The 525,782-nt window shown below is 48.8% G+C and overlaps 219 protein-coding genes across 219 annotated transcripts in view; 102 read left to right on the forward strand and 117 right to left on the reverse strand.

The window, feature by feature from the left end:
- Positions 1–2,769: 2,769 nt before the first annotated feature.
- Positions 2,770–3,597, forward strand: N7471_011737 (uncharacterized protein; the record flags this gene model as incomplete). The annotated part of the gene is made up of 1 exon (XM_057284456.1): positions 2,770–3,597. One exon carries the CDS (start codon positions 2,770–2,772, stop codon positions 3,595–3,597), a length of 828 nt encoding a protein of 275 aa, XP_057130722.1.
- A 333-nt stretch (positions 3,598–3,930) lies between these two features.
- Positions 3,931–4,275, forward strand: N7471_011738 (uncharacterized protein; the record flags this gene model as incomplete). Its single annotated transcript, XM_057284457.1, has 2 exons — positions 3,931–4,133; positions 4,188–4,275. The coding sequence occupies 2 exons, from the start codon at positions 3,931–3,933 to the stop codon at positions 4,273–4,275; spliced, it is 291 nt and encodes a 96-aa protein (XP_057130723.1).
- A 678-nt stretch (positions 4,276–4,953) lies between these two features.
- Positions 4,954–5,244, forward strand: N7471_011739 (uncharacterized protein; the record flags this gene model as incomplete). Its single annotated transcript, XM_057284458.1, has 1 exon — positions 4,954–5,244. One exon carries the CDS (start codon positions 4,954–4,956, stop codon positions 5,242–5,244), a length of 291 nt encoding a protein of 96 aa, XP_057130724.1.
- Positions 5,245–5,473: 229 nt separating this feature from the next.
- On the reverse strand, positions 5,474–6,141 carry N7471_011740 (FAD-dependent oxidoreductase; the record flags this gene model as incomplete). The annotated part of the gene is made up of 2 exons (XM_057284459.1): positions 5,474–5,908; positions 5,995–6,141. 2 exons carry the CDS (start codon positions 6,139–6,141, stop codon positions 5,474–5,476), a joined length of 582 nt encoding a protein of 193 aa, XP_057130725.1.
- A 585-nt stretch (positions 6,142–6,726) lies between these two features.
- On the forward strand, positions 6,727–7,689 carry N7471_011741 (pyrroline-5-carboxylate reductase family protein; the record flags this gene model as incomplete). Its single annotated transcript, XM_057284460.1, has 2 exons — positions 6,727–6,766; positions 6,821–7,689. 2 exons carry the CDS (start codon positions 6,727–6,729, stop codon positions 7,687–7,689), a joined length of 909 nt encoding a protein of 302 aa, XP_057130726.1.
- A 368-nt stretch (positions 7,690–8,057) lies between these two features.
- Positions 8,058–9,748, reverse strand: N7471_011742 (MDR family MFS transporter; the record flags this gene model as incomplete). The annotated part of the gene is made up of 2 exons (XM_057284461.1): positions 8,058–8,746; positions 8,812–9,748. 2 exons carry the CDS (start codon positions 9,746–9,748, stop codon positions 8,058–8,060), a joined length of 1,626 nt encoding a protein of 541 aa, XP_057130727.1.
- A 1,246-nt stretch (positions 9,749–10,994) lies between these two features.
- On the reverse strand, positions 10,995–11,198 carry N7471_011743 (uncharacterized protein; the record flags this gene model as incomplete). Its single annotated transcript, XM_057284462.1, has 1 exon — positions 10,995–11,198. The coding sequence occupies one exon, from the start codon at positions 11,196–11,198 to the stop codon at positions 10,995–10,997; it is 204 nt and encodes a 67-aa protein (XP_057130728.1).
- A 301-nt stretch (positions 11,199–11,499) lies between these two features.
- Positions 11,500–12,404, forward strand: N7471_011744 (serine hydrolase domain-containing protein; the record flags this gene model as incomplete). The annotated part of the gene is made up of 3 exons (XM_057284463.1): positions 11,500–11,793; positions 11,862–11,909; positions 11,943–12,404. The coding sequence occupies 3 exons, from the start codon at positions 11,500–11,502 to the stop codon at positions 12,402–12,404; spliced, it is 804 nt and encodes a 267-aa protein (XP_057130729.1).
- Positions 12,405–12,985: 581 nt separating this feature from the next.
- Positions 12,986–14,057, forward strand: N7471_011745 (peroxiredoxin family protein). Its single transcript, XM_057284464.1, has 4 exons — positions 12,986–13,136; positions 13,194–13,306; positions 13,401–13,564; positions 13,664–14,057. The coding sequence occupies exons 1-4, from the start codon at positions 13,081–13,083 to the stop codon at positions 13,841–13,843; spliced, it is 513 nt and encodes a 170-aa protein (XP_057130730.1). The 5' UTR covers positions 12,986–13,080; the 3' UTR covers positions 13,844–14,057.
- A 567-nt stretch (positions 14,058–14,624) lies between these two features.
- N7471_011746 (Mtc5p) lies at positions 14,625–18,923 on the reverse strand (the record flags this gene model as incomplete). Its single annotated transcript, XM_057284465.1, has 2 exons — positions 14,625–15,659; positions 15,729–18,923. 2 exons carry the CDS (start codon positions 18,921–18,923, stop codon positions 14,625–14,627), a joined length of 4,230 nt encoding a protein of 1,409 aa, XP_057130731.1.
- Positions 18,924–19,463: 540 nt separating this feature from the next.
- N7471_011747 (E2 ubiquitin-conjugating protein UBC13) lies at positions 19,464–20,093 on the forward strand (the record flags this gene model as incomplete). The annotated part of the gene is made up of 4 exons (XM_057284466.1): positions 19,464–19,516; positions 19,583–19,671; positions 19,730–19,861; positions 19,918–20,093. 4 exons carry the CDS (start codon positions 19,464–19,466, stop codon positions 20,091–20,093), a joined length of 450 nt encoding a protein of 149 aa, XP_057130732.1.
- A 920-nt stretch (positions 20,094–21,013) lies between these two features.
- On the forward strand, positions 21,014–21,874 carry N7471_011748 (60S ribosomal protein eL24; the record flags this gene model as incomplete). The annotated part of the gene is made up of 3 exons (XM_057284467.1): positions 21,014–21,064; positions 21,263–21,406; positions 21,593–21,874. The coding sequence occupies 3 exons, from the start codon at positions 21,014–21,016 to the stop codon at positions 21,872–21,874; spliced, it is 477 nt and encodes a 158-aa protein (XP_057130733.1).
- A 1,041-nt stretch (positions 21,875–22,915) lies between these two features.
- On the reverse strand, positions 22,916–23,582 carry gup1 (glucosamine 6-phosphate N-acetyltransferase; the record flags this gene model as incomplete). The annotated part of the gene is made up of 2 exons (XM_057284468.1): positions 22,916–23,005; positions 23,076–23,582. The coding sequence occupies 2 exons, from the start codon at positions 23,580–23,582 to the stop codon at positions 22,916–22,918; spliced, it is 597 nt and encodes a 198-aa protein (XP_057130734.1).
- Positions 23,583–24,192: 610 nt separating this feature from the next.
- Positions 24,193–26,100, reverse strand: N7471_011750 (class II fumarate hydratase; the record flags this gene model as incomplete). Its single annotated transcript, XM_057284469.1, has 6 exons — positions 24,193–24,379; positions 24,438–25,455; positions 25,510–25,625; positions 25,692–25,729; positions 25,787–25,831; positions 25,894–26,100. 6 exons carry the CDS (start codon positions 26,098–26,100, stop codon positions 24,193–24,195), a joined length of 1,611 nt encoding a protein of 536 aa, XP_057130735.1.
- Positions 26,101–26,357: 257 nt separating this feature from the next.
- Positions 26,358–27,609, reverse strand: N7471_011751 (alpha/beta hydrolase; the record flags this gene model as incomplete). The annotated part of the gene is made up of 3 exons (XM_057284470.1): positions 26,358–26,648; positions 26,697–27,014; positions 27,073–27,609. 3 exons carry the CDS (start codon positions 27,607–27,609, stop codon positions 26,358–26,360), a joined length of 1,146 nt encoding a protein of 381 aa, XP_057130736.1.
- An 868-nt stretch (positions 27,610–28,477) lies between these two features.
- Positions 28,478–28,660, forward strand: N7471_011752 (uncharacterized protein; the record flags this gene model as incomplete). The annotated part of the gene is made up of 1 exon (XM_057284471.1): positions 28,478–28,660. One exon carries the CDS (start codon positions 28,478–28,480, stop codon positions 28,658–28,660), a length of 183 nt encoding a protein of 60 aa, XP_057130737.1.
- Positions 28,661–28,666: 6 nt separating this feature from the next.
- N7471_011753 (putative aspartate transaminase) lies at positions 28,667–30,228 on the forward strand. Its single transcript, XM_057284472.1, has 3 exons — positions 28,667–29,828; positions 29,883–29,988; positions 30,042–30,228. Exons 1-3 carry the CDS (start codon positions 28,749–28,751, stop codon positions 30,104–30,106), a joined length of 1,251 nt encoding a protein of 416 aa, XP_057130738.1. The 5' UTR covers positions 28,667–28,748; the 3' UTR covers positions 30,107–30,228.
- A 137-nt stretch (positions 30,229–30,365) lies between these two features.
- N7471_011754 (putative chitin biosynthesis protein (Chs5)) lies at positions 30,366–32,066 on the reverse strand. Its single transcript, XM_057284473.1, has 2 exons — positions 31,964–32,066; positions 30,366–31,851 (listed from the first exon to the last, which is right to left on the reverse strand). Exons 1-2 carry the CDS (start codon positions 32,033–32,035, stop codon positions 30,655–30,657), a joined length of 1,269 nt encoding a protein of 422 aa, XP_057130739.1. The 5' UTR covers positions 32,036–32,066; the 3' UTR covers positions 30,366–30,654.
- Positions 32,067–32,463: 397 nt separating this feature from the next.
- N7471_011755 (uncharacterized protein) lies at positions 32,464–32,907 on the reverse strand (the record flags this gene model as incomplete). Its single annotated transcript, XM_057284474.1, has 1 exon — positions 32,464–32,907. The coding sequence occupies one exon, from the start codon at positions 32,905–32,907 to the stop codon at positions 32,464–32,466; it is 444 nt and encodes a 147-aa protein (XP_057130740.1).
- A 728-nt stretch (positions 32,908–33,635) lies between these two features.
- Positions 33,636–34,263, forward strand: N7471_011756 (translation initiation complex factor eIF1A; the record flags this gene model as incomplete). Its single annotated transcript, XM_057284475.1, has 2 exons — positions 33,636–33,656; positions 33,835–34,263. 2 exons carry the CDS (start codon positions 33,636–33,638, stop codon positions 34,261–34,263), a joined length of 450 nt encoding a protein of 149 aa, XP_057130741.1.
- Positions 34,264–35,065: 802 nt separating this feature from the next.
- On the reverse strand, positions 35,066–37,351 carry N7471_011757 (uncharacterized protein; the record flags this gene model as incomplete). Its single annotated transcript, XM_057284476.1, has 6 exons — positions 35,066–35,566; positions 35,637–36,495; positions 36,545–36,671; positions 36,720–36,974; positions 37,031–37,165; positions 37,225–37,351. The coding sequence occupies 6 exons, from the start codon at positions 37,349–37,351 to the stop codon at positions 35,066–35,068; spliced, it is 2,004 nt and encodes a 667-aa protein (XP_057130742.1).
- Positions 37,352–37,652: 301 nt separating this feature from the next.
- On the reverse strand, positions 37,653–41,041 carry N7471_011758 (ssDNA endodeoxyribonuclease RAD1). The gene is made up of 7 exons (XM_057284477.1): positions 40,983–41,041; positions 40,756–40,933; positions 40,602–40,689; positions 40,474–40,544; positions 39,897–40,425; positions 38,752–39,847; positions 37,653–38,701 (listed from the first exon to the last, which is right to left on the reverse strand). Exons 1-7 carry the CDS (start codon positions 41,028–41,030, stop codon positions 37,790–37,792), a joined length of 2,922 nt encoding a protein of 973 aa, XP_057130743.1. The 5' UTR covers positions 41,031–41,041; the 3' UTR covers positions 37,653–37,789.
- A 352-nt stretch (positions 41,042–41,393) lies between these two features.
- Positions 41,394–41,651, reverse strand: N7471_011759 (uncharacterized protein; the record flags this gene model as incomplete). Its single annotated transcript, XM_057284478.1, has 2 exons — positions 41,394–41,464; positions 41,513–41,651. The coding sequence occupies 2 exons, from the start codon at positions 41,649–41,651 to the stop codon at positions 41,394–41,396; spliced, it is 210 nt and encodes a 69-aa protein (XP_057130744.1).
- A 1,021-nt stretch (positions 41,652–42,672) lies between these two features.
- Positions 42,673–44,768, forward strand: N7471_011760 (WASP family protein; the record flags this gene model as incomplete). Its single annotated transcript, XM_057284479.1, has 4 exons — positions 42,673–42,882; positions 42,947–44,392; positions 44,446–44,683; positions 44,737–44,768. 4 exons carry the CDS (start codon positions 42,673–42,675, stop codon positions 44,766–44,768), a joined length of 1,926 nt encoding a protein of 641 aa, XP_057130745.1.
- Positions 44,769–45,225: 457 nt separating this feature from the next.
- Positions 45,226–46,806, forward strand: N7471_011761 (F-box protein; the record flags this gene model as incomplete). Its single annotated transcript, XM_057284480.1, has 1 exon — positions 45,226–46,806. One exon carries the CDS (start codon positions 45,226–45,228, stop codon positions 46,804–46,806), a length of 1,581 nt encoding a protein of 526 aa, XP_057130746.1.
- A 213-nt stretch (positions 46,807–47,019) lies between these two features.
- N7471_011762 (CorA family magnesium transporter) lies at positions 47,020–48,904 on the forward strand (the record flags this gene model as incomplete). Its single annotated transcript, XM_057284481.1, has 3 exons — positions 47,020–47,568; positions 47,631–48,271; positions 48,322–48,904. 3 exons carry the CDS (start codon positions 47,020–47,022, stop codon positions 48,902–48,904), a joined length of 1,773 nt encoding a protein of 590 aa, XP_057130747.1.
- Positions 48,905–49,616: 712 nt separating this feature from the next.
- trm44 (tRNA (uracil) methyltransferase) lies at positions 49,617–50,768 on the reverse strand (the record flags this gene model as incomplete). The annotated part of the gene is made up of 1 exon (XM_057284482.1): positions 49,617–50,768. The coding sequence occupies one exon, from the start codon at positions 50,766–50,768 to the stop codon at positions 49,617–49,619; it is 1,152 nt and encodes a 383-aa protein (XP_057130748.1).
- A 569-nt stretch (positions 50,769–51,337) lies between these two features.
- On the forward strand, positions 51,338–51,727 carry N7471_011764 (uncharacterized protein; the record flags this gene model as incomplete). Its single annotated transcript, XM_057284483.1, has 1 exon — positions 51,338–51,727. One exon carries the CDS (start codon positions 51,338–51,340, stop codon positions 51,725–51,727), a length of 390 nt encoding a protein of 129 aa, XP_057130749.1.
- Positions 51,728–52,020: 293 nt separating this feature from the next.
- On the forward strand, positions 52,021–53,003 carry N7471_011765 (histidine phosphatase family protein; the record flags this gene model as incomplete). Its single annotated transcript, XM_057284484.1, has 4 exons — positions 52,021–52,196; positions 52,265–52,528; positions 52,644–52,859; positions 52,940–53,003. 4 exons carry the CDS (start codon positions 52,021–52,023, stop codon positions 53,001–53,003), a joined length of 720 nt encoding a protein of 239 aa, XP_057130750.1.
- Positions 53,004–53,199: 196 nt separating this feature from the next.
- Positions 53,200–53,634, reverse strand: N7471_011766 (DASH complex subunit HSK3 family protein; the record flags this gene model as incomplete). The annotated part of the gene is made up of 1 exon (XM_057284485.1): positions 53,200–53,634. The coding sequence occupies one exon, from the start codon at positions 53,632–53,634 to the stop codon at positions 53,200–53,202; it is 435 nt and encodes a 144-aa protein (XP_057130751.1).
- A 1,143-nt stretch (positions 53,635–54,777) lies between these two features.
- N7471_011767 (ketopantoate reductase family protein) lies at positions 54,778–57,353 on the reverse strand (the record flags this gene model as incomplete). Its single annotated transcript, XM_057284486.1, has 5 exons — positions 54,778–55,429; positions 55,456–56,466; positions 56,523–56,952; positions 57,023–57,063; positions 57,115–57,353. The coding sequence occupies 5 exons, from the start codon at positions 57,351–57,353 to the stop codon at positions 54,778–54,780; spliced, it is 2,373 nt and encodes a 790-aa protein (XP_057130752.1).
- Positions 57,354–61,803: 4,450 nt separating this feature from the next.
- On the reverse strand, positions 61,804–63,821 carry N7471_011768 (ATP-dependent RNA helicase SUB2; the record flags this gene model as incomplete). Its single annotated transcript, XM_057284487.1, has 5 exons — positions 61,804–61,849; positions 61,911–62,168; positions 62,223–62,583; positions 62,640–63,050; positions 63,569–63,821. 5 exons carry the CDS (start codon positions 63,819–63,821, stop codon positions 61,804–61,806), a joined length of 1,329 nt encoding a protein of 442 aa, XP_057130753.1.
- A 315-nt stretch (positions 63,822–64,136) lies between these two features.
- On the forward strand, positions 64,137–64,805 carry N7471_011769 (ribonuclease P Rpr2/Rpp21/SNM1 subunit; the record flags this gene model as incomplete). The annotated part of the gene is made up of 1 exon (XM_057284488.1): positions 64,137–64,805. The coding sequence occupies one exon, from the start codon at positions 64,137–64,139 to the stop codon at positions 64,803–64,805; it is 669 nt and encodes a 222-aa protein (XP_057130754.1).
- Positions 64,806–65,933: 1,128 nt separating this feature from the next.
- Positions 65,934–66,527, reverse strand: N7471_011770 (uncharacterized protein; the record flags this gene model as incomplete). Its single annotated transcript, XM_057284489.1, has 2 exons — positions 65,934–66,164; positions 66,252–66,527. 2 exons carry the CDS (start codon positions 66,525–66,527, stop codon positions 65,934–65,936), a joined length of 507 nt encoding a protein of 168 aa, XP_057130755.1.
- Positions 66,528–67,604: 1,077 nt separating this feature from the next.
- Positions 67,605–67,830, reverse strand: N7471_011771 (uncharacterized protein; the record flags this gene model as incomplete). Its single annotated transcript, XM_057284490.1, has 2 exons — positions 67,605–67,709; positions 67,747–67,830. 2 exons carry the CDS (start codon positions 67,828–67,830, stop codon positions 67,605–67,607), a joined length of 189 nt encoding a protein of 62 aa, XP_057130756.1.
- Positions 67,831–67,996: 166 nt separating this feature from the next.
- On the forward strand, positions 67,997–68,878 carry N7471_011772 (WW domain binding protein 11; the record flags this gene model as incomplete). The annotated part of the gene is made up of 1 exon (XM_057284491.1): positions 67,997–68,878. The coding sequence occupies one exon, from the start codon at positions 67,997–67,999 to the stop codon at positions 68,876–68,878; it is 882 nt and encodes a 293-aa protein (XP_057130757.1).
- A 969-nt stretch (positions 68,879–69,847) lies between these two features.
- nimA (serine/threonine protein kinase nimA) lies at positions 69,848–72,170 on the reverse strand (the record flags this gene model as incomplete). Its single annotated transcript, XM_057284492.1, has 3 exons — positions 69,848–71,935; positions 71,996–72,048; positions 72,119–72,170. 3 exons carry the CDS (start codon positions 72,168–72,170, stop codon positions 69,848–69,850), a joined length of 2,193 nt encoding a protein of 730 aa, XP_057130758.1.
- Positions 72,171–72,731: 561 nt separating this feature from the next.
- Positions 72,732–74,779, forward strand: N7471_011774 (ankyrin repeat and BTB/POZ domain protein; the record flags this gene model as incomplete). Its single annotated transcript, XM_057284493.1, has 3 exons — positions 72,732–72,965; positions 73,037–73,122; positions 73,180–74,779. The coding sequence occupies 3 exons, from the start codon at positions 72,732–72,734 to the stop codon at positions 74,777–74,779; spliced, it is 1,920 nt and encodes a 639-aa protein (XP_057130759.1).
- Positions 74,780–75,154: 375 nt separating this feature from the next.
- Positions 75,155–75,379, forward strand: N7471_011775 (uncharacterized protein; the record flags this gene model as incomplete). The annotated part of the gene is made up of 1 exon (XM_057284494.1): positions 75,155–75,379. One exon carries the CDS (start codon positions 75,155–75,157, stop codon positions 75,377–75,379), a length of 225 nt encoding a protein of 74 aa, XP_057130760.1.
- A 49-nt stretch (positions 75,380–75,428) lies between these two features.
- N7471_011776 (uncharacterized protein) lies at positions 75,429–75,820 on the reverse strand (the record flags this gene model as incomplete). The annotated part of the gene is made up of 2 exons (XM_057284495.1): positions 75,429–75,617; positions 75,710–75,820. 2 exons carry the CDS (start codon positions 75,818–75,820, stop codon positions 75,429–75,431), a joined length of 300 nt encoding a protein of 99 aa, XP_057130761.1.
- A 202-nt stretch (positions 75,821–76,022) lies between these two features.
- N7471_011777 (DNA repair ATPase SMC5) lies at positions 76,023–79,862 on the forward strand (the record flags this gene model as incomplete). Its single annotated transcript, XM_057284496.1, has 6 exons — positions 76,023–76,454; positions 76,515–77,426; positions 77,488–78,378; positions 78,434–78,506; positions 78,561–78,688; positions 78,738–79,862. The coding sequence occupies 6 exons, from the start codon at positions 76,023–76,025 to the stop codon at positions 79,860–79,862; spliced, it is 3,561 nt and encodes a 1,186-aa protein (XP_057130762.1).
- Positions 79,863–85,778: 5,916 nt separating this feature from the next.
- N7471_011778 (uncharacterized protein) lies at positions 85,779–86,003 on the reverse strand (the record flags this gene model as incomplete). Its single annotated transcript, XM_057284497.1, has 1 exon — positions 85,779–86,003. The coding sequence occupies one exon, from the start codon at positions 86,001–86,003 to the stop codon at positions 85,779–85,781; it is 225 nt and encodes a 74-aa protein (XP_057130763.1).
- Positions 86,004–87,356: 1,353 nt separating this feature from the next.
- N7471_011779 (C2H2-type zinc finger protein) lies at positions 87,357–88,298 on the forward strand (the record flags this gene model as incomplete). The annotated part of the gene is made up of 1 exon (XM_057284498.1): positions 87,357–88,298. The coding sequence occupies one exon, from the start codon at positions 87,357–87,359 to the stop codon at positions 88,296–88,298; it is 942 nt and encodes a 313-aa protein (XP_057130764.1).
- A 620-nt stretch (positions 88,299–88,918) lies between these two features.
- N7471_011780 (lipase family protein) lies at positions 88,919–92,392 on the reverse strand (the record flags this gene model as incomplete). Its single annotated transcript, XM_057284499.1, has 2 exons — positions 88,919–92,002; positions 92,057–92,392. The coding sequence occupies 2 exons, from the start codon at positions 92,390–92,392 to the stop codon at positions 88,919–88,921; spliced, it is 3,420 nt and encodes a 1,139-aa protein (XP_057130765.1).
- A 190-nt stretch (positions 92,393–92,582) lies between these two features.
- Positions 92,583–95,787, reverse strand: N7471_011781 (uncharacterized protein; the record flags this gene model as incomplete). Its single annotated transcript, XM_057284500.1, has 6 exons — positions 92,583–92,920; positions 92,975–93,617; positions 93,688–93,709; positions 93,765–93,953; positions 94,256–95,217; positions 95,272–95,787. 6 exons carry the CDS (start codon positions 95,785–95,787, stop codon positions 92,583–92,585), a joined length of 2,670 nt encoding a protein of 889 aa, XP_057130766.1.
- A 547-nt stretch (positions 95,788–96,334) lies between these two features.
- N7471_011782 (WD40 repeat domain-containing protein) lies at positions 96,335–97,258 on the reverse strand (the record flags this gene model as incomplete). Its single annotated transcript, XM_057284501.1, has 1 exon — positions 96,335–97,258. One exon carries the CDS (start codon positions 97,256–97,258, stop codon positions 96,335–96,337), a length of 924 nt encoding a protein of 307 aa, XP_057130767.1.
- Positions 97,259–98,260: 1,002 nt separating this feature from the next.
- N7471_011783 (putative MFS transporter) lies at positions 98,261–99,875 on the forward strand (the record flags this gene model as incomplete). The annotated part of the gene is made up of 3 exons (XM_057284502.1): positions 98,261–98,432; positions 98,528–98,628; positions 98,682–99,875. 3 exons carry the CDS (start codon positions 98,261–98,263, stop codon positions 99,873–99,875), a joined length of 1,467 nt encoding a protein of 488 aa, XP_057130768.1.
- Positions 99,876–100,371: 496 nt separating this feature from the next.
- Positions 100,372–100,875, forward strand: N7471_011784 (uncharacterized protein; the record flags this gene model as incomplete). Its single annotated transcript, XM_057284503.1, has 1 exon — positions 100,372–100,875. The coding sequence occupies one exon, from the start codon at positions 100,372–100,374 to the stop codon at positions 100,873–100,875; it is 504 nt and encodes a 167-aa protein (XP_057130769.1).
- A 2,926-nt stretch (positions 100,876–103,801) lies between these two features.
- On the reverse strand, positions 103,802–104,020 carry N7471_011785 (Helicase C-terminal; the record flags this gene model as incomplete). Its single annotated transcript, XM_057284504.1, has 1 exon — positions 103,802–104,020. One exon carries the CDS (start codon positions 104,018–104,020, stop codon positions 103,802–103,804), a length of 219 nt encoding a protein of 72 aa, XP_057130770.1.
- Positions 104,021–104,966: 946 nt separating this feature from the next.
- On the forward strand, positions 104,967–105,795 carry N7471_011786 (C4-dicarboxylate transporter/malic acid transport protein; the record flags this gene model as incomplete). Its single annotated transcript, XM_057284505.1, has 3 exons — positions 104,967–105,097; positions 105,134–105,499; positions 105,540–105,795. The coding sequence occupies 3 exons, from the start codon at positions 104,967–104,969 to the stop codon at positions 105,793–105,795; spliced, it is 753 nt and encodes a 250-aa protein (XP_057130771.1).
- Positions 105,796–105,869: 74 nt separating this feature from the next.
- N7471_011787 (uncharacterized protein) lies at positions 105,870–106,420 on the forward strand (the record flags this gene model as incomplete). The annotated part of the gene is made up of 2 exons (XM_057284506.1): positions 105,870–106,208; positions 106,262–106,420. The coding sequence occupies 2 exons, from the start codon at positions 105,870–105,872 to the stop codon at positions 106,418–106,420; spliced, it is 498 nt and encodes a 165-aa protein (XP_057130772.1).
- Positions 106,421–107,018: 598 nt separating this feature from the next.
- On the forward strand, positions 107,019–107,618 carry N7471_011788 (uncharacterized protein; the record flags this gene model as incomplete). The annotated part of the gene is made up of 1 exon (XM_057284507.1): positions 107,019–107,618. The coding sequence occupies one exon, from the start codon at positions 107,019–107,021 to the stop codon at positions 107,616–107,618; it is 600 nt and encodes a 199-aa protein (XP_057130773.1).
- A 520-nt stretch (positions 107,619–108,138) lies between these two features.
- Positions 108,139–109,426, reverse strand: N7471_011789 (Zn(II)2Cys6 transcription factor domain-containing protein; the record flags this gene model as incomplete). The annotated part of the gene is made up of 3 exons (XM_057284508.1): positions 108,139–108,726; positions 108,793–109,234; positions 109,293–109,426. The coding sequence occupies 3 exons, from the start codon at positions 109,424–109,426 to the stop codon at positions 108,139–108,141; spliced, it is 1,164 nt and encodes a 387-aa protein (XP_057130774.1).
- Positions 109,427–109,963: 537 nt separating this feature from the next.
- On the forward strand, positions 109,964–110,569 carry N7471_011790 (ankyrin repeat domain-containing protein; the record flags this gene model as incomplete). The annotated part of the gene is made up of 1 exon (XM_057284509.1): positions 109,964–110,569. The coding sequence occupies one exon, from the start codon at positions 109,964–109,966 to the stop codon at positions 110,567–110,569; it is 606 nt and encodes a 201-aa protein (XP_057130775.1).
- A 165-nt stretch (positions 110,570–110,734) lies between these two features.
- Positions 110,735–111,196, forward strand: N7471_011791 (ankyrin repeat domain-containing protein; the record flags this gene model as incomplete). The annotated part of the gene is made up of 1 exon (XM_057284510.1): positions 110,735–111,196. One exon carries the CDS (start codon positions 110,735–110,737, stop codon positions 111,194–111,196), a length of 462 nt encoding a protein of 153 aa, XP_057130776.1.
- Positions 111,197–114,215: 3,019 nt separating this feature from the next.
- Positions 114,216–115,810, forward strand: gfsA (glycosyltransferase family 31 protein; the record flags this gene model as incomplete). Its single annotated transcript, XM_057284511.1, has 2 exons — positions 114,216–115,227; positions 115,278–115,810. 2 exons carry the CDS (start codon positions 114,216–114,218, stop codon positions 115,808–115,810), a joined length of 1,545 nt encoding a protein of 514 aa, XP_057130777.1.
- A 2,510-nt stretch (positions 115,811–118,320) lies between these two features.
- On the forward strand, positions 118,321–119,113 carry N7471_011793 (Transcription factor MADS-box; the record flags this gene model as incomplete). Its single annotated transcript, XM_057284512.1, has 3 exons — positions 118,321–118,545; positions 118,649–118,783; positions 118,841–119,113. The coding sequence occupies 3 exons, from the start codon at positions 118,321–118,323 to the stop codon at positions 119,111–119,113; spliced, it is 633 nt and encodes a 210-aa protein (XP_057130778.1).
- A 1,736-nt stretch (positions 119,114–120,849) lies between these two features.
- N7471_011794 (uncharacterized protein) lies at positions 120,850–122,793 on the reverse strand (the record flags this gene model as incomplete). The annotated part of the gene is made up of 3 exons (XM_057284513.1): positions 120,850–122,400; positions 122,460–122,690; positions 122,752–122,793. 3 exons carry the CDS (start codon positions 122,791–122,793, stop codon positions 120,850–120,852), a joined length of 1,824 nt encoding a protein of 607 aa, XP_057130779.1.
- Positions 122,794–122,958: 165 nt separating this feature from the next.
- On the forward strand, positions 122,959–123,881 carry N7471_011795 (H(+)-transporting V1 sector ATPase subunit E; the record flags this gene model as incomplete). Its single annotated transcript, XM_057284514.1, has 3 exons — positions 122,959–123,099; positions 123,164–123,675; positions 123,731–123,881. 3 exons carry the CDS (start codon positions 122,959–122,961, stop codon positions 123,879–123,881), a joined length of 804 nt encoding a protein of 267 aa, XP_057130780.1.
- Positions 123,882–124,256: 375 nt separating this feature from the next.
- On the reverse strand, positions 124,257–126,627 carry N7471_011796 (uncharacterized protein; the record flags this gene model as incomplete). The annotated part of the gene is made up of 7 exons (XM_057284515.1): positions 124,257–124,964; positions 125,014–125,173; positions 125,225–125,303; positions 125,360–125,486; positions 125,544–125,596; positions 125,650–125,754; positions 125,808–126,627. 7 exons carry the CDS (start codon positions 126,625–126,627, stop codon positions 124,257–124,259), a joined length of 2,052 nt encoding a protein of 683 aa, XP_057130781.1.
- A 2,547-nt stretch (positions 126,628–129,174) lies between these two features.
- On the forward strand, positions 129,175–133,892 carry N7471_011797 (uncharacterized protein; the record flags this gene model as incomplete). Its single annotated transcript, XM_057284516.1, has 4 exons — positions 129,175–129,633; positions 129,699–132,638; positions 132,692–132,921; positions 132,980–133,892. 4 exons carry the CDS (start codon positions 129,175–129,177, stop codon positions 133,890–133,892), a joined length of 4,542 nt encoding a protein of 1,513 aa, XP_057130782.1.
- Positions 133,893–135,052: 1,160 nt separating this feature from the next.
- N7471_011798 (putative tRNA-splicing endonuclease) lies at positions 135,053–141,796 on the forward strand (the record flags this gene model as incomplete). Its single annotated transcript, XM_057284517.1, has 4 exons — positions 135,053–135,075; positions 135,139–141,436; positions 141,499–141,585; positions 141,650–141,796. 4 exons carry the CDS (start codon positions 135,053–135,055, stop codon positions 141,743–141,745), a joined length of 6,504 nt encoding a protein of 2,167 aa, XP_057130783.1. The 3' UTR covers positions 141,746–141,796.
- A 1,260-nt stretch (positions 141,797–143,056) lies between these two features.
- Positions 143,057–143,518, forward strand: N7471_011799 (uncharacterized protein; the record flags this gene model as incomplete). Its single annotated transcript, XM_057284518.1, has 1 exon — positions 143,057–143,518. The coding sequence occupies one exon, from the start codon at positions 143,057–143,059 to the stop codon at positions 143,516–143,518; it is 462 nt and encodes a 153-aa protein (XP_057130784.1).
- Positions 143,519–143,864: 346 nt separating this feature from the next.
- On the forward strand, positions 143,865–144,448 carry N7471_011800 (uncharacterized protein). Its single transcript, XM_057284519.1, has 2 exons — positions 143,865–143,996; positions 144,051–144,448. Exons 1-2 carry the CDS (start codon positions 143,981–143,983, stop codon positions 144,143–144,145), a joined length of 111 nt encoding a protein of 36 aa, XP_057130785.1. The 5' UTR covers positions 143,865–143,980; the 3' UTR covers positions 144,146–144,448.
- An 846-nt stretch (positions 144,449–145,294) lies between these two features.
- On the forward strand, positions 145,295–146,149 carry N7471_011801 (uncharacterized protein; the record flags this gene model as incomplete). Its single annotated transcript, XM_057284520.1, has 1 exon — positions 145,295–146,149. One exon carries the CDS (start codon positions 145,295–145,297, stop codon positions 146,147–146,149), a length of 855 nt encoding a protein of 284 aa, XP_057130786.1.
- A 1,146-nt stretch (positions 146,150–147,295) lies between these two features.
- N7471_011802 (nucleobase cation symporter-1 family protein) lies at positions 147,296–149,091 on the forward strand (the record flags this gene model as incomplete). Its single annotated transcript, XM_057284521.1, has 3 exons — positions 147,296–147,437; positions 147,504–148,144; positions 148,198–149,091. The coding sequence occupies 3 exons, from the start codon at positions 147,296–147,298 to the stop codon at positions 149,089–149,091; spliced, it is 1,677 nt and encodes a 558-aa protein (XP_057130787.1).
- Positions 149,092–149,916: 825 nt separating this feature from the next.
- Positions 149,917–153,463, reverse strand: N7471_011803 (putative G1/S-specific cyclin Pcl5). The gene is made up of 3 exons (XM_057284522.1): positions 153,198–153,463; positions 152,077–153,123; positions 149,917–152,005 (listed from the first exon to the last, which is right to left on the reverse strand). Exons 2-3 carry the CDS (start codon positions 152,519–152,521, stop codon positions 150,378–150,380), a joined length of 2,073 nt encoding a protein of 690 aa, XP_057130788.1. The 5' UTR covers positions 152,522–153,123; positions 153,198–153,463; the 3' UTR covers positions 149,917–150,377.
- Positions 153,464–154,350: 887 nt separating this feature from the next.
- N7471_011804 (putative aminotransferase) lies at positions 154,351–155,925 on the reverse strand (the record flags this gene model as incomplete). Its single annotated transcript, XM_057284523.1, has 7 exons — positions 154,351–154,406; positions 154,453–154,960; positions 155,021–155,098; positions 155,156–155,476; positions 155,565–155,694; positions 155,746–155,779; positions 155,844–155,925. The coding sequence occupies 7 exons, from the start codon at positions 155,923–155,925 to the stop codon at positions 154,351–154,353; spliced, it is 1,209 nt and encodes a 402-aa protein (XP_057130789.1).
- Positions 155,926–156,503: 578 nt separating this feature from the next.
- On the reverse strand, positions 156,504–157,181 carry N7471_011805 (uncharacterized protein; the record flags this gene model as incomplete). The annotated part of the gene is made up of 2 exons (XM_057284524.1): positions 156,504–157,109; positions 157,164–157,181. 2 exons carry the CDS (start codon positions 157,179–157,181, stop codon positions 156,504–156,506), a joined length of 624 nt encoding a protein of 207 aa, XP_057130790.1.
- Positions 157,182–157,839: 658 nt separating this feature from the next.
- N7471_011806 (uncharacterized protein) lies at positions 157,840–160,728 on the reverse strand (the record flags this gene model as incomplete). Its single annotated transcript, XM_057284525.1, has 1 exon — positions 157,840–160,728. One exon carries the CDS (start codon positions 160,726–160,728, stop codon positions 157,840–157,842), a length of 2,889 nt encoding a protein of 962 aa, XP_057130791.1.
- Positions 160,729–163,218: 2,490 nt separating this feature from the next.
- On the reverse strand, positions 163,219–164,357 carry N7471_011807 (IPI1/TEX10 family protein; the record flags this gene model as incomplete). Its single annotated transcript, XM_057284526.1, has 3 exons — positions 163,219–164,132; positions 164,186–164,258; positions 164,310–164,357. 3 exons carry the CDS (start codon positions 164,355–164,357, stop codon positions 163,219–163,221), a joined length of 1,035 nt encoding a protein of 344 aa, XP_057130792.1.
- Positions 164,358–164,963: 606 nt separating this feature from the next.
- Positions 164,964–165,515, reverse strand: N7471_011808 (Armadillo-like helical; the record flags this gene model as incomplete). The annotated part of the gene is made up of 4 exons (XM_057284527.1): positions 164,964–165,136; positions 165,259–165,369; positions 165,429–165,450; positions 165,501–165,515. 4 exons carry the CDS (start codon positions 165,513–165,515, stop codon positions 164,964–164,966), a joined length of 321 nt encoding a protein of 106 aa, XP_057130793.1.
- A 718-nt stretch (positions 165,516–166,233) lies between these two features.
- Positions 166,234–168,886, reverse strand: N7471_011809 (GATA-type transcription factor; the record flags this gene model as incomplete). The annotated part of the gene is made up of 2 exons (XM_057284528.1): positions 166,234–168,460; positions 168,519–168,886. 2 exons carry the CDS (start codon positions 168,884–168,886, stop codon positions 166,234–166,236), a joined length of 2,595 nt encoding a protein of 864 aa, XP_057130794.1.
- Positions 168,887–174,056: 5,170 nt separating this feature from the next.
- N7471_011810 (putative C6 finger domain protein) lies at positions 174,057–175,408 on the reverse strand (the record flags this gene model as incomplete). Its single annotated transcript, XM_057284529.1, has 3 exons — positions 174,057–174,709; positions 174,786–175,121; positions 175,297–175,408. 3 exons carry the CDS (start codon positions 175,406–175,408, stop codon positions 174,057–174,059), a joined length of 1,101 nt encoding a protein of 366 aa, XP_057130795.1.
- Positions 175,409–179,126: 3,718 nt separating this feature from the next.
- On the reverse strand, positions 179,127–183,067 carry N7471_011811 (uncharacterized protein). Its single transcript, XM_057284530.1, has 2 exons — positions 182,807–183,067; positions 179,127–182,758 (listed from the first exon to the last, which is right to left on the reverse strand). Exons 1-2 carry the CDS (start codon positions 183,005–183,007, stop codon positions 179,867–179,869), a joined length of 3,093 nt encoding a protein of 1,030 aa, XP_057130796.1. The 5' UTR covers positions 183,008–183,067; the 3' UTR covers positions 179,127–179,866.
- A 564-nt stretch (positions 183,068–183,631) lies between these two features.
- On the reverse strand, positions 183,632–184,582 carry N7471_011812 (dienelactone hydrolase family protein; the record flags this gene model as incomplete). The annotated part of the gene is made up of 4 exons (XM_057284531.1): positions 183,632–184,239; positions 184,308–184,355; positions 184,412–184,482; positions 184,554–184,582. 4 exons carry the CDS (start codon positions 184,580–184,582, stop codon positions 183,632–183,634), a joined length of 756 nt encoding a protein of 251 aa, XP_057130797.1.
- A 3,908-nt stretch (positions 184,583–188,490) lies between these two features.
- Positions 188,491–190,338, forward strand: N7471_011813 (putative C2H2 finger domain protein). Its single transcript, XM_057284532.1, has 2 exons — positions 188,491–189,734; positions 189,793–190,338. Exons 1-2 carry the CDS (start codon positions 188,667–188,669, stop codon positions 189,919–189,921), a joined length of 1,197 nt encoding a protein of 398 aa, XP_057130798.1. The 5' UTR covers positions 188,491–188,666; the 3' UTR covers positions 189,922–190,338.
- Positions 190,339–190,986: 648 nt separating this feature from the next.
- On the forward strand, positions 190,987–192,414 carry N7471_011814 (uncharacterized protein; the record flags this gene model as incomplete). Its single annotated transcript, XM_057284533.1, has 3 exons — positions 190,987–191,598; positions 191,653–191,817; positions 191,887–192,414. The coding sequence occupies 3 exons, from the start codon at positions 190,987–190,989 to the stop codon at positions 192,412–192,414; spliced, it is 1,305 nt and encodes a 434-aa protein (XP_057130799.1).
- Positions 192,415–192,501: 87 nt separating this feature from the next.
- On the reverse strand, positions 192,502–194,781 carry N7471_011815 (uncharacterized protein). Its single transcript, XM_057284534.1, has 3 exons — positions 194,744–194,781; positions 194,439–194,620; positions 192,502–194,383 (listed from the first exon to the last, which is right to left on the reverse strand). Exons 2-3 carry the CDS (start codon positions 194,470–194,472, stop codon positions 192,660–192,662), a joined length of 1,758 nt encoding a protein of 585 aa, XP_057130800.1. The 5' UTR covers positions 194,473–194,620; positions 194,744–194,781; the 3' UTR covers positions 192,502–192,659.
- Positions 194,782–196,196: 1,415 nt separating this feature from the next.
- Positions 196,197–196,439, reverse strand: N7471_011816 (uncharacterized protein; the record flags this gene model as incomplete). The annotated part of the gene is made up of 1 exon (XM_057284535.1): positions 196,197–196,439. The coding sequence occupies one exon, from the start codon at positions 196,437–196,439 to the stop codon at positions 196,197–196,199; it is 243 nt and encodes an 80-aa protein (XP_057130801.1).
- A 98-nt stretch (positions 196,440–196,537) lies between these two features.
- On the forward strand, positions 196,538–198,519 carry N7471_011817 (uncharacterized protein). Its single transcript, XM_057284536.1, has 6 exons — positions 196,538–196,910; positions 196,973–197,199; positions 197,263–197,402; positions 197,460–197,554; positions 197,607–197,720; positions 197,775–198,519. Exons 1-6 carry the CDS (start codon positions 196,773–196,775, stop codon positions 198,195–198,197), a joined length of 1,137 nt encoding a protein of 378 aa, XP_057130802.1. The 5' UTR covers positions 196,538–196,772; the 3' UTR covers positions 198,198–198,519.
- A 981-nt stretch (positions 198,520–199,500) lies between these two features.
- Positions 199,501–201,314, reverse strand: N7471_011818 (putative MFS transporter; the record flags this gene model as incomplete). The annotated part of the gene is made up of 6 exons (XM_057284537.1): positions 199,501–199,660; positions 199,711–200,178; positions 200,257–200,671; positions 200,723–201,008; positions 201,064–201,089; positions 201,146–201,314. 6 exons carry the CDS (start codon positions 201,312–201,314, stop codon positions 199,501–199,503), a joined length of 1,524 nt encoding a protein of 507 aa, XP_057130803.1.
- A 1,087-nt stretch (positions 201,315–202,401) lies between these two features.
- Positions 202,402–203,397, forward strand: N7471_011819 (NAD(P)-dependent alcohol dehydrogenase; the record flags this gene model as incomplete). Its single annotated transcript, XM_057284538.1, has 1 exon — positions 202,402–203,397. The coding sequence occupies one exon, from the start codon at positions 202,402–202,404 to the stop codon at positions 203,395–203,397; it is 996 nt and encodes a 331-aa protein (XP_057130804.1).
- A 502-nt stretch (positions 203,398–203,899) lies between these two features.
- N7471_011820 (uncharacterized protein) lies at positions 203,900–205,641 on the reverse strand (the record flags this gene model as incomplete). Its single annotated transcript, XM_057284539.1, has 7 exons — positions 203,900–204,089; positions 204,131–204,166; positions 204,216–204,527; positions 204,588–204,711; positions 204,762–205,220; positions 205,274–205,431; positions 205,490–205,641. 7 exons carry the CDS (start codon positions 205,639–205,641, stop codon positions 203,900–203,902), a joined length of 1,431 nt encoding a protein of 476 aa, XP_057130805.1.
- Positions 205,642–205,907: 266 nt separating this feature from the next.
- N7471_011821 (uncharacterized protein) lies at positions 205,908–206,319 on the forward strand (the record flags this gene model as incomplete). Its single annotated transcript, XM_057284540.1, has 2 exons — positions 205,908–205,929; positions 206,003–206,319. The coding sequence occupies 2 exons, from the start codon at positions 205,908–205,910 to the stop codon at positions 206,317–206,319; spliced, it is 339 nt and encodes a 112-aa protein (XP_057130806.1).
- Positions 206,320–206,755: 436 nt separating this feature from the next.
- Positions 206,756–208,329, forward strand: N7471_011822 (sugar phosphate isomerase/epimerase family protein; the record flags this gene model as incomplete). The annotated part of the gene is made up of 4 exons (XM_057284541.1): positions 206,756–207,102; positions 207,177–207,928; positions 208,045–208,130; positions 208,217–208,329. The coding sequence occupies 4 exons, from the start codon at positions 206,756–206,758 to the stop codon at positions 208,280–208,282; spliced, it is 1,251 nt and encodes a 416-aa protein (XP_057130807.1). The 3' UTR covers positions 208,283–208,329.
- A 420-nt stretch (positions 208,330–208,749) lies between these two features.
- Positions 208,750–209,485, forward strand: N7471_011823 (peroxiredoxin family protein; the record flags this gene model as incomplete). The annotated part of the gene is made up of 5 exons (XM_057284542.1): positions 208,750–208,799; positions 208,846–208,958; positions 209,024–209,184; positions 209,241–209,387; positions 209,450–209,485. The coding sequence occupies 5 exons, from the start codon at positions 208,750–208,752 to the stop codon at positions 209,483–209,485; spliced, it is 507 nt and encodes a 168-aa protein (XP_057130808.1).
- A 367-nt stretch (positions 209,486–209,852) lies between these two features.
- On the reverse strand, positions 209,853–211,268 carry N7471_011824 (uncharacterized protein; the record flags this gene model as incomplete). The annotated part of the gene is made up of 1 exon (XM_057284543.1): positions 209,853–211,268. The coding sequence occupies one exon, from the start codon at positions 211,266–211,268 to the stop codon at positions 209,853–209,855; it is 1,416 nt and encodes a 471-aa protein (XP_057130809.1).
- Positions 211,269–212,639: 1,371 nt separating this feature from the next.
- N7471_011825 (uncharacterized protein) lies at positions 212,640–213,503 on the reverse strand (the record flags this gene model as incomplete). Its single annotated transcript, XM_057284544.1, has 1 exon — positions 212,640–213,503. The coding sequence occupies one exon, from the start codon at positions 213,501–213,503 to the stop codon at positions 212,640–212,642; it is 864 nt and encodes a 287-aa protein (XP_057130810.1).
- A 3,000-nt stretch (positions 213,504–216,503) lies between these two features.
- On the forward strand, positions 216,504–218,458 carry N7471_011826 (sugar porter family MFS transporter). Its single transcript, XM_057284545.1, has 2 exons — positions 216,504–216,643; positions 216,709–218,458. The coding sequence occupies exons 1-2, from the start codon at positions 216,549–216,551 to the stop codon at positions 218,237–218,239; spliced, it is 1,626 nt and encodes a 541-aa protein (XP_057130811.1). The 5' UTR covers positions 216,504–216,548; the 3' UTR covers positions 218,240–218,458.
- A 1,385-nt stretch (positions 218,459–219,843) lies between these two features.
- Positions 219,844–222,116, forward strand: N7471_011827 (alkaline phosphatase D family protein; the record flags this gene model as incomplete). The annotated part of the gene is made up of 8 exons (XM_057284546.1): positions 219,844–220,305; positions 220,362–220,521; positions 220,577–220,646; positions 220,696–220,728; positions 220,781–220,935; positions 220,992–221,130; positions 221,180–221,436; positions 221,497–222,116. 8 exons carry the CDS (start codon positions 219,844–219,846, stop codon positions 222,114–222,116), a joined length of 1,896 nt encoding a protein of 631 aa, XP_057130812.1.
- Positions 222,117–222,685: 569 nt separating this feature from the next.
- N7471_011828 (uncharacterized protein) lies at positions 222,686–223,349 on the reverse strand (the record flags this gene model as incomplete). The annotated part of the gene is made up of 3 exons (XM_057284547.1): positions 222,686–222,770; positions 222,828–223,050; positions 223,130–223,349. 3 exons carry the CDS (start codon positions 223,347–223,349, stop codon positions 222,686–222,688), a joined length of 528 nt encoding a protein of 175 aa, XP_057130813.1.
- Positions 223,350–224,222: 873 nt separating this feature from the next.
- N7471_011829 (uncharacterized protein) lies at positions 224,223–225,659 on the reverse strand (the record flags this gene model as incomplete). The annotated part of the gene is made up of 1 exon (XM_057284548.1): positions 224,223–225,659. The coding sequence occupies one exon, from the start codon at positions 225,657–225,659 to the stop codon at positions 224,223–224,225; it is 1,437 nt and encodes a 478-aa protein (XP_057130814.1).
- Positions 225,660–226,172: 513 nt separating this feature from the next.
- On the reverse strand, positions 226,173–226,895 carry N7471_011830 (GNAT family N-acetyltransferase; the record flags this gene model as incomplete). Its single annotated transcript, XM_057284549.1, has 1 exon — positions 226,173–226,895. One exon carries the CDS (start codon positions 226,893–226,895, stop codon positions 226,173–226,175), a length of 723 nt encoding a protein of 240 aa, XP_057130815.1.
- A 1,083-nt stretch (positions 226,896–227,978) lies between these two features.
- Positions 227,979–229,945, forward strand: N7471_011831 (uncharacterized protein; the record flags this gene model as incomplete). Its single annotated transcript, XM_057284550.1, has 2 exons — positions 227,979–228,264; positions 228,321–229,945. The coding sequence occupies 2 exons, from the start codon at positions 227,979–227,981 to the stop codon at positions 229,943–229,945; spliced, it is 1,911 nt and encodes a 636-aa protein (XP_057130816.1).
- A 3,738-nt stretch (positions 229,946–233,683) lies between these two features.
- N7471_011832 (oleate delta-12 desaturase) lies at positions 233,684–234,994 on the forward strand (the record flags this gene model as incomplete). The annotated part of the gene is made up of 3 exons (XM_057284551.1): positions 233,684–233,725; positions 233,790–234,561; positions 234,621–234,994. 3 exons carry the CDS (start codon positions 233,684–233,686, stop codon positions 234,992–234,994), a joined length of 1,188 nt encoding a protein of 395 aa, XP_057130817.1.
- Positions 234,995–236,932: 1,938 nt separating this feature from the next.
- N7471_011833 (YoaK family protein) lies at positions 236,933–237,982 on the reverse strand (the record flags this gene model as incomplete). The annotated part of the gene is made up of 2 exons (XM_057284552.1): positions 236,933–237,540; positions 237,616–237,982. The coding sequence occupies 2 exons, from the start codon at positions 237,980–237,982 to the stop codon at positions 236,933–236,935; spliced, it is 975 nt and encodes a 324-aa protein (XP_057130818.1).
- A 2,724-nt stretch (positions 237,983–240,706) lies between these two features.
- Positions 240,707–243,474, reverse strand: N7471_011834 (Zn(II)2Cys6 transcription factor; the record flags this gene model as incomplete). Its single annotated transcript, XM_057284553.1, has 5 exons — positions 240,707–241,658; positions 241,736–241,924; positions 241,986–242,614; positions 242,814–243,267; positions 243,323–243,474. 5 exons carry the CDS (start codon positions 243,472–243,474, stop codon positions 240,707–240,709), a joined length of 2,376 nt encoding a protein of 791 aa, XP_057130819.1.
- Positions 243,475–244,932: 1,458 nt separating this feature from the next.
- N7471_011835 (acyl--CoA ligase) lies at positions 244,933–246,857 on the reverse strand (the record flags this gene model as incomplete). Its single annotated transcript, XM_057284554.1, has 5 exons — positions 244,933–245,491; positions 245,567–245,991; positions 246,076–246,510; positions 246,567–246,704; positions 246,765–246,857. 5 exons carry the CDS (start codon positions 246,855–246,857, stop codon positions 244,933–244,935), a joined length of 1,650 nt encoding a protein of 549 aa, XP_057130820.1.
- Positions 246,858–247,687: 830 nt separating this feature from the next.
- N7471_011836 (uncharacterized protein) lies at positions 247,688–248,021 on the reverse strand (the record flags this gene model as incomplete). Its single annotated transcript, XM_057284555.1, has 3 exons — positions 247,688–247,725; positions 247,788–247,840; positions 247,903–248,021. The coding sequence occupies 3 exons, from the start codon at positions 248,019–248,021 to the stop codon at positions 247,688–247,690; spliced, it is 210 nt and encodes a 69-aa protein (XP_057130821.1).
- Positions 248,022–248,533: 512 nt separating this feature from the next.
- N7471_011837 (uncharacterized protein) lies at positions 248,534–250,836 on the forward strand (the record flags this gene model as incomplete). Its single annotated transcript, XM_057284556.1, has 4 exons — positions 248,534–249,228; positions 249,285–249,959; positions 250,034–250,509; positions 250,574–250,836. 4 exons carry the CDS (start codon positions 248,534–248,536, stop codon positions 250,834–250,836), a joined length of 2,109 nt encoding a protein of 702 aa, XP_057130822.1.
- A 391-nt stretch (positions 250,837–251,227) lies between these two features.
- On the forward strand, positions 251,228–253,342 carry N7471_011838 (beta-N-acetylhexosaminidase; the record flags this gene model as incomplete). Its single annotated transcript, XM_057284557.1, has 1 exon — positions 251,228–253,342. One exon carries the CDS (start codon positions 251,228–251,230, stop codon positions 253,340–253,342), a length of 2,115 nt encoding a protein of 704 aa, XP_057130823.1.
- A 464-nt stretch (positions 253,343–253,806) lies between these two features.
- On the reverse strand, positions 253,807–256,100 carry N7471_011839 (Hsp70 family protein; the record flags this gene model as incomplete). The annotated part of the gene is made up of 12 exons (XM_057284558.1): positions 253,807–254,003; positions 254,059–254,237; positions 254,277–254,447; positions 254,494–254,511; positions 254,562–254,659; positions 254,708–254,807; positions 254,872–255,130; positions 255,181–255,247; positions 255,300–255,344; positions 255,398–255,861; positions 255,915–255,985; positions 256,036–256,100. 12 exons carry the CDS (start codon positions 256,098–256,100, stop codon positions 253,807–253,809), a joined length of 1,734 nt encoding a protein of 577 aa, XP_057130824.1.
- A 289-nt stretch (positions 256,101–256,389) lies between these two features.
- Positions 256,390–257,610, forward strand: N7471_011840 (uncharacterized protein; the record flags this gene model as incomplete). Its single annotated transcript, XM_057284559.1, has 4 exons — positions 256,390–256,483; positions 256,532–256,581; positions 256,634–257,081; positions 257,132–257,610. 4 exons carry the CDS (start codon positions 256,390–256,392, stop codon positions 257,608–257,610), a joined length of 1,071 nt encoding a protein of 356 aa, XP_057130825.1.
- Positions 257,611–257,737: 127 nt separating this feature from the next.
- On the reverse strand, positions 257,738–258,841 carry N7471_011841 (isocitrate lyase/PEP mutase family protein; the record flags this gene model as incomplete). Its single annotated transcript, XM_057284560.1, has 3 exons — positions 257,738–258,360; positions 258,431–258,578; positions 258,632–258,841. The coding sequence occupies 3 exons, from the start codon at positions 258,839–258,841 to the stop codon at positions 257,738–257,740; spliced, it is 981 nt and encodes a 326-aa protein (XP_057130826.1).
- A 946-nt stretch (positions 258,842–259,787) lies between these two features.
- On the forward strand, positions 259,788–260,356 carry N7471_011842 (CTAG/PCC1 family protein; the record flags this gene model as incomplete). Its single annotated transcript, XM_057284561.1, has 2 exons — positions 259,788–259,937; positions 260,017–260,356. The coding sequence occupies exons 1-2, from the start codon at positions 259,894–259,896 to the stop codon at positions 260,354–260,356; spliced, it is 384 nt and encodes a 127-aa protein (XP_057130827.1). The 5' UTR covers positions 259,788–259,893.
- Positions 260,357–261,029: 673 nt separating this feature from the next.
- Positions 261,030–261,899, forward strand: N7471_011843 (YoaK family protein; the record flags this gene model as incomplete). The annotated part of the gene is made up of 3 exons (XM_057284562.1): positions 261,030–261,162; positions 261,218–261,247; positions 261,313–261,899. The coding sequence occupies 3 exons, from the start codon at positions 261,030–261,032 to the stop codon at positions 261,897–261,899; spliced, it is 750 nt and encodes a 249-aa protein (XP_057130828.1).
- Positions 261,900–262,541: 642 nt separating this feature from the next.
- N7471_011844 (putative aldehyde dehydrogenase) lies at positions 262,542–264,291 on the forward strand (the record flags this gene model as incomplete). Its single annotated transcript, XM_057284563.1, has 4 exons — positions 262,542–262,590; positions 262,642–263,092; positions 263,161–263,866; positions 263,928–264,291. The coding sequence occupies 4 exons, from the start codon at positions 262,542–262,544 to the stop codon at positions 264,210–264,212; spliced, it is 1,491 nt and encodes a 496-aa protein (XP_057130829.1). The 3' UTR covers positions 264,213–264,291.
- Positions 264,292–264,468: 177 nt separating this feature from the next.
- On the reverse strand, positions 264,469–266,008 carry N7471_011845 (FAD-binding oxidoreductase; the record flags this gene model as incomplete). The annotated part of the gene is made up of 3 exons (XM_057284564.1): positions 264,469–264,608; positions 264,666–265,827; positions 265,877–266,008. The coding sequence occupies 3 exons, from the start codon at positions 266,006–266,008 to the stop codon at positions 264,469–264,471; spliced, it is 1,434 nt and encodes a 477-aa protein (XP_057130830.1).
- Positions 266,009–266,536: 528 nt separating this feature from the next.
- N7471_011846 (isopenicillin N synthase family dioxygenase) lies at positions 266,537–268,242 on the reverse strand. The gene is made up of 6 exons (XM_057284565.1): positions 267,921–268,242; positions 267,712–267,864; positions 267,568–267,648; positions 267,133–267,519; positions 266,895–267,074; positions 266,537–266,844 (listed from the first exon to the last, which is right to left on the reverse strand). The coding sequence occupies exons 1-6, from the start codon at positions 268,059–268,061 to the stop codon at positions 266,740–266,742; spliced, it is 1,047 nt and encodes a 348-aa protein (XP_057130831.1). The 5' UTR covers positions 268,062–268,242; the 3' UTR covers positions 266,537–266,739.
- Positions 268,243–269,085: 843 nt separating this feature from the next.
- N7471_011847 (pectate lyase family protein) lies at positions 269,086–270,303 on the forward strand (the record flags this gene model as incomplete). Its single annotated transcript, XM_057284566.1, has 5 exons — positions 269,086–269,196; positions 269,263–269,489; positions 269,540–269,625; positions 269,694–269,779; positions 269,839–270,303. 5 exons carry the CDS (start codon positions 269,086–269,088, stop codon positions 270,301–270,303), a joined length of 975 nt encoding a protein of 324 aa, XP_057130832.1.
- A 668-nt stretch (positions 270,304–270,971) lies between these two features.
- On the reverse strand, positions 270,972–272,374 carry N7471_011848 (FAD-dependent oxidoreductase; the record flags this gene model as incomplete). The annotated part of the gene is made up of 2 exons (XM_057284567.1): positions 270,972–271,331; positions 271,388–272,374. 2 exons carry the CDS (start codon positions 272,372–272,374, stop codon positions 270,972–270,974), a joined length of 1,347 nt encoding a protein of 448 aa, XP_057130833.1.
- A 626-nt stretch (positions 272,375–273,000) lies between these two features.
- On the reverse strand, positions 273,001–275,108 carry N7471_011849 (uncharacterized protein). Its single transcript, XM_057284568.1, has 5 exons — positions 274,880–275,108; positions 274,576–274,821; positions 273,698–274,510; positions 273,464–273,641; positions 273,001–273,416 (listed from the first exon to the last, which is right to left on the reverse strand). The coding sequence occupies exons 1-5, from the start codon at positions 274,974–274,976 to the stop codon at positions 273,272–273,274; spliced, it is 1,479 nt and encodes a 492-aa protein (XP_057130834.1). The 5' UTR covers positions 274,977–275,108; the 3' UTR covers positions 273,001–273,271.
- Positions 275,109–275,724: 616 nt separating this feature from the next.
- Positions 275,725–276,111, reverse strand: N7471_011850 (nuclear transport factor 2 family protein; the record flags this gene model as incomplete). The annotated part of the gene is made up of 1 exon (XM_057284569.1): positions 275,725–276,111. One exon carries the CDS (start codon positions 276,109–276,111, stop codon positions 275,725–275,727), a length of 387 nt encoding a protein of 128 aa, XP_057130835.1.
- A 973-nt stretch (positions 276,112–277,084) lies between these two features.
- N7471_011851 (uncharacterized protein) lies at positions 277,085–277,402 on the reverse strand (the record flags this gene model as incomplete). The annotated part of the gene is made up of 1 exon (XM_057284570.1): positions 277,085–277,402. The coding sequence occupies one exon, from the start codon at positions 277,400–277,402 to the stop codon at positions 277,085–277,087; it is 318 nt and encodes a 105-aa protein (XP_057130836.1).
- Positions 277,403–277,444: 42 nt separating this feature from the next.
- Positions 277,445–277,805, reverse strand: N7471_011852 (uncharacterized protein; the record flags this gene model as incomplete). The annotated part of the gene is made up of 2 exons (XM_057284571.1): positions 277,445–277,745; positions 277,792–277,805. 2 exons carry the CDS (start codon positions 277,803–277,805, stop codon positions 277,445–277,447), a joined length of 315 nt encoding a protein of 104 aa, XP_057130837.1.
- Positions 277,806–280,073: 2,268 nt separating this feature from the next.
- Positions 280,074–281,329, forward strand: N7471_011853 (purine-nucleoside phosphorylase; the record flags this gene model as incomplete). The annotated part of the gene is made up of 2 exons (XM_057284572.1): positions 280,074–280,202; positions 280,253–281,329. 2 exons carry the CDS (start codon positions 280,074–280,076, stop codon positions 281,327–281,329), a joined length of 1,206 nt encoding a protein of 401 aa, XP_057130838.1.
- A 137-nt stretch (positions 281,330–281,466) lies between these two features.
- On the reverse strand, positions 281,467–282,937 carry N7471_011854 (SGNH/GDSL hydrolase family protein; the record flags this gene model as incomplete). Its single annotated transcript, XM_057284573.1, has 4 exons — positions 281,467–282,043; positions 282,092–282,202; positions 282,270–282,706; positions 282,764–282,937. The coding sequence occupies 4 exons, from the start codon at positions 282,935–282,937 to the stop codon at positions 281,467–281,469; spliced, it is 1,299 nt and encodes a 432-aa protein (XP_057130839.1).
- Positions 282,938–284,224: 1,287 nt separating this feature from the next.
- Positions 284,225–285,856, forward strand: N7471_011855 (putative MFS transporter; the record flags this gene model as incomplete). The annotated part of the gene is made up of 3 exons (XM_057284574.1): positions 284,225–284,432; positions 284,480–284,542; positions 284,598–285,856. The coding sequence occupies 3 exons, from the start codon at positions 284,225–284,227 to the stop codon at positions 285,854–285,856; spliced, it is 1,530 nt and encodes a 509-aa protein (XP_057130840.1).
- A 281-nt stretch (positions 285,857–286,137) lies between these two features.
- Positions 286,138–287,097, forward strand: N7471_011856 (alpha/beta fold hydrolase; the record flags this gene model as incomplete). Its single annotated transcript, XM_057284575.1, has 1 exon — positions 286,138–287,097. One exon carries the CDS (start codon positions 286,138–286,140, stop codon positions 287,095–287,097), a length of 960 nt encoding a protein of 319 aa, XP_057130841.1.
- Positions 287,098–287,777: 680 nt separating this feature from the next.
- N7471_011857 (cupin domain-containing protein) lies at positions 287,778–288,350 on the forward strand (the record flags this gene model as incomplete). The annotated part of the gene is made up of 1 exon (XM_057284576.1): positions 287,778–288,350. One exon carries the CDS (start codon positions 287,778–287,780, stop codon positions 288,348–288,350), a length of 573 nt encoding a protein of 190 aa, XP_057130842.1.
- A 64-nt stretch (positions 288,351–288,414) lies between these two features.
- N7471_011858 (zinc-dependent alcohol dehydrogenase family protein) lies at positions 288,415–289,583 on the reverse strand (the record flags this gene model as incomplete). Its single annotated transcript, XM_057284577.1, has 3 exons — positions 288,415–288,884; positions 288,941–289,387; positions 289,445–289,583. The coding sequence occupies 3 exons, from the start codon at positions 289,581–289,583 to the stop codon at positions 288,415–288,417; spliced, it is 1,056 nt and encodes a 351-aa protein (XP_057130843.1).
- A 411-nt stretch (positions 289,584–289,994) lies between these two features.
- Positions 289,995–291,178, forward strand: N7471_011859 (glycerophosphodiester phosphodiesterase; the record flags this gene model as incomplete). The annotated part of the gene is made up of 4 exons (XM_057284578.1): positions 289,995–290,046; positions 290,101–290,288; positions 290,336–290,515; positions 290,585–291,178. The coding sequence occupies 4 exons, from the start codon at positions 289,995–289,997 to the stop codon at positions 291,176–291,178; spliced, it is 1,014 nt and encodes a 337-aa protein (XP_057130844.1).
- A 474-nt stretch (positions 291,179–291,652) lies between these two features.
- On the reverse strand, positions 291,653–293,811 carry N7471_011860 (LIM domain-containing protein; the record flags this gene model as incomplete). The annotated part of the gene is made up of 3 exons (XM_057284579.1): positions 291,653–293,517; positions 293,577–293,689; positions 293,801–293,811. 3 exons carry the CDS (start codon positions 293,809–293,811, stop codon positions 291,653–291,655), a joined length of 1,989 nt encoding a protein of 662 aa, XP_057130845.1.
- Positions 293,812–295,018: 1,207 nt separating this feature from the next.
- On the reverse strand, positions 295,019–297,069 carry N7471_011861 (Zn(II)2Cys6 transcription factor domain-containing protein; the record flags this gene model as incomplete). Its single annotated transcript, XM_057284580.1, has 9 exons — positions 295,019–295,149; positions 295,207–295,306; positions 295,365–295,471; positions 295,548–295,991; positions 296,048–296,309; positions 296,372–296,694; positions 296,751–296,903; positions 296,952–296,980; positions 297,041–297,069. The coding sequence occupies 9 exons, from the start codon at positions 297,067–297,069 to the stop codon at positions 295,019–295,021; spliced, it is 1,578 nt and encodes a 525-aa protein (XP_057130846.1).
- A 901-nt stretch (positions 297,070–297,970) lies between these two features.
- On the reverse strand, positions 297,971–299,012 carry N7471_011862 (RTA1 domain-containing protein; the record flags this gene model as incomplete). The annotated part of the gene is made up of 3 exons (XM_057284581.1): positions 297,971–298,449; positions 298,511–298,753; positions 298,841–299,012. 3 exons carry the CDS (start codon positions 299,010–299,012, stop codon positions 297,971–297,973), a joined length of 894 nt encoding a protein of 297 aa, XP_057130847.1.
- Positions 299,013–299,696: 684 nt separating this feature from the next.
- On the forward strand, positions 299,697–300,702 carry N7471_011863 (RTA1 domain-containing protein; the record flags this gene model as incomplete). Its single annotated transcript, XM_057284582.1, has 3 exons — positions 299,697–299,883; positions 299,936–300,184; positions 300,242–300,702. The coding sequence occupies 3 exons, from the start codon at positions 299,697–299,699 to the stop codon at positions 300,700–300,702; spliced, it is 897 nt and encodes a 298-aa protein (XP_057130848.1).
- A 633-nt stretch (positions 300,703–301,335) lies between these two features.
- N7471_011864 (Zn(II)2Cys6 transcription factor domain-containing protein) lies at positions 301,336–302,917 on the forward strand (the record flags this gene model as incomplete). The annotated part of the gene is made up of 2 exons (XM_057284583.1): positions 301,336–301,423; positions 301,509–302,917. The coding sequence occupies 2 exons, from the start codon at positions 301,336–301,338 to the stop codon at positions 302,915–302,917; spliced, it is 1,497 nt and encodes a 498-aa protein (XP_057130849.1).
- Positions 302,918–303,625: 708 nt separating this feature from the next.
- On the forward strand, positions 303,626–305,226 carry N7471_011865 (uncharacterized protein; the record flags this gene model as incomplete). The annotated part of the gene is made up of 2 exons (XM_057284584.1): positions 303,626–304,517; positions 304,574–305,226. The coding sequence occupies 2 exons, from the start codon at positions 303,626–303,628 to the stop codon at positions 305,224–305,226; spliced, it is 1,545 nt and encodes a 514-aa protein (XP_057130850.1).
- Positions 305,227–307,543: 2,317 nt separating this feature from the next.
- Positions 307,544–309,145, forward strand: N7471_011866 (inositol-3-phosphate synthase INO1; the record flags this gene model as incomplete). The annotated part of the gene is made up of 1 exon (XM_057284585.1): positions 307,544–309,145. The coding sequence occupies one exon, from the start codon at positions 307,544–307,546 to the stop codon at positions 309,143–309,145; it is 1,602 nt and encodes a 533-aa protein (XP_057130851.1).
- A 166-nt stretch (positions 309,146–309,311) lies between these two features.
- Positions 309,312–310,394, reverse strand: N7471_011867 (putative 1-aminocyclopropane-1-carboxylate deaminase; the record flags this gene model as incomplete). Its single annotated transcript, XM_057284586.1, has 1 exon — positions 309,312–310,394. One exon carries the CDS (start codon positions 310,392–310,394, stop codon positions 309,312–309,314), a length of 1,083 nt encoding a protein of 360 aa, XP_057130852.1.
- An 898-nt stretch (positions 310,395–311,292) lies between these two features.
- Positions 311,293–312,792, reverse strand: N7471_011868 (bifunctional alcohol dehydrogenase/S-(hydroxymethyl)glutathione dehydrogenase; the record flags this gene model as incomplete). The annotated part of the gene is made up of 6 exons (XM_057284587.1): positions 311,293–311,507; positions 311,572–312,209; positions 312,259–312,394; positions 312,496–312,610; positions 312,695–312,709; positions 312,772–312,792. 6 exons carry the CDS (start codon positions 312,790–312,792, stop codon positions 311,293–311,295), a joined length of 1,140 nt encoding a protein of 379 aa, XP_057130853.1.
- A 752-nt stretch (positions 312,793–313,544) lies between these two features.
- tim9 (protein transporter TIM9) lies at positions 313,545–314,439 on the reverse strand. Its single transcript, XM_057284588.1, has 3 exons — positions 314,379–314,439; positions 314,206–314,275; positions 313,545–314,078 (listed from the first exon to the last, which is right to left on the reverse strand). Exons 1-3 carry the CDS (start codon positions 314,384–314,386, stop codon positions 313,884–313,886), a joined length of 273 nt encoding a protein of 90 aa, XP_057130854.1. The 5' UTR covers positions 314,387–314,439; the 3' UTR covers positions 313,545–313,883.
- A 1,601-nt stretch (positions 314,440–316,040) lies between these two features.
- On the forward strand, positions 316,041–319,040 carry N7471_011870 (uncharacterized protein; the record flags this gene model as incomplete). The annotated part of the gene is made up of 3 exons (XM_057284589.1): positions 316,041–316,194; positions 316,434–316,589; positions 316,645–319,040. 3 exons carry the CDS (start codon positions 316,041–316,043, stop codon positions 319,038–319,040), a joined length of 2,706 nt encoding a protein of 901 aa, XP_057130855.1.
- A 2,216-nt stretch (positions 319,041–321,256) lies between these two features.
- N7471_011871 (Major facilitator superfamily domain general substrate transporter) lies at positions 321,257–323,254 on the reverse strand (the record flags this gene model as incomplete). The annotated part of the gene is made up of 11 exons (XM_057284590.1): positions 321,257–321,404; positions 321,454–321,596; positions 321,658–321,791; positions 321,841–321,932; positions 321,984–322,084; positions 322,140–322,277; positions 322,336–322,354; positions 322,456–322,794; positions 322,845–322,894; positions 322,948–323,028; positions 323,084–323,254. The coding sequence occupies 11 exons, from the start codon at positions 323,252–323,254 to the stop codon at positions 321,257–321,259; spliced, it is 1,416 nt and encodes a 471-aa protein (XP_057130856.1).
- Positions 323,255–323,725: 471 nt separating this feature from the next.
- On the forward strand, positions 323,726–325,105 carry N7471_011872 (Peptidase C45 acyl-coenzyme A:6-aminopenicillanic acid acyl-transferase; the record flags this gene model as incomplete). Its single annotated transcript, XM_057284591.1, has 2 exons — positions 323,726–323,865; positions 323,914–325,105. The coding sequence occupies 2 exons, from the start codon at positions 323,726–323,728 to the stop codon at positions 325,103–325,105; spliced, it is 1,332 nt and encodes a 443-aa protein (XP_057130857.1).
- A 10-nt stretch (positions 325,106–325,115) lies between these two features.
- On the reverse strand, positions 325,116–327,173 carry N7471_011873 (Zn(II)2Cys6 transcription factor). Its single transcript, XM_057284592.1, has 5 exons — positions 327,093–327,173; positions 326,997–327,045; positions 326,339–326,934; positions 325,948–326,283; positions 325,116–325,889 (listed from the first exon to the last, which is right to left on the reverse strand). Exons 1-5 carry the CDS (start codon positions 327,156–327,158, stop codon positions 325,131–325,133), a joined length of 1,806 nt encoding a protein of 601 aa, XP_057130858.1. The 5' UTR covers positions 327,159–327,173; the 3' UTR covers positions 325,116–325,130.
- Positions 327,174–327,689: 516 nt separating this feature from the next.
- Positions 327,690–328,898, forward strand: N7471_011874 (PIG-F family protein). The gene is made up of 3 exons (XM_057284593.1): positions 327,690–328,166; positions 328,231–328,517; positions 328,580–328,898. The coding sequence occupies exons 1-3, from the start codon at positions 327,747–327,749 to the stop codon at positions 328,734–328,736; spliced, it is 864 nt and encodes a 287-aa protein (XP_057130859.1). The 5' UTR covers positions 327,690–327,746; the 3' UTR covers positions 328,737–328,898.
- Positions 328,899–328,915: 17 nt separating this feature from the next.
- N7471_011875 (enoyl-CoA hydratase/isomerase family protein) lies at positions 328,916–329,736 on the reverse strand (the record flags this gene model as incomplete). The annotated part of the gene is made up of 2 exons (XM_057284594.1): positions 328,916–329,512; positions 329,578–329,736. The coding sequence occupies 2 exons, from the start codon at positions 329,734–329,736 to the stop codon at positions 328,916–328,918; spliced, it is 756 nt and encodes a 251-aa protein (XP_057130860.1).
- A 192-nt stretch (positions 329,737–329,928) lies between these two features.
- On the forward strand, positions 329,929–331,938 carry N7471_011876 (transcription factor domain-containing protein; the record flags this gene model as incomplete). The annotated part of the gene is made up of 3 exons (XM_057284595.1): positions 329,929–329,954; positions 330,095–330,902; positions 330,958–331,938. 3 exons carry the CDS (start codon positions 329,929–329,931, stop codon positions 331,936–331,938), a joined length of 1,815 nt encoding a protein of 604 aa, XP_057130861.1.
- Positions 331,939–332,076: 138 nt separating this feature from the next.
- Positions 332,077–334,236, reverse strand: N7471_011877 (uncharacterized protein; the record flags this gene model as incomplete). The annotated part of the gene is made up of 3 exons (XM_057284596.1): positions 332,077–332,515; positions 332,578–333,605; positions 333,664–334,236. 3 exons carry the CDS (start codon positions 334,234–334,236, stop codon positions 332,077–332,079), a joined length of 2,040 nt encoding a protein of 679 aa, XP_057130862.1.
- A 719-nt stretch (positions 334,237–334,955) lies between these two features.
- Positions 334,956–337,019, reverse strand: N7471_011878 (putative acyl-CoA dehydrogenase; the record flags this gene model as incomplete). The annotated part of the gene is made up of 4 exons (XM_057284597.1): positions 334,956–336,471; positions 336,525–336,587; positions 336,647–336,863; positions 336,914–337,019. The coding sequence occupies 4 exons, from the start codon at positions 337,017–337,019 to the stop codon at positions 334,956–334,958; spliced, it is 1,902 nt and encodes a 633-aa protein (XP_057130863.1).
- A 390-nt stretch (positions 337,020–337,409) lies between these two features.
- On the reverse strand, positions 337,410–338,725 carry N7471_011879 (glycoside hydrolase family 18 protein; the record flags this gene model as incomplete). The annotated part of the gene is made up of 4 exons (XM_057284598.1): positions 337,410–338,056; positions 338,128–338,362; positions 338,427–338,451; positions 338,535–338,725. 4 exons carry the CDS (start codon positions 338,723–338,725, stop codon positions 337,410–337,412), a joined length of 1,098 nt encoding a protein of 365 aa, XP_057130864.1.
- A 1,526-nt stretch (positions 338,726–340,251) lies between these two features.
- Positions 340,252–340,683, reverse strand: N7471_011880 (tautomerase family protein; the record flags this gene model as incomplete). Its single annotated transcript, XM_057284599.1, has 1 exon — positions 340,252–340,683. The coding sequence occupies one exon, from the start codon at positions 340,681–340,683 to the stop codon at positions 340,252–340,254; it is 432 nt and encodes a 143-aa protein (XP_057130865.1).
- A 600-nt stretch (positions 340,684–341,283) lies between these two features.
- On the forward strand, positions 341,284–342,531 carry N7471_011881 (NAD-dependent epimerase/dehydratase). The gene is made up of 2 exons (XM_057284600.1): positions 341,284–341,760; positions 341,819–342,531. The coding sequence occupies exons 1-2, from the start codon at positions 341,346–341,348 to the stop codon at positions 342,388–342,390; spliced, it is 987 nt and encodes a 328-aa protein (XP_057130866.1). The 5' UTR covers positions 341,284–341,345; the 3' UTR covers positions 342,391–342,531.
- Positions 342,532–342,994: 463 nt separating this feature from the next.
- yth1 (cleavage polyadenylation factor RNA-binding subunit YTH1) lies at positions 342,995–343,759 on the forward strand (the record flags this gene model as incomplete). Its single annotated transcript, XM_057284601.1, has 1 exon — positions 342,995–343,759. One exon carries the CDS (start codon positions 342,995–342,997, stop codon positions 343,757–343,759), a length of 765 nt encoding a protein of 254 aa, XP_057130867.1.
- A 943-nt stretch (positions 343,760–344,702) lies between these two features.
- Positions 344,703–345,473, forward strand: pst2 (putative NADH-quinone oxidoreductase Pst2; the record flags this gene model as incomplete). Its single annotated transcript, XM_057284602.1, has 4 exons — positions 344,703–344,729; positions 344,781–344,866; positions 344,925–345,321; positions 345,378–345,473. 4 exons carry the CDS (start codon positions 344,703–344,705, stop codon positions 345,471–345,473), a joined length of 606 nt encoding a protein of 201 aa, XP_057130868.1.
- An 861-nt stretch (positions 345,474–346,334) lies between these two features.
- Positions 346,335–348,494, forward strand: npl4 (nuclear protein localization protein 4; the record flags this gene model as incomplete). Its single annotated transcript, XM_057284603.1, has 4 exons — positions 346,335–346,427; positions 346,502–346,632; positions 346,696–348,154; positions 348,219–348,494. 4 exons carry the CDS (start codon positions 346,335–346,337, stop codon positions 348,492–348,494), a joined length of 1,959 nt encoding a protein of 652 aa, XP_057130869.1.
- A 704-nt stretch (positions 348,495–349,198) lies between these two features.
- Positions 349,199–350,875, reverse strand: N7471_011885 (DUF2417 domain-containing alpha/beta hydrolase; the record flags this gene model as incomplete). The annotated part of the gene is made up of 2 exons (XM_057284604.1): positions 349,199–350,617; positions 350,687–350,875. 2 exons carry the CDS (start codon positions 350,873–350,875, stop codon positions 349,199–349,201), a joined length of 1,608 nt encoding a protein of 535 aa, XP_057130870.1.
- Positions 350,876–351,341: 466 nt separating this feature from the next.
- N7471_011886 (Aldehyde dehydrogenase C-terminal) lies at positions 351,342–352,996 on the reverse strand (the record flags this gene model as incomplete). Its single annotated transcript, XM_057284605.1, has 3 exons — positions 351,342–352,797; positions 352,853–352,894; positions 352,944–352,996. 3 exons carry the CDS (start codon positions 352,994–352,996, stop codon positions 351,342–351,344), a joined length of 1,551 nt encoding a protein of 516 aa, XP_057130871.1.
- A 196-nt stretch (positions 352,997–353,192) lies between these two features.
- On the forward strand, positions 353,193–354,110 carry N7471_011887 (uncharacterized protein). Its single transcript, XM_057284606.1, has 2 exons — positions 353,193–353,926; positions 353,978–354,110. The coding sequence occupies exons 1-2, from the start codon at positions 353,309–353,311 to the stop codon at positions 354,041–354,043; spliced, it is 684 nt and encodes a 227-aa protein (XP_057130872.1). The 5' UTR covers positions 353,193–353,308; the 3' UTR covers positions 354,044–354,110.
- A 943-nt stretch (positions 354,111–355,053) lies between these two features.
- N7471_011888 (uncharacterized protein) lies at positions 355,054–355,266 on the forward strand (the record flags this gene model as incomplete). The annotated part of the gene is made up of 1 exon (XM_057284607.1): positions 355,054–355,266. The coding sequence occupies one exon, from the start codon at positions 355,054–355,056 to the stop codon at positions 355,264–355,266; it is 213 nt and encodes a 70-aa protein (XP_057130873.1).
- A 454-nt stretch (positions 355,267–355,720) lies between these two features.
- Positions 355,721–356,986, reverse strand: N7471_011889 (uncharacterized protein; the record flags this gene model as incomplete). The annotated part of the gene is made up of 3 exons (XM_057284608.1): positions 355,721–356,342; positions 356,412–356,610; positions 356,683–356,986. The coding sequence occupies 3 exons, from the start codon at positions 356,984–356,986 to the stop codon at positions 355,721–355,723; spliced, it is 1,125 nt and encodes a 374-aa protein (XP_057130874.1).
- A 2,905-nt stretch (positions 356,987–359,891) lies between these two features.
- On the forward strand, positions 359,892–361,719 carry ppe1 (putative ribosomal protein/carboxylic ester hydrolase (Ppe1)). Its single transcript, XM_057284609.1, has 5 exons — positions 359,892–360,234; positions 360,331–360,869; positions 360,926–361,016; positions 361,073–361,326; positions 361,398–361,719. The coding sequence occupies exons 1-5, from the start codon at positions 360,047–360,049 to the stop codon at positions 361,604–361,606; spliced, it is 1,281 nt and encodes a 426-aa protein (XP_057130875.1). The 5' UTR covers positions 359,892–360,046; the 3' UTR covers positions 361,607–361,719.
- A 440-nt stretch (positions 361,720–362,159) lies between these two features.
- N7471_011891 (putative transcription initiation factor TFIID subunit) lies at positions 362,160–364,659 on the reverse strand (the record flags this gene model as incomplete). Its single annotated transcript, XM_057284610.1, has 5 exons — positions 362,160–363,198; positions 363,253–364,067; positions 364,118–364,161; positions 364,216–364,354; positions 364,468–364,659. The coding sequence occupies 5 exons, from the start codon at positions 364,657–364,659 to the stop codon at positions 362,160–362,162; spliced, it is 2,229 nt and encodes a 742-aa protein (XP_057130876.1).
- A 271-nt stretch (positions 364,660–364,930) lies between these two features.
- On the forward strand, positions 364,931–365,149 carry N7471_011892 (uncharacterized protein; the record flags this gene model as incomplete). The annotated part of the gene is made up of 1 exon (XM_057284611.1): positions 364,931–365,149. One exon carries the CDS (start codon positions 364,931–364,933, stop codon positions 365,147–365,149), a length of 219 nt encoding a protein of 72 aa, XP_057130877.1.
- Positions 365,150–366,008: 859 nt separating this feature from the next.
- N7471_011893 (mediator of RNA polymerase II transcription subunit 11) lies at positions 366,009–366,609 on the forward strand (the record flags this gene model as incomplete). Its single annotated transcript, XM_057284612.1, has 2 exons — positions 366,009–366,089; positions 366,145–366,609. The coding sequence occupies 2 exons, from the start codon at positions 366,009–366,011 to the stop codon at positions 366,607–366,609; spliced, it is 546 nt and encodes a 181-aa protein (XP_057130878.1).
- Positions 366,610–366,886: 277 nt separating this feature from the next.
- Positions 366,887–368,025, reverse strand: cap2 (F-actin-capping protein subunit beta; the record flags this gene model as incomplete). The annotated part of the gene is made up of 5 exons (XM_057284613.1): positions 366,887–366,960; positions 367,015–367,062; positions 367,133–367,402; positions 367,476–367,855; positions 367,997–368,025. The coding sequence occupies 5 exons, from the start codon at positions 368,023–368,025 to the stop codon at positions 366,887–366,889; spliced, it is 801 nt and encodes a 266-aa protein (XP_057130879.1).
- A 545-nt stretch (positions 368,026–368,570) lies between these two features.
- N7471_011895 (HD domain-containing protein) lies at positions 368,571–369,278 on the reverse strand (the record flags this gene model as incomplete). The annotated part of the gene is made up of 1 exon (XM_057284614.1): positions 368,571–369,278. One exon carries the CDS (start codon positions 369,276–369,278, stop codon positions 368,571–368,573), a length of 708 nt encoding a protein of 235 aa, XP_057130880.1.
- A 661-nt stretch (positions 369,279–369,939) lies between these two features.
- Positions 369,940–370,641, reverse strand: N7471_011896 (uncharacterized protein; the record flags this gene model as incomplete). Its single annotated transcript, XM_057284615.1, has 3 exons — positions 369,940–370,121; positions 370,176–370,460; positions 370,524–370,641. The coding sequence occupies 3 exons, from the start codon at positions 370,639–370,641 to the stop codon at positions 369,940–369,942; spliced, it is 585 nt and encodes a 194-aa protein (XP_057130881.1).
- A 1,002-nt stretch (positions 370,642–371,643) lies between these two features.
- mph1 (3'-5' DNA helicase) lies at positions 371,644–374,982 on the forward strand (the record flags this gene model as incomplete). The annotated part of the gene is made up of 1 exon (XM_057284616.1): positions 371,644–374,982. The coding sequence occupies one exon, from the start codon at positions 371,644–371,646 to the stop codon at positions 374,980–374,982; it is 3,339 nt and encodes a 1,112-aa protein (XP_057130882.1).
- A 736-nt stretch (positions 374,983–375,718) lies between these two features.
- N7471_011898 (uncharacterized protein) lies at positions 375,719–379,093 on the reverse strand (the record flags this gene model as incomplete). The annotated part of the gene is made up of 1 exon (XM_057284617.1): positions 375,719–379,093. One exon carries the CDS (start codon positions 379,091–379,093, stop codon positions 375,719–375,721), a length of 3,375 nt encoding a protein of 1,124 aa, XP_057130883.1.
- Positions 379,094–379,705: 612 nt separating this feature from the next.
- Positions 379,706–380,830, reverse strand: N7471_011899 (dolichol phosphate-mannose biosynthesis regulatory protein). Its single transcript, XM_057284618.1, has 3 exons — positions 380,763–380,830; positions 380,631–380,711; positions 379,706–380,577 (listed from the first exon to the last, which is right to left on the reverse strand). Exons 1-3 carry the CDS (start codon positions 380,763–380,765, stop codon positions 380,392–380,394), a joined length of 270 nt encoding a protein of 89 aa, XP_057130884.1. The 5' UTR covers positions 380,766–380,830; the 3' UTR covers positions 379,706–380,391.
- Positions 380,831–381,028: 198 nt separating this feature from the next.
- N7471_011900 (pre-mRNA-splicing factor CWC22) lies at positions 381,029–383,645 on the forward strand (the record flags this gene model as incomplete). Its single annotated transcript, XM_057284619.1, has 2 exons — positions 381,029–383,012; positions 383,050–383,645. 2 exons carry the CDS (start codon positions 381,029–381,031, stop codon positions 383,643–383,645), a joined length of 2,580 nt encoding a protein of 859 aa, XP_057130885.1.
- A 311-nt stretch (positions 383,646–383,956) lies between these two features.
- Positions 383,957–385,648, reverse strand: N7471_011901 (putative MYND domain protein; the record flags this gene model as incomplete). The annotated part of the gene is made up of 1 exon (XM_057284620.1): positions 383,957–385,648. The coding sequence occupies one exon, from the start codon at positions 385,646–385,648 to the stop codon at positions 383,957–383,959; it is 1,692 nt and encodes a 563-aa protein (XP_057130886.1).
- Positions 385,649–388,698: 3,050 nt separating this feature from the next.
- Positions 388,699–392,140, reverse strand: N7471_011902 (WD repeat-containing protein; the record flags this gene model as incomplete). The annotated part of the gene is made up of 5 exons (XM_057284621.1): positions 388,699–388,707; positions 388,756–388,878; positions 388,935–389,191; positions 389,242–391,883; positions 391,983–392,140. 5 exons carry the CDS (start codon positions 392,138–392,140, stop codon positions 388,699–388,701), a joined length of 3,189 nt encoding a protein of 1,062 aa, XP_057130887.1.
- Positions 392,141–392,731: 591 nt separating this feature from the next.
- Positions 392,732–394,440, reverse strand: N7471_011903 (uncharacterized protein; the record flags this gene model as incomplete). Its single annotated transcript, XM_057284622.1, has 2 exons — positions 392,732–394,282; positions 394,393–394,440. The coding sequence occupies 2 exons, from the start codon at positions 394,438–394,440 to the stop codon at positions 392,732–392,734; spliced, it is 1,599 nt and encodes a 532-aa protein (XP_057130888.1).
- Positions 394,441–394,735: 295 nt separating this feature from the next.
- On the reverse strand, positions 394,736–401,442 carry N7471_011904 (putative polyketide synthase; the record flags this gene model as incomplete). Its single annotated transcript, XM_057284623.1, has 4 exons — positions 394,736–395,143; positions 395,213–399,271; positions 399,347–400,771; positions 400,837–401,442. The coding sequence occupies 4 exons, from the start codon at positions 401,440–401,442 to the stop codon at positions 394,736–394,738; spliced, it is 6,498 nt and encodes a 2,165-aa protein (XP_057130889.1).
- Positions 401,443–401,753: 311 nt separating this feature from the next.
- Positions 401,754–402,719, reverse strand: N7471_011905 (putative short-chain dehydrogenase/reductase family protein; the record flags this gene model as incomplete). The annotated part of the gene is made up of 1 exon (XM_057284624.1): positions 401,754–402,719. One exon carries the CDS (start codon positions 402,717–402,719, stop codon positions 401,754–401,756), a length of 966 nt encoding a protein of 321 aa, XP_057130890.1.
- Positions 402,720–402,985: 266 nt separating this feature from the next.
- Positions 402,986–403,720, reverse strand: N7471_011906 (uncharacterized protein; the record flags this gene model as incomplete). Its single annotated transcript, XM_057284625.1, has 1 exon — positions 402,986–403,720. The coding sequence occupies one exon, from the start codon at positions 403,718–403,720 to the stop codon at positions 402,986–402,988; it is 735 nt and encodes a 244-aa protein (XP_057130891.1).
- A 480-nt stretch (positions 403,721–404,200) lies between these two features.
- N7471_011907 (uncharacterized protein) lies at positions 404,201–406,666 on the reverse strand (the record flags this gene model as incomplete). Its single annotated transcript, XM_057284626.1, has 3 exons — positions 404,201–405,628; positions 405,691–406,441; positions 406,500–406,666. The coding sequence occupies 3 exons, from the start codon at positions 406,664–406,666 to the stop codon at positions 404,201–404,203; spliced, it is 2,346 nt and encodes a 781-aa protein (XP_057130892.1).
- A 1,827-nt stretch (positions 406,667–408,493) lies between these two features.
- On the reverse strand, positions 408,494–409,695 carry N7471_011908 (uncharacterized protein). Its single transcript, XM_057284627.1, has 2 exons — positions 409,088–409,695; positions 408,494–409,010 (listed from the first exon to the last, which is right to left on the reverse strand). The coding sequence occupies exons 1-2, from the start codon at positions 409,284–409,286 to the stop codon at positions 408,556–408,558; spliced, it is 654 nt and encodes a 217-aa protein (XP_057130893.1). The 5' UTR covers positions 409,287–409,695; the 3' UTR covers positions 408,494–408,555.
- Positions 409,696–409,870: 175 nt separating this feature from the next.
- Positions 409,871–410,777, forward strand: N7471_011909 (uncharacterized protein; the record flags this gene model as incomplete). Its single annotated transcript, XM_057284628.1, has 2 exons — positions 409,871–410,385; positions 410,456–410,777. The coding sequence occupies 2 exons, from the start codon at positions 409,871–409,873 to the stop codon at positions 410,775–410,777; spliced, it is 837 nt and encodes a 278-aa protein (XP_057130894.1).
- A 528-nt stretch (positions 410,778–411,305) lies between these two features.
- Positions 411,306–413,594, forward strand: N7471_011910 (putative phenol hydroxylase; the record flags this gene model as incomplete). Its single annotated transcript, XM_057284629.1, has 5 exons — positions 411,306–411,364; positions 411,426–411,612; positions 411,676–411,743; positions 411,815–412,291; positions 412,352–413,594. 5 exons carry the CDS (start codon positions 411,306–411,308, stop codon positions 413,481–413,483), a joined length of 1,923 nt encoding a protein of 640 aa, XP_057130895.1. The 3' UTR covers positions 413,484–413,594.
- Positions 413,595–414,285: 691 nt separating this feature from the next.
- N7471_011911 (uncharacterized protein) lies at positions 414,286–415,644 on the reverse strand (the record flags this gene model as incomplete). The annotated part of the gene is made up of 1 exon (XM_057284630.1): positions 414,286–415,644. The coding sequence occupies one exon, from the start codon at positions 415,642–415,644 to the stop codon at positions 414,286–414,288; it is 1,359 nt and encodes a 452-aa protein (XP_057130896.1).
- A 305-nt stretch (positions 415,645–415,949) lies between these two features.
- Positions 415,950–417,560, forward strand: N7471_011912 (putative MFS transporter; the record flags this gene model as incomplete). The annotated part of the gene is made up of 2 exons (XM_057284631.1): positions 415,950–416,084; positions 416,142–417,560. The coding sequence occupies 2 exons, from the start codon at positions 415,950–415,952 to the stop codon at positions 417,558–417,560; spliced, it is 1,554 nt and encodes a 517-aa protein (XP_057130897.1).
- A 536-nt stretch (positions 417,561–418,096) lies between these two features.
- On the forward strand, positions 418,097–419,662 carry N7471_011913 (MFS transporter; the record flags this gene model as incomplete). Its single annotated transcript, XM_057284632.1, has 1 exon — positions 418,097–419,662. One exon carries the CDS (start codon positions 418,097–418,099, stop codon positions 419,660–419,662), a length of 1,566 nt encoding a protein of 521 aa, XP_057130898.1.
- Positions 419,663–420,219: 557 nt separating this feature from the next.
- N7471_011914 (uncharacterized protein) lies at positions 420,220–422,062 on the reverse strand (the record flags this gene model as incomplete). Its single annotated transcript, XM_057284633.1, has 4 exons — positions 420,220–420,237; positions 420,471–420,489; positions 421,834–421,883; positions 421,964–422,062. The coding sequence occupies 4 exons, from the start codon at positions 422,060–422,062 to the stop codon at positions 420,220–420,222; spliced, it is 186 nt and encodes a 61-aa protein (XP_057130899.1).
- Positions 422,063–424,429: 2,367 nt separating this feature from the next.
- On the reverse strand, positions 424,430–424,798 carry N7471_011915 (uncharacterized protein; the record flags this gene model as incomplete). Its single annotated transcript, XM_057284634.1, has 2 exons — positions 424,553–424,798; positions 424,430–424,495 (listed from the first exon to the last, which is right to left on the reverse strand). Exons 1-2 carry the CDS (start codon positions 424,709–424,711, stop codon positions 424,430–424,432), a joined length of 225 nt encoding a protein of 74 aa, XP_057130900.1. The 5' UTR covers positions 424,712–424,798.
- Positions 424,799–425,269: 471 nt separating this feature from the next.
- N7471_011916 (uncharacterized protein) lies at positions 425,270–426,005 on the forward strand. The gene is made up of 2 exons (XM_057284635.1): positions 425,270–425,491; positions 425,551–426,005. The coding sequence occupies exons 1-2, from the start codon at positions 425,360–425,362 to the stop codon at positions 425,587–425,589; spliced, it is 171 nt and encodes a 56-aa protein (XP_057130901.1). The 5' UTR covers positions 425,270–425,359; the 3' UTR covers positions 425,590–426,005.
- Positions 426,006–427,168: 1,163 nt separating this feature from the next.
- On the forward strand, positions 427,169–427,366 carry N7471_011917 (uncharacterized protein; the record flags this gene model as incomplete). Its single annotated transcript, XM_057284636.1, has 1 exon — positions 427,169–427,366. One exon carries the CDS (start codon positions 427,169–427,171, stop codon positions 427,364–427,366), a length of 198 nt encoding a protein of 65 aa, XP_057130902.1.
- A 1,039-nt stretch (positions 427,367–428,405) lies between these two features.
- Positions 428,406–429,206, reverse strand: N7471_011918 (6-phosphogluconolactonase; the record flags this gene model as incomplete). The annotated part of the gene is made up of 1 exon (XM_057284637.1): positions 428,406–429,206. The coding sequence occupies one exon, from the start codon at positions 429,204–429,206 to the stop codon at positions 428,406–428,408; it is 801 nt and encodes a 266-aa protein (XP_057130903.1).
- A 3,773-nt stretch (positions 429,207–432,979) lies between these two features.
- N7471_011919 (RNA-binding protein) lies at positions 432,980–435,073 on the forward strand. The gene is made up of 5 exons (XM_057284638.1): positions 432,980–433,095; positions 433,239–433,510; positions 433,565–433,725; positions 433,774–433,969; positions 434,028–435,073. The coding sequence occupies exons 2-5, from the start codon at positions 433,433–433,435 to the stop codon at positions 434,796–434,798; spliced, it is 1,206 nt and encodes a 401-aa protein (XP_057130904.1). The 5' UTR covers positions 432,980–433,095; positions 433,239–433,432; the 3' UTR covers positions 434,799–435,073.
- Positions 435,074–435,092: 19 nt separating this feature from the next.
- N7471_011920 (Cytochrome P450) lies at positions 435,093–436,262 on the reverse strand (the record flags this gene model as incomplete). The annotated part of the gene is made up of 1 exon (XM_057284639.1): positions 435,093–436,262. One exon carries the CDS (start codon positions 436,260–436,262, stop codon positions 435,093–435,095), a length of 1,170 nt encoding a protein of 389 aa, XP_057130905.1.
- An 805-nt stretch (positions 436,263–437,067) lies between these two features.
- N7471_011921 (TBC domain-containing protein) lies at positions 437,068–438,509 on the reverse strand (the record flags this gene model as incomplete). The annotated part of the gene is made up of 3 exons (XM_057284640.1): positions 437,068–437,191; positions 437,246–438,003; positions 438,060–438,509. 3 exons carry the CDS (start codon positions 438,507–438,509, stop codon positions 437,068–437,070), a joined length of 1,332 nt encoding a protein of 443 aa, XP_057130906.1.
- Positions 438,510–438,879: 370 nt separating this feature from the next.
- N7471_011922 (uncharacterized protein) lies at positions 438,880–439,905 on the reverse strand (the record flags this gene model as incomplete). Its single annotated transcript, XM_057284641.1, has 3 exons — positions 438,880–439,304; positions 439,373–439,844; positions 439,903–439,905. The coding sequence occupies 3 exons, from the start codon at positions 439,903–439,905 to the stop codon at positions 438,880–438,882; spliced, it is 900 nt and encodes a 299-aa protein (XP_057130907.1).
- An 868-nt stretch (positions 439,906–440,773) lies between these two features.
- N7471_011923 (AFI1/MesA family protein) lies at positions 440,774–443,239 on the forward strand (the record flags this gene model as incomplete). The annotated part of the gene is made up of 3 exons (XM_057284642.1): positions 440,774–441,381; positions 441,430–441,490; positions 441,548–443,239. 3 exons carry the CDS (start codon positions 440,774–440,776, stop codon positions 443,237–443,239), a joined length of 2,361 nt encoding a protein of 786 aa, XP_057130908.1.
- Positions 443,240–443,751: 512 nt separating this feature from the next.
- On the reverse strand, positions 443,752–444,717 carry N7471_011924 (uncharacterized protein; the record flags this gene model as incomplete). Its single annotated transcript, XM_057284643.1, has 1 exon — positions 443,752–444,717. The coding sequence occupies one exon, from the start codon at positions 444,715–444,717 to the stop codon at positions 443,752–443,754; it is 966 nt and encodes a 321-aa protein (XP_057130909.1).
- Positions 444,718–445,710: 993 nt separating this feature from the next.
- N7471_011925 (pyridoxal kinase) lies at positions 445,711–447,220 on the forward strand. The gene is made up of 6 exons (XM_057284644.1): positions 445,711–445,792; positions 445,842–445,852; positions 445,933–446,012; positions 446,067–446,279; positions 446,331–446,448; positions 446,513–447,220. Exons 1-6 carry the CDS (start codon positions 445,745–445,747, stop codon positions 447,147–447,149), a joined length of 1,107 nt encoding a protein of 368 aa, XP_057130910.1. The 5' UTR covers positions 445,711–445,744; the 3' UTR covers positions 447,150–447,220.
- Positions 447,221–447,315: 95 nt separating this feature from the next.
- On the reverse strand, positions 447,316–448,501 carry N7471_011926 (uncharacterized protein). Its single transcript, XM_057284645.1, has 3 exons — positions 447,868–448,501; positions 447,590–447,762; positions 447,316–447,531 (listed from the first exon to the last, which is right to left on the reverse strand). The coding sequence occupies exons 1-3, from the start codon at positions 448,175–448,177 to the stop codon at positions 447,448–447,450; spliced, it is 567 nt and encodes a 188-aa protein (XP_057130911.1). The 5' UTR covers positions 448,178–448,501; the 3' UTR covers positions 447,316–447,447.
- Positions 448,502–448,574: 73 nt separating this feature from the next.
- On the forward strand, positions 448,575–449,793 carry N7471_011927 (phosphotransferase family protein; the record flags this gene model as incomplete). The annotated part of the gene is made up of 3 exons (XM_057284646.1): positions 448,575–448,673; positions 448,743–449,038; positions 449,100–449,793. The coding sequence occupies 3 exons, from the start codon at positions 448,575–448,577 to the stop codon at positions 449,791–449,793; spliced, it is 1,089 nt and encodes a 362-aa protein (XP_057130912.1).
- Positions 449,794–452,002: 2,209 nt separating this feature from the next.
- Positions 452,003–454,514, forward strand: N7471_011928 (uncharacterized protein). Its single transcript, XM_057284647.1, has 4 exons — positions 452,003–452,587; positions 452,657–453,601; positions 453,651–453,851; positions 453,911–454,514. The coding sequence occupies exons 2-4, from the start codon at positions 452,907–452,909 to the stop codon at positions 454,026–454,028; spliced, it is 1,014 nt and encodes a 337-aa protein (XP_057130913.1). The 5' UTR covers positions 452,003–452,587; positions 452,657–452,906; the 3' UTR covers positions 454,029–454,514.
- A 558-nt stretch (positions 454,515–455,072) lies between these two features.
- Positions 455,073–455,297, forward strand: N7471_011929 (uncharacterized protein; the record flags this gene model as incomplete). The annotated part of the gene is made up of 1 exon (XM_057284648.1): positions 455,073–455,297. The coding sequence occupies one exon, from the start codon at positions 455,073–455,075 to the stop codon at positions 455,295–455,297; it is 225 nt and encodes a 74-aa protein (XP_057130914.1).
- Positions 455,298–455,774: 477 nt separating this feature from the next.
- N7471_011930 (esterase/lipase family protein) lies at positions 455,775–456,800 on the forward strand (the record flags this gene model as incomplete). Its single annotated transcript, XM_057284649.1, has 2 exons — positions 455,775–455,845; positions 455,936–456,800. 2 exons carry the CDS (start codon positions 455,775–455,777, stop codon positions 456,798–456,800), a joined length of 936 nt encoding a protein of 311 aa, XP_057130915.1.
- Positions 456,801–458,426: 1,626 nt separating this feature from the next.
- Positions 458,427–459,692, reverse strand: N7471_011931 (putative C2H2 transcription factor; the record flags this gene model as incomplete). The annotated part of the gene is made up of 1 exon (XM_057284650.1): positions 458,427–459,692. The coding sequence occupies one exon, from the start codon at positions 459,690–459,692 to the stop codon at positions 458,427–458,429; it is 1,266 nt and encodes a 421-aa protein (XP_057130916.1).
- A 1,763-nt stretch (positions 459,693–461,455) lies between these two features.
- Positions 461,456–462,551, reverse strand: N7471_011932 (putative L-cystine transporter; the record flags this gene model as incomplete). The annotated part of the gene is made up of 4 exons (XM_057284651.1): positions 461,456–461,827; positions 461,909–462,347; positions 462,416–462,433; positions 462,511–462,551. 4 exons carry the CDS (start codon positions 462,549–462,551, stop codon positions 461,456–461,458), a joined length of 870 nt encoding a protein of 289 aa, XP_057130917.1.
- Positions 462,552–463,196: 645 nt separating this feature from the next.
- N7471_011933 (uncharacterized protein) lies at positions 463,197–465,596 on the forward strand (the record flags this gene model as incomplete). The annotated part of the gene is made up of 3 exons (XM_057284652.1): positions 463,197–463,344; positions 463,400–463,767; positions 463,818–465,596. 3 exons carry the CDS (start codon positions 463,197–463,199, stop codon positions 465,594–465,596), a joined length of 2,295 nt encoding a protein of 764 aa, XP_057130918.1.
- A 767-nt stretch (positions 465,597–466,363) lies between these two features.
- Positions 466,364–468,684, forward strand: N7471_011934 (uncharacterized protein; the record flags this gene model as incomplete). Its single annotated transcript, XM_057284653.1, has 3 exons — positions 466,364–466,821; positions 466,871–467,248; positions 467,310–468,684. 3 exons carry the CDS (start codon positions 466,364–466,366, stop codon positions 468,682–468,684), a joined length of 2,211 nt encoding a protein of 736 aa, XP_057130919.1.
- An 813-nt stretch (positions 468,685–469,497) lies between these two features.
- On the reverse strand, positions 469,498–470,939 carry N7471_011935 (uncharacterized protein; the record flags this gene model as incomplete). The annotated part of the gene is made up of 2 exons (XM_057284654.1): positions 469,498–470,483; positions 470,537–470,939. 2 exons carry the CDS (start codon positions 470,937–470,939, stop codon positions 469,498–469,500), a joined length of 1,389 nt encoding a protein of 462 aa, XP_057130920.1.
- A 221-nt stretch (positions 470,940–471,160) lies between these two features.
- N7471_011936 (F1F0 ATP synthase subunit delta) lies at positions 471,161–472,011 on the reverse strand (the record flags this gene model as incomplete). The annotated part of the gene is made up of 6 exons (XM_057284655.1): positions 471,161–471,193; positions 471,249–471,338; positions 471,396–471,484; positions 471,575–471,705; positions 471,787–471,809; positions 471,880–472,011. The coding sequence occupies 6 exons, from the start codon at positions 472,009–472,011 to the stop codon at positions 471,161–471,163; spliced, it is 498 nt and encodes a 165-aa protein (XP_057130921.1).
- A 728-nt stretch (positions 472,012–472,739) lies between these two features.
- On the forward strand, positions 472,740–473,946 carry N7471_011937 (60S ribosomal protein eL29). Its single transcript, XM_057284656.1, has 4 exons — positions 472,740–472,832; positions 472,931–472,982; positions 473,223–473,325; positions 473,393–473,946. Exons 1-4 carry the CDS (start codon positions 472,826–472,828, stop codon positions 473,426–473,428), a joined length of 198 nt encoding a protein of 65 aa, XP_057130922.1. The 5' UTR covers positions 472,740–472,825; the 3' UTR covers positions 473,429–473,946.
- A 109-nt stretch (positions 473,947–474,055) lies between these two features.
- Positions 474,056–475,656, reverse strand: N7471_011938 (uncharacterized protein; the record flags this gene model as incomplete). The annotated part of the gene is made up of 2 exons (XM_057284657.1): positions 474,056–475,290; positions 475,398–475,656. The coding sequence occupies 2 exons, from the start codon at positions 475,654–475,656 to the stop codon at positions 474,056–474,058; spliced, it is 1,494 nt and encodes a 497-aa protein (XP_057130923.1).
- Positions 475,657–475,892: 236 nt separating this feature from the next.
- Positions 475,893–477,448, reverse strand: N7471_011939 (NCBP3 domain-containing protein). Its single transcript, XM_057284658.1, has 2 exons — positions 477,273–477,448; positions 475,893–477,208 (listed from the first exon to the last, which is right to left on the reverse strand). The coding sequence occupies exons 1-2, from the start codon at positions 477,369–477,371 to the stop codon at positions 475,973–475,975; spliced, it is 1,335 nt and encodes a 444-aa protein (XP_057130924.1). The 5' UTR covers positions 477,372–477,448; the 3' UTR covers positions 475,893–475,972.
- Positions 477,449–478,882: 1,434 nt separating this feature from the next.
- On the forward strand, positions 478,883–480,921 carry N7471_011940 (putative glycosyl hydrolase; the record flags this gene model as incomplete). The annotated part of the gene is made up of 2 exons (XM_057284659.1): positions 478,883–479,765; positions 479,837–480,921. 2 exons carry the CDS (start codon positions 478,883–478,885, stop codon positions 480,919–480,921), a joined length of 1,968 nt encoding a protein of 655 aa, XP_057130925.1.
- A 2,774-nt stretch (positions 480,922–483,695) lies between these two features.
- On the reverse strand, positions 483,696–484,102 carry N7471_011941 (uncharacterized protein; the record flags this gene model as incomplete). The annotated part of the gene is made up of 2 exons (XM_057284660.1): positions 483,696–483,936; positions 483,975–484,102. The coding sequence occupies 2 exons, from the start codon at positions 484,100–484,102 to the stop codon at positions 483,696–483,698; spliced, it is 369 nt and encodes a 122-aa protein (XP_057130926.1).
- A 396-nt stretch (positions 484,103–484,498) lies between these two features.
- On the forward strand, positions 484,499–485,824 carry N7471_011942 (uncharacterized protein; the record flags this gene model as incomplete). Its single annotated transcript, XM_057284661.1, has 1 exon — positions 484,499–485,824. One exon carries the CDS (start codon positions 484,499–484,501, stop codon positions 485,822–485,824), a length of 1,326 nt encoding a protein of 441 aa, XP_057130927.1.
- Positions 485,825–489,545: 3,721 nt separating this feature from the next.
- Positions 489,546–490,278, reverse strand: N7471_011943 (uncharacterized protein; the record flags this gene model as incomplete). The annotated part of the gene is made up of 2 exons (XM_057284662.1): positions 489,546–489,677; positions 490,132–490,278. The coding sequence occupies 2 exons, from the start codon at positions 490,276–490,278 to the stop codon at positions 489,546–489,548; spliced, it is 279 nt and encodes a 92-aa protein (XP_057130928.1).
- Positions 490,279–490,984: 706 nt separating this feature from the next.
- On the reverse strand, positions 490,985–491,893 carry flbD (putative MYB family conidiophore development protein FlbD; the record flags this gene model as incomplete). Its single annotated transcript, XM_057284663.1, has 1 exon — positions 490,985–491,893. The coding sequence occupies one exon, from the start codon at positions 491,891–491,893 to the stop codon at positions 490,985–490,987; it is 909 nt and encodes a 302-aa protein (XP_057130929.1).
- A 6,275-nt stretch (positions 491,894–498,168) lies between these two features.
- Positions 498,169–498,501, reverse strand: N7471_011945 (uncharacterized protein; the record flags this gene model as incomplete). Its single annotated transcript, XM_057284664.1, has 1 exon — positions 498,169–498,501. One exon carries the CDS (start codon positions 498,499–498,501, stop codon positions 498,169–498,171), a length of 333 nt encoding a protein of 110 aa, XP_057130930.1.
- Positions 498,502–499,219: 718 nt separating this feature from the next.
- N7471_011946 (uncharacterized protein) lies at positions 499,220–504,253 on the reverse strand (the record flags this gene model as incomplete). The annotated part of the gene is made up of 3 exons (XM_057284665.1): positions 499,220–499,846; positions 499,905–502,515; positions 502,566–504,253. The coding sequence occupies 3 exons, from the start codon at positions 504,251–504,253 to the stop codon at positions 499,220–499,222; spliced, it is 4,926 nt and encodes a 1,641-aa protein (XP_057130931.1).
- Positions 504,254–506,874: 2,621 nt separating this feature from the next.
- Positions 506,875–508,186, reverse strand: N7471_011947 (60S ribosomal protein uL11). Its single transcript, XM_057284666.1, has 4 exons — positions 508,120–508,186; positions 508,028–508,061; positions 507,519–507,964; positions 506,875–507,462 (listed from the first exon to the last, which is right to left on the reverse strand). The coding sequence occupies exons 1-4, from the start codon at positions 508,121–508,123 to the stop codon at positions 507,449–507,451; spliced, it is 498 nt and encodes a 165-aa protein (XP_057130932.1). The 5' UTR covers positions 508,124–508,186; the 3' UTR covers positions 506,875–507,448.
- Positions 508,187–508,552: 366 nt separating this feature from the next.
- Positions 508,553–511,195, reverse strand: sec23 (GTPase-activating protein SEC23; the record flags this gene model as incomplete). Its single annotated transcript, XM_057284667.1, has 7 exons — positions 508,553–508,577; positions 508,631–508,824; positions 508,883–509,980; positions 510,031–510,504; positions 510,561–510,855; positions 510,914–511,044; positions 511,103–511,195. 7 exons carry the CDS (start codon positions 511,193–511,195, stop codon positions 508,553–508,555), a joined length of 2,310 nt encoding a protein of 769 aa, XP_057130933.1.
- A 697-nt stretch (positions 511,196–511,892) lies between these two features.
- N7471_011949 (DNA primase subunit PRI2) lies at positions 511,893–513,507 on the reverse strand (the record flags this gene model as incomplete). The annotated part of the gene is made up of 3 exons (XM_057284668.1): positions 511,893–512,657; positions 512,713–513,263; positions 513,318–513,507. The coding sequence occupies 3 exons, from the start codon at positions 513,505–513,507 to the stop codon at positions 511,893–511,895; spliced, it is 1,506 nt and encodes a 501-aa protein (XP_057130934.1).
- A 634-nt stretch (positions 513,508–514,141) lies between these two features.
- N7471_011950 (adenylate kinase ADK2) lies at positions 514,142–514,978 on the forward strand (the record flags this gene model as incomplete). Its single annotated transcript, XM_057284669.1, has 2 exons — positions 514,142–514,313; positions 514,383–514,978. 2 exons carry the CDS (start codon positions 514,142–514,144, stop codon positions 514,976–514,978), a joined length of 768 nt encoding a protein of 255 aa, XP_057130935.1.
- Positions 514,979–515,313: 335 nt separating this feature from the next.
- Positions 515,314–516,320, reverse strand: N7471_011951 (thermonuclease family protein; the record flags this gene model as incomplete). Its single annotated transcript, XM_057284670.1, has 2 exons — positions 515,314–515,790; positions 515,931–516,320. The coding sequence occupies 2 exons, from the start codon at positions 516,318–516,320 to the stop codon at positions 515,314–515,316; spliced, it is 867 nt and encodes a 288-aa protein (XP_057130936.1).
- Positions 516,321–517,513: 1,193 nt separating this feature from the next.
- N7471_011952 (putative peroxisomal carrier protein) lies at positions 517,514–518,699 on the reverse strand (the record flags this gene model as incomplete). The annotated part of the gene is made up of 4 exons (XM_057284671.1): positions 517,514–517,637; positions 517,689–517,926; positions 517,980–518,524; positions 518,599–518,699. 4 exons carry the CDS (start codon positions 518,697–518,699, stop codon positions 517,514–517,516), a joined length of 1,008 nt encoding a protein of 335 aa, XP_057130937.1.
- Positions 518,700–519,288: 589 nt separating this feature from the next.
- On the forward strand, positions 519,289–521,991 carry N7471_011953 (calpain-like protease PalBory; the record flags this gene model as incomplete). The annotated part of the gene is made up of 4 exons (XM_057284672.1): positions 519,289–519,333; positions 519,382–519,752; positions 519,802–520,033; positions 520,087–521,991. The coding sequence occupies 4 exons, from the start codon at positions 519,289–519,291 to the stop codon at positions 521,989–521,991; spliced, it is 2,553 nt and encodes an 850-aa protein (XP_057130938.1).
- Positions 521,992–522,182: 191 nt separating this feature from the next.
- Positions 522,183–523,814, forward strand: N7471_011954 (uncharacterized protein). Its single transcript, XM_057284673.1, has 4 exons — positions 522,183–522,310; positions 522,377–522,477; positions 522,574–522,701; positions 522,754–523,814. Exons 1-4 carry the CDS (start codon positions 522,208–522,210, stop codon positions 523,601–523,603), a joined length of 1,182 nt encoding a protein of 393 aa, XP_057130939.1. The 5' UTR covers positions 522,183–522,207; the 3' UTR covers positions 523,604–523,814.
- Positions 523,815–525,365: 1,551 nt separating this feature from the next.
- N7471_011955 (NAD-dependent epimerase/dehydratase family protein) overlaps positions 525,366–525,782 on the forward strand; it is a gene marked incomplete at both ends in the record, with an annotated part of 1,254 nt that continues 837 nt past the window's right edge. Inside the window, 3 exons of the mRNA XM_057284674.1 lie at positions 525,366–525,411; positions 525,476–525,637; positions 525,703–525,782. The exon at positions 525,703–525,782 is cut by the window's right edge and continues 837 nt beyond it. Of these exons, the coding sequence (XP_057130940.1) occupies positions 525,366–525,411; positions 525,476–525,637; positions 525,703–525,782 (288 nt within the window). The remainder of the gene's footprint in view (positions 525,412–525,475; positions 525,638–525,702) is intronic.

Genomic DNA, 525,782 nt, shown 5'->3' on the forward strand with positions numbered 1-525,782 from the left:
CGAAGATGCGGGAAAAAGAAGAGAAAGGACCTGAAGCGACAAACCTGTAGCGACTGAAATTGAGATGGAAACACAAGACGGAAGAAAACAAAGGATCGGAACTGCCAATGTTCATGAAGGACAAGAGGTTGGCTTGCATACTTCGGCTGGACTGGAATGAGAGAGGTTCCTTCCTTCCCATCGGAATGTCCCTAAGCACTGTCTATTGTTGTTTACTACATATCTATGTGCTTGTTTGACTCCAAGTAGGCATGTTTGCCTGTTTTTATTGTTGGACTTGACCTATCAGCGTCGTGACGAGGCAGAACCGTTCAAAATTCTATCTATTCACACTTCACACCTCTCCGCTCCCGGGACTGGCTCCTATATGAATCGATTCTTTCTTCCTTTCTTTTTGTTCTCTTAATTATCCTAGGTACTGACTCAAATTACTATGTATTGAACTGTTTGAACTTGTATAATTCTCATTGTCAACATCAATTGCGATCGACGGGGGGAGATCGCATTCCCCAAGGAAGGGGGATAATAACAAATCAATTCTCAAACCCAGGGCTACTAACCATTTTATTTGTACGGGAGTCTATGTGTGTTGTATGTGTGTTGATCATTCCATACCCCTAAGCTCTTCATGTTCTAATCTCCAGCTCTTGGTGTCAAATCAAGAGCGCGGATAGAGCTGCAAAGCATATGCTTCTTACATCAAACTTATATAGAGCTCCACAGTAATATGGTAACAATCACACCCTCAGGTCAAATTCGACTATTCAGATACACTTGCATGCATCGTAACATCACCAATGCTGCTCACTAATATGTACATCGTTCACATTAACCCCATCTGCAAACCATCGCCCTTCACCATTACCTTCCGGTCCGATCAGGACATCATTTCCACTCATCATACGTTTGCGCATCTTTCCTGTCTCATCAAAAGTCCAATATTCCAATCCATAGCACCGCTTCCAGCGCATTCCATCTTCCACGTCCTGGAACTCATACCAAAACTGCACAGCGATGCGATCATCCTGGAAAGCGAAAAGTTCCTTTCGAAGTCGCTAACTACGCGCGCGTTTCCATTTCGCTTCCAAGAACGCGACAATAGACTCAGTCCCGGTAAAGAACTTGTCTCGAACACGCCAGATACATGTTGGGGTGTACCCTTGAGCGACTCGGGTAGGGTCCCTAATCGCACATGGTCAGAGCGGGCGATGAAATCACTACGTCATCTATTTTCGCAAATCAATAGCAATAGTCCATCTCAAGAACGCAAGATAAACCCTTCCCGTTTGAGGTATGCTCGCATATTTCCATGGTGATCCGCACAGACAAACAATACGAGTCGACAAGAATGCAAGGGATGAAACCTTCAATCCCCTTCTTTCGAACACATGGTCTGTCAAGGGCCATAGAAATAGGAAATCCTAGACGTATTCCACATATCCTGCGCAGCTTTGACTTTTTCCTGCGCAGTCTCCTCATTAAATGGGGGTTTGAGATCTGCCATGGTGGGAGTTTCAGGGGATATGGAATCAAGAGTTTGTCTTCAAGTCAGATTGCGATGTTGAGAAGCTTTGCCCCTTCCAAGCCTCCCGAGGTGGTCCTGGGCAGGACCCGTAAACCCGTGGACAGCTTTAGTCATCTCCACGTAAGGCTGTACAACGTTGCCGGGGCCTGAGCATAGTGGGCTTTGTCGCCTACTGCAAATAAAACTTCCAAGTTTGTGCATGAAGATAGTTTTATGAGTAATTTTTATACGATACGTTTGGGTTTAGGCCAAAATTATACATTGATTTGGCTGGCAAATTCTTAGCCATATAACCGGCTCGCCGATATCATACTATCAAAAGATATATACTTTTGACTCATGATATCTGATATAGGTCTGTTTAATAAATAAAGCAATGTCTTCTCACTATTCATGCTCAAAGGATAGGATATTCGCTTGGCTGTTTATAATTGGCGTTTGGCTTATTGTTGTAACAAATGCGAGAACTATATATTTGTGTCCTGGCCACAAGCCAGCCCACCACTACGTCCAAAAAAACATAAATCTTAAGCTAGATATTTATTTGAGATAGAAGATAGATAGATAGATGTTAAAGTACAATGGTTTTATATCAGACAACTACATGTTGATATGTGTTACTTTATTTATGATCGTTGTGGCTTGGAGCTCCTAGTAGCGCCAAGCCACAGCATCAGACGAACTATGTTTAGAGCATGATTCACAAGGCCCGAGAGTAGGAACATAAACATCTTTTCAACTTTCAGGTTCATTGTAATTCTCACTTATGACAGTCAGGCCTTTGTGGATAGAAACACGATCATGTATTGGTGGTCGTCGTAAAGTGATTCGACCCAAGGGGCTTGTTTTGCTGGTGCGACTTGGGGACATTCGAGATCAAAGGCTCACCGTGCCTATGCTCACACAGTATATCCGTGTTACTGACCATCATCCTCTAGGCTTGTAATTCTAATAGTTCTTCCATCGGTCCGCCTACCAAGCTCGGAGCGGACGATCAAAGAAGGGAAACTGAGCTATTCTTGAACCAATAAAGTTTTCTGGCTTTTCACATTTTGTTTCTTTTACTGTTAGAGATATGCGGGTCCAATAGAGATTACGGAAGAGTATCTGACATCAGGATGAGTCGTTCATCAGGTAGACCTCAACTTTAAGGATAATCTTCCCCCATCTCTCTATTCTCTATACCCGAGACGATAACCTAGTCTCAACTAGCATACGGCTTCTGCGGTCAACAAAAGCTCAACATGCAATCTGCGGACAAGCCGACTCGATCAGAAATTGACTTGGCCTTGCCTGGAGAGAAAACTCAAGATGAAATCAAGATCGAAAAGAGTGGAGATATTGATTCTCTTCAACGGTATCGGTGGAACATGGTTAGAAAAGCGCCATCCTATGTTGGTAGAGCGATTGAGCTTCTCCGGATAGAACAAGACCTCCGAAATACTGTCCAGGAAGAGCAATGCCTCGCCAAGAAGCCTGAGGCCACAGGCAGCTGGCCACTCTATAGGAATGATGTACAGGCCGTGCTTCAGGCTTTGAAGAAGAGATATTGGTTGCTGGAACTCCAGTGGTGGAAAGTCCGAAACTCATTCGTGGAGGGGCCACTGATAAGAGCATTTGATCTGTGGCGATCACATCCTCTCTGGTATATGCACCGAGTTTTGTTCGAGGATTGCGTGAGGAAGGGGGGATGCTGTAGCCGTGGCTGTGGATGTTGCGCTGATCGCAAGATTGATAAAACACGACAGCTTGGAGCTGGACATTGTATGGTGGAATGTGGATGTTGTCACCAGGCTCGGGGGTTTGAGCTTACCAAAAAAGAAAAGGAGGAATTCCTTAGGGATTTCCATATCGTGGATGACAATAGCTTTTACCGCCAAAGGGTCAATCGAGCTTCGATATGGGGGTTATCTCTTGACAGTCATGACAGCCCTTTTGATCTGATTGTAATGCCCCCAGGATACGAGAGCGATGTTTCAAAAGAGCAGACGAGAAGAGGCAAGGCGGACCAATTCGATGAGCCATTCATGCTTATTGACGAAGAGGACGAGGAAGAAGTTGTGGTACCTTAAGTGTCAGTGTCAGGCCCCTAGGTGCCTGCTTGCTAGTTTGAGGTTTTATTGTGCAATTCAACTCTTTCTTTTGGCTTCGAATCCCCTGATCTAAACTTGCAGTCGTTCCCGAAGTCCAACCTCCACACGCTTCCTTCCTATTTAGGAACATTCGTGCCTGCCATTGTAGTCCTCGTTTCACATGCACCTTCCAATTGCTACTTTACTACCTTGTTACCTTACGTAGAGAGAATTTTGGTTCTGTAAACATCGCAAATCACCACCTTTTCTCACAGTGAGTTATCCCAGCAGTCCTTTTTGAGGTCTTTTTTGCTAACACAGCCCTGTCAGCAGATGTCGGCCGCGAAAGCCTTTCCTGTCGGTGAAAACCCGTCGCCCAACGATTACTTTGCCCGCTTTGCGGCGTTTTTGGACCGTCTGCTGGCCGCCTTAATCCCCAGCGAGACGAAGGCTTTCTTGTGGGCCCTTTTGGGCATGTATGTTTGTTTGCTGGCCGTATGGCGCCTTGACGCCCTCCTGGAGAGGTGGTTTGACTAGTATGCACTACTTACATCAAACCCTATGATGTTGGATACTAATAAAAATTACAGCCACTACCCCCTCCCAAACCCGGCCCAGGCCCCGGCCCAAGGCGCGGCCCAAGGCGCGGCCCCAGCTGCCGCTCAAGGCGGAGATTAGGAGGTAAGTCCATTGTCCATTCTGCGTGTACTAAAATATAGATATCATACTATTGATTGAAAATATATATACTTATATATTATTACGACGAGATTCCTTATGTTTGTGGATTCCTTTTCTCTTTTATTGACGCATTGGATTGTCTGGAAGTGCTAACAAATCATGCTATAGATTGGATCAAGTTTTTTTTTTTATACATAATATGCGGGCTCTCACTTTATAATTACGGAGAGCAGGTTCCGAAAGAATTCAACAAACCATTATTACTTCGTGCTAGCTCTGACCTTCTTCGTAGCACGTAATGAGGATGAGATGCCGACAATATTGTATACATATAGTCAATCCACATGTGTGGCACAGAATGAATGGAAACCAAGTGGAAACTGAGGATCTAGGATAGTTTATATTTGGAACAAAGATATCAACAAATGCATTGCTCTCAATCTCAATTGCACCATGCATAGACCTCTTTGTCTCAGACAAGGCAAAATCCAGGATGAAAGAAATCCAAATCCAATTTGGATGTTATTCATTTCATTGAGCTCCACAGCTTTTTGGAATTCTACAAGTATATAGGTTTTCTTCCAAACCCGTGTTCTATAACAGCCTTCTCCACCCAAGGCTAGTATCGCAAGTATCTACCCCGGAGCTCTACCATTTTCAACAAAATCACCCATCATGTGCAAAATTCGTTATAAATGGTACCGCGGCCACTGCGGCATCAGTGGCTGTGGGCATACAGAAGCAGTGTGGATCGAGCGCTGTAAAGAAGCGAATTCCCGCGAGAGACAAGTACCTTGCCCCAATCCACGTCCCATCCTCCGTATCACCGAGGCTTTTGCGATGGGTCTTTGTCGTCCCTGTCTTGGTTGGGGTGTGTTGATTCCGGGAGCTCCTAAATTGGTTAACCCTGAGCGGGTCGATAGGCCTCGTCGACGGCACTACAATATTGACTCGTCGACTTCATAGTTTGACTTCTAGCGTCTGGAACGATTCATGAATAAAATGCAGCTGTCTTACTTTTGAAGGACAGACTAGATTTAGGTTGAATTTTTAAAGTTTGTATGTTTGGAAAGAGTTCGATTGTACATCGTAGGCCTCGGTCGACGTCAAGGAGTCCAAGTCAGTTTCGGGGACCAGGAATTATTGGGCGATGGTGAATATATCGATTTGCCTTTTCGTCCTTGATGAAACTTCTTCACAGCCTAGACAAGGGTTGAGGTGAAGTCTCCGACACTTTCTGGGCCTGTAATGCAGTTTGCTGACCACTCGTTCCCTCTAAGAGATTTACGACCAGTGGTCCCACCATAGACACCTTAGAGCTTGGTACCAGATTTCCTGATAGCAGTATAACTGAAGAAGATGCTTGTGGCACGTATTCCACAAAGGAATTCGAGTCGGTGCTGGTATAGCAAGAAAGGGGTATGGCCAAGGAGTCGGGCGCATGCAGCTGACCAGATGAATCGTCATCCCTAGCCCCCGCTTCAATAATGACGAGCGACGAGGGATAAAATCCATTCCTTGTGCGGATACCAGCGTTCTTTTTGCCGGCCAATGTGCTCACGTAAACAATTTGGTCGACTTGCTGTCCCAGGAAAAATCGCACGCCTGCATCTTGTGCTGCACGATAGACCTATATTTCAATCGCATAGCCATCAGCAATTATTCTATTCCCCCTTTTTTTTTATGGAAAATAAACGGCTTTTAGGGGCACGCTACATTTGTCAAGTTTCCGAAAGGGATATAATCATCTTTTGCGAACACCGAGACATTTGTGTAGCCTCGTAGAGAAAGATGTAGTGCTACTGAGAGGCCGCAAGCACCGGCGCCGACAATAATAATAGAATCTGATGTGGAAACGCCCATGGTGAAGTGAAATCAAGTGCATTTCCTTATTTGTGGGCTATTTGAGCTGATATAGTATTCTCCCCGCATTTCCCCCAAAGCAGTTATAATATACGGAGTTGGAGAAAAGTGCCTTTGCAAGATAAGAGCTGAGGGGAAACTATAACCGGGAGGACTCCCGATGTTTCTCCAATTCTATGTTTCTATATCTCCTATATTTTACTATTTAAACTATGGATTGTATGCTTGCCTGGAAGCCTCGAGGTTTTTAACCGCATAATTCATAAAAAAAAGGGCTGTTGAATCCAACACTTATAGTCAATTAGCTGGAGCCGATGTATCCAGCTACCGAGTACTTGAAACCTGCTGCAGGAGGAATAAATGCAAATAAGCATAGCATTTGGAGAAAAAGCACTCTTTAAATGTCTTGAAACATCCTGAAATATCATGAAACTCATGAAGCTCATCCATCCTCGGTTTGAGCGGGGTATGGAGTTCTCCACACTCGGAAGCGTCCCCGATGGGCTTCAAATTTCAAAACTTGCTGTCTTTTGCTTTTGCTTCCTTCAAATAATTTACTTGTTTACTTGATTTGAATATTAAATCATGGATATCCAAAACGGAACTCTTTGCATCCTAGGCTGTGGTAAGTACGCAAGCCCATACGCAAAATATATCGACTAATGCTCCAACTTTGTAGGAAACCTGGGCATTGCCATCCTAGACGGATTGGTCAATGCACCCGCGGAGAAGTCTAAAGAGCTACCATTTGCTCGATACACAGCATGCGTGCGCAGTGAAAACTCAGAGAAGAGACTATCCGAGCGATTCACCGACTCCTTGGACAAAATAAGCATTTCTCGCGGCAACAATGTACAGGCCGTACAAAACGCCCATGTGATTATTCTAGGCGCAGACCCCGCCGATATCGAGACCGTCCTGACGCAACCTGGGCTTTGCGAGGCGTTGACAGACAAGCTTATCATCAGCATTGCAGCCGGCTGGACAAGAGAAAGGCTCGAAGCCACACTATACGGCACCGCAACCACCACCGATAACACAGCTGGCAGAGCCTGGGTGGTGCGCACATTGCCGAACATCGCAGCCCAGGTGTCTCAATCACTTACGGCTATTGAAACATCAGAGCCTGCATTGCCCGAACGGTATCTCCAGATAACGACGTCGATTTTCGAACAAATCGGCAAGGCAGTACACGTTGATCCGAGGTTGATGAATGCCACTACCGCGGTCGGAGGCTCAACGCCGGCTTTCTTCGCTGTCATTTGCGATGCAATGATTGATGCCGCGGTGGCGGTTGGTATGCCACGGGACCTGGCTCATACCATGATCTTCCAGTCAATGCAAGGGACGGCAACGATGCTTCAGAGTGGTATCCACCCCGCCCTGTTGAAGGATCAAGGAACGTCTCCCGAGGGCTGCACGATTGGCGGGTTGATGGTTATGGAAGAGGCTGGTGTGCGTGGACATGTTGGACGGGCGCTTCGGGAGGCTGTTACTTTGGCTCGTTTGATGGAGTCGACACCCCATGTTAATGATACGAGACATTAACCTGCTATTCTGGGAGTCAATCGACATGAGTGCAGTGGATATCGGGATTGCTGTTTCTATCACTAGGATTGAACCTAAAGACAGCCTTCAATATCATGCACATATTAAACATTGCATCCAACAAAAAAAGAAATATATTATTTGCAGTCGCAATCGATCACATTTCGGGACCACCACAAATATCCTTGAAGACATCAAGAGTATGTTCTTAGACAAACCCACTAGTCCTGTCCTCGCGATAACTCTTAAAACCATTCTGAAATATAAACATTAGAACCTTGGAACATCTGTGACGACTCCTGACTCCTGACTTCTGAGAAAGTGACCAAATATCCACAGCCATCTATAACAAAAGGAAATTGACTATTTCACCCTTCTCTACTTGTTGCAGTATCGTGTAATCCAAACTCTGTATGCAAATCCTCCGTGAGCTCCAGTTGCTTAATGGGTATACAAAGAAGCAACCCGATACCACCGAACGGGACCGAAATCCACCAAACCCATCGCAAACTATCTTGATAGACACTGAGCACTTCCGCCATAAGGTTCGGGGTATTTTGCAAAGTACGCATCAGTCCTTCGCTGGCCATGGCATATGCACCACCATTAGCAAGTTTTGCGCGCAGAGACACATCACTGACGCGATACAGCAGCTCCTGGACACGTGCATTGAAGATAGTGGTTGGAACCACAATACCCCATATGCAACCAAAGCTGCGCATAAACGCCCAGGTGGAGGTTGCAGTGGCCACGTCGGACTCGGGTAGCGATGCCTGGATCGGAGGTAGCGTGCTGGAGAATATCATACCAGAACCAGCGCCGAAGAGTATCTGGAAGCCAGCCCAGTCGCGAGCGGGTGAATGGTCATCTAGGAGCGAGAAGAGGCCACTGGCGATCGTGAGGAATATATATCCCAGGAAATGGAAGACGCGGTATTTGCCAGTCATGGCGATGATAACTCCCGTGATGATGCCAAAAGGCGCAATTGCGGCAGTGATAGGAAGAACGTATAGCCCGGATTCAGTGGCAGTCGAGCTACGTATAGCCTGGAAGTAGACTGGCAGGAAATATCCGACCCAGTACAGCAGGATAGACTGAAGAAAAGCAATCCACAGCGCGCACGTCCCAGTTCCACTCGAGAATAGCCGGAGTGGAATCGAGGGCTCAGCACAGAATCGTGACATTTGATGACCGTAGAAAAGGAACAGCCCCCGAGCCCTAGGATAAGAGGTAAAATAACTCGCCACGAAGACCAGGCGTATGTTGTTCCAGCCCAAGTGAGGGCGAGCAAAATCGAGATAACGGCGGCTGTAAGGATAGAATTACCAACGAGGTCCACGCGCTTGAGCTGGTGCCACACTGTACCACTGCTGGGCGGGTGTGTGACTCGAAGAAACAGCACTAGCAGTAGAAGTGACGCAGCACAAAGCGGCAGGTTGATATAGAAGACCCAACGCCACGAGACATACTGGGCGAATGCGCCGCCTAGAACGGGGCCGATCACCGTTCCCACTGCCCACACAGCTGCCATGAGCGCGACATATTTACCTCGCTGGCGGAGGGGGACTAGGTCACAAATGACGATATCCACGAGGGTGTTAATACCGCCGCCACCGATGCCTTGAATTGTTCGTCCCGCAATAAGAAGTCCAGTGTTCTTTGCACCACCGGCCATTCCACTCCCCAAGGCAAATATGACAACCGAGATGATCAGCATCCATCGCCGACCGAAGATGTTGGCGGTCTGTCCAAACAGTGGCAGGACAACCGTCGATGATAGTATGTATGAGTTCGTAATCCACATGTATAGCTCGCCGGCATCAACATCGAGGGCGATTGTGGGAAGGGCGGTCGAGAGAATGGATGTATCGAGGGCCGAGAGGAAAGTCGTCATGCATAGTGCTGGGAACACGGCCCAGAAGCGCCATGTTTTCTTTAGAGTGAGATGGGCATTATTAGATTGCGTTGGTGCTTCCTGGTGCTCATGATGTTGTTCTTCTGCTGGTGCGCGAAGAGGCTCCTGTACAGCTAGTTCAGTCGTCGGCGATGGCTTTTCCATGGCTTTTCCATGGCTTTTCCCTCGCCGGTAAATATACTTCTGCCATGGTATAAATATGTCATGAAATCAGAGTGACATTAGGGCATGGATATGGAGCTCACACTTAAATCCCCGAACTCCGGTCCCCAAACCCGCTCCACGGGAGATTCCTGTTGATCTTTGTCCAAAGGAAGTTAGAGGCATTATACGGGCCCGGGAGCGATCTGGCACTAAGCGCTATTCTGCTTGACAGGATGACTAGTGGCGCTAGGTCACCAATGATATTCTGGTACTGGCAGTCACGGTGGGTCCCAGGAAGACGGCATTAGCAAAAGTAGAAGGCGGTGAATATTGATTCAAATTTCGATGCCCTAAACCGATACGAGATACGGAGTACTCCGTACGGAGACTTTGCTCATCTTTGTTTGATGAAAGACGGCAGATTAACCCGAGACATTTCCAATGCCCCCTATCATGTTAAAGAGTTGGCTGAACCCGCCAAAAAGCCTTCCCGCTGCAGTCAGCTTACCCATCTCCTGATGCATAGTTCCCAGGGAACTTCTTATGACAGATTACTGCCTAACGCTTCTGATCCGACAGTGGACACGGATTTAAGGAGTAGAATTGATTGGGTTTGGAGACGTATGTGCATAACTATGGCCCCCTACGTGCAGTGGCGTCGTAAGTTGTTGACCAATAGCCTATACATAGTACATTGTGCTTTGGTATTAGGAGAACCCCTGGAATAAACAAAATATGTCAAAGGGAGCAAGAGAACATTTAGATGCCGTCATTTCCTATATAATGAAAAGATCAACCGCGTGGATTCTGGCCGGCCTGTTTGTCGCATACGATATTATGTCATCTCCAGCGCTGGTAATAGCCAACACTGCATCTTCTGCTCCGAGATTGAGCAGGCCACTCATCCACTCGAGCATCTTCCCACGTAAAAGTATAAATATACTCGTTGTTGAACTGTGCGTGCCTTTGAAACTGGCAATTCTGATAGAAAAACGAGGGCAGAGGCAGGTTTATAGATTTATTCGCGCAGGTCTCGTTACCGCACCAGTGAGAGTGCGATCCTGGCTCTAGTGGTAGGGGGACTCTGTGGCAAAAGCATCAATTTTCTCGATGATCTCGCGAGGAAGGCCCGAACAGGAAAAGTGTTCCCTATGAAACACGACCCATATGTAGTAGGGATTGCGACCGAGAGAGAAGTTACAGGTGTTGACGTTGAGAACAGTGCCAAATTTTACTCAAGATAGTCTCAGCGACTGCCCTCGGGACCTACCCGGTCAATGTCGAACCATGCGCGCCAGAAGGTCCTCAGGAACCAATTGACATGGCGTCCGAGAAACCCACCACTGTAGCTTCTAAAAGCGAAGTCTACTTTAGACTGGACGTAGAAATCGACGACGTGGTTATAGTTTTGGCGGATGTTGTTGCAAAGCGGCTGGCCAAGCTCATGCATCATTAAGGACATCGATATTAGCCAGCCGTTCTCGCACTTTGGTCTCGATAGTATGTACGGCAGCGAGCTGATCTATTAGCTCAGCCAAAAGTTCGGTGCGGGCATGTCATTTTTGCAACTGTTGGCTCCCTCGTGCTCGCCCAAGAGTCTAGCAGGAACTGTCTTCTTTGATACCCTTAAGACGAAGGCTGCTGCTGCAGAAACTGCGGCGCCTCCTAGCTATCGTGGATGGCACGTCTCATGGAACTTCAAACGGATCTCTTGCGCCTAATGGCGTAGATAGCAGTTCGGCTAGATCCAGATGGAAAGTTCTCCCACCAAACTCATGACCACAGTCGCCATCATGATCTGTGTCGATCACGGGCAGATCTCCATCGATGATGATATAACCCCAATCCTTCCGGACCTGTGTGCTCTTCTGGTTCTGGATGGTGTCAGATCAGAGGGCCAATGCCTGATAAAACCCAGAGCTAAGTCTATTACTCTTCGGTTGCTGATAAGCCATCAAAGCGGCTGTGGCTATCACCCAAGTCCTCGGCTGGCAAGATGGGCGAGACAGAATGGCAAGACTAACAGCGTCTTTGACAATGACTTTGTAAGTCTTTTTCTCTTTTTCTTTTATGTATACTGCAAGTATCGAGGTGCATTTAACACACCCCACAGGAAGGCATGAAGACCTACCCACTCTTCTTTGAGCTCGGAGAGGGCTGGGTGTATGGCTCTGGCACCGACTGAGCCGGCGAGACCATCGCGCGAATCAACAATACCACACTCGAGGAGTTCATGCGATCCAACATCTGGGAGCCACTAGTTAGACATGGCCTAAGCGACCTTCTATCCCGAGTTGCACCCAGGCATGATGGACCGCCTCGTCAGATGTACGATCGCATAGACGACAAAGGGCTAGAGCGCGGCGCCTGGCTCTCGCAAATCCCAGCTCAGCATAACTGCGGTGGCCCTGGTCCGTGGTCAACACCGCGCGATTGGACGAAGTTCCTTGGCATGGTGCTCGCAGACCGTGGATCCATCCTCTCCAAAGCCAGTATCGATCAGATCTCCAACGCGCAGACTATTGGCTCGAATGACCTTCAGGAGCTGCTGACGGGCCCACTCTGCGCGTCCCTACGCTCCAAGGTTGACATGGATGCCGGCCGCATTGGGTTGATCAGCGAGTTTGAAATGGCGGTATATGCAGAATTTACTTAGCCGGGGGTATGATGTGACTCAAAGGCATTATCCTGGAGAATCATTTAGTCTGAAATGTTCAATTTCTCATACAAAGTACACAAAATGAATTGATATGCATGGATATGCGGTGTAGCTAAGGTGTAACTAATAACTAGTTACCTCTATGGCCTAAGGCACCCAGTTACCCAGGCATCCAGTCACATGACCTTAGCATCCCACCTTCTGCCTTAGAGATCAGGCATTTAATAACATCATCCCCCACCTCGGTACCTCATTTTTGGCCAATAACAAAAATGGACTTGGTCTCCAAGAACTCCCGAGAACAGCTAGGAACAACCAGGAATACTAAATCCGAAGCAACTTATCTTAATAGCCGACTTTACACCTGGGCAATGATCCGGGATGACTCATCTCTCATCCGATTCGCCCATTATGAATAATGTAAATCAGATAACGCTCAGTCTCGGCGGTCTTTCTTGATAATCCATGTGGTTCGGTATCTTTCTTCTTCGGATCACCTCACTTCTCTGGTAAGGTAAATTCAGGGGTCCCCACTTCGTCATAAATCCCGATGGGCCGATATGTGTCAGCCGTAGTATTAAATACTTGGACTTCTTCTCTTCCCTCCATCCTCTTCTCGTATCCACAATCTTAACTTCCATCTCTCAATTCAATACTCAATTCAATACTCAAAATGTCTACTAAGGGTTTCAAGTCTGGCGACGCCTTCCCCAAGGACGTGGTGTTCTCGTGAGTTATCGAGTTAAACCCCTCAATTGCGTCCCTCCGGCTAACACGCCACAACAGTTACATCCCCTGGTCTGAGGAGGCTGGCGAGATCACCTCTTGCGGTATCCCCATCAACTACTACGCCTCCAAGGAGTGGGCTAACAAGAAGGTCATCCTCTTCGCTCTTCCCGGTACGTCACCGCTCTTTCGACAAAATTTTCAATTCCCCCTCTCTTCCTATGCCGTCTGCAAGGTTCTCACGCTGACCGCCACTTTGCTCTACAGGTGCTTTCACTCCCGTCTGCTCCGCCAACCACGTCCCCGAGTACATCCAGAAGCTCCCCGAGCTGCGCGCCAAGGGTGTCGACCAGGTCGCTGTCCTCGCCTACAACGATGCCTACGTCATGAGCGCCTGGGGCAAGGCCAACGGTGTCACCGGAGATGATATTGTATGTGATCCATCACCCTCCTTCATCCCTCTTTCCAATCTCTGCCAATTCCCCAAAACAAATAATGGACTCAATTGACTGACTCGTGTCTTCTTTTAGCTCTTCCTTTCCGACCCCGAGGCCAAGTTCTCCAAGAGCATCGGCTGGGCTGACGAGGAGGGCCGCACCTACCGCTACGTGATCATCATCGACCACGGTAAGGTCACCTACGCCGCCAAGGAGGCCGCCAAGAACAGCCTTGAGCTCTCCAGCGCCGACTCTGTCCTCAAGCAGCTGTAAATTCACTCCTGAAAAATAGATTTGGGTAAATGGGCTGGCGCATTGTTTCATGGGTATTGGGGAGTCAGACTGCGGTATTTGTGTTTTGCAAATATCCAGCACTGTTTCTCCCCTCTGCTTTCTGCGGTTTTCCGAATTTTTAGATCGCCCTGTTGCTTGCTCTGTTACCTGAAGAGTGAAATACTTTAATGAAGCCACGAGTTCATTCTTTCTATTCTTCTCTGTTCTCTCTATCCGAGTAAATGTAGTTGTCTTAAGGTTGATTTGTTTGTACAACATGGGTACGGCCTAGGAAGTATACCTTGTTGTTTTGATTGGTGCGCTGCTTTGATATTGGACTAGTGCTAAAGGCCAGTGCCACCGTCGTCCGTGCTCAACGCCTCGATGGAGATCTAGATCATCGGCAACTAAAATGCCAAGCATCCAGACTTCATAATAAAGTGTAACTCATGGCATATTCGGAGATAATTGGCACTAGCTTCTAAGTGGAAGCAGTAGTCTACTATATCGTACTCCCTAGATCTTGCGTCGGAAGTAGTGGGGATTATCAACCTCTTCCATATTCAAGATTTGCACTATACAGATCGAAGGTCAAAATGGATACCGGGAACTTGGGAAACCTACAATACTAAGCGTTGGATGAACATATATATAGATAGTATCAACGTTGAATTTCATGGATCAGATTGTCCAATTAAGTTGTTAATAGTTGAGAGTCCTTCCCCGAAAGCAATGGATATACGCAAAATCATAAACGCCCTTCAACACCAACCTCGAAAAATCAAGAATTCCTCAAATTCGATGCCATGGTGACAGATCTATTCTTCTTCCGATCTTCTTTCGTCCGCAAGCCACGACTCAGCCCACCGCCGAGACCACGGGCCAGAGATGAAAACGGGGACGAATCCTGCCACACATCCAAATCGTGATCAAGTTGGCCACCGCCTTTGGGGCGCAGTTCCTCTTTTCGGATGGCAGGCAAGGCAACGGGCTCAGATTGTCGGCGATGAGATTGTTTCGCCTGTACAAGGCTGGGCGGAGTGATGGGTGTGTACTCTTTAGTACCAGGGGGTGCTGATTCCCACAAAGGCATGGGTACATCAACGGCAATGTGCTCGGAGCATTGGCAGCCGCATCCTGTTGGACAGGTTGGGAGGAACTTGTTTTGGTCTGAGTGGTCGAATGGGCTGTCGAATTTGTCGGCCGGTCGAAGAAACCAGCGCCGATGGCAGTCGAAACAGCTCACATGTCCGCAGCTCAGACAGGGGATCAGCATACCGTTCACCACCTCGCCGCAGATGACGCAAGGTAGTTTGGTTGGCAGTGGCTGTCGGGGCTTGCAGTTGGGGCATCGGCGGACTGATGGTTTGCGCTGGTGTCGTTTGGAGGGGGAATTCGGGCTTAGGAGTTCTTTATTAAAGATGGAGAGCTGCAACGCGTGGCCGCAGCTGGCGCAATGGCGCTGGAAGTCAAGAGCTTGGGAGCTTGGCTCCGGCTGTGGGTCTTTCAACGCGGTCTCTTCGGAGCCGGTGCTGTTCCAGTACTGGCTTGAGGTCAGGTCGTCCACTCGATCAGTCACAGCTCCAATCTTTATCACCTCGCTTTGTTGAACGGGTAGGTCCCAAATCGACAATAGATTGGCATAAGCAAGACGGTATGACCGATACAACAACTCCTCATCTCTGTCAGGAAAAGAGTCTTGCGCTGGTCCGTCGCTTTCAAATGCACTTTGATTCTTATATGTGACCTTAAATCGTGCGGGTGGTGGTGCAGACTCAGGTGCGTGATCGCTTTCAGTGTCGGATTGAGCTTGCGACTAGAGGGCAATCGGGGTCAGACAGATCAATCTTTGTAAGCATCTCAAACTAAGATTAAAACAACTTACCACTTGTCCGGTTGCCACACCTGGGCTGTTTTGAGGAGTCGGCTTTTTCTTGTCCATCCTACTTGTAGGTGGTGACGCAGATGACGGTCCGAATGTGAATGAACGAGATAAGGAGGACGCCAACACCGATCCAAACCCAGATCCGCTTCGTGCTTGGGATTGCTGATCAGGCGATGCAGCTATGGAGACATTGTGGCTCGGATTTTTTCGATCAGCAGCGATGCCTCGTGGACGGGACATGAATGGAGGCGTAGTGCCTGTGGAATATGGGGGAGTGGGATCGAGACGCCAGATCTCACTAGACGAGCGTGCTGAGGTCTGGGGCGCGGGCATAGCCTGGACGTCCTTGAGGCTAGACGAAGCTGGCGTTGCAACTGGTGGCTTGGTTGGAATCGGGACAGGGGAGAAATCCAATGAAAAATCCCGTTTCTCTGGTGTCTTTTTGGCTTGCTGATTCTCCAAGCATCCCTCTTGGTTGGCTTCCAGTAGTACACATGAGAGCATTGCCACCATTTGCACATCACCAATGCGCTCAAAGTGTTCGAAGAGAGCAGGGACAAGCCAATGACTACCAAGGGGATGGTCGCCCCAGCGAATAATACTGCCCGTCAAGTCTCTATACAGCCCATCTCTTCCCAGACCACCGATTCTGCCCCCTTTTTTGTGTGTACGCCTTTGCAACAACCCTGGCTCCGGCAAAGTGCCGGGGCTTTTTCGGACATGCAATACCAACTTAATCAGACCCCAGATTTGGGCCAATTCGTAGCAGCCAGCGTCAAGGGCAACAGCCGCGTTATGGGCGCATACATCTGTTCCTTTGCCACAGATGCGATATTGACTCGCCAACTCCCGCTTGACAGGTAACATATCACTCAGATTATGAATAGATACGATATTCTGGGGTGCCTCTGATTTGACTGTGGCTCCACCCCCCGTCGATCGCTGAGAATTATCTGTTGATCGCGGTCGGTGAATGCCATAACTGCCGGCACTGCGCCACGTTCGAGGTGCTGGGAAACGTGTTTGTAGCCCAGAAAGAACGTCAGAGGAGCCAGAAGAGCTCGATGAGTCTGAGTATGACTCGTCCGAATCATCCGAGGCGCCATCATCTGTGCTCGTTATCGTTCCCAGTCCGCGTGGGCCGGGTGAGTTGGTATGTAACCGGCCGAAGCCTTCAAAAACTTTATCGCCTCTGGACCAACGAGTCATCTCTTTGAAGCCCATGTTCTCGAACAACTCGGCTGATTTATCCTTCTTTGGTTTCGGCGGGAAGAAGCATATGAGACGGCCGTCATTTGCCCAAAGCGCCCCGCATGCTTTGGCCACAGGCACCATGACGTTGGCATTAACAGGGCGGAGTAGCTCAGAGCTCATCCCCAGCTCTTGGCTTTGGGTCATGCCGACTTCATCCTCGTCGCTGGATTCACCTTCCAGTTCACCATTGATAGGGGACTTGAGGGTATCGCCAGTTTCACCCAATATCCACGCGATGCTGTCCTCCAGGCTGCTTTCGCCTAAGAGATAACGCACAGCACCTTCCAGACACCCTCGATTTCGGGACATGTAGGTTTCAGCAATTGTGCGCAGTTCAGCCGTAGTCTTCGCAGCCCACTCATCGGTGACGGCTGCCGTCTTTTGGAATGCAAAGGTTGGGATAGCAGTCTTGGGGTAGCTCATCGGGAACTTGATATCAACTTTCAAGAATAAGGAGGCCCCGTCAGCACCCCAGGGTCCATTGAGAGAGATGGAAATCTTTCTTTGTCGAACATCAACTGAATCAAATGCCACCTTAGTGAACTTTTCACCGACCTGGCTGATTTCATCTCCTAATGTCTCAATGTCCCAGCCTGAGATTTTCACACCGCGCATCCAAGCAATTGGGTTTGTGTCGGCTCTTAAATTTGACCTCGGTTGCATGCCAACTCGATCAACATGGCCTCCCTTTATCCAACCCCGAGCGTGAGGAACAGTAATGGCGTTCATCCCAGCACCTGCCGCAGTATTCTGGTTCTGATGGCCAACAGAGGAAGCCACGTCAACGTCATCGAGATCCAAATCTGAATTTACATCGCGGAAACTCCGATATACGGCACCGAGCCGTGTGACAGTTCGTGTGGAAATAAAGGACTTGCCCTTTTCGTACCCGACGCGCGCCAGAATCTCAGGGTTAACTTTATGGAGACGGAGCTCCCTGTCTGTCCCCCACGTAACAAGTTGATATTCGCGATGGTCAATTCCATCCGCTACCCCTCCGCGTGGTCTCCACAGGAATTCTTTGACTTGTCCCTTGTGTCCGGGGAAACTATGTACCAAAGGCAAGTCATCCTCTGGATTTGAGCCCTCTGCAGCTCGCCGGCTGTAAAGGTGAAGATCATTGTTGCCTCTCTGTGGCATTGCAAGCATACCCCATCCAAACGGCGTATTGCGTGCCCGCCACACGGGGAATGGTGTGTGAATCTGCTTCTCTGGAACATCTGAATCGGTGGTGTAGTCCCAGAACTTGATAGTTCTATCTAAAGAACATGTAACTAGAGCGCCGCGTCGAACACGATTCCAGTCAACTCCGTAGATCTTGGTGTTATGTGCTTCAATCGACTTGATTGGGTATGCACCCATGCGATCATCCCAAATCCGAAGGAATCGGTCATGGGAGCTTGCAATGACATGAGGGTCTTGTCGATTCCATTTCACCTGGGTTGCACCAGTAAACCAATCCGAGAATGAGACCGCTGGCCGCGACGGAGCACGTAAATCCCAGCAGTGCACAAAGCTGTCCACGGAACAGGTCGCTAAAATATCTGGATGAAATGCTGAGAAATTGATATCGGTAATTGCTCGAGAATGGGCGTGAAGCACAATTTCAATAGAGTTCTGCCATGTCTTCATGGCCAAATTCCAGACCAACGCTTTCTGGTTGGATGTACTGACAACCCATTGATCGCGTGCAGCGAATGGCGACCACTGGACATCAGCTACCTCCCATGGTGTGTGGTGAGGGAGATACCGCGGTGGAGAATATGGCGAGTCTAGGTCGATGACATGTAGACCCTCCTTGGACGCTAGAACAACATCGCGTCCACAGGGGGATATTGACATAGAACCCACCGGTTGCTCGACATGAAAGGAGCTGTCCTCATCAAACGTCGGGCTCTCCATAGCCGACGTGAGAGGCCTCGGCTCCATCGAGCTAGACATGGTGACTGTGATTGCCGCTCTGTTTAATCTCCGGTGTTCGTCGGGCCGCGATCTTGCATGAACCGGGGAGTAAAAGGTCTATCCATGCATATAACGCAAGACCATATGTATTTGGAAGTGATGCACCTGTTCCCATTTTCCACAATGGCATCCGCTATCCTTGTTTCATGGTTAGAGATGACTTGTACCCTCGACTTGTCGCGAAGACTGCACATGTGGAGAGTTGGGTTGCGATAACGCGATAAGGACAATAGCGTGGCTGGTGCTGTGGCTGTGGGGCGGGATTATGACATCACATGATCTCGTATACGGGACGCGAAATAACCCCGCCATGCAGGAGCCCCTCGGCCGGATACGTCGAGATCAGGGATCTGTTTTTTGGTTGACTTGTACTTTACTTTTCTCTGTTGACTTTTCCGATTACATCTCGTGGTCGCACCAAACGTTGAAGTGTGCAAGTTCCTGGTCTCTTTTAGGAACAATCTCCTCGTCTGAAATTACTACACCAGGTCCACACGCGTCTCGATAAGCCGGTTCGCCATGGCTTTACCCAAGAGAATCATTAAGGAGACGGAACGTCTGATGGCAGAGCCGTAAGCAGCTTATCTCGCTCCAAGGGTCATTTGCATAGCAGCTAACATGTTGTGCTTGGGTTACAGTGTTCCAGGCATTAATGCTGTGCCCCATGACGATAACCTCCGCTATTTCGATGTCTCAATTCACGGACCTGCGCAATCTCCATACGAGGGTAGGCTCGCGGTAACCAGATCCTCGTATCAATTGAAGTACTAACATACTTTCTACAGGTGGTATCTTCCGACTTGAGCTCTTCCTGCCAGACGACTATCCTATGACCCCACCCAAAATCCGCTTCCTGACCAAGATCTACCACCCCAACATCGATCGTCTGGGTCGCATCTGTTTGGATGTCTTGAAGAGTAAGACAGAATACGATTTGTTCTCAAACTGCGATTATCTAACCATGTTTTTTCAGATAATTGGTCTCCAGCTCTCCAGATTCGTACAATTCTACTCTCAATTCAGGCACTGCTTGGAGCCCCGAATCCCGATGACCCGCTCGCCAACGACGTTGCTCAGAGATGGAAGGATGATGAGCCTGCTGCAATCCAAACGGCAAAAGAGTGGACTCGGACACATGCTATGACTTAAGCCCGTTGGTGTTATGTGACCATGAAGTGCAGGACAACCCTTTCTATTTGCGATAGCAGGCATTGAATTCCAAGCGTTTGTTATTGAGCAACCGTGTTGCTTTGAGTAGGATTACATTCTCTGCTCCTCCCATTACCCTTGTCTCAAGTTATTCTGGCTTTCTCTAGAAGGCGTTGCAGAGAGGCAACCTCGTCCGGCGTGTTTAACTTTCATCAGCCATTCTTAACAACACATCCGCTATCATACATCTAATGTAGTCCAGCCACTTACAGTTCCCGCAGTGTACTGAACGTTATATCGTTTGTTGCACAATTTTGATCCTCACTTTGAGAATTGTGTATATGTCAACTTTATCTATTCCTGATTTCCAACTCTGATAGAAAGAGCTATTGAAGAAGAGATGTACTCCAGCCGTGTAGGTGTAGACTGAGTACACATACTCGTATATGAGGATTGTACTTGAGCCGTTCTGCACCAAAAGCTTCCAGGTTCATCTATAGCCCAGATTCAAAGGAAATTTGACTTCTTTGAGGGCCCCCGAGTTGTTCGTCGGCGAAAATTCTATGTTCCTTGCGCTTTGTCGTGGGCTTGTCAGTAAAAGAAATGTGAATTTCAGGTCATTTCATATTTTTTTTCACTTGCACTCATAGCAACATATAACTCGAAGCAGAAACTAAGTAACAAAATTCAAGCTATGCAACTATCCTGATCAGAAATCATAAACAATCGAAGTATTGGAAGAGAGAGACATATCATGTGACCTTATCGATAAGTCAACCCGGAAAGGGCAGAGGTGGTCACGTGTCGCACTTTAGCGAGCGCCCGCACCACAATTGGGTCAGTAGCATCACCGCGATCCACGATTTACGACAACCACTCAACGCCAACCGACCCCCGTCAGCGCATCTCCATCCGTCAAGATGCGTACTTACGACGACGCCTTCAGCGGCCAGAAGATCTACCCTGGCAAGGTGCGTTTGCAATTCCCGTCGTCGCTTTTGGGAGGAATTTTTGTGCGAGGGAACAACGGCATCACGGATTCGACATTCAACTTCGATATTTCAATACCGTCACAATTGTCACTCTCCGTCTTAGCCGAACCGCCGCACATAAATTCCGCCGTCTTTTTATTGCTGCTAGAAGCTAATCTTTGATGTTCAATGTTTTAGGGCAAGCTGTTCGTCCGTGGCGACAGCAAGATCTTCCGTTTCCAGCGTGGAAAGTCCGAGTCCCTTTTCCTCCAGCGCAAGAACCCCCGCCGCATCGCATGGACTGTTCTCTTCCGTCGCCAGCACCGCAAGGGTATCTCTGAGGTCGGTCGCCCCTCCCCTTGGATTATCGTTAGATTGTGTGGAGGGACAAAAGGCCGAATCGAATGGTAACGCACAAACCATGAGACGGAGCAAGAGGAGGAATTACCACGTCACCACCATGATTCAAACCAAATGATGGAAAATGCGACTGCAGATTACTGACCGGGTTATCTTTTTGATATATAGGAGGTCGCCAAGAAGCGCACCCGCCGTGTTGTCAAGAACCAGCGTGGCATCGTTGGTGCTTCCCTCGACGTGATCAAGGAGCGCCGCTCCCAGCGCCCTGAGGCCCGTGAGGCTGCTCGCAAGCAGGCCATCAAGGACGCCAAGGAGAAGAAGGCTGCTTCCGCCAGCGCCAAGAAGGCTGAGAAGGCCAAGACCGCCGCCTCCAAGGGCGGTGCCCAGCGCATCCAGAGCAAGCAGGGTGCTAAGGGCTCTGCTCCCAAGGTCGCCGCCAAGTCCCGCTAAATTTCTTTTTGAAACAGTTGGGAATGGAGGTGTTCGGAAAGGAGCAGCGCTGTGACGGTTGCGATATGATGGAACTTACGGGCACCGGAGCTGGAGTACTGTCTGTGAGGACTGGCCTTGGGCCTTGACCTTGTTTCTGGAAATACTTTATGCAATACAATTTCATGCAGAAAAATGGGAACAAAGGAATCAAAAAATGAATCCCCATGCGAGTATTAAAACTATATCTTATCCAACCTCCAGCAATGGAACGTTTCTTGCTTTTCCCCCGAGATATCATGTCCACCAGGCCTACTCATGAGTGGTTGGATATGTATCTCTATCGGATATTGTCAACGAAGTAGTCCAGATTCGGCCTCCGATCTATAATTGAATTTCATTGATTTGTTCTAAGCCTTTGACCTTAAATATAAGAGAAAGGCATACATGGCCTCTTTCTGGCAGCATCTTCAGAGTGGCCGGATACAAAGCAAGAACGACATAACTCATTGAACCAACCTTTTCCCTTTCTGACCAGAGGATGATCTTCCAAGTTGAATAATAATGATATATAATTGTCATGTTTCATGCTCATCTATACTTAGACCATCTAGGTCTCCATCCCCGCAATGCATTGATTCCAAACTCTCGAGAAGGCAGAGATAATACAAACAACATCAGTAGTGTTACAAGCTAAGATGGGGATCGGCGCAATGACAGAAGCACCATCATCATGATCATGATTGGTAGATCAAGCACTTGCCTGCCCTAGAACTCTCACGGTGCGCAATCGAGTTGCCAATAGTGGGGAGTGGATGTAAAATCCCACAAATGCCAGTTGCTCCTTGCCATGTGCCGAGGGCCATGCTAATCACGATGGATTAGGGTCAGGTGCAGCTCCGTTCTCTCAAATGCAACAATCGCATGGTTTGCACAGGTTTCGTGTGGACAACAGCGCCTCCCCCCAAGCCTCGCCGGACTAACTGACCCAAATGACCCAAACGCTATATCAAACAACCGGCGTGAACCAGGAGGGGAAAAAAATCACGGATCAAGAAACGCTCAGTAATAATGCGCCATCTCGAGGCCAGCGCGCTTGAAGCCACATTTGACATAGAAACCTTCATTGACTTCGGAGCAGTCAAGAATGCTCTGTAAACGAGTCAGCAATGAACAGTGACACAACACTAGAATCATAGACATAAGAAATAAGAACACATACCTTGTAGCAGCCAACCTGGGCAGCAACAAAATCCAAAGCCTGGATAATTCTCAAGCCAAGCTTCTTGCCTTGCTGATTCTTCTCAACGGCAATGTCTTCAATGTGCCCGACCATACCGAGGGAATGAATGAACTTGCGCTCAACAATCAGACTGCCGGTTCCGACGACTCGGTCCGCACCATCACAGACCACGAGCATGTAGTACTCATCATTGCGCGAGGTGATCCAATCGTACCGCTGGTTCCACGCCTCCTCGGTGATATCACCAACAGTTGTCAGCACGCGCAACACGTCCAGGTAGCCGCGGTTGTAGTCTGAGCGGCGCATCGGCCGGATTGTGTAGTCTGTTGGCAGGAGGGAGATCACTTCGGGGGAGATGAGGGTGGAGGGGAAGAGGGGGCCGTCGGCGACGGTCTCGATTGCGGCGTCCACTGGGGTGGCGGTTGAGTTCATGATTGGCTTGACGGCTTCGGGGATTGTGGTGTTTGGCAGGGCGTGTGCGGTCATTTTTACGGTGAGAGTTGGAGAGTGGGAGGGTTGAAGAGATTGAGGGTTGAGGGTGGATTGTTTATCAGGGGTCGGGGGTCGCAAGGGAGATCGGCGGCCTTGGGGTTGAGTAGGTTAATTTTTTTGAGTGGAGTTTAATATATAATTGAGGAGCGATACAAGAGTTTCGATGTGGAAAAGAAAGAAGTTTTTAAGATGAGAAATAAGTACCTGTACTTGACTTTGAAGGGTTCAGGTACAGCCCTCCATGCAGGTGAGACACCGCCACTAAGGGGGCTTTTCTATTAATACTCTCCATACCAAGGGACGACCTAGTAGATTCTTTTTTTGTTTCTCTCGGTTTTTTTGTTTACTATGATCTGCTTATTTCTGCATTGAAAAATTCCAAGGTTATTGAAATGTACATATGTATCAAAAATATCTCGACAACTCCAATTTACCAGTGTTCTTGATCGTCTTTGCGATCGAAGATGCTATTTATAGGTTAGGATCTACACATACAAAACCTGTATAAAATCACAACACAAGGTAATTAAACATAATATTCTTTTCAGTATACACATCCTATCGGAAATGGTCTATAATATCACAGGACAGCATTGCTGTTCATCTATTTCAACTCCTTAGGAGCCAGCATCAGCTCGGGGCGAACATACTGGTCAAACTCCTCAGAGCTAAGAGCCTTGAGCTCCATAGCGCTCTCCTTCAGAGTAAGGTTCTTCTTGTGAGCGTTCTTGGCCACCTTGGAGGCCATGTCGTAACCAATGACAGGGTTCAGGCAAGTCACAAGCATCAGACTATCATACAGTTAGAATTTGCCACCAAAAGTAAGGGGGGGGGGGTTTAAGCGCATACCTCTCGTTGAGGAGGGAGTTAATCCGTCCCTCGTTAGCCTCAAGACCCTCTACCAGGTGGGAACGGAAGCTGTTCATTCCATCAGAGAGGATGCGCACGCTGTGGAGCAGGTTGGCAATCATCACGGGCTTGAAGACGTTAAGCTCGAACTGGCCGTTCATGCCACCGATAGTGGCAGCGACGTGGTTACCCATAACCTGAGCGCAGACCATGGTGAGTGACTCGCACTGGGTGGGGTTGACCTTTCCAGGCATGATAGAAGAGCCGGGCTCGTTCTCGGGCAGGCTCAGCTCGCCCAGGCCGCAGCGAGGGCCGGAGCCCAGGTAGCGCACATCCTGGGCGATCTTGAACAGGGAGGCGGCCAGAGTGTTCAGGGAGCCGGAGGCCTCGATGATGGAATCGTGGGCAGCCAGAACCTCGAACTTGTTTGGGGCGGTCTTGAACTCGGTGCCGGTCAGCTTGGTGATCTCGGCAGCGACGGCCTCGTCGAAGCCCTTGAAGGTGTTGAGACCAGTGCCGACAGCGGTACCACCCTGAGCCAAGAAGCGCAGGTGAGGGAGAGAAGCCTGGACACGCTCGATGTTACGGTCGAGCTGGGCGACGTAGCCAGAGAACTCCTGGCCAAGAGTAAGGGGAGTGGCGTCCTGCAAGTGGGTACGGCCAATCTTGATAATGTGCTCGAACTTGTCGACCTTCACCTGGAGGGCGTCGCGGAGGCCCTTGAGCGAAGGCAAAAGGGACTGCTCGAGCTCGACAACGGCAGCGATGTGCATAACGGTGGGGAAGGAGTCGTTAGAGGAGGCGGACATGTTAACGTGGTCGTTGGGGTGGACGGGCTTCTTGGAGCCCATGGTGCCACCGAGGATCTCAATAGCACGGTTGGAGATGACCTCGTTAGAGTTCATGTTGGACTGGGTGCCAGAACCAGTCTGCCAGACGACCAAAGGGAAGTGGTCCAGCAGCTTACCCTCGGCAACCTCAGCAGCGGCCTGCTTGATAGCCTCACCAATCTTGGGGTCTTGTGCAAGTTAATAACCTGACGATATCTACTTTCTGCAAGAGCTTCACATACCAAGGCCGTACTTCATGTTCACTTCAGCAGCAGCACCCTTCAGGATACCGAAAGCCTTGACCACCGGGGCAGGCATGCGGTCCTGGGGCTGGTTGATGTCGAAGTTGCCCAGGGAGCTGTATCCATCAGCGACCTTGTTCGTTTTTCGCATTGTAACATATCGATTTGATGGGTCGTCTTACCGCTGGGTCTGCGCACCCCAGTACTTGTCTCCGGGGACCTATTGAGAAAACCATTAGCTCTGTGTGGCACCATTTCTGTATCAAGATTCACTCACCTGGATTTCACCAAAGGCATCGCTCTCAGTACGAGCGTCAACAGACTAGATCACACACATCAGTTTGTCTGGATTTGTTTGTCCACCGCGCTCTCGAAACAGCATACCATTCTGACGGTAGTTCCAAAGGCTCGCTTGTTGGAAAAGGTGTTCAAAGATTGAAGGCGGGGAAATTGAGCGAATTGACGGGTATTAGAGCTCAGAGACCGGGTAGCAAAAGGCGACAACATGATGCGAGCTGCGGGGGTGGCTCTGGCCGCATTGGTCAGAGTGGCCATAGAGCGCACCGCGGCTCGGGAGGAAGTGGGATTCATTGTGTGACAATTGGGTTTGTAGCTGTACCAAAGAGGGTATACAAAGGTTCACACCAAGCTTCTGAAGCTTCTATGGGAAGTGAAATTGAGAATTGGTCTCCTTTAAAGGAAAGTGTCAAATTTGAGATCAGATCGACTCTCCGAGTCCACAGCCGAAATTTCCCGGTATCGGCAGGACCGAAGGGAACGGGTTGTTCGGCAGTGAGGCACGTAATATTCGGTAATATTTAGTAATATCTGGTTTGGTACTGTGGTATTTATTTGTTTACGGGTTGAACTCTCATCCCTTGAAGCCCTTGAAGCTGCCGCTTCATTGTCGCAATCACCTTCTCGTTATATCGCTGACCTCCCTCCAGAATTCCATCGAGTCCAGCGACCAAATGCGGAGCTCCTGCAATTCGATCTACCTCTACAGATACCCCAGCAGCTTGAAGCTTAGCTGCATACGCCTCTCCTTCATCGCGCAGCGGATCCAATTCCGCCGTAGACACCAACGCAGGGGCCAAGTTCTGGAAGTTTGGTGCGAGAATGGGCGATATCTTCCAATCCTAGACAAATGAGCATTATATTTGCAATTACTTCATGTCCGAACTTACCTCGTCACACTCCGCCGGTCGAGGAACTCCTAGAAATTGTCGGTGGAAATATGCCATGCGCGCTGCTGGTAGCGCTGGCGCAAACTCCATCTCCCGGTATGATTCGTAGGGACAACCTTCGCGGTCAAACTCGCCCTCAGGAGTGAAGACACGGTGCAAGTCTGTCACCGGCACGGTTAAGACTTGCAAGCGCAGAGGAATGTTTGCATCGCGGCAGAGATGGCTGATGACGGCCGAAAGCTGGCCTCCAGCTGACGCACCTCCCACTGCGAACCTATCCGGGTCTAGATTGAACTCAGTCGCTTTGTGGGAGCGAATCTAGACGTTGCCTCGTCAGCACTTGGTTCTCCAATATCTTGGCCTGGGAGATTCCTACCCAATTGAAAGCAGTCCAACAATCGTTCACGGGAATAGGATACTTGTGCTCGGGGGCCAGTCGGTAATCCACGTCAAATGCGACAAGGTCCCCGTCAAGACCATGGACAACTCGCTTGCAGAAATCGTGATCGTAGGCTAGTCCACCAAACACCCACCCACCACCATGGAAGTTGACATAGGCTGCTCTCTTCTTCGGCTGACCCTGGTCGTCAAGCCGGGGTACTGGCTCGAATATTCGTATAGTGATTTCACCGCCATCCACAGGACATTTCTGTTCTGTGATGCGGAAAATATCAGGGCCGGGAGCTCGGCCATAGGAAATGGTATAACGGGCAGGGTTCTTGCGGAACTCTTCGATCGGGATCTCGTGTGTATGCAGTCGCCCGGCATTAAATGCATTGTAGTATGCGACGTAGATTGGGTCATACCGAGGGAGCAGCTCCGAGGGGATGCTATTGTGAAGTGGCCGGACGATGGTTGGAACCCGAAAGTTATGCAAATCAGAATTACCAGCTGCTACGGTTTGAGAGGCCATATGGGTAACAAAAAAAATGCACACTGCCTGGTTTACCTGATGGATTGTTTAAAGAATGGGGTATTGAAGAGGATGTGGTTTGGAGCAGGCTATCGAAGTCCACGTAGTACAGATCGCGGGGTATCATCTGGATACATATGTACCAACTTCAGTCTATATCCCCTAGATAGATATGTACATAATGTCCGTGTCAGAATATTAATTGTCACGGTACAAGTTGAGTGCATAGGTTGTGTAGCAGAATCCCGAGTTCAAGCGTCTTTGTCCTCATCGGCTGCAATTCAATATATGTCAAAGGATGGATTGAAATAATAGCTTGAAGTAAATCTGACAAGTTATGGCAAGCTCAACAGGCTTCTCTTTTTACCGTTTTAGGTTTGTCCTGTTCAAGTATTACCTAGGTGTTCATCTTGATATAACCGGAGACAGATGAAGCACACCATACAATAGATGATTTAACCGTGTCTAAACTTTTCCACATTGGAACCTTAATATAAACATTGAAAGTATGTATCTAAAAAGCAAAACAAGAAAATAGGAGCCAAACAAAAAGATTCGTAAATGTTGTAGAAGAAGTAAATAAGGAGAGAAGGTAGATGTCAGCTTACCTTGATGTATATCTCCGCCCACTATATATCGCTACACAGCCGCCTCGTCTAAATATTCCCACAACACACCACGAGTTATCTATCAACCCCCCTTGAATAGAGTGTTACACAAGAAAAACTCATATATATCCTCCTAAGAATACAGTTCGTTTATAATGCGCGTCAGCAGACCTCCGATTACGTTTCATGCTGATGTTTAGAGTTCAGTCCTCCAAGATGAGGTCAATAACGTATCTCAAAGGCTGTCTATCAACCAGCACATGGCCAAAACCAGAAGGCTATTGACGGCTATCTCTTTCTTTGAATCAAACGAAGATGAAGGCATTGCAAGTTGTGTTCCTTCCAAGCAGACCCCGGAATCCGCTACTAAGCGGGACTTCCCGCGGGGCAAAAAAACAGACGGCGATATCGGGTTGACTCAGCGGGCGATTCCAAAGTTTTGATCTTTACTTACTTATACTCGCCGCGGCCTCGCAACATCTTGCCTAAAAGTGATACCAGGAATCCCAATTGCAGCGTGTATACATCACAATGAGCAAAATCGACACCCGTCTTAACGTCTCCCCGGTTCCTCCGGACGAGATCTTCGCCCTGAACGGGGCCTACGCAGTCGATCCCCACCCGCAGAAGGTTAGCTTGGGCGTGGGTGTCTACCGGACAGACGATGGAAAGCCATGGCCCCTTCCCGTCGTGCAAAAGGCCGAGAAGGAGCTGGTGGTAGATGATGACCTCTTCCGCCACGAATACACTGCGATCGAAGGCGATGTGCCTTTCCTAGGAATTGCGCGGGATCTGATGTTCGGATTCGAGGGCAAGCAGGGCGAAGAAGGGGCTAAGGCGCGCATTGGCTCAGTGCAGACCGTCGCCGGCACCGGTGCCAACCATCTCGGCGCTCTGTTCCTTGCCCACCACATGAAGCCCGCCACCGTCTGGCTGTCCAACCCATCCTGGGCCAACCACCAGACCATCTGGGAGCTGGCCGGTGTGCCCCGCAAGACATACCCGTACTACCATGCCGCAACCAGGTCCTTCGACTTCGAGGGCATGATGTCCTCCCTTGAGTCCGAGGCACAGGAGGGCGATGTTGTGCTGCTGCACGCTTGCGCGCACAACCCCACCGGCCTGGATCCCAACAAGGAGCAGTGGGTTGCCATCGCTGACCTCTGCGAGCGCAAGAAGCTCTTCCCCTTCTTCGACTCGGCCTACCAGGGCTTTGCCTCGGGCTCCGTTGAGGAGGACGCTTGGGCCGTCCGCTACTTCTTCAACAACAAGCCGGACATGGAGATGTGTGTGGCACAGAGCTTCTCCAAGAACTTCGGCCTGTACGGCCAGCGCGTTGGTGCGTTCCACTACTGTACCAACCGCGCCTCCACCACCATACGCGACATCGTTGTGAACAACCTATGCCACCTGATCCGCGGCGAGTTCTCCATGGGCCCGCGTGTTGGCTGCAGCATTGTCAAGAAGGTTCTTACTAGCGACGAGCTTACTGCCGACTGGCACCAGGACTTGCAGGTCATGAGCTCTCGCATCAAGACCATGCGTAAGGCTCTGTACAGTGAGCTGGTCCGTCTGCGGACCCCCGGCACTTGGGAGCACATCATCCAGCAGGTAAGCTATCTTCTACTATACGTGTAACATACCTTGTACTGATTCTTTTCTTAGAACGGCATGTTCTCCTACACCGGTCTTTCCCCCAAGCAAGTCTACGCCTTGAAGGACAAATACCACATTTACCTGCTTAAGTCAGGCCGAGCATCTATCAGCGGCTGTAAGGACCCCCAATCCCGGATACTCATAAACACGAGCTGACATTGTGCACAGTGAGCCAGAAGAACGTCGCCTACGTCGCACAGGCGATTGACGATGTTATTCGCAACGAGAACTGAATTAGAAACGAGTCCGAACTGGATTTGTTTTGAATTTTCATTTTGTTTAGGCAGCCTCGATATGCATTTTAGTCGCTCAAAAGGGGCTGGGGTTTTTTTTTGGTAGACTACTGACTTTGCATCTGGCGGGCCCATCTGATTTACGACGTTTCATGATAGAATTCCAATTTACAGAACCATAGCCACACGTGCAGTTTTGGTGTTCTTACCTACAATATAATCATTTGCTCTCCAATCTTCTATACAGGTAAACCGGATCATTCAAGTCAATGAGCAAGGCTGCATTAGAAAAATTGCGTACTGTACATATAACAGCAAAAAAACGGAACATGAGAAAGAAAAATGAGGAATCACAGTCGGAGCACGTTCGTAAGAATCCTATGGTTTGTCCGCTTAAGTGAAGAAACACGCCACTAACCACAACAAGGTAAAACTGTACTGGATAAAGTCGTAGACGCTGGTCGACAAGGGGGACAGAAACAGGGTAGGGAGGTCAAGAGATTGACCGCGAAGCAAGGATAGAGCAGAATAGATGATCAGAGGGCCATTCAGAGAGGCACTTCGTTGAAGTCGCCCTCACCCTCTTTGCCTTTGCCCTTTGCGCCTCCGAGATTTGTTGACTCAGACTCATCATCGGGCCTGTTCTGTGGAAGGGTTTGCTCTTTCTCCGTCTCTTCATTGTTCTCCTCTGCAGCTTCGGCTTCAGGGTCCTCGTTTTCGGCCTCTGGAGCAGGTGCCGCTTCTGCCTCACCATTCTGAACAGGCTCATTTGTATCTTCGGCTTCATCTTTGGGTGGGGGCGGAGGAGGCGGGAGGTCGTCTTCCCCATCTTGTGATTCAACCTCTTGTGTCTGCGACTGCGCCTGGGGTTGGCCACTCATCTCACCCCCAGGGAATGGAGTCAGAGGAGGCTCCTCGGGCACCTGCTCTGGCGCAGGGCTTCGTTGGGGCTGAGTGCTGAGTCTTCCCTGGTTGGCACTTGTGGCAGTCGAAAGAGTAGAAGTAGTACGCTGGTGGGACGAGCCGTGGATGACGCCGAGTTGACGGGCCTTGGGGTCTGCGTTGAGATAGTAGCCACGCACACCGGCAATGGTCCCCTCTGTCTCGCAAGCATCCACCCACTCCGGCACCACGACAGGAATGTTCATCTCCACAGCCTTCTCCCACTGCGCGCCCCGTCCTTCCGTGCAGACGAAGTGAGTGGTGTCGATACGGACCGAGTCGATCATCTTGCCTCCAATGCGGTCCAATGCAGCACCGAGAGCCTCCTTCTGCTGCGGATCGAGGACGCCCGTTGTGACAGTGATACCGGACAGGTCGGTCATCTTGTGTGTGCGACACGTCAGCTTCTCCGACTGGTAGGTGCCAGCGGTGGTCCGCAGGACCAGATGGAAGGAGTATTCGGAGTGAATGGCCAGACCGCTGATTTTTGTGCTGCGTGTCTCGAGCGGGCGGGGTATGGAGCCGGCCTTGGAGCCATTGCGGTAGAGGGAGAGCGATTTCAGGGATGCAGTGGCTAGGTCGATTGGGTCCCACTCGAGAACGAGCGAGGTCTGGGTTGCATTTCGCAGGCGCAGAATCGGTGGCGACGGGGCCTTGACACCGTAGGTATTTAGAATTCGCTTCTGGAGGGATTGGAAGGCAGATGCGCTCGCTGCTTCCGCGGCATGATTGCGCGAAACGGTGATATCAACAATGCTGCCTGAGCTAATGTTGTTCGGAAGGAGGACTGAGGGGAATTCAATCTGCGCGGAAATTTGTCAGTAAGGTGTGTTTGTTTGCTATTGATGTTTCGCATAATTGCAAGTCGTTGATGCCTTGGGAGTAGGGAGTAGGCCACCAGGGGTTTGAGCTTACGAGTCGATTGTCTTGGGTGAGGAGCACCGCGACACCCGCGTCTACCTTGCCAACTGTCAAGGAAACCAACATGGCGAGATTGGAAGAGGAAGTTTAAGATAAGTGGTGGTGGTTGTCAAGTGAGTCTTTAGCCTAGACCCTCGGGTCGTTGATTCCGCCAGATCGGCATTTAGCGAGATACGGGAAGCTAAGATACTCGCGCTTCTATATTTACTTCTGTACCTCCGAGCCAACAATGAAGAATTATTCAAATTAGAGGGTATAATGAATGTAATGAAGTAATGAACACGAGTTGAGATTATTTGAATCTCAGATGCAAACTAATTTCCCCAAACGCCAAAAAAATCGCAATATCGCCCAGATGATGTACAGCAACAGTCCAACAGTCGACTGCTAGTATGATACAAGAAGTTATGGTAATATACATTGAATCCCATGGGTTCGCACGATGTCCCCAACTTGCCTGGGCTTCACAGTTTGAGTGGCCCATCGACAATAGGTCATTTCCGTGGTGATTCATGATCCAGAAGCAAGGATATTAAATGATGTGCATCCTTCTGGACCCCGTCGAAGTCCTGTGCCACACACGTCGGCTTAATATAAATGTCCATGGTTCCTGACAATTTTTTCTTCCGCAAAGGAGACTCGGAAACGAGCGGTTTCCCCAGCTTATCCAATCCTTGCTGCCTCAAAGCCTGCTCGACAGCCATTCGCACTCTGCGCGCGCACCAGGAGCGAACCACCCGCTTGCTTTGCTGGAGTTGTGACACCGAAACCCGCCACCATAATGTGTTTCTTTCACGATGCCCGCAGAGATCAACAATTTTGGGCCGGATCGGATGGGTAGGGGAATTCAGGTAGCGTGCGGCAACAGGAGGGGTGTTGCATTTGGGCCAATACCGAAGCACCAAGCTATTCGTAGATGTGACAAATTTCGTCGCCATGATAAAAGAGGTCTATCAGTGGCCGTAGGGGTATGCTGGTTTGGACTGTGAAATATAAGGAGAGTCGTAGCACATTGATATCATGTCGGATTGAACACCACAACGTTCATTAAACAGAGCCAGCGAGGGCTTATGGACACTTCGGAGGGACAATTGGAGGTTCAGAATACAGGTTCAGAGAGATATCATCGAGTCGCCAAGAAAAGTATCACAAATGTATTGTGAATGTACTCGGGAGGCGCCGAATCTTCGGAGATTGCGTGGATAAAGCAGTCTTGGGCTTGTTTGTCAGGATGGCCGGACGGAGGGCAAAACAGCTGTAATTTAAATGAATACTCAGACTCTTAGCAGATCTGACAGCACATGTAGCAAGAACTCAGAGAATTCCTCAGAAATGCCCTTGCAGACTTCCACGCTTGACATTGTTTCTCGCCTCATCTTTTTCTGCCAATCAAAACCAGGCGGTCAAATTTACCCCGAAACCAGGCATCAAGGCAAAAACTCTGCTGTAAGCGGGGGCGAAATCGCTGTGACGCCACTGGGCAGCCAGTGCCTGATTACATAATAAAAAAGATTTGAATACAAGTGCGCAGACCCCCCACCTCCTTCTTTCTTCAACTCTCACTTCCCTAATCAACTTCGATTAGGCCTCTTCAGATCTTCGTTGATCTAAGGAAAAAATCTACCCCAGAGAGACTTGACCCAGGTGAAGGTCACACAAAACCGCTATGCCCAAGAATAAGGGAAAGGTAAGCGCGCATAATATCCAGCCCCTCCTGTTGATAATTTCCTCGCCACATCCACCGTCTCCCACTTCAGGGTAGCCACCTACCCTCGATTTGGTGACTTTTTGGACTCGTGGAAGCCTTTTTTTCTTTGAAAACACCGATATAACTTGATGTGACACATTCTGACAATCAAATATAGGGCGGTAAGAACCGTCGTCGCGGCAAGAACGAGAACGACAACGAGAAGCGTGAACTCGTCTTCAAGGAGGAGGGCCAGGAGTACGCTCAGGTCGTGAAGATGCTGGGCAACGGTCGTCTAGAGGCACTCTGCTTCGACGGCGAGAAGCGTCTCGCCCACATTCGTGGCAAGCTCCGCAAGAAGGTCTGGATCAACCAGGGTGATATCATTCTCCTCTCGCTCCGTGACTACCAGGACGAGAAAGGTGATGTTATCATGAAGTACACCGCCGACGAGGCCCGTTCTCTGAAGGCCTACGGCGAGCTGCCCGAGCACGCCAAGATCAACGAGACCGATACCTACGGTGGTGAAGGCTTGGACGACAACGTCGAGTTCGACGAGGACCGCGAAAGCGAGGACGAGAAGGAGATCGATGTCGACGAGCTCTAAGCTCATCCCCCTGCTACCCCCAGAGTTCGATGCTCTGCCCTGCAAGAATACCCCGGATACATCCCCCCTCGGTATTCTCCATGTTCGCCAAATCCTTCTCCTTTTACTCGCCACCGTTGGCACAGTGCCGTCGCTCATCTGCTCCGAAACTGCCTTTGACTTTTTGCCACGCGAGGCACTTTCGACATCCGATTCCCTCTGTACATTCGTTCGAACGGACCAAGAGCATCAATCACCTCAACAGCCTACGACGCTGCTCCTCACCTCGGCTTGCATGAGGATAGGGACATCCCTCCACCCTGGCGCTACTGCGACAACTTTTCCGGGCTTGAAGCCATCGAACAGAGGACCCTCGGTGTTTGTCCATTGGCGATTTTGGATTTTCCAAGGTGGATCGATCCTCGATACCATTTTCGTCCTTTTTGCAAATATCTTGGGATCATGACAGAGACTAAAATGATTACTACGCACACATCATGAATCTGTGTGCTTGTTTTCCTGCATTGCGTTGCATGCGGTGTGTTCACTCTGCTCAGCCTCAAATTGCTTTTCTTTCTGTTCTTTTATGATAGAGTCATGAAATGGGCCACGAGAATTGAAAATATTATTTTTAGAACAGATACTTTCTTTTGTAGACCAATTCAAAGAAGTAACCAGACAGATCAAATGAATTATCATAACTAAACTCCAGCCACCTGGGCAATTCCAGCCCATGTTATGTACAGGTCAGGTATATCTTAGATGTTGTTTGGTACAATTTCTATGTATTCTATGTATGTCTTTCTGCTGGAATGTCATCAGATCAAGAATTCAAACTACCCTTCCCCTTCGTCGACCCCTCTACACACTGCCCACTCCCAAACATAGCCTTCGCCGCAGCCTGCCAAACGGTCTCCCGCTCCACATAGTTATCCAGCGTATAGAACAGCCGACATTCAGCAGCCTCATAAACAAACTGCAGCGGTGTCTGACCATCCTCTGGGTCATACTCATTTCGCAGATTCAGGTTGCCACTCCACTGGAGCGACGCCGTCGTGCTCGGGCTGGACTCATTGAATGCCTTCCACTCGGCAGATGTCAGCAGTGGCGATCCACTGTTGGCCGAGTCTCTAATCAGCCCATTCGCTTGCTCGATGTATCCGTTGATATAGTTGACTCCGAGTGACTGGCCGCCCTTGACGCCGCCGACGCCCTGCATGGGTGCCTTTTGTGGACGGCCGCCGAACGTGATTGTGCGGACGCCTTGGCGTTTCATCAGCTTGACGAAGAACGCGCAAGTTGAGACACAGTCGCCGTCTGTGATCTGTCATTGGAGTTTGAGTTAGTTTGTTTTCTCTTTTTTTTGCATTCTTGTGTGGCAAACGATCACTTACAATAGCGATGTTATCCGCCGAGAAGGGTGCTTTGCTTGGGTTCAACGGAACTGGCCCGTAACCGTTGATGGGGAAGCTTTTTGAAGAGGTGGAGGTGTAGTTGAAGTTGGCTAGTAAGCTAGAAGCAGAGCTCCCCAGAATTTCGTGCGGCCCATAGAGGTCTTCCCACGAGCTGAAGTCGGTTCTCTGGTCAGGCCGAACCATCTGCCGATACGCGAAGACATTGCTCGTGTCCGTGCTGTTGTCGCGCGAGTAAGCTTTTGTGAGATACTTGGCTGCATCGTGTGCTCGGAACCGCGTCGCTGTGTATGGGGCAGCATTAGGGAAGAAGATACGGGACAGGTCGATGCCAATAGACATGTATCCACCGGGGTTGGATGAGAGGTCAATCAAGACGTTCTTCTTTCCAGATTCGGTGCTGTTTTGCAAGAAGTCAACCGCAATCTTGGCGACCTCTGATGCGCTGGATGAGAACGTGGGCAGAAATATGATTGCTGTGTCCTTCAGCTCTGACAATTTAGAGTAATATCCAGCAATCGAATTAGCTGAGTTGCGCCACGTAGTGCTGGGAAATCCCGCTATCTCGGAGGAGGCTGTCTCGGCGCCAGATGGGCTGCTCGAAGCTGTAGACAAGTCTCGAGGAAGACACTCTATGTCGTAGAGGTGCGTGCCGTTCTTATAAGAAAAGAACTTTTCGCTCGGTGTGGCTGTTTTCTGAATAGTCTTTTCAGTGCCATTGCCAAACTTGAGGGACAGCTGAGCGCCATCAGTCCAGTCTCCAATGGAAGCCCAGATTCCATCCACACTAGTAGGAGTGTTTGTGACACTGCGGGCTGGTGCGGGGAATACTCGATTGTACCTGCGACAGTTAGTGTAGTCCAATACTGTAGCTGCAGAAGGGCACCTACTGTGCATCGCGATCCTGGAGGTTCTGATTACTGGCATATGATTCAAGGTACGTAGCCACGTCAGTGCCGTTGATAGACACCAGAGGCGAGACGGCTTCTGGGTCGACCTTGTGCAGTTTTGCATCACCTGGCATGTTAGTTCGAAGTTTTGATACAGATATCGAGCCGAACATACCTAAAGCGTACACTTGGGGAAGTGCGAGCCCATCTGTTGAGATTGACACTAGAGGCATATCGATTTGATACGTGAAGATCGACTGCGAGCATAGCTGGAAGGCTAAGTGACCATCATGGGCCGTTTTGATAAGGTGGTTAATTTCTAAGTCCATCTCAAATTGGCTGGTATAGCTGTTGTTCTTGGCCTTGCTCATGATTGTATCGATTTTCCCCATGATATCCGTGGAGGGCATGGTATATCCCGATGGGGGATCTAGCGATGTAAGTTAGCCGGGTTAAAGGGTTCTCCTTCGAATTGATATCACTCACCCTTTAAAATATCGATAGTCGACTGGAACTCGAGGATCTTGCGAACTTGAATCAGGAAATCAACGGCGCGGTCCGAGTCAAAGGGCATAGATAGCAGACATTGATGTGCTAGATCATGAGGCACAATGGCGTTTGCTGCGACCGTTAGTTATCAACTAAGTGATGATTTTGATGATTTCGAGCCCATGACGTACTCTGGTCTTGATTGGCGTCTTCCACCAACTTGCTCACCTGAGCACACGGCTCGACATCACGTATACTCCTGGTAGCACCGACAACAGCCGCCAAAGCGACCGGAGTCAACACAGTCTTGAGATGCATGGTGATAGGTTGAAGACGTCAGGAGTCTTCCATAATATTTCTGACCTCAAAGGGACCCATTGACATCTCCACTCTTTCTCAGGGGTCCTTGCTTCGGCTGTTGGCTGGGGGCTGTTCTGTTTTTAGCGGATCTGCACGATCGTCGCCAAGACGGAAAGATGTCTTATGGGGTACGGAGTAGACCAGGTTAAAATTGTTCATTCAGAGTCCAGTACTCGGATGTCTCAGTTGTTTTTTCTGCTTTTACTTGTTTTTTTCTGGCTGATTTGGGCAAAATATGAAGATGTGATGGGATGATGTAGTTGTATTTGTGACACATTACTGCATTTGTTGACGTACATACACACACATGTGCAGCTTTTTTGTGAACTTATTTAATTTGCATCGAAGTCATGGTTTGATTAAGAATACACAGGGGACTTCGGGCCAAATCCTCCATTAATCGAATACGCTTTTCTGGAAGAAAGCAACGATCTTACGTGCAGCTTCTTTGCCAACCAGTGGATCCAGCTGCTCGACATCCATGTTGGCGATATCACTAATATTGTCCGTTTCGATGATCAGCCGCTCAAGAGCTTGGGGTGTAACACCCGGAACAGCTCGCAGCATGTCTTGTGGAAGAAGATTGAAGGTACGGTGCTCAATCCCAGCGGCAGCCATGAGGTCGGCAGAGCCAGACGAATTAGATATATCAATATCAAGGCCGAGCTGAACCGCGCGAAGTGGATCTGGCTCCTGGGCGTTCTTTTTGAGCTCTGCAAAAATCTCAGCTGTCTGGTAAGGGGATGAAGACCAGACGATCTTTAGGCGTGGAAAGGCGAGAGTGAGGAGCACAACTAGATGCTGAGCGGACTTTGGATTAGACGGATTGGCAAGCGAGCTGCTGCTAGTGCTGGTTGCAGTGCCGGAAGATGAGAAACCGTAGTCTGTCATAAACGTGGGCCCTGTTGGAACGGAGGCGAATGCATCAAAAGTGAAAGATTTGTTTTGATCAAACTCGATCAATAGTAACGGGCTCTTGTAATACTGGAGCATCGTCTCGGCCTGGTTGTAGAGGCGACCGTTCTTGAGAGAGCTTATGAGATCACGGATCGATTTCCTTTCGACACAAATGTCTGGAGTGAGAATGTAGTCACCCACGGTGAGCTGGCAGGGAATCACGATCATGTTGTTTCCATGTAACAGCGATGGTAGCGCACTTCGGAATTCCCGCACATCAACTACAACCCGAGGAGGGGATGCTGTAGCGGCCAATCGTCCTCCTCCAGCAATACGAGTGTTGACTGTCCGGAGGAATTGCTCCTGGGGGTCTTCAGCCTTTTTGTCATGCGTCAAGGTGACTGCCATGTTCTGAAAATCACGTTAGCTAGTAATTCGAAGTGTGTAGCTGCATAGCTTACCCCTTTCTCTTTGATTAGCTTTGTGAACGAGTCTTTCTCTCGTCGGACAGCACTCAGATACCGCTGTTCCTCGACAGAGCCACCATAATACATGAAGTAGACCTTCACGCTTCGCCCTGAATGGGAACTGCGATATACCTCAACCCTTCGAATGAATGCGGGATCAGGTTCGTACATGATAATGTATCGCGGACGCACTTCCTCGAGTATATGCTCATCCATGTCACCATCGTAAGGGTGTATCATGACTAGATCGTTCATATCATACAGTTCGTAGAAATCTTCCATATCCTCAAGTTCATCGACAATAACCTCCTCTTTCTGCGTTTCTTCCACCTCAGTGGGCTCAATCTCACTTAGCAAGCTGACGACCTGACCGGGTAATTCGACTTCGGTTTGGACACTGCTATTTGGCACACGACCTGCAGCCGAGGTGACTGCACCGCCGCCGCGTACTCGACGACGTTTGTTTGGGGGAGGCCGTCCTTGATGCGCACTCTGGGCCGCTGGTGATTCAGAAGGTTTCCCAGACCTGTCGTCCTCTCCTGACTGGGACAAATTTTTGTTGACATTTGAGAGAGACCTCTTCCAATTGAGGTAGTCTCGCAGCCGACGCCGCATCATAAGCTCCGCAGAAGGCTTGTCCTCGCTCGTATCATCATCTTCTTTGGATTCGGACCCTTGAGCAATTTTGGCATGCATAGTGCTAATGTACTCGCGAAGCTGGCGGCATACACGTTGATCACTACACATAATCAATATGGTGCTGTTTGATTGATCCATTCTCGCAGGATGGAGGTAAGCATCGTGTTCGATTTCTGCAAGGATCTCTGATAGGACACTCCACTTTGGGAGTTCTTCTAGAGCTGGGTTCAACTCAGAAGAAAATGTAGTCGAAGATGAAAGGCGGGTCAGTTCGTTGTTCAATTTGCCTTCGTAGACTCGTGATTTGGCTGTTTGGAAAAGAACATGGGCAGCATCGAGGAAAAGCCACGGAGAGTAATTATGTCTGTTGGAGCCGGGAGGCGGAGCATGCGCAGACACGATAGTATCGAGGTACTTGACAAAAGATACCGCATCGTAGCTGAGTAAAGCACTACAGAGCTGTTAGTATAGAGAAATTGAAAGACACGTGAAAGACACACTGAAGGACTGCTCGTAGGTTTGTCAGGTCGGCGACGATCTGTCTTGTCCTGAAGCTCACACGATGCCAGATTGGGTCTAGTTGACGTCTGATAATCATATCAAAATTCCTGTGCAAAGCACTGTCTAGCGTCCACTCTTCCATATCCAGCCCGGTATTACTTTTCCTGAGCTCAGTGATACTGATCTCTACACATTCCAGAACAGCGTTCTGAATTTCCCTCATTTTGTCGCTCATGGGAACTTCCAACTCGATCACTTCTGCCTTGCGATTTCCTTCTAGGGACTCAGCAACCGAAACATGGAATCTAGGCCACAGTGATGCCTTGCGTAGGAAAAGGTTCCGCAGCATATTAGCCAACGGGGCAAACCCCGTAGTAAATGGCTCCGGAGAGTCTGAGAATGCTTTCAAGAAGCCACGCTTGTTCGATTGCCGGTAGACCCGGACAATAAATGCTTCGAGGGACGTCGCCAAAACCTTATCAGCATGCAAAATGACCATCCCAGTGACTTTCTCGGGATCAAGAAGTTCTAGAAAGATCAGCGAGTGTCTTGAGCCATTATACTAGATATACATACTCGATAATAAGTCCACAACCAATATTCTGGATGTCACACTCAGAATACCCCCTTCGCCATATATTCTCTCTCTGGAAATTTGTCAATACACCGCACCGCAATCGACATGGCAGAACCGAGAAACCCACCGCATCGGCACCGTAGCTTTCTCGGTATTGATCACTTTTAACCCCCTAGCAAGAGGGGACTTGCTGGTAGCGTAATGCTCCGCCAATGCTGGTTTCAGGGTCCATCAGCTTCCAACACCAGCGTTCGACCTGGGATGTAAACCAATCGACATACCCTCTCCGATCCATTCATTCTCGCGTTCATCTGCACCCACCACCAGGACCAGATTGTTTCCCGCTGCATCATAAAAATGGAGGAGATTTGATATTAGGTGTAGAAGCCCCAGGCCTCGTGCAAGGATGACTAGCTCATCTTCGGCGCGTAGTTCGGTGAAGAGCTCCTGCTGGTATTGCTTAATGGAGGTTAGCGGTAAGCCTGCGCCGGGTTGGTAGGGTACTTACCAGTGGCAGAGACAGCTTCACCGGCACATTTGACCGTTCTGGAGGCATTGGGAGCACTTCCTAACCCGTTGAGGAGTGAGGGGTCCGGTCAACGTGATATCGCGCGATCACGTGTGTGATGATGTATGACGTAATGAATTGATGAACCTTCCAAGGTTGGCGAGGTCCTTGGGGTGGAAGTATACGCAGCCTTCGAAGAAAAGGAGCTGGATTTCAAAAGGTATACTTGTTCTAGTTTTTTTGTCTAATTTGTTTTATAATTCTCAAGCAGATACTCTCTGTATGTTGATGCTGGACCTAGTTTGGGTCATAACCCGCTATAGATACACTCGACAAGGCAAGTTGCCTCGAATGGCAGAAACTGGTATTGAATTATGTACAGATAAATGAAGATTGTTGATCAATGGTCTCTCAGTTGGATGACTTGTTCAGTTCCTTCGCGCGTGCCTCCAGCTCCTCTTTCGAAGCCTTGGGAGGCATATCTACAAAGTGTCAGTCGCGGGCCTGTATAGATCCTCCAGTCAACTTACTGTCTGGAATCTGAGGTCCCTTCGACAAGAAGTCCGCTGCAGTCGCTTTCTGGGGTTGTTGCCCTGGTTTCTTCTCGGCCTCATTGCCTCCCTTTTGGGGCGCAGATGGGAAGTCCGACGACTCTGGGATGACCGGCATATTGTAGATATAGAAGAGTTTCTTGTTGAGTTGTCACTAGCTAGTACTAGCTCTTGTCCACTGGTGGGTAGGTCAAATATATCTGATAATTTGTTGATGGTGAGTTGAAGAAACAGGCGTTGAAGGCTGGTTGGATGTCGATTTTATAGATCTTAAGCGGGATGACGTCGGTGGTCGGATTGCAACAAATAGCATGATAGCATGATAGAAGTTGCCTAAACACGTTCACTTCTATAAGAAACAAGATCGAAATTGTATCTAACTAGTTAGTTAGTTATAATTTGTTGGTTACATGTATGTTTAGTGGGTACACCGGGGGGTGCAAGGAGCACAATTAGGGGGGCATGTACTAATCAAAAGAATACTCCCGAGGTCTTTTCGACACCTTTATGCATCCTATTTCTAGTAAGCCATCCATGGATGGTCACACACTGCATACAACTGTTGTACTCACCTAGAAACGAAGTGAGCTCATCTTCAAGTATGATATAGAACACATTCATTAAATGGGCACGCTAGACCGCATCCCGCAATCCTCATCGCTCATGAAGAGCACGTCAACAATATTCTATCAATTTGTATCTTCAAAATGTTTGATTTCAGACATGAAATATCAAAATATCAAATGGAAAGAATCCTACATATGTACAATACGTATGTAGTGACCTTAGCCACACTAAATAGTACAAGAAAAGTACCACGTGCCGGTATGGCGGTGCTGCGGTAGGCCTAGGTCATTCCGGTGTATTGCGCCCCGCCTACACCTCACCTCTGGTTCATCCTCACCAACTCTCAAGGCAACCGCCGGTCGGCTCCTCACTAACATCTCGGCCTCCGAATCTAATCAATCGATCACAAACCCTGTACCTTCCGCTACTACCGTATCAGTCGGTGTGTTGAGGGCGCTATTCCATCATTCGAAGATACCCGCCCGGCTGCAATGTGTGCTCTATTCACGTAACAACCCTTCGAACTATCGCCTTTTCCCCCTTGATTTAGTGGGGGACCACCTCGATTCACCATGCCCTCCATCCTCAGCGACGCTGACAAGGAAACTGTTAAGCGGAATGTCCCCAAACCCGCCAACAAGATCCTCGCCGTAGCTGTCGCGCGACTCTACGTTGCCTACCCGGATGGACAAAAATGGACTTATACCGGAATTCAAGGGGCTGTTGTCCTGTGCAATGATCTTGTGGGAAGGACTTTTTGGCTTAAAATAGTCGATGTCTCGGTACGCGGTCCATACTGGTGTTGAAAATAAGGTTGGAAGTGCTGACAATGCGTGTTTTATGCAGCCCGCTGGCAGGGGCGTGATCTGGGATCAAGAGATCTATGACAAATTCGCTTACAACCAGGACCGAACCTTCTTTCATACATTCGAGCTCGAAGCCTGTCCCGCCGGCCTGTCCTTTGTCGACGAGAAGGAGGCCAAGACGTTTATCAAGAAGGTGCATGAGCGCGAGAAACATGCAAGCAAAGAGACCACCAAAACCCCGTTCGCATCTACTCGAGGCCAAGGGCCTTCTCCCGTCACCAATGGGAAAGTAGGACGGTCTTTGTTTGGCAGCTTGTTGCATCGTTCGAACCCAGCTCCAAGTGCACCACCGCCGACAGCACCTGCGCCTTCAATACAGGTTGCTCCTCCACCTCCGACGCTGCCCCAAAGCGCGCCACCAGCTAAGCCAGATTTACCATTTGATACGAGTGATCCCTCTTGGAAAGGACTGCTGGATGAGCTTAAGGGGATGGGAATTACCGAAGACCAAATTGCGGAGAATTCCGAATTCATCAAAGCTTGGATTGACCAGAAGCAGGCGGCGGCGGCCGAGTCTGCTCCTGCTGAGGATCATAATATGCCAAAGACTGCTCCTCCACCGCCACCTTCTGCACCTCCAGCTCCGAAAATAACCTCGATCAGTCCTCAAGACACGGGTTCCAGCTCGACAAGCAGACGGGGACCGCCGCCGCCGCCTCCGTCACGGAAAACACGTTCTGAAGCACCAGAAGAATCGGTTTCCCTCCCCCCTCGTGAGCCATCTCCGCCCGCGCGAAGATTCAATGCGCCGCCTCCATTTGCAGACGCAGGAAAATTCGCTGAGCCCGCTGGCCCCGTACCTCCGCGGCGTCCACGCGCAACTTCGAACGTCAATGTTGGGCCTCCGGCGCCCCCGCGACCACCAAAGACACCGATGGACGATAGTCAATACAGTCAATCGAGTCAATCTCGATTTGGAGTACCACCGCCTTTCTCTGGAGATCGCAAAGTGTCTGCGCCACCGGCACCACCCAGCCGTAGCCCTGCACCAGGTGGCCCTCCACCTCCGCCGCCTCGCACAGCGAGCCCAGCAGCACCACCCCAACTGCCCCCCAAAGTGCCGCCCATGAGCACTACAACTGGACCTCCTCCTCCACCCGCCAGAGGCCCCATTTCACCCCCACTTCCACCCCCACCAGCGCCTCGACCCGTGCCAGCTGCACCGTCTTCTCCTGCAGCAGCTCCTCCTCCTCCACCAAGAGGACCAATATCGCCTCCCCCCGCCCCGCCCTCGGTACCTACGTATTCACCTAGCGTTCCTCCACCACCGCCTCCGCCGCCTGGCTCTGCAGCACCCGGTGCCCCCCGCCCCCTCCGCCTCCAGGTCGTGGTGGCCCCTCAATTCCTCCCCCTCCCCCGGCGCCTGTTTCGGGGGCACCGGGTGGACCACCGCCGCCACCTCCACCGCCTGGGGCTCCTGGAGGTGGTGCTCCTCCTCCGCCCCCACCCCCCGGTGGTGCTGGACCACCATTGCCAAAGCCCGCCGGTGGGCAAGCCGATCTGCTGGCGTCCATCCGAGCTTCTGGTGGCCACGGAGGCGGAGGCTTGCGCAAGGTCAAGGATACGGAGAAGAAAGATCGAAGTAAAGCCTTGGTACCCGGTGGTGCTAACGAGTCTTCAGCTACAAGTCCCAATGCAGGAGGCGCCCCGCAAGGTGGTTTGGCCGGCGCATTGCAAGATGCTCTCAACAAGCGAAAACAGAGAGTCAGCGGAAGTGGTATGTCAATCCCAACACGTAAATGCGGATCTGTATGCTAACTATGTTGGTAGATGACGAGAAAGACAACGACGACGATTGGTGAGCACTTAGTTTTCGGTGGGATTGTTCAAGTATTTCAAGATACCAATGACTTTTTCGCATTCTTGCGAGCATTGAGCATTCTGTTTCTTGGTCCAACGTTTTGCCTAAAAGTTTGGCTTCAAGTGTTAACAAAAGAGGGGCAATGCACTTTGTATATATCTTTCAATGGTAGATTCAGTGGATGCGAGAGATAGTCTCAGTATGAGGAAGTCGATGTTTCTTTTTTGTTCTCCTTTCTTAGTCCAATGCCGACGGGGGCCTATGTTGTACATGCACATGCTTATGGCTATGTGGGGTTTAGCCCCACCACCAATAACAAGCCCGGAACTGCCATAACTTTTACTATTATCTCCAAGACTGCATGCAAAGTAAACACTGGTCCACCTCTTGTCTCTCTCCTCCCTGTATCATATTCGCCAGTTCGAGTTTTGCCTCAAAAATACCGATTTTAATCCGAGATGAAGCTTGATCCTCCATCTCTTGGGTCTTTGCCGGTTGAAATTCTGTACTCTATCTTCCGTGTCTTGGACCCTATTGGCCTCATATCCATCAGCCAAACCAACTCCAAATTCCGCACAGTGGTTCAGCCACAACGAACCCATTTACTAGAAAGGTTGCTTGAACTTGAATGCCGAGAAGAAGTCGGAGGAGTCACGCCCATCTTTCGATCCAAGGACAACCACCTCGACCCTGACTTCACGTCAAAAGAATGGTATGCTATGCGCTGGGCCTGTAGTATCTGTCTCCAGATGCTTCCACATACAGCCTTCGACAACCATTATATCTTACGACTGCAGTACCGCAAGCCATTGCCAGGATCTCCGGCAGCGAGTGTTTACACGAGCTGGGAGCCAACAAGAGACGGGAAACCCCGCAAACCATACCATCTACACAAACAACAATCGAACTCTAGGGATGAGGACCAGAAAATCCGGCGTCGGTATGGTCTCGCATCTAAGTGCAACACATTGAGACCAAACCATCCTGTACGTAATAGGGGCGCAAGATTAGCCAGCTTTCAGGACAGCGGGATGATCACATTCCAAGGCTTTAGTCTGGACGAATACTGCAGTATCACAGAAGAGGAAGAGCAGGTTCTCCTAGACCATGAAGCACGCCTCATTGAAGGAGAGCGTTGCGGTTTCAAGCGGCACTTGCGCAAGTGCAACGAGTGTCGATTCCGGCGCAGTGAGCTCTCAACTACTGTGCAACGAGGCACAGACAAGGTACCCATAGTGCCGAGCCGTCGTCTGCCATTTGCCAGTGCCTTGGACCGATGTTTCCCAGGTGTTTCCGCCATAATGAGAAGTGTGAAACCGGCCGCGGATGCCCCTGTTCAACGTGTGTATCGCAACGACGTTTTTGATTCTCTCTGGACTATGTACATGGTACGATGCCCGGAATGCTTGCGCTGGCAGGAAACGCGTGCGTTTCGTCTTGGTGCCTCTTTCAATCATTGGACACCTACCACCGACTCTGCCTCGGAGTTCAAAAACTGGGACGAAACCGAGATCACCGGAAATTTTATTGATGGTTTGTCATGTAACCATTGTTTTGCTAAAGATCAAGGGCGTGAAAATCTTGGTGCAGTACTTGTGAAATGGTTGGACTGCTGCTTGGATAGCGAGCGACGAGAGCTTGGATATCTGCTTTTGGGTGGCTGGGAGAGACTGGTAAGGCGATTCCGGCGGCTTGAGCAGGTAAGCGACATCATTGATGTTAGAAATGTCATTTTGGGCATTCAGCTTGTTGTTGCAAAGGTTCAGAAAGATCACGATTATCTCAAAATTGGCCTCGCCGATATCTTGACGTTGAGGCTGGGCTTTCGTGAGTGGGTTACTGTGTGGGAGAACTTAGACTCCGAAAATCGAAGTCATTTGGAACACAACCCCTGGGATGACCAGTGGTTCAACAACTATGAGTTGATTGAGGCACACTTGATCTGGGTGATTCAATGCAAAGGGGAGGTTATGGAGAAGGACAAGGGTGATGACCTGGTTGACTGGGCACTGGGCCGAGAAGGAAGTGCTTTAACTTAAGCAGTTGATATCAGTCAGTAGCTAGGTAGAATCAATATTCAAAATCTCGGAGTACAAGACATTGGAGAAACAGCAAGCGGTTATTTTATAGTTCTACAACAATTGTATAGTACCGATTTTCTCGGGTCAACATTGTTCCGGACAACCGAAAAAAAAGCGTAACTGATCTGATCGGGAGAACTTGTGATACAGCTCGGCCGATAATTCAGAGACATGCTGTCTCCGAGGCTGTCTGCGCCTTCTGCCTCTTTATTGCGCTTCCTACGATCACAGTCTGGGTTCTCAGCCGCACCATCAGCATGCGCTTATCCGAAACGTCTTGCCAGCCGCGATAAAGGCTTCTCGACAGGACCATCCCCGAAACTCTCAAGCTGGGCGCGTCTCGATGCTCCCCATAGCCCCGCAACACTTGATACAACACTGTGCAACAATCAATATGGAAAACCGAACCCCACTAGAGCAACAGTGTCACCGCCATTGGTGCCTACGCAGCTGAAATTCTCGCGTCATGCGTCAACCAAAAGTCGACCCTTTCTCCGACGTCTTTTTGATCTTAAGCGGAATAAAGCTTCCGACTACAAGAATCAAGGCCCGGCTTCCCCTGGGCTTATGGATGAAGGGACGGAGGGCATGTTCAATATTGGCCGCAGCCTATCAGCCAAAGCGTCAAATGAGCTGCGAATTCGATGCACGGAGTTCGATATCAATGGAGATGTCACACTCGTGAACGGAGAGTTCCGGAAGCAGGAGCTGATTGCCAAGGTTGGTAAAGAGGACTCCAGTTTGAGAGTCCAACATTTGCTAACCGGTGAATCACGTTATAGTATGGCCTTCTTCCTCGAGATCTACGCAAGATTGATTCCTCGACTCTCCCTCATATCCTGGTGCGACCTAGGGCAATTCTCATCAATCTCTTGCATCTGCGAGTTCTCATCAAAGCGGACCGGGTACTCGTGTTCGACGCCTACGGATCAACAGACTCATACATGCAATCGCTGTTCATCTACGATCTAGAAGGAAAGCTCCGCCAAAGACAATCCCAGGGTGCCTCTCAGCCTAGTCAATCGCTGCCGTACGAGTTTCGCGCGCTGGAAGCCGTTCTCATTAGTGTCACAAGTGGCCTGGAGGAGGAGTTTAATGGTGTCAGAGATCCCGTCGTGCGCGTTCTTCGTGCACTCGAGGAGGACATCGACCGAGATAAGCTCCGCCACCTCTTGATCTACTCCAAGAAGCTGGGTACATTTGAGCAGAAAGCTCGCCTGGTACGAGATGCTATTGATGATCTGCTGGAGGCCGATGACGATTTGGCAGCAATGTACTTATCTGAGAGATCGGTCGGGAAAGAGCGAGAAGAGGATGACCATCAAGAAGTGGAAATGCTTCTGGAGTCATACCACAAAGTGTGCGATGAGATTGTTCAGGCCAGTGGCAATTTGGTGACGAATATTCGCAATACGGAAGAAGTGTAAGTTTGATTGTTCATTATATGTGGAAAGCACCTCTAACACAACTCAGAGTCAAGGCTATTCTCGACGCCAACCGCAACTCGCTCATGCTCATGGATCTCAAATTCAGCATTGGAACACTCGGCCTTGCAACAGGAACATTATTCTCTGCTCTCTACGGCATGAACTTGAAGAATTTCATTGAAGAATCAGACTTCGGTTTTGGAGGAGTCTCCGTGGTCTGCTTTGGTCTGACTGGCCTCGTCTGTGTCTACGGTCTCTTCAAACTGCGCAAGCTTCAACGGGTCCGTATGTGGGGTGAATCCGGCGTGGGGGGGTCCACTTTTGCTCCCCTTTCCCCAAAGCGCAGCGCACTCGGTGGGAATCGCAATAACTGGCGTGCCGATTCAATCGAACCGGTCTGGGGCAGTCTCCCAGGGGAAGGCAGATCTGAGCGCCTGAGACGTCTCAAAGAGAATGCGGCTGCGGCTGCGGCTCAGGCTGCATCGAGAAACTTAAAAGCGACACCTGCCAATTCCCAGGCTGCTAAGCAGGCATCAGCTACGGCCTCTAACAACGCTCGTGCGGAAAACGGCAACAGTCATGGAAAAGAGACCGTTTGCCCAGAAGGTAATATTAAGCCTGATGCATGATACAGTGATTAAAGTATGTCTAACGGGTTGATTGCGTTGTAACGGGAGCCTCGGCGTTTTGATTTGGATCTTCAACTAATAGCAACGGAGTTGAAGAGGTCTCTAACATTATTGTACATTAACACTCTCCTTTCTCTATTCCCCCCACTCTATGTTTTATATTTTGTTTAGGTGTGAATAGATCTAGAGCATATATGATGACATACCAATACCATTCGTCTCTAGTTGTCGTTTTCCTTGAAAAGCTCTGTCTGCCCTGTTTCATTGGAGCCAAGTAGTTGCTGATCTTCCTTGACAACCTACTAAGATTTCCATACAACATACCCTGTCAAGACCTATGTGCCTAGCCCCGGGGTTCCTTTGGGGTTCCTCATCATACGGCTATATGGAGTTATTCTTTTCTCGCTAATGATCGAGGCAGCCCTACCGAGAAGGCATCGTTGGCTTTGAGGTTCCCTCAAGTCAGTCGTTTTTTGTTATCAAAGCCTTGGCCATTCTGGACTTGGACCACTACCTTCAGGATGTTGCTGCTGGATTTTATACCATTTGTGTTCTTGCCTTCAGGATGTTGAGTTGATGGCCAGGAGGAATAGCCTCATTTTTTGCTATATTAGCGCGTTTACCAACAGCTACTTTGAATCACGAAAGGGCAATAGGTAAGTAACAGGCCTCTAGTATGCCATTGACAGATAACTATTTTCATTTGGGTATCTTATTTAGCCTGGTGTACTGTCCCCTGTCCCTGGTGCAGATTCTTCGTCCGTTCAACCCAGAGCTTAGCAGCTACCTGGATGCCACCATCTTTGGAGCATTCACGCTCAACTACTTCCATGATATTCCTCGAAACGGCATCCCTATGGTCTCGTGTTGCTCGAGAATCTCTAGAACCCAAGTTCTTTAGCCATTTCCTTGTGACCTGCTGTCGACCTCCAATCAACGCCATGTTAATCGCACCCGGAGTGCGTAGCCATGTCTTCTCAACATCGAACCCAATTTCCTCGGCAATACTCATTGTTTTTGCAGCGAGAGATCCAATCATTGAATTCAGAAACCCGCTCTCGGTCTTTTCTTCGATTTTGATTGCACGAAGTGCCCTCAAGTCACCAGACGCAGGCTGTAGATTCTGCTCGATGGCATCATCGACTTTCCTTGCGGCATGAGTGCCATTCGAACTCTTCTGTATTGGACCAGCCTCCTTTGGCGGAGGATAGCGATATGAAGAACCAGCAAGTGAACGAGAACAGCACGGAACCACAAAGAATGGCAATGGCGACGAAGGACTTGATAGGGCGGCCATTATAGGAGTCCATACGGTGAGCTCATCTGCATGGTCGGATATGATAAATGTATTATCCGGGAAATCGCCGGTGTGTATCTCCATTCCAATTTCTTGCAAGTCCAGTACATCCACGAAAGGCCGAGGGATGAAAATCCTCTCTTCCAAGCATTCCTGTATCTCGGTTGGAAATGTCTCCCAGGACTTTCGACGGCAGGCGTCAAAGCCTAAGCCCTTGTATCCTTCCATGAGAAGTATGTACACGAGAATACCATTTCCACAAGCCAGGTCCACGAACCCTGGGAACGGCACTGTGTTCTTCGATGATTGCTCTTGTTCTGCTGCTGGTATAGCGCCGTACATGCTCCTCCACAGTTCAATCAGGCATGCAGCGAGAGACAGCTGCTCAAGAGCTTGGTTGGGTGATTCAAGTTGTTCAACCCAATTCTGGCGCAAACTTTCGGCATACTGGAGTTTCAGCCGGGCGTATGTGTTTTGAATGAGATGTGCTGAGACACTGTCCCCATCTTGACCATCTCGCTCAACCCAGTCCAGGCTCACATTCCTAGATGTGAGTCGGCGTTCCATGTTGGTGATTGCAAATACGGTATGGATATTTGTCTGGCAGAATAATCGACAACTTGGCCTCCCACTTGATGCAAAGAGTATAAACAAGGCGGAGAGAAAGGCGGTAGACTCCATCTATAGAAGCGTTGCATTGGAGACTAGAAAGAGTGCAACTGACCTCAGTGGTTTATACTCTGTAGTCAGGTGAGAATTGCTAGCCTGATCAACATAGCCTTGATGTCGGTTATAACAAGCAATAGAGGACCATCGTCATATCGCCAAGTTGCAGAGTACCAAGACTAGTTGATTGAGACAAAACAAGAACCTTAAAAGCCTACATGCAAAATATCAATCCAGTAAGACAAATTGAAAAGTACATCAAGTGTATTCCCATCGTCAAGGAACCGCGATGTACAGATATGTGCGCGTCAACCCGCGGTAAGACCCAGAATGGCAGTCATCACTACGCAATGCTAAAACAGCATTATAAACACCTCAACCTCATAGAAGAGAAAGAAAAATAAATTCACCAACCCAATTCCTCCCAATTCGCATACTCTATTGAAAAAAAAACTACCCACCAAGCCAAAATGAAGCTGATCCAACAACCCCTCCTTGCCCTAACTCTGCTCCTCCCAGCAATCATAGCTGGCCACCCTACCTCACGTCCTCCTGCCGAAGAACTCCAAGCCCAGAAGCACAACTGGACCTTTGACCTATTCCACAACAAGCACTGTGTTGGCACTACAGTCAGCTACGCGGGACAGGGGTCCTCGGGCTGCCGCACCAACCTCGAGAACGGAGGTGCGGAGGCTTTCATCAACGTCGGTATCGATCAAAGCTGTAAGGTGAAACTGTTCGGGGATAAGAAGTGTTCACGACATGCGATGATCGAAGAGATCAAGACTGAAACCACTACAAAGTGCAAACCTATCTCGCGGAAGAAGACGGCCCACAGTTTTGAGGTATCTTGTCGGTGATATCTTGATATCCTATTCGGGGTGGACTATTCAGCGGACTGGGAGGGATAGACCAAAAGATAGTCTAATGTTTAATTTACTAACAAGCAAAGCCAAATTGTTGAAGCTCAACTGCTGCACATGTACTTCGTACAACCTTGGAATTTCGTAGTAGAAAAAGGTGATAAGCCTGTTATCAGGGTCCACCATGACGCAAAGAGACCCAGCCCTGAACCTGTACTTGAACCGGATTCTCTCAATCTTCACTCCTTTTTCTTTCTTCTCACTATATTCAATTCAAATCATCACATACAATGGCTCCCCGATGCTTTATTATCCGCCACGGCGAGACAGAATGGTCGCTTAATGGCCGACACACCGGTCTCACCGATCTACCATTGACAGCCAATGGAGAGAAGCGCATTCAAGCAACAGGCAAAGCCCTGGTCGGAAACGACAGACTAGTTGTTCCCAAGAAGCTTGTTCATGTGTAAGAAATAACCTGTCTACGCTGCTGATCATCATTCCACTCCAAAAGCAACTAACACGCCGCTCTAGCTTTGTCTCGCCCCGCGCCCGCGCCCAGCGTACCCTAGAGCTCCTCGAGCTTGGCTGTAAAGGGCGAATGCCTTGGAGTGAACAGGGGAAGCCCGAACACAAGGAGGCGATCCGGACCGAGGCCGAGATTGAGGTTACGGAGGCGGTTAGAGAGTGGGATTACGGGGACTATGAGGGGTTGACGAGCAAGCAGATCCGCGAGCAGCGGGCTGAGAGGGGCGAGGCGCCGTGGAATATTTGGACCGATGGGTGTCCCGGTGGAGAGTAAGTGGTTCTTTTCTTGATTGTCTGCTGGTTCTAGGCCTTTGCTTCCAAGCTACGCGTTGAACATTGTTGTGGTGTCGTCTTCCCATGCTAACTTCCATTCCCCTCCTGCCAGATCCCCCGAGGATGTCATTCGCCGCCTCGACGCGCTGATCGATGAGATCAAGAACAAATACCAGCGTCCCTGCTTCGAGAACCCAGATGAGCCCAAGGGCGATGTCCTGGTTGTTGCACACGGCCATATTCTGCGTGCCTTTGCCATGCGCTGGACTGGGAAGCCGTTGACGGAGACATCACTGATTCTCGAGGCTGGTGGTATAGGCACACTCAGGTAAGACTCGGCCTTTAAGCAGAGAAAAATTCCTCTTCTGCCGTAGTATATGGAGCACAGCTAACATGACTGGAAAATAGTTATGAACACCATAACATCGATGAGCCAGCGATCATTCTCGGTGGACAATTCGTGGTGGAGTAAGATAGCACCTCGGTTGGATAGAGAGAACAAAGGAGAAAGAAGGTCATATCTCTGCTGTTAGATATTGGACATATGTTAGCATAAGTCATGGAAACCATCACCCATGGCCCATTGTAAAGCAGCGCATCACAATCATGATCAATCCGACTCACCATATCATATCAAATCAATACTCAATCATTGACAATTCATCAATTCAATCCTCATCACTCTCCTCCCTCTTAATTCCCCCCTCTTCGGAATCGACCTTCTTATCCTTGTCCGCATTTCCCTTAACCCCCTCCTCTCCCAGAATCTTCGCAGACCCCATAAACAGCGCCCCAGAATACCCGCCTAGGAAACGTATGTCCCCCGCCTGCACGGCGGTCATGCGGAGTAGATTCTCTGTGTCGGCGAGGTTGGCGTTGAGCTGTGCGAGCTGGGAATGGAGGTGGGAATATTGCCGCGATTTGGCAGCGGACATAGACGGGGTTGAGGTGTTGGAGTTATAATTGGGGGTATATGTAGTGTTTGGGTTTGTGTTGAATGTGTGGGTTCCTGTTGTGTTGTAGTTGCCGCTTCCTGGGAGAGTTGAAGGGCGGGAGTAGGTGGTGTTTGATTCTTGGCGGCGATGGATTGGAGGGGGTGGCATTTTGGGTATGATTTGATTTGGAAACTGGCTTGAGTGGGAAATATGGTATTGGTGTGCAGGTTGGACTTTGAGGTTTGGTTGTTGCACATTATTTGACGGCGGGATTGTTTACTATCAGGCGATCACGTGCCGATACAGATACTCTATCTTATACTTCGGAGGAAATGCATGAGGCATTAGAATCTCTCATGTTTATTAAATATGTACTCGGACTGGAATAAACTGTAGCAACCTCAACGATATAACGGAAAGGTCTATCAATTCGTGTGCTCCTTGGAAGAATAAAGTGCTGTTCAAAAGACGCAGCGAAACTCAACACTGCAGTGCACCCTTCATTAATTTTCTCAGCAAAGCGCGAACCCAGCAAGCAGATCAACACAACTCAATGAACCGAATAAATTCAACCCCCGCTCTTTTGGAATGCGCCAGAGACCAGACCAGACCACAAAATCAAAGACGAGGCCGTTTGCATCAAGCCGTATGAGAGACAAGGAAAAAGACATGACAAATGAAGGAAATACCCGGGGGGAGCGAATGATGATAAAACAGACAAAATGAAGACAATAGGCGTATACGAGTCTAGATGGGAGGGAAAAGGAATGCGCCAGCTGATAGTATACAGTCATGCAGAGAGATGAAAAGGTGGGCAGGGGAGCCGACAACGACGCTATATCGACATGCTGTAAAGATGAAAAAGGAGGTAGGAGGAAGAGAAACAGCAAGGGTAAGGATGTCCCAGTCTAGGCTCGCGTAGTGGCCTCATTAAAAATCGATAATGCCGCGAAACAGGATGAGTATCGATGCAGAGCAAATCACACAAAAAAAGGACAAAACACGCACGCACACCCCGTTATCCCAACCGCACTCCGAAACAGAAAACAGAAAAATGAGCAACGAATACCCCTATGTCCCTCATGTATATGTAAAGAAGCGAGCAACAGAGTATTAACCAGTGCTTCGAAAGCACGGGACCGAAGAATAAAGTCCCCGCATAATGACACCATGATGCAAAAAGGTCCAAACATGACCAATTTCGGCGGACGATGATCGTCCAAGCCGAGGAAGAATGCAATGCCGAAAAGGGAATTCAATCATGGAACGCCGGTCAGCCGTTGGAAAAGGCGGAGAGAAACCCGTTTTTTTTTAGCGAACGGGCGTCGCAATCCCCTGGCCGCCGAGGCTGACCTGACTGCTGTGAGATGAGGGTTCGGAATCAATATTTGCACTGGCTCCACTATCACCACTCCCCGCGCTGGCGCTCGCACTTCCGGTCAGATTCTGATTTTTAGGAGGACCCTTAGCGGGGAACGCGTTGCTCACCCCATAGTGTTGCTCAACTTGCTGCGGCCCAGTCGCGTTTCCTTGTCCTGGAGGATACCGCGGCACCGGCGTACGCATGTTACCAGGAGGTGACGGCTGGCCATTGTGAGGTCCACCAGGGGGGCCAAGACTGTGTTCACGCGCAATTGGAGGGCGGCCCATCCGGGGGCCTCCTGGGCCAGGGGGTCCATGGGATCCCGGGGGTCCGCCGAATGGAATTATAGGAGTCTGGCTGTTTCGCCGGCTTTGTGGGAAGGGTCGAGGTGGGTAGTCGCCCATGTGGCTGGCCGTTAAAGAATTGGCTCGAGAATCCACGTGCATCTGGTTTCGGTCAACGGCTCCATATCTGTTGGAGGAGTAGCTCATCATGGGGTTGTCCATGAGTGAATCATGGAGACCCGGAATTTCTTGCATCACACGTTCACTCGTGCGTTTTCTGCCAAAGTATCGGTTGAAGGCTGATGAGGAAGGGCGGCTGCCTCCAGAGGGAGGGGCGTTTACACCGAATTCGGGGTTTTTACGGAACTGGCTGTGGCTGGGGGGCCCTTGCGCCCTCGGCGGGAAGTCATGCTCATCATATCGACACTGTCAGGGTCGATGTGAGGAATCGCCATGTTATCCATCGGGTCGAAGTAATCCTCATCTTCTTCGTCAAAGGCCGTAGCAGGACGGGAGGGAACCGGTCCACGACGTCCTGGGCCCGGAGGGCCCGGAGGGCCTCGGCGCATGCTCATCTCCTGTTCACGCAGCTGCAGCTCACGTTGACGAAGAGCCAGCTCTCGCTCCCTTAATGTCAATTCAGAAGCAGGGCCAGGTGCTGGCTCGGGGTACGCATTTCCATTCTGATGCGGTATACTTGGTTCGCCCTGTTCATCATAGACAACCAAATGGCTGAATTCCTCAAGTCCCTCCAATGATGGGTCGCGCTGAACTCGGTTGGCGGGTGGCATCGGCACCGGTCCACCTGGGCCTCTCGGCATCATACCAGGGGGTGGGCCTCGTCTTTGTGGCGGGGGCATGCTCATGCCCGAGGGTGTTCGGCTTCCACGCATAGATGGCGGGCCACCATTCATCATGGGTCGCTGCTGTAGAGGTGCGGAAGACAATCTGGGAGGCGGCTGACCCATGACTGATGCAGGTGGAGACTCCTGCCGGGGCTTGTTCTGGTTTGCGATGTTGACGTGGTGTAGCATTGCGTACATTGTTTCGATTCGGGGAACGCGAACATTGGACTCGATTGCCAACTTGATTGGTGACCCTAGGAACGTCTCAACTTCCATGGGGCGCCGGCCCTGGAAATCTGAGTACATTGTGGTCGGAGAGTCCAACGCAATCATTTTTTGGACCGTCTTATCCCGGAAATCGCTGGGGAATGAGCAGCCGTGCGCAGAGGCAAGCTCCACCATCTCGTCAATGATGCCCATTACTAGTGAACGAACACCGGTTTTTTCGAGGAGTTGTGTATGGTTTGGGGTGTCGAACACGACACTCGCGGGATGGAACGCGATCGGGCTGGGAGACATTAGAAAACGCAAATTTTTGATTCAAGCGAATCCAAAGGAACTTACCCAATCATTCGGTCGAACTGCTCCTGTCTAATATTATCCGAAACCTTGCAGTCGACCTGACCGGAGTTCAAAGTCATTGCCAATGCCGCCGCCATATCATTCTGGATTGATGTCGGGATGGAGGAAGATTTGTTAGTTGCGCCCACGTGAATCTCGCTCGAGCTCAGATGTTCGAAGTCGCTGGGGCCCGTTTGGGAGATTTCCACGTTGGAAACGAGAGAAAGGATGACGTTGGTAGGGTATCTTTGCTCAAGATGGGCTTCAATGCCGAGGGTATTTGTGGTATTCACCAGAATACAGGTGTGCTGGGGAGTGACGACGGATTCAATCACGGAGGCAAGGTCGTAGACATCCGGCAGGGCTTTCACGCAGAGGATGACATAGTCGTAGGCATTTTCACGGGATGAGGCTTCTTCGGGAGCACGAACAACTAGATATCAGGACAAGTCAGCCGGGGCTCTGGCTAGGGCTAAAGCCGAGTGTTGAGATCCGAATCTCACCATGTCGGGGTTTGAATCGTTCGTTGCCGAATGCTTTTGATCTGCGGAGGGAATTAGCCATCTGGCTGTGACACAAGAACCTGGATACATACTTGAACGAGACACCGTATTGAGACACAGCATCAAATCCGGATTTCCAAACCAGCGTAACGTCGCAGGAAGTTGTCGCCTGAAGTCGCCATGAGAGAAAGGCAGAGATCGCATTGCCACCGACTACACAGATTTTGGTTAGACGACGAACCATCTTTTTCCCCGTAATGTCCCAGATGTTAAGATCTAGGTTGAAGTTGAACTCACCGGACAGAATGCGCAGACGTGGAGGAGGAGCCATCTCTCAAATCTGGAAGGAACTGGGCGGGAAAGTTCCCAGGTGAAAAGGTCCAGGTTCCCTATAACACGAGAAAACGAGAGAATGGAGGAAAAGAGCGAAGGGTGAGTGAAGGAGAGAAGAGGGAAGAGGATTGGGGGGCAAAAAAAAAAAGGGAAGGAGAGTTGTAATCAGGAAGGATGAAATTCGAATGGAAGTTTAGACCGGGGGGGAAGGAAAAGACAGGGTTGTCCACGTTCAAGTTTCTTTTTGCCGATTATCTTCTCTCTTCTCTATTTCTCTTTTGACTTTACGCTTTAGGAGGAAAAAAAAAAAGAGAGAAAACGATTGAATGCAATCGGTCAACAAAATACCTTTTTCTTTTTCTCCTTGATACTTGCAAGCCCTCAATGATCGTGGACCCCCCTCAGTCCGGAAACGGAAATCAAGGAGCGATAAGAATATTTGACAGAAACTACTAGATGGATGCAGATATTCTTAATCTTCTTCTTGATCTTCTTTCTTTTACTCTCTTTCCGTCTACCTAGGTATTTTGGTTGATAAACACGTTTGGGATCCGTTCTACTCCGTACATAGCAAAAGGCCTAGCCTCTACATCATCTGGCCATTTTGCGGCTCTCCAATATATGGAACAATAGAGAAGACTGGAGTTGTTCTCATATACTACATATAGTATATACTTAAGACACATGGATAGTTAGCAGGTATCTGCAGTTTATAATTATATATAGCAACTTGCATATATTGTATGCTCTTGGGAGTTGGGCATGTGCTCCGTACATATTGGTGCCTTGATAGTCTGATACTATATTTAACTTATTTTCTTTTTCCAATCATACACAACAGTACGGAGTACGGAGTACTGTAATTTTAAATTTGAGTTTACCGGCCCACAAACGTTCTCTCCGATCTGCTTCTGGCGGTTTTTTTATTCTTTTTTCCTTCTCCCGGTATATTGTACTGTTCTTTTGAAGTCTTTCGTTCTTGGGGATTTTCACTCGACGCGTTGTCCACGGGTATGCCGCGTCCGTGGTCTCGTCATCTACCTCCACTCCAAAAATCCACACAAAGTATATGTTGTACTCCATATCTCGGAACTGACGTTGGGCAAGATGGAGACCTGTCAACAAAGTGGCAAAAAATATTTTATAATCGGGCATCGTGCCAACGTACTTTTGTACTTTGTTCCTGAAAACATGTCCGCGGGTTTGTCTTCCGGTATATCATTTAAAACCAAAGTTGACAGCACAATTGTAATCTCTAGTTCCTAAGATCACAACGTATCGGGCACATTCTTTAAACCATTTCAAGTGGAGAAGTCTACTTCGGCTCCCTCTAAAACCCCATACGGAGTACACGGCATCAAGTGTGCATGTATACGGTACCTGGACCGGTACCTGGGGTGGTTCACACAACATGCAGATGAACGCATCAATTTTGTATCCCTGATCGACACCCAATTGACAACCGGACCGATGTACCACAGAATTGTACATCATATGTAGTACAACTTGGAACAACGGTAAGAGGGGTCGAATATCCCCTCTTCCTCACCCCACAGCGACATTCTCTTGAACCTTGGAAAGAATGTTGTATTTCTGGAAGAGATTATTGTGATACAAAGAGTAGAAAGGGCAACCCGATACTTGGCCAAGGATCCTCGCGACTTTTGATCACTTTAGACTCGTTCAAAGCGCCCGACTGGGGGAGGTCAGTAGCTCACTAATCGGTCCTGCACAGGGCAGGAGGCTGAGAGAATTACAAGGGATGTCCAGGATCGACCATCCGCATGCCTTAGAAGGGGGAGGCGGAGTTGGTAGTCCCAGCATACCAAAGTAGTGATCGACGCGCGTGCCGAAGCAATGATGCTTGCAGCTTGTCCGACCGCATCAAGGGATCGGCCCCAAGAGCCTTTCTGATATCGGGGAATTTTTTTGTTTAATCTGATAATAACATAAAAATAGTCCTGGCATTTTATGGCATGCTCAAAGAGTGAAATGCAAGCAATGGCTGCAATGGCTGCAATGTGTCCCTGCTGTTCCGGCCTAACATAAAGGGCTAGAACAATGGATCCATCACATCTCCTGTAGGCCGGGGGGAGGTCTATCACTTGGAACCAGTCCAGATCTCTGGGGGGAACATGCAATGTAATAATAACAAAACAAATCTGCATGTGCGCAAATGATAACCCGTTGTTGTGGTGGAACCGCAATGATGACAATACATCCGACACCCTCTCTTTCTTCTCTCAGAGCTGGAAATAGAAAGAACCGACCGTTGTAAATAGCATTGTATATTCTATTCCATACAATATTCATATGCACATTCAAATATTGATATGTAGTCATGCTGACAGGTGGCAGGGGTACGAACCACGTTTGCGGCAACCCGGAAACAGATCTTCAATATAAGAGCAACATACATATGTACTATGTTGTTCCCCCTTAGCCACAACCGGTCTTGGCTTTAAATGAATCATTTTAAAGCGTTAGGGGAAAGCCACAGATGTCATGACTGCGCCTCAGCCTGGAATATCGTAATTGGGCCTGAAATTAGACTGGGTATATATGAGTACCATTATATTAAATAACATGTTTTACCATAGATTGATCAACATCGAATGCAAGTCTCGTCTCACAGAAACCAAGTTAATCTCACGGGGGGCCCCGAGTGGCCCCTAGATACCTTCGATAAACCCTAGAGCCATGTGCAGCTATGGTCGAATTCTCTCGGAAGCTCACGGATGTAAAATAAAAAGGAGAGAAAAGCGTGATTAGAATTTTGAACCGTACAGAAAACACTCTGTACTAAATGGGTCCCTCGATCATATCAGTGCAGGGCCATTGGCCTATCATAATTTCTGATCGACCCCGTCTCACGCTATTTCCTGTTGTGTCTAGTTGATTGGGTTAGCGGGGTGTTGAGATAAACAGAGCTATGTATTCTGTACAGTAATGTGTATATTGTACTCCGTACAGAGTAACTAACTAGCTACTTTGCATGTACTCTGTACTTTGTACGTTGTAGCTGCTTGGTTACGAATATGAAGCATCTTCAAATCACGCGGCGAATGCCGCAGACTCTGCACACCTTTGTATGAGACAGAGCCACTCACAGCAGCAGCCGACGCTAAAGCGAGACGGCCCCCTGGACATTTAACTGAAAATCCGAGACAGGGTTTGGACGGTGTCTCTGCCTTGTTTTCATGATGCGCTATGCGGTGCCTTTCCATCTTCTAGTGCTTTGGGCTAAGCCACTTTTTGTGCTTTGACTTTGATTTTCGTCTCAAAAACAGGGTAATTCATTAGGTACCTGTATTTTATATTTTAGTCTTCTTTTATTTTATGTGCTTTGTTTATGCTTTATACTTTCTACATATGTACCTAGGTGGTTTTGACGTTTTGTGCGGTCAACGGTCGTACATATATATGTTTCTAAGGCTATGTTCACTTCCAAAGTTTAACTCGGAAAGGTATACAAGGCGCTCAGTACTTCGGAGTAGAAAATCTTGATTCTTGACAATTATACCCGGATCATCCATCATTCGTATCCTGCTACGTATGTACTAGCCCCCAGGAATATCCCAATTTCCTTGCCGTGTGTAGAGCTTGACAGTTGTCATGATTTCTCCGCAGCATGCAGGGGAAACCGTAAATTTATGATCAGCTAATACTTATGCTGAACTTGTTGCTAATCAAACAGCATTACATACCCCGACTAGCTGTATTGAAAAAACATATCCCAAAAAACATATCCCAAACATTAAGCACACATATCTTCCCCAAATTCACATCGTGCTTCGAATTAGTCAAAATCACATCGAATACAAGGATCGGGTAAAGGATGGTCAAAGTTGCTAACAAAGGCTCTGCAAGTCAGATTGGAACTGCGACCACCGACTACATACATTCAGCCTGTAGATACATTGCATGGTGAGGGTTTACTCTTGGGCTCCTAGAGCTCCAGGTGGACCGGCTCCGACAGTTATGGGCAAATCACGGGGAACACAGATGATCGGAGATTGAAATCTGGTGTCTATATCCACTCTGACTGGATCGGATACTTGGCAGGGTCTTCGGGTCGTCTGGTTGAAACCACGACCGCAGGGCGGTGCATATTTCTATCTGATTGTCTTCGGCTTTGACTTGTCTTGCAGACGTCGATAACTATGACATCGCAACTCCACATTGAGATCCCAAGGTTCCCGTCAGGATACGGTCAGGATACGGCTAAACAGTCGTGCAGGGCTAACCCATTCTTGCTTCCATTGCTGTTTTCGAATACATGCTGTTTTCGAATACATGGAAGGGTTGTGCCTCACTTCAAAACCACTGTAGGGTAGAGGCAGCGCCCAACGGCGGAGAAAAACATATCAAAACCCGAGCTAGTGCGCCATAACAATTGGAAAGAGGAAAATAAATTTCAAATCAACAAAGTTTTCACCTAGACATGTCTAAGCCATGTAGGTGGTGGAGTCAACACCAGCCTCGGGGTACTCGCTGTGAACATGGTTAGTCTTTTGCCAGAGGGTATTATAATTTGGAATCAAAGGAAACTTACGGAAGGGCAACCTCAAAGCGCTTCTCAATTTCCTTAAGGACCTTCTCGTCATCCTCGTTGCTGACGAAGGAGATAGAAAGACCCTTGGTACCGAAACGACCGGCACGACCGACACGGTGCAGGTAAGAGTCAGCGTCGGCGGGGAGATCGTAGTTGATGGCAAGGTTAATGCGCTCGATATCAATACCACGGCCGAAGACATCAGTGGCAACACAGATACGCTTGTTGAACTCCTTGAACTCCTTGTAGCGCTTGATACTAGATGGGGGTCAGCAAATTGCGGCGGCCAATACCAAACTCAGATGAACTTACCGCTCCTCCTGGCTGACACCAGAGTGAACTGCGATACTGGGGAAGTTGCACTCGCGCAACAGCTTGTCCAGCTCGTTGGCACGTTGGGTGCTCTTGACGAAGATGATGACCTGGTTGAACTCGAGGTTGTCCAAAAGCTCATTCAGCTTGCGGTTCTTCTCCTTCTCGTCGAGCTTGATGTAGTACTGTTGCAAGCCGTGAAGGGTGAGCTTGGTATCATCATCGACATAGACCTCCAGCGGGTTGCGCATGAACTTCTTGCAGATGGGACGAATCTCCTGGGAGAGGGTGGCACTGAACATCATGACCTGCTTGTCGGCGGGAGTTGCACGGAAGATTTCCTGGACATCACGGCGCATGTCTGAGGGAGAGTGTTAGTGGGATGTAATAGTCGAGTCATATCTCGCATGCACGTACCAATCTGGTCAAGCATCTTGTCACACTCGTCGAGAACAAATGCCTTCACGTTGCGCAAGGACAATTTCTTGTCACGGACCAGCGCGTTCAGACGACCGGGAGTGGCAACCACAATGTTGGGGTGGGTTTCCTTGTTGGACAGGAGTTCGACGTCCTTCTGGATCGGGGTACCACCGTAGAAGACCGCAGTCTTCACGTCGGGCAAGTACTTCGAGAAACGGGCGTACTCGTTCTTGATCTGATAAGCGAGCTCACGGGTGTGGCACATGACCAGGATTTGACACTCGCCAGGAACGGGCTCCAATTGGTGAAGGGTGGTAAGAACGAAGACCGCGGTCTTACCGAGACCGGACTTGGCCTGGCAAAGAACATCGACGTTCAAAATGGAAGTCGGAATGCAAACTTGCTGGACTGTTGGAAGGCGAAGCCGATGTTAGATTGGGTTCGACGAAAGAAGAAGCAAAAAGAATATCCGTCTCGCAATGTCCGTCCATCCCCCGACAACATCAAATTGATGCGTGGGCGGTCATCTTCCACCGCTTGATCAAACCACCATGACGGTACGTCACATTCAAAAGCCATGCTTTTTGTGGATATCTTATCATATTCTGCAGACAACATGAGGTGCGCCTCACAAGGAGACAAACGTGATAAATATCAGTCTTCCACCGCGTGCGCCAATCTCCACGAAGTACGTGAGGGTTGGGGACGGAGGCTCAGGCTGAGCGCAAGAGCGCCACAGGACCAAACACATATATATTGTGAAGGGATATTGTCCTTTTCCAGGAGCAATAATCCTCATGTCGTCTGCAGATTCGAAACACGACTGATTGCCAAATACCGACAAAAGAATCTTCCCGAAAGGATGGACGGACGTTGGAGATTGGACAAATGGAGGAACGCTTGTGGGAATAATGAGTTAGACTAACCCTCCGATGGATGTTCGAAGCCGCAGTCGGTGATGGCGCGCAGAAGTTCACCCTTCAGCAGGAAGTCGCGGAAACCGGTGGAGTGGATACCGACGTAGCTGCCCTTCTTGTCGGGACGGCCACCGGTTACAGTCAAGTCGCCCTGCTTGTCGTCATCGCCATTGGTGGCGGCAGGCGCAGCAGTGGTGGCCGGTGCTGTGGTGGTCTGAAGCTCCTCATCAGAGTAGTCGATAAGATCCTCCTCGTGAGACATGGCGACGTAAATAGGCGAGTTTTGAGGGGAAGAGGTAAAAGTATTGCAAGAGAGAGATGAAGTGGGGTTGAAATGAAAAGAAGACAAAGGTAGTAAAGAGAAGAGTATGGACCGCGGGAATGTGGCAGGTCTCGATAGACAAAGGTGTAGGGAAGAAGTCACAAGGCGGTAGGACGAAGACCTCACCAAGGGAGCATCACGTGGTTGTTCCACTTCACCGCTTTCGGCCTAGCGTCAATGGGAAGCTTTTTCTCGAATTGCAGGCTGCAGCAAACAATTTTGAGATCCACTTGTTGATCTGTCGAATTTTCGAGAATGGCCAAAGCCAAAGGAAAGAAGGAAGCCAAGAATTCCAAGAACTCTCAGAGTCATATTCAAGCACGGCTGGATTATCTACACCAAGCCACTGCATATTTCGAGGACAAATCTACACTCGCCAAGGGTCAGAACGCCAAAGTTCACAACAATGAACACACCTCAGTTGCTGGTCATGTTGACTCAGGGGGTAATGGTCACACAGTAGATACCCAACAACAAGTCTGCCCTGTGAATCAAAAGAAGACTCAAAAGCCATTGAGAAACCTCTCAAGGGTATGTGTATCACATCTACGCGCCGTGGCAATGAAGACGCAGATTCGGCTGCCGGTCACACTAAAGAGATCAGTTTGCAAGCGCTGTGATACAATTCTGACGCCAGGAGTGACCTGCTCGCATGAAACCAGAAACGCAAGTCGCGGCGGCAAGAAGCCATGGGCCGATGTACTGGTCGTCCGGTGCCTCTCATGCGGGACTGAAAAACGATTCCCTCAGACGGAGAAACGTGGGAAAAAGCTCGTTGAGCGCCGCAAGGAGAAGGACTCGGTCTTGCTGCGCGACACGAATGCACAGAAAGTGGATACATCCGCGGCGTCGCAAGGAGAAGTAGTCGAATTACGTGAAGAGAATGTGCCAATGTTGGATGCTGCGGATGTCCCAGTGACGTGAATAGCACCCGCCAAATCCAGTCACTACGCGTGGGGTCACTTCCATATATTGAATCTTACACACTGCACACATAACCAGTGCGGTCACACCTTCCGGGTGCGCGTCAACAGGCCAGTGCGCTCATATCGATGACATGATCAAGGCGCTCTGGTGGAGCCCGTCGACCGCCCTTTTGGTCGGCTTTTACAATGAGATCTCAGCTACAATGACCAGGGGTGTTCATCAAATCAAGGCAATCATATCCACCCTCATCGCCGGAAGAAGTCTCAAATCCAGCGAGTAGCCTCAATATTGCTCTAGCGACCACACCAACGACCTGCTTGATATTCAAATCCAGACCTTGACATTTCAATGCTCATGTCAACCTTGGAGGACGCAATGCAATGCGACGTACGATTCAATCGGTTTGAAGAAACTGTTCCCAATTATATTGCAGAACACCATAAGCCAAGCTATAATCATGCCAGCGATGGAAATGGGCCAACATCAACGCAGAAAAAGAAAACCCAGAGCAATGTACACGCAACATGCAGAGAGGGGAATCGAAACAACAGGGGAAATAGCAGAAGCATCAAATCAAACAAGAAGACACAAAGACGAATCGTGTTTATGCGCTTGAAATCACATTACAAATCCTTCATGATAGTCATCAAATCTCATGGATTTTCAGTACCGGGTGGGAACCGAGTTGTCATGGCCATCGTCGGCGCAGGTCAAGCACCCTTGAAAATACTGCAGTCCCTTCGAGGTCGCATGCTCAACGCCGGTGTCTCGCCTCGATGGTGCCGCGAGGCATGCAGTTCTTTCAGCCAATTGTTTCATAAAGCAGATACCCAGAGTAATAAAATGTGCACATATATGAATACGGTGGTTTGCACGCATTCAAAAAAGAGTCCGTGAGGACACATTCGATATATAGTTTTTTGTTTCTTTTTGTTCTGTCGGCTTTGGTATGTTCTGGGTCGGGTACTTGTGTGGAGAAAATATAGGTGTGTATCGGTCGGACCATCCAGTGGTCGAATAAAAGTGAGATGTGCAGAACGCATGACCGTACACGGTCTTTCGGAGCGCTTCAAGGTAGGTGTGGGTTTAAAGGAAATATATGGAGGGAGTGTATATGGGAAGGCATCACCGTCGGCGCCGAGAACTCTGGTCAATGCGGTGATCTAGGTTCTCGATCCGGCCACGGAATGACTTGACAATATCACGGATATGAGCGATCTTCGCCAACTCATTGTCCAACTCGTCGATAGAGGCCAGGATTTCACGGGTGCGGGCAATTTCGGCATCGGCATTACGAATGACGTTTCCCGCGCGGTCGTAGGTGTTTTGGATGGAGCGCTGCATTTGATCCTCGAGCTAGCAAGAATGTCTTATGTTAAAACAACGAAACGTGATTTCCCGATAATATGGACCTGCGGTCAAGAACCGTGGGGGAAAACATACATATTCGATCCGGTGACTGATCTGAGCCTGCAACCCATCCAGCTGATGCGATAGTGCGCGGAGGCTCATAGGGTCCAGCAACAAACGGCCCTGGCTGCTGGCAGCGCTGGTTGCGCGCGAGCTGGAATTGCTGGTTCTTCCGGTGCCTCTGCCCCTGGCCACCCCATTGCCGGCATGGCCGCCCTGCAAGGCAATTTGCTGCTGCTGTCGAAGGATCTGGATCTCGGAGGAGGTGAGGCCAAGCGAAGTGTCGGGAATCGAGGCTGAGACGGACATTTGGTCCCGGCAGAGACATGCTCCGACCGCGACAGTCTACGAGGCGCCGATCAAACTCGATGTGAGACCAAACGGACCACAGGTCATGATGGAGGATGGAAGGTGTAGAGAGGAGAGTTTGCGATATACTGCAGTCAGATCGGGGAATGCGACTATTGACGGTTAAAGAGGATAGGGAAGCTTCTTTTTTTCCCTCATGAGGAGAAATCAAAAAGGAAAAAAAGAGGCGGAGAAAGAAGGTGTGAGCCGCTGGGAGTTTGGCGGCAACTAAACAGCGCGCGGCTCGAAGAAAGCCAGTTACACTCCCCGAGGAAGAGGCTAGTGAGATTTCTCTTTTATATGTTTTGGAGCACAGGCTCAGGCGGAAATATGATACCTCGGACCTCCCCATAAAGAGGGGCTCGAAGATGGAACGAAAATCAAGAAAAAGCAATATTTAGTACATTATGTATTTCTTGTTTTAGTGTTTTAGGGGTTTTCTTTTGTTTCATCCTTTAAGTACATCTTCGACGTTTTTTTATATCGGATATCGCGTATGTTAGGCTAAATGCTGGACTCTGCACCTATCTCAAAGAGGTGGAAGTATCAAGAGGCTCTGCAGTATGTCTAACAGAAATATAAGAGAATCAAGAGCAATAGTCAATAATATACTAATATACATATATATATGCAATGATAACATTAATTATAGTGATGCTCTGGGAAATATATAAATCAATATAAATGTACACTGTATGTATGTACATAGTTCCAATTCCGAACCATGGTAGCTCTCTCTCCACTTAGTTTCTCTACGGAGAACTGCAGCGACCAGGTGAGACTTAACTTTGATTGGGCTTAAAATACACCGCTTCTTTCTCCGCTTTGACTGTCTATATATGACTAGTTAGGTAGTTTTCTGCCAGACAAAAATATACAGGACTTGACCTTGGAACTCTTCCGTGGTCGCTGCGCCGCTCTGTACTTCACCAAATTCCAACTTCAACTTCAACTTCTTTACCCAGGCACTACTATCTCAACCTTAGCTGCCTATATTGTGAGGCTGAAACCGGCGACTTTACTTAACACACCGCTTATTCATAGACTTTCTCGCATTCGGCCTGTGAGCGTCACCCAATCCCGATCCCGGACACCTGCAGTTTCGACCTGACGGCCTGACGCGATCGATCCAGTCGAGGCGACCTAACGCACGGATTACCTGTTATTCTGCGAGACAGACAAACTGGCTATCCTCATTGCGCGCCTTCTTTTCTAGTCTGCGCGCTGCATCCTTGTTTCCAACCATACCCTTCACGTGCGACATCGCCACAGAGCCCAGACGTTTGTGCCGGTACCTAATCTGCGATCTCTGAAATTGATTGGACAAGAACCCGTGGCATTTATTACCGGCTTGCGCAGCTAGCTTCCGCCATACCGATAATTACAGACCACCCACACACCAATCCCAACACCAACACCAACACGGCGTCATGGCCAAAGACAAAGAGCGCTCGGTCAATCCTGCGGCAGTGCAGCGGAAACAGGATAAACAAAAAGAGCTGAAGAAAGGCAAAGCAGAGGCACTAGCGCGCCGAAACGAGAAACTTGCGCGCCGCAACCCAGATCGCATTCAGCGCCAGATCAACAGCTTCAAAGAAGCTGAGGAATCAGGACAAAAACTACGACCGCGAGATAAGGAGCTCCTCGAAGCGCTGGAGAAGGATTTGCGGGGCGTTCTGAAGGCGCGTGAAGCTCTTGGCGACAAGGCACCCCGGTTCGATCACGGCAGCAGAGGAGGCCACCAGGGTGATGGTGCTAGACGGGGCGGTGGCGACGGCGTGCTTGGGAAGCGAAGGCGAGGCTCAGACGAAACACGAATGCCTCGTGATAGTGACAGCAGCGATACGGATGAGGACGTGCGAAAGATACCCATGCCGCGGGATACACCGCCACCAATCCCGCGCCAGCACCAGCGCAGACAGGGTGGAAATGTGCCTTCAGAACAGATCGTTGAGCGCAGTGGTCCTCACCCGCTGCCATCTCGTCCAACGGCGGTCCCAGTGGCCAGGACTGTTTACGAAGCGAAGCCTCAGATTCGGGACCTGCGACAAGAGGCAACCAAGAAGTTTGTTCCGGCTGCGGTCAGGATGAAACAGCAGTCAATCAAGGGACAGGGGAAGTTGTTGGAGCCAGAAGAGATGGACAAGCTTGAGAAAGCTGGGTATAATGCCGGCCCTGCTCCGGAAGCACAGGCCGGCGATTCGCCACAGGAGGATTGGATGTTGACGTTAGAAGAAGAGGAGCGGCGTTTGAACCAGGAGAGTAAGTCTGTTCAGATAGAAGAGGTCGAAGATGAGGAGGCGTGGGCTTAATATCTGACCTTTTGAATAAAATGTTTCATTAAATTTGATGTATCATGCTGCATATTTCAATCAGATGTGCATACTTGTGTTCCATGTATCCAGTAGTCCGAAAGAGTGGTGGACTGTACCGGTTATGCATCTTAGGGCTAACACTGCAGATGACTCGACTCACACCTCTAGGAAGTCAGCATAAACTTCTACAACCCAAGTAAAATTCTGGAATGCACGAAATATGTTTGCCTATGAAAAGGGGTATATACAACCAACATTCAAGCATTGCAGCACCAGAACTCCGAACATGTAACCCTGAAACACCAAAATGCAATGGGCACATAAAACATGACCGAGAAAAATTATCCAAACGAGGAGTAGGGCGAAGTACTCCCAAGTGGGAGGCACATCAAATATTAGTGCAATATAACCACAAAGCAATATGTTTGCAAAGGACGAGGATACGAGTAATAAATTAGACGTTCAGAGAAAGAGAAAGCAAAATACAAAATTCAACAGTCAATGCATGGCTAATGCAAATAAATGTACAAGAGAACTTCAATCATCTCCTTCTTTGAAGGAAAGGGGCGTGACGGCATAAACAACAAAAGAAAAGTAGTAAAGAGTCGAGTCGGGGAGGCAAGTGTGTAGCCAACGAAGGCAAAGAGCCATGGGCGAGCCATGGGCATGTGTATCAAACTCCGTGTCTTGCATGTGGCAAGGATGCTCCGAAAACATTAGGGCCAACTCCATGACATAATGGGAAAGTATGCGCAAGAAGCGAAGTGCGAAACCCGAAAACGGTGGGCAACAAGGGGAACTGAGGGTTTCCAAAGAAACCAAATCATCGAAATCCAAATCCAGAAAAAAAAATACCTCCAATCCAAAACAAACTCCAATCACACCAAGGCGCCACAAGAAAACCGAAATCAAAACCAAACCGAAAGAAGAAAGTAAATGCAAAGGAAATTTGATCTGAGTGAAAGACTACCGCAGGTTGCGGATAACCTTCTTGCCACGGGCAAGGAAGGGACTGGGCATCTCATCCAGTTCAGGGTTCCAGATAGCAGGAGCATCACGTTCAGAGCATTTCACGCTCATGGTGGGACCGCCAGCGCGCGAGTCACTGGCACAACGCTTGACTTCATCCATCGGACGGCCTCCAGCTCTCGCCTGTGCGAGTTCGACCAGAGTGCGGCCACCCATGTTGCGTTGCATAACAGCCTTGAACATCTCTTCGCCGCCACCCCCATTCTTAGCAGGAGGTGGTTGCTGCTTCGAGGCACTCTTGCGAGTTGGTGAAGTGCCCGCATCGGCAGCAAGGTTGGCAGATGATGGGATCTTAGTTAGACGGCGGTGGGGAGATCTGGCTCTGCTCTCACTTGCACTGCGCTCTTCAGACTGGGAAGCAGATGCACTCGTCGATTGAGGAAGCCGAGTACCGCCGGAAGGGAACAGAGAAGGTTGGGTGCTAAGTTTCTGCATGAGAGCCGCGGTGTTCTGGCGAAGTAGAGGTCGTCGAGGCGCCTTCAATGGGTCGGGCTTCACCTTGGGTCGAGTTGGTGAGGGCAAGTCGGGGGTGTCGTCCTCGTCATCAGAGTAGGCCAGGGTGGGCTCCCACTTAGCCTTGTTCCGCTCGGCCTCTGCAAAAATGTTGCGAGCGCCTCCTTGGGCGGAAGTGCGGCGAGGGGATAGGGAAAGCGAAGCGATTGAAATAGGAGACGGCTCGGCCATTTGAACATCCACCGGTGAATCGACAACGGTCTTGGACCGACAAAATGGCGTTCTTGTCTCTTTCTTGGGCTGCTTTCGGGCATTTGATGGAGGAGAGCCAAGAGACAGCTGGCTGATGTCGGCGCTTGATGAGGGGGTATTATCGCTGTCGTCTGTCATGTTGGCAGAAGACCGAGAAGATCGCCAACCTTGATTGCTGGATCGAGAGGACCCAGAGCCGTGAGTACTCGTGCGAAATACATCATCTCGGGAGGTATTGCTATTGGAAGTGTTGTGCTTGTACTTCTTCACCTCAATGGCAACCCTTTCTTGCACTTCAGACTCAAATCGCTTGCGGAGACGGTCGAGTTCACTTTGCACCTGGCGATCAATTTCCAAGCGTGCTTTGACCTCCCACTCTCGTCGAACGGTGTTTTCAATTTCGGCCTTGATATGTTGCTTTTCGGATTCTCTCTTGGCAAGGTTCTGTTCCATTTCGCGGACTTTATGGACAGCAACCTCCTCACGTCGGCGCAGGGTCTTTCCGAGATCCACAACCTCTTTTTCCTTGCGCATTAAACGAATGATAGGAAGATGAATCAGAGCAGAAGTATCAGGGCGGTGATCGGGATTGACCCGCAGACAGCTTCCAATGACGTTCTTGAGCTCTGGTGAATAGTAATCAGGCAAGGGGGCGAACTTTCCCTCGCGAATTTTTTGAACTAGTTGGATGTGGGTGCGAGCATTGAAAGGGGGCTCTTTCTGGCAGAGCTCATACATGATGCAGCCAACCGCCCAAATGTCGGAGCGCAGTGTGTATTTTTCAGCCGCACAGATTTCTGGTGACATGTAGAAAGGCGTGCCAACATAAGTTGATGCGAAGTCGTGGGATTGCATTTGCTTGGACAAGCCGAAATCGCCCAGCTTGACTGTGTTGTCGCTACCGAGGAAGATGTTCTCCGGCTTCAGGTCGCGATGCAAGATAGTGACTTGCCCCTGTTTGCCCTTCAGACCAGATGGCTTGGGAGCCGGGCCCAGAATGTTTGATCCGACCTCGGCGGGATCGGATCCGTAGTGACACCGGAACAAAGCAGTGACAAGCTGGGAGAGAATGCGCCAGACAAACTCCTCTTCGGCGTATTTATTGGCCTTCTTCAAGTTCTTGATGACCATGCCTAGATCTCCGCCGCCACAGTATTCCATGTACAGGTACAGGTCCTGGCTGGCCTTCAGATGTTCTCGGTGGTAGTATGCGACGATGTTTGGGTGACGAAGGGAACTCAAAATGTTGAACTCGGCAGTGAGTTGTTCGCGTTCCTTTTGTGACATTTTGATGTAGTTGATTTCCTTGCGGCATAGAATCTATAGGAGCAGGTTGAGGTTAGTCCCGGTTGCAAGATGCCAACAATGCACTACACTTACGAATCCATCTGACTTCCGCTTGACTTTGCGAATGATCCCGAAGGAACCGCAACCTGAATGAATACATAAGATTAGTTTTGAACATATAGAATATAAATTGGGTCACAAAAAGGCAAAACATACCAATTTTGTCCAAAATCTCATACTTATCGGCCTCAGCCAAAGCAATCGCCATGGCTATAGATTGCTGTAGAGTTTAGGACAATAAGGTGAAGACGAAACAGAAGAATGAAAGTCAATGATGCATGAACGGTGTGAGACAAGATCCTGTGTTAGTAAAAAAAAGAGTCGAACTGCAGAATTGAAGATTTGAGGAAGAGTCAAGGCAATATGAATTGGAGCTTTGAAGATGGGTGTTTTGGGGGATCGTTGCTATGCAACGCTGGTTATGGCGCTTTCCCCAACCTAGCAGGCGGTGGAGGAGGTCGATCAAACGGTCCAAAGGAGGCAAAAACACGAATGACGTTTGTTCAATTACAATCATTATAGTTACATATGTATCGAGTGGGAAGTAGTATGTACACTTGAATATATATATATCCATACTTCAACCATCCCAATACCTTGACATCACTGTATTCACTCTCCTAAATATCTATACAATATAGAAGATCCCCTTAATTTCAGACTTTACAGGTATATTGTCACGTGCTTCTTATCGATAAGGCTGTTTCCGCCCCGCCGTTGCCGTTTGCCCTCATCCCACTTCGACTTGTTGTGCCTGGCAACCTGCATGATGGATGAGCCAACTGTGCTGCGGAAGGACCAGCTGGCGATCAGCTTAGCCAATGAGAAGAACTTGATTAAGGAGGGCACCATTAAGGATGATAATCCTTTAGATCTCAGTGAGCCATTCCGTGAACTATGCAGCGCATGTCGTCGGGGCGATCTGAAAGTCTGTCAGGAGAAAATCACCGAGGGCGTCAATGTTAATGCTCGTGATCCCTATGATTACACGCCATTGATCCTGGTGAGTGCAATATATTGATAAACCTACCGTGCCAATCCCGCGTACCACATAATAACCAATGAACCTGGTAGGCGAGTCTTTGTGGCCATTATGAAGCTGTGCAACTTCTTCTCGAGTCTGGTGCACTTTGCGAGCGAGACACGTTTCAGGGCGAAAGGTAAATAGCAATTGGTTCTCTATAGAGTGGCTAGAATTAACAATGGTGGTTCTATAGATGTCTCTATAATGCCCTAAACGACCGGATACGAAACCTCCTTCTGGAATATGATTATTCCAAGTCCACGGACCCCCTCCAGCCCCTAGCCGCGCATATAACTTCGATTCTCACCCGTGAGTCTCCATTAACAGCAGATATTGTTGTGACTGCATCCAACGAATCGCTTCACCTCCACAAATTCATCCTCGCGGCACGTTCTCCATATTTCTATGGTAAACTAGCCGTGGCACCGGAATCTGCATCATGGAATCTCCCCAGCACCATTCCTCCGGAGGCATTCGGTGCCGCTATCAAATACCTGTACTTTGGAGAAGCCCCTAGGGACTTGAGAAATACACCAGGGTCAGGCTTCACGGAGTCCGAGACTTTTGCAGGGGTGGATAGAATCTCCAAGTACTTGGAGATCCCTAGTCTTCTAGACAGCATCCTTGATAGCGGAGACAGGAGACGTGCTAGACAAAGAAGAACCGACGATATTTCCAAGGGCCGAGATCAAATGGAACAATGGTTCCAGGAGAATATTCTGGGGAACAAGCTCGAGGTGGAGACTTCGAAAGTGAACGAAGTGAAGTGGGATCGAAGCAATGCAATCTTTGCTGATGTTCTTCTGAGGGCGGATGAACTTCCCGAAGAAGAGGAGGAAGCGGACATTGACACACCAGTCGTCAGCAATGGCACATCCAGTTCGATTCCCATTGGTCCTAACTCTACCGCGAATGAGAAGACTCTCGAGGCGCCGAAATCAATCATCTTCCCATGCCATCGAGCAATGCTCTTGCGGTCTGAGTTTTTCCAGGCAATGTTCACATCCACTTTTCGCGAAGCTTACCTCAATGAAAACCTGACGATCATCGATGTCAACTGTTCGCCCGAGGTCTTGGAAATTATTCTTACATTCTTATACACCGAAAGAGCCGATTTCCCCTTAGAAATCGCTGTCGATGTCCTATTCGCGGCAGATATGCTCTTCATTGAGAAGCTGAAGACGAAAGCTGCTGTGGTCATCAGCACCCTCGGCAGTGCTGGAATGTCCCAGGCTGAGGCTGCGAAAACTCGAGGAACGGCGGACGAAGATGACATTGACATTTACTCAATCGTTCGAGCTGCGTGGTTGACGCGCGTTCAACGATTGGAAGAATTCGCTGCTCGATATCTCGCATATCGACTGGAAGCACATATAGATAGCCCAGAATTTGCGGAGTTGATCCAGGAATCAGCATCTCGTATCAAGGCGAGACAGGAAACTGATACCATTGAAATGCTGGATGACATCCGGTTCTATCTTGGAGAGCGGTTTAGATTGAGATTCGATGAGGCTGGTCTGGATGAGATGATGGAAGAAAAAGAATTACTGGAAGATCTAGATGAAGACGAGCAGCTGGATGACGTTATAAATCTTACAGAAGGTGTCCGGACTCTGGATGTTTCCAAGGAGGCTATCCCCAGTCAAGGCCAGCAGCCGCAAGTGCATGCCCCGGTGATTCGAACTCTGGACGGCGCGGTCGTCGAGGATGAATTCTCGGAAGATGCGATGAACTATGAGATCTTGCTCGAGAAGCTTGATAATTTGCTGGAGCGGCTCAATCTCGAGGCTTAGGCATTTGAGATTTCACCACTGGCTTCCAAATGAGTCGACCAACAGCGTCCTCTGCTTTCATCAGGCTGTTCAAGTGGCTTCTGGGCTGATTGATTTATCCGGGGACCCTGGATTGGAGACCAAGGCTACAGTCCCTGGGAGATAAATGGTGCGCCTGTGATGAACTTCAATATATATTCAACCCTCTGCCCTCTGGTGGAACTTTATGGTGACACTCATTATATACTCCGGGCAGGAGGGAAAAACAGATATTTTTTGTCTATAAACAAAAGAAGTAGTATCTGATTTGAATAGCACCTCAAGTTATGTACACGAAAACACTGATACATATTGCCCAGTGACAAGCAGTCAAATTCATTAATAGAAGCAAGTCCAATGTTTCCAGACTTCGCAGGCCATGGTTGGATTGCGTGGATGCGGGACTCGAAGATCACCTTCAAGTGCAACTGGTCTGGTAGCAAGTTTGTTGCACGGCTAATGGGTGTTAAAACCGTGTTGGAACTAGTCGATAGCCGCCACCTTGTATTTGAACCGAAGGTGGTGCGCGGTCCTTCGGAGTATCAAAGCGCGCGGTTGCATCGTGGGTTGGGTTCGCATTGAACGGTAGTTGTGAATCCGTTACCTCCGTTAGGCAAATATTTCGTAGCGCTCATCGACCTCCATTCGGTTGATCTTGATCATTACCACCGACGCCTTTCTGCTGCTTCTCTAGCATCCTCGCATCCAAGTCTCGTATCTGGTTCTCGATTATGCCTCTTCGAGCGATCAAGTTGGAGCGCATACCCTGGAGGGCTTTGGTTTGCTCATTAAAAGTCGATTCTTGCCGCTGCTTTGCTGTCTACATTGCATAAAGTGTTAAACGTGAAATGAGATTCAATGGCATGATTGCAGATAAACGGATAATTTCGGTCTAGATGGATTCGGTCATACCTCAGCAATTTCTTGATTTGTCTTAAGACCAGCTCCATAAAGAGTACCTGTGATAGTGATAGAGACGACCGCAGTAGTTAAGATCAACCGCTTGATATTCGGAGGAGGCATGGTGAGTGCTATAGAAAGTCGAAGCTGTTTGATCGCAACTAATTGGCCATTTCGAGGCTCTCACCGCCTACCCAAACTAGACTTTCTATTGATCGCGAACGCGTTCCCCTCGCGTCACTTGAACAAAGAAAGGCCGGACAAAGCGAATTTCACAGACAGCCCATGAGGCTCCCTCTACATCTACTCGAGGGTTCCGACCAGTATGGCGCCACCCGGTATTCCTCGTCGTCGACCTCACAGCGAGGATGAAGAAGGAGAAGGCCTTCCGTTTACTCCCCCAGCCCAACCCTCGAACCACAAACGCCCCCGCTTGAACCCCGCTGAAAGCGATGACGGATCGGAGCCTGGAGACGAGAGCGAAGGCGGAGGCGAAGAAGAGAGCGATAGGGATAGCGCTGGATCTGAAACACCAGAGGCAGTTTCTCAGGCCCCGCGTGCGATAGCCCACGATGGCCTTGGCCCCGGTGGCTATAAGCCAGGCGCAATCGTGCGGATCAAGGTGACAAACTTCGTGACCTACACGTCAGCAGTGTTCTATCCTGGACCAAAGCTTAACATGGTCATTGGTCCAAATGGAACGGGCAAAAGCACCCTGGTCTGTGCCATCTGCTTAGGCCTGGGATGGGGACCTCAGGTATGACTCGGACTACAATACTGCACTGCCTCCCCATACTGACACTCACATGATCTCTAGCATCTTGGACGCGCCAAAGACCTGGGCGAGTTTGTGAAGCATGGGGCCCGAGAGGCTATGATTGAGATTGAACTATGCGGACCGCCCAAGAGGGGTAACAATCCTGTCATCCAACGAACCATCAAGCGCGATGGCAATAAGAGCTCATTTACACTCGACGGAGCCCCCGCTTCTAAGAACGATGTGTTGAAACTGGCCCAGTCGTTCGCCATCCAGGTAGACAATCTCTGCCAGTTCCTTCCTCAGGATAAAGTCGCTGAGTTTGCTGCACTTACACCGATTGAACTTCTTCATTCCACGCAAAGAGCAGCAGCTGGCCCGGAAATGACCCAGTGGCATGATGCCTTGAAAACACTAAGAGACGAGCAGAAGAAACTTGAGGTAAACAACAAAGACGACAAGGAATTGTTAGAAAATTTGGAGAATCGCCAAGAGATGCAAAGAGCCGATGTCGAAAGAATGCGCCAGAGAGCCGTGATCAAGCGAAAAATCGAAATCCTTGAGCGTTGCCGTCCAATTGTGGAGTACAAGGAACACCACAATGCTGTTGAGGCCCTGAAGGTTACCAAAGCTCAAGTTGAGCGTGAATACCATCGAATCCAAGCAGAAAACGAGCCTATTTTGCGTGCAGTCAACGCCAAAGAAGCCTATATCGCGCAATTGAACGGCGTAAAAGATGTCCGAAAGGATTCTGTTGACGAAGCATCCAGGGCCACCACTGAACGCGGCCAAAAAATTGAAGAATTTGAAAGTAGGATCAAGGATCTGAACGATCGGATTGAGGCCGAAAAGAAGAGTGGTCAAAGGCACAAGTCCGAAGGAGCATCGGCTCAGCAAGCTATCAACAGACTTCGACGCCAACAAGAAGAGGAGGCCGTGGAGTTTGACCCAGAATTTTACAACGAGACCTTGGTAAGAAACCCTATGTTCTCCATCATTTGAACCAAGCATACTCATCACATCACAATATCAGAGAGTGAAACGGCACGAAAAACGCGACCTTGAGATAAAGGCCAGAGAAATCCAAGACAAGAGGCAGCCCCTTCAGGAGCAGCAACAGCAAGTGCAAAGGAATATCCAGCAGGCCGAACACCAGCTGAGCAGCTTAGACTCAGCCTCGGGCCAACAAGAACTCAAGTTGCAGAAAGCATCTTACGATACGCTGAAAGCCTATAGATGGCTTCTTGAGAACCAAAGCAAGTTTGAAAAGGAAGTCTTCGGCCCTCCAATCGTTACATGCTCAATCACCGACCCCAAATTTGCCGATGCTGTCGAGTCTTTATTCCAGAAGACAGACTTCACATCGTTCACCGTGCAGACCAGGAATGATTTCCGCACCTTGCAACTTGCGATTAACCAAACCTTGGGACTCCATGATATTAGCATCCGCACCTGCTCGCTGTCATTGGATACTATGAGGGCTCCAATGTCTAATGATCAACTTGCCCAATTAGGATTTGATGGTTGGGCAAGGGATTTTCTGGTCGGGCCCGATCCCGTCATTGCCATGCTGTGCAGTGAGAAGAACCTGCACTCGACTCCTATCGGACTGCATGAAATCTCAAATGAAGTGTTTACCCGTTTGGAGGAGGGTTTGATGAGCTCCTGGGTATCTGGGAAAAGAAGCTATCAAGTGACTCGGCGTAGAGAGTATGGACCCGGTGCCACATCAACCCGGGTTCGAGAGATCAAGCCTGCTCAGGTGTGGACCCAACAGCCTGTTGATGTTTCCCTTAAACGTGAACACCAAGAGAACATAACGTTATGGAATGAACAGCTGCAGGACATCAAGGAGAAGCTTGAGTCTGAGAGGGCTGCCGTGCTAAAGATACGCGAAGAACACGAGCAGGTCGAGCGAGAAATGGTATTTTGCACAGTTCTCTTCCTTTCGTCACACCTCATACTAACTTGTACTGCAGAAAGAGATTGAGAAAGAAAAGAGCGCAAAACAGACAGCTCACACTCAGTACCGAGCAATCCCTGAGAAGATCTGTATGTTCTATTTCTTGTTCTTCTGCCATCTGGCACTTGTCTAACAACTTGCAGCTCAACAAGAGGCCAAACTCCAAAACATATCATCGATGTTTGATGGGGTACGGGAGAGAGTTCGTGAAATTCGCAATCAGCAAGACGAATTTGCAATTCAAAAGGCTGAGGCCGCTGTCGAATATGCCGTAAGTTCATCACTGACATGTCTGTCTACTTTTATCTGACGCAATGCAGGATGCTGTCGAACTGTTCCGCCAAGCTCACGAGGAGCTCATGAAAGTCGAGGTCCTATTCTTGGAGGCAACTTCCGATCTTCAGACCCTGCGGCACCGCAACATTGATAGTACGAAGTTACTAGAAGCAAAGAGACGAGAGGCGCAGGAAGCTACAGTTAAATTGAGGGAATCCAAAGTGAAAGCCAGAGCAGTTTTGCAAAAAGCTCAGCGAATCAGCCGAGAACTACACGACCAACCCGACGCGCAAGCTCTACTTGAAGAACTCAACGATCATGACATGGATAAGCTCGATGCCGACATTGACTCTGAAAAGGCCCGACTGGAACTCACCCATGGTGGTAGTAGCCACATGATCAAGGAGTTCGAAGACCGTGAAAAGTCCATTGAGAAGTTGCGCTCCAAACTCGCCGATTTCCTAAACAAGCTTACGGAACTTGGCAACGCCATCACGGACATCCGCAAGGACTGGGAGCCCAAGTTGGAAGCGCTCATCGAGAAGATCAGCGATGCCTTCTCGGATTCTTTCCGCCGCATCGGATGTGCTGGCCAGGTCACCTTGGGCAAAGCAGAAGCTGAAGCTGGACCCAATGGCGAGCCTGGTGCTAGCGAATTTAGGGATTGGTCGATCGTGATTCACGTCCAGTTCCGCGAGGGCGCGGGGCTGTCGGTCTTGGATTCACATCGCCAGTCTGGTGGTGAGCGAGCCGTGAGTACCATCTTCTATCTCATGGCGCTCCAGTCGCTCTCGGCCTCACCCTTCCGCGTTGTGGATGAGATCAATCAAGGTATGGATCCGCGAAACGAGCGCATGGTTCACGGACGCCTGGTAGACATTGCCTGTGCCTCGGGCGAGACCGAGGAAACCGACGAGAATGGCAACCCCATCGGCGGCGGTGGAGGCGGCCAGTACTTCCTCATTACACCGAAGCTGCTTGAACAACTGTCTTACAAGCCGGGTATGCGGGTGCTTTGCATCTACAGTGGAGAGCATATGCCCGAAGATTATGACAAGACCAACTTCAAGAAGGCAATTACGAGCATGAGGGCGGTGGCCGCCAGCGCGATCACCAGTGGCCCATCTGAAACCATGCAGAGTAGTAGTCAAGTGGACGTCTATGCTTAACGAAGTTCTCGCGGGTTAGTTCTCGGTTTGCGATACCCAATTTACCAATTTATTAGTTTACCCCATTTCCCCCATTTAGCCAATCCTCCGGTCGAACCCCGGGAAGGCTCTACTTTGTAAGTAGATTTCTGATTTCAGAGTAAAAGGAGGATATGTATGTAGTCATAAGCAATAGACTTTGTTTTACTCTGTATATGAACGTATTGTATATTCCTGACTCGAATAAACATCAGAAGATATGAAGATCAGGCTAAAAGATGGGAACACAGACGTGGGTCAAGCACTCGCACAGACACGGAGTGGCCGATCATGCATATGGGGCCAAAAGGGAGCCGCAGTGAATTTGCCAAGGTCAAAGGGGTCAAAGTGGTCAAAAAGAGGTCAAAGACAACCGTTTACGCTTTTCTCTTGGCTTTTAGCGTTCTCTTTCTTGGCCCCGGGGCTGCCTAGAAAGTTCGATGAAAAGGATTCTCATCCATGCTCGGATCGGACGATTCGACCGAAAAAGAAATAGATCGCTCTTTCACTCAAACAAAAAAGAAACAAAAAAGGAAACAAAAAGGAAAAAGAAAAGAAAAAAGAAAAGAAAACCCCGTAAAGAAAAAATAGCTCGGATCGACATTTCGGTCGATCACCGGAGGATTGCACGCCAATGACCAGTCGGCATTAACATCATTTCGCTAAGATCAACTCTAATATCCTCCTTTGTCTCTTTTGATTTGAACGGTCTGACTCTCTGTCTCATCTCTAGCCCATCCCCTATCGAGATGGCCATGCATATACTGCACGGGGCTGATCGACGCTGCTTTTTGGTCCATTGGCTCGATATTCTACGATGCAATGCAATGCAAAGATGCTCTTGTCATATGTGTGTATGTCTTACGGGGGAGATGTGTATTATCTTACCTCTCTCTCTGTTTTTCTTTTCTTTTTCTTTTACCCACTTGGTCACTTGTCATTTCACCGATTCACCAAATTGGCTTACTAAACTCTTATTTCCACCTGCGCTTTCCAACGTTGAAAGGTTGGTAAGCCCTATGTAATGCGTCACTTGTCTTCTTGCCTACACGATACATCATGTTTCAATACGAAGCCAGGTGATGCATCGTAGCGCTTGGGGAGTCATGCACGGCCCCCAGACTCAGATCAACGCATTGGTCACTCTGCTGCTTGATCCTTTTCAACGGCCCCCAATAACGTGGCTTAAGGTCTCACTACTCCATCAAGGTCAAAGACAAAGAAAAAACGTAAATCAAATATCGCATATATTGTGAAGTGCCACGACAGCGAGATTTCAGATCGTAGCATCGCAGGGTCACACAATCTCGGCCACACCCGGTATATTCAGATCTGGACGGCCTGGTGACTTGTATGTTTGTATATCATTGCAGACTGCCTATGCAGCCTGGACATATTATTGAGAACATGTACCTTGTACCTTGTACCTTGTAGCTAACTAACTAATTAGTTACAAAACTATAACTAATAGAGAAAATGTACAATGCAAGCCCTTTCCACTTGTACTTGTCTTACTTGAGCAAGGCTCCGATCCTCATGGAATGCGGCGCAGGATAGCCAATACCATAAAGACGGGACCCCAAGCCGGACCTATATCCAATAATATATGCTACCCAAATGCATATGTAGACCCAACGGATCATGGTGTGGCGAGGTGAACTAGTACAAGGATGTACGTATAACCGCCAACAGGCCCCAGACCCCCCCCCCAAAGAGTAATAGGCTGGAATGCAACGGTAGTATGATCTACCATTCTAGTCACTAAAAGCCCTCTCTACCAATCCAATGGCGTACGGGGTAATGCTTTCATAATAATGAGCTCAACACATACACCCCTTTCCTACCCAATCCCCGCACAAGGGAAGAAACAATTGCCGGCATGAAACAACAGGACCGTGAGAATCACACGGTCGATCACCCAGGATCTACCATTAGCGTCCACACCACTACAACGTACGTTCCACGTTGTACAAGGTTCACACTGAAATTGCCTCTCCGACAGGGATGATTTGGGGATTGCCTTCTACGCGACCGAATTAGTAACGGAGCCCCGGTTGTATGAACTATTGTGCAGTCGAAACTTTATATATATGTACACTGCAAATGTAAATGTAGACAATCAAGGACAGGACTGAGCGCTGAACTTCCTATTGGCAATGACATTGCAGTGGGATTGCATCCCAGTAAGCGATCAATGCGATGGGCATTGATTTCGTATGTACCTGTCACTATCAGCATGTGCCTGGGATGTGGGAGGCTGGGTATGATCAGACCCTTGCCCACCCTCCCCGCTCCCCCGGTGTGTATGAAGTGCGGAATATGTCCGAAGTAGTTGCTTGCATACTTGCATACGTAGTGTGTTCAATGTGTGGTTGGTAATGTGTAGGCAATCGGTGAGTGGATTCCGAGTAATCAGATAATCCTGAATCATCGGGTTGGAATGATGTCTCAACGGTTGCGACAATGAATCCTTCCGAACAAAGACCCGAAACCAAACCCGAAGGATCAGAGCGGAAAATAGAAAGCTAAATGAAAGGAAGAGGTGGACGTATGATGCCCGAATAGGCAGGAACTTAATCAAAGTAATCAAAAACTAAACTTTATTCTTTTTGCTTCAGAGTCGACGGAGCATGCCTATGGAGTATGTACTCCGTCAATCTATGTGCGGAGTATGTTATTCAATATTGGTGAGTACCGAGGCAACAGTCAATGTCTTCAAGTTAATGAAACCGACTATCAAGGACTATCAGACCATTCCGTAGACTATGCGCGGGTGTATGGCTTCATTCGGATATGGCTGATGAGTTTAGCGCAGGGAGGTTTCTCGGGTGTTTCATAGCTCCAGTGGAACGAACGGAGTGCAGATCGCAGATATCCAGATACAACATACATACGACCGTAGCAGACTCATCGGGGGGTCAAAGTGGTCCAGATCTACCAATGCGCTGAGAACGGGTGTGAAAGGGGGCATAAACAGGATCTACGATGATGACGCTAGGTCCCATATCACCTCCCTAAAATAGCCATCAAGCGCATGGGAACAGCTCCATTGCTCCATGTTCTCCGGTTTTTTTTTTTTTTCCGAAGCAAAATTATGGAGCCAACGACATGGTCAGTTCGCAGGTCTGGAACTGGAATAAAACAGAGAAGTGTATGTAACTCGATGCTAGGGGCCCCACGGCCGATCTTACACGGGGGTTATACCGAGGCGGGAAATCGTACCCCCGGTAAGATGCCGGTAAGCTCTCTAATTTTGTGATCGCCCGTGGACGAACAGGTCGTTGTTTCACACAGTTAAGACATCCCAGGTTCCAACCGTCTCTCTCGCCTAACACCCTTTCTGGCCATACTCCGTACAACGTACACCTAGCTGGGACTAGTATGCCTCGGTAGGATTGTACCGTAGCCCTGATTTCTTATTAAGTGTTTCTCCCGGGCCCGACTCCGTGGAAGGGACAGCCCCCTTTTGCTAGATCTGTCTCTTTTGAGACGGTCAAACATGTACTCCGTATATTGTAGGTGATCGCTGTCGATCATCCCTCGTTTGGCGTTCCGTTATACAAAGCAGGTAATTAAGGGTCTTTGTTTTTGCTTTTTAGCATTGACATTCTATTATTACTTTTTCCCCCCTGATTTTCAGTGTTGGGTCAGGTGCTATACGGCAGATACGCTTATGACAATCTACAACATACGGTGTAGAAATGAATGCCTTCTCCCTTTTTTGGGGGCTGGAAAAGGATCAAATATTGTTACGATATCGGATCCTGAAGGAATAATCCATACTTCGTCTAATCAAATACATCCCACAGCAGCAATATTACTCCGTAGTGTGGAAAGCAAAGGGACCAAACAATCAAGTTCATGGCGAATTGATCAAGACATCATCAGATCAGGTATCTAATCTAAATCTAGATCCCAACCAATATTCCGATAACATGGTACGTAGCACTCCGTACGTTGTATAAGAACCAGGGGCCAAATACGAGTCAATGCATAACAATATCGACATTACGTGGAGGACTGCATCGGAGACACTCCCTAAACGGTCGTCGCTTAGCGATGGCGGGCGATCATGGGGTGAGTCAGCTGGAGCTATGGCCATCGGTTATGTCTCCCCCTGAAGTTGGATCTTCGTTGATCCACCGATCATTTCCAAATAGGAAGGAGGTTATGTAGTTGGTAGGATTGTAGATATCGTACGGAGTATTCAGTATGGAGTAGATTTATATATATCCAATTATTGCAGATGAATCTGTAAATTGTCTACCTGGGAATGAGTATGGAAGTGAAAAGCGTCATTCGACACGTTCGTATTACTCGAAATTCAATATTCAATAATCAAATACCTGCATAAATAGAATGTAATATGTACACTACTGCAGTCTTCGTCGCGGGAAGATCCCATGCGGATATCCTAGTGATCGGACGCAGACAGGTGCATCGGATGGAATGCCAGATTAGGGCTTGTTGCCACGTGAAAAGGAGAAAAAAAAAGAAAAAGGTGCATAAAGTATGCGTGGCACTTGCATTGCCAGGCGCGTCCGGCGTCCAATAGAAGCACCTTCCCAAGTAGTACAAGCGTAAGATCGGATCTACCAATCCCCGATCGGCGTGTAACAAGCAAACAATCTTGGCGGGTTAGAGATTTGCAGTGGTTCCGGCATACACGGGGATTCGGGTAATTTACGGATTACAAATTTGGAATATATGGCGCGCGAACCTTCCAAGGTTGGAAAAAACATTGAAATCACTTTAACTTTTGGAACTCTGTCAAGGTTGACGCTTGGGCGATTTAATTTTAATTATAGTTTGTGATTTCCCTTCATGAAACACAACACGATGTGATATGTGATACAGCAGACACAATGCGCATGGATATGCAAGTGCCATGTGTCAATCTTTTTGCAAGGCAACCAGTACTCCGTAATGTGCATCGTATTGAAAGTATATATTGTAGAGGGTATATTGTATAGAATATGTTATATCTGCGAAGATCCAGGTTTCTCGCGTGGCTGGACATGTTCAGCCCCACTGATTTGCGACCATTGACTCGACCAGGACAAGCCTGTGTGTCCGGGAAGAAAGGGGTGAGACAGTCGCGTGGCATGGGCCCAGTGCCCCGGGATCAAGAAACGATCAGCGATCACGGCTGAATCCGCTACCTACCCGGGTCTATGACCTAAAGAGGATAGCTCAATCACCCTCAAGATAATGTTCCTCGGTCAGATTGACCAGACTATTGATTGTTAACTGGCAAAATAGAATGTCTACGTGGCCTAGGGATTAATATAGTAGAATATAGTACTCCGTAGAGTGGAATGTATTGGAAAAAAATAACCCTTGGTTTAGCATTCGAATTAAAAAAACTAAACGTAAACGCAAACCGTAAAATCGCTCCCATGGGACTTGAGCGGATCACACTTTTTCCCGGTTTCATAACGAAAAAGCAAAAAGCAAAAATAGGCTTCCAAGCGTGAAGCTTCTCAGAATGAAGATCTCTAAAAGTGTATTTCCTATACGAAATATGGCACTGCTCACAAGTATGACTTACATGACTTTGTGATGAGGTGAATATGAAAGGTCAAATATCCATTTACCTGAGCCGAACCAAGGAAGGCCCAATCAATGCCCGCGGAATACAAAGACCGGCACCAGTCTCAGTTGAGAATAGGCGATCCGTACTCCGTATCAAGTGCCGACAAGGGGGTTGATCATCCGTAGACCCGGGACGATCCTGACGCTCGAGCCATTTTTGAATAGTAATCAATAAATCGATTAGGTACGTTGCTGTATAGGGGGGTTGTCGGGCGAGATAATGAGCGAAGAAGTAAGGACGGATTAAAATGAACATACGGATCTATATCCTATTGCCGTCTACTTTATTTTGTACAGTCCATTCTATAATGGATATTCATTACCTCCGTCACCGGCGATCTCTCGTAAAGGGCTAAATAGTGGAGCTCGCTTCCACGAGGTCGGGACGAATCCACCGCCAACGGCCAATCCCCAATCGCGCCTGTGCAGAAACCGTGCACGGCCGGAATTTGTCACAGGTAACATGGTAATAGGAGTAATGTTCCAGAACGCCGATCGTGTCAGTAACTCGTTTTCGCTGGTAGCCATAGTCCAGTTCCACGGCTTTGAGGAATGATCTTCAGGAGCATGGTTTTCGATCGACTCTAGGCCTTGTCACCTTCTTAACTTAGTATTAGGATGGGTTCTTCAATTGCCGATGCGATCTTTCCTTTTCTCCATTCTCAAACTAGATCCACGATTGGACTGAGACTAGAGAGTGCATCGTAGATTAACAGGATATTGTATACGTATCATGCACTAGAGTGGGAGGGAAACAAGTTTTCCCCCATGTATGATGTACATACATTGATGTATGTACTCCGCCCACTGTGCTTGTAAGGTTCGTGTAAGCGAGCCCAGGGCCATGGATGAATAACTGTTTCAGGCATTCCTTTGGTCTCGCCCCCAGCGCTTAGAACCGCCCTTGGTGATGACAATCCGGGATCAATTGTAGGTACCATGGTAATTAATACGGAGTACGGAGTACGGAGTATTAGATTAAATTCACAGCACATAATAAACCCATGGATAATATGTATGGAGTAGCCTGACCAGCGTATAAGAAGCGCAGACGTAAATATGGTTCCAAGGTTCCGGAGGTGTGGCCCAAAATGGACTAGTGCTATCCCTTTGTGACCTTCCCTTTTCGCTCGCGCCCGTTTTTTCTCCATAGCCACGCGACAAAATGATCTCCTGAACCATCCATGGTGTCATCCCCGGGTTTTGCACTTATATTATTATATTATTATTACAGTTCAAAGGGAGAGACAACGAGAATGATTATATCAATATCTACTCCGTATACAACTGTTCATCGCCCTCGCAGATCAACAGATCCCTGATCGATCAGCCGTTTATGGAGTGGCATGGGATATGTGACAGGTCCAGCAGGATCTGCACTAACCGTAGCCGAGGTGCAATCGTCCAACGGGGTCTTTACGGCCTCCCAATTTGGGTTTAGGGCGCTGCACATCCCACAAGGCTGGAAGGTTAGGGCTTTCTGCCTTCGCGTGGGTGAATCGTCATTCCCCCCACGTTAATCTCCGAAAATAATTATTCCATGGTTATTTATTACTTATCTCGCTTAAATTAATTTTAAATTGAATTCATTAAACCTAAAGAAGAAAAATCAATTAAATTAAGCTTTGGAGCAAGCTGCGTCTCATTAAAAATAATTAAAAAAGGGAAATACAATTGAAAAAATAAAAATAAAAATAAAAATAATTAGAAAATGCCGTAACGTAAATCGTAATTTTGCCTGAGTCGGCATCGTCCGCTGGCGATCATCTAAAGCCGCCCGCCTGCTCTCTAGGTATAAACCTCGTGGCATCCCCCACTCACTGAACAAACCCGAACTTGAAACGCACCTGGATCAGTCCTCTCCAACACATCTTCTTCATCATGGATCTCGCCAACCTCCTCTCTCACAGCACGGCTGTCAAGCCGATCTATACTCCTCTCGAGTCCAGCTACTATAAGCGCTCGCCGCCTCTATCGCCGCCAGCCGAAGAGCCTAAAGTCTCATTGCCTTCAATCTCATCTCTCTTTGAAGGTGCCGATGGTGCTCAGCACGCAGCTAGTGAGTACTTCCAACCATACTACAAACCAAAAACATCCTCGCTAATCCTATACCTTCCAGAGCGCCAACGTCTCTCGCCATCTCTCGGTGAGCGCCACGTCCGGGTCGGGTCCTACGAGCTGCCCCCAACACCACCTCTGCGCCCCGGCTCTGGCCACGCCCACCGCCGCGCATCTCCCGTGGAGTCGCTCTCTCACAAGGAAGCGCACCGCCACCACCTGCACCGTTCCTCCATCTCCAGCAACAGCTCTATCCACATCCCCCGCAACACAGCACCCTACGCCTCGCCTGCACCAAGCGTCTCATCTTACACATCTCCAATCGACGCTCCCCAACAGCAAATGTACTACCCTCGCCCACCAACCACATCCTCATTCCAACCCTCGACCCCAGCATCAGCCCCCCAGATGCCCACTGTCCAGGTCCAGGCGCAGCAGCCGCACTCGCACTCGCACTCGTCTTCGGCTCTCATCTCCCCTGTCACCCCGGCCTGGCAACACCACCACTACTTCCCGCCCTCCACCTCAGCCCCGTACCAGCAGAACCACGACCGCTATATCTGCCGTACCTGCCACAAGGCTTTCTCGCGTCCTTCTTCCCTGCGCATCCACTCCCACTCGCACACTGGCGAGAAGCCCTTCCGCTGCACACATGCCGGCTGCGGTAAGGCTTTCTCTGTGCGTAGCAATATGAAGCGCCATGAGCGTGGCTGCCACTCTGGTCGCCCGGGTCCTGCTCCTGCTGCAACTGCCATTGTTGTATAGGCGGATGTGGATTCCTTGTCTCGGTACTCTTCTGATTCTTGTCACGTTGTTTTTCTTAAAGGGTGCTTTTTCTTTTGTCAGGTGGGGATTTCTTTTGTTTGGCGTTGTGTGTGATGCCGTGATACCCTGGATCTTGGTTTTGATTCTTTTCATCGGATTCCCATTTGGTTTAGATGGGTCGGTTCTATACACTATATAAAATTACGATTCTCAATGTACAATTCTATGATGAAAACTGCTTCTCTCTGTTTTGTTATCCTGTACTCGTCTTCGTAGTGCTCATAGTTCTATCTGTTCTTTATTAACCACAAATCGATGGTCCCCGCCGAGACATCAACTACTTCTCGTTTAGACTACTCATACCATGAAGAATTCACTGACTGAGCCGCTCAATTCCAACGGGTCCGTTAACTTGTAAACAGTCATTCTTGTCTATCTGTGCCCTAAATGTATCATCAAATCATTACCAATATAACCTTCGAAGCAATCCCAAATAACCAAGGAGGAGAACATGTATCTGCCCAACATCAACTCGCAAGTAAACACCAACCCAAACGAAAACCAAAACATAAACACATAGACACATAGACACATAAATACCCAAACCCTCCGAGATCTACTCATCCAAAAACCCCCCTCGCCAACGCAGCAAGACTAGTCTCATACCGCGCAGGATTATGATCACTCAACATGCCACCAGCAAAGCGCAACTCGCCAAACCAAGCATCAACGTCCCGAATGAACCGAATCTGCACGCGAGTCGCAGGCCTCCCAAGACGCGGATAACCGTCGACCCCAAGCTCCGGCGCCGTAAACGCATCCCGCTGCAGAACCCGCATCGTCTCAACGACAAAAACCTCACCGGGAGGCATGAGTTTCGGCGCACGCATCTCATCCCGTAGCAGTTTTAGCGTCTTCCAGGCCCAGGCGTCTTCACCGACGCCATCGCCCGCGTTCACGACTAGCGGGGGCTGGTTGACATAGAATTTGTGAATAATGCTTTGGCGGAGGGAATGGCTCACCCGCTGGCGGATGTGCGCTTTGGCACCCGTGGCATCGTCCTTGAAGGATAATGACGCTGTGTGCATGTCGTGTAGGATGCCTAGCGACAGACTGGGGACTATGTCCGAGCCATTGACGATTGTTGTTATTAGGCCTCGCGTGGCGAGGCGGAGGAAAGGGGACATCACGGCTGGGGGGCCGTAGGCGTAGACATGGATTGGCCGGTTCGCTGGAAGGGTGTAGGTTGGTGGGCTGGGGTCTGGGATGCTGGGGTTGGGGTTGATATCTGCGGTCAAGAGGCGGGGACGGGTGGCAGGTTGATATGAGGCTGTTACGAAGGATGTGCCTGTTGTGGATGGGTTGGGTTCTGAAATCATCGTTGCGAGAAGGGCTGCGACGCCTCCGCCGAGCGAGTGCCCGCATAGGACTATGCCGTAGTCTTGGAATTCTTCTAGTGCCGCACGTAGGGTGATCATGACTCGGCCGCCGCCGCCCTCTAGGAGCCGCTTGGCTGAGGCGTGCATGCCTTTGTGCACCTTCCAGCTTTTGCCTTGCCATTCGAGGTCGTCGTAGTCGCAGGTCATGTCTGTGAGGATGTCCTCGAAGCCCCATGTTCCTCGTAGAGTCAGAACCACGGCTTTGGAGTCATGGTCGATAGAAAGATAGTGGACCAATGGGAAGCCTGTCTCTGTCTCACCAGCTGCGTTCGAGCCACCGGCTGGATCGACGAACGACGATAGGAGGATCGTAGAGGGTGGAAGGCCCGCATTCTCCGAGAACGCACTGTGCTCGTGGCCGTCCGACTTGGTATTAGGTAGATTCTTCGAGCCACTAGGAACACCCATGACGGTGAGCGCATTCGACCCATATGAGGCAGAGGAGAACCGGGAGAACCGGCGAATGTTTTGCACGAAGTGTCTCTCTGGAAAGATCCCTGGAACAGAGCCATCGCGATTGAGTGCCTGAATGGTTTCCATATCTTCATATGCACTTTTGCGAGGCCGGTGCGCGAGCAGCAGGGACGTCTCAGACCCTGCAGTCGCTAGGGAATACAGGCTGGGGGTGAATGATTGGGATCTGCGATGCATAGCTGACGAGCTGGGGCGGTTATCATTGGCAGACAAAGTCCCGTCTGCTTCCGATCTTGTCACAGACATGGAGCTGCTGCTGCGAACGTGAGTCTGGACAGGCGATCCAGAACGCATACCAGCACCACGGCGTGAAAAGAATGTGTCAGTTTGAGTGAGGAGTGACTCTTGGCTCTTCTCTCGCACCGCGAAATGGCCCCCTCTTGGGCCCCTAGAAGCATGCATTTCGTGAGATGGGGCGTGTTTCGTCTGCGACTGTGGCGACTGTTTTTGGGGGGAGTTTGGGAAGGGCGACCTTCGTAAGCCCCGATTCGGGACAGGGGTTGTCGGTCGATAGTTCGGAGGTTCGGTTTGTCTCTTTGTGGGAGCGGGTCTGCTGGAGACCTCTCGCGCAGTCGCTTCCTTTACAGACGCTGTTCCTTTTGTAGGCCTGGGAGGAAGACGAGGACTTGAGATCCCCGAGGGCCCGGATGAGTCTATAGATGGCTTCTTTCCCGGCGGGCGCTTGGCCTCACTTCTTTCTAGAACAGATGGCTTAACCTTTTGTGCAAATTTCGTGAATGAGCCTTTGCTAAGTGCAGACTTGGGAGGTTCATTCGGCGAGTTGGGAGTTGTTCCACGGTGTTTGGGAGCAGTGCCCTGTGTGGCATCGAGATGTGAACGCGACTGATCATGATGAGACTTCACCGGACTATTGGACAATGTATTACCCGGCAATGCTCGTTTATGATGACCAGGCTCAGGTAGGGCGAAATTTCCAGAGCCGTCATAGGGTCGCAGCTGAGTGCTCTGGGATTTATTGAAGGCTGTCCTAAACACCACTGTATGCCTTGGACACCGTCGCTGGCCATCAGCCATATTGCTATCCTCGTAATTATGATCATGGTGGAATCTCTCTTCTATCAGTTTCGTTCCTGGAGGGGCGGCGATCTCTGCTATATCATCATCGTAGATATCGACTGTGATCGTTCGCGCCGTCAGGGCTTCCGATTTGATAGATGCGTGACAACCCTGAGGAAGTTGACTCATAATATAAGCGCGGATATCCTCATCGGATACTTGCTGCTGACCATCCAACGGACTAGAGAGACGATGCCCAAATGAATCAGACACGCTCGACCGTCGAACTGCATCAAAGGCTTCCTCGCCATTTCCAGGCATCACGAATGAAGAACTGCCAGGCTCTACCAACTCTTCATCATTGCGCTCGGGGAATTGCAGTTGATGGGATCCGATCACGTCTGCTCTTGCGCCGTTGTCCAGAATGACAACATCCCAAACAATCTCATCTCCGCCATTTTGGCGCAGATGTCTTTCGGTATTCTTCTTACCCCAACGCTGCAATAGTGCGAAGCCTAGAGAGCCAATGAGGAGGTCTCCGACACCGATATTCTCGGTACTTGCGCCGGGGTCAACAGATCTAAACTCACGTCGAATCAGCGTGATGATAGCCGCGATGGCCCTTGAAGACTCGGTGGATCCAAGAATGGCATCCAAAGTAGACAGAAGTGCCTGCGAGAGATTTGCAACCGAAGATAAAGTGGTCGACGAGAAATGAAATGTCGCTGCGGCGAAAAAAGATGCCGAGGTCACCGTCGTGTGGAGCGTCGCCAACTAGGGGTGTTAGTCAAGACTAAGTTGATAGCCCTGAAGGGTTTAGGAACATACACTTCGCTCGAGAAGAGACTCAGCTTCTGTCCTACCATGTTCATCGCCACTACGAATAGCGACATCTCGTCCTGCCCTCGTCAAGATTCCCTCGACCAAAGCCCGGCTTAGTTCCAAGCTGGTCAGAGTCGTGGCTCGCGCGCCATCCAGGGCCGCCCCGCCAAAGAATGTGCCTAGTCGCAACGATAGCGAGGTTGACTGGGTAATCAAAGATATCAACGACGCGACTGGTCGCGGGAGCAGAGTCGATCCTGAGGCTGGAACGTGAGCGTGCGCATAGTCGAGGTTCATATTGACATCATCAGGTTTTTCCCGGTCATTGGATTTTGTAAACATATCAAGAGTGAGAATATTTCAAGCCATGAAGATTGTTTTACATTTACAGCCTTCCAAAGTTGTCCCTCCGTGTAGGTGTAAGCCAGTTGGTACCCCAACCATTGAAGATCGGCCTTTCACATGTGATCGACTTCCAAGATTTCTATACACGTACGGAGTACTTGGCACTATGTTCCAGGTCCGATTAACTCTACATCATCGCTTTCACGTCACCTCCGTATTGCACCTTGCGAATCTGACTCCGGTCGCAATCTTTCACCCTCCGAATCCCCGATAGGCCCATGTTCTGCCACAAATCGGCTAGAAGCCCCTTGAGGACCTGTCTGGCCCCGTCTCGGCCCTGAATGCTCAGTCCGTAAATCACCGGTCGACCAACAAGAACTGCTTTGGCTCCTAAGCACAGTGCCTTGATCACATCCGAACCTGTCCGAATCCCCGAGTCGAAAAGTACCGTTATCTTGTCCCCAACTGCATCGACTATCTCCGGAAGAACGTCCAAAGACCCGATAGCACCATCCACTTGACGGCCTGGACAAAATTAGAGAAAGGGCATGAAAAAAAAAGCTGGTCAGAACTACTTACCACCATGATTCGATACCACAATCCCATCACACCCATATTTCAGCGCTAGCCTCGCATCCTCCACGTGCTGAATTCCCTTCAACACAATCGGCCCATCCCAATTCTTCCGCAAGAAAGCCAAATCCTCCCATGAATGCGGACTCCCAGCGAAAATGTCTCCGATCCACGCGCGCGAAGCACCAATAATATCCTCCTCAACCTTCGATCCAGTTTCCTTCTCGAACTTCGCGCGGAAAACAGGATCGCTAAACCCGACCTGGTTCCCCACCCCCTTGATAAAGGGTACATAGGCGTTATCCAAATCCGCCGGTCGCCACGCCAGCGACCATGTATCCAAGGTAACAACCAGAACCGAGAACCCGTTCTCTTTTGCCCGCTTTAGCAGCGACAGAGTAACGTCGTTGTCCCTGGGCCAGTACAGCTGATACCATCGCTTACCGTCCTTGTTGGCGGTCGCAACATCTTCAATCGAGCTCGTGCTCGCCGTACTCATAGTATACGGAACCCCGACTTCCTCGCATACTTCTGCAAGGCCTGTCTCCTTGTCTTCGTGGAAGATACCCTGTACGCCGACCGGCGCCATGATAAGGGGATTATCGTATTTCTGACCGAAGAGCTCGACCGAAACGTCTTGCTCGGGTGTCTGGGTATGTCATCGGTCAGCGAGAACATACCTAGGTAGTCGTAGTTCATTGTATATTGCCTTAACTCACATTTCGCATCATCCGTGGGATTCTATCGGCCTCGTCCGTTAGTTTCCGACTATCGTAGTAAATATCTAGAAACCTACAGCTTCCACTGCCGGAATGCCAGCCGGTTGCTATCCATTGTCGCTTTCTCGCCTGCTCCACCGGCGACATAATTGAATGCACGAACGCCCAGAGACTCTCGAGCTTGCTCCTCTAGTTTGCGGGGGTCGGTGGTTACGCCAGGCAGGATGCCCATTAAGGCACCCTTGCCGTAGATCTCTGTTTGGTAGCTACCGTAGTTATCAGACATTGTAAATCGTTGTGAATCGTTGATAGTTGGAAAGTTAGAGAAGCCAAGTCCCAAAGCTGGGGGTACCGCTATGCCCCCGGTTATGCGGAGATGAATTGAACCGAGGTTACATAGCTTCATGCTAGCTTCATGCATTAACGTATTACGCAAATATCCTGTTTTATGAAGTCATTGCCATGTGTCCTTCCATAACACGTAGAAAGTCAAGTGAATTATAGATTTAAGTCATCCATACTTTACCCGGTAGCATAATTACTCCGAGCTCTAAGTCGCTCACCATACCTCCAAAGAACAACAGGCACCGGACAGCCCATAACAATAGCAACGAGAGCAAGGATAGTAGTCCCCCATCCATAACCCAACGATTGATACATATTCGGACCGAAAAGAGGAAATCCGAAACCCGTCAATCCACGAAGAATGTAAACAGCACCCGTCGCACTAGCCGCATACAAAGTAAAAGCCTCATACAGATATGCACTGGTACACTGAAACAGAATCATAGCAGCGCAGGCAAACAGCGCTATGCCAAGATCAGGCACAATCCAATGCGTGACAGCCTGTGCTCCCCATCCGTACCACAGCAGACCGACCGGGGCGAGGATCGAGGCGGGGAACATGAGAACTACTCTGAATTCTGGTTTGCCATTTCCGCCATGCTTCTTCTTCAGCGCTCTGTAGATTGGGTCCGCGAGAAACGCGCATACCTGTGAACCAAGGAAGTATCCGATCCCCAGTGCGAGGTAGTTTAGACTAGCCGGGCCCACGGGCTGGTGGTATCTCTCTTCCCAGAGAGTTGTGAAGGTCGAGAGTACTAGGTACATTAGCCCGTATAGATAGGCATAGAAGATTGCTAGAACCTGGACGATGGGCTGGACTCTTAAGAGCTGCAGGGGTCGGAGAAGAGAGTTGTGGTATAATTGGCTGAGAGTTTCGTCTGGTTTTTCGTAAGGTGTCTTCAATAGAGCTGTGTTTGTCGCAGCCGGTTTCAGCATCTTGGCCTTTCTCCTCGCGAGGATGACGGGTGGATATGTCTCCTCCATAACAAGCAAGCCAAAAACGATCAAGGTCCCGTCAAAGATAGACGTTGCCCAGAATGCCCAGCGCCATGTCGTGTACTGAGTGATAAACCCACCAACGACAGCCCCTAGAGAAGGTCCAAAGACAGGCCCAAGATTGTAGATGGCAATGACCCAGCCGCGTTCTTCTTTGGGAAAGCAGTCACTAATAATACCCGCACCCACCTATGCCTGGCACATTAGAGCAAGATCTAGCCGCAGAAGAAGGGGCGTACTCACAACAAGTCCACCCGCGCCTCCAATGCCACTGAGTAGACGGGAAGCGAGTAATTCGCCTTTGTTTCGAGCGAACCCACACACCAGGTTGAAGATCAGGTAGAATGAATTCCCCGAGTGCAAGACTGCGGCTCTTCCAAATATCTCGCTCGATGGGCCTAGTATCAGAGGGCCGAGACAGTAAGTCAGGACGAAGGTTGAGAGGACGAGGACTGCTTCTAGTGAGCTTCCCATGTGCAGTTCGTCTTTGATGGTGCTCAACTCGGGTGCGACAATTGACGAAGACAATGGCATTAAAAACACCGAAAGAGAGACAACAATTGTTACGGTCCATTTCTTTGATCTGGGCCAGTTCAGTGGGTTTCCAGGGTCGTTTTCTTCAAAGTTAATAATGGTCAAGGACTGGTGGGTTTCTTGTATCTCGGCCTTTTCTTGGAGGGCATTGTCCGTGATTGTGGGTTTGTTGTTGATTTCATCATAGACTTGGTGAGGATTTTCATTTGAAATTGGCTGGCTCATGGTCTCAGTCCAAGTAAAGATATGCACTGGCAAGATAAAAATGTTGAAGGGCACATCCCATCAAATTGGGTCGGAGAGCTCAATGAAAGCCAGTATTTTGATACTAGACCGATTAAGCGTTCGCGCCTGGGGTTGTAACAACACATGCTGTCCCATTGGCTGATAGACTAGGTAGCCCTGGAAAAGATTCCGAGTGAGTCATATCAATGCAAACATTGGGAATAGGTAGGGATCTGCAGCACATCCAGCATCTTTCCGTGTCTGACCATTTTTTGTATGAGTAGGCTTGTGGACTTGAAAACCTCATGTAGTGTTCTTGAGCAGAGTGGACGATCTTGGTCGGCTCCGACTTCGACCCAACTGTTCAAACCAGGTAAAGGAGAGAAGTTTTGGTTCCGGCTTTTGATCAATTAAAATAAGTTGATTGCTAATCGCAAGGAATTCCATGCGAGCTGAAGAATCAAGAACATTGGTGGGTATCTCAAACAAAAACAAAACAAACAAACGCGTGCGTTAACGAGAAGGATCTCCCCTCCACGAGAGAGAATCACGCCGAGTTCCAGATCTTGATAGTCATGTCATCAGAGGTGTAAACTACCATATTTTCATCGTGCGACAAAGTAATGGCCCGAACCCACCCGGAATAGCCCGTTAAGACTCGGACGCAGGCAAACCCTAAGGGCACAGCCCATAGGCGGATCGTCAGGTCATCTGCCGCTGATGCCACCAGGTTCCCATCAGTACAAAATGCGATCACGCGCAGAGGTCCAGAGTGCCCCCGGAGGACGTTGAGCATGGTGCCAGAAGTCGTATCCCAGATGCGCAGGTCCTTGTCCTGCGATCCCGACGCTAGCAGCTTCCCATTAGGAGAGAAGCAGACAGCCCTGATTGAGGATTCATGGCCATTTAGTTGATGGATTTCATTGCCGGTGGTTGTGTCCCAGAGGCGAATTGTATTATCGTCCGAGGTTGAAGCAACAGTTTTTCCATCGGGCGAAAAGGCCACAGCGCGCACCCATCCCGAGTGCCCATTGAGGGTTTTGAGCAGCGACCCTGAGCTCGCATTCCACAGTCGTACAGTGAAATCATCTGAGGCTGAAGCGAGGGTTCTCCCATCGGGAGAAAATTCCACTGCTCGAACTTTGCCAGTGTGGCCCTGCAGCATGCGGTAGGTGAACCCGGTGTTCACGTCGCTGATACGAATGGTCATATCATCGGAAGCAGTGGCCAAGAATCGGCCTGTGGGGGAGAATTTCACAGAGCGCACCCAGCTGGAATGGCCGTTGTCTCTTGCGGCGCTGCGCTGGAGACCGGTGTTGGCGTTCCATAGCCGGATCATCATGTCATTGGAGACTGAGGCGAGGATTTGACCATTGCGGGAAAGGGCCACATCCCAAATGAAGCCAGTATGGCCATCAAGAGTTTTAGATGCGACTAGCTTCCCAAAGGAAGGAGTTACTAGGTCCGCCATTGGTTGAAGCGGTACTTTTTGATTTTGATGGATTTTGGTTGTGCGAGACCCAAGAGACCAGAAAGAGAGGACGCCGTTGTCCCAGATTCCCCTATGGCGGAGAAAGGAAAGCAAACTTTCAAATAGCAAATTCAGGAGTGATTTGCAAAGCTCTGTCAAACGCGTGGACGTGAAGGATTTCTCATAGTGAGAAGTGAAGTCATGAGAGATGTGTGTCCGTCAGCAGTGCATTGCGGGGTGAACGGAATTGCAGGGGGAAAAAAGTCCCATTCATATCAGATATCAATCCTAATTGAATATGGTGCAGAAGGAATCAGAAAGTGATAGTTCCTCTGTCTGCAGCAAATAATAGGCACAAATAGGCAAAAATGACAGCGGGTTTTGCTATTAGGTAAGCTGGCTAGGCCGGTCTATCCTGATCTGCTGACCTTCATATTTTGCTCTTGTAAAATGTAGACTTTTATACCTCGAAAAAGAGGCTTGCTGTAGCTAGATTATGTTCTACATGTGTCTCTAAACCTACTAGGGGCTTGCTATATCGGACTTGACTTGGTATTGGCAGACTACATGTATGCAAGTTGGCCTCAGGCGCCTACTTCTTATGTCATCATATGCGAATTCCGAAGTCAGCTCACTACCATACATATAGTACTCAGGACTACTTTCCCAGGACTACCCAGGTACATTTGCTAATTGGTTTAATATCTCTATTTTACAACTATGATGCAATCCTTAAAATAAAACCACAAGAAATGGAAGAAACAAAACATAGTTACCTATTCCGTAGGTCCATCCCACCAGTACTTCTCTTATCAATCGGCTGCAAGGGTCCTTATCCAACTTCTTGGCGCTTGGCAACTTTAATTCTTCCTTTTCGGCTTTTTGCCTAAGATTTTTCCCTTAACCTTGGAACATAATTGAAGTGACCTCGGGAAACACCTAGGCCCCGGGGCCGAGTCTATTCCTCTATCATTCTTTCTGTCTGGTCTTTGGCCTCTCACCATGGGCCATGCTGAGCCTGACACCGGTTCACCTAACCAAGATGTGCCCTATGAAATCAGCTTAGGGCCAACTCTAGACGAGGAACAGATTGAGAAGACTCTGATCCGGAAGATTGACCTGCATATCCTTCCTATCGTGGTGTTGTTGTATCTCTTCAGTTTCCTAGATCGAGGTACGTGGGGGTGGGGTGTCTGACTCATCCCTTTGCGATTGCAACTGGCCTGTGCCAACTCGGAATCAAAAACATTGGCTGACTTGAATATGCAGTCAACATTGGAAATGCACGATTGTACGGCCTGGAAGAGGACTTGGGACTTGTTGGCAACCAGTACCAAGTCTCCGTGTCCATCCTTTTTGTAACCTACTGTGTATGCATATCACGCAATTCAGTCACCGCACGGACGCTAACCCTAACGTGCAGTTCTTCGAGGTCCCTTCAAACCTTGTACTCAAGAAACTAAGGCCGTCTCGGTATATTGCCACGATCTCAGTGATGTGGGGTATCATTGCAACCCTCACAGGGATCACTCAGAATTATGGTGGCTTGGTTGCCTGCCGAATCCTACTTGGAGTCGTAGAAGCAGGTCTTTTTCCGGGCTTTATAACCTACCTCACTCTCTTCTATAGCAAACGCGAGATTGCCTTGCGAACAAGCTACCTGTTTAGCAGTGCAGCTATTGCAGGAGCTTTTGGCGGGTTACTGGCTTATGGTATTGGGTTTATGGACGGCATCGGTGGACTTCGAGGCTGGCGCTGGATCATGATCATCGAGGGGATTCCGACAGTTCTACTTGGCGTAGTAACTTGGTTCGCCTTGGCGGATGATCCGGACACAGCTTACTATCTCAACAAAGAGGAGCGGGCACTCGTTGCACTCCGCCGGAGTCGTTATATCGGCCAGACTGAGTCTGCGCAGAAGTTCCACTGGGCGGATGTGAAAGAGGGTGTCCTAGACTGGAAGATCTGGGCGTTCTCCATTGGCCAGTTTGGTATCGATACCATGCTTTATGGATATAGTACCTTCCTTCCTACTATTATCAAAGGCATGGGAAACTGGACCACCGCCGAGGTCCAGGCATTGACAATCCCTTGCTATGGACTGGGTGCTATTGCATATCTGTGCGTTGCCTGGTTGAGCGATCGCACCCAACACCGGGCATCTTTCATATGTCTTTTCTGCGCTATCTCAGTCGTTGGCTATGGCATCTTGATTTCGGACTCGTCCTCGGGTGTCCATTACTTCGGTGCCTTGATGGTTGCCCTGGGGCTTTACGTTGCTGTTGGTTTACCTCTCGCCTGGCTGCCTACGAACCTGCCTCGATACGCAAAACGCACCTACGCAACCGGCTTGCAGCTTACCTTTGGAAACATCAGTGGAGTCATGTCTCCGTTCTTGTATCCTAATTCCGAAGGCCCGCGCTTCGTCCGTGGTAACGCTGTCACTCTGGGTATGGTGGCATTTGCGGGTGTCGTGTATGGTGTCATGTGGTTTTCCTATCGGGTTATCAACAAACGCAGAGCCCAGGGTCTGGAGGATGAGAAAATATCATCGCTGTCAGAGCAGGATATCCAGGAAATGGGTGATCGAAACCCCAGGTTCTTGTACAGCATTTAAATACTCAAGCTGAGCGTTCTCCTTGTTTGTGAATGAATCTTATGTGCATACAGCGGGAAATATACAAAGTCTTTGGCTATCAAACCACCACAGGTCAATGTTTACAATTTTCAATAATATATCAGATCCTGCCAAGTCCATATCATTGACGTCGCATACACAGCTACGGCACTTAAGTAGACTTGTCGAGGGCAGATATGAGGAGGGGGGATGAGGAGGGTGGTTTATACTCGCAGGGACGTTGCACCTTCCACACCTGGGCACCTGGGCACATGACTGCAATTGCCTCATTCGGCTACGTACCGTTCTGAAGGAGCTGCCGTAAGTCGAGGCCTTCCCAAGGTTCATTTGCGCAAAAATGATGACGTCATTCCGAACTGCCGTAGCTATAAGTCTGGGGTAAACTTAAGTCCACAAACACCAACTTCTTCGCTCTGAACTCCAAATCCTCACATTGACAGATCTATTGAGTTGATATCAACCACAATCAAAAATCATGAAGAGCGTCAAGCCCCTGAATTGGACCGTCCAAGCAGCCACCACCACCTACCACGTGTACTCACATCCCCTTCGCAGCACCTGTTATCTCCAAGCACAGAAAAGGCCCCAAAAAGAGGATCCCACCCTCGAAAGGTGTATCCTCAACCCCGAACGAGCAGAAACCTGCCAATCAGGCACAGACGACGAAGTCGGACGTCACAAATCTCCATACGACCCGTCCAAAACAGCACCCGAGAAGGAGCACCTTGCGCTGGAGGAAGAATACAAATTGGAAGGGGATACCATTCACGACCCGCTTCTTTACAGTCCTGCAAATAGGGATGTCAGTCAACTTTTAGATCCGATGGCTGGCGTCCATGGTTTACAACACTTGAGGAGTGTCAAGGGCTGGACTAGAAAACGGAAGGAGGCGCTTCTAAGGAAGACGCCATACGAAATGAGGAAATATGAGAATGTATTTTTTGAGGTCAGGAAGCCTCATCAAAAGGTTTGTTTTTGAGGTGGATATGATTGGCTTTCTTTGGGGCTGGCTGACCTGGTCATAGAAGGGTTGAGTTCACCGGTTTACCAGGATGTTATCCACTCTTCTTCATTACAGTTGTTATCAAATTGAGAACAATGAGATTTCCAGATTTACTTTGATCACTTCTTGCAGCCTGTTCCTACGCAAGATATTCAACCCACGTCTGGGCAAATTTCAGCTTAGCCCAACGAGTACCCCATTTTCGTTCTCGAATGTCATGCTAATCTACCAGCACATTATGACGAGACGCGCCTGTCATTCATTTTCACGACTACGACATATGGCATGAGCATAAATGATCACACGTTGGGCTCACAGCTGCATAAAGCAGGCCAAGACCAGTCTTTCTTGTCACCCTCTTCCGACTTTTTTGCATCGATAGTCTGCCACCCAGACAGTCATCGAGAATTGGCCGATTGGATCTACACCGACCGTCCACAGCTCCATATCCATGCTGCTCTCTTTCAGGATGCAACCCTGCTCACAATCAACTAGTTACATACCTTTTCTGATGCTATCTCACGGACGAACTTCTTCGACGCTTGGATAGCTGTTCTTCGTGGCCAAGAAGAAGAAGTACCAGCATTTGTTCCTTATGACCATGATTTTCTATATACATTGGGCAAAGTAGCCCCCAGGCAGAGCTATATCGATCTTGGGCGACTATTGAGCGGGCTCAGCCTTGTGATCTTTGGGCTTCGCTACATGTACATGTTCGAGATTCTGTGGTTCCCAAAACCGGAAGAACACCCGATCCGCCTGGCGGGACGGTGCGTGAATCGGATGAGGAAAACTATACTACAGGAACTAGATGCCACTACTCCGAGGGGAGCAAAAAAGCCGTTTGTGAGCGAGGGTGATGTTGTCGTTGCCTGGTGGGTAAGGACAATGATCAAAGCGTTGAAACCTGCGCCGGACCGGACGATCATGGTGATGAACGTCTTCAATATGTGGAATCTTTTCCCTGAGTGGTTCCTCCATGGCGCCGCAGGCCTCATCGGCGATTCATTCTTCTATTCCTATACGCTGCTTGTTGCAAGCAAGCTTCTCCAAGATATCAACTTGAAGTATGTGACTTCCACGACCGCAAGTCCCTCGTGGAGCACAGAACCAAGCAGCAAGTTGAGGCCATGACTGCCATCCAGAGAGGAAATTTTACCCGTGGTCGGAGATTCGAAGCTCCTCTTCATGGCCGCCACTAACCAGCACAAGGCTGGGAACTTCGAAACGGATTGGTCAGCGGCTGTCATTACTCCCCATGTACCCTTAAGTGGAAGGCCCCATGCCCTCGGTAGACCGTCGTACATCAACGACATTGAGTATTGCCGTGGATACCCGACTAGTAACATTGTGAGAATCACTGGGAAAGATGCTGCGGGTGATTGGCATCTTTTGTTCAAGGCTAGAGCCAGTGCATGGCCGGTGATTCATCAAAGTTGATGGATCTGATTGAGATAGAGATGCGGGATTGATATGTTCCTCGATATATCGTCCTTTGGTCCAAGGCGCCATTTCTAGCTACTACTTAGCCACTCGCAACAATGTGTTCTGAAATTATAGTAATATTATAGTTGCAGGTATATCCGAAACTAAATGACCTACAAATATGGCTCAATAGATGTCTCAAGGCTCTCCCTTATTTGGAAGCAAGGTTATCGACGTTTCTACAACATGACTTTAGACCCCTTCTTCTCAACTATTGGCATTGTCGAAACCACAGTCATATAATCATATAATTTCAAAGGGAACTCATTCTGAATATTTCGGTATTAGGTAGGCCATATGAAGGGGCTACCTTACGACTAATATAGGCAATAGTAATTACCTACCCTACTACGTGTTATGTGACCTACAACCATATATATTATCTTTGTAGGTTGCTTCCTTAGAGAAGCAGCTATTAGTTCTCTTTCCTATTGTAGTATACCTTTGGTTTCTATTTCCCAATTCTACATCCATCCCAAATATGGTCCAGCGTCCAGCCTGAGGGTCTTATAGGTTAGTAGAGTAGACTTTCGCTCTAATCGCCTACGGTATAAGCCGCGTAACTACGTCCTAATATTTATCTTATAGGACCCCGGTCCTTCGATCCATGTGGTTCTATCGTCGTCCTCATTTTTCCTCTCCGACATTGGAACCCTGTGATGGCTGATTAAGCCTATGGCAGCCTGTTCTAAGGTTGTAGAAATCCGGGAGGCAATGCCGTCTTGTATCTTGTTGGTTACCCATAGTCTGTATATACTCACCGACATACCAAACACCGTTCCAAGACTAAATTTTGTACTCCGTCTAAACGGTTTGAAAAGCCTCAATGGATTTTCTTTTCTTGCTGACCGTTCAAAAATCCAGTGTCTCGGAAATTGACTTAAACTCATCCTGGTACGATCTCTTAGTTCCCAGTATTCCTTGTAAAGATCCCCCATAGTTGACCCCAAAGCAATCGTAGGCTGGAGATCCTCTCTCTCTGTTTCTCCCATCTTTTTACTACATGATTTGCATACCAGTGTTCGACCGATGATCGTCCAGATATTGCTAGATAACATCGAATGGACATAGAAGCGAGTTGTTAGAGGCTTGAAAGCCTCTGCTCACATCCATACATATGCCCACCGCATCCGTACTTGTCAGAGATTGTTCCTCGGAGAATTTCGATTCGCAGGGTCCACGTGGGTTGGAGAGCACCATAATCCGGATGTTTTAGTGCCACCTCTTACCATCTGCTGGTGGCACTGCACACAGAAATGACCCTGTACCTCCCAGTCAGGTAGTGACCCATGAAAGACCAGCGCGGAATCTCCATCGGATCTCATTTCGCCTTTGGTAAGCCGACATGCAGGATTAGCACAGATAACCCCCATATCGCGCTTGTCGATTCTCTCTCAACTAAGGCATCCCTGATCGTCTAGAACACGCTGTTGTAATTCTGGGCAGCTTCCATCAGGACAATGCGGCTACAACAGGCATGCATGTTTAAGCCGAGGGCACCACAGTTAAATGTCGTTAACAGGATAACTGTGGGGCTATTAGGGTTGGTGAATTTCTCAATTGCTGTTGCCCGGGCCTCTAGCGTTATGCCAGCGCGAATAACGACGAAGTCGAGCCCAATGGCAGCAAGGAACATCTCGACGACCTAGCGGGTGTAGGGCCAGTTGCAATAGATGAGGAATCGTGGGCGGGTCCCTGACTCGGCTTGCGATCCCTCACTCTTAAGCAGATAGAAGAGAAAACGGAGTCGTGGGCAGTCATGTGCCAGGTAGCGCGCCACAGCCATCCGGTTAGTCGGCAGATCGACCGACCGATCCTCAACAGTACGGGCAAAAAAAAGTCCAAATCCTCGATCATCACCCCAGTCGCCAAACGAATTAATCTTAGCTGATAGCACATTACCTACCGAGTGCTGTAGGAATTGCTGTAATTTGGGGTGAAACGCCATATGTGAGAGTTGTCGGTATGTTGCCCAGTCCATTGCCGCCGCGTTATCTTGAGTGCTTGCGCCGGTGTTTGTTGAGCCTCGATACAGGGAAGCTGCTAACACATGGTAGAGATGATCATGGTTTAACTGGGCAACATTCCCACGTCCGTTTCCGGACGTCAGGCGCGGGGCGTGGTAGGAAGAAGGAAGGACCAAGGATTGGATCTGGTGGGGGAGGCCTTTTATAGTTGGGATGCGGCTGGTTCAGGTGTAAGCCCTAATTGATTTGACCTCAGTTTCATGTTTCTTTTGTTTCACTTCCACCTCTGCTTTCGCTGACTTTCCCCTCTCTTCGGCTTCTTCTACGTTTTGATGTATGTACTACGATTAAAGTAATACGTCAGTAGAACTTGTGACTATTATATGTATGAATGTTATGGTGTATGTATAAATGTTATGGTCATTGTTATGAAGGAAGAACTGTTCATATTCGTGTGGTATGAATTTGATAGGATGGCCGCCTTCAGGTAAATTGCCGTCAGAAACCGTACCTCCCATATACAGAGAGTGAGGGGATTGGGTACCGGTAGGGAAAGTCTTGGCTAAGCCGGGTTTGAGGAAGTACAGAGCAAAAAATAAGAAAGGAGTTCAACAGTTGACCAACATAAATGATACCGCAGAGTCACTGGAAGGTGAGAATGGTGGTTCTTACACAAAACGGTTGAAGCATAATGATGGCTGGCGCTATCTCGTGCGGAATTTCACACCTACGCATGTGTCTCGAGCGTAGGTTGTCGACTTTGCTAACTCTGCTTAATCAAGTTGGTTCTCGGTCAATATGGGCACCGGGATTACTTCTATTCTGCTCAACACTTTACCCTATAATAGCAGATGGTTATACTGGATATCAGTGGTGATATTCTGTTTGAATATTCTCCTCTTCATCTTCGCCGCCATAACCATCTTGCGATATGTCCTTTACCCGAAGATCGTCTACCTCATGGTGACTCATCCCACACAATCCCTTTTCCTTGGAACTTTCTCTATGGGACTTGCTACAATCATCAATATGAATTGCTATATCTGCGTACCAGCCCGGGGAAACTGGACTGTTTACTTTGCCTGGGCTCTGTGGATTGCAGATGCTGTTGTTTCTATCATAACATGCTTCGGGATACCATTTATTATGTATGGTGTAAATACAACTCCTTTTTGAAAGTTCTACTAGGACCGACTCGGTTTCTAGGATAACTCGAACGGCCGGTATCGAGCTACAGGCGATGGGCGGCGCTTGGCTGCTTCCCATTGTGTCTTGTGTCGTTGCGGCGGCATCGGGAGGTATTGTGGCTGATTTGCTCCCGGATCCACAGCATGCTCTAGGGACTATCATCGTGAGCTATGTTCTATGGGGTGGTGGAGTGCCCCTGGCAATGATGGTAATTGTCATTTATTTGATGCGCCTCATGCTGTACAAATTACCATAAAAAGTAGTGATTGTTAGCACGTTCTTGCCTCTTGGTCCTCGTGGTCAAGGGGGCTTTGCGTGAGTACCTTCGAAATGGCTGCAAAGTGTCAGAGGCACACACTAATGCATCATTCTTTTCTGCACAGAATTCAAAAGTTAGGGGTGGCTGCACAAAAGGTCTTCCCGTTTACAAGAACGTTGAGATCCAGAGCAGGCGATAAGTTCTACGGCATCGGCTTGCTGATGGGTCTTCTCCTGTGGTCATTTGGTTTTCTATGGCTGTTCTTTGCAGTGGCAGCCATCATTCGGTTGAAAAGATTTCCATTCAACCTCGGATGGTGGGCATTCACCTTCCCGCTCAGCGTCTTTACGACTTGCACGAACCAACTGGGCCGAGAAATGCCCTCCAGATTCTTCAAAGTCCTAGGCACAGTACGCTACTTCAACGCCAAATGTCTCATCCTCGATTGGCTAACTCATCTTAGATACTATCCATTTGTGTTCTGTTATTATGGATTGTGGTATCGCTCTTCACACTGAAAGGCGTCTTCAATCGCAGTCTATTCGTAGCACCCTGTCTGGGTGACTTACAGGAGTATGAGCCTAGGAAGTTCCAGAAAGAGAAGTACTGCTCAAAGGCATAGTCTGATTCTCCGTTTCATACTGAGCATATCGACTCCCCAAAATGCCTTCGTTTGCTTTCAAACAGACTAATCAACTACTTACGCGGGAGGCCAAAAGACGGCAACTCTTGTTAATCGAAACTAAGAATCAGCTTCTGCTTATGCTGCAAATATTGTCATTGGTAATAATACGTTAAAATAGTAGAGTGAGAGGTTGACACAAAACTATACAAAGAGTCCAATGCTCGCAAATTGGTCCTTCGGCCTTTCACTGGGCGTCAATTTGTTCACAACTTGTAGCAAATAGACCATCGACTTCATTACCGATGCGGACACCGTCTTCTTTGCATTATATACAAGGTACTATTTTCTCCGACTATTCACTTCACCCCCCGAGGTTCCCGAGGTCACATTTGTCATAAGGTGTCACTTTTGAGTTTCTTACTTAAGGTCCCGGTGGGCTGCACAGACTGGAGAAAGCCCACCGGCCCCACTCTGTCTGGCCTGGACAGCACCCTCTACGTATATAAACCACCACTTCCCCAGATCGAAGACCCGTCAACTCAAATAACAAAACCTCCATACTTGATCATCCTTTTACCAACCGCCACCTTTTATCATGTCTTCCACCGTCAAGTCATTCCGTCAACTCATCGGCATTCCCCCTTCCTCTGCCTCCACCAGTGATTCGACTCTCATCATTATCGACGCTCAAAACGAGTATGCCACAGGCCTTCTCGTGGTTGAAAAAGTCGCCGAAACCCGCAAGGTTATTGCCAAGCTGCTGGAAAAATACCGACAGGACGGCAATGGCAAGAATATTGTCCACGTCGTCCACGAAGTGCCTGCCGGCGCACCTGTCTTCACACCGGGCACTGCTCTCGCACAAGAATTTGAAGAACTGACGCCCAAGCCGAACGAGAAAGTGGTCACTAAGAACTTCCCCAGTTCTTTTGCCAAGACCGATTTGCATGATTACTTGCAGGGACTGGGAGAAGTAGGTCAGAAGATTGTACTGGTTGGCTACATGGCACACGTTTGCATTTCTACCACAGCACGTGCTGGTAGTGAGCTTGGATATGATGTGCTCGTTGTGCGGGATGCTGTGGGCGATCGCAACATCCCTGGTGCAAATGCGGAGACGGTAGTCTCTGTGGTTCTCAGTGAATTGGCCGATGGCTTTGCCACAATTGTCTCTGAGAGTGAGATCAGCTCTTGATTTAGTGGACTGGATATTGGTCTATTATACATACATCTTATGGACGACTCAGATCTCTTCTACATTAAACTGATCCCCTCATCTTTCAGCACGTAAGATGGTTAAACTCGATTAGGGAGACTCCTCACATTAAAAGTAAGCCAACTTAAAGCGTGACAGTGATAAATCTAAACCAACATTCTTTTAAAACGGTTGTGAATTTCCGCTCACTGACCTTGATTAGCCATAATATACGTGCGAGAAGTGGAAGGCTTAATTTGATTCCGCTGGCAAAATTGTCATCGATGTAGGATACTGGAATATCGAGAAAATATATAATGGTATTGCAGTATACATACATATACATACGGTTTCTTTTCAGTCCCAATACAGACTCTTGGCCAAAGGTTTCTCTCACTAGCCAAGTGCCCAGAAGAATGGAAATCCACGATAGCTGTGTTGTGACAAAAAGCAGTTTCCAGTTTCATGAACAACATATAACGCAGTAGGACATTCTTCAAACCAGAAAATCGTCATTGAGTCAATTCCACCAATTTTCGTCAGTTTCCAATAAAATCCCACTTTGTGAGATCCAACTGGTATCCCTAGGGTCATCCGATTTATCTTCTCTTCTAGAGTATATCAAAAGACGCTGAGCCAATTCTGCATTCGATCCAGCATCCCAAAAATTCCTCCTATCTGGCACGGGGAACTGTAGATCGGAGAGGCGAAGAAGTCGACCATCAGTTTCATCAGACTCCTCCAAGCAACTCCCCCTTCCACAAAGCCGAGAGACCTTGTACAAGGCCAAACCGAACCTTTTGATCTCTTCGACTCCCACCCACATGCAGGTAATGGACTCCACGTGTTGGTACCTTGTAAGCATATTAGGATAGTAGAAGATGTTATTTCGCAAACAGGTTGCGATCAGAGCGGAAAGGATTTGACGGTCGGATACAGGTAAGGCCAGGCTGAGGTTAAGCTCGAGACCAATCGGAATCGATGCCAGTAATGAGAATATGATGTAGAGAAGAATGCCTTGGTAGGTTGCAATCGGCCATCGTGAAGTTGGGCTGCCTGAACCTTCGTTATCGTGCTCCCCTTCCACCGGCGATCGTTCCCAGTTGTCCTGCGAATCAACAATCAATGAACTGGACAAAATTTTAGATCAAGCTAGTGCCTTTGAGTGACTTACCCGCTGCGACGAAATCGCCAGTCCTAGCTTGGAATGCAAGTTCCGAGCATTTTGCCGCCCCGCCGGGCTCCCACTGACCCAGAGGCCGATCATTAACACTGCCTGAAGCAGCAATGGGGGCTCGTCAGGAACACTGAAGGTATGTTGATGCAGGATCGGCCAGTTTTGATGAAAATGTGCGAAGTAAAGATGTATGTAATGGTTAACTCGGGCGTTATTCTCGAGGGACTCCCAGAGTTCTTCTTCGGGATCGGGTTGAGCGGGCTCGATATCGGGGACATCAAAGATACACAAGTCTCCCTTCAAAGAACACTCTATACATGGCAAGCCTCCCTGACACCGTGTTTTAGTCGTACGACATCTCCTGCAGGCCTGTGTGGCGCGAGCGAGAGACTGTCCGGGGACTTCATGATCGCGACGAATATGACGTCGAAGACTGTCACTGCATAGCTATCCGTTATCTAATGATCAATCCTATCTGAACTCATGGATCACTCTACCTGCGAGAAAAGGCACGACCACAAATCGAACAGGTGCGAAGGTGATTTCCACGATGTTGCGCCTCGTGGCGTCGGAGGTGCTCTTTACGACGGTAGCTCGAGGTACAGCCGGGGACTTGACATTGAAACTGCATATTTTCAATTTTGCTCCCTAGAAAGGTGATGTGAAAGGTTATCCTATGGACATGGACGAGTACATTCCTCCAGGGCTGCCCACCGGATGTCAGCCCACCGGATCAGAGTGGGGCAGAGGCGTAGGTTATCATTTCGCCCCATCTCCGAGTTCATCTTCCCTTTATACAACTCTCTCCTTCTCTGACCTTTGTCTGGTAGACTCAAGTTTAAGGATCTGATTTATCTGGCTTAATATTATGTAAGAGCTGTTGTATGTAAGATAACACACCGAAGATCCCATTTCTTTTCCTTCGATATTTATTATAATATCATGGCTCTGCTTAGCTTGCCAAATGAAATTCTGTTGGCCATAGCAGACCATTTGTGATGCACCTATTCATTGTGTAGCCAGAGCTTACAGGGGTGCAAGAAAACGCTCCCCGGGAGATAAATGTACGGTGGCTAGTGCTTTACTAGAGCACGGTGCAGACCTTTACTTGAAGAACCGGTATGGTTTCATGCCATTATGGATGGCGGCATTCCTGAACCGCGCCGACATGGTTGATAATTTGCTGAAATATGGTGTGAACCCCCATGGCCTGGATGCAAATGGCAATGCACAAGAGCCCATGCCGCTTGACGAGTTCCGTGTGATGGTACGTGAGAAGCTAAAAGACTTCAGCTCGCATTCACCTCAAGTGGGCCATGAAGGCCACCTCAATTGTTGCACACTACTATGTATTGCTGCATTCCTGGGCTGCGAGGGAACCGTCAAGCTCTTACTGGATAATGGAGCGAACCCGAACGCCATAGACCCGAATGGTGAGATGCCACTCCATCTAGCAGTTAGGGACAATAACTGCGCAATTGTTGAGCGTCTTATCAAGAAAGGCGCCTGTCTAGAATCTCGTGATTGTCATGACCGGACTCCCATTGACTGGGCTTTGAGTTTTGGTGGTCACGAAATGATAGAGCTTTTGCGCAATAAAGGTGCAAGTTTCGGCTCTATAGACTGGAGGGGCATTGATCCAGTTTTTCGAGCCCTTGAGTATGGTCATACTAACGGAAGGGCAATTTTGCCGCCGCATATCGTTGAATGGGCGGACGACCACGCAATTCGTCATCAAAACAGATGGCCATACGGCCAATATCCTGGAGACTGAGACCACGGTGAGCTTCACGATTGCGAAAATGTGGTGGAATGGCTCCTGGAAGGAGGATCTCAGGTGGATTCTAGAGACTCTCTTGGTCGCACTGTGCTGCATCAAGCAGAATTCCAAAATCGTGAGGGGACAGTCAAACTCCTCCTCAAGCGAGGAGCTGACCCCATGTCGAAAGATTCATTGGGTCGAATTCCACTTCACATGGCATGTTCTCCTTATTTGAACGTTGCCGAAGATGCGTTTGAGATCCTGCTTGAAGCCGGCTCTGATCCTGATTCGAAAGACATCAACGGTGAAACTCCCCTACATATGGTTGCACGAGCGGGCTTTTTCTGGGGGGTCCGTATTCTGGTGGCGGGTGGCCTGGCCGATTTTATGGCAAAGAATAATGATGGCAATACAGCATTGCACTTAGCAGTGCGGAGTGAGCGTGGAGAGATAGGCGATGAAACGATCACGGAGTTGCGTAATGCGGGTGTGGATTCCAGCTTGGTGAACAGCGATGGTCAAAGTGCTATGGATCTAGCATGGGACCTGGGCGAGGAAGAAACCATGACTGTTTTATCTTGCGAGTTATCTGCAGAATCAGATGAAGCCGAATCCTCAAGAGACTCAGTGCAGTCTTGAAGTACGGGCAATATATACCTTCTAGAAAGCCTTGAATGTAGTCCCTTCTGGCCTTCAAAGCAACTTATTGAACGTCAACATTCTAATATTACAAGTATAGACGATCTATGCTATTCTGGTGGCAAAATTCCCAGACACTTGCCAAATTTAGTAGGTTCCAGCAGGGGTAAGGTACATGTATTTTGATGATGAGCTTTGCTCTCGGAAATAAGTGCGCGTTTAAACGCAACCCAGGGATCTCAAATGTCAAGGTGGATGGTAGAGATGATGGAGAATAAGCAATTCGAGGCCCTTTCTACTATGTCTACACCTAAAGTGAAGGAAAAGGTTACGCAGCGTATTGCCAAACTCAATATGGCAAAACTCACCGCAGAAAGAGATGCACCAGTCCTCATTTTACAGTCAGATTACAGAAATACATGTACTATTGATAGAAAGACCCTTGAGCGTGGAAATCTCCCCCTTTTCCCGCTGTGACAGCAACGCCAAGCCCACCATTCAAGCTTAAAATGCCACAAAAATGACCGGCATATCTTTTGCATTATATTAGCGGCTGTTTCGTGCAATCACAGGGATTGTATTATGTATTACTAGGGGATTCGTAAGTGCTGACACGGCGTTTTTAATCTGATACACTGGACACATTTACATACACGAGGTATGACAGAATTAGTTCTGATGCTATAAGCAACCGTGACAATTGGAACGCGTGCCCTATTAGTACGTAACTATCTGTACCGTAGTAAATGCCATGGCTATGGGCCTGGACAGAAGTGGATGATTCTCCACAGTTCAGGTGCCTTCAGTATTATTATTGTACATCGATGTTCGGGGTACGGAGTACAAACATACAAAGTAGTACTCCGTAGTTACATAACTATGTACTCCGCACGTTGTACTTATGTTGTAACTGAAACAGTATACAGTGTCATCCCTGGATAACTTCAGTCAAATTCATATATATAAAGAAACATGAAACAAAATAGATCACAGAAACCACCAATTTAAAATTCCCATTTAAATGGTTGTCGATCTCGGCCCACTTGGCTGTGAAATCCATGGGCCAGGAAATGCTATCGCCACTGGAAATACGTTATCCGATAAGCTTCTATGTTTCAGGGTCTCTCCTTCTCTTGTGGAAACTTCTCTCTTATATAAATATCTATGTGCAAATTCTGGAGCATCCTTGGATTGGAATGTCTCGAAACAAATTAGATAAAGGGCTAAAAATCTACCCAGATATTATGTATGGGCGAATAACGAATACCAGCGCCCAGCATTATGGTATATCGTCAGGGGAGGACGCGTGTCTGTGGGGGGGTGCGTTGGCCTCATTTGCCCCTCCGGCTAATTTTGACTGGTTGACGCGGCTGGGTGCGAGGGCGATCGTCTCTGATCATTTCCCTGGCTCTTTTTTCGCCTCTAATACGGAGTACAATTGCTGTATACCTGTCCTTTCCATTGTTTGATACTGCTACAGGGTCAAGGTAGGTAGTTCTTAGTTAGCACAACTTTTATACAAACCCTTTCCCAGGCCAGTTCCGGCACTTTACTTTGATGGTCCGAGCGCCAACCTTAGAACTTGATAACAGTGACGTGATCTCCGGTTCTAATGTAGTTATTATGTTCACTGTTCACATCATCATGATGGGGTCTCGGGATGGGAATGGTTTTAGTCGCTTATATTGTCCGAGATTGCTGAATGATCGAGGCTCAGAAAGGCGCAGTCAGCTAGGTGCAATGTGCCGACGAATTCGGGTACATAGCGTATCTATACATAGTAGTATCTATATGCAGATACAAGTAATCATTATCTCGTACAACATACATATAGAGACGCGAGGGAGAGAGCAATCGGAGTTATTAGTAGACATGAGTTTCTGGCCTATCATACAAATTTATGTATGAGCCCCAAACCGCTGATCGGCATCTTCACGCGAGCCTGCATCCAAATATGTGTCGCCGCAAACGGCCTTCACGACCTTGAAGATACATTGAAACATGTTAATTTTGAAGTGCCAAGAGCCATATGACCATTTCCGACTTGAACAACCACACCTGTTCCCAGGTTAGACAAAAATCATAATTTTGTGCTCGAGACTGAAAATAAATAGAAAACCCACTGCCGATCATCGCGGCGTATTATTCCACTGAAGCTGGGAGGGGATGATCACTCCCAACCAACAGCATTCCTTTTTCCGTCATGATCGACACTTAGATTCAACAGGTAAAGCGAAGCAAAAGGGGAAACAAAGCACGGAGTATAAGCCACACATATCATTTACGATGGTCCCGTCGAAGAACTTCGTTCCTGCATCCCAACTTGGCATCAACACCGAAACCGGGGGATGAATACCAAGAGGTCAATATTCAGCTGCAATATATTCTGATATTACTGAAGACAGCATATTAAATGAAAAACAGCGGACAGCGTGAACGTCAGATATGTACACATGTACATCGATGTAGAAAACGGATAGAAAAAGGAAGTTCAAAAAAAGAAAAGACCTAAATAATATATTACGGTAATACCAATACACGTCCAACCCCGTCCCGTTAATTGCTTCGGCGGCCTCCCTTTTTCTTTCCTCCTACAACACCTTCACGACACAATCCTACAAGCTCTCATCGACTTTTCACTCGGACTGGGCACATCGTCCAGCCGCGTTAGTCCTGCTTCTCTATTCTCTTTCAGTCCTCCTACTTCCCCCTTTACAAACGCTCCCTCCTTTGGACCGTGTCGCAGGTCCCGACGCTGCCAGCCTCTCGTTGAAATATCTCGGCACTTTATTTGCCTGCCACTCTTTAATCCACTCTTGGAACACTCGTTTATTTGACTTTTCCCTCAAGTGAGAATTGCGTCTTGCTACCAGCTTTTGCTGCACGATATTTCCGGGATACGACACCTCGCACGCCGAACCCATAACTTTTAATTACAGGGTTCATCTGCCCCGATTTCGCCTCGCCTTCTTCTATTTACATGTTTGAAAAGTCGTCATTCAATACTGGAAGATCCAAAATGCCTCTATTTCGGATGAAGACGGTATTCCCGTTGGTGGCTCTGGTGACTATCGGAATATTCTTCTTTTGCATGGAACGCTACGACCGCTCAGCTTTCCTTCGGTTTAAGCACCCAATTGATCGGGCCACCTTCGGTGGAAACAAGCAACCTCAAGTACAAACGCCGGCACAATCTGATTCGCAGCCGTCGGCCAGCAGCACCTGTGAGGCTGACCCGAAATTGGCCGCCCCCCTTCCCTTCCCTGAATGGCTCCCACGCAAGAACTACACTCGCGCCTATTTCCGTCCCCGTCATGTGAACCCTCGCACCGAATTCCACACTTTGGAGGAAATCGAGAAGCCTGTACTCCCGCCCATGGTTGTCATGGAGCGCGGTATGGTCGTGTCTCCCGAGAACAAGCCGGAAAACTTTGTCTGCCCCGAAATCATCGACGTCGATGTGGCCGCCGATGACGATGTCGAGGAGACCTCCAAGCTTCTGTTTGGTCTGGCCACTACTGTCGACCGTCTGGATCGCCTGCTTCCCTCTCTGCTTTACTCCTACGGAAACACCAAGGCCGGCCTGATTGTTCTGGTCCCTGAGTCTGACGACGACCTGGAGAAACAAGAGACCTACTTCCGCAACCGCGGTCTGGACTTGACCCTCAAGGCCTCTCCGCTCGACTTCACTGCCCGTTACTTTGGTATGGTCGAGGCGTTCACCGAGCACATTCGCAAACACCGTCCGCACACCACCTGGGTTGGATTCAGTGACGACGATACCTTCTTCCTGTCGCTCCCCACTATCGCCGAGGAATTGAAGCTCTTTGATGAGAACAAGAAGCACTACATTGGATCTTTGTCTGAGGCCAGCTGGCAGGTGGATACTTTTGGCCACATTGCATTCGGTGGTGCCGGTGTGTTTGTCTCGAAGCCTCTTTTGGATGTCCTGATGAAGCACTACGATGAGTGCCAGTCCTGGGGCGAGCAGCCTGGTGACCAGAAGCTTGGCCAGTGTATCCAACGCTTCGGTGACACCCCCTGACCCTGTGGCCTTCGCTCTACCAGATGGATATGGCAGACCCCGTGGACGGCGTTTACGAGTCCGGTCGCAAGATCGAATCAATGCACCACTGGAACAGTTGGTACAGCAAGGACGTGGTCAAGATGACCACCGTTTCTGCTGCCGCAGGCCGCAAGTCTGTTCTCCGTCGCTGGGTCTTTGATCAGGAGGAGACTGTGAACGCCGCTACTGGCGAGACTCTCCGTCACTTCTGGGTTATGACGAACGGCTACTCGCTGGTGAAGTACACGTACGGCGAGCATGTGCCGGATGATGCTATCAACTTCGATGCTACCGAAAAGACCTGGCCCGAAGACCCCCGCGGCTATGAAGACCGCCTGGGCCCCCTGCGTCCCGCAGAGGAAGACGGTGTTGCCAAGGATCGGTGGTTGCTCCGTGATGCATTCGTGGTTGGTGAGAACGTGCACCAATTCTATGTTCGCGAAGAAGATGAGGGCCACAGCGTGATTGAGATAGTCTGGCTCGGTCCCAAGGGCGGCGGTGGCGGTGGCGTGAGTGACCATTATCTTCGCGGCACTTACCAGCAATAAAATTGCACCGTTACTACTTGAGGCTGGTCCTTGGGACTGTTGCTCGTACCTCTTCACTTCGTTGCACATGATTCAGCTCTTTTATTTTCTAAAATACTACACATCTTCTTTTTCTTCGTCCCGACTTCACGACACCAGCCCAATATGAGTGCGAAAGTGGCCAACCCAACAGCCCTTTTCTTTTCCAGAAGAGATTGATCGTGACTTGCCCTCCGCGTCCTCCAGTTTCTGTTTCATTTATCCGGCGTTGCATGCGGATTCCAGTACGGTGCAGGAACCTGGCGACTTTGCGTGCTCCCTCTATATCCTGACGGTGTATTCCAATTTTTGAAATGTTCCGTGGCTTTTTTGATACCGTCTTCCTCCCTATCCCTGGACCTATGCGGGCCTTGGTCGAGACTTGCCACACTTAATCGGTTTGGCCTTGCTCTTATCTTTCCTTGTTTCCTATTTTCTCCATGTCTTCCGGTCTTAAGTGCGCTTTGGGGGAAAGCCACTTTTTGTACCCTATGCCTTGCATCCTTTCTGTAAAAATAGACTTGACAGCAGACCCGGTTTGGGGTCTCCGTTGGTGATTAGCGTTGGACCTTTGTTTATTATGTGAAGAATATGATCAGTTTTCGTCATTTTAGTGTTGTGTAGGGTATTCTTTGGTATGTAGGAAGGAATCCTAAAGTGACCGAGCTGGACTCCGCTGCATCGGGTCTAGGGCTTCTCGGATCGGCCCGTTGATCGGCTTTGGTTGCTTAATGTTGCTATGTGGATTCGATGGGATGTATTCTTTTCCTTTCATGAACAGTCAACAGCGGTCGATCTTTGCCCTGGGGCTCCTGATGTGATCAATAAACCGCGTGGTAGCCATCTGGACAGGTTCCGGGTGGGGTGTAAGGGGCAATGAATGAATGTTATGACTTTGTGCTTAGAGCAATATCAACCCAGATCACCTGATGAGAAGATATTGTAGGTTTGTACTCCGTAGTAGAAAAGTCTCTTGCACAAAGTATGCTTTTCTTTCCCGCCCTTCTGGCGTCTAGCTAACAAGCTGAGAACAGGGAGAAAATATCTATGAAAACAGACCACTAAAAAGACATCTAAAAGACCACCAAAAAAGACTACCATAAAAGACTACCAAAAAAGACTACCATAAAAGACTACCAAAAAACACTACCAAAAAAGACTCGACACGGCCGCATAAGCGGCCGACTATTCTTGTAGGAGTAATAATAGGAGAAGCACGGAACAAGCCCTGACTGGATACCCCTGATCTTTGTTAAAAGGCCTACTGACCAAGCCACCCCGATTTCTGTGTACCTTAGCAAATCTACACCGGTGAGACCCCAAAATAGTATCTCTAGGGGCTCTACGAGTTCCATGCAAGGCATGCATGTGTGTGTAAGGGGATATGAGATATCTGGGATTATTGTTGTGTCGAGACTGTGGCCTTGTACTCCGTACTTTGACGTGCCATGATGAATGTGGGGTCGGTTCTTGTGGTTGCACTCAGAAAGGAATGGGAATGGCTATAAGAGAGATAAGAGAGTGGTGGCAGGGATGGGTGCCCTCTTGGGCTATTACGATGTACTCTGAATGCAGCCATGCGAGTATGTTGTATACATGGCCATTATTCCGTGCCACAAAGCAGGTGCGACCCGCGCCTGTGTGATGTGAGCACAGTTTTATTCTTATTTTTTTTTTTATTCCACTTTGTAGGTGTAACCTCGAAATAGGATCTATGATATACAAAGTAGGGTCTTGATAGACAATGAGGGATGCTCATAAGGCATGTTTAAAGGTGGAATGGCCAATCACATAGCAGCGGACCGTGACAAGTTCTGCCCCGTCGAGGCATGTGGAATGGAATGGAGTACTAAGTATAGAAAGGTAATGTTCTTTTTTTTTTTTTTTTTTTTTTTTTTTTTTGATATTCTATATTTCTCACTTGGGTACTCTGTACTTCAAATGAAGACGAGAAATAGAAATACCAAAATAACCAAAATTGGGAAGTCCGAGAAATTCGCAATACCCGTGGACTTGGAATCAGCAACAAAGGGAAAAAAAAGTCCAGACCAGAGGGGAAAAGGGCAAAAAATGGCAAACGGGGGGGCCGAAGGGGAAATCAGCCAATGACCATGCAGAGCCAAGAATCGTGTCTGGTCCGGAGGAGGCGAATACAACTCAATTACAAGACAATACAAAAGTAATTGTAGCGGTACTTCTGCCTAATATTAAACTTACTAGCAATAAAAGTACCCCAACTTATCTGACCTTACAAACTGTACTAATACCAACTACGCACGTGATCCACGTAACAGACCGCCTGCCCATCGCAACTCGCACTTTGCCTTCTTCGCTCTCCCCCCCCCCATCAATTCCCCCATTCCCTTTCTCTCACATCCCATAAACGCGTTACTCGATTGGGTCATCTCTTGCCTTCCCCTTTCGGTATCCCCCCCTCAAATCAATAACCACCCCCCATAATAAAACCTCTTTTGTTCTTCTTTATAGCCAATATGTCTGCGGTTCTTGACGAAAAGCTTTCCCCTGGTCACGATGACCTTCCCGGCAACGGCGCCGATTCCCGTGGCCCCAAGCGCAACCGCATGAGCGCCGACGATGAAGATGATGATGATGACAAGCCCGGTCGTGAGCGTCGCAAGATCGAGATCAAGTTTATTCAGGATAAGTCGCGTCGGCACATTACTTTCTCCAAGCGGAAGGCCGGTATCATGAAGAAGGTGCGTCGCGTCCCGAGGCCCCCTCCACATCAGTTCCCCGATCGAGGCTCCTTCTATATTTGATCGATTGGGACTTTAAACTAACCATCACGATACTCTACAGGCCTACGAACTCTCTGTCTTGACTGGCACTCAAGTTCTCCTCCTGGTCGTCTCCGAGACCGGCCTTGTCTACACCTTTACTACCCCCAAACTTCAGCCGCTGGTCACCAAGGCCGAGGGCAAGAACCTGATTCAGGTAAGCCATGGCCTGCTTCAATGATACTGTTCTATCCAGCCACTAACACACTGACAGGCATGCCTCAACGCTCCCGACCCAGCTGCCAGTGAGAACGGTGTCGACGCCCCCGATGTCGCCCCCGAAGCCCCCGAAGATGTGGCTCACAGCAACGTCAACGCACCCCAGGGAAATATGCGCCCAGGTATTCACCCTGGTTACATGACCAACGAGCAGCAGCAGCAGATGGCGTACTACCAGAACCTCCAGCAGCAGCAACAGCAGGCTGGTGGTCAGTACCCCATGCCGGTCGGCGGTCGCATGCCACCCCAGCACCAACCCACTGCCTAAATGGCTTAAATTATGATCTGATCTGTGGGGTCCTTCTTGCTCAAGGTCCCCGATGCTGCGTCTTCTTCTCTGTTCTTTCCTCCCTGCGCCTCGATCTCGCGTTCATTTGATACCCGTCTCCCTCTGTGCCGATCCACCATCCCACTCTTCCCTCGGAAATGGTCGCGCTGTATCTGCATGCGCCATTCTCCGGGCACTCTCGTGAGACTATTTGTAAATTGTCAAGCACCGCGCTGGAATCCCCTTCCAGTGTCTCTTTGATGATACTGGCTCAGGTTTTTCCTTTTGATATTGCTTTCTATCTCGGAAAAGGAGAACCCCAATTTGCTGAGAACTATGGCTTTCCAATAACCAAAAAAAAAAACTTACCCCGAAAAATGACCGTCACAAAAAAAGAAACCGACTTCAAGAAAAGAGAAAGAGAGCGCAAGCAGGCAAATCTGGGCTTCATCGCTAATCTGGCTTTTGTTTTCCCCCTCTACCTAGACAATGGCGGAGGATGGAGGTGTTCGTGGTGCATTGAAACTCGTTGGCGAAGTGGCTTTTCCTCTCTAGTCTTTTTTTTTTGCTCTTTTAGTTTTTAACCTATTTCCTTGTCCACTGATTATGTTACTTTCCTCATTGTCTAATCTCAAACTGTGTGTTAATTGTTTTTGTTGATTCCATGCCGTGATGAGACCGTCTGTCTTGGTTACGACGGATTCTCAATGCTATTCGGTTCGGACTTCGCACCGCTGTGGCTCTGGCTGGGTTATATTATGTATGGTATGGAGCAATCGGATTATGTTCCTTTGGACTGTCTTGTTGCTTGTTATAGTCGTAATGGTATGAGTAGATTTAGGGTCTACTATGTCTTCGTATAACAAAGTAGTGCGTAACGTCCCACTACAATGTACAGCCTAAGGGGACAGCAAATCCACTAACAAGAAGGTATTTTCTCACTTTCTAGGTATTTATTGGAATATATGGTCTCAAACGCAGTTCTCTAGGGGCGCTCGGGTATAACTTTAGTATTAAGTGTCCAGCTCGAACAGTATCCATGGATGTTAATATTAGGTAGGGCTACTATACGATTTGTCATATATATATTCCCAACCTTTCCAATCAATGACATTCAATTTATTTTGATATTCTGAATGACTGCTAGTGTTTTGTTCTAAACCTGGCCAATTTATTTCCAAACCGTAGAGATATATACCTTGGCGTGCATGGAGAGAGAGGAAGAAAGTTCGCTGACCTGCATATCAGAGACCAATGCCACAGTCAAGGGACTTTTGTCAGACATTATGACTGGTTTGTTTAGAATCTTTGCATTATCACCATAGTGGAGTATGTACTAGGTACTTGGGTAATTGGTATATCTTATGGTGTGGACCTAGGTAGTTATGGTTATATATTGAGCGCGGGCACATTGTATCAGGGTCTTATATTCATTCGTATGGAGCTATATCATCGACTGGGTGGTATCATATCATAGTATCTTGACAGTGGATGGCAGAGCGCAAAAGAGAAATCAAGATTGCTCTGTTCTCGACCAGGAGCTAGGAGCGACGGAAACAAAACGAGTGAATTGCGCGCTATATGTCCGAGGAAGAGGGACTACTGTACATGGGCATTGAAAAGCGAGAAAGAAAGAAAAATCCGAAGTGTAGTGTCTTGAGGGTAGGGGATTGACGGGTCGGAGCGAAGGTGGATATTATGTGGAGTCGTTGGGGAAAGAGTATATTGGGAAAGTGTCAGGGGGATGACGCTGGCTGGAGGGTGTCATATTCAGGAACAGGGATTCCCTGTGTATGACGTGTTCGTGGAAGACGGACACCGGAGTCCGGGAGTAGGGACGAGGAAGAGCTATCTTCTGGGTCAATCTCAGCCTGACTACCCGCCTGCGGGCTGCTCCACCGAGGCAGATATTGTCTCCCAAACCTCCAGGCACCTGACAGAGCCCTTTTTGAGCCAACAAGAAGACCAGACCTGGTGCCAGACGAACGAAGGATAGGGGAGTCGTCGCGCCAGTGATTATCATCGGCATTCTCTTGGATGGTTCCATACCGTGTACGATGGGCGGCCGATAACCCACTCTGAGGTGCCGAGGTGCGACGCCATGGGTTCTCACGTAGTGATCCTAGGATTCGGCGAGATCCCCTTTCGCGATCATGTGTAGTAGCGCCGGTCGTCGAGTGTCGTGTTAGACCCCGTAATGGGCCGTTTAGAGTTGCGCTACCACTGACGCTGCGTAGGCGATCTGATGAGGATCGTCTGTGTCCATCGGTGGATTCGTAGTCCGAATCATCGAGTTCAGCCCAAATAGATGCAGGGTTTAGATCGGCCGAGTCGCGATCGAAATGCAAATTGAGTGGTAAGCTTGGAGCTCTTCCCCGCTGATATGAAAGATGCCGAGTATGGGTCTTCGGGTTAAGAAGTGGCTCGCATTCTCCAATCTGTGATTCCTCGTCCTGGCCGTCAAGCAACCCAGGTGATGTTGGAGAGTGCCCTTCCACGATTGCCATACCCGGCCCAAGTCCGGTCTGCGTGGAACCCACAGTGATGACAGCGGCGTGAGTATCGATATCCTCAAGTCGCCATGACAGGCAAAAGACACCACCCAAGAGGACTATTGTCCCCAGAGCGATGAGACCGGCGTGGAAGCCCGCCAGTTGAGACACTTGCCGGAAGTAGATCAGGCCATCCATGATAGCAATGATGTTGTAGATGCAGAACACAAAAGGATATAGTACACTAGTACTACACAGTTTCAGCCCTCGATGGAGATAGAACAGCTGTGTGAGCGCTAGGAAGATCATCCCTAGCAGGATAGCCCATGATTGCCAACGATTGAACTGGTTCACACCGTCTACCACTGTGCGAACGAGAAGCTCCACTGCCGACTTTGCTAGCAAAAGGGAGTGAGCCGACAGTATACCACTGACAAATCCATAACTCATGCCGCGGATCAATCTCATTCGGCTTTGCAGTCGCAGCAGATGTGGTGAAAAATGACCGGAGGCTGAGGGTTTCGCGCGTGAGGATGGCATGAAGTGTTTCAGCAGTTTGGTGACTACAAGTACCACAACAACCAGCAGAGTAGTGGCACCCATCCACAGAAGAAACGGCCGTCGCTGGAGGAGGTCTAGAAGCTGATCTAAGGTATGTGCGGGTTCCCCGATGGCGCCGAAGGTCGCAATCAACAACGCGCCGATGCAGACGAGGCCGGTGCCTGCGAGAGAATATCGAGTAAAGGGTTCACCGAGAATGAGGGTCGCAAATATAGTATTGAACACTAATCCAGACTATTCGACATTCCCATCAGCAACTGATCTCCGCCGTGCATGGAGGGGAAACTACTGACCGCTTGGAGCGTCGAGAGAACTGGTAACGGAAGTGTGGTGATTTGGATGGTACTTCCAACAATGTTGGAAATCACAAACATCCCCATTCCTACTTGCCATCGTCGGCGCTTGTAGGGGGGTCTGCGCACATCGTAGGGGTGTTTCTCGTCCTCGAGCAAATGCGACTTGCGCTGGAGCGTGAGCCCAATAGCTTGGAGGCTGGTTGAGATTAGCCCAACAATTACACCAACCTGATGTCTGCGTTAGCTTTTGATCTCGTTTCGCAGTATATTTTGATTTGCGTGGTCATACCGCAACACTACCCTCCGGCGATAAGTCACCTAGATTGCCCATGTTGCGTATCGTGCATTTGTCGGGTCGAGGGATAGGAGAGGCGCATCAAGTAGAAGAAACTACCGGAGCAAAGAAGCCATGGCTGAGATAGAATTATAGGGAATGGCAGGATCACGTTGAAAGGGCGAAAGAGCAAGTTGTCGAGGGGGAGTGCTGTGGACTTGGATGCGGAACGCCAAGGCAACGCAATCCGAGCTTAGTTGGACACAACATCCTTTCCCTTTTCCCCACGTCATCCCACCCCAACAGGCTATACAACAGTGTACCGCCAAAATGTCACAAAGCCATGCTCTTTCAGATGATCAGGTATGTTCGCCGTTTACTCTAAGTCTCGGGAAGCTTGAGTTGGACTGATGGTCATCGAATCCAGGTCGCGGGCGAGCTCCGCAAGATGACCGCCTTCATCAAGCAGGAAGCCCTTGAGAAGGCCCGAGAGATCCAGTTGAAGGCCGACGAAGAATTTGCGATCGAAAAGTCCAAGCTGGTGCGCCAGGAAACTGCGGCCATCGATACCCTCTACGAGAAGAAGTTCAAGCAGGCTGCCATGTCCCAGCAGATCACCCGGTCCACACTCGCCAACAAGACCCGACTCCGCGTGCTCGGTGGCCGTCAAGAGCTTCTCGATGAGCTGTTCCAGAATGCCCGTGAGAAGGTTTCCAAGGTGGCTGCCGACGATCAGAAGAAGTACCAGGCCATGCTCAAGGGGCTGGTCCTCGAGGGCCTGTATTGTCTAAACGAGGATAACGTTGCGATTCGCTCGCGGAAGAAGGACTTTGCTATTGCCAAAAAGGCTATTGAGGAGGCGGCCAAGGAGTACAAGGACCAAGTTGGCTCGGAGGTGACCGTGACTTTGGACGAGTCGGAGCCGTTGCCAGAGGGATCGTGAGTTTATTCGTCCCCCTCCCAATATACGCCAAGGAGACTAACTAGGTTGCAGTGCTGGTGGTGTGTTTATTGTCGGTGGGCAAGGCAAGATTGAAATCAACAACACTTTCGAGGAGCGTCTGCGGCTGCTGGAAATTGATGCTCTCCCTGCAGTCCGAGAGACGCTCTTCGGCAAGAACCAGAACCGGAGATTCTACGACTAAGTGTGTATTACTTGTTCTATCTTGGGTTTCACGTTTGCGACTGCTGTATTTCGTGTGTTATAATTCGGGTAATCTTTGCCTCTCTTGGCCATCTTCATAGACAGAGAGGGTTTCTTTGCACAGTTAGGTCTGATCTGGAATATGATCGAACTCTTTTAGCGATCGTTTTCATTCCATGTTCTTGATTACATTGGTATTCTGTAATAAAACCCTTGGGAGAAGAATGTCGCTCTCGAGGGCATGATCATAAGGGTCGTAAGTCATAGGGTGGTAATAGAAGGAAAAGCTGGGTATTTCAACATCTCAACTCATTCGCACAGTATTTCTGTTTCTTCAGGGTAAATGGAGATTTTGGGACTCAAACTGCCAATGTGATCAGGATACCGGATCATGCGCGCGGATGGGAATCTCTGTGTCACCATTACCCGCGTCGCCTGGCGCCGCAGACGGATTCGTTTCTTGCCTGGTCTCGGGATTTTGCTTTCCAGCAGCAAGCGCAGCAAAATTGCTGAAATGGCTCCGAATGTTACCATCTCTCTCCTTTACATGTGACTCGAAAATGGTGGTTTTCGGCGGTGGCTTGGACCGAACTGAATAGACAATTCGGTAGTGCAAGGCCTCGAGTTCACTTTTTGCCACTGTACGTGTCACATGTGAGGCCCCGGAGTCCTGAATAGAGCAGAATATCATCTTGATCTGAGCTGCCAGCCTGTCAATGGCAACGTCGTAGTCTTTCTCAGTTTGAGTACTGCTGAAATTTAACTCCAACGCAGACGAATCAATCGCGACGTTGAGAAGAGCAGTAAGTGAAGTTAATTCCCTCCAGTCGTAGTCGGCTATACCCTTGAATCGTTTGACTTGGAAACGCTCATCGCGGAGCAGTAACAGTGTGATACGTTTGATATCAAGCAACTTTTCAGGGGGTTCGGTGAGAGGACTAGGACTCCGTAGCAGAAACGCAACGGCCAGGCGACATCGTATCAATGCAAACCATGGAGATGTGGGTAAGATATGATGCACAATTTGACTCTGGATGCAAACATCATGTATCGTGGCGTAGAAAGTGGCGCAGACTCGATGCAACTGGTATCATTAGCTTTGAGCATGATACAACATATAGGATAATACTCACCGAATCTTCGGCACTGGTTTCACGGAAATTTTCAGGATCCAACACAGCGTTGATGGTCCACTGAAGCTCCGAAGATACCATAGAATCCGCTGTTAATGAAACATCAAGAGTAAGACGTAGCAGTAGGAGCACCACCTGCTCTTGGGTGTCTTCTGCGAATCTACAAATCTGTAAGCCTTGCACTGTCAGGGTTTCGGGAGAGGAAACTCACAAGCCAGCAGTCTCTCTAAGTAATTTCAGGACTGAAACAAAGGTAACATGGTCTTTCAACGCAGAATCAGGTGTAATATCTGACAGCGCTTATTAGCAAGATCCAGAGCCACAAGCAAGATAGTTCAAATCATACATTGGGAAGGAACTGGGATAATTTCCTTGGAAGGATCCAAAGCCTGGCTCCGAGCACCCAGTCGAGAGAAAAGATCATTGATATCAGCTGGACGGATGAGCAACTTGAGGCGCTCCACATCCATATTCTTATATATTCAGTTAGTCAATACCAGTGAGAGTTTGATATAAGAGCGTTTACAAACCTTAATAATTCGGTAATAAGCATTGCTCAATTCCTCTCGACGTTCATAGGGTACTGGGAGGCACGTTAGCCTTGTGTCGATGAGCAAATGATGTTGTAAGACGAACTGGAACGAAACATCCACAAAACAAATTCGTCCGGCAAAAGTCCTTTGGACAAAGCCATCTGAATGAATTCGCCTGACATGAACTGGCGCTCGCGAGTGTTTGATTCTGCAAATCGGTCAGCAGGTAGAAAAGAAACCTACGACTCATTTGAAGCTCACCCCGTAACATATCCATACTCGTCCCAGGTGCGAACAGATCCTGTGGAAATTGGGGGGCCGGCGGCAATGTTTGTGTGCAATCAAAAAACGGCCAGGCGCGGCCGTGGTCAAGAGCATCAGTCCTTCTAATAGCACCTATCAGACGTTGACCTCCAACACCGTCTTCATTCTCGCCAAGCGCTGAGATCAACATGGTTTCATTCAAAGCAGCGCCGGACGGGTCATTTCTGGGCTCCTTGCCGTTCAGTTGCTTCTGCACATAATTGGCTCTCGCCCGAGCGACACTGGCTTCGACCTCGTTATCATCCACTGCATCGTGAACGAGAGAATCAATGTTGTGTCTGTATTTCTTTGGCGATGATATCTTCGTGGTGAATTTGGCCGGTGAGAACTCGTCCTTCTTAGACTTTGGAGCGAAAAGATTCTTTGGGTCCTCCAACGAGCATATCGAGTCTGTGTCTTCTCCATCAGAGCTGATGACTACCTCTTTGCCATCCCTCATGATGCGCTGAGATCCATTGAGGCTCTCGTTCAGAGATGAGACCCCGGTGCCCGACTCAATGCTTTGGAAACTTTGATGCAATGTAGGAGGTTGAAGAAGGGTATCCTGAGTTGACAGATACAGCGCCGCGTTTACGTGGGCCTCAGCATCTTGTTCGGATTCTGGTGATATTTGATCGAATACAAAGGAAGAGGGGGGTTCGGTGAGGGGTGAGGATTCCGTTGCGAGTTCGGCGCTTTCATTCTTCTCAGGTGTGCTGTTCGAGTTGACATGGGTGAATGCAGGCCTATTAAACCATAAATCTTTTATGGTCCGCATGATGATACCCGGGTATGTTGAGGTGTTTGCTTAAAAAAAAAGGTATATCGCGTCGTCGAACGCGCCCATTCGTCGCGATGTCACATGAGCGCTGCTGACTCAGCTGACTTTCTTTGTTTTGCTCGAGGTCCACGGGTGGAACCTGGATGGGGCGATAACCTTGAAACGCTAACCCAATCCCGCTCTTTGAGACCATTGGAGCTCATGTTAAGGTCAAAATTGCGAGAATTGAACTGACATGTGTGCATTTGGGAGTACATACTCTGTAACTACTACCTAAAACATACTTGGCTACGAAGTATGTTATATATTATTACATGTTACATATATTGCATATTGTAGATCTGACAGCCACATTCCTGGTGGCGTCGATCTGCGGCTGATCCGGTCTACTATTGATTACTATTACTCCATCCATGGATACTAACCGTCGAAGTACAAATTTCGTTTGATCGACATCAAACTTGCGATGGAAGTGGCCAATTCATCCTGATGCATATTTTTACTGTGTCAGTCTAGTAGGTAGGGGCAATACTCCAATTGAGTTTAGTTAAAGCGATGATACGCTAAACATCGGGTCCCACTAGTATAGTTCGTGGTCGGCCGGGCTGACGACACCCTGAATTGTATGTTGTTGTATCAGCACACTGTATACAGAGTACTCCGCACTGTAGCTGCTTTTGCTTTAGACCCTTGCTTCGAGATCTGTACTTTAAGCTTTTAGAGCAACACATCCGTGAGACATGTGTATTTAGTACGGAGTAGTAGAAAGGGGGAACACGAGTCCCGGGCAATCCGCGAACCCTGCTCAGACGCTGATCATGGGGCCTGTTCAGGAGTATTCTCCTGAAGCCAAGAGTTTTCTTTTTCTTTTTCTTTTGCCAAGAAACAAGGAGCCGGGATGCATACTGTTGCAACATAAAAAAATTAATACACGCGACATAAAAAAACGGGACCGATATTTTGAACCATACTAGCCTTGGGGAATTTGGCAGATATTACCCGTAACATGCTGTTGTAAGAGAGAAAAATAAGAAAGCTGACTCAGGTGGACCGGGAAGCTCGTGCCGTGTCGGTGGTTTCAGGATCGATGCGCCGACCCCGAATTCTGGGTCTCTGATATCATTAGGGGAGTTGGAATAAGAAAATCCATGCTCACAATACTCCGCCTTGTCTGGTTATTTTCTAATAGAACCATATAAGTTTGTTACATGAGTGCTACCATAGAAAATTCGCCTTTAGTAAGAATATTGATGCTTACCTAGTTACATGTGTATCTATAGAAAACTTGCGCAAGAAAAGGCCAGCTGTTAAATTAATAGTTCATAGTGGGGGCGAAGAAACAACAGCTGTGGGCCAATAACCGTTACTCCAAAGTCTGCATACGGATCAAACGGATATGTACGGAGTACGGAGTACGGAGCAATTCTCTTGGTGAAGAACTGGGGAGAAATACTCCGTACGGATACTATGTTTCCGTACCTACGGTAGGTAATCCCCCCGGAGGCCCGTTAAGCCTAGTTGTAAGCGATCATAATGCTGACGCGGTGGCAGTGCCGCTATGCGCACTAATATGAAAGGAGACCGAAATAAACAAAGAATCCATTCTCCTACCAATATCTCCCAGCGACCAAGATATACTACTTTAGGTATATCAATATTTTCCGAACGTCCCAGAGTTCAAGTGCCGAGTACCCCGATTGCCACAGTCAGAAATTTTGAAGGGGGAGTTCGGAACGGGGCTGGACATTTTAATTACCGGACTTTACACGTATTGTCCCTTGAGTCCGAGATTGTATACATGGCTGCATACTACCCAAGCCCATCAGCCCTAGGTGATATTTAGCCTGCTGGTTCTAACAATGAAGATGCCTAAATGTGCCTAGAATAAGAGAAAGAGGCAGTGTAAAGCACAATCAAAACCATACTATAATTATACCAATATAACAGTTGACGCGTGTAAAAATCTCCTGCCAAGTCCACTTTGAATGACAAAGCAGAGGCATCTTGACCCGGCCCCATCGGTAAGCATCCACGGACGGGTGGTAACATGATTACACACCCTCCCGTACTGAGATCCATACGAGGGTAAGCTCAGGTGGCTACTCCATCTCTCTCTCTCACACCCCTCGAAGCACAGAATAACCACTTTGGTGCTTCGTCTCTTTCTTTTTTTTTCACTTCAGTGTTTTGAATGGCCCCTAGTGGGTGCGCCCTATAACCCCTCGGTTTTCGCATTATAATCATATTCCATCACGATCGGCCGCGGAAACCCTGTGTTGAACAGTTTGGGACAAATTTCTCGAAGCTCGTCGACACGAACATCTTCAACACGCGCCCCTAGAACCCCTGATTTGCTCGAGACTTACGTCGCCCATGACATTGGTTTCTTTCGCCCTCAAACCCTGTGAACGCACCCAGACCGGCAATCTTTCTCTGCCCCCAGCGCTCTCGGATTCCGGCCCTCCAAACCGGATGCTTGCCAGCTACCAATAACCAAAGTTTTTGTCAAGTTTTATGCCCTTTTTGGGCGCATCAATAGCCTAGATGGCTTCCGTGCGCTTCCCTGGGGACAATGGAGAGGACAACAACGAGCAAGGTGGTGATGTCGGGGAGGTCAACAGCAACGTCTCCAAGCCCACGAAACGACAGAGATGGGCTACCACACGAGCTCCCGGAGCCGGTGGCATCAAGAAACGGGTTTCTATTATTGATCGCTTCCATAAACGGTCAGATGTGAGAGACGAAAAGCGAAAATCGAACAATACAAGCATCTCAGCCAATAGCGGACCCGAGACCCCGCAAGAAGGACCAAATCGGAGAATCTACTTCAGCATTCCCATCCCGGAATCTGAACGAGACGAGGACGGTCATTTGCGCATCACATATCCCAGAAACAAAATTCGCACTGCCAAGTATACAGCGCTCACCTTTGTTCCCTACAACATCTGGCTACAGTTTCACAACATTGCGAACATCTATTTCTTGTTCGTCATCATTCTTAACGTACGCAGTGACATATTTGTTTCCCTGGCTCCAATCCCAATTAGCATCGGCTGATCATATTCTAGTTCTTTCCAATTTTCGGTGCCAACAACCCCGGTCTGAACGCCGTTCCTCTGATCGTTATTATTGTTGTGACCGCTATCAAAGACGCCATTGAGGATTGGGGGCGGACAGTGTCTGACAACCAAGTGAACAATTCTCCGGTTTACAGACTGATCGAATGGAACAATGTCAATTCGACAGAAGACAACATTGATTTATGGCGTCGTGTCAAGAAGGCTTGTACCAGGGGCTTGATTACTGCGTATAAGTGGACTACTTCTCAATTCCAGAAGAAAGAGAAAGGCGGAGATGATGAGCAAGGGCAAAGAACCGGCTCATTCTTGAGCACAGCAGATCCCCGGGCCTCGATTTATACGCAGCGCAACTCCATAGCCCCCGAAGACGTGGCTATCCCCATGACCGATGTTCCATCGCCTCAGCCTGAAGCTCGTGAAGATTGGCCGATGATGAGCAACCCTGAAAACAAGTATCTGTCTCCGAACAGCGCAGCTCGACAGAGCGTCGTCGAGCCTACGCCGGACAAGAAACATGGAACCGTCCTGGACATGTCCAAGCAGACACCCGGCAAGGCCCGATTTAAGCGAGAGCAGTGGAAAAGTCTGCAAGTTGGTGACTTTGTCCGGTTGTACAACGAAGATCCCATTCCAGCCGATGTCGTGATTCTGTCCACTTCTGACCCGGATGGCGCCTGTTATGTCGAAACAAAAGGCCTGGATGGAGAGACCAACTTGAAGGTTCGCCAAGCTCTCCACTGTGGCCGTCAAGTTCGACATGCCAGAGACTGCGAAAAGGCTGAATTTGTGATCGAAAGTGAGGCCCCGCATGCCAATCTGTACTCTTACAATGGTGCCGTGCGTTGGGACCAGCGCGATCCACGTTTCCCTGAAGGTCCCCGGAAGGAGATGGTTGAGCCCATCTCTATCAACAACATCTTGCTCCGTGGTTGCAATTTGAAGAGTACCGAATGGGTCCTGGGTGTTGTCCTCTTCACCGGCGGAGAAAGCAAGATCATGCTCAATTCCGGTGCGACTCCGGCCAAACGACCCCGTATGGCAAAAGATCTCAACTGGAACGTCATTTACAACTTTTTCATCCTATTCCTCATGTGTCTTGTCGCAGGTATTGTGAATGGAATCGCATGGGGCGCGCCAAACAAATCTCTCGACTACTTCGATCTTCAGTCCTATGGAGGCACACCCCCTGTCACTGGTATCGTCACTTTCTGGACCGCTGTCATCCTGTTCCAGAACTTGGTTCCCATTTCACTTTACATCTCTCTTGAAATTGTTCGGACCATCCAAGCGGTTTTCATTCACAGCGATCTGTTCATGTACTACGAAAAACTGGGGATCTATTGTGTACCCAAGTCTTGGAACATTTCAGACGACGTCGGTCAAGTCGAGTACATTTTTTCTGACAAAACTGGTACCTTGACTCAGAACGTGATGGAGTTCAAGAAATGTACGGTCAACGGCCTGGCATACGGAGAAGCTTACACGGAAGCTCAGATTGGCATGCGGCGCCGCGAGGGAGCTGATGCTGACGCAGAGGCCGCAGTGGCTCGGCAACAAATTGCTGCTGATGCTCAGCAAATGCTGGGTCTGTTGCGTGGCATCCATGATAACCCCTACTTGCACGACGACCAGCTGACGTTCATTGCCCCGAAATTTGTCGCCGACTTGGCAGGACAATCCGGAGACCGGCAGAAGCACTGTACAGAGGACTTTATGCTGGCTCTTGCCTTGTGTCATACCGTTATTACCGAGCATACTCCCGGCGATCCCCCTCAAATTGAGTTCAGGGCCCAGTCTCCCGACGAAGCAGCGTTGGTCAGCACTGCTCGAGATTGTGGATTCACTGTTCTGGGCCGAGCCGGTGACGATCTTCTCCTGAATATCATGGGCGAGGAACGCACATATACAGTTTTGAACACCCTCGAATTCAACTCATCCAGAAAACGAATGAGTGCAATCATCCGAATGCCCGATGGGACTATTCGCCTGTTCTGCAAGGGTGCGGACAGTATAATTTACTCCCGTCTAGCCCGTGGCAAACAACAGGAGCTTCGTCGGCAAACCGCAGAGCACCTGGAGGAGTTCGCCAGGGAAGGACTTCGGACTTTGTGTGTTGCCGACCGACTGCTTAGTGAGGATGAATACTACACATGGGTTAAGGAACATGATATCGCTGCCGCTGCGATCACAGACCGTGAGGAGAAACTAGAAAAAGTTTCTAGTCAAATTGAACAGGAGCTCATGCTTATTGGCGGAACTGCCATTGAGGACAGACTTCAGGATGGCGTCCCCGATACAATCCAGCTTCTTGCGGACGCTGGTATCAAACTCTGGGTTCTTACCGGTGACAAGGTTGAGACTGCCATCAACATTGGGTTTTCTTGCAACCTGCTCAATAACAACATGGAGCTGATTGTACTGAACATTCCCGAGACTGAATACCAGCAGGCCTCTGACGAACTCGACAAGCATTTGAAAACTTTCGGGTTAACCGGTTCTGACGAGGAACTTCTTGCTGCCCGTGCTGATCACACGCCGCCTGAGGCTACGCATGCCGTGGTCGTCGATGGTGAAACCCTCAAACTGATGCTGTCCGATGAGTTGAAGCAAAAATTCCTTCTACTGTGCAAGCAGTGCAAGGCTGTTCTTTGCTGCCGTGTCAGTCCCGCACAGAAAGCCGCTGTCGTGAACATGGTCAAGAACGGACTGAACATCATGGCTCTTTCCGTTGGTGATGGTGCCAACGATGTGGCTATGATTCAAGAGGCCGACGTCGGTGTCGGTATTGCTGGCGAAGAAGGTAGACAAGCCGTCATGTCTTCTGATTATGCCATTGGCCAGTTCCGGTACCTCCAACGCCTTCTTTTGGTGCATGGGAGATGGTCTTACCGTCGCCTCGGAGAATGCACGGCCAACTTCTTTTACAAGGTATGTGGCGTTGGTACTGAATATCATTTTGTATTATCACTGACTCCTCCCAGAATCTTGTGTGGACGTTCGCTCTGTTCTGGTACTGTATCTACAACGACTTCGATTGCTCCTATCTCTTCGACTATACCTACATTGTGTTGGTCAACCTCGCCTTTACTTCATTGCCCGTGATCTTCATGGGTATCTTCGATCAGGACGTGGACGATAAGGTGTCTCTTGCTGTGCCTCAATTGTACATGAGAGGTATCGAGCGTAAGGAATGGTCGCAACTTAAGTTCTGGTACTTAGAATCCTTTCCCCAACTCTTGAGGTGTTTCGAGATAAACTAACTTGGACAGGTTGTACATGGCCGATGGCATGTACCAGTCAATTATCTGTTTCTTCATGCCTTACCTCCTATTCGCGCCAGCAAACTTCGTCAACGAAACTGGACGGAATATCAACGACCGAGCCCGCATCGGAGTTCTTGTCGCGTCCTGTGCCGTGATTGCTAGCAATCTCTACATTATGATGAATACTTACCGGTGGGATTGGTTCACTTCTCTGATCAACGCCATCAGTAGTCTTCTCATCTTCTTGTGGACCGGCATTTACACCTCTTTCACTTCCTCTGGTCAATTCTTCCATTCCGCTGCTGAAGTTTATGGATCATTGAGTTACTGGGTCGTCCTCCTGATGACTGTCGTGATTTGCTTGCTTCCGCGTTTCACATTCAACTCTATTCAGAAGGTGTTTTTCCCGCTTGATGTCGATATCATCCGCGAGCAAGTGACTCTGGGCAAATTCAAGTATCTGGATGCCATAGAAGATCCTCCGCTGCCCCCAAAAGAGGGCGGCCCGAAGGCCGTGGCTTCCAGTGATGACTCGGCCACCTCTTCGGAAATAGTAAAGCCAGTGCAGCCCGCCATGAAGCAGGACACTGGCATTCTTGATGAGGAGCGGCCCTTCTATGCTCCATCCATGGCCCCAACTGCAAATACCCACAACCCCCGCAGTCAAAATGGCAGCAACGGCACCAACTATACCGCCAGTCTTGACCATTATCCGCGACCACAGTCCGTGGACTACGTTCGCCGATCCCACGACCGGACACGGCATTCGTTTGACCGGAGTCGACCGAGCTTCGAGCAGAGCAACGACTTCACCTCCGCTGCCATGCTTTCCCGAGTGGAATCGTCGCAAACCCCACGCCATCAACATGAAGACCCGTTCCGGACTCCTGACGATCCTCCTGTACATAATGTGATATAGAGGAGTCGCATCTTGCGTTGCATGGAGCCTGATGACCCGTCACTGATGACTTATCCCCATCAGTCCTTCTGGTTTGTTCCTTGTGATTTCTCCTCGCCATTCCTATTTTGACGAGCAATATGCTGTGGTGTTTTTATTTTTGAGAGCCTTTTATATTCCCTGATAGAAAGCAGGCGTTCTGGTTTACTCCTTTACTCGGTCGGATGCTTAGCGCGATCTTCGTTTTTACCCCCTTCACTCTTACCCTTTCCTTGTTACCCACTGCCTCCAATGTTTTCATTTTTTGTTCTGATGCATGTTCTACACTAAGCTTGTCTGGCCTATGTTATCTTTCCCTTGTACAAAAGCGTTTCTGTCCCTGCAAAGTGCATGACACCCGCGTTTGAAGGTTTCGTGTCGTCTGGTTCCCATCTGGATGTTATATCTTGTTGGATGATCTTTTTGCTTTTGTTTCTTGTTCATGTGTTTTGTTTGTTTCCTCTATCAGAAAAAGGACAAGCCGGCATAGGAGGTTGCATTCATGTATTCTATTCAATGCCCTCAGCGAGGAAATTACTTAATGTGGCCATTTAACATTCGCACAGTTTTGAGTTTTCCAAGTGTAGCTGCTTAAGAAAATCTGCCCTACGTTGCAGTCTTATATTATATACTTTGTAGATATCGCGGCTTCCAAGCTTTTAAATAGTTGTCCCAGTTGGGTAAAATAGAGCGCGTCTACGCGTTGGAGCACCTTCACCGCCGAGATAATCTGCCAGACACTTCGGCATCCCGCGTTTGCTCTGGGGATTTTTGTTCACTCCTCCTCGTTTGCTTTGGCTAGACATAGAGTCTCATTCTTTGAAACAGGTGTTTAAACCTATGTCACCGATCCATCACTTCTTGCATCACCAAATATCAGCATATCGGGGTCAAATACGGCACTCGGTTACGAGGCCACTCCTCGCTGTTATCAACATCACTTTGTCCTTCGCTTGAGCCTCCTGTCACTTCATTTAATTCTCTCATCGGCAGTTGATTCAAAGCCCGTGGAATCATTTTGAGATCAGTATTACTTCCTAGGCAAAACGATGTTCTAGCTGCTCTACCTATGGGATGAAGGAAATGCACCGCACTCTGTCATTTCGATACAACCTTCTCCACAATTCGAGACTACAATCACCATGGAGTTTCTGGCTGCCATTAGGTAGGCATCAGAATAGCTTTCGAGCCAAATGAACTGGAACTAATCAGATTGCGTGCTGTACAGAGAACTCAAGGCCCTCCCGGAGGCCACCCACCTCTTCTGTCCCCGGAAAGACGACGATGATCATGGACGATATGAAGATCTAGAACAAGTGGATGAAGCGGGAAAGGCCATCAAGGATATTGTGGCCGAAGCAACAGCTCGAAGAGAGAGTTTTCTCTCGTCCATGCGCATCCTGGCATACCATAAGGATGGCGTAGAGGACGATCAGAACTGGGTCCTGGGCAAACTAGATGAGTCGCTGGAGAAATGTGATCTATGCATCAAGCATTATTACATCGGCAAGATCTGGCTCATGGACCTGCTGAAGGAGGAGAACTATCACGAAGATGATATTGAGGCATTTGCCCAGAGAATCGACGAGTGGGACATTCGGAGAATCACTCGCAACTTGACAACCGCCACAACACAGTTGAAGCAAATCCCATTGGAGAAAATTGGCTTGGATGTCTTGGACAGGGCTGCGTTGCTGTCAATATTCGAGACACTGAGCTGTGAAGCCATGCTGCGCAATGAAAGCATCCTGCAGGAATATTTCGATGAGCCATTCAGGCTTATTCAAACAAAACGAAGCTTGAAAGTTTCAGATTATATTCCTGCAGTCTCTCGCTTTCTTTTTGATTCTGATCAATTCCGAAGCTTCTGGGCTGTTCAGTCATGGACACGATACGCACGGCCTCCTACTACTCAAGAATTTGAATGGGCGGTACGTGATGGCCTGTTAATGGGACTACGAGCTGCGTCACAACAGCCACCGCAATTTGCAGTCATTCAGAGGTTGTGGCGAGGCATGCAGCTTGTCGTTCGGAAGCTGGACAAAGAGCAGATTACACATCAGCTTCGAGGGTTGGAAATAGACCCTTGCCGTCTCTCCGTGGATCATCTCTCTATACCTGCGCCGGCCTTGCGATTCCTTCTCAACACCATTCAACTATTCCTTGAGAAAGCCCCGGCTGACTTCTGGGATGCTATGCAAACTATTTCTCCCCAAGCAATCATGGAACAAACATTTTACAACACACAATTCAATGCATTTCTCTTGGAAACTTCTGAGGGCGAGCCTTTTGAGAAGTCCGCATTGAAAGACATGCTCTCCTGGATCAATCCCTTCCTCGGCTCACTGAAGGGTGCCCACCAACCGTCTGCCTGCCGGTTCTTGACATTGCAATTACTTGGCCGCCTTCAAGATACCCAATATCCCAATTTATCACGCTATCACTGCTTTGATATTGGCTTGGCCAGCCTCCTTCAGACCCTACGCCGATTCACAGAAAATGAGTCTTCCCGGGGTACAGTTACTCGGATCGTGCTGGCAGAGACAATGGGAGTGGTTGGTGATACGATCAGCGTAATCATCAACCCCCCGACTTTTGATGTCGAGCGAAGTCGGCAGGAGGGTATTCTCACACAGTGCATGGAAGTTGTACGCAACACCTTGGCATTGGAGTGTCAGTCATTGAAGACCGATTATGAGGCACTTCTGAAGCACGGTACCCTCGCACATGGAGTATCTACCTACTCTGCGCCCATCTGGGATGCTGTCATCAAACACCTCCACCGGGATAATCTGCCGCTGTCAAGTTCGGCCCTCCTAGGAATCTTGCCCCTGGTTGGGCTGGAGATGTTTCCCACGAAAGGAGAAGGGAACAAGGAGAAGACCCACTTCAACATGATTTATGGCCATCTCACCAACCTCTCATGTCGAATCATCGGGCGTCTCGCAGACTTTCCACCCGAGCACCTCGAAACGTTGTTCCGAAGTCAGGATACTAGTAGCGCTGTGATTTCGGCTCTGTTTGCCGCCGACTATGACACCTACACAGCTGCGGTTGACCTGATCAAGGCCGTCAGCGGACAGTCAGCTCGACGAGATGCCATTTCTCACCTCCTCCAATCTTCGTTCACGACCACGATCTACGGCCTCAGTTGGTCATTCCGTCGGATCTCTCACATGAAGACTTTTGCGCCCGCCCCAAGAATGCTATACACTGGTACAGACATCGTAGAGATATTATGTGACAGTCAAACCGGTATGCTGCGAACTCGTAATCTCGCTGATCGCCGGGAGGTCATGTCGCTGCAGAAGCTCTGGGAGTATTTGTGGCTGGCATTGACTACGATCTTTGATGAGACCGAGGCATGGCACCTTCGGGGTAATGATAAGACTGTCATGCTCGAATTTTGCCGTGACACGATCCAGTTCGCCGACCTGCTCTTTGATCAATATGGTGTTTTCTTGGGAGCTGTAGGGAATGCGGATCCGGGGCAGACCTCTGCATCCGAAACTTTCCTCAAGTCACCAACAGCCACAATGAGTGCCATGGTAAAATGGCTTAGGTTGAAGGATGAGTTCCTGGCAACGACGCTCGTAGGGTTGGTGGCAAAGCTTCTGCGCAGGTTGGGTGGGATGAATGTGACCACTGTGAAGCCAGATGCATTGAGCTTTATTGAGGGGGTTGCTGTCAATGGCACAATCAAAACAATCCTCAATCAACGTGAAAAGGCAGAATTAGTCCGCTCATTGGAGGCGTATTACAAGAAACCTGTCGTCACTGCCTCAACTGCTTCTCTTAAGAAACAGTCTTCGATCACCGCTTTTGCCAAACCCTCTAATATCTCGAGCCCCTCCTCTCGCATCACCAGTGACGATGACTTTGATGATGATACTTTGAACGACCAAACTCTTCTTGAACTGTCTTCTTCTGTCGAATTCAACAAGGCTCGCCTCGCAACCCAAGCCAAACGGGAAGCTGAGAAGGCCGCCAAAATGCGATCCTCAACGGCTGTCAAGCAGCGTCCAGAGATTTTCCGTCCGGGCATGTTCCCCAAGTCAGTTCAACCTGTACGATCCAATGATGACACCACCCACGTCCTATCTTTCCGTGAGAAGCGCGAACGGGAAAGGGAAGCCAAGAAGAAGCGTGATCAGATTGAGCTCGCCAGACTCAAGAAGAACATGCCGGCATATGGCGTTGGGGAGCAAACAGCTGAACAAGGCTCTGGCCTGAAAGGTATTGGTATCAAGGGTAAAGATCATACAACCCCCGCAGATAGCATGATGGTCTCCTCTGGTGATGAGTCTGATTCTGAGAGTGAAGATGAATTAGACAAGGAACTCTTTGGTGCCAAACCGAAGAAACCCGACGCTGTCGCGGCCTATGAATTAAGCAAGAAACAATCTCTTCAACAGCAACCTGTCAAAAAGGTCAAGCGCCATCGGTCTGTCAGGGACATGCGGGCTCGCCTGGCTCCAGATCTCGGTTCTCTTCACCACTCAATCCTCTCCTGGGACTTTTTCGCAACCGGCGATCTTCCTCCTACCTCGGACCGCACTGATTATTCCCTGGTCTCAAACACGTTCCGCACACCCGATGACTACCAGAGTACATTCGAACCCTTGTTGATTCTTGAGGCGTGGCAAGGTTTCCAACAGGCGAAGGACGAAGGTTCTTTCCGACTATTCGAAGTCAAAGTCATGACCCGATTGGCTGTCGACTCGTGGATCGAATTCAGCACCCAACCGCTTGGTCTTCCTCCCAAGGACTTTAGCTTGGGTGAAGGTGATTTGGTCTTGTTCTCCAACTCGCCCAATCTCACAAGCGACCCGAATGCACCCCATGTTCTCGCGCGTGTCTGTGGTGTCAATCGGAAGAACAAAAAGATGGAGGTCACATATCGGGTCAATCCTGGCAGTAACAAGTTCCTGTCTTCTTTTGGGCCGGGAACTGAGGCCTGGGCCGCTAAGATCACTTCTTTGACCCCAGTTGAGCGTGAATACGGTGCCCTGATGGCGTTGCAGTACTATGATCTGTGTGAAGAGATTGTCTTGGCTAAGCCTTCGCCTCTTCTTACTTATTCGGACACAAGGCTGCAGCCCATCATGGATAATTACTCCATCAATCGTGCCCAGGCAAGAGCCATCAAGTCAGCTGTTGACAACGACGCGTTTACTCTCATCCAAGGTCCTCCTGGTTCGGGAAAGACTAAGACCATCATCGCACTTGTCGGAAGTCTCCTAAGCGACGTGCTTGGGAAACAGGTGATCAAAGTCAATGGTGCTCCTGCTGCGAGAAATGCCCTCTCAAAGAAGCTTCTCCTGTGTGCGCCGAGTAATGCCGCTGTCGACGAGTTAGTCATGCGATTGAAGGAAGGTGTGAGGACGACTCATGGTCGGCAAGAAAAGGTCTCTGTCCTTCGTCTAGGAAGAAGCGACGCGATCAACACCAAGGTGTTAGACGTTACCCTCGATGAGATGGTCAATGCCCGTCTGAACCAGGATCCCAGCAAAGGAAATGGTGTCGACTTGCAGAAGCTCTATGAAGAGCACAAGACGACTGATACGTTATTCAAAGAGCTTCGTGGGCAGCTCGACGAGGCACGAGCGAAGGGACTGCCTCCCCCGGAAGAGCTGGAACGCGAGTTTGACTTGATGAAAAAGAAGCGATCTCAACTGAGCACGTCCATTGATAAAGCCCGTGATCAGAACCATACGCTGGCCCGCAATGCTGATATGCATAAACGGCGGATCCAAGAACAAATCATCAACGAATCTCATGTCATCTGCACTACTCTCAGTGGTTCTGGACATGAAATTTTCCAGGGTATGAATGTCGAGTTTGAGACCGTCATCATCGATGAGGCAGCACAGTGTATTGAACTCAGTGCTCTTATCCCACTGAAGTATGGCTGCTCAAAGTGTGTTCTTGTCGGTGATCCCAAACAGTTGCCTCCAACGGTTCTGTCAAAAATGGCCTCCAAGTTCCAGTATGAACAGAGTTTGTTCGTCCGCATGCAGAAGAATCACCCCAATGACGTGCACTTGCTGGATATCCAGTACCGTATGCATCCAGCCATCAGTCATTTCCCCAGTGTGACGTTCTACGATGGCAAGTTGCAGGATGGACCGGACATGGCTAAGCTTCGCCAGCGTCCCTGGCATCAAAGCGAGCTTCTCAGTCCCTACCGATTCTTCGATGTTCAGGGCATGCACTCATCTGCGGCCAAGGGCCATTCCTTGATCAATTATGCGGAGTTACAAGTGGCCATGCAACTGTATGATCGTTTGATCACAGATGTCAAAGAATACGACTTTGCGGGCAAGATTGGCATCATCACACCTTACAAGGGCCAGCTGAGAGAGCTGAAGAACCATTTCACCCAACGATACGGCGAAGGCATTCTGAAGAAGGTTGATTTCAATACGACTGATGCTTTCCAAGGTAGAGAAAGCGAAGTCATTATCTTCTCTTGTGTACGAGCATCCAACAAGGGTATTGGTTTCTTGGCTGATATCCGCCGTATGAACGTCGGTCTCACCCGTGCCAAGTCATCGCTTTGGGTTCTGGGTAACTCGCAGTCCCTGGAACAGGGCCAGTTCTGGAATGGGCTCATCAAGAACGCGCGGGAGCGAAATGTCTACACGGAGGGTGATATTGTGAAAATCCTGGAGAAACCGCAGTTCACTGGATACAACGAGATTGAAATGGTCGACCTTGACACTGCAGAAACCCCGGGCTCTCCCGACTATGAGCCCCCTGTACCGCCAATTTCCCGACCTTCATCTGCCTCCATTGGCCTTGACTCACGCTCCGTCTCGGTGTCTGCCTCTGGACGCGGTACACCCCCAATTCCACGACCCGATGGACCTTCTGGGGGAGGCAAGGGCTTAGACCCGACGAAAATGTGTGGGATCTGTGGAAGCGCAGACCATTTCACTCACAACTGCGACAATGACGAGGCAAAGGCAAATGCTCGAGGAAACTGTTTCCGCTGCGGTCAGGCTGGTCACACCAAGGTTGCCTGCCGTGCTGAACGGTGCCTTGAGTGCGGCGAATGTGGGCATTTGTCCCGCAACTGCAAGTCCACGAAAGTTCTTTCAAAGTTCGAGAAAGCTCGCCTTGAGAGAGACGAGTTCAATCTCAAGCAACGTCAAGATTCGTTCGCTGAGCGCCAGCGAGAGCGTCAACTGGGAGGACACAATCCCAAAATCCCCGTTGTTCAAGCCACAAGTTCAAAGCCTCCAATGAACCCTGCTGATAATTCCGCGAAGAGAAAACGTGAAGAATCTGCCTCTGATGGACCACAAGCGCAACGCCCTCGTACCGGGCAGCCACAACCCCCAATCAATGCTCCAAGGGGCCCATTGGGAAGTGGTCATCCCGGTCTATCTGGTCCGGCTGCTCGTGGTTCGAATGTCTCAAGAGTCGGTGGTCACCCGGGTCTTTCGGGCCCCCCTCGCGACAACCCAGTGGCCAATGCTCGTAATGGTTACAAAGGCCCGCCAACCAACGGCCCACCAGGAGTGAGTTTTTTCCGCACACTGGATCAAATAACTAGCCTTGATATATACTAACAATTTCTTAGGGTCTCATCAAACCTTCTCGCGATGGCCAGGCGTATCCGACCGAAAATGACCCGACAAGGGCTCCGTCGATGAGACCAGGAGCAGATGTAAGCGCCATGTTCTTGGCTGACTTCCTTATTAATTACTCATACCAATCTCTTATCAATATAGGCTCCCAACCAAGGTGCTCCCAAGCCCCGACCCCCGATGGTACGCAAAAAGAAGGAGACAGATCCTTTCATCCGGCCCAAGCCAAAGCGCAAATAAGCGCCGCAATGCCAACCCCCATGTACTTGTGATCATCCTCATGACCGCTATGTCATATGCCTGTCACATAGTTAAACCAATAGTCTCAAATACCAATGATGAATATTATCTTGACATGTATCTTCTTGTCTCTCCACTACTACCCATGGGTCCTCCCACCACTTCACTATGTCATAAAATTCTTCCCCCGAGGCCTTAGTATACCATCACAAAGTGATTTTACCTCTTTGGCATCTACGGAAATACATCCTGATGTTTCCGAGGCATGGATTATCTGCCGCTCATACGGCGTTTATCCTTAACGACGATATGATCTAGTTAGCTCGATCTAGATATAAGACGTAAGATCCTACGAAGTATCGTAGCAACACGCCCGCCACATGCTGGGTTGGCGGGGCATTACCTCTTGGACGACGTGTAATATTCTATTCTATGAGGGAGGAAAGAGTGAGCAAGACGGTGGCATATTAGAATCTACATGTGTCTTAGTGTTCTATCTTGATCATATCTTTTTTATAATATTTATGGCATCTTATAGCATCATTCGATGTGTCTTTTGAGGTCTCCTTGTTGATGTCTTATTTCTATCTTGCTTTTATAACTCAAATTTCAAATGTTTTGTTCAGACGTCGTCCACGATGTCTTTGTTGATATTCTGATTGATAGTTACATAACATATGTACATGTATGTGTTTATTGAGGCTCTGCTTTCAGGCAAGTGTCAGGTTGCTCCTTCCTTGGTCTCTCTTTCCTCTTTCTTTCTTATCTTCTCGTCTCATATTTCCCTTCTATTTTTTTCTCACCTCCCCTTCTCTCCATTTCTCATCGTCCATTCTGTCCCCCTCTCTCTGGCACCTCCGCTCAATCTATAGTTTTTCTTCCATTCTGCCTCTGTCGGCACTATCCTTGTTGATACTATTGCATACGGCCCGGGCACTCATTCAAGGCTTTCGGAACACGGGGGCAGCGGGAAACTCCCTGGTCCATACCTTAATTTGCTCGATTCATCTTAGACGGGGGTCACCGTGTCAAAAACTATCTTTTCTCATCAACATCAAAGTGTGACGAAACTCACCCGCCATGCAACATGGTTCCTAACCGCTATTCCGATGTGGACTAGGCTTGTTGATTTTGGGGCACAATTTCCTCCTCTATCTCCCGGAGTTTGACTTGGAGGAAGGCGAGCCAGCTTCCTACCTGGCGCTTCTTTTGAAAATGCTGCCATCGTGGATATATTTCGGGTTCGATCAGACCAGGGGACCGCCCAGCCCCAAAGGGGTTTGTGAGTCTCGCCAACCAGATCATGTTCGTATGCTGGAATTGCCAAACCGAAGTTCCAGGACGACTGCCCTCGGATTCGACCTCCGTCTCCTGTTGCTACCAGATGCGGAGGACGAAGTGGTACCCAATGTTGCAGCTGTTACCTTACTCTCCCAGTTGCTTCATATGATTCAATGTGACCTGGAGTGGGTTTTGAACGGTGTGCAGTTCAAATCCCAGTTCACATCGAGCCATTTCAACGCTCAAACCGACGGAGTGTTGAAGCACAAGCTCAGCAAGCATGAACACTTGGCTGCAGCCCAAGGCTTCTGGATTTTTCCGGTCATCTTTCATCTTTGTTGCTCCCGACGTAAGATGGGCGATAATATAGTCGATGCGAACAACAGAGAGATCTCGATCGGTGCTGATATCCCTCAACTCCAGGTCAGCACAGTCGAGCTCCGGTATATAAAACAAGTACAGCGTGAGCACAACGCGTGTACTATGATTTGATACCCTATCTCTCTAAGGGTAATACAAGCGGAGAAGCAGGCACCCAGGATATCGCAAGTATCCATCCTAAGGGTGCAAAAACGTAAAATTGGGCCATATTCCGCCGTCTTCATTACTTTGCATTTATACTAAACTAAAGAATTTTCTGCGCCGGCCAACTGGAAATATCCTTACATCTGATATTAGTATCTTCGTCCAACAGAGTGGGTGGGGATTATGGACTCGGCCTATTTTGGCTAGCCAGTCAGCCCTCAAGGAGGGCGGGTTTACCTACCCCTTTGATCACACCACCTCTCTTGGGAGAGCGTAGTTCTTATTTTTCTTCTCGTGAGCAAACTTCCCCGAGCTCTGACTTGCCTGAATCCGAGAATCTTGTACCTGGCTACACCCCCTTGGGATACACAAGTTGCGCAAGTCTGATATAAATACGCTCCTGGTATCAGTTGGGTACTTCTCGACACAATGCCTGGGTCACCCAGTAAGTTCATATTATTGAGTTATAAGTTCCAAAACTAATTATACCGAATAACAGTCATTGAGCCGCAGCGGTGGAAAGACATTATCAATCTTTCCCGATGCCCGCACAAGGATAGAGCAAGTCGGCCGCCATCAAACCGAGTGACTTAGTTTGTTTCCTGGCGCATGAAAGTCTGCGGTTGAGAGGTCTACTCCAAATTCTTCGTTAAGAAGGGGCGGTTTAGGTGTTCTTAGACACTCTATCCCTGAATTTCATCTCTATTTGTTCGGGTATGGCCGCCGAGGCTCGAACAGGTGCAATCGCCAACAACTAAGAAGGTGGTAACGACACAGGTACTAGTGACAACGTACAAATGCGGAGCAACTAGCTTGAACATACATGCAAAATGCAGCAATGTAGTCCTAATGGAACCAGCATTGAATTTCAACCACCTCTTCCAAACTATTAGCCGGATCCACCAACTAGGTCAGCTATAGCCTCAACGTGCGTGGGTTCTTTTCTAGGACAATCTAGCGCCTGATCAAGTGGAAAAACACGATATAAGTTCTGCTTCTTATGGCAAGACTATTTACGGACCGCACTTGAGCACCGTATGGAAGAATTCACTCTTAATCTAGGGCCTAGTAGTACAGCTATAGAAGAGGTAGCAGCAGCAGATGGTACCGGAATAAAGGAAGAACCCCAAATTTAAGCCCTTGCGAACGATATTCTACGGATATGCTTGGTTTAGAGGATCTACTCCTCGTAGGGTCATTCCTAGCTAGCGAGCCCAGAGGAATGCTATTATCACGTTTACGAGGGACCGGAATCCTGTGTAACAAAAAGCGTGGTCCTGGCGCAGAGGTTTGTAGGCAGTCCAAGAGACCATAAAGAACCCACATATCAATACCACATAATGTGTTGTTGTGGGTTGTGATGGGTGGCCTTTCTTTTTTTTTGTTAGATTATCTATGGTTTCATAGCTTCTTGCTTCAACAATTCTTCTCCATTCTCACGCTCCACCATGTATAACTACGTCTTGCCTCTCTCATTTCATTTCATAATGCATACCCAGTAATTGTCCAGGACCGATATCATATTGGCCAAGAACATCCAGCTATATTTGGACCCGGAGACTGTTGAGGGAAAATCCGAGGTGGCGCCACCGGCGGTTCGAGACTGCCGTAGATGACTTTGATCAGATAAGATTGCTATCAGCTGATGCTCCCCGCACTTCTCCGTTCTACTCTCTCTTCTTCTTTCTCCTCGGAACTTCCGGAAGCTCTTTCGATGCCAACTTATCTATCTAATTAGCCGTCATGATGGTCTCTCGTTCGGCCTCCATTCTTACTGGCGCTCTCGCACTACTTTTACCCCTCACAGCCCATGGCTTTTCTATCCCCCTTCCAGACCATCTCCAGGCCTTCCTCGGACGACCAAACAGTTTGAACCCGGGCCCAAGCTCTAACCATGTTGAAGATGAAAGTGCTCTAAACCGTCCGTCATGGTTCACCTCAACTTTGATGGCCCGCCGCCTGCTTGCCTTGTCACCCTCTGGGGTCATCTCCACCAACTTCCCCGAGTCCCTCCCACCCTCCGCACACGCTCCCTCGGATGTTGCCGGTCTCTCGATCGGACTCCGCGAGTACATTGCTGATTGTGATGGATCCCTGCCATCGGATCTATCCCACGATGATAACGGCGATCCAACAATCCTTGGCCTTCGCATTGGAACCACTTTTAAGAACATTGCAGCAGGATCTAATCTCAGTCTCCAGTTAGACTGGTGGGATCATCTTGATGAGGCCGGTGCAGTCTACCCTGGTCTTCCTCTCAGCCCAGCTGCTCTGCCTCGCGTCACCCTCTTCGGATACTTGGATAACCTCCCGTCCCCGCTTTCCAATGACGCAGCTGCGGCCCTCGAGAAGTGTTTCCTCGAGCCTCATCCCGACGCAAAGGTCTGGCTACCTGGTTCTTCTTACTCGCCTCATGCGAGTTTCTGGGCTCGGTTGGTGGTCACCCATGCTTACTGGATTGGTGGATTTGGCGACGTGCAGCAGATTGGGTGGATCAATCTCACGGAGTGGCAGGGGATCCGACCTCACGGCAGTGTAGAGGGCGTCGGTGATGGAAGAGGGTGGCAGGATGTCCGTTTGCCAGGTGAGAAGCAGTAAAGAGAGTACATACCTAGGTACTTCCATAGGGATCGACAAATGCCTGGGGCGCATAGTGATGATCGCATTAGTTTTTTTGTATTGGACCTGCGTATTACGCAGCAGATAGGTGCCATGCGACAAACCCCCTTTGCGGGTAATATTGATGCCTTAATGCCTGATTATCCGTGGAACCTCGACTGCTACATAACTAGTAGTTATAGAAAAGTCCATTTCACAAATTAAGCCTTTTCCCGCCTTTTCCCGCCGTCTAGCTAACAAACTAAGAAGGGGGAGAAAATATCTATGAAAACAGACATCCAAAAAGACAAACTGAGAAGAATCTGAGATGACCACTAAAAAGACATCTGAAAAGACATCTGCAAAAAAAGCATCTAAGAAGAGTATCTAAGAAGACTACTAAAAAAGACTTAATAAGGCCGTATAAGCGGCCGACTATTCTTGTATCTATATATTAAAATGAAGCTTTTGACACCATACAAATTCATATATCATCACTTTTTAGGTGGTGTATAGCTCTGAATAAAGGGGTTTTATAGTAAACCACCTAAAAAGTGGTGATATATAAATTTGTATAGTGTCAAAAGCTTCATTTTTATACTTCGAGGATCAGCTAACAGAAATAGGGTACGTTGCTTATCAAGGCCTCTATAATACCCCCGGGGCCGTGGACTAGTTCAAGTAGTTAGTGAGTTATCTTCATTTTTCTGCCAGCCTTAATTCAGACGTCAATATTACCCCAAAAAGGGGGTTTGTCGCATGGCACCTATACCGCTGGGTCTGCGCATACAGCATGGATAGCAATTAAGCATATCTCTGTATCTTTACACGCTAAACGAGTTTTATGAGGTACTTTTGAGCTCTTCCTTCTCATTCGCCTCCCTGGTCTTATCTGCATAATGTAGGCTTATCATTCTTATCATCATCCCTGTTGTGCACGGGGCAGGTCGGGGGCAAATCTGGGGAATAAGAAGACGTTGGACCTGCATTTCTTTTGATCTCATTATCTTATGTTCTATATTATTGAGCTGTTCTACCCCTTGCGTCGTGGATTACGTCAATATACACCCCGAAAGGACCGTGGCCCGAACCCTCTTTTTCTTCCAAGGTTGAGAACATCCATCTCACGGATTACATATCCAAACCATGAAGCTACGCGTCTCTAGGCCGCATATACGCGTCTCACAGGGTGAGTCTGCATTTGCAGCAGGCAATGCACGGTGGACAAACCGTGATCTCGACCCGATTCCCAAAAACGGACGCAAATGGGGTGTGTCCAGTATAATTGGTACGATAATTGTGCTTATATTTTACAAATATTAGGCTGGGGCTAATAGAACATGTTATTATGTAGCATATTGGATCTCCGATGCCTTGCACGCAGCCACCTGGCAGTTCGCCAGCGGCATGATTGCCGTCGGCCTCACCTATCGTGAAGCTCTGGGCATCGTCGCCTTGTCCTTCTTCATCATATCGTTGGTCATTGCAGCAAACGGTACCGTGGGCGCCATATACCATGTTCCATTCCCTGTGATAGCTCGTGCTAGCTGGGGATTTTGGGGATCATATATCGCCATCATCTCACGAGTTATCCTTGCTATCTTCTGGTTTGCTATCCAAAATGTCAACGGTGGAAATGCTGTCCGTGTCATGATTGGAGCAATCTGGCCAAGCTTCCTGGATATTCCAAATGGTATCCCCGAGTCACAGGGAATTACGACCGGTGGTATGGTCGGATTTTTCATCTTCTGGTTGATCCAGGTTCCATTCCTCTGCATGCATCCAAACAAGCTGCGCTGGTTATTTACAATCAAATCGATTCTGGTCCCCATCGCTTGGATCGCTATCTTGATATGGTCGTTTGTCACCGTGAAAGGTGGTGGTGGCGTATTCGCAAAGCAGGCTCCAACAGTCTCCGGCTCCAAGTATAGCTGGCTGTTCTTGGCCAATATGACATCGGTCTTGGGAAACTATGCAACCTTATCAGTAAATCAGGTATAGTGATGCTGCTATGCCACCAACTATCGCAAAAGCTAACCGTCCTCAAGTCTGACTTCTCCCGCTACTCCCGCGTCAGTCCCCGCTGGCAGCTACTTTATATCCCTATGCTACCTATTATATTCACTTTCTTTTCATTTATTGGCATTGCCGCATCGTCTGCCGGCCAAGTTCACTATAATCTCTCGACTATTCCATGGGATCCAACTGTCCTGATCAGCTACTGGCCCAACCGCGCCTGTCGCTTTTTCGGCGCAGCATCCTTCGCACTAGCCTCCCTGGGCGTGAACATCTCGGCCAATTCTCTTTCGGCCGCTAACGATTTCACCGCACTGGCACCACGGTATATCAACATCCGGCGCGGCCAGATCCTATGTGCCTTGCTGTCGTGGTGCCTTGTTCCCTGGAAAATCCTCGAATCGGCAGGCAACTTCCTTACTTTTATGTCTGCATATGCGATTTTCCTTGGTCCTATTGCTGCAATTATGATGTTTGACTACTGGGTTGTCAACCGCCGTCGGTATGACACGCTCGCTCTATACCAGCCCAATAACCCGACATATCGCTATACATTCTCCATTCCGGGCTTCTCGGGCAAGAGCATGTCTGGCACAAACTGGCGCGCCGTGTTGTCTTTTATTGTGGGTGTTGCGCCGAGTCTTCCCGGACTGGTCAACTCTGTGAACTCTCATGTCGATGTTGGCGCCGGTATACATCCGTTTGAGTTTGGGTGGCTGTTGGGCTTTGTTGGGACATCTATTGCATATTTGTTGTTATCATGGCTGTTTCCTGCGCATGAGACTCGGATCGACCGCGCTGTTCTACCTGACGAGATATACGATAGAGGCACGGTGGTCGAAGGAATGGAAGCAGATGACCCAGATAGGAAGGATGTGGTTTCTGATACACAGGAGAAACATATGGATGTGGAAAAGGCTATCTAGCTTTCTTTGGTATTGATCTGAATTTTCTGTTTTGTACCGAGTGGCATGTAGATGTCTATGTGAATATTCAAGTGACCAGCTTCATAAGTCGACCGCGTATGACAACGTAGGACTCTGAGAATCTGAATATCCATTTGGCCCAAGATGATGCGATAGATGTTATATTTGATCATACTATAATCGGCTCTTTGATGTATTTCTCGATGTATCTTTTCCACCTTGATATTGCAACCATAATGGTTACAACATACAGGTTTTCTAATATTTAGGGCAATCCTATGGTCACGTGGCAGCGACGTGACCGGCAGTCCCTTCATGGTGGCTAGGTGAATACATCATCTAATACATCATCTTCGGTTCTATATGTAGGTTAAGCGCTTGTACTTGTACCTGACTTCTCATCATCTGGTCAAGCCGATATCTGAGTAAGAAGGAAGACCTTCTTAGTCCCCACCCGAGAGTATTAGTATTAGATCGAGTTTAGAATCAGTTGCATATAGACACAGGACTTTTGTCTACATATGCTCAAGCACCCCAGGATTGGTATAAAAGTACGGAGTACATAGCTCCTTGTAGCAGCCAAGCTGTGAACAATATGTGCCATGCATGCGCTCCACTCTATACTTAGAAACCAAGGGGCTAATGCCCGCCACCCGGACTCCACAGCCACACCAGGATCCACAGCCACATCCAGCCACCATTGACGCTTGAATGACTCACAGCGGAGCCATGGATTCCCGTTCTAAAGTTGCACGGTCAGACCTGTCATGTGCACATTCTGGGCAGTTGCCTGGTCAGGGCGCTTAGGAATACGAGAAGGGCCGATATCGCTGTTGAGCTGTATTTGGATTGACTATCCTATCCGAGGGCGAGAAACCCTCGGGGATGGCACGTATACCATCCCCTAGATGGATGAGTTGATACAGGTATAATCAGGGCAGACGCCCGCTTTCCCCCCCCAAAGTAACCAGAGTAAATAAAGACCATAACCGTCCCATGCCGACCACACTCCGTTCGCAACCACAAAAGTAGATAAAAGAAAGGGAAAAAAGTGAGAGAACAGATGCACGATGCAAGTAGAAGACACGCCAGTCATCACCACATCGTACACTTCGGGAATAAACGCCCAAGTCCCGTACGTAAGGCCGAGTACCCGAGAATAGGGGTATGTACAACGGGGTCGGTTCACCGTAGGGTAAAAAACAAAGAAAACGACGGACTTTTTCTTTTTTTGCCTCGCACAAAGGAAATAAGAAAATAAGGAAAATCCGCTAATAAATCGCAAGTCAATTCAAGTACTCCGCAACACGGAGACTCGGGTTCAACGCGATCTTGCGTGCTTCGCTGCCACAGCAGGCACGTTTCATGCCCGCTGGTCCAGAGACTGGGCCAGTCCGCATGGGGGGAATGGAGGACCCATGTTGTGTCATGAACGAGCGTGGGAACTGTCCATCAGGTAACACGGATTGGTCTCCAGAGGCCCCAAGGTTGATCAGATGGCGCACATGGTTTTGGAGCAAGAGATCGTCGGATCCAGTACGTCCACGTTTTCGGCACTGGCGCAGTTCGGGCGTCGCGCCGGAAAGTTCGCAGAGACTCTGAGCAGCTTCGCTCAGGCTGGAATCCAGGGAAAAATTAGACAGGTCTGGGACCGAAGAACCCATAGAGCTGGGATATTCAGGAGAGCTGTAGACACCGACCAGACTCTCGTCAATCGGAGAGGCAATGGCCAGAGTCTTACGGGACTCCTTAAGGGAATTGCTGGTGCAACGCAATGTAGCCTTAACAGCCAGGCGAGCTGGCGCAGAGCCCGAAGCACCCGAGGCGTTGGACGAGACTGATGACGACCGCGAAGAGCGGGACGACAAGGTAGAGACGTCCGAAACCATCGAGTCAGGCGACGATGCCGAGGAGGTTGACCGAGCCAAAGATGACCGACGAGCCGCAGCTTGGAAACCATCGTACGACTGAGTCCGAGGGCAGAATGACAGGGGCGGGCGCTGATCGAGTGTTGATCGCGCCATGCACGCATTCTGCGCCTGAGACATAGCCGTACAGATGGATGGGCGGCGGGGGTTGTAAGCAGCCATACTCGCAGCAGGAGTGGAGGACACTTGAGATTGGGGGGTCATCTGTGGCGTGGGAAGCATCATAGGTCGTGGAATACTAGGCAAAGCCAAGTTGTTATAATCCATGCGCGGAGTTGGCTCCAGGGTTCGTGGAAGACACCGAGCGTAAGTCGGAGTTTGTTCGCACGGCAAGGAGCGCACCGACTCATTGATTGGCAGACTACGAGGCGAGAGGTATTCTGACCGACCGAGATCCATCCCACCCATCGCCGAGACTGGGGTCATGGGCTCTGACTCTACAAAGTCCAGTTCAGGGGTGAGTCTGGGTAGAACAGTCTGCCAGCACTGGCTTTTAGTAACCGGGGGTCCACCGGCACCAGGGGTCAGCTTCAAGACCAGATCAGTCCAACGCTGAAACGTTGCTTCATCGATGTGCAGGCGCCATCCGACAGCCTTGAGGAACATAAGCTCATTCTGGTTAATCTCGAGAGTATTAAGGCCAGAAATCTTGCTCCACGCACGAGCGGAGTAGTTGCGATCCTGCAGATACTTTGAAGCGAGAATCAGCGCTGCCAGGAACATCCGGCGTCCACACTGCATCGCCCGCAAAGGCGACTGATCCCGAGGCTGCTCCTTGGTGAAGTCATGCGTGGGTACGTGGGGCTTGATTTTAATCAAATAATACAAGGCCACCTGCAAGGTACTGTAGCTAGTACGCGAGCGGCGGAGAGTCTCCTGGATAAAAGTGCGGAGAGGAAGAACCCCTTTGGATCCGGTCGCGGCATCACTGCGGGATGCCGCGGCGGAAAGGGGCCAGATGGTTTCAACGATCTGTGATGCGGTGTCTTAAAGGAGGGGGAATATTATTTAGCCGGGCGTACAAGACGTACTTGAGGAATCCTTTTTCAAGACTTACCGACGAGGTTGTCGACGAAATTCACCTTCCGTTCCGACTGCCGTAGCAGACATGGCGGAGGTCGCGCACTGGGAGCGCTAGAAGAATAACTGTTAGTGCGCCGAGGGTGCGTTCGCAGCTCGGATGGCACTACACCGTCCACCTTAGAAGCAGGTCCCTTGGCAAAAGCCCGGGGGCATGCTCCGTTCGGATTTCTTCCCGCCAACTGGCTATTACTCTCATTCTCCCAAATCACGTCAACCGGGTTGGTCGATGTCGATGATATCGAACTCTGCGAGGAGACGCCATCGAGGGAGAATACAGATGAGGAAGAGGAGGAGGCGGAGGAGGAGATCGAGGATTCATAGGGGTGAGCGTGGTGAGACGCTGTCAATTGAGAACTTGGGTTTGAGAGGGTCATCCCCAAGACGTCCATCCCTGACATATCCGGAAGTGTGGAGTTCATATAGGGCGTTTGTGTGAACAAAGTTCAAATGAAGACAGCCGGATAAAAGCGAGATGGTCCGATTTTTTGGAACCGTAGTGTCAAGATACCGTTAAGCAGGGAACCGGGAACGAGAGCCGAGGAGACAGAAGCCGTCTTTGCGACAAAGGCGACGGCAGACCTTTAAATGTAGAGAGCCAGGTTTATAACCAGACGTAGAAAAATAAGCGGAACCGCCGGGTGTAGCGGTTAAAAAGAGGCCAAAGGGGAAACAATCAAATATAAAGACAAGAAAAGGAAAACGTATTCACGATCCGATCAACCAAGTGCTTCTGATATAAGAACCAAAGCAGGGGCACGTGGTAGGATGACTCTTTTTTCTCCGAGTGTATTAGATGGAGCCAGAGACGGTGACGATGCGGAGGTCGGTAACAGCAACACAGGCGATCGGAACGGATGAATCAATAAGGTACATTTTGAAATGAGTCGTGTGATAGGAAAAGGGTTAAATCAAGGCACCCAACGGACCGTGGACAGGCAGAACCACGCTGGTGGCTGTCTGTACAAGGCAGTCGTTGAAGCGGCTAGGCAGAGAGGGAGGCGAGTCGGGGGAGAGGATGAGGCTGAGGGGGGCGAGATAGGTGTTAGCGAAGGAGTCAGAGAAGAAAGGAAGAGGACATTTAAGGAATGAGTTTACCTATGACTCTTTTCAAAATCTGTTTTAGTTGACTAAAAGAGATTGGGGGGGCAAAAATTGGGAAGGGGAAAAGAAAGTCACACTGTGGCGAGAACAAGTGGGTGGCGGGTTAGGAAGATGCCGGGAGGCGCAGGGACCACAATATAGAAATATAGTCAAATATTCTACTTCTTCTTTATAATAATCTCCTAACAAGTAGAATCAGGAGATGAGGAACATTCTGAAGGAGATGGTGAGAGGGGAAAAAACCCGGATGCGGCGAAGAGACTCCGAGATAGGAGGGAGAGAGGAGAGCCCTGGAGTGGTACGACGGTGACTCACGCTTCTATCACCTTTTTTTATAGAGTTAGGTCTATTATATCGGTTCTATTCTATTAGATAGTCTAATATCTTCTATCTTATGTATTTCCTATATCTATTATTATCTTGTTAATCTTCATTTTCGTCTCTAATATGATTATCATTCTATCTAAACATAAAAAGGACCATTACCTAGAATGACTTGACTATGCAGTGGCACCTTATGCTCGTGTAGCCACTCATAGCGTGATTAATCTTATTTTAAGAAAAATAAATTCCATATTAACAAATCAGCAAGAGAAATACTCATGAGATGTTTTATGAAATATTCATATTACTCAAAAAGAGCCATTATCCATCCATTCCGAAGGCTCTGTTTAAGTTCCACTGAGTCATAAAGCCGCTTGCCACGCTGTCTTCGCACCTTGGCCAATCCACGCGCGGCTGTTAGGCTGCGATCCACTAAATTCCCATTATTCCACGATTATCTCTATGCTGATTGGCTGGCACTGCGATCGGCGTTGCTGGTTGGGGTTGCCTGCAGCCTTTCATGGAACTGGGGAACCTCGGGAGTACTGAACTCATATGACCTCACGGTGGGAACTTAGGCTGAAAACAAAGAGCAGATGTTTTTACAAGGTTAGGCTTCAAGGTGGTGGATTTCTCGAAGGTTCACATATCCCTGGCTTAGAGATCACCGCAGGGCAGCCAAGTGGCAAAATATGCGGTCTGTAGTAATGTAGTGGGAGAAAAAGAACAAAATTAACAAAATTGAGAAAAAAGTCCTTCATGGCATGTAGTCTCGATAAAATGAATATGAATAGCCCAGTTATGCTATACATAGATGTACACGCTATAAGGATGCAAGCACCTCTCTCAATACATCTACCAGCCCCCCTACTTCGGCCTCTGTCCTTGTTAGTATCGAGCAAATCCAATCGAGATACCCACTCACCGGTGTTATAGTGCAGGAAGCTGACCCGCACCACCCCATCCTCCACATCGTCCAATCCGCACACGTCGGCCAGTAGCCGGTGGCTGTACATATGACCACTGCGGAACCCAAAGGCCGATTGACGCTCAACCTCCTCCACAAGGCGCTGACTACCCACTCCCTGCACAACGAAGCTAATAACCGGCACGCGGAGCTCCTTGCTGGCTGAAGGTTCACCGATAATATCAATCCGGCTATTAGAAGCTAGGAATTCCAGTAGAATCTTTTGCAGCCGCTCCTCGTGCTCTGCCATCTGCGCCCAGGTCGTGCTAGGGTCGGAGCCAAAGTACTCCACAACCTGGGGAATACTCTGTGTAAGCTCATAATTAGCCGATGCGAGATTGAGCTTCAGATCTAGCGTATCTGTGGGCTTAAAGAAATGCCCCAGTGACTGGATCTGGTCGTGAACGCGTGACGAGGCATATAGTTGCGCCAAGTGTGGTCCATACACCTTGTACCAGGAGAATGCCTAGATAGTGGGGGGGATCAGCAATGAACCAGTCACCCAAAGGCTTGGGTTGCAATTTACGTAGAAATCCACGTCCAACGCCTTCACGTCGACCTGACGATGCGGAGCCAGGGCCACTCCATCCACACACAGCAGTGCCTGTATGAGTTTGTGTGAGCCAGTGCATAGAAGCCAATATATTTTAGAGTTACTCACGCGAGGATGAACATGGACCACGTCTGCAATCTTTCGGATGGGACTAATAGTGCCAGTGATATTGGAAGCATGAGGGCATGCTACGAGTCTGGTCTTATCGGAGAGCAGGGACTTCAACTCAGCTGGATCGCACACAGGATTCTTTGGGTCGGCAGCAGCCCACCACTTTACGGTCAAGCCCAACCTCTCTGCTATATGGACCCACGGGGAGGTATTGGCCTCGTGGTTAAGTTTGGATAGGACCAGTTCATCACCAGGTTGGAATCTAAGCGCCGTAGCGAGATTGTGCAGTAGCTGAGTGGTTGAGATACCAATGCTGATCTGTTTCCAAATTCATGCATTAGCACCCGAACTTTGGCAGTTCTTATACTTCTTGGGAAGTAAACCCCATGGATTATAGAGCAGATACCTCCTCGGGCCCGGCGTTGATGAACCCAGCAGCCACTTTGTATGCATTATCGTACGCATTAGTCGAAGTCTGGGAGACTTTATAGCTGGCTCCGAGCTGGACATTTGTGTTCAGCAGATAAGAACGGATGCTATGGCCGCGTTAGTATATAGCAATCTACAATAGGGTCGATTAGACTAACGAGTCGGCCACAGTATCTAGAACCTGACTTCCACCTGTAGTTTAAGAATCAGCATAAATCTCAAAGTTATCGCTATAAAGAATGGAGGTGCATCTCACCAGCGTTGTCCATATACACTTGCTCCTGCTGCAGTGCAGGGAAGCGAGAGCGAGCTGCCGAAATATCGAGAGCAGAGGCCATATTGAATTATCGGATTCGCTTGATATAGCTAAATAATATATGCACTCTTGGATGTGAGAATTGCAAGATATGAAGGATGTCTGTCCACTTGATAATTGTCAGCCTCGCCCGATGAGGGGTAAACAGTGGAGCTGTTAACGGATTTTCTCCGGTCTCAAGCTACGTTGTATGTATTTCGATTCGATTCTGTCTCAAGGATCTGAGTTGAGCCAGATGTCGACTACATTATAGAGCTTGCCATCGGCGCGTATATCTGAAAAGAAGGAGTAGGTTGCTTCACTTAAACAACCACCCACATTGCCCGCAGTATCATCTCTTCATAAAGCAATGGAAAACAGTACTTTTACCTAGTCCTGTGCAGATAGACGCCCCTCTCTCTCCAACCCATCCATAAGCAATCCTACACATAGCCTTGACATGGAAAACATGAATTAAATGCGAAGATTTTGCTTCCATCGGGGTATATGTATGAAATCCAAAGCCAACAAAACAAGACCCCATAAATTAACAACAAGAAAAAACCCCCCGAAAGGGCCACATGTGAGCAGCCGTATTCACGATAACGAACAATAATTCCACTACCGGGAGCGCGAGCTCGCCGCCCCAGGCCCTCCACCGGGGGAGGCATCATGTACGACACACAGCAGGTACTTCCGATCCGGCACGACAACAATCTCATGTTTCTTTGTGCGCATTCTCAACAGCTTCACTTCCCCATCCTCGTCCCGATCGAGACCATCGCCGTCCCGGTCTTCCTCGCGTGCTGTGCCCGCCTCGTTCACGTAGTCGTAGTTAACATCCCAATGGCTGTCGTTGGGTCGCTGCACAGTGAGCGTGGGCCGCGATAGCGAGACACCGAGTGCCTCGGCACTGGAGACAAACGCGAAGATATGGGCAGCTAGTGTCTCAGCTTGCGAGGGTTGGTAGGGCTGTAACACGGTGGGCGAGGTAGGGGATGATGGGTCTGTGGGTTGGGCGGCGGAAAGAGGGTTCGGGTCGGTTGTGGACGGAGAGATTTGTGCGGTGCGAGAGCTTCCGTTTTCTTCGGTCGTTTGTGCTAGCTGTCCTGTGCTTTGGATGATGGATCCGTCTTTGCGGGAGAGAATCAAGGTGGATTGCACGCCCGGGCGGGAGGTGAGGTGCGAGAGCAGCGCGGTGACATGCTGGGGGACCTGCTGTGTGCGCTTAGGGGGGTTGTCAAAATATTTGAGCGCTTTTGGAGGAGAGATTGCACTTACTTGTCCTGAGTTCGCCATGATTGGGAGGTTCCGCGGGGAATGTGCAGAGTGTTGGTATGCGGTGTGGGGGGTTATGGTTAGGGTGGGTTAGACGAGCACTGAGCACCTCATGTCTTTGCAATTATTGCTGTTTCTGCTATGTACTTTCCTTCAGCTAAAATAATTGAAGCACATGGAGTTCAAGAAGTTGACTGCACTTGGGCGTCTCCAAAACAAATGACTAAGCATAGGGATGGGCACAAAAATATCAGGCATAGATAGAATCCTGCTATGAAGATCTCTAGGCTCTTCAGGTACTGGCGAAATGGGGAAATCTTAATTAATATCCAAGTAAATCCATCTCTACCATTAAAGATCTCCTAAGTGGTTTTAATTCTATGTAAGAGCTTTATATGGCGCACAACGTCAACCTCGACTCGGAACTATATAGATCTGATTTATTGTTGATTGCAGGGATATATAGCATAACATCCAGTGCAATAATATGAATTCAGAAAAATCAAGAGTAAAACAGAATGGTATCATGGAAAATATAAGCAAAGATAGACAGGGCCGGGATATGTAGAAATGGAAGCCAAAAAGATCATCGCAAGCCAATAAATGAGTAACGTCGTTCCGTCAGAAGCAATGAAGATGTAAAAAAAATATAAGAAAGGCAAAGTAAAAAGATCGTTATCTATCGTTTGCGGGCAATTCGAGTTCCACTCAAACTAGACTTATCCGACAGCCAACCAGACTCGATGTCTTCGATCATGTTGTCCAGCTGTTTGACGTTTGGCCGGCTATCTCGGTATGAGCTAGAAGTCTCAAACCCGCTGTGCTCACTACTGCGAGAAGAGCTGACCCAGCTGTCAGGACGTGATGTATGGCGGCCGGGATATTGGTGCGCAAAGGGAGCGCGTGAGGAGCCTGATGACATGTTCGGGTCGAGATTGAGACCCTCGAGAGGATTCTTGGCTCCGGCGTTGAGCGCCGCCATAAGAGCGGCTTGTAGAATCTGGTTCTGGCGTTCCAGATTCGCGACCCGGTCCTCGAGGTAGTGATCTATTTGAGGAGCAGCGCGGGTCTGTTGACTGCTGCTTTGAGACTCCCTCGATCTGTGGGTTGATTGGGAATATTGTGATTGAGGAGACGAAGCCTTCTCAAGACTGTGTATGCTGCGGCTTTGGGGTGTCATAGGCCGCGCGGGATTGGGGTAACGAAGTCGATTGCGGGAGGACATTGGCCGTGGATCCATTGTCTCATATCCCCGGCGTGTTGGCTGGATGCGCTGGTATTTGTCGGCCTCCCGGCGCGATTGTTTGGTGTCTATCTCTGGACCAAAGACCTCATCGTCTGATGATGGAAGCGGAGATTCGGGGCGAGATTCAGGGCGACTTTGTTGATATGTTTCGGGGAAACTCTCATGTCGAAGGCTGCTCCCTGAGCTGTCGCTCCGGGATAAGGTCGAACCTCGGTAGGGCCCCGGTGCAGGATGCGCCTCCATGTTCCTCTTTGGTGGCAGAATAGCGACATTAGGCGCAGTGTAGTTGCGTTGGCCAACCTTTCGCCCGGGAGGCGGAGGAGGTGGGTGCTGAGGAGGCGGAGCTGATGGGAGTGATGCAGTGGGTGGAGGTGATGGCAGACCAAATGGAAGATTCTTTCGACTGACTTGGGAATTGATCTGAAGCCCCTTCAGAACAGCACGTTTGCCATTAGACTTTGTAGGGGTAGAGTGTCCTAGGACTGGAGAGTCGGCCAAAGGCTGCCCCTCTGAGGCCTTTGCACCACATTCACTCGAAGGGCGTTCGGGTAGTTCTTGCATCTGAGGGATGCGCACGCTCGAAACACGTCCTCTGGGAGCGCAATGTTCCGGGGTTGGCTGGTAGTGTTCCGAAAGTGAAGTAGTAAACAAGCTTTCCTCGTCATCCGCCATTGACTCTCCAGCATCGACACCGCCAGGAGCGGTTGCCGGGCGCGAGTCAAGGGCACGGGGACCGTCAACAGCGGATTCAATCTCCTGGTCTTCAACCAGTGTTACCGAAGGAGAATGCAGATTGGAAGACAATGGCTCCTGATCAATCTCTCGAATAGAGCGAGCGTTGGTGTCCGGAGGACTCGGCGAGCATTTAGCTTTGGGCAGTGATGGCAGGGGTCTTGTAGGCACCGGGAGAGGAAATGCCTTCAGTGTGCCCAGGGACAACGAGAGCGGTCGAATTTTGGTCTCATCTTGAGAGGCAGAATCCTCTGAGATTTTTTCTATAGATAGTGCCGCTGCAGAAGAGGTCGCACAAGGTGCAAGAGTACCTGAGAACTTTGGTTCTGCCTCGCTCACTGGAGCATCTATGAAACCATTTGATAATTTTTGGGCCTCATTTGGAACTTCGGGTACGTTGTCAGAAGGTCCAGTTCGTGAGCTGGATGCCGGAGATGCTGTGGTATTTTCGATCGTTTGGTACCGAGGAATTGCTGAATTTCTCAATGCGCCCCTGCTAGATTTTCGAGGAGGTGCAACATCAGGGAAAAGTTTCAAGGTAGGCGACAATGGTGTCACATTGCGAGGAGAGGATTTTTCTGACTGATTTTGTTTTTGGCTACCAATGGACGGTTTAGGCTGTGGCTCTGTCCCATTCACAGCCACGGATGCGTTGATAGTTACTTGTGAAACAGGGTCGACACGGATACTCGACTCTGCAGAGCTAGATGGGCGTTGGATTTGCTCATCAATTGACACGTTCCTATAGGAATGACTGGTGGAGGCCAACGAGGAAGTTGGTCGGGTGATGTCATGAGGAATGGGGTCCGTAGAACTTGACGTCGGGATAGCTGATGGGGATTGGGAGGAGGCGTGATCGTTTGGGTGATACGGCGGCGGCATAGAATCGTCGAAATCGGAAGTGAGTGAGACTGCGACGTCGACCATTGAGCCAAAGTCATCAAGATCCAGAGAGCCCAAGCGACGTCTTGCCTCAGTTGGTCGCCTGTTGTCATCGACTTTGGCTTGCAGCCATGGCTGTCCAATGGTTTCTACATCTTTCTTTGATTTGGAAAGAGATCGAGAGAGAGAAAGTGACAGTCTTTCTTCTGGCCGCTTTGCCTCCTTTTGTCCCTTTGACTCCTTTGGGAAAGCCGCTGGAATAAGATATCCTCCCCTTGTTAATGCTTCGATTTGGCGCTGTTGGTCTTCTTGCTTTGACCTGGGCGACGATTCCTTCTTTTGTCGCTGTGCAAACTGCAAGAGGCGACGACGAAATGGCTTCAGATCCTGCTTCGGATCAGGCTTCAATTCTGGTTTCGATTCTTTAGGCGAGATAAGAACCGGAAGTGCAGTGGTTGTATCGGAAGGACTTGAGGGAGGTTGAGAGGGAGCGCGAGAGCGGGGTTGAGGTTGGGATGGAGGCTGAGATGGAGGCGGCTGAGAGGGTATATTTTGAGACTGAAAGAATCGAACCATGTCCACTAGGCTTTCATTTCTACCAGCTCTTTCAGCCGTACCTGCTGATCGGGCTTCAGGTCGTGGAGCACTGCCGCCTGGAGGCCTGGGGACGACCAGGGCCTTTGGTGGTCCAGTCTTTGTGGACGTCATGTTTGGGATCCTGCGTTTCGAGGGAGGATCAGGTCGATAAGTCCGAACGATTGGGCTTGGTGCAACGGCACAGTCATGCGGTGAATCAAACTGATGCATAGGGAAACGGAGCATCAATTACTGGCTGCTTTGCAATCCGGCAGTTCCCGGTTGTCGACATGAAAATCCAGGTTGCCCAACAGGTAAAGCAATAGACGATGCTATACTTCCCAAGTTAGAGAGATGAACCGAGGCACTAGCTCGGGAGCAAGACATGCTCACCTGCTCAAGAGGGCCAACACGACAGGGGCCTGAGAAGTTATATAGACGCGCGAGGAATATGATATGTCGACACAAGCTGACACCACTATACAGAGGGGGTGTCAATATGTACAAAGTCGACAATAGTTGACGAGGTGGCGTTCTGTATGGGAGAATCGAAACGAGCGAACAAAAGTCGAAACTGCGAGGTGGAAATAGAGAGAGTTTAATAGGATCCTGAGCTGTCGCATCCTTACTTGGAGGGGATCCTTGAACTAGGGCACAGGAGGAGTCCGGGGGGAACCCCCTCTCGGAACCTGGCAAGGTACAGATATACAGTTTGGTTGAGGCTAAAACGGTAGTACGAATCCGAAGGATCGGTCCTGCAGATAATGAAAATAGGTTCGTCCAAAGGGATTCGTCCGAGCAAGGTCTTGTGGAGAACCTTTCGCTCTAGACAACTTTGGCCATTAAACACGCTGTGGCACTCGCGATGTATAGTTTGGGATCAGGAAGGTAATATGACACAGCGCTTGTATGTCAGACTCGGTCGTGCTGATGCGGCTGCATGTTGCCGTCTGGGATTCGGTTTCTTTTTTTCCCTCCTTTCTTCTTCATTGTGTTTATTGTGGCAGTGACAATGCTGGCCAACCACCGAACAATCGCCAATCGAACTGCTCTTTCCTAATTGGCTTTTCTCCTTCTTGTCCCCCTTAGATATAAATGCAAGGGGTGGGGGGAAGAGAAAACGTCAAGTCCTGTACTCCGTAATCCGTCCTCCCCACCGGATGTGAGGTATCAGATCCAGCAGAACAAATCTTTCAAGCCAAACACACTTAACTTGTCGTGATCTTCCCGAATGAAGCAAGAGTTCAGATCGGAGTTGTGCAGATCCGAGTTTTTAGGGATCCTCCAGACGGGTAGAGACAGTCGATCATGGCCGATCTTTGGGTCAAAAGTACATACACGTAGATCGGGAGAATGAGAGGGTGAGATAGCTCACACTCAATTCTTGAACTATTGGAAATAAATAGGGGGTCAATAACACAACATTTTGATTTAAATCATTTCAATGACTTGAATAATATACCAATATGTCAATACATACGAGGTATGCATTCCATAGTACAAATCCTGCGGGATATACCTAGGTAGCCCTGTGGAACACTGATCTGATATCACTACATATATTAATCTATACCGGCATTAGAAGTGATAAAGCGAAACTTAGATGTGAGACCCATTCAAAAGTAGAAGAAATAAGATTCTGAAATGAAATCATAAACTGAACTCGATCATTATCCCTTGCCTTAATGTCCCACACATTTCCTATGTTGTACATAGATAGGTAGTACACCACCATCTCTACGATTTTCCTGCATTAATCTCCGAAAAAAAACGCTCTTCTTCACAGTTGCAGTGTTCAACTTCCTGGTCCTCAATTTCCCGAGCCCCAAAAATAAAAAATAAAAAGAAGTGCCAGACCCACGCTACAAGACATGTCAAGTCTTCCCCTCTTTGTCTTAAATGGGTAAAAAGGATATCCACTTCCAAGACCGCAAAAAAACTATAAGCGAATAATAGACAGTCTATCGCGTACATATCACAGCAAACATGTTCGTTCTAAGGCCTGGTTTTAGTCTTTGGGCCGGAATCGATCGGGAAACTGACTCGGAGTTGGTATTTCATACATGCATGTACGACATTTTAATGTGTTTAGAGCCGATCCAATAATAGGACTCCAGATATTTGATGTTTGCCTTCTTGGCGTTTGCAAAGAAATAGGCATCCAGTTCTCTATTCCTAGCACACTTTCTAAATTAATTTTCCATGAATGACGGTAGATTATTTTGCTTGTGGTTTTCTACCTAGGTAGCTCTATAGGGATGAATGACTAAGATCGTTGTTCCATGAAAAGATATATGAGATTCCAGCTTAAGGTTGTGGCTCGGGGCCTTGGTATTGTATATATCTTGCTTGTACCTGCTGCAAGGGCGCAAAGCCCACGACCATCCTGGCCGAAGGGCACACTGATGGGTCTATTCGGCGGTGGTTGCAGTTTTCGCAGGGCAAGACCGTCCGTAAAGACAGACGCCGTGGTATTGATGTCCGAGCTGGCTTGAATCGGATGCGTGGTCCACTGGTGGCTTTATAGGTAAAAGCCCGCAAAAAGCTCTAGGCCTCAGCCTAGGTCACGGTACCATTCTATTGGATGGATTTGGTTTTGCTCATAAACCTTGGCTGGACAATTCATGGGCCCGGTCCATACGCAATCGCTTCTTTTAACACCTTGCTCACTCCGGATGATGCACGGCCCAGCTCGCCACCTTCCTCTCTGGCGCCCTTAATTCCACGCTCGATTGCTGGCTGAAAACGAGTCGAGAACACGCGGTACCTATCCTCACGAGTTTCGTACATTTCCCCTTCCTCATCGCGCGGTTTCCCGAATAGATTCAGATATGCGAATGGGGTAGATGAGTCCGAGATCATGTGCTGGGCGGTTTGGCAAAGAGGGAACGGCCACTCAGGACTCTCGTCATCACCAGACATCTCACTATCGACACCGCCGGTAGTAGGTTTTCCGATCCCCGCATCCAAAAACATTGCCAGAGCCCCAAGCGTTTTGACCATGGGTTTGCCCTGGCTGCCAGACTTCCCAAATGAAGCCCGGCTTGAGGACCACTGCGATGACTCTTCAGTGTGCCAGCCCAAAACAGACAAGAAGCAGTTGAGTGTTTTGATCCATCCTCCCGCGCAGGAAACTGTTGATTCTCCCGCTGACTCAACCATCCATGATAGAATCTCCACAGCAGAACTACGGATGTCCGCTCCAAGATGGGTCATTCCTGCACGAACGTAGGGAAGCAGTTGCGCCACATGGTCTTCGACATCGCCCGCCGGCAGGGTCCGCAAGAGCTTGAGGAGCTGGGTCCGTACGCTGGTGGTTCCATCGAGGATGAGCGGCAGCAGAGATGGTAGAATAACGCTCACTGGTTGTGGCAGAGGCGAGTTTACTGGTCGAGAGGATATCGTGGTAGTCAGATAAGCGAGCGAGTCACGTCGTTGGCTGTCGGACTTGGCGGAGAGGAGAGATAAGTTATGCGTGAATGTGGCATTCGAAGTTGGGGCGGCAAGGTGGAGGGATTGTTGTGTGAGGACAATTGCTAGTAGTTGTGAGCATAACAACACATCAAGTAGCCAAAAAAAAAGTACATACACTTCGCTTTGAAACTAGTATCGGTGTAGTTGTCGGGCTTCGCTTTGGTTTTCCCAACCTTGAGTTTAGGTTTCTGCAGAGGTTAGCGGGTTGAACAAAAGAAACGTGGGTTTGCGATTCTAACCTGGAAGTCCTTTTGCTTATCCTTCCTTCTTTTAGAGCTGGACCCCATGGCTGCGCAAAGTCAATTGATTGTTGAAGATGGATGGCTGCCGGTGATTCTTTTTTTGCTCTGATTATCACACGTGATTTATCATATCAGTTGTCGCCTCAGGCACAAACCTTCCTGAACGGGAAGTATATTGTGATATTCTAGGAAATACTTCTTTTCCGTACAATCTTGCAGGTGTTTGCAATTGTGCCATATTATTTCGGCTGATTAAGAGCTGCCTATATCTATAATCCCTTTATTACAGAAATTTGATAAATACTTCATACAAACGATGTCGATCTTTCCAAGTATATCTAACTCAACGATCTGAGTCCGCTACAATAGTCATTCGGTATCTATTCGCTAGAAATATTGGCGTAACTGAGAACAATTTACATTCAGTACGATGAGAAGCGGGCATTTACCGGACTTTGATGTACAATTTGTTAAAATAAAGGGTAGGAGAAGGAATGGTGCCATCAAACCTCCCAATGGATGTATAACATCTCATGAAATTCCATTATATATAACAATTCTTTTGTAATCGGCTTCCTAGAGGCATTTAGCTTGTGCCTTGATCATCTGATTAGCAAGACCAAAATATGAAATGACTACCATAATCAGCAACTAACCACGAGACCCTCCTCCAAGGGCCTTAGCCACCGTCTCCTGCGCCGACTGCAGCATAGACTTGTCCCTCTCCAACCCATAGTCTCGCTCTTCTCTCTTACCACCCTGTCCAAATTGCCATATATTATCGGGTGTATCTGACAAGCGACGGGACGTCGCCTTCATATCCCCTGCAGAACGCAATCAGTCTATTTAGCTAGGGCACAAGAAACAACACGTGGTTCAACTCCAGATCAAAGGTCATTCGTCGTACGCACAATGCCCACGCGCTATCACCGCCGGAAATACGCACCGGGTTGGAGCTGTTCAGCTATCTTCTCGCGTGCATGACTGGCAGACTCATGGACGCGGCCGGTGACCCTATCTGTGGTATTCGTCTTGGTTGTGAATGGTTCGGAGGCTTCTGTTATGTGTGAGCTGGGTTCTACATGGCTGAGGGATATCCACGATATAGCTACTCACCCTCCGTGTTAGCCATCTTGCGCTGTTGAAAAGAATCAGCTTTGCCATGTTAATGTGTTGATGTTGACCGACTGAAAGAGGTTCCATACTGCCTTTCCAGCTATCTTGGTGTTGGTTTGATTGCTGGCTCAATACACTGCGATCTGACTTGGGGTTGTATGGCGTAGAAGTAATTTATTTGGAGGAAGCTTGAGAAGTAGCACCGCCCAACTATTCGTCGATATGACGTGGATTGTTTCCCCGGCTTAATGTCCGGGGGTGAAGTTAGCTGTGATGTCATTCTTCGCTCAGCCTGCAGTTGATGATGGAAAGAAAGTAGCACTTAGGGCTCAATTACACCCAAAGGTGATAAGCTTAACGTCGAGAGGGAATGAATTGGAGAAAATCATGATCATATTGAGGTCCAGGTCTAAAAGTACTCACGCAAGGATAAGAAGATCCATAATCAAAGCCTGCTCAGCAGCGCAAGAAATCCAAGAATAGATGAGTAAAATAATACTAAAAAAAAAGATAAAGACGGAGAGAGATGCGCACTTCTGCCCGGCTCCGAGCTGCGAGACAACAAAAGGAAACAAAAAAAAGCAAACATGAAAGGGAAAACATAATAAGCAGCTCGGGTCCCGGACAGACGCGGTTGTATCAATCAAATCAACAAAAAGCACACGTGACATATAATAATCAGGGAAAACATGAAAGTAATAAAGGAGCCACGACCGCCGGGGACATAAGTCGTGTAATACGTGAGATTATAGTGGTGGCAGCCCCGTCACACATCAAAAGAAAAGGAAAATGTGGTAGAAGCCAACTACAGACTCATCGTCAGCCACTCCCATTCCTGGCTCGCACCCTGCCCACCGGCGATACTGTGGTTCGCTGGGTTTGCGGCAGCGGGTGGTGCCATCGCTGGAGCTAATGGTACGACCTTGGACCGGCTTGCGGGAGCTGCTGACTTCGGGCTGTCGTCTGCGTCTGGTTCGGATCCAGTTGGTGCTTTTTCGAGTCTGCGCTGCCGTCTGGGTGCCACTTGCACACCAGCACGAGCCTGAGCGACGCCAGCCGGGGGACCGGACTTGGGCGGGGCAGCGGCAATTGGCACAACACCGGGTTTCCCCAAGGTGCTGGATCCATTGATCGAGGGTGGCGATTCAGAAGTGTTCATGCGGGACGAAATCGATGTGGATGGGGCATGCTGAATGGAGTTTTTGCGGGAAGATTTCTTAGATGACCGAGAAGTGCCAACAGCAAGTGTGTTGGCGCTGCTACGGTTTCGCTTCTTGATAACATCAGTCTTGAGCGAAAGTGGCCGGACAACACCGTGGAGTTTCAGGAACAGGCCACATGCATTGCACAGAGGCTGGCCTTCTGGATTGCGTCTCCAGAGAGGGGTGGTCTGGGTGAAACAGTTGGTGCAGGTTGTCGGTCCCGCGTTCGGGTCACCGTTTTTCGACCCACCAGGGCTGCCTGGTCGGGACGGCACCGCACTGCTGAGACCGGACTCTGGAGGGGTGCTTGGCGAGGGGTGGTTTGTCGGAGGCCCGCTGGCTGAGCCATTCAAGCTCTGACGGAGCAGTGCAGCAGCATTGGGGGTCGATGCTGTGCGAGGAACCTTCCCGTAGCGACGAGGATCCTGGTTCTGGTTGCGAACCTCGCTCACCGAAGCAGCGGATCCGTGCGCACGACCAAGCGTGCCTCCCTGGTTCCATTCAGGTGGGCCATCTATCATGTCTGTGGATCCTATCGTAACATGCTTGCGGTGGTGAGCACCGAAGCCTGGTAGCGACTGTATTGATCCAGGGAAACCTCCATCCCAATGAAGACCGGCGCTCATATCACCAGACTCATCCAAAGAGGCAAAGTCATTTGGCATGGTAATGCCTCCGCGTTCGCCAAAGTTGCCATCGTCATCCTCATTGTCTGAATCTCCACCAAAGGTAAACATGCTGCTGGCAGGCGCGGTCGTGGAGAACTCGCCATGGCCAAGCACCTGTGACGGGTTGATATGCTGCGGTTGTGGCACCGAAAATCCAGATACATGAGTGGTTGGTGGCCCTGTAACTGCGCTCCCTGGGTGAGATTCGCCGTTGGACATGTTGTACATATAACGTGGCTGCAGGGATGCAGACAGGTTCGACTGACGCTGCTGGATATAATTAGGAATGCGGCGCTGGGAGGATTCAGCGGAGGGCGCATCAGAAAAGAATATCGACTGCTCCCCTTCATAAATCGGTTGCGGGGTCGACACAGTGGACTGATAGCCAGAAGGCGGGGGTGAGAAGAACTCGGTTGAGTTAAGCGACGAGGCGAGCGGCGTCTGGGCATATAGACTCGAGAAAGGATTTCCTGCAGTCATTGGAGAATCTGACGGCGAAAAATGGAAATTTTGCTGATAAGGCCCGGCCGAATTGAGCCCGTGATCTTCGCTGATGCCATACGTATCCAACCCGTAGGGAATGTTAGAGTGCGTGTGATGGTGTTGAGGCCTGCGCGGGCCCACCGTGCCATTACCGGGAAGAGCGAAGGCAGAAGGTGGATGATCGAGCGAGTAATCTGGCAGTACCGCTGACAGTTCCGAATGCTGCGCCATCATGGCGTTAGACACCGGGGGAACCTGGGGTGAGGCGTCGGCAGGGCGCTTGCGGGTAGGAACAGAGAGACCGGCGAAGAACTGTCGCTCGTCGACGCTCGTTTTGCGGACCCGACGGGCAACGTATCCAAACTCGGAGTTTGTTCGCTGATCCTGGGGTTGGTGGGGGAATGAGGCGGCGGTCGACGAATCCATCATCGCATGGTCCTTGCGCGATTTAATAGGAATTGATCCAGTGGGTGTTGCTGTGAAGTGTCGATCAAGAGAAGGATGCGAGGAGTGTTCGGCGGGCGAATCAAAGGGAACAATAAAGTCATCCAGATTCATTGGATCCGAAGTGGCATCATGGTTCATATCGTGGGAAAGATCGGGGCCAGCGGGCGATACTTGGTCGGACAAGTGCATCTGCGCGATGCCGCTCGGTGTCGAGCTTAGAGTTTCCGAGGCACTGTTCGGACATCAGTATACCAGCCATGTGCTTCAAGATTCGCAGGAGTGTTTCTTACCGAGCCTGCTGCTCCCGTTCCTTGCGCTTGAGATTCATGGCCATCATTCGCCATGTCAGATTCTCCATGCGCTCTTGGTTGGGCAACTGAGACTTTGTCCTGGTATAGAGTTTCCAAATCTGAGCGGCCAGCGGATCTTTCCTTTGCATCTCATCAGGGTTGTCGCCACGGGATGCGCCGCTTGTCCATTCCGGAAAGATGGAATTGCCGAGGACACCATCATTGGCGTTGGAGGAACCAGAGGGACTGAATGGAGTGTCAAAGGAGAAGTCGTCGGACATCATATGAGAATCGGCGTCGAAGTCGGGGAAGGCCATAGGCTGGGATGGCCGGGCTCCCCCGTGCCCTCCATGATGTATCCCCTCCATAATCTCCGATGGAGAGGGTTTCAATGAGAGGGGAGAGGTAATTCAAATAGAGGCGACCGCGGGGAGGGGAGGGGATGAATGGCAAAAAAGGTGGGTTGGATTGAAATTCCTCCGTACCCGCCGTAAACGAGACCCTTGCCGGAAGTTGATCGAATGCAGCCAAGCGAGAGACGATTGGCAGGATTCAGCCAACGACCAGGGTCTGTCAACGCAAAACGCCTATTAGCACGGAACGGATCTTATGATAATAATATATGATAATAAGATAATTAAGCTGACGACTGGGATGAGACGAACGCACGATGGATCTGGAGACCACCACCCAGCCTCGACGCCTCTTGGGATTTCCTGATTTGTCGTGGAGGGGGGGGCTAGACCCTCCAGACGCTCATGCCCCGAGAAGATCTATCTTTTGATGGAAGAGGAAATCCTCCCGAGAATGACAAAAGGAAAGACGAGAATAAAGTGGCAGAGATATGAAAGATGAAAGACGGAGAGGAATGAGAGAAGGGAAATGTGTGGGAAGACGGGGAAACGGAGGGCAGTTTACTGCCGACCACGCAATGACAATAACCAAGAAGTATAAGTTAAAATCAAAGATGTACTCCGGGGGTTGTAGATAGAACAAAAGAACAGAAATAAAGCCAAGAAAGAGAGGGAAAGAAGAATAATATGATGTCTAAAGGCCCAGAGTGACGCTGAACAGTGAGTACTTGTAATCTATGTAATCTATATGTAACTTGACGTACCAGTATTACTGTTGTCACGGGGAAATGACCGATTTACGGCGCTTCGCTCGATTCCATGATTTATCCAATATGGATGTGCCACTCCCGTCTTCTTGAAAGCTGATTACTATGTACTTTTTTCCCCTTTATTTTCATACACACTATATATATAAGACCATTTGGACCTTTTTCCCCCTCCAATCAACTTGTGTCAAGGGAATACTTCAGTATCATCGGATCTAGAAGGTCATCTTTTCTTTCTTTGCATACTCGCACGGCCCCTGTGTTTTTTTTTGTTTAAAATATATCATATCGTCTGACATAGGTATTGTTTTTCGAGTATAGATGTGACCGGCATCTCAAATAATCATCGGCCCGAGTGGTCGCAAGCTCCGTACTAAATTGAAACTAATGTACCTCGCCCGCTCCTGTGAGTCGGGGCCGGTCTAAACGCAGGTACTATCAATCCCTATGGCTAGTGGGAGACAATCGCACGAGCTTGAGAAGACAGAACATGGCACTCCCAAAACATCATGTTCCTTAGCGTCCCCGGAGAGAGTCCAGATGCATGCCAAGTGGGTACTGTTCGTTAATGGTGGAGTATATCTCCCGGTCCAGTCAAGGAGGTCTCGTGGGATAAAACCGAACAAATGCATCCATCTTGTCTCAAGATCTCAATCTCTTATATTCTGAGATATTTCAGACCATTGAGGGGACTCTCCGCGGCCTAGTCGTGAAGAAATCACTTGGAGAAAAAGCACAATCAGATGTGTTGATATCGAAGTTTATAGTCCATGCTCTTAGCGCAGCGGGGCGGAATGATAGCAAACGGAGCAACGGATGGATCCTCAAAGATAAGGAACGTTCTACGGGTCTTCTTTTTCGCTTTGTTTTTTTTTCCGAGGGAAAAAGAAGGGAATTGGTTTGTTTTTCACAGCTTTACAGCTTTAGTAGATTCTGTCATATATCGCATATATTCAATGATAGGCGATCATATAGAATATAGACCCAGCAATCATTCTCACCTCGCTGCAACGGAGTGAAGACTCACCGAGAGGCTCAAAAAGAGATCCCTATATTACCCGAAAACGGTACCACCCGTGTATGGAGGAGATATACAGGACGGCCTGTCACGGAATTTTCCCGATCTTCGCCCCAAACGACGGAAAGTACCAGGTAAAAAGGCAACCGACAACTTCGCAAATCAACGTTCTTCGTTGGCATCTGCCCGCCTTCGCGGGGGATCTGGAGGTGGACTCCCGTACCGGGTAATATCCCTGCTATTTTCCCCTTCTCTGTTCATCAATTTGCCACCGCACTAAGGCGGGGTTAAGGCAAAACTCCGGGCGCTATCCTCATGATTCAAGAGTCGATCGGATTCCGTGTCATTTTGATATCAAACGTCCCCGGGAGCATGGTCGACTCATGTGGGGACGGGGACCCGGATCGGGATACGGAACAGGCACGCGAGGCCTAAATGGTGTTTTCCCATCCAATGATGCCCTGGGAGTAATCAGCTCCAATATGTCATGGAGTAGATACTGTAATTTTTTGGCCCCACGACCCACCGCAAGTCGGGGAATCCGAGATAAGAAGTGCTGATAGGAATGTAATTAGAATGTAATTAACCATGGTCATCCTGATATAGAATGCAGATCGGTGGAACTTTGGACCTTATCTCTGTTAGCATAAAGTACTCTGTACATGATGACCTAAAGGTCATACGTGTGTCTAATCATATTGTCTCCATTTTTGATCAGGGATGTGAGTGGGAATCACTGTCTGTCTCAGGCACCCGGACCAACCCGAAGGTGTATGTCGCGGGGAGGAAAAAGCACTGGGCAATTATTGTCATCGAGGCACAGGAGAGGTGGGCCGTGGCGTCCTGCACATTCAGCCCGCGACGCCAATCTGACTGGTACTTTGGTCATGGTCTTCTCCCACAGTACGGAGTACAGTGAGGGGTTGCAGGGTGTTTTTTTTTTTTTTTCTGTGCGGTTCTTGCGGTTACGCGAGAAAATCTTTAGAAGGTCGAGGCATTCGACTGATTCCATATGAAGAAGCGTTTGCCTAGGGGCGAAGAGCGTGGAGACAGGAAACCGACACTGCTCATACGTAGCGAAACCAAACATGGGTTCCCTTTTGGGTGAATCGAGTTGACATGGTTGACATATTTGATATATTTGGCCGAGTTGGCCGAATTCACACCGAAGTGAAGCCGAAGTCAAAAGGAAACACCAGGGACAGTGCACTATATATACGTTGTACTCAGCAACCCAAGAATATTGACGCCATGCCGTGTGGTTATCCACCAAAACCGTCTCGATAAGACGTGACGCTACCTAAGGGGCCAAACAATGTGCTCACTGATAACTATCGCAGCCAACAGGGAGAACACTAGGTATCTCCAACGAAAATTCAACGTGCAGAGAGAGAGATAAGACCCCTGCCTGACACAGACCCGAACCTTGGAAACCCGAAAGGAATGAATGATGCGTTATCATTGGATCTATCACCTACACCGCCATCATACTGCGACTCTGCTATCTCCAGATTTCAACCCCAGTCTTCCTTCCCATCGGATCTCCGGGGGATCCTCCAATGCGGATCCCGGGGCGTCAATTGCTATGTCGTAAATGGACAATGGACCCTTATCTCCTGCGTCTTTTGATGTCAACACTTGTGTGAGATAAAGACGACTATATCTCTGATGTGACTGATCTTCGAGATTTCTGATTGCATCTCGCACAGACATGGCAATGATCAGATTATTGGTGCAATCCGGGATATCAATACTGACGCGACTCCATCAGTAGATCACGCAAAGAGAAAATCAAAGATGACAATCCGAATGCTCTGGTTATCTTGTCAATCTCTTCTTTTTCTATCTTCATACAAGTGTCCTATCAAGTCGGATTCGTGAGGTCATTGATCTACAAATCAATGCCGGCTATTTGTTATCAAAACTTCTCGCGGTTTTCTATCTGTTTATTATCTATCTGCCTATCTATATCAAAAAATTTGTTATCACAAACTCAGATGGTCTCGAGTCCAGAGTGAATTGACTTTTATGTTCGTGTATCCAGCGACATAAATTGACCTCGCAGCCGCAATGCTCCTCACGGCGAGTATCGATTTGATTGGCTTCTCTCGGTGAACCAATAGCCCGACTCGACTTTTGTGCGGGTTTTCGGTTTGGTAATAGGAAGGTTTCCAAACCAATAGAGTCTCTAGAACAAGTCAAGGTGCTGACGTGTTGATCACTTCTTTGCATGTGAGCTATTATGCATCACTTAGTCCCAGCTTCACCTCAGCTTAGCCACAACCATTCGATGCAAGCAAGAATACGATTCTTCGTACGGAGTACTTCGTGCTACTGTTGTACTATTGTGTGACCTACAATTAGCCTTTGGCAAAGCAAGGGTTCACCGTACATGTACCTACATAGGTAAACTTCCGCACGCAGGAAACAGAAAACTCAATGTATCTTGTATCTCCAGGTAGGACGCTTGCAGTACATTGAAGCTAGACAAATAAGAACTCTGGGGAGAAGGCCGAGACATTCTAAAAAAAAAGATAGATATACACTGCAATGCAGATATTGTGCAATACGTACAAGAGAAGTATGCATTTCCAGCATAAATAAGGCACGTGTCTTGGAGAAGACCAAGAGGAGATAAGATCGTAGCCCAGGAGCAGAGAAATAGAACACGGTAGTCGAAATCACTCCAATTCATGATTGCAACATGTTATAGCAACCATTCGGTTATTATTCTATCTTCGTCATTGAGCTAGTCCATATCTTTCCCGCATGCAGGAGTTTCATCGTGGTAATGACATAGAAACGACAGAGATAAGAAGGGTATCATGTATTGACGAAATAACACATAAACTGTCCATCAGAATAAAGGGGAATGAAGAGAGAAAAAAAAAGTCTATATCGATGACCCAAAGAAAAGCTCCAACATATGAGATATGAGGTGAAATGACACTTCAATCCAGACAACCACCGGCAAAATAGCCCCCCACATACAAACGGGGGAGAAATGCCACCAAATGAGATAAAGAAAAGCACGCAAAAACAAATCGGGGTTTAGGCCGAAGAGATGGAGGGAAAATGAAAAGGTGGGACTATGCCATGATAGAAAAAGAAGAGACAAAAAACCATAGTAAAAAAGCCACCCGGAAACCCTTGCGCCCGCTAATGACCAGCTGCAAAGCAGACCCGCCACGGTATATGAGGATGAGGTGAAAATATAGAAGATGAAATGCCAATTGGGGGTAAAAAGTATGTGTATGTCCCGCGGGGTATTAGAAATGAAACAGGCCGTCTAGGAATGTGATGTGCAACGTGAAGAAACTCGGACTCGAAGAAATGCGAAAATGGTAAGCGTGGCAGAGGAGGTAGAATATGACGAAGAAAAGAAAGATACGAAAAGAGTTCATGGGTTCGGTGACCGTGACGGGCCTCCGGGGTGTCCCATCGGAGCAGGATTAGGCGGGTATGCGTGTTGCGGAACGGCGTCGCCGGAGTACATAGGATATGGCACCACGCCCATTCCAGACATGGCACTCATATCCTGCCATTGCGGGTAGCTCATTCCTGGTGGGTATGAGACTGAGCCTGGTGTATGCATCTCAGGCGTGCCTGGCGAGCCTTGTGGGCCCATGGCACTTGTGGCAGACAGGGATTGTGCGGGTGTGGTCATTCTCCGTTTGAGCTCGGGAGGCATTTGTGGGTGAAATTGATTAGGGTATGATGAGCCCATTTCCTGTCCAGGATAGCTCATGGTTCGTGGCGGTGGCGGCGGGACCTGCCAAACTGTTCCGTCTGGCTGCATAGCATATGCCGTCTGGCCCATAGACTGCGCTTGGCCTCCCATTGAAGATGCTGCAGATATCGGCGAAGGGGGTGGTAGGCCGGAGTGTATGCTCCCGGGATTCCATAAGTTAGGTGACATATTCATAATCTGACCCTTTCCGGCTGCCATCGTATTCAACAGCTGCGGGTCCGCTATTGTCGTAAATTCGTCCCACGCAACCCCCGTGTCCATCGGTTGATGCCCAGCAAAGTCTCCTGGTCCCATGGGTCGGTCTAGTTCGGATCAGTCAGTCAACGAATGCGCCTGGATTGCAGTGAAGAGATGATAGTCTGCATGACATAAACCTACCTGGCGTTAAACTCATGTTGGTTTGAACCATTCCGACGTTGTACGTTGACATGTCCTGCGCGGACGAGGTGTTCATTGGCATAGCCTGGTATGGGTAGAAAGTCTCGGCGGGATCTGGCATCAAACTAGTCGGAGAGGAAGCAATTGGTGTGGTATTTGAGCGCTCGGTTGAGGGTGTTTCCAATCTCGAGTTTGGTCGTGACTTCTTTTCAATCGGTGGTTGCTGGTCCACTGGAAAAAACTGACAGTCCTTTCGCAATCGAATGCAGTTTTCACATCGTCCTTCCGTATCATCTGGCGCTACAAGACATCGGATCTTTCGTCGTCGACAATGCACTGTAAAGGTATAAGTAACATGGTCACATGCGAATACCCCATCCTCGAAAGGAGGGTTTGTATATTTCCCCTCCCTGATCGACACATTTTCGCACTGCAAAAACGACGAAAGAAAGGCGACACGCAAAAGGGCGACACGCAAAAGGGCGATGGGTGTTTGGGATTTATTACTGACCACATGCGACAGAGGTTCGATGATATCCTAACTTATTGCGCTTCTTATCATTTGCGTCCATGGCGCTTTGTGAGTTTGCTGTTGATGTCATCTCGTCGACAGCTGCTGGCATAGCTCCCACGAGCACGGTTCTGTCGCTGTATCGGTAAAAGGTGCATCAAAAGCCCCGGCGAAACAAAAGGCGTGCTTTGCGAAGCAACAGGCTGAGAGTACCTTGAGGCGTGATCAAAGGTGAATGCGACAAGAATCCGCGCAAGGCCATACAGACACTGCAGAGAGATTATGACGGAGTGCCTCCAGAGGGTGACGCTGCTTCAATTCCCAGGATCTGATCCACATGCGCCACACTGGACCAGGTACGATATTGCGCGCGTTTCAGAGGGGGGATGATGGACGTATGTTAGGGCCCGCCGTGTGTCTCAAAGTATAGAGGTAATGTTGCAATAGAATGGTCGAGGATAGATTGGATTCCAGGTTGCCGCGAATTTCCCAAGTCGAGTAATTGCGAATTAATCAATGTGATAATTATAGTGAGTAAAGTGTTGGAATGCCGGGGGTTTGGACGGGGTTAGGGCCTAGAAGTTTATTGTGGCCTAGTTTGAGATCGAGGAAGAAACCACACTAGGACAAGTCAAAGGATAATAACCAAAAAGAGATTAGTAAGAGGGAAAAGAAAAAAGAAAAGAAAAATAGAGTATTCAAAGGAGCGAATATGAAGCGAACGGTGTGAAGAGAAGAAGAGCAGATCGAAGATGGTAGGTATAGTCCAACAGGTAGAAGCTAATCGCGGGGTGAAACGCCCAAAGGTGTTTTGTTTTATTTATTTTTTAGAGGGTTTTAATTTTTTTTCCCTGAGATTTTTGGATTTAATTTAATTTTCAGTATGTATATCACGCCGTACGTGGAACAAGGTGGCTCTCATACCAACTAAGACTAACACGGATGTATCGACTTAACCCAAATCAACTGCAGGTCATTGTCAATGGATGATCAGTTCAGGGGTCCGCGGACAACTTCCCTTAATGCTCTAGATTTACTACGTAGCGCATCGTAGATTTACTCTTAAATATGGAGAGTATTTCTTGTTTTCTGCAAGGTTTTCCCTATTTTATCCTTTTTCGCAATCTCTTTTTTACCTACGTAGCTCCTTTTTTTGAATCCTGTCACTGCCAGATTGGTCCTCAGTTGATTAGGTAACTTGCCAATGCCCCTGATTGCGTACTATAGACCCGGTTCTTCAAATGAAGCAAAGACGAGGAACCATGGTCTGGGAGTCCTGACAATAGTGGGGATGTGTGGATGTTAGACTGTGGCCGCTCAAAGTGTACAAGACCAGTTAGGCTTAGTGCCAATAAGGATACCTGTCAATCATTAATGAACTGGGGAATACTTCCTTCAAGTCCCGGCTAGGTGATTGGTGATGCGAGCTTAGGTCGGCACCCAGAACCAATAGGCTTGTTGGTTTGAGGGTCCATCCAAAAAAACCTTCTGTCTTTGGTCATTTCAGAGGCTGATCCCTAGAAACTTAGAGGGCTTCTCGAAGGGGAGGCAGTTCGATCTAAGGGATATTGACCACATGGCCTTCTGGAAGACTAGAAATTCCGCCCATACTTTCTACTCCGTAACATCATATGAACTGAAACGAACCATCGGTTAATTTGTGCTAAAAACAGATTCAGGGTCCACGGTCGATATGTATCAGGTTATTGGTTATTGTTTTAAATCCTTTTTTTTTTTTTTTTTTTTTTGTACGGAGTAGTTTGTTTAATATAACGTTTATTTTTCTAGAAAATTAAAAAATCTTCTGTGCAACATTTTGCCCCTTTTTCCAGTAGCTTTAATCCTTATTTTGTTGCATTTATCCAGCCAAAGCCAAAAAAAAGAAGAAACCCGTCAAAAGATCCATGGAAATAGTGGGCCAATCAGTGACCACGGGCCTTTCTTCATGGATCCAACCACAATGTACGTTGGATGAAAAGTCTCTACGGAGTACCTAATTGTACTCCATACTTCCAATGCTAATAGGACAATCTCAATGTTTCAACCCTTATGATGGCGTTTCTGGGGACTATTTCCAGAAACACGTACGTGGCCCTTAATATTTGATCCTGCTACAATAAAATATAGCATTGTACTTTGAAAACCAATCGGTAGACATAAATCTGCATCTACACAGCCCTGAACTACACCCGAGTAGGACAACAGTCCGAAAGCCTTAAAAGGCTACAAATAATATATTATAATTATAATATACGGACAACATAGGTAACATCATGCGAATTACAAGCGATCTCACAAACTCTGCGTGGGGCAGGTCAAGGTTTAATTAAGGATCGTCTTAACTGTGGTAGCGCGTTACAGGTTGGGTCTTGGCATTCGCATGGGGCTCATCTCGGGGGTTTTTCCTTCTGTCTCAGCTTCCATGGAGACTCAATCGTAGAAGGGAAGGTTCTGATTGAATGGAGAAATCACGGGGAATCAGTGCTTATTCTACTCCGTACACGGAGTACTCCGTACAGTATAATAATAATGTACCTGTTCGAACAGAGGAGAAGGGGAGAAAACAGGGGCTATTATCAATTCCCACCGGTTAAACCAAAGAGGAAAACGTGTCAAATCCGGCGTGGCTTGGGGAATACTGTTCTGGTAAGTGGACTGGAGTGGACGATGATCTTCATACTCCAGGGCTGTTGTATGGTGTATCACGTCAACAAAACCCCTCAAGGCCAATAAACGCCACCGATCACCGTCCTCCGTACTCTTTCGTGCTCTCCAAGACATTTTATAACGTACAAAGTACAACGTACCAGGGGAGTCTAATGTATAATATACAATAGGCTGCATCTTCCTTAGCCTAAGGGGATGTTTCCACCGCCCTTTTGCGAAGATAAACTACATACAAAATTGTACTGCCCACGCTCTGGCCCCGCAATTCAGCACATTTTGGTCGAAGATCGACGGGCACGGGTCTTGAGAAATGTACATGAGCCGATACTATTGGGTCTCACAACAAAGACTCTTTGGAGTTGAGGGGTGTGTGCAGCTGAACAATCAGCACATGTATCGTGACGCGGCGAATGTAAATGCGATAGATCTCGCAGTAGTGCGAGGCAACTGACTCCGCAATCATAGAACTAATATATGTACGAGTGTATGTTGTATATTGTATACAATATTTTGTAGCAGAAACGTTTGTAATCAGGCTCGCTTGGACAATTAGGTAAAGCCCCAACGGGCGTCGCGTCGTTGTCGATCGGCAAATTGTTTAAACTGAAACAAGGGTCCAGGTCCAGGGCTGAGCCAGATCTCGGTTGTTAATCTTAGCCAAGAATACACCCATGTGGATAGACGCAGAAGAATCTCTGCATTCTAAGATGTCGCTTAATCGCTTCCATACTAGTCTAATTAGGTACATAGTTCATATTGCACGGAGTACCTAGGTAGTTTTATTGTACAATTTGAGAAATGCCCCTAACTATTCCCTTCAGAGATTAGTAGGCAAAGCCCCTGCCAAACCCAACTGCCGGGCTCCGCAGTGGCGTGCAGGTATACCCTATGAGGTATTCGTCGGGCGACGATGATCGTTCTTTAGGAAACTGGATATCCGATGGGGTTCTTTTTACTAGGATTGTCTTCGCGTGGCATAACTTTCGGGCTTGGTGCTATTTAGGATAGGCTCTACATCCCTGAACCAGGAAGTTTCAGTAACAAGGTTTAATTGGCACAAAAGTGTGCATATATATGCATAAGTATGCAGATAACAAGATGTTATGATCTAATACGCATGAGAGGAAGAACTTTGTAGATGAGGATGTGATATGATCAAGGGTGCAATATAGTAATATAGTACAATTAGGGTTTTACCTCAAACCCGAAAGTACACTTCCCCTACACCCTCCAGGCTACAATATATATAGTAACAGAACTCCGTACTTCGTACTCCGTAGTACAGAGTGCCATTGTATGAGATCGGAGATCTCCCTGTGGGCCAGCAATACAGAGATCTCACTGGCCCCTCAGCTTTGGTCCGGCTGTTTCACCATCTTCGGGGCCCTTGACTTCATTCGGTCATCGGTTCCCTCAAGGGGGAGGGTCACCCTTTTTAACCTGCAACCTGCCTTACGCGTCCTCCCAAGAGAAAACCCATTCCTCTCTCCATTTTGCCCCTATCATGATTTGCGGCGTTTTTATTTTTTTATTTTTTTTTGTTTTCAGCTGATGGAGAAGAGGAAGGTGGTATTCACTGATTTCTAACTTGCGTTTCTCCGATGGTGCAGAGGGCGTTTTCCCCCCTTCTCGATAGGCTTGGATTCCGCCCTCCCCACGGCTTCTCCGGAGAGAAAAACCCGTTGAAGCCACCAAAGGCTTTTCCGGTCCCAAAAAGGGGCCAATATCCGTGGACTTATTTCTATATTGTACTCAATCATGGAGACAATGCCCCGGTTTGCGCGATTATGGCCCTTCGTGTTTCGGGCTCCATTACGCCAGACAATCCCCGAACTCGGCCTCGGCCTCCAGAAGTAGCAGCATGCGCGACCAACCATGTTGTATTCATTTGCAAAATGCCACCTCATTCGCCCACACGTACCACAACCATTGCGTCAATGGCTCTCGCTTGCCTTATTGAACACGCGACACAACATGTCACACGAGTTCCCCCGGACCGACTTATTATCGCATGGCACCCAACAGCAGCACACCACGCCCGAGCGAAGGTTTCCCTGTCTCTGTTGCCCCGCGCGTCGATGACAATAATCTCTGGAGCTTGAGCTGCCTCTGGACCTTGCGACGATGTCGATTGCGGCGCCGGGGTATTGGAAAGGGAGTCCAAGGAAACATACTTGTATCGATAAGAGATGTGCAGAGGATGGCCTGGTAGACGTGTGTACTTGGACACAGGTCTCGTAGGCTGTTGGGTTTCAATTTTCTCGCGGTCGGATGGCTTGTGAGAAGCGACCCCCAACGGTGGACAGCACTCATGGGCGGAGACAAAGCGCACATTATATTTGAGGGGGAAACAAACCGTAGTTGAAACTCCAGCACTATCTGCGCCTGCGATCGAGAACGACATGGATGCCTGAGCAGTTGTAATGCCGTTCCCGTTGGGAGGCCTGTAATCATCGACAGACAGAGTCAACCCTTCGATCTTCACACTAGATGTTGCACTTGGCTCTGGATTATCCGTTGGGAGTGTAAAGGCCTCTGCTGTGATATCTCCCATGCCTAGCGGTGTCGATTCCAACGCAAGCTTGACTCCGTGCTTGATTCGAGGCCTGCTCGAGATCTGCGGAACCTCTTCAACTGGGAGTTCAAGCCATCCACATTTAAATTTTTCCTGCGTAATCGCGTCGCGGGGCATCATGTCGCTGCTGATCCATCCCATGCATGTCTTAGCTCCCGCTGAACTAGACAAGACACGTCCGACAACGCATGCTTTGCTCCACCAACTCCGTTCGCCGTAGACGAACCCTCCATAGAGGTTGGCAAATGAGCCCAGTTGATCCAGTGCATCTGCGTCGTTCTCAAGGAGCGTCGCCATGAGAAGGTGACTGATCCCCTCTCCAGGTATCACGAACCCGGAGAGCCAGGAACGCGAGATCCAGCCTAAAGTTTTTGACTGTGGATCGCCAGAGCTACAAAGCTTGACGCGTCGGCGGCAGGGGTTTCGTGTGTACATATCCTCCTTGGCCAGTAATATTTCCTTGGATATTTTTTCCCGTCCCCACCTCCCATCGACGACTAAGACTGGTAGAACCGGATTGTTAGGGTCTCCAAGTTTAAGCTCCATGGTAGCTTTCAGTGCAGCCAATTTTGGCCATCCAATGTTTTCTGCGAAGACATACAGACCCTCCAGCTGCTGTCGAACGTGCGAAGAGCTCAGTTCACAGTTCCAGGCAGACGGTAGATCCGCAACAGGAGGCGAGCCACGCCGAGTGATGCTTTCAAGTAGGGAAAAGCGATGGCGTTTCTCATGCGACTTGGTGGCGAAGAGTTTTGGCCGTGAGCCACCCGGATATGGCTCTGATTGCGGCGACGGGCAAGTGATATTGAGACTGTCGAGGAACCGGCGTACAACAACCAGATCCCAATTTAGCTTGCCTTCTCGCAATTTTTCGAATTGCGCAAGCTCATGTATCGTGATATGACCACCGTGTGGATCATGCAACATGCCAACTCGAACGAACGCATCCAAGCGCAGAAGCAACTCAGCAGAGAGGAGCATCTGAATCAGCAACCACTTTCGTTCCATCCCGGACTTGATCAAAACATCCCGCGGCACTTTCTCAGTACTTGAATCGGGGTCCAGACAGTCCCCATCACCATGCAGGGATGCCTCCCATAGGACCTGTCCTGCCCGAAAGCGCCATTCGGGAAGACTGAAATTGATCCATGCTCCTGGGGTGGCCAGCACGATTGCCAAAGTTTTGATCTGGGATTTGACGCTTTGTGGATGACCTTCTATGATGCCGGTAGGTGGAGGGCGAGGGTGAAGGAACTGGGAGTGTAAAATTTCGTGCAACTCACGCGGACTTTCAATATCCAGGATTGTCTTCGTCGATCCCTCTGTGAGGATGTCATGTCGTAACTTGCACAGATATTCTAAGCGTTGCACGAGAGATCGCATGTTGATATCACGTACTCCAATGCGCTTCCAGGCCTCGGGGCCTTGGCAGATGAGTCTGTGTCGATCGTACACGGCACCACTTTGGCATTGTGAATACGGTTTGGTATATCCCTCCATTAAATCGTACGCCGCGCTTGCCGCCATGGTTGGGACTTGTTGTAAATATGGAGGGTTCCTTGGCTTTTCGGGGCCAGTGTATCGGATCGAGTCAGCCACAGGCAATTCAAGAAAGTGCCGGAAACCGATGGTGCCGGGTTCTTTGCCATTGTTGGACAGCATGTTGGGTACTTCGAAGATCCCGACGTCAAACGTTGCCCTGTTGATACCGTCTATTCGGCGCCAGTCAAGGACTTCGATCGGAACGCCACCTTTGACAGCCCAGTCGTCTGGGAGCGGTAGATGAGCGTGAAGTGTGCTCAGAGTAAAGGATGCATGGGGCAATGGCTTGCGATCCCACATATGTTGGATTACCGGGTTCTGCTCATCCCAGGGGAATATCACCTGGGGATACCATAGACGATTCTTGCCTTTCTCCAGAAAAAAGTGAGGTGCCCCAGACAACATTGCCTTGATATCTTTCGCTGTGAGATTTGATTCTTCTGGTGGGCTGGGGTTGGTACCAGGCGAGTTGTCTTTTGGTTTGCCCACCATCTCCAATTTGGATTCGAGATAATCATAGATATTTCCAGGTTGCGCTGGCTCACAGTGTTCTCCTGCTGCGGGCGAGTCGCGCCTAGGGGAGCCACGGGGGTTTTTGCTGTCATTTTGTCGGCCACTACTCCCTCGTCCTGATTTGGATGGCGTGCTCGCCTCAATTGAACTTGACTTTTCTTTTTCCTTTTTCACCATGAGCTAGCGTTCTAACGATAAAATAGACATTCTTACTTGTGTTGCGATTGGAGAAGGTATGTCTGAACTACCGCTGTGCCTTCGAAATAAACTTCGGAATCCCCCGTTGTTGGTATGGTCATCTTGGTGAGAGTCGGGGATATGGCGATGCGATGATGATCGTTTGAGTGCCTCGGGCTCATCGTGAGCAGTAGAAGCTGCGTCTGAGGAACGACGTCGGCCAAATATGAAAGACATCAGAACCAATGAGGATGCGATTATTGCATCCTCTAAATAAATACGATGTCCTGGTAAACAGAAATGGAAATGGAAATAAGAAATAAGAAATAAGCAGTATATGCGGAGTGCTGATCTCGGCTCCTCGGCTTAAGTCGTGACCCTGGAAACGGAAACGCGGCAAGTGGGTGAGTGTGATCCCGAGTTTTTCCCGTAAATGCACAGATGATGAGATGAATTAATAAATCCAAAATTGAATTGTAAAAATAAAGAAACGGGGATTAAGGAGGTTAAGGGGAAATTCGGAAAGTGATGACGTCTTGCGGACAAGAGCGGCGAGCATATATATTATCCCCCATCCATCTTCCTACATATAAAGAAGAACAAAAAATGAAATAAAGTATACATACTTCTTTATATACTTTTCAATATCTGATTTCAACATTCAAAAACAGATCAAGCTGTAGGGTTTATCCTTGTTGGGCATACAGTAGAAGGAGGCTATGTGTACGGAGTACAGAGGAAGGTAGTTTTTGGTTTGTCCACACAGGACTAATTATCATTCTCGCAATTAAATCCAGTTCTCATAGTATCATCAAACCTCCCCGGCAAGGGACCCCCGCATCAATGCCCTTTTTGTTTTGTTTACGAGTGCTGGTGGAAGAATTCGAGAACGGTCTTGTATCCGCGCTCGTACTCCTTGCGTACCTCGGTGTCCTCCAGGTCCGATCGCGCAGCCATCCAGCCGTGGATCTGAGTTGGGTAAGTCTCAACGTGCTTGGGGACCTTCAAGTTGGCCTCAAAGTTCTTGACGTCTTGGGCAGCCTCGTCTTTCGAGGCGAGCAACGCCATGGGAATGTTCACGACCTTTGCATCATTGGCGTCGACCATAGCCGGGTGGCACATTGCGGCCGCCTTGAATAGCTTGTTATCAGCGCCGGAGGACAGAGCGGCGATCTTGCCGCCCCAGCAGAAGCCCAGGATGGACCAGGACTGGAAGTTGCCGCCAGGGGCTAGCTTGTTGCCTTCGGCGACGACGTTGGGGATCTTGGAAAGGGTTTTGGGAGGAGCAGCCTTGGTTGAGAAGAAGTTGCCCAGCTTCTCCTTGTGCTCCTTGGTGGTGGGGGGATACCACGAGATGTCGGCGGGGCTACCCTCGAAGAAGTCTGGCATGAACACGCGGTATTTTTGGTCGTTCGACGTAGCGAGGATGTCGGCACCCTGGACGGTCTGGTCAAAGAAGCCGAAGATGTCTGCGAATCACGCAATTGTATCAGTGGATGGTCGGGTTGTATTTCTTATGGGGAAGTGAGTGACTGACCATATATGATCAGGATAGCCTTGGTGGCCGACTCTGGGCCGGTGACGTCTAGAAGTAATCTCATTAGCTCAATTCGTAAGAGTTCAGCAAAAGTAAGAACCCACAGGTCTTCAGGCCATTGATGGTTTTGTATTCTCCCTTGGCCTGGTAGCCCTTGGATACAACGGGGGGGATTCTGTGCACGGTGATTGTCAGCGGGGCGTAATTGGGGAATCACAGAACGCAATGATTCCGGGGATCACGAACGAGCAACAGGCTTTGCTGATTCCAGACATGGTTGCAGAGAAGCAATGGAAGGGAGGTGTGTTAAAGTGGTGTTTGGTTACAAGCAACGGTCTTCGGAATGTCAGAAATGGACGGTAGTTCATTTGGGGTAATCAGGACCAGACAGGAACATACAAGCTGCAATTGAATTTTGAATTAAAAGCGAAGTTGGATAAAGTAGCCTTGGAGGTAGAAAGGAAACTCGAAATGCAAAGAGGTATTGAAGTAATGTACCCCGCCGTTCGACGTCATCGGAGCAACATTCGGCAATTCAAGGAGATGCAACCTGGTGCAACTAGGACATCAAGTAGGCTATTTAGATTGTCTTCTATATTATCTTCTGTTTCTTGATAGCCTAATTTCCGAAACTGATCTAGTGTCTGGTCTGTTTGGTCAGCTCTTGATGCGATCGGGTAATCGATCTATGTAAATATATCGCCGAACCACAGTCGAGGGTTCTACATCATTTATAACAACGCGAGCAGACAAGTAGCACAAACAATTTATAATGAAATTTGGGTTACAAATTATATTTAGGTAAGATGTTCGAAAAGCTGGGGTACTGGGTGAGCTTGTGTAGCGCCAGACTCATAGGATTTAATAATGTTGTTTCCTATACAGTAAACTAAAGAGAAGAAGTATCACAAACATCACCGGGTCTTGATGAGACCACCTCATTTACGCACCTAAGGGTTCCACCGCAGAGACTGTCACACTGGACACCTAGCTTTATGAGCTTGACGAGAGCCCAAGATAACAGCAAATCGAATCGGTTTTGATGATAAATAGAGCAACACACGATGCGATATAAATTGACGTCTCTTCTTAATTATTCCACTCAAAGCAATACAATGCAGGAAGATCCACAGTTAGATTCTTGCCGCAAGGGAGGATCTTCCAGCGACCGAAAGATGCTCGTGGGGCTGTTCTCATCGAGAGGCGAAAAAAAAACCAAAAATATAAAAAAAAACCAAAAATAAATAAATGCCGAGACAGAGAGGCTCTAGCTTGGCTTCTGATTGGAAAGTTGCGATCCTAGACCTTGGAACCTTAGAACAGGCAGCAGAGACCCGTGCCCCATTATCTTTGTTGAGTTTTGAGACCCATATATTAGCACATTATAGTCGATAAATAGAATAGTCTAGGCATGTTGGAAAGATCTCAGGCAAAATGTGGGCTCTGAAATCTACCAAGGCCGGGGCATACCCATCAGCCCTGCAGGAAAACTCATGGCCGCAGATCTCCCGGGTGAGAAAAATAGTAAACCTTCCACGAAACGCCATTCCCGAGGACGATCGTGAACGCCAACCGTGAGCCTCTCCGAAGCCACGCCGGCAAGAGCCGATGCAGGCGGCACTAAGGCGTCCACGACCAGCCAGGTGGATCCTTGCGCGCTGTCACATCTGGACTGTAGGAGCCGCCTTGCATGAGAGGAGTGACTAATCGGCTGCGAACCCATAGTGTGGTCCAGGGATTGCACCTGCAATTCGAGAAAAGGCTGTGCGAGGTCGATCAACCGGGAACCAGCATAGGAGGGGCCACAGATTGTTGATCAACTGATCGTCGCTGAGAGGAACCTTTTTGGGCAGGCGATGTGCGGCTACAGACGCGGTGGAGGGATGCTATCGAATTGTCGACTTAATTTAGGAAGCCAATATAAATCGGGGTGTCTAGCGAATGGTCAGTATGCTGCATAGAATGTATAGAGTGTACAATATTGAAGAAATGCAGTGTCTGTCGTTCACTAGACACAGCTAGGGCAGAGGTATGCAGTTCCCAAGAATGTGACTCGGCTACCTCTCGCATGTCTAAGACTTGCCCCCTTTTCCTTTTTTTTTCCTACTGTTTCCCCCCGTTCTCCTATTTCTTTTTTTCTTTTTTTTCTGAGAGAGAGAGAGAGTACTGCAGGTTTAAAGCCGAAGTTGCCTACCAAATACGGGGGAAATGCGGACCGGATCGTAATATTAAATTCTATACGGAGACGCCAAGTGGATATGTCTAAGCTGTGCCAAGGAGGTTCTGCTATCCGAACATCCTATGCATAGATGGAGTCACCGGCCTCTACGGAGTACTCGGGACATTCTTTAAACCATGTTATTAGTTTGCGGCAGATCAGCTCTGTCAAGGTTTTATCTTGTTTAGTTATGTACGGGGGTACGGAGTATGTACATAGAACTACAGTGGTGATAGAACATCGATCGACAGGGCATACCCTCCCCCCCTTTTTCCCCCTACATAAGCATCTGCCACGTCCGTGCAGAAGGCAACGAAAGAGATGGCTCTGTTGGTTGATTGGAGGACAAAACAAGACATTGGTACCGAAGCTAGCTTCTCGCGTGGAGTGCTCGAGACCCGTTTGTTTGGCATTCCGCCACCCAAACCTACAATAGAGGGAAACCCGAGGGAGTGGATGCTGGAGGCGATTGGCTTTCGGGGGTGAGAGAATAACGGGTATGGTGTTGTGGTTGACCTTTAAGGCCCAAGCCAAAGTAACGAAAGCGAAAAAAAAGAGAAAACGAAAAGGACAACCATGGCCGGTGAACTCCGGGGACCAATCAAATCGACCTTCTACTTTGGGGCCAAAAAGGAAAAAAAAAAAAGAAGTGCAGATGACCATACCCGCAGACCAGAGACATAGATTCATAGTCTCTAGGAAGTACGGAGCACGGAGTACGGAGTATATGGTCTACAATATACATATGGTCTAAGTAGGTTGTATATTATACAACATAGGGAAAATGGAATATGCTAATAAGACGAAAAGATAAAATAACCAAAAAAGAAGACTAACTGAATTGCGCGATCATGCTTTTTAACTAACGAATGGCCAGCTAGATAGCTCGCTTGCTCTGCCTTCTCTACGGTCTTCTCGTATTCTGGCCATTCCGGCCTTGTCCGTGCGTTGACATCTTGGTCCTCTTATTGGATAGTAATCATACCGTGATAGTAGAAAAAGTATGGATCCATTTAACTTATATTTCTTTTTTCCATTTTTTTTTCCATTTTTTTCAAAAAGAAATTTCTTTCTTCTCTCAATAATAGTCGGGTCCATTCCTGCTAGTACAGAATCTCTCCGGAGTCCCTACACTAGCGCCATTTTTTTCACGCGATCAGTCGGGATGCAAGGGATTCCCCTCGAGGAAGAAGGGTCTTTTTTTTTCTTTCTTTCTAGTTATAAAATAGGTATTCGGTACTCGGTATACATACGTTATGTTATTTTGAACATATAGAGTTAATATCAGAAAGTTAAGATAGCCCCAATAAACCAAACATTCATAGATTTTATATCCATATCAAAAAGAGAAACAAAAACCAACCCCCCCCCTCTCCATAAAAGTCAACAATTCGGAACAGCCAACCGGGAGACTCTCATGTTATTACCTAGGTAGCTGTCAACCACGTTCTGCTGACACCCCTCTGTTTTTCGCCTTTTTCGCCCTTTTTTCGCTTTTTTTTCCTCTTTCTTATTGTCTTAATATAAGATTGTGTTTTATTATACCATTCCTTTCCCCACGGTGGCCACCTGGCTAGACCCGCGTCGACTCCATTCCCCGAGAAAAATCAATCTTATTTACTTTTTTGCTTAACTTCTCTATATCTCCTGACATCTCTTATTATAACACCTCCCCCGCGCTTGCTATCGCCTCTAACGCCACGGTCCTTTGCCCACCCCCCACATCTATTTCCTCTCAGCTTCACTTCTTTAGTGTTTCAACTTTCAACTTTCATTTCTCCCCGAGACCATGTACTACACGCGCCTTCGTCGACCGTGACAATCTCACTTCCCATATCCTTTATCCGGATCTATTTTACTAGTTCACTTTATTTCGAGTTCTCTAGTCCTTCCAGAAATTTCCCTATTTCTCCGGAGAACCTGAGTCCCTCGACTCTCTTCATATACCGATCGCGAGCCCCAGCGATCGACGATCGCCCCTCCTGGATTCTACCAGCCCTTCCGGGGCCGTACCTGGCGATCGAGATTGGGCGTTGAGCGGATCCTCTTTCGGCCAGCTCACCAACATCAACGACCCCGAATTCTACGTAGGAGTGAGGGACCCATCCGCAAATCTGGCGACTCTAGCAGTACCGGCGGGCATGGGGACAGCGTTAGACGCGCTGTCAGCCCCGCCGTTGAACATTCGTCGTCCAGCGGCCCCAACATTACCCAGCTTTGAGCTCCCACCACCACCGTTCACGTTGGGTGCGGCCGCGGCAGCACCCAAGTACGGACATCCCACCCATCCCCCAGTCTCCCACGCGCCAGTCAATGTGAGCGTGGGGAACCTACTAACGCCACCCGCCACAATTCAACCAGGGGAGCACGCCACACCCCAACCATTGGCGCCATCAACAGGCGCGTCCTCCGAGCTACCGCCGGCATATTGGTCAGGAGCCAACCCATACGGACAGTCCTGGGGATCCGGGGTAAATCCATACTCAGCCCGAAGTTCCTTTTCACCATCCGGTATGCAGCGTTCCTCGGTAATGTCACCACCGACGACGGATGGCTTGCCGCACCCATATGAAGGCCCGACATTATCTTACCAACCTTTACCCGCCCCGTCAACCATGCCTCCCTCCGCTTCACAACCTGCCATGATGTACCATGGCGGACCCGCTACATCCCCCGCCCCACTACCATCCAACGATCCATATGCACCCAAACACCAGCATATGTATGCCACCTCTCCTCCCATGCACAGTCCCCACCAGACCGGCTACTCTCCCATGTATGGCCCCGCCGGGCTTGGCATCCACCCTCCAGGACGAATGCCTGTTCACAGTCCATCAGGCGGACAGCCGCCGTTGGGATATCCCCGCCAGCCGTGGCCCTCATATTCTCTCCCAGCGATGAACGGTCCCGTCATGACCAACGTACACAGCCCCGGCGGCCCCATGTCGATGATGGGTGGCATGCAACCCGGCCTTCTACCTGGATTCAACAGTGGCCATGTCGCCAGCTCGCAACATCTATATGGGGGTCATCCACCCCCGCACGGCATGTCCGCCCCCGCGGCGGACCGACCTTTCAAATGCGACCAGTGTCCCCAGAGTTTCAACCGCAATCACGATCTCAAGCGCCATAAACGAATTCATTTGGCTGTGAAGCCTTTCCCCTGCTCGCACTGTGACAAGAGCTTCTCGCGCAAGGATGCTCTTAAGGTATGTTATCGTCTGTGATCTGGTGTAACAATTGCCGTATACTGACTTTTGCGAACAGCGACATATCCTTGTGAAAGGCTGTGGAAAGGACGGCGACTCGGACGCGAACGGCAACCAAACTGGGGTTGATATCAAGGGTGAAGGGCGGAGTGAAGATGGCAGCCCTCTCCTAAATGGACGAGCTTGAACGCGTTCCGGTTTTCCCGCCTGCGACACTTTCGTCCCTACTGCGACGTAACTCCCCCGGAACGCTCATCCGCATATTTATGGGCGGTGAAGTTCGCAGACATGTATGTATCTACCGAGGCATTGGGAGTCGGGGTTCCTACCGGATTTTATTTTGATTTATGTTATTTTTTGAGCTTCGGCGAAGGGTTTGTGATTCGGGCATCATGGGAAGGTCTGATCTCTGCTTTTTTATCTTTTTTTTTATCCGGATTTATGTTTACTATATGTTCTTATCGGACTCATGTGTGACGTGTACCTATCCTGCTTCTCTGTGATTTAAAGCGATTAAGCGAACTGTTAATGGGATGGGCAACGCCGGTATATACACACCCCTGCATCAATTATGATATGGAAGATATCCCGAGAAACTCCAAAGTATATCAATCGTTTTAATTTATGTAATAAAACAGCTTCCAAGCCACGTTATATTGCTCAACCATTATTGGCTACCCATCTGGCCTATTGACGCTTGCAATGGGGGAGTTCGTCAGACCTATGGCTGATTTGGCTGAACCGCCATCTCAGCCACTTACTAGGTAGCCACATGGCTGTCTCAGTCTAATTAGACAACGGGTATGGGTAAATCTAGGTATTCAGATGGATTTGTATCTATTGGAATGGATCCTGTGATCCTATTTTTGTGTTTTCGGAGAACAGGGTATAGATCCCCATTGTAGTCTGAAATAGGTATCATTGTGTTGGCCCATCACGAAACCAAGGGAACGATCCTCCGTACAAGTAAAGGATCGCCATCTCTCTTTGATCCTGGAAACTATAAAAATTATACCGTAGGATTCCGCTACGTCCCCCCCTTTTGCTATATATCTGTTGGGTGGCCGAAGCCCCCATGGGGTCAGCTCGGCTGCATCCTGGCAACATATGCAAGTCAAATATATCCCACTTCGTTTCTCTCTCTTTTTTTTTTTTTTTCTTCTTCTCGTACACTTCGATTGATAGTGGATGCACCACATTATTTCTCTGTTGAGATCCATCATTGAGTAGCGTTTTTTAAATGTATTCCATGATGCTTCCACTGTTCTTGATATGTTCTCTGCTAGCACAGCAGACCCTAGCATTTCCTAGTCAATACAGGGTCAACGAAAAACCCCTGCCATATCTCCTCCGTGCTGGCAGGGACCCTCGCGGTGGGAGCTACCAGATCTCCAGCGCTGTACAAAATGGAACTAGCAAGGCTCGATTCGACATCCCAACGCCAGCAACCACGCTTGATACAGAGACCCTTTTCAGGTTGGATTCACCTCAGATAGATTCAATCAATGGCTCCGTGTTCGACTGGTGGTATTTCGATGTCGTCTCGGAGACCAACCCAGATGATTCCCTAGTCGTCACATTCTTCTCCTCATCCGCAGAAGCATTTCCATTCCTCGATGCGAATGAAACTTCGGTGCTCAATGTTTGGTTATGGGCTTCTTTCGCCAATGGCACCGTCTTTGCCGATTCTGTCCCAGCGACTGAGGCAACTGTGACTGGTGTAGACGGTGCGGGCACTAATAGCTCTGGCGAGTGGTCCTCCACGGGCTTTAGTTGGGCTGCTCTCAGAGAAAATCTATCGCAGTATGAGATTACCATCGCGTCTGAAAAGCTCCAGGTCGAAGGGCGGCTCACCTTGACGTCGGTGAGTAGTGACTCGAGTCGCAGGAACAGACAGTTTGCTAATCTTGCCCAACAGCAAGTACCGTATCATCTCCCCTGTGGAATTCAAGCGGACCGGACTGTGCTCGAGACTGCGCCTCACATCGGATGGGTCAATCTCATACCCGACGCCGTGGGTGAGGTCGATATGAAGATCCATGGGTCGACGCTGAAGTTCCGAGGGCCTGGGTACCATGATAAAGTAAGTGATGTGATCGCCTACGGGCACCTGCACAGGAACATTGAGAAACTGCAACTGACCAAGTCATAGAATTGGTCTGATCGAACCTTTACGGACTCTGTCCATAGCTGGTACTGGGGCCACGGCCGTCTGGGTCCATACTCGATCGTATGGTTCAGTTACCTCGCCATTGATGACCCAACCAACGCAGCATATGTGAGCAGCTACGTTGCCAAAGATGGAGAGCTGCTCATATCGGCCTGTGACCCCGATATTCTCACTGTGAGGCCGATCGGTAGTCCGAGGACTACTGGTGGGCGATATCCGCCACGCATGGGTGATCTACCGGAGGGATTCCGATTGGAATATGATCTGGGAGAATCAAATGGGCAGTTGAAAGTTAATGTGTCGGTGAGAACGGTGGTCGCGGGGAATGGAAAAGATTATATGCGATGGACAGGAGACATGGTTGGGAAGGTAATTGAGTCTGAGAGCCAACGACTACAAGAGGCTGGCAGTGGTTCAAAAAGACAAAAGAGAGAACGTGACGTACAATCATCTTCATCTTCATCTTTCGTTGGTGTTGCGGTTTTGGAGCAATTCGTTATGGTGGAATAGATGAATAGATGATGTCGAAGACGAGAATTATCAAAGAAAGTCATAATATGTTCATATAATACACTCACATATAGTATATAGAAAAGCACCATTCTATTGGCCTGAATAGTTCCCAACTTATGTAAAAGAAAGAAATGGGAGTATAATGGAGATGCTCGTGTAACGCGATAAGGGAAATGGGAAGACAACATAATACATATCAGACAGGATGAAGGGAAAGGAAATGAATGACAATACCCGAAGCATTACTGGGTACTTTGCTTAGATTTCCACTCTTCGACCAGACCCCGGTAATCCTCAGGACCATATGGTTGGAGGCAGCGGGCCAGCAAGCCGTGCTTGCGCTGTGGTGACAGACCCAGTTCTCCCAGCATCAGATCAACATATGGGATCGCGTCAAACACGAAGTCAGGGTTTCGCCGCCCAAATCCTCCCGGGTAGCGATATTTGCCAAATTCGGTAAAGAGAGCAGTCTCCCAGGCAAGGTCAATTTCTGATGTGTCTTCTGTCTTGAGATCAGCACGCACAGCCAGTGGGCAGATTTCGCGTGTAGTTGGGGTCAGATCGCCCTTGAAATAAGCTGAGATCCACAATGCCTGGGTCTGAGCAATTAGGGTTGTGTTGATGGTCATGGTGATACCCATGAATGCCAGGGAGCGTTCTTTAACCAGCGAAAGTGGGACCATAAACTTTGCCATCCGGAAGGGGTGCGGCACAGCCGCCTCGGACTGCGCGTTTAACGGGCTGTAGTGAGGGTTCGGCTTTGGTTGATCACGCAGTCGGGGGAACCGGCGCAAAATCTCCTCATCTGCCGCATTTACCAGGCTTTCGTTCAGCGGATCCACACTCCAAGGGAATCCCAACTCGCGGTCAATACCTTCCGGCAGGAACTTGAGGTTTGGAGTGCAACGCCAGCCTGTCGAGCATATCAGCGCTGAAGATGGCAGCGCAACACCCGATGACAGATGAACAGTGTGATCCGAGAGACGCTCTAGATCAGCGATGTGCACCTTGATAGAGCCATCCTTGACTAAATCAAAGAAATTGGTGGGATAGTTCAGAATGCTGAGCGAGGAAGCGATCCAGAATGGGCTCACCCAAGGCTTCAGCTTCTTCGTCTCCGGGTGCTTGTCGTACCCGTTCAACTGCACGACATCATCGGCCAGAATAGCCCAGAACGCGTCCACGATCTTGCGACCCAGCCAAGTACCATGCAAGAAGCTGCGAACGCCAGTATACCCGTCAGCCTCTCCCCAAATACATGGACTGAACCAGGTTAGAAGACGTGTGGTGACCAGCTTTTCCAACCATTTTTTCAAGGGCGTCACGTAGGGAGGCGCCATCCAAACAGGTCCATGACCGGACTCACGAATGATCCAGTCTACTTTCATACCTGCCGTGGCACAGGCATAAGCCGCATCCCAGGCTGACTTGGTCCCGCCAAAAACGGTTGCGCGCTCCCCAGATTGCAGTACTGCATCTTGATACTGCAGCAGATCGCGACAGTGGAAAAGCGGCGCACCAAACGACTCCTGGCCTTCGAACGTAGGCAGGTATGCCTGTGACGTGATACCGGTGGCCACAATCATCTTCTTGGTATCGATTGTTGTTGTATCCATTCCGCGCGACACGCTCAACTGCCATGTTCCGTCCAAATTGTGTCGCGCGCTTTCCACATGGTGTTCCAATCGAATGCAATCGGCAAAGCTAAAGTGTTGTACATATGCCTCCATATATTTCTGAATTACATCGCCTGGAATATGTTGTCCAGGCTTGATGCCAAAAGTCGCTTCGTCCATTGGGAAGTCGCTATACTCATACGTGCCCAGCATATTGTTCGACTTGAGGCCTTTGTACAAACGGTGTTTGGCCCAAACTCCGCCAATAGAGCTAGCAGCTTCCAGCAAGAGCACATTGTGGCCGGGATTGACCTCGCGGTAGGTCTTGATGGCGGAGAGCCCGCTCCAACCTATTAGCCAATGCTGGTCAGCGAAATAGCTTGCGACGGTGAGGACTCAACTTACCTGCGCCCACCACAACAAGATCCACGGTCTCCATTTTCGAAGAGTCCCTTGCTTTCGTCTTTTTTTTCCTCGGAGGGGTAAAAAATAACCGATGGCGCGACCAGGATTAATGCACGAATTTATGTACAAGAAAACAAACGCAAGCGACACCGGGTTACTGGGAACGAAGGAATGAGCGACAACTAAAAGTATTAGCGTCAAGCACTTGTTTTTTTTTTTGGGTTTTTTAATTTCAGCCCTTGCTGTTGCAGGGCGGGAGGATGGAATGGTGGGACTAGTAAATTAGCTCACCTAGAAAAACCTACTTTGACAGTTCCTGCAAACTTCAGCATGGCTTGTAATTCCTGAGACAGAGATCGTGGTGAAAAAGGACCCGAGACATTTAAACCAGAGAGGTTAAGCTGATGATTCCATAATGGTATTATGGCTCACCACGAACTACCCGTGGACCTAGTCCCAGACCCCTTGACCCATCTGGGTAACAGACTAGTTACTACTTGGCATGCACTTATTTTGTACTCCGTATGTTGTACCGAGACTCTTCAGTGTCACCAGGGGCTCTTCTGGAGAATTCGAATCAGCACTGAATATTTTAGCTTCGCTCCGTCGTTTGACTATTTTAGCACTGCTGTCAAAGCGTGGCCAGGCCGCGGGGATCGTCAATTCTTCTAATCTTAGGTATCAACTCAACATTCAGAAGGGTTGGCGGGTTGGCGTGAGCCAGCGATTCTCCACTGTCATTTTAGATAGGTTTTTTACTGTGGAAACAGCTTGGCTGGCGTTTGGATTTACCAATTTTGTGCTCAAAAAGAAAATAAAAGTCGGGACCAACAATATGCAGGTTGCCATTCCTCGGTTGGTATATCAATCCGACTATTGGGCCCCGTCCAATTAAACAGATTGATCTCATGCAAATTATTTAACAAGAATACAACATTGTACAAGACTCACAGTTGCCGCGGCCTAGGAAGCTGGATGAAAAACGAACTGACCGTTATTCGTATAAATGACCCGCTTTTGGATCCACCAAGTCGTTGGCAGCGGGAATTTACCGTCAACAAAGTCTCACCTTTTGACATGAAACATGCCATGCCCTTTGAGAGGCTATGCACAAGATTAAGGTTAATAGGTAAATGGAAGCTGTCAACCCCTAATCCGGACCGGAAGCCGTGGCCTAATTCAGTACTTATGATATCTCCTGGACTCGTTTGGCGCGTTACGGAAAAAACGGCATTGATCGGTTATTGATAATAATGCGACTGGCCTGAGAGCCCGATAGCTGGGCGTAAATTTTTCTGTTAGTACTTACATATCTTCGGAGTAATCTCCGGCCTGATCAGCAATCAAACCAACCCAAAAGAGAATGTGGATCAGAGAAATCGATACATTTGTTGTACCTGTCCTTGCTACAACATTGTATGGCCTGTTCCTCCAATGACATATAACAATTGGTCAAAATACGCAAGCTTTACGCAACTGCGCTACTCGGTACTCCGTACTTTGTATGTCCGTCTCTGAGTTGGTCCGTCTGCGCGTCATAGATCGCAGGGAACTCAAAGAGATCCCCGCTGGCATTGCGGTTCATTGCTGCTTCTCAAAATTGGCCCGGTTGATATTGTGCCTGAATGTAGTATGTAGTACTTGTGTGTAACCGAAAAAAAACCAAGGTCTGACAAAGTGAGTTCTATCAAGGTACTCCGTATTTGATGGCGAAATCGCTCTTTACTCCGATCATTCCCCCAATGGGGAATGTCATATTTACTCAGGGGAGGTGTGGAACTTTTGGCTGCCGGTTTGCACTTCCAGGAACCAGTAAGCTGGGAGTGGAACAAACGGTGCTCTCGACCTTAAACTCCTCCCCGGCACCCTGAAGGACCCATAGCCCGCGTCCAGGGCCAAAGATAGTCCATCCCCACCCAATGAGACTTGTGGATGCTGCCACTCTTGCATGAGGAACCCGGACCTGTCATAAATTTTCTTCACGAGTGGGAGCATCTCCATAATAAATGGGGCTTGCAGTCTAGTTTAATGGGCGCCACAATAAGTAAGTCGGCCAACGGACATTTGAGGTCAATCCTGTCCTTGCTTTTTCTTTTCTTCGTTGGTGTTGATAAGTCGACTGAGAAGCGGGCTTGGTTCTTTATCCGGCCTGATTCCAATAGCAACGAGCAAGACCAAGGGAGATCAGTGAGATACTGTCTTCTGCCGCTCGTTTCCCCCCTCGGTGCAATTGACTTTCTCTTCCTTTATCTGAATGTACACCCTGGGTTGAACGGTCCTTTCATTTAATTTTGATGGCATATTGCACAAAGATATCACTGCAACTCGTCAAGTATGGATGGGTTTAATACAGAAGCTTTCACCCTGTTGGGCGTAGCCATTGTCATCATTGGCCTACGAACGACTGCAAGATGGATTATGGTTGGCCCAAAAGAGTTCCAAGCTGATGATTATCTAATGTTGGTGGCATGTGTGAGTTAAATTAGAACCTGTGGTCTCTTTGCTTTCATCTTGCTAATCGATATGGGGTATAGGTGGTGTATGGGCTAGAAACCGGTGCTGCGTACATGGTCGGCGCGTGGTTCATGGGCCTTGCCAATAACTCGATGACGGATGAACAACGAAAAAAATTGTCGCCTGATTCAGAAGAGTATCATCTGCGTGTGGGTGGCTCCAAGGTCCAGGTGGCCGGCTGGTCATTATACACTCTGTTATTATGGTTGCTGAAAACGTGCATGGCCATTTTCTACTCTCGATTGACGTGGGTTCTGATTCCACTACATCTATTTTGTTGTTTGTTACTAATTTATATCCTACTATCTAGCGCAGGCTTAGTGAATATGCGAATCCGAATTCATGTCGCCTACGTTCTGATCGCCGCAACTTATATTGCTACGATCTGTTCGATTCTCTTCGGATGTTATCCAATGGACAAAAATTGGCAAATATATCCAAACCCTGGAAGTATGTCATATCAACGACTCGTCACCCTTCAAGACCGTGCATCTGATTATTTATTAGATTACTGTCAGCCTGCCGTCTCTAAGATTGACATCTACGTGACCGTGGTACTTAATGTCGCGACCGACCTCTATCTCATTAGTATTCCAGCACCGGTAAGACTCGCTAAACATTTGTGTGTAATGTCGCTAACAATACATGCGTCAGATGCTTGTCAAAGCCCGCCTAAGATGGCGGGAAAAGCTCGAGCTCCTGATTTTGTTTAGTGGTGGTCTGTTCGTTATGATGGCTGGTATTCTGCGCTGTGTTCTCATCTTAACAGTAAGTTGTATTGCTAGTTATTTGCTGGAATAACAAAATCTAATAGTTCATTAGGCTGGCGCAAATGGGGCTCAACAAGCTGGCAGCTGGGCCTGCCGCGAGACTTTCGTCGCCGTCGTCATCGGCAATATCCCCATGATATACCCGTTGGTAAGACGATTCACAAGGCGTGCCGGTCTATACATTACATCAAGGGGTGGCTCCGAGAGCTACCCTGGCTACCATCTATCAGATGCCGACACTGGTGGCGACGGGTATTCCAGACGCAAGAAGTTCCGCCATCCGCTATCGATTCCGGCAGACACTCAATGGAATACAATTAGCGACGAGCAAATGATCTTACCTACCTCACGACAGCAACCGCCCACGTGCACCGCAGGCAACGACGACTGGGAGTCCCACAGCCAGAGTAGCCAGCGTGGAATAAAGGTTGTGCATGAAACAATTGTTCACAGCACCGAGAAGTCTCGGCTATAGTACGAAGATTTTCAATCTAAAAATCTTGCGGACACTTTTTATTTCCCTCATTTTTGTTGACTCTGTGGGTATTTGAGCGTTGGCATGTCTTATCATTTCATTTTTTTCTGTTGTATATATTTTTATACCCACTTTCGGCTCGGCTTTTGTCCTTTTTTGCGTTTCTTACGAATCCAAAATACATCACGGAGGGCTACATCCAGTTTCATCCAAGAAGTTCGCAATCCGACACAATAATACCTGAACCTGTTTCTAGATCAATGGATTGTGAGACGGATTGTCATTTGAACACGATCTAACTCATGAACATTTGTTACACAAATTTTGGTTTCAACTGAGCGGATGCAAATTTCCATTTACTTGCTATAGTTAGCAATTTGTCAAGTCTTGCATCAAGGGGTAGGAATTTGAAACCGACCAAAGTAAGTATGCAAGGAGAATATTTACTGAGGGCGTAGTAAAAGGGAGAAAATATCACGGATATTGACTACTAGGAAGAGGAAACTGGATATATAGCGAACGAATAAGAGGTGTTAGCAGCCAGGTACATGTAGGGACGCAAGTGACGCGATAGGCTTCCATCTATGCAGGTGGATGGATATGTAGATTAGCTGAGATGAGACCACTAGGCGATCCCTCATGAGAGTACATTCTTTAAGCCATAAAGTGTTTGAAGGGTACTTGTGTTTTGTTTCTACCTCTTGTCTCTCTCTTTGATTCCCTATCTCCTATAACGAGATATAGTCTACCTCAGATCTGTAAACTTAATCTCCGGGAATTTGGTCTCACCACGTACATAGTGTCACCAGAAAACGGGCTCGTGGAACAATGCGTGTTGAATTAAAGACGCTGGAAACATGAGTGTGAGACCGAACCTGTATAGGAATATTTGAATGTTCCTGTAATTTTATAATAGTAACACCGAACCCTATGATGATCTAAAGTAGGTGGCATAAGGTGCTGAATTATTCTCTCTAACACTCCATTTTGTATGTTGTTACTACGTAGATTGGCAAGGAGTTGCATATCATCGCATCGCACGTTTGCTGCGGAAAATAAAATGATATGGAGCAAGTCAGGGACACCTGATAAACTATGTACCTAGGTACGTCCGGGGCAGTCTCCAGTTCAACCGAAGGTATTTGAGCATATTTGAATATATTTTTTAGCACTGTTTTTGGCATCTTCTATAAGACATATGCACGTGATATGACTGTCAGATATGTAATGTTAGATGGCAGCCAGAAGCTCTAGCTTCGAGATGTCTCCATCCAGTAGACGGAAGGGGTTCGGCTATTATTGATTATAATGCGTATCGGAAAAAAGGATTCTGCTTGTCGGTGAGATCGTCAAATGCAATCTTGTCTCGCTGCACTTCATCCAATTCCAACAATTCCCGAATTCGGTTTTCCCGCCGAAGGACAAAGTACAACACGACTGCGGTAGCAATTGTGATACAGTAGCTATACTTCGTTAGATCGGTCGAATAAGCAGAAATCGGATACAAACTTACCAAATGATCATGCCAGTCCACAATTCTGGGTAATGTTGTGACTTAGTGTTGCTTTTCACAAGCTGCGGCCCGATGATGTTGCCGACAGTGTAAGCCACAAATACAGTTGCTGCCATGACGGTTTTCTTCGTGGCCCCGGCAACGTTGCTAGCTCCAATGGTGATGATCAAGCTGACCACTGGCCCGAAGAAGCCAGTTAGCGCATAGCCAACGACTGGAGTAACCGGATGATATCCCCATTGAGATTTCCAAATCATCACACAGCCAGCAATAACAGGTAGGCAGCAGGCAATGAGCAAGGGTATGCGGGTGTTGGGGACAACAGTAGGAATATAACCACAAAGAGGAATGAAAACGACACAAATGGCGCCGACGGGAAACTGGAATAGAATTGAATGAAGGGTATCGTAGCCGAAGGTGGACACAATCAACGGCCCAAAGCCCGAGATAGCACCATTGATAGTGTACCTAGATTAAGAGAGGTTAACATCAAGGAACGTATGGTGCTTAACTGTTATAGACCACATAATAAGAATGAAAACTCACGCTGCCGCCATCATGATAGCCACCAGATAGATCTTAATGTCCATCACAGACTCTTTGATTTGATCGAACTTGATCTTCTGGCACCGAACACCAGTTTGCCCCTTGCGAAGTCTCTCCACAGCAACCCTTCGTTCTTCCGGGGTTAGGAACCATGCAGAAACCGGAGAATTAGGCATGGTGCAACACCAGAGGCCAAACAAGAAGGTCAAGGCACCAGCCAGAATATAGATATACTGCCATCTTTTCAATGATCCAGCGGTGATTTGGCCAAACCCATAGTTCAGGGCGCCACCGATGATAGTGAACCAACCGGTGCCAGAAAACCACCATGCCTGTCGAAGAGTCTGCTCCTCTTGGGTGTACCACCCGCTGACTATGGTCATGAAGCCCGTAGGAATAACACTTTCGATGAAGCCTATATTCTGTTAGATGAGAGATCAGTAAAAGATATTAAAGGTAGACTTACCAAGGAAGAATCGTTGGACGAAAAGCCCTTGCCAAGTTGTCACACCAGCAGTGGCGGCACAGACAATGGCCCATATCAGAACAACTGGACCGAGGACAGTTCGAGTATTAAACCTTTGCAAGATAAATGTCATTGGGTAGAGACCAGCAAGCATCCCGAAATAAAAGATTGATGTTGCCCAACTGAGCCGTGAAGTATCAACAGATGGAGGAGAAGTGGAATAGTCTTTCACTAGCAATCCCAAGTCGGTCGTCATGCCAAAGAGCGTGGCGCTACCTAAGATAGCCTATAGAGAGATCAGTATATATTGGCTAATAAATAAATCGGCGCAGTCATCGCACCTTGTCATAGTACACCATGCCATAGCCTGTGTTCGAGTTAGTCAACAATTCCCGTGTCAGATATATGAAGTGTGTAACTCACCTATAAGCATGGCAGGCATCAAATACAAATCAATCTTTCGCAGAACCCTTTTTTCCACCACTGGATCAATTTCTTGCGCGAACTCGCTCACCACCGCCAATGCTGCATCTTTTTCGGACAAGACATGGGGCGATTCACCGGCGCTACTTATGCCATGGACCTGAATCATGTTCTCACACCAAACTGGGTCCCCTGAACGTCGCAGAGGGCTCAAAAGTTATATGTCTTTGAGATACGACTGTATCCAACAATTCATAAGTGCGAGACGAGAGAAAATTTGTTTTTTTTTTAGACTTCGAACCTTCCAAATCGGGATGCCCGATATCGCGTGGCTTTACCGCCTTTTAATTATAGCAGAATTAGCGACGATCGGGTACACGCGGAGACAATCAATCGGTTGCTCAGATATTATCGCTGTCTTCATTGAGTTGAAGATGCCTTCAAAATAGGGTCTTAATGGGAACATTTGATGACACTGATTTATCATAGGTCTCAAATCTATGGATTTCAAAAGATTTATTCAAAAAGTCCACATCCTCCTTTAAATCCGATGATATAGTTTTCGACAAGCTCCTGTATTGAGATATATATCGCCGGTCCTTGTTGAAGAGCGAGCTATAAAGATTTAAACGATCTTCCGCATCCGGAGTTGAATGAAGTAGCCGCATGCGTATTATGCGGTCGATTAATTATCACCAGACAGACAGTGGTTGCTACACTGGAGCTAAGGGGAAGAGAAACATGCTTCTTTATCCACTAGCTACGGTAGTTCCCTATGAGGGGTGTTGCTCTGCCATGTGACTATAGACCGCTGTTTTGGTGAGTGAGCACGCCGAAATTGTATGATGTCATCAACTTTCAGCCCCTCCAAGTCTTCGGTCAATCAAGCCCCTGGCAAGGCCACGGGATAAACGATTCTGGAAAGATTAGATCTTGATCCAGAAACTCCTTGCATCGAGCTTTTAGCTCAATTTTGAGGAAGTATAGGGGAAAAGGGCCGTGGTATCACTCGGCAGTGGGACCTGCGCATCTCATCGGCCAGGAGGCCCACTCGATTGCATCACAGATTATCTTGTTTTCGATTCGAAACTTTGTTCTGACTGAACACATAGAGTGGATCTCGCGCTATTCGATCGCTCTTCCGGGGGAAAATATTGGTAGTGACGTACTAGAGGGGGTCGCCTATAAAGCAGACTTATGAGCTTTTAACATTCTGAATCCTTCCTCAATACATTTTTGCATCAATATTTCCCACAATGGCCATCAAATTCACCGTATACAAGGGCTCCAAGGATGGAATCAAACAGGCGGAGACCGAGCGGGAGGACCTCAAAAGAGACGAAGTCCTAGTACGAACCACCCATTCGGGAGTGTGCGGCACGGACGTCCACTACCAGTCAGCCGATATGGCACTTGGTCATGAGGGAGCGGGCGTGGTGGAAGCAACTGGTCCAGACGCGAAGATTCTAAAGAAAGGCGACCGTGTGGGTTGGGGTTATGAGCATGACTGCTGTGGTTTCTGCAAGCCATGCCTCACCGGTTGGGAGACAATGTGCAGGGAGCGAAAAATGTACGGCCTGGCCGATCTCGACCAGGGATCTTTCGGCAGCCATGCCGTATGGCGTGAAGCCTTTTTGTTCAAAATTCCCGACAACATGAGCAACGAGGATGCGGGTCCCTTGATGTGTGGTGGATCAACTGTTTTCAACGCCCTCCATGCCGCGCAGGTTCGTTCGACTGCTCGCGTTGGTATCGTCGGAGTAGGTGGTCTGGGACATCTGGCTATCCAGTTCGCCGCAAAGATGGGCTGCCAAGTTGTGGTCTTCTCCGGTACAGACAGCAAGAAGGATGAGGCGATGAAGCTGGGAGCCGGCGAGTTCTATGCGACCAAGGGTGCGAAGGAGTTGAAGATCAAAGCTCCTATTGATAACCTCATCGTGACGACCAGCAGTCAGCCAGATTGGTCAATCTACTTGAGTATCATGGCTCCCAGTGGTGTCATTTCGCCTCTGTCCGTCGATTCAAACGATCTCAAAATCCCATACATGCCGCTGCTTTTGAATGGCCTTCGCATTCAAGGAGGCATTGTGGGTTCGAGACAGGTCCACAAGGATATGCTTGAATTTGCCTCATTCCACAATATCAAGCCTGTCAAGATGACCTTCCCTTTGACGTTGGATGGCGTGAAGCAAAGCTTGAAGACATTGGAAGAAGGAAAAATGCGTTATCGTGGCGTTTTGGTGGCACCCTAAAGTATCGAAGTCCGTACATAAGCACTGTCAGAATGTATGCAAATGATTGAATGTTTTTAAAATCGGAAGTCGTTGCTCGTTCTTGTTTGTGCATAGTTACCCCGTGTGAGGGGAGAAGTAGAAAGACGAAAAGTAAAGGTCATGGAAACACGTCAGAGGTCAGCAAGAGATGTAGGAATGCTGACAGGGAGGAAAAAAAGAGGAGGAGGAGGAGACAACACAGAGCCCTGTATCTACTGAGAGGATGCCTCAGACACCAACGGTGGACTGATGTTTTAACGTAGGGGACGGGAAGGGGAAACCGGGAATGGGAGGGACGTGGTTTATATTCATCTGCTGGAAGGCGAGGACCTTGATAGAGGGTGGATCGAGCCATCCAAGCCAACCGCTTGGTGACCAACGCGACGTCACATCTTTTAGTGTGAATTTTCAGACATACTATTTTGATCAAAAGCTATCACGCCAAGGCCAACTTCTAGACGCAAATTGCAAGGGAACTAGGTCAAATACGCCATTGAATTGGTTTATCCTCCCCATCCCGAACATCGGCATGGGGTAGGCGAGGCTCCGGCAATCCCAACTCGCATGCAACCTCTCGAGCCGCCCAGAGACCTGCCGCAAACGCGAGAGAAAGACCCCCGGCGTATCCAAGATTGCTGAATCCACCAGCATCGCGCCCGCGACAAGCAAACCTGGAATTCTGGATTTATCGGGAGTCAAGGCGTGCCCTTACGCATCGATCGCGAAACCGCCGTAGGTGAATGTGATCCTATCGAACATTAGACAGGGATGATTGGAGTGTGTAGGAGACAACCTACGACGGCTGGACCTCCATGGCATAGAAGGGACCTTCCCCATCCGCCAAGGGTGTAGGGGGCGAACCAGCACGACCGATAGGGGCATCAAGGGAAATGCTCTTGTCCCCCAAACGCACGACTCGATCATACTCCTCGATAGTGCGTCTTGCCTGTACATCGTTCACACCCCATCCGTGAAGAATATCCACCAGACCACTTAATGTTGACGCAATTCCAACATTACAGCCATGTTCGCGGGCTTTCTGCAGACGATCGATGTCCCCTGCATTAGGGAACAACGCAGTGACGCAGTGTTGGAGACGGGTTTTCTCGCTAGAACAAGACACAGGTCAATACATTGTCCTGTTGCCTGCTCTCTGGGGACTAACATACTTGAACAATATAAACCCGCGGCGTTTTTGCTGCTTGGCGAGATACTGATTGATGATCTCGTCACCTGTAGTCTCATCGGCAAATCGCAGACCTGCTTCGTTCAGTATTATGCAGAATTTGCTTTCTGTAGCTTGATTAGAGAGAAACGCAGATTTGACGAGGACTTGCTCTTACGGTATTGTGCAAGTGGAAGATAGTCCTTTGGATCCACGTCTTCAGCTCGAACCTGAGCTGCCAGAAGATGACCATAGTAGGTGTTCATTCCTCTACTGGTTCCCGCACCAGATTCGATGGCCAGATTGAGTCCATCGCCCACAGATCCACGACTGGAGCGCACAGAGATGTTGTCTCCGCCTTGTCCCAAGTATTTAGATGTCATCGCCGGAGAACCTTGGAAGCCCCCGGTAGCCAACACCACCATTTTGGCTCGGACTTCGTAATATACAGTTGGCGAGTTGGTAAAGTTCCTGCAAATGACAGCGCCAATTATACTTGATCCTGAAACCCTGGGCTCTCTCTGAATCAACTTGACCACCGACGTGTTGGTCAAAATATCGGAATTTGTCTTGCTAGACTGAATGCGCTTTCGATGGAGGTTATGAAGGTGTGGAATTTTAATTGGGAATCCAATACCTATGATATGTCAGGGTAACTGTTCACCAAATTCCTTTTTTTTTTAGTCCTACCGATTGTCACGATACCGTCGAATCGGTTTGCCGTTGGCACGCCATTTTCACGCATCCACTGTACAGCCGGTAGATAATCGCTTAACCAGGCCTTCTGCAATGCCGGATCTCCCTCTGGGATCCAGGTTCTCAGTTTGTCATATGTTTGCGGGGCCCAGCTGTCCGTTGATTGTATTAACAAACTTGTTTGTCCTAAAGGTTGACTCGAGCACTTACAACATTCCCGCAGAGTAATTTGACGAACCACCAACATCCGATTGCTTCTCGACAACCAGTACTTTGGCTCCTGCTTCCGCTGCAAAAGCAGCGCATGCCATCCCAGACATGCCTCCCCCGCAGACAAGAACATCGACTTGAATAGTTTCCATTGTGGGTATGGTTTATGTCAGGCCGGAAACGTTAGGAAATCAGTGGACTATCTATTCAAAACCTCATCAGAGCAATTGATTAATATGTATATAATGATTATACTGTCGAATGTTGATAGTCCGGGACCTATAGATGCATCGGCGCTGGGGCATAAATTAAGTGACCGGGTGGACACCCGCGCAGGGATGCGGGGGCCATACAATATTTCCTCCACAGGTGACGGCTGAATGTAATTAGGGTGCAGCGATTATGGCCCAATTTTCGAATGGAGTTGTTGGGACCTTCTGGTGAGTGATAATGTGGTGAGCCCATACGGTTGGGAGTCTGCTACAGGTGACAATCCTTTATATCCAAAAGCAGAGACTCCAGTGGATATTTATCACATCCTGGGCACGAAAGGGACTATTTTTGTCCCGGAAAATACCCTTTGGACCTACGATCCGGACACGGCGGACAGATATAACCAAGAGGCTGGGTGGAAAACTCCAATGGCACGCATTACACTTCATGTCGCTCAGGCGATTCAATTTCAACAACAGGCAGAACATTTGGCAAGAGTGGTTCGTGACTTAGAAGACCCTCTTTGCTCGGCCGAGGATGCACTGGTAGCAGTCTCCGTTTGTGAGGCTATTGTTACAGCTCTGAAGGCCAAGGACGGACTCCCCGTTTCAGTTTAGATGTTTCGCGTATCTAGCTTCTTGGAACGTAAGATATGATGTGGTCAACCTGTGTTTTTTCTTGAACAGCTTCGAGCTAGAAAGTTGGTTGTGCGCAAGCTTGATGTTCCGTTCAGCTGTACATTGTCGTGATAGTCCCCGAAATTTTGGGCATATGTTGCTATGCACTCCCAGATTTCTTCTCCTTTCTGCTGATATGAATAAATCGACATCTGAAGACTTTGATTGGTTTCCTAATAATACTGCACGCCGTAATATAGATGACCGACTACCCCACTCGGTGTGTTAAAAGAATAGACCGGTTTATGGAGGTGGCGTCAGGTGTCGTCAACTAGCGTCAACATCTCGGGTATTCGATCATCCCTTTGTTGTATTAATGGACGCGACTGATGACTCAAAATAATTATACAACATACAAACTGCGATATCTGGAATTATGACAGTTCCGTCGCCCCCATCTAAAGCAAACCAATTGGGTATTGCCACCTTGTCCCTCGGCAACTGGCGAGAGCATCGTTTGGAAGCACGCCTGAAAGCCGCGGCGAAATCGGGATATCAATGGATCGACTTGTTTGACGAGTGCTGGGCTGCTTACCTAGAGGAACATGGACTGCCAGGAGATCAACTTTGGGAACCGACTTCAGAGAATCTGCAGGTTGCTCGCAAATTGGCTGGTATTGTCAAGTCCTTGGGAATGCAAATTGCTTGCACCCAGCCTCTTCGGAAAATCGAGGGGATCAAAGATCCAGCCGAACGCCAGGCTACCTTCGATCTAGTCGCCAAGTGAGATATACCTTACCCTGATAATAAAATAGCGGAAATCCGGCGATAAAGCCCATAATAACTTACTACCGTAGACGGTTTCCGTTTATGCGCGCCTTTGACACCGATCTTGTTTTCATGTGTGCAAATATCCGCACGGATGAGGGAGTGACATCTGATCTCAAGACGGTCGCGAGAGACCTCGCGGAACTGGGAGACATGGCGGCTGCATACGCAAAGGGCGATGGCGGGCGCATGTTAAAAATTGGGTACGAGGGTCTATCTTGGGCAACTCGAAATACATGGTCGACCTCATGGGAAGCTGTGCGATTTGCCAACCGCCCTAACGTTGGGCTGATCGTGGATGCCTTCAATACCCTCGCAGTCGAGTTTGCAGATCCGTATAATGTCGCTGGCCACGGGCGGATCTACCCAACGTTGGAGGAATCTCTGGATGTTCTTACCGGGTCACTTGCGTCGTTGGTCTCGACGGTACCAGGTGATCGGATATTTTTCTTCCAGTGCGGCGATGCGGAGTTGATGAACCCAACGACTTTCCTCCCTCCAACTGACCCGGAAACACCGTCACTGCTCCCATGGTCGCGAAGTCATCGGCTATATCCGCTTGAGCAGTCAAGAGGTGCGTATATGCCGGTTGAGCTTGTCGCGGCTGCTGTGCTTGCCACCGGGTACCGAGGCCCAATATCGCTTGAGGTGTTCAATGCATCACTGAATCAACCAGGACAAATGGTTCCGGTGGAACATGCTTCCAGAGGAATCAATTCTCTCCGCCTCTTGTGCGAGACAGCAACGTCCATTCCGGAGTTTTGGCAAAGTCATGGTGAACGTAAGAGTGCTATCGCACAAGTGTTACGACGGCTACAGTCACATGAACATAAACATAAGCTATGATGGTCAGCCTGGACCATACCATTTACTTCCATCATGCTAAGCAATTTAAAGCCGACGAATGGCTTTTGACTGAAGTACAGACCGATTGGGCTGACAATGGCCGCGGCGTGGTGTTGCAAAAATATGGGCCCAAGATGGTATGCTACTTGCAAGCTGTACTCAAGAGGTAAGCCAACCCATCCATTCTCACAGTTCAAATTTAACGTATTTTTTCATGTAAAAGGGTGTCCTGCGACTTGAAGAGCGTCCGGGCGGCGTTCAAATGTTCAAGCTGAACTCTCGACTCTGATGGGTTAGTGCAAATATATAAATTTGCAACTAATAGATTCTCTGAAAGTTTTGACATTAAATTTTGTATAGGAGGTAACAAAATGAAGAATCAAAGCCTCAATTTGCCATTCTGAACTGGAGCTAGGTGGCGTACGCGGGGTCCCCACACGGGCTCATCTGCAGCCCATCTGGGAGTTTGGGAGCTTGACTTTCCCAGTAATAGCTCGTCATCAACCGTTCTATCATTTGAGATACGAAGGTTATCAGTTATCACTAGAACTCCCAATTATTAGTAAACAACCCAGATAGCAAAAAAAAAAAAAGAAGAGAGGGAGAGGGGAGTCCAGATGCCGAGGTCGGCGAGCTCCGCCCGATCACCTCATATTAATCAGCTTGACATCAAAACATCCATCTTCACCCCGCCATTTCCAAAATCCCAACTACTCTTTCGTATCTTTTCTCTCTAATATTCACATTTATCCCAATATGACTACACTCAAGTCTGGCGACTCGTTCCCTAACGACGTCATCTTCAAGTAGGTCAATCCCAAACCCCCGCAAAGATGACCCTGACCCCTCTAGGTACATTCCATGGAGCGAGGAGAGTGATGAAATTACCTCCTGCGGCATTCCCATCAACTACAATGCCTCGCAGGAGTGGGCCAACAAGAAGGTCGTCTTGTTCTCAGTTCCCGGTATGCCGCTGTTACGATGTTACCCTCTAGCTGAAGCCGGAATGCTAACGTGCGTGTGAACTAAGGTGCCTTCACCCCAACTTGTTCCGTCAACCACGTGCCAGGATATATCCAGAACCTGCCCAACCTCCGTAAGAAGGGGGTTGACATTGTCGCGGTCGTTGCTTTCAACGATCCGTTCGTGATGAGTGCCTGGGGCAAGGCCAATGGAGTTCGGGATGATATTGTGAGCACAACCCCGCTTTGCGTGTTTTTGCGACCAGTATTGATTTTGGTGAATAGCTTTTCCTCTCGGATCCCGATGCCAAATTTTCCAAGAGCATTGGTTGGGCCGATGAGGCGTCGGGCCGTACAGGCCGGTATGCGATCGTTATCGATCACGGTAAGGTCGGCTATGCCCAAATCGAGACCGAAAGGGGTGTTGTCAAGGTATGGAACTTCATCATTCGTTTCCGGTCCTTTTGGTGGCTAACAGCGCAATTTGTCTACAGAAATCTGGCGCCGATGCCGTTCTTGCTTCCCTTTAAACACGCAACCTATATAATACCCTCTGGTCACTCCAAGTTCGATTACGAATGTTATTTGGAAGCATCGATGGATGTTTCTTTGTGAAATGTGGGTCTTACGGAAATACACAAGATACAACTTCGATCACTATCTACAGTCTGAATTAGTGATTTCGTGAAGAATAATCCAAAGCTTTGCCATAAAACCTATCCAGAACTTGAATTGAAAATGAAGGGTGGGAGGTCCGTTCAATCATCTAAACTGTTGAAATTCCGAGTCTCGCATGAACACGACTATGAGAAATAAACCGCAGATCTATATAATGCAAAGGTTTCAGGTGGTATCTATCGTCAAATCAAATGCTGGAAAATGCAAGCCTGAAGGTTGCTAATGAATGGGGACAGACAGAGCACGGTCGTGAAGATGCAACTCCAACCCAGCATTGACACAGTCTATATGCAAAGGCTCAGCAGCCTGATATACTTTGTCCTTGATCACAGCTTCAAGTACTTCTGATCCGGAGCTGGCAACCTGATCATCGTCCTCGGATGTTACGTTTTGGAATGCACCCTCGATATCGAGACGCTTGAGTCCAGGGAAACGAGTCCGACGATTTTTGATCACGGTCTGTAATTGGGAAACTAACATTCCCAGATAACGCTCCTCACATCCTTCGATGTAAAGGGTCTCAAGCGACGATGGGAGACATTCCATGAGAGGGGTGGTCGGTTCGTTCTGATATCGAATGTCCAGAAGATTTGGTAGTCTCACGCGGACTTCTTGTAACGCAGTGAAATCAACAAGGGAGCCAAACCACTCGTCGTGGGATTGATTTAACCCAGTAGCGGTGAAGGGGTAGTGGCTGCCATAGTGGTCCAGCCACAATGTCTGCAGGCTCTTTTTGCTGTGGGTCAGAGAGCGATGGAAGGCGGATGGTTGGTAGCCATGCGAAAGGACGTGCGAGTCCGAATGCTGGTATTTGAATGACTTCAGGTTTGCGCATGAACTAACCAACGTCTCCATGCCATGGTTCCCACTACTTGCGCGCAAATCAATCTCGGTAATCGAGGAGAAGCCAAGGCGTGGCTTCTGATCATCCGTCAGATCCTCAGAGGGTGGAGTGGTAGAGCTAGGATCCACCACAGAGTTCGCTGTGATAGCACGAACAGACGGCAGTTGGAAAAATGGCAGGAGGAGTGTTGACGATAGTTGAGTTTCACCTCCCGCATCGTCCGGGTGCTCGCTGTGGTCGAGATCTTCCCGATGATGCAATGAGACCTCCCGGAGGTGCCGGAAGGGTTGGACAGAAAACGACTTCTCGCAGTCTACGGCCTTTTGCATGATCCGGTCCAAATATGGAGAGTTTGTCGTATAGGCCAGTGAAAGCTTCCTGAGCTGACTTAACAACGGAAGAATGAGCGCAACCCAGGCGTCAGCAACGCCTTGTCCGAGGCTCTGGGCCCATTGATCACTTTCGAGCGTTGAGAATGATACAGCATCCAGCCATGTCCTCAAAGATGCCGAAGTCTGGACTTGGTTGCATTCGTCGTCCGATACGCTTTTTGCATGCCAGTCTGCGAGGTCTAGCTCCCGAACGGCCCGCGCCAGCGCAGGTCGTTCCAGTATGGCATGGAGGAATGAATTGGCATCTTGCCAATGGTATATAGATACCTTTCGATATACCAGCGGGAGGAAGAGATCGTGGAAGTGATGGGAGACGAAGATGAGGTTCCAGCGGTCTGCTTTATTTTCCAGCTGCTCTCCTATCAAGAGAAGTACGTCATTGGGCAGCGCCAGCTCCATGACGGCACATTCGGATAACTTCAACAAATTCAGCCAAACAATGATGAGTGGAATGTATGAAAATCGCGGGGAAGTAGTGAAGGAGAGAACCACAAAATTAATTGCAGATCAAAAGAACGAACAGCACGGAGTACTCCATATTATTTAAGATCAATTTCTATTATTGCAGATTTGGCCACCGGCGGAGTTCTGGAAAGATCAAACTTTGATCTGATCCGACCAATGCTGGGCGCCATGCCCAGGCGGGTGGATCTATATCCGAAAACTCTGAGAGGCTGTAAACTGTTGCGTTTCCACTTTTAAAGAAAAAATTCAACACCTTAACGCCGAGACAATTGCGTTTGTCTGAAGGTTTGCCGATTTCTCGGATTCTAATTCCGACTGTATTCGTCAACCGGTTATAGTAGATATGAAGGAAATGATTGTATCGAGTTCTCTGCGGAATCCCCCGAACTTCGCATGAATGGGTGGGGAGGGTTTAGGTCTGAGGGGCAGAGATTGACAGTCGAAGAGCCACTTAGGTGCATAGATGTGCAGTTATTGCGATGACACTCCGTGCTGAAGATGGTGTCCGAGAAGTTGTCGAGTCATGGTGCAGATAGATCTCCTCCATATTGCTTTAAAGCAATAAAGTCGTCGGAGATCAGTAATAACGATGATGTTTAACGTATATCGAGCAGCATAAAAATGCAAAAACAGACGATGACGACGGTGGATCAGCCCGAGTGGGCTCGCGGGAGGTGATGGTGGAGCGAGAGAGCTGGAGATCGACCTGAGACATTGGACAGTATTGGACTTGGACGCACCTGCAAGAGCGAGACCAGTGCAAATCGTTGAAAAGCTCAGAGTCTCTCGGATTGGACCATGTTAGCGACAATGTTCACATGCAATTACTATAACACACGATGTCTGGTGTGCCCTTTGTTGATCAATGGATCCCCAGCTTTCAGAGACTTCAACGTTAATATCCGCTCCCGCGGATGCCGCCGGTTTCATCAAATGACCATCCGACTTCTAATGCTGTACGGATTACCATGAGTCCACATAGTTATGATTTATAGTGGAAATGTTCCTCCCTCGCACGCCATGGTCAAAGCGCGCCAGAAAAAGGCTCTAGATTGACCCCGATCTCTTTTCGGTCACAAAAGTACGTCAGGCTTGATCGCTACACCCCAAATGAATCACTCGATGCAGAAAACATCCAAACCAGGGAAGTTATGAGGGTGAGCAGAAATCCATCACGCAAAAACACCTCAGGCGATGTGCCTATCCCTCCAAGAGAGTGTATTCATTGCGTTGTATGGTCGAGACAACGTCAGGAATTATATGGAATTTAGAAGCTCAGAACAACAGAGCAGGCTTGTGGTCAATTTAACTGGTGGCAGCACTTACAGCAGCGGTTGTAGCAGATGTGCCTTGGACGTCTAAGAACCACATTTGGAGAGCAGAAGTAACCACAACAATCTCCCAGTTTTCTCCCATGGTACCAGTCAGCCCCGCGCCCATAAAGGCAAATCGAAACCCTTTGGTCATGCTCCAAGAAGCGTTGTGTGCGATGAGACCCACAATCTCCAACCCATCGCTTGTGTAACCGCGATCGCGCTCGCTTCTGCTCCCACCTACACTGTTCACTGGTCCTGCCAACCGCACCAATTTCCATCCATAGGAGAGACCGGCGAGATCTTTGATTTCATTGCCATGGCTTTTACGCCACTCGAATCTCTCGGGTGTTGTTCCCTTCGGACCCACGGACATTTCGAATGTGTAGCTAGGTGAAATATGCTTCAGCGACCCACCGGGAACGACCTGTTCCACGATGGCGTCTTCATGTTGAGACCCCGGACGAGGTGGGAGTGTGATTGCAATGGGCCTAACCCTTCCCCACTTGTCACCTTGAGCCGTTGCCATTACCGGGTGCTTATTAGTTGGACCATCGTGTAACACGACCGTGGGTTTGCTATTGAAAACAGTCGCGGCGGTTGACACCGCGTACAGCTTTTCTTCTGCGGTCGGTCCAAGGTGGAACGTGGTCGTGAGTTTCCATTGAAAGTATCCGTTCATGGCAGGTGGGAATTTGGTGGTTGCAGATGTGCTGGTAGATTCAGTATAGGATGGTGTGTCATATTGGGGAGCTTGACCCGCAGTCCGCGGGTCGTGCTCTGTGTAAGGTGGTGGTAAGGCATCGAGCGGATCATTGTTTGAAAGAGGAGACCGCAAATCGGTCGCTGTGCCCATGATGTGAGGTTCACTGAAGAGAACAAGGGGAAATGAAGAAAATGAGAAATCGCGGGATGTTAGCCCCCCACATTTTGACCCCCAACGCCACAGGCGTCAGACTTCCCGATATTGTTCCCAAGGGATGACTGCTACCTGATCGGTAATTTCAATGTTGATTTTTTTTCATGCATATGGCCATCTCTGCTTGTCGAGTATTCTGATTTTATTAGAGACTTCAATGTTGCGCATTCGTAAGAGGGGGGAATAGACCATGCATCAATCTTTTTGACGACCTGACAACTTTTCTTTTAGCCAATATACAAAATAACGTTTGGAGTGGGATACAGCCTCCCTAAAGCCTCCTAAGTGCACCTGATATAGTATTTACCGGAAGCATTGACCATGAAGCATCATACGTAGGTATTTTGCGGGGACAATACAGGCAATTCGCGGCAATGCAACCTTAGTAACGCCATCTTGTGGAAATGTTGCAATAATATATCCGGTATTGGAACCACGACACTAGTCGTTAGATCTCGTATTTGGCCCCAGACGGGTGACTTACTATTCCGTGGGATCTGCATAAAATATCCGACAATGGAGTAAGCCAAGGTTACATCCAACGCTTACGAGGATTCGATCCAATGATTGGTTGTATGGATAATACAACCAAGTATTTGAGAAGCTATCATAAGCATATGAGTACACGCAGGCCATGATACCCGGAAACAGAACTCGATTCATGGAAGGCCATCGGTTCGTTGGTCGCAATGCATGAATAGGGCTCCATTCACGAGTCTTATATCAAGTTCCAGTAACCTAAATCGCCGAATCGTTGAAATGCAGGTCCAACTCGTGCACTGCAACACCGAAGCCGAAAACCATAAGCACCTACCAGGAGAGTGAATCTGTAGATAATGGCCAGGATCAGTACAACTACCAAGGCCCGTGCATAATTGACTCATTTTTGTTCGGGCATCGGTATTTAGCTAGCAGTTAGCATGGCCTCACCTCAGCGGTTTAGTATACATGGAGTATTGATGGACAGCTTCGAGCATATTTGTTCTGTCACCCTTCGTTCCGCGGTATGCCTGCCCAGTAGTTATAGCGCGCAACACTAGGCTTACTAGACAAGAAACCATAACCCTCACATGAGATACATGCGCCGCTGTCAGTATCATCGTCAAAGCGCGACCTTACAAAGCTTGTGAAGTCTGGAGAGCCGGGGAACATTGGTCGCGCTGGGTTAGGTCTGCTATTCATATTCCGTAGCCTCTCGATGCACGACTGCTAGTCCGAGTGGCTGGGTCTTCCAGGACAAAAGAAGCAATGGTAAGGATGGAGCTAGGGGAGTGCCATAGGCGTAGTGGCGTCAATTATGGGCTAGGCTTGGGGCACGGGCCCAAATACAGCTAGCAAATTTCAGGGGAAGATTCAACCAGTTGGTTAAACACATTAAACACATTTTCCTGGTCCGATTGTTCAATCTGGACTCTGCATGGATTCTCAGCCTCGGAGCAACGTTGCAAGTTGCAAATATGATGGATCACATTTTAGTACCGACCAATAAGCGACCCAAAATAAGTTTAAAGCGGCAGAGGGCGGGAAATGACAGTAAAAAGCATAAATTTCTGGCCGTTGATTTTCTTTCACCTGTTCGACTCGGTAGGGAAACTGCGTGCGCCATGTTTTTAGACCAACTGGTAAGAGGGAGAGGCGGGGGAAAGTGATGCATTGTTCCCGAACGTAGCTCCTCGAAGGGGTTTTTCCTGAGTCGTTGACGGCCGTCGTAAAATAAGGGAATCGCGTTCTAAACGAACCGAGTCTTGGTGGTCAGCAATTGCCGTGAGCAAACAGCCCCTTTGTTCGGGGCTTTTACCCCGAGAGTGAAAGTCCTGTGGCATGTTTGAACCTGGTAACCGTAGCCTTGACGGCCCACTTGGCGCCTTAATTTGCGGCTTCGTAGGGTGCGCACTCAATCCTCCAGCCCCAACCGTAATGTGGCGCTTTACATGTGCCAAGTTACTAGTTATGGGGCCACCTAGGATTTTGCGATTGAGGTCCAACTCGGCAGAGCCCTGGTTAGAGATGGCTCAGGGTGTGATACGCCAGTGAGTCAGCATTGGAACTTGCTTCTAGAGTGTCGTGCAAATCCTCCATGCTAGTCGGGTAGTACGATGGACACAAGTATTTCTTGGTCGGACAAACAACCTCCGAGGTCGTTGGCTCATGGATGTGCCGTGTTACCGAATCATAGCGGGAGAGGCGCGTTGCCAAGGAGAACTGACCGCCATCCGTCTCACGATGGCGCCCTAAGTCAAGCCTCTCGTAAGCTGAGATCACAATTTCGATACCAACACAGAGCGCATGTCGGCTTTCATTGGGAAGATGCTTGGTTCTTGGTCCCCTTTGGTGGAAAGTTAGTTTTGTATTTTACCTTTTTTTCTGACTTGTCAACAAAGGAGGGGAAATCAGGAGACAGCAGACCTCATCCAGGGACCTTCCACCAATACCCTTGAACAAAATAGGCAAATGTCCGACAACGCGATGATACCATGTGGCTTGAGGCGACACTTGAAGTTACATACACTAGGGGGCTAACCGGCATCTGACCACAAACTAATTTGATATCCAGCTGATGATTGGTGACTTGGGTAGCTTCTTCGAAGGTTGGCTTTCACAGTGTCCGACATATTGAAGTGGAAAAGCGAGGTTGTCTTGGTATCTACTATAGTCTTTCTATGGGTGCCCGTACGGACACTCCATACGGAGTATTAATTTGTACATCCATTTGTAGTAGGAATGCACCTATAATTCAGGTATTCCCCTGAACCCACGATATGCTTTTTCCCCCGCATCTCCACACCTCCGCGTTTTCGTTTAGGATTTTTGGGTTTGGTCCTTTCCCGTTTGGGCGTTTTACTGTTTTATTGTTTTAATCGTTTTTTGTTTTCTTTTCAGCTTCCTATCTTTAAAATCCCTCACCCTTGCTCTTCATCCCTTTCTTCTTTCTTTTTTCTTTCTTCCTCCATCTTTGATCTGACTCCCTTGCGGAACTTCATCATGGGGTACAAGATAACTAATATCTATGTCATCACCACGGTGGCCGTCATTGGCGGTGCACTATTCGGTTTTGATATTGCTTCCATGTCCGCCATGTAAGACTTCTCATCCCTTGACGAGATCAAGGTGAGGGATGATGATCACTGACTATCTCTCACAGTCTCGGCACCCAACAATACAAGTGTTTCTTCAACCAAACTGGTACCAACGATGAGGGTCTATGTGGTGGCCCTACTTCTTCCAATCAGGGTGGTATCTCAGCAGCCATGCCTGGTGGTTCCTGGGTGGGCGCTCTCGCTTCCGGTTTCGTGACTGACTATCTGGGTCGCCGTGGGGCCATCCAGTCTGGCTCCGTGATCTGGTGCATTGGTAGCGCCATCGTGTGTTCATCTTTCGGAATAGCCCAGCTTGTCGTTGGTCGCTTTATCAACGGCCTTTCCGTCGGTATCCTCAGCGCCCAAGTCCCCGTCTATGTCGCCGAGTTAGCACAGCCCAGTAAGCGTGGGCAGGTGGTGGGAGCACAACAGTGGGCGATCACATGGGGTATCTTGATCATGTTCTACGTCTCATACGGCTGTAGCTTCCTGAAGGGTTCCGCTGCATGGCGCACTCCGTGGGGCTTGCAGATGGTTCCCGCCGCCCTGCTCTTTGGCTTGGTCTTTTTATTGCCGGAGAGTCCACGATGGTTGGCCAAGAAGGACCGCTGGGAGGAGGCTCACGAGGTTTTGGCTTCGGTCCACGCCAAAGGTGACCACAATGCCCCCTTCGTGCAGTCTGAGTTACAAGAGATCCGTGAAATGGTCGAGTTTGAGCGCAGCAACAAGGATGCCTCGTACCTCGACCTTTTCAAGGGTCCTATGCTCTACCGTACCCACCTCGGTATGTTCACTCAGATTTGGTCACAGCTCACCGGTATGAATGTCATGATGCTTTACATCACCTACGTGTTTGGTATGGCTGGTCTCACTGGAAACTCAAACCTTGTCGCATCCTCGATTCAGTACGTCATCAATGTTGTGATGACCATTCTAGCCTTGCTCTTCATTGATCGTTGGGGCCGTCGCACTCCGCTTTTGGTCGGTTCTACCCTCATGATGATTTTCATGTTTGCCAACGCTGGTATCATGGCCTCATACGGCAAGCCAGCTCCACCGGGTGGTCTCAACCACACCCCCGAACAGTCGTGGGATCTCTCCGGGGCCCCTAAGGCCGCCAAGGGAGTGATCGCTTGCACCTATCTTTTCGTCGCCAGTTACGCGCCAACCTGGGGTCCTGTCAGCTGGATCTACCCCCCTGAGCTCTATCCCCTTCGCCTGCGTGGCAAGGCTGTCGCACTTTCAACTTCATCTAACTGGATCTTCAACTTTGCCCTATCCTACTTCGTCCCGCCCGCTTTTGAAAACATCAAATGGAAGGTTTATGTTGTCTTTGGAGTCTTTTGCTTTGCAATGACTATCCATGTCTTCTTCGCCTTCCCTGAAACAGCTGGCAAAACCCTGGAGGAGGTCGAAACCATGTTCACCACCCCTGGTCTTACGCCATGGAAGACAAGCGTGCAGTACCATCATGTTCGCATGCTGGAGCAGGGAGCTATTCGGTCAGACAAGATGGCAGACCTTCGCGCAGAGGAAGGCACCGCCGATGCTCCCAAGTCCAGTGAGAAAGGTACCACCGTTTCGCAGGTTGAATAGGTAACCGGGCTCCATAACTCGGTACAGCATCTCCGTGTGTATCACAACTGGAACCAGAGCCACTACTTTGTCACCAAATGAGCCTTTTTCGATCCAGCTTTTGCCAATAGGATGAGTTGCTTTTTATCTCCCCTAACCTGTTGGGCTATTCCCCCCACAGTCTCCTAATCATGATTTAACTGCGAAATACCAACAGGATCCCAGTCCCACTTGCTTCTATTTATATTTAAATTGTAAACGGCGGACCTGTAAATTGCCTTTTCGAGTTGGTTTTGAAGGGGGGTTATAGGTTATGCCAAGCCAGGTTATCCATACTCAACCCGGCCACGGTGACCCCCGTCAGGTCGTGGACTTAGAAGAGGTCACCGTAGCCATTTTATTATGATATAATCAAGTGGGTTCCCATATCAAGTTAATATAGGAGCTTAGCGTAAAACCTCCCACACTAAACTACACCCGATATCTACAATTGTATAATGTATACATATCAGCAATTCTGTACTATTTATTTACTTATATTATAAAGAACAATTAATTACTTTACAATTCTGCTTCCATCATATATTTATATATAGTAGAAGTAGCCATTTAATTGATTTTTCACATCAATTTGTTAATATTTGTATATGCAAACTACAAATATATCATCCTCACCACTACTTTATATACTAATATTTGAATGTTTATACTACTCACTCCGCACCACGTATACTACGTACTATTAAAATTCATCCTCTAATATTAATAACTTTTTATCCTACCGCTGTAATTATATGTTTTTATTTATTTTATTTTAGTGGTTAGAAAATGCGTCTAGAGGGGTAAGGATTTCTTATGTACGGAGTACAGATATGGAAGAATAGGACCGAAGAATTAAAAGGGGGGACACAAATAGCAGTCGAACAGAATATGTAATTATGTTAAATAAAGTGGTCACGGTGACCTCTTCGAAGTCCACGACCTGACGGGGGTCACCGTGGCCGGGTTGAGTGTGGATACCCGGGCTTGGCATAACCTATAACCCCCCCAACTGGGTGCCCGTACCTAGCTACCTCGGACCTTACAGCTTCTCACAAACAGTCAATCGGATAAAATGGTGTAAAATTGCCATGACAATTGCTTGGCCTTTGGATATTCTGTCCTACTAGATCAGTTAATTACTAATTCAATCAAAATTACAGGGATATTGTGGGCTTAAAGTTGAAAGATCTTGGCTAAAGGTAACAATATCAGGGCACTTGGCACTACATCCAATCCGCCAGTGATAAATCTTGTAGTTCCACGTGGCTCACAATGTTCCTGAACCGTAGAGCCGAGAACTGGTTATTTTCTGTACAATGTAATGCATGTTCTTGCCAATCCTGTCAAGCTGTAAGGTCATGTCGCTGTTGGTCCTTCCAATTCGCTGATAATAACAGACGCCAGATTAAATGTTGGATGCCACGAAGTCATTGGCTGTGACTCCCCTCAAATGGAAACCACTACGATTTTCTTTATTATATATGAGCCAGTCAAGCGCCGGTTGGATTGTGGTCACAGAGACAACCCCAATATTCATTTGACTTCTCAATTTCTTACCCTCCAGCTAACTTGTTTCTCTCGGAATGAAGCTCTCCTGGCCTCTCGTGCTGTCACTTGCAGCCACGGCCACTGCAAGCTATTCAGGAAATCTGAACTACCGCAGTCCGTCTGAGAATCATCCAGGACTGGGTGTCTCGATTCACCGAGTTGCGAAGCGCGGGGTCCCAGGGTCATCCTTTGACCCGTCCAAGTTGCACTTCACCCATGGCGTTGCTTCTGGGGATCCCTATGCAGACTCGGTAATTCTGTGGACCCGCTGCTCGCCGAGTTTTGATGATGTTCATTCGAATAGCTCTACGCATGGACTTGTTCCGTTGTACAACCCAGTACCGATATACTCAAGGAATGAAGATGCAGAGGAAGAGGTGGCCATGTCAAATGCTCCTGTTTGCTTGGATTACAAGGTGTCTAAAGATGAGAGCTTCAAGCACATTGCATCGGAAGGTACTGTATATACGAGTTCCGACATCGACTATACTGTTAAGGTAAGCAAGCTGGTTATGGATCAGAGACTTGGGAAACTCGCTCATTGAATTACCAGGTCGAAGCATCCAAGTTGAAGCCATTCACCACCTATTTTTATCAGTTCCAAGTCTGCAATTCGGACAACAAGAGCCCGATTGGAAGAACCAAGACGGCTCCTGATTCGAAGGAGGAGGTCGACCAGGTCAACTTGGCCGTTTACTCTTGCGCCAACTTCCGTATGTCTCCGTGTCGACCTGTGTGTGAGTGTGTGTGAACTGACAGAATATACAGCATTTGGTTTCTTTAATGCCTACGGACACTCTGTACGCAAGGATTCCGTGGACTATGTTCTCCATCTCGGGTAAGTGGCGGTTGATATTCGCATAAGATCTCAAACTGATTGTATACAGTGATTACCTCTACGAATACAAGAACGGTGACTAGTAAGTAGAATCACTCGAGAATTTCGATGACATCAGCTAAGCTTCGCTTTAGTGGCTGGGGTAACAGCATGGGACGCATCCCTCAACCGGACCGAACCATCTTCACTCTCTATGACTACCGCAAGCGCATTGCCACCTACAGAACCGACTTGGATCTGCTTGCCAGCCATCAGAGGTTTGCTTGGATTCCTGTCTGGGATGACCACGGTATGGCCCTACTGCATTCACAAAAGGAATATGTGTTTGGGTTCTAATTGCAGCAGAGGTGGCCGACAACACCTACCGGGATGGCGCTTCGGAGCTCAGGAACGACGAAAAATCATTTATTCAGGATGGAGGTGTCTCCGTTGACCAGCGTAAGATGAACGCAGTCCGTGCTTACTTCGAATGGATGCCCATCAGGTGAGTCGTCTGTGAATAATGTTAAGTTGTACGTATTAATCGAATTTAGACAAGTCGAGATGGACGATAACCTTCGCATCTGGAGAAACTTCAAGCTTGGAAAATTGGTGGACCTGATCATGCTGGACACCAGACAATACGACCGCTCCATTACGGATACCTACGATAACACCAATTATATCAACGAGATCAAAGATGATGCCGGTCGTAGTTTGATGGGAAGCCGTCAGGAGGCCTGGTTGCAGCGTAACCTGATTGAGTCAGCCAACCGTGGTGCTCACTGGCGCATCCTCGGCAGTCAAATCGGTATGCTTTTCTTTATTTACAAGCTTGGAATGTTATCTTACTCTAACGGGATCATTGCAGTATTCTCTAACTTGAACATGACAGTCCAGAATGGACCCGAACAACCACTGAACCTGGATGCTTGGGATGGCTATATGGCGAGTAAGAACAGGACCTTGCAGACTCTCTACGAGAACAAAATTGACAACAACATTGTGATCGCGGGAGATACCCACGTCAACTGGGTCAGCGATTTGACCTGGCTCGACCACAGCCCATATGACTCCAGCAGCGGGGCCGGCGCCATCGGTGTGGAATTCGCTGGAGCGGCGGTCAGCTCTCCTTCCTCATTTGGAGAGAACACCACTGTTTCTGCGGCAAACGATATCTCCAAGCGAATTGTCACTGACAGTGAGTCGTTGCATTGGTCTGAGGGATACTACCGCGGATACTTTGAACTCCATATCACCCCAGAACAAGTTAGAGCTCATTTCTTCGGCATGCCTACCACCAAGGAGCGCAATGCTGGGGAGATCTCCCTGGCTAACTTCACTGTTAAGAGCGGCGACAATCGTTTGGAACGGAACTCAAATAATGTGGCCGGTGATGGAGTCGTGGCGAACGGATTCCTCAAGAATGGGGAGGTCGTGCAGACTGACATGGTCCACGATACTGAGACTGGTCGTTACTACACCAGCTAGTATGGCAATGTTGTTTGAATGGGTTGGTGGAGGGGGAGGTTTTTTAACAGCACTAACTTTACTCGGGCTGTTCCTCGTAAATAGAACACTCACAGCGTATATATTTTGGGTTTGGTTTGATATACGTGGTGACAAAATGTCCGCTAAGAAAACTAGAGTTTTTGTATACCTCTAATGATTATTTTCTAGTAGCCAAGGATCACCAAGGTAACTACATAGACAGCGAGCAGACTCCAAGATGCATGTCCAGGTAATGTATTGGTAGGCATGACTGATATAAATAGCGCCGAGGTCGAAAAGGAAGCCGATGAGGTCACTAGTAATTTCTACAGATTGTTCTCTACACCACGAATGCATTCAGTCCACAGTTTAAGCATATCCAAAACAAAGTCGGTCATGTCAATGTCAGAAGGTCTTCCTTTCAGGTGCAAATTCATAATTCATTCAGAACGACACTTGACTCTCAATGCTATCTTCCATTTGAGTGTGACTTGTAAAAGAAATAGTCCGGGCGGCAAGAAAGCCGAGTTGAACATGAGGTGTTGGAAGCATATAACACTGTTGTGCATTTAATCATCCAAACCGGGGCAATTCTCTTTGGTATCCTTGGACATTTCGTCGTAAGGGGATGGGAGGGTCCAAATGATGTCGAAACTATGTGAATGTCAGAGAAGTCGAGTGAAAGCTATGAAACGAGGGTTGAACACTGACCTATCGTCGGGATAAGATGGTGCATCCTTGACTCCCAGTGTCTCCAGAATATCCGTCAGTGTATCGTGCTCCCAGCAAATCAGTATGTTGCCTTCTCCATCGTAATCATCGACCACCTTCTTCACACAATCTGGGTCATCGCGGTCGCAAGATGTATCGACTTTGAGACCGAGGTCTTCGGCCAGGGGCTTAACGGTGTCGAGGGGACGAGCGCGTTTGCCATCTGTGCCGTTCACGTTAGCGCGTGGTCTAGTCTATAATACTGCGTACCGAAGCCGCATAGGGAAATGGTATAATCATACTGCTCTTAGGCGTTTGCGCCATAATGTGGGTGATATTATAATCGGAATCCTGGCCGAAAATTTTGCGAATGCATTGTGAACGTTTGACTCCTTGTGCATTCAGCCCATTTCCTCCATCACTGGGCTTCTCTCCGTGTCGAATGAGGTAGACTGTGGGAGAGCATGCTGCTGTTGCTGCAGAGGCAATGGCCAGTAGACCGTAAGGCAGAAATCCGCGCATGACGTCGGAGTACTTGGGAATGGTAGAGAGACGGGTAGAGAGACGGATGTTTATGTTTATCTCATTGGGCGTACCAAATTTATATATGAGGATAGTCTAATCCCACGCTATAATAATAGCACCTGAGCGAAGACCAACCATGTTCGTGATCGACAGGCGATGAGACGTTCGTGAGATACGATTGGCCGATGGTCGGGCCTAGGTCTTAAGGGGGAAATGGGGGCGGGCCGCGTCTGATAAAAGAGCAATGATTTGAGCCAATACCAGGACTGTCAGAGTAGCATTGAACGTATGGTGCTACACTTACTGACTACAAAAGGAAACTCCTATTTTCTGCATTGCATCCAGTGCTCATTACCCAATGGAAAGATGGGCCACATCATGCAGAATGGACATCGCAGTCCGCTCACCCCCGCCCCCGGCTTTTTGAAAGTTGCAAAACAACATTCCAAACTAAGAAAATGGTTGCATTTACATACATCAATCGTATCCGTTGAGATCCGGTTTTGCCCCATTTGAGTACACGAATAGAGGGGTTTCTTTCCAATGAGTTTTGTATTCTTCCCACTAATTGTACTTTGGTCCACACGTAGAGTACCCGGCGCGAAAAGAGGATTCACAAAACACATAAGACGAGGACCTCGGGAGATATGGCAAAGATGGCAAAGACTGGCTATCTCCTTGCTGAGTCGGGAAATGTCGAGCAGAAATAAATAAATCAAAATATACTGAACTGAACTTGACTCAAAAAGCCTACACATGCATTGGCCTTCTAGGATGTCCAACAGAGCTTCGGTCTTGTCACACTGGGCGACCTGAGGCTGCAATATATACATTTATTTTCCTTCTTATGGGCGGTAGATAATGTTGACTTCACAGTTTAGCCGTCACTGCCCCTAATCCATCCGCCGCTCTTCGTAGCGACTTCCAGTACTTATCCTTTCGCTGGAGAATCTCAAATCCTTGTTCTGCCCATCGATCATCCCAAGGAGGGAGTGGGTAACCATCCGTTTCCGGTGCTGGAGGGCCAGCCAAATCTGTCAAGAAATTGAAATATTCCTTAAAGTCAGGCTTTATTTCGTGGAACAGGGCTGTATGACCTTTGTATTGAAGTCTTTGAAACTCCCAAAGATCCTGCTCTTGTGGCGTCGGCAAGGACGCCGCATTTCTTCCGGCAAAATATCGGGCAACCGCAATGGCCTGGTATTCATAAACCCGAAAGCTGATTGCAGCGCGGACCTGGCCGACGAGAGCCAAAGATGGGTCACCGATCTTGAAAATGTGCTGGTAAAACCCTGCTAGTCGGTTGTTGGGGGTGACTGGGTTCGGAACAAGGAATGGATAGGACAACTTGTACCCAGTGGCGAAAATGATCTTGTCCACGCCTTCCAAAAGGCTGTTGTCGGAAAAGACGACGCTTATCCCTTTCTCTGTTGCTTGAATCTCTTTGATCGTTGGCCTAGCGTTGACATTGGGTAGATCCCATGCGGATTGCAGTGCCTCGTTCTTCCCTCTCTGGGATAGCTCGAGAGGGCCTTTCACAATGGCATGTAAATCTGCGACAAGATCTGCTGAGGAGACACTGCCTCCAACAACCACCACACGCTTGTCCACATAATCGTCTGGGTTTCGGAACGCCTTCGAATGCTCAAATACGGTCGGATAGCGCGCGAAGGCAGCATCTAGCCCTGGAACAAGAGGAATAAAAGGCACGCTGTAATGCCCCGATGCAACAATGACAGCATCGAATTGCTCTTCCCACCAATAGTCCTTAGGAGTGTTACCATCCCCGTGGCCGGACTGACGAAGTGATAATGTCCATTTTTGGTCTCGCTTTTCAACCTTCTCGACTGTTGTATTGAGCGAGGCAAGATGAAGGTAGCCTTGGAACACATCTTCTAAGTATTTTCTCACCACCCGAAATGGCCGGGTTGGGTTGGACCGCCCTAAGTGTCTGGTTGACGATGCTGAATTTATCTCGGGAAAGGGAGTGTGCGTAAAAGCCATGACTTTGGCACCGACATTGCTGTCAAGGCCCTCGTAAATGCCTGTACGAGACGTCACATCTTCAGGAGAAGGAGATTGGAGCAGCGGAAGGCGACTTGGGATTTCGTGATCTTGCTGACTGGAAGACTCTTGGGATGGAAACAGATCGGGAATCTCATCATACTGCCAGATTCCTCCAATATGACCCCGTCGCTCAAATAGACGTATTTTCTGGAATATCTTTTCTTCTTGCAAGGCTTTGACGGCAGAAATGCCAGATGGGCCAGCGCCGATTACAGCAACGCTTTGATACCGGGGCGCCATGACAAGAAGTTGTCTTTTGGAGCGTTTTTGAAGGCGAAGAATATATTCAAGAATTATCTTGCTGTCTGAGAAATATCGTCAATAGGATGCGAGCCTCTTTTAAATCGTGGGGGTATTCTTATCAATTAACGCGATACTATACAAAAGCAAGCGATGATGTCAAAATACTCCACCGTGTCGGAATTGGAGCGAAGGACATGATGGGTCAATATTGTTAACACCAACTGGAGGATGACTTCTCATTGGGGATAACCTGCAAGATGTATTTAGGCTGGCGTTGACGCAATTTGAGATTGAGATTGTCATATTTTTCGTCCAATCAACATCCAGGTATGCTGGTGATATGGGTATCTTTTGGTTTGTATAGTTTGTACGGAGTACGGAGTACGTTCAATGTTGTTCGACAAAATCCCCACCGAGACAGATTGGTAAAAAGCGGCAGTGCTGGATTGCGAATAGGGGAAGTTGCATCCCAGAACTTGCGACACCATAGTATATGAGACGTCCCAACATTTATTTGGCAGCACACTCCCATTCTAGTTGACTTGGTTCTTTCCAATAGTTCGTGTCACTCAGTGTAAAGCCAAGTTTTTGCAACAACTTTCCACTCCTGCTGTTGTTTCTCTCGGTCTCGGCGATAAATCTTTTGACCCCTCTTTCATCGACCGACCACTGCATGATGGCCTTCGATGCTTCCTGTGCAATTCCTTGACCCCACACTTCTGGCGAGACACCGTAGCGCAGCTCAATCATTTCGACCCATGATGGCAGTGCAGGATCTCCAGACTCTCGTGGCGGCAGCGAAGTTGTTGTGGCATCACGGAGGCCTGCATAGCCCACCCATTCGGAGGCAGCGAGATGAATATTATTGAGGCCCGCAACCCGAATATAGTCATCCCCTTTGAGCGTGGTGAAATCATCATTCTGTGTGGAGTGATTGTCGGACTCGAATGTGGATGGTCCGCGCAACCCCACAGCAAAATCACCCAAACCGCGCCTTTGCCAACAACGTTCAATATCACGCGTCTGGATCACCTCACGCGTCTCCTCGTCGCTCCATACCCTGGCTGGAAAATGATGGCCGAAACCCATTTCACAGAAATCCACATTTGCATATAGGTCGGAATAAAGCGCCCGGTATGAGCTGAAGGAGATTGCTGTTGGGGTGGGAACAATAATCAATCGCGGTGTGAGAATAGCGAATTGTTCAACAGAGTCTCCGTTATCCGAACTCATTTTGCAGATAGCCCGGCTGTAGGGGTAAATTGAATAAAGAACAAAATCTGGATTGAAAAAGACAAGGAAGTGTTGATTTTTCCGTATAGGTCACGTCACGTGTGCGTGGGGGATATTCCTGGCCGTCTGATTCCCTCAATGTGTTGACTGTTAACGAAAACGTCGAGGTGGATGGTGCAATGTGAGATTATTGATTAAAGAGTTGAGAAAGCTAAGTCTGGAATATGAAATCTGAGATCACCCCCACAGATATGAAACCATAGAGCTGTACCTAGGTACTCCGTTGTTCCCCCACGAATAGAACCTTTGTTGATAAGCCTTATCTGGTAAACCGGCTGCTTTATCGCATGACGGGATCGCCGGCGGAAACGGCGTTAGTCTTGGCGGTGGCCTTGGCGGTGGTCTGGCGCGGGCTGGAGTAGTGACCGCGTTGGCCCAGCGGGGTTGGGGAAGCATCATTTTGAAGTGTGCGTGGCCTTTCGCTGGTGGAAGTTCAAAAAGTCTTGGTTTAGCCGGCTTGTTGTTAGCCTCTTGATTGTATGTGGCGCTTGTGTCTCAAAAGGGCATTGCCATGTAAATGACCGTGCTAATCAGCGCCTTCTCCTTTGAATCCACTCTCGAATCCCGGCGGTTTTGACTATACATATTGACTGTAGTGTGATCACTCGATTGCGAAATGAATACTACTATGGCGATCTTAAGAACAGGCGGTGGTGGTTCACAAACCATTGGTGGATTGTAACAGCCCAACTTTCTCGCGTCACATTGTGAGTGATATTCGCCATCTCGGTCTGTATAACTAGGTAATGTGAGTGTGAATATGTCAGCATATAGCACTACTATATGTAGCATATAACTTACCTGTCTAGCGGATTCTAAGGCTACCTACTATTACGGCAATATTTCTTTTCGGTGTTTATCCAACCTAGCCAATATCATTACCCCATCGAGACATTGTCCTACCTCTTTAACCCTTGCTTCTGCGGGGGTGTCTGGTATCCCTTTCTCGGGTCCCACAGGCGAACAACATCTGAGATAACATAAACATTTCATTCCTCCAAAGTAACAAACTGATGAGTAGCTATGGCCGAAGCTCCTTTAGCCCGCTCGGAATCGATTCAGCAAGCAACGTTCCCACCCCCTGGGGATGTGGAAAAGTTTCAAAGCTCCATCACTGAAATCAATACGAATTCACACATTGACGAGTTCCCTCTTCCGACAGAGGCCGAGAGGCAGACGTTACGCCGAGTCGCAGGGAATGTGCCTTTTATCGCCTTCTCACTCTGTCTGGTTGAGTTTGCTGAACGTGCATCCTACTATGGAGCCAATACAGTCTTTTCCAACTTCATACAATTTCCACTTCCTGAAGGTGCGTGATTACGTTTTGAATAAGGTGTTTGCTCGCCGTTGACCAAATATTTGTAGGCGGCAATGGAGCTGGCGCTACGCCACGGGGAACTCAAAAAACTGCCGGGGCTTTGGGTATGGGGCTTCAAGCAAGCTCTGCATTGACACTGTTGTTTGTCTTCTTGTCCTATGTGATTCCAATATTTGGCGGCTGGTGGGCGGATGTCCATGTGGGCCGATACAAAGCGATCATGGTCGGTGTGGTAATTTGCGGCGTCGCCCATATAATCCAAATCATCGGTGCTATTCCATCTGTTCTTCAGAAGGGCTCATCCCATGCCGCTCCACCCTTCATCCTCGGCCTGTTGATATTGGCTATTGGCGCTGGAATCTTCAAACCAAATGTTTCACCCTTGGTCCTGGACCAAATTCGTCACACGAAAGCCTACACCAAGCAGCTCAAGTCTGGTGAAAAGGTTATCGTCGATCCAGATGCCACAACCACAAGGACCATGCTAATTTTTTACGGCTTTATAAACGTCGGTGCCCTCTTTATGCTCGCTACTACATATGCTGAGAAATACGTTGGGTTCTGGCTGTCGTTTCTGTTGACGGGAATCATTTATTTGCTACTCCCAATTCTACTTTTGACGGTTCGCAATAAAATACACAAGGAGCCACCCAATGGGGGATCTGAGCTCACACAAGCATTGAAGATCACAACAATCGCACTCAAGCAGAACAAGTTTCGAGTATGGCGTACGAAATTCTGGGATGCAGCACACCCTGATACCCTGCAGAGTAAGGGAATCACGGTGGACTGGACAAGAGCTGCGGTGAATGATGTTGCAAGGACTCTCAGTAAGTCTATCAAATCATACTCTGCCCATTTGCCCCTTTGGACTTGCACACGCATCTATTGCAGCACCGCGGTGCTCGATCCTTTCACTTCTGACACCGTCCCTGACCTCATCTTTTTGCAAACAGGCGCATGCGATGTGTTTTTGTTTTTTCCCATCTGGAACCTCAACGTCGGTGGTATTGGCTCAGTTAGCACGAACCAAGGCGCAGCCATGATCACAAACGGGGTCCCCAATGATGTTCTGAGTAACTTCAGCCCGCTGACGATCATTGTTGCGATCCCATTGTTGACATTCGTGGTTTACCCGACTTTGGACCGTTATAGAATCCATGTGGGCCCCATCACCCGTCTCACGTTTGGATTCTTCTTGGCGATGGTTTCTGGCATTATAGGGACTATAGTGCAATGGAAAGTATACACGCTATCGCCATGCGGATATCACGCATCAACATGCGACACCGTTGCTCCTATCAGTATTTGGTGGCAGGCTCCAAATATTGCTCTTGGGGCATTGAGTGAGTGTTTTTGCAACGTTACCGCATACGAACTGGCATATGCGCGATCACCTCCAAGTATGAAAGGCTTGGTTGTGGCAGTCTTCCTATTTATGAAGGCTCTCTCGAGTGCACTTGGTGAAATTTTGATTCCAGTCACGAAGGATCCCTGGCTATTATGGATTTGGGGGGCGCCGGCAGTCGCGCTAGCTCTCCAAACAATCGTTTTGTGGGTGAGGTTCAGAGGGCTCAACAATACCATGGATGGAACAGATGATCTCCAATCCTCTGAGGATGAGGTGAAGCGCAATGGACAGAAGCCGATTGGAAATGCGACGAATATTTGACATTTGGGACCTAATATCTCATGGGCTCGTCGTGATATGAACTAGTTCTTCAAAGTCTGAAGCTCTTGCTGTCTCGCCCTCAGATGAGATGCTTGCTCCCTCGAGATGCCTCTCTTGGGTCTCTATGGATCGCTAGTCATATCATATAATTATTTCTCATTGCACCTTTTGGTCATTATAAATGCACAGGATGGTGTTTCCCCGCACTCCAGCTACAGCGAGATGTCGCAGCTCAGAGCGGCTGGCTAGAGCAGAAAGATGCATTAAGCATGTCTAATATTGCTGATGTGAATAAATTAGCTTGCAATCCATTTGGTATAAAGCGTTAGTCACTCGGGGATTATGGTAAACATACGCGCAATGCTCTCGTATCAAAGCTTCGAAGCCGTAGGATATGAGAAAAAATAATACGGGAACTTTCCCCAGAAAAATAGAAAAAGTCTCGGGTATAAAAAGTCAATTCCAGATCACTCCTATGCCAGTTATATTTATTTTAACTCAATATCTCGAGATTCAGGTAGTATACAGTTTAGTCAGAGCCTTTAAAGATTTAGAGCTTATTGGAGGCTTCTGATGTGCCAACCTGAAATGCGGGACCCTAGGAGATGATGGCTTCAATAGAAAATATAATAGTTTTTGTTAGACAATGTCGGTCATCCCATTGATACCTTTGTCTAGTCATCTCATTGATGCCTCCATTTGTTTGCAGACTGAGCCTGTCATTGTTTGGCAGGGTATAAATCCCCTGCTCTTGATAGATTGAATAGGTCATGATTCCCCTTCTTCTTTCTCCTCCTAGCTAGTATCTCCAACAGTTTTGAAAAAATTATAAAAAAAATGGGTGCCCACCGTCCCTCCCACCCCCGTTTGTGTCAAGATGGCGATCTAGGGCCGCCCGTCTTCACCTGTTGCGAGAGGATTTTTGCATGCTGTAGCGTTGGGGGAGATCCCTATCCCTCGGAGTCGGAAATCTCTGGCAACGCCCTGGCTCGAACATGCAACCTCGCGTGCCTCACAACGAAGCCGATACTTGTTGAAGAGTACTACGAAGCTATTACCGTTGAGCCAGCGGGGCTTGGGGGTATCAGTTATGTCTTGACTGTCCATGGTAACCGTGCTTTTGTGCTGTTTCTAGCGATCTGATTGGCTGGACCCTTCTCAGCCGAATTAGGTGATCATGAAGCTATTCAGAGTCCTGAGGTCCACTTTTGTCAGATGCCTTTTGAAGCCATCCCCACCCTATCTCGTCACCGCCAAAGCTATTCCCAGGTTCCTCGCTATGTAATTCCTTCCATTGCACCTATTCCCGTGATTGCTCGTGTTTCTTGGCTTTGTGAAGCTATTCACACCTCCCTATCTGAGGTAATTCCTGTCTCAATTCTTACGGCTCCTGGTTGAAGCTATTCCCACTTGTCTCGTGCCTCCCCCATCACCATTTTCTTTTTTTTATTTCCCTCTCCATTCTCTTCACGATTTTTGAAGGTATTCCCACCCCGTGGTTGACACCAAACCTAATGCCCATTTTCTTTAAGGTTATCCCCATCCTTCCTTCCTTCTCATCTTCATCCTTCCCATCTTTATCCATCCCATTATTTTCAAACCCCATCAACAAACTCAAACACCTTCCACTTGGCTTGGTTTGATTTTCCTTCTTTCCCAGTGAAGTTATTTATCGCACATCATATCCCTTTGCTGTCACCATTTCGCATCTTCCCAAACCCCTTCACTCTTATCTCCCTAATTAACGACGTGTAACTTCTCTTACTGTGTATAGGGTACTATCAATCCATTTCTAATTCACAAATACATAAAAACCAGAATACTAATCACATTCGTGGTCGTTATACTTCCAACGGCTAGGCTAGCCGGAAAGGGAAAGCTGGTGCCTGAGCCGACCCACTATACCCACATGGTGGCCTTAGAATTGATTATCTTGATCCTCCAGGGGTTGAGCAAAAGGACAGACAGACTAGTGGAGTACATAAAGAGCTAGCTTTCGGAAGGTGTTCGCCTGAAAAACAGTATGATTAAAGGGAAGCGTTGGGATAATATAGCAAATAACACCAACCCGTTAAAGTCGAGGAGAAATTGATAGACGTGCTACGTCTCTACAGTGCGGAAGCAGGAAGCTGATCAACAGTGAATGCAAATGCACATCTTTTTGGGATCGGTAGTCACCTGACCCAGTTTGCCAGGACTGCCAGCTAGATAGTCTCCTCTCCCTCTTCTTTTTCCCATTAGCAGTTAGCAGCTGCAAGCGGTCACGTGCTGCACGTGACGCTACTAACTAACTACCTAAGGGGTAGTTAACAGGTAATCAGTGGTGGAATGCAAGTTTATATGAGGCAAAAGATAGAGCAAGTGGTGCAAAGGGTTTAGGTCTACGAAATGGAATTCTACTTAGTTATTGGGCGAACGCACATGTAATTCCGGTTGTTGTGGGTCGATATTATTAGTTTTCAACCACATGCAAATCTTCGAGGCTCTTCATGTGATCTCGAGTGTTGTCCGAAGAAATGAGGGCGGTATGTTAATGCCATCACGTGCATCTATGCTCCGATCTCCTACCGAGGCAAAACTTAACTTTAAATAAGGTACGGGGGGATGGAGTACTTCCTATTGACCTCCAGAGTCTTGCCTCTTCTCGGGGCTCATGCGCGATATGGATAATCCAAATGCACTACAGCCTAGGTCATGTGCACATGCTAAAATTATCTTATTCCCCTCTTTTTGGATCTACGTACTCCGTATCGGAACTGCGCAACACGAAACGTCCAATTAAAAGTATCGGAAAAGAACGGCCCGAGTGAAATGACACGTTATTTTTGATAGCTTTGTGATTGGGCAAACGTTAGCAGAAATGACAAGTCATCGCTAATCGTGTAAACTTCATGCATGTCAAGATTTGCATCCATCAAAAAGGCCGCGTACATTACATGCACATATGTAGGTAGGGAGTTGTAGAACGTTATACAGAGTTGTAAAGCGTTACACGGAGTTGTACAACGTTAGACAGAAGGCAACCTTAGAAGTCATCTTGGATGATCAAAAAGCGCTTACGTTTTTAACAATTGAGGGCAGTGCTCTTGCTCCTGCCCCTGACCGAGCCAGTAGGACAACGTGATAACCGCCAAGTCCTTTATTAACTTTTCTTTCCCAACCTTTGCTTATTAGTGGATCCCTAGATTCTCCCGAGGTCGAAAAAGGGGTTGTATGAGACTTCCCGCGCTGTGGATAACCTGTGAAAGCAAACACCGAAATATCCAGCTAGTGCCCTAATAGTTTCCATAGATTTCGCCGTAGAGTTCTAGCATGGAGTGGTATCACATATCAGATTCAATGAGAGCCCTTCCTTAATGAATTGTATCGACCAAAAAAATTCCAATGGACTGAAATTTCGTTGGGGCCCCAGAAACGTTGAAAAAAGGCGAAGTGGCTAGTGCAATGTGAATCCGTGGAACAAGCGCGTCCACCCGTTAGACGATCACCCAATCAGAAGGCCGTCCCCCTGTCAGTGCGCCGAATTTGACAGTGTTCTGGAAAAAATTTGGAAAAAGGGGATTGGTCAATGTATTTTTGAGTTCCGACAATCTAGAGCTCATTTTTTTTTCGAGCCCAGGGGATACCTTATGGGGGCGAAGGGGGCGAAGGAAAAAAAATAAAAATAGAGATGAAATAAATATCCTCAATCCTCTTAATATTTTCTTATCTCTGTCATCTCCAATCCAACACTTCAAAATGGCCGTAACACAAAGGCAGCCTGTCAAACAGGCAGAACAGGTATGCGATAGCACCAAATCAATTAATAGACAGTTGCACATATACTAACCTTCCGGTTCTACAGCAGTCCGATGTTCCCAGCTTGCAATCCCTCAAAGATGCAATCCCGAAGGAATGTTTTGAATCATCCCTCGCCACCTCCCTCCTCTACCTCGCTCGTGATAGCATCTATTGTGCAGCTCTGATTTACGGTGCACTCCACATTCATCTTCTCCCTACTCTGCCTATGCGCATCGTCGCCTGGGCCGTGTACGGGTTCTTCCAAGGCTGTGTTGGCACAGGACTATGGATTCTTGCTCACGAGTGTGGCCACGGCGCCTTCTCGAAGCACCAGGGCATCAATGATTTCATTGGCTGGGCTACGCACTCCTTCCTTATGGTCCCATACTTTTCATGGAAGATCACACATGCTCGCCACCATCGCTACACCGGTCACATGGAAAAGGACACCGTCTTCGTCCCCTGGACCGAGGATGATTTGGCGTCGAAGAGAAATGTCAGCATTGAGCAGTTGAAGCACCTCGCCGAGGAAACACCCATTGTCTCCTTTTTCCAGCTTATCGGACACCAATTGTTGGGATGGCAGATGTATCTCATCCTGAATGTGACTGCTGGTACCAAGAGTGGCCCTGAAGGAAGTGATAAGGTGAAGTTTGAAAGCCACTACAACCCATCGAGCTCAATCTTCACGGCTGCCCAGTGGAAGCTCATTGCCTACTCCGATATCGGCTTGCTGATCATGGGCTCTATCGTGTGGTACACTGGAACTATCATCGGAGCGTGGAATGTCTTCTTCCTCTACGTGGTGCCTTATCTCTGGGTTCACCACTGGCTGAGTACGTCTTCATCCCTATCTTAGCTGAGACCCTAGAACAAGTACTAACCGAATCGACAGTTGCCATCACATACCTTCAACACACCCACCCCGAGGTTGCTCACTACACTGCGGAAGCCTGGACCTACACCAAGGGAGCACTGGCTACAATTGACCGCACCACCGGCTTCATTGGTCGTCACTTCTTCCATGAAATCATTGACTACCATGTTGTCCACCACCTCTTCAGCCGCATTCCTTTCTACAACGCCGAGAAAGCTACCAAGGCCATCCAGCCTATGCTCGGTGAAAACTACCACGAGCAGAAGGACGAGAGCTTCTTGTACTCCTTGATGGTTACCTTCCGCAGGTGCATCTATGTCTCCGATCGCAAGGGACGCGCCAGTGGACAGCCCGGAGTTCTCCACTTTGTTCTCTCAGATGAGAGCAAATGAAAATGGTACTGTCAGGTACTATAGACTAGCCATTGCATACAATCATAGACTAGATTTCGTTTATAGATTTTGGTTATACCACTACAAGTTTGTGCAAACAACGATATATTTCTCAGCTGTGTCTAATTCCTGGTATATACGGTTTGTAATTGGATATACGTAATGCTAAGTTATTGCGTGAACATGAAATATTTAGGAGAGCAAATTCATAGAAGGTGTTGGTCATAATTAGGCCCATATATATCCTCACACTAGACGGGTGTCCACTACCTCTACACGAACTGACTAAGAATTGCGTGTTTTAATATGGTAATTCATCATATTCACACCTATTTAATCTTGCATAGTTATAATCGAGAGGAGATATGTTCTAAGGTCCACTATAGGTTTCAAGCGGCTTTGGCGCATGAGGTATGTCTGTATCTAGTTCGCGAGCTTTGACTAAGGTTCGGGTGAGTCGAACGAAGGTGTCGTAGAAACGTCTCAATATAACTGAGGCGGTTCAGAGTATCTAGATTTGCTATTATATCATCGAGAAACCTAAGGTCGGTAGTTTCTGTCGCAGTGACGACGTGAATGAACATTACAATACATGGGATAAATGATAGGCACAGAAGAACCCTACGGAAACCGGGCAGTCAACACCCAAAAGATGAGGCAGGACGGAGAGTATAAAGATGCTTGTTTGTATTGATGGTTGCGAAAAGAAACCATGCGGAATGTGAAACCATGGGGAATGTGAGAGCTAATAACCGAGTTCCCCGTATTATGTAGTTTTTCAGAGATAATTGAGCTGTGCGAATATATAATTTGTGAGATGTAATTGAAATCTGTAAACAGATCAGACTGTGAGCGATTACGCCCTCGGTGTAGCCATTGGCAGACGTGAAAGCCACGATATCGGATCGTTGGATGCTGTTTTCAGGCTGAACATAAGGCTTGCTGCAATTGGAATCTTGGAAGTTATGGTAGGCTGAGTCGTGTCGATAATGACTAGCTTGGCGTAGGAACCGTTAAGTAAGTGGGAGAGTTTAACTTTGAGATTAATAGACCAAGAGGCAAAGTGAGCCTCAACGACCAGAATGGGAACGACCTCCAAGAACTTTCGGTTGGCGAATCGGGAAGAGGAAGAATTGTGTTATGAAATTCGACGTGAGTATCGGTAACGAAGAAGTGTGTGACGCCATAACGGAGACTCAATCGTGTGTAACCCGAGACTTGGACAGAGTTGGATATATGCGCATGTTGTATGCACGCTGGCTAGTGACGTCAAGGCTCAACCGCTTGTTACACTGAGCGGCGGATGTTGGCAGAGATTCAGATCCCACAACTAGCCGATGAGGTGAGCTTGTGAGTGTGCGAGCGTGAGGTCCAAGAGGTGCCTAGGAATGTAAAGTTGGACCTTGTGTTAAGAGACGTGAGAAGATTTGCTGGGTGCGTCGATGGAAACGTGGCCCCCTCCCCAAACTTCCCCAACGCCGTGCGCCTGAGCTCCAGCTTCGGACGTGGCAGGGATGCCAGCTCGAAGGTCGTGAGATGCTACCTACTGCGCGACGTAGTTTGCTTAGTGATAAGGGCGTATGATGCGGAGTTGACTTTTATGATGATCTGGCGAGCTGTTTGCGTGAGGCCTTGATGGCAAGTGCTGCGGAGGTGAGTGTGGCAATAGCAAGGTCTGCGACATCGAGGCTGATGTGGAGAGAAGGGCGACATGATGAATACTGCGCATGTACCTACCCATGTATCCATGTGCTAGGTGTTTCGAATAGGTACCAAAATCGCAGAATGAACAAGCTAAAGAAGAAGAACAGATTGACGTAACAGGCCACGAAAAGTGACTGGGTATTTCAACAAAGCAAATGAAGCTTTACTTGACAGTATCGTAGGCTCGTGTACATGCCTATTTGAATAGGCGACGCAAAAATAAACAAGGCCAAGTCACACATCGAAATCATTCTTTCTCCTCCCCTCTCGCCGCCAAACAACCCACCCCAAGGTAACTATTAACTTCAGACCCATGGCAAGCCATATACTAGACGCCATACTCGTGGTCTTAGAAAGTCCGCCCGCGGTCATGGCGCCCAGAAACAATGCGAGAAAAGCCCCTACTCGACGGTTGCGCTTAGGATTGAATTTTGCAGTCAGCTTTGGATCGACAAGTAGATCGCATAGCAAAGCCGTCACAACAACAGTTGGGATTTCATCTAGGGCCAAGACCCGTGAAGCACAGATCTGTCCTCCTGCTTGGAACGCTAGAAGTGAGATGGCCAGGACTTGCACCCATTCGATCGGAGCCCGGGGGTCCTCGGGCTTTGGGGTGATGATCTCCAGCTCGATAAGAATTGCTGTCACCAAAAGGGCAATAGTCTGAATGGCAAATGAGATTATCATAGTTGAGCGGCGTCGTGGCCCCAAGAGTCGATGCATGTGGATGAAGATGATATTGCTCGCAAGGAAGACGGTCAGGGCGATCAGGGACTTCGCCCAGAGATAAGCTGGGTTTGCAGGCTGGCCGGAGGCACCCAAGGCTAGGAAGATGGTATTTCCTGTGTCGTTTGTCATTAGCCGATGTACTTTGCACCGTAGTAACAAATTCCTCGGTAACTATAGACTCCACGTACCTGTTTGCATACTTGAAAAGCTGCCCCATGCATTAAATGATAGCCCATCGACCAAACCACCAACGAACCCGCATATTATAAGAGGAATATCGGTATGTGTGGTGTCTATGTCTGCTCGGAAGTGGCGGGAAATAGTTGAGCAGACCGTGTTGTCTTCTGGTGTCTGGTTGCCAGAGAGAGACACTGCTGTGCTGCCCCCAGAAGACCAAATGCCCGGTGTGTATTTGAATTCTTCATTGGGCCGCTCAAAACGAGAATTTGCGATTGTTAACTCCGTCTGGTAGATAGAACGGTTCTCAGGGGCGGGGTGGGCTGTGGGTGTGAGTGGCTCGATATATCCCGACGGGGAAGGGGGCCGGTGGTGCATGTTCGGATTATTGTAAATGTGTATATATTATTCGAGTCGGATAAGCTGATTATGAACAGAATCAAGCTTAAAAGGTTCCACTTTAGCTGTGTCAATATGAAAAGGAATAGATTTCCAAAATAGACACGACAGATACGGAGTACACCTTTCTTTAATGCTGATCTATTTTTCGGATCCGTTCCGATCCTCTCCATGAAAGGAATAAGCTGAATCTTCGCCAAGAGAGATAAGAAAACACGCCGATGACATGAAACAATAATACTTGCCCCATCCCTACGCGTCTCGTGTATGTGTTACGGAGTACACCGCCGACGGATACATTGGGAGCCAAACTACTCAATCTAGATCTACCCAATACGGCTCTTCGTTCCACATATACTGTGCGTATGCAAGTACTATAACGTCGATTATCACTTACCAAGATCACATCGCATGGGCAATCATCATAAAATGAGTAGCCCAATATGAATACCCATCCTAAAATGAGGTGATCTCACAGATCCTATCTTAGCAGAATCTGGGCGTTATCTTGGCGCTATAATTATCTTCCGCTGCATGCGTAATTCATCCCCAGACTCCATTAGAAATCAAACTATAATACGACCTCGGAAGCTGGGGATTCAGGATCTACCCTGGCTCAGTGGAGCCCGTCAAGACCCGATCCCTAGGCTGCTTCCATTCCAAGAAGCAATCCGCAGCATTTCCTCACATTATTTCTTGGCGGCATGGTTATGCGTTATGGCATTGATTGGTTATATTTGCAAAATCAATGCGCGGCAATCGACCGTATTTAAATTTGGAACTATTGTGACTTGTCATCACGTCGATTAAACTCGCCTGCCCCTGTGTTTATCGGATTGATATGCAACCACCTGGTTGAGATGGCGTCTTAGAGAGTATGTATCGCTTGTTCTGGCCCCTGAAAACCCCAAAGTTATGAAAGGTAGAGTTTATTTGCCAAGGGATCGACGTATCCACTGACACTAGTCCGTTCGGGGCCCCCAAATCGCTGCAGTAAGACTAGTCGCCAAGAACGATCTCCATCAGCATCAACGGTTCACCACTACATAGTCTTATCTACGCACGCCAACGGCTAGGTTCCGATAACACAGCCTCGAATACTGGATCTTGGCGTTCACTAGGTTGATCCGTACGGTAACTAGAGAGCGGTTCAGGCACTCCGTCAGCAGTACGGATCAAATCTTGGCATAGCCTCCTTGTAATGGATATGTGGGCTACAGGATTCAATGCCCAACTCGAAAAGGAGAAGCACAAGAGAGATTATATTGGAGAATTTTGTGGCTGTTTGAAGTTGAGATTTCGCAAAAACGAAAAAAGAATAAGACCACTGTTGGGCTCAATGGCAAGATAATTGAATATTTCCATCCGAGAAAAAAGCAATACTATATGCCAAGGCGTGAGAAATCATATTCCTTCCCATGATGTTGTTATCTTCAGACTAGGAAAGTCAGTCGCTCCATGGCGCCGCCAACAAGACGTGATAATGCCAAGGAGATGTCTTTGGTTCACCTCCAATTGGCCAGCCCGCCGACTGGGCAGTGTTTTGGCTTGAAACCATGTTTAACCGTTCTCCCTGCTGTGAGTGTGACATCACCACCTGATCATCCTAGACCAAGGATGCAGTTGAAGACCCGATTTACTTCAATTGCTGCCAAGTGGATATTAAGCTCCGTACAAGCCGATTTCTCTCGATGGTCAAATTAGCTCGTCACGATCTAGTCGAAAGTTTTATCACATTGGTAGAGGTAACTATGTAGGTTTGGTTATATGCAACATATTGTAACACACAGGAAGTATAGCTAGGTGTGTAGTTCAGCTCACGGTCTTGATATTTGCCATCTACAAAGGACAAGGCCCGACGGCAAGGGTGAAGGGTTAAGTGGGGATGCCGATGTCAATGCCACGTTGAGGCTTTCCGCCAGTTGGATGTTGTCACGGCTGTGTGTCAATTTTCTTATCTCGAAGGGAGATCCTAACTTTAAGCATCGTAAATAATTTGCCGGGGTACCCCAGCCCCCGTTCATTGAAGGGATAGCCCAAAGTTCCGCTAAGGCTGCGCCACTCTGAGAAGGGTTCTCGGCGTGGGGAGAATGTCGATCCTTGTGGATAATTCCTGATGCCTTGGATACACCCACTTTCCGCCCTTGCTGCAATAACAGGAATCCACAAAGTGAGACTCGTAACACTCTTCGCCAAGGAATTGCGTCAGTTGATTAATGATTGCCAAGCTCGGGTTGTCGGAGGAATCATCGGGGAAATGCTTGCATTGCATACAGTTTTCTCGCGTGTTGGTCCTGCGTGGTGTCTAGACCCAGGCTTTAGTTTTCGCCGCATACATATATTACCGACTGATGCCTGACCAAAATGAAAACGAGCCTAAAGATGCATGAACACTGGTTCCTTGGTGAGCCCTAGAGGTTCATAGATCATGCTGCGAGTTTCATGCAAAAGTAAAACCATACCTGGTAATGTGTGAGATCTCATAATTGTTTCTGCCGCTGGCTCCGGGAATGTGCTTAAACTCCACCAGACTAACTAGGAGATCGAGGTTTTGTTGAAGATACTGCCATTATTTTAATGATTTGTTTCAGGAATGTTCATATCATTTTTTTAGCCAAAGTCTGCGCTATCGAACGGCCCAGTTCTGTTCAAATGCCTCGTGAAAGAAAGGTCGGAAAGTGTCGAGTCAATCGCTTTGATCAACTAGGGTAAGGTGGCACCATAGGGTTGCTCCAACAGGCTCTCGGCAGGCAAGTCGTGACCGATAAGTCCCAGTAGAATCCTCAATGCACAAGTTTCTGTCGCATTGTTTGATACACTCTGGCAATCTCCAAAGTCCATGAAATCCAGGTTCGGTTCGTGATTTTCGTAAGTTGTTTGCTCCGCTACTCTGTTGATGTATTGCAGTTGCTTATCTAACATGAAGGAAGGTGTTGCAGGATACTTGGAAAACTCATCTGGTGACGAGTTACAGTTGATTTGGACCGTTTGCGGGGTAAGGCTCTTCTCCGACTCGGTCTCAATATCGATGGGGTTCAAGACATCTCTCCCTTTGACGGAGGACGAACGCACACTCACAGGGTACATCTGTTGCTGTATTTGGTTCATGTGGCTTGCAAGTGAGCTCGTGGATTCGGTGAACGGAATATCAGATGTCCAGGGAAGTCGACCAATAATGCCCATCGCGGGAAGATCACGAACGATTTCAGGAAGACTACTAGCGGATGGAAGTCTGCCAGTTGCCATGGTATAGTCCACAGACATCGATATCAAAAGATATGCCCTCGGGCACCGAATGAACGCATCTTGCCAGCTCGTTGGGCGGTTGGGCTTGGGCAACATTGATTTGTTGGAGGCTCTAGCCGGACATCGGCTGCTGGATAAAGAGTTCTCTCTCGCCATTATGTTGTCAGATGAGAGTAATTGACGTGGTTTCTGTTCAAAGAACAGATTCTGTGTTGTCGCATAGGCAAGCTGCAGGATATGGTTGGTCGCGACAGCGACGCGATCAGTGACATCATATAGTGTCTCCGAGTGACGGATAATTTGACTCAGCGAGGTCAATCGTCGTTGTCTTACCTCCATCTCTTTATGAGAAGGGGATAGCTTGAGATCTATAGCTGCCAGCACGAGTGGCATGCTGACGTATCCAAGTCTGCCGTTCATATTAGCGTCTAGCGCCGAAACACTCCCGTGACAAAATGAATGAAGAAAGATGAAGGGGATGCTCACACACTCAAGGGAAGACTATCAGCATATCCATTGATACTGAAATGTTCCATCACAAGACTTAACCCCCGAATCCCATCCCTTAGGTCATTACTGATCTCTAGAACCAGATTGTCATATGTTTCTCCCGCGTAGAACAAATTCTCTTCCAGTACAAATGCCGCATGCTGAGCTAGATTCACTCGTGCCGTGCTAGAAATAGACAGCCACTTGGTTAGTTTTTAAGACAGTGGGGTGGAAGGGGCTCACGAACTGGTAGTACATATACGTCATGTAAGCCAACATCGCAACTGGGTCAAGGCCTTCCGACGTTGATGTTTTCGTTGGTGAAATTAGAGGCTGGTCTGGCATTTTCCACTCGTCAAGGGACTTTTTGATATTTTGTATACCCGACAAGAGGCCCTGAAATTCAATCATAGACAGAAGCCGTCTTGGAGTCTTTTCGTGATTGAATGCCAAAGACACCAGATCTGTGAGTAGCACTGCTAGCTCACATTGCTTTTGAAGTGCCTCCAGTAAACGCTTCTTGGTATCATAGTCGTAGACTTGAGACTGATACAACTCTTCACTGAAATCGTCTGTACTCAGCCAATCACTCCACCCATGCAAGCTCATTGAGGTAACCTGAGGACGGCGGCTTAGGCCAATACACAAGCTTCGGTCACGAAGAAGGATAGACCACCAAAGTCGTTTCTTGAGCGAGATTGCCACATTTTCTACCAACAAGGATGATTGAGCATCGATGAGCACGGCGTGCTCTATGGCCCTTGTGACCCACAAGCTTCCAGCCTGGGGCTCTTCCGCAGAGGTATAATGTGTAAGTAGAACAGCGGCTTGTGCAGTTGTATGATGTCGTTTTTCGGTTCTCAGTTCGAATAGTAGCTGCACCCAGCGCGATCAATACCTGTCCACGGCAAATGTGACATTGGATTTGGGGATGCCTACATTGGCTCTGTTGTAAAGCTGCTTTCGTGCATCCCTCATATCGTCAAATCCACATTGACGCAATGTTTCTAAAGACACGAACTTTCATGGTTTAGTCCAAGGGCGGAAGTTATCGGACAGACAATATGACACTGACCGGGCAGCTTGCTAAAAGCAATGATTGTAACACTAAAAGAGATATTTTGGGATCGGTAGATTGGTTGTTTCGATAAATGCGCCAGAACTCAGCCTCGTCTAAGACAGGTATCGAGGGGTGAATGCGCTTGAAGTACTCTTGGACAAATTCATCCATAGCATTAGAGGCTGGCAAGCTCAAGCAGTCTTGGGATGTGAGAAATGCTACTTCTTCGGAGGGGAGCGACAGCAATTGTTGCGAGTCGACAAAGGCGTATTCAGTATATGGAACATTGGGAGATTGGGCTGGGCTTGTGCCACGGTCATCCAAACTGAGACCATGTGCTCGGGACTGTAAGGTAAGAGTTGGATGATCATTTGACTGGCGCAGGTCGTTGGAGTGTCGGCTAGTGATCACGCTGTTTGACCCTGAACTTTGATGCGTGGGAAGCACCGGATTTGTCGAAATTGGGGACCTAATAGAGGTCAGGAAATGGGCGCTTGACACATCTCTTCCGATCATAGTCTCACTGTTTAGGATTCTTAGCGCGAAGATTACATTCCCTGCGACCGTCTTGTCGACACCGGGTACACGGAGAGCCGAGGATTGATGCATCGCAGCGCACTTTGCGATGACGGCACCAGGAGCAAGCGTTTGACGCTCTTCTTGTGCGACGCAACATTTTGTTTATAACATCCAGTTTCTTTGATGTCGGGGTGGGTATAACTTGAGCAGGGTTCAGGTGAAACCCAGGTCTGGGGTCCGGGGAATGATCAGTGGTCGGACCACCAACGTTGGAAGAAGCCGACTCGGGTATCTCACGGACATCTCATCCCGGAGCCATCTATGCAAACTTATTTGTCATGTGGGTCCTGACGTCCTTAGCGTTGTTAGCTCTCGATGGCCTCGATGGTCCAAGGGTTTCCTACCTAGTATCTAATTCCTACCATCTGTTAGCCTCCACTCACTTTACCTAGGCTGTGGTTTGATCGGAGACAATGACACACAAAGACCGGCCTCCTATCGCAGTGGCTAGCAGCTCGGAAGCCAACTGCAAGCGTCTATTGGTTCGAGAATCTAGCTCCAATGGCTTAAAAGGGCCAAATATGAACATATCAAGATATCCCATAGCAATGGTCCAGTTCCAAAGACCTATGCCATTCCAATCTAATACCTTGTTCATCCATGGGGTATGCGGCACATCACTTACCCCGCTGAACTAAGATATGCTTTGCCGCGGAACTCGGCTTCTCCACATTTCCCCACTTTGGGTTCATGCAAACTTGGGACTTCGGTGATCGAAGTGCTAACTAAATATACCAGTTGAAGGGACCTGATATTGAGCCAATTTAGCAAATAGGGCTGAGTAGGGATACTAGACATTTCTTGGCCTGCTTAAACATAACAAACCTCGGCGTCAAAGACGCCCCAGCCCTCAACGCGTTGAACAAATTCGAAGTTTTGAAAGAGATGGTGGCGTGTACACCCTCGCGAAAGAGTAAGATGTCAAAGCAGGATAGCGTAGTTCCGTCGTGAAACGTAGCGTTTTACAACGGAAGGAGAGGGTTGTTGTCACAGTTCCTGTTTTATGAATGTGCTTATTTCGCGTGATACTTTGCGCTGCCCCGTGTAAATGTATGGATGGGTGGGCATTGGGCCAAGCGGTTGTCGTTGGCGACAATTGGCGTACTGCTTGTTTGGAAACCCCCATCCTCAGTTCGAGTGCCGTTTGATCTCGAGCTGCCGGATCGCCTCCGGGCGATGACTTTTTTTTCGCTTTTTTTTCCCTTCTCTAGTGCTTCTCAATGCCCCCGGTGTGCCGCATTCTTCATGTGCCCTTTCCCGGCCTTAAGCAAGAAATCCTGACATCAAATTATCTCGACCAAACCTAGCAACCCTGCTATTTCGGGCAGTCCCATTTTCCTTCGTACAAGTACCCAAGAAATATTGATTCGCTTGGTCAAGAACCTATAGTATTGCGGCGTCTGTTCATTTCTCCTGGTTACAATTATATCCTGTGTCACCTGTCGAGCTTAGTCGGACCTCGTTTCGCTGAATTATTTACCCAATCATCAATTGACACAAAAATAAAGAATCAAAAAGCCATGCTAGCGAATTATTCTACCTCTAAGCCCTAAGCTTAAAGCTTAGCCTTCAAAAGCCCAGCCTCGATTTCTTTCTTAGCATCTTCGCGCAATATTCTCTTCAAGATCTTCCCACTTGGGTTCCGTGCAACGGCGCCGACAAATTTCACGCCACCTGTGAGCGCTTTGTATTTCGCAAGGCGGCTCAAGACATATTCCTGAATCTCAGCTTCTGTTAGCTTGGACCCTAAATCACCGGGTCGTCGAACCACATAGGCGCGCGGATACTCGGTATCAGCACCAGGGAAGGTGATTCCGATGACGGCCGCGTCCACAATCTGCGGATGCGAGAAGAGCACCGCCTCGAGCTCCGGTGGGGCCACCTGGAAGCCGCGGACTTTGATCAGTTCCTTCCTGCGATCCACAATATACCATTTGCGAGTGCGCTGGTCACAATAGGCTATATCTCCCGTTTTGAACCAACCCTCAGAGTCAAAGGCCTCGGCATTAGCCTCGGGATTGTTGAAGTACCCGGGTGTCACTGTTGGACCTCGGACACACAACTCGCCACGGACGTCAAATGCCGAGATATTCTTTCCTTCTTCGTCGATGAGTCTGAGGGAAAATGGATATTAGTCTTGGACTTGACACAATGCTACACATCTGGGATGGGAATTGGATGTAACGCACTTGGCTTCAAGGTTTGGGATAAGTCGGCCAACAGATCCTGTATCATCGTGCTCAGTGTGGGGAAACATGGTAGCTATACACGATGTTTCAGTCATGCCCCATACCTGAGTAAATGGGGCGCCGTCACCCATCAGTGAGCGGAACCTGGCTTGGACGTTCTTATCCAAAGGAGCCGCTCCACAGCCTGCGTTTCGGGCTCCGCGCAGATAAGGTTTCTTTTGAGAAAGAGGGGACATGAGGATTGCTATTACGATCGGTGGAACCAGAGCAAGATCGGTGACGTTGTACTTTTCGACCGTAGTGAGGTATGTCTCAAGGTCGAACCGACGCATCATATATGCGACTGAGCCAGCTTTCAGAGTTGAAATATGCGCCACTGGAGCTGCAGATGCATGAAAGATGGGTACCGCAATGACCCGCGAAATCTACCCGAGCATGTCAGTTGTCAGTGATACCATCGCACTTATTTGCCAATGCTTCCTCCAAGCTGATACTGGGAATAAACTGACAGGGTAAGAGCGTGGATTTACGCCATGGACAAGCTCATGCTGTCCAATGAGATTGTGGTGCGTGATTGTCACGGCCTTGGGCAGACCAGTCGTGCCACTGCTAAACAGCCTCGCCGCGGTAGTCTGTTGGCAGGTTTCTAGATCGTTGAATCGCACCCAATCCTCCTCGCCGAATTCTAATAGCTGTTTCCATGATCGCATCCCATCTGGAATAGATTGTCCCAAATTGTCAAAAATCCAAATATTTTGGTTGGGTAAATTTGCCTCCCCAGCCGCACGCATGAGAGAATCCAAGATCTCGGGCTCGGAGAAAAGGAATTTGCTTTCGGAGGCCTTGATATGGTGAGCGAGCTCATGTGGAGTGTAAGATGGGTTAGAGCCTGTGAAACATCCTCCAGCTCCGATAATGGCCAAGACAAGAATGCTATAATTTATCTAAACTAAGTCAGCATCCCGTAACCTCGTTCAACTGCATGGTGGAACCCCCATACATCATTGAAAGAATGAATGAGAACACAGTCGCCTTTTTGGAGTCCAGATGCCCGTAGGCCGGCGATGAGCCGACGAATGAGTTTTCGCGCCTGGTTACAGGAGATCGACCGAGTAGGATTGTTGACGTCGACATAGATCTACCAAGGTCAGTTCGCTCGCTGGTTGATGATAAAGTTGAAATACTGGTTATCACCCACTGGCTGGTCTTGGTCATATGGTGGCTCGTCAAAGATATAGGACAATAGGTCGCTTGTTGGAAGCAGAACCCTCTCTGCTGGTTCAAAAATCATACTGTGCTGAGCTGTAGATGTTGACAAGCGGAATGACCAAATACAAGATTAGCACTTGGCAGCTTCTATTGCGTTATTAAGAAATAGCTCGAGGAAGCAGCTAGTTTTGATCTTAATCGATGATCTATCTGGGGCCCCGCAGCTTCGATTAAACCCCTCATGTGTTTAGCTCGGAACTCGGTCGCCTAAGCGGAAGAGCATGATCGGCCATTTTCATCGGGAATCAAGGGTGTTAGGGGTTTTATTGGGAGACTACATACAGTTGCCAATGGGATACACACAATTTATGCAGTTCAATGTCGATCGTAACGCACTGAACATGGCAGAATCCAGATACAAGTCCAAACAGTACAATTATATGCATTTTGCTTTACCCCGCTCCCCCGGTTTACTGTGCGGAGAAACAGTTTGGAATTTATATCACCACACTCCTCCTAGTTTGCCTAGATTATAGAATCATAGCAGAGTCCACTCGTGAGAGTTCTTTTTTACTAGAACAAGGGGGAGAGAAGAAATGCTGAACCACAATTTGCCGCTCATGCCGAGCCCCCTACGTCTATTCATACACTCACTGTACACCCATACAAGCTATCAGTTGATCTTATCGTTTCTAACCTACTAGGTCATCCTCAACTCCCAACTCGACACATTCGGAAAAAAAGAAAATATAGGAATAAAGGGAAAAAAAGAAATGATGTTGATAAATTATAAATTATGAAGTTTCTATAACAGGGGGTTCAATATGTTCGTTTCCCCAAAATGTTGTATCAAAATGCTTTTAGTACCCTCTGTTCGGCTATATGATTGTCACCGAGATGATTGTACATCTATCAATTTCTGCAGCAAGAGCCGAAGCACATATCGGCCGCTGGACAACGTTTCCCCATTAGCTGATGTTGCATGTCATTATTTTAGGGTCAGGGTGCTTACCATTATAATTCTGGGGGATGTCACGCTTCTTGTAGCTTGTTGCTTGTGTCCGTCTATAATGAGTTAGCATTTTGATATTCTGTTATTCTATCCATAGTTGGGTTGGGATACATACTGTGGGACCAGTGTAGTTTCGGACGTGGTATCATCCTTGATCTCGGGTTCTTGGCTAGACCGTCTTGAAAAGATAGCTTTGAGGTGATCGTATCGGCTCAATCTGCTGCTTTGAGGCATTTTGGTGGTATGATAAATTGATATTCCGGAAGTGGAGTGTTGAGATTTGGTTTTGAATAATTAAGCAATGCCTTTCTGTTCGAATTATATGTTTTTAATTTACATAAATATTTTTGCAGCCCAGATATCCAGGCCATTTATATCTGTTACTGAGAAGGAAAAATTTGCATCGAAAGAATTAGTTGTTGGCGGTTCATTGTATGCCGAACTGTGGCCACTATCTGCGTTCGCCGACAGCCAGTTCGCCGGGACCGGCGGATGACGTCACTGCACGGTGCCCCCGGGCCCCGGATGGTGGGCGATGGAGCTCACTTTCGGGCATCTTTCGCATCTCTCGGGCAACATTATTGTTTTGCTCACTGCCCTAGTTTGGAATTTTCTTGCCTGTGAGTTCGGCCATTCATCTCGGCCGACCATTGTTCTTCGTTCGCCGACAATTTCTTCACTGGCATGACCTGATAAATGTGCATTAGCCTACATTCCCTGCGTTCGCCGATCAGCTGAAACAAGTCATGTCTTCTCCTCTTTCTGCTCGGCCATATCGGTCAAAACGTCAGCGCCCGTGTGATCAATGCCGTGCCCGCAAGCTGGGCTGTCAAACGGACGGCGGAGGCCCCTGTCAACGATGCCGATCGGCCAAACTGGAGTGTACGTTCGATAATCCTCCACCGAAAAGAGCCAGAGGCTCAGAGGATTTTTCTTCCTTCGCCGCCCAAAGTGTTGATGGGAACACACTTGTCTCGCAAGCATGCGACAACAATTTCACCCGCGAGTCCAGTTGGGCAGGGAGTGGAACACAAAGTGTCGAACCACGATTCCCACCCATCGGCCTCGATCCAAGTAATACTGGGGTATCTCCAAGCTCCGGTGTTCTAGCCCCCGGAAGACCCCCGACCCAGTTCGTGCAAAGCATTGATCAACTGGAACACGGTCACGCCCAGCTTTTCGGCGCATCTTCAGAATCAGACCCTTGGCTGTTAAGACATTGTTGCTTTGACGATTCTGGCATGAAATATTTCTACAAAGTGCACTTTCGCAACGCCGGTGGTGTCCCCACGGCACAAAGAATTCCAATACATTTCATGATTTCATCAGAAGAGCTCACCACCTCCATTAAGCATGAAACTAGTGCCGGCGTCGGCGAAGCGACACGGGAACGCCTGAACTATCTAGTACCCCCTGAATATGGAAGGAGGCTAGTAGCTTTGTGAGTACTACCCCTCAATATAAGACTGAAGCATCCATGAACTAACCGAAAGTCAGGTTCGTCAAGTATGTCTTTCCTGCCTTGCCAATCATTTCCCGTTCCCAACTAGGGTTGACTGCACCGACATATCAGCTGCCAGATCTGTCGGTGTTAGAAAAGGTGCCCGTGCACCTTCTCGCGGCCATCTACGCATCGGCATTTCCATTTGTGGCCCATGATGACTATCTCTGTGTACTGAGCACATATAATGCGTCACCAGTTGACACCTTGTGGCGGATGGTCTATGAACTCGTGACCGAAGAGATTCATAGTCCTCGTTTGGCCGTGCTGCAAGCAGCGTTGTTATATATACACCAACAGCCAAAAGATGAAACTCGCCTGACGACCGCCGATACCCCCTTTTTGTGGTCCTTCGTCGGCCAAATCGTTGGGTTGGCATGTTCCCTCGGCCTTCACATCGAATGCCGCATGTGGGGCATTCCGGCATGGGAAAAGCGCCTCCGGCGGCGGTTGTGGTGGGCTGTGTATGCCGAAGACAAATGGCGCAGTTTGCTGATGGGACGTCCACCATATATCCATCCCGCGGAGTGGGACGTGAGTGAATTGGATGAAGGGGACTTTCTAGTGGGCCCACGACAAGGATTCTCAACTAGTTCTTGTGATACCGAGATTCCCTTCCGATACCTCGTCAATCTCACACGAATCGGTGAAGAGATCCATGACACATTTTAGTAAGTTTTGACTCTCAACTGAGCCCCTTGTTCGTTCGCCGGCGAAGAGCAATCTTGCTGACTTTGATTTATAGCACGCTCCGGGCCTCCCAATTCTTGAATGCAAATTTCATCGCCTCTGCCGAGCTAGGCCGCGGGCTGCTTGAAAAGTTGAATGGCTGGTATTCTTCTCTCCCCGAGACTTTTCGGCTTCCCAATTGGAGCAAATCCGTCCATGGACTTGCCCCGTACCCCACGTCGATCCATTTTGCTTACTTGTTGCTCGTGGTCTATGTTTACCGTGCGATGCTCAGACCGATGGCACGATCATCCGACCCGCCGCTTATCTTTGACTTGGAAGATCTGTCTACCACATCACCATTGCCCGTAGATGAGTCGATGCTAGACTTCATGGATCTTCCGGAAATCGAATCATTGCCGGAAATATCTATATCCGATGAGTTTGGTACTGGCGATGCCACTCTACACGCGGCCGAGAAGTGTGCCTCCATATTGGTGAACTTTGCGAGACGACTGACGTCTAGTGATTTCACGGCATTTTGGTATTCTTGTAAGTTTACCACCTTTGAATTCCACCATCTCATCTCACTAGGTGCTAACATCTAACATTATAGGGTCGCGAATTGGCTTTGCTACAATTTCAAATTACCTCATGTTGCTACTGGTACAGGCTCCAAATATGGCACATGCAATACGGGGAAAGCATTTAGTAGACTCTTGGCTACAGGTTCTGCGGTGCCAAAGCCAAAGCTTCCCACTTGTGAAACTCGGGCTTGCAAGGCTTGACGCGCTTCACTGGGCGGGACTGGGAAATACCTTTGTCCTCCCTGTGCACGTTCAAGCGGCTATAGTAAACCCGAAGATACCAGAGTCTTGAGCAGATGATCCCGCAACACTGTTTTTTGAACGCATATTCACTTACATCTATAGGGTTCCTCATTAACCATATCGTGAGCGGGTTTTCTTCGAACAAATTGCCAAGAGAAAAGCATAACGGGGGGAAATCGAAAAGGGCCGGAAAGAGATATATACCACATATAACCGTATGTATATTTCAATAGAAGTTGATACTTTGGTTTTCCCGTTCTCATTGCCAACGAATACCACCCTGCCAATATAAACCCCACAGGTGTATGAACTCCGCACTTCCCCGCAAAACCCCTACCCCCACGCCCCTGTACAATCAGGAATGTAACGCTGCCAAATACAACCCCTTGCTTTGCATAAAAGGTCAGTTCACATCGCAGCCAACATGACAATGTCCAGACATGAAGTGGATTGTCCTCTCCCTTGCCGCAGTCGTGTCTGCGCTGCAGAGCCTGCCCCCAGTGCACTTTGATAACACTGGCTCAGGCCATAACAAAGGCTTTTCGTGGGCAACCACTGATCGGACAATCTACCTAAATGCCGATTTCGCTACCTGGAAGGATCAGAATGGGTTGACGCTGCTTCCACCATCGGCGGCCGACTTTGCCAGCACATTTCGCGACGACTTACAGGAGCTGACGAACAGTTCCTGGGAGCTTCGCACGGTCAAGCAATTTCCAAAACATGCGTCGGGAATATTTCTCCATCGCGTTGACCACCCGGACCAGTTTACTTACGAAAATGGACGCGAGACCGAGGAGGGATATGAGTTGGAGATCCAGGATGGCAGTGTGTTTATTCGAGGCTCCGGGGCGCGAGGTATGTGGTGGGGGACGCGAACGCTCCTCCAGCAGCTCGTTTTAACACGCTCATCCCTACCACCTGGTCGCGTGGAAGATGCGCCTGCCTATGCGACTCGTGGATTTTTGCTAGATGCTGGTCGGAAATGGTATTCGCTGGACTTTTTGAAAGATTTGTGCACCTATGCCTCGTTCTTCAAAATGTCTGAGTTTCAGTACCATGCGACCGACAACTACCCACTAAGTCGCGGTCAGAACGAGACCTGGAACGAGGTTTACTCGCAGTTTTCTTTGCACCCCGAAAGCGAGGCTCTTCACCCTCTTGTCCAGCGTGCCAACGAAACACTGTCCCGGGCTGAGTTTGATGACTTCCAGCACCACTGTGCTCAGCGAGGTGTGACAGTGATGCCGGAGATCGAAAGCCCCGGGCACTGTCTCACGGTTACGAAATGGAGACCTGAGCTCGCATTGGACTCGAGGGACCTGCTCAATCTTTCCCATCCGGACACTGTTCCGTTGATGAAGTCCATCTGGACCGAGTTCCTTCCTTGGTTCCACACAAAGGAAGTGCACATCGGTGCCGATGAGTACGATCCCAACTTTGCGGATGACTATGTTGAGTTCGTGAACGAGATGTCCCGTTTCGTGCAAGAAACATCTGGTAAAAGTGTGCGTATTTGGGGGACATACGAGCCATCAAACATTACCATTGATAAGAATGTGACAATTCAACACTGGCAGTATGGACAATCAGATCCAGTTGATCTAGCCCGTAATGGCTACAAGGTCATCAACTCCGAGGATTGGTGGGCTTATATGTCGCTGAAAAGCAACCATGTGCCTATCACCCCAGCGCCATATCCTCAGTTCTTCAATAATTCCCGCGTTCTCAACTTTGCCGGTCAGGACGGGTGGCAGTGGACGCCGGAGCTCTTCAATCCGGTGAACACGACTGAACAACCGGATGCCAAAGCTGTACCAGGTGCTCTCTTGGCTGCCTGGAATGACAGCGGTCCGGATGCAACTACTCAACTTGAGGCCTACTATGCAATTCGTGATGGTATCCCGGTCGTGGCTTCGCAAGCGTGGTGTGGTTCGCGTGGACCTCGCCTCGACGAACAGAGCTTGGGTGAATCTATTGCAAAATTATCCTCTCAGGCTGTGGGACAGAATCTGGACCGACGCCTCCCAGGAGAAGGGAGCCATGGATCAGGACTTTTGCTTTCATGGACAACTCCAGAGTTCAACCAGGATGAATATAATCTGGGCTATGGCAGTAAGGGCATGGATTACACCCTCCAACTAGACGTCACGGGTCCATTTTCTTTGCAGTCCTCCGATGCGACACTTACGTTGTCATCGGACGGTGAATTTACTTTTGTTTCTGATGGATGGCCATACCCACTTCGATCTGTTGCTGAGGCTGACGGGTTTGACCAAGATCAGCCTGGACGAATTTGGGCTAACAAGACCACGTCAAGCCATGAGGTTGTGACAATACCCCGCAAATCACAAGTCACTATCTCCACAAACGAGATATATGGAAGTCGTGTGTGGGTGGATGGAGTCTTTGTCGGCCGCTTTGAAGTCTTTATATATGGCGGAAAGAATCGGGTTTTCTCATGGGCTCAGATGGCTTTCGTGGCCCCGTTGGATGTTTTGGAGGGCTCGGGCTTGCAACATTTGGCTGTTTTCCAGGGTAGCAGGGATGATTGATATCATTCTCGTCTACTGCAGCCTGCAGTGCTAGGCTTTCACGAATTCAATCCCGTTCGATATATGTCAAGCCCACAAGGCGAAAGATCGGAGAGAGAGAGGAAGGGAGTTGTATTGTAGAACGAGACAAGCCGCCAGAACTATCCGTTTGCTAGTTACCTAGGTAGTTATTCTGGGTTGTGGCCGGATCTGTCAGACAATGAGACCATCTCAACAATACAAATTACCATGCTAGATTGTGTGAAACTAGTTAGCACACATCATCTTGTATTTTATTCCAAGCAAAGCAAATATCGGGTTCGGATTGCTAGCTATTTCCATCTTCTCAACTATATCGTAAAGCCAATTTCAAGCGATCAAGTGGTTGAGCCTGGAAGAAGCACAACCACGCCTACCATAGGCAACAAGTCCCTTTCAAATCAGCCATCTTAAAAGATACCTTTCCTGGCTCGCGGTAGTGGAATTCAATAGCGAGATTTCACGCTCCCATAGGAGACACCATTGAATTGTAGGTCAAGCAACAACGATGCGGAAGTTGGCGTTAGAACCAATTCATAGTTGATGTGGTAATATTGTTCCCCTTTGGAGTTCGTTTTCTTAGTAAAAAGCTCTCTCGGGATTCTGCTGAGATCTGACTCCAGCTCACACAGTTTCGCGACGCCTGTTCAAGTCAGTAAAAGGCCGCTTATATTTATTGGCGATGTGGGGGGACATACTGGAATCCATTATTTCGGGAGCTTTGTTCGCCTGGCAAAACCGCAATGAGTCGTGAAATACTAGGGGGTTACAAACGCCGACCACACGGTAGAAGCTCATCCTTATCGGCTTACTCTCGGCCACGGGGTTTCCCTCAAAGTCCGTCAGGTAAGCAGTCAAAACTTCGAAGGAATGGTCACTGGAAACTGCAGGTTATGTACTCACTTTGTGGATATACCATGTCATACGGTCATGCAATTTCCATTCCTCTTCATATGAACACCAATGGAGGGTTTCGTCTGCGCGGTGCTTTTTTGGATCAAACGTGACTTTCACATTAAAGCCGTAACTGCGTCGGGCAATGCGACTCTCTACTTGGTTGCCTTTTTGTCCACGAATAACAGCGCCACTGGGCTTGTTAAGTAAAAAACAAGTTTTAAGGATTCTATACGTACCGAGCAACAGCAGACCACCTGTTTCGATATCAGTATCCAGTTAATTTAGCAAGAGATCAACAACTTACGCGTTTGGAGGCTGCATGATTTGGAGGCCGTCGGAAGCAGCCTGTAGGTGCTTGAAGAGATACCCCGAGGCACCAAGGCCTCCGACCAGAATAATAGTCTAATTGAAATTAATTGAGCTTCCTTTGAAAGTGATGTAAGGGTTCACCTTGGTTGCAAAACCTGCAGCCTTGACGCTTTTTCTCTGCTCGGCGACGAGTTTCTCAATCTGTCGAACGATAGGATCGAAAATTCCTTTCACTTGGTCTCTGTATCTAGATTAGAGCGGTCCACAGCTGAGCCAATGAAGTAAAGATATATATATATACGTACCTGTCTAGATATAAGTGCCCCTCACTAAGGTCGATGTTCGAGATCCCCGAAACTCCAGGAACCGGGATCCAATATCCTAGCTCACACATCTCATCGTCTTCGAGAGGACCTGTATAGCCAGGCTTGATGTAGTCGTGCCAGTACCTTCTTGCAGCCCTTGCTGTAGACTGGGGAATCAATTGATGAGACTGCTTCTCAATGATGTTTTTGATAAGTGCGTCGAATCTCTCGTCCAACATCACTGAGCCACAAACAGCACCTGGAATCTGTTAGAGATACGCAAGGGTACGATAAGCCTTTGATAGATACCAGTTCCCTTCGTAGCTTCCACAAATCTCAACGGGTCGGTTTCCTTGACACGATAGGTAATTATATCCTATTATGCTTGTCAGTCTTTGTCTAACTAGTTCCATATAGGGAAGACTTACGACCGTTCCACCCCCAGCATCACATACAACCAAGCAGTCCCCTTCCTACAATTTATCAGATTATTCAAGTCCAATCCATGGTGGGGTGAGATCCATACCGAGATTGTATTTGGTTGAATTGTTCGAATTGCACACACCGCAGCCGCCTCCGGTTCCGACAAGAGTTTCAAACTTGCTGGAGGTATACCAGCTTGGTGTGCTGCCTGCATAGTAAGATCTTTGGCTTTATCGGACCACACAGCGGGGACAGTAAGGATGTATTCCAAGTCCATCGTTTGCAGCGCTGTTCCAAAGCGACGTCTCAAGACTTCCTGAGCGTGGGTGACTAATTTTTCCATGTAGTCGCCAGCAACCCTCACCGGCGTTTTATTCAGGTCTTTGATAATTTTTTGAGAGTCACTAGCAGGTGCGTAGCGGAATTTCTGACTTTCATCTAGCAAAAGCTTGACTCCTTGGATGAGCCGCTCCTGCTTGCCCGGATGGGTAGACTGGTTAGTCTGATAACCCCATTGCATGCGCTCGCCGTCATAGGAACATAGGGTTGGGACTTTCTGGCTTGTGACTATGAAATAAAGAGTCAGTTTTATGACCTTCTCTTTTGTCCTGTAGACTCACTGTTGCCACCACCTGGCCATGTCTGAATGAGCTCAATATCATCAGGGCAGTCTTCCAATCCCCAGGCAACACTGCAACGATCAGCCTACACTCCATTACTACCAACACAATATATACTTACCCGCTGAAGGTTGTTCCGAAGTCAACACCTACTATGAGTTTTGGTCGCTCCTCTGTGATCGCCATGTTGAATTTGTACCTCTGGTCTTTCTCATAAATCTCCGGAAATTAGAGGATGTGGAGAAATTTTCTGGGAGGGACAAGCCTGGTGGGTGATATTTCTTCAAACAAAAGTTCGTTCATTTCGCAAGTTTGATATCATTGACTCCTGCGCTTAGCCGCAACGAGCGTCGGCGCGAGGCATATTTCTACAACATCGGATAATTGTGGTGTCATCGATTTGAGTCATGGGTAAAAATCGCAAGTGTTCCATTTATGATTCTCAGACTTCCCATCACTCGACTATCGGTACGCAATGTGGCCCGTCGACGAACCCGAGCCTGAGCAGTCGAACAAGAGTATTCAAAGCTCCCCAGATTTATCCTCGAAATGGGGCCAAGTTACTATTGGTTTGTTCTTTTCTCCATGGCTTAAATGGAATCCACTAAATTCATTAGCTTGCATGGATCAAAAGGCCATGTATAATGAGGTTCAACGGCTCCAACAGGTCTGTGGTGAACGCCCCCTCTACACTTGTTTTTATCTAAGGAACGAAACAGGGAATCAAAATCGCAGAAAGAAAAGCAGAGGTCTTTCAACGAGACCGGCTTCTTGCAGAAGAGCAGGCTCGTCAACGAGGCGAGCTGCTCGAAAATGCTATCCAGGAAACAAAAGCAGCCAGAAACGAGAACCGAATCCTTATGACCAAAATAGCAAGCCTACAAGCTGGGATTGAGACTTTCTCCGATGAAGAAGTTAAACGAGAAATGTCTCTACTCTATCACGATCTTGCGCACTGGAGGTTCACCCATTTTGCAACAAGGCCACCTCAACAAAAGAACGATCCCACGCCAAGATCAGAGAGCCTTGATATCTCGACATTGGATATTATTCAGTCCGACATTGCTGGGATAATTTATCGGTCGTTTTGGAACCAATTTATGGTTGGATCTGAGCATTTTTGGAGTAATTATCTCCGCAAGGTCGACTCCGAAATAAATAAACAATGTAAGCGCTCAGAAATGATCAGCACTGTCACTGTTTTCTAACAACAGAAGTTTCTAACCACATAACCCGGCATTGGCGATGTGCGATGAGCTCTGCCATCCTATCATTGGAAACCGCTAGTTTACAAGAACAGTGCAACTGGATCATTGAGAATGTCGAAGCCTGCTTTGGTCGCTACACTGTCACTGACAGACCAAAACGAATGCAACAGCTGCACGACATCATTGCACGTTGCATCAAGCTCAAACATAAATTGGATTGCCAGGAAGACAGATACATCTTCTGGGGCAGTTACCAATACGGATTGCTGTTCCGAGATGACAAAATGCGTACCCTCATAGACGAGGATACCTCGGATGGGTTCATTCAGGCTAGTCTATGGCCTGGTTTATATAAGATCGTCCAAAACGGCGAATGGTTGATAGTCGAAAAGGAGATTGTAAAAAAGATTCCCCCGATCACCCCTTCGGTTGAAATGAGTGATGAAATGGAATCCCATGAAGGTGACCCAGTCTTGGATGAGATTTAGAAGGAGCTTGGCTTGTGCGGGGAAATTGTATATTGCGACTGTTGCTTCCAATTTGAATATCTAGCTATTGAAACTCCGTTGCTTGTCCAATGCAAAACATGCACATATCCATACTAGTTACTAGTTACTAAACTCCCTCGGCAAACCCATCATTTCCGGATTCTGTGTCAACCTTCATGGAGTCCATTAACCCGCAGACCTCGAAGATCGTTCGTGGTCCTAGTCCTTCGGGTACACCGACTACTCCGTCTGCCTTGAGGCGCTCCAAAGTGGCCTTGATACCCATGTAAGCTGGGGTGATCGTGGCGAATGAAAAGATCATGATTCTGAAGCCCATTTCCTCAGCCTCCTTTGTGGTAATGAGAGGACTCGCTCCATTCTCCACCATGTTGAGAAGAAGAGGCCAAGGTGCCAGGTCCTGAACTGCTTGCCGGGCTTGCTCTTTTGAAGTAAAGCCCTCAAGCAGTCCGACATCCGCTCCAATATCCCTGGCAGCCTTCAGTCGACGGATGCACTCATCGTAGCCATGTTGTTGGAGTGCATCGGTTCGGGCAATTAGAACAATATCCGAGTGCAAGCGATCCTTGGTCAGCTTGGCGGCACGAATGCGCATGAGGTATTCATCCAGGCCAACGACTTTCTTGCCATTGAGATGACCACAACGCTTGTTTTGGATCTGATCTTCAATATGGAAGCCAGCCACACCGGCCTGAATGTATTGCTGCACAGACTTTGACACCATCAAAGGGCCTGGAATAAAGTTAGACTCCCTTTCAAACAAGCGATAAGGGTCTATTGTTTCAGAGTGCGAATTACTAACCTCCATAGCCAGTATCCATGTCTGCAATCAATGGAGGTCCAAATGGATCCAAGTTTGCGATCATTTCAGCGTTGGTCTTCATGTCGTGAAGCTGAGCCAGGCCGAGATCAGCCATCCCCAGGCGTGATGCGGTAGTTCCAGCACCAGTCTGTGCACTTGGTCAGCATATAGTGATGTGGTGTTAGACATTAAAGTTCTTACCATGTACAGTCCCTTGAAACCGACCTGCATGGCAATGCGAGCTGAGAGGCCATCATACACACCAGGACACACTATGAGCTCTTTGGTGTCTTTCAGCATGCGGCGCAATTTGGAAGCAGCGGGAATCACATAGAGAGAGACAGTAGGCTCCTGCCGGGTCCCGTTGACCTCGTAGTAGCCATCCTTTTCGACAGTGATTGTGATAGTCATGTTTGAAGTTTGGTAAAGGAGGTGTCTTTTTGTTTGGACAGTTGAAATCTTGTACTACAATCGAACGACAACGCTGGCTTTTATATTTTCGAGTTCTATACCCCGCAAGTAATTTTACTACATGCAGACACCATGCCCAGAGGAGAAACGTCTGCCTGCTCGTAGAGGACAAAAGCATCTCACAAAGGCAAAAGTCTTGGTTTCTTGGGGATGTAACATTCCACCATCTGCCAAGACGTCCTGATGGCTTATCTTCCTTCGCGTCGTACTGATCCTAGATGACCTCAGCTGAGTGAGTCCATGAAGAAGACATATTGCGCAGGATTAACAGCGCTAGTCGCGGAGCAGGTGTTCGGATTAATCCCATCAATCAAGAGCCACAACAGCGTTGCATACATATATCTCCGTATGGAAAGCCAAGATCTAGATAATGCATGTTTACATCGGGCTTTCCAAGTTGATTGGGATAGGTTGGGGACGGGGAACTGGACCCATAATGCTCATCCTGATGGCTCGCTCTAAGAGAAATTTAATCAATCTGAATACCTTGGCAATATGACTGCATATTGTAAAGTGGTGCAGTGCATTTTGCGCTCCTTTCACAGGAGAGATCTGCGCGGCGATATCTTCAGAGGGGGGTTCCCCGTCTCTTGGCCAAATGCACCGTTCCACAAAGACCCTCGTTCGCCAAGCTCTTCAGACCGGGAGATCATCACCCAAAAAAAACGCAAAAGGCGCTATTGTGGTGCTGTGTAGCGAATCAACACGTACTGTTGTGCGATGTGTACCTTGTGTTCAAAGTGCACCAAGTGCCAAGGTAGGTAAGTTGAGACGTCTCTAGCCTTGTTGGGCTTTCGCCGGGCTGAGTCAGCCGTATAGTTTCCCCCCCCCGGGCCCGGAATTCCTCCTCTAGGACTCCGAGGGCATCGCCAATTTCCACTCCGTCCTCACCACACCAATACCTCATCCACCCCTGCTGCTTGGGAGACGCCTTTTTGAACTCACAAGGACTGTCGTATTTTTTTGCTCTTACCAACTGAATTACGCTTATCATGGCTCTCACACAACCGACCAATCCCGAGTTCCCTTACTCACTGTAAGCCCCTCCCCCATCCCGAACTAGCTCCGAAAAACAAGACCCGAGTAGACCGAGCAATACTCACCTCTTGACTCAGCACAATATCCCTCCCTCTCCCAACCAATCGCCTCGCATCATGCGCTCTACGCGCTTTAGAGGTTGACGCCGAACTATCCCCTTTCGTGCGACGGACTTTCGCCCTCGGGGCTCCGGCGGTCGAGGCACCATCCGAGCCGCAAGAAAAGAAGCAAAAACAGGACCCTGACGAGTCTAAGACCGTGTTGAATATAACATACATCGCGACGACCAACCGGATGCTGCGCGTTTCTGTCAATGGATTTATGGAGAGTCTAGGCGTCGTGCTTGGAGTCATGGCAGAATTGGATGTTGACGTACTCAAGGTTGAGATGGAGGGCTTGGAGGGCTTGGAGGGCTGAATGAATTTACCCTGCAGCAAGATGCCCGATTGATCCGTCCGTCTTGGCCTTAACGTCTCTGGTATCGTCCTATCGGGGGGCTGTGTCTGAAAACCTGAGACGCTTGGCTGCCACAAGGATTGGGGATCATGCACAGCGGGTCGTACATCACCCCCTCCATGAGAACCCATGGTGACACAAGTCCTGTCCGCGGATCGAGTTTGGGAGAAGAAAGTTGCCGCCAAGCAAACGCCAACGCTCATCCCACCGGGTCATCCTTGGCATCCTAGGCATGCATCGGAGACTAAGTTAGTATGAAGTCGGCTAGGTCTGCGGCCCGTCCAACAGAAATAACAGTGCGTTATGCACGACATGTGATTTGGCTGTCCTTATCTCGTTTGGAATCCTGCAGATTCCTTAGATTTCCACGGAGCTTCGGAGTTTTTCACTGCCCCTTGGCTCCGTCTTGGGGTGCACTTGGGGTGCATCAATTATGTGAGATGATGATGCGATTGACCAGGGGAAGGGAGGGGAAGGAAATATCGGCAGATCTCATAGTTTATTCACCCGTCCTTCAATCGCCGCGGAAAAAGAAAATGCATCTGTCAATTGTGTTTTATCTCGATGGTTTCCTGTGTCCCTTTGCCTTTTCATCCTCTTCGTTTCTCTCTTATTGTAGTCAAAAACTTCCAAGATGGACCATGAAAAAGGTGCATTCGGTGGACTTTCAGCATCTCTGAAGGCTGAACTCGAGCCACAGCATGCCGACCTCCTACTTTTCGCTTGTTGTTTGACATCGGGGCTTGTAGATAGCACGATATACAGAGGTAGGAACAAGCAAAAGTTCCCTCTACTCAACTGCATCACATCTAACATCTATAGCCTACAACACTTTTGTCTCTATGCAAACAGGTGAGATCCCTACCTCACCCACCTACAATCCCATGTCAGGGTCGACTAATCACAGTGGTTGGTAGGAAACACTATCTTCGTCGGACTGGGTGCATCGAACCAAAACCTTCGTCCATTTGGCTGGGCACGCTCCCTCACGTCTATCGGATGTTTTATCCTAGGATCGTTCATTTTCGCACGATTACATCGCATCCTGGGCGCTCGGCGACGAGGGTCGTTGATGCTGTCTTTCCTCTTACAGGCCTGTATAATCCTACTTACAGCTGCATTGGTTCAAGGAGGTGCCATTTCTAGCACGCTAGCCAGCAAAGGATCGCAGACAGCACCCCCATGGGATCAGGAAGTCCCAATCGTTCTCCTTAGTATGCAGTCTGCCGGTCAGATTGTAGCGAGTCGTGCCTTGGGATTCAATGAGATCCCGACCGTGGTGATTACCAGTCTTCTCTGCGATCTGATGTCGGACCCCCAACTGTTTCTTGTGAGGAATGTGAAACGCGACCGGCGAATCATTGCGTTTGTGTTGACGCTTGTGGGTGCCATCGTCGGCGGATGGGTCACCAAGGTCACTGGAGACATTGCTCCCATTCTCTGGCTATCAGCCGGTATCAAGGGCTTACTTGTCTTAGCCTGGGCCTTTTGGAAAGCTAAGTAGAAGCCATAATCGTGAGTACTTCCGTTCGATCTTAAGACTCTAGAAGGCAGACTTGACACAACCGTCAGAAATGTTAGTATTATACTATTCAACAGATTAACCGAATATAGGCCACAAATAGAGTCTTACGCCGTACATCCCCGTCCGCTGCGCCCGCTACTCCGTTGCCATCTTCGAAAAGTGGCCGATACACAGGATAGGTCCGGTCGGATTGGGGAATGATGATATGATGAACGATTCGTTTCGTGGATTATCTACGGGAGAATGTCCAGGCTGCGCTTCAAACATTTTTGGCTTCATGCCCTCTCCTGTTTACCTCTACAACTAGAAGATAAAACACACTCGCAGATTGCACACAAAAAAAAAGGCTCCTGAGAGGTTACCGTCCGTTCTTGTTCATATGTACTCCGTAATCTCTATTGATTTCGAGGACCTGAATCAGAATGTCACTCCAAACAACCCATTATCTCCTCTTTTGATGGACGATCGGCCCGCTATACCTCGGGAATTGTGGGCTTGCGGGCTAAGGCCAGTTCCGCGCGACGGAACGTTCCGAGGACATCAGATACAAAAGTCATCTGTAACGTCTGCGGTATGAAATAATTGCGAATCTGACACCTGATTTCCTTTTTAACAACCAAAATGTCTTCTAGATTGACTATCACGGGCGTCCAAGGGCGCAAAATTACAAGTAAGTCCATCTTGGCCCTAGATGTGACCGTTGCGTTGCTAACTCTCCCAGTTCCGACGGGACTTTTTATCCACAATGAATTTGTTCCCTCCTCTACCGGCCAAACGCTAGCTGTGGAAAATCCCTCAACTGGTAAACAACTTGGCACAATCTCCGCCGCGGGCCTGGAGGATATCAACAAGGCTGTGGAATCCGCAAAGTCAGCCTTCAAAACATGGAGAACAGTTTCCGGACCTATCAAAGCCCAGCTATTGCTCAGGCTTGCAGAGCTGCTCGAGCGTGATGCGGAAGATCTGGCTTCACTGGAGGCCGTTGATGCTGGCGTTCTGTATACCGATTCAATCGGAATGAACATCCCTCAGGCGGTCGGCTGTCTGCGATACTATGCGGGCTGGGCGGGGAAGATCGACGGCAAGACACTTGACATGGAAGGTGGCATTGCCTATACCCATCGCGAGCCTTTGGGTGTCTGTGGTGCGATTGTGCCTTGGAATGCTCCGCTGTAAGCTTTCCAGTCCCCAGCGATCTATATTCACCCCGAAACCCGAAAGACGCCTAACATGTTCTCAGAATGATCACTATTTGGAAGCTGGCTCCTGCTCTGGTAACTGGTAACGTTTTAATCATCAAGTCTTCCGAGCTATCACCACTATACGCCCAGAGGCTTGCCGAGCTGGTAAAGGAGGCCGGCATTCCTCCTGGTGTTGTGAATATCGTTGCCGGCGAGGGCGCCAGCGCAGGCCAAGCTCTGTCGGAACATATGGATGTACGCAAGATTGCCTTCACTGGCAGTGCTCTTGCAGGGCGCAAGATCTTGCAAGCAGCATCCCGAACCAACCTAAAGAAGGTCAGTCTAGAACTCGGCGGCAAAGGGCCGTCTATTGTCTTTGATGACTGCGATATTGAAAATGCACTTCTCTGGACTCGCATTGGAATCACAGCCAACAATGGGCAAATATGTGCAGCTGGGTCACGTATCTACGTTCAGGCCTCTATTTATGATCGATTTGTCGAGGCTTACAAAAAGGCCGCGGCTGATGCTCCGACAGTCGCCGGTAATCCATTAGATGCTTCTACTACAAAGGGGCCGGTGGTTAGTCGTGTGCAGCATGAGAAGATTCTGGACTTCATTAGTCAAGGAAAGAAATCTGGAGCCAAGCTTCTATTTGGTGGTGAGCGGATCGGCGATAAGGGATATTTCGTCGAAAACACTGCTTTTGCAGACGTTGGTGATGATGCGACAATCATGCGAGAGGAGATATTCGGTCCTGTTGCGGTAAGCAAGATTCCATGCAATCCTCTGTGATTTTGAATACTAATCCGGGCACAAATTGCAGAGTATTGCCAAATTTACCACGGAGGAAGAAGTGATCTTCAAAGCCAATGATTCTCATCACGGCCTCAGTGCTGCCATCTTTACCAACGATGTTAACCGCGCTCATCGTGTGACTAAGGAGCTCGAGTCAGGCCAAGTGACTGTCAATGCGTGGGCAATGCTCAGCCCCAATGTTCCATTTGGGGGTGTGAAGGAAAGTGGATTTGGACGAGACATGGGCGAGGAGGCTCTCGAGGGTTGGACCACTGTGAAGGCTGTCAAGTATCACATTCTTCCAAGGCTCTGAGCATTATATATTGCTAAATAGGTGTCTCATCCCTCAATTTGTAGCAATGTGTTTTTTTTTAATGATCCTAGTTGTAAACAGAACGGTTCATCCTTACAATTTAGGCTATTCTTGTGCAGTCCTATATTTTCATTCTCCTGCTGGGAAGAAAAACATAAATTGCTCGAAGAAAAAGTGTCAGAGACGATTTCAAAAGAGACCAGCCAATAGCCGTTTCCGTTCACTTCATTCACTTCATTTCGAGTCCTCGCTCATCCTATTCCTTCTTGCTAACAGATGCGCCCGTTGGAATCGGCTGCATTTTGTGGAAAATGTTCTTGGGATCGTACTTCGCCTTCACCTCTTTCAGTCTCTGGAGGTTCTCGCCGTAGATATTGCTTACTACCGAGTCACCAGCTGGGTACCATATTAGTATCTAGTGAGGTGCAAATATTTTGGATCAAGTATACTCACGTTCTGCGTAGTTGATGTACTGAGGCACGCTCGAATCCGCACCCTGGTCTTTGGTTCTGGCATCCAATTCAGCTTTCCACTTGGACTGGACTTCTCGTGCCCATGCGCGGTGCGCCAGATCTTTGGACGGGTCGGTCCATCTTAAGTAGATGATCCCATTCTGAGTAGGATTTCGGCTTGCGAGCGCGGTTTCAGTCAGCGGCACTTCGCAAATCTTGCGCATGTCGGTAAACTCGAGAATGATGGCAGATGTCTTGAGATCTGGTTCACTCTGAATCTTTGCAATGAAATCATTGAAGATCACTCTCGCAAACTGAGGATCCAATGGCGGCTCATAGAAGATGCCCTTAAAGGACTTTCGATCACCGTAGGTCGCTTGGGGGTTCTGTAGGGTGTTCACCACGGAGTATGGGATCATATCAAGGGTATTCAGAACTGGCCCAAGGGCTGTGAAGCTGGTGAATTTCTTCTGGCCTTCTTCGCGTGGGCCGTTGTAGAAGCCAATCACGATGATCATCGGCCCAGATCCATCTGGTGCCAACGCAAAAATGGACATCGCACCGAAGCGAGAGTCAGGGTTTGCCAGGGATTCGTTCAGTGCATCCATAACTCCTTCCAGCTTGTCGGGGGTGAATCCAAGGAGGCCAGAGTACACTGGATCTTTCTGGTCATAGGCCTGGTAGGTGAAGTCTACCACGACACCAAAGTTGTACCCTGCACCTCGCAACGCCCAAAACAAGTCGGAGTTCTCGGTGGCTGAGGCCGTGACAATACGGCCATCGGCTAAAACGACGGTCGCCGACAGGAGATTGTCAATAGTGAGGCCATACTCTCCGCTCAGCCAGCCATAACCACCCCCTAAAGTGAGTCCGCCAACGCCGGTGTGGTTCACCGTGCCTCCTACGGCCGCCAAACCGTGGGCTGCACCAGCTTCGTCGACTTCCTTCCAGGTAGCTCCACCCTGGGCGGTGATAGTCTTCCGCTCGGTATCCACTGTCACTTGGTTCATGCGTGACAGATCAATGACCAAGCCACCGTCACTCGAACTTGTGCCGGCGGTTGAATGACCTCCGCCTTTCACAGCAAGGTCAATGCTATACTCCTGTGCCCAGGACACCGAGATCGAGATATCAATCGCGTCAATAGGCTGGACTACAACGCCCTGCAATTTATCAGTTGGTCGTCTTGTTTGTTATATTTATGTTCCGTACCGCATATTTCATTCCAGTGTCCGACCAGCGGACTATAACCTCTTTATAACCCTCTGACTCAGATGTATAGATCGTCGCGGTCTTTAGGCGGCTCCGCAGAGCCTCGAGAGCTGTATCATTGATCTCAGGCATGGTTGAGAGTGGAAGAATTGGTGGGCACAAACATTTACCCCGCGGAGTTGTGGGGATTTCCTTCGGAGTAACACTTGGAGTAACACTTGTCTAACAGAAACCGAGTATAAACCTGAATTTGGTAGGAATTCGCAAAAAGACTTGAAAATGTTCTATATTTTGTGTTTTGCTTTCAATCCGCTCCGAAATTTAAGCAGGAGTTTTGGTTCACACGATGTGTTAGCCCTTGTTTTGCCGTGGTTCTTTCCCGGATATACATATTCGAGTTAAGCGGCATTTTGTTTCAAGATTCTCTTGAAAATAGTACAGATGGAACTATATTGCATGTACGGGGTGAATTGGATTCTTGCAAAGGTGATACTGGGCGGTATTAGAAATGAATTATCAAGCTGTCTGTTTTCTTTATACTTGGAAGAGGAGTCCATCTTTATAGACTTTACTTTCACTGTAGATAACCCTTTAATTGTCGAATTCGTAATGAAACCAGAAAGGAGACTAACAATGCTAGGTTCCCTGACTGGAAGCAGGCTGAACTGAAATATTTTCCTGGGATACAACACGATGCAATTTGTATGCAGGAAAAAGCGTAAGCGATGCCAAACTGCATCGGCAGTGTTGATCTTGCTTCCGTGGATGGTCCAGGTTCTTGGCAAGTCGAAATGCCGAGCCAGTAGGGTGAGCGTTGTTAATTACGGCGAATTAACAGGGATTATCAACAATTCTTTTCTAGACTATTTTAGGACCTGCTGAGAATACTTTGCATACAGCTCTGAATACCACCGCTGGCCCACGTCCGGATGGCTTAAGATGCGATTTCTTAAGTGAGCTTCGCCAAACTGCGATTCGTTAGTCCCATGCATGAAACAGTTAAACTAGAACCACTCACGCAAGAATACAAAGGAGAAAGGAATTCACTCGGCACATCAACTGCTCGTTTCTTCTTATCGTCAGAGGCTGGAATGCGCTGCACGATGTGAGCAGCGGATTCCTTGAGCTGATCTAGCGTTAAGTCTAGTCTCACGCCCTGGAAGAACGGGATGCTGTAGCGCGTTTGAGAAGTGGGCGCCTAGGAGTAGGCAGGGGTTAGAACAGTCGTTCAGGTATGAACGGTATAGTAAACATACGATAACTCGGTGTGTTGTGGCCGCGCAAATCCCTCCAGTGATCGCTTCGAATCCCTGTTGGATATTTACGACAAGACTTCCCTCAATTGGAGGCACGTCAATCCATTCCCCCTTCTTGTTGAGTACCTGCAGTCCTCCTGTATTGTCCTGGGACAGGAAGGTAAAAAGACCCGCCGAGTCCTTGTGAGGGCCAACACCCTGGGAGTTTTGTGCGGCAGGTGGGTATTTGACAAATTTTAGCCGGCTCATATTACCCTTGAAGCCATCAAATGTCGTCCGTGGGAGGGACAAGCATTCGGCGACGAGGCGTACAAATGCCTGCGCCAGGCTGTCAGTCTTCGTGATATATTCGTCAACTAGGTCCTGAGCACCTGGATAATCTGGATACTATTGAGAGTTAGTAGTCGGGACACGCGTCCAAAGGGGGTGGCTTACCTGATTAGGCCCTTCAAGCCGTTGCCAAAATGGGTCTTGCTCTGTCCAGGGTTTCACGCCAGGAGTGCCAAAGTCAAATTGCTAGAACATCCGGAAAATTAGTACCCGAGAATTGCAGAGAATTCCAAAAGTAAATAATCTCACCTCGCGGAGATCTGTTTTTGTTGCAGTGGTCTCGGCACCGAGGCGGGTATAGCCGAGAAACGATGGCGAGTTAATCATGTTGCATTTCTCCTTGGCCTCTGTCGACAGGTCAAATAGCTTGGGTAGATTTTCATGGGTATGATGAATTAGGCTCTATTTCGATTTTTGGTCAGCATGTCTCGGTCACCTACATTGCTTGTTGCTCGTACCTCTAATCCTGTGTTGGTTAGGTATAGGAACCCAACAACGAAGATGGCTTCACGCAGATTTGACAGCTCCTCATCTTTCGTCACAGGGTCGTTCAGCCGAGCGAAGTCGACGATCGGCACGGATGAAAATGTCTCTGTCATTCCGCCTATTGCGATCAAGTGAAGTGTTGTGTTGATCGCAATTCAATTTCCCCGCAAATCCAGTAAGTACGGGGTGGAAGAGGGATTACTCAGCCGCGAGACCGTTCACGGGATGACCTCAGGAAGAACTTGTATGGGGAATATTCCGCCAGACCTAAGTTGGATATGCAGAATGTGTCGAATATCTGAAGATCTGAAGAATGGGGTTGCGAAAGACTTCATTAACTAATGCGATCACGCCATTTCTCCCGTATTGTTGAACCCTCCACCATGAACATATTCAAAAACAATATACAGAGCAAATCTCCTATGGCCAACTCACTCTGAACTCCTATGGGAGGATGAACTTCATCCTAAAATTGGTCAATTGATGGAAATATAACTTCCCCCTCCTTGACGCTTCTGAATGCCAAGATCGGCATTTTCTCTTGAAACTCCGAACTCTTGGCAGGAACTCCCTCCTAATGTTTCAAATCATTTGTGGAAGTTCTTCCGGCGAAGAGGTGGTCCTGTGAGTAAATTAACAAGCAGCTCATCGCTGATGATTATTTCTCCATCCAAAGGGCATTCATCCAGTAAGGTGTGCACGGGCTGTCCGGTCCTTGGCCCCAAAGATCTCAAGCCCGTTCTAGACTTAGGACTTCAATCAATTTATGCCAAGCATTGTGTCTTAAAGGAAACATGATGTGATCTTGGCTGTCACAGAGAGCACCCCTGGAGCGTCGGTCTGATACTTGACGCGTCGGAGAATTAATGCTGTCATGTCCATCTCGGTAAATCTTCGGTTCGGCTGGGCTGGAAGAAATTATCCAGCACGGTAAATTCTCCAACGATCAGGATGGTGGTGGATGTAGCTTGTTTCAGAAGCTCCCATACCCTAATAGGGCTCTTGAATAGTATATAAAACCCTTCGGTCGACGAGGATATACTTTCGATGTTTTGATATCAACACACACACGCTCGGGCAAAGCAACCTGAAAAATCAGTGTCCTCTATTCCTCTAAGATATCTTTCTGTATCTACGATGGCTCCTTTCAACTTGATGGCAGTTTCCCTGCTCGGCTGCTTGTCCAGCCTTGCACTGGGAGCTCCTACTGCAACCAGCAACCTGGGAAAGCGCGCAAACATCGATGATGTGAGTATCGATGCGCGATTCGTTCAAGGACCTTTCGATCAACATTCTAACGTCGCTCTGAGTTAGGTCGCTACTGGATATGCCAGCGAGAATGGAGGCACCAAGGGTGGTGCTGGTGGCACTACTACCACTGTCTCCTCATATGCTGCCTTCACAGCCGCAGTCTCCGGCAATGACGCCAAGGTTGTCGTTGTGAACGGCGCCATCACGGAGACCGCCAAACAAGTTCGTGTTGGAAGCAACACTAGCATCCTTGGCAAGGACTCGAAAGCCATCTTGACTGGCTTCGGCCTGTACGTTGTCATTCCTAACATGGATTCGCCATGATACTAAACCAATATAGTCTGGTCAAGGAACAGACCAACGTCATCATCCGCAACCTAGGTGTGAAAAAGGTGCTTGCCGAGAACGGCGACGCCATTGGTGTTCGTGAGTACATCATGCTGAAGGATATGGATATCCATTGAGGAAACAGGATAAAAGCTAACTGGGGTTAGAAAAATCAACCAATGTGTGGATTGACCACTGCGATGTCTCGTCTGACAAGGATCACGACAAGGACTATTATGACGGACTCATCGATGTAAGTTCAGATCGCAACATGTGGAATTCGAACAAACCACAGATGCTAATATGAACAAGCTTACCCACGCTGCCGACTTCGTCACTGTGTCCAACACCTTCATCCACGACCACTACAAGGCCTCTCTGATTGGCCACTCTGACAGCAACGGCGACGAGGACACCGGTTACTTGCACGTCACCCAGAATAACAACTACTGGTACAACCTCAACTCGCGTGGTCCTTCCTTCCGTTTCGGCACTGGCCACATCTACAACAACTACTACCTGAACGTTTCCGACGGCATCAACACCCGCCAAGGCGCCCAGCTTCTGGTTGAGTCCAACACCTTCGTCGGTAGCAAGAAGCCCCTCTACTCTACCGACTCTGGCTATGCTGTGGCCAATGACAACGACTTCGGTGATGGAGAAAACACCGCTGAGGCCGGAACCCTGAAGTCGGTTCCCTACGACTACAACCTGCTTGGCTCGGCCAAGGTTGAGGCTGCTGTGGTTGGTACTGCCGGTCAGACACTTACCTTCTAAGCGAAGTAGTTGAGAGGAATTATGCAACAAGTAGGGAATCGCTTCTGAGAAGCGCAATTATGTGTATTTGATTTTAATTTGTTGCAACTTAGTCTTTAGGAAATATCTGCCTTGTTTGCTTGCAATAATATCCCGTAAATGTCACAGTACACAATATTGTGGGATTCAAGATCTACTATAGTAGAGCAGAGCAGCTTATCAATTAGATTGAAAAGAGTGAGGTAGAGAAAATAATGGAAACATGGAGTCTGTGGGACGGAGGACATATATATATTTCCAAGCCACCTGTTCCGCCACTGGTTTAATAATTCTAGAAGTGAACTAAGCCGAAGAGATTACGTATGTACGTAGTTTAAAAGAAATTTAAACTATTTTGGTAGATTGGGGTTGACTGAAGTAGTGCCCGTTCCGTTCCAAGGTTGAGTACCTGATCAAACCTTAACCGTGACTTCGACCATCGTGAGGACAAAGGAAAAATGTTTGAGCAGATGTAAGTCCGAATAAATGAGAGACAGACTAATATTATTGCGGAAACTTCCATAGGCATATAGATTTAGATATATTTGGGAAGCCAATTACCGGGTATCCATTAATTGAGATGATTCACGCTCCAGTCCATGCAGCCCAACCCAAACTCCACCACCGTCCTGTAAAATGCTATTTCCTCTTCATAAAGTACGGTCTCTCAAAAATGAATCCAACGAAACCAGGTCTTCACTGGGTGCTGGTGTGGGGAGAGCCATCTTAGTTGCGTCAAACTCCCATGCGGCCTCACGTGCGTTTTTGTCGGATTTGAGACGGAAAGACATCATCCACTCTTTCACTCTGCCCTCTAAGAACCCCATGTCGCGGTTTCGCTCCCACATACGACGGGATTCTTTGAATGCATGGTTGATTGTATCGCGACGAAGACTCTCGTATGCGTCAAAAACCTCCGTCAGAGGCTCCGAACGATAACTTGCTAGAATTCGAGAAAACAAGATTGCGTCGTCCAATGCGTACGCAGCCGATTCATCACGCGGGGGCATCTGTATAACTTGTTAGAAAGTAACGAACAGGGGGGATTTTCATGATGGAGACGTACCGCGTGTGCTGCATCGCCCAGCAAAATAACTCGATTCAAGCACCAACGCCCCCCGGGGCGAACTTGAAATACGGGATAAAGCATCCAGTCCGCTTTACTCTCAATCATTTCTTTGATACAGGGAATGGCACATTTGCCAAAGCGGTCTCTGATCTCCGCACGGAGGTCGCAGCGAATTCTGTTCTGGGTGGCCCAATCCTGACCAGGCTCCAGTCGATAGCGGGTAATCTCTTCCCGACTAAATTGAACGATAGCAGCAGCAAAGATCTGTTCACAATCACGGTCACAATAACTGGCCAGCATTGAGCCATGTCGCGAGATATTGAGCGATGATGTGCGGAAGTGAGCCGGTGCGGAAAGTGAATCCGAGTCAATCGTGGCCTGCAAAAACGACAGCCCCGTATACTCAGCAGGCCGGTCGACATCCACAAACTGGGTCCGGACCGCTGAGTGCACGCCATCGCAGCCGATGACTAAATCTCCCACTGCCTCTGTGCCGTCCTGGAAACGCAAGACAGCTCTATCCTCAAATTCCTCTCCATCGATCACTTTCTTGCCGAAGACAACCTCCACATTCCGAGTCCGCTCCGCCACGGTCAACATGGCTATGGAGAGAGCAATACGCATGACCCTTCGGCCCTTGTATCCACCAAATCCCTTTCCCTGGTGGTCTGTGAAGTTGATGGAGCCGATCGCGCGGCCTGAACGCATAGAGAAAAGTTCAATGGCGTCGACATCGGCACCGCCCTCGGCACCCATCCGGTCCAACTCATCCAGCACGCCGAGCTGGGCGAGATGTCTTTGGGCGACGGGGGTCAGATTGATAGCGCCGCCGGAAGTCGATAGTACATCATGTCGTTCGTAGACTGTAATTTTCAGGTTCGGTACAAAGGGAGAAAGCTCCCGGGATATGGCCAATGCACAAGCGATGCCAGCGATGCCAGCACCGATGATGGCAATATTCTGTGGGGGTCGAATTGGCTCCATTGTATATGTTTTGAGTAGAGGATGTGTCAAGATTCCAGAGAGAAAAGAGCCGTGAAGGAATTTCTCTTGGCATGAGCTTATATTGCAGAATTTTTTCAACTGATAATTCCGGTTTTCTCATGCAGAATTAATATATACTATGCACCTAAAGAAACTAACGGGCTAGAAGCCTCTAAAAGGTTCGGCCGGGGAGGAGATCCTTCGGCATGTCAATCCGTGGATTCCGAGGTGGAGTCTCAGTCACAACCACGGTTATCACAAATTTGAGTGTACCTGTCACATCGGTAGTTAATTGAAACAGTGAGAGTATCTAGGTAAGCATTGGCGAGTGGCGTGAAGTCTGGGGGGGGGGTATTAGAGGGTCTGTGGGATGTTGATACAAAGAAAATATGTCACAATCAATTACGGAAGGAGCTCGGGGGAAGCTAAGAACGGAAGGAACCCGTTGGAGAAATTATTGACAGCACCGTTTGTCCTTTGTTCCGAGGTCTTACTTCCAAGGCTGTCTGTCCACTTTGGAACTGGACCACTAGAACACACCACTTAGAGTCCTTACATCCACTTTTGGCTTGATGAGCTCCAGTTATTTGGATTTACAGATCCTAGTTCCACTTCCATAACGTTCCTTTTTCTACTTTCGAGTCTGGGGTTGAATGTGCTCTTTGATATTGTACTCCGTACGGCGCACCTCGGTAAGGATTTCAATGGCCCCATTAACCTTCTATGCATGTTCCAGGACTATTTCAAGGTAATCGGCCCCCCTTTCGGTTCTTTTGTTGCGCTAAGCTTAAAAAAATCGGGCTTGTCACAAAAATTTTGAGTTTTTCTTTTTTTCTGCCTTTTGTTATCTTTTTTTTTAAGCGAGATACAGCTTCCAACCCCAAACACCGGTGGAATTTAGGCAATATCAAACGGGGCCCATTCTTTAGTTCTCATCTCGAAACTCCACCAGAAGGCATCTGGTTCTTCTGACTCGGCCGTAGAGGCACCGACGATTTTAAATTCAGGAAGGCGGTGATGGAACATAGTCCGCATACCCCCGCTGCGTCTGTTAGCGTTGAGACATGAAGAAATCAGACAGGGGGATACGAACCCAACACACAATTCATTCCATAGTATCCGATTTGTTCCGTACCATATCCCGAGAGAATCGGCCCAACAAACATCCCCAGCGTCCAACTGATACTGGAGACTGATATTGCCCTCGAATACCCGCCATTCGGACCGAAGATTCCGGGATTCTCTCCTTCGATCTCGTCAACGGCTTCTGCAAAATCGTTATGATCCACTCCCCAACGTCACAGTCGGAAAAAAAAAACTTACGAGTGGCTTCCATCATACCCACTCCGTTGAGCAAGCATATCACAATCCCGATACACAGGACAGCTACACTGTATATGATCGAACCAATCTCCTCTTCACGAGCCCAGGGAAACCGTTCGTCCCCAGGAACACCAATTAGCCACATTAAAGGCACTAGAAGAGCAAAACCGATCATGGTCGGGTGTCGAGTCCCCACTCGATCCTTCAGCCAGCCGACAGGAACGCTAAAGAACACCGCGGGGCCCTGGAAAGCGCCAAACAACAAACCAGCGGGGAGACTTCCCCAATGAAAGGCGTCACGCACATGGAGAGGAAGGGTTGTATCGAAGCTGGCAGTTAGAACGGCGTAGCAGAAATAACTAACGACACCACCAACGAAACGACCGTTGCTACACAGGCATAGATAGAATTGTATACCCGTCTTTTCCGATACAGCCTGACTGCTTACCTGTGGATCTGGGTCAGTCGATGGTGGTAAAAGTGCCTCCCTCTCTGGATCCTGCCCGTTCCGCTCCGTGTGAGCAGGTTCACTGGTGTCTCGCGACCGCTCTAGCATCAGAAATCGCAGGATCACATCAAACACGATAACGAAAAGCACACTCGACCATGCCACCCAATACCCGCCTAGATCGAACAGAACACCAGCCGCAAGTGGTCCGCCCGACGTTCCTACGCCAATGGCAATAGTCACGAAGCCATAGATTTTGCCCAGCTGCTCGGCAGGAACGTTTTCTGCCAGAGTAGCAAAGCCTACCACCCAGAGACCAGTGCTGGCCACAGACTGTACAAGGCGCCCGGTAAAGAGAGCGAACACTGCACTGATATTAATCATCTCGCTGGGAATGAATGTCATCCGCGGATTGTTAGCCGCCACTTACATGAAGTCGCCATGGCGAGTATCAAAGAGCCCAGCAGTGCACCCGCAAGTCCAAATAACAGCCAGGCACGTTTCGCGCCCGAGCGATCAGCATGAGCCCCGATCAAGGGACTTGCCACGACCATGACGAGCGCGGTTTGGGATAGCAGCGCCGTGCTTACGCGCTGGGTGAGTGAGACGTCAAGTCCCAGTCGATGCTCCAACACGAATGGAAGAATTGGAACGAGAAATCCATACAGATACATATCTATGGATTGGGTTAAAATCCTCTCTTTTTTTTTTTGCTATATGCGCGAAGAGCCTACCGGTGAGCAACGCCACTGCCACTGTCGCGACAATGAAATAAGTGGATGATCGCCATTGGAAGCCCCATGGTTCTTGGTGGTCTGATGAGGCTCTCATAGTGTCCACGGGTTGTTTCACGAGCTTAATGATCGGTTCAGTGAAAAAAAAGGGGCTTATCTTAGTTTTTACACAGACCAACTACCCCAGCCCCTCGCGTCTACCTAGGTGCATAGACCCGCTTATTAATGTCTAGATCAAATTGAATTCACCCTGTGGAAGGATTTCAGACGATTCTACGTGACTCATGCTATGTGGCATGTTCCGGCTAATGACAAGCCGAACCGGGGTGGTTGGGCTACGGTTGGGCTACCCTTGACTTGTCAAAATCTGCCGGTAGAGCAGGAAGGCTTGCATTAGTGAATTGGTGCCTTCAGAAACTGCGCCACGGCTGAATCATTGGATAGATCAGCCACAAATGAACAAAAAAAATCAATAAATCGCAATACATTTGCAAAAACTACGGAGTACCAATCGAAAGAAAAGTCTGGATGATCGACTATTTGGACTGTAGATCGCAGTCGATATGCACTAGAGATGATCGCGTTAGTTGGCTGATCAGTAGCCGATACGCCACTACAACACTTAAAAGCTACTTATTTACCAGCAAATACTTCTTAGGACTTCAAATAAATTCAATCATGCTTCATGGCATTAAAAGATTCGTTGACTCGTGATACATTGCATCATATCACTTAAAACACACGTTCGCCGCTCGCCGAGATCACTTTCCCTCCCCTAATCTGCATCGCAAAAGGTATAGAAGAAACGGGGTGTATACAAAAATAAATATCGCAAATAAATACTTTCACATCAAAGTTTCTTGATGGCAAGCCAGCGTCCACTCGCCATCCGACCCTTGGCTCCAAGTCGTCGAGCCCGAGGCAGTGTATTCTTTCTTCCCGCGCACAGCGCGGACCTTGTATGTGACAACACCTGCCATCAGATCGACGATGATGACTCGTACCTCCTCGAACTGGTAGGCGTCGAATCGGTGAAAGGGTGGCCGGACGGCTTTCTTGAAAGCATCCTCGTCCTCGAGTGTGATGATCGGCATCTGAGGGAATAGGAAACAGGCTTCGGGGTTGCTGAGTTTCCAGATGGGTGGTGCTGGATCAGCGGAGGTGAGGGCTGTCCAGAGCGCACGCTCTTTGTTGAGGAGATCCTCGCGGATACGCTCGTGCATTGTAGGCATGGTGGGTATGTAGGTATGGGTTGTGTAGGAGTTCGGGTGGTGTATCGATGAAATACGCTGCTTGAATTGTGTTGCGATGCGAATGCGAACGGGATTTATTCTCAGGAAGACGAAATTAGAAGCGAAAAAGTAAATCAACAATGACTTTGAGCGTCCCTGGCCCTGATTTTATTGTTTTGCCATCCCACTGGTACCTATATTAAAAATGACGTCAGATGACGTTGAGAACCAAACAATTTAATCTCCGGGGATCAGCACCATATCCTATGGGATTTCGATTCTAAGTACCTAAATAGGGTACTGTGTATGCTTGACATGCGTCATGCTCCACGCTCAACGTCTGGCAGTCGCACGGTGGCTTGAAAGTCCCAGCATCACTGGACCTGGCGCATCCACAATTGACCTTCCCGCGTGTATCCATGGAAGTACAGTTGGATTTTTACTGGATTGGTTCTCGTCACCAATAAGGTGGGATTATTGTTATATTATGGGGCTATTTTTATGGCAATACTGGGACATGGACACGTTACACATGTACCTGTACCATGATTTCCTATTTGAGATGCTTTAATGACGGCGCTTAGAACTACGAACATACGAAGTCACGTTCACGATAACTGATCCCATGGAAATGCCCATTATAATGCCTATTAATTAATTAGTGCTGCTTAGTGCCCAATTAGTGAGCAACTTCGATCACTTAGACCACTATAGACTATATCCATATCTTTGCTGAAATAGCCCTATAGGCTCGTTTATACTATAATGGTTCGTTCTAACATTGCTCCTGCCCTCATATTTTGGAGTACCTAGGTACTCATCTCATCAAGTATCTTTAACTTGATACATTGATATAGTATCGTATCGTTTTGTTTTGCATATGTGTCGGATGGACGGATACAGGTAAGCGCTAGTCATAAGGATGTCTACTTGATGTGATGTGTGCTCTCTCTTGATCTCGACATTATCATATCTACTTGTTTCCTGCTCTTACCAGATCACCAAACCTAGTCATGCCCAATCGATGGTTGACCGCGATCACCGTGTAGTTCTTGAACTCGGTCCTAATAGTCTCCTGCATGATGCGTTCTGTCTTTTGATCCACGCTTGAGCTCACTTCGTCTAAAAGTAGGATGCCGCCCAGCTGCATAGCGGCCCCAAACTCGGCTCCAAACTTGCGCTTTCTGGCCTCCGGATAGCGAGATACCGTCGGAACCCACGTTTGTCCCATCGCCTTGTGGTAGGGTCTTGAAGTCAAAGGCGAGAGCCGTTGCATCAACGACCTCAGCATATCTGTCCACATTTACCGGAAAGAAACCTATAATTTTTTTCCTTAATGGTTCCATTTAACACAAACGTAGTCTGGTCGTAGAATCCGACGTGCGAAGCCATTGCTCTTGTGCGTAGCGTGACTGTGCCTTGATGAAAGGGAATTTCTCCAAGTAGCGCAAAGCGTGGATTTGCCCGAGCCAACCGGTCCGACAATAAGGGTAAGTGACGACTTTGGTACCTTGGCGTAGATGCCTTGGAGGACGAATTTGTCTTGTTCCCAGCCGAAGCTTCCATTCTCAACCACTTCGAACTCGGATGGCGGTTCGACATGATGCGTCCACGATTCCGTTTGGTGCACTACCCTGGATAGATGATAGCGAAGAGGATGGGATCAGCACTTGGACCGACTGGATGTTTTCCATCATAGGAGATGTGGCCGTGATAGGAGGGGCGAGAAAAGAAAACAAAACAAAACAATGCCCAAGATCTGCCTCATGTGTAGCTTAGATTCATTAAAGGCACTGATCCGGCTATTCTGCGTTCATTGCACGACGTGCGAGCCAACGCCAGTAAAGACATTCCACAAAGGACAGACACCTCATCGCGTTCATCTCTTACACCAAATTATAGCAATACCATGACATGCATACAGCTAACGCCAGACACATGGAAAAGGCAGTCCTTTATCAATGCTGTACCGGTCCTCGCCCTGCCTAACTTGGAGTGGAATGATGTGATGCACAACGCTCGCTACTCGTCCTTGGATGGGAAGCGCAGGCTGTCGCCGACGTTGATGATAGCGTGGCCGAGGCGAGGCTCCAGGAGCTCCCAGCGGTTAGTGTTGGGAGACAGGAACGGAAGGCCCCATTGCTGGGTGAGGCGCAGGGTAAGAGAGCCTATGTCAGTGTGCTTGTTGTAACCCACGCTGGTCGAGGCACGTCATCGTCCTGCTTTGGGTAGCGCAAAAAGCCAAGGGTAGATTGGAGAAATTCTCGGCGGAAAATCTAACGACGTAGACAGATACTGATTAGTTGACCACGACTGCGAAAGGCAAGCGGGATAAGTGGTCACCTTGAGTGATTCATAACTTTCTCTAGTTTTGGGCATGGCCTTTCTTTGGTGGGTTGGCATTGCTAGCCATTGGCTATCCGAATTGGAAATAGCTGTACGTTACAGGGTAGGCATGTATTTAAGAGCAAATAATATAAATGAGGAACTGATGATGCCCTGACCTTTTGTAGACAGCTTTGATCCATATATGGAGTCATCTATGGATTACCATTCTCTATCTCCACTCACCTCGACAACTTTTCGAACAGACAGTCAATAGTATAAGGCGACCAGTCTCTCTATAATATTAGGGAGACTACGCAGCGGTATAGGCGCCAACTGCCAAAACCCTATTTCCAGTAAATGTTGATGCCTTGATGCCTAGTTTTGGCCTGGTTATTGACCGCTCCTTACACCGCCCTATACAATGTAATGTAGACTATTCATCCTAAAATGAAGCTTTTGGCCTCCATACAAAGTGAGATATCTCGACTTTCTTGGACGATTTACAAGTGTCAAAAATGAAGCTTTTCATCTCATATAAAGTGAGATATCTCCATATTTTTGGACGGTTTACAACTCTCAAAAATAAAGCCTTTGATCTCATACAAAGTGAGATATCTCGACTTTCTTGGACGGTTTACAAGTGTCAAAAATGAAGCCTTTCATCAGCATACAAATGCAGATATCTCCATATTCTTGGACGGTTTTGAACTCGGTACGGAATACCTAAATCCCATACTATAGTCCAGATTAAAATATACCACATGTCCACGGGTTATCCCACAATTCCTACCTTAATTTTGATTCTTTACCCTCTATACCTCGCCCTCGCATTGACATTGAGCCTTATAAAGGCGAGATATCTCATACAAAGTGACACTTGCAAACCGTCCAAGAAAGTCGAGATAGTTATCTCACTTTGTATGAGATCAAAAGCTTCATTTTTGACACTTATAAACCGTCCAAGAAAGTCGAGATATCTCCATTTGTATGGGATGAAAAGCTTCATTTTTGAGAGTTGTAAACGCCAGCAAAATCAGGCTACTTTGATTATTAAGGGAAGTGTCTCACCTGGGCAGAAATTCAGGTGTTTTAATTCTTCTGCCGGTTTTAATTCAGGCCGCCAGGCCAAAACTAGGCATCAAGGCATCAAGATTTACCGGAAATAGGGTTTTCGCAGCTGGCGCCTATACCGCTGCATAGGGAGACAATAGGCTCGAATGTGCCGAGTTCTGTTCATCTCATATCGACACCTTCCGCATATACCTACTTCCTAGGGAAGTGGACCCTTCGGCAAGCTCCGATGCTTAAAGGCAACAGTCAACGTAATAAATTGTGAGATCCCATTTACGGTCGACCCACATTTGAGTGAAAAGCGCCAGTCAAAAGCCAGGTACCAATATTTTGTGTTCTCCATATATCTCTCACAAATAAAATCCCATGATGATGACCGATAGGAGAGATTTGCTCCACGTTCTGGTGATGATCTTATCCGAATCAGGTACCGATATGTCAATTGATCGGCGATGGTCCCTCCATAGCGTGAAAGACGCGAGGGTTACAAAATCTGCACGACTCTACAAATAAAAGGCCTCGGCATGTGCAGGAATAGATTTCCAACTGCAACTTTCTTCACCATGCACCTCCTTCAAACCTTGACAGCCTCGTTGCTGCTCACTGGCAGCTCACTATGCGCCGGAGCTACTGGGACCGCCCAGAAGGGTCACCATGGAGCAATTGCTCCCAAGGTGTTCATTGTGTCAATGGTATGCGCTTCCACCAAAAGAAATGCAATGTCGCTAATAGATTATGACAGTTCGCACCCGAAGCCGAAGCTTGGTGGAATATCCCCGAATTCGACTTGTTTTCCCACAATATCACCATTCCCGGTCTCTCCCCTCTGTTCCCGGAAGTCCACTGCACCGAGGACTATGATGTCTGTCAGCTCATCACTGGAGAAGGCGAGATCAATGCTGCTACGACTGTCACCTCCGTTGCCTTCTCCCCTCTATTCGATCTCACGCAAACCTACTTCTTCGTCGCGGGTATTGCTGGCGTTAGCCCTAAGAAAACCACCACTGGATCCGCGACCTTTGCTCGGTACGCAGTCCAGGTCGCGCTGCAGTATGAAATTGATATCCGCGAGCTTCCCAGCAACTTTTCCACCGGATATATTGCACAAGGCACCAAATTCCCAGGCCAGTACCCTACCAGCATCTACGGCACCGAGGTATTCGAGTTGAACGCCGACCTGCGCACAATGGCTGCCAATTTCGCGCGCAAGGCAAACCTCTCCGACTCCGCCACAGCCCAGGCTTACCGCGCCCGCTACAAGACCCCCAGTGGGAAGTACAAGGCCGCCACCTTGCCCCCTAGTGTTGTCGAGTGCGACGTCGCGACCACCGACGTGTACTACAGCGGCAACATCCTCGGCTCGGTGTTCGAAAATACCACCAAGGTGTTGACTAATGGAACGGGCGACTATTGCTCAAGCGCCCAGGAGGATAATGCCACCTTCGAGGTCTTGCTCCGATCATCGATGCACAAGCTGACTGATTTCTCTCGCATTATCGTGATGCGCACTGCGTCTGACTTTGATCGCCCTTACCCCGGTGCCTCAGCGACCTACAATCTCTTCCAATCCTCGGAGCAGGGCGGCTTCGAGCCCGCTATTGAGAATGTCTATGTTGCTGGCATCAAGGTCGTCGAGGGTATTTTGGACGGGTGGGATGCCACCTTTGCTGCTGGTGTCAAGGCCAACAACTACATCGGTGATATCTTCGGCTCTCTGGGTGGTGATCCGGACTTTGGTCCTGGACGCAAGCAGGCTCTTATCGGTGGCGGCGCCTACAGAAAGCGCAACGTTCAAAACAACTTCAAGCGTCGTGTTTAAAGATTCTGTCTTTCTACCAGAAATTTTGAAGCTTTCTTTGATTGGTTTTGAAAACCATGTACATATATTTGCATATGTGGATAACAATCTTAGAATCATTTTCTATCATTTAGCCTTTGAGAATAACCATGTGAATTTCACTCGAATACCCCAAGAGGGAAATAATCAGCCAATGCTTGATACCCCGCCACAGTAGGATGAAGATGGTCTCCCGAGTCGTATTTTTCCAGTAACTGAGATGGCGCGTGCGGATCCCTCAACGCCCGGTCAAAGTCCAGCACCGCATCAAATACGCCGCTTTCCCGGATAAATTTATTGATTCGTTGACGAGTTCTCTCTCGCTCAGGACTTGAGTAAGGTTGCACATAGTCGGAGCTTGCCGACGAGCCAAATGGCGTGATAGTAGCGCCAAATACCGGAATTCCTAGGGCATGCACTCGTGTCGCGATCTGTTTATATGCCCCAATAAGATTCTTCTCAATCTCCGCCTGCGTAGCTGCATCACTATCAGCGACGCCAATATCATTGACGCCTTCGAAGATCATCGCATATTGCACTCCAGATTGTGCTAGGACGTCCCGGTCAAGACGGCTGATCACATTTGGACCTAGGCCATCTTGTAGGATGCGATTTCCCCCTGCGGCCTGGTTGAGAATGGCGATGTTTGACGTGGGTTTATTCTTTTGCATTCTTGCTAGCAACAAATCCGGCCAACTACATCCATCAGCCATAAATACATGCACCGCAGGACGGTCCACTTACCGATCATTGCCATTTGTAGTGCTTCCTCGCCCATCGGTGATACTGTCACCAATGATCGCGAAGCCACTAGACTCAGAAGGTAGCCAAGCCTCTACTCCACTGATCAAGTACCTGATATAGAGGTCAGATACAGATTCGTATTCGGGGTAATCGGAAGGCTTGCGGGAGAAAGACTTACCAATGATCTGTGCTTTTAACAGATGAGTCTGTGAGGTTCTCTGCGCCTGTCCAGTCCCCCAAAGCCAGGTATGAAGTTGTTCTACTTCCGGGGTGGCCAGTAATAGAGAAACCTTCCTGTCCCTCTGCAAGATATATATTGATCATGAGAGGGGATTGGGCCTTAACAGGGAACTTCACTGGGTCAGACACAACCAGCCCACCGTTGGGGATATCCACATCTGGGCTTCCATTGAAGAACACAGTTCTCAATGTCTCTGTCTGTAGCCCACTGACTCCCACCTGCTGGCTCGCTGGTATGCTAATAGTCGCACTGGTAATCTTGAGACCGGTTGGCCCAAATGAATTAGATAGTCGAATGCGGATCTCCTGTGCAGCTAATGAAACCTGGAGGGTTTGACGAATTGTAGTATTACTGAACACAGCAGTGGATCCATTCTGCACCCACCGTCAGTATCGAGATATTGGTTACTGTGACAAAGATATCCAACGTACGAATGGAGCAGGGGGTAGATTAGCGGGCTCGACCAACTGGGGCATAGTGGTCCATATATTCACCCAGTGCGAGTCTCTTGCCTTACCCTCATAGTTTCCTCGGGCCAGTAAAGGGTAGGAATATACTAAGTGAGTGCACAAAGCGATGAGAAATATAGATTTGATTTGGTACATCGTCACAGTCGTAGCAGGTAGTCGACAAACTATTACCAGGGTCACAATTCCCCCCAAATTTCAAATCGAACTTCAATCTGCAATTTATAGCCAGTTGTCTGACGATTTTGCCCGGATAATGTGGGTAAATTCATCTCAAATTTGGCTCCTCTATTTCCCCGCTGCATATGCTCTCCGCAAAGACAAATTGCGGGGGAGTGGATAAATGCAGCTACTCTTTTTTGGCGGCATCCTGGATAATTGGGTAAATGTGAACATTGTGATGAATAATAGTGGTAAATGTAGAAAACAAGATTGTCCCTGTGGTCTATGCTGAAATGGCTCAGATTAATGCTATCTTCGCCAAGGCTGCGATACCATCCACATGCACCCAGGGGCCTGCATGAAGAAACAAGCATTATTCGGAAATCACATCAAAAACTAGAGATAGGTTGATTGAGATTTACTCAAAACTTATGGGCTGAGTGTTGACGATCGGAGAAGGATATATAAGCCCAATAATCTCATCGCTAGGTACTGTTTAACTTAAGAGCAGTAAAGAAGTGATTCGAACAAGGTCTGACAATGGAATTGAAAATTCTAGGATGATTGCGTCGCCTCATTGCACGGAAACGGTAATCATTCTGAAGGAAAGATATAGATTCAGAAAGATATAGAAGTTCGAATAAAGTTCAAGTTCCTGATGAACAAAAGCTTACTGGATAATTTTCCGGTCGAATCTGCTGTCGTATTCCAAGACAGTGGCTTAAGGTAGTGAAGTTCATAGGCTTAAATATGGTGAGGTAATGTGACGGATGCAACCCTACTTTGTACACCGGAATAGGGATGCATACACCCTCACAGCTTCTTGATCTTCCAGTGCATAGAAATATCTAGAAGGAATTTTAGAATAAACAGGTGAGACATGATCTGCATGGGATATCAAAGGGAGAGAAAGGGGCGTTTTTATCTGCGATACGAACCTCGGCGATATGGCATTCAAATCAAGCTCGCGGGAAGCACCTACCTTTTTTTCCCCGCAGATAAGCTATAAACAGCCCCAAAGTCCGGATGCGACCATGACAGCGATCTTTGCCTGTTCAGCTAAACCTTCCATGATGCGGAGAAACGTGGGGGTGATATTCATGCATGGGTAATGCAACATGACCCTTATCTAATAGAGCAAGGGATGTCACCTCGCTTTTGATAAGAAGCTCGCATCTGGAGCTTTTAAAACTTTATAACTTTGACAGGTATTGTGCACTGACTTGGCCTTTCTATATTCTTTGTCTACACCTTGGATACAACATGTCGAGTCCAGCGCGTGCATCGTCGCCTGATGGCACAGTGAAGAAAACGGAAACCGTGGGCACTATTGAGGAGCCCAACACGCTGAAAGGCTATGGCTCTGTCCCGGGTGTGATGGACGAGGTGACCCGAGTGGTCGACCACAAGGCTGAACGGCGTCTCTGTCGGAAGTTTGACTATCGCCTGCTTCCTATTCTAGCGGTCATGTGTAAGTCTACCCAATCTTGTCAGTCATGCGGAACTAACTAGCGACAGATTTATTTAATGCCCTAGACAAAGGAAACTTGGGAAACGCAGAAACTGATGGGATGAGTAAAGGTATGTGAGAGCCTCGATCCAAGCGGCAGACATTTAAGCCTAATTGAATGGTTAGACCTGAACTTCAAGCCGAATGAGTACAATCTCCTATTATCGATCTTCTTTGTTCCATTCGTGATATTTGCACCGCCATTCTCGATGCTTGGAAAGAAATTCAGTCCAGCGCGTGTACTTCCGATCCTGATGTTCTCATTTGGTTCATTCACGATGCTCTCTTCGGCCGCCTACAATTTCAGTGGCATGTTCGCCTTGCGCTGGTTCCTGGGCATGTCCGAGGCTGCATTCTTCCCGCTGGTGATCTACTACCTGACCACATTCTACCGTCGTGGCGAGCTGGCTCGTCGCCTGGCTGTTTTCTACGCTGCGTCGAACATTGCAAACGCTTTCTCCGGACTCATTGCATTTGGAGTGTTCCAGATCAAGGGATCTAATATTCCCAATTGGCGCTACCTGTTCATTATTGAGGGCGGCGTCACTGTTCTATTCGCTATATTTGCCTTCTTATATCTCCCACGGAGCGCCGCCGAGGCGAAGTTCTTGTCCGTGGAGGAGAAGGCGCTAGCTTTCCACCGAATCCAAGTCGACTCCAGCGCAGTGGTCAACGAGGAGTTTAACTTTCGCGAGGCCCTTGGCATCTTCAAGCACCCCACTACATACGCCTTCTTGTGCATTGAAATCTGTCTCGGTGTGCCTTTGCAGGGTGTCGCGCTCTTCATGCCGCAGATCGTCGGGGGATTGGGTTATCCCACCGTCAAGACCAACCTGTACACCGTTGCACCAAACGTGACGGGAGCAGTGATGCTACTGGTGCTCGCCTTCTCCTCTGATTGGACCAGACTCCGATCGCCATTCATTGTTCTGGGCTTCCTGCTTACTTTCTCCGGGTTCATGATTTATGCATCCATTGGTGATGTCAAGAATGACATAAAGGTCGCCTACTTCGCGACTTTCATGATGACTTGGGGAACGTCTGCCCCATCCGTGATGCTCAGCACCTGGTATAATAACAACATCGCCCACGAGGGTCGCCGTGTACTGTTGACGAGTATTGGCGTGCCATTGGCCAACTTGATGGGATTGGTGAGCAGCAACTTGTTCCGGAAGCAAGACGCACCCAAGTATACCCCGGCGCTGATCAGCGTTGCTGCTTTCGGTGCTACTGGCGCTTGCTTGACGGCTTCACTAGCTCTCTATATGTGGTTGGATAACAAGCGACGCGACCGTAGGGAGGGAGTCACGATTCGGGCACGGGATATTCCAACGGAGCGAATGAGAGACGGACCGGCATCTGCTGAGTTCCGATGGTTTTTGTAAAAGGAAGGTCGAAACATCACAGCTGTATTTGGTTATGCAAAATGAATATCCATCTTTCAATAAGCCTCGTGTTCCCTGCTCTTGCTGACACCTACAGCATGACTCATTTATGTTAAGGCTACTTAATTCCAAGGTCACTTCCAAAGACGATAAGAAGATGAGCCAGGAACTCCGTCGTCTAAAAACCACCTAGCTCTGGTGTTTGGGCTCACTATTTTCCTTGGGTTAAATTAAATTGCATCCAGCTATTCGTTCACATACTCCACCCGTCACCCTCTACCATGGAACACTTCCGGCATACCGCTGACATCGGAACCCACTCCTTAAGCTACGCGTTGCGAGGCCTTCCTCGGCATCCCGGCGCTCCACTAGTGGTGGTACTCACCGGGATAACGAGCAGCGCACTAGAATGGAGCGCGGTGTCTCGCCATCTCGAGCACGAGGCATCCATGCTCCTATACGAACGGACCGGCTACGGTCAGAGCGAAGCGTGCTTAACGGTGGAGCCAGACTCTTTGACCATTGTTGACGAGCTATCTAGGCTGCTGATCGCTGCGGCACTCCCACCACCGTACCTAGTGGTTGGCCATTCCTGGGGCGGGATCCTCGCGCGGGAGTTCCTGGCCGCGCGCGGGCCCGAAGCGATCTGCGGGATCGTGCTGGTGGATGCCGTGCAGGAACGGATGCTCTTCGAGACATGGCCCGATCCCAACATCACCGCCGCCACGGCGGGGCTGGACTACATGGAGGTCGTGGGGCTGCACCGTGATCACGGGCTGACTGAGTCCGAGTGGGCGGAGCTGATGGCCGAGGAAGCCAGCCCTCATCACGCACGCCAGGCCGTCCGGGAGCTGCCCTATTTGCAGATCAGCCGCGGCGTCTTAGCCCAGAAGCAGCAACTTCGCCCCGGTCGGGATTTGTTGCACGGTAAGCCGCTCAGTGTGCTCCGTGGCAATTCTCTCCGGGACCAGGAGCGGATGTACCATCGGGGCGTGGCCCTGGGGTTGGGAACTAACGCCCAGCGAGCGACCTTTCGCGACTATCTAGCCCAATGGGACCACGGCGAGGAGGCTTTTCAACGTGAGCTCCTGAATCTGTCGACCACCGCGCGCTTTTCCACAACATCCCAGAGTGGCCATAATATTCAGATCACCGAGCCTGAACGAGTCGCCGATGAAATTCGCTGGGTCCTACGGCGGATTTCATCTGTTGCCTTTCATCCATCACCATCGCCATCTTAGCATCGGTCTATATGTGCATGACTCGTCGAGATACCACGTTGGACATGTCATCGAGGGATTCTTCGTGGGCCGAATTTGTGTCCTTATCTGCAATGGGTCGGCATAGAACAATCGAAGTTATATTAAACCAAGGGGTACTCCCGAAGTCCGTTGAGATAATTAGCTAAGCCAAAATCCTTCCAATGCTTTAATAATGCCCCCTACCTAGGTAGCCCTGGAGGCGGGCCTGGCGTGCTAAGTGAGGTAGTGCTGGCAGCCCTACCCGTGGAAGGTAGAGAGAGAATCCTTAAGCCACCTCGGGAGGATCACTGGCATCGATGCACATCAACGTAGCTGAATATCTCTGCAACATTTGTCTCTTTGATTTTTCCTTTATGTGACTGATCTCACAATTATCAGCCATTGGGCCCGCAGTCCTCGCCCAAAGTGGCAACCGAATTGACAATCTCTCAGTCGGATCTGACATGTTAGTTGCTTTCGAACACGCCCGCATCAAGCAAGGAATGCGCGCAATTTTGGGATTCTCATTCAGCTCACCGCTGACCAAGCTTTCATGCACCTGCCCCGCATCACGTGGATCGAGAGTATACAAAACCCTCCGAGGGCTCACGTTGTACTCTGTACGTCTATCTGCTTCCATCAGCTTCACACATCCAACCCTACTTTCCATCCTATAAATAATGGCATCCAATACCAGCCAAGTATCGCCTTTGCCGGCCGTCACTCGGCATATCACAGGCCACAATGAGTCCGGGAAAGCAGTGATCCATTCCTCGACACCGGCTGAATGGAAATCACTTGGAGAAAGCAAGATGGCATTCAATGTTGTTTACACGAACCAATTCAACCCAGATCTCAACGATGACGCAGACATCAAGACCCACGAGACATTGACACAATCGGACAAGCTGGGCCTCGTTAACCCTGGTGGAAGCGTATGCCGCATTGTGGACTTCGCCCCCAACAACCCTGTTGTAGTGCACCGGACGCAGAGTCTCGACTACGGAGTGGTGCTCGAAGGGCAGGTTGAAATGATCTTGGAAGATAGCGAGCCAGTCATTATGAACCGAGGGGATGTTGCGGTACAGCGGGCTACGATGCATGGGTGGCGCAACACCAGCGAGACAGAATGGGCCCGTCTCCTGTTCGTGCTGCAGGATTGCAAGAAACTGACTGTGGCTGGGAAGGAATTGGGAGAAGATCTGGGAATTGGGGCTGGAGAAATCAAGCCGAGTCACAATGATCAGGAGTGAACGTTCTCACTTTTTCTGGGATAATTTGACAATGAATTTTGATGATATTCAAAGCTCCAGCGCTCTATTGAACCTTGATAACTACCTTGCCAAAGTGTTTGCCGCTTTCCAGGAACCTGAATGCTTCTTTGGCCTCGGCAAACGAAAAGACGCGGTTAACTACTGGGTGAACCTGATTTGTCTCGTAGAAACAGATCATCTCTTCAAACCGATCCTTAGGACCATTGATAATTCCTCTGAGTGTCACCGTTCGGCGGAGAGTCAGCAGGTTGACATTCAGGCGGTCCTCATCGGCATCTATCTTGCCTGAGACATAGCCAATGCAGTTGATCAATCCTCCGAACGCGATGCAATCAAAGCTCTTCCGCAAGGTTTTGGCACCGCCAACTTCCAAGATGATATCAGCACCGCGGTTCTCAGTCACCTTCATCACTTCACCTTCCCAGTTGGGGTTGGTGCGGTAGTTGATAGTAAAATCAGCACCTAGCTCTTTAGCCTGGTCCAATTTGGCATCGGACGAGGAGGTGATAATAACTGTTTACAAGATCAGCATTTTCGTCCTATAAACGGTAATGAATCCCATTACCCACCCTTCGCGCCAGAGGCCTTTGCAATCTGCAGTCCGGCGATAGCCACACCACCAGTTCCCTGGAGCAAGACATATTCGTCCTTCCCGCCGCTCTGCCCTATCGGCCGCATGCCATTGATGGACATCCACGCCGTGACTGAAGCGACGGGAAGCGTAGCCGCCTCCTCATCTGACATGTAGCTAGGCACTTTGACCAGGCCGTAATCAGGGAACACGCGGTGAGTTGCGAGGACACCATCCTGCGGCAGCCCCAGACTCCTGCTAAGCTCCTTCTCGGTCACCTGGCCGGTTTGGTGATCGGGCAGGAAAGTCGAAAGTACCCGGTCGCCGACTGACCACTTAGTCACGCCAGATCCAACCTGCGTCACCACTCCACACATGTCCGAGCAGGGCACGATGGTGGCATCCTGTTCGGCGGTTTTGTGATGTTTATACTCGCCCTTGGTCACTTTGAAAGACGCGGTCAGCATGAATCCTGTACATCTGTTCTTGGCGGGCGACTTACCTTCCACGTCGCGGTAGTTCAGAGAGACAGCACGGATCTCTACCAATACTTCGCTCGGTCCTGGTGTGGGCATTGGAGCTTCGGTCTGGCTAAGGCTGTCAATGCCCTTCAAGGGCGTGATCCATTGTCGAACGGCCATTCTTTCACCACTCTAGTTGCAGAACAGATTCAGTTGAAAAGGACTCAACAATTTAAGGACTTAAGGGGGTTATAAATCCCGTTGGAGAAATTTGGAGATATGGACCCACCTCGTCATCCACCTCGGCAGTCCTTGGAGGTGCTGAGTAATCGAGGTGGTCGACCAACCTTGATCCAGCCCTCCAGGGCTCCAGGGCTGCTATCTCTCAGCCGATGACCATATTGATCTCTCTAAGTGCTGATTCCAATCGTTTGGTCTTGTCCCGCACGAGAGAACTTAAAGTCCGGCGAGCGAACATGAAAGTACACAGTAGACCGTGCAGCGGGGCCTATCTCCGCCAAACTCCGATGGCCCTGTTCGATCACCCGTTCTCCATTCTTCTCTTCTTCAACTCTCACAAATCCTTTCAAAATGGGCGACGCATCACCTCTAGAACCAGAAGAGCATTCGCATGAAATTCCAGGTGCGTACCTAACCTCCCACATCGGCGTTGTCAAGTTAACTCATTCCCCGCAAGCTCATTTCCACCACTCGCCGGTTGCCCGCGCCTCCCCGCGGTTACCTCAAGCCATTGCTCATCGAGGGTTCAAAGGCCAATATCCCGAGAACACTCTATTATCAATTGACGGCGCAATCCGGGCAGGTGCTCACGCCCTCGAGCTCGACCTTCATATCTCCCGCGATGGGATCGTGGTGTTATCACACGTAGGTGCACACACTCCACGATCTAGGACAACGCTCATAGATCCAAGGACCCGAGCCTCATGCGCTGTTTTGGCATCAAGAAGAAGGTCGCCGACTGCGACTGGGAGTATTTAAAAACTCTGCGAACTTTACAAGCCCCCCATGAACCGATGCCTCGATTGGTCGATGTGTTGGAATACCTAAGACAACCAGGTCGGGAGAATTTTTGGATCTTGCTAGATATAAAGGTAGCGAAGCTATTCCCCCAACCCGCACGTTGTCTTTCTCGGAAAGTTAACATCTAACCCACTTCCCAGCTCACCAATGAACCCTTCGCTATAATGGAAAGAATTGCCAAAACCATCGAGTCAGTCCCTATGCCCGCGATCGGCCCCGACTGGCACCGACGAATCGTTCTCGGCTGCTGGTCTGCACGATACCTACCCGCACGAGCAAAGCACTTGCCACGGTATGCAGTGACGCTCATATGTTTGGACTTGAGCTATGCGCGCCAATTCCTCCAAGTACCTCTTATATCCTTCAGTATCAACCAAATGATCTTGATGGGCCCGCTAGGGCGAGGGTTTTTAGACGAGGCGCGCGCAGCCCGCCGTCGAGTCTATGTTTGGACGGTGAATGCGCCGAACCTAATGCGTTGGTGTATCCGACACGAGATCGACGGCGTCATTTCCGACGAGCCCGGTCGATTCCGGCAGGTCTGTGAGGGCTGGGAGAAGGAACATAAAGGTGTATTGAGTGTCCCGAATCCCAATTTAGATCGGATCACTTTCAGACAACGTATCCAGATCATTGCTGTGGCGCTTTATGTCATTTGCTTTGGATGGATCTTGAAGCGCAAGTACCTTACTCCTGTTGAGCGACTAGAGTTTGAGGAACACAAGTCGATATAATTGCATAGCATCTCACTAAGGTGCGATGGCATATTAATGGTTAATGATATAATGAGGCATGATTTTGATGGAACTTAGAAAAGACATGTCTTATGTCCATTAAACTTGTAAATCCTGTACAAGAGACAACTCGCCAAACACCGAGCCGATAGAGAATACATTAGAAACATTTCGGCATGAGGAAAAATCAACAAAATACACCACCCCGGATGATGGCCCAAAAACCACAAAACATGTCAATGGGGCGTTTTTAATGGATACAGATGAAGGATAGCCCCGATGCAAGGGAAAAACAGACGATCAACGCCATTGCCAGCGAAAGTAAATGGGTGAGATAGCACAGAGGGTATATCGCGATGTATAAAGGAATGAAGAAAGTGGGCAATAGAATCCGCGGTAGATGCGGAAAGGACGAATGAGCAACTCGGCGCTTTCCAAGGTTCATAACAAGGAAGAATGAGGAAGGTGGTTTACTCAAATCATCATAAGCTTAGTAGTGCGTCGTTCGGGGAACCGTCCTCCACCTCCAGGGGAGAATCGGGGACCGGGATGGAGACCAGGCCCAGGTCCAGGTCCAGGTCTTCCGCCAGGTGGTGGAGGGTACGGGCCCGGTGGGAATTGGCCAGACTGGGCGAGGGGAGACGAGGGTAGTGTGGGCCGGCGACGACCATGAGGACCAGGAGGACCAGGAGGTGGTGGTGGGTGGTGGGCAGCAGCGGCTCGGCGAGCATCTCTTTCGCAAAAGACTTCGCCATTCCACTCGAAGTAGTCGCCCTTGAGAAGGACGTGACATGTACGACACTGCAAACACTGGGTATGAAATCGACGGCGATCTGGCCGTGCAGGGTTCCGCTCAACAGTCTCCAAATAGTGGCCCTCGATGCCGGTGTTACAGCCGGCGCAAAGGGACCCATTGCGCTCGTGGTAATGTTGCGCACAGAAGGGGCGGTTGTTGAGGACGTAGAAATCGACTGTTTGGAAGGGAGAGTGGCACTCAAAGCAAACGAAACAGCCACGGTGGTACCGACCTGTGAGACGGCCGTCCGAGGATGATATTGATTTTCCTGTGATTGTCTCATTGCAACCTTTGCACTTCCCTTTCGAACGTGTTGCGGACCTGGTTGGTGTTGTTGGTGTTTGTGGTTGTGGTAGGGGTGCTGTAAATGAGCGTTGTGGTGGTGGCTTTCGGGGGATAGATTGTTTTAGTTGGGTTGGGGTCGGAGTCGGCGGTGCTTCTTTCCTCTCTGCAATCAACGACACGCCACCTTGGTTGATGGAAGGGTCGGTAGGGGAATCCGGACTGAAGAAAGCAGCCGGGATGGGAGGGACATCTTCCATAGTGCTCCGTATACGGCCGGGTACTTCCAAAATCGTCTGTCGGGTCCGGGCGGGCAGTTCTTCCACCAAGGGTCCTAGATTGAGCGGATCGGTGGGTTTGTGTCGGTTCAAGCTGGCATCGGAGGGAAGACTGGACATTGAACTACCACTGCGGGCATCGGACGGCGATGAATCAGAGCCAGAGCTTTCGGAGTGATTCATTTGGTCCTCCAGACCGAGAGCCCGGGCGAAGCTAGTGACGGAAAATGCACTTGTCGTACTTGCGTTAGAGTTCTTCCTTGGCGCATCGCTACCTAGCTCTGTTGCCGCTGTTGCAGGGTGGAGGTGGGTTTGTGCAGGATTGAAAGCGACATATTCAGTATGATCCTGGAATTGGGCCGAAGGGGGTTCCTCCGGGAGATCTTGTAGTCCGGTGGTCGGATTTTGGCCACTGGGAATACCAAAGTCGAAGCCACTGGCTTCTTCCTTGCTAATCCGGGATGAAACCACCGAGAGATTGGAATCACGGGGGAAAGAAGTCTTGTTGGGGGTGCGGAGAGGTGCCAGTGGCACTGGTGGGGTGTCGTCCATAAATGACCGGAAACCACGCGAGAGGCTGTTGGTTGATGACCTCGTTGTGGAATCGCCGTAGCGACTGCTGGCGAAAGAGCTCCGGTAGCTGCTGTTGCTCACCGCCGATTCCCCCCTGTGATGATTCGTATCGGGGAATTTAGGTGGCAGTGGACTAGGCGGAAGCTGTATATTCTCTGGCATCAAACCCAGCCCTTGTCCCGGCGATACTGGTGGTCGTGATTTAAGCTGATTCCGATCCGTCATTGGACTCGGTGTCCTCACTTCAGTCGGCGACCTGTTTCCAGGCATGGGGAATGAGAAGACCGAATCATCGGTCAGACTGTGCTCAGACGGGCGCACAGTAGATGGAGGTGCTGGACTGGCAGGGAGGGGTGATAGATGGACACTGTTGGCTGGTGTCGGCATATTTGGCTGCAAAAATGCTCGATCTATATGTAGGGTTAGTCGCGGATCCCTTGAAGTGTCCACATGGGGATTTGAGACATACTTGCAGCGGAGGGGTCTATGGCCGGGGGAGCCCCCGGCCAACCTTTGCCTCTATGAATCGGTCCGATTCGAATCCCGCCGATGGAGGCGGTGATGGGATAGGTGCGACTGGAGCTATAGAGTCAGCACGTAGACTCAGGGTCATGTTGAATATTCAAAGCCTACCAAAATCATTCCGAATGCAAGTATGATCCCCCATAGAGGAGATCTCGACGTTGCACCCACAATTGGAGCATTTTATGGTGGGCAATATGCCCATGTTCATTGAAGCCATCAAAGATCCTGAACATCGAATTCAGTGGGCCATATCCCCTCGAGATATGGGGAAGACTATTCTAGAGCAAGTCTAACGAAAAGCTGAAGTTGAGATCCCCGGGAGAATTAGCGATTGTATGGGGGGGGGGAAGACTGCTTGCCAGACCAGGAAAACACGCTAGTCTGGTTAGCGTCTCCAGTGCGGAAAGGGGGTGCGTAACTGTGTTCAGGGGTTACATTTGTTACTCCGAGGATTATTATAATATATTATGATATTAGTTCTATATTATCATATATTATCTACGGAGTATAAATAATTAGATGTGTGATACACGGAGTTTGTCGTATAGATAAATAGTTCTGATGAAGGCCTCTCTCTACAATATATTGCAATCTCCACTATATCACTAAATTCTTCTATTTTCTCCTAACCCAAATGGTGGAGCCAAAATACCGTGTGCACAGGGAACGTATGCATATCACCATGGAAAATTAGACTCAGCTTGCAATGCGACTGGTCCGTACCTGGTGTCTGATCCTCCACCAGCACCAATCACATTGCCCAGGTGATGTTTGAGGCTTGCAATCTTTCGATCAGTGGGGATGAACTCCAGGGGTTATCTCTCGATCTGGATTTTGAATGGATGTTGACATGATCGCTCTAAAATCAAAATCCTCTCCTGGCAAACGCACACCCCTGAGATCATGTGGCAATAATCCCGAAGGTTGTCGGGGTATTCTTAGAACACAGCGAAAAACAATCAACTCTGTGCTTTTTCGCCCCGTGCTGGCGATCCGCGGGGCCATTTTTTTCCCTCCGAACCCACTCCTATTACTGGCCACTGGTTGCCACGCTCAGCGCCACGGATCATGCAAGACCCTGGCACTTGGCCGAAAGAAGAAGTACATATTCCGTACTCCGTACAGGGTACCTTGTAGGTACGTTTCTACCTTTTAGGTCGTTGCAAGAGTTAACGCGCCAACCCCGGGTGTTTTGATCACCATTTGAAACCTCGCACAACGCGTACGATGACGAGGTGAGAAATGGACGAGGTGCTACCCCGTATGGGGCTTTTGATTGCGTGCGGGAGAGGGACGATCATCTGTCGCACGTGTCCCTCCAGCTCAGACACGGCCCCTTTCTCTCGTGCTCTTTCTCGCTCTTCTACTTACATTTTAGTACCAACGTCAACGTATGCCCCACGTCTCCCGAAGCTGTCGCTGGAGCGCATGGGTTGGCCAGCCGTGTAGTGTATCAGTTTGGATAAGAACCTGGATCAATTGGTCCTGTTCATGTGGGTCCGTGAAGCGATCGCCGCCTGTGGTCCTGGTCAGCCTCTCACTAGAAGGTATTGACAGTAGTTTCCGCTGCTTACAGAGATGGATGGCCATGCACCCGACAACCATGGCTGGGGGCACAGAGGCATTGGATAATGAAGCGCCACATACTGTCCAAACTCCCCTGCGGATATGATCCTGAACCCATGTCAGTCTCTGCTTGAGTGCTTAATGTATATCGGAATCAGACACTTACGTCAGCCTCCTGAATCAGACGCCTGCGCAGAGGTCCAACCGTAGGCAGAGTTGGATCATGCACAGAAAGCAGAATCTGGGCAAGATCGATGTATTGATTGCCGATTGCTATAGTCCCAAGCGATTAGCCTTAGCTCATATCCTAAATAGCTCGCCGCTTCCTAAAATATCGTCCGATACGTACCATGCCAGGGACACCCGTAACGAATGTCGGGGAATTTAGTTCCCACCTCCACGTCTTCGCCCACAAAGTAAGGGTCGAAAGAGTCCGGCCGAGTCTCGCTCCATTGCTGATTATGTGCCTTAAGCTCTGCATGCACAGCCGCCGAGCGAGGTCCTTCCCCAAAACAAAACACCAAAACGTGGGCACAATGAGTGATTGCTTGGTTCGCCCATGCGCAATCACCTGCATCAGGGCCCAGCGAGTTAAAGTGTGAATTCAAGTCCAATGACCTCAGCTCAATGTCTGGGGCTTGGTGGAGGCTAAGGGCATTGTAAATCTCCTGGCGTAGGCCACTCCAGTAGACAGCCTGCCGTAGACTTGGGGTTGTGGTCATCATTGATGGGCACCGTATGAAAGCCTTTGTCCCGAAGGAGTGGCCTCTAATATCGGACCCCGCGAGTGGGACTATGATTGTCGTTAACAGGATTCTTGACATATGGGGGAAGGAGTCCACTACTTACCATCAAACTCTTCCAGCAAGCGTAGAATTACCGTAGCAGCCAGCAAATCATCATCCATAGTAACACCGTGGTCATTTAGCGCGGGAATCAACTTCTCCAGACATGCTTGGTAGTAGTGGTCTGACACAAAAGGGTCAAAAGCTGTCGTGCGATTCAAATGACGAGCCGACATGGCCAATATTGCATTGAATAATGTCTCGCACCGGCGTGCTCGGTAAGGGATATGGATGGCAAAATGCTGCTGGCGATCCGTGCAATCGAACTTGATATCGTAGTCAGATTACGGTTCATCATGTAGAACAAAAGATCAAAATCAGCACTTACGAAGCATGCAACATTATCCACAAAATGTTGGAATAAACGCGCCTCCTCGGGATCTCTCAAGGGCCATGGCCGCTGGTATGATCGTTCAGGTGTACCCACCACCGGGAGTTTTGGCGAAACATCACTATTCCTCATATGTACTTGATGGTTCGAGAAGCCATATTGCGGCAACGGGGCGGTATATGAGGACCCGGGAGACAGCCTTTCCGGTATAGGAATAGAGTCGGCATGACTATGCAAACTCCCGGCAGGTGACAGAATATCGGTTGCCGTCTCGGTCGAGTTATCCACTTGACCACTTCCGCTCTCGAGTACAAAGTCGACTATATAATGGCCTGATGTCAGACTAGTCTCAAGGAAATCGGGTGCAGGATCCAACCTCTAGGTGGTGGCCGAAGCCAAACTTGGTTGCTAGGAAACTTAGTGCGCGTCGTCCGGCCCTTTGCCTGTCGAAATTTGGTTTCCTTTTTACCTCGAGTGCATTCCCGACCTGTGCGGATGCATCGGCTGCATTGTGGCAAGATCCCGTCGCCTATGATAGTTAGCGGAGAGCTGGTTCTGGGGGGTAAAGCGGTATTACATTTATGGTGAAGCACACGACATGGATCGCTAGATATAGTCAGACATCAAGTGTCAAAATGTGCTAAGATCATCTAGGCCGATTCTTACCAGCATTGGGGGTTTTTCGCACCGGGCATGACGGAGGTGTTGATTTTCTTCACCACTTCCGTCGGGGAAGTTCCCCACTGCGGGGGATTTAATCCGGTGCCACAATATGGTAACGATATCGTTACAAGAATAGTCGGCCGCTTATACGGCCTTGTCAAGTATTTTTTTGGTGGTTTTTTATGGTAGTCTTCTCGGATAGGCTTTTTAGATGTCTCTTTTGGCGGTCTTTTTTGGTAGTCTCCTCAGGTAACCTCCTCAGGTAGCCTTTTTATATGTCTTTCTATGTGTCTTTTTATATATCTTTTTGCATGTCTTTTTAGATACATGGTCTTTTGAGACACATGTAGTCTTTTTCGATACGATGATTCCAAGCGTCATGCAGCTGCTTCCCAAACCCTCCCCAGAGCATATTGTGCGGACATTTTCACGCCTCGAAGGCCTGCGGGTTGAAGCATAGCAGCTGCTGAAGTTTCTGAAAGAGAAAGGAAATGACAACCAGTGGATTGTTATCCTCGATTTGTCGACACGACCGATTCAAGAGCTCGACGAAGAGCACCAAAACAGCCTGGGAGGGATCAATCACCGCTTCGAATGGGAAGGGACCGCTGGGTTGATCAAAGTGGTACCATCAGAAGCCCACGAGGCAGCCACAAATACCCTCGCTCGAGCGATCAATATGAAGCTTGTTACAATTATACTTAACTAGTCGGACAAATTCTAGGATGGAACAGCAACCTATAAGCCCATCTATAAGTAGAGAGAAAAAGGGGGAGGGGGAAAGGTTGTTGATGGAAGAGACAAGCTCTCAGAACTATGTAACTAAAACCTGAAACCAATATCCGCTCTCCAGCTCAGTCAAGGAACTCTAGGCCTTATATGCCCAAAATCCGTGACAAAATCCGGCAACGTTTTTCATAATATACTGGCAATCTAGACCTCTTCTCTTGTCGGAGGTAACTCCTTGTTTGCTGAACGCGACCTTCTCGAAGCACGTTGTGGCTTCGTTGGCCGAGAAAGAATCTTCGATGGGTGGAAAATACTCATCGCAACCATGGTGAATAACATCAACGTTGAATCAAAGACATATAGGAACGCCTCGTGGCTGATGAGGTACCCATTGTTGCCCTGGGCGTATTCAATGAGTCGGAAAATCGACCGAATGAGAATCAGAATGCTGGCCACGTATAGCCCGACCATGACGATTTCCCAAGTAGCCATTTGTAGTACTGTAGATGAGCGTGATGGGCCGACAGACTTCTCGGTGGGATTATTGCGAATCCTGTAGTGAAAGATTGTTGAAGCTATGATGAAAACGGTGAAGAACACCAATTGTACGGCGAGACCGCCAATCGTAATATGTTCGCCGGTGGTCATCGCGCTAATAGTTCCACTTGCCATGATCCCTCCGCCTTCATTCATGATTAGCTTTGATCGACCGGGACGAGTGTGTGGATAGAGGGGATTACTTACCTGCTGCTTGCATCAGAAACGCGATCACGTCTCCAGAGACAAAAATTATGGTGAGCCATTTCACTGGCACCACACTTAAATTCTCAGCGTCCAAATGCACAATAAGACGACCGAGAGTCATATATATCGAGGCTGCATAGAGAGGAGGAGCAAGAAGTATCATGATAGTGCTAATTGAGTAAAGCGGGACATTCTCTTTGTCGTTATGGGCTAGCGCACGGCAGATATAACCTATGATTTGAACTGCAACACTCATTAGCAACGCTATGGATTTCGGTGAAGATCATGAGGGAACTGGGAAGCGGTGGCAGTGAGACTGGGCCAACTTACAGGCTCCTCCGGTGACAAAGACTGTAAAATACCAGGATCGTGTACGAACGACCTGGTAAAGGTGATAGAAAGTTGCGAGCACAAACAGAACAGTGAACAGGATTGCAGCCACGAGAGAAGGTGTATAGCGGTATAGTTCAAAGTCTACCTTTCCACCCGTGTTGGAGGCCATGATAAATGAAGGTTGTAATCGAATACAACCAACTGTCAGAGTGATTAAATATACCTCGACCGAGAGGAGGCGATTCAAAGAATTAAGGAGATTGTCCAATGTTTGTCGCCTTGAATGGGCGCCTGCAGGTGGTAAGTGATTATGCATTTTTTTACCGGGCGAGTCCAGTATATATATGGATCTCTTCAAGTGTCGTAACCGTATTCAGGGGAAACCAGATATGATTTTTTTTCTCATGATTTGCTGATTGTATCCGTGGTTCAAGATGCCATTGCCATGTAGGTGAATCGGTACTAACATGCGGCGAGGCCGTAATTGACCCACCCGTATTCGCATTCTCGGTTTCGCCAGTCGCCATTCAGTTGGGGCGGGTCTTTATCTAATTAGATTTGTGGTTACCTGAGGGAATCATCTAAGCCCAAATATCTTGAGGTTCGTTTTGCCGCTGACCCACCCGTACTCGTTTCCACCGTCTCGCCCTAGGATATACGTGATTCGATAAAAATTCACCCAAGAGTTATTTTTATATTGAGTGTCAACTTCTGGCTTCTATAGAAGTAGTATATAAGACATGTCTACCAAAAACATTGCCAAAGGTTCAGTGAAGCTTGAAATTACGCATTCGAATCTCGATACTTTTCAAATTCTCTTGACCACAACAATTACCAAGCCAATCGTTTCAGAATGCAGAGTAATGTGGCATCGATCCGTTCTGATGAAGAAGTCAACTTCGCTTTTTATCGCTATGACCCCAGCATGGGCGGTGCCGTCCTTTTTGCGATTCTTTTTATGGGCACAACCTTCTACCACATCTTCCAGATGTTCAAAGTCAAGACTTGGTTTTTTATTCCCTACGCAATAGGTGGTCTTTGTACGTGCAACCTTGATTTATCTGCTTTTTATACTTGTGCTAACACAAGTAGTTGAGATTGTTGGGTATATAGGGCGTGCCTTGTCTAGCAAACAAAGTCCGGATTGGACGCTAGGTCCCTACATAATACAGACACTCTGTCTGCTTCTCGCCCCAGCTCTTTTAGCAGCCTCGATCTACATGTTGCTCGGCCGGATTATTCTTGTGCTGCAGGCAGAATCACATGCCATTTTGAAAAAGAAGTGGCTTACCAAGATTTTCGTGACCGGCGACGTGATGTCGTTCCTTCTGCAAGGCGCCGGTATGTGTTCTCGAGAGAAATGAGAGATGAGATGGGATTATCTGACTATATATCCAGGTGGCGGCATTCAGAGTAGCGGGGGGCTCGACGGCATGAAGACTGGCGAGCGCATTATCATCGTCGGTCTTTTTGTCCAAATAATCTTCTTTGGCTTCTTCATTATTGTCGCTGGCCTATTTGACTTGAAGCTGCGCAAATACCCTATCCCTCGCTGCTTCGATCGGGAGATCCCCTGGCGCAAACATCTTAATATCCTCTATGCTACCAGTTTTCTGATCCTGGTGCGCTCGCTTTTTCGACTTGCGGAATACATCCAGGGCAATAATGGTTATCTTTTGCGTCATGAGATGTACTTGTATGTTTTTGACTCACTGCTTATCTTCGTTGCAATGGTTATCTTCAATATTGCTCATCCATATGAAATTACTCGATTTTTGGCCGTTGGCCCGGATTACGAGTTGACTCGCACCCCGAATGAGCAGACAGTGAAACCTGATGGAGTCTATCGTGGCGTGTGAAATTATCTTGTTCAATCTTCCTTTTTTTTCTTTTGCAAAATACCTTTGTATTTCTATAGATTTTTTTGGTTTCTCAATTTAGTTCATGCGATCCGGTTGTTGAGATAGACGAGAAGCAAGGAACGAAATGTCGTGTTCGTATTTGCCTACATGTATGCACATAAGTACATAAATTTCCCTCGAATAAGAATACGAGTGGGTCTACCAGATCTACCCAAACTATCATAATTTAGTGGCCTCTTGAGCCATCGGCAGGCGTCCGCTGTGGAGTTTATAACTCGCAAATAGGAGATGTCCGAACTAGTTCAAGTCAAGTGTGAAAAGGTAAGGTTCTATAGTGTTGCTTTTCTGTCCATCTGAAACACGTTGATTATGTGTAGTGATTATAGAAAAAATCAACGGGAGAAACTGAATAGCGATGTCAATATGGGACTTTTCAGCTCTAGACGAGTTTTCTGTGTTGTGGCCGGAATGGGAAACAAGGTTTTCACTTGTCAACGTCTGCCTTACAAAGAATGACTGCTTCGCCACTCGCATGTTAACTTAGCCTACTAGCTACAGAGGTAGGCTCCAGCCTTACACAAATGCTGCAAATTATGGATATTGTCTCCTTCAGAAACTCATATTACAAGAATGGATGATTTGGTGTTTTCCGACACATCTGCGCACAATCAACGTGTTATGAGAAGACATCGCATCCGCCACACCAAGTCTCGCAATGGTTGCTATCCTTGCAAACAACGCAGGGTCAAAGTACGCTTCGAGCCCTATTTTCCCCATCTTCCTTACGGACAGAAGCTGACCAGTTAAGTGTGATGAACTTCGACCCGCCTGCGGCACATGCGCTTCCAGAGGCGAACCTTGCTCTTACCCCCTACCACGCCTCCCTTCGAAGAAACCCCACAGACCTAGAGGAAAAGCGGCGGGGAATGACGATGGCTATCCCTTATCTGATCCTTTCGTTCCATCAGATGGAGGTCCTCCGCTCGACGCGACTTTACCAGCGATTTTCTCGAGCCATTATAGCCATGGGCGTGGGGACTTGCCGATGAACGATTTGAAGCTCCTTCAGTATTTCAATTCGTACACTGCGAAACAAATGTCGTCGCATCCGAGGAGAACTATGGTCTGGCAGCAGATCATCCCTGAAATTGCATGCAAAAATCGGCATCTGATGCACCTGCTCCTAGCACTAGGGGGAATCCACATGGTTACCCAGCAGGATGAGGCCAACAAGACTGGTAGCGCTGAAGGTTTGGATACGGTGGACTTAGCAATAGTCATGGAACATCATCAAAGAGGGCTAGAAGGCTTTAGGAAAGAGGTGTCCTGCATTTCTCCCTCCAACGCTGAGATTGTTTTTACGGGCTCCGTACTTCTCGTTGGGTTTGCTTTTGCATCTCTTAAGGTCCAGGAGCTTAATCCGCTTATTGGAACCCACGAAGAGATGGATAGTGCCACGGGAAATTCCTCTTCTGCAAATGATGTCTTACGTCTCAACTGGTTATACCTCAACCGGGGGATAACTTCTATTCTACATGACCAATGGCATGTGTTAAAAGGCAGTCGGCTCCGGCAGATGCTTGTGTTCTCGCAGTATGATGGGCGTTGGCACGATGTACCGATTGCTGCACCATCATCTCGACTTTCTCGTTGCTCCCCCCGCCTAGTTAAATTTGCCGAAGGTGCCAGCCAAGCAGTCGCAAACATAAAGGCTTCTTTGCATACGCTTGAACCCGTCAAGGATTACTTATCCAGCTGCTCGGGTACGCCGACATCTCACCTTTCAGAGTCGTCCACGACTCTAGACTCCGTTGTGGAAGCGCACTCTGAGACCATTGACATCCTGGACACGTTATATATACGCATTCTCTCCATATTACGGTGTGCAGCAACCGAAAATCCTGCTGACATTGAAATCCAGTTGGATTTTGAAGAGGCGGCAATTTTGTCCTGGCCGATCCAGCTTCCAAGTCCATTCTTGGCTTCACTTGGGAGAAGCGAACCTAACTGCCTTCGTGGATACTCACTGGTCATTTTGGCTCATTTTTACTTGGCAAGTACTCTAATTGATACATGGTATCTAAGGGGGTCCTTTGAAAGAGAGATACACAAAGTCAACACACTTCTCGGTTCCCTGAATGAGAGCCAACTGTCAACATTCATGCTATGGCCCAACGAGGTCGTGGCTTCGACACTGACATGTACTCCTTGAACCACATATCCAAACCCATTGAATTATCTAACTGTATCGATAACACCGCCGTCTGCTAGAAACACTGTATACGAGCATAGATCGCATCCCAGATCAGCTCTTGATCCCAATACCTGGAATCACATGGACGACCCTGAACCACATGGCTAACTACGGGTAGACACTGTTGGTAATCCCCCATTAGATCTTCTACTAGATCACTTGCTTGATTGGTTGCTCGGTAGCCCCTAGCATAGATGTTCTTCCACTCCATCATTGTTGGGGGCGGGCAGAAGGTGCAGATGAGGTACAAAGTCGCATCATTAAATTTCACTTGATCTACGCGAAGAATAAAGGATTGAAAATCTACTTGAACCTCATGTTGCATATATATACAACCTGGGTATTATGCTGAGATTGATTTATACCAGAGTTCAACAAACAATAAGATGGCGTACCCCTTGCAGATATTCCAACATTCATAGATCATCTTTATCTGAAACTCAAAATATCTCTGCTAATCAACACCTTGCTGAACAGGTAAAACATGCGTTTCTAGAGGCTGAGCCCCATAATTGGAATGTAAGAAAACAATAAATATGCAAGGATCGGATTCACCCACAATTGCAGGATCTCTGATTAACCCCAAAATGCGCACCTAGCAAAGTCCTCCAGATTAACACGAAACCGTCTAAGCACAACTTTATTTAAACCTTCATTGCACGCTAAATGGCACGTTTTCTTGGCCTTCGAGGCAGTCGCCTCAACTATGCAGCACTCCTTGGCGTGGTTATGCCTTCAATCATGTCCTTAGGCTATAATCAAGGATTACTAGGGGGAGTTCTCACCCTGCCCTGGTTCGAGGCCCAATTTCCTGAAATCGATGTGAGCCATGCCTTGCCTTCGGAAAAACACCACAAATCGACTTTGCAGGGTACTGTGGTGGCCTTGTATGCAGCAGGTGGTTGCCTGGGAGCCATCGCCTGCATTGGACTGGGCGATGTGCTCGGACGTCGGCGAACTATCATACTCGCTTCAGTGATGCAATTGATCGGAGCTTTCCTCATGGCTAGTTCGTTTACCTTTTCTCAGCTTGTGGTAGCACGAGTTATCCTAGGTCTGGGTCATGGTGGCCAACTAGCCACTGTGCCGGTCTGGCAATCGGAGATATCACCAGCTAGCAAGCGTGGTGCGCATGTTGCGACCACAGGCATCTTCGCCGCGATGGGTCTTACGCTGGGATTACTCGTCGATCTTGGGATGTCATATGTCCCCAACAGCGCAAGCTGGCGTATTCCAGTCGGACTGCCTATCATATTTTGCATAGTTGTGATTGTATTTACTTCTTATATGCCCGAGTCACCCCGTTGGCTGGTTCAGCAGGGCCATGTCTCTGCTGCCCGTGAGGTATTAGCAGCCCTGAGGGACACTGAAATGGACAGTGAGGTTGTCAAGAAGGAGATACTGGATGTGGAGTCCTCGTTGGCTATTGCCGGTGGTAAAGGATCTTTCTTCCAAATATTCCACATGGGACATCAAAGAATCCGTCATCGTGCATCTCTTGCGACAGGAGGATTGATGTTGTTACAATTGACAGGTGTCAACTCTATCACGTTCTACAGTACGTACTCTAATCTTCTAATCCATTCCAATGCCCGTCGCTTATGGATCCACTAGCTACAACGATTTTCCAAACCCACCTTCACCTTGACTCGACAACATCAAGGATTCTGGCGGTAATTTATCAGTTTTGCGGTGTCTTTGGTGGCATCGTCTGCGTATTCACCATAGAGGGATTTGGTCGTCGTTTCTTATTGTTGTCAAGTGCGACGGCCAACACAATCGCCATGGTCCTCGTGGCTGCGCTCAGTTCTCAGTCGACAAACATCATTGCCATGTACGCAGCGGTGGTATTTATGTTTATCTTTCACTTCAGCATGATTATTGGTTTTGGTGGGATACCGTTTCTCTATGCATCCGAAGTGGCACCTCTCAGCCTGCGTACCACCATCAACGGTATCGGCTCTAGCATATATTGGGCATTGAGTGTTTTGATCGCCGAGGTCACACCGATCGCCTTCAATGCCATTGGATGGAAGTACTTTCTCATCTTTGCCTGTCTGAACTTTACTATGATACCGGTTGTTTATCTGTTTTTCCCGGAAACCGCAGGCTTGTCGCTGGAAGATATAGATGAGGTGTTTATTATGTCCACGGGCTGGTTAGATCCTGTTCGTGTGGCCAAACAGTTGCCCAAGAAATTGAAAGATCGCCAACCACAGGGAGATTGTCCTTTGGAGAACAAAGACGATGGAGCACCAAAGGTTTGAGAGTATCAATATTTGTTGTGACAATAGGAACAAGGGCGGGATTTGCAGGAATGCTTGGTCAACAAGAAATGGCAATACTATGGACATCTCTATGAATTGCAGACATGATTTGTTGTAATAGAAGACCGGATTATGTTTTCGGAAGTGAACAATATTGAAAATGCCCACTCAACAACCACGGAGGCATAAAGCAGCGCTAACACAATTAAGCAACATAAAAGAAACAAATCATAGAATACATGAGAGATGACACAATCAGACACACTATTGCCAAGTCCCACTGGTTTCGACCCTAGAAGTTGAAGTTGAAAACACCTTTCAAAAAGTCCTCCGGCATCCCCAGTTTCCGCGAAAGTCTCGAGCGTTCCCGCTGCTGGAACACCACGTGAGAGTTTGCAGCCTTGTAGTAATCGATGGTCTTTTTCAAGTCCGTTCTGGTAATGGACTCTTCGTAATCATCAACATTATCCGGTCACGATCTGATGACGGCTACATCGCCCATCACAGTTCGTCCCAGGCAATGACTGGAAAGCTTGTTATTGGGAAGGTTTGACCGGCCGATGGATACATATAGTAGTACCATGTATCGACGTCCTTCTGAGGATAGAATTTTCCAGCCTCATCAGCTTGCGGCTAGCCAAGCCATTCCTTGAGCTCCTTCATTTCGAGGCCTTAGTTTCCATAAGACTTGAGGTGGAATGGCTCAATTAAGTGTGTCAGCTGAGCATCGCCAGAAACAAGAGAAGCCAGATTAAGCAGCAGTTGTATGCAGTTGTAGGCGCACAGCTGAGCTTGTGGACTTCGAAGTCGGCCTTCTGCACTCTCTGCTGCAGTACCAGGCTTTGGCTTGCGGTGGCTCACATCCTGCACAGGCCGCGTTAGTGGACTGGAGAGTTAAAATTGCGAAGATATTGCCGCTGTGGGGCTCTGGTAATATTTCAGGGTCCATTATTATCTCACGATTCTACTACAAAGTACAGTAAAGTTGAACAATTCTTTGATTATTGCCTTGAGTGGTAAGTTGAAGCCTTTCAAGGTTGGAACCTTGGAAAGTTGTACCTAGGTAACCTTAGAAGGTTATAAGTTTAGGTTATCAGCCGTCGGAGCCCAGGTGTCTCCCAAGGTCCTGAGCTCCGCAAATTAACATCAATTTTAGTTTTACTCTGTACAATTCCCGAGATCCTTTCTCGGTATGTAATAAGCGAATGATAACAAGAAAAAAAACCAAAAAAAACCAAAAAAAAATAATAAAAGCAAAACCCAGCCCCGGAGGTCTGCCAAGCACACGTTGAGTGTATGGGCTGACCGCCATTCTGCCCCGCGGAGTCTACCCCTCCGATGTGCAGATGTGCAGCACGGTTCAGCCGAGGGCTCGTGGCCTGATGTATACTCCAAGGTTATTTTATGAGTCCAATTGCAATTGCAATGGCAATATAATGCCTATGTTCGATTGAGAATCCAGATATGTCAAATGGATAACCTCACAACCCTAAATACGTCACCGAATATCGTATTCGGAAAGGAATGTACAGGTGGCCAGGCCAGAAACCCGTGGAAGCCGGAAGCGGAGCCCCATAGTCAGCGCAGAAAAAAACTGGAGATTTATGAATTACATGTGCTAAACTTGCGGATCACATTGCATTGGCCGTGTACCTGAAGGGGGTAGTACCTGGACCATGGAGTACCTGGAGCATGGAGTACAAAGAGGTGTGCTATACTCCGTATGCAGGAACAACGAAAAGATCGACTGTAACTGCGGTATCGGTTAGACAATGAAGCCCCTTAGAATAGACGGTGAGATATTACAACCAATAATAAGATATAATAAGATTAATGCCAACAAATAGGTTGAAGTTAAAGGGGGAAAAAAAAGAGAAAAAAGGGGAAGCCGGGGGACGGGGGACCGGTGGAGCAGGGCCCGGAGACAGGCGGAGACATAAAGTCGCCCTCCTGCCACTTCCTCTTTCTCTTCTTCTTCTCTCTCTATCCTCAATCCTCATTATTCTTGCCCGTTTATTTTAGGTTCGTATAAACCTTGTCAGCAGGTCAGATCACTTCTCGTCGAGACAGTGGTCACATACAACCGCCACAATTTTCGCGACAAGTCTTAACTCGTGAGTTTCCCCACAGCCTATAGGAGGCAACCATGATCATACAGAAGTCCAATTGCTAACTCCTTCCCAGGCGGCACCACCCGTTCAACGGCCGACGCTCATCCAACCGTGGAGGAGCATCGGACTGCGCACCCTTTATCCGTTAAAGCTACGCTATCACACACACTACACTAAATTTGCCTATTCATCCCGCTGTGAACGCAATGGCTCCTCACGCTAGCTCGGATGCTGCCAATGGCGCGCTGAACGGGTCGGTTCGCCAAGAATCTTCCCTGTTTACTGTCCAGTCCCCCAATGTCGTCTACACCGATGACGAGATCAAGTCGAAGTACGCCTATCAGACTACTGAGATCACTCGCACCGCGGATAACAAGTTGGTTGCCACTCCCAAGGCCACCAACTACAACTTCAAGGTCAACCGCAAGGTTGGCAAGGTCGGCATGATGCTTGTCGGTTGGGGTGGAAACAACGGTTCCACCGTGACTGCTGGTATTTTGGCCAACCGTCGTAATCTCTCCTGGGAGACCCGCGATGGAAAGCAGACCTCCAACTACTACGGTTCTATCGTCATGAGCTCGACTGTCAAGTTGGGCTCTGATGCTAAGACCGGTGAGGAGATCAACATCCCCTTCCACGACCTGCTCCCCATGGCCCACCCTAACGATCTGGCCATTGGCGGTTGGGATATCAGCAGCCTGAACCTCGCCGAGTCCATGGACCGCGCTCAGGTGCTGGAACCCACCCTCAAGAACCAGGTCCGCAAGGAGATGGCCGAGATGAAGCCGCTGCCTAGTATCTACTACCCCGACTTCATCGCCGCCAACCAGGAGGATCGTGCCGACAATGTCATCAAGGGTGACAAGGCTTGCTGGGCTCACGTTGAGCAGATCCAGAAGGACATTCGCGACTTCAAGGCCCAGAACGGCTTGGACAAGGTGATTATCATGTGGACTGCCAACACTGAGCGGTACGCCGACATTATCCCCGGTGTCAACGACACTGCCGACAACCTGATCAGCTCGATCAAGGCCGGTCACTTGGAGGTTGCTCCTTCCACCGTGTTCGCTGTGGCTGCCATCCTCGAGGACACTCCGTTCATCAACGGCTCGCCCCAGAACACCTTTGTCCCTGGTGCCCTTCAGTTGGCCGAGCAGCGTCGTGCCTTCATTGGCGGTGACGACTTCAAGTCTGGCCAGACTAAGATGAAGTCTGCCCTGGTTGACTTCCTGATCAACGCTGGTATCAAGCTCACCTCCATTGCCAGCTACAACCACTTGGGCAACAACGACGGCAAGAACCTGAGCTCCCAGAAGCAGTTCCGCTCCAAGGAGATCTCCAAGTCCAACGTTGTGGACGACATGGTCGCGGCCAACCACATCCTTTACGAGAAGGATGAGCACCCCGACCACACTGTCGTCATCAAGTACATGCCTGCTGTCGGTGACAACAAGCGTGCTCTGGATGAGTACTACGCCGAGATCTTCATGGGTGGCCACCAGACTATCAGCTTGTTCAACATCTGTGAGGACTCGCTTCTGGCCTCGCCCCTGATCATCGACCTGGTTGTGCTCGCCGAGATGATGACCCGTATCAGCTGGCAGTCTGACAGCGAGGGTGAGGACTACAAGGGTTTCCACAGCGTCCTGAGCATTCTCAGCTACATGCTCAAGGCTCCCCTGACCCCTCCCGGTACCCCCGTTGTCAACGCCCTGGGCAAGCAGCGCTCCGCTCTTATCAACATCTTCCGTGCCTGTGTTGGTCTCCAGCCTGAGTCGGAGATGACCCTTGAGCACAAGCTGTTCTAGACGTTCTCCATGCTTCCCTAGCTTGATCATCATTACGCGCCAACTACAGTCACTCGTTTAACAATACAAGCCTTAACATGCTACAACCATACTCCCTAGTTATTGACAAAGCCGTAGACGTAAGGTAAGTGTATTCCCATAAGGTTCTCTAAACACATTCATCTATCTATTCATTGGTCCGACCAAGCTCGGAGTAAGCATTCAAGGCCAACTGCCCACCGAGGTGCGCATACAAAATATTCCCACCTTTGATCTCCCCACGACGAATCATATCTATCATACCGGCAAAGCTCTTCCCTTCATAGACCGGGTCAGTGATAAACGCCTCCATCCTCGCCGCATATTCAATCGCATCCCAAGTCTGCCGATCAGGAACACCATAGATACCAGCATGATACCGATCATCAAGGATAACATCGTCCTCCGTAATATCATCCTCAGTGAGCCCAATCTTCGCAGCCGTATTCTTCGCAATGCGCAAAACCTGCGCCCTCGTCGCCTCAACCGTCGCCGAAGCATCAATCCCAATAACCCTCCTCTTCGCATCCCCAGGATACAACCGTTCCAACAACTTAAACCCAGCAATCATGCCGGCAAATGTCGACCCGGTAACAGCACAGACAAGAACCGTATCAAAGAAAACCCCCATCTCCCCCTCCTGCTGCCTGACTTCAAATGCCCACCGCGCAAACCCAAGTCCACCAAGCGGATGATCCGACGCACCAGCAGGGATATAGTAAGGCTTCTCACCATCAGCCTTGCTCTCCTCCACAACCGCCTGCGCGGTATTCTTATGCTCGATCCCGAACCCGGACGGGTCGAGTCGCACATCCGCGCCCATCAGTCGCGACAGCTGGATGTTGCCCGTGCTCTCGTAGCCCGGGTCGGTCCAGTCGACCCAGTGCTCCTGCACGAGACGGGCTTTCAGTCCCGAGCGCGCGGCTACGGCTGCGACTTGGCGGGTGTGGTTGCTCTGCACGCCGCCGATGGAGACCAGGGTCGTGCAGCCTTGCGCTTGGGCTTCGGCGAGCAGGTACTCGAGTTTCCGGGTTTTGTTGCCCCCGTACGCGTAGGCCGAGTTTAGGTCGTCGCGTTTGGCGTAGATGGTTACGGGTGGGTGGGGGTTGTTTTTGGCGAGATCGGCGGTTATGCGGGGGAGGGGGTGGATTGGTGAGGGGCCCAGGAGGAGGGGGGTTCGGGGGATTGTGGAGAAGGGGCTTGGTAGGGGGATGGGATTTGGGTCTGTCATTTTTGGGGATTGCGTGGTGGCTTGGGAGGTATAGAGTGCGGTGGTAGCGTTGTAGTGGTGGTGGAGAGAACTGCTCTGAAGTATAAGACAAGTAAAGCAGAAGTAATAGACTGAATATAGAGAAGATTTGAAACAAGCTGGTGTTGATCTAGTACCATGATATCGTGGACTATATACCCCTCCCAGATATCGCCGCGGGCATCGCCGCGGCGAACGGAGTTGGGGTTGGGGTTTGATAGCGCAAAGCAGCCCCTCTTAGACCCATCAGTACATGAATCACGCTATGCAGGTAATATACCACCTATCACAGGCCCTCCAGCGACGTTATTCCGAAGTAGAACCGAGATTGGCATCCTTATCAGCAGCTCGTTAGTGCCGACATGGTGGGGATTTCGGACTCTCTCCGACAGGAGTATAAACTGCGCGGTATGTTTGACTCCATGTATGTTCCGCGGCTATTGATCTGGCTGAAGAGACAAGTTTCGTGTTTGGAGGTATTTGAGATATACCCAAACAGAGAAGAAGAGAGAAGGGGGTCTCAGACGTCAACAGCCGCGAGCTTTAGGCCGTAAGGCTTTTTTATGCTATGATCATGCCGTTTGCATCAGCTATCAATTTATTTACGACGGTGTTAAATGGTATCTTTGCATTCCATTGACATCTCTAGGGATATCATTGCCTTTTTGCTCGTTGAGCTGAGATCAGTGTTTACACATCTCACCCTCAAGGTGCCGCGGGGTTGAGGACCTTGATGACAACTTCAGTCCTACAAAGGTTCATACTCCCCCATTGATTGTACTGTTATATAAAAAGATTTGCATCCGGTTATTGCATCCAAGAAATAATTAAAGTCATATTTCACATCAGTTATTTTGTATCGACTAGCAAAATATTGCATCTATTGCATGTCGACGACGCAACGAACACAGTCACCCTCCTTCATCTGATCGAAGGCGGTATTGATACCGTCTAGCGACTGGCGGTGAGTGATGAACTCGTCCACCTTGAGCTCGCCGTTGAGGTAGTCGTCGACCAGACCGGGCAGTTGTGTGCGACCCTTGATGCCACCGAAGGCACATCCCTTCCAGACACGACCGGTGACAAGTTGGAATGCTATGACGTTTGTTAGACAAGACGAATATACATTGGGAAGTGAAGAACGGCGGGGTTAACTTACGCCGAGTGGAGATCTCCTGACCAGCAGCAGCAACACCGATGACAATGCTCTCACCCCAGCCCTTGTGGCAGGCCTCAAGGGCAGCACGCATGACACCGACGTTACCAGTGCAGTCGAAGGTGTAATCACAGCCGCCATCAGTCATCTCAATCAGGTGCTCCTGGATGGTCTTGCCGGAGAGCTTGGTGGGGTTAACGAAGTGGGTAGCGCCGAACTTGCGAGCCCAGGCCTCTTTGCCATCGTTGACGTCGACAGCAATGATCTTACCGGCCTTGTTCTTGACCGCACCCTGCACAACCGACAGACCAACACAGCCAACACCGAAGACAGCGACGTTAGAACCCTCCTCGACCTTGGCAGTCACGACAGCAGCACCGTAACCGGTGGTGATACCGCAGCCGAGCAGACAGGATCGATCAGTGGGGATCTTAGGAGTGACAGCGACGACTGAGATATCGGCAACAACGGTGTACTGCGAGAAGGTGGAGGTACCCATGAAGTGCAGGAGGTCCTTTCCGCGGGCCTTGAAGCGGGAGGTGCCATCGGGCATAACACCCTTACCCTGGGTAGCACGGATCTTACCACAGAGGTTCGTCTTGCCAGACTTGCAGAACTTGCATTCACGGCATTCGGGGGTGCTACAATTGTCAGTGGACCGTCACGCCGAGATCGGAGCCGAAAACGTACTAGAGAGCGACGACGTAGTCGCCCACCTTGACGGAGGTCACGCCCTCGCCGATAGACTCGACAATACCGGCGCCCTCGTGACCGAGGACAACGGGGAAAGCACCCTCGGGATCCTTGCCGGAGAGAGTGTAGGCATCTGAGGGATGTCAATAATTTGTCCTAATAGATCGGGATTTTGTTCGGCAGTTTGTTTTATTCTTTTTTCCGTGCAGAGGGCGGGGCTATGGCGGGGCTTACCGGTATGGCAGACACCAGTGTGGTGGATTTTAATGCGCACCTCACCAGCCTTAGGGGGAGCGACCTCGATGTCCTCAACGGACAGAGGCGCGCCGGCCTCCCAGGCGATGGCGGCCTGTCAATTGTTCAGCGCTGTTCATGATCCATGCGAGCTGTGCTCGTCGACGTCATATGTGCGGGGCGGTCGGATCGAGCTTACCTTGCAAGTGATTGTCTGTAGATTTCCGAGTCAGCAAGGTTATTCAGTAAAAAAGAAAAAGGAACAGAGTAATTTACCAGTCCTACTGTGCTGGCCATTGTGTATATTGATCTTTAAAACTACAACACTGTTAGCAAGTCCGGGGATGCCAAGAGAAAAATAAGACTTACATCAAGAATACGGTGGTTGAGGAAGAAGAGAAGAGGAAATGACGGGCTTTTGAACAGTGGGTGGATCCGGGTATGAGGGGAAAGATAAAGGCATCAAACCTTTGGGAAGTTGGAGATCCGAACAGCTTACCTTACAAGTCCCCCTCATATTATTCTCCCCACTTGGGGAAATTCAGTCAGATAAGGCCGTTCCCGTTGGAATAGAAATATCCGTGATCGGGAATGCTCCCGAAGCTCCGCGGGGAAATGCCGTAGGGGACTAGTACTACATAGTATATCCCCGGGTTGCTACATATACAATATGGGCACTATATATAGCCCTAGAGGCATAATTGACTGGGATAATTGCCTTATTGCCATCCGTTATTCTCTTATACTTTTATCGTAAGACTAAGGTTACGGCAAAAAACGACATGTTGCCGACCTCGGAACACCCGCGGAATAGTCGATATATCCACCATCCGGCATCTCAAAGCACCGATAATGGGAGATATAGTATTGAATCAGGAGAAAGTTCACTAAAACAATAACGGCAGCAATATTCCGACAGACCCTAGCCCGAGTTTGTACGCCAAAAAAATAAATAACAAATAACACGCGCCCTCAGGCTTCACGACCGATAAGTTGCATTGCTTGATAGCAGTAAAGGATATATTTCGAGCTTGAGAAGAAAAAGATAACCCAAGCTAAGCTCTATTTTGCGAACCCGTTCAACATACACGGTCACACCTCATTTCGTTGATTTGGTCAAGTCTTTTGTATTTTGAGCCCCGGGAGAGGAGAGGTAGATATCTCCCGTGCTAGTCACTATGGTACACGGAAAGGAGCCGATCCTGTCTGCTTCCTCGCCAATAGGTCATCGAACCACGATGTCATCCCTCTCAGCCTCCAGATAAAGTCACTGTCGGAGACAACCGGGTCGGTCGAGCCGCCTCGCCAATCACCCAATTCATCGAATGCATGTTGCCAAAACGGAAAATAGTCATCGAGAATATGTTTCTTATTATCAAAATAGACCCTTAGTTGCCTCCCATAGAGCCACTCTGCATCATTGCGGCGTTCTGCTCCTGGAAGCGCTCGTTCAACCGGGCGGAGCTCTTGAGGTTCTTGTCAACACAGCGCATGATGCAAGTCTCCTCGCGGTTGATGAGGGACTTGGTGGTGAAGTCATTGACACAGTCATCGAAGCAGCGCTGGACCATCTTGGAGTACATCTGAAAGAACGGATGTTAGATCTTGAGTATGGGAGAAGACAGGTGGTTGATGGTAATGACACGGGATCACGGGCAGGGGAATAAGTGCAAAGTCGAATCTTAAATGCGGAAGCCAGGAGGTACATACAGTCATAAACTCCTTCATCTGCTTCCGCTCCATGCGGGAAGCGAATTCGCGCTGTTCCGATGCGTTAAGTCTGTGACTTGGGTATTAGCGGTTTGCTCAGAGATTGATCCTGAGGAACAACCGGAGAGAAAACATGGCAGGAAAGTAAAGAGTGTTCAAAATGAGGTACTTACCCTTCCATTGTGATAGATGATTGAAATCAAGATGTTTTGATGGTAAGTTGCTTTCCACAAGTCTCCTGCTAGCTGCCAGCTCCGCTGGTTCTGAGCTTCTCGGGTGCCGGAGAAATATTAGCCCACGCGACTCAAAATTGTGTGCCTTAGCTACCAGGCCACAATTTAATCAACATCTTGTCTTTTGTTAGTTGTATAGCCTCTAGGGCCTTCGCTTCAACCATATCTGGTTCACATAAAATCTGGAGCCGTGAGAAGTCGATCTTTATAGCAACGGTGTATTGTAATGATGCTTTGTTGAGTACATATAGCTCTACCTACTCCAGGACTGTCCCGCAAGCGGGTTTATCCGATCGGAGAAACATGCCAAGGTTGGAAATCTCAATCCACGTGATATCACAACGTCACCAATATTTCTTTCAACCTAACTTCATGACGCTATGGACAGCTAATCCCACCTCAATTACTTTTTACGCGAATCAAAGAATTCTTGTGCCCGTGGATAGAAAGTTACATCCCACACGTGAAAAATTGTCTGCTTCAATAGTGTTATTTACACTTTTTAACGATCTACATGACGTATAAGATGTCAAAAACTACATGTAGAAACATGCACCCTAGATGGATGATCTCTAAAGAGGATGGAAATAGTGCCAATCGCTCAAGGGTAAATATGATGTCTTATATCTCGAGAGAGACGATCTACCCTGTACCCGAGACACGCTTTCCCGCAATGGAAAAAGTGACAATGGATATGCTCTAATTAAGCAAATAATTCCGTATACTTCACCAACTTGGAACCCAAAAGCCAAGCGAGTTGAAAACCAGAAAAAAAAATGAAAATCCGTACCTGATCCGGCAGATATGAAACCCGATATAAGCGATTTGATCTCCAAAAAGCCCCTAAAAGGGTCCAGACTCGTTCCAGACAATCCAAGACCCGTTGGTTCCAGACTTGGTAGAACTCGCAAGCGGGGACTGTTCTTCACAGTATGCTCAAATTCTAAATTCCAAAACTTCAAGTAGATCTATATTGTACGGAGTATAGGTATTTCTATATAGTAAATGAGAGATCCCATTTTTAAGATTTCCCCCCTTGTAGCATTGTGTACCTGTACTCCGTACATTGATCCAATTTAATCTATATGACAGGTGACCCTGACCCATCTTTTAACTTGTCCCGGGAACCTTGGGTCTTGAGATTATGTTTGCTATTCATAGTCTAATGTTCTCGAAAAAAAAGAACCACCCCCCTGAACAATACCCAGGACTGTCTTTAAAACAGAGAATAATCTCTGTCATATGTGTCGGCTCTTGGCTCGTGCCCCCGACTCATTGACCCTTTCGAAACCCTGACCTTTCAGCCCTTTCGTATCCCTTCATCCATCAAGACTCATACACTCACACACTCACATCCTTTCCTCGTTTTCTTCTCATCCTCTTTGTTCTCAGTTTCTTTTTCTCGAATCCCATCTTTGCTCTGCTTCGCCTCGGAAACGTGCCTGTGCTATTTTAAGCCCGGCCCCAGGATTTCCCACACGAGGGCGGTGACGCAGGGCCCCTTCAACTTTCCCGAATCCCTCGATCGACACACCCACTTCCCTGCGCTTCTCCGATTCCCAGTATCTTCGATTCCATCTCGAGTCGCCTTCCGGACTCGCCATGGTGACGGTCGGCAAGTCGCACCCGGGTGCTGACCCTGTCCACCCTCTCCCCACACCCGATCCGGTCGACGCCAACTCCCCGCCATCAAAGCGAGATTTAGCTTCATGGTGGAAGCAGTTCAAACGGAGCACCAGAAAGGATGAATTGAAAGGTAAGCCATATTTGGTGAATGCGATATTAGAACACAGGCGACCGTGTAAATGTTTCCTGGGGCGCTCCGGCTCGCGGCTGTTCGCAACCCCCTGAGCCTCGGGGTATACCCCCCTCGTCGCACAGGAGATGGTTGCTGCGCTTCACCATGTCGGAGTCGAGGACTCTGCTCGGTCTTCAATTGATTTGTCTGGGTTCTTCATCGCTTCTCGAACTGGTATGCTGACCCATTTGTCGCAGAAGAGGCACCCCGCGGGATCTTCGGGATTCCGCTCAATGTCAGCATCAAGTATGCCAATGTGGCAATCTCCTTGACCAACGACCACGGCGAGAGTTTCATTTATGGATACGTGCCCATTGTTGTTGCAAAGTGTGGAGTTTTCCTCAAAGAAAAAGGTTAGTATTTACCTTGCTATACTCGATGAGTTATCGCTGACCTGTTTTGGAATAGCAACGGATGTGGAGGGCATCTTTCGTCTTAACGGATCAGCCAAGCGTATTAAGGACCTCCAGGAGGTCTTCGACTCCCCCGAGCGATATGGAAAAGGACTCGACTGGTCCGGATACACCGTCCACGATGCAGCAAACGTGCTTCGCCGATACCTGAACCAGCTTCCCGAACCCATCGTGCCATTGGAATTCTATGAGCGCTTCCGTGAACCTCTGCGTATCTACCAGCGACAGGTCCTAGAAGGCAAGGACACAAACGATGCCGACAAGTTCGACCACGCAAAGGCTGTCGAGACATACCAGAACCTCATCATCGAGCTGCCCCCATTGAACAAGCAACTGCTCCTCTATATCCTCGATCTCCTCGCGGTTTTCGCCTCGAAGTCCGATCAGAATCGCATGCCGTCGGCTAATCTGTCCGCGATCTTCCAACCAGGCATGCTGTCCCACCCCCAGCACGATATGTCGCCGGAGGAATACAAGTTGAGTCAGGATGTGTTGATCTTCTTGATTGAGAACCAGGACCACTTCCTGTTCGGAATGAGTGGCACGGCTGCCGATGAGCAGACCATGAAGGAGGTCGAGGCAGGGATTCCACGACCCGCAGCTCACCCGAGCGTTCGACGATCGGTATCCAACGCCAGTGCTAACACGGAAAGCCATCGCAAGTTGGACAGTATCCGACGCAATGTCTCCGTTTCGTCGCGCAACTCCCGTCATTCCAACAACACTCAAAGCCCTGTAACTCCCACCTCAATCAGCGGCGGTGGCGGCAGTGGTGGTGTTCACCGAAGCAACACTCTACCCTCAAAGATGGGCCCCGTCTTGACCTCTGCTCGTTATGCGCGAGCCAACGAGACTGGCTCGAACAATCCTTCTGGACTCTCTGTTTCTCATCAGAGTTCTCAATCGACTAGTCGAACACCGTCAGTGCGCGAAGAGCCTGAGAAGCCTGAGCAGCCTCAGTCGATCCCTGAGTCGATCTCTCATCCGGCTCCTCCGTCAGTCCCAGAACGGACTTCCGAGCAGCGTCCTGAGCAACGTCCTGAGCAGCGCCCTGAGCAGCGCCCTGAGCAGCGCCCTGAGCAGCGCCCTGAGCAGCGCCCTGAGCAGCGTCCTGAGCAGCGTTCTGAGCAGCGCACGCCTAGTCAATCAACCACCTCATTGACTCCAGGCAACCTCTATGTGCACACGTCAACCCATGGCCCATTGCCTCCGGCAACTGCTGAACGTCTTAGCATCACTGAAACTGCCAGGCCACATGAGAATCTCAATACGGCAGTCGCCTCACCCCCAGTTGCTTCACCCCCACAAGTTGTCACACCAAGCCGTGAGCGCAAACTCTCAAATTTCTTCACAAAGTCACCGCCAGCTGATAGTGAACTGAAAGAACCTCGGCAGCCGAATCGCTTGAAGAAGAAGCGCATTCCCGGTAGTGCAAGCATGAGCGCACAAAGCTCGGCTACCTCACTCCATGCCTCGAGTGTAGATCCCAGTGCGGATCTTGAACCTAAGCATGAAAACCGGTCCGTGGAAGCTGCTGTTGGCGACACCACTCCGAGACCGCCAAATGCTGCCACACTCGGCAACCGAGAGAACTCTTTCGACTCGAACCCGGCGCTCGCAGAGGGTGCAACGCAACCTAACACCGACCATTCTCTGCGGCCTAACAAGTCGCGCACCCCCTCTATGAACTCACGTTCGTCGTTCACTGATCAGTCTGACATGGATCAGCCCGACGATGTCTCTCGCAATGAAAATCGTCGTAGTTGGCGGTTCCATCGGTCCTCGAAGCGCACCAGTGAGCAGGTTGGGCTAGGTTTCGCGTCTCCACCCCTGGGGGCGACGAATCCTCGAGCCGATCAAAGCACCAGTTCAATCGGCAGCGGTCACTATCAAAGCACGGACCTTTCCAACCACCCACTGAGCTTGGATGCTGGCGTTCAAGGCACTTCCTCCGTAGGATCAGAGCCCGAGAAGAAGAGCTTGTTCGGAAAGTTCAAGGCGAAGGTCGCTCAGGTCCGGGATGGTGTTAAGGATGATCGTGAGCGCGCAAAGAGCCCCACCCGATCGGAGAATGACCCCTCCCTCACCAACCAGCCTCTTTCTCCCATTGCTACAGAGTCGACAAAAGGCAACCCTGCCTCAGTCGAAGTCCCACGTGAACAGCCCAAGGAAGAGCATATGCGTTCGCCCGCGTCTCCCTTGCCTGGCGCTGGTCTTCCCCCATCTATCCCCGAAGAGCCGCATAGTCCTGAGGCGTCTGCGGCTGCGCCTGTCGTTGAACAGAAGGAGTCCGCTGGGCTGCCCGCTGCCGCGTCCGTAGTGGCACCAGAGCCACCATTGTCCCATGAAATCCCGAAAGAGACCGCAGGACCATCCACCTCGGCTGCTTGATCTCCTTCAAATTGTTCCCACAAAGTGTTTTCCATTCTTCTGCTCCTATTATTATCACGATTGTTCTTCCGTCGATTGCACCTCTATCGTTTATCCAGTTGTGCAGGATTTGTTTGACCATTTAAGAGGGTATGGCTTATTCACAGAGCATTGGCGTCGCTTGAGGCGTTGGATGATGTTCTTTTCCTCATCTTTTATTTTCGTTCGTGATGAAATGGGCTTTGCCCTCGTATTCGTGACCCTCTTGCACTCTCATCCTTTTGCTGTCGATTGGATAATGTGATGCCCTCCCAAATTTCCCTTCGAATGACCCCCATGTATTCTTTATCCCGTTGCTCTCACCCTCCCCCGTCTCCTTGCAATTGTCCGAAACTCTCTTCATATTATTAGCCCGTTTCCGGATTTCAGTTGATCACGTTGCCATGTGGAATGAATGTACGCCTGCTTGTCTCTGCGATTGCAGCCGGTCTGTCTTGATCTTCTTTTCGTGTTTTTTTTTCTTTTTCGATCTCGTCCTATTTTTTAGGTTCAGCTTGCGATATCGGCCTGATTTTATTGTTATAAACCTGATGACGAGAATAGGGATGTTGTTTTTCAAGATTTCTCTCGCGCTTCTTCTTCTGCATAGCTGTAGGGTGTGTCCGCGGCCGGAGTGCCGCGCCGGGAAAATCCTGGAGAATTGAGAATTGGTCAATTCACACCGTACCAATGGTATTTATCAGGTCAAATTCACCGTTAAAGAAGCAATTGCTTTTCTTGTGCGTTTTTGATGACGAACGTGATGTTGTCGTCTGAAAGGCCGCGGGGTATTGTGGAGTTGCGAGTTCACCAACGAGTCAGCAAGCATCATCTACCCAGTCTATCTCTACGACTAAGCAGCAATATCAGTCATAGAATGGCCAGTGATACTCCCTTGCACTGATGGTAATTATATTTTATCTACACAATACTGAAGACCACCAGTTAGGCATAACTGCTTGCTGTGATTCTTTAAAAGATAATCGAATCCATTTAGGGCACTCCGGTACCTACAATACGTGCATGCGATTCAGATAAAGAATAAATTTCAAGGCGTTTTTAGGGACCATCGTGGTAATACAATTTCGAATCGCTAATAGAAGACAAGAAAGAAGGTTGGAAATATATAGTGCGTACAAATATATGTACCGGATAATGCCTGGCACTTGAGACCTCCACAACATACCTCCTTCTCCCTACAGTCTACAGTTCTTTCCGTCACAGTACCTTCTGCAACTTCTAAACTATATCCCTTTAGCCCAAGCCATCATATTGAGCCCTCCCGAACTTGACTTGCCCGCGAACCTCAGCCTACGACCTTCTCTAATGATGAGCAAAACTTGTATAAACAAACTCGTTGACTATTCCGAGTTTAAATCTCATGATCTCACGTCTTGAATGGAATTCAGAATGCATCGAAGCCTCAAGTATTGGTTTCCACTGATGTGAGTTCGTCGTGGGGGGAAAGGCTAGTGGACTTGATCAACGAAACTAGTGACGGACATTCTACTCGGTAAATTACTACAACGTATATATGCTTTGCTATGTACTGAACTCCTACAGCCCTTCAGTTCCAATGGGGCCCATATTCTTCGTCACGCACAGAACCAGATATATTTCTCTGATCGAATTAGGATCTTCTTCCATCTTTTGTGATAGAGTCTCGATGGAGTGAATCGTGGAACCTGTCTGCACTCTCACTCGGCAAGCCATCAGCATCGACGCGCACGACTTATACGACTTCGACTCTTTCTTTATCATTTCGCTCCGTTACCATCATCATGCCCGGATTAACAAGGTCTCAGACACAACAGCTTAGCTCGCCTGTTTCCAAGAAGCAGCGTGTATCTGCTAAGGAATCCTCGATCTTCCCATACCCTGCTATCCCAAGCGAGTGCATCTATGATGGTCGATGCACTCTCTTATGCCGGATTCAATACGAATGTTTCAGCGAATGATTGACATACCTCTGACCACATCTTGCTAAGAATTGTTATCCTGGTCATAAGCCACCTCTAATTCATGTGAGATTTGAATAATCCGCGATAGATAGTGGTTGTTTACTGAATATGAATTATAAATTGAAGGTCTGGAACTTCTCTCCCTCCGTCATGTAAGAACTGCGCGTCTGCTTCGACACATATGACACTCCTATACTGGTGCTTCGAGCACTTGATTATATCACTTTGTCAACTCCATCACCAAGTGTATCTGAAGTTCGGCTGCTCCCGATCTGTCAAATCCATCAAATCAGTCTCCAAGATGTGATGTTGATTACCCTGGTCTGCGATAACCGGTGCTTCGCTGCGTTTATCACGACGTCGATTCTCATTTATGAGATACATCCTGCCGAAATTAGAACCTGACGGCCTGTAGATTTTGAGTGGACACTTACATCAAAGCGGCTTGAATGACAATCATCATCGAAGCGGTCACGAAATACGCCCGGAATCCGGTGGGATATGTTGGTGCTTCGGCAGTGATAAAGAACTGCGGCGTAATAATTTGGCCAACACAGTAACCAACAAAAATCATAACCTAAATAGCATCTTCAATCAACATCGCTTCTTGTAGGATAGGAAGGTGTAGGTGCACTTACACTTGCTGTCATCTTCTTAGTGAATCCAGCTATGTTGGATGAGATCATTGACATGCACATGATGTATGAGACAGTACATGTGAGGAGCGAGTAAACGGCGCCCAGGCGCGACATTTTTCTTTCGGCGGGAAGAGCTGCAACGATTAATATTATCAAGGGAAAATGAGGAATCCGGTCACTCACTGTAGAGTAGGACACTCCCAACCAGCACGCAAATGTTACTCAAAATCATCGCGATGCATCGTCCTTTGCCAATATAGGAACAGACTCCGCCACTGATTTGTTAGAAATAGAACCATGTGGAGGTAAAGCTGGAAGCAACATACGCGAGTAGTACTGAGACAAGTTGAATAGCATGCTCGGGCATGGCAACCACTGTCGATTCGACGCTTGAGTAGCCAAGTCCTGTGAGAATGATTTTGTTGAACTGAAATAAAGGTCAGTTACCAAAATCGTGCACCAAGGTAGGATTGTTCACTTACAGCAGTCAATCCGCCGCCGGGAATACATTGAAGGAACACAATGGCAAAGAGCATCAAGACCTGGGGGTCGCGGAAACATTCTATGACCTGGTATTTCTTGTACTGTTTGTTCTTCAGCCCGGTATGGTTTTGCAAGACCTGGAGGATACATCAGCCACGATCCTGTTTTGTGTGAAAAACAAAAAATGAAACTTACCCTGACAACCGCGATCTGCCTTTCCCGGGGGTCAAAAACCACGCAGTCATGGGGGAGGAAGGCATGGCGAAAAAGAGAAATATTCCCCAGGCCATGGTAATTGGACCGAAGATCAGGTACAGATATTGCCATCTGCTCAACGCGCCATTGAAATGGCCGATTCCATTCGACACGCCGTCACCGATGAACGCTGCGATCGGGCCACCAGCCCACCATAAGCAAGCACGCAATGCATGCTCCTGCCTGGTATAGTACTGGCTTACTAGGAGGGTAAACACGGGGTTGTTTGATGCCTCAAAGAGGCCCAGGAAAAACCGGGCGACGGCCAGCGTAGCAAAATTGGTGACGCCTGCCGTGGCTGCGACACACACACCCCAGAGGAATACCATGCCTCCTATCCAGCGGCCAATGGGTAGCCGCTGCATGAAGATAGAGTTGGGGTACTGCCAGACCAGAAATCTGTGTTGCATTAGACCCGGAATAGAACGAAAAGGGGTTGAGCAACATACCCGAAGTAGAATATCGAGTTGGACCAGCTGTATTGTTGACCTACAAGGCGCTGCTGCCGTTAACTTGTGGACAACAGTATACTTCTGGATGAATAGTCCATACCAAGTCATCTCGGAGCCCATACACTGCGGCTGTCGATAAGATCCCTTTGTCGACAAAAGAGAGTAAGTAACTTATGAGCATCTACAGACTTAGTAAGTATGTGTATTGACAACAGGGGTTCTGGATTGATTCTCACCATGGGGACAAGCGATAGATCAAGCTTCCAGCGGACGATACTCTCTTCTCTTGCGCTGTACTCAACCACCAGGTCACCATTGAACATTTCTGCGGCATCGTCGCATCCCTTGTCATGCATTGTCTTCTCCCCGTGAGGGACGGCGGTCTCCTGTACATTGTGTTCTCCCATTTCTGCAAACTGTTTGGGCTTTTGGGGAAACACCAAAGAGTCTTTCTGTTTGTAGACACAGGGGCATTTGGTTCTGGCGGACGAAGGAGAATAAGTACTTCGCGGATCTCCTGCATCCACTTGGAGCTAGCGATATTCCCCGCACTGTTTTTAATTCTCTTATCAATGCCGCTCCTTCGCATGACCTGGGGTAATGATAGCCTGATACTAAAGATGTGACGGGGCCATTGAAGGGAGTGGATCGTCGGCTATACCGAGATATCGGCTCATACCGACATCTCGGCAGCAACCGGTGATATATCGGCAGCAACCGATATCTCCGTAATAACCCAGCCCTAACCATTTACAGCATCGGAAGACTACCGAAGTAAATAGTTCATAAAGAACGCCAATCTTCTGGATAAGCTTGTTTAATAGCCAATTGACTCTCTGGTAGATCTGCAGAAAGAATACCCCAATACCCCTGAGAAGATGTCCGTGAATCCGTTTTACCAGCATGTGGTGGTTCACGGGTTACCTTATGATCGCGGATTCTCCTATGGTCAGCAAACCAAGGAGAAGATCCAGCGCAATGTCACGTACTATAAGCAGCCAGGCAAGCTGGGACCATGGTAGGTCACTCGGATCTCGAATATTTGATAAAGGATGCTGATTTCTAGGTCTTCGGTTTCGAGAGTCATTCACAACTGCTATATTCCTGGGTTGCAGCGTTACTGGCCATCAGGATGGGAAGAGATGCGTGGTGTTGCCGCTGGCGCTGGCGTTACAATTGAAGATATCGTCATGTTGAATGCGCGATATGACCTCTCGCATGTAAAGTTCGAGGCCGTTTCTGAAACTCCCACCGCAGAAGAATTGGTGGAAGCTATTCCTGAAATCACTCAGGGGACTCCTGGCGTTAAAGTCGCCGTCGAAGAGTCCAAGGCCGCCGAGGCTGCCGAGCCCACCACTGAAAAGGAGCCTACCAGCGAGGAAAAGGCCGTCGATGAAGGACAGCAGGTCGAAGTCGCAGAAGAATGTACCTCCTCGATCATTCTTGCCCCTGCAACAAGGGACGGGGTAGTATTCACTGCACAGAACTGGGATATGTCCCACCGACTTGTCACTGAAGACGCCATTATCTACCTCGAGATTCATCCAGATCCCTCCGAAAACATCCCGATAATGTTCCTTGTCACCGAGGCGGGTCAGCTGGGCCGCTCAGGATGCAACGGGGCCGGGCTAGGTCTCACAGCGAACTCCCTGCAGAGCGATATGGACCAAGCTCCCGATTTATCAACGCCTATTCCCCCCTCTGGGGCATTGAGACGGCTCTTCCTTGAGCAGTCTAACTACTCAGTCGGACTGAAGTGCATCGCCAGAACCCCGCGCCACGTCTCGTTTAATATGATGGTCTCATCTGCCGATGATATTGGCATGTGTCTGGAAGTGACACCGCGGACGATCTTCAGGTCCGTCATTTCCTCGGGCTCGGAGAAGCCTTACCTCGTGCACAGTAACCACTTCCAGACTGGCCCCTTCCTGTCACAGACGCAAATTGCCGATACGTACCTTGGAGGGAGCTCATGGTATCGCGGTGACCGGCTAGAAGCAGGGCTGCGCAAACAGGCACAAAAGGAAAATTTGATCGAACGGGATATTGTGAAGGCATTCCAAGACCATGCAGGTTATCCACATAGTCTATGTGAGCATGTTGTTGAGGAACAAAGCTCCAAGCAGGAGAGCTCTGGGCCGTATTCTGGTCCCACATCGACTGTCTGTTGTGTCGTTTATAATCTGTCTAAACGCACGGTGCGAGTTTGTAAAGGTTGCCCATGCGAGGGAACATTTCAAGATTTCGAGTTGCGATGAAAGAATATGTCTGAATTGTACCAGTTTAACCCATCATTTCCTCAAACCTAAACTGATCGCGAATATAATCGTCTTCCACTAAATCATCAAAAATTGACCAAAAGCCCTCGCCCCCGAAAGTGTTCGCATCGATTGGAAACAATCCGTTCCAATCCTGAGTTTGGCTGCGTTTCAAAATTTCCATCATCTCCCGCGCCATGGTTTCAAAAATATCTCTGAACCGTTTTGTCGACGGCCATTGCTCTGAAATAGCAAACAGAACACTCGAACAAGCTCGGATGTCTTCCAACGCGACGAGGTCGGGCCTCTCTTTCCTAGTCCAGGTGGAGTATAGGAGGGTTAGACCCGCCGTGAAGATAGAATGTAGCGCCAGGAGATTCCAGCCCAAAGGGCTTCGCTGATGGAGCACTTTGTAATGTTGGCAGATATCGCCAGATGCCCGAGCACTCAGTGTGAGATAATCTGCTGTCTTCGAAGCGTCTCCTTCTGCTTCTTTCTTTGCCGTGGTGATACGTCGCTGAAGGAGCATACGTAGTGCCTTGCTGTATTGAATATCGAAAAATTCCCTTGTATCGTACAACGAGTAACCAGGGAGAACGAAGGAGGCATCTATCGGGACCGGGACAGCGAGTCGCCAAGCGTCCAGCTCATACCGGAAACAGTCAATTTTCTCATCGGAAACTTCTTGCACGTCGGCACCAAAGATTTCACGGTGTATGCGGCTTTCCAGCCGTCGCAAATGGCACATATGGGTGAATGATTGGTATTTTGTCGAGTCATGTACCTGTTCGTTGATAAGTATTCAGCAGAATCATACGCATCCGAAATCAAATGGAAATTACCGGAACGTCAATCTCATGTTCTGCTAGGGCGAATGGTCTGCCAAGGGTCAATGAGACCGCTCGATCCAAAATGTACGCACTCCAGAAGACACGGTTGCGCAGATTCAAGTCGTCTTCATTCAATTGTCTCGCCCGGGAATCACGAAGATTGCGGTGAAGACCCATCTCGACCGCGTGTCGGATGGCAAGCCCAATAATGTGCCAGCTTCCAAGATTTGACACATTGCTGGGAGTTCGGAGAAGATAGAGGGCGATTAACAGGAGGGCTTGGACCCGTTGCAGGCTGTGGCTCGCTAGAGCAGAGTCGATATGGGGAAGGGCACGTGCAAAGTATGTCTAGGCGCGTTTCAGAACTGAATATCTTTTCTTGAGCTCCTGTGACGTGACATACCTCTGGGCCTGTACATCGACGCATCTCAGGGTGCAGCTGAATGGTCCTCGCAGCAATAGCGTAAACCATATACAGTAAGAAGAGATCGGGGGAATTGTGATCTTCGTCCCGGGTTGCCTGACGGAATAAATTCTGAACGGAAACCTCGTCAAGAAGTGGATATCGAGGATGCACTCGTTTGAAAAACGTTTCAACCAACACATCCTCTTGATCTGAGGCCACGGACTGCTCTCGCATTGGTGTCTGACTAGACACGGTAGTGTCATTATCTCTAACCCTTTCGGTTAACATAGACTCAGACAAGATTCCCTCCACGAGCCTAGAAAGCGAGAAGCCCGATGTTGCACCGATAAATGATGGCTCTGCAGCGGCGTTCATACTCAAAAGCACGACATCCGTCGATAGTTCACCATGGTAGTCAACCGGCGAGATGGAATGCGGGGCAACTTCATGAGTGCAGCTTTCATTCCCCTGGAACTGGAGGCGGTTCTGTAGCTCGGCGACTTGTCTTTCTAGTCTGCTAGCATGTTGTACCAGTTGCGAGTGCTCTGTGGTGTGGAGGGCCTCAAGCCCCGGCAATGTTGGCCATGTACAACCTGCACTTCTTAGAATCTCCACACTTTTTCTCATTTTGGGAGATATAGATTGCAAAGCATACTGGATCCTGACCGCTCACAGGCCGAACATACGGGGAGCTCGCCATTACACTATCTTTTGTCAATAATCATGCTTCAACGCATCATCATCTCCTTACCTTTGTCTTACGGCGCTTGCAACGCTCGCAAGCAATAGATGCCCGGGTTCTTCGATGTGGTGGCATAAACAAGACGGGAGGTGATAAGAGATGGCAGGGAGGTTAGAGGGGAGAGCGCTCCTATATTTACTCCGACTCTGAGGTAGGCTAACCTATATAGGCAGCTAGATACAGCCCTGGGGGATACTAATATAAACCTTAATCTGGATAATTGGAATAACCTCGGAACAGAGCGAGACAGCCTAGACATCCATTTTCTCAACGATAAAAAGCCCGACGAATGTCACCATGAGTTTGGAGAAATATATTAAAAAATGCCAAAAATTAAAGAAAGCAGAAACCTTCTGAAACAAACTATAGTACTGCATCAAGAGCCGTTACAATTTTATGGACTATGTATTCAAGTAGATAAATTCAATATTGACAATGTAAATAACCAGTACAAATCCATTTGTGAAGCGAAAATGATGTTGTTGCCTGAGAAAATTGGCAATAAATATTTCTGCCTGAGATATCGGGAGACACGGCATCAAGGCTACAGCCAATCACCGTCAAGCTGTCATCCCCATTGAAGACCCTCCCATTTCCACCCCGAATCACCCGGGAGCTGCTCAAGGTTTGTTTTCCACAGAAAACTGCCAGTTGAACGCTGAAATGCCCCAAGATACATATTCTGCACCAGGGGCTTCCTCCTCAACACCCCAGGCTCCTGTCGAGAAACCGTCCGCCCCTCCCGTCAACATCCTCCCCTCGCTGATATCCCGGATCTACTCAATTGCGCACCCAGCACTCCTTTTGGCATTGGGCGCTACTCGTTTCGAAGCGTTGGTGACTGATCCCACTAAGGAGCTTCTTTTCACCTTACCATGGCTCACCCTTATACAAATTTTCTATGTGATTCTTTGTCTTCCACCCGCTGGGTCGACACCATCAACAGAGACGAGCGCGTCCGCCCCGGCTGATGGCAAGTCAAGTCCTCGCTCATCTGGGCCTAGTGGCGCCGCGCGTCATGGAAAACATGGAAAGCGCAAGCAGCACGCCAACAGCTGGGCGTGCATTTGGTCGCGGTTACTGGTACGCGATATTTCTCCAAATTGAGTGGAAACTGCGAGCCATTGATACTGACACCATTTTCTAGCCGGCCCTCCTCTCGCTCTCTCTGACCTTCGCCTTGGCCACCCCGGTTCTGACAATCCTTCTGGTTCTGTTCGGCGCCCCGCTCACAACGCACAATTCCGAGACCGTCCTGTGTGCGGCCCACATGGCCGTTCTATCCGCGACGGCCCTGATCTACGCCCACGGGTTGGATCGCGCCGTGTGGAACGAGGTTTGGGGAATTGCCCGTCCCGCTGATGCGGTCTGGGGCAGTGCGCTCGGCACAGGCTTGGGGGCGTGGTTTGGCGCTGTTCCTATTCCTCTTGACTGGTATGCTATACGTTCATACTGCACTCCAAATGCGAAATACCTGGCTAACTCGATACATGAAGGGACCGACCTTGGCAGGCATTCCCAATCACGATTCTCGTTGGGGCGTACATCGGATATGGCGTTGGCTCATTGATTTCTCGTACTCCACTGCTTTACGGCAAGCGTGTCAAATTCACATCGGAGGACTTGAGTGAGACCGAAAAGAAGACTAACTAGGGGCTTTGTCGTGGAGTCCCTCTAATTTGCGCAATACTTCATATCCCTGAAGATACATGCCTGGCTTCTATCAGCATAAAAAGCTCTTACATGACTGTCGCCCCCAGTTATAATTGGTTTTAGATATCCAAAGAATTAATTTGTTAATACAAACTCCTTTAATGAGAGACTCTTGCTATTCACAGCTTGCTGTGATCCTTGAAGCTGCCATGCCGCCCTGAGCCCTTGCTGAACTTCGCTGCACCTGCGATGGCTTCCTGCGAAATCACCTTGCTCCCAGCATTGAACTCCTGGGACATCGCATCCTGGAACGAGGATGCCTCATACGCACTGTAGTAGCATGACTGGCGATCTGTGTTGAGACACAGCTCAGGGAACGTGATGAGCTGTCTTGCTATCCCAATAGCTTCCTTTAATGATTCTCCTTTAGGAACCACCCGGCTTGCCAGTCCCATGGTCAGCGCTTCCTGGGCGCTCACAGGCCGACCGGTCAATATCATATCCAAAGCACGACCAAGCCCGACAATAGCTTGCAGCCGGACAGTTCCTCCATCAATCAGAGGCACACCCCAGCGTCGACAAAAGACCCCGAAGACTGCGTCTTCTTCAACCACGCGCATATCCGCGAGTAGGCTCAACTCTAGGCCTCCTGCGACAGCGTATCCAGATATAGCACATATGACTGGCTTCTTAATTAAGAGTCTGGAGGGACCCATTGGCCCCAAGTTGCGGCCGTTGATAGGTTGGAGGTTGTCGCTGGGTGTGTCGCTGTCTGCCTGTGCAACGCTATGGAGGTCGGCTCCTGCGCAAAAGGTACTACCGGCACCTGTCAGGGACACACTTTTTGTTTTGGGTCATCCTCAAAGACAAGAATGGCTTCGTAGAGCGCCTTCGCAGTCAAGGGGTCGACGGCATTCTTCCTATCAGGGCGATTGATTGCAATCACCGAGATGCCAGGATACGAGGAAGTATCTGTTGTCACTCTGTCGTGTTCAGCCATATTCAAAAACAAGAGAAATATAATTGAAAAAAGACGGAAATGTTGCTGGTTGGGCGTTTTATAGACTTCCCATGCCTCGGCTAAACCCCACTCTCGACCTCCTCCAACCATCACCGTCATTCGGATCTACGCTGTCGGACATAGCGCCATGTCTTCAGCATGTATAATTTGTCATAAAAGAAAGGTGTCGCAATGATCATCCATTGGCCTGTTCTCGAGTAATTGCTGATGGTTATAGGTGAGGTGCGACTTTGCGACGCAAGACCCTTGCACCAACTGCAAAAAGTCGGATGTGGAGTGCAGGTAAGTAGAGCCGCCCAAAAGAAGTCGAATAATCAAAATAATTGACTCCCTTCAGACCATATACGAGGAAGCGCAAGAGGTTCACCAACAGCCTATCGCCAGGGCGGAATGTGTCAATCTCTGCTCCCTTGAGTCAAACACCGCGGAGCTCACATGTTCCTCCCGAGTCACCAGAGGCGCAAGTGGCTTTACGGCGGAATTCTTTGAGCGAGTCTCATCGAGTGATTCCAATTGAAAGCAATACAGCTGTGGCCGCCAATAATGGCGAGCCGTTCATTAAAGAAGAGAGCTATCGCGGCCGCAGTGAATATCTCGGCGGCAGCGTCCCGTTTGATGAAAATATGGTCAAACCTGGCCGCGAAACTACATACACCAGCCCCAAAGCATCAGAAACTGACTTGAAAATGCTCCGCGATCAGGGCGCCTTTGAGTTACCTCCAGTATCAGTCCAAACAGAGCTAATGGCCAGTTTTAATACGCACTGTGCATCCTGGACACCGGTTGTGGACCCGAAATGGCTGGATGAGAGTGCGCCGCGATCAATGCTGCTCCTACAGGCTGTCTTTCTCGCTGGAAGCAGAGTCTCCAAAGCTCATCTGGACTATGGGTCCAGCGAAGTGTTCTATCGACGAGCAAAACTACTTTTCTTTTTTGGTGGCTGTGACGACCCTTTGATTTCTATTGTGGCCGCCTGCCTGCTGCATTGGTATAATCCGGTTGGGCCCGAGGATGTCTCTACTGATACCAGTGGGTTTTGGATTCGAACAGCTGGAGCAATGGCCTTTCAGATTGGGCTGCACAAGGAACCAGCGCCGAACTCCCGAGATCGGGGGCTCCGGAGAAGGCTGTGGTGGTCTCTCGTGGTGTGTATCTCCTTGAATCTGCAATGCACGAAGTATCATGGGCTAACATACTTAGGTGCGGGATAATATAATTTCTGTTGGCGTCGGCCGACCACGAACTATCAATCTACGCGACAGCGATGTGCTTCCGCCATCACTTAGTGATTTTCCCGTGAATAACTTCAAATCTCAATTATTCCTAGCCTATTGCACGATATGCCGGCTTCTAGGAGACACGGTCGAGTCCCATCTACGAAAAGAAATCTCTCGCCAAAGGCAGGTCGATCTCGAGAACGCCGTCTACCGATGGGCAAACCAAGTCATTCCAAGATTACGATCATCTGTCGCAGCTCAAGACGATGCAGTTATTTGCAATTTCGAAGTTCAACAGTTGCTGGTCATGTATTTCGTGGTTCTCACTATTCTCCATCGCTCGCCTACGCCAGGTAGCGTACCGCCCGCAGCATCGCTGGTCGCATCTTCGTTTATTGCTGGGATTTACGAGGAATTCTTGCTTCGCGATGAGCTGCGATATCTGGGCCCTGTCTTTGCATTCTATCCACTATGCGCTGGGCTGTCACTCCTTTCTAGCTGTCGCTATGCCCACCTACAGAGTACCGCCGAACATGAATTAACAGTCATGAAGCTCTCCCTTCAAAAGCTATCCGAAAGGTGGCTCTCCGCGGTCGGACCGTTGCGTGCGCTGAATAACTTGACCGAGAAAGTCCGAGAGTTGGGTCCCTTCGGGGGTTCATCGCCTACTCTTGACCCGGACGCAGCCTCTTTCTTTGAGGGGTTCGACACAAAACTTTGCAAACAATGGCAAAGCATTGGACACTCCTCGGAGCCCATCAGTGGGAACGCGGGAATTTCGCCTACTTGCACTATGGCCGACATTCAAGTCCCTAATGATGCCCTTCGGTCCCTTGACGCTCCGCCGGGACAACAGGTGGATACTTACGACTTTGCCTCTCTTGATGTTAGTTTGGATCCATTCAGCAATAATTGGGAAGGTGCTGGATTCGACTGGAGTGGCTCCTGGCTACTCAATATATAAATTAACAAAAGCTTGAGAATTAGCGCTACACAAATCGGTCTCATTCATGTCTTGTTTTTCTAATGTACAAAAGCTCCTTTCTCATTTTCTTTCAAAATACCACCCACGGTCTATTGTTTCGGCTAGACTGCATGTCATCTATAGCTTACCTCTATTGTCCTTTTGGACATCAAGACCATAATACTGCCTGAAGTGATCCAGAGACCCAGGATTCGCAACGGTGCTGCTGATAGTCTTGGGAATCTGACCAGACGAAATGACCTGCTTTACCAATGTCTCGACCTTTTTACCGTTCACCGTCATAGGAACTTCTTTGACTCCGATCACGAAGCGAGGGACATACTTACTGCTCAAGCCTTTGCGAATTGCATCCTTGAGCTCCACCGCAAGTTTGCCCGTGAACGGCTTCCCAGACTGCATGACGACAAACAAAAATACAACTTCATCAGAGTCATGGGGTCGTCGACGTCCGACACAGAAAGTGGTTGAGATGACCGAGTTGAAAGGAGCCGATTCGGTGATTGAGTATATGTCGGACGACCCAAAACGAATACCCTGTGGATTCAGGACGCCATCGCTGTCGGTTTCCAGTCAGCACGCAGTTCCTTCAAATTATACCAGCAGGGAAATGCAACTTACCTCCTTCCATGAATCTGCCAACCTTTCGTTTGTGGGTTATAACTCGCCCAATCGTGTTGAGCCCAACAATTTTCAAATTTCTCGAAATACGCGCTCTTGTATTTCGATCCATCTTCATCGCCCCAGAAAAATACTGGCATTGATGGGAATGGTTTGCGACAGACAAACTCGCCATGTCTCCCAGTGGTCTTGATGGAATCACCCGTGACAGGATCCGCAATGTCCAAGTCGTGTCCAAGCATAGGGAGCTGGATCTCTCCAGGATATAGTGGACCTGCAGGGTCCGTCCCAATCCAAGAAGTCGCCAAGTCTGTTGCGCCTGTTACACTGGTGAGATGAACACTCGAAGGGAATGTGCGGTAGAACCAGTGGTATTGGTCTTCGCCTAGATGAGAGCCACCCGTCTGCACCATTCTGAGGGACGATAGGTTGAACTCGTTCTTGGGGATGCAGCCGGTCATCTCGAGCTCCTGGAGATAGCGAGGAGAGCATCCCCAGTAAGAGACTTTATGATACTCCGCGACTTTTGCCAGTCCTTTGGCACTGGGCCACAATGGAGATCCGTCGTACAGAATCAGAGTCGGACCCACGGAGAGGTGACCGACCATGACATTCCACAAGACCCATGAGGTACTGCTGTACTGGAAAACAACATCCTCGGAAGTCAAAGAGTTGTGCAGTACAGATGTCTTCTTGTGTTGCAAAATAACGCTGTGGCTGTGCACTAGGCACTTTGGCTGACCGGTGGTACCGCTGGTGTACAAGATATAGAGTGGATGAGAGAAGGAGACTCTTTTGAACTCTATCTCGTCCTCACGCCGTGACATTGACAAGAAATGATCCAGACCGGGGAATTTCGGCTCATGGGCGCCGGTGATAGGAATCAAAAACACCTGTGGCTTTGAATGCATTGCCTTCACGATACTCTGGATCTTAACAACATTCGATCGCATTTTCCCCTTGCATGTGGACTCGGCATCTGCAAAGAGAATTCGCGGAGTGACTTGTTGTAACCGTGACACACAGCCCTAGTGTCTCCAATCAGTCTCTATTGTCGACAGCGATTCCCATTCCTTCGAAACATACCTCTTCACCCAAATCCGGCGCAATACTAGTCCAAATCGCGCCGATGCTCACAGTTGCCAGGAACATACCGACCGACCAGACGCTGTTTGAGATGATAGCAGCAACTCGATCCCCTTCTTTAACACCGAGCTGAAGCAAAGCACTCCTTGCCTTTCTGACATTCTCCCTCAACAATCCCCATGTCCACACCTCCCCACCTAGATCCTGGCCCTCTCGAACTCCAACAAGAGCTGTCTTGTTCAAGTCCCGACCAGACATAACATTCTCCGCATAGTTGACAGTTGCTCCGCGGAAGAATTTGGGCACCTTATCCATTGGCGTGCTAGGATCAAATGCGGATGTTACTGTCGGAGGCAATGGTGGAATAATTCCCGTATAGCCATGGAGGTCTGTCCAGAAATCTTGTAAATTCTCAACGGACCATTGATGCAGATCATGAGAGGATCGAAGCTGCTGGTTGAATTTCTTGTTGATATGCGCACGATAGATGTTCATGGGTATTTGGTCTTGAGGGATAGTGGGCTCCCAGATGGGACGAGGCCTGAGAGCGTCGCTCTTCGTAGGGTTTGCCATCTCTTGTCTGCTTCTCTGGTGCAAATTGTTGACTTTGAAGGTGTAGAATCGGAATTGATTGAGTATAGAGTGACTTAGAGTGACAGAAGACATAAAGCCACCCTCAACGATCACATTAATAGCCCATCGGCAGTCGGCACCCGGCCTTTGAATCCCCGCATGAATAGTCTCATTCGGGTAAGCCTGACGCATTCCTAGGAATACCCATGATACTGTAGGTTCTTTCGGTGATTGTCGGTGGAAATCGGTGATGCGTGGTGCATCTCATAGGGTTGAGGCCCGCTGCTCGGCTGATGCAACGCCCAACCCCCGCATGAAACTGGAGTATAAGACTATAAGTGGAAGCTTCATTTTGTGGAGTAAGGAACTGAATATTGATTTTATTTTCCTATATTGTTATCAGTTAATATGCCCAACCTCAAAACCCTCGAGTGCAGACGAGGGGTTCATTCTTTCCACACCAGCATGGGAGAATTCGACGAGCTCTGATGAAGTCTTTCGACGAATCTTGCAACGTGAGCTTACGGTTGTTAAATTTTATCTCTTTTACCAATAGCCAAAGGGTCTTATACAGCTCAATGTTGGAATGCAAAGTGTTGATTGAATGTTTACTTATGGACAATGATCCGAGAACAGCTAGATAAATACGCGAACGTCGAAAATACCAGCTAAGATTGCATGCTATATATGGATGGCATTAACCTCCATGCTTGACTTGCTCAAAGCTTCGAGCTCGCCTTTTGCAAGGATCGGTGACCGGAGGCACGGTTCGCCGGCAGATCGACTCCCCAGGCAATACGGCAGTCCCATTGCAGATGTTCCTCGCCTCCAGAGGTAGCGCTAGCAGTGCGACTGACTGTAACAATGTCATGGAACACATGCTCTCCCACGCCACCCTCAGCACTCAAGATCCAGCGATGAGCGATCTCTGTCGTCACAGAGTCGTTATCACGTTCAGCATCAAGCGCCAGAAGAGCACCAGATAGAATCCAAGCTAAAGTAAACATAAAACGACGGCCATCAGCAACAGTCGAAGCGGGATCCTGAGTCGTGAAACGAGCACGCAAAGCTGACCACGCAGCTGCCAGGGCATTCCGCATATCTGCTCTCTGAATCAGGGTCAAGGTACGGTCAAGCCATGTCCCAAATATCTTCAAGTTGCCTTTCTTAATAATGAAGCGGACAAACTCGCTGGCTAGCACGTTTGTAGTACCCTCCCAGATAGAATTGACCGCATTATTGCGCATAATCCGGGAGATGTTGAACTCGGGCTCGTCGGCCTCATCCATATAGCCGACTCCACCCATAGATTCCTGACATTCTTGAATTCCCGCAGTGGCCATCTTACTGATGACAGCCTTGGCAGTGGCAGTCAAGGTACGGAAAACCACCTCGGCTTCCTTACCAGGTTGGGGTAGATGCGCGAGCTTATTAGACGACGGTGTTTGATCCTCAACCACCCCAAACAAAGCAACCGTGAACCAAGCAAGGTTCATCGCGCCCCGATGCTTTACTTCCGTGTCTGCGACGAGTCGCAAATGCATTGGGATTAACCAGAGCGGTTCGCCGACAGTCGTCCTCGCTTTCGCAAAGCTCTTCGTGATGCTGATGGCTCGGCGCCAGCCAGCCAGCGAGCCAATGAAGGTATGAAGTCGAGTGACGTTGAGAAGAGGTGCGATAGTGACGATACCTTGGTCTAGCTCGCCAAGGAGGTGTGCACGCATGTCCTTTAGTTCCAATTCGGCCGTCGGTAATTCTTTAGTACCGAGTTTGTTCTTCAGCCGGTGGATCCTGACTCCATTAGATACAACTCTGGAGGCGCCGTCGGCGCCTACCACGGTCCGTCGCAATGGCGCGAGGAACGTGCTGAGCTTTCCAGATGGCGTTTTTGCGAGCAAAAGAGCAAGGTTTGCATCCGTTGCTGAGGAGAAGAACTTGAATCCGCTGATAAGGTAGTCGCCATCACCTAGGGGGTCAGAGCCAGAGCCGGTAGCTAGCGGCGAGTATGTAGCCCATGTTTCGGTGTTTTGGACGTCGCTACCACCGGCTCTCTCGGTCATCCACTGGCCCGAGGTCCAGTGATCATCCTTTTCTGAGATCAGCCCCTGGAACGCAGTATGGAAAGGATGCGTAGATGGCAGCTTATTGATTCTCGATGAGAGAATAAAAGCAGCACCATCGGTCATGCTAATCGGACAGGAGTAGAGCCCAGAAGAAGGAGAGTACAAATAGTTCCTGGAATCATGGCATGAGTGATAGCGTAGAAAGATCGACAAGGAAATACTCACAGCGCATACTGAACTGTTCGCCGGTCGACCCCTAAGCCCTGGTCATAGCCTGCCGAGACGATCCTAATCGGATTAAGTTAGATCATGCATGTCATCTCAAAGGCGTGATTTATAGAGGATACCTATTCCGAGCACCCCATTTGCCCAATTGCTTCCAGCCTTCCGTGGTCACCAATCGATCATAATCATATCGCTTACCCCAAACGTTATGACTCTTCACATATGGCACATTGCGCTCAGCATCGGCGCTCCATTCACGAACCTGTTCGGAAATAGCCTCGGCACCGAACTGGGTGAAATGCGGTTGTACAGATTGCAATATAGCGGATGGTAGGTACCCTGAATAATGTTTAGGGATTATTAGAACTATATATGAATGAGAGACTCACATGCCAGTGTCCGTTGAAGGCTGGGATCCGATGTGTAGGTATTCTCCAACGGGCCGGGTTCGGTGATGTAGCCGCTATCTGCCGTCGCGGGCTGTGGAGAAGACATGGTGTGATTGTTAGAAGTGAAATTGGAAAATAACAGACGAAGCGCTCAGAATGAGTTTGATAAAAACCGTTGAAAATGCGGGGGAGATGGACCTCGGCCGTCGGTTGTCTCATGAGAGTCCCACGTCTCTCATATTTGCCCGCAAAAGCGCCGACTTGCTGTTCGTGCCACCTTATTGACCATGCAACATGATATTATCTATGCTTTACCGTTTCCACGACATAACCTAGTTATAGTCTAGGGTGCCAAGCCAATATCTGAGAGATAATTGTAAAAATATCATGGCAAGCAGACTATTCTAGCCATAACAATCCTTCCTGGGAATATCAGCGCGCCGTGGGAGAATCTGACTTTTTATTTAATGTTGTTTTTGCAAACAGCTGAATCATCTCACATCTCGTGCAGCGTGTTGTATCCCGTCTCAACCAAGCTGCGAGGTCCTCGAGCATCGGAGCAGACATGCCAGTAGAACAGGCCACCCAGTTTCGACAAGGTCACAAATTCCGCCTTCTGTTTCACTGTTTCTGGGGTATCGTATGTTACAAAACCGCCATCGGCTCCAACACAAAACGATGCACCAATGTTCCTGTCATAGTACTCTTGTGTCCCTGGTCGGGGCAGATCGCGATAGTCAAAAACACCATCCTCGCCGCCGTGTCCAGTATACCGCTGACCAGGGCCGTTGCTACCTAGGAAGGATCGTCCGTAAACCGGGACACCCAATATAATCTTTCTAGAGGACACTCCTTGTCCTATGACGTAAGAAACCGCCGAATCACCAGATACGCCTGAGCCATAAAGCTGCGCCTGATGGCCCGTCTCGGATTCCCATGGTCCAGCGAAATCGTAGGTCATGAGGTTGATCATGTCAAGGTGCTTTTGTGCCGCAGCAAGGTCAATATTCCGCAATGCCCACTGGCCAGCAGGGAGGGCGGTGGTAAGGACGTATCGTGGAGCAGGTAGCACTTCCCGCAGACGTGCGAGGAGACGAACATAATCCTTCCCTTGCTTGGAATCAGAGGGATGTTCCCAGTCGACTGCATAGCAGATATAGTAAGTCATGTGCATTCAAGCTTGCGTCAGAATCAAGAAGATGATGCGGCCTTACTGTCAATCCCATCAATTCCAAATTGATCCACCAGTTCCCGCGCGGTGCGAACAAAAGTGTCCACCCGAGAGCGGCTGTTGGCTACAGCGGCGAAGTTCTCACTGCCTTTTCCACCACCACCAACAGAGAGGATGACCCTCATCTTAGAGTACTGTTGCTTCAATTGGACGAAAGCTCTAAGACAGCCTTCTGCGCCGTCAACGGGCATCTGGGTATCAGCCCATTCATCACTTAGCTATGACGCAACGTCAGTAAATATTCCCTCATTGGGGGAAGTGAATGTTTAAACTTAAACTTACATAGACAGTTCCGTCATCTTTCACCCTGAGAGAAACCAATTCGAGATTAGCGCGTCAGCCATCTACATGAACTCGGGCCCTTGAACGGCGGTGATTGGCTGTGGTTACCAGGCAAATGCGTAGAACACGTGAGAGATAAATCCCAAGCGCAAAGATGAAGGAGGCTCCTTTCGATAGATTCTCCAATTTGGATAGTAGGCTGCATTTGTGTACAATGGCACTTCGTATGAGACGTGGGACTCGGCAGCGGGGTCACGATCCGCGCCCCGTCGGCGGAAAAGCCTGGAAGCTGAAAACATTGTCAAAACGTCAAGGTCAGATGTGTGACAGGTCACGCATTGGAGGGAACCACAGAAAGGACTGAAGCTGAACAGAATTCCAAAAAGGTCACCAAGGGAAAAAAAAGAAAGAGAAAGAGTTGAATTGAAAGTTGGAAAGTACCCAGAACAATGCTGTGTGTTTCCCTTTTTGGAATACGTCACGTGGAACTTCGCCTCGTTCGTTTTATTACTCTCCCCTTTGCACTTACACTAATTGGGTGGAGTGTTATGATCAGGCAGATTGCAGATGCAAATCTGAGGTAACTTCACTAGGCTGGCGTAGATGGTCAAATCAGCAATTGCATACAGCAAAAGATGCGGGGAATGCGGGCTAAGCATATGCGCAGCATTTTTTCAAAGTACGTTGTACGCAATGATGTTTACATGGTCAGATGCGGGGTCAAGGTTGCTTGCCTACAGAGTAGCCTACACTGTCTCGGAGGTCAGTCACGAACTATTCTAGGTCCAAGACACACCGGATCTTCTCCGGTCATCTCCCTATACCCTGCGATCCGATCTAAACAACGCAGTAAGAAAATCCTATCGAAGAGACTTTCCAACTAAGGTACGAGTGTGGATCATCCTGCATGAGCAATGCACCCCGTGTTCGAAAGATTTTGCAAAACGGCGCCAGATCGTATTAAAACAGTATTATTGTGGACGATCATGACTCGTGAACATGCGAATATAGCGTCAAGCTCGTGTTGGGTGCCCCGGTGAGAATGCATTCTTGGTGCGAAGCCAATGACCAAACAGGAAGAGGGGTGATTCAGGTTTGAAATTTTGCTAATGTTTGCTTTTTTGATATCGAAGTGTTTACCGAGTACAGGGGTAGGTGATTCGCTGAGCGAGAGAGTTTATAAGATGAGGCTGGGGGACTATAGGCAGGGATGCATGTGGCGCCGGCTTTATGCTTTCCCGCGGTGATCGAGTCTGGAATGCTTACTGCATTCTGCGGGAATACCATTTGACTACCTACATGTATATCGCATGGGAAAAAGCCTCATCAGATCACCTTGAATTATGGAGAGGATGATTACGACAAAACAAAAGAAACGAAAAAGTGGTTTTTTTCAATGGCCAAAATAACCAACCGCGCAAAGCTACAAACTTTGATGTCTAACAAATTCCACCCATCTAAACAGCTTGAAGTCCCTTGAGGTTGTTTGTCTCTACCTAGGTACTTCGGCTTTGTTCAGATAACTTTACTGCAGCTATCTTCCCGACAAAAGGAGTGTGATTGGGGATCATGACTTTATAGTGTCCAGCTTGGATCCCAATTAACCATGTTCTGTTTGTTATCTCAGGACTGTCTGTACCTTGATAAAACTATTGCCTGTGATGGCAAAGAAGCAAGGGTCGATAGACGACTTGCAGCTATTAGAAATGTTTACAGAGGATAGTCAACAAGCTCATAGAGATGTCCAAAATAGGCATAACGTAGTAGAGTACTTCGAAGTATTAGACACTAGAATGTATACTTTTAATTTGTGCCTTCGGTATCCTCATGCACACTGGAGCTTAACAGCCTTGTTCAGTTCGGCCCATTTCTTCTCTCCCTCGGACCCAGTCTGCGGTGGCACCAGACCATTTATCTTCCACAAGTCTCTCGACGCTTCTGCTATGAAATACTCCCATTCCATTTCCTTCGGCTCAAATACTGGATTGAGGATCTCATCAACAGCAGCCAAGAATTGTCGTTTGGCTTCGTCGCTCTTGAAGGCACGGGCAATGTGATAAATTGTCACGGCTGCAAAGTTGGGGTGAGGTTCGCCGCCAACGAATGCCGTACCGGGGATGTCCTCAGAGAAGTGGACTTGGACATAGAATGCAGGTAGGCCGCGTGAGACGTACAACTTGGTGATTGACTTGGCGAGTTGTTCTTTTTCAGCAGCCGTAATGGTGTTTGGACTATGTTCGATGTACCAGGAAGGCATTTTGAAGGAAGTCGTTTTCTTTTGGGAATACTTGAAAGTTATTTCAAGATGAATCTTGTTAAATGGATATGTGTTGATCTATTTTACGTATATTGGATCCTGTTCATTCTTATAATACGTTGACGATCATAAAGTTATAGGTAGAAGTCAAAGATTAGTGATATCAAAGATGGTCGCATCATCGTCCAGATGCATGATCACCATTTCTCATAGTCTTGATGTGTCGGGGAGATAGTGTAATAAAAAAGTCTCGAATACAATAACGGGTCCGCTTGTGCCACTATAAGCTTTTTGATCATTTCATCAGCCTCGGGCCCCGATTGTGATTACTATATCGTACAACTTCCCGAGCTTCACAATAGTAACACCAACGACTGCTCGGGTTGTATATCAGATCACTCGGGCTAATATTCAAAATATGATGACATCGAGCATGTCGGCGTCATGGAGTTGAGGCTCCCGAGGTATCTTTAGAATCGGACCAGGGGTATACGTGGGTCCATTACATAATTTTGATTATCCTAACAACTCCATTGTATCTAGGTATAGATTGGGCAAATTAGATTTGCTAGCAGATTACAAATTCAAACGAGGATATAAAGACAGCTGAGCGCAGCATATAATGTTTTCTCCCATCAGCACTCAAATAAATAACCAACAAGATGTCCAATGAATTGATCTTTATCACCGGAGCTACTGGCTTCATTGGGAGTGCCACTGCAGTGGCTGCTCTCAAGGCGGGGTATCGATTGCGTATTTGTCTTCGCAAGCCATCTGAGCAATTGCAAACTCTGCTGTCAGAGTATAGTGACCAACTTGAATTTGTCATCATCCCAGACCTCACCGATGAGACGGCATTCGACAACAAGTTGAACGGCGTGGACTATGTCATTCATCTTGCATCCCCTCTTCCCCGTGGGACTGACAAGCAAGCATACTTTCCCCCGGCTGTGAAAGGGACCACTACCTTGCTGAAAGCAGCAGCAAAGGTGCCAACCATCAAGAAAATCGTGATTACTTCGTCTATTGCGGCCTTGATTCCATTATCTGGCATTCCTACTGGTGGTGTACTGAAAGGTACCTTCTATCCCGTATTTCGATCTCCGACTAAGAATTGCATTAACACATTTCCTAGAGGACAACGACTGGGACTTTTCGGTTGATGAAAATGGAGATTTCGAGGACCCTCAAAATCCGGCTGCAACACCAATGCATCTGTATCACGCCTCCAAAATTCTTGCAAATAACGCAACTTGGGAGTTTCGGGCAACAGCCAAGCCACAGTATGCATTGGTGACACTGCATCCCGCGTTTGTGTACGGGCACAATCTTGTTCAGAGTTCTGCCGACGAAGTCAATCTAGGGTCTAACAGTGGTCTGTGGGACCTCATCATGAAGGGCGATCGCAATAGAAATATGGTAGGAGTGCATGTTCAAGATGTGGCCGAAGCGCACATCAAAGCACTAAATCCGAAGATCGTGGATGGCTCGAAATATCTACTAGCCGGGCCAAAGACGACGGGCCCTGAGATTGCACGTATTGTGCACAGACTCTATCCAGATTCTGGAGCGTTGATCTCTGAGGATTTCCAGGGTGCCTCGTTCCCAGTTGATACGACTAAGGCGGAGACAGAGCTTGGGATTCAATGGCGCTCATTCGAGGCGATGGTGCGGGATCTGATGGACCAGCAGCTCGGGTTCGTGTAAACACGTGTCTGTCAATGCACGTGTTTATAAACCAATACTTATAGTGCAATATGTCAGTCGTAACCTCAATGTCAAATAAATAATAATTGGATTGGATGTTGGATTTTAGTTCTCTGTGGTCCTGGGTTGCTCCTGGTTATCCATCTTTACTCGGTTTCTATCTCCCTTGTCTCCCTTTCGGCATATGGCCGTATATTTTCCAAAGGAATAATAGCATGAGAATCGAGGGTATTAAGGTATTAATCAGAAATTTGCTTCCAATGTACCTGAGTTGTAAAAATTTAGTATGACTTGTCCACGGGTTGAATTGGATGTGGAAATGCAAACAAGCCAAACACGGTGTTGCCACCTGATTTGTAAGGCGACAATCGAAGAACAACCTGGACAGCTCCGCAACCTTCAACAAGAATTCTTCCTCAAACCCCCTTCTCCATGCCAATTTCAGCGGAGATACACCGAGAATCTTCGATTGCTACTCTCTGTGCAAGCCTTGCAATTTCATTTACGAAGAGGTGGGCATAGTCAGTCGAATACACGCATCTGACTCGCGACGACCACCGATCATCTCTTTACCCTCAACACTTCGCCCGAGCTTCATCGAGCCATGGCTGCCGACACTGAAAGCGCAGCTGCGCACATCATATCCGCCGAACCCACGCGCGATCCCAGCTACAATGACTTTTCTTTCACACCCTTTCTACGCAAGAGCTTCGGCTTCGGACTCGCCAGCGATGTACCTGTCTGCAAAGCTTATAGTGAAGGACACTGCCCATTAGGACCTGCTTGTCCCGATCGTCATCCCACTCCGTCCCGTGTGACAACCTCGACTACCACGGCATCCGGAATGGCGCCCTCTACAACGCACGGGTCTCTGGTTTGCAAACATTTCCTCAAGGGACTCTGCAAGAAAGGACTTAAATGCGAATACCTCCACGAATATAACCTTCGACGAATGCCAGAATGCCAGTCATTTTCGCGATCCGGATACTGCACCAATGGTGACGATTGCCTCTACCAACATGTCCGCGAAGAGGCACGCCTGCCGCCTTGCGAGCACTACGACCGCGGATATTGCGAACTGGGACCACTATGTGCAAAGCGACACGTCCGCCGACGAATATGTACCTTCTATCTGGCCGGATTCTGCCCTGATGGAAAAGCGTGTGCCGATGCTCACCCTCGCTGGCCGGAAAACCTACCACGGCCTACAATGCGCACTGAAAAGACGGAGGAAGAACTTGAGCACGAGCGAGTCCTCATCCGTGAAGAACAAGAAAGGGAAAAAGAACGGGAACGAGAATGGCGAAATGAACGTGGTCGGGGTGGTGGATTTGGGCGTGGTCGCTTCCGCGGGCGTGGAAGGGGTTAGGTGGGATTCTTATCGCAAGGGTTTTTTTTTTTGGCGACATTGCATGGCATGGAGTGAGGTGTGGCTTCAGCAAGGGGTCCACGGGCTCCTTGGTTTCTTTTCATTTATGGTTCTTGCGCTAGTCCCGCGATACCCCATTGAATTTGACGCAGAAATATTCACAAAAAAAACTGTTCTTTTCACTTGAGCTCAATGGTATAATTGGTGTTGCAAGGGATAAATACTTGTTCCACCCTTGCTGTGTCATATCTGCCGTCTACTACAACATACATACGCTGGCTTCCCGAGGTCGTCTGGCAATAATAGACCCGTAGTGCTGTGAGACAAAATCCATTTTCGTGTTAATCCTCAGCCACCGGACCTAAGTACGCCGATGTCAGCTTACCTCGATCTAATTCATACGATGCATTCGGAGCCCTGTGTCTCCAACATAGCGAAGAAACATGTGTAGGCATCATGAGCGATTCCATGACATCATGATAGGCGCTGTCTACATAAGCACAGAAATGGTCTATATCCTTTTAATTCCGCCATTGACTAAAAGCAATGCCCTTCCGCGGTGGAATCTGGACGATCACCAGTTTTACTAATGGTTTCGTAACTCTACTAGGCACATAGTAGGGAAACGCCCACCCTTGGCGCGTAAATTTTCATTTGTCAGTTCTCAGTAAGAATCACTAAGGCCAGAGCTATATCCGAGTGGATCCCGCTCGACCAACCATATTGCATACTTGCTCTGTCATCGATGACTGATAGCAATTGCGAAGCTTTCCTGCGCTCGCTAATCATAGAGGTACTTAAAACACCTATTAATTGATATGGTGGATGAGGTACCGAGGACATTCCCCCCGGCGGGGTGTCAACCTTTATAATTAGCTCCCCTCCCCGCTCTTTCTCTCTCAAGTTTCCCTCTACAACACTCTACAATACTCAAACCGTCATCATGGCTCCCAAGATTGCAATTGTCTATGTACGTCTTTCAGTGGCAATGCATTTCTCATCTCACTAACTGTCCAATCAGTACTCCATGTACGGCCACATCCAGGCCCTGGCCGAGGCTGAGAAGAAGGGCATTGAGTCCGCCGGTGGTCAAGCCGAGATCTTCCAGTCAGTCATCCCAATATCATTACCCTTCACGCCATTTGATTAACATTTGAATCTCTAGGATCGCCGAGACCCTCAGCGAGGAAGTCCTGGGCAAGATGTACGCTCCTGCCAAGGCTAACTACCCCATTATGGAGCCCGCCGACCTCCTCGCCTTCGATGCTGTTCTGTTCGGTATCCCTACCCGTTACGGTAACTTCCCTGCTCAGTGGAAGACCTTCTGGGACAAGACCGGTGGCATCTGGGCCACTGGTGGCTTCTGGGGCAAGTACGCCGGTCTCTTCGTGTCGACCGGTACTCAGGGTGGTGGTCAGGAGTCCACTGCCCTTGCCTCGATGAGCACTCTCTCTCACCACGGCTTCATCTACGTTCCTCTGGGCTACAAGACCGTCTTCGGCCAGCTGAGCAACTTGGACGAGGTTCACGGTGGTAGCGCCTGGGGTGCTGGTACCTTCGCTGTAAGTTATCCCGACACCCTCTGATACCTTTCTCTTGCTAACCATTCCGTCTATAGGGTGCCGACGGTTCCCGTAAGCCCTCCGCCCTTGAGCTCGAGATTGCCAACGCTCAGGGCAAGGCCTTCTACGAGGCTGTTTCCAAGGTTCAGTGACTACATGATAGTACCGAGTTGAGGCCGGAGAGCTCGACTCCTGCTGCTGGGGAGGCCGCTCAAAAGACCGAGCAACCTTCCAAGAAGCAGCAGGGTACTCAGGAGCCAGCCAAGAAGGAAAAAAGCAATGAGGGACCATGTGGCTTGCCTAAGAAATGTACCATTCTTTGATTGGGCCCATGTCTCTTCTTGCTTTCTTTAATTTTCGGCTGTTTTCCCTGGGGCGTTCTCTTAGGCGTTTCGAATTATTATTACGATAGATGATACAGACATACCAATTTCATTTTCCAAGTGACAATTTTCTCTAGCCTAATGGAAGAAATTTATGGAAGAAGATTTCGTAATTGCTTTTGCAAAAACCCATAGTAACAAATAGATGTTCAACTTTCTATAGTTATCCACTTAGTTATGTTACAGATGTTCACATTCCACAATTAGTACTACGTATCCTTCTGGGCACATTTCTGCCTCCTACATAGTAATTTGCTCACATTTTTCCAAGATTCGTTTCTGATACCGGTACTAGAAGAGGTACTGCTTTGTTATCTCCCTTTGAAAGTATTTATTCTCATGTACATGTAATATCCAGCTTCTGGCTCTCAATCTTGGGGCTCTGTATCCGTGGTAACGACTTTACCGACGTCTCGCCCAAAACTCCAGAGCCGACCGCGGGGTGTTCTGTCAGCCAGGTACCATACCGCCCGCCAGCTGTGACGTGACCAGGGAAGCTTCGAGTCGAGCTTCTTTTCTCACTTGCATGTGTCTTCTTTATCTTCTTCTTCCACTTGTTTTCCTCGGAAAGTGAAGGCACTACCTCTCAGTCTTTCTCTTCAACAGTGCTCTAGTTTTCTCAGGGCCAAGATGGCCTCCATTCTTCTGCGATTCGAGAGTCGAAACGGCCAATTTCGACTCACGGTCAGCCCGGAGGAACTCTTCCCATCACTTCAAAAAAAGGTATTTGTCGGCCCTTGGTCAGAAGGGAACAATAGCAGGATGAGAGCCAAGATCTAACGGGCAACCGGCATTAGATTCTAGAACACCTCCCGGCAAACGTCGAACCTTCGTCCATTGCCCTCTCAAATAAACCGATCGGCACGGGTGGTGAGGAGAGACTACTGGAAGGCCTACAAGGGGTTTCGCTTCAGCAGGTTGGCCTCAAGTAAGTGTTGAATGTCATGTTGGCCTCTACAGATTGAATTACTCACGCGCCGCTGGCTTGAAGGCATGGCGATAAGCTCTTTATTGGGTACCAGGAACAGTCACAACAGAACGGACCCTCAAACGGCAAAACATCCACCACTACAGAACAGCGACTCAATGGAGCACCGATTCCCAAGCAACAGACAGTCCCGATACGTCCACAGCCAAGTTCTTCCGCTCCAATCAAGAACCCGTGGGAGGTAGTGCAGCAGTCACCGCTGGACAATCTGCTAGACAAGAAAGACGGAAAGATCAAGCGTGGCATGGACTACAAGATGTGCAGACACGGTCCCCGAGGCATGTGTGATTACTGCATGCCACTCGAGCCTTACGATGCGAACAACATGACAGAGAAGAAGATCAAGCACCTTTCTTTCCACTCATACCTGCGGAAAATCAATGCCGCGACCAACAAGCCCGAAATGGGAACCTCGTTCATGCCTCCGCTAAACGAACCATATTACCGAGTGCGAAGTGACTGCCCGTCGGGACATTCGCCTTGGCCAGAGGGCATTTGCACCAAATGTCAACCGAGCGCAATCAGTCTGCAACCCCAGGAATTCCGCATGGTTGACCATGTGGAGTTCTCATCCCCAGATCTAATCAATTCCCTCCTTGATTTCTGGCGAAAGTCAGGTGCTCAACGGCTGGGCTTCTTGTATGGAACATACGAGGAGTACACCGAAGTACCACTAGGTGTCAAGGCTGTCGTGGAAGCAATCTACGAGCCCCCGCAAACGGGCGAAATCGATGGTGTAACACTCCATGACTGGCACAATGAAAAGGAAGTAGACGAGGTAGCCCGTCTCTGCGGGTTGCAGAAGGTTGGTGTCATCTTTACTGACTTGGTTGATGGCGGTCGTGGGGATGGTTCGGTGGTTTGCAAGCGGCATATCGACTCATACTTCTTGTCTTCACTGGAAATTACCTTCGCTGCCCGACTCCAGGCACAAAATCCCAAGTCAACAAAATGGAGCCGGACAGGACAGTTCGGCTCAGATTTCGTAACGTGTGTGCTCAGCGGAGACGAGACAGGTGCGATTGCTATCAGCTCGTACCAAGCATCTGTGTCTGCAGTTGAGATGGTTCGAGGAGATATCATCGAACCCTCAGCGGACCCGACCGTGATGCTAGTGCAATCAGAGCACGACAAAGATCTCGGAAGCAGAACACGATACATTCCCGAAGTCTTCTACCGACGAATTAATGAGTACGGTGCAAGCGTACAGGAGAGCGCTGAACCGAGTTTCCCAGTGGATTTCCTACTAGTCACCCTCACCCACGGATTCCCAACAGAGTCATCCCCGTTATTTACCAACAGCCGCTTCCCTATCGAGAACCGTGAGGTCATCGGCGAAAGCCAAGAGCTTCGACACGTTGCCCAGAAACTCATGTCCCATGGTGATCCCGACAAAGCTATCCAAGGCGTTTCCGACTTCCACATCCTGTGCTTCTTGCATGGAGTCGGCACATTTAGCAAGGTCAGTGTTCTATGATGCATCTTTTAATCTACTGTACGTGACTCTAACTCGCATTCTCGAACAGGATGAGGAATCACTCCTCTGCCGCGTCGCCAGAACGAAGTCCCCCGTCGAGGGCATGCAGCTCGTGAATACCCCAGGATGGGCCACGTTGATGACAATTCTTCAAGAGAGTGGTGAGCGCCCCCTAAGCGCCCCTGGCCCACACCGGCCGAGCCTTCTCGCCCGGATTCCCAATCCCGGAAACGTCGGAACCCCCCACCCTCCACCCTACCCCGGTCCATATCTCCCAGTCCCGAGAGTGACCAGCTTGCTAAGAGGTTTAAGGGAGCTAGTTTAGAGTGACGGGTTTCGTCTTTTCACCGTCCGGTTTCATCGCAATCCCCCTAGACATTTCGCCTCGGATTTCCCCACCGTGTTGCCCTAAAAATTACGAGGGGGACTAGTGACTGTTTATCGCCTTTTTCCCCGAGATATTGTCGATTCCTGGGCCCGAGATGGAGATTTGATAATGCGGGAATGGAAGTTGGAAGGCCTTTGGGTTCGTGGGCTAGTTATAGCAGGCTAAAGCTCTGCCCGATATCACTGCTTTTTCGACGAATATACCACTCGAAAATCCAGTTTGCGTCTTACGCATCTTACAGCCCTGGAGTGTGCTGTAATTAGATAATTCACTGGTGCTCTTGTCTCAACGGCTTGTTCACTTAGATCTGCTTTTTCGGATAACAGATATGGGGTAGATTTTTTTGATTGGATTAATGTGTCCAAATGGATGCTACAAAGTAATGAGCCTACATGTGATGTTTATATGTAGCAACGTGACGTCAGGCGAGGAACTCTCATAGCCTGAGTCTAATACACGCCATAGACCACAGCATCATATGTATCCCCTCATCGTCAAATTCGCGGGGATGTATTTCATAGTACACAATTATGACAAATTCCCTGCCCTCTTCAGTATTGCACTGCCCATAAACGCCCGAATATAAATTTCAAACTCCCAAATAATACAAGTTACCGGTGACGATCACCCCCTCATGGCTCTTATCCCTGACTTTTTTTGACAAGCTCCTTCAAACGTCTTTCCAATATTTCCCGTCCCTGTCCGGTCCTCCATACTTCATGGGGTGCATCGTCAACAATATCCCAAGACAAAAGGTTATCTGTAAGATGAGACAGATCCTCCTGTCGCTCTGCCCACTGGGAATTCTTTTGAACTTCTTGCCCAGAGCTCACAACAACTACAGGAGCATGACCCATCTGGATATGTCGAGAAGACTGTATCTCAGCGGCAGTCATAGTGACAGCGACAAGGTTTTCCTGCAGCTTTGCTTTGATGTATTTCCCAGACTGGTAAGCCGCACGTCCGATAACACGGTCCTGGCGAGAACGGCCGCGTAAAATGGCGCCCGCAAGTCGATCCAATCCTAGCGGAGAAACGATACCACGAAGCCAGAGCAAAAACCCACGACCAGGTCGCCCAATGTCTCCTAAGTATGCCTCGTGGAGCGGATCGATCATAAAGATGCCGCGAACTTCGAGAATATTATGACTGGCAAATAGCCTCGAATAAAGACTGCCAACGCCAGCGGAAACGACTATCCATGGACCGGTCTCTCCTGCAAGAGCTAAGGCCTCTGCTAGCACGTCCGCTGACATGCCCGCGGAATGGGGCGAGGGTGCGTTGTCGGACCATCCGAATCCTGGTCGGTCCCAGTAACAGTATCTGCTGATACCGTCACGGCCGTATACATCGTCGATGAAGGGTTGCAGTGTATGTTCGACAGGCCCATTTCCACCCTCCAGAAGGATCGTTGGTGCATTTTTATCTGCAGTTTTGTTCCCGACACAAGCGAGATGAACTTGATAGGTATCCCCATGCACCAAGTAACGCTCACCTGGAGTCTTGAGCCCGGCATCGAAAGCACGCAAGATCAGCGTTGCCGTGAACAAGATGGCCGCGATCGCAATTACAGCCAGTAAAACTGTTTCAGCAAAAACAGCAATCCACTCCAGCAGCGAGCGTCGAGTCTCTTCTCGACCAGTAAGACGCTCTTCCTCCTCCCTCTTACCCCAAGCGACCGCTTGGTTTTGGATGGCCTGGTAGATAGAGATCAGAGCTACCCAGACGACAGAAGCAATCCCCACCCAGCCCTCTTCAAGACGGATCCGCGGCACAGCGAGGATAATACACATATCCACGAAAAGCAGAACAGCAAGCGTAATGGCCCATATAGTTATGGACTTGGATGGCACTGCGAAGAATAACAGTCCAAGGGCGAGATATCCTATCGCCAGGGTGGTATATGAAAAGGCAAAGAAGCCCGACCCCCGCGAGTGCATCATCGGTGGACTGACGAATAAGGAAACCAGCAGGAATGTCCACCATATGAAGCTCAGTACCAATGCGATGACTGACACGCCGCGCACAGCGCGCACGCTCCATAGGTTGTAGGGCGATACCTGGTTCTCGTGTTAGCTATAACTTGTCTTTGGTGTGCTATTTAGTATGGTTTTGTTTATTGGACTCACTGCAGGATCATCTGGGCTTAGGAACCCCTCGTTTCTATCTGCAGGGAGCAGTCTTGAGCGCTCAGTAGGTTCTTCGAATCTTTGCTCTGGCGCATCTGGCGCATCTGGCGCATGTCGATGTTCTTCCCCATTTGGGGTGTGGGGTGGCCCCGTAGACTTATGGTCGTTTTTGCGACCCCAGAGTGACATGGTGAAGATTAGTGTCGATATTTTGACTTAGTAGGTTTCATATAAATTAATTTGAGAGGATTGTATGTTTGAAAAAATGGACCAAGGCCGAACCTGGTAATATCCAGCTGATGGGTATGACATCATGCATTTCCATTACAGGTTGTTCCCGGGTAACGCAGATCTATATCTTGGATATTCGAGTAGCACCGTCGTTTAATACTTTTCTGACTTCTTGTGTATTTATTTGCCTGAAGATACGAATAACATTAAAGCATTTTATCAAAAAAGTACACGAGAAAAGAGACCAATGTGAGATGCAACCTTGGAGGTGGGTAGAGGTTGGCGTAAGTTCTTCTAACTGAGATATGATTACCTTTAAGTATTCTGCTTATAGCATACTATATTAAGCCCTCACTAATATTCATGCTAATCCCTTCGAGGATTTGGGCAACAGAGTCAGGAGAAACCAGCAATATGACTCCATTCAGCCATATCTAACATTGCCGGAGCCATCTCCAAACCAGTCATCCGCAGCCAAGGACTCATCAGGAGAAGCATAGTTTATAATTGTGCTTTTCGATGTTGTGTAGGCATTGTAAGCCTCGATCCCATTCTCGCTTCCGACTCCACTGGCAGACTTTGCACCTCCCCATGGACTGCTAGGGTCATTTCGATGATGGGTATTCACCCAAGTAATTCCTGCATCAATCTGCTCCGACACTCGGAAAGCCTGGGGAAGATCGAGTGTCCATACACCGGCTCCTAATCCAAACTCGCTGTCATTTGCCAATGCAATTGCTTCTTCTTCGGTATCGAAACCAGCAACGACAATAACAGGACCGAACGCCTCCTCGCGCCAGATAGACGTCTTCACAATACTGTTGTTTTCTTTGCTGGATGCAAGTAGCGTTGGTTCGTAGAAGTATCCCTTCTCGAAGTTGAATCCGTCAAGCGGGCTTTGAGAAACCATCCGCTTTGCACCGATGAGAGAGACCGCATTTCCTCCATCTAGAGCGCTGTTGACTAGGCGCTCCACATTTCGCAATTGCTTCTCGGAGATAAGTGGTCCCATGGTTGATTCCGGGTTGCTCGGAGCCCCAATTCGGCGTGTAATGTTCTCAATCTTAGCCTTGAGCTTGTGCAGTAGCTCGTCCATGATCGAGTTTTGCGCTATAATCCGGGTGCTGGCCACACACGTCTGTCCACTTGCGATGAAGCTTCCAAAGACGATTCCGTTGACCGCCATATCGATATTGGCCTTCTCAAACACGACCAAGGGCGCCTTTCCACCCAATTCCGCGGTGTATTTTGCCAGATTTCCTCCAACAATCTTCCCAATTGCCCTGCCGGCATCGGTTCCACCAGTCACATCCACCTTTTTCACCAAGGAATGCTCAACCAGTGCTTTACCGGTGATAGCTCCATAACCAGGTAAGGCGCTGAATACGCCATCTGGAATTCCCGCCTCGCGAAGGATTTTACCAAGCAGAAGAGTTGTCAATGGAGTCAGCTCACTAGGCTTTATTATGACACTGTTTCCAGCGGCAAGCGCTGGAGCAAGCTTCTTCACGGCGATCAATAACGGGTGATTAAACGGGGTGATCTGAACGACCACTCCGAGGGGCACTCGGTCGACAAAGTTATGCAGTTTCCCCATCGTCGGCAGAACAGATCGCTCCTCAACTCTTAACAGGGAGGCATAGTATTTGAACCATCTTGTCAAAGATGGGACCTGGGCCTTCATTTCTCGAATCACTCGACCCGTCTGCTTTGATTCTGTTGAGATGAGCTGCGGGAGGGCATCGGAGAGAAGCGTTGCGCATTTGTCCAAAACATCGGCGCGGTGATGACGATTCGCACGCGACCATACGCCGGACTTGTATGCTGCGTGAGCGGTGGAGATAGCGGTCTCGACATCTGCTGGCGAGGCTGCGTGACATCTGTCAATGGTTAGGCTGGGATCAAAAGCTTCCCGAGTTCTGCGAATAAGCTTACTGCGCGAAGATTTCTCCGGTTGCTGGGTCTTCAATGGGAATGCTGTAGAATTGTCAGTTCTGGTTCAAGTGTCAACATAACCGTTACCCACATGTCTGCATTCCCATCTTGCTCTTTGCCGGCCAACCACAAGCGATATTCCATAATAGAAGATATCCAGGTACATAAAAACTTAGGAGCCCCTCGAAATCAGCCTGGAGGGGAAGTGATGCTTTATAAATTGCGCTTATCTGGCTTATCTCCCTGGAGGGGGGTAAATGCCCAGGTGAGGGGTCAAGCTTGGAGTAACATTCGAGCTTCCGACTTTCTGTCGTTACGAGATGGAGTCCTGTCCTGTCAAGAAATATATTGCATTGATCACCGCAAGACTGACGTATCGGGGACAGGGGCCATGTCGATCCCTTCTCAAATTGAAATCTCGCGACCTGCGCTGTTTTCATCTTCAAACTCCCCACCATGTATACGGACTATAATACACCGGTAACCAAAGCTGTCAGGACACTCTCTCAGCCTGTCGGAATCAGACCAGAACATATCGCCGAGGAAGAAACTCTGCTCTACCTAAAACCTAAATACGACCACCGTTCGCCCAATGAATATACCATCAAGCGATATTGGGACGACTCGACGGTTTTCACAGTCACTGGCCACAAATATGGTGACACTCCAGCCCGCGAATTTCGCGATTCGTCAGGACTCCCCATGTTCCAGACTCGCGAAGCAGTCCTAGCATGGAAAAGACCATTACGGGTGCGATTACCCGGCAATGAAGACGAAGAACTTGTGGATTTCAGGGTCAACATGAAGAATGTCTACAGACTCACATTTCGCAACTCGATGGAGCCAGACTCAAAAAGCGAGAGCGATAGAATGGCGACGGTCGAAGTCCGAGAGTCGGGCTCTTACGCGTGGCAAGGATTCTCGGCCAGTGTTGGGGGCCAGAAAGTGGTTGATGTCCGTGAGAGCATGACGATGAATAAGACACTACCCAAATGTACCTCTAAAGGTGATGTGTCCTTGATGCCACGACAAGTCCTTGAGATTCTTGTGGCTGAGGGTTTCGACTTGTCGCTAGTGAGTGTATCTAATTTTGGTCGGTAATTAGACACTAACTGTTTTGTTCAGGCTGCCCTTATTGCTGTGTACATGGCAGACTCGAGGTTCAGTACTGCACCTCCTCCCCGATGTTAAGTGAATACAAGAACTTTTGGATATTTTAATTGAACTGGTCTCAATCCTCGTCTGTTATGCAATGTGCAGTATACAATGGAAACATTTGGGTGTGTTTTGTATATCTGCCTCTTTGTCAACTCTCAAAGGGCTATGTGCCCCCTCTACCCACTTGTATCTTGTTACTATTTTTCTCTCGCGGTCTTTATTTCTTCTTGCTCCTAGGATGTCAGCTATTTTTGGATTTGGTGGGGGGAGGGAAGCTATCTATTCAAAGCCACCACCGCATTTTTCTAGTATTCCATATGGGAGAGCTATCTCCACAATGCACAGGCATCATTAAGAATCCTCTTTTTGTTTTAAGTCAGTCTAACACTATACATGATTAGTTATTCTATAGCCCACAACCCACCTGGGTGGCGTAATTTCACTTCGGTCATTAACTGTCTAGGTATCATTGCATCTCCCTCTAGACACTCTTTGGTCTATAATTTTCTCGGCGCAACACCATTGCGTTCAAGCTACTTCCCATGTATCGTTGCCTACAACAACATAGTGCAGATTGTTCTGACTTATGCTCACGATCTAGCCCCTTATATGGATTAATGTTATTTCCAAATGGCGTGGCCAATGGCTTCTGTTCCAAATTCACTCGTCTTGCTATACACGAACAGAAAATGACTATGCTGAGTTATTATTCAATGGTACCTATCTGTAGATCTATATAGATGAGTAGGTTTGCCTAAAAGGACTGGTTATAGCTGGAAGTACGAAACCATGCCATTTATGGCAGGCTATTCGACGCCCACCCTTTTTATAGCTGCGATGCCTGTTATAAAATGCGCTGCCTGAGTAATTGTGCGTTCGACTTGTGTCGTGTACTTTTTCCTATTTATTTTATTCCCTCCCTCAGAGATTTCTTCCTTTCTACATTTATCGATCTCATTAAACCTCAATACCGACATCTACTTTTATTTTCACCACTTCAACTACACATTTACCGTCTACTACAACTCCAAACCAAGCCCATGATGGCAATTAACACCAATCCCGTTCTCCCCGTTGGGAATGATACCAAATCCGCAATTACGGCCGACAAAAGCCCCAATCTCACTCCCGAAGAACAGGAGTGGCTTCTCGGCCACCTCCAGGGCTGTGTTCACCCAGCCAGCCAGTTAAAAGAGCAACGCTTTTCCATATCACCGGCCCCTCTCGCCTGGTATACTCGCCCCGGGGGGGGGTAATCGAATTCAATGAATTTGTGGCAACTCCCCCGCCAAATCCAAACCAAGCAACCCGAAAGGCCATTGCAATTGACTGTGAGATGGTCGGCGTTGAATGCAATCGCCGTGAGCTTGCCTTTCTTGTAGTGGTGGACGTCCTAGTTTGAGGCTTGTATGGTCCGGTTCTATGAGGTGCATTTAACAAATCTCTACACTGGTACTGCAGTTTATCTTGGGATTATATAAACAATAAATTCAATGGAACATTTGGCTTCATAGAATTAGTTGGAATCTTTTTAATTCTGTCTAAACATCCAGGCCCGAAATTGATGTAGTTGAATTTCTTTAACTGTCAAAAGAGATCTTAGAAAGGCCAAACCACCAAATTTCAAACCATCAAAAAAAGAAAACAGAAGCGGCAAAAAAAGGGTAACCACCGAAATGGAGGCCGAAGACAAAAGGAAATCTTCTTCCATCACATGCGTTCCTTGAGGCAGGGCTCGGCCAGCAAGTTTCCTTTTGCCATCATAGCTTTCAGCCCGTTCCTACTAGTATCAAGGCCGAATTCATCCTTGAAATACTGTCTTAGGGCTTCCGACATTTGTAGCTTCTCTGACATTTGATCTTGGAACCTGACCCAGCCTTGTTGTACCTGCCGTGCGGCCTCGGGTCTTTTGGCATGTTGCTTGATACCGGCATGGCATTGAGGGCTGCATGCTGGCGAGCTAGGGTCACGTACCCATCTCCAGTCAGGGCCAAATAGGGAATCGCAAAATCCACATAATGATTGGAAGCCGACACAAAAAGTCTTCTCGAGGAGGGTGTTAAGGAGTTCAAGGGATTGGCGCGAGTCCCCCTCCTCTTCTATAATATCCCAGAGCCTTATAAAATTTAGTTGCCGGCCTGGTTTCGAGGCAACCCAGTAGCAAAGTGTGTCGATATGCCCTTGTAGAACTTGCATAATATGTTGCGGAATTCGACGAATCAGTATGCTAGCCTGCCCAATATACGGCCTCCAATACTCTTCGGCCTCACTAGAAGTGATGTACAATAGGTATCCACCAGTGTCGGGCCATTTGGAGAGAGGATCCTGGACTCTGTGGATATCGTCTAGCTTAATCTATATATAAGTAAAAGCTTCGTATACTTTAGCGGTGTGGACTCACATTTGGCGGGTGACTTGCTTCCCTTCTAGTTGTCGCACCTCTGGAAGTATACACTTTGCAATCCTATCTTTGAGAAGCTGTGTCGATTCGAAGCATTGCATTTCGTCCGGGTATGACTTGAGACGATGGATTTCGAAATCTGGCTGAGCCAGCTTTTCAACCAAGTCATCTACGAGCTTTTTAAGGCTAGCGAAGATGACTTTGTGGGGTTCAAGCTGTTTTTTAGACTGTTAGAGAGGCTCTATCTGACGGGCTTCAACTGGTCACATACTTAAGGCTTCCTGCTTTTCCTTGGTATCGACACAAGGAATCTGGATCGAACCCAGGTCTGTCGTTGAAATTCTTTCGAGGGAGCCCCAGATACTTTTGACAACTTCTTCAAGCATATCACGCTGCTCATCAGACGCCTGTTTCTTTCTAGAGTGCTTTTGAGAATGAAGTTCTTCATCCTCGAGCTCTTCCAGATCTTCCCAGACAACATATTTCAAGATTTGGTTCACACTCAGGGCATCATCCGCCTCAGACCCAAGATCATAGACTTCCTCGGCCTGGCCTCGGGGCAGTGGTTTTGACATGGCGTAAAGGATGGGAAGGGTGTCAAAATGCGTGTCGATAGGAGAAAGCGGTTAAGAGAGAGGAAGAAGAATCATGATCTATTCTGTCTATCAGAAGCAGGGTATCTCTACCCTGAAGCTAACAAACAAACGCTCAGTCTGCAAGCAAATGGAGGCATCAATGAGATGACAGGCATATTCCAACAAATAAAGACAAATAAAAGCCGGAACATCAAACAGGCTTAAAGGCTTGCGGCTACCAGCAGAAATGAGTGTATCGTGCATGTGACCCAGAGCTTAAACTATGGAGTTGCTTTAGATGGGTAGAAATGCAACTCGATTCAGGAGAAACAAAGCTCTTGAACAGGTGGGATTCTGTGGTGCAAAGGGCAACCATGCATAGCTGGAAGAATAAGAGTGACACTGAATGGGCCAGAATGTTTTTTGTTCTATAGGACTACAGGACTGCCCCGATGGTTTAGGAACCAACGCCCTACATCGCACATACTTGGATTATCACCCACCTACCTTTCACTCACAAAGCATTTCAATCTTCCGGAACTTGACCATTGTATACACTTAGGATCACCGCCAACTTGCTGGACCATGCAGCATGAATTATCATCAGAACACCACGTGGGGTGATGCAAATTAAGTTGTCTAATTGGGCAGAAGACACCTGTATCACCTTTACAGCGTTATGGTCTCTATTGGGACGCTGTTGGGATTGGAAGGTCTAGTTTCTGTTGAATGATGTTAGGATTTCAGGTCTCTCCGAGCTCAAGTTCCGGGTCCACTTTGAATTGCTTCATCAACTGCCAGCGTAGCTCAATGGTAGAGCGTCAGACTTTTAATCTGAATGTTGCGGGTTCGACCCCCGCCGTTGGCTTTTCTTTTTTCGTTTTTCCCTTTTTGCCTCGTGTATAAATAGGGCTGGCTGGTGTTTATTGTGACTCCATATTTGGAAGTATATTGTCGGATACTATGGTTGAATACATGGTTGGATACAGGGTTCTACCCGGGAAACATGTGACCGCCAATTGGCGAGCCACACAAGTGCATATTGAGCTTAGTCAGATTGTCCGTTGGAATTCTCGTTCGTGAATTCTAAGGTTGCATATGTATGTATCTATGCGATAGTTAACTATACTACCATACATTGTCGTACTGCCAGATTTTTGTCATATATCAAAGATTACACATTCCTCTGTACGGTTTACACTTTTTACCGCCTATTTTTGCCCTCTAGCTATACAGTTATCTCAAAAAAGCCATCTCAATTGATTATCTGGGAAGACTATCAAAAATACATGACAAGGCCGTATAAGCGGCCGATATTTTTGTCCCTAACTATATACAGAAAAGTGCGCTGTACTGTTTATGCCTTTTGCCGCCTTCGTATATCGTATATATGAGTATATAACACTACTAAGAAAAAATTACAAAGACATCCAAACAGAACACCGTCTGTAGCAATCCCCTCCGTTAATGATATTGGATTCCAGGTCTCTCTAAGCTCGAGTCTTGAGTCTATTCAATTTCGAGTCTCAAGTCTCTAATGTATCCACGATATGCAGATTCGTTCAATAGCAGCCAGCGTAGCTCAATGGTAGAGCGTCAGACTTTTAATCTGAATGTTGCGGGTTCGACCCCCGCCGTTGGCTTTTGTTTCGATTTTTTTTTTTTCCCTAGTAGTCTATCTAGTCAATAGTTAACTATATAACCAAGTTTACATAACTGTAAGTAAATTTGGAATAGAGTGAGGCGGCTTTTCGCCCTGCTACATCAATGTATGTACATCAAATGTTGTACATAGCAAAGTTGTTTCACAAATTAAGCCTCCGCCCCGTCTACCCAGAAAACTTGACAAGAGGGAAGATAATCCAAAAAAAAGACATCTAAAGGCTACCATCAAGCCAACTGGGTCATGTCGTTCTCAAGGACAGGAGCCGCAAACGCGACCGGCTATTCTTGTTAGCAAGTGTTATACATGGAAAAGTCGGTTTGCACATTTTAAGCCGTTTTTACCGCCTATACCCTAGCTACATACAACACTACCTAGGTAGCAAGGACTATGTAAACAAAACAAAAAATTACTAACTAACTACTAAAAAGACTATAACTATATGTGCTAAAAAAAAAGACGTGACAAGCCCGTATATGCGACCGACTATTCTTGGTGTATTTGATATACAAAATACATGTAAGAGATACCTAAATCTATCCATTCTAGGTTGCTTGGAAGTAACACGCGTGCTTTGATAATATGCCAGTGCATCAATTAAGAGAAATACACTACATATATACTCGTAGCAATTGAGCCCAAAATAGTCTCATCAAAAATTGGACGGCACTTCATTGCACCTATTATTACAAATATTATAAAATGAGTCATGTATAGCACCTTCTTCTTTCTTATATGTAGCCTGCTCTGCTTTCACAGGCATGTCTGCCCAATACTACTTACTTACTACGTACATGTATATATATGTACGCATGATGTTGTATAACTAGTGCCGTTTGTTGCCTTACAGATCGATGACATGAGTTTCTGTAGAACTACTATATATCTACGACCGAGGAGATGTGTGTTATGTTATAATGGACATACTCATGGTGCTTTATTTTCCCTTCTCCTTTTGTCATTATGGTTCCGTTGTTCTTATAACAAGTTGAGATTGCTTATATATACTTCTTTATCGCCGAAGTTTAGGCTGGGCCACCAAAAATGACTATTTAGGTGCACAGAAAATATTCAAGACCTTATACGTGATCACTACTGCTAAGATTCCCAGACAAAGGAAATTTACAAGTTTTACAGCTTTGGCAGGCTTGACATCTCAGTCACGGCTGGAGGTGCCCTGGTGGGCAGTAACGATATTAGTCAGCGATGGTTGACGCCCGGCGGGCAACACAACAGTGTACACAGCAGTCACCCGATGTGAATGGACTAGATTATTTCTACTAAAACCCATTTCGCTTTGAGAAATTATTGGCAGTGCGTGGAAGGGAACACACGTCTGACAGCCCTTATCCATGCACCCCTCCATTTGATCGACACAGCCGGGGTACCCACTTGAGATGAGTGACCTTCAGAAATCATTTGCCAAGTCAAAACTGGCCAAATTCCCACCCGAAGCACCGATGCCTGGGTCAATGAGCCTGTCAGAGGATGCATGGGAGGATGACTCTTCGACTTCCTCACTGTCGTCGACCGGGACGATGGTCCCATCACCCACGCGACAGCTATTCGCCCGAACGGGCCGACGGTTCGTTTACTTCTCCAATTTCCATGAGCTCAATTTGGGATCAATTGGCTATTTGAATCAGCAGTTATCTAGGATAAAGCTAACATGCGACCACAGACAATCATCTCAAACCTCTTTGACATGGACAGACTTCTTTGACCAGGAGCTCTTTCTTCCAGAGGATGTGGATAATCTCCATATTGTACACCATGTCTATTTAACACCGCCGACTGAATCAGGCCCGCTTTTTGTCATGCACCACGGGGCCGGTTCATCTGGGCTTTCCTTCGCGACGTGCGCGGAAGAGATCCGAAAGATCCTCCCAAAGGCGGGGACCTTATCACTGGATGCTCGAAGCCATGGCCGCACTGTCATGACCACATTAGACGGTGAGACGGACGATGAAGCTCCTTCTACGGCAGCTGCAGCACAGGCTGAATCCTCGGGGAAGGTTGAGCTCGACCTCAGTCTTGAGACTCTGAGCCGGGATCTAGTCCATGTGATCTACCAGACACAAACCAGGATGGGTTGGGAGAAGCTCCCTGATATCATTCTGGTTGGACACAGTCTAGGCGGTGCGGTGATTACGGATGTCGCAAAGAAAGGAGAGCTGGGCCCGAAGCTGTTGGCATACGCGGTATTCGACGTAGTTGAAGGTACGCTGGTCTTTTTTGGTTCATGTCTATCCGATACTGATATCCCTTTCTGACAGGGTCTGCAATGGATGCTCTCCAGAGCATGGAGAAATATCTTTCGACTCGTCCAAGCCGATTCCCATCCCTGCTATCTGGGATTGAATGGCAGTATGTGTCCATCCCGACTGTCCTTTGTTTCCATCATTGCTAACAAATACCACAAGTACTCGCTCCCGCACAATACGGAACACCACTTCCGCTCGCGCCTCGGTTCCGTCCCTCTTATACGAAGAAAGCGAGCCTAGCGACCCGTCCCGTCCTTGGGTGTGGCGCACCAACCTCTCCGCAACGAAACCTTTCTGGGAAAACTGGTTTGTGGGCTTGAGTAGAAAGTTCCTCGATGCACGAGGTGGCAAGCTACTACTACTTGCTGGGACCGACAGACTAGATAAAGAGTTAATGATCGGGCAGATGCAAGGTATGCGCTTCAAAAAAATATCTGTCAGCTGTCTATAAACATTCGGCATCATGCTCACTTCAGTACCACAGGAAAATATCAACTTCAGGTCTTCCCTGAAGCAGGACACTTCGTTCATGAGGACCAGCCTGCGAAGACTGCGCAGATTCTGGCGGACTTTTACCGACGAAACGACCGGAGCGCAATGGTGCTTCCGCCCAAGGTGGCGGATATGCAGGCATCAGCGGCGATGAAGAAGGGGACTGGTGCTCCCGGTGGCCCAACGGGGCACCTGAGATAGTATTTTATGATTTGTCTTGGTGATTGAAATGAGAAACATGATATTAAATGAGAGGCCATTCATAGATGTAAACACATCCTTCTCGAGCAAATACTTGATCTACAAGACTCTTTCTCTAATGCCATTACATCTGCAATTGATGGGATTTAGCTACTTGCATGCAGGGAGATAAAATGATATAAGAAGAAAACGTTTCATTGTCGAATGGGGCGAAAAGAGGATCTTTCTCAGGCCCAGGCCAACCTGACTACACAGGGCAGCCAGAAGTCTAGCCTTCAGTCCGAAGTTCCATACCACCCCGCTGCGACAAACATTAGAGCAAAGAAACAGGAAAAACAAAAAGCTGCCGGGCACGGCAAAAAGTTCGTGCCTCTCCATCGATAAACACCGAGAATCAGGGTTTCGAGATTCCGAACGCCACCGGGATTCCATCACACGGAATCATCATGCGCGGATCGTGAAAAGGGACGTGATAATACAAGGAGGAGTAAGGGTATTCTGAGAGAGAAAAAAAGAGCGCATGACGCCAAGAACAACGGACCTGGGTGCCATTTTAAGGCAAATAGGCACCACCAGCAACCACCAAATTCATATTGGTGAACTTGACCTTGTAGACAGGAGACTTCTTAGTCGGGAAAGCGCTGATTTGGTCGGCCGTGACAACGACGTCCTTTCCCTTCTTTTTCTTGGTCTGGCTCGTCGAGGGGTTTGCGGCTGCATCCAGTCTGGTTCCAGTACCTGTTTCGCCGATGATACGGCCACCCTGTGTGGTTTCCTGTGAACCAGCAACATCCCAAACTCGCACGGTACCATCAGCTCCACCGGAGACCAGCACCGTGGACTCCACGCTCCAGCTGACAGACCAGATCCCACCCTTGCCATGGCCACGCATGCGCTTCAGAAGTCTACCAGGAGCCAGATCCCACAAGATGATGCAACCCTGGTCATCAGCGGATGCTAGAAGCTTTCCATCGCGGCTGCACTCCATCGCGGTGATACTGCCAGTGTGGCCAGTGAACATGCGGACGGCATTACCAGTCGAAACAGCCCACATGCGGACAGTGTGATCAGAGCTGGCAGTGAAAATGTATGCTGAGTTGGGATGGAAGCAGACGACATCCACATCATGATCGTGACCGACGAAGATACGCTGCTGGCGGATTTGGTCACTCACCCACAAACGGGCGGTCCGGTCAGATCCACCGGAGACAAAGTAGTGACTAAAGGGTCCCCAGCTTAGGTCCCAGACAGGGCGGTCGTGGCCCTTGTAGACGACCATACATTGCCAGCTATCAAGAGACCAAAGGCGAACTGTCTTGTCCATGGATGATGAAAGCAGCCAGCGTGCATTGGTGGCAACCTTGTCATCTCCCGAAAGGCTCTCGCGAGCAGATGCGCAAGGCTGGAATGCAACAGCAGTGACGGGACCCGCATGGCCGATAAGACGGCGCGAGCTGGCAGGTGGCGAGTTATCGAGGTCAGGGTCAGCAGCTTGAATGTTGGTGCCATCAAGGCTCCAAATTCGAATATATGACTGCTGGAATCCGACGGCAACAACCTGGCTGTCATCTGAAAAGTCCATGCAAGTAACTCTGTGTATTTGTTAGTAAAGATCTGCATTAAAAAGACTGTTCAGATGAACATACCCATCATAAGTGTTGTGGAATGTGAACATGCACACACTAAGCCCAGGACCGACACCACCTGTGCGAGCCTTGATCTCGAACCGGTCGCGATGTTCCATAACCTTCTTCACCTCAATCTGGACGTCACGAGCAGTGGACTGAGGGAAAGGAAGATCTGCACGATTAGGTGCTTCTTCGTCATCTTCATTTTTAATCATTTGGTCGAACTCTTGAATGAGGGTGTTACGGCCAGCGGCAGGAGGTTGTTTCGCATCTTCCTCGGCCAGTTCAGCCCGCACATCCTCCTCCAGAAGTTGTTCCATAGGGAGTCTTCCGAGTTTCAGGCGGGGAAGTGTGCCGGCCATGGCCGGGTTGTCACCAGTGTAAGCCGAGCCGGGGTGGTGTCCCGGAATGCCTTCATCTTCAGCCGGGAAGGTCTGGTCCGCACTAATTTGGTTCAACATGGCAGCGAAACTGAATCGGTCATCTGCTGCTCGGTCCAAAGTTTTCACCGAGCAAAAGCTGCTGAGAATTGCGTTCATGACAGAACCTCCCTCCTTATCCTTGCTCTCCAGGAACTGGAGAAGATTGGTGTAAGCGGGGTTGCTTAACACAACGCGATATTTGTTGTTTCGGTAAAGCTTAGCAACGGAGTTGTCCTGCAGGTGCTCCGGCAAGCTGATAGGCTCGAAGTGGCGGACGTCATCGGTATGCTCAGGAAGGAACATGTTCTTGTTGGTTTCGAAAAATGACTTCGCATCCTGAGGATAGAAGGAAGTGACCATGTTGAAAAAGGAATAGACAAACAGCGGCCATAGAACACGCCGAAGTTCAGGCTGCGAGAGAATTAGCATTGAGTTATCAAGTCGCTCCTTGTTTGTCGCACCTTGTACAGATCAAGATTTTCCTCAACCCAATTCTTCAGTAAATCTAGTAGAGTATTAGTTGGTATGTTGAGTCACCTGGTTGGAATACCCAGCTCACCAAAGCCTTGTCGAGTCTTGGGACGAGAATCCTCCCCCAGCTGAGGGAGCGGACGCCCATCGATCTCCTGGTTGGCAGACTCCATGCGCAACATTGCCTCTGTACGGCTGTAGCCTTTCTTGGCCAAATAATCAATAACCTAAAAAAGATCGAAAGTTAGCGTACAATTCAAACTGAACTTATTTGAGCAAACAAAAAAAATGGGCAAGACAAGTAGGGTGGGGTGGGAGGAGTTTGAATGAGCAAACAGACAGCCTGTTCACGTGCGCGTGTCTCCTCCAAGGTGAGGGCTTGCAAAGGCTTTGCAATGGGTGGACGCGGCACAGACTGTGCCGGAGTCACATCAGCGGCCACCGGCTTAGGTCTCTTCTGGGTCTTCTGGGTCTGCGAGGTCGTGTTTGGGCGCCGGCGAGGAGGCCGCCAAACCTCGTCTCGAGTGTCCATAGCCACAGCAGTTCTGGCGATGTTTTGTGAAGGCGGTGCGTTTTGTGTGAAGATGAAAGAAAGGTATTGGGTTGATGGGTTGATAAAGATGGATAAACCGAGTGAATGATAATCGGGAAAGTGTGAAGAATGGTTGTTTGGTGAAAACCGCGTGGAGAAATTTATGGATGAATAGTGTATGTTTGCTCTGAGTTGTGATGCCTTGGGTACTCAGTCACAGAGCTTGATCGCGAGTCATTGAGTTGCACTGGGCAATAACAGCTAGCTATCAATGCTCTTCGAGGTCTGTGAAATGAACCATGTTGTCGGTGTTGCAGAGAAACCCGAGTCCTCCATCACGGACTTCCATCACCAACCACAGGCTGCAATGACCAATGAACAAGGAACTCCTGTCCTTGTTGCATCAACCAAATCATCGACGCTGTGGCGCGCTACCTTTGGTTTTCAATCGTCGACACCTCGATCATCATCCAAGGGCTGCAATGGCTAATGAATAGGGTGCTCGAGGGCTCGCGGCATTTTCAATATCGTCGACGTTGAGGCAAAGCACCTTAGAGTCCTCCATCTTGGATCTCTATCACCATGTTCTGGGGGAATCCAGTGGAAATGTCGCCATATATCAAGCTTCTCAAACTCGGCTGATTCCGAAAGACACAGGATGAACACAACGTGCAAAGGGAAGAGGGGACTTGAGGAAAGCAAGACTTCTCGAACAACGCACAAATAAATCACAAGGGTACCTACTATTTGGTTCAAGTTCTGCTGTGACATAGCACCACTTGGTGGTGCACTGGGTCCTGGGGTCGGTGCAGAATGAACGGGGGTTCCAGGTAATGGTTGCTGGGAAGGCATCGCCATCCCATTCCCGTTTACACCTGGTCCCATACTGCCGCTCCGCGGTCCAGGGCTTGGGGCCCCGCCTGGTGCAGACATAATCGACAACTAATCGACAATAACTTTCAGACAAATCCTCAAATTGCGACGGAGAATGGCAACGGAGCAGGGTTGGGTACAATCGCCGGCGATTTATATGATGGGCTTAGGTCGTCAGCTATCAGTGTTTTGTCTAATGTATATAGCGCCCAAAGGTATATGGGACTTCGAGCGTTCAACGATAGAATAATGGATTTGATATCTTGAATTTGATATCCCGACGAGCTGCCCGGGTCCGGGCAACCTCACCGCTTATTAAGACCTCCCCAACTTCCGGCACGTGATTCCACCTAATAAGCTTCCCCATCTCCATTGCGATCTCGATCTCTCGTTCTACACTCGAAAAGCTAGTGGAATTGATTCATACGGACACAGCAATTGATATTCCTCCTTCATACAACCTCCGACTAGTCAACATGGGTGAAAACGCACCCCCGCAAGAGCTACCTAGCTTTACCTCTGCCGATCGCATTCGACAGCTGAATGAGATGGACAAAGTACTACGATCAATTCAATTTATGCAGGAAACATTTGCTGATTCTTCTCCATTAGGATGTTACGAAACTTCTTCATTCTGCTGGTCTCGCGATCCAAGCCTTGACCAACGCCAAACCGGGCCCCGCTTCCGTTGCACCGGATGGATCACTCGACTCGCACAAAACGCGGTTCAAAGAAGCAAGTGCGAAATACTTCGCGCTCCTCTCCTCAGTCGACGTTTCCCTCCGCCGCCAGGTCTACTCCCTAGAGGAATCATCTCTCGTAGGACCCGAGAAGGCCTCGCGCGCAGGGGACACAAAGGTTGGAGCTAGAAACGAAGGAGTCGCGGGAGCTAAATCGCGAGCTCCGAACTCGCTGGACATCAGTCGGCTCAATAGCCGGAAAGATACAGTTGGAAAAGATAAGGAGGCTGAATTGTGGGCGGCTGCTCGTCAATTCGTCGAGCAGATGCAAAAGCCTTCTGAGACAAGCAAGGATTCTAGGCCAGCGAATGAACCGGAGGACATGCAAGTGGATTGAATGGTGAACTATCGGTTTATTCGGCGCGATTGGCTGAGTTTGCTTTATGCGTTTATGATACCCCGGGCCAGCTGCTGCCATTGGCATTGAAATTACGAATACAATGAGCTCCATTGGAAATGATACACACATGTGATTACATGGTACCAGGCGCAAAATGTGTATGGACCAGTGTTCGAGCATGTTCACAGAACTCAGCTATACAAAACGAAAACGCAACGACAGGTATAGTTCATCGGCCTAGCCGAGCAGGATATTTGTCGGAACAGTAAAAAGGCTACTTCTGCATGGACATGATCATTTCCCGCTGGGTTTCCCGGTCTCTGTTCGCATCAGACAATGGGCCCAAGCCTAGGTTCATGTTAGCATATTGCAACGGCATGGATATTATGTGCATCCACTTACTTCGGAGCTCGCCAACGACATCCTTCGCCTTGCCGAAGTAAACCTCCTCTGTGATATGAAAGCCTAGGTCAGCATACAATTTCAAGCCGTTAAATGACGGGTAGAGAAAGAAACATACGCAGCAAATTTCGCATCTTCAACTCCATATCCTCCACCAGCCTGCCCACATTGGCGACATGGCTAGCATCCGACTCCACAGGCATATCAACCTCCACCTGGCGAGTCATGTTCCCGCTGAGGTCCATATCACCAAGAGCCTCGGTTTTGTTGGCCAGGTGGAGGATAACGGTACTAGTGAGTTTGTAGTGGGACATGCGAGCGCGGTCGGTGGCCTCGAAAACGTGAATGCTGTCCCATTCGCCGGAGCTCTGGGAACCCGGGGTGACACCTAATCGAAAGAAACAGTCAGTCAGTCGCAATCTAAAGCATAGAAAGGGATCCACAGTCAATCCGTAACGCACCCTTCTTCAATAGAATCACGCCAGCAAATCCATCGTCCAAATCCCAGAAATACACACTCCCCACGCCTCCCTCATAGTACAGCTCGCGGTAAACATCGAACGACTCGTTGGCGGCAACCTCGAGCTTGCGCACTCGCTCACTGGGCACGGTACCATCCTCAAGCGGAGGATCAAACTCATTGCTCCATGGTGACCGGTAGCTATCGCCGTCGCGGTTGTAGTCGCAGAGCAGATAGTCGCGGTTGCTCTGCGGGCAGCGGCGAATCTCCAGGGGCTGGTCAACGGAGGAGAGGAGGTCTTCGGTGAGTTCGGGGACAATTGAGGTAATGGCTTGCAAGTTGGTCTTGGTGTCCCGTGGGTTCAGGCGCCGAAGGAGGTCGCTGCAGAGGGGGGTGGTCAGCTCACTTGTCTCCGACTGCATGGGGCGGGGTTGCGTCCGAGTCTGGGATTGTCAAGAAAGGTGTCATGGTTGGTGGGAAAGGGGGGTTGTAGTGCCATATTAGTTGAGACAGGTTACTCACAGCGCGCTGTCGAATTGTGCATCAGCCATGGTTGCGAAGGTTGGTTGTATATCTGTTGCTCGACGAATGGCGGTGTTGATCTTGGGCGGATGAGGTGCGTGCACGTTTCGGGCTGCTTGCGTGGCAGTACATGATATCTATATCAAGTGCAACCTTGGAATACATTAACTTCAATTTGCATCTATAAAAAGACGGGAAAAGACTGCACAAATATACAGCTACAAATATCTGTACTATGTAGTCAAGCTTTGCTTTATTTGATTATCTTTGATTCTTAATTTAGCGTATGGAATACGTCCACTGTCTGCAAGATCGTAAGGGAAAAGACCGGCCATTGTCGGATTGCTGGATCTTCAGTGTTCTCGCAAGAAATGGACGAAACCATTCTCCTCAGATTTATGTAATGGACTTTTCTGAGGGGTGTGACTATCATAAGCCCAGCAGTCGAGTAAGGCTTGTGAGTCTAAAATATCTCGAAGATCTTTGCCAGGAGTGTTTAGAATGCACATCACAACCATCTCGGAGAGTGTAAAAATAAATCAATATGGAGTTGACACTGTGCATAAAGCCTCTCTTAAGTAGAACCAGAAACGAGACTCATCTCCTCCTGCCACCACCCCGCAAACACATTCAACCTCTCCGTCCGTACCCTAGCCATCTCCCTCCCCGTAGTAGTCTTCATCATCCCCTCCAGCTTAACCAACTTGTCCCCAAAATGCTCAATGGAATTATCCATCTCCCATTTCCCATCAACGCAATATTTCTTCCCTACAGCCCCAAGGAAGGTAAAACACCTGCCAATTCCAACAGCCCCGATGGCATCAAGTCGATCAGCGTCCTGGACAACCCCAAGCTCGACAAACCCATCCTCGTCAATCATCCTCCGAATCAACGCCGGATCCTTGCATTCAGTCGTATAAGAAACATGGGACACAATCGTCTGCACCCGGGATGCGAGTTCTGGCGTCGCACCCCGCGCAAGGAGCGCATGCTGCACCATCGTCGTTGGGTCGGGTTCTTCGCTTCCAGGAGCTGCATCTATCTTAGATAGGTACTTTCTGTCGCCAATGTCATGCAACAGTGCTGCGAGCTTGACAACTGCCCCGTTGTATTGCGTTGTCGGGTGCAGTTCCCGCTCTGCTTCCAGGATCTTGTTGGCGAGCGCTCCCACTCTGTGGACGTGTGCTGGGTTATGCGATGGGTCGTGGCCTGACATGCAGTCTGTCACGAAAGCGGACATCCTGCTGAAGAGCGCTTGGAATTCTTCGCTGGTCTCATCCATTGTGGGCGCTTTTGATCCGGTTGTTGGGGGATTGGTTTTTTTGGTTGGTTCGATGATATAGACTGAATGGTATACCAACGGTTCAAGTTGGATTTTTATACCGAGGTGACTTTTGGTTTTTATGTTCCTAGGCAACAGCACTATATTTGGAAGAAAATACCGAATCTCCCCCGCAGTAAACAAATTTGGCGGTGAATGACACTCGCCTCGTTTTTTTCATGTCAACTTATAGCTACGGAGATAGCTCCGGGAATGCGTATTGCAATTTTACGCAGTATGAGCCCTGGGTCCCCGTGGGATTGTGGAAACAGCTTCATATTTATTGAAGATATAGACAGGCCTCTATATTGTAGATGCGGGGTGCCAACTTTGCGGGGACTGATCTGCAGCGAAGGCATTGTGGTTAGGACCAATATAAGTTGAGAGATTACTATACAAAGTCTTCATTGAATGTGAAAAAACATCCGATTACGCTCGTTGCAAATATGATCATTCCATTAAAAAAATGCTTCAAATTGATATCCAAGAACACTATTACACGGACGAAAGCAAAATTATGTCACAAGGCCAACAGGGCTACCCCATAGATCCAGATCGGGGACAGTCCCGTATGACCATGCCAAATTACAAGGTAGTAAACCGAAGACCCAATCCAATCTGCTCACAGAGCAAAAGCAGCAACAACCAGGCCGAAGAGGGCAGCAGCGGAGGCACCGAGCTTGACATTGGGAGCAGCGTTGGTGGTCTGCTGCGAGAAGCCCGAGGAGCTGGTAGCAGTGGCCGAGGAGGAAGAGCCATCGTTGCTGCTGCTGTTGTTGTTGTTGCTGCTGTTGTTACCCGAAGCTGAAGGCTGATGTTAGCAGAGCTCCGTAACAACAAAAATGAATGTAGACATACACTTGGAATCAGTGCTGGACGAGTCAGAGCTGGTTTGTGTGGCAGTGCTGCCGGTACCAGTGGAGGTGGTAGAGGAGTGGGTTGCAGTTGCACCGCTGCCGTTGCCGCCCCAGAAGTGCGAGCTGTAGCAGGACTGCTCACAATCGGCGTACTTCTGAGTATCAGCCGGGGAGCCAGTGCCCTGTGGGCAGGAAGCAACACAGTCGTTAGTGTCATTTGCCTGGTTATCGCTGGGGCAGGGCACATGGTAGCATTTGGCTGTGCAGCAGATATCCTTGGCTTCACCTACAGTTGAAGTTGGATTAGTATCAAGCTAAAGACGAGAGGCTGTGGGAAAGGGTAGCTTACAGCTCTTTGCGCACTCAGCCTCGGGAGTAGTAGTAATGGTTGAAGGGTTCGCGGTGGTAGTGTCTGCGGCGGCGGCGAAAGCCAGCAAGGCCGAGAGAGCAAGGATGCTGAACTTCATGTTGAGTAGAAAGGTAGCAAGAATGATCAAATCAGTGAAGGAAAAAGTGCTAGTAAGTATTGACAGATATGGTAGTAAGGAGTGGCAGATGTAGGGTGGGAAAAGGGCAAACGGCGAAGTATTAAATATTATTGAGAACAAGCCTACAAAGCAAACGGACGCCCTTGGCCCTGACATGGACTTTGCCTCAATACAAACCCAAGAGACCGAAACAGGCATACCAAGGATTCCCATTCGTGATGTCTCATATTTAATCCGAGGATGTCAAAGCCATTGAGTTTGGCGCTTTGGTTTCGACGAACCAAGCCCATCCAGGTGATGCACGGCGATCATCTTACTTCCCCGGACAAGGATATTATGCAGAACAATCTCCCCCTTAGGAAGGGGGTTTCTGTTTTGTCGCAAATTGAGACCCTTGGTAGTACGGAGGAGACCTATCAAATTGGACAATATTGATTGACTTCAGGCATTAGCGTGTGAGCAAGGGACCAATCTATTTTCTGCTAGAGTATATTGCCATTCCTATTGGCTCTTAGAGCTCGGCAGGAGAACCTTGGAACCTTTAATGTCACAAAGAAACGCAAAAGACAACCTTAAGGATTTAGGTAGTTAACTAATACAGAGTATATTGTGCACAATCACCTGGGTAGGTATTCTCTATGTGGCTACTGTTTGTCAGGTGGAATATCAAAATAGAATGGAGGTTTTGTTAGGGGCAATGGGACCAGGCACATGTTCAATGTGATAAACAAACATGCGATTTGAATTCCTCAAGCACCTACTCCGTGTATAGGTTCTATATACTCCGTACCCTGTAGTTAGTCTAAGCTCGGCCATTAGGGAGATGAAGTCCACGGGTGCATATAATAAAGATTTGGCGCTCAATAGATCAGGGTTCAGTGCAAACCATACAAACACAATCTCATCACCTGACCACGCGACGCGACGCGAGACGCTTGCACATACGGAGTGTAATGGCAATGCCTTTCAACTATCCGCGCGATGTCGACAGATTCCGAGTCGGATTACTTCGATGATGACGACTTCGTAGTCCCTGGAACCCCCGATGGGCCCTCCCGTCCCGCAAAACGCCGCCGCGTTCGAAATCGCGGGGAAGAGCGCGAAGGTCAAGATGACGGTTCTTCGATCGATTCGTTCTCTGATATGGAGGATGACGAGTTACCCTCCGGGCACCGAGAATCACCTCGTGGTTTTGAAGAATACCAGGATCGCTCCAAAATTAAGAGCTGTGTACTGAAGCAAGCCAGTGTCCAAAATGACATGTTCGTCACGCAACTCACGCAACCCTCCTCAAGTCCGGAACGAATACGGGGTCCGCGGTGGCAGAAGCCTGTTGCAAAACCCCCTCCGCCAAAATTTGAAACTGGAGGACAAGATGGTGGTGGTGGTGGTGGTGGTGGACAGGAGAGAAATCATTCCCATGATGATGAGGAGTTGATGGCCGCTATCGCGGCCTCCTTGGATTCATTTGAGGAGGAAAAAACAACCAGAGCGGTATTTCTACCCCCGAGTTTATCAAACAATACTGCTCCGAAAAAGCTTGCCCCGACGGAAAAGGCAAACACGCATATCTCGGCGGATGTCCCGTTTGAGCTGGAGGACATACCTGAAGGTGCATTTGATTCTTCGCCATCATTGTCACCAGTAGCACGACCAGTCCAGCCTGCAATTCCGCAATTCAGTCAATCTCGAGGCTCAATTCGACAACCCCATCTTAGACAGAGCACATTATTCGGCATGGTTGCTCCAAACCCCGAGGTCTTGGTACCTCGCCAACAAGACTGGGGGCCATCAGAGAAGACTGAACCACCAACCCAACACAAACTTGTCAAGGATACTTTGGATACATGGGTCTACCCCACGAATTTGGGCAAAACCAGAGATTACCAGTTCAACATCACTCAGGCAGGCCTGTTTCATAATCTACTCGTGGCCTTGCCAACGGGTTTGGGAAAGACATTCATAGCGGCTACAATTATGCTGAACTGGTTTCGCTGGACGAAAGACTCGCAAATCATTTTTGTAGCACCAACGAAACCCTTGGTTTCGCAGCAGGTATCGGCCTGCTTGGATATTGCCGGAATCCCACGCTCTGAGTCGACCATGCTCACAGGAGGGGCATCACCGGGTATTCGCGCCGAAGAGTGGAAATCAAAGCGGGTGTTTTTCATGACACCCCAAACACTTATCAATGACCTGAAGACCGGAATCGCTGATCCCAAGCGAATCGTATTGTTGGTCGTTGATGAAGCTCATCGCGCCACGGGTGCGTATGCATACGTGGAGGTGGTCAAATTCCTTCGGCGCTTCAACAACAGTTTCCGCGTGCTCGCACTTACAGCAACGCCGGGCTCAACAGTCGAATCGGTACAGTCGGTTATCGATGGCCTGGACATAGCACGTGTCGAAATCCGTACCGAGAACTCGATCGACATTCGCGAGTACGTTCACGCTCGCAATATCGAGATAGAAATATTTGAGAATTCAGATGAAATGATTTTCTGTATGGACCTCATGTCTGCGGCCTTGCAGCCCTTGCTCGACCAACTCCGGACCATCAACGCCTACTGGGGACGTGACCCTATGGGGCTAACTGCGTACGGTCTCACAGTGGCGAGGCAACAATGGATGCAGTCCGACGCTGGTCGTAATGCCAATTTCGGCTTGAAAGGCAAAGTCAACTCCATTTTCACTGTTCTTGCTAGCTTGGCCCACGCTATTGATCTCCTCAAGTATCATGGCATCGTGCCATTCTATCGCCATGTCATTCATTTCAAGTCAAGCTCCGAGGGACAGAAAGGCGGAGGTGGCAAATATCAAAAGCAAGTTGTACAAGATGATAGTTTCAAGAAACTACTCAGCCATCTTGAACCATGGAGTAAGAATCCAGAGTTCATTGGCCATCCGAAATTGGAATATCTCAAGTCAGTGGTTTTGAATCATTTTATGGACAGGGGTGAAGGGAAAGAGTTGCCTGACGGCACTAGTGGGCCTGCGACTCGAGTCATGATCTTTGTGCATTTCCGTGACAGTGCTGAAGAGGTCACGAGAGTGCTTAAAAGATACGAGCCCATGATTCGGCCTCATGTTTTCGTGGGCCAATCAAGCGCTAAAGGCTCTGAAGGCATGGACCAGAAGACACAACTCAGAATCATTGAGGATTTTAAGAAAGGCACATACAACACGATCGTTGCTACCTCCATCGGCGAGGAAGGATTGGATATTGGAGAGGTCGATCTGATCGTGTGCTATGACTCGTCGGCATCGCCCATTCGCATGCTGCAGCGCATGGGTCGAACTGGCCGTAAGCGGGCTGGTAACATCACTCTGCTATTGATGAAAGGCAAAGAAGAAGACTCCTACATCAAGGCCAAAGATAACTACGAAAAGATGCAGCAAATGATTGCCAGTGGCGCCCGATTCACGTTTCACGACGATCGTTCTGCACGCATCTTACCCGCGGGCGTTCGTCCAGTGCCTGATAAACGACTGATCGATATACCTCCGGAGAACTCGCAGCAAGGACTGCCCGAGCCGAAGCGTAAAGGGCGAGCACCAAAACGACCTGCCAAGGTGTTCCACATGCCCGATGATGTGGAGACAGGGTTCACTCGAGCCTCGACTTTGGCTGGCGACAAACCCCAGAAGAAGAAAGCCGCTGCGCCCAAAAAGGCAGCCCACCCCAAAAAGAGACCCCGGACCCCCACGCCCGAGCCTGTGGATGTTCCGTCGCTGGAGGACGTTGTTCTTAGCACGAGTGAGCAAAATGATCTTGAACATCATTATCAGAACATCGGTGCCACTTCTCCCCAGTTCATCCGATTCCCTCGCAACGACGCCTTTCCACGCCTGCAACTCGTTGAAAGGCCTACAAAGAGCGTCAAACATGGGTCTCTCACGCGACGCATGGTGAAAGCTTTACAGAAGATGCATGAGGCAGGCCCTGACTATGATCATCGATTCAAAGAGATCTTGGCCCGCGAACCTCCTTCGTCAGACGAGTCCAGTCGAACGTTCCGGAAGGATTCGGTTAAGAAGCCTCGGCGCAACCCAAAGCCCTTGAAAACACCGTCTAAAAATACTGCTCGACGAGCTTCCACCAAGGCCACTGCAAACCCCGCTGGCGGGGATGTTGTTTCATTATTGTCTCCAGATCGTGAACTCAAGCAGAAGCACGATCCATTTGCCTTCATAGATGATGACTTTGGTGATGACGGCTCGGATTTTGAACTGATGGACGCTAGCCTTTTGTTTAGTAGTGGGTCCAAACCTAAGGGTCAGAAACCGAACAGACCAATTATTGAAGATAGTGATGAGTGATGAAATAGAGACAGGCGTTGGATGCTGTTTGGATATGGGAAGGTTCTTGTCAGATTCGAACATAGGAATGCCATTGGATACAGTTGATCATATTCATTCCTATAACTACATAGCCTACAATAAGTTGGTTGCTGTCATTGTATGCAGGATCGTGTGATGTAATAATGGAATGTATCCAACCCTGCTTATCTCTTTAATAATAACACTTCCACATAACAGCCCTGGAGGTATACATGGAATAAGTTGTATTTTTTTGGTGCTTTGCAGCTATCTGTTTCTTGGTGATTGTATTCCATTCTAGCTTAGGGCTTGTTGAAAGGGTGCATACCACTCCCGCTGCCTAAAAAAAGAGACAAACCTGGCTGTAAATCATCGCCGAGCCTCCCATCTATCAGAACATAAAAACTCCAAGAACGTTCGGGGCTGGATCTGGGTATTTGGGTATTTGTGTGTTTGTGAACGATATCAAACGTGTAATGTCAATCCGAGAGCAAAGAAATTAGGAAGCCGAAAACAACCCACCTCCAGAGAAAGATAGATAGTATGGGTTTATGCAAAAGTGTAGTATGTTGAGAGTCAAAGCAAAATAAAATCGAAAGGGAGAAATGAGGAAAGAAGAAGCACCAGACTCCGATTGCGATCAGCGACACCGCGCGAGCACAACGTCTAAATCAATGCAAAGAGTGTAGAGCTAAAAAAAAGAAAAGACAAAAAAAAAGAGGGAATATCGAGTCAATCAGACACGGTCCCGAGCAAAGTCAAGCACCTCGCAATCATCTTCAAAGAAACCATCGTCGGCTTTCAGTGGAGTGGAGTGTCTCTTCTTGCGGCGGGTGGTGATAACAACTTCCTCCACATTGCCGGTGCTGTTTCCAAGTGTGATGAGGTTTTCTATATCTCCGCCAGCCCCAAGTGAATGTCCATGGATGACGGCGTTCTCATCTTCGTCATCGCCGTGGTCATCGCTGGAGCTGTTGAATGACCTCAAGTGCACTTTGATCAGCGGGATATCATTGCCAAAGACCCATTGTCCGCTCGGCTCACTTGCATCGCTACCAGAAGAGAAGACACTCAAACCAACCCGCTGGTCCGTGTGGAACGGCTGGTATGGGGTATTTGTCTCGATCTCAGCTTGCGAGAGAGGCTGACAAAGGGATCTTACAGCACTAGATGGCTGAGAGCTGACCGAAGGAAGAATAAGAGAGGCATGGGCTGCTAGTTCTGGATCAAAGGCAGACAAAGGAGCCGGTCCACAAGGACCCTGGAGATTGTCAGGGAGTTTGACTTGGGACTCCTTACCGCCGATAACGGAGTGAGGCTGTCGGTTCTTGTGGCCGGGTACTGTAGCACGCTTCAGGCGGTACATCTTGAAGTGTCCGCCATCCACAACACCCAAGAATATGAGACCCTTGCTGCAAATCCACGTCACCCGAGAAGGTGCAGGGTCTCGAGCTAGCCCTGGCAAGTGTAGACGGTTCTCACCGACATGGCGCAGAGTATTGACAGTACCAGTTGCGGCGCCCATTGACTTGCTCAGGCCTGCGGCAACAACCTTCCCGCTCTTTACGCTCGCAGCCGAAGGTAACGCAAATCCACTCATACTGGGAAATGCAGCGCCCGTGGACGGGACACGACCCCGGACAGCGGAGAAGAATGGCTGCGTTTTACCGCCAACCAACTTCATGGCCGCTGACAACGGGTTGCCACCGGCAGCTTGGCTGGTCACCTCATCTGTCATGGGGTCGATAGCCAGTGGCTTATTTGCAGTAGACTTTGCACGGCGGAATGGGGGCCATTGAAATGCGCTTCGGGGTAGATCGAAAACGTGGACGGTGCCTTTACGTGTAATTACAGCCAATCTATCACCCACCGGCGCTGTCCAAATCACATCGACGATACTAGATGTAGTCAACCGCGCGTATCTAGCAATCTGGCGCACATTGGGATTCTGTCCGGTCTGGTCATCAGCCATAAAAGCCATGGACCGACAGTGCTTGAGTTGCATGAGATCCCACACGTATTGCACATCGCCCTTCTTGCTCGCTGTGAGCAACATCAAGCCGTTAGGAGAAAGAGACAAGAAGCTGCAACCATTAGGAACCTGGAACGTCGAGACTGGGTGGATAAACACATTTCGTATATCTGTGCCGTCTTCGAATCGTTTCAGGTCGATGATGGATACCGTGTCAGGTTCTGTGGCTGATGTTTGTGTATCTTGAGCATGGGTTGGAGGGAATAATCCATATCCCTGTGTTTGGGGGTCCAGCCCCTGAGGTGGCCGACGTGGAGAGGTGCCGGCTGCTTGCTGGGTGTTCCAATAATTGTTCCAGGCCTGCATTCCCTGATCACCCATCCAGCGGGCACCTCTGACGAGTTCTTGGGCAACGCCTCTTGCCATTTTGTCGAAGAAACTTTCCCCTTCTCCTACGTCTGTCGCACACGATACCGAGGGGACAGCAGGAGGACTGCGGGTTTCAATTCCCGGAACCTTGCCGAGGATCAAACTCGAAGGAACAGTGCCCTGGATCGATCCTCTATAGGCTGAGGATGGTGGAGCGAATGCAAGCCACCTTCCTTGTACAGCTAAGATGGGTCTTTCCAGGGCAGAAGAACCATGGGGAGAGTCGGTGCTAGTCCCCTCTGGATCAGTTGTAGAACTTGAAGAGGTCGAGTAGCGCCGGGTTTCTTTGGACTGAACCCCAGTCCATGTCTTACCCAGGCACTGGTATGCAGTTGTTTCCGGGGATAGGACATGTCTATAAATATAAACTTCCCCGCTGACCCCAGATGCTAAGATAGTGTAAGCACCGGTTGTGAAGAGCTTCAATTTTCCCACAGGCGAGGGTGCAAAGGACGGGAGGCCGGGGGGATTTTCCAGGCAAGGCACAGGCTTGCTTGCAAACAGGGTGGAGACATGTTCGCTGGTCCGGAAAGAGTAAACTTCAACTCGGGTTTGGTAGAACTGAATGTCGTCTCGAGCAGAGCGCTTGTCGTTAGAGTGACCGCGAATGGTCGAAGGAGGAATTTCATTTGCGTCCGATGTTGCAGATGAGACTCGACCTTCCTCCTCTTGAGGCGGCAACGGCCCATGAACAATGACAGCCACATGCGGCCGGGACGATGCAAAGGGGTCACTAGATGGGTGACCAGACAAGAGTTTGGCCTCGATTACACGGCCATTTAACCCAGTGATCTGTCCCACAAGCCGAGTTCGGCGATCTTCGATGGCGAGGATCTGCACGGCGCCATCTGTCCCAACCAGCAAGACGTTCATTCCTGTCCGCGAGCCTTTAGGTGACAAGCTAGGCAGCGTATCAAAGCTACAAAATGAATAGTTTCCCTCGGTGGAAGATCGATTCTGAGTTGGAAGAATATCGATGTCTGGTGCTCCGAAGAAATGTGCTTGAGGAAGATGAGGGGGAGGCGCGTGATTGCCCATTGGGCTCCCGTAAGAGTGACTTTTTCTTCTATCCACAGACTGTTGTCTCGAATTGAGACTACTTCGGTAGCCATTACCGTAACTAGATGGTAAAGGTCGAGTCTGAGGAGATGCCGAGGAAGGATGGCTGAAGCCACCCCTTTCTTGGATCGTTGGAAAATTCAGGGGCGATGCACTAGGCAGTGATGCACTTGGTATATTCCCATCCATAAGATCGGCGGGAGGGCTCTTTCCATAAGGCACTGATTGCGCCCACGTATCGGTGCGGCTAGTGAGATCGTCACCTGCTGGCTCATCGAGGGAATCGAGAACATCCAGAACAGGCGACGTGATAGTTGGGTTTACATGGTGTTCAATAAGGGGTTCGGGGTCTGGGTAGGAGAGAGGCTCCTCTGGTGGTGGGGCAGATGATTGAATGCTATCCATGCAATCTGGCGTTAATGGCACGCATTCATCAGAAACCAGGCAATCACCGGTGGATACATACATATCATCCGGTGGGGTTTCAGTTGCAGCCCTGGCCACCTTGTTCTTCTTGCTCTTCTTCTTTTTGCTTTTCGCACTTGGTTCATGCTCTGGTATGGTCCGGTTCTGTTCCGGGGCGAAGGAACTATCGTCTTCGGGCAAACGGTTGTGCTGGCGGATGAGATCGTCAGATACGACCGGGAGCATTCAAATAGATGATGCCTCAGTGAGAGGCGATAGAGAAGTAACGGAATGAAGCCGCTCTCAGGACCTTATTTGTGGTCTGAGAACGGATATGTAGGATCGTTCTGTTCGAGATCCTAACTGGGCACCGGGACCTTGGGAGGTATCACTAAAGAAGAGGATGGCTTTCATGGAATCAATCAAATGATCAAACATCACAGCAGCCTGAAGATACTGGAAATGCATACCTGTATTCACAGTATCCTTAAAAATAAGGGAGTTGTGGCGAACGCAGGCACCACTAACAGCGTATCTAGAGCGGAGATCACCCTAGACACGCGGGGAAGCTTTGATAGATAAGCACAACACAGCAACAGCTTGAGATAGTTCAAGCTGGTGCAGAAAATAGTAATCCAAAATGACTTGCATCCACAAGTTCCAAAGTTGAAGTCCGAAGATGAGTCAAGAAGGAAGAAGGATGATGTTATGGTTCGCGATAAGAGAAGAGGGGGAGGGAGCTGACCCCAGGTCACCAGTCAGGTACGGGGCTATTAGGGTGTAATAGGATGTAATAGGGGGGGACTGAGTCAGACCACAGAATAACCCTCTGACGGTGTCATTCCCAAAGAAAGCATGATCTGAGTCTCGGTCTTAACTCCTTTGTCTATCTTTGTTTTCTATTCACCAATCCCGACTTCACAATGTACCTTGTGGCCATGAACAATACGCATATGAGGGGAAACCTGTCAAACCATGCAAACGCCGATAAGGCCCTCTTAGTCATGTCTTTGCGGCCTACATGCCCAGGCCCCTCGTCATTACTTGCTGCTAATTATTGCCTCCTTACATGCTTTGACAAGGTACTGCATGGTTGAAGTCAGCAGCCGAGTCCACCCGTGTCCTTCCTAGCCATTCCTGACCATTCCTTGTTTGTTTTGTCAATAAAGTTAGCCCGTTGAAGGAGTGGCTGGCGTCATCGTTGGCTCCAGCCGAGGTCACAGGACATTTGCGGCGTGGGCAAAGATGACGACTTGTCTGAGCTTTGATGGCAAATGACATTTGTGCCGGGAATTTCAGGCTCTTTTGTTTGGGTTACATGGTAATTTGGTCCATATATTCACATATATGGCCGCTTTAGCCTCCACTATTCTGGGCCATGTCCAAGGTATATCCAGCATGAAAGTGTTTGCAAGGCGCTCAATATAACAAAATTAATTAACTTGAGATGTGTTTTGATAGCCGCTGAGCTTCGGAATGGTTGATAGTACAGAGTGCTGTCACAAGAGGATTGCCCTCTCTCCTGATATGACGTCCATGGTCGCTTAGGTCTTCTTCTTGGCCGCAGCCTTAGCCTTAGCTGCCTTCTTCTTGTTGCTGTTGATCATGACAATTCCGATGAAGGTGCCTACCACGGCAGAACCCAAGAGTGTGAGGATGACGGGGATGCGGATGGCCCAAACACGGGGCGGGAAGATGTCGTGGAGAGGGTGGCCGGGGTCGACGAAGGGCTGTAGAACAAACATCAGCGTGGAAAACCAAACATTATCATCAATTAGCATACCATCAACAGGGTCCACGCAGTGTAGTAGAGAAAGATCGCAGTCGCGACCAAAAGCATGACGGATCCCACGAGTTGGCCCAGCTAAAGCACAGTCAGTGGGGTATGTCCATTGAATGGGGGTAGATAATTTACCATTCTGATAAAGAGCGGTAATTCTAAAAAGGAAAAGAAATATGAAGGAACGTCGATGAATCCTGGGCTGGACAGAACTACCAGGAATCTCAGGAGCTCCCGTTGTCCCTAGTTGGCCTCTGGTCACGTGCACCGCGCTAGAGCTTTCTCCTGCTGCATCCTTGAATAATCTTGTAACCTCAGTCCGGCTGAGATTCGCAACCACCGTCCCTCCGGTGTACATTAAACCTTCCCCCCTACCCCGGAGGCCTCTCTATTCATCTAAAATGTCCGATTCGGATGTTCTCCAGTCTGCGGTGCGCGTGCCTACGCCTCCCCCGGGCGCGTCGTACTCGCCAGCCGCAGCCTCTCGAAAACGCTCACCTCCGTCTCGTTCCCCCTCCCCAAATCGTCGCCGATCGCCTCCCGGTGATTCTCTTCGAGATGGTCCCGATGTTCCCAACGTCGATGCAGAACAAGCCGACGACAGAGAACGGCAACTCGCTGAACGTGTTCGCGAACATGAAAAGCGCGAAGCCGCGCGCAAGCCGATGACCGAGGAGCAAAAGCAGGCCTCAGCAAAGGCAGAGTACGAAAAGCTGCTCAACATGCGATCCGGTGGCACTTACATCCCTCCGGCCCGACTCCGTGCGTTGCAGGCGCAAATCACAGATAAGACGAGCAAGGAATACCAGCGCATGGCATGGGAAGCTTTGAAGAAGTCAATCAATGGTCTTATCAACAAAATCAACGTTTCCAACATCAAGTTCATTGTCCCGGAACTTTTTGCGGAGAACCTAGTGAGGGGCCGAGGATTATTCTGTCGGTCGATTATGAAGGCGCAGGCGGCCAGTTTGCCCTTCACTCCAATCTACGCAGCGATGGCATCTATCGTCAACACCAAACTTCCGCAGGTTGGCGATTTATTGCTTACCAGGTTGGTTGTTCAATTCCGCAAGGCCTTCAAGCGAAATGACAAGGCGGTCTGCATTTCCTCTACAACTTTCATCGCGCACCTCTGCAATCAACAAGTGGCGCACGAGATGTTGGCAGCTCAGATCCTGTTGCTTCTTTTGCACAAGCCAACGGACGACAGCGTGGAGATTGCTGTAGGTCTCACTCGAGAAGTTGGACAGCATCTGGAGGAGATGAACGCTCCTATCGCACTCGCCGTATTCGACCAATTCCGAAACATTCTACACGAGGCCGATATTGATAAGCGTGTTCAATATATGATCGAAGTGCTCTTCCAGGTGCGCAAGGATCGGTACAAAGACAACCCAGCAATCAAGGAGGAGTTGGACCTAGTGGAAGAGGAAGATCAGATCACACACCGTGCCGGCTTGGATGACGAGCTGGAAACTCAAGACACTCTCAACATCTTCAAGTACGATGCCGAGTGGGAGGAGCACGAGGAGGCCTATAAGAAATTGAAGGCCGAGATCCTGGGCGAGGAGAGTGACGAGGAAAACGAGGACGGGACAGATGAAAGTGAAGAGGAAGAATCCGATACGGAAGAAGTACAGATGGATATCAAGGATCAGAGTAATACTGATCTGGTCAACCTTCGACGAACAATCTACCTCACAATCATGTCCAGCATTGATTTCGAAGAATGTTGCCACAAGCTGATGAAGATCAACCTGCCGGCCGGGTTGGAGCATGAACTTCCATCCATGGTCATTGAATGTTGCTCCCAGGAACGGACATACTCCAAATTCTATGGCCTGATCGGAGAGCGATTCGCCAAGATCAACCGACTTTGGTCAGACCTGTTTGAGGCTGCCTTTGCCAAGTACTACGATACCATCCATCGTTATGAAACAAACAAACTGCGCAACATTGCCCAGTTCTTCGGCCACCTCATTAGCAACGATGCGATTGGTTGGCATGTCTTGTCTGTGGTTCATCTCAACGAAGAGGAGACCACCTCCAGCAGCCGTATCTTCATCAAAATCCTGTTCCAAAACCTCGCAGAGAATCTCGGTCTGCCTGGACTGCAGGCCCGCTTTAGGGATGATATACTGCGACCGAGCTTCGAGGGTCTCTTCCCGACAGAGAACCCACGCCACACTAGGTTCTCAGTCAACTACTTCACCAGTATCGGTATGGGTGTATTGACGGAAGACATGCGTGAGAACCTCAAAACCCTTCCTCGTCCTACAGTGCCCGCTTTGCCTGCACGAGCCACCTCTCGATCCCTCTCGCGCACCCCATCTGATCGATCCCGTTCAATGTGCTCAACATGCACTGGATCTCCTCACTCCCGCCGTTCCCGGTCACCCTCGTACTCCCGCTCTCCTTCCAGGGACCGCGGCCGTTCCTACTCTCGCTCCATCACTCCCTCTTCCCGGGGCCGAAGCTACACACCTTCGCGCTCTCGGTCCCCAGTCCGTCGCCGTCGTGGCGCATCGGACAGTCGGTCCCGGACCCCCGCAGGACGATCCCGATCCCGATCCATCTCCCGCACACCGGCCAAGCGCAGTCGAGCACGTTCCCGCTCCTACAACTCGCGAAGCCCAAGTCGCAGTCCCTATCGATCTCGTCGCTCGGTTTCTCGGTCTGTCACACCGCCGCACCGAGGCCAAAGCCCTCCTAGCCGGAGGAACCGCAGCATCACCAGATCAGTTTCCCGGTCTGTCACACCTCCGCCCCGTCGTGAGCCGGCGTCCAGAGGTGCAAAACGATATTCGTCTGAATCTGTGTCACCCCCTCCCCGCCGACGAGGTGAGGCTGCAGGCTCTGTCCCTCGCTCTCGCTCGCCTACTCCTAAGCGCCGGGCAGAATCACGGGGTCGAACTCATTCGCGGACACCACCGCCGCGTAGATAAATCGGGAGCCTCTGATGCTTTGATCCCGACTTCTTGGGGATTGGCTAAACGGCCCGCATGTTACTGTTGTTAATGAAATAGTGCGTATTTGGAGCGAAAATACGACACCGTGCTTCTTTTATTCGGTCTGGTGCCAGGAATTGGGAACTTATGGGGATTCATTAGGAGCAAATCGATTATTCATGGTGTACCCACGCTTTTTCGGGATTCCATTTCCTCGATGTTCAAATAAAGATATTCAAATAGACCACCTTGTATCTCTTAAGTACTAAGTGTTTGATATTTAGGAGCCATTGGTTGGCAATGTTGTCATTTAATGCATTCAAAAGGGTATCTCATTATGATCTATCAAGGTGATCTATACACCAACCCATAAATACAAACCTACTCAACCTCCCCAGCCTCCCAAACACACCTATCACACAAACAAGTCCCACCCAAAGCCCCAGAAGCCCACTCCCTCCTCTTCTGAACCGGCAACCCAATATCGCAATAATGATTCAGGATCTCCGAATCCTTCGCAATACCCCCAGGCCTGAGCTCCTTCATCTCGAGCCCGCGCGACCAAACAGCCGTCTCATCGTCTCTCCGCGCCCGGAAATTAATCTCGCTACTCCATTCCCAGGTCACATTAGGATCGCACGAATGGTTTGCAAGACACCACAGCGGATGAACAGCGCACAGCTCCGGGCCCCCATCCCAGGTCGATAGTCGGCCTGACGCCGTACCGCGGAACTTAGCAAAGAGCGTGTTTAGAACCCAGGTATCGTAGCGATAGAGCACGGCGTAGGGATCCAGACCCATTTCGTCGAGGAAACGTTCCGGCTGCAGGACATTGAGCTGGAAGGAGAAGGGGAGAGTGGCGGTATCGTCTGTGGTGGGCGTTGTCTCTGCTTCCGCGGAGACAGACTCGATATCGAAATCGTGGAAATCGCCCCAGATGTATTTCACTTCGGGGAGGTCGAGCGCGTGCTTGTCTTGTGTGGCGGACATGGCGAGCGCTCTGCCAAGCAGAAGAAGGTATAGGTAATCGGCCTTATCCTTGGGGTCGGGGACATCCTTCCCGATAGAGTCGAGGCCGTCCTCGAGACCGCAGATTGCGCCGTGGTACACCTCCTGCGCCGTGTCGTGGCATGCCTGGCTGCAGAAGATGATGTCTACGCAGCCGCCCTCGCAGGCGATGGGGGGCTCGGCGGCAGACAGTTCTGGGAGTGGTGCGTTGCATGCGTCGCAGAGATCGTCGTGGAGACGGTTGGTTGCTGTGAGCAGTGAAGATTCGCGGAGGATGATCTCGTCTGGGGCGATGTCTTCTTTCGCGAAGAGGCCGAGCTGCACGGAGACGTCCATGCTGGACGAGTCGTCGTCTGCTGAGGCATGTAGTACCGGCAAGGCCACTGCGCGGACCTCACACTTCGGCGCAATAACTGCCAGCCGCTCGTTGAGCATGTTGAGGGTCTCTGGTGAACGGCGGTCGGGCTCGTGCTCGTTCCAGGGATAGAGGACACGGCGGGCGAAGCCTTGTGCAGGGAGGACACTGGGGTTGATTGAGTCCAGGTCGATATTTTCTGTTTCAGAGCCAGAGCGAGATTTGTATATTTGCTTCACGCGATCCATCTGCACGTTCAAAGCAGCTACTGACGCTGTGGCAGATCTCTTTTCGAGTAAGGCCAACCCGCGCACGCCGAACTCAAATGCATCACGGTAGCAGCCGCAGCGGACGAGACTGCGCACTAGAAGAACATACACCTGGTCAATTATGGTGTCATATTCTTCTTGAGTGATGGCAACAGTGCTGTCGTCTTCGTCTTCGTCTTCATCATCTGATTCATTCGTCGCTTTCTCGGGAGCCTGCTGGGAAGGGTCTATCTTCCGCCTGGCATGGAACTCGCACTCATCTGGGTCAACCACGGATTCTAGCAGTGCCAGCGCGCGGTATGCATCTGCAGAGGCGAGATCGGGAAAGCCAAGCTTTTCATACTGAAGGCCTCGTTCAAGGTGGAGGTGGGGGTTGTGAGGGTCTGCATAGAGCCTGGTGGTTGTCTCGTTGCGAGCTTGGAGTACTTGCAATGCAGACATGATGTGATGTGTTTAATCTTCTTGTTTTCAAAGTTATAACAACTTTTTGTACACTCTTTGGGTTTCGACAGCCAAAAATGCAGTATAAAATCGATATCAAACTGTGTTACCGGGCTGAGAAGTTTGGGGTGGTAGAGAGATAGCAGGCCGTAGACTTCAACAGTTCGGCCTATAGCATTGATACAATGTCAAATGATCTTTGACTTTTATAAATGAAGTTTGTGGTCTGCCCCTCTGTAGATCGACGATATTCGTGCGGGCAAGTTCTTTTTATCGCAAAAATTTCTACGATAAGGGCGGTCACGTGAATATATAGTTCTCTCCGATGGAGGGTGTCTACAGGGCTAATAACCTTGATTAAAGATGAAAATGCCGTCAAATGAGTCTAGAGAGAACAGGAGTTAGAATCTGATGCTATTTTGTATGATATAGTGGTGTTCTAGAGCAAACAAATCATTGGACAACGCGGGGAAGTCTCAGGAAAATGGGACTACTATGTTGTCCGGCTATAGGCCAACAGGATTCTCTCTGTTCTTAGACCAAATAGATGTGCAAAAAGCCAAAAGGTTGGATAGCGCAGACTCAAAACAATTGAGCACATAATATTTCTTGCGAGGGATTTATGACTTCCTAGCTTTTCGTCACTCGCTCGAGATTTACAAAGCTGCTTCTACCAAGTCTTCTTGATGTCAGGACAGACCATGCCATCATCACCTATGTCCTGGGTATATCGAATACTGGCTACATAAATGAAGTTTGATAGACGACATTGCGATTAATATTATTATTATATAGGACCGCCGAATATATTGGTCTCGACGAGCTCATCAGCAATATGACATCATGGCAATTGCCATGACGATCGACCAGTCCACCGTCCAATATCGCCAGTGTACTCAGCATTACCGAGCTTGACATTGAGTTCTCGCTGAACATTGTCCCACTTCAGATCTGTGGAGATGAGCAGGCATATCGTGTACAGCAAGTTGATAAAACTTGAGTTTATCTTTGCCTTATGGGTATGTTTTTGAACGCGATATTCCTTGTACAACAGGTTTTCCATAAACGATTCCATAAGCGCGGTGTATCCTCCCGTATTGTCCGTTTCCCGGCTTTCTAGCGTTAGATTCTGGAGTCGTCTAGCTATAGCTTCGGGTTTCGCGATCGTGGAGGGGGTTGTAGTGCCGCCCGTTATAGGCTGGCTGAAGGCGCTAAACGGCCCAACGGAGGCTTCCGATGAGAGATCGGGAACCTTTCTCCTCTTGGTGTAGGAAGATCTAAGAAAGCCCCCTCGAGTCGATCCTGCTGATCTCGCACATTGGAAAACGCGCCAATCAAAATTAGGTTCCTAGGTTGTATGATAGCATAAGTATCCATATGGTCAAGAAATCGGTGCCAATGTTAGTACTCAGGCAAATACTGATCTATCACAGCCTTGGTCCAATTTGTAATATTCAACCGCTCGCAAATCCTGGCTTTCACGTTGAGTAGGTGTTTAACAAAGTCCTGATTCCATAGGATCTTGGTGGTTAGGTAGTGGCCATATTGGGTTTTGATTTTCGATGCTGAGTTCCATCCAGAGAGACTTCTCAACGGAATATATTCGGGGCTTTCACCGATGAGTAGGTTCGGACCATGCGATCTGCCTTTCAGCGGGGCAGTGATGATTTCATTCTTAGCTTCATGCTGCCACTCTAGGCCTCCGGAGCTGGATGGTCTTGGAAGATAAGCCACGCATGTTGAAGCTGTATCTGACCTAGTCGGTGAATTCTTTTTTAGTAGGTTCGAAGAGGCAGTTAAAATTCAATGCTGCTTCCATCAGAACCATACGGCTGCATTTTGCATTAGGAACCATGTGTGTTCGCGTTTGACCTGGGCCACAGATTGATGCTGCCCAGTGGAAATCGTCTTCACGCGATGGCCTTGACCACATACGATACGGTGGAATTCCATCTTGAAGAGGGACTTGTACAAGGTCTTGCACAAGGTTGTGCGCGGTTTGGTTGAAAAGCGTTAGGGGAGGCGGCATTCTGTAGCCCAGCGAGCTCGTCGCGGGTGTTTGAGACGGGGTTGGACGTATTAGAACCACTGTTAGGAAAAACGGAGTTAAAATCACAGCAATCGAGAGCATCACGAATGATATGTCAGCGACACAGGTACTGGTGACAACGTACGACTGCAGCGCAACTGGGTTGAATGTGCTTTCCATTGGTCTATGAGGCGCTCTGCCTCTTCCTCGTCAAACTCCTTTTTCATCAGATCTTTCCGGCAGCGAAAACACGCTAGCTCATTTTCTGAGCGCGGCGACTCCTGATCATGGGGAATCGGTTGTATTTGATTTGACAGACATCTCTGATGGCGGCGCCGACAGAGCGCTGCTGATGACGCGAGTCGCGCGTTGGAACATCCAAGACACATTTGTTTCATCCCATTTCCATTTGTCCACAGTGATAGTTGGTCGTGTCCGATTCGTTTTCACTGCTATGGCAGTTTGCGCATTCCCCTCGTGGTGTCAAGCCACGTCTCGGTGCGGTTTCGCGTCTGTCTCTGAATTGGCGACTTCCAAAACCACCGCCTTTTCGGGCAGTCACGAGGGGCTTTTTCGTGGGCCCCAGCCCTACTCTGCATCGAACACGAGAATTTCGCAGGCGTCGGGTGTAGAGAATTTCCTAAGAATTTCCTACCATGAGGTATATTGGAAAAATTAGAAGGTTTGGCTTTAGTGGAGCCGACAGGAGATGTGTGCAATGTTGCTTGCACATGTGAATATAGAAAACGCTGGCTTTCGTATTTGTTGGGGTGATGATAGGTGTTAAGCCTTGTTTGGCTTTATAAGGAAGGGAAGGTACCTAAATACCTAAATATATAGAAAGGGCAGGAGCAACCTTGAATGAATGAATGAATGAATGAATGAATCAAGTAAAAGAACGCCTTCTTGCATTAGAGACTGTAATGCGATGCTGTAACAATAAACGTTTGGGGTTATGGGAGACTGATGATCTTTTTTACACTGTGCAATGCAGATACCCGGAGCTCTGCCTGTTCATCCGTTACATCACCTATCGAATGGTTAATATCATTCCACAAACCAGCAAATCCAGACATACCGAGCAATTATCATCGATGATAACGGTCCGATGTTCACCGGAAGCAGCAATATCATCAATTCCAACCCCAAGGCCGCCATGTCGGCCCCTCAGGTCAACAGCCAGGCGCTCGAGCATACTCCGCTTTATGTCGAAGTCAGCAAAGAGATCTAGATAAAGAGAGAGGGCAGATAATGTACAGTGAGTTGTGCCTCGCTTATTCCACCACGACGCTCAACATCGTTTTGGCTCATGATGCGGTAGCTTTCATGAACTCGCTTCCGGCTCTCTAGACCGCCGATCCTGGAGTTGTTTCGCCCAAACTTGTTCGATGGATTGTCGGGGTCGAGGATGTTCACACCATTACGGGCATCATCTTGAGCGTGCTGGTCTGGCGAAAAAATTTTGATGGTGTTATCGATTCCTGAAGCGGCGATCATTGGTTCATAGGGGTGGCCTAAATCACAATGTTAACTTTTTTTCTTTCCAACCAGTGACGGGAATTACCTTGAACAACGTTGACAACCTCACTATCACCTTCTAGGATGTTGACCAGATTTGACGTCTTGCGGTCCCAGATAAATATGTGACCAGAATCACAGCCGCTGACCACGTACTCATCATCCAGTCCGAAAAAGTTGACGTCCTTCACGGTCTTGACATTGCAGTGGCCGCGATAGCTTCGCATATGAGGTACACGTGGAGCATGGCGCTCGACATTTTCATGTCGCGCCTTTCGAATGGCATATCTCCGGGCCATAGCGTCATCGGGATCATACCCCTCGCCATCTTCATTCGATGAATCCGTGGGCCAGCCATCAAGATCTTCATCGTCGGTTGACTCTTCTGCCCCATCGCTCTCATCCTCGCCTGTATTAACATCGCTATTGTTCGAAGAGATTTCATCGCCTCGGGAGCTTTCAGGCCGAGGGTCATTCTGCCTGGAAACAGAACCACTAGCCCTGACGAGTTCAATGTGCTGTATTCGTTCTTCCTCCTCATAGGGATCGATATCAGCCTGCTCTCTCTCTTCATCCGAGCCACTCTCGGACTCTTCCATTCTGGTGTGAAGTCCGCCGAAAGCGTTGTTGACAAATCTGTAATTTACTTCACTGCCTACCTCCATCAAGATTCCTCTGCCTACTCGCAAAATCCAGAACTTCTTTGTAGAAGCACGGTCGAGAGAGCGAATTTGTGAGGCAGGATTAGAAACACGGCGCCTGTCGAATCGAGCAGCTGAGTTCCCGAGATCTTCTAAGGGCAATTTGACAGCATTCCCAAATGCAGTCACGGCAGCCCGTTGGGTTTGGAACAGAATGCGCGTACTGTCATGCTCGAATCTAGAAGCATCCACATTCACGATCGGAGTGTCACGCGCCAATTCCATGATATAGGGCACTAGGATAGTTTCGATGGCATCCTCTTCGGATTCATCTGGGATTGGAAATCGGCAATGTAATCGACGAGGGGCATTGCGGCGTTGAAATCCCTCTAGAAGACGTTGCCTTCCGCCCTGCAGCCATAGAAGAATTGCTCGGAGGAATTCATAGCCAAACTGAGCTGCTGGGTCAATGGGGTCATCTTCACCCGGCGCAGGCTTGATCATCTGGAAGCTTGATTCTTCCAGAACTTGTGTTTGATCTGCCAACGCATGAGCAAGTGTACCAGCAGCTTGGACAAATCTCCATGACGATTGGCGATTGCGACGAAGTGATTGCTGGAAATTAACAGTCTCCCGTGATGGGTTCACGGGATAGCTCCATTCACGCATGACATCACCCATTTGTGGGAGAAACGTAGACGCAATTTCCAAAGCTGATGAAAAATATCTCGAGTACGATTCGGGTCCCATGTCGGTAGACACTGCGGCCTCCCTGACTGTCGTTTCTGAGAACAGAGCCTTCCGAAGTTGTACTAACCCTTTTGCGATCTGCATGCTCAATCGCTGGGCATCATTCAGCACAGAATATCGAGCCTGCTCGAGCAAATTCTCGGGGTCGGTGCCTAGGACACTATCTGAGAATGTGGGGAATGGAACATCCTCTGCCTCGCCATTCTGATATTGGATCCTAAAAGTATCTGGCTCTGCTGAGCGACGATGGGACTGATGTCGGCCATCACTTTCTTGCGATGAAGGTGTTGCGGGCTTCTTGCGCTTCCGGCTCCGTGAACTGCGGTGAGCATGTCCACTCTTGCCCTTGAGGGTCGATTTATTGCCCACCTCTGTCTCTCGGGCATCTGGGCTGCGGAGTAAATCAAAACTGTAGATGTGATCTCCAGACCAGCTAACAACCATCTCATTGGGGTTCGCATCGCTGATTTTACAAGCCGTGATGTGTCCATCCTCAAATTTCATATGGTGCTTGCCGCCCGGTGCAAATCTTCGCACGCATCGCGTCGCCTTGCTCATCTCCTCGTCATCACTGAGACTGGCAGCGCTTGATGTAGCTCTGCCCCTTGCAGCGGAGGTGTCCTGGCCAAGCATCCGTCTATCATGCAAAAAGCAGTGGAGGTGCGCACCACCCAAAGCAATATAATGCGGCTGACTTGGCGAGCAGGAGATGGTATTGAGGTCCAATCTGTATGGCTTGTAGGAGATTAGAGGGGGTGGAACATTGGAGTCATCATTTTCCAACCCTTGTCGGTATGCCATGAAGCCCTGACCACGTGGCGGAGGGTATGCACTAGATGGTAGCCGCAGGTCCCACTGGCGGACGTCACCATCCTCAGAACAAGTGAGAAAGAGGAAAGGTGACGATTCGGTGACGATGCGCTTTACGCTATCGGTATGGCTTCGATACAATCTAGCGTTGGTATTGCCGTCACTCAGGTACCGCGTTTCACTGAAGAACTCATTGAAGCGCCGGCTCCGAGTGGAGGCCGCAAATGCGGAGGTTGCGGCATCGTTTCTGCTCTCAGTTGAGTATTCGATATCGAAAACACGAACCTGCGAGTCGCCGGCACATGTAACCAGAGTCCCATCATTTGAGTGTGGCATAAACTTGACGGAAAAGATGTTGGCTTTGTGGCCGGTGAAAACGGTGGTGTTGAGCGCGAATGGAGCATCGGAGGAGTCGGGTTGGTAGGAGTAGATATTGAGGTGTCTATCATCAGAGCCTGACGCCAAAAGACGCCCTGACCTCGACCAACTGCGAGACCGTTAGCATGACAAGCATCAGAAATGGCGGGAGTGTTGGCCAGTCGATAAAACCAGGGTACCTCGGCCTAGGTAGAAGCTATAAACATACCTGAGGGCATTGACACATCCGGTATGCCCACCGAGTTCATTCACGATGTCGAGATCATTGACCCATTCCTTGGATCCATAAATTCCCCGAAGCCCAGCATACCGCAGCTGTTCCCCACATTCCCGGCGCCAAAGGCGATCGTAGAGCGAGTTCTTCATGATCACTGGATCAGATGGGCGAGAAAGTTGAAATTCTTCGCTAGGTACGATCGGCGACCATCTCGCAAGGTACGGAGTACTGAGCAAGTGGATACTGTCTCTTTGCGGGTGACTTTATCTGTCAAAACGGAAGCTGCCGTGGATGACGTCAAGAAGAGAGTTGAGAGATAACTTTTCCAAGGTTACATCACCCTGGATGAAGCAGCTCATTCCAATAGATATATTGGGGTGTAGAAAGAAACAAGTGACAATGGAGTGAGAAAGGTAGAAATAAAAGTATGAGGGGGAAACGAGCGGGCTCGCGAGACTCCAGGATCTAGACCACCTCCGGGAGCCTTGAGCCATGCAGATGGATGACGCTGGCTGACTCATCAAACTACCTCGGATCAGGTACCGCACTAGCTAACTTACTCGCAAGGTACTTGGCGCAAAGTACTATCACTCGTATCCCTCATATCCATTCATGCTCTTCGTATTATTCTCATTTCCTTTTCATTTCCACATAATATGCACATGTTTGTACAGGTGTTTGAAAACTAGCTATGGGCATTCGCGTACTCAAGTTGACCACAAAGATATATAAACCGTAGACTAGCTTCTCCATGCCCCAACTCGGGGAGCCCTCGTTTCCCTTATAGAGCCTGCCAGCTGCGTCGCAAGAAGGCTAACAGAATTTCTTTCTGAACGCACAACTTCTGCCTCCAATGTTTGCATGGCACGAATCTCCTGCGTCATAAGCTGTATCAATTCAGCCAAATTCCTGGCCACTCTGACAAGAGCAGACTGTTCTAGACGCTCCACTTGCCCGAAGCCCAGGATATCAAGTACTTGCAATTGGCGTGCACAGAGTTCCAGCCTCACATTTAAAGTATGCAACGATTCTTTCCAGCTTCGCCCCAGGGGGTCAATAAAGGCGCCGACATCAAGGTACCCCGGTCCGCGGTTATGACGAATCAGCTCTGCTTGTTTGATCCAGTCTTCAAAGGTCTTCACAGCATGAGAGTACTGTGCACCCCGGCTGCCAGCAATCATGTCTGAGACATCTTGTAAAACCCGAGATAAAATTTGAATCTGCTCGGAGAAATCATGCGGACCGCGATGTTCGCGACAATTGGAAAGCCAAAGTCCTAGGGCCTGCGCATTCAGATGACACTGCCGCTGCGTTTCATCTGCCAATACCAAGCGATATTGATTAGCGACGCTGTCATACTTTTTGCGCAGACGTGACTCGGAATCAGACTTCCATTCAGCGTGGCTTTGCAGTGAGTTGGAATGGAAAAGACTGAGCTGAAGAAGTTCCGTTTGTAGTGCTGCGATGTCCGGCCATGATGAAGGGATCAGCGTATTCCCAGGCTGAGGTTCGGCTCCAGGGGTAGGTGTTGGAGGTTTGGAGAATTTCTTAGGAGACGACGGCCGTTGGTAGGTCGAGAGTGTTCGTGCACGTTGGCCGGTTGCTGGGGTTGTTTCGGGTTGTTTTGTATTCTGTACCATTTGACTCCTGTGCCGCACATGGACTTTGGCTGCCGCGGGTGGTCCTTTGTTGGCGTTGACAGGTTGTCTTAAAGAGAGGGACCGTGTGGAGCGTGGTGGGGGTAGCATCTCTGTTTTCTTGGGTGAAGGGGGCCTTCTGATCGTAGGAGGTTGGACTGGGGATCGCCTTCCTGGCACTTTGCGGGGTGAGGCCGGCGCGAATGATGGCGCTGAGTTCTTTGGCGAAGGGACCGTAATCTTCGCTGAAGGTATCTTCAAGGCACCAGGTCGCATGATGCTCTGACGGCGGCTGGGTGCTACCCCGGTCTTCGTTGCTGCATAATCCGCCTGTGTTTGCTTTTTAGCCGGCGATATCTCTCGCGGTCTAGTTGGTGACGGGTCCCCGCGTGGGTTCAGTTTGCTGCTAGGTGGCTGAATGCGCCCATGTCCAGTTCCACTACCATTGTCTTGGGCAGAATTACTGCGCTGGGGGAGTAGGGTTCTTCCTCGAGCAGTGAGTCCATTGTTTTTTAGAGGCAAACCCTCGACCGGCGAGGGATTTGATGGCGAGCGGTTCTTGTTATTCGTCTCTCGGGCAGAGTCCTTGGTCGGGCTGGCCGTAGCGGGTAGTGGAGTGGAGGGTTTCGTGGCAGGTCGTGCTATATTTGAAGTCTTTAGTAATTAGCATGGCTTCTGTATGTAGTTATTGGCATGGCAATGGTAGCACAGGGATGCGGCAGTTGTGGGGAGCTTGACGGGGGATAAACAAACGGGGGACTGACTTGTTTACGGGGATCGCGCAGCGAAACTGAACGTGTTGGGATGGGCATTGTGCAAGGTCATCAGATGAGAGCCAGCATGATGCATTGGGTTTAAGAAATGGGCGCTTTGTTCTTAACAGCGAGTCGGGAGAGGTGTGCGTGCGATCTTCCCCAACCTTGGAAGGTTACCCACTCCCGAGGTCTCGTATTCTACGTAGATCTTGAACCTCCAGGCTACTCTACTCCATAGGCCGTAGAAAAGCACCTAAAATTAATCCAATCATTTAAAAGAGAATCCAATATACATAAAAATAAAAGACAAAAATTTAAGGTCAGTGTACTATTTCAACATATTTGATTCTAATTACTTGAGGAATCTTATTTGGCGCCATTGCTGGATATATTTCCTCACACTGTCCGGGCTGATGGCACCCAGCTTGCGCAGGTGGGCGGAATGCTCCCGCGTCCTCTTGGTATCAAGGATCAGTCCACCACAAGCCATCCGAATGAAATGATCGTCTAGGAACGCTTCAATTCGAAGAGCGGGGTTCTCAGTGAGGTCCGAGTACTGTTGCATGCGAGCCAGCCACTGATCGAATGGGACGATGTTGTCAGACGCGATGCCCAGCTCCTGTGCGAGTATGGATGATATGTCCGTCCAAGACTGTCGAGTGGGGTTCTCAACATGGTAGATGGGATACGCAGAGCCTGATTGCAGCAGGATATCTCCGAGAATTGCGGCGACGTCATTCACGGGGCACCATGACAATTCCTAGAGAAAAAGAAACAACCGTTAGCATTGCTATCAGTATTTGACCGTGTTATATAACGGGCGACATACTCCTTGGAAATCCGGGAAAGCATTCAGTGTCTGGGCCGACTTGAATAAGAAGGACAGATGTTCGACAGGATTCCAGTATCCAGACAGAGTTGACCCTGAGACCTGGCCAATACGAACAACAGCGGCATTGAAGGTATCCGGGTATTGTTGCAGAGTCGCCTCTAACATGCCCTCACAAATGAGCTTGGCCAGACCGTACCCAGATGGCAATGTCGAGTCAACCGTCATTCGTTCCTCAGGAACTAAGGTCTTGCCACTCCACAGTGGATAGAGTCCGACCGTTGCAATAGAGGAGATAAACTGAAATGCAAACTTGAAGCCCTGGGGTCTGGTGCCTGCGGCAGTCCTCGCGAAGTCGATCAAATTTCGCATTGTCTGGAACTGGAGCTCAAAACCTCGCACTGGTCGGTTGATGGTCATCGGCCATGCGTTGTGGACAATGTGAGTTACTGTGTGCGCTAATTGCTGATACAGGTCGTCAGGAAGTCCCAGCAGCGGCTTGCTGGTATCTGATTCAAACACCTTGAGTTTTGCATAGTCATTTGCACTCAGAGAGATACTGCGCGACTCGAGCGCCTGACTTTGACGCATTTCTGGATCATTACCGTTGCAGCGATTCAGACAAATAACGGTCTGGATCCCTGGCTGGGAAGCCAAGTGTGCCACCAAGTGTGAGCCCAGGCTACCGGTGGCACCGGTCACTAAGACAACGGAGGACTGTTGCGCTACGACCGGTGTTTTTGATATCGGGAGATGAACAGGCGCTAGGAATTCCTGTGTGAATGTACAGACATATTCGTCAACGGCCCTTTGGGGGTTCTCGGGATCGGCATACCTCGAGACATTGATAGCATCCTTTTCTTTGACCGCAACTGGAGGTTCATCCTCTTCTTCCTCAGATGATGTGGCTGGGGTCTCGATCATTTCATTCTGGCTATCGTTCTTGTCCTCGGTCGTCGAGCTTCCGTCTTCCACGATTCCCAGCGAAGTGTGGAGACATCTTACCAAGCTCGCGCAATCCGTCAGCTCCATCAGTTGAACAGGATCAAGGGTGCAATTGAAAGCTCCTTCAATATCTCGCGCCAGTTCCATTGCCATAAGGGAATCAATGCCGATATCTGCCAAGCATGTGTGCTCATGGATCTCAGCAGGATTGGCGCCAGAAACGTTCGCCAGAAGCTCCACTACTCTCCCATAGACATCGTCAGATGGAGATGAATTCTTTCCTGGAGCGGCGGCCGATACCGCGGAGACCAAAGTCGCAGCAGCATGTGGTGGTTTTGCTACTGGAACAACAGTAGTGGCCTCCATACTTGCCTTACCAGGGGTGAGCCTGTTCATCATTTTTCCGAGGGCGACCTTGTTGACCTTTTGGTATTGGATACCCAAGATGACTCCCAGAAGCTCACCATTGCGAGGATCAAAGACGAAGACATCGCTCAGGAAGATCTTGTCCGACGGCCGGCTATGGATTGCAAGCACATCATACGAGTCCGGGGGCGATGCCATGATGGGGTGCCGAGGAGTACGGATCAACTGCTCGACCCGGTTGGAGATAAAAGCTTCTTGGGTGGAGATATCGCTCATACAGTTGACGAAAAGTCCGGCAACTTGACAGAATGAGTCGCACAGGGGACAATCCAGCCAGGTGTCCCCCGTATATTGCATCACCACGCGGCCGGCCGACCGGTTGCCCTTGCCGACGACCTTGCGGACTCCTTGGTACATGGCGCTATAGTCGACGACCTCTGCAAAAGACTTGTAGATCTGGCGACCCTGGATAATATCGTCGGCATCATCACTACCAAGAAGGCTGACGCACTGCTGATGATCCACAAGGCGTTCGAAGCGCGTAAAGTCCATCTGGAACTGCGCATCTTCTGTTGAGCGAAACAAGATGCTGCCTGACACGTGCAGACTAGTGGCAGCGTTGCTGCTGCTGCTTGTCGGTTTGCTGATAATCTCCCACTTCCACAGATGATGATCGGGGCCTTGCGCCTCTGCATCCAGCCAGACTGTTCGTGTCGGATCCAGGCAGATCGGGTTATGATTATCGAGTCCCTGGAGCTGGGGTTGCAGGTTCTGTCCTGCGAACTCGGGATGCAAGCTCCGAATCGTCTCAATCGCCAACTCCAGTTGCAGTGTGCTAGGACACAACGGGGCCGAATGTGCTACTGTGTGACCCTCGATATATCCCTTGAATCGTTTGGTGTTGGTGTGAATCAAGAACCGGGCTTTCCCCTGCTGGGAATCCTGATACCCGAGGAAGCTCCAGAGACGATGCTCATCGGGTGCTGTTTCCGGGGGAGCAACTGCCGCTAGCTTGGGCGGAGCTTTCATCTCTAGCAGGTGATGGGACTTCTCGAACTGATAAGGGGGCAGTAATAACGGACTGTAAGCCGTACTCTGCTTGCGATTATGCGGCCAGAAGGTAACATCAAGCCCTTGAGACCACAGGGCGGTGAACATGTCCACAAATGATGAAGTTTCACTGACCAGATTCACTGCCTGGAAGTGAGACGACGAGGGATTCCCCAGGGCACGGGCGGCCATGACGGTGATGGTGGAGTTGGATCCCGCCTCCAGCCAAATTGCCGATGGATACTGCTTCGCAAGTCGTTGGACAGCATTGTTGAAGTAGACAGGGTATCTCATATGCTCTGCCACGTAGACCGCACTCGATGGCATTGCGGACTTGGATTCCGTGGCGTTCTCCACGGCGATTGTCGGCGGATGGAAAACAAGGCCCTCGCCGACTCGCTCCAAATCCGCCATGAGAGGCTCCACGAGGGTGGAATGAAAGGCATTGCTGACGTTCAGTCTTTTCATACGGAGGGATGCGAATTGAGGTTTACCCTGCAGGGCCTGTACCCTATCCATGACCTTGACTGGTCCAGCCAGAGTGAAACTTCTTGGCCCGTTCACGCAGGCAATGGAGGCAAGGCCAAGTTCTTGGTCCTGGTTGCACTGGTCTATCAGGCTGTCAATCTGTGATCGGTCGGCCTCCACGGCAATCATGGCTCCTTTATCCTCGCCCCATGAATCCCGGACCAGCTGAGCCCTGCCAGCGATGAGCCGTACCGCGTCGTGCAGCGATAGCACACCTGCAATGCAAAGCGAGGTAAGCTCGCCGAAGCTGTGACCGACCACTGCGGCAACCTCCACGTTGCAGGCAATCCATGCCTTGGCGCAGGAATACTGAATGGCAAAGAGGGCCAATTGGAGCTTGACCGTATCCTGAATGGGGGTTTTCTGGAAGATCTCAGGGTATATCCCGTCAAGGCCTAAGGACTGGCAGACGGAATTACATTCATCCAAATGAACCCGTAAAACGGTCACATTCTCAAACAGGCCCAGGTTAAGCCCGATGGAAGTGGACACCTGTCCGCCGAAGCAAAGAATGACAGGTCTTTCTGATCTCCGAGCTGTGGAAAAGCTATGGCCGCTTTGAAAACGTCTCAATGTCTCTTCTAGCTCTTCCATAGCACCGCAGCTGAAGATAAGGTTCTGAGCCAGGGACCGATTAGATTGAGTGGACAGGTTGAAAGATAGGTCGGATAAGGGCATGGAGCGGGGAATTGAGCGGAGATAGGACAAGAAAGCGGTACAATATGCTTGGAGGCTGGCTTGATCCAAAGCAGAGAACCAGAAAGGATGATATTTGAGAGCACTCATTGGAAGGGAATGGCTTTTTGACGCTGGTAATTGGGACTGCGGCGCCTCCATCACCACCACAGAAGCGTTTGAGCCAGAAGCACCATAGTTATTGATTAGAGCAGCTCGGAAATCTGCTTGCCAGGGCTTCATCTTGGTAGAAATCTCCATCTTGTCGGCTGGAGTGGCTTTGATCGCCGGATTCATGGTCTCAAAGCCGACCTGGGGAGGGATCGAGGTCTTTTGCAACATCAACAAGACCTTCAAGAGGGCTACAATTCCAGACGCACATTCGAGGTGCCCAACCAGACTCTTGACTGATCTCAACGACAAGGGGCCCATGCCTGAGCGAACAGAGCCTCCTAGAACGCGACGAAGGCTTTCATATTCGGCGGGATCTCCAACCTGCCACATATTCAGATTGGGTCAGCATTAATTGATTGATAAATCCTCAACGATCGAGAGAGAGAGCAAACTTACCGCAGTACCCGTTCCGTGAGCTTCCACTACCGAGACCTGTGAGGGTGCAATATCCGCCTTGCGGAGCACATTGACAAAGAGGTCCGAGAGTGACTTATCATTGGGGACGGTGATGGGCGTGCAGTTTTCGTTCTGTTGTACTGCCGTACCGGCAATGATACCAAAGATTTGGTCTCCATCAGCGATAGCAGCCCGTGCTTTCTTGAGATAGACCGCTCCGCAGCCTTCTCCTCGACAGTATCCATCTGCCCTTGCATCAAAAGGCTTACAGGGTCCCGTTGGGCTGAGGAATGATGCTCCAGCAAGGTTCTGGTACCAAATGGGGCCCCCAAGAATATTGACACCTCCTGCTAGCGCTTCGGTACAGTCTCCCACCAAGATGGCTTGACATGCATGGTGTAGGGCCACCGCAGCTGCAGAACAGGCAGTGTCGATCGTAAGGGAGGGGCCTGTCCACCCAAAGTAATGGCTGACCTTTCCGGCCACGAAGCTTTTCAGGGCCCCGGTGGCGGAGTAGGCATTTGCGGCATAGCACGCTACATTATTCTCATAATCGACATTGCTCACACCGATGTAGCATCCCACTTCGGGCTGAGGGCGACCAGAAAAGTATCCTGCTTGAGCCACTGCCTGATATGCCGTCTGCAGCATCAATCTCTGCTGGGGATCCATAGCTGCGGCTTCCCGGGGACTCTTCTTGAAGAATTTATGATCGAAGGCATCGTGGTCGCGAATGAAGTTCCCGTACCATTTTCTCTTGGAATCTGCCTCCCGCCAACTGCTTTCGAATTTCATGCGCTCCTCAGGGACTTGCTCATGTTGTGAGTCTCCTTCACATAGCAGATTCCAGAATTCCTCCAAATCATCTGCTCCTGGAAGCTTACATGCCATTCCGATCACCGCAATATCCGAATCAGAAACTTCTCGAATCTCTGGATGCTGGCGAGGACGGTTCGGCAACTGGAGATCAGCGGCGTGGATCACTCGCGATCCCAATTTCGAGAGCAAGGACGGTGGCAGACAGCGTTCCGAACTTAAGGATATTATTTCAAAATTAGAACCAACCAACCGTGAAGTCAGGCTCGACACGGCCTGATACCAACGACATTGATGCAGCAGGATCGACTCGAGGGCGATGTGATGTAACTTTCCCTGGGTGATGTATCCCGGATCGGTATTCGACTGGGTTGGTAACACGAGCTGTGAGGCGTCCGGAAATTGAAAGGCAGTGTTGGAATCGCAGAACTGACGCGCAGCATCGATATAATTGTCATGGTGATGACGACTATGGAACCGCCCGCGCAGCGCGAGATCGGTTACGCGGACCTCGATACCCTTCAGCTTCTGCACCAAAGCCACAGCACAGTTTTCAGATACAGTGAGAGTAGCTCTTTTCTCATCGGATAGGACAGAAATATGAGCAGTCTGAAGATGGCATCGTCAGCATTAACCCTCAGCCGAGCTGCCTTGTTGTTACGGTGGCTTCTTACCTGAGGATACTCCAGCAATATTTCTTCAATTTTCTGGAATAATTGTGGGCTATTCCATATGATGGAATAGGAGACAGACTCCCCTAGGCTACCTGGAGCCTCCAGGGCACCCACTATGGCACCAATGAGCATTGCCAGTCGGATGGCCACCGCTGCGTATTTCTCAAATTGTTCTGGAGTTGCCGAGCTGGCCACCGCAAACGCAGTTAAGAGGCCGGTGCAAAACCCCAATGTTTCTTCTTTCCTTGCAGCTGGGGGCGAGGCTTGCTGTTCAGTAGTATCCCGATACTCAAGATACTGCACCAACTGAGTCACAACCACCATCGGTGTCAGAATGGTAGTGGGGATGGGGAAGGTCAACTGCGGTGGCTTGCTGGTGCTGAGATCTTCATGCCATACACGAAGCAACTCAGCGCCTGGCAAAGCCTGCAGGTGAGGGAAGACCCTAGCGATGCTTTGCCACCATTCTGGTAGCTCAGCTATGGTCTTGACGATAATATGGCCGTACCGTGAATTGCTCTGTATTGTTGATCGTAGGTGCGTATATTGTTCGAGATCGAAGGACAGCAAATTGGGCCCAAACAAGAGGATGGTTGGGCTTGACATTGGAGCGGATGTAAGGATAGAAAGAGTAGTAGTATGCTGATAACGCGTAAGGTAAAATTTGAGAGGTACCTAAGTATTTGATTGTATACATATAAAGATATGTATGCGTACAAACTCGAGACAAAGAAGAGGGTTTAGTTTATTTATGTCTTGATTTTCATTAACAAAGTAATTGCAATTATCTGATGGGATACGGACTCCGAGAAATATAAAACTGGGGCATACACAAGGTTTATCAAGGGGAAAAAAAAAAAGCAATCACTTGGTTAGATGACTTTCCCATTAAGGCTATGGATCGATCTAAATTAATGCTAAAGGTTCTGCATAATTGAAGAGTCAATGCGTTCCAAGATGGGAATAAGCTCTGCCAAGAGTTTATGCTGCGCCTTCTTCCCCTCCGGGCTACGGACAAATGCGGATAAAGCAGTATCAGCGACTTTGCCATCAGTCATGTACTTGCCGTGGCTTTCAGCCCCTGCAGATGCTCCGGCCAACAAAGTTCGGCTTCCCACCTCCGTGGAGCGAGCAACAAGTTGCTTGAACAACCAGAAGCCCCACCCAGTCTCCCGAGCCAGCTTCGAATGACACAGGCCTGGATTCACCATATTAACCACCACATGCTGCTCGGCATCCGACGCCCGATCCACTATCTCTCGCAGAATCATAATCTCCATAAGTTTGGAGCTGGCGTATCGGTTCACCATGTCCGCCGTCGCCCGATTGTCGAGCTCTTCGAACGTATTCGCCGCCTTGTACTCGGGAAACGGGGTCCACGCATGGGTCTCACTGACCACAACGGTCAGCCGAGGACGGGGGGCCTCAGGGTACTTCTTGGCTGTCTCCCGGAGCTTAGGAAACAGTAGCAAGACAAGAAGAATGGTGCTGATGACGTTCACAGTGATGGTCCGTTCGTGGCCCTCGGCCAGGTTGAAGTTGGTCGTTGCAATGGCGGCATTAGCGACTACGACGTCGATCCGAGGCAACTGGGCGGCCTTTTGGGCAAACGCTTGGACAGAGGCATATGAGGCTAGGTCCAACTCCCAGATCTCACACACCCCGGCCCTGCCAGTGGATGATTCCAGCTCTTGCTTGGCGTCTTCCCCCGCTGCCACATTCCGGACGGCTAGGATCACCCTAGCGGCTTGGAGTCGGAGAAAGTGGCGAGTAGCCTCAAGGCCCAGGCCGACATTGGCTCCTGTCACAAGTACAGTTTGGCCCGCAAATGAGTTCGTGGGGTAGCTCGGTCTGACGAGGAATTGGGAGTAGTAAAAGCCCATAGTGAAATAGAAACTGTTCGATTGATAGACAGAGAGGAATTGGATAGTAGTAGTAACACTGGTATTTTACCAATTACACAAATTTACTACCTCTTTATAGTTACTCTTCCCAAGTTCATCTGTCGAGCCGAGAGAACTTTCGGGGCTCGGACTCCGAGGTTATTTCCAACATTTTCGAGGGATACATTCAAAGCCCATTTCCATTTCCATCACTATTCATGCATCATTATCACCCTAGTATTTCGTCCCCTCCCCAATAATCGCCATTACCCCTCTTCCTCGGAACCATCATCATTATCAGGCGTAGCCACAGCCTTCAGCAGAGACGAAACCAGTAATCCAACTTGTATGCCAAAGCCGGCGGCCCCCAGCCAGAATCCCACAGCCCCATTCCACGCGATGGGGCCGTTTTGAACGCAATGAACCCCCAAAGCAGGATAGAGAGTCAAAGTGAGTCCCGTAGTGGTATATGCCAACCAACGAGGGAGTAATGGCTTGGAGCGGGTATCGGAGAGAATGGCACAGGATATAGCCATATCCTGTGCCACGAATGGGGGAAACAGTAATGCGAAACAGAACCAGGCTAGGTCACTTAAGAGCTGCGTGAGGACTGGGTCCCGGTCTAGTCGGTAGACTGTGGCCGCAAAGAAGATGGCCGGCAGCATCATGGACACTGCGCCAAGCGAACCGGCCGCCAACTGTGCCCACAGGAGTGTCGGATTGATGTTCGGGATTCGGGCCAATTGGCGGTTGACCCCGGCACAGAATATAGGCCAGAAGATACCGCTTAGAAGCATAATCGTCGCCCCAGCTTTCATTCCGGCCTCGTTCTTTCGGTAGTGATTGGCAGTTTCCTCAGGAGAGAGAGAGGGGCTGATTGGAGGCAGCATGAGACCGGCTGGCAAGAAGAGAACAAAGCATAGTTGGCCGATGGGACCGCAGAAGATGGCAAGACGGTTGATGGTCCTGTCAGAAACCGGATGGCCTAATTTGATATTCATGATGAATGGGTCTCTTTTTGCCTTTCTCCCTGGAGGGCTTCTTGAAACAATAAGGGAGTAGGTTTACTGACAGAAAGAAAGAAAGAGAAAGGCAAAAAAAGGGTGGTGAATTAGGGTATATAAGCCTGAGTGTACTTGGCAAACCGCCTCCTCAGACATGACCCTGATACCAATTACTCGGGGTTCGGTTTCCGGATGGGATTTGCATTTTACTCGTGGCGTGTGGGTGAGAGGAGGTTGAGTGAGGCCAAGGAACTACCGAAGTTACTAGCAGTACGCAATATATGAAAGTGAATAGAGCCTGAAAAGACGAGATATCCCAGATGGACAGTTGGAAAATGATTATAATTTCCTGAAAGACCGCGATAGTGATCACAGGAGAAAGCATTAATTTAATCTAAGTCGTTTCTAGTATAATTTTAGGTCTTCCTTTCTCCCTTTGCCAGGACACCCACATCAGTATATATGTAATTTGTTCTATTACCCGGGCCGCCTGTAGGTGTTTATCTCCGGTACGCAAAAATCAAGATCCATGTCTGGAGCTGGGTCCACCTGTTGTGGGTGCAGTATTCTCGTCCTGGGATCCCGATGTAGATCATGATAGTATTGCCCTGAATCGCACGAGTTTTGCTGCCACCAAAAGTTCTCTCGCTGTGCATCCGGGACCTGCATCCATGCCAGCTGTTGGAGCGCATCATGTACTGCCACGGTCCCTCCAGGCTGAAGGTCCCGTAGGCTAGGAATGTGCGAGGGAGAAGCCGTTGCTGTCATAGCCACACCGACTGTAGCATCAGATCCAACCTGGGAAGGCACGCAAAGCTGTCGTGGGAGAATTCCATCTGGAGCACCATAAAGAGGGTTGGAATCCCACGTGTACGCACTTGACTCGGGCGTAGTCTGCGTTTGTGTGCTTCCAATGTTGCTTTGGCTTGAACTTTCGCTGCTGTCAGAGATGAGACTCTCGGAGGGGACATCCAAGGGGCACAGGTGGCGGACGACATCGAGTACAAGCCGGAACACTCGACCCAGCTTGTGGATATGATTGTTGGCAGGTCTCCTAGAACCCAGATCAGAGTAGAACACAGACACTCTCTGCAGAAGCTCGAGATCTGTCTCGCGAGAGAGTGGATGTGCGGTTACCAGTCTGGTAGCCAACAGGAAGAAGGCAGCGATGGGAAATTGCTCCACGAGGCTCTGAGTGGGCAAAAAGGGAAGATCTGTGAACCTCGCCAAACCCATCTGCGAGTAGACCGTGATGCTTGAGTCGTTGGGATCGACGCCGACCACGGGATATGCGTCAGTAGGCGCCAACTCCTCCACCTTGCATGGAGTGCAGGCCGCACAAACTAGGAGCAACATCCCACACGCCACCCTGGCATCCACAGTGGCATCTGCAAGGTAATTACAGTCGAAATGGTGCGAGAGGACGGCAATGCGAGTTGCAAAGAAGCCCTGGCGGAGATCCACGGACGTGAAGTCAGCTAGCACGGCGGGGGTAAAGATGCGGTGGTCCAGCGCCCATTGATCAAGACGCCTAAGGTTCTGGGACACAATCTGCTGGAGTTGTGTGCTTGATGGATTCTTTTTATGGAGAGTGCAGAGAAAGATCTCCTGGATCTGTGTCAGCTGGATGCGAGGGTCGCCATTGGCCCCCTGCGTCAGGTCACACAAAGGGACACAGCCCGGAGAACGAAGCCAACAAGTCGAGCCTCTCGACAGGCCAAACCCAATATCCTGAATGTATAGACAACGGAAGACTTGGACTCGTTCCTGGACCTCTTCGGCTGAGAGGTTCACTTGTTCCCGATTGGTGAGTTGATGGAGGCCCATCGTCTTTGCTAGCACACAAACCAGGGCATGGATAGTTTCGGCCATGTGCAATGGATAATACTGTTGTGCAAGCTTTCCCTAAGTCCCTTCACGTTAGAACACTGGGTTTAGTCGATGGATAGGGAAAATGAATTACTTACGAGCAGGGTTAAAGTCTGAACGTTAATCAATTGAGGAGCTACTAGGATACTCGGATCTGTCACAGCAGCGTGTACTGCAAGCAGGCCGGGGGCACCTGTGCAGAGCTGTTGCAACATCATTATCGCCCCTGGGCCGAGCACCAAGAGAGTGAGTGTATGCAGGCAAATGGCCCAGGGCTCGTCACCGGGCATGAGAGGCCGTTCATAGAGCTGTTCAACTTTCATCCGAAATCGCGATGGGACAAATATATCGGTGGCGTAGTGGCAGTGCTGGAAGAATTGTGACTGGACTACCATGAACAGCTGCTTTGGTGGCAATTGCATGGCTGTTATCTGGGTTGGTCTCGCGCCTGATATTGACTCCTCACTTCCTGCTTCTGAACACAGGAGATTCAGGTGTAGCTCTAGGCCATGTTGGGTGGAATTATCGATGGAATCCCTAGGTGACCCTAGAAGCGTTCGTTTGAAGCGATGACAGAGCGCCAACAATGTTCCTGGTCCATAATATCGGTCATTATGATAGTGATGATTGGGAGCTATGAGCCCATTTGAGCCTTCCACCTCCCTCGCCTTCTCATCTTCCATCTCATGATCCATTATAGTGGAGGTGTCGACTCTCACCGGCTCACTCTCTAAAGATGGCTGTGAATGTGGATTGGAGTGCTGATCTTGCTTTGCCATCGAAAGGATAGTAGCCATCCCCTCTTCAATGATGCTCAACTTATTTTGGATTTGCGAGACATCGTTGCATCTGTTGTGGTTTAGTTTAGCCCATTTCATTCTCTGATGATAGATGATACTCAACATACAATAACTTGATGTGATTGACCCGCTTCCCTGGGGTCGAATAGTCACATTCCACCCCATCTCGTTCACAGTTTGCGCATTCATTTTTTTCACGTCCACAACGAATTTTTCGCTCCCGACAGCGGGCACATGCCGCATCGGAGGTGGCAATGGCGGATGTCTTTGCCATTATTCCGTTTTTTTGTTTCTCCTTTTTTGTTTATGATGGAAAGCCTATTCTAGTACAAACGAAAGGAAGAGAATGTTGGTGGAGCGATTGTGCCTAATCAATTGGAGGCCAGAGAATAATTCCATAGAAAGGACGCACGATATACCCGGAATCTCGATTCTTTAATACCAACGGCCCCAGGGAGTCAGCCCTAGCGAGGCTTGGAGGGTCTGCTATCTACATGGCCCTCTGCATGTGCATAACACATCTCGGCACCAGTCATCTAGATTATAATCGCCTGCTTTAAGATGTGACTCCTTCTTCAGCTGGCAATACTACTTGAACAGGGATCTGAATCCCGAAATAAGCTTTTGCTTACGGCGATTTTTTGGCCAACCCTGGACTGCGCCACGTCGGATTTTCCGATACTTATTTACCTCCGTGCAAACCCTTTTAAATGAGCACTGAAAACCCTATTTGTACATTATTTTTATGATATACTATGTATTGAACTCGTTATTTTTATGATATACTATATATTGAACTAAGAAGTTGGTATGCGAATTCAATAAAGGGTGTTGATATATGTACCCCCCCCATTTAGATATTCATGGCCCCCAAACCTGACACGCACTTTCCTAATTGGGTACGCGGCTTGGCAAAATCGGAGATGGGGCAGTAGCAGTTAGAGAATGCCGCACCACGTCTGCGGGCTACCTTTAGTCCTAACTATGCAGACAATCCTTCAGGAATCGGCGTTGTTTCAATGCTAACCCTAATTCGGTTCTCCAGACACACCACGGATGCAAGGTTGGCGCTCCGGATACGGTTTGATATTGCTTACGCCTCTCGCTGCATCGCAGGAATGCATTTCGATTTCGGGTGGCAGTCACTTTCAACGGGCGGGTTATGAAGTTGCCACGATTGGGTCTCTCGTATTAAATGGGGGGGGGTATCTATAGATCGTTATGCAGGGGGGATCCGGTGACACCCATGGATGCCTATAGGGTCCATTTTGGCTGAAACTACGTCGCATCCCGGTACACGAGTACAGGCCTCGGTTCGAACCACCACGAAAAATACTATTTTATTCTTAAACCTTTATTAAAGATCAGATTATCTCTCTCTTTGATAGTAGTACTACTATAATAGTATATTCGTATTTAAAATGAGACCCTTTAATCAAAAGCAATCGCCGTACAATTTACTCGGGTTCCGTATGTAACCGAAATAAAGCACTTCACTCCCGTTTACTCTAATTTTTTGAGTTAATATATATATATCGAGAAGGAAGGCTTTGCAATTAATATTCCTAGTAAATCTAAAGATCTAAAGACTACGACTAAAGTGCATAAGCGGAATTAAAATTAACCAAGTGGGTTACCCGTGGACCTTTTCTTTTCTTCTTACTTTATAGTTGCCAATCCGCTTCCCCGTCCGCCGGTGGACTCCCGGGGTCCCGACGTCCCGAGGTCCCATCTATAGGTGGACGGGGGCCTATGTATATGTAGCACCTAAGCGAGGACGTTAGTGTTTAGGTAATGGCCTTTATTGTGAAAGTAAGCAAGTTATTATACGCTTATAATTATAGGTATAGAGGGATAGGAGTTTCAATACCTATACGGGGTAGCGTATGAATTAGTAATGGGTGGCCTTGCAGAAAAATAGTGTTGTCGTGGTGGTTCGTGCCGAGGCCGTAACACGAGGAACCGCCAGCCACATCGTAAATTTGAGTTTTTCATTGCCCACATACTCGTGACACACTTTTACAGTGTCGATAATTGGATACTCCATATTTATATGATAAACTACACATATAACTAGTAAGTAACAGAACTTAAATGGAGAGTTATATGTATAGTATTAGATATACCTAGGTATAAAATACATATGTGCTCATATTAAGCCCCTCACTCACTCAGTGGCTCCCACGCCCCTCTGTTATCGTGCGCAAAAAGATCCAGTGTCCTGGGGGCCCGGCCGGTCACCTTCTCCACCGAAGCGTTCATACGAGTTTCAAATCCCGTGGATGCAGCGGTTTCCAGGTTCGTCAGGAACCGAGCATAGTATTCAGAAACCCCAACGCTCACCAAGCCTTCGTACCGCTGGTCCCCAGACAGCTTAACGTGCTCAATGGGACGACCCAGCGCGACGGATAGCTTCTCGGCCACCTCGTCGTAGGTCAGCAACTCTGGCCCCAGCACGCGGTGGTCGCAATTGTGCGATTGGGGATCTATGATAGCCCGGAATGCAACCGCGGCAATATCAATGGCACTCACGAAGGGAATTTTCCCTTCGCCGCAGGCTGTGTAGATCTTGCCCTGATCCCGGATGACAGTGCTAGGAGCCTCGTCGGAGAGGTTTTCTATGGAATGAGTGATTTAGTGGTTAGCTAGCGTACCGAATGACTGCCGCGTAGACTCTTCGCTAGGGTATACACACCCATGAACCAACTGGGTCGAAGCACACAGTAATCCACTCCCGTGTCTAGGAAATGCTGCCACACCATCCCCATGCCCGGCTGCGACGGCTCAGCAGAGCTGCCCGCCACCAGCACGAACCTTCCCACCCCGTGTTCCTTGCGCGCATAGTCAATAAACTCGTTCATGGGCTTCCAGGGCTCAGCGACCAGTGGTTCCATGAGATAGATGGCCGAGATGGACCCGCCCCCGCAAATCGGTACTGGAAAGGTTCCTTCCAGGTGGACTGATCCAGCCAGTCGAATTTGACGGCCGGCATCCCGGAGGGGGCGGCGGAGGGACCGCGACGAGAGGCCAGCAGAAATGGAATGTTCTCATTTTGAAGGAAGCGGGCTAGGCGGACTGAGGTTTTACCTGTGCCGCCGGTAAGAAGGACACGCATAATCAGGGTGTGCTTTTTGTGTAGATTGAGGAGTTTTTGGTTCTTCGAAAACTCGCAGTAAGTTGACTGGCAGTACAATATAAATAAAGTACTAAACGAACCCGATACAACCCAACGGCCATAGGACTTAAGACAAGCTTAAATCCGGCTCGAGATTGTCCCTGAGACTTACTGCTTCCGGAAGTATACAGGATCCTGGGTTTGTAGGCTGTTTGATTGCTCGGATCCCGAAGACCGAACCAGGCGATGAAGGCTAGGTCCGTTCGTACGTCTTATTTGGGAGACTCCCCCCACGTTAACAAAGCAAGAAAAAGAACAGACAAGCTGGCTACCTCTACTTTGTGAAATTCATTTTAACCCAACATGATCATTACCCCTCGGTTCCACCTGCTAGAGCTTGGCGATCAGCCATGGTGTCCAGAATGGCTGCGCGAATACTCGCACATGGCTCGCATCCAGATGTGGAAGACCAGGGCCCCTGGAACCAAAGACTCGCCAGCCGTGCAAGTCTGCGACCTGCTGCTCAACCATCTGCCTGACCTGGCCTCCTTCACCTTCATTGACTCCTGTGCAGGCGGGGGAGGACCAATTCCTATCATGGAGGCTACCCTGAACGACAAACTCAAGCAAAGGGGGGAAGGGCCGGTGAACTTCATTCTCACCGATCTCTACCCCTCGCTTGAAAAATGGGCAGCCATGTCGAAACGGAGCGCTAATATATCTTACATCGAGACCCCGGTGGATGCCACCCGTGCCCTGCGAATGGCGGCGCCGGGAAAGAAAGAATGTCGCATCTTCAACCTGTGCTTCCACCATTTTGATGACCCAGAGGCCGCTACGGTGCTTCGAAGTGCTATCCAAGAGACGGATGCTTTTGTGTATGTCTATTCCTCCCCGGACAAAGATGCGAGTTAAGTTGCGCACAGTTTGGTTAACATGCAGCGTTAGGATCTTTGAAATGACAAATCGAACCCTCTCGGCCTTCCTCAATACCACTTTCATTGTCTTATCGCCCTTGTTAACGACGTTTATGTGGTTCAGTCACTCACCTCTTCATATGATCTTTACCTACCTCTTTCCACTTGTTCAGATGTTTTTTGCCGTGGACGGCTACGTGTCATGTATACGTGGACGGACGCCGGAGGAAATCACGCAGTTGATCAATAAACAGTCGGATCTGGACCTCAGCGGATGGGATTTCAAGAGCGGCGAAGAGATGATGTTGCCTCCATTCGGAAAGATGTATTGGTATATAGGGACCAAGAAATAGAGAACTCTATGGCTAGCTATATATGTGTCTCCTTCATACAATTGTCTTCTTTCAAGCCTCTATTCAATTCCCCTTTGCCGCGATGAAATTTCCTACAGATGCGTAAGAAGTATTTGACTGCCTCCATCTTCTATATCACCAACAGAAGAAACCATTGAATGGGGAAAATGCGTGGTTCACTAAATATTAAGTCCATAGAAAACTTTTCATTAGATATTCGGAAACCTTAACCTTGATATGTTACTTAAAAATTGTATTCCAAAGCCGGTTACATGAAAGCATTTTAGTGAACCTCGAGGTAACTGCCTATGCCGTCCATCCTTGACTTCCCACGATTGATTGTCTCGGATTCCGAGGACCGAGTACCGATTAAAAAAGATAAAATAAAACAGTTGCTGAGAACTTTTCCGGCAGGTGGGCTCTGTTCATTTTACAGGGGTGGTCACTTGCATATATATAATTAGGGTGTGCAACCCCTCTGTTTATCGAAAGCTATTCAGTTGCCGAGACCAAAGAAGCGTCACCACAATGACAATTTCAAATAAAAAACAAGTTGATGTTCTGATCATTGGTGCTGGCCCAATGGGGTAAGTGAAAGCCGAAAAAGAAGAAAAAGAAGAGAAACGACATACTAACCTGTATTCTCAGGCTAATGACTGCACTATGGATGGCAGAGCTAGGAATCAAAACGTGTATCATTGACGATAAAGGAACGAGAGCCTTAAATGGTCGCGCCGATGGGTTTCATGTGCGCACAGCAGAGATCTGGGACAGTTTCGGTATCTATGGAGTCCTGCAGCAGTTTGGAGTCAGATTTGATGAATGGTGTCTTTGGGTACGTATACTCTACCTATGAGAGTCGGATTAGGTATGTGGCTAACGGTAAATAACCATTAAGGCTCCGGGAGATGATGGTCGGTTGTCAAGACAACAACGGCAGGGCATGATGGGGCTAGATGTCTCAAGGTAGGTTGTTTGGCAGGCCTCGACAGGGCATGTATTAAATCAAAGAACAAAATACTAACAGTCAACGGTAGGCTGAACACCTGCACCATGCATCAAGGTAATACGGAAGCCACTCTGCTCGATGCAATCCGACAACGATCCGGCCCAGAGGTCGAACGAGGTGTAGTGCCCATTTCTATGGAGCTTGATGAAAGTCTTGTCGACGACCCTGAGGCATACCCGGTGAAGGTCCAACTGCGACACCAACGACAAGAAGATTTAGCCGTGTGGAGGACCAATTCGCATAGTATTCAGCCAGGTGGTGTGATCCAGGAAGAAAAGGGAAAGATCCAGGGGATTATCTCTCCATCGTCTGCTACCAAGAACGACACTATCCCCCGGGTCAGCAGTGATGAGGGAAGCACAACAACCATCCATGCAAAATATGTCGTTGGGAGTGACGGTGCTCATAGTTGGGTGCGCCGCCAGTTGGGCTTCTCAATGGAAGGCACCTCCACCGATGCAGTTTGGGGAGTCGTTGATGCTGTGCTTATCACCGACTTTCCAGAGTAAGTTTGCTCTTTCCTGCAAGATGAAGACACCGCAGTTCACTAAAGTTTTGTTTCCAGCTTTCGCAAACACTGCACCATCCTTACCCAGCATGGAACCATTCTCAGCGTTCCACGGGAGGATGGCATGACTCGGTTATATGTCCAACTTCCACCGTCCTTCTCAAACGTATCGGTGACGGACTCTAGAGTGGGAACACAAATTATTGCCGTCGCTCGCCAGAGCCTGTTCCCTCATACTTTGGCGTATTCCTATTGCGACTGGTGGACCATCTACCGTGTGGGCCAACGTGTAGCCACCAGCTTTGCGCACCGGGACCGCATCTTCCTCGGTGGTGATGCGGTGCACACTCATACCCCTAAGTGTGGCCAAGGCATGAATGTCTCCATGCAAGATGCCTTCAATCTGGGGTGGAAGTTGGCCGGAGTGATTCAGGGCCAGCTTCACCGCAGTGTTCTACAGACATACCAGTCGGAACGCCGGCCCGTCGCCCAGGATCTTATCAACATCGATACAAGTCTAGCTAACGCCCTGACCAATGAAACCATGTCCGATCCTGTGGGAGTTGGGCAGGTGTACGAGCGGCTCCGGAATTATGCAAGCGGCGCCAATATCTGCTACCCTCCCGGTATGCTGGTGGCAAGCGCCACAACGGCGAAGCAACATTTGGCCAGCCATCTGAGACTAGGCATGCGGTTTCCCAGTCACCCGGTCATCAACCACTCCAGTGCTGTTCCTGTCGAGAGCCAAACCCTCCTCCAAAGCGACGGTCGATGGCGGGTGTTGGTCTTCGCCGGCGATGTGACGAATCCGACCCAGCTGGAGCGTGTGAACCAGCTAGGCAAATATATCAGCCAATTGGTCACTCAATTCCGGTCGATTCGTGATGATCAGCCTTTTGTGGAAAGCTTGGTCTTTTACTACGGTCGTCTGGATCAGGTGGAGCTAGGTGACTTCCATGACACCTTCTTCCCCTTTGATGCGTCCCGGGGATATAACTACAATCTAATATTTTCTGATCCACCTGCTTCACTCTCTCAAGGTCGTCCAGAGTCTGCACATGTGAAATATGGCATCAGTTGCGGCAGGGGCTGTATGGTTGTGACCCGACCTGATCAATGCGTGGGTTGGATAGGGGACCTGGAGGATGAACAGGAGTTGAAACGGTATTTTGCTGGAATTATGCGATAGGGCTATTGGGAAAGATGGTTTTCACGTACTCGGCTGCTTTAATTGAAAATAAGTCTTCTGATATTGTCGTGTAATGGTTACTGCGATTGACTGATGTTCCCTTGCGAGAATCTTTATGTGTTTTGGTTCATCCCAGTTCTTCTATTCTTCTATCTGCCTATATAGTTCTAGGGAACACATATTTGTACAATTCGACCATCTACACCCGAAAATAGCACCTTAGGGCGAAATTAACATTCTTTTAGTGCACCGGTACGTAGTAACGTGATCCTTTTGATATTTCTCGTTGAGGTAATTGATGGAGAGATGCCTCAAGGACCATACTAATAATATTCCAATGAAAAGGCAAAGTTGTTGGACTATGTCGGTCATCCCATTGATGCCTCCATTTGTTTGCAGACTGAGCCTTTCTTTGTTTGGCAGGGTATAAATCCCCTGCTCTAGATAGATTGAATAGATCATGATTCTTCTTCTTCTCTCTCTCTCCCACAGTTAGTAGCCCCAACAAAAGTGAAAACAATAATATTAGAAAGTCGCATTAAACAATCAACATAAAGATGCAATACATATACAGATATATGTAGGTAACCCGGGACAATATTTAATCTTCATTATATTATCAGGCTTGGAAAAGATTCACAACTTCGCAATTACTATAAATCTGTTTTCTCCAGAAGTTAAAATCACGATTCAGTAAATATGGCTCAAATTGCTTTTCCATATCTTTCTCATTTGTGTTTCTTTCCCCTCGAATCGCATCTGATAACCCTCAAGCATTATGATCATTCTACACACGACAGAATTATGCAGCGATCATCTTGGGCAATAGAACTTCGGTATAATTCCACAACGAGGCTGTGTGATGAGCCAAGAATGCCGCACCGGAGTACCAGGTGTTTCTATGTCCCTGAAGCGCATTGAGGCTGTTGTAGAAGCCATTTTCAATTGCACTGGCAGCAACCGATAGCTGATATGGAGTGTGACTCCCAAAAACGAGAAATTCGGCCGTCTTGCCTGTCAAACGCTTGATAGCAGCCAGCGATTCCGCTTTCACTACATCCTCAGAGACGTCAGTCTCTGCGTTGTACCAGATCCTGTAGACGCCCTCCGAGGTTGTTGACTGCAGGTACATGAGACCTCCAAGGGTGGGCAAGTCGTAGGAGTTGCTGATATCAATCCCCAGCGTGTCGACGAATGCTCCAATTCCGGTGCCTTTCACTAGGCCCACGTACATAGCATTGTAGCCGAACTGGTCGAACACAGCCTTTTCGGTGACATCCAGGCTCAGAGGATTCATATTTTTCGGCGTCTGCGGCATTGCCACGAGGAGTTTCTTGGCCACAATGAGCTTATTTCCTGAGGGTGTGCGTACCACCAATTTTGCACTCGAGCCGTTTGCGGGTCGGCTCGCCGCAACGACCGTTGAAGACAAGAGGACATTAGACCCAAGATGAGCTTGCATCGCAGCATAGACGGCGTGATTTTCATGAGCCATGACGTTGCTCCCTTGAAAGCCTTCCATGTAAGCTTTATCGAGAGACTTCAACATGTAGACGGTGGTCTGCTTCAGGATATCGCCGTTGCCGGCTCCCCACATGCCCAGAAGGTAGCCAATGTTTTCCAGCGAATACTTGGTGATGAATTCACCAAATGGAAGTAGCAGATCTTCGGGTACGGGGTTAGGCAGATTCCAGGAATCGGCCAGATAGGGATATTTCTCGAGCTGGGTCATATATTCGGTGAAGTCGGGCTTGGGCAGAGAGAAGTTTTGGTAGACGGTACCCGTAGAAAAGTCGGCATATTGCGTGCTTGTCGCGGTGGCGAGGTATGGTACCAGGTTTACATTGAAGCGGCTAAAGAAGTTGCGAAGAAGCGTGGTGTTTTGGAAGTTCTCAACTCCGTAGTCAATGATCTCCCCGGTGGAAGGTACGGTATATGCCTCAGTCTGACCCCCCAGCGCATCTTTTTTCTCCACAAGAACCACGCTCTGGCCCAAGTCACCGAGTCGGACCGCTGCATATGCTCCAGCGGCACCGCCCCCAATGACACAAACATCACGTTTAATGATGTTGTTTGCATGGTAGTTGGAGGCTTCGAAGCTGTAGGCAGACGCTGCCGTTAAGCTGACAAAGACAGTTGATAGACGAGAGAGATGCATCATGTTTGGTGAAGAATGGTTTGTTTGCTTGCCTGCGTGTGTGTATGCTGATCAGTGCCAGATCGAATAAGGTCCGATCTCAACAAGATGCGTGATACTTGTACTCTTTCTCTTTGGCTGAAATGAGAAAGGTAAACGGGATCCGGCTCCCGAATTGAAGCCGTTCCTGTTGACGATGTTCGGCCATCGGGGTCCGACTGCGCTGAAGGAATAGCAGAGGGAGTTTAATTCCTGGACGCTTTTGATAAATGAACTCCATCAAATCCCGTTTATACTGTGCCCTAACTATCAAATTATATTTGCATACGATGGAATTAAAGGGTTCCTTGACAGCCAGCCACGAGGTTGATTCTATGGATGATGGCGTCGTGGTGTTAGATTTGAACAGTCTGACGCCCACCTCCGGCAACAGGACCGAATTGAAACTTGCTTCAGATGGCCATGTATGATATTTTGCGCTTTTCTCAAGGGTAGCGCTGGCTGTAGCTGACGGAAATCAGACCATCCTCATTCCCCAACCGAAGGATGACGCTAGTGATCCGCTCAACTGGAGCACTTTCAAGAAGCACGCGATCCTACTCTGCGTCGCTTTTGGCTCCTTTGCAGGGGACTTTGGCATGGCAATTGGGATTCCTGCCGCCATTCTGCAGAGCGAAGAATGGAAGGTGTCCGCGTCGGTAGTCAATGAGCCCAACAATCTCGCCGTTATGATGATCGGGATTTCATCACTGCTATGGGTACCTCTGCTCTCCTCCTGGGGCCGTGCGCCTGTTCTATTCTGGAGTACAGTGATGGGTCTTTTCTTCACCCTAGGATGTGTTCTGGCGCCAAACTTTCCTACCTACTATGCAATGCGTGCTTTGCAGGGTGTCACCCAAGGCACTGGATCGTCTATTGGGCTGCAGCTCATCCAGGACATGTTCTTCTTCCATGAACATCCCCGCAAAATTGGTCTCTGGTATGGTATTTTCCTCGTCTCCCCATTTGCTGGGCCCATGTTAGGCAACTTCATGGTGGCGGGACTGGGCACGTGGAGACCTTTATTCTGGCTGGTCTTTGCTTTCGCGGCATGTCTTACGGTTATGATCATAGCGTGTGCCGATGAGTCTTTCTACAATCGTGATGTCGCAGATGAGAAGCAACCGAAACGTGCGATGAACACTATGGCTCGCCTCTCCCGTGTGGTGGGTTGGTGGCAGCTACAACATCACCGAGAATACTACCGCCCGGTTCTTCCTTGCTACCTCCAACTCTTCAAGGTTGCTCTCCGGCCTATAATCCTCCTAGTGGTGATAAACTACGGAGTACTTTTCATGTGGAGTATTGGCATCAACCAGAGCTCCGCTCTGCTGCTAGAACTTCCCCAAGCGTCCGGCGGGTATGGCATGTCGGCACGAGCAATCGGCTACGTCTACTTTGGTCCGATTGTGTCCGTCTTTCTCGGGTGGTTTGTGGGCCATTTTCTAAACGACTATGCGATGGAGCAGTACACAAAGCGACACCAGGGGCGATTCGTTCCCGAAGCCCGGTTGTGGGTGGTCTACCTTGCGGCTCTGGTGATGATCCCCGGAATTGTCCTAGTGGGGATTACCCTGCAGCAGCATCTCCACTGGGTCGGAATTTTATTTGGTTGGGGCATGTTCCAGGGCGGGGTGATGATTATTTCGGTGGTCATGGTCGCCTACGGAATGGATTGTTGTCCTGCTGCGTCTGGAGAAGTCTCGGCTTTTCTTAACCTGGGCCGGGCAGCATGCGGATTTGCTGTCGGCTACTTCCAGCAGCCCTGGGGGCTCAAACAGGGATACGATGTCTCGTTTGGCCTTCAGGCGGTGATCACAGTGGTGGCATTTCTCGGTGTGGTATGTATTCAGGTGTTTGGTGCGAAACTGCGGCGATTCTCTTTGGGCATGGCTCTATAGAAATCTAGCATTAGTATTTTGTGCATGTATAGAATTTGTAAATGACCTGTTAACTTGCAATAAAAAACATCTTTTTTCTTTTTTCTTTTCTCTTTTCGTATTTGATTTAACTACAATATTATTCCCTCGGTCTTCGGAGCGCGAACAGAAATAAACAAAAAAGAAAAAGAAAAAGAAAAAGAAAAATCGGACTTTAGTTGGCGCCCGGTCTTGCTCGGCCTTGATCCCGCTGATATCTCCGGACAAGAAGTCGAAGGGCCATTTTCATTTGTTTGAGGGTGATTCGCCCCTGTAAAGAACTCATCTAGTCTAGTCTCATTCTGCAAATGGTGGCTTACTTTCTTTTTGCCTAATCAATCTTTTCACCAATTATTCTACCCATATTCCTACAACTTTCATCGCCTTCGGTTTTTCAATATATCATTAATCCACGGTAACTTCTTCTTCTGAACCTCGAATATCCACACCTAATCTCTGAGTAGGGTTACCATTGCTTTCGCGGCCTGGTTCCCAAAAGAAAAATGAACAGCATCCCCATGACGAATCCGGAATCCGATATAGAGGTGCATCCCGATTCTGAGGTTGGACCCCAGCATAATGATAGGAACCAAGACTCCATAAGCCACGAGCAGAAAAGCACTACATCCACCATGTATGCCGCTGATCACATGTCACTTTTCCATGAATGTGTCTTCATCGCAACAATATGCACGGCTCAATTCACGACGCAAGTAGGCCTAACCCAAACACTGGGCATCCTGCATCAGATCGGCGACAGCTTCGGTATTACAAACCCTGGGGTGCTTTCTTGGCTCATTGCTGGTTATAGCTTGACGTCGGGGACCTTTATACTCGTTGCTGGCCGGCTTGGGGATCTCTTTGGGCACAAGAGGATTTTCATAATTGGCATGCTATGGTTCGCTCTCTGGACTATGGTTGCGGGCCTCAGCATCTATTGTAACGAGTACCTGTTTATATTCGCCAGGGTGTTTCAGGGGCTGGGGCCCGCTGCCTTATTACCCAACGGGCTTGCGCTTTTGGGGATTTCCTATCCCGCCGGACCGAGGAAGAACATGGCATTCGCGTTATTCGGTGCCTGTGCTCCAGGCGGTGGTGTCTTTGGCCTACTCTTCTCCGGCCTGTTTGCGCTAGCCTGGTGGCCATGGGCATTTTGGAGTCACGCTATCACGCTGGTTCTGCTGGCTGCGTTCAGCGCCCTAGTCATCCCAACACAAAGCCGCTCAAACGATCAAAACAAAAGCCTTGGAGAAAAGCTTCCAATGCTCGACATCCCCGGAGCCGTCACGGGCGTCGCAGCGCTAGTGCTATTTAATTTTGCATGGAATCAAGCCCCAGCGTACGGCTGGCAGCAAGCATATATCTACGTCATCCTAATCCTTGGCGTCATTTTTGCAGTTTCCTTCTACTTCATTGAGTCTCGCTGGGCCAAGACACCACTTGTGCCCTTCGAGATCTTCACGGGTGATATCAACTTCGTGGTTGCATGCGTCGCCTGCGGCTGGGCCTGCTTTGGAATCTGGATCTACTACGTGACGCAGTTCATCGAGGTGCTGAGAGGCGGCTCGCCGCTGCTCACCGCCGCGTACATCTGCCCAGTGGCCGTTTCGGGCGCCTTCGCATCCGTGACTACCGGTTTCCTGCTACAGCACGTACGCGCAGCGTGGGTTATGGTATTCTCGCTAACGTGTTTCATGGTGGGGACTATCCTGGTGGCGACGGCACCAGTGCATCAAACATACTGGGCCCAGTTGTTTGTGTGCATGCTGATTATCCCGTGGGGTATGGATACGTCGTTTCCTGCGGCGACAGTTATTTTCTCGAACGCTGTTAAGAAGGAGCATCAGGGTATGGGTGGGGCCTTGATTGGTACGATAGTAAACTATAGTATCTCGCTTGGATTGGGGTTTGCAGGCACGATCGACGTGCATGTTAACCGCGGCAGCACGACGCCGGCTGATGCTCTGCTTGGGTATCGTGGCGCGTGGTATTTTGGTATTGGGTTGACCGGGCTAGGCATTGTGTTGAGTTTAATTTTTGTCGCGAAAGGGTATTGGCATGACGTTAAGAAGCAACGAGTTTAGGGGGCGAGACATTGAATGAATTGCATCCTGGGCTCACAACTGCACAATTGCACGATCTAACGCCACCCCTCTGATCAAGATTTCTTCCTTCTCTCTTCCCTCGATCTCTATAGCAGAAGCTCTAACAACCACAACAACGTTAATTGGCATTGCTATTGTGGTTGTCGTTGCATTATTGTCTACTTTCAAATTATTCACTCTCACTTCATACGAATATTGAATACTATCTATCACATCCACCATAGAGACTCCGTCTTGGCATCTTTGTTCCTAACTCGAAAACCCGAATTGTAAATGACCTACGCAAGTTGCCCCTCTACTACCAAGACTATTATGTTACGCTAGTTATACTGCACGACTCATGTAAATGTCTTAAACAATAATGCCTTTGCATTCGCAAAATAATATGGGGAAACCTATGATATATGGGGGAAAACCCACATCAAGACAATATAAGCAAAGAAAATAGGAACTCTGATGAGTTCCCGTCATTCAATGCCAGCAATCCATGGATGTTATCATTGCTAAAACGTTCTGTCAGCCCTATGCACTCAGCCCTATCCGACCAGGGAGGTCTATCACTTACCAGCTATCAATTGCTATTTCTGTCACCTCTGCAGTGTTGTTTTTCTCCGTCTAGCATCAACGGACAATCTATAGTTTGCCATTTCTGTCAGCTCTGTATAGTCAATTTTATCCGATCGGGTAGGAATATCACTTGCATTCTATCGGTCATATTTTTGTTAGCTCTGTATAGTCATCCTTATCCGACCCCGGGGCCCCGGGGCCAGGGAGAAACATCACTTACATTCTGTCGGTTGCCATTTCTGTCAGCTCTGTGTAGTCAATTTATTCGATCTAGGAGGACCGTCACTTACCAGCTATCGGTCATAATTTCTGTTAGCTCTGTACACATACATGCCTTATCCGACCAGGGAGGACTTTATCCGATTATAGAGAAGGATCACTTACCACCTATAGTTTGCGATTCCTATTAGCTCTCTTTAGTCATGTTAATCCTATCGGGTAGGAGCATCACTTACATCCTATTAGTTGCCATTTCTGTTAGCATTGTATAGTCAACTTTATCCGATCTGGGAAGACACTTACCACCTATTAGTTGCCATTTCCGTTAGCTCTGCGTAGTTAACTTTATCCGATCGGGGAGGAGTATCACTTGCCATCTATTAGTTGCCATTTCCGTTAGCTCTGCGTAGTTAACTTTATCCGATCTGGGAGGAGCATCACTTACATTCTATGGGTTGCCATTTCTGTTAGCTCTGTATATATAGTCATCCTTATCCGACCAGGGAGGACATTATTCGATTAGCGAGAAGCATCACTTACCGCCTGTTAGTTGCCATTTCTGTTAGCTCTGTATAGTCATCCCTTCCTGATTAGGGAGGGATATCACTTACCACCTATTAGTTTCCATTTCCGTTAGCTCTGCGTAGTTAACTTTATCCGATCGGGGAGGAGTATCACTTACATCCTATTAGTTACCTTTCTGTTAGCTCTGTGTAGTTAACTTTGTCCGATCGGGTAGGAGCATCACTTACGTTCTATTAGTTGCCATTTCTGTTAGCACTGTATAGTCAACTTTATCCGATCTGGGAGGACACTTACCACCTATCGGTTGCCATTTCCGTCAGCTATGTGAATCGTTTTTCTCCGATCGGGGAGGAGCATCACTTACCACCTATTAGTTGCCATTTCTGTTAGCTCTGTGTAGTTAACTTATTCGATCTGGGAGGACACTTACCGCCTATCAGTTGCGATTTCCGTCAGCTCTATATAGTCAACTTTATTCGATCTAGGAGGAACATCACTTACATTCTATCGGTTGGTTAGTTTTGGCGTCATTTTTCTGACTAGGGAAGAAGATCACTTACCACCTATCAGTTGTGATTTCCGTCAGCTCTGTATAGTCAACTTTATTCGATCTGGGAAGAACATCACTTACCGGCTATCGGTTGCCATTCCCATCAGCTCTGTACGGTCATCCTTATCCGACTAGGGGAGCGCATCACTTACCACCTATTAGTTACCATTTCCGTTAGCTGTGTTAAATTTATCCGATTGGGGAGGAGTATCACTCACATCCTATCAGTCGTGATTTCCGTCAGCTCTATATAGTCAACTTTATTCGATCTAGGAGGAACATCACTTACATTCTATCGGTTGCCATTCCCATCAGCTCTGTGCGGTCATCCTTATCCGACTAGGGGAGCGCATCACTTACCAGCTATCGATTGCCATTTGTCAGCTCTTATCCCATGGAAAGTCTCGGGTTATTCTTACCTGCTGACGCTCGGCCAACGCTTTGGATTGCCCTTCGTTGATTGGAGATGCCATCACAGTAGCAATCATAAATGCGAAAAGGAAATGGATTGGTTGCATGTTTAAACAATGGGGCTGAGTTTGTCGTTGTAGTGTCCAAAAGAATATGATACAATTTGGCTCTAGATGGCAGGAATTATCGCTCGGGCTTTATACCCTTCACCGGTTCACATTTAGCTTATCGGAAACAGCCCTTGAAAGAGGAGCTTGTTATTCAGGCGCGTGTGGTACATAGGATCGACCATATTAGATGATTCTGACTGGCTAGAGTTACCATTGGATTACAACATATGAACTGTCTTAGTGATCGGCAGGTTCAACATGGACCAAGTGGGTATTCCGTAGAATAATCGAAAATAGGTGAGTGGGTATATGTACGCAAAACATGACGTCCGAGATCATCCGCAAATGACGAATTAAACACAGGAATCAGGGACCCCAAGGGGTTGCACGCCATCTTCATATCTCGTGCGGAAGTACGCATTGTAGCTTTCCTTATTCCTTAGATATTTACCCTTTCCTCGGCCGAATCCAGGTTTATGCATCCAATTACTGTGGGTCCATAATCTTAAAGAGTGTGGTTTTCCATTTCGCACATCCGCACGCTAGTCGCAAAATCGATTGAAAGATCGATCAGCCCCAGCGGCAGACAATGCGCGGTGCTAAACAGAATCGAATGCCGTGACTATACCTAAATATTAGAAAGGGAAAAAATGGCTTAGCACACTTAGAGTTTCTGTGCCGTCATGGCTTCAAACTGCAATATTGGGAATACGTACTAGCTCTTGTCTATCATGTCCAAATCGGAGTAATAATATGGACTTCGACAGTGATAAATTCTATCAAATCAACTCCGGCATTCCAATTGGCTCACGGCAAATTTCGGGATGGATGCTGACTTCACCGATTAAGTTTGCCATTGGTGATACATTGGGTTTAAATGCATAGTTAGTACATTTTCTGAAAACAGTGAAGACCCCACACTGACCAGAATGATCTTCACTAGAAGATTACCTTCAATCTCTGACTTCCAGCCTACTAGCTTGTATGTACATATATGATTTCAACCCCAATATTACATGATAGACTGGTGAAGAGATAGGACCACTGAGGTTTCGAAGGGTCTTCAGTAGGTGAGTCTTTCAACATGTAATGCAATCTCCATCTCGAAGAAATTCAATGGTTCTGTCAATTCGTTTTATAGAATAAGTATCATCCGCCATCCTGCTGTATTTTGTTAACAGTGGAAATTGCTTTTGGGTTATAATACTTAATGAAGCTTTCGAAGCAGCAAAACTAATTGGTTGTGGGTGGTGGTGGTGGATGGTTGGTGGTGAAGGTGAAGTTCGAATCATGGACTGAATCTCGATTGAAATGGCGTGAGTCAAGTCCGCGGGTCGATTATTTGTTCTCTTGAATTTAAGGGCAATACACTTGCTCGCAGTTAAGGTCTAGATGTTTGCTTCGGTTTCTGACATGGGCACCGATGAGCTTGGTACGCGGAACCCTTTTTTACGAGAAGAATCTACTCATTGAACATACTACATCAATATCGAGTTTAGAATGACCCACGGCGAACTATTCCTATAAATCTTTACGGGGTCAGTGGCATGGTAGTTCTTTGAACAACGAGATCTGCTACACATGACGATATAGAATCATTGTATTTCAACTTTTAGGCACCGAACACTGTGTAGAGGTCTATTGAATAGGTGCTCTCCTCCGCCATTCGCCACGAGCAAGTCATTCGTTCTAATGAATGTTTAGTTTAACCACCTAACTCTATGGAACCCAACTTGATGCCTGGTTAGAGCAGATAACCAAGGGCACAGTTTGTGGTGAAGTTGGTGAAGTTGGCGAATGGGTTGCTCATATGCAATGAGGCTGTCGGTGAGAGATATGCTCATAAGTCCCAACAATATCAGATCTACAATGCGGTTTATATATCTCCAAAGTCAAGGGAACATTTTGTTTACTCTGTCGTATTCACAATCAAAATCAAAGGTTACACTATTCCAATGGTATACGGGGAAAGGTCATTTCATGGTCCTTAGATGTGCTGCCATATTGCTCACCTCATCAAAATTGACATCTTCCTTTTGGGATACTTACATTGCGGAACTTCTATCTCCTTAAGTCTAGATCGAGTCAACTGGATAATATCATCAAGGACAGAGGCCGGCCTATTATTCTTGTCTACTATGAATTGGATCTAAAGTCCACTAATATCGAGTTTGGGGATGATAGAAGTCCTGGTTCAATGACCAAGTTGCCACCTCGAGCTGGCTTTATTGGGATATTGGATCTTATTGCCTATGGAAATTTTTATCAACTGCCGTTCAGAAGCGGCAACACACTGCTTGGAGTACCCCGGATTTTGACCAAAGAGACAGGCCCAACACTCCAATACATTGGAATCCCGTAACCCTAAGGCGACCTCTGCACTCCCTCAGTAGATGGTGGCTCAATTGCACTATATTTCTTCTTAGCAATCTGCTATCATGTTTTGGCCATATCTGTTTCCAAAAAAAATAGCAGGGGCAAACTTACCACGCCTCCACTACAGCTTCCTTGTCCCGGGCAGCACAGGAATGTGCCATCATTGCAAAATTGTCCCTTCTGGGAGCACCCAGCTCTCGCTTCCAGATTTGGACCGGCTTCGGCCATTGCGTAGGCAGCTAGTGCAAACAGGACGATAAACAGCTTCATGTTGGAGGAATTTGTTTGTAAAGGTTGTTCAAAATTGTTTGTTAGATTTGAAGAGAATGTAGAGCGGGATAAAAGGATGCACAGCTGAGGAATTGGTTTCATCACCCGCGTGAGCGTCGGGCTTTATATACAGCCGATACCATCTTGATTACTTCCCTAATAGGAGCGGTAGATTGTAGATCCTTAAGATTGGACGCCTAATTTGTCAAAACTACGGAGTATGCCTTACTACTCCGCAAATTGAGGTTACATTGCAGGAATTGAATCAGCTGACACTGCAATGTCTTCGAGCTGAAAAAGAAACAGCTCATAGAAATTGCAGGTCTTTACTCAAACAGCAGAATCTCTATGTAGATCGATCTTGGCATTTTTGGAAAACCAGTGAGCATTCGTGCGGATCATTCCTGCATGATAGGATTATGCACATAAGCCTGTACGAGTCGTGGGGGCGGAAATCCTCAGTAACCAAGGGGGATGAATTGGGCAACTGATATCATATAGTATACAATCGAAAATATACTATAAAAGGTAGGCACTTCACCTTCGATGTAGCTTAAGAAACAATCATCAGTTTATCAAATCTAGAAAAACCTATTCCCACCAGAAACCCAACCACCTACCCCCACCTACCCCACCAACACCTTCACAATGCGTTTCTCTATTCTCGCCCTTGCAACTGTCATCGGCCTAGCGATTGCCTCACCCATCGAAGCCAACAAAGAAGCGTCGGTTGTTTCGCGGTCCAATAATTGCTTCACTCTCTGCAAGATTGATGGTGGAGTAAGTTCCTTCCGCTCGCATAACTTTGATTTTTGGCTAATACAATTCAATCATGATAGAGTGATCAGGGATGTCTGGAGAAGTGTAAGAACAGCTAGAGCATCACAATGTCACAGAGAAGAGAGGACAATACAACGTTGACAGCCAAAACGGCCCCGGGGTCCACGGGTCTCAGCCTGATTATGTATTGACCAATCGAGCTTTCTCTATGGGCATGTATATGGCCAAAGGACTATGATTGGTTGTGTCATTTTATGTTCGTTGGTTATTTGACCGGCGCCAAGTCGTTTGCTGTACCTAGCGGTCAAGTGATAAGCGTCACACCTATAGTCTAGGTAGTTTGACATGCTCCATATTCAACACATCTTTCTTATTTTTCCCTTACCTAAAAGCTTCCAGCTTACATGAATAGTTGCCTACTCGATTAAGGAGGTCATCAGCCCTGGTGGCGAAGCTATACTCCGTAAGGAAAATCTGGGGTTGCATGCATTTGTGGGGGCCGGATAGAAACGGGAGATCGACACGCCTGGGCTGCGTGGCTGAGCGCCCTGAAATATGTAGGGGAAACGACACCTCATACCACCCAAAATCTGGGTCCTTGGCATATGTACATTCACTGTCTACATTGGTACGCCGTATCTATCTATTGGGCAAAACGGAGATCTTAAAATAGTTCGATAAGGATTGGGTAAGTATGTCATCAATGAATTGTCTGATGTCTGCTTTCAATCTATGCTCTCTCAATGCTACCTAGAGAAGGCAACGATAGCAAATAACAGGGATCTTTGATCTTCTGACTCGAACATGGACATTTTTGGCCCCTTTCTACCTTGATAGGACCCTTGTTAGGCGACCCGTTTCACCCACCTTACAAATGCTTTAGGTAAAGTCCATCACGGAGTAGAGATACCCGGCTTATGTGCAAGTCTTCTAGTTCCCTGCGCCCCACATCTTGCACATCGGCTATCGGCTAGTATATTTAGCTGTCATTATTATCACTTAAAGCTGTAAAATATCGTCTTAAGATCCCCTATCTAATCTAGCTATCACTTACGGGTGCGATTGAATTGGAGTGGATAGAGACACATACTATATACTGCTCAAACACCGTAGGATAAGTGCTCGTATGGAATAACAGGGTCTCTGTGATCAAGTTTTGGGGTGGGACGGGAGGCTGAATTTGGCAAACAACGAATTTTCGGGTACGCTCGTGGTTGGACAATCGGCATAATGCAAGGGATCCAGCATAAGGGATCGACAACCGTATCTACCAATAACAGAGCGCGTCTTCTGATAGCCTCAATATGAGCGCTTCATAAGACCCGATTTGGATGATCTGCATAAATCTCACATCAATCAAGAACGAAGAATCCTCACCCACGCAAAGAGAAAAGAATTCCAAACCCACGACATGATTCGATACTACTCCTTGGCTGAATGGTATACAGGTTATTGATTGGAACGTCCAATGTTGATCATATGTCCAGTCTCCTGGACAGTTTGCCTTCCTGATGGCTGTGTCGAGTTCGGGAATAGCACCGGTGCGATATATACCCCTCATCGAGAGTTGAGAGTAGTTGAAAAATATATAAATATAGCGTCGTGTCCTGCTACGAGAATCTCCTGATCTCAACCCAGTCAATCCAGTCCAACCTTCATACCAAACACTCCATCAAAATGAAGTTTATCTCCATCCCAATCGCCATTGTCCTCTCTCTCGCTATGCTTGCGGCCGCTGCGCCCGCGGAGCTAGACAAGAGGGCATGTACCGTGAAGCATTGCGCCGCCAAAGATCCGAAAAAGTGCTGTCCCGATAAATATGGATACTGCAATACCGATACCGGTGAATGCCACTGTGGAAAGGATTGCTTCTAGTCCTAACGAAGGTAAGCTACTAAACTGCATAAGTATCAAAGGAGCCGTGTTTGATCAGGTATTCTATAGCAACACCATGCTCCAAACTATGCAGAGGTCGGACGTGCCTGCAGACCGGGCAGATACAGACTGTCGATATGGAATCACTATGTAGTCATTATCTACATATTACGGCTTTATGGGGAATGAGATTTATGTGGTTGGGTCGGTCATTACAGTCTATGAAAGTAAATCAATATCAATGGATTTATCTATATCATATTTTGAGTTCTACTTTCGTAAAAGCTAATATCAGTAAGAATGTAGTAGACTAATAGAGGCCTGGATTTTCAAGTGGTAAAAGAGTTATTACATGACCACTATAGTTTGCTCCCATATAGATGTACATAGTGTCCTCTCTATATATTTGGGGAAATGCACAATGGGCATTAAAATGACCCATTGCCTTTGATTGATGACTTTGCAAAGACTGTTTGATATTCTTTCCGCGCAACCTTCTGTCTTGATACCTTTTGGCGTGTGCTTTCAGCTTGCTTGTGGTCACTGCAATATTTCTTTGTTGTCATCAGAAATCATTTTTGATATGTTCTGAGAGTATGAGTGGATTGGTAGTACAAGTGCCGCTGCCGACTCTGACATCTCCCCCGCCCTGGAACGCCAACAATGTCCCGGGGAACCATTGATTGCTCATTTGTTGTCTCCAGACTTGTTTGAGACAATTGTTTACACCATTCCAACCAGAAAGATCTGGAAGAACATTGAGAGGAACAATATCAGTGACGCACACAATAGGACCTTCCAAGGTTAGCACATATTTTCAAAAGAGGTCGCCTACTTTGTACGGCACAATTCAGGGACAAAAATGATTGAACAAAATATGAATTCTATAATAAGTTTGGTCTACCGGTCCTAGCAACAAAGCAGAACATCACTTTTCATCGCAGTCACAATGCCACACAGGGCAGATCAAGGGTTGCGAACCAGGAAAGGAAGCCATCCCCCATCCATACACTCAATTCCATCAAGGAAAGCTCACACCTCAAAGACTCCCACGACGAGGAAATGAAACACCATCCACTGCCGGGTGATCAGTGAACCAGGTCACCTTATCACCAGCACCCTGGTTAACCAGAGCGGAAGGAAGACTGGATCCCTCCTCAAGATCAAAGATCTGCTTAAGGATTTCCTTCTTGCCCGCGCCTGTCGCGACAAAGGCAATGTTGATAGCGTGGGTAACAACCGGCAGGGTAAGGGTGATGCGCTTAGGCGGGGGCTTGGGCGAGTTTGTCTCAGGCGCAACCCAAGCATCCTTCTCGCGAAGCAAGGCATGGCCAGGGAAGAGCGAGCAGGTGTGGCCATCGGGGCCGCAGCCCAGGAGGATGAGATCGAAGGCGGGCAACTTGACGCTGTCCTTGGCGGCAAACTCGCGCATCAGATCCTCTTGATAGAGATCTGCGAGTTCCTGAGGATCGTCATCCTCAATGTGCTGCTTGTCGATGGGGTGGACGACAGGTGTGCCGAGCTCGAAAGGGATCTTGGCGACGAGCTCGTCGTTCAGCAGACGGTAGTTGCTATCCTCATGGTCGAGCGGTACGGCGCGCTCGTCGGCGAAGAAGATGTGCCACTTGGAGAATTGGGGGGTATCTTCCGGGAGGCCATTGCTGGTGGCGAGGAGGGCTTTGGCCAGGACGGTAGGCAGGGAGCCGCCGGAGACGGCGAGGCGGAAGGTGCCGTGCCGGGAAAGAGCGGAATTCTGGCAGCGGAGGACGTAGCCTCGCAATTGCGCAGCTAGTTCATCGGAGTTGGCAAAGCTGTGAAGGTTGGGGTGTCCGGTGGCCATAGTGATGTGTGGGTGGTACAAGAATGAGGGGCAGGAGATATTTCGTTTTTGGCGGGGCAAGGGCCGAGATCTACCTAGGTAATCGCTTTTTGGCGTTGGCTCTAGGCTAGATAGGTATCAATTCAACTGCAATGTAGTAAGTTAGGAGGAGAGAGGAGAAGAAGGTGCCGGATTGAGAGAAGATGACGTTGGCTAATCTCATGTCCACGGTTCTATTCGTGGAACCTATGGATTTCGCCAAAGTGGGATAAGTGGGATAAGTGGGATGTTACCAAGGATCATCCAATGAGTTCACCCGGATATCTGCTTCTCTTCCAGGGTTTGCCACACCTTATTCGACTTTCTCTCTGACTTCCTCACCTAAACTGGGCTAGCTGCAGGATTCTGATCGTTTAGCCTTGGAATGTAAGCATCGTCCCGTCCAACATTCAGGAGATAAGGAAATGACCTCAGGATCTTCATATAGAAGATTATGTAATCTAAATAACCTAGACTATTTATTAAACTGTTTAAACAGATAAATCTGTAGATTTCAAGATATCAGCTTCCACATTTAGAGACAAAATGGAAAGTGCATATTACCAGTCTAATTGTTGGGATGTTGGCGCGAAGCCCAAGACGCCCACCTACGTAAATGTACATGATGTGCATGATAGTGTCTCTCAAAATATTCCCCTTTCTGATTTAGGTCTGTTTTGGATCAAGTGGGGGACAATTAATTTTGTGTAATATACAACATAGTGCCTCTTATTGCGTTGTCTAGACCCATATTCTTGTTTACCGTCAATGATCAAGGTCAAAAATGCCTAAATTCCATATTAGATAAAAAAACAAAGTGTTCCAGGTTTATCGTCAAGTCCGATGGGTTTAGGTAACAGAGTTATTGGAATGAGCGCCTAAAAGCAGCCCATATGTACGCCCACATGCATGATCGGCAAGAGAAGGGGGAAATACGTAGTACTCCGTATAGGAAGGATTAGGGTAGAAAAGCATTGGGCTTGAAAATAATTTAAAAAGCCATTGAATATTTCCCTGTTTCATATTTCTATCCCTTTCCTGCTTAACAAGTCAAATCATCATCACTTTAAAATAAAACTGGGGTAAACTGAGAAATCACGGGGCTCAACCACTCAACCGGGTCCAACTCAAAAACATGCGATTCCCCCCCTTCCTCCCTTCAGATCCTCACTCGGGGTCAAATTCACCAAAAATGAGCTCTCCAGTACAAATTATTCCTCAACCCCCTACCGGGGGCGTTGCTCGTCCATCTGAGGCCACTTCTCCACAGACTCTCGACATTGTCCGATGTTCCCGCTGCCAACAATCTCTCAGCTTAGGCCAATCAGGCTGCAGCATCGTTCAATTCGGCATGAACTCCTACTACTGCAGCCGCTGTGCAACCAAAGTAGGCTTCGGAGGATGAAAACGAGAATATCCAAACAATAAACCAAAGCCAAAAACCAAAAACCACAATAAACCGGAGGATCTGGGGAGTCTAGCGAGTGGTTGACCGGATCAACATCAAAAACTGTCTTTCAAACCAACAAAAAATCGTTCCCCCCGTCGCAAGGGCAGATGCGACTTCCTTTCCGAATAGGATACCCATTCTATCCCGTCTTCGATACTTTCCTTCGTTTCCGACTTCGCCTCGGACCCCGGTTCGAGAGTTCCCGTGTGATTTTGTGGGCTGTGCTGGCACGGCCTGATCTTCATTGATCGCGATTTGAGAATACCGACGGGGGTTATGGGGGATTTCACACACAGGTTGGCTTCGGTCAACTGGATTTTCTTGGGTGTCTGCGACACCCAGGATGGCAGTCTGGGGATCCGTGGTTCTCGGTGCAAGAACCACGGGGCTTCGGACTGAGGAGCGCTTGGAAGATCATCGCGTTTGGCTCATTCCACTCGGTCGGCATTGATCATACACAACATATGTTGCATATTGGATTCTTCTGCCTTGACTTGCCAAGCACATGGGTTCTCTTGCAAGTTCAACAACTTTCAGCGGCAATGCTGTTTACATTTTCCCTTTCTATGCATTTTGCATCATGTTATTGCATTTCATGGAGCTGGTCTCATGACTTGGTTTCTTTTGCTCTTCAGCGATCACCCACTGGGTTCCTATACCATTATCTGTTTCGAGCCACACTGTCTGATATCACTTTTTTTCATACATCGAATTAGAATACTTCACTTCATCATTCTGTTTGAATTGAAACATATAAACATGATCCCTTGCCTACATAGTTACAGAGTATACACTTGCTAGTTAGTTATATATTTAGTACACTCTTTTCAGGCGAATCATCTGCGAGCATACAAATAACCTAAACATCTGCATTTGGCACCCGGGGAATTCAAGACTCCGCCCGTGGGTGAGAGGATACCTTATGATTGACACGAGAATCGAACATTATTTAAAGCAGATTCTCTACAATTTGCCAGTAGGAGACGCCATAGATATGCGCAAAGACCAGCATGGCCATGTGATCTCCCCTGGAGCCCAGTGCTTTGGTCGCGTGTCGTCATAGTACAGTTTCGTCTTACGCCAGGTAAACCATACATACTTGGAATGTACGTATGTAGCTCGCTATTTGGATGGTCATTTGTCTTCATATACTTTCAACTGTCACACATGCCCTGTGGCAGGTTTATTGTAGTTATTGGCTCCCCTCAGACTGGCCTTGATCAACGGAAGGGAACACAAGATGAAGATCTATTTGATTATCTGTAAGACACTTGGTCTTGCATGTTCCGAGGAGAAGTATCTGTAAGCCCGTACAATATAGGGTAGGATGATAAGTACATGAGTATTCCACATACCTGATTGCGACTTGCTGGGACCTGCAGTGTGACTGACTATCTAGGGAGGTATACGCCGTGTCTGTGCAGCTGAACAAGAATTTAGGGCAATGAATTTGAGTCGTTCCAAGCGTTACCCTTATTGCTTCGATAATAATCCCATCTCTTCATATTTTATCTGCAGGTACTCCGTACTTAAGAGCAAAATACGCATGGAAATCAATAGTGTAATCCAAAAAAGAAAAAAAAACCAATAACTGCAAGATATGACTGCTCATAGTCCCGCTCTGATCGAAGATCCCTTTCTTGAAATATTTTCTTTTTTTCATTTCTGTCCATTCTTTACTTTCTTTTTTTGCTTTTTTTTTCAATTCCGATCTGACAATAGACACATAAGCCAATGTGATGAATACAGGTCCACTTCACTCTGCATGTCTGCATGTCCGATCCGGATCTAGCGGTGTAACAATACATTCTCCGTATTAAGTCAAGTAAGCGTAGCTTTCGAAGTGATTTGCCTCTGTGCACAGGTATATCCGATACGTGGTGGGGATTATTATTTAAATATTAGTAGCGAAGGAGGGGGAGGAAGACATATTACATATTAGAATGGCCACTGATACAATGCCCTTATGCGGAACTATACCCGGGAGGTGGGACGAGAGAACCACTCTACTGCATTCTAATATTTGGCAGAGCTGAGCTCATGGTGAAAATGACATATCTCAGCCTGAAGGAGAAAGGGAACTGCTTGTTCTCTGATATGACTGGCTACTGCTGATCGACTGCCGTCGCCATTCGTCCAGATTGTGCAGTATTCTGGGTCCCCGTGATTTCTACTTGCAAGCCATGAACAAGACTATAGTTTATTACTAGCCCTAACAAATTAATTGACTATATCATATACCATCATAACTATTCCTGTGAAACCTCGACGCATCCTCTTTTTTTTTTTGTTCCAGGGCTTTATAATCTGCTCGCTCTTCGTCCTGCTCGTGGAGGGGTTTATCTCTTTTCTCTGCAGTTTGTCGGTCAGACCAATTAGTTGACCTGCATTTATCCGACAGGAAAGGAAAAGAAAAGAAAGGTAGGCTTGTGCGATTTTATTTCCCAAGTATTGCACCTTGAGGCTTGAGATGTCGTTCCTGTAGTCTTCCCAGCCCAAGCAGAGTGGGAATCCAAAAGTATCACCATATTTATATACCCTGAGCTAACATGGGCCTCTGATAGGAAGTACAATTGTCCAAGTTCTGGACTCAACCGAACACCTGGTCGGACAAGTCGAATCCCGACTATTTCGCAACGCCGACGAACCGGGATACTGCAAGCATCGAAATCTATCCTCCATTTAAATCCATACGTCTGAGCTAGTGCGCTTTCGGCACTGAAATACCGGGGTATATCTTTTTGAGATATCTGCAGCCATGCCTCTTCTCGGTCGTGATAAAGGTCGTCCCAGATCGCGCAGGTCGGATGATGAGTTTGTCGTATTCCTTCAAGGCGTGAGTTTGATATGGAGTATGTGAAATGCGTTCAAATACTAACAAGAATTCCAGATTCCACCTCATTGCCGCTGGCAGGAACTCAAGGATCTCGTGCGCCAAACTGCACTGCATATTCGACAGGCAGTAGTATACGATGATAGCCATGGATTCCCCACCGGACTCGGCCAAATCATCGTCAAGAATGAAGACGAGGCCTGGCGAACGTACCGTATGTATTTATATCCCGCAATCCCCAATGCTCCATCCTAACACCGCCACAGATCGACTTTCGACCACCGGATGGGACGGCCAGAGCCTGGTCGTCACACTCTCGCGGACCAGTACGCCAACCAAGCCCATTGCCGGGCCTACCAGAAGTCCACCAGCAATGATGCCCACAAACTATGTCTCTGGCCACTCCACGCCTCCATTAGTACCTGGAAACATGGCAATTCCCCCGTCACCCGTCTCGCCAGAGTGAGTATACCACAATCTCGACTATAAAAAATCAAACAAGCTAATTACCCTCGCCCAGATCATCCCACCCCGCCACTCCACCATATCCATACCCAGAGTACGGCGTCATGATGGTACCCATACCGATGCCACCACAAGGATTCATGCCCATGATGCCAGATCCACACGCACCACCGATGCAGTGTTACCCCCCATCCCCAGTAATGAACGGCGCAATGTACGAGCCACATTGGAACATGATTCCAGGCTATCAGATGTCCCCCCACAACACATGCACCAACCAAGCGGCGATAGTCCACCACAGGACTACCACCATCGCGAATCTCGCAAAGGAACAAATCCCAACTCTCCATCCTTCTACCCAGATCGCCGAGCCATCACCATCGAGAACTTGAATTCGGCTACTACATGCACCGACCTAAAAGCCCTTCTGCAGACAGCCGGCGCTGTCCAGGAATGCAGCATAGTCACCACGGACTCGGACGATAGCAATGGCCGGCTCCGTGGCTTGATCACTATGCAAACAGCAGACGAGGCCCAGTGCGCTGTGACCATGTTTAACAATTTGAGTTTCATGGGGTCGCGGATTAGGGTTAAGGTTGATCGTGGCGAGTATCTCACGCGGGCTGTAAGCGTTGATGGGGTGTTGGGTGCTTGTGCTGGCTCAGACACCGCGGGCTCGGTGCCTGGCAATGCGGATACGTGTCAGTCATGGGCTGATGAGATGACTGCAGAGGCTAATGCGGTTGATGTTTGTAAGCCGCTGGTGATAGATGGGTCTGGGTTGAATAGGTCGGGTGATATTTTATCGACGTCTGCGCCTACGTGATAGAATAGCTATGTAATATTCGAGGTGGGGGTCGATATTCAACATACACACGTTCTACTCGTGCTTTGAATTTTTGCTGGCTTTTGTTAGTGGTTTTTCTTGATCGCTTTCGATGTAAACTATTTTGTGCTTCTTAGGTGTCGACATTCTTTTGGCTTCGGTATAATGCCTATCCTTGGACAACATGGACAACTCTATGAGTGTCTTATCTCTCAGGCCTGCGTTTGCTACACTTCTAACTAAAACTGCACTTGTGTTCCAAATGAATTTCCAAAGATATCTCTCTTCACTATTCTATTCCATAGATCGCACTAGATACAAATTCGTATAGGCATTCCTATGCGGACACAACTTCTTCCCAGACGCGAGGTGTTCCAAAACCTTCCCATCCTCACAATCCAAAGTCCAAGTCCCTGATCGATCCTTATCCCCCAAGGAAGCCAACAAAGAACCAATCAAGATCCCAATCATCCTCGGCCCGAAAGTCGGCTTAGCGGGACATTCAAACGGCGGACATCCAAAAGGCAAAAAGGCATCTCCCTGCGCCGAGGTAAAAGCAGACCAGCGATTCGGGTTGAATCGCTCTGCATCAGAACCCCAGATATCAGACCTCAGATGACATCCCTCGATATCAGCAGACTGGATTTCATGAGATATCCCCATATCCTGGTTCCACTGGTACGCTCGATGTATGTGCCTCGTAGGCACGTATAGTCGGAGTGACTCGCGGACTATGTAATTCGCACTAGGTGGACTCTGAACATCACATGTATCACCCATTCCGGGATCATTGCTGGATTCGGGTCTGGAGCGACTGGACGGGGGACCAGAGCCTATGTCGAATTGGGATCTGGTTGGGTTTTCGGCAAAAGCAATCATTGTATGTCGCCAAGCAGGCACATCTTTCCCAGTGGCGAACCTGATCTCTAGGAAGGCTCGTAAGACGACACGCCACATTGTCTCAAACGAAGGCAGGATGAGATTGAGTGGGTTATCCTCTGGGCGGTCGTGTTTGCCGAAAACATTGATCAGCGATGTCTGGAGCAAAACGTCGTCTTCAAATCTCGGGATATCGTTTTCGGTGGTCTTTAGCTTGGAAGATATCCAAACTCGATTTATAGACTGCGCTATATTCAGCAGGTTCTCATCACATGTCTGGTCTTGTGTCTTTTGATCAAACATCAACCATAACACAACCTTCAATGAAAGCATTTGTGCTAGACTGGCGATATTTATCCGATTGCGGTCGACAGTGACCTCATTGGGGTCGAGCTTCTGCTTTCCTTTATCACAACTGGTGCCGCAGCTATGATCCATCCCGGGGAAGCCATGCTCAACCCAGTGGCTAGTCGTGACTCTGGCGAACTCGGATACGCCGTGCCACTGCTCTACCGATAGATTGATCAACGGTTTGACTTTATCGACGAACTTTCTGGCACGGTCACTATCCGCGGGTGAAGGCATTGTCGATTCCGAAGGCGATGGGAAGATGTCTATTCGCCATTGCTTTGGCTTGATGTGGCGAGAGGATATTTGGTTGGTCTTGGTGTTTTAACACGCCGGCAATGATCTGGCGGCATATGGCTGGGTCATTTGGAATTGAATGGGTTTGCTGCCTCTTGCCCCATATCACAATGAGAAGAAGGGATATGGCGAGGACGACGGATGTTGCTAGAGCCGACGACATCTTTCTCTGAAATGATGGATTGGAAAATCGGTGGCCAAGTACAGGGTCATACTTATAACGTAGATGATAAAAAGAGTCTAAGGCATGCAAGCCGTATGAATGAAGAAGATGTCTTGTTTGCTTCTGTCTTCATCATCTCTTCTTGTCTTTTGATTTGTGGGAAACAAGCAGTGTACGAACTGATGCCATGTTTCGTGTCTGAAGATATGCGCTATAAGACAGTGGCAAACAGCTTTTGTGTGCAGTGTCTCAGAGGAACTGAGGAAAAGTAGGGTTTCTCATTTTGACAAACGAGCAGGGAAACTGCATGTTCCACAAGAGCAAAGGACCGGAATTCTAAAAGGGAGAATCATATCTCAATTTAACTGCATTCTCAAAAAACTAGTAAACATTTGTATACAATCATCAATTCATTCAAACAAGCGTGTTATCTTTGGTGTTCATCAATGTAAGTCTCATATCCCATCCAGTCACCATACCCAATCGTTGCGATCATCATATCAAAAACGCCGCTATGAAACCCAGGTAGTATGACATTTATTTCTCTTTCGGTCAGAGCTTCCCCATGAGCTCAATTCATGTCTATTTTGCATGGCTAATCATCTCTGCGTAAAGGTCCTCTGGGATCTTACGGACGAGGAGAACCGTCAAAGCAATGATCTCCTTTGCGTCGAGAGGAGGGAATGAGCGGAGAATTTTGTTTGGGCTATACTCAAGTCAGCTTTTGCTAAAGAGGTTTAAATAGCAGGTTGGAACTTACCTCGGACTCTCGAAAATTTGGTCCCGCATACGGATTAGCTGGGCGACAATGCACAGAATGTTCAGGTGTGGCCCATATGCAAACAAGAAATCCCACAGATGCAATACCTCCGGCAATGGAGGCGTACAAGCGCAAAGGGTCAATACTGACGGGAATGCATACAGCTCAGCGTGCATACCCTTGGAGAATAGATATGCTGCAAGCTTGGGCTCCACGATCTCAAGGCATCGGTCAACTAAACGAAGACCCTTGTGGACTCCATCCATAGCACCACGGATATAACCTGGACATTCGCGTGTGACAAAGTAATGGAACAAAGCAAATGCTTCCACCTCGCTACGAGCAGCATAGAGAAACGGCGCACACAAGACATTCATGCCTTGGACGTACATGGCCGCATCACTTGTAGTACTATTGGTGACCTTCTGTAGTTCCCCGCCAAAGGGGGACTCCTCTGCTATGCTGGGTGGTGTATTCACTAGAAGCTCCATCTCACGGCGCCTAGATGACGTCGGTCGAGACCGGGGTTTCGGCCTGGAATCGTGGAGTTTCCATGCCACAGCGTTGAGCAGTCGAATCAAGCTTGCTTCTGTGACTCGGCGTTTGAATAGAGGGTCTGTGGCTAAGGTGCGGAAAGTATCATTGCGAATTTTGGTGTAAGCAGGAGAACGGCCGCGGTGAATAAGAGCAAGGTAGTCATCGGTTGGCATAGGAGGAACGTCGAGGAGGACCAACCAGAGGTAGATTCGGTATGGGGACTATCATTGCAAAGTGTTAGACATTAATCTTGTAAAACAGACTAAGTACACCTCACCATGCCATCTCCGTCAGCATCCACTCTGCTGGATAGGACGAGGTATTTGAGCTCTCGCAGTCCCTCGTGGGGATTTGAATTCTGCGGTCCATCGCGCAAGAAGTTCTCCAAGAGCGATCGCTTTATTCCAATTCCCGACCCTGTTTTCCGCGCGGGTCGTCTCTGGGTCGCAGGTGGTGTTGCCGCAGCTTCACGAGAAGCCGCGTCGCTATTTGATCGAGCTCGGCGATGTGCGCGCGCTCGGGTTGCTGCACCAGGAGTTGCTGCTGATCCGGGGTCAGCTTCGTAGGAGCCAGCTTCGCGAGAGGCCTGAGTCTGGGCAATGAGCGCGCTAGAGGTTGACAGCACTTGGTGGGATTGGATCTTTCGGAGGGTTCGCATGGTTCGCGGCGATGCGGGTGTGTCGGGGCCCGGGACGCCGAGAGCCCAGGAGGGCTGAGGTTTGGCCATTTTTTCTGCAATCAAGTCTGCATTGGAGGGGCATGAAGAGACATATTTGAGAAACGAGGTATGATGAGCGCAGTTGACGGGTGGAGTGTATCAGATCGCGGTGGCTGGAGCTTTTCTGCCGATGAAACGCGGAAGGCGTTAGCTCCGACGTATACTTCCACTTCCACTATTTACTATTTACTTAGTTCACTGCTTTTACCGACAATTTCCATTGGTAATTGAATAACTAATGGTACATGATCATTCATGACAAGCTTTGTATATTCTGACCTTTGCTTCTACGGCCTTGGAATCTGTCAACTGCCAAAAACGTTATAAGACGCAACCCCGTAACGACAACTCAATTGAAACCCATAATCATGATAGCATTTCATACATGTGCTGCATCTCCTTCGCGCTTCGCATTGTTTCCATTCTCCCCACCCATGACACTGCGCACGAAGTCGTGATACTGGAAAACCTCGCCCCTCTTACCCATCCCGCCTGACTTCGCTCCCCGACCAATAAATGCTGGGCGCCCTATAAACCCACTGAAGACTTCATCGATCTGTCTTTCAGTCATTCGTTCCTCTCCGTCTTCTGGGGAGGTGTGCAGTAAAGCATCACGTAATTCGGCGGCGTCTATTTGCCCGTTGTCATCGTCATCAAACGCAGCAAGAGCGTTGAGAAGCTCTTGTGAAGGTGACATTGATGCCATCAGCCCAGAAAGTGTATTCAAGAAGGTTGGGAAGTTCATAGTTTGGTCTGCTCCTGGTGGGAAGAAGCGCGAGAGCGTAGAGGGCGACGAGTCTTGGCCTGTTCAAAACTCAGATTAGTTCCTCATGCCAATTTCAGAAAAAAGGACATATGGATTTTCTTCTTACCCAAAGTTGTCAGCACATCAATCACATCATCCTTGTCTACAAGCCCATCGTTATCCCGATCGAGAACCTGGAAAGCTTCTCTGATCTCCCTCACTTGTTGCGCCGATAGCTTTCCAGCCGCATCGCCAGATGGGCCTGCAAAGCCACCCATTTTTGTCCCAAGGATTGGGGATGAGCTTCCTGGCGACCGAGCTCCTTTTGTTGGGGAAGGAGAGAGCTCTCTGCCAAAGTTCGGCTGCGGAATGGGCCGCTCGCTCTTCGGAGAACGCGATTCACCATCCTCCACTGTATATGATTGATTGAGCTTGCTGGGAGACACCATGGGTGTATATGCCCGATTGGGAGAGCTCCCTGGGGTGCCTCCTGTGCGAGTGGCTGAGGGCGGGGAGTTTGGAGTGGACGGGCGCCGGAACGGGGATGCCCTCGGCGACCCAAAGGATAACGGCGATGGTTTGAATGTGGGGTTGTTGGCCTAGGTCATTATTGATTAGTCTCGAATAGGCATATCCTCTCTCAAAAACCTCACTTACCATGGTGAAAATCGCGTGTGAGCTGAAGTATGAATTGTAAACACCCTATGACGAAGGCTTGCTTATCGATGTAAACAAGCCCGGCACAACAACATAATTTTGCCACCGACTTTCCCACCGCCCTATACGATCTATATGAACATACGCCTTTCATCCTCTGTTGTATATTGTACGATCCTTGGTTTTAATGTTGATAATTTTGCCTCGATAAATTAGTTGATAAAGTCTAGATATGGTATCCAGATAAAATAGGCCCTAACTGATTGGGTGTTGCATAACTTTGAAGTGTTCGTAGATCTATAAGGAATCATACTCGTCACATTAACCATCAATTGGCTTCCAAGGGTCCAATATGAAGGATAATATGAGTAGAAGCTAAGTCATATATTTATCCTTTCTTTAGATATATGTACATACTTATAGAGTACCATTTACTAAGTGTCTTGTGACATAAGGTTGCCTTTCCCTATTTTAATATCGATAAGACACCTAGAAGTGGTCAGTGTTGTTTTTCTTGGCAAATGGTTTGGAACTGCAACAATCCGATGTGTCAATTTTGTGTATAAATAGAAAGATCTACAATGTATGGTAGAAAAGAAAGGGAGATTACATTCTGATAGATCGTCTTCCTCCATGTTCAATCTTCCAAGGTTGGAATGTTATATGGATCCCCTTATCGAGCTTATCGTCTCTCCACTGTGGAGAAATCGTCCTTTTTCTTGACCCCTCTTAACCCCTGAACAGTTAATTCGAGACAATTAATTCAACTATTATTATCATTGGCCATTGACGCTGTGCTTTTTGTGCCCCCCGGTATGCTACTCGATTTATAGCTTGGCCCGGAGCAATCCTCTATCCCCAACACCCTAAGATGGCAACAACAATACCGTATCGACCGTCAAACGACTCCCTCTCCGCCTCGAATAACCGCCAAACAAGTGGTCTTCCTCGGCTCTCGCCTGCGGCCTCCTTTATCGGACGCTCGCCTAGCAGCTCACACGGCTCTTATCGAAGAACATCCACAGAGAATGCGACCTCAAGCTTCAGGCCACGCCGCTGTAAAGCGCAGTACCCGCTCGACTCGCCGGAGCGCCATGTGGAATACATCCTGGTTGCGTCCTTCCATATTGATCGGGGTCCGATCATGGAGCACCAGTATCCGGCTGCAATTAGTGGGGACGAGAGCATGCTTGCAGAGCTGATGCTGCCGGATCAGACGCATGTGCGGAGTCAAGACTGGACCATGTTCTTCTTACACAAAGACACTAGTGGCGACGAAGAAACGGATTCAGCGGGTGGAAAGAAGAAGAAAAAGCGGAAATCACAATACCATGGAAACCAAGAGGGAGCCGATATTCTGGACGAGGACCTGGAGACCTCCGATGACCCCGACAGCAGCGATGACGAGGGTGGTGAAGGGCCACCCTTGATGTATGTGTTGAATCTTGTCAACACGAAGCAAGATAACACGGTCCGAAGGTAAGTCGTACTGTCTTGTCTGGATGTGCGAGTGCTAACAGCGAACAGAGGCGCAGTAGTCAAGGCAATGGCAATCTGTACGCGACATTCATTCCTCCACATTTACAAAGTATGCTATTATGCTACTCCTAGCCCTAGCACCTAGCCAATTCTGACTATTATACAGCCTTTACTACTTCTAGCGCTGGAGGACTATTTCAAGTCTCCATTCCCCGAAACTCTGGCATCCCTCTATGATGCCGTTAACGCCATGGACCTTTCGTTAATGCCGAAAATGTCGATGCTTGAGCGCCATATCTTGCAATCTAGCAACACAAAGGATATGTTCCTGGAGAAATTCGAACAAATGATTCGCCAGCGGGAAGAAGAAGAACTTCAGGATGGGGAATGTCCGCCGTCACCGAAGAAAATGAGCCGATACGCCCTACCGCGGGATACACATGAGTACGAGTCGAAAGTGGTCTACAATGACATCCCCATCCCGGTCAAAATTCCGACAGTCATTTGGCCGGAGACCGTTGGAGACTTCTCCCTCATCAAGCTCATTCAGACGTTCGCCGTGCCGCATGCCACATCCCCCCAGGCTTTCCCAGCGCATCCCCATTTGACAACCAGCGGACCATTCACACACCCCGTTATTGTTCTTGTCAACGCCATCCTCACTCAGAAGCGGGTGGTATTTCTAGGACACAACCGGCCATCGGGAGAAGTTGCAGAGGCGGTTCTGGCGGCCTGCGCTCTTGCATCCGGTGGCATTCTGCGTGGATTTACTCGTCACGCATTCCCTTATACTGATCTGTCCAAAATCGACGATCTCCTCAAAGTACCTGGGTTTATTGCAGGAGTCACAAACCCTACATTTGCTAACCATCCCGAATGGTGGGACGTTATGTGTGACCTCCCCACTGGTCGCATCAAGATCTCAAGTCACGTTGAACCTGCACCAGTAACAGAAGGGCTTCTATTCTTCCAGCAGCAGAATTCGCTCTTACCCAACAGTACATCCCACACGACCCAAGACCCAACAGGTGATACATTATTCATAGAAGACATCCTCCGCAGCATCAGCCAACGCCACGGCGAGAATGCCGTGCGCGCAAAATGGCGAGCCTACATAACTAAATTCGTCCGCGTCGCCGCAGCCTTCGAAGAAGCAGTCTACGGCGCCTCAAACCTCTACATCATCGGCCCAGGCGAAGAACTCTCCCCAGACAGCCCAACAGGCCACCAAACCGACGCCTCAGACCCAACAACTCTCCGCGGACACGGGTACGTCTGGACAGACGAAACCGCCAAACAGCGCGAGCTCTCGGCCTCCGTCTCCCGAATCGAAGGCTGGCGCAACACGCGCTCCTACTACTCCTACATCCAAGACATCGCAGCAATGTACTTCCCCGCGCGTCCAATCCAACGCCCAGACATCCACCACCACCACGACCGTCTCCGCGCCCTAAAACTCTCCCACTCCGAAGCAGCCTCCATCTATCTCGCCCTCTCCCACTCCGTCAAGGACTACGCCGGCATCTGCCAGCTCCTAACCGTCGCACCGGAGAACCAGGCTGGTCTCTTCTATATCAGTATGGGTCTGTTCCACCCGGACCAGGTCGTCCGCGAAGCGACAGCTGATCTTCTCGACCGCATCGCCGCACACCCAGCCGGCCGCCATTTCTGGACGCATGTTGGCCGCTTTGCGAAGCTGGGGTATATCCGCGTCAAACGGGAACGAGATGCCGCTACACAGAGTCCTATCTCTGGTGGTGGGTCGCCGGTTCCTACGAGTCCTGGGGCTAGCTTTGGGGGTGAGCAGCAGAGTCTTGTTGGTGTTGCTATGGGCGGTGGGATGAAGAGGAGGAGTTGATGAGGTTTGGGGTTGATCCTTTTTTTTATAACATTTTCTTGTCAGTGAGCGCTTTTGCTTTGTTGTTTTGTTGCTACATATATTTGCCAGACTCTTCACACGTAACGAACTATGCGCACTCGAACCATGATTTAAGATGCGATTTATTTGTCTTGTTTATATTATCATATACTGTCTGGCGTCTAAGGAATACATGATTGACCCGGTCATTTTTGGCATTAGCGAATCTCGGAAGTTTAACAAAGACAATATAAACGAGTCGAGTCAAACCCGATCAGATACATGAGGAACTGAATAAGGAAATAACAGAGTGAATAACTGCTACAGAGCAAAATATGGACAATATCACTAGAAATTACATACAGATCAGACGATCAGACCAGAAAGTCAAAAACACGCTCGCTGACATCAACCATGGCCATACCCACCCGGGCAGACGGACCGCAAAAGATAAACAAGAAAAGAGTGTGTGTATGGACAAGAATAACAGACAATTCTGAGAAATATTCAGATCAAAACAGGCCAGTCAACATAACACCAAGAACGAAGGCCATCACCGTAGCAATCCCAAGATTGGGCAAGGGAACAGCAAGGCCCGCCCCAGCCCTGACAGCGGCCGATCCAACGGTGATATTAGTCGACGCAAAGCCACCACCACAGTGCGCATTAACGATCTTCGCGGAGGGAAGATAAGTCGAATCAAGCGACTGACCATCCCGTCTCGCCCAGGTCGAAAAGAGCCCCATAGTCGCCTTCAAACACGTATTACAAGTCGGCACAGCACCGACAGTGAGCGGGGTCCCCAGCGGTATGAGGTAGACACCGTAGTCATCTGCGTTCGTCGAATTCGACACCGCGTCGACGAAGCAGTATTTCTGCGTCGATGGGTTCGTGAGACAAGTGGCGCGGTACATTGGTTCGTAAGCGACGAGATCGCTATACGTGTTTTTGACGACGGAGTTCCCGTTTTCATAGTCGTCGCCGCAGTGGGCGGGGTTGAGGAGATCGGCTGCGAGGGAGGTCATGATTGATGCGCATTTGGAGACATCTGCCGAGCAGGATGTGTCTAGGATGCGGGTGGTGGCGGGTGCTGAGTTCAGGGTGTGGAAGAAGGCGTTTGAGTTCTCGATGAGTAGGGAAATGGCGTTGCAGTTTGAGATTGTTGTGTTGGTGCGCCATTTCGCGAAGAAGTCGATGCAGGTGCTTCCGTTGGCGAAGTTGTACGACAGTGTGTCGAAGGGCTTGGGCATTCCTGTTGAGGTGGAGTTTGAGGCTGTGATGATTGTTCGTCGGCGAACTGTTGTTGTTTCTTCTGTTGGTGCTTGTAGTGATTGACGATCTGTGGTCTCTCCACTTGCTTGCCAGGTCGATCGTGGCACGGTCAGGTCTGTGGGGTCCACTGATTGGGCCCATGTGGGTGATAGACAGAGAATAGTAATTAGAATTAGGAGGTTGTAAATATCGTAAAGACGGGACATTTTGGCGTTATGTCGACTTGAGATCGAGGCGAGGACATAAACGGTCAAGTATGAATTATCGGAGGAAGGACAGTCTTTGTATGCTTTAACGAGTGACAGAGTTGGGAAACAAAGAAGTGATTTTATTCCAACATTGTGAGTGAGTGACGAATTAGGAATGAATGATAATCAGCACTTCATTGAAAGGAGTGACGGAGGGAATTCCCTCGAAGGTGAAGTCGATGAAGTTGAAGATGAGAAGTGCACGAGGCAAGTGCCATTGACCCTGGAAGGTGCAGAAAAGCCTAAAACGGGACTTTTTTTAGTTCCCAGGCATTCGCATAACAAAAGGCCAAGGCCGAGAACTTGCCAATGCGCTAGAGGACTCCGAAGTACCACTAGCACGAACTAGACCGTTCGGTGGAACTCAGCTTTGGTTCAGGGGTGCTCTCTGCTTATACTGCTATAACAGTTATGTACTAGTATACTCCGTATAGAGTAGATCCGATACCTAGTTGGTACGAGACCCGCATACATAGTACAAAGTACAGGGCTATCTCCAGGGCTATCTCCAGATGTTCCCTTCTGTGTTCGCTTTTTCCCCCACCGGTTCCCCGTCCGGATGCACATGTGGGCTAGACATCATCACTCGGAGACTGGATCATTCTGAAACCGAAGTATACAGCATGAAGTACGGAGTACAACCTTGGGTGAATTTTAAGAAAGTCAACCTTGGAAGCAAGATCTTGTAACACGAGGTTTCAGGGTTTAAAGAGACTTGGGTCGACTCATACATAGTTCCAAATATTTACAAATTATAACTTAATTGATTCTATTCTATATCTAAATGTATATCTACATCACTACATATGTAATTAGCATTAAATCCCATTGAATATATTATTTCCTGGCTCTCTGATAATTCGGTTCTCGGGACCAATTAGGTAAGAGGAATTTCGGTAAATCATCCCCGACCCCCACACAGAGTCATAGCGACAACATACTTGATACACTCTCTGTCAATTCAACGGCTTAACTTGAACTTATTATGGATTCATTAGTTCCTGAGACCCGTGTTCTGGCTGTTGCCAGCCACGTAAGTGAAATTGCCCACTCCTTCGGATCATAAACTGACAGTCCACCAGGTAGTCTATGGGTATGTGACAAGTCTGATAACGCGGTTTATCATATCTACAACACACTATTAGAATCAATCAACTAACACGTTCTCTCCAGCCATGTCGGAAATACAATGGCAACCTTCGTCATGCAATCCCTGGGCTGCGAAGTCGCCGCCTTAAACACCGTCCATTTTAGTACGTTGCAACCCCGATCTTAACATCCCAACCCTGACTCACATGCAATTCCAGGTAACCACACAGGCTATCGCCAATTCAAGGGGACTCGTGCCACCGCGCAGGAAATTTCAGACCTCTATCAGGGCCTGTGCCAGAGTAACCTCACAGACTTCGATGTCATGCTATCGGGCTACGCCCCGAGTGCAGCAGCCGTGGAATCAGTAGGCACTATCGGCATTGATCTGCAAGAGAAGGCAGAAAAGAAGCCCGGGTCATTTTTCTGGGGTACGTAATACCCGCTATTCCTCCCAAGAATAGACGCTGATATAATATCAGTCCTGGACCCGGTCATGGGCGACCAAGGCCGACTATATGTCAACGACGACGTAGTCCCCGCATACAAGAAAATCGTCCCCTTTGCGGATTTGATTTTGCCTAACCAGTTCGAAGCAGAGTAAGCTCATCCCAAACTTCAACTTCATACCCCCTACCCAGACCACTAATATAAAATAATCCAGGACCCTCTCCGGCATCAAAATAACCTCCCTAGAAACCCTCGCTTCAGCAGTAACAGCCATCCACAGGATCTACTCCGTGCCACACGTGATAATCACCTCAGTGCAACTCTTCAAGCTCTCCCAATCAGGCTTAACCCCAGCCCCACCAGAGAACTTCCTAACAGTAATTGGCTCGACCACGCGCTCCGACGGGTCCCCGCGACTATTCCGCGTCGACGTACCAGCTCTGGACTGCTTCTTCAGCGGGACGGGTGACATGTTCGCGGCGTTGACCGTCGCGCGTCTAAGCGAAGCCGTTTCCGCAGTGGATGGACTGCGCACGACCAAGTCGTGGGTTTCGCCTGACGATGTTGCGGCCACGAATCTGCCGCTGGCTAGCGCGACTGTCAAGGTTCTATCCAGTATGCATAGTATTCTGGAGCGGACGCTGGAGAGTCGGGATGCGGAGCTGGCGGTTGCTGTTCCTGCGCTGGAGGGAGAGGCTTCGGTGGAGGAATTGGAGAAGAGGGATTATTTGCGGAGGACTAAGGCTGCGGAGGTTAGGCTTGTGAGGAATACGCGGATTTTGCGGGATCCGAAGATCTTGTTTGAGGTGCAGGATTGGAAGAAGGCGGATCTTCCTAAGGATCTGCGGTAGTCTTTGGTTGGGTTTAAAGCTGGGGTTTATATCTTTTGCATGTGGCATGATTGGACGATAGAAGGATTTCGGGAGGGCATTAGATGAAGCCGGGTCTGTGGCCATCTCTATATCAAAAACCGGTTCGGTCTGTACATAGATTTGATTATTGAATCAAGCATAGAATCTCTTTTGTGTCTTTTGTTCATTCAATCAAACAAGTTCTCAAATGCATGTAATCGTAACTAGGTCCTGTTAAACCCAGAAGCCGTCTAATTTTTGTCTGTCATCCTCCCAACTGTGTACCGAGGTATGGCTCTTAGATGCCAGTGCTACCGAATCCACCGGCACCACGGACACTCTCCTCCAGCTCCTCGACAACGCTCACTTCAGGGGTGTAAATCTAAAACAGGTCAGACACATTCACACAACATACAATAGTATTGATAGCCGGAACTCACCCGCTCCAGAACCAGCTGGGCAACACGATCACCCGCCTTGACCGGGAAGTCAACGTCAGAGTGGTTGAACAGAAGCACCTTGACCTCACCGCGGTAGTCGGCATCAATGACACCAGCACCAGTGTCAATGAAGTGCTTAGCAGCAAGACCACTACGGGGAGCAATGCGGCCGTCTGTATTCCTCGTTAGTATCCCATCCACTCTTAACCCAGCTCAGCCTCAACAAGCAGAGAGCTTCGCCAAAGTTCTCAATCCTAACCACAGGTATAGTCACATACAAGTTCCCTCAGGCACAGCAATAGCAATGCCAGTCTCAACGGCGGCCTTTCCCTTAGCGGGGATAACAGTCTCCTTCGCAGCGTAAATATCGTACCCAGCCGCGAAAGCGGAGCCACGAGTCGGAGCCTGGGCAGACTCGACGAGCTTCTTAACAAGCAGCGGGGGCAGCGGCTGCTGGATCGAGGTGACGGCGGCGGTAGTCATTGTGTCTGGCTTTGATCGTTTCGCCAGCGGGGAGGCAGGCAGTGAAGGCGGATTGTGCGCGGGGAGGGATTTCTCTTGGGGTGGCGGGGTGGTCTCTTTGGTCATGGTAAACACAAAAATGGTTGGAGGATCGAAGATCGAGAATCGAGTGGATAGAGTGGTAAAAAATAATAGGGTCCCACAATTAGAATGAATTGGCTAACGCAAGTGACCAAAGCCCCTAGCTTCACAAAAATTGCGGTGAGCTCCACGCTCGACGCCTACGCGTTTCACCGCTGGGACGCGCCGGGTGTTTGTTCTGTTTGCTTCTTTGTCCTCCCCGCCCGAGGGGGAAGCGGTGATGACGCCGAGGAGATGCTGGGGCCGAGGTCCCCCGGTCACGCCGAGGAGGTAAGTGCTGGGACATTTATTGCTTCCCTGTACATATTATTTTGAAACTGTCAGTCAATTTACAAAGTACATACGCTTTTTGGACAGTTTTTCCTCATTTCATATCGACATCATGGCGGGAGAAGTGCGCCAGCCTATAGATATCCCCTCTTTGGAGAAGTACATTGACCAGAATGTGCCGGAGGTCAAGACTCCACTTGATGTGAAGCAGGCGAGTCTGGCCCCGTCAATCAACAAATCAGCAATATCAAACAGACCAACTAATATCTTGTCACTGTAGTTCGGCTTCGGTCAATCAAACCCTACCTATCTCCTTACTGCCGCTGATGGCAAGCAAGTCGTTCTGCGCAAGAAGCCCCCCGGCAAGCTGCTCTCGAAGACGGCCCATAAAGTCGAGCGCGAGTACAAGATTATCCGGGCATTAGGCGATACCAATGTACCTGTTCCCAGGGCGTACTGCCTATGTGAAGATGACAGCGTGATCGGAACCGCATTCTACATCATGGAGTTCCTAGACGGGCGGCATTTCACCGACCCAGCGATGCCAGGTGTGAGCGGGGAGGAGAGGAAAGCACTGTACGTCACGCGATTGAGGCTCCAACTCAAGACACCAACCACATACTGACAAGCAACGCAGCTGGAAGAATGCAGTACAAACGCTCGCGAAGTTCCACAGCGTAGACCCCAAAAGCGTCGGACTCGAAACCTTCGGCAAGCCGACAGGCTTCTTCGACCGTCAAATCGCGACTTTCAAGACAATCTCCAAAGCCCAAGCAGCCGTCGTCGATGCCGACACTAAAGAGCCCGTCGGCGAACTCCCCCACTTCAACGATATGGTGACGTTCTTCTCGCAAAAGAGCACGCAGCCACTAGACCGGGGCACACTTGTTCACGGCGACTACAAAATCGACAACATGATCTTCCACAAGACGGAGCCGCGCGTGATCGGAATCCTAGATTGGGAAATGGCGACCATAGGACACCCGCTCTCCGACTTCTGCAACCTTACCAGTCCGTACATAATGGACGGTGGGGACAGCCAACTGTCTCAGTTCGCGCCGGGGGTTGTTCCAGGGCTGCCGCGGCGCGAGGAATGCATTGGCTGGTACGCCGAGACGTCTGGGTACGAAACGAGTTCCGACGTGGCGTGGGGCGATGCGTTCTTTGCGTTCCGGGGCTCCGTGATTATGCAGGGCATTGCGGCCCGGTTCGCTGGGAGACAAGCTAGTAGTGCGAGGGCCAGTGATTATGCTAAGAGGGCGAAACCGTTTGCTGAGGAGGCTTGGGAGAGGGTTAGGGCTGTTAAGAGGGCTGCTGAGGGGAAGTTGTAGTCTATTACACTCTGACTCTGTAGAGAGTAGAGCATTATTTACTTGACTGTTGACAGTACTTGAACTGAGGGTTTCAGGTTTGGGCATTGTATATACTCAGAATCGAGGCCTGGACTTTCATTCCATTCTAGCGCCGTCTGTATGTAGATAGATGCATGTACAATGTAGCTTGACATGGCCCGATCTAAATCTAAATCGGACTCTTCAGGTTTACTAATAGTATGTAAGGCTGGTCCAGAACCAACTCTCCACTATGAAACAATCCAAAAACCCCACTTTCTATGGGTATGGACATGGAGGTTATGTAGCCTAGAACAGCTAGATTAAAGTAGTACTTTTGGCGCCTGACGTGTGGGTGTAAGCACTTAACCCGATGGGGACAAACATTCGAGAACACATCGTATTCCAGGTAGGAAATATGCTGCGAGCATATCACGTTTATGTACGCCATTTCATCCGATCACTACCGAATGAAAGTTAGTGCCTAGGGATATATAAAGATGCAATGGGTTTAAATAAAAGAACACAAAGTATATAGAAGAAAAAATATATAAGGAAGACAAAGTGCATAACTGTATATAGAAGATTAGATCCATGGTTATAAGAGAACGAAACAGTGCGCGGAAAGGTGGAATACCGCATTGTGTAATGTCCGTTGAGCCCATCTGCGGGCAGACAGTAAAGTAGTCGGGCAGGTTATGATTGGACGCAAAAGAGGGGAAAAAGGGTGAGGCTTTTTTCTGCCCTGCGGCTCTACGCGTAAGTGAGGCTGAGGGGGTGAAGAATCCACTTGTTTTTTTTTTCTGATTCCATATATATTTCAATAGCAGGTTTTGGATAAGATTCGCTATTCAGATAGGCATTGGTGTTAAATTAACTAATTTATTCTCTGTCTTTATCCACTATTCACTAGTGTGAGGGGATCGAGAGGATGCGGCTGGGGATAATAAGAGAAATCAGGAATTAGGGGTTTCGGATTGAGGCCGACAGGGTTGGACAACACATCTATGCAGGTAGTATAGCGTAGTATTATAGTTATTATAGGGGTATTATGTGGTCTACAATGTACAATGTGGTAGGATAATAGAACTATAATATATAATATAGTAAGAGCCGTCTCTTAACGAGGCTCTGAAACAACGTGGGCCGGACGATCTCCTTACCGCCGACAGCGCGTTGACAACCAAACCGGGAAAGCCTGAAGATCCTTCGGGCTGACGGCTCGAGGCTCGCAGGATGTTAGCGTGCCAGCGCAGACTTGAGTCTGACGTTGCAGAGGAAGGCACAAAAAAAAGGACCAAAAGGCGGGACAGAAAGAGGGAAATGGGAAATGTGAACAGACCTTGTGGGCCCCCCTTCGTGGTGCAGCTTCCCTAGCCGGGTATAACAGACTGGGGGAGTGGAGAGAGAGAGGGGAAACGACTCAGAGAGACTTGCACCCCCCGGTTGTTGTCTCCGAGTTTAATGGTGGAGCCTGAATAGCGAAGAGTAGCGGTGGAGACTTTTTTTCTTTTTTTCTGGTTTTTTTTCTTTTCTTGGCTTATGTGCGACCAAGTTCAAATGCTCCGAGTAGAGGGGATAAGGTATGTCAGGGGATCATGGTCAGCAGAGAGGAAGTTGAAAGTTGAAGGTATAGTTGAGAGGGTGCAAAAACCCCCCAAACCCAAAAACCTAAAATAACAAAAATAACAAGAATCACAAAAATTTAATACAAACATTGTTGAAATATAAAACCCGAATAATAATAGAAATCTGTTTTGAATATGTCACGGTAAACTATGTAATCTATTAATTATGTGGGTCCCCGAGTTAAGAGAGCCGCATGTCTTTCTTTCTCTTCCCCCTCGAATATTCCTTGAGACGTTTATTCTCCTTTTCTCTGTGTTCTCTCTTCTTTTTTATTTCTTTTTTATTTCTTGCTGATACTTGATACTGGCATTATACTGGTAGATATTGCTGGGGCCCTAACTTACACGTGTAGAACGTGGTATTATCTCACCCTTAGACTCTTTTTCCCGCCTGCAACTTCTACCTTAGTTTTCCTTTCTTTTCTTCCAGACTTTACTGTACAGTTTCCTATCTGCACGCTTCCTTTCGGGTGATATCATTTCATCTGCAGATGGCGCAGTGACAATCGGAGCTTTTGAGCCTCATCCCGGGACCCATTCACTACCCGTCCACCTTTCCGCTTGGGTAAGTGCACTTTCTGCAGACCTCGAAACTGGATATTCTAGAGCTTGGGGTTTCTTTTTTTTTTTTTCTTTTCTGCTTTTCTTGCTTTTCTTACATTCTTGTTTTCTTGCTTGTCTTTCATGGTTCCTACCCTCAGACCTGTTTGGTTTTCGTTTTCTTCTCTTCGGGTCATCCTGACCTGACAACCCCTCATCTCCCCATCTCGACACTTTGCAGAACTACGGGCAGTCGCATTGTGTCAAAACTTGCTTTTTTGGTTTTCTTTTCTATTCTATTCACTTAGATCGTGCTTTTTTCATTCATCCGATCATCGGGAGAGTCAAAATTACAATAACCCCTCTCTAACCATATCTTACAGGCTACTTATCATCAGTTCTGATGTGTGATCGTCAATTCAATCAGTCAGACCAACAACAAGTATAAGGCGAGGTGCCCGATGCACCTGCCACTTTCTTTATGACATCCGCTATGTATGATTCGGATGATGCTTTTAATCGATCGCCTCCTATGGAGGCGATGAAACCCAACTATGGAGAGAACGACACACCACCACCACCATTTGTTTCGACTAGCGAAAAAGATGCCGATGCAGCGGGTTCTCGTAAGCCCAACCAGCCGAAACCTCAGAACTCAACCCGTGAGGGCGACCGAGTGCTGATGGAGTTTCTAGCTCCGTACCACCCTGAGATTGCCGCAGCCGCAAGGAATTCTCCATTGGAACCATTACCTGGGAATCAAAAAAATCATAAGCAACCGCCTGACTTTGATCCCAGAGATCCAAAGAGGTCAAATCCATTCTCAAGGGATGAGCCTGCAGCAAAACTATCACTGGAACTCAAGGCACCCTCAGGCTCAGCCTCATATAACAAGATTGAGAAGAAACCCCCCGGTTGGAACCAGCTCCAGTCCCGCTCCAGCCTATGCAGCCAGATGTTGAGGTTAAAACCGAGGTTGTTCAAAGAGAGCGACTTCCATCATTGAGTGGCCAGACCCCACGACTCTCACAGGTGTTGCCCCATCTCAAAACCTCTCCGGAAAGAGATCCCCATATTCCCCTCCCATCACTAAAATTGATTGAACCCTCTTCTGGATCATGTTTCGAAAAAACCCCAGACAGCAGCAATAAACAGACGCTGCCGTCTATCCACAAAGCTCTCAGCGCATTGTCAGACTTCGGCGCACCACCAGTCAACACAATGTCATCACCCTTCCCTTTCTCCTCGTGTCCCACATCAACTACGTCAGGGAACGATTCTCCATTCGACCGCGCTTTTCCGGGAAAGTTTTCCATCCCTGCAAGTCCTTTTTCTCACTTTTCGCCGGTGAGCATGAAGGACTCATCTACCAACCCTTCTCCGGCCTCGCACTCGTCCTTCTGGCGCGGACCACCCCAGTCTGAGATGCTGTCCGTCCAGACCCCGTATGAGGCTTCCCCTATGACTGCCAAAAGCCCAGCAACCAGTTATCCTACGCCCACGGAACAGGTCGGCGCTGGTATGGGTGATCGGCATTCGCTCTCTGCGTCCACTCCCCAGGCCAATGGGCCCGTGGGTAGTTACAAGTGTACACATCCTGGATGCACTGCTGCGCCCTTCCAAACTCAGTATCTCCTCAAGTAAGACCAAAAAAAACGACTCAAGTGAAACCCCCACCTAACGAAATAGCAGCTCTCACGCAAACGTACACTCACAAGACCGCCCGCACTTCTGCCCAGTAGAGGGCTGTCCACGCGCACTGGGCGGAAAAGGCTTCAAGCGCAAGAATGAAATGATGCGCCATGGTCTCGTGCACAACTCCCCAGGCTACGTCTGTCCCTTCTGTCCAGACCAGCAACACAAATACCCGCGACCCGACAATCTTCAACGGTTCGTGCTACATCCGAGCCTCACTTAATCTGACATCAGCTGAACTCACACTCACACAGACATGTCCGTGTACACCACGTCGACAAAAACAAAGACGATCCCATTCTCCGACAGGTTCTCGCGCAAAGGCCGCTTGGTAGCGCCCGCGGGAGAAAACGAAGGATGAACAATATATGAACCTTTAGCCTCTCGTTTTATTTTTGATTCTATTTCTGTTCACATCTTGCATTTCCAACTTTCTTTCTCGCCCATGTCCTTTCTATCCTACCCATTCCGACGTGTACCCTCTTCCACCCTCACTCTCTCCCACATTCAACCCTGTGTCCCCCGGGTGTTCCAGATTTCCAGATTAGCGCCTCAGTAAGACATGCTAATCCCCCCTGGAGGCAACTTCGCAACTTTACGCGTGACGAATTTCTCAGCTGTGATACCTTTCTGCTGTTTTTTATTTTGTTACCTTTGGGTACTTTTGTTTTGGTGCTTCTGCAATGATACCACCTGTCCATTGTTAGAAATTCATGGTGTTACATGGACCATTCGTTTAATTGGAGCGTTGTGAGTCTTTATTGTTTTTTACTATTTCATCTTCTTTCTCCATCTTGTCTGATCGATTCGATTGGGGTATTATGAAACCTCATCTATTGAAATTTCTCCTTCATTTTACTTGGAACATATCAAAGATCACACTCGGATAGAAGTCTCTTCCCCTTTGGTGCACCATAACTGGAGATTGGCTTCACTTTAAATGCGCGTATGATCAATCCGATCTGATACTTCCTCTCTTGAGATTCAACTTTTGGACCTTCCATTCCATCAAGTTAGTAGAAATTCGAATTAAGTCCGAATGCCGGGCTATAACTCGCTCCCTCGATTCCACGCACTTTCCATCAGCTCCATGGCTTCACTATGTCGATTAAGTTTCCCAGCCGCCAAGTTGTGCATTCCTAGGGTGTCTCTCGCGATGATCTATGCCTAGGAACTTTTTTCTGTCCACCTTTTGCGCCACAATCGAGTCAGCCTCCTTCCACTGCCGAACTATGGGTACTACATCACGTTTACGTGGCTTGGTGGCTTGCTTAATGCAGTGAGCTGGCCGATTATATGTAGGAAGAGAAATTAGCATCGGTCCCAATTCTAGTAGGAAGGTCGGATTAGCGACTGCGAACTTTTGTAAAAGAAAGAAGCATCCAATAATCAAGTCTGAAGATACGTCCACACTAGATGCAGGCTCTCGTCAAGGAAGCGATAACCATTAAAATTGTCAAGTATGAGAGCCCAATCATCCTTGCTATCTCAGATGCAAGCGCAGAGAAGCCTGAACATGTCGGTCCTAGGATCCTCACCGCCGGGAATTCCAAGCAAGTCTACGATGTCTTGGCAGCCCTCCTGAAGACGAGCCCAATCATGCACCAATGGCTCACTCGACCATTTACATTGTCGATGTAGAAGTTCTGCGCCTGATCCTGTGGGGCTACCACGACGTTCCAGCCCGATATATTCTCACGGACATGCGTGTTCGCAGCCATTTTAATCGGGATATTTCTGTGTCACCTATAATGATTTCAATATGGACGTATAACGGACAGTGTTAAGACATGTGGTTCACTTAAGACATTGTATAATGCATGGGGTTCGTCAGCTCCGGACAGGGGTAGTACGTTCTCAAGAAGAGGGCGCTTAACAGTCAGGATAAAGAGTTTTAAACTTATCTAGCCCTTCACCGGCTCATTTCTGGGCTTGTCTCTTTTGTTGACTCTATCTCGCTATTCTTTTCTTGATATTTGTTCCATTCGCGTATTTGACCCAAGGTCACATATAGTTCGCCACTATGAGGCTATCGCTATTCAGGAGCAAGACGAAACCCGGGGTTCCAGAACACAGTCTGTAAGATTTCGAGAATAGAAATGATTTACCGAGCTAATTATGCCGAGGTACCCCACAGAAGGTGCAATTGGAATGAAGGTGCTATCTGATCCTTTGAATGCTAACCTGGAGTGAGTCCATCCTCTACTCTAAGAGGGAGCCCAAAGTGGATGAACCAAGAACTCAAAAAAAGACATTCGGACTGACATACATTAAACTAGCATTGTTTTAATCCACGGATTAACCGGCAACCGCGAGAGAACATGGACTCACGAAAACGGAACCTTATGGCCCCGAGATCTTCTCACCAAAGACTTATCCACGGCACGCATCATGACATTCGGCTACGACGTCGACATATTCAGCTTTACCTCGATTACCTTCTCCGACCGACTCTACGACCACAGCCAATCCCTAGCCTATGCAATAGTCAGCCAACGAATCGACTGCTCAAACAGACCCATCCTATTTATCGCGCACAGTCTAGGCGGGCTGGTATGCCAGCAGGCCCTGATCCTCAGCAATTCCATAGACGGACTATGGGCGATATCATCCAGCGCCATCGGGATAATCTTCATGGGCACACCGCAATACGGATCTTCGCTCGCCTCGTACCGAGAAAAACTCGCAAAAGGAATGAACATAGTCCACACCGCAAACAGAGATATGGTCGGTGCTCTCCATCCAGGTTCGAACAATGTGCAACGAGTTGGGAATGAGTTTCAGGCTATGCTTCGTCGCGGAGACCTCGCCCTCAAGGTCTTCTGTTTCTACGAAGCGAGGAATATGAATGATGTAGTAGGAAAGATCGTTGAAGAGCACTCGGCGGTTCTGCGGGGCTATGAGAGCTGCAGCATCGATGCTGATCATTACAATATGACGAGGTTCAGTGGTCATGCAGATGGTGGGTATGGGCTTGTGAGGTCGATCATTACAGGGTGGCTTCATGAGTCCCGTGGTGGTGATGCTGCTGCAAATAAAACGGCCATGGCAGCTCCTCTCTCTGGAAATCCTGCTTGGTTGGGGTCTTGGACTCCAGGGAATCTTTACTTTAATGGAACGGCAAATTCGCAGAATCTCGCTTAAGGATATTACACACATGGCGAGAACTTTGCCTTCGACTGATGGGGTATCTGCACGAAATTGGATGTTTCTCGCGATTTTCTGGTTTCAATTGTGTTGTGCAAGCCATATATCTCTTAAAATCGATATCTACAGACAGAGTTTATAATACAATGCCGTTGTGCGTGAACGACGGGGGTCCATACACGTTTCAAATAGAGTTAAGAGTTAAGCTTCTAGGATCAACCTTGGAAACACGTGCGAAGCTGAAACTTTGGAGCCTCAGAACCTTGGGTTTCCCAACCCTTGGAAGTTTCAGATATCTGATATTCTTTTTTTTTCGACCTGAAGAACACACCCTTAAAACACTAACTATATCATCCATTTCCCTAATTAAATAGTGTAGCAACTAGTAATAGCTCCTGGTTACCCAGGAAGCGTGCGGCTGCTCAAGGCACTGATTGGAGTAGTATGTTGGCTGGCCCTTTGTGTAGCCGTCACCGGGAGGGCACTCGCCCGGGGCGTCGGTGTAATACGCTGGGCTCGTATCAGTTCCATGGCACCCGGAACGATGCTGATAACCTCCGCTGCATCATTTCCACATCCTCCGGGCGCAGATGTGTTGCCGGGGCCTGGCTGTTGTTGGTTTCGGCACGGAGGCCCTGCCTGGTCTGGTCAAATCGAGCCAGGTTATTTAAGTTGCATGGTTGGCGCCGCCCTCGATCCGAGGAGGATATTTCGGGACTGGTAATTCGCTAAGATGGTACTAGTAGTTGGTAGAAACCAACGCGCGGAGGCGGTTTTGTTAGGGCTCTGAATCGGGAAAGCACACCTCGTCGCATAAGTCTGGTCTTGACATAGAAATACGACGATTTGGATCATTGCCCTGGCTCCATAGACTAACAAACCTCAAGGACCTTATTTACCCGGATACCCTGGACAGGAAAGGCAATCGGGCAATCCCTGCAGTTATTTATATTTTTGCTCCTATACCTGCTCTTCGCCACAGTACATAGCCTCAACTGAGTAGTGGGCTCGTATAAGGACGATAGGTTAGACATTGTGCAATACTGTTTGTTGTAGAAAACTATGAGTATCTTGCACTATTATTAGAATCCAAATCTAGGGGAAATTCCCGTTTCATCTGGTCTATTTCTGCGTAAACGTCTTGGATGCATAAGAAGGTCACGAGTAGTTGATTACACAGGCCTGTTTGCAATAATTCCTATTATCAGGTTCAGGATGATGTTAGTCTGGCCTAGGGCTTTGTTTAGCGTTAAAATTAGAATCAAGCATTTTTAGTCGCTTCTCATGGCGTTGACTACTCGGCAATGCGCAAGTTTAATTCTAGATTTGCATATCTACATCATCATGTATATGTCTAGCATTTCTCAAGCGAGGCAATTATTTATTTCTAAATGGTTTTGTGTGTTTAAAGATAGAAGCGAAATATAACTCCTCGCTAAACAACAGAATCGTTCATTCTAAATTCGCCATGCCTTTTTCCGCTTTGCCTACCAATGTTATATGTTATACATAAAAGAACCAACCAAAACCCACAAAGTACAAACAAGACAGCAAAAGAAGCCCAAGACCAAGTAAACATGAACCATAGTACCCTCATAGTCATCATGGTAATCTCACCGACAATCAAGCCCTTGCAGCCTCCCCCTTCCGATGAATCCTCCTCACATGGTCCTTCATATTGTCGACACGACTGAACACCTTCCCACAGCCCTCCCACTCACAAAACACACCAGGATTATGCTTCGCCTCATGCCGAGCACGGTCCTTCTTGCTGCTAAACCCATTCTTCGCAGACTGAGGACATCCCTCATAGCGACAGAAGAGGTACTTGCGGTGGCGGTTGAAGTGCTTCCTCAGATCACAGCCTCGATGGAAGACAGCCTGCGAGGAGCAGCCTGGGTGTGCGCAGCGCCAGGTGCCGTCGCCCGTTGGGATGCCGTAGTTGCTTAGGTCGCCTGAGTTGGAGCCGGAGCCTGAGCCGGAGGCTGAACCTGGTGCGGCTGGTGGAGAATCTGGGTCGGAGAGGGAGTGTGCTGGCGATGAGGAGATTGAGGTGGTTGTAGCGGTGGATTGGTAGATATGGGTTGTTGGAGCTGGGACTGATCGAGGAGCCGAGACGGATCGGGGAACTGAGAAGAAGGTTTCTGGGATCGGATCAGAGGAATGGGGTGGACAAGAGAGCCACTGCTCGTTCGCAGTGTTGAGTTGGTTGTTGAATGTTGGGTAGGGCTCTGGTTGCACCTCCGCTGATGGTGGAAAACGCATAGAGCCCATGTTTGGGAAGGGCTGTGGCTGGTAGAAGTCTCTGGCTGGTTCGCTCTCAATGCACCATTTATCTATTTGCTGAGGAGTATAGCCCGACACGCCCGGGCCGTTCATAGCGAGCTGTAGAGATTCCCGGGGATAGTAACCTTGAATGAAGGGCGTTGTGGTGGGGCCGATGGTGGTCTCAAAGGGGGGCATGTGCGGAGAGTTTGAGAGGATGTCTGCGTTAGACGCAGTGGACCATGCGTATTGAGAGCCAATTGTGTCAGTGTCTGTCGATCCCCTTCTCCCCGTGGAATAATTCCGCGGGGCTAGGAAGGACCGAGGGTCTGGTTGGGCGTCCATAAAGTTCATCTGCTGAAGGGGGGACATGTAAGAGTTGGATGCAGCGCTGGTGGGGATATTGGACAGGCCTCCCATCTGTTGGGGCTCTGAGGACTCTAAGTAACCAGCACTATCCGGCATCGTGCTGTACGTACTCCTAGACTTCTGGCGACTAGGGTACATATTGGCAACGTTGGGGATGTTGGGGATGTAGATGATGCTGTGGGATGATAGTTCTGAGGATGGAAAAGAGAACTCCAAGTACTCAAAGCTGTGTTTTGGAGGAAACCGCTCTTGCATATTAAATGCTTAGTATAATTTCGCTCTTATAGAGGATGTATGAACAGTTGTCCATGCACATGAAGATTGTTGCCCGATAAGACTGAGAAGCCAAAGTGTTATAGAGTTTTGGCAGATTTAGAGCTGAACTTGTCTTTTAGACTAAGACGTAACAGGTAGTGGAGTATTTATGGCCATCTCAAGTCGAGGAGGCAGTGCTGTAATCCTGAACTTCTAGGCGTTCCGCAGAAGAAATTGAAACAGTGATAATACTGCCATGCTTGATATAGAACATTGAATTGTTAATGATACTGGCCAGTTAGTATTGGTAATATATCGAACGAGCAGTTGATACCGTTCCGTTCGTTTTGGGGGTTGACTCAAATTCAGAATGGATGGATTACTGGGGCCGGGGGCTTGAGGGATGATCTTCAACCCAATCATGGCTTGCAGGTATTGGTGTTCTCGTTTGTATAACTATGGGGGCAAGTTCAAAGTAGGGCTGAAAGATGACGACGTCGGTCTGCACATGGTACATTCCCAGGTTGGCTAGACCAAGACCGGCAGATAATTGAAAGAGGTTAGGGTTTCATGAATTAGCTATGATATTCCTAGGGTCTGCGTTGTGCGCTCGTATTATTGGCCAGTAGAAAGCCACGAGACGCGCCGGATGCCAGGGATGACCAGGACCGGTGTTGCGGTATTCTGTAAGATCCTTTTTGTCTTTTATACATGTTCGCTATAAACACGTGGATCTTGTTCATAGATATCAAGAGCCTCATTGTTATGGCGACATTACACAAGAGATGCCTGAAATTATACACATAATCCCCGATTCCATGCCCTGTTGATAATTTCCGATTTCTTAACTTCGTAATTTTAATTCCAGTTTCTGAAGGTTGAGTCAGCTTGAAGGTAACGTTAAAGCCGAAGGTAGTATCTCTTGCGTGGCGGGGTATCTTACTGGTAGGGAGCTGGGATTGATATCTTGCAGACATATTTCGCCCCCAAGGCTCTTTTGTATGGTTGATCATTACGCAAATCAGGTATTGCAGACGGTATATAGTAGAAAATGAGCTCATGTGGAATCTGGGAATCTGGACTTCAGGTTCAGCTATAGTACCAGAGGCTCTTAGCACGACACCGACGGCTAGCACCGTTAGTGCATATTGGATAGACCGTTTCCTTTTTCATGATTGGCCAAAGCTGATAAATTTGTGCTTATTCCTTCGTTCGACCACTCACATCGCTCGGCGGGGACCAAATACGGGGGGCCGTTCAAAACAAGGAGCGGTGTCTACAATATGATCGGCGTGAGCCTCAGTGTGGCTTCGGGCCCATTATCCAGTCACTGTGTGAATTAAAACTATTACATTATGCGACGGGTTATCTAGGGAGGTTTCAAGGAATAGCAAATGATGGCCTGAATGCTTCTAGAATGGCACGTTGTACATTGTAAGCTGGTTGTGAGACCGGATATCTTCGGTCTAAGAATAATCTTTGGCAGTGTGTCTTAGATCTGGAAAAAAAAAACATAGCATCACATTCCTAATAGGATGGTCTATCGTGTATCTAAATCGTGGCTTATACCAAACCCCCAATCGTCAAATCGCCAAGATATTCCCAGGGCTGAGACGTTTGGTCAGAATTCCCGCCCCCACAATGTCTCAAAGGTCCAAGATCAGACTGCACTGCTTCTACAAAAATAGAGAAATATCCCCAATGTCTCAAATTCGGCCCCAAAGTCACTATGCTCGTCCCATGTATCTCTCTTATGCCTTGCATCATTCCTGATCTCTCACAGCATCATCTTGTCCGACCAAGAGGGGCGATTCCTCGCCCGGACCAGGTGTTCTCTTCGGGTCAGGGGTAACATCTCGGTATAAGACATAGTGTTGGATGCAGAAGATCGCATCGAAGAGGATTGTAACGTTGCCCAGCAGTAGCTTGACTGGGTTACCTGTGATACCGCTCCAGTCATTTTGAAGGCTGGAGTCAAGCACTAGTTGAAGCATTGAAAGAACACCACCAGCCAAGTCTAGTAGAATGGTTCCAATGTTCCATCCTACTGTAGATTGGCGCTTGTAATTCAACGCCACTTGAGGCATATATTTCACAATGGTGATCAGGAGTTTGACGTACGAAAACGAGTAGATCTGGAAGGATTTTAGCTTTGTTTTGTAGTTTCCCCGATGGTTTAGAAGTTTATTGAAGAAAGGTAGCTTATTTTCACCTACCACGTCAATCCACGCCCAAGTGGAAGGATCAAATCCGTCATCCGGACTTTGCGCCAACACTACCGCCATAACCACCAGAGGAGTCAGGACAGACCCCCAAAAGAGGCCTGCCATTGTCCAACTGACCCTTTGGAAACGGGAAACGTGGAACTTCCAGATGAAAGGCCAGAACTGTGTGTACAGTATGATGGTTAATACCACTGCATGGGCCGCAAACGCGAAATCGTTGAACCGGACGGTGGGTTCGATCGAGGCAGGGTGGCGGGCCGCATACTGTGATCGAATGACCGGTGACCAGAGAAACGCGGAGGTATATATCGCATAGCAGACAAAGCCGAGAGGGTTGACAGTGGATAAATCAATGGACAAGCCGACTGTGGACTTGCGTTTCCAGTTGGTGATGGGCTGCGGATAAAAAGACCCCGACCAGCAGAGCATGCTGTGTTCGAGTTAGCCATCAAATCAAGTGTCACATGAAATATAGCCTCGGAATCAACATAGACTTACTATGCCCATCCTAAAGAGCTGGGATGTATTAGTCAGTCATGTTCATAACCTTGGATTGCCCTGTGGCAATCAAGTGCGGATAATAGTTCACAAACCGGGACAAAGCGTTAATAAATATCTCTCGTTGAGGAGTCATCTTGTATTGAGGGTACTCATTCCAAAGGATCAGGCGGGGGAAGAAGAGAAGGTGTGGGATGTTACGATTCGAGCTCCATCAGGCACAGCACGCAATCTTGTGATAAGATCAGCTGAGGATAAGACGGATAAGATAACGAGTCAACAGCCTAGCTGACTTTGGAAGGCGGTCACAATGCCGATGATGAGTCAGCAGCTGGTTGGCCCGGTAATGTGTTGTAGGAAAACAGATGACAAGGGGAATCGCTCAGCCTCTTGTTGTGATTCCTCTCTGCCCGAGGTCCCGTGCGACGTGCATTTTTCTATTTCATATCAACTGCGTTGTCGGACGCTTTTTCAATCCTATCCTAACCTCACATTCCGAATCTGTACGACTTTCTTTTCTCTCTCTCCTTGCGCTCCGCTTCGACTTCTACTCTACGACACTCTCGAACCCTACTTAGATCCTGTGACACGATCAGTTCCACGCCATAAACTGGTCAATATACAACCAATTGGGCCACCTGTTATTGGGCATTCCAGTTGAAATCCCGATCCCGTTATCGCATGGTGCATTCCTCGGATCGGGAGATCTCGAAAGATCTCCGGCGGTAAATCCGACATTCCAGACTGAAGATCGCATAGTCGTTCGAGAATTATCCGCAAAATGTCAAACTCAGATCTCGCCGCCGCTGGGAGCAGCACGTATTCATCCAATACCCTTCATGTTGGGGATGGCACCTGGGACTCTGGGCGGGATACCTTCCTGCTGCCCAATTTGATGGGGGTTAACTTTGAGACGATGCGATACAATGGTTAGTCTAAGATGTATACCTTTTTAGTTATCTTGTAATGACTGACATGTTACAGGCATGGGGAACCGTTTCAAAGATATGGCCGGGTACCATTCCATAATCATCGCGCACGGCGTCATTGCAACCATCGTTTTCTTGGGTATCGTCCCAACATCAACTTTCCTAATCCGATACTACTCCCGATGGAATCCTTACTGGGCATTCAAATTGCATGCTTGGTGTCAGGTACTTACCTTGCTCTTGACCACGGTCGTGTTTGTGCTTGGGTGGTTCGCCGTTGGGCCGGAAAGAAGCCTAACCAACCCTCATCATGGAATTGGCCTGGCAATCTATGTTTTGGTCATTTTCCAGGTGCTGTGGGGCTGGTTCCTGCACAAGAAGGAGAGTAAGAGACAGCGAGTCCACGTTCCTTTGAAACTGGTGGTAAGTGATGCCTCAAGAAGGGATCTATGTGCTTTTCTAACATATCTCAGTTTCACCGGTGGCTGGGTCGTGCTCTTGTACTTCTCGGCATTGCCCAAATTCCACTAGGACTCACGCTTTACGGGTCGCCAAAGGTCCTATTCATCCTGTTCGCGCTGACAGCTTTCGGCTACTTGGTTCTTTACTTTATACTTTCCTACCGATATGACGTCGAAGGATATCACATGGGAAGTGAGCACGGTGGTGATCGCAGTCATTATACGGGACCTTCAGAAGTTTCAGAGCACCATGGCAATCACGCGGGACAAGCTCTCGCCGCCGGTGCTGCAGGTGCTGGCTTGGCTTCAATGTTTCGACGACGTACAAGCAGTCGCCACCCAAGCCATGCGTATGAAGACTCTCGCACATCTATTTCCGATGAAAAATATTCGGATGAATCTTCCCGCCATCATGGTGGTGGAGGAGGTGGTGGTTTCGGCAAGAAACTCCTCGAGATTGGCGCACTGGCTGGGGCTGGTCTCATGGCCAAGAAGTTCTGGGACCGTCGAAAGAAGCGAGAAGATGATGCCGAATCGGGTCGCTATAGACCTGCGCATTCGCGCAGTACTAGCCACACGGATGAATCTCTCAGCAGGATGGAAGATGGTCGACCGGAGCCAACACATCACACGCCCCTTAATCGACCACCGAGTCGTGCACCAAGCAGGTCCCAAAGTCCAGGCTCATCTTACTATTACAACAGCACATATTTCACCGAACCGCCCAAGCGAAACGCTTCTCATGGGATTAGAGACGCTGTTCTGGGTGCCGGTGCTTTTGCTGCCGTGAAGCGACTATTCAGCCGCGGTAATAAAAAGGACGATGAAGAGAAACGGCGGCTGGAGGATATCAAGCGCCGAGAAGATGAAGACGAGGCGCTGCAGAGAGTAAACAGCAGACGACGACCACAGGCGGGAGAAAGTTTCTACCCACGAAGAAGGGCCAGTTCGTACAGTGAAACTGATCTCACCGAAACCGATCTATCCCGTCCTCCACCTCGACACACTTCACATGGAGAGTCTCTTCTTACTGCAGAGCCTCCTCTGGCCTCCGGTGCTGTCCATAGCGCTGTATCAGATATGCCGCCTATGCCCCCGAGCCACCAGCAGTTCTCTGGTGACTTGAGGCCGGAAGCTCCTCCCTCACGTCACTCCCTCGCCCATGATGGAGCAGAATTTGCATCAGGTGCGGCCGCTGGTGCAGCATTAGATGCAGCCTCCCGTCGCAATCGGAGCAGCAGCCGGCGCCGAGGGGACGACGTTGCCTCACCGCCGGTATCTGTGAAAGTGAAAATGCACAATGACGGACGACATGTTACACTCCGTCGGCTGACCGAAGAAGAAGCGGCCGCGAGCCGTGAGGCCCGTCGCAGAGAGCGAAGAAGCTCTCGACGTCGCAACAGCAGTGCGGGCTCCTTGTCTGGCAACGAAGACGCGGGCTACGACCGCTGGCGTCGCGTCGAAGAACTCGAACGTCGACAAGACGAGCAAATGCGACGTGAACAGGCCGCTGCTGCTCAACTTGCCCCTCCACAGGCATCTATGGCACCTTCAGGCAGCATTCCTGCATCCTCATGGGGCGCACCGGCCTCCCAGGTCAGCCAAATGCCGCCCGCACCTCCCATTCCTGCGCCTTCCACCATTCCATATGGGGCAGGCAGTGTCACTTCCCCCACATATACCGGTACTGAGATGAGCGGCTCGTACGCGAACAATCGTCGCCGCAGACGTGCTGAACGAGCCCGGACCCGACAAGAGAGGCAGCAGCAGCACGGTGTGGAATTTACTTGATCGCTCTCTTGGTACCGTCTAGCATCCTCCGTTTTCCCTTTCTCTTGTGTCTACTCCAGACCCAGTTTACGACATGTACAAAACGAGTTATGTGCTTCAGAGCCGTGTTGATATAAATGATCCCCCCTGTCACGCTGCTATGTCTTTTTTATATGTTTTCCTTTTTCTTTCTTGAATGTGCTTTTCAGGCGACGAAATGATTCTTTTAGCTAGCTTTTCCTTTCTCATCTCTGCTTTCATGATGCCAGCGATTTAACGGATGTTTTATTGGGTTATTGGTTGGCTATTTTGCTGGTCTTCTTGTCTTCATCTTTCTACCAATATACCTGGTCTTGGTATTGGTTATCTGCCCTATTCTTTTGCAACCGCTTGGACTTTTCTAACCGACCAGAAATGCAACTTAAAAGACTCTGGAATTTGGTTAATGTTGAATATCATTTTGTGGTAGTAAACCTCCTTACATTGAATTGAACCTTAGTACCTAGGTAGGTATAGATGATCATGATCTCAGACACTCACGGAGCTACTACATGCCAAGTTAGGGCAAGCTTAGTTTCATACACCCACTGGCCACTGTCCCGGAAATCAAGAGCTTGACGCGTATCAAAGTGCATAATAAGTAATGATTGAAGATCCCTTCACGTGGGCATTTGACGAAACGCTAACACTGCGCTAACAATGCGCCCCGCCCGCTGCAATAACAGCCCCAACACCCGTATTTCTCAAGTGTTTTCTTTTATCTGTGCTTAGCTCGGTGTATTACCGTCATGTCTGGCCTCGAGATCATTGGTGTTGCAGCCAGTATCATACAGGTCGCAGACTTAGGCACTTCCCTATCCGTCAAACTGTTCTCCTTTTACCGACGAGTCAAAAATGCAAACGAAACTATACAGCTCCTGTCAAACGAGGTCGCACTTATCAGTGCCATTCTGCGTGAGCTGGGTGATAGCTTGAAAGGGGGGGAATCCTCTAAGCTCTGTTCAGATGAGGCCTTTCAAACACTGAAGTGTGTTCTAGAGCAATGTCGCGATGTGCTTCAACAGATCGAAAAAGTTGTCGATATCAATGATCAGTCTGGCAAAAGCCGTTTGCAACAGGTTACTGGGAAATTTAAGCTCGTTTTACTAGAACCGAGCCTAGATCCCCTGAAAGCCGACTTGGAAAGGCTCAAATCAACAATGCTGCTTCTGCTCAATGTTATTATGTTTGCTGGGAAGGTTCGCAAGTGAGTTTGAACTTGGATCTTGGACACGCTTTTTCTAAATGATTGATAGCCATGATATACCGAATAATCAAGAGCAGCGTGCTTTGATAGAGACACTATTACGAGACAAACAACTTGAAAAGAATGGCGAAAACTGTTCTCCGCCGAAATATCAACAGACTCAGCATATGCTCGACTCGAAAATGCCGGGAGAAGAACCCCCAAAACCAAATCCATTCCAAGAAGGCGAGTTCGCCGAGGTGAATGAGTATAACGCACTGATTCGGAAAATGTTGCATGAAATTGATTTCTGCAAATCAAAACTCGAGAACAGCCGCTGTTCAAGAATAAGAAAAGGTGTTCTGAGTATACATGACAGCGAGATTATTCGATTCCAACTCACTCATGGTCATTCTGTTCTCCGTCATTTTGACAAATCACTATTGATGTGCGTTCACGTTACTTTTCCTATATCGGCACATATGAGAATAATGTTGACGTTTTGATAGCGACGAGAACGACAGCTCGGAAAGTCCAAGGGTTCACACTGCCTTGCCTGTGGCCCTCCCGGATGATATTCATAACTTGCTGTCCAAGGAAGGTCCATCACAAACTGCAAACCAGCATCAATCGACCTCTATCGACGTATTGACGGTAAAACCGAAGAAATGGGTTCTCGTGACCTTGGATGGCTTGAACTTTCGTCTAGTCAACATATCCGATATTCCTTCAGTTGAGAATTTACGTGCAATGATCTGTCAAAATCTCGGGATTTCCGACTGGGCTAGTGCGCAAATCTCCCTCGCTGAGCCCGGTCAACCCGAACATGGAGAGCCCATGAGTGATGCCAACCTGGCATATTGTTGTCAGATAAAATCGGATTCTGGCGCTCCCTTGAAGCTGTTCGTGCGAGGAAATTCCCGATTCCACGGTCTAGGTTTGTCAATGGCGGAGGCGCCCTGGATGTATCCAACAGCAGCGCACGAACATGTCCTTAGCAAACCGCTAGGGGAAGAAGCCCTCTCGAGGATTGAAAATCCACCCAGACTACGTTCACCCGTATTGATCTCCCGACAAACGATGGGTAAAGCTTCCTCAGTCAAGACACCCCCTACCGACAACGTGCAGGAGTCCAGCAAGTTACAGAACTCTCTAAAATCGGGTTGGCTCTCTCGCAACGAGTCTGAACTACTCGAGATTGAGCGGAAGCACAAGGCACAATATCTCTCTGATAAGAAAAACGCTTATGGTGAGAGTAGCTATAAGCACACAGAGGTCATTGAAAACAAGCCCGGCTCACCGACTGCGCCGAACGAGTCAACGACCCCCAGCAGACCCGCCTCCCCGGGTCAAGGACCAGTTCACAGTGACTATCCTCGGGTCCAGTTAACGGTTCCAACACATGGCCTGGAATCTGAACTTGCCAATATGGACCGAACGAATAATGCCACCGGCGCATCACTGCCTGCTCCTTTCCCGTCATCTACCAACCGAGAGGATGCTATCTCGGAGCCTGACCAGTCTGCTGCACTTTATTCTCCTGTATCAGCCGCTTATTCTCCTGCCTCGCCCGCTTATTCCCCTATGTCACCCTCCTACTCTCCTACCTCACCCGCTTTTTCCCCTGTATCGCCCTCCTATTCTCCGGCGTCGCCATCTTATTCTCCTGTATCACCCTCAAACGGAAAGCTTGGTCGCTCTCCTGCGCTTTATTCTCTTCGGTCTCGAGAACAGTCTGGAGAAGAGTCTGATGAAGAAGCAGATGAAAACTCTCATACTGATCCTCCCTCGGCGATGAACAAACTGATCGCGCTACCAGAGAGCTTTGAAGACTTAATCTTGCGCTGGACCAAGCTTGGGCTGAATGAGATTGAAGCACTCTGAAACCTGTAGACAAATATATATGACTAGCTCAACTCGTTTCTAGAGCAAAAAAAAAAGAAATCCAGTCTGCTCGACCATTTGGCTGCTTCTGCGTCTTTTCTAGATCTGGTTTGTTGGGTTTCATTGATTTTTGCCATTTGTCCTATGGTACTAGAAGCACGCTTCCTTCGCATCCTGGCAGACCACATCCCGTGAAATTGGAAGTTCTGTGGATATAAAAAGGAAAGCCCCACCCGCCAGGGAAAGTCCGGTACATATAGTTGCATATGTAGAACAAGAATAGCAAGCCGCTTATGCGGCCTTGTGATGTCTTTTTGGTTAACCTTTTTAGATGTATTTTTTTCTTATAGATATTTTGTCCCACTTCTCAGTTTCATAGATAGACGGCAGAAAAAGGAAGGAAAGGTCTGATTTGTGATATCGACTTTTCCATGCATAACTTTTGATTAGCCCCACAAAGTCGTAGCTACGAAAAGCGATCTCGTTATTTTCTCACTTATTGCTTCGGTCTTTACTTTTTATTTTAGATAGACATGGTGTGGAATTTCCATGTTGCAGGTGGCATGGGACAGTGTATAAAGGGCTTCGTTACTGAAATCTGTTTAATTCATACTCATGACTCGGCTTTCAGCCACAAAAGTGTATCAAATAGAACAAGAGTAAACACAATCGCACGACACAAGAAGATACCCGTAGCATATACTGCATACAAACTGTCTTCGGAGAAAGTACGAACGGAATTCGCTGGTCCGCATGTGCCCTCGATGTTGTCCAACCTCAATTGTTCACCACCCTAAGGGTGTAGCTAGCTTCTCAGTCCGAATGGACGGTGTCCGGATTCCACTGGCAGCCGCAAGACACGCCACATTTGGACAACACAAGAATGATGATGTTCGTCAGTAGATACAGTAAAGCTCTGGCAAGGTAGAGCATTACAGCGCCGACCCGGGTGTTGGTCAATGGGTATGTTGCAACGAAGATGACATTGAGAGGCAGCAGTACAACTAGCGCAGGGATGATGAAGCAAGTGTGGAATATTAAGTCATCAATGATCGGGTGGCAAGTGGTGTTTTCGAATTCGGTAGGGAAATGCGGAGAAGGTTGTTGAGGGAGATCAGTTCGAGTCATTCGAAATCTGAAAGCGTACTTTGGTGCTTTCTTAGTGGATGAACTAGGTGCGGGTCGGAGTCCGTAGAGCGAAAATGAAACAGCAAGAAATGCAGGGAGGTTCTGCTCGGTGTTACCCGCAATGTTCGAGTCATCTGCAACAGGATTGTCGCCCACATTGCCAGCTCTCACTTCCCGGGTATCACCACCCGAGACAACGCGAGGGAGGAACGGTGTTTGACGTGTTTCACGATATGGCAAGCTAGAAAGGGATGAGCCACGCAAATCATGGTTCTTTGGGATGAAGGCTGACAGAGACTGCGTTCTTCTTGCAGGGATGTTGCATGGCGAGCTTTTTCGAGAGTTCGTGCGACCAGTGACCTTCCATTTGCGGTATTGTTTCTTTTGTCGATGCAAAGCAACATAATCCTGCCTTCTTTCGATCGAAGGTAGGGGACGACGTATCGCACGAGAAGGCGGAGACAGAGAGGCTGGAGGAGAAAACCGAACGCATCGCAGCAGTGAATCTGGATTGCCGAATTTCTTGAAGTTACCGGCATTTATGCCTGGCTGATGATTCGCCAGGGCAGTAACTGGGGGTTTGATCCATTGTCGGCGGCCAACGGAAAGGCGTCGCAACTTTGAGGGTTTGGGGGATTCGCTTCCATCGTCTTGACAAACAAAGCTTGCCTCTGGCGAATCTTGGAAGCAATCGAAATTGAATTCCCCGTCTGAGGTGCAGGACTCGTCCGTAGGTTCTCCATTTTATAGCAACGAAGGGACTCAGTAGATTCCTCCGTGCTCCCTCGTTCGCTATTTGATGCGGGCGTGTTTTGGGGATTCAAGGGTTCAGCAAGGCCATCAAGAGTGTGGTACTTATCCACAGCAACATCCAACTCAAGTCGAGGACATTTTCGGCTGGAATCGAAACCACGGAATGACTCGCGAAGTTCGAGGATTCGGTGAGCTTGCTTTGGGCTTGCCTCTGCTTCTGTCTGGTTGCCCGGCTGTCGTTCGTCGGTTCCATAAAGCCCGGTGAATGGCGCAAAGAGAGGTGAAAAGAAGCCATCAGTAGGTGAGTCCGTCATCGTCAGTCGAGTATCCACGATGCCGAGAGGGTCTGACTTGAGTGATTTGGCGAATGCCATGTCTGTACGGTCAGCTGAAGATGAAAGTCGATGGTCGTTGGAGATGAGACGGGCAAGTCATGTGCGCAACTTCCAAGCTTGGAAGGTGCGCTCCCACCTCTACCGCTTAGAATATAGACAGAAGAAATGATATAATAAACAAGTATAATTAGAGGGAAAGGGAGAATTGCTATAATTCTACAGGTTCATGGTTGGGGCGATAATGGTTATGTACATCAAGTCTATTTGACGTGAGCCTGCAGGGTCTCGAGAACCTGTTCGAGAAAAAGTCAGTATTTAACCAGTCTAGTAGTCACCGCGGGTTCATACCTCAAGCTCAATCTTGGCCTCGGCGATATCCTGCTCGCTGCCGCTGCCGCTGGCAATCTTCTGGGCCTCGGCGATCTGGGCGCGGATGGACTAGCAAGGAAGTTCCAGTTAGCTTGAGTCGCGACGTTGCGAAGAAAAATAACCTACGTCGGCGCTGAAATCCTCAAGGGCGAAGCCCTCGACAGCGTTAATGCTGAGCTGGGAGTCGGGCTGGACAACGGCGAAGCCACCGGACACTATACAACAATACCATTGTTAGTTGATTAATCCCAATTGACAAGAGACCAGATTTGCGGAATGTCTCAGGGCGCGAGGATCGGACGTACGGAAGTACTGCTTGGTGGCGCCGCTCTCCTCAAGGATCTCGACGAGACCGGGCTTGAGCTGCTCGATGGAGGGAACGTGGTTGGCGAGGACACCCATCTCACCGGAGGCGGCGGGGATGTTGACCTGGGTACTGTAATTGCGGAGGTTGGTCAGTATTTAGGAAAAGGGCGCAGGCACCGTCGACGCGGGCGCAAGTGGAAGCATAACATACACGCCAGTCGAGCGGTAGATGGTCTGTCGAGTAATTATCAAGTCAGTACTTAAGCAATGATGTTGGGATGCCGGCCGGAGTTCGTTCACGCACCTGGTGAGGCAGAGTCAGGGACAGCTTGATCTTGTCGGCGACGGCCTCAGCGTAACCACGGCGCTGGACGGGAGCACCGAGGAAAGAAGGGCGAGCCCGGAGGGCGGAGCGAGCGAAGCGGAAGGAGCTCATTTTGCAGTGGTGGATGACGTGCAAAGGCTGGATTATCCCTCTTGAAGTTGCGTTGCAAAGGTCGAAGTCGGAATGCCGGTTGTTCCCTAGCGGCTGGTCACGTGGCACGGGAATTCAACGGCCGGACTATGGCCAGCATGAGCTGTGTTGACTACGGTCATTCTACGCATATTTTTATGAGAACACAAGGAAAAAACATATTGTTTCAATTACTGCTCTATGCATTTTAGTATTTGTCCGTTTTGGAATCTAAATTCTTGCCAGAAGTCCGATTCCAAAGGTGAAATTTTGACGCCGAGAACAAGTTGGTCTGGAAATTCTCGCTGGTAATCGGACACAATGCATTGTATCTGTGTATTGGACTTGCTGCTGTCATGCGGCCTCCGAAAAAAAAAAAAATGTCTTGAAGATACCCCATAGACAGCACCCTGGAGTACTTAACTTGCAAATGGAGAAGTATATACATCACGTGATAAATATATCTAGGTCACGTGTGTTAAAGTGGCAGAACGAAGTGAGAAAAAGTCGCAGATTGAAGAACTGCCAAAAGCAAGCTAAAAAGACCCAGATTTTGAATTATCTGGAATAACCAAATGAAATACAATAGGATACACTACCGTATTGAAATATTATGACGTTGTCTAGGACAATCCTGCAAGTAACAAGCCATAAAGTGACGCTCTAGTATGTACACCGCCCGATAAGCGAGATCCCACAAACGGGACGAGCCCTAGCCGAGCCTCTTAGGCCTGACGTCCCTATTCCCACTCCTCTCCATCCATCACACCGTCAATCAGAGACAACATCCGACAAGATGGCCAGTACGTTTTTACCACGACCCTATGACCTTCGCCCTGCTGCAAGCTGGCGAGAGAAAAAAAAAAAAGGGCGATGGCGCTGACATGATTTTCACCCACAGAGTCCAAGAACGCGTCCCAGCACCACAACAGCCAGAAGGCTCACCGTAACGGGTACGTCTACCCTTGAACTCCCTCGATCACCCTACTGTTACACTTGCCCGACATTTTTCAATCGATTCAACGGACATGGTGGAAGAAGTGCCAGCGTGCGAATGGTTTTATCTGGTGTGATAATTTTGAGGTTACGACTTGAATATTCGCTCGGGCAATCTCTTCGAACTACTGCATTCGACCACCATCTGTCACACCATCTCAACCAGAACCGAATCGCTGATATATCTCCTCGAATAGTATCAAGAAGCCCAAGACCAACCGTTACCCTTCCCTCAACGGTGTTGACCCCAAGTTCCGCCGCAACCACCGTCACGCTCTCCACGGCACCATGAAGGCCCTTGTACGTTGACCACAACCCGAACCCAACACCCACCACCTATGACACGGAATACTGACCCATTGAATAGAAGGAGCGCAAGGAGGGCAAGCGTGAGATCGCATAGATTATGAACTCAGTCTTAAAAAAATGGGAAACATGAAATGCAACTCGAGCGTGCAAGAGGTCCAGAGAACATAACGTGTGTGACGATCAAGGACGGTCCGCTGTGTCGAATAGGCCTGGTTTTTGCTTATTCCTTGCGCGACGAACCTCGAGTTGTTTGATATCGAGAAATCAACAGGCTTAATTCGATGTGCACAGCGGTGCCAATTTCCCAAGCGGAATCTCTTCTGCTATATCCCTTTCTTTTTCCTTCCAGACTCGAGGGTCCGACTTCGTCTGTGTTGCGGCCCTTGAGCTTAGTCTCGCTCCCATTTCCCCAAACCCCCGTCCGGCATATGTGTGTACAGCTGCGTGCTTTTCTCATGCGCGATTGCTGAAGGATTTTTTCTTAACGTGCCAAGAATAACCCCCAAGTCCCCGATTGCTATATATCCTGTCTTGATTCTTCTCGATCGAGACAGGGTTCATGGTCAGGGGGCCTACATTCCGTAAACAGTAACAGTCGTTTTTATACTTGGCCTTGTTCGAATCAATTCATTTTACGTCTACATTTGCTTTCACATTCATGATATTCATATTAGCGTATCACTTCTAGACACACTACAGATATTGCATAGTTACATAAAGGTCATACCTTCCAAACAACCAATCTTTTATCAAACCCACCACTGACAACCCATTCCTCCCAGACCGGGTCACCCTCTTCCTGAGGTACAGCGACATACCCCGACCAAACGGTCCTCACCTTAGAGCCGGATTCATGACCACCCTTCAACGTAGCAATGATCTTCCCGGTCTTCGCCTCGATGCCACGAACCACACCATCATCTCCATTGACCCAGACCCCAGACCCATTAGGCCGCCATGCCACCTGCGGTGTGGAGTAAGCAGTTTGCGGCGCGAAGGTGTTTGCCTGCACGAGGATAGCAGCATCCTCGCGGTTCTGCAATTCCAGTGTTGCCAGTGCTTGAGACGCCTGTGTCACCGGGTCCTCTGAAGCGGGCGCTGTCTTCGTTGCAGGGAATAGCAGACGCACGATGATCACTTTCAGATGGGGTAATGTCGACGTCGCTACGGCCAAGAGGCCTGGGTCGTGTGGACTGAGCGCCATATGGGCCGGCGAGAACACAACCCAGGTATTTGAATGGGGGGCCAGGTTCTGCTGTCCAAGGAGGCGAGCTTCTCGTGGGGACTTCTCCGCAGCGGTTCCATCATTTTCATTAGTATCAGTTTCTTCCGATGCTGCTTTTACCTGGTAGTAGTAGATATAAGTCGAGTCTCTGCGCGAGACGAGGAGGAGCAGCTCGTTGGTGTCCACATGTGGGACAAACAGCAGTGATTCCGGGTTTGAAACGAGCTTAATGTATGTGACGGGCTCGCCAATCTTGAGAGCTGGTGCGTCTGCTTCTTCGGGGATATTGAGGCAATATAAGAAAACACACTCGTCCCACCCGGCGGTGGCAACCCACCACTTGCAAGGATCGGCCTTGTCTTCGTAGGCTACCACCTTCACCACGTACTTTGCATGATCCTTCCTGCTGTCCAGCGTTTGAGATCCATGCTGGAGGAGCAGCTGTCCGGACATGTTGGTCATGAGGATGTACCGGCCCTGAAGGATCGAGATCAATGATAGAATGGGTGAATCAGAAAGGCCCGAGAATGATTTGATAGCCGTATTGCCTTCTGCTGTCTCGAGTAAATGGACTTGTCTGTCTGCACCCGTGGAGACGACATAAGACTGCGCTGATGCAGCCTCTGCGGCGGCTTCATCGGCATAGCCGCGGGGTTTCTGCCATTGCTCTACCGACGCAGCAAGGATATTTGATGATGTCGGTGTCTGAATGAGAGCAGGTCTTGATGGTGCTAGATGTCTGTCAGAAAACAGAACGAAAGCAATTACAGATAAAGCTTGACATGTAAAGCCGAGTCCCCATGACTTTTGACTGCCATGCCAGAGGGATAAAACTCACCTGGCTCGCTCCATAAAGCTGACTGTTGATGACCCTTGCCATATCTTTCAAAATTCACGGTTTGATCATAGGTGTTCTTCTCTTCGAGCAAGCTTTGGATGGTCCAGTTGTTGGTGTCATCGCCCGAGGTCTGCCCCACGTCGGGAGCAAGGTCAGCCTCGCGGAGAAAAGCCTTCAGTGTCTCGGAATAGTCATTGTTGCGCAGGAACCGAGCAACGATAGCACTTGATAGTGCATCTATTGTTTTGGAGGGAGCCATTCTTGTATCTGATGCCTCGGAGAGATTTCGGTTGGGGAGAGGTTAGTCGCGGCGCACGACATGTTTGTATAGATCTTCCAATTACGACTCCTAGACGAATGTTGGTTTGGTTTACATATTACATTCAGTTATTATTCGGAGATTACAGAACAATTTAGGTGTTCCACCCTTCAGCAGAGCAGAGTATGTGTCATTATAAAAATTTTATCAGACAATCAATTTCCCCATTCGCGAAACGCCGGATATCCATCATGCTCCCGTGAAGCCCCCTAACATCAAGCAAATGCACAAGTTCACGCCCTATCGCTTAGTCTATTCAGCTGAACATATCCTCAGCCCGACGCCGACGACCGCCGCGTCCCTCTAGTGTCTCAGAAAACAATTCCTTGCCAGCGTTGGTGTTATTGTCGGTGTCACTGTCGAACTTGGAAGGGAAAAGCTCGCGCACCGACGCACCCCTGCCTTTAATCGACATGCCGTTCGATGCGCCGCCCCGGATGGCAAATCCTTGGTCCTCGGTGGCTGTGGCTGCTCCACGAATGCGGGCGCCATTGTTGGTGGAATCAGGGAAGAGCTCAATATTGCTGTGGCGTCTGTGTTCAGATGTGCCTGGGATAGAAGAAGCGTCGAATGCATCTGACCGGCGATGATGACTAGGCTTGCTAGGCAACAACTCCTTCTTGATGTAGCTGGATGTGGGCTTGTTTGGGAAAAGCTCGCGGTTTCCTGACTCGCTCTCGCCCGCGCCCGCGCTTGGGAAAAGCTCTCTATCCTTGTTCTTACGACCTCGAGGCGACCTTTCACGGAACCGCCTGCTATTATCACGACCACCTCGATCGACTCGAAGTTCTTCCTCCAGCGTGTCTCGTCCCGGAGACGCACTGCGATTTCGGAGACGTCCGCTTGATCGGCCCTCGTCCTCTGGGAACAGGTCCCTCTGGCCACGACCTCTGGGTTTTCCCCGAGCGCGCTCGGGTTCAGAGCCAACATTATCATCGTACATGTCGGCGTTGAAGTGGTCGTCCTCGTCGCGGTCTCGGCGGCGTCGGTGCTCCCGGTCATCGAATCTGCGCCGCCTGTAATCGCCATCGCCTGTGTCATCGCTGCGTCTCCTATCCGCAAACTCTTGACGCAGGCGTTCTCGAGGATCGTGCTCGGGGTGCATGAGATAGAAGCGACTCTTCTCATGAGCACGCGCTTGCTTGCGGTCCGACTTGACAGCCGATCGCACTTGGAGGACGGAATCAGGGTGGGAGGAGGGAAGTTTCGCCGATCGGAGACGCAGAGGTGGCAAGCCAGACGCGTCTTCTTCCTCGGCGACTTGGGTGAGAGCTGTGAGAGCTTGGAGGCCAATCTCGGCGTCGGAGAAGATGATATTGGCGGATGTGTCATCGATCCATTCAACGCGCACTGGTTCCTGTCCAGAGCAGTCGCGAGCATATTGTTTGATATTTTCTGTGGTCATTTCATCGACGCCGCGAACATGCACTTTTTCGTAGACCGCTTCATCGGTGAGAGGGTCGACGGTGGTTTCTAAGTTGGAAGTTGTTTCCTAGCACTCGACACATGTTAGTCGACAATCGATTACGACTATAAAGACAAAAGAAAACACTCACCACCTGAATTGACTCCGGCTCCGGCTCTGGTCCTAGGTCAAGGTCCATGTCGATGTCCATGTCCGCGGTAGGAGCTGAGGCGGCCCCGCTGAATGCCATGATTTGGGCTTCGCTGGATGAATCAAAGGTTCAAATCAGATCTCAGCTATCAGTTCGAATGGAATTGACAATTGAGGGGATAGGACTGAGCAATGCAAGGTGAAAACCGTGCCCGCTGGTAGCTTGACTCTCTGTCCTGATAAGGAATAGCGTTCTTTTTCCGGGGAACACCAGACATCCGGCATCAACTTCGAACGTCCCAACGTCTAAACAGCTATTATTGTTGAACGCTGAGCCTGAGGACGAATTGTGAAGGGATTAAAGGTTGTTTTCTTTGACAGCTTATGGATATTTAAATATTTAAACAAAGAAGAAGGGCTAGAAGGACAGAAATAGTAACATGGTCTCTCGGGCACCCCGCCATCAACGTATGTCTCATAGGCACGGAAGTGCTGTATGGGCTTACAACAGGCACTAGAAAAGCCCAATTGAGGGGGACAACGGGAGACATATTTTGACTGTGGCAACAGATTAAACACATACCAGTGCAAGAAGGTGGGAGACATCATCCAATGAAGCTGTTAGACCATCCATGATCCGAATGATAGCCATAATCTCCAAGCGGATCCAATCTTTGCCGAGATCCTCGTCTTGTATGTGTTGTTTTTATGTGGCGATTGTGGGTTGGGCTCATTGTTGAAACGAGGCATGAATCGAGATCTAGTTAGAGCATGGTATATAGAAATTTCCAACAAAAACGAAATTCCGGAAAAACTATGGTACTACATATGTACCTCGCTGTGCCATATGTAGCTTGTTTCACATAGTCTGCAAAGTACTATTCAGGGAACCCTTAAAGAACATGATATACTCAAAAACACAATATAAAACACAAGCGAGGTACAACCATACTATTTCTGGAATAGATAGCTTTAGTCTATGCAAATTAAGGAATGCAAGAAGGCCATTAGACCTAAAAATCACAGCAAATAAGGGTTTCCATGAAATAAAATCCTTTAGCATGAGTCGGGAGTGTTCGTTTACCCTGGAATCTATTTATACTTATCCAGGTCTCTGTACTCGCCAATCGTTTGTGCCTGATTCAACATGACAGGACATTTCTTTTGAGTGAGCTTGTCTATGGAATATTCTTATACGAACCAATATGATATCTTTTCAGACGATGTAAATTTCCTCTTTTGGAAGACACGGAGTTGTATCCTTGCCCTATCTAGAAGGTCGACTTTAGGCTAAACTCGTGACGGATGCTACCTATGATCTCGAGGCGTTTAAAGGTACGTATCTCCACCTCAACACCTCCGAGACCTCTTAGAAGTTCTCTCGAATAAATGGGTGTTGTTACTGGTACTTCATGCAGTGGATCTGCGGTAATTGTCATCGGAAATAGCCATGTCACAGCATCAGGAGTGCATGGTGAGGGGTACCATGCCATCCCTCAATACTTAATTCCCGGCTCTTTAAACTAACTGCTCATCTGTCCAGCACAGATCGCCTCTTGTTTCCATCAGAAAGCAGCAGATTAATCACCGCTAACAATCTTGTGTACCAAAATGCTCTACGCCAAAGACGACAAGCTCGTCTTCCGTTTCGACGACCACATCCTCTGGGTGCAGCCATGGGGCGAGAATGCCTTCCGCGTGCGTGCAACAAGACAGGCGTCAATTCCAACGGAAGATTGGGCCCTCTCTTCCAAGCCATCCAGCCCAAGCCCAACCATCGAGATATCCGCTGGCCAAGAAGCGACTATCACCAACGGCAACATCAAAGCAACTGTGTCACGTAGAGGCAAGATTATCATCTACGACTCGAAGGGAAATAAACTCCTTGAGGAGTATGCCCGCCACCGCCAGGACCCGATGGACCCCAAGTGCAGCGCGTTGACTGTCGAAGCTCGCGAGCTGCGTCCAATCTTGGGCGGCGACTACCACCTCACTATGCGATTTGAGTCTCTCGATCATAAAGAGAAGGTCTTCGGTATGGGACAGTATCAGCAGCCCTACCTGAACCTGAAAGGTACAGACCTTGAGCTAGCGCACCGCAACTCCCAGGCCAGTGTTCCTTTTGCGGTTTCGTCGCTCGGCTACGGCTTCCTATGGAATAACCCCAGTATCGGACGGGCGGTTCTGGGAACGAATGTCATGAGCTTCGAAGCGTACTCGACTAAGGCATTGGACTACTGGGTTGTGGCGGGTGACACCCCCGCAGAAATTGAAGAAGCCTATGCCAAAGCGACAGGTTATGTTCCGATGATGCCAGAATACGGTCTTGGTTTCTGGCAGTGCAAACTCCGCTACACGAACCAGGAGCAGTTGCTCAATATTGCACGCGAGTACCGGCGTCGCGAGGTTCCTCTGGATTTGATTGTCATTGACTTCTTCCATTGGAAGCATCAAGGAGAATGGAGCTTTGATCCGAAGTTCTGGCCCGATCCAGGTAAGTCATCACTCTCTTTTCTTATATCGCTTCGATAGTAAGACCCACTAATAGACAATGTCCAATTCCAGAGGCCATGGTCAAGGAGCTTAAAGAGCTCAAAGTCGAGCTCATGGTTTCCATCTGGCCTACCGTTGAAAACGCATCCGAGAACTTCCCAGAGATGCTCGAACAAGGGCTTCTCATCCGCCACGACCGCGGTATGCGCGTAGCGATGCAATGCGATGGCGACATCACACACTTCGACGCAACGAACCCAGCAGCCCGAAAGTACATCTGGAGCAAAGCCAAGCAAAACTACTACGACATAGGAATCAAAACATTCTGGCTTGACGAAGCCGAGCCCGAGTACTCGATCTACGACTTCGATATCTACCGCTATCACGCCGGCAGCAACCTGCAGATTGGAAACACCTATCCGAAAGAGTACGCACGGGGCTTCTACGAAGGCATGGCGGCAGAGGGCCAGACGAACATAGTCAACCTCCTGCGGTGTGCATGGGCGGGCAGCCAGAAGTACGGAGCGCTCGTGTGGAGCGGCGACATCGCGTCGTCGTGGAGCTCGTTCCGCAATCAACTCGCAGCAGGACTGAACATGGGGCTAGCCGGGATCCCATGGTGGACGACAGATATCGGCGGCTTCCACGGCGGCAACCCAGACGACCCTGTATTCCGCGAGTTGTTCACGAGATGGTTCCAGTGGGGAGCGTTTTGTCCGGTTATGCGGCTGCATGGTGACCGTGAGCCGAAGCCGGAGGGACAGCCGACGGCTAGCGGGGCGGATAATGAGATTTGGTCATATGGAGATGAGGTTTATGAGATCTGTAAACGGTATATTGGGATTCGTGAGCAGCTTCGTGAGTACACGCGCGGGTTGATGCGGGAGGCTCATGAGAAGGGTACTCCTGTGATCAGGACTTTGTTTTATGAATTCCCGTCGGATGAGCGGGCTTGGGAGGTTGAGACTCAGTATATGTTTGGATCGAAGTACTTGGTTGTGCCTGTGTTGGAGCCAGGTCAGCGCAAGATCAAGGTCTATCTGCCGGCTGGGGCATCGTGGAAGCTCTGGGACGAGAAAGATGTTGTGTATGAGGGCGGTCGCGATGTTGAGATCGAGTGTCCGATTGAGAGTATGCCTGTCTTTTGTCGCCAGTAGATGGCGGACTTAGGATGGAAGACTTAGCAAGCCGTATCTCGTTCTTCGGTCATACAATTCTACTCTCCCTGCTACGTTATCTCCAAAAGTACTAGGCCTTGGGGAACTAGCCCACTCGTTATCTATTTCCCCTCCCATTTGGCCATGCTAGTTGCAGTTCTCCACACACACAGTGACCAAAGTACGATGTCTCCTTCCAAGTTTGTACTAGATATCAAACATCCGATATTCCTTCTAGCCAACCTTGGAAGCCGCCGTTGCCAAGTATTATCCCAGCAGACTACATATCCAATCAAGGCAACCTTGGATATAAACTCCCCAGCTGCATTAGGAAGGACTACGTCAATGATACCAACTTGCCGCGACCAAAGCCCCTGAAGTTACATGTTGTCTGTATACAAGCGCGTACTATATATCAAACATCCGATATTAAGCCGCCGTTGATAAGCATTATCCTAGCAAACTATATATATCTAATCAATACAAATCAAACTCCTCAACCGTATTAGGAAGGACTACATCAATAATACCAATGTATCACGATTCGCGATAGAAGCCCCTGGAGTTGCCGGTTGTCCATATAGAAGAGCCCTGCGAGAAGTTCTCCGATGTCCGTGAGCTACTTGAATTTGTTAACAATCCCAGATATAAAGTTATTCGTAAAGTGCTGCCAGTGCTGCCCTTGTGAATGACATGGTCGCATGGTCACAGGGTAAAGCTCGCAGGGTAAATGGTACTAGTATTTACTAGAGGTTATGTACTAGTTACAGTATTACTAGTTTGTTACCACGTTACTATTTACCGGTTTTGGAGCTGATAGGGTCGTAGGGTAAAAAAAAACTTCGAAGGGTTAGTACGGATATTAAGTATAAGGATACACTAATACGGTATATATTATACTAGAACGTACTAACTGAGAACTTCTAAAACCCCAATTAATACTCCGTAGTTAGTATAAGGATATCTAAAATGATCGGAATAAGATTCGCGCTAATCGCGCTAACTACTAGGTACCGAGGGAGAATAGGGAGCACTTGGCGATAAAATCCATCTTCGTATAAAGATCATGTTTATATTTTTGATGTAGGATATATAAAGGGTTTCTTTCTTTCTCTTATAGGAAATATGGGAAGTTAGGGGCAGTCTCTATTAGTGACAAGTCCCGATTTGGGGTTCTAAAGTTGATAAGATCATCCAAGATCATCCATCGGGCACCCAGGTGGGCATACAAAGTATGCCCCGAGGGAGCTGATTATATAAGGCTCGCTGGTCGGGCAACCTTGGAACTTTGGAAGTTAAAATACGGGCATGCTCAATTATGCTTAGCGATCAAAAAGCGGTAAGAGGTGACTGAATGGAAGGGGAAAGGTACAACCTTGGACATATAGGTACATAAACGACAGCCTCCTTCATACATCGTTTTTTTTTAGAAAAGAACTGACACCTTCCTGAGGTATAATTAGCGTTAATCTAATCATGCAAGTCAGTATGGCCGAGTGGTTAAGGCGCTACTTTCGAACGGTTTCTTTAATAAGATTTCCTCCTGTTAAGTAGTTCATTCGTGAACCTAGGTTCGAGTCCTAGTGCTGACGTTATTTTTGTCCCTTACCTTTTTTTCCCCTCCGAAATATTCAAACGGTGGAGTAGGTATGTATGTATAGAGAGCTTCTAAAAAATATTCAAGCATTCAAGATAGAGGATGTATAGTTAGAGAAGACAAGTACCTGACCGGCCCTTCTATTTTTGTACCAAAATTACAGACCCTTGCAAGCGAGGGTTTGCCTTAGCGCCTATGTCACACTGTGTCTCTCTCTCGCCTTCTCCTTCTCTCTTTCTTTCTTTTTCTTTTTCCCTTCGTGCCTTTTGGCCGCTAGCTCTCGATAGCTTGTCTCTAGCTTCAGCTTGCTTTCTGCGCGTTCTCTATCGTATTCATTTTTTGTCACGGCGTACAACGCCTATGTTTTGAATGACTGCTTTTGTGGAATATAATAGCTCTCGGGCCTCGGCCATGTCATAATTTGGATCAGTCTCCCTTAGCTCCGGTCCCTATAACTTTAAGCAAGTGCTAAATGGCGTTCTAAAATCCGCTATATTCAGAACCGGTCACCTTGAGTCTATTACGATCATGGAGAATACTTTCTGGTCGTAGGCTGCTATGGGCCAATTTGAACTTTAAAAATGACCTCCCAAATTAGACAGAGAATCGATAGCTGGCTGCCGCCTCTGAAGGCTAAGTTGATTTCCTAAAGAGTGTTAGTATAGTGATATAAATCTTGGAATGTTGATGGTAACGTACTGGGCTCGGCTCGCTTCTAATGTTCATTGCTAGTAATACCTAGGTACTAGGATCCCGAGGTCTTATTGTTTTCTCTATATATAGTCTATCTTTATGCTTGAATATTTTCTTTCCGAGAAAAAATAGCAAGGGATACAAAGAGAACTTCTCTATATATCCATCTTGAATGCTTGAATTTTTCTTATCGGGGAAAAAAAGAAGAACGTCAGCACTAGGACTCGAACCTAGGTTCACGAATGAACTACTTAACAGGAGGAAATCTTATTAAAGAAACCGTTCGAAAGTAGCGCCTTAACCACTCGGCCATACTGACTTGATATTAAAGTTGTAGGATTTACTTTTTACCACTTTTACTAGGAAGGTAGGTCCTAAGCTGAGTTCTACTGGTTCTAACAACGGTCACATGTACCAATTAATCCGCCATAGTAATAACAAAATTCCCCCTACTACGAACTTCGTTATTTCACTATTCCTCCAATTAGACTGCGACATCGCCTGTCCATGGGCGCCACGTCACTGCGGAATTCGCCGCGGAGGTGGACACATTGGTTGATAAAATCTTTGGTGTCTTTTCAATGGTATCAATTCGCTGGTTCAGACGTTCGGTGTCGGCGTTGATCTTGGTCAGCGCTTCGAGCACCTTGGCCATCCCCTGGCCGTCTCCCCGTTGGGCGTTGAGTGCGAACTGGCGGACAGCACGGATGTATCCCGTGATGTATCTGTCCTATGAGCCATTATTCTCGATGTAGTTAAGCACGTGGCGGGCTCCCTTGGCGATGTCTTCCATCGACCGAGGTGTGTCAACTGGTGCTGTGGTTTTTGGTGTTCCTCTCCTGTAAGGGGCAAACACTGCGCATTCGCACCAGTCGCAACTACCGCTGCCATATCCCCTATGAAAAGGGTATCATACGGTAGCTCTTCAAGTTACGACTACGATGAACTAATTCACGAGGCCGTAGGGCCTCTGATTGGCTAGATATTTCAAGATCACGTTTTTGCCAAGAAAGAGTTGTTTTTTTTGACGCAAGCACTATTAGGGTCCGTAGTCAGTGGACCATTAGACGGACGCTCATCCGAAAAAATCCAACTTTAAATTCTATCCCCCGACCAGTTTCGATGCTAATTCTATAGTTTAGCTCTCCCTGCCCTCTCTCTCTCTTCTTCAATTCCTCCTCGAATTGTACTCTTCTTCATTTCTCCGTCTGTAGCCAATAGCAAAGTTACCTAGAGATATTTTGTTTCTCTGTGCTGTCGATACGCCTTCAATGCTTGTTTACCAAGATGTCTCTCAACAACGACATTTTTCTCCTCATCAGTGAGCACCTAGATGACCAAAGCGATCAACTCAATCTTCTACTGGTGTGCCGTGATTGGTATTCGATCTTCCTCCCGAAAGCATACAAAACAATCTCTGTTGACGCCCCCAAAATCTATCCTCTTTCCCGCGCCGTTCGAAACAATCCTAGAATAGGTACTGCCCTCCAAAATCTGAGTGTTGATTGGTACCACTCCAAGTCAGAACCTGGGAATGATTACGACGTCGATGGGCTTGTGAAAACCTTGAAGCAAGCGGGCGACGCTGCAGATGATCTTGCCGCATGGGAAGAAAGTCTGCAGACAGGATGCCCTGATGCCTGGCTCGCAGTGCTTGTGCTATCGCTCGAGTCTATCAAGAGTATGACTCTAAGATTTTCACACTCGCCCTATTTCCTACCCATGGTAACGCGAATTGCCGCCAATGGAAATCTATCCAGCCCGAAGCCAGTTCTCCAACTGCTAGAAAGCGTGGATATTTGGGAGGACGATTCCAAGCAATACTACCTGGCGCATGAACTGCTGCCATTCTTCTATCTTCCCGCAATGCGAGTGTTCACTGCAGGGGGAGTCTGTGAAGTTGACCCCGGTATCGCATCACTTAAGCCGGGGACCTCTACGATCAGGAAAATCGATCTTGGTCGCTTTAATACGAATAACGGGGGCAATGGCTTCGCCGAATACATCATTTCGTGTGCCAATTTGGAGATCTTCGACTATCAGCACGATAACAAAAGCATATGGGGTGAAGTCTACACAGACTTTTGCCCTCTTCTATTCTACAACGCACTATGTTCCCAAAAGCACAGCCTTCGGGAACTTCGATTGAATAATAATGGAGAGACTACAGAGAGCGGGTTTGATGAAGACACTGAGGAATTTAATGGGTTTGGATCTCTAGCCGAATTCCACCAGCTACGTGAGCTTCGGATGCCATTACGCACACTTTTGCAATTTGGCTCAAGCGATCGGCCGAAAGTATCTCTCCTAGAGGTTCTTCCACCAAGCCTAGAATTCCTCCAGCTTGCTCGCTATCACGAGGAGGACTTCGACATTGTCAATAAGAATCTTCAGACTGTGCTAGCGCAACGAGAGCGGCTCCCGAATCTCAAAAGAATTGAGATCCAGCCTTACACTTTGGTGATGACCGCAGGGGCTATCCTTCACTCAACGAACTTTAGAGTTCAAGAGTCAACACAACAATCCTTCTTGCCATTTGGCATGGCCTGTCGTGAAATGGGAATTCAGTTTGGCTTCAGCAAGGAGGGCAGCTGTAGCCTTATCACTGTATGATACATTGGGCGCAAACAAAAAGCGAAGAACTGATCATGCTTGAATGTGCACCAGGTGCAAAGCACGAAAGACGGAAAACATCATGTGACCGGTTAATTGGACTCAATCAAACTCAACACAGCAACAAAGTGGTACCTAGAATGGAGCAAGGAACTATACAAGGCTAGAACACCATGTTATTAGAGCACTTCGAGCCATGAGAAATCGAATTGGGGCCAAACATTATGTACATGTAGCTGGCAATGGGTCATTCCCGCCTCTTCCCACGCAGCCATCCCACACACCCAAACGATCCTGCTACAAAGGACCTCCCGCAACATGACTGGATTACCAACAACATAACATGCTTTATAGGTGCAGTTCAGGATCTCTTCATGTTGACACAAAATTGCAATCAAGAGCAGGAAAACGGCGAATGGGATCCATAGCTAGAGGAACCCCAACAGCCCAGCTTGCCAGTCGATCAATGCTCAAGGCGGGGAGGTAAAGCCATGGGCTCAATAAAGGGAGCAGCAAATTGATTTTGAATGGTGAGTACATCTAATAGCCTATATTCAACTATCAGCTGCTGATAAGTAATAAAGATTCTTGTTCGATCACTTTTTCGAAAGAAACGAATACTTCCCTTTGGTATCGCCGTTTCTCACAGATTCTCTCGGTGGCCGTTTAATCCCGAGAACATAAAAAAAACCCCACCCCCTTTTTATTTTAGCATTGGAAATGAGCGCGGTGAGCTCTGGAAGCAGCTTGCATGAGGGGCACTACAAGCAGAAGCACTACTAGATATCAAAAATCCGATATTCCTTCTAGCCAAGCCGCCGTTGCCAAGGACCTTATTAATCCCAGCAGACTACAAATCAAACCCCCAGCCACATTAGGAAGGACCAAATAATACCAATCTGCCGCGACAAAAAATCCCCGAGGTAGGTTGTGCATATACAAACACAATGATAGATGCCCAAGGCAGCAACCCTCAAAAAAACAACCCCACTTATGCATAGAAGCCCATCGGAACTCAAAATCCTGATTGGAAACAATCACGCAACCGTTAAACCTTCCAAGGTCCCAAGAAAGAAAGACACCCAAAACCGTGGAAAGGAAGATCATCCCGAACAAGGAGGAGACTTCAAAACAACCCTGTAATCTGGAATCCTGCCACACGAGCTGCCAGAGCCCCTGACAGAGCCCCGGAAACCGCCAACACCGCCACCACCGGAGCCAGTTACCCAGAAGGGAAAATGAAGGCCTCAGTCCATGGTTAGGGTGCTGGAAATCGAGGCTTTGGTTTCGGGAAAGCCCCGAAGAACGGCGATTTGCATCACTCTCACATCTTATCTGCGGGTACCGGTATGCTCAGGGGGTGGGAAGCGCAAAAAAACGCCTTGGAAAAGGGCTCGCGCGGCTGGGCAGCTATCGTGTACCGCCAGGCGGGTACCTTTCTGCGCTAAAACTGTCTTAGGGTTGGCGTTAGATTGCACCGAGATTCTCCGTGGGCCAATCAGGGGACTGTATTTTATAGGGCGGTTATTGCGGTGTTGGCTAGCTTTTGTGTATGTAGATTAAAACTATATTGTGTACTCCGTATGTCACTAGGATTGATGTACATTTAATGTAAAGAGATTTAAGTGGTCTAATTTTAGAATGCTAATATGTAATTAAATAGGATCCATGCCCAGGTGTATGACAGGAGAGATAGGAGGTTGTACAAACGCAATACCAAATTACCATCCAAACTCCATTGATGCTGATAATCTGCCGAGGTCCAAATCTCGATCTCGATCGGTCTTGCGCACACGAATGGATCCCAAAATTGAGCCCGGCAAAACTGCTCTATAGGGCGATGTGGGCGTCGATCATCGCGATCCGGGAGCTTGGAACCCAACGGCAGAAGAATGAATCCATGGATCGAGTTGCAACGTGCGTCTGTCAAACCATGGATGAAATAGCCAAAATCTTGAATGTGTATTTGCTCGTATTACTTAGGTATGCTATACCTAGGTACCCCTGATCCTTCCCTTCTCGTCCCATGGTAGTGCAATATTTAATATCCACACCAGCGGAGCGACACTCCAACGGCTTGTTTCAGGTATAAAACCGATCCGATCTGGCCTTGGCGCCGTTTTCCATTTTTGTCATCGTGCGCAGGTGCCGAGTGGTGGTCAGGGCAGTGTTCGCGGCACTCATTGAACTTTCTTTGCCCTAGTTATGCCTTGGAACAAGGAATTAGAGTTTCGTGGGGCTTTTTTTTCCCTCTTGGGATTCGGGTTCTTTGGGTGATGAGTAAACACTACCATCAATATCCTACAAGGGATATAGGAAATATGAAAAAAAAAAAAGGGAACAATGTAGAAAATAGTAAACAGTAAACGCCATGACATCAAAGTTTTCTCCCTTGTGAGTTCCACGGTCCGCATCCCGTTTGGACCCACAGACAACAAACAGGTAAACACAAGTATGGATGTACGGTCTGTTAGGCCGGAATTAAGCTAAAAGATACAAAATACATACCTAGGTACTGGGAACCTGCAGATCCTTCACAATGCCAATGTTCAAGTACCAGTGTACCTACGTACAAAATAATATTACATATAATTATGTTCTGATTTACCGAGCTATTGTTGTCCTATCACACTGAGAGACCATCTACTCGATCTGATTCGATAGATCTCAGTCGGCGAATGGTACACAATACCCGATCACTTCGATAGTCTCGAGCTGAACAGAGCGGATGGTGTGTGGAAGCGATAGCTGGCTGGCTGGCACCATTTTTGCCATAATAATGTGGAGCTGGGAATGACACTTCCACCTGGGCAGACATGCAAGTCTTGAAATGATTTGACATAATAGACGATCACGATCCGCCTGTATAGTGGACGGCAAAAAGGGTAACAGAGCCAAAACCGAGCTAAAACCAGAACCAAAAATAAATGATAAAGAATAAATGAAACAAACCCATCCTTGGAAATAAACCACACTAAAACAGCAAAAACTCGATTATTACAAACCCCCAAACCCCCAACCCAACCCCCAAAGAAAAGAAGAAAAAAAACCTAATCTCAACGGCCAAAGCCCAACATACACCCAAAAGCCGCCTCACGGGGGAAGCGGAAAGCTCAACCCGACAAAGAGAAATAAAATTTTTGAAAAAAACAAGACGGCTTGCATGCATGCACGAACATCTCCACGATCCATGCAAGACCAACCAAATCCCCACTTAGAATAGCCCCGCCGTTCATCCCGTCAGAAGGTGACCAATCCGTCCTAATGCATCACAACCACTCCACTGATTGGCCATGGACTCATCCCAACGCCCATCCCGTCCTGGGCGATCCGAGCGAAGACACCACAACCTGCATTAACTGGTTATCACAGCAGCCAGTAGCATAGCGGTTTCGTACAAAGAGCCCAAATGGTCCCCAAATGGGGCGGATAGGCGGGAAAATCAAGGCATGGTCTGGTCTTCGACCCTGTCCTGGTCGTGTGGCGTTGACAATCCCAGTTCCCATAGGAGTGGAGTACTGGAGTAGGTACGGAGTACGAATACTGGATATGGTTCTTTCACCCCCGCTCATCCTTCTCTCTCGTTCTCGTTCCTCTTTTGCCTGTGATTTAGGTGCAGTATTTAGTACTTAGTGTATTGGATTAGGCTGTCTTGGGACTTGCCCACACATATCCTCGTCTATTTCTCCATTGTGAGTGGTCGTGGGATTCATTGTCAATCTTACTCTTGGTCGGGACGGGAGGGGTTGTGGATGGTGCTAGACCGTTTGATTTTCCATTTTCTCCTGCAGGCGCGGACGAACCTCTCGAATAGACTTCCCGTTTTTTTGGGTCGTTTTGGTTTTTTGGTTTCCTGTGAAAGGTGTGTGCGTGTGCGTGTGTGTGTGTGTGTCATGTCTCTGATGTCTAGGTTCAGGATCTGGGTTGTGGTTCTTGCCTGTCACTGTGCAGGGTGTTCATGGTTATGCATTATGTACATGTATGCATTAGTTAAATTATCTACGTCGTCTCGTCCTGGTCCTGGTCCCGGCCCTGGTCTAGATGCCGGCCATACATGAGCAGTATCCAGCATAACTAGCACCAGCACCAGCATCAGTGTGGGTATTATCCCGTTGTCCCTTGGACAGCTAAATACATACATCGTATACGCCCGACCCTCCCTAGCTGGAGTCTAGTATACATGTGCATAAACTATGTCACTATGTAGTCATCTGCAACAGTACCACCTAGTTACAAACAATCTTCCAATCTACAATCCATCTCCAAAAACAAACCTTGCCTTGTCAGACAAACGAGTGGGTCCTTACTTCCGTGCTTAGGCCGCCCTGACCAGAACCAGGCCTCATGCTCTCGCATCCCTTGCGTCCGTCCTCGTGAGCACAGCGTGTGCCCGGTGGCGCATTCCTCATGGGGACCCGTGCAAAGGGGAGAAACGAAACAGTTGCAAGCTGCATATCTGCATTCCCTGTTGATGCCTGCAATATTAGATGAGAGGCTGGCTGGAACCGGGGAGGAGTGGAAGTACAGGGGTCTTTTTTTGCCTCTTGCATCGTATATGCACGACTTTTGTAGTGCTGTATATAATGTAGGAGAGTAGGGATGCAGATTTGGGTAAGAAATAAAGTTGTTGTATGTGATGTGATTAATGTAGCAGGCTTGTTAGATATTATTATTATTATTATTATTATTATTATTCGAATTAGATCATTGCTATAAACAGGGTATTATGCAATCCCAGAGGCAGAAATAGAGAGCCCAATTATCTCCAGACTGCGTGCCTAATCAAACACAAAGTAAAGAAAAAGTAGAAAAGAAGAGAATAATCATTCAACGTAGAACCGAGCCTCGAAGGCCCAAAAGAGCAGACTTTCAAGATCCGAACCATGGTAATACACATTAAGAGTATACAAAAGGAAATCGTAAATCTCCATAGAAGAGAGCATAGACACAAAGAAAATCGAGGCTGGAGCTTTTGGCAAATGTACAGGAAGGGTTCCATCGGTGGACCCGAGCGCGAAGGGGAATCAGGAGTATAGAGCAAGAAGAGAAATGAGATGAGAAATGAGACTCGTAAAAATCATGACAAATGTAAGGTTTTTTTCAAGGTTTTTTTTTCAGTTCAGCAGGTTATTCACCCCCATACGGGTGTCACGAGCAGGCTCAGGTCTGGAGATCCAAGACTTGGGCAAGTCCGTAGGCTGGTGCCATGAAGCCAGAGTAGGCTGGTGACCCATCCAACGCTGTGTGGATGCGATCTCTGACAGAGACTCTAGAGAACGAGCCGGATAACTGGGTGAATCCTCGAGAACGTGGACACTGGGCCTTTGGATCTCGTACTGCGAGCGCAGGTCGACAGGCAAAGGCAGGAGTTGCGGAGAGGGGAAAGTGCGGGGTGAAGAAGAGCAGACGGAATTGTGGTCTGAGACCATAGAAGGCGGCTCGCAGGAGGTAGAGTGTGAAGCCTCTGAGAAAGCGGGCGAGGTGAGGGGGAGTTTCGATTGGTCGGTTGATGGAGGGGAGGGTGTAGATGGGGGAGAGCTGGCGGGCGGAAGAAGCCAGGGATTCTCTGCGAGAGTGGGAGTATTGTTCAGAGATGGCGGACTCGATGGACTCCGTCCATGAGGGGCGAGAAGAAGAAGTACTGGAGAAGCGCGAGCGGGATGGGCTCATCGCTGAGGCGCGGGTGTAGGGTGCCTCGATGCGGCCTGTATAAGTGCGGGAAGTGGTGGGGGTGGACAGGCCGCGCTTCTTGCGGTTCATGCTGCCATTCCACCAGTTCTTGACTGCGTTGTCGCTGCGGTTGCCGAGGCGGCGGGCGATCTCAGCCCAGCGCTTTCCCATTTCGTTGACCATGCGCTCGATCATCAGGCCCTCGTCGGCGGAGATGGGCTCTCTGTTTAGCGAGGGCTTGAGATTTTGGTGAAAACGCTCGCGACATTGCTTGGGCGAGCGGTAGTGCATGTGTTGAGAGATGCGAACCCAGTTGTTTGGGCCTTGTTCGCGGACCAGTTGGGTGAGGAGTTGGTCTTCCTCTGGGACCCAGGGACCACGACGGTGGGAAGCAGGCATTATGAGAGTAGAGTAGAGTAGAGTAGATGGTAGATGGTAGATGGTAGATGGTAGATGGTAGATGGTAGATGGTAGATGGTAGATGGTAGATGGTAGATGGTAGATGGTAGATGGTAGAGAGGTGGGGGAGAGAAAGTTTGATGAAGTATAAGATAATGAGAAGTAAAGAGGTTATTATAGTATCGGACAGTGTCGAAGTCTTAAGTACCAGGGGGACGGGTCCAAAAGAAAAAAAACACAGGTCCCGCTATGGAAGATCACGATCCAAGATCTCGGAGCTGACAGTTCGGAATAATACAGGTTGAAATAATATAATAAAAAATAAAAATATTTAATATTTAATATTTAATACACACTATTGTAATCTATAGATCGTGGGGAGTGGAAAAATGCTCCGTTGGGATCTTCAGTATCACCCGGGAATTCGGGCTGAGGAAAGACGCGTAAAACAGAAAAAGATCGGAGTGATCGACCCTGAGCCCCGTTGCTGGAATTCCAAATCATCCATGGCGCTAACTGTTTTTTTTTTTTCTTCTATTTTTTCTATTCTTTTTATATGCTCTTTGTTTGATTCCCAAGGCCATGGTAATATAGAAAAAGCTACTTTCCTTCAGTTCGAGATATAGTAAGTGTATTCCGTAGTTTCAAGACTTACCCTTCTATAACCTAAAAATTAATTATAGCTACATTCATATACAATCACAATGTAGAATAATATAAGTAAAACAACTTTGGAACAGAAAGGGGTCAAAATACCCCCAAAACAGCCAGGGGCAGATCTAGCTTCCGAGTGACAAGCGGTTAGACGTCCCAGATTCCACTCAGCCAGCCATGCACAACACTTGCTCGTTTTATACCCGATTCATGTTCAATCGGTCAAGTCCGAGGTCTCATTGGCTCGATCAGGGTTCTTTCTCGACCTCGCGATGATCCACGGTGGAGCGGTGGACCGGTGGACCGAGTTTGGATTGACAAATTTCTCTATTCGGGCGCTGTCCGTGAAGAGACAAAAATTGATTTTATCCCTTTTTTTGCTTTCAATAGTATGGGGAAATCGGTGCCTCCGTGCGGTGACAGGAAAGCTTCAGCCTCCCCGAACAACACCGAGCTATGCCTGAAGACCCAGATCGGAGTTTCGATTTAATATTTTAGACATTTTATATATATTATTTTATTCTATATGTTGATATGTTGATACTATTGGTTTAGGGATTTGTATATTTTGTATGCCTTGCTGTCTTCCATATGACTTGAACCCCATCACAAACGTGACGGTTTTGTTTTCCTGGTTTCCATATCAAGATCGAGGTTCACTTAATCCGGTTTGGATAATGTTCACTAATTTACATTATTTAGAGGGACAAAACGATAATTCAGATGAGAAGAAAAAAACGCATGGGCCACCTGCCACCTGTCACTTACAGTTAACCGTGGATCCTCCATGACGCCCAGGAGGGGGAGAAAGTGAAATAAAACCGAAATTGGTTTCGTTAACGCCGAAGCCAAGGAGCTGCAAAGACACGGGATGTGACGTTATCCATTCCAATCTGGATGGATATCTTTAATCATTCCCGCTATACCATAACGGCACAAGTATAGGTCAATCTATTTTCCCGTCCCTTTCCACAATCCACAGACTATTTCCAGTCTAAGCACTGGTGTACCAGAAACAAAGGATGGATGCATCAGAAGGCGAGATCGTGGATCGAAAGAAAGATCGACGAGTGCGAAGTTTCCAGACTACCCGGTTAGGCATGTCGCAGCTGAGATCACCGGTGGAAACCGTTGAAACGCAAGCCACACCTTTTTTTTGCTTTTTTTTACCAGATGGTATACTTCGAACCCTGGGTGAGAACAGCCACCGTGGGGAGAGGTGGAATACACAAATACCATACAATATGTACCAAATTAGTGTACATATTGTAATTTAAATCCTCCAGGGGTAGACCTTACATGCATCCCATATGGATGCACTAGGAAGTTGATTGGTCCCCCAGGTATTTGTCATTGTTAGTGGGACTGCCAGTTCGGTTAAGGATAGGCGGATATGGTCGTCTCCTAAATCTTTAATCTATTTGATCATTTAATCTATTTCATACCTAGATTGATTAAAAAAAATTTTATACATCGTGTCTATATAGATTAACCATTAATTAATGTTTAGAGCATTCAAACAGGGCTATCTATAGATTCAAAAATAAAAGAATGTGGAGAAAAGACATTAATTGATTCCCCCCCCCCTTTTCTTTTGGACTTCTAACAATGTTGTACCAAGGTTGTATAGTTATTCTGGGGTGTGAAACATGATTCAAGAAAGTAAAAAGGGAAAGATGACCTTCTTTGTGTAGCCATGTGGACAAGTCCTCGTGTGGACGGCCAGATCGGATTTCCGTACGTCTGGGAAAAAAACCGTTTCTGAAAGGATGAACCCGTCGTCTTGGAATGCAACATCGACTAGGGTGTACCCGAGAATGGACCTGTCAGTTTTATGAATTATAATTTATTTTGATTTGTTGTTTACCGTTTACCCAAGGTAGACTATTGTTCCCCTGTCTGTTCGCCAATCAGAGACACGGCAAGTATTTGAGATAAATCCCTGTCGGCGTGCAGGGATCACCGCTGATCATGTAGCCCCGTGCACTCGAGCTTAGATCGGATGTTTGAGTACTGGTATTGGGGGTGTAAAAGCAGTTTATCAGGTGTAAGAGAAGATAGTAAGTATACTTGATATAGCAAGCACAATAGAATACTAGAATATCTCCATATCAATATAGTAAAAGACCTTGAAGCCAGATATTGAAGTTCAACGGGGTACCCGTCACTAAGAAGTCTAAAAGTGGAGCGAACGGTCTCGCAGCTGCTTCCTGACTGCCGGGCCTTCCGCATGGCTTTGCAGCCCAGAGAGAGGGTCCAAGCACGGCGTTCCTGTGGCCTCCTTTTCGCCGTTTGGGTCACGTGGGTACAATATATTGTATCCCCAATCGGGCCTTATTAGCTATTTCCTTATGATTATGACGTTAAAAGCTATGGAGAAATTATCGTTGCATATCTATACGGAGTACGGACTACGGAGTACTCAGTACCGAGTACATCATTTATTCTAGATTCTCAATATTGTAGCTATTGGCAGTGTCCACGGATTGACACTACCCTAGTCGTTTCCATTCCCTTTTGGGTAATGGGTACTTTTGTGATGTGTTCATCGATACAACACGAGGTGGATCATCAGAGTACTGCTATAGGTACAATTCACACGTTATGAAAAATGGAGGTGTAAGGAACCCGTGGTCTCCGGAGTTACTGTACATCCAAGTATACATCCAATGTAGTAATCGGCAAGTGATGCAACTTGCATGGAAAATATGTATAGAAATAATGTATTTGAATTTAGGTTGTGAAATTGAAAATTGAAAATTAAAATTGACTTTGAGTTAAATTTGAATCTGAGTTAGAATAATTTGAATTTGAATTTTGCTCGGGCATGACACCGCGGCCTAGACTGTGATTGGTGGCCCACCTTCTCGGGCTTTAGATATCGGGGACCACTCGCATGGTTCCCGATCTGTGGGAAACCGTTTGGGCCTACGCTGCCATACTCCACCTCGTACAATATTTTGCTTAAATTTTGAAAACGGCAGAGCCACTTTTTGTATACTACGATAGTAACACAGATGAATTTGAATGTATTCTCTTCCTTGTACAACACTAATACGAGTCAAGTCTGTATATATCCACCATTAAACCACCTACATATGTATGTTGTAAAACGATATACGAAATAAATACTATAGACATCACCGCAAGTCTGAGGTTGACAACCCTGGAAAAGCTTGCAATTACGTCGGAGAACGGAAATTGAGAACGGGCCATATGAAGGCCCCGCTTCATAAACTGTAAAAATCCTGACTCGATCCAGTTTGGGCGATCCAGTTCCTGATCCAGTTCTGATCCAGTTCTTGGGCTTGAAGCTCCCTAACATGTGTAATTAGTCAATAACATCTATAATGAGAACGAGTACTACGTCTTAAGTCTAATATATCCAAACATAATAATATAATAACCTCCAATATACAATGTCCGACTACTGCAAAATCCGAACAACCTTATCTATCCGGTCTAGACTCAATCGTTCCCAAAAAAGGCACAAAGGTCCAAAGACAAAGAACCCAGTGATTCGGGAGCGTATATATACTATTGTTCATATCTTAGGTAAATGAATAAAGCCCCGAGCACCTTCAAAATCCCACCACCGTTACGACCCCTAAAACATTGGGGCCAAACCGTCATCGTAACAGTTTTTCCAAGCCCCGAAGACGAAGAGGGGCCGAGAGTGTCAGAGTGGAACCTGAACGGAGCAGTTCCTGCCCGCCCACGGCAAATACCATAGCAAAAATTTCCCATCTCTCCACCAGACCCTCCACAGCCCGAACATTTTCCGGAGCGTATCAAGACAAGCGAAATGGGGCGCAATCTATATAGAACTCCAGAACCAATGGTTCTGGTCGCCCCTTTTCTTCTTTGAGCCTCGTTTCAGGGGAAAGGTGAGTCCAGGTCTTGTGGGCTTGTGGGCTTATGGGCTGTAAAGGGCAAGGGGAGGTGGAAGGGGGGCGTGTGACGTATCGGCCACCCCGTTGTTGGGGGCTTGACTTTGGCTTATAGATTATCGTTAGTCTCAAGATTAAGAGATCTCGGTCTCGGTCTCGCTGTCGTTGATTGTTATTGCCAATGATGCAATATCGCCTACGGAGTATCGCAAATTGGATGAGATTTTGCTTAGACATGTGATCGGCTTGATATGGTTGATTGTACGGAGTACTCCGTAGTGCTGATATACTCAAGGAGCTACAGGGAGATATGAGCATCACATGCTCAACATTCCAGTAACTGTAAATTCATATAACATTTGTTCTTCTCATCTACTCGAACAAAAACTAACCCAATTTCCAATTCACGCAAGACCTACCCGATGTACTATACCTCCGTACTTTGTTTAGACACCGTACTCCGCACATGCTTGATATATATCTCCATGCGGTACAGAATATACCGTACTCATACTTATCAACAATTAACATCTAAATATCGATAATACAAACCCCCCAAACCTACCACCTACCAAAAACCAAAACTAAGCCACCATCCATCCATCTTCGGTTCCAAGGTCCCCGATTATTTTCTGCGGCTAATCGACCGATCCAACGCCCCCAAATCTCTGTGGCTTATTCCCCACCCGCGCCACACCACTCACAACGCACCATAAGCGACGCAGCTATGCCGCTACCCTCCACACACACAGACCCGAACAGGATGGAGAACCGGGTGTGATCCAGCTAGGGCCAGAAAAGTAGATATGATACCGCACATGGGACATGATAACGCACATGGGGCGTGTGGATTCCCGGCTTGCATGGTTTGTCACTCTCGTGGGAGTTGTGAAGCGAACGGGCTTACTTGGCTGAGACGGGAATTGTCAATCGATATTTGATAATTGACAACGAGGGCGCGCTATGTAAGGGATTTTGGGGGTAGGGGTCGTGTTGTTTGGATTTTGATGTAGGGATATAGGGGCGAGGGGGATCCTTGGAGTGTAGGGTGGTGGTTGGATTTCAGGGTTTTTCAATAAAATCCAATGTGGTTATATTGCTTTATTTTGGTGGTTGTATGTATCCAAGGGGCGGATTTAGGTTGGTCGTTGATCATGAAGACTCTTGATATGCATGGTACGGAATACATGGCACGTCGTACTTCATCTTCACTTCGCCTACTCTGTAGGACCTATCAAGTGTGTTATTCCTTTATTTATGAATAACCCCCTGGACATACAACCTGACGGACTCACCCCATCACTACATATACATATACACATACACATCAAGAAAATCCCCTCCCATCCCCCAAACCCTCGATGCGTGGACACAGCCATGTGGGAATCAAACAGGCAACCTGCTGCCAAAATCCGGATAAGCGCATGTCTTACATTCCTCCCCTGTCCGAGGGAAGGGATGAACATGTGACAGAATGCCAGAATGCCATGCCGCATCTACCGGGATATGTACATGACGTCTAGGGATGGAGGGATGGAGGGATGTCAATATGGACCATAGACCATGGCTTGACGCCGCCCCTTCCATGGATCATGGCTTAATGCTGTCCCTTCTACTTACTCCGTACTAGTGTCAGGGGTGGTGTATTTATGAACTGTGCAATGCGTAATGTAACGTGCAACAGAGCCGAAGGCGTTGCGTGTGCTTTTGCTTATATGCAGATATCCTGATTCAGCCTCCGTCACGCGGATGGCGGATTGGGTTTGGTTTTGGGGCTGGTTGGGCAGGGGCCTGGACCTGGATCTGGACGTAGACGTGGATAATGGGTTTCTGGGATTCTGGCAACCGAGGTAGTCGGTACGCCTTCCCATTCCCTCTACACAAGACGTGATAGGGATAGAGCGAAGGCGTTCCCCAGACATAGAGCTTAGACGGTACCCCATAGGGCGACGAGATAAGGAGGTGTGACGCTGTGATAGGCTCATACGGGGAGAACAGGAGGACACTAAGTCTTGTGCTCAGACCGTCCAAAGCCAAAGCCAACATCAAGTATTGATTGGGCATGGGTGTCTCAGTGCGTCAATGAATGTCTCGGATTGCGATTGAGGGCTGGAACGGACGTCGACTCTATTGGTTTCTAGTGGCGAGGTACCAATGGTAAACAGGGATTTCAGGGCTGAGGGCTTGCATGTGGCTTGGTTTCTGCATGTCGTAATTAGGGATTAAGTGGTCCGGCAGCGGGTAGCGTATCAAGTTGTAGATCCTAGATAAGTGGATATGATGTGATCGTACTGCTTCTAGTGTATAGATATAGAGGTAGAGCTTACCATAGTATTCGATAGTACGACGTCATTCAGCGTTAGAACGCGTTGGTTGTAAATCATTAGTATAGAGGAAACGGTAAGCCGATTGCACTGGACAAAGGTTGTGATAGACCTATTCTGCTGTTCAGTTTATCCAAAAGACCGAGATCACCACGACTACAGGTCATGCATATCCAGAAACCCAGAATAATAAATGTGAAGGACATAAACGCCTGCCCAAGAAACCATCCGACAGGCCCTCTCTTTCGTGAATGTTCCCAGTATACGTACATATCACAAAAGGCCACATGCAAAAAGTAAATTCATTACATAATTGATCCAGCCCAAAACACCAGGGCGGATAATAGAAAGGTAGATGGGACCCATATGCAAAAAAAAGTTGAATGAGAACAAAGACAAGACAGAAAAGGGCAAAGGAAAAAGGAAAAATCGCTCAAGGGGTATATTCGCAGTGCACATCATAACCAGATATCACCTTCTTCGCCGTTAACCCACTGCGCCCAGACGGCCTCATAAGCATTCTCCAGATCGCGCACCCAGCGCGCCGTATCGAAGAGCTTATTCTTATAGCGGTCCCGGAATAGTATCTGCCGGATATCCGCCAGCCGGCCGCGGGCGTAGCCCTCGTGACCAGAGTACTGCAGATCCAGACATAGACGGATAGCCTTATTCTCGTAGTCTTCATCCGACGACGCAATGAGATCTTCACGGGCGCGCTGGCCAACTTCGGAGTTGGGTAGCGCGCTACTGAGAATACTGCTCGCCATGCGGGAACACATTTTGTACTTATAGCGCGGGAGAGTAAGTAGCGGGGTGCCGCTCCAGAGGACATCTGTAGCTGTAGTGTGGGCGTTACATTCTGGCGTGTCGAGAAACAAGTCTAAGATCTTCGCTCGCGCGATGTGTGTGTTCTTTGGAGCTACGTCCGTGAAGATGATCCGCGATGCTGTCTCTTCGCCGGCCCAGGCTTTAGCGATGTCTCGCAGATTTTGTTCACCTGTGTCTGGGAAGCGGAGGAGCCAGAGAACAGCGTTGGGGATTCGCGCTAGTATGCGCAGCCATATTCGGAACGTCGTGGGTTCAACCTGGAAGGGGGTTAGTTATGTGGGTTGGGATGAGCGGGCGTGGCAAATAGAGGCTGACCTTGTACAACTGGTTGAAATTACCCAAGATGATAGTATCGTCACTCAACTTGGGGAATAATTCTTTGCGCATTCTCCAGCGCCGGGCTTGTTCTTCTTCCCATGATACGTGCTTTTCGCCAGCATCTGGAGCACTCTGTCGGTGATCACAGCAGAAAAAGGTATCGCGGGTAAAAACAATCTTCTCTCCGTAAACCCAGTCCTCGAGTTCCTCGCCATTGTCTTCTTCTAGGAGACGATCCTCGATCCGTGTTGTGCGCCGTCCAGGGCTCAATGTCTCCGGTGGAATGGAAAGCTGATCAGCAAGGATGTAGTCGCACCATTCAGCACCGAGGGTGCCTGCAAAGCCCATGAATGACATATGGATAGGGGCTGGGCGTGCAGCAAAGACCTCGTTGCGAGCTCCTCGCGTGTAGCCGTTCAAGTTAACCAGGATGTGAATCCCATCCGCAACAATCTGCTGGACTAGTCGATCAACCGGCCATCCACTCGCATCGTAAAAGACCGGAGACTCTTTTTCAATCTGCTGGCGATGCACCGATTTGTCACTGGGTGTCGTAGCGTAACAGTATGACTTGACACGGGAGGGATCATGCAGCCCAAACACAGACTGCATCAGATGTGCCAGAGGATGGTTGTTGAAGTCCGATGACACGTAACCAACTCGAAGGTATGGACTAGGCGGAGACGGTGGAGGGAAGACGGTAGGTGGCAGCCACGGGAGTCTGAGGGTCGAGGTTGAAATCCGTAGTCCATTGCGCTGGGAGATCTGACGGATTTGCTTCGCCGACAGGGGACAAGTGAAGGTATGGAAAGGCAGAACGGTAGGTGCATTCGGGGCCGAAAGACCTCCAGGGAGTTGAGGTCGACGATACTTAGAAAGAGGATAATCTTTGCCGAAGACATAACGGTCTTGATACCACTGCCAAGTGAGAGACCGGATAGCTCGTTCGACGAGACGTACGAGTCGAGACCCTTCCCATTTCTGTCCGGCCCAAGACTGGAAGAGCTTTGTCAGAGACATGCGATGACTAGAAGCAAAGCGAGTAGACTCCAAAGCGGGAGCCAGTTGCAGGCACAATTGCTCTGCCGTGCTCGTAGTCAACATGCCACGGCCCCAATATTCGCCTTCTTTGAGCTGTCGGTCGACAATGTCCACTACTCGCTTGATCCATCCAGAGCCCGTGTCGATGTTGATTGAATCCCGAAGCATCCCTTTCTCATCAACATGCCATCGATCTCGGAAGCCACGGGCGTTGACGACGCCACCACGACCTACCCAGTTACAGACAGAATTCAAGGCATTTGCTAATCCGCAAACTGCCTCCGCAAACTCGGGATTTACCTTGACAGCGCGCTTATAGTATACAATGGCATCGTTGACCTTACCACTATCCTTGACAGCATTGGCCAGGTTTGCCAAAGCGATGTCGAAGTTGCCATCGCAGTGAACTGCTTGCTCGTACATCTTGATGGCGGCGTGAAGCTGCCCAATGTCCTTGAGCAGGCTGCCGAGGTTGGTATACAGATGGGCATGTCGCGAGTCGAGATGCAAGCCATAGTTGTAGTACGCCAAGGCCAGGGATATTCCACTCCCAGGGACGACTCCAGGGATCTCCAGGTGGTGCTGAGTCTCACCATTCGAACGCACCAAGCCTCTTGCTGGTGGGTTGTTTTGAATGCCAGCCAGCAAAATGCCAACATTATTTGCAGTGGATGGGCTAGGTTGTAGGGAGAGGGAAAGATAATAGAGAGCCAAAATATCCCGGACACCAGGGGAAGACCTGGTTGTTCCTGAGGAACCCACGCTGGACATGCCATCCTGGTAAATTTTCGCCAATGAAAGGAGAGAATTGCTGGTGGTGGAAGTGGCTGCATTGCGAGCAATACCTTCGGCGACGTATTGGAGCCCCGGCGGCATGCCGCCTGCTGGGAAAACAAGTTTGGCGGTTTTCAATGCTGTATCGGGATAGAGCAGGATGCTCTCCTGGGACTCATGCTCGGATTGAGGGTACCCATTACCCGGAGGGGCAGAAAAGGCAGCAAAAATCTGCTTGATGATGCTTTGGATGCCATGTCGCCTTCGGCCAGCAGCGATGAGAATGGCATCCTCAAATGCCACTGCAGCACCCGCATTATCACCGAGAGCATAGAGCATATTACCTTTGGCATGAACCAAAGCTAGCATTCTCCCGTTCTCCGCACCTGAAATTGCATATCCGCTGCTCGCAAAACCAAGGGGTTTGGCATCCGGTGAGCTAGGTTCCATTCCCTGTGTTTGTCCCATCTCGTCATCATACTCGAAAGACGCTTTGTCGAACATGCACACATCAGATACGTTGCTCTCGGCGTCGCTCTCGGGTTCGCTAGCGTGTTCATCTGTCTTAAAGCAATCGCCGTCTTTGGGGTGACGAAGGGAAGTCTGGACAAAATCAATGATGTTGACAGCTTCCCTGCCTCTGTGGCTATTGCATAGTAAACCAATCAGATGTTCGACAGCTTCAAAGAAGCTCGGCCGTAGTTGCACGGCTCGCAGCCAGTTTTGCGAAGCCTCCTCTCGGCGATCGAGTGCCAACATGGTAGCAGCAAGGTTGGAGATAGCTTCCACGTGTCTTGTACTTGTTAGCAACAATTATCAGACAAGCAACAATATTTCACTTACGTCGAGTCACGAGCTATAATCCTAGAGTACCATCGCACGGCTTTGTGATAATCACCCAAGCCATAGGCTAAACAACCCCCGAGAAGCATTCCGTCGATCCATTCCCAACGGCTTTCCGCACACAAGTCAGACAACATTGACAAAGCAGATGCAGCATTAGACATAGGCGATCCCTCGTTGAAAAGAGAGCCACGAGCCCTGGTGAAAGGCGACACTCCCGGAGGACAGCCCATGTCACGCAATCCGAGCATATGGGTATCCGACCCTCTGCTATGCGCGAATTGGTTTAAGGATGGGCGGCGAGTTTGGGCACGAGGAATAGATGTAGAATCGTTCGACCTATGACTGCCCGCATTAAATTTATGGCGTTGCAAGTCATATTGGCTAGCTGGGTAACTGTTATGACGCGTGAGGTCTGGTGGAGGGGCTTGTGAAAAGTCGAGACCCGGTTGCCGTGGGGGTTTAGGGTAGATACTCGGCTTCAGGAATCGGGGGTAACCGTCAACGGCAGCGTTACTAATACTGTTGCGCCGGGCCTGGTGGATGGTTGCGAGGAGGTCGACATAGACACCATGAGCCTCAGACAACACCTTCTCCTTGAAATCCGCGTTCACTACCACTGCAGGGCCTGGAGGCTGGAATCCATGTAGTGGGCGATTCGACCAATTCGTGGGTTCATTGCTCAGGGGCTGCGGTGGAAGACCTGATAGAGGACGGTTGGCTCGAACGTGGAAAGGTAATTGGTCAGAGTGACGCGGTGGGAAAAGGGGTTTCATCGAAGAGTCCTGAGTAGGCAAACCAGGCATGGAGTGCCCCCACGCAAGCCCCGAATCTGCGTGGCTGTCCAGCGGAACCTGAGCTTGGTTAAAGGCTTGCTGGTTGAGGTCGTAGAAAGTCTGGCTCATCTGCTTTGTAAAGGGCGTCGGGGATTCAAAACGCGCATCACGAAATGCCGCAGGACGATATGGGATGTATACTCCATCCGGCCAATATGGACCGAATGGCCCAGTACCTGCTGAAGCAGTTGGTCCGAGGCATGATTGCAGGGTTGCCGGTAGGACTGTGGGCACATATTGCCCATTCTGTAAGAGAAATCGCTGAGACGGCTGCAGGGGTAAAGTTTGGTTCAACATGGAGTCAACGCCCGGAGGATAATTAACCGGACGGACCCAGCTCGTCCCATTCACATCTTGAACGACTTCTCCTTGAATTGTATTGCCTGCGGGGTCATTTTTGAAGACGGGTGGGAAATTCATTTGTTTGGTTGCTGACTGGTCCAACATGAGCTGCCAATTTTCGGACTGCATCCCTTGTTGAGGGGAGATGAACTGGCCCGGTTCCATTGGCGAAACTAAGATATGTTTGGATGCTGGTAGCTGGATGGTATCGCCAAGGGTTCCATCATACCCCGCAGCCAGAGTTCCGTTGGGGGTTTTCCTCCTCAGGGTGTGTTCGGCCACATTTGCGCTAGAGCTATAGCTGGACCCATCGCGAGGATCGAGGCGTTGAACGGGATGGGGTAGTTGGATGCGCGATCGTGGTATTGTATTAAAGGGAGGTTTGGAGGGGTCGTTGCGGACGGGGAGTTGTTCGTTCGCATCGTACATGTGCTGGTTCAGGGTGTCGGTATTATAGTGTATGCGGTGGTGCGGTTGAACCGGGGGAAACGGTGCGACGGTCGGATACATCTTTGCTTTCTCTCTCTCCTTGATCCAAAGGACGGGGATCGGAATACCTTGAGGCCGACCAGCGACAAGGGTATCACCGAAGACTCAACACGTCAATGGAGTCAACATTCAACAATCATCCTTGTAACGTTTCCGACACCTCATTATGTGAAGCCAGTGAAGCCAGTTCTAAGCAGTTCAGCCAGGTGCGGCCTTCAGTTTTGGGGCGCAAACCAAGGATTTCAGAATATCGTCATCGACTGGAAAGGTGATAGGGAAGTATGTATGATAAGAGGAAGAGGAGGGAAAAGAAAATAATTAAAAAATAATTAAAGAGAAGGAGATCCGAGACGCAAGGGAGACAGAATGTCCAGCTCACGATGCTGGTGTCCGAAACGGCCAATAAAAGGTACTCTTGGCAAGTGCGAGGGGTAGATCAATAATGGATCAGGGGAGAGATCAGATAAAATGATGAGTTTAGGAAGGTGGTATACGGAGTATACAGGGTAAAAGGAGAGTAGAGAGAGAGAAAGAAGAAGTCAAAGAAGTCGAGAAAGTCAAGAAAGTCAAGAAAGTCAGAAAGTCCAAAAGAACAAGGTTGAAGACGCAAAACCGAGGGGAGTGGACACGGTGGATTCAGGTGGGGGAAAATTAGATAAAAATATATTATATATTATATATCCTATATCCTATAATAGGATATCTACTTGAATAATGTATTAACAATTAGATAGTTATCTTATATATCCTGCTATATGCCTGCTATATAATATAGAATCACTTATTCCTTCCTCTCCTCTCCTTCTCTCCCTCTCTAAAATATACAGGAAACCCAATATCGAATATCAAATATCCACTTGATCCAACGGCTCTCCATAAATCCAATCCTGGTGGATCATTGGTCCCATCGCGGCGACTAGCGATGGATCGGTGACGCCCCCGCCGGTGATCGAGTCGAGCCTGTTCTCGGTTTCTGTGGGTTATGAGACTTGGCTGAACCTAAGGAAATTGAAGACTTTCTTGTCTTTAATCTGTCTTTCTCCCTTTCTCTTCTCCCAGACTGGACTGAATACCTGAGTATCTGCTCATGTCTGTATTATTTTTATTTTTGTTATTTTTCGTTTTTTTTTCCCTCTCTTTTTTTTCCTTCTTCTTTCTCACACTCTTCTGACAGACGCAGCCCCTGGTTGTTGGCTCCTCCGATCCTTTCCTATCTAGGATTATTCTGGGGTTGCTCGTAAGCATTTCCACCACGATCCCTGCGGTCATTTCTTAGCTTATTATTTTTTTCTTTTCATTCGTATACAGGGACACATATCATATACATACATTACTATCCTCTGCATACAACATAGTACATATGAAAGAACACAGTCACACTGGAGAATATTCGAAACCTTCAACACCCCTCGTCCAGACCGATTGTTTCTCATAAAGTTAACGTATCATAGGCAGAGATCGGCAAACTCCCCCCACTGTGTGTCGCATCCTTTCTTGGCCTGCACAACGTTCCTGTACAGCGGCATGCGGGTCGGGTGATACAGGCACTGTTGACTGGTTCAATATTTTAGTTGGGAAAAAAAAGGCAGACTTGCTATATATGTATTTCTATATTTTCAACAAAAAAATAAAGGGTAAAGAAATAAAAAATAAAAAGAAGGAATCCCAATATCCACTTGATATTCCCCGACTCCATTCGACCCAAATATATCTTCTTTCCAAACCAAACACAACTCGCATATCAAAACATTTGAATGGATCAGCCCCCGTTGTGGATGAGCACGCACATCGCCTTATCAGGGCTGATGAGGATCCTCGGTGGAGTTCCTGCGCGCTAAGAGGATTGCTAGACATTAATTTGCTTACATTCCTCATTTTATTATATTTTATTATACTATTAGTCTTATTCATTCTACCTAGAGAGCGTCGGTGAGCAATTATTATCATTTTAACAATTCTTGCTCTAAGATTCAGGTCACTGTTTCGTCCACGTATCCCCCGGCCTATAACAAATACGATGTACGGAGTCACAATTTTTATATTAATTTTCATTGGTGCGTCGCGCTCGGATACTTGTTGGCTCGAGGGCCTGTTTGGTGTAGCGGCCGTTGGGATGTTTCAGACTCAGAATAGAATTTAAAACATGGACAGGGCTATTTACAGCGTTGGTGTGACGTCTACTTCCGTACCAGTGCTACATATAAAGTACATATACGGAGTATGTAAATGTACTCCATACCTAGCTAGGTATCCATGTAAATGATAAATGGTAAATTCATGGTGCGGCACATACAACGTCGTTGTCGCGTGGTGGGGAGTCGTTTCACTCGGGATATATATATCACACGGTTAGCAGCAATAAATTTTAACATCTCGGTTTGGTCGTTTCTAGAAACTATAAACTAGTACAGCCTCGAAATATCAACACCAGAAGTATAAAGTGCCCAAGTCTCAATAACATCACGTCGCATATGTACATGCATGTTGGCAGCCCGCATGCAGGAAAGCCTAGTTCTGTGTTAGGCGTGGATGTTAGAGTACTTTGGTACACCGCCACTGGAGGGTCCGTGTATGAGAATTAATACAGCATGAATAATAATTTGTACAAGATAATGAATAAAAGTCATAATCAGAAATATGATGGTTGATTCAAGCTAGCTAGACTACAGCCTACGAGAGACAAAAATAGTTCTCATCTGCAAGAGATGTAGACCCGAAATATGGATCACTGTACCCACGAAGACAAGCTCCAAGGATACCGCGATGAGTAATGGGACTGGTTTTCTCTTCCCCACTTAAAATAAGCCTATACCACGTTTTGATATGATCAATCCCCGTAGGGAAAGAACAGTAAGGGCCAGAGTGTTGTGGGGGTTCCATCCAAAGGACGGACTGTCGGCTGCGCCGGGCATAGCCTTCCATTATTCTCATCGCCATAGGAGAAGACGGGAGGATCACGAGAGGAGTTTGGGAGAGAAAGGAGAAAGGAGGAATACAACCGGAAAGGAACGAGATAAAAGAACAAGCAGCGAGCTGGTCAATTTGTTCCAATTGGACACTCGCGAATTAGAAAAAGGTATCATAGGTCATGACTCATGAATATTTTGTTGGTTTGAGAAACCATTCGTATTCTGCAACTAGCATCTCAACATTAAGAGAGCACGCCATAGAAATCAGATAGGCCACCTCTTTTTTGAGCATTCAAGAGAGAATAATTTATTCCTCGGGAACTGAATAGATTGTTAGAAATTGATTCAATCATCGAACAATCAGGAAAAAAACTCACTGTCAATCTCGCCAGACTTAACGTCATCGGAGACATCCTTGGGGCTGCGGCCATCGACCTGGCAGCCGACGGAGAAAGCAGTACCGAGAATCTCAAGGACACCACCGCGCAGCTCCTTGGCCATCGAGCGAGTGCGCATGATGCGGGCAATCTCGATGATCTCGTCCATGGGGATGGACTTGGAGTGCTTGATGTTCTTCTCCTTCTTGCGGTCACGGGGAGGCTCCTTAAGGGCCTTGATGACGAGGGAAGAAGCGGAGGGAACAACGGAGACGGCGGCCTGACGGTTCTGGATGGTCAGGCGGACGGTGACACGGAGACCCTTCCAGTCGCCAGTGTTCTTGGCGATGTCTTCACCAATCTTCTTGGGAGACAGACCGAGGGGACCGATCTTGGGGGCCAGAGCGGACTGAGCGCCGACCTCACCACCAGTCACACGCAGGTGGCTAAAGACAAGAATCGTTAGTTTCTTGTTGGCTGAAGACAGCTCTGGAGAAAAATTCACTTACATGATCTTCACCTCATTGGGATCGAACTTGGGAGCTGATCACGAGGGAATGTTAGCCGCCATCTTGTAATAGACCAAGTAGATGATACTTACGCATGGCTAGTGCGAAAGGTAGTCTATCGTCCTTGGTTGTCGAAGAGAGTGGTTACAGAAGAGAAGAAGAAAAGGAGCAAAAAAATCAAACTTGAAGGAGACTCGCTGCTAGCGCGGCCCACACTTGCTCATCTAAGCGAATGACCGAATTGGGGGTTAGGGCACGCACATAAAGTCACGTGAGACAACATAACCCTTATCAAGCTACTTGCCTCTTTGGGTATTTTGTTTTATGCTCATAACTCTAGGCGCTCCAGGGCTATTTTATTTATGAATATTGCAAGAACTTTTAGAAGATCCTCCTGTAATGGTATAAATCCATTCAATCTACTACTATATCGCGTCAAAGGAGATAAATCACCGCTAAAGATACACAAGACCCGAGGGTCGACGACAGACCGCCCTTGCTCTCATGGCCATTGTCTCATAACACCTAGCTGGTTCCAGATACAGCAAGTCTAGAATAAAGTTAGCATGGAAGATTCGAAGTCAAAATTGCAGGAAAACTCACTTCATCAGGTGGTCCATGAATGTCTGGAGCGACACGTCGTCAGTGAAGATGGTCTGCGATGAGACACCGCCACCGTAGCCACCTGTGGTGTGGGTGGTCGACGGGTTCAGCTTGGACAGCAAGAAACGGGCCTGAGAACCACCGGCATCACAGACGATGAAACGGGGCAGAGGGAAACGGTCGGAAATAAGATCCTATAAGAAACGGGTCAGTTAATATGGTAAACAAACGGCAGGGAAGGTGACAACGAACCCTAGCATCCTCCTTAGGTTGCTCAAGAAGCAACTTGAGGTTCTCATAGCCCTCTTGTTCGTGGTATCCGGCTTTCCTCCACTCGGCAATAGTCTCACCGTTGAAGATGAGGATGTGGAAGAAGGTATCAAGGAGGAGAATGTGGGCGGGCTGGATAGAAGCGGAGTCCAGCAGCACTGGCTGAGCACCCTCTTGCTCCAGAGAGTATGAATCAAGAGTGGGCTGGATCATAACAAGAGAGTCACCGGTATCCTCGTGGTTCAAGACATGGCGGTAGAAAGCAGTCTCATCGGGCGAGTTGTTGAAAACCTGCAGGAACTGACTTCGGCGGAGATGGAACATGAACTGAGGGTACAAGGTGAAGTTCTTTTCCAATCGGAATGATGTCGGGTCATCCTTCCGGTAGTCAGCGAATCGGGAGCAGAGTCTGATCAGCATGCGATCAACCCAGCGCAGGACGTCTGGACCGTCATCAACCTCCGCCTTGAACACTGCAATGCGGGCCATGAGGACAGCGGCAGCCTCTTGGTCAAAGGACTGTGCCAGGGTTGGGTCACCCGCAGGTCCGCTCAAGGGGCGGGCAGTGGTGGTCACCCGCAGGTGGTAATACCCGGAAGAATGCTGGTAGTATGTCAAAAACTGGATCACACCCCGTTGAGGACCAGGCTGAACAGCAGCTGGGCCGCCCTGGTTGGCAATCTCAAAGTAAATACCATAGCTGGAGGATGGGTCCATTCCGCACATCTTCCACGAACAGGTGTTACCAATACCACATTCTGTCTCGCCAACAGAGCTTGACTTTTTGTTCAGCGAGATAGCATGACCAATCAGACCAGTAACCTTAAGTTCCTTGGTCGTAAGCACCTCGAGGGATGCATTGAAGCCCATCAAGAGGTTGTCGGCGGCGTCCTTGTCGAACACGCGCACGAACGATTGCTTGAACTGTGAGGATGTGAAGCTATCTGTGAGAAGCATGTGACCTCCAGTATAGTTGGAGAGGTTCTTCATTTCCAGCAGACCGACTTGATCAAGACACCCGGCGAAAATATCGACAATATGGCCATTGTTGGCAGCGCGCTTAGCGAGGGCGTCATAAAACTACGACTAGATTAGCAAAATTCCAATACACCCATGCGTTGAGAACCGACCTTAACAGCCTTCTTGTAGTACTTGATGTTGTCCCGGTCGATATCGTGGTGCGAACGAATAGGCTCCTTGAGTTCAGGTGAAACCACGTGGCCAGGGCCCTCAGTGGCCGCACCACTGGTGAAGGCCATAATCCGGCCTCCGGCGTTCTGGAAGGAAGTCTCAAGCAGACCAACGGCAACGCTCAGGGCAACACCGGTGCAGCGCAGGGGACGCTTGTCATTGGCCACTGGCCAGGGATCGCGCTGCAATTGTTCGAGAACATTGGTGATTTGGAACTCAGCCTGCTGAACAGGCATGAGGAAGCGCGCAGCCGGGCCAAGGGGAGCACGGGCAGGCTGTTGCTGGGGAACACCGGGGCGCATGCCGCCGGCCAGGCCCAGCATCTCTTGAACCTGCTTGGCGTTGTATTCCTTGTTACCTCTGAACACGTATGACTTTGCGCATTCGGTGTAGCCGAGCTCGTGAACTTGGGCCTATATATCAAGGTCAATAACATGTCACCTGTCTTGTGAAGATCATCGTTCCCTACCATAGTACCGAAGGTAATCAGACCAACCAGCGCATTGGGCGGCAGAAGAGACAAGCTCATGATGAGGGAATCCTTCACAGCCTGCAGACTGTCATCCTCCTGGCAGGTATCGACAACAAAGACGAAAATCGGGGGAGCGGGGGCCGGTCGTGCCAATTGGTACTCGATCGTTGTGCTCTGGGGGTGGAGCTCTGGGGGTATCGTGTTCTCTGTGATGTCCTTGTAATGCGCGGGGAGAGGGTTGCGCGACAGACAGAAGGGACAGATCCAGACTCGTGCGCGGACATCGACAGTGCTGTCCAAACGTCAGTCCATCTACTCATTGAGGTATATCAGACTAACACGTCACGTACGCATATGGGTTGAGCACAGCTCGGCAGGGCTGCTTGCAAGTAACGGGCTCATATTGTAGCAAAGGAGACTCTGGCTTTTCCTTCAATGGGGTGTAGACGGCGGCAATGGGAACGACTAAGCGGGACGCTTCCTATATCGAGTATCAGCGGATGATGCGGTGAAGGTCAGAGAGGGTTACTATCACGAACCATGCGAGTGCTCGGGAAAGTGTTCCAACTGAGTCTGATGCCATCACGGTCCTCCACATCACTCCATTGATCCTTCAGCGCTTCGTAATCCATCTTGTCGGTAGATGTTCCGGGACTCGGTCCTGTGTTGACAAAGGGAGGGGGTATATGCGGATATCGAGTAGTCGCGAGGAAAGGGAACCTCGGAATTTAAGGTCTACTCCAAGAACTAAAGCACGTGAGCTACCCGGAGCATAATCCAGTGCCGAAAGAAATCAGAGTCCCCGTTAATAGCTGGGGATTGAATGAGCGAGATGGAGGAGTATGTTGTGTGGAGGTCCGCTGCGTGAGTAAGGCCAGGTTGCAGCACAGTTGGTCTCTACCGCCTCCCGGATCAACACTTCATTAAAACTCGGCTCGTCCGCAGTTTCTTCTGCTCTTTTCTTTTTCTTCTCCAATTTCACGCCAGCCTACAATGTGTGTAAACATATTATTATCGACAACTTCCGTCATTCCATGGCAAAGTTGTCTACTCGTTGAGCGGAGAATGACTTGACCCGTTGCTGGGCACCTGGATTTGAGAGGTCATTCTGATCCTTTCCGATTCTCTGGGAATCAGCTGTGGTCACACTCCCGTTATTATATACCATAATTGTTAGAATATATATTATCTTGCTTCAATTGGACCTGCTTCAAAATGTGCTCGTACAACCCTATGCTCCCTCCAAACGCCGACTATGAAAGAAAACACGTGAAAACAGAAAAACTGCCCGACATTACATCATGAAAATTTGACATGTGAAAAGACACCCTAAGCATCCTTCGGGGCCTTGGCCATCTGCTTCAACAGGAAGCTGCGCTTGAAGTAGGTGTTAGGATGAACAATTGTGTCAAGGTCAGTCTGACTCCACGATCCATCCTCCTTGACCTTCTTGATCTCGTTCTTGTGCGTCGCCTCGAACACTCTGTTGCAAGCAATGTGATACCGCATCTTACCAACGTCCTCACGTACACCCCGCAGGACCTCCTTGTCACTGACGCCAGTGGCCTGGAGGAAGCCCACCAGGTTATCCACGGAGTAATGGCGATAGGGACAGCCGTGAGTCTGGCCAATGCCGGGATTTGAGTCGCCGAGGATCTTCTGGCACGAGTAGGGAGTATAGCCCTTTCCGCGACGGTTCACATCTCCACCAACCTCGCCATAGGCGTGACGAATATTGTACTTGTATTGAGAGTTGAACTCGTCATCGGTCTTGCCCTTGAAGGACTGACGCCAGAAGAGAATACACTCCTCCAAGGACAAGCCAATGCCCTTCAGGAAGAGCGTGTACTGTAGTCGACCGAAGTGCTTCAGGTGGTTGTTCTTGCGTAAGTTCACGTGCAAGCTCTTCATGCACAATGGGAAATGTTGCTGGGCCAGTTGGTCGATGGAGCTAGCCGTAATCGGAGACCCGTCCACATATCCTTCGCTTTCCGAGTACACCGACTCGGCGCTGCCAAAGTTCTTTGAAAGATGATTCAGAATGGGTGTTAGACGATCATCCTCGTCCAGCCGGGGGAGGGCACGACTCGTGAGCTAGAATCCAGTCAGCCACAACATTTCAAGCATAAAGCCACCACTGCAAACATACCTCGAGTGCGCGCTCCAAGCGAGCGGTAAATTCAGCCATGATCATGCTCAACTGCTCTCGACCAGGAACATAAGCCTTTCCTTTCTTCAGGAAGACTGAGCGCCGTTCGATCAACTCTGGAACCTTCTCCCAGTCGACTTTATACCAGGTCTCATCATCCAGCCGACGCAGCCCTGGCGTGGAGCTGAGGAGATTCTCCGCAATTTCCGTCTTCTCAAAGTCACCCACAGGTTCCCAATCGAGATTCAAGCTATCGATGAATGCACGCTTCTCCCTCGAGTCGTCCTGCTGGAAACGAAATCTGAACAGCATGGTCTCGGCGCGAGCAAATCGTCGACGGAGGTCCTCTGTAGCCGAGAAAGCCAACCGGAGGATGAAATGGGAGTAGTGGTCCTTTTGGCGCTCATTTTTCAAGCGTGGGTCTGCGGCACCGGAGGGAGAGGAGGTATTGGAGGAAAGAGGGAGGAATTTCTGCAGAAGAGGTGTAATGTAGGTCGCCGTCTCGGCGGGGGATTTGTTTCGATAAGAGCATGCTTCGATCTCGGCCAAGACTGTTTTGGTATTAGTAGGTAGGAAGACAATATGAATGTGTAAATGTTGCATACTCTTCAGTCTGTCAATGGCCCATTGTTCGAATTGTTCGAGGGTGATTTCCGCGGTAGGAGGTGTTTCATAAATGTTCAGACGGTGCGCATAGTCCTGCTGCTTGTATGTTGGGGTAGCGAATTGTCTTTTTTTAGGGTCAATAACAGCCCGTCGTTTGGGATCAATACGATGGGCGCCTTGTCGAATCATGGTGTAGGTATTGTGTTCAGTTGTCGAGAAACGAATGTATGAGATCTCCGCAGTAAATTGGTTCAACGCGAACGCGTTCCACGCGCAGAATCACGTGAAATAAAATCATTTGGCGTACCTTACGTAATACAGTACCCCAGGCCCCGGGTCCCTGGGGTGTTTAAGCACGGGCGATGCTTTCCCCGAAGCGTTTTCGAAGACCATGTGCAGAGACATGTGAAAGAGGCACTTATACCGAGTCATGTAAGTAGATATATAAGTACTTGATCTTCTCTCGAGGTAATAATGTCATGTTAAAATATAATCTGTTCATAATTACTCCGTACCTAGACGTGCTGCCATATACTCCGTACATTGGAGGTATCCAGTTTCCCTCGGAGTCTTCACCGACAGCCGAAAGGATCAACATCCCCCACAGAATCAACATTCTTAAAAGACTTAGCCCTGGAGATATGCGACTGCTTGTCCTCTAACCCCAGGCTCCGCATCTTCCCTTCAATCCATTATGCTGTCGTGATCTTGTTCATAATTCTTCCCGTGGTTCCTCCCGCCCCCAACATTTGAACCGTTTGAGTTCGCCAGGACCAGCAACCTTAAAACCCTCCACGAGCTCCCGACACAGCCATTCCACATAATGTCACACTCGACAAAGCAGCTCCGGAAGGCTGCGCGGATCATCTTGATTGGCGCGCCGGGAGTAGGAAAAGGAACACAGTCCGAGCGACTGCTAGCCCGATTTCCCCAGCTGGCTTCAATCAGCTCGGGTGATCTGTTGAGAGAGAATGTGCGCCGACGCACGCCCCTCGGTAAGTAGAGCCAGCATCGGTGCAATAATTGATTGCGTACGGAGCCAGTATTTCTAACCCTAGTAACAGGCCTGGAAGCTGAGGCCGCAATGCAGTCCGGCAACCTTGTTCCCGACTCAATGATCCTGAACTTGATCTCCGATGATATGAAATCCAAGGGCTGGCTCCTCCCACCACCCGCATCCTCAGTACTCTCCGCAACATCCTCGTCATCTTCTTCTCCAGCCGACCCTTCCTCCTCGGCCCACTCAATCGATTCCTCTGCCTCCTTTATCCTCGACGGGTTTCCCCGCACCGCGACTCAGGCAACAACCTTGGACAGCCTAGTACCGGTCAACTTTGTCGTGCACATCATCACTCCACCATCAGTGATTCTCGCCCGCATCGCATCACGCTGGGTCCACGAGCCCTCAGGGCGGGTGTATAACACAGACTTTCACCCACCAAAGGTGCCAGGCAAAGACGATGTCACGGGCGAGCCGCTGACGCAGCGAGAGGACGATTCTCTCGATACATGGAAGCAACGTCTACGGAAGTTTGAGGAGACGAGCAAATCCCTCTTGGAGCACTATGACCGCCAGCGGTGCCTATTCCGTGCGGAGGGCAATAGCTCTGACGAAATCAGCCCAAAGCTGTTTGCCGAGGTTGAGCGACGGTTCTGCTGAGCAAATAATAGCCTGTATACTGACTTCTTTTCTTGTATTCTTCCAACCCCTCGGGAGATTACACGAGTCTTCATGCCCATTTAGCAATTGGGGCCTGATTTGGGGGCAACATCACCGTCCGCGCATGTATAATTTAACGCAACTTGGTGTATCATATTCAGCATTCAAAGCGCGGTTGATCATGATTATCGCATACCAGCCATACATTTACAACGCTGTATGTTGAAACGTAGTCGTGCCGCCTCGTCGCATGCAAATGTAAATGTCAGAACAGAAGAAAAACAACACATAAACGCTCATAGCCATAATCGCAAGCCCAGCTTACCGCGACTTATCTATTTCTGCCCAGTCTTCCCTTTCCCATTCCCCTTCTCAATCGGAGCAGGATCTCCCATGCCCATCCGATTCTTATACTCCCTCGGACTCTCCCAACCAGACCCGACGCGGCGATAATCCTTCCAAAGCCCCTTGGCTCGCTTCTTAGACCACCACTCGGCCTTGCGGTATTTCTTTTCCATCTTAGCACCGCCAAATTCTGAGCCAACCTTCGCTTCGTAGACAGTCGCCAAGCCACGCTTCAGCATTTCGTAGGAAACATCCCGCCGACGGAATGGCGGGAAGTCAAATGCGCGCCGGACGAAGACACTCGCTACCACGCGCGAGTATTGGTCCTGACGATGGACGAGGGCACGGATTCGTCGGCCGGACAGGTAGGATGTTAGCCAGGTGTGTGCGTCGCGCGCGAAAGGTTGTTCGGGGCGGCCGAAGTGGGCTAGTTCTGGGGCGTCGACGCCAGCGAGACGGATGTGGATCTGGGGTTGATGAGTTATGTGAGCTAGATATAGATATAAAGAATGGGATTGTGGTGTATGATATGGCGAGGCATAATTATGCCTGTTCCGGGCTGGAAGTGTTGAGGGTGGGAGAATAGGCAGGTGGTTGGGTGACGAACTGTTTTATCCTTCAGATCCTTCTTCACAGTAGGAACCTTTTTCCACGGTAGCCAGCCCCATCCAGCCATGCGGCCACCCGGTGTATGGAATATCCTGAAATTGTCTCCATCGCCGACGCTGGTGACTTGGCCGAAGATGCTCCGCCGTCGCAGATACGAGGACGAGATGCTAGGCGCGTCGGGGATGCGCCGTAGGTAGCGGCGGTGGAAGCGCACTGCGATGAGAATGCCGCTTGTTAGGACGAGGGTTGGGACAATGGTTCTGGGTTCTGTGAACGCTGTCCAGTCGAGGATGGAGCTCGGGTTGTTTGCCGCGGAGGAGAGCCAGGAGCTGGGTGTTTGTTTTTGTTCGTCATTGGTCGACTCGGAGCTCCATGGCGGCCATCGCATCACGACCCATGCCACTTATGTGACAAGTTTATGTGGCGTTAGAACGAGCGTTTGGTGAGGGTCCACGGGTGGTTGTTGGGGTAAAAGATGATCGGCCAAGCAAAGTTCATCTGCACGGGTAAAGCTACAACCACCGGTTCCTCTTATTGGTAAACAATCAATACCTACAACCTTCGAATATATTAGCGGAACCCTTGTCAAATGACGCAGGATTTCTTCAGGTTTCCAATTCTACTAAGGTACTCAGCAGCCATTACTATGTACCATACTCTCCCGTCATCCCATTCGACGTGGAAGTTCAGTCTTCCTGTCTTCTTCAGATGGACCATTAATCAATTACCTCACAATCTTTACAACCGTGGGACCCATAAAGCTTATTGATAAGATGTATTTTCTCTACGCTGACACGAATATTGGGAAGTTCCAAGATGTGCTAGATTCGTTTCATTCAAGATCTTTGAAACGCTTCAGATACAACATGTTCCCCAGTCCGTACATGATCTGTTGCATTTTATTAACAGAACTCACGAAAGCACGAGTGATTATTGATTCTAGCAGACTTGTCCTCCCTTCTATCCTAGTGTACTCCGCAACACACTCTGGTGGAACTAATTGAACCTCTTATAGCCTGAAAGTTACGACTCGGGGTAACTTTGACCGCAGCAGCACCCCAGGGCTATTTACTGCTATGACTGAAATTGCAAGCCTTGGAATTTGGCTCAAGCGTACAGGTTACATATTAGTTACTGACTGTGTTAAGTATCAGAATTGCCACAGAGAGGTTGCGCTTCTAAGAGGAGTATTATCATCTCTTTATAGGCTTGCGGGCTTTATGAACCCCATTTCTCACAACTCAACTAATGATATACAAGTACAAGGATGCTCTCAAAGGCAGGCGTTCTACCAAAAAGACCAAACAGATTTGATAGCAATCCCGCGAAACTGCCTCCGGTTCTAGCCCGCTTTAGCAAGTAAGGAATGACATGATCATGTACAGATCCATAATGATATTGAAAAGCTACAAACACAGGGTTCTATCATATCAAGTGTTTCCAGCAAGAAAATGCCGGGAAATGTCTAGACTGTTCAAAATCCACCAGAATTGTCAACAGCATACCAACGCGCCAGTTAGGTAAAACACAATTTGAAATCGAAAGGAAAACCGAAAATCCCTCCGTCTAACTATAAGACAATTATTTCAGGGTAGCAGGCATGCTGGTCTTGGCCTTTTCCGCTGCCAAATCCACTGCCTTGCGCAATTTATCCTTCTTGATGTTCTTGAGGTAGGCGAACAGGACGATGAAAAGAAGCTCCATCCTTTGCGAAAGTTAGTACAAGCAGATGCGAACTTGGAAACAGAAAACATACCTCTCCTTGGTCATCATTAGCAGACCCTGGACCAAAAGACCCTTCAGGATCTGAGGTCCAATACCCTTGAAGAGGGAAAAGAGACCCTCATTATCAACAATGTGCTTCATGACCTCACCAAAAGTCTTGAAGGGCTTGCCATTCCGGCTAGGCGGTGGGCGAGACTGCAATCCAACCTTGGCGACGATAAGAGGCTGGGTTGCGATCGTGGCCAAAGCCTTGGACATGGCACCAAGCACTAGAATAATAATTAACAAGCCGTTATTAACCTCAAGAATTGCAAATACTCACGGAATGCCTCCCAGGGCTTGAGGTTGTTCTTCCCCGGGAAGAGGACCTCCTTGAGGCGCTGGTATGCGCCATAGGTGATGGCCGGGTTAACGACTAGGATCAAGCTGGCCTTCAGGCCGCGCCACAGGCCGGTCCAGCCGTCCTCGCTCTCGACCACCTCCCGGCCCGTCTCGATCAACCCCTTCTTTTCGCCCTTAGGCTGTGTCTGCTGCCGGGTCGTGATAACAGCCACCGGGATGGTGAAAATCTGAGCCACAGCACCGGAGACGGCGCCCAGGGAGAGCTCAATTGCTGTGCCGGGAGCCTGTGACGACTTGGCAGAAGCCATGTAGAGCGTTCTTACGACGCTGTACCAATAGAAGTATGCGAAGTTTGTTGAGGCGACACCTAGAAGAGCTCCAGCCATTCCGGAGTATAGACCACTATAACCCTCCTTCTCCGCAATCTTCGTGATAGCATCCATGGTCGATTCATAATGTTCGAGATCGTCGGCTCGCACGGGTCCGTTCTTCTCCTTGACTTGTACTTGCAGTTTTGTCTTGACTCTACAGATGGGGAACGGTACAGTCAGCGGGCTTTGATCTGATAAATTTGAGGACTGCTTTATCTGGGACCTCACAAGTCAAGCGGGTACACCATCGCGTTCGCAAGGACGGCGCCTGTCGCGCCCGCCACGGCGCTGCCCCATGGCGATAGCACAGGTTTGGATTGACCAGTCATGATGTCGGTTTATGGTATTCGAAATCAAGGGAACACAACAAATAAGAATAAGATCTAGAGAGAGGGCTCGCTTCACTTAGCGGCCGGGCGACAGGAGAAATATTGAGCGGGGCTCTACACTGCTTGGCTCCGAACAGCGGAGAGGGTGAAATGTAAGAGAGAGCACAATGGAGAAATACACAGAGACGATGATCATACCGAAGTCACCCGAACAATAAAAAAAGAGACCGAGCCCATGAGCCGGAATTCACAAATGCACCTCGGCGTTATCACCTTAAAACAAGCCGAGGTCCACTTCGGGGGTGAGTATGAGCTTATGTCATGTCTTCCATTACATCATGTGTGTTTACTTGACTTCTTTGTAGTTGATTCTCTAGTATATTTTTTTATTTTATATTGTGTACAATATTTTCAATATAGTAACATTGAATTATTACCAAATATGTTGATCTCTACAAATCCAAGCCTCGGAATATTCACCGGAATTAATGTAGGGGTGGCCATCTCTCGGCTCAACCGAATCCGGTAATTTACTTGCTGTTCGATCTGATTACCTGGGTACTCCACGACTACCGGTCAACGAGCAAGTATGTCTAGACCTGCATCCACGCAATCCTATATATCTCAAGCATTGGTATTTTTATTTTGCACTTACATCTGAACAAAGCTAATGACCTGATAGCGCGCTGAAGAGGCGGTAGCCGCAGCGACCTCCCAGAAAGCGGCATTGGAGGCGGCTATCAATGCCGCGGAGCATTACATGAAAGCGTTGCGCCTGGCGCCCGCCGACGATAAAAAACCACTGGACAAAAAATGCAAGGAATTGCTGTCCAAAGCCGAGAGGATCAAGGCCGCTGCTGACTGGCAGTCGGCTGCTCGTGCGGGGCCCCAGAAAGCCTTCCCTAGCTTACGGCCGCCGGCATCCACGCGGAAGCTCACCACCCGTGAAGAAATCATCATCCTCGAGGGCGCCAAACTCAACGGCTATATCTTTCCACCATGGAGTCGTGCACCGCTTCAGGATGAATTTGTATTCAAAGGGCAGCCTTTTACGTATGTGCAGAAAATGGCCTAACGCTGATTTGTTCCTAACTGGGTGTAGGGATGCGCCTGATTTGCACCTCTCTGAATGCCAGAGAGAAATCTTCGCAGGCTGGAAACGGCCGCATGATCTGTTACGGACAATGAATGCTGCCAACCAGGCACATGATGCTATTGATCCAGCTATGTCGACTTCGAAGCAAACAGATCTTGTGCAGGATGTCTTGACGGACTGTTCAGTGGTCGCGAGCCTCTGTGCCACAACATCTCGATCGGAACGAGGTCTAGGGCAGGTACGGCGTATTTTGATCCCACATAGATGAGTCCTCGAAGCTAATTCGAACAGCACGCATCGCCAACACTGTACCCATGCAGTGAGGACAAGAACCCAATACTTTCGCGTTCTGGGAAGTACATATTTCGCTTTTACTTCAACGGGTCTTTTCGAAAGGTAGTGATAGATGATCGGTTGCCATCGTCGAAGACTACACGCTCACTCTACGTGATTGATCGCAATAACTCGAACTTTTTGTGGCCTGCTCTTGTGGAAAAGGCCTACTTGAAGGTCCGTGGAGGTTATGATTTCCCAGGAAGTAACTCAGGGACCGACCTTTGGGTGCTTACTGGTTGGATTCCGGAACAAGTCTTTTTACATCACGACGATTCGACCTCCGATGAGATCTGGGGGCGTCTATACAGTGCCTTCTGGCATGGCGATGTTGTTTTGACTATCGGCACTGGGAAATTGTCCGAACGGGAACAACAAGGCCTGGGGCTAGTGGGCGAGCACGATTATGCTATCCTGGACTTGAAGGAAGTCCAGGGTCGTCGTCAGTTTCTTTTGAAGAACCCTTGGGCCGGTGCAGAACCCCATATACAAAGCAGTCTTACGGCTGATCTCGGCTCACTCAGCCTGAATGATAAGCCTCACCTTTCCCCAGGGACATTTTGGATGGATTGTGAACAAGTTCTCCAAAATTTCGAGAATCTTTACCTTAACTGGAATCCTGGTTTGTTCAAATACCGCGAGGACATCCATTTTACTTGGGATTTGTCGCATGGTCGGGTTATCGCCGGCTGCTTCGTGAAGAATCCCCAATTCTCCATCTCCAGTGATTTAGGAGGAACGGTCTGGCTGCTGCTGGGGAAGCATTTTAAGACAGACAATCAACAATTCGGTTCTGGGGGATCGGAAAACGAAATAGGATTTATCAGCATCTACATATTTCAAGCAGATGGCCGAAGAGTATCTCTCAGTGACGGCGCGCTCCATCGCGGACCATACGTGGACTCCCCCAACACGCTTATGAGGCTGGAAATGCCTCCCAAGTCAACCTACACTGCAGTGGTGTCGGAGCAATCACTCCCATCATCCACCCAGAATTTCACACTCTCTGCATTTTCAACCGCCCCTGTGGCCGTGGCGCCCTCGCTAGATAAATATCTATGCTTGACCAAGGCAAGTGGTTCCTGGACAGCAATGACAGCGGGCGGGAATGCCGAGTCATCTCGATACCACTCCAATCCACAATTCAGTATACAAATTTCCGAGCCGACAGACGTCTCGATATTGCTCGAAACCACTGAAGCCGAGCTCGCGACCCACGTGAAAATCTTCTGGTCAAACGGACAGCGCATATCGCGCGTGCGAAGCCGAGACATCATCGCAGATAGTGGTGATTACCGTCGCGGATGCGCGCTGGCTGAGACCAGGTCCCTGGACAAAGGCACCTACACCATCGTCTGCTCCACCTTTGCACCTGACCAGCTTGGACGCTTCACGTTGTGGATTTCATCCACGATCCCGTGTGTAGTCCAGCCCTTGGTTTCCGAGTCTGCTGGGCGGCGCGCCGTTCTATCCGAAGTGGGCGTTTTGTCCCCGGGCAAGGACCGGATGCTGGCCTCACTGCGGGTCTCCCGTTTGACGCGGATCCGACTTATTGCGAGGAATAAGCGGTCCACGATCGGCTCTCGCGCTGTTGCTCCGTCTCCTGTGCTGATTACTGTGGAGCTGGGCCAGGGGCCATACAAGGAGATATTGGCCACCTCCGAGGATGGAACCCATAGCGATGCCGCGTCTGGGGTACGAGTCGATGACTTCGATTTGCTACCCAGTGCCGAATCACGCTGTGTGTGGATTGTTATTGAGCGCATTGGGGGTCCGGGAGGGCAGGTGGAGGATCATTTTGAAGTGGAAGCATTGGCGGAGGAGAGAGTGGAGATTGGAAAATGGGCAATTGAAGATGAATGATACCCAGTACAGTCGGAAATACATACATAGCATATGTACATATGTATATCATGAAATAGTTTCAGTTTCATAGATCTCCAAACCGTTCAGTAGAACCGGTAGATAAGATCCGATAAGCTGGCGCCCCCGCACACGGGCGGTGGGAATTCCGCGAGCTCTAAACGTCATTTGTTCACCACATGCATCTTCTCCTTAACACAACGAACATTCTGAACAATGGCGAGCAACATACCAGCTGGACTCCGATCGGCAGATATCGGGCGATTCGCAATCAGAGCAGCTCAGATCGAGAAGGCTAAACCTGTGGTTGCCTATTGGTGTAAGTCGCAAGACCCCGCGCAGAGCGCAACTGAACAGTTGAGCTGATTGAACCTCAATTATGTAGGCAACTTCCATATTGTAAACCAGATTATTGAGAGAGGTCTTCACAATGCTGATGACGAGATCAAAATCTACACGACAAACCTCGTGGACAAGCTGGAGCAGGTGAGTCGGGCTTGCCATCTTCGTTCCCTTCCTACTAGTCTATATTCCGCATCCCGCGCTTGAGACCTAGCAGCTGATGATATTGGCTTGAAATAGTTTAAAGTAGAAAACCCAGAAAATGATACAGTGACAGACACTGTTGCGGCGAGCGCCTATGTCGAGCAATTCGGATTGGAGGTCTTTAGCCGCGCCGAGGCCGCTATGAACGCCAACAAAGTCACAAAGTAAGCTCTTCAAGTGGTACCTTGAGCTACGAATGGCTAATCACCGAAAAAGGCAAACGGCAGATACTTTCCAGGCAGCGGCCACGTTCCTCGAACTTTGTTCGATCTGGGGGCCCCTGGACCCAGAACTTGCTGGGCGGATCAAATTCGCCAAATTCCACGCAGTCCGGATTGGTAAGGCTTTCAAAGCCGGCGAAGATCCCAACGCGACAAATCCCGCCCCAAAGCAGGAAGAAGAACTCGTCGACGACCCCGACGTTCAGGCATTTGATGAGTCGGTAGCGGAGCAGGCCTCCAAGCCAAGACAAGCCTCCATCGAAGAGATCCCAGACGAGTCAGACCGTCTTGGACGAGAGCTGGCTCGGAAATCGACTCTCGATGAATCGCTTCATCCATCACGCACATCGTCAACACCTCGTCCCCCGCCCGAGATCCCTTCTGTCCCTCGCAACGCACCTGGTTTTCCTCCGCAATCAATGGATCTTGATGATTCCAACACAGGCGGCTTAGAGCTCCCATCAACTCCAGCGACCATTGGTGGTTCGTCCTCAGTACCTAGGCTTCCAGATACCCCGACTGCATTCCAGTCCTTCCCTCCGCCATCCGAGGGTCCATCTGTATCCGCGCCGGACCCGGCTTCTTTCTACGATACCCCAGGTGCTAGTGCTCATATCCAGCCTCCGGCTGCTCCGTCGTTTGTTCCATCCCCAGTTGCCAAAGTTCCGGTTGCACCGGCTCCGGCTCCCTATGTCCCGTCCCAACCATCACACGGTCTAGACGATAACACTGTGCAGTTGGCGCAGAAGCATGCTCGTTGGGCCGTCTCTGCTTTGACTTTCGACGATGTTGATACTGCTATTAAGGAGCTCAGAAACTCGCTGAAGTGTCTAGGCGCATCATGATTTTATGGGCTTGTATGATCTCGCATCTCACCTTTGCTTACTCCTCCCGTTGCTAGAGCACTATGAATATACCTTGCTTTGGCTATTGTGAAATGTATTGAATTTGACCAGTGTAACTCTTTCGTGTTCAATGAATCTGTCTCATATTTATTTATCTCGAGTTTTCCTCCAAGGTTCCGCTAGGGAATTTCTTCGCACTGCATAGTCTTACACCGATATAGGGCCCGATGGACACCTGAATATCACCAAGTATCGCCCATTCGGCAATATGTCTTGCGAGATTTGGGTTCTAGCCGTTGGTAGATCCGCTAAACTACAGAATGAGGATTAAATAGCATCACGTTATCTCCTACGCCTGTCAACGTCAACGTATATACGCAATCGCACACCTTGGCTTTTTAGATATTTGGTTTCGATGAAGCCGGCCTAGCCATGATTGCGACCTTCAAACGTTGCTGATCATGAAAGAGGTTGCATGGATTCGGAATAGCCGCGGCGAGGCTTCCTTCTAGAATTTCGGAATTGAGCTTTGTATCATACTTTACAACAAGTCTCTACTATAGCAGTCAAATATATGCTGTTATTATCAGAATTTGTCCCATAGACCGCTTGGACTCGTTCTACAGACCAGGAGAAGATATCTGCCTACCAGTATAAGGACTCCAATCTCATGCGATATAACTAGAAAAGGAAGAGACTGTGTCACAGTGCTTCAATATCCGTTTTTGAAGAACATCTGCCCACATCTATGTGACATTGCAACATTCCTCTAATTTTAAGCTACTTTTTGTTCCACATGTTCATTTGCCCTTAGAGGAGACTGCATGGAGTTAGATGTGGGTGACCAATCCCCCCACTAACAAGCCGCTCATCCTCTTCTGACAGTTTCCTCGCTGTTCGATTGTGTGTAAGATCGCCCTCCGCCCGCACCAACAAGTGCCCCGCCCTTGTCCCCTCCCTTCTAGATTGTAAGCAGTACCCGAAGGCTGTCTCTTGTGAAGTTTCAACCCCAACTCTTAGAGTAGTTCATCTTGATTAACGGGGTATGTACGACTGTGAATTTTAAAGGGAAGTAATAACCCGAAATTGCTTCTAATGACTTCATGTAACATCTGTACGTATACTTTATGGCCCAACTCATAGGATTCTAGTTATTCATTCAAGCCCAAGATCATGCCCCAATCATTCTATGGATAATAATTTTGCAATAGCCGAAAGAAATCAAGCCAAACATTGATACCGAGTCAAATTAAGCACGGGAGAGGCTTAGCATTGCATCTATGGTTCGGGTGATCGGAAACCCAGTACCATGGGACCAACACAGGGATGTGCCCAGGTGTGTTTACCTACAGAGTACAACATACACATCCATGAATATGTAGGTCTACATACACAAAGAGCCATCGATTTAATATCACGTAGTACAACATACAATGAACTCCATACAAGTAAAATGAGATTCGAACACACTAATCTCCCTCCCACGTCACAGGTAGATGGTGTTTCCACTGTAACCTATAGTCAACGGCGTGGATTAACCGGCTTGGCAGGGGAGATTCGAATCCCGAATAATAATGTTTTGGGTTTTTTTTCTTTTCTCTTTTATTTCTAATAATATTATTCGGATTCTTTTCTGAGTGTTTCTTTTTAGTTGTTCCCCTGTGCCCGTTTAGTCCGCCCCCCTCCTTTCTCCCGTCCTTCGCCTTTCCCCCTTTCATTCTCCTGAACCTGCGGGGAGATCTTTTTTCCTTTCACATTCAAAATGGCCGACGCCAAAAAACCCGCCGTTCTGATTGTCGGTGGCCTCGGTATGTCTTTCCTTATTTTAATATAATTTTAATTCCTTTCCAACTGACATTCCACGTCATTCAGGCTTCATCGGTCGACACCTCGCGCTATACATCCACGAGAACAACCTAGCCTCGGAAGTCCGTTTGGTAGACAAAGTCCTGCCACAATTGGCCTGGTTGGCTCCAGAATTCGAAGAAGCATGCTCCAAGGAAAAGTTTGTCCAGGCAGATGCCAGCCGTGAACGTGAGTGGGCCGTCCAATTTCCTCATCCCAAATCAAATTCTTACCCAAACCCCGATCCCCCACAGAACATTTCCCGCGCATCTTCGACAGAGCCAATGGCGAACAATTCGACTATGTGATTAACTGCGGCGGCGAAACACGCCAC

This window comes from Penicillium samsonianum (assembly GCF_028829775.1).
Source record: "Penicillium samsonianum strain IBT 33392 chromosome Unknown utg000007l_segment0_segment0, whole genome shotgun sequence".
Classification (NCBI taxonomy): domain Eukaryota; kingdom Fungi; phylum Ascomycota; class Eurotiomycetes; order Eurotiales; family Aspergillaceae; genus Penicillium; species Penicillium samsonianum.

Coding starts and splice junctions, on each gene's coding strand:
- N7471_011745 (XM_057284464.1), top strand. CDS start 13,081: ATGTCTACTAAGGGTTTCAAGTCTGGCGACGCCTTCCCCAAGGACGTG. Junction 13,307..13,400: donor CATCCTCTTCGCTCTTCCCG/GTACGTCACCGC, acceptor TTTGCTCTACAG/GTGCTTTCACTCCCGTCTGC. Junction 13,565..13,663: donor GTGTCACCGGAGATGATATT/GTATGTGATCCA, acceptor GTCTTCTTTTAG/CTCTTCCTTTCCGACCCCGA.
- N7471_011753 (XM_057284472.1), top strand. CDS start 28,749: ATGAGCAAAATCGACACCCGTCTTAACGTCTCCCCGGTTCCTCCGGAC. Junction 29,829..29,882: donor GGGAGCACATCATCCAGCAG/GTAAGCTATCTT, acceptor TTCTTTTCTTAG/AACGGCATGTTCTCCTACAC. Junction 29,989..30,041: donor CCGAGCATCTATCAGCGGCT/GTAAGGACCCCC, acceptor CATTGTGCACAG/TGAGCCAGAAGAACGTCGCC.
- N7471_011754 (XM_057284473.1), bottom strand. CDS start 32,035: ATGTTGGTTTCCTTGACAGTTGGCAAGGTAGACGCGGGTGTCGCGGTG. Junction 31,852..31,963: donor TCACCCAAGACAATCGACTC/GTAAGCTCAAAC, acceptor ATTTCCGCGCAG/ATTGAATTCCCCTCAGTCCT.
- N7471_011758 (XM_057284477.1), bottom strand. CDS start 41,030: ATGCCTCCAGAACGGTCAAATGTGCCGGTGAAGCTGTCTCTGCCACTG. Junction 40,934..40,982: donor TGAAGCTGTCTCTGCCACTG/GTAAGTACCCTA, acceptor ACCTCCATTAAG/CAATACCAGCAGGAGCTCTT. Junction 38,702..38,751: donor AGCTAATCAAAGAGAAAGGG/GTAAGCTATGCA, acceptor CGTGATTTTCAG/AACATGGCAGTCACCTTGAC.
- N7471_011803 (XM_057284522.1), bottom strand. CDS start 152,521: ATGAACTCCACACTTCCGGATATGTCAGGGATGGACGTCTTGGGGATG. Junction 152,006..152,076: donor TTTCGTCGACAACCTCGTCG/GTAAGTCTTGAA, acceptor CCCTCCTTTAAG/ACACCGCATCACAGATCGTT.
- N7471_011811 (XM_057284530.1), bottom strand. CDS start 183,007: ATGTCTTTCATATTTGGCCGACGTCGTTCCTCAGACGCAGCTTCTACT. Junction 182,759..182,806: donor CTTCTCCAATCGCAACACAA/GTAAGAATGTCT, acceptor ATGGTGAAAAAG/GAAAAAGAAAAGTCAAGTTC.
- N7471_011813 (XM_057284532.1), top strand. CDS start 188,667: ATGGGGACAGCGTTAGACGCGCTGTCAGCCCCGCCGTTGAACATTCGT. Junction 189,735..189,792: donor CGCGCAAGGATGCTCTTAAG/GTATGTTATCGT, acceptor TTTTGCGAACAG/CGACATATCCTTGTGAAAGG.
- N7471_011815 (XM_057284534.1), bottom strand. CDS start 194,472: ATGGAGACCGTGGATCTTGTTGTGGTGGGCGCAG. Junction 194,384..194,438: donor TCTTGTTGTGGTGGGCGCAG/GTAAGTTGAGTC, acceptor ATTGGCTAATAG/GTTGGAGCGGGCTCTCCGCC.
- N7471_011817 (XM_057284536.1), top strand. CDS start 196,773: ATGGATGGGTTTAATACAGAAGCTTTCACCCTGTTGGGCGTAGCCATT. Junction 197,403..197,459: donor AATATATCCAAACCCTGGAA/GTATGTCATATC, acceptor ATTATTTATTAG/ATTACTGTCAGCCTGCCGTC. Junction 197,555..197,606: donor TCATTAGTATTCCAGCACCG/GTAAGACTCGCT, acceptor TACATGCGTCAG/ATGCTTGTCAAAGCCCGCCT.
- N7471_011826 (XM_057284545.1), top strand. CDS start 216,549: ATGGGGTACAAGATAACTAATATCTATGTCATCACCACGGTGGCCGTC. Junction 216,644..216,708: donor ATTGCTTCCATGTCCGCCAT/GTAAGACTTCTC, acceptor TATCTCTCACAG/TCTCGGCACCCAACAATACA.
- N7471_011846 (XM_057284565.1), bottom strand. CDS start 268,061: ATGACAGAGACATTTTCATCCGTGCCGATCGTCGACTTCGCTCGGCTG. Junction 267,865..267,920: donor TAACCAACACAGGATTAGAG/GTACGAGCAACA, acceptor AAATCGAAATAG/AGCCTAATTCATCATACCCA. Junction 266,845..266,894: donor TTTCTCCTTTGTATTCTTGC/GTGAGTGGTTCT, acceptor AACGAATCGCAG/TTTGGCGAAGCTCACTTAAG.
- N7471_011849 (XM_057284568.1), bottom strand. CDS start 274,976: ATGAGAGCCTCATCAGACCACCAAGAACCATGGGGCTTCCAATGGCGA. Junction 274,511..274,575: donor ACTCGCCATGGCGACTTCAT/GTAAGTGGCGGC, acceptor ATATCAGTGCAG/TGTTCGCTCTCTTTACCGGG. Junction 273,417..273,463: donor ATGAATTGTGTGTTGGGTTC/GTATCCCCCTGT, acceptor TAACAGACGCAG/CGGGGGTATGCGGACTATGT.
- tim9 (XM_057284588.1), bottom strand. Junction 314,079..314,205: donor AGATGAAGGAGTTTATGACT/GTATGTACCTCC, acceptor CCGTTCTTTCAG/ATGTACTCCAAGATGGTCCA.
- N7471_011873 (XM_057284592.1), bottom strand. CDS start 327,158: ATGCCACCACATCGAAGAACCCGGGCATCTATTGCTTGCGAGCGTTGC. Junction 326,935..326,996: donor CTGTGAGCGGTCAGGATCCA/GTATGCTTTGCA, acceptor TAAGAAGTGCAG/GTTGTACATGGCCAACATTG. Junction 326,284..326,338: donor GTCGATGTACAGGCCCAGAG/GTATGTCACGTC, acceptor AAACGCGCCTAG/ACATACTTTGCACGTGCCCT.
- N7471_011874 (XM_057284593.1), top strand. CDS start 327,747: ATGCCCCAAGATACATATTCTGCACCAGGGGCTTCCTCCTCAACACCC. Junction 328,167..328,230: donor GCATTTGGTCGCGGTTACTG/GTACGCGATATT, acceptor ACCATTTTCTAG/CCGGCCCTCCTCTCGCTCTC. Junction 328,518..328,579: donor GTTCCTATTCCTCTTGACTG/GTATGCTATACG, acceptor CGATACATGAAG/GGACCGACCTTGGCAGGCAT.
- N7471_011881 (XM_057284600.1), top strand. CDS start 341,346: ATGTCCAATGAATTGATCTTTATCACCGGAGCTACTGGCTTCATTGGG. Junction 341,761..341,818: donor TACTGGTGGTGTACTGAAAG/GTACCTTCTATC, acceptor CACATTTCCTAG/AGGACAACGACTGGGACTTT.
- N7471_011887 (XM_057284606.1), top strand. CDS start 353,309: ATGTATACGGACTATAATACACCGGTAACCAAAGCTGTCAGGACACTC. Junction 353,927..353,977: donor AGGGTTTCGACTTGTCGCTA/GTGAGTGTATCT, acceptor TGTTTTGTTCAG/GCTGCCCTTATTGCTGTGTA.
- ppe1 (XM_057284609.1), top strand. CDS start 360,047: ATGAGTGACCTTCAGAAATCATTTGCCAAGTCAAAACTGGCCAAATTC. Junction 360,870..360,925: donor GGTATTCGACGTAGTTGAAG/GTACGCTGGTCT, acceptor CCTTTCTGACAG/GGTCTGCAATGGATGCTCTC. Junction 361,327..361,397: donor AATGATCGGGCAGATGCAAG/GTATGCGCTTCA, acceptor TCAGTACCACAG/GAAAATATCAACTTCAGGTC.
- N7471_011899 (XM_057284618.1), bottom strand. Junction 380,578..380,630: donor CTGCGTGGACCCTGTTGATG/GTATGCTAATTG, acceptor TTTGTTCTACAG/CCCTTCGTCGACCCCGGCCA.
- N7471_011908 (XM_057284627.1), bottom strand. CDS start 409,286: ATGGAACCACTGGTCGCTGAGCCCTGGAAGCCCATGAACGAGTTTATT. Junction 409,011..409,087: donor TCGACCCAGTTGGTTCATGG/GTGTGTATACCC, acceptor CTCATTCCATAG/AAAACCTCTCCGACGAGGCT.
- N7471_011916 (XM_057284635.1), top strand. CDS start 425,360: ATGCGTTTCTCTATTCTCGCCCTTGCAACTGTCATCGGCCTAGCGATT. Junction 425,492..425,550: donor TCTGCAAGATTGATGGTGGA/GTAAGTTCCTTC, acceptor CAATCATGATAG/AGTGATCAGGGATGTCTGGA.
- N7471_011919 (XM_057284638.1), top strand. CDS start 433,433: ATGCCTCTTCTCGGTCGTGATAAAGGTCGTCCCAGATCGCGCAGGTCG. Junction 433,511..433,564: donor TTGTCGTATTCCTTCAAGGC/GTGAGTTTGATA, acceptor CAAGAATTCCAG/ATTCCACCTCATTGCCGCTG. Junction 433,726..433,773: donor GCCTGGCGAACGTACCGTAT/GTATTTATATCC, acceptor ACACCGCCACAG/ATCGACTTTCGACCACCGGA.
- N7471_011925 (XM_057284644.1), top strand. CDS start 445,745: ATGGATTCATTAGTTCCTGAGACCCGTGTTCTGGCTGTTGCCAGCCAC. Junction 446,013..446,066: donor CTTAAACACCGTCCATTTTA/GTACGTTGCAAC, acceptor ATGCAATTCCAG/GTAACCACACAGGCTATCGC. Junction 446,280..446,330: donor GCCCGGGTCATTTTTCTGGG/GTACGTAATACC, acceptor ATATAATATCAG/TCCTGGACCCGGTCATGGGC.
- N7471_011926 (XM_057284645.1), bottom strand. CDS start 448,177: ATGACCAAAGAGACCACCCCGCCACCCCAAGAGAAATCCCTCCCCGCG. Junction 447,763..447,867: donor TGCTGTGCCTGAGGGAACTT/GTATGTGACTAT, acceptor CGAGGAATACAG/ACGGCCGCATTGCTCCCCGT. Junction 447,532..447,589: donor CCCAGCTGGTTCTGGAGCGG/GTGAGTTCCGGC, acceptor GACCTGTTTTAG/ATTTACACCCCTGAAGTGAG.
- N7471_011928 (XM_057284647.1), top strand. CDS start 452,907: ATGCAGCCAGATGTTGAGGTTAAAACCGAGGTTGTTCAAAGAGAGCGA. Junction 453,602..453,650: donor CAAACTCAGTATCTCCTCAA/GTAAGACCAAAA, acceptor CTAACGAAATAG/CAGCTCTCACGCAAACGTAC. Junction 453,852..453,910: donor CGACCCGACAATCTTCAACG/GTTCGTGCTACA, acceptor ACACTCACACAG/ACATGTCCGTGTACACCACG.
- N7471_011937 (XM_057284656.1), top strand. Junction 472,983..473,222: donor CAGAAGGCTCACCGTAACGG/GTACGTCTACCC, acceptor CTCCTCGAATAG/TATCAAGAAGCCCAAGACCA. Junction 473,326..473,392: donor ACGGCACCATGAAGGCCCTT/GTACGTTGACCA, acceptor CCCATTGAATAG/AAGGAGCGCAAGGAGGGCAA.
- N7471_011939 (XM_057284658.1), bottom strand. CDS start 477,371: ATGGCATTCAGCGGGGCCGCCTCAGCTCCTACCGCGGACATGGACATC. Junction 477,209..477,272: donor AGCCGGAGTCAATTCAGGTG/GTGAGTGTTTTC, acceptor GTCGAGTGCTAG/GAAACAACTTCCAACTTAGA.
- N7471_011947 (XM_057284666.1), bottom strand. Junction 507,965..508,027: donor CCCAATGAGGTGAAGATCAT/GTAAGTGAATTT, acceptor TCTTGTCTTTAG/CCACCTGCGTGTGACTGGTG.
- N7471_011954 (XM_057284673.1), top strand. CDS start 522,208: ATGGCGAGCAACATACCAGCTGGACTCCGATCGGCAGATATCGGGCGA. Junction 522,311..522,376: donor ACCTGTGGTTGCCTATTGGT/GTAAGTCGCAAG, acceptor TCAATTATGTAG/GCAACTTCCATATTGTAAAC. Junction 522,478..522,573: donor TCGTGGACAAGCTGGAGCAG/GTGAGTCGGGCT, acceptor GGCTTGAAATAG/TTTAAAGTAGAAAACCCAGA.